Source organism: Aphelocoma coerulescens, chromosome 8, assembly GCF_041296385.1.
Source record: "Aphelocoma coerulescens isolate FSJ_1873_10779 chromosome 8, UR_Acoe_1.0, whole genome shotgun sequence".
Lineage (NCBI taxonomy): Eukaryota > Metazoa > Chordata > Aves > Passeriformes > Corvidae > Aphelocoma > Aphelocoma coerulescens.
The window spans coordinates 23,853,999-24,348,868 of record NC_091022.1 but is presented as its reverse complement, the minus strand read 5'-3'; the positions used below and the strand labels follow the sequence as shown (position 1 = coordinate 24,348,868).

Genomic DNA, 494,870 nt, shown 5'->3' with positions numbered 1-494,870 from the left:
TTCTTGAAGATTCCTGTTAACAGCACAGTGTCACTGAGCAAACACAGCTGCTAGGTCTGGTCCGGTGGCAGTCTGAGACAGTGCCAGCTGGTGCAGACCTGGTGTGAAGATACTCCTCTCAACCCCAGGCAGAATCCAGGCAGGACTGGGGGAGCTTTCACAAGGTTAGTCCATCCTCCTAAAAGAGTCTGAACATATATTTGTTCAACCTCCCCTTTGAAACCTCCTCAGAGTCACAGAGCTTCAGAGTGGTTGAGGCTGACAGGGACTGAAGGTCAGCTGGTCTGCATGGCTCGAACAGGGCCACCTCGAGCTCTTTGCCCAGGACCATGTCCAGTCAGCTTTTGAATATCTCCAAGGATGGAGACTCTACAGCCTCTCTGGGCAACCTGTAGCAGTGCTTGGTCACCTCAGTGGACTGGTGGTGCCTGGGGCAGGACTTTTCACTCTTGCTGAACTTCACGAGGTTCCTGTCAGCCCATTTCTCCAGCATGTCAAGGTCCCTCTGGATGGCAGCACGACCCTTGGGTGTATCAGCCACTCCTCCTAGTTTTCTATCTTGCTCAGGGTACACTCTTGCCCCATCATCTAGACCATTAATAAAGATGTTGAACAGGACTGGGTCCAGTACTGACCCCGGGACACACTGTTACCTGCTGGACTCCAGCTAGACCTCGTGCTGATGATCATTGCCCTCTGGAATGGCCTCCAGACAGTTTTCACTCTCTGTTCAACACAGAAGTCTTGCTTTTGTCTGCAGATCTGTTGTCATGCTTCACTGTTCTCTGTCCTGGGACTTTTTTTGCTTCCTCAATGCCTTTTGAAGCTGACTTTCAAACAGTCCCCCCTTGCACCTGGCTAAGCCTCGGTGCCACATACAGGGGCAGGTGGGAGAGATGCTGCTCTTCACAATGTGCTCTGTCACTGGAGTGGCCCTGGTTTGTAGCACAGGCTCATGCAGCAATGTTTCATGTCTGTGCATCTGAACATCTCGTTTTCAGATTACTCCGGGGCTGGTTTTATTAGTGGTTGACTGAGTGGTCTCAGCATGGTTCTTGTGGAATACCCACATTTTCCGCTCACCATGGAGCAGATGGAAATGTTCTCAGTGAGACACTCATACATGTGCATTATCTAGAGAGGAAATATCCACATCTCGGGTCTTATTGCTGCTACCACCCCCTGTCAGCTTCTGGGGAGATTTGACTGATATTTATTTGGGCACTATCAGAACGGAGTCCTGGCAGAAAATTCCCCAAGTCATGTAAAAATGCCATTGATTCTCCTGGTGGAAAATCTTCAAATGCTGTAAATACCCTATTGAAGTTGCTTTTTTTGGTCACTGTGGGTTGAAATCTTGACAAAAAGCCTGGAAAAAAAAAAGTTCCTTATGAATGTTTTGACCACCTTTTCAAAAAGAGTGTGATTAATAAACACAGTGGGCTTTTTTTTTTCCACTTCAGCAGCTCTTTATACCTGCTGGAGTCTTCTGGGTGAATGAGATGAAGGTATGAAAGACTTCAGGAAGCAAAACCACCAACAGATCTGGAAAAGACAGAGCATTAAAAAGGAGCACCAGACACCTCCATTTAGGGATATTCTGGCTCTGGCACTGTATCACTTTTGTGCTGCCCACGGGTTACATGGCTAAAAAAGGACATACAAAGCAGTCCCATGACTGGAGTGGCAATTTTGGCACCCTCATGTTAGGAGGAACAAGGGAGCAAGGAAACAAGTGGAAGTGTGCTCTCAGCAGCTGTAAATGGATGCTGTGGTTGATGCACCTGCACAGCACAAACACATTTAGGTTTATATGTTTGGCTGAGTGAATTATGATCCTGCAAATTCCTGTTTGTCTGCAGTACAACAGACCATCTTTCCTCTCCCACCTACCGTTCTTAATTATCGTTGGTTTGGGATTTTTAATGTTAAAAAAAGTCATGTTTTCCATCAGTCGTGTCCATTCTCTAACCATCCTCCTGGATCCAGACCGCCCCTCCACTGACCACACATATCCCTCAGTCAAAACTGTGATGTCCTCAACAAGACCCAAAAGGTATAAATGTTTCATATTAGTAGAAGTTGAGTTTTTCTTGATCTCTCACCTGTAGACACAGGTCTCTGTAAATCCTGTTCTGAATCCTGTGAAATGCTGAGTGGCAAAACAGTGAGGCACCAGGCTCAGGCCGTGCTTGCACCGATTTGGCTGAGCCCTGACTGATGTGTGGATGTTTTATGCTTTGTTCACTAATGTACCTTCAGCAGCACTAATAAAATTTCCTTTGAACAAGCGGGAACAGGTGATCACACAATTATGTGTGTCTTGTCTGTCTGGATGATTCAGCCTCATGTTGTTGTCATAGCAGCATGTCTCCATTGTGGGCTCGCACATCGAGGTAGGTCTGGTTTGCAATTTCCAAATAATAAACAAAGCCTGGTGCCCTGATTTGATAGAAGAGAATGTGTTGTGTTGTTGGAATTGTGACTGTGGGAGGAAAAATGGAGCTGATTGTCAGCACCCTTAGGATACCCCTGTAAGGAGTTCCAAGGATGCAAACAGCCCCAGCTGGGACTCGGCACCAGGCTGTGACAGTGCATGTGAAGGGCTTGAGTGTCACACACAGGTCCTGAGAGCCAGCAGGTCCTTGGGGGCACAGGGAGAGCACCTCTGCTAGGCAAGTCTCTTGTTACTGCTTTTGAAGAGGCAGCTCTCCTTGCAGCTGATCCCTGCAAGTTCAAAGTGACAAACACGGAGGCAAGATTCTCAGTCAGGGCAGATCACCATCTGACTAATTCAATTTGTTCCATACAGAGAGGGCCTGAGCCACTGCAAGCTCATTTGAAGTTGATTTCAACCAGTTGTGTTTTGGGGCATGTTAAAACAGCACAAAAAGCCAACACACTTGCACATAAAACGGGTAAGGAAGAGTAGAGATCCTAAAAGAACCCTACCTAGGACCACTCTAAACACCACTAATTTTCCTTCTTTTTTTTTTCACTCTGGTAGACAAAGCACAACACGCTTCAAGTGTCTAAGGAAATTTTCAATCATACTGAGAGAGAGAGGAAACTACAAAATGGGATGGGATTGCACTGCAATGCTGTGACCCGTGTGCACCCAGAGCTCTGCCTCAAATTGGAAGAAAAGTGCCAATTAATCTGACACTGAGGAAGGCACAGGCAACAAAACCATTTCATGTCTGCTCATTTCCCCCCATGACATGTAGTCCTCTCCACCTTGCTAATTGGAGAAAGCTTGCTAACAGCAGTCTGATGTGGGTTTAATTAAATATCTTCTGAATGCCTCTGAGCGGTGGAGAAAGCTGGTGGAGTCATTCCAAGTCTGACACACTTAGGAAGGGCTTCAAATCCAGGGCTCATTGCTTCATCAATGAAAAAATGCAGAGGCTGTGGGAGCACTGGAGGATCTCTAATAAAAACAGTGCTAGAAACTAAAGGCTGACAACATCTGGCTGCAAAAAGCAGGATTTTCCATATCCTGCAGTTCTTATAATACTGCAGAGAAGATGCTTGGTCATCCTGCGGCAAAGGAAGGGCACTGAGGGAGGGAGACACCTCTGCAAGGGGCATGTGCGGGGTGAGGATGCTGCTGTTGTGTCCTGAGGAGAAGGGCTGCAGGCCCATAAAGGGGGTGAAGCAGTGAAGGGTGGAGGAGAAGAGAGGAAGAAGATGTGCTCTGGGAAGGGGTCAGCTGGAGAGAGCAGCACCAGCTGTGATGGGGCACAGCTCTGTCCCAAGTCCACAAGAAACACTTAGGCAGGTCTGTTCAGTGGGTGTTGAGTGCTCCAGGTTAAGAGAAGGATTCCTGCCTGGGAACTGGGGCTGACTCATGCTTAGACCATTTGTACCCTAAATAGGAGAATTCATTTTATGAAGGGTGAGTTCGGGCATGTGTAGATAAAGAACGAGCATGCCATGGGTATCAGACAGGCTGTGGGCAAGTAGATGCCCCCGTAGAAAAGTCAGACCCTAAGCCAAAGCCTCAGCTATGCCACAACTCTTCCCATTTCTTTAAAAAAACCATATTCCACCTCCCCATCCTAGGAGGAGGCCGGGAGCGCTGTGCTCAGGCTGAGTGCTGCAGGAGAGAGCTTGCAAATAATCTGAGAGCAACAGAAAAAAATTCAACAAGACCTTGAAAGAGTCTATTTAGCTTATCAGAAAGGGGGTCAAGAGGTGATTTGATTACAGTGCCTAAGTGCCGCCAGCAGAAGAAAACACCAGTTTCTAAAGAGCTTTTTAATCTATCAGAGAAAGCCGGAACAAGAGGCAGTGGCTGAGAGATGAAGGCAGACAAATGCAAATAAGACACGGGGAGCATATCTTTAGCAGAGGGGAGATAAAGGGCAAGAGCAAACTCAAGGAGAATGGCCTCAGTATCTCTGGGTGCCTTCAAGTGGAAGCTGGATAATGTGCTCAAGCCAGAGAGGAACCAGGTTGGTTCCAAGGTGGCACTTAGAAGCCTGTGGTATGTGGGTACATGTATAAAGTGCTCTGGCACTTCTTTGTCTAATTGCAAGAAAATCCAAATTCCTTGGTCTTGTCAGAAAAATGTTTGAGCACAGGCTTTGGGCAAAGCCTGGGTCCGTCACCAGGAAGAATTCAGCTCAGTATTTGTGGTTTCTAAGTCAGAACTGAATCCTGGGAGCCTGGCCTTCCAAAGCTTTGGTGGGCTGAGCCTGTTCCTCCTGGCATTGGACTGGCCACATGCTGGTGAAAAGTTCCAGTCTAGTGGAAGGAAAAGCTGTCATGGGTAGGAATTAAGGCATTGCCAATGAAAAGCATAAACCAAAAAAGATTACCAGAAGTCCATCTGATCCTGCACCTGTATCTGGCACTGGTAGGGAACTCTAGCAGGGGGTTGTTTAAAATAAAAAACCTCAAGTCTGGAGTGATTTTTCCTTGGAATTTCTTCCTTCTTTCAAGCAGTTTCTGACTGATGGACTCCCAAAGTGGACGTTGACACACAGCTGTTAACAGGGCCTCGTGCTTCTCCCATGGAAACTTCAGGCTGGTTTTGGATCTATTACATTTTTGCCTGGAGCAATAACATTCATCACTTAATAATTCAGTGTGGGGAAAAGCTGTTTTTTTTTTTTTCTTGTTTCAAATCCTCTGATCCTCATTGGTACCCTTTATTTTTTTGGTGTGAGGAGCATGATATATTTACTAATTGCCATTTCTTTGTGCTATTCAAGATTGTTGAGGCTTTTCTCCCACCATTTTGTATGTACAAATAGGATGTGAGAAAATGCTATTATTTTGGATTTTCCTTATCTTGGATTGGCCAGGAAAATTCTTATTTTTTTAATTTTAATTTGACCTATTTCTTACTCAAACATCTTTGTGCGTCTCTGGAGAACAGACACTAAGCTCAAGCAAAAGAACTTCTAAGCACTAATTTCTGTGTTTCTCATCTGAATCCCTCCTGTTTGGTGATAAGAGAAGGTTTCTAAGTCTGGATTCTCCTGGGATGTCTGGGCAGCTACCTCTTTAGTATTGCTGTGTTTTCCCCTTTTTTTCTCTGTACAGCTGTGTTCAGTAAAAGAAAACTATTAACAAAGAAGCCAAGCAAGACCTCTATGGCCCGGGGCTGTTTACTGGTGAAATCAGTGTTTAAATATTTGCCACTTGAATATGAAGGAATTTCCTGGGTTGTGCTGTCTGGCAAATAAGGCAGATTATTCCGCATACATTTAGAGTTCTGGTGAAGTGCAGGAAATAATTTCCTGTCAGTAATGGGTGTTTACCAGCGAGTGAGTGAATTCTACTGTGACTGGACCCATCTTCTTTCACCTTAATTCCATAAACTGTTGTAGTGAGGGTCCACCTACAGGTGGGAAAAACAGGCCAAAGATGGGTCACCCCCGCCAAATGTTTGCCAAACCATGCTGAAGGCAGCTATTTTGTCTGAAACCAGCAAACAAAAAAACCCAACCAAAAAAACCAACCAACCAACCAACAAAATAAAACAAAAAAAAAACCAACCAACCAACCAAAAAAAACCACCAAAAAAACCCCAAAACCAAATTAAAAAAACACTCTGATTCATTCCACATTCTTTCTTAACATGGCTATAGAAATAAAAAAAAATCCGGTTTCAGACATCAGCTTTTTAAAAGTTATTAATCTTTTCAATTTAATTTAATTTATAAAATAAAAGTTCAAATAAAGTTTAACTATCAAAAAAAGAAAAGGAAATATATCCATGTATCTAAAATAAATATATTACTTGACCCATGCTGAGGGTGAAGGAGTTTGGTAGCGGAACAAAAGTCAATGTTCAGCTTTCCAATCCAGCCCATGCTTGGAAAGTTTTTCAACCCTTGAAAGGTATTTTAGTTGTGACAGCTGTTTCCTCTGTTTGTTTGGGTGGGAAACCTGAGTGAATAATCCTGCCTATTCGAGTTATTAGGGACATACAGGAATTCTCTTCACTGTTTGCTACAAAACAGCATGTGCCCAGTTTCTGTCTGAAAATTAGACCAATAATTCCCAGCTGGACAAGCTAGGAGATAATCTTGATGTGAAAGTGTTTGCAGTGTAAATACACAAACCACAGATTGTTAGCCCTGCTTTACCAAGTCCATAATAAAGGCCAGAGCCGTAAAATTTGGAATTTGATTGTTCCAGTAAGGGCTAGAGAGTCTGCACAGAACTTTGCTTTGATTTTCTGAATCTGTTCCTTGTTTTGAGCAGATCACCCTTCCCATGGGGGAAAAAACTTGCCCAAAACATTCCTTAACAGCACGAACTTTTTTTCTCAAGTACCTACTTAGGGATGAGGGAAACACACTGTTAAATGTGGCTTTTCCAGTTGTGTTTAATCACTCTTAATGCTTGGAAGCCACATGAGGATACAAACATGTGAGAGCAGCCATCTGGAGATGATTCTGGTCCAGCCAGACTGTCCCTGTTGTCACTCACAGCTGTGCCACCCATCCCAAGTGTGTGGCAGGGATGGCATGGGATCCTGAGCACATGCTGGAGTCATTCCTGTTGGGATGCACATCAGGCTGTTTGCTCAGCACCACCAGTGCTGCTTTTCCAAAAAGCAGGAGTGACAAATCCTGGCTTCAAATACATTCATGGCATCCCAGCACTCCTTCCGTGGAGATCATCCCTGTGGACAGTGGCAGAATGATTAAATAAACAGTATGTTGTATTAAAGCCCCCATGGGCTTCACAGTGATGGGATGAGCAGGCTTCTCCTGCTCTGGGTAAAGAAATGACCAGTCTTGAGTTCACTCCCCTTCCTCACCCCAGGCAGTAAATTTCCAAGGTTCAAAAAGCACATGCATGGCTTCAAAACATAATAATCCACTTTGCTCTTTTTTTTTTTTTTTCCTCTGAGCCTTTTGGGGCCATCTGCCGACATTTCTCAGTTTGGGATTTCATCCCATCACTGTGAAGCTCTAAAAACCCAAGTAGAAAGGCAAGGTGTGATCCTCAGCTCACCCTGTGGCTCCTCAAGGCTTTACCCCGAGCACTGGTTTTTATGAGGCTTATGCCACAGCTCCCAAGGAACACAATGCCAGCAGCCACAACATGACAGCATCCAAATGCCATTCATCAAGCCAGCATGGTTTGCTTTCAGCTGCTTTTAATCTTTCCCAGTGTCTCAGAGGGAACAGCTTGGATCCTCCTGTGAATTGGAGAGTGCAGTCTCCCTCAGCAGATCCCAGACACGGGCAGTTAGCAGCAACAGGCTTTTCAGCAGCCACAAAATAAAGGGCTGGATTTTTTTTTTTTTTAATGGATGCTATTAGTGTTCTGGGAAGAGCCTGGACTCATGCTCATTAAGTCAGCAGTTTCCAAAGTATTTCTAGAGAGGAAAAGAGCATAACTGGTTGAAATTCTTATTGTTGTAGCAAATGATCAATGCACTCACTCACAGAGCCTCAGTGGCTGTGATTAATTCATAGCCAGAAATAACAGTGGAGGACCTGCTGCGATGCCATTACCTTATCTCTGCCTCACTAGTCGATTCTCAGGTACAAGTGAAAACAACCCTTAATTGCTTGGTTAAAAACCTGTTGGCCACTGGGGAACAAATGAACTGATACAGCCACCTCTACCATCACAATTCAGAGCTCCCAGAGATAATTGAATGGAAGGAAATGCACTTCAAAGTCCTCCAAGAGCCAGCACAGAGAGGAAATACCTAGGTGTGCCCAGTGGAACAGCCAGTGACCAGGGAATGGCCAGCTGCAGGGATGACCTGCACTGGGAGCACACTTCCCACCGCTGGAGGGCTGGCTTATTCCTATGGTGCTTTCAGGAGCACCTTCACCATCCCATTCAGGTGCCTCTCACCAGTTTTACAGTCATCAGCGCTGTTCCCTTTTTTTAGAGAGAAGTTGATGTCTTCAGACGTAACCCAGCCAACAAAGCTCAAAGGTGGCCAGCCAGTACCCCTCTGGTACCAGCCAGGGACAGCTTTGTCCAGTCAAGGCTTGAGTATCTCTAAGGACTGAGACTCACCACCTTCCTGGGCCCCTGTGCCAGTGTCTCACCATCCCGAGGCTGAATTTCTCTCCTAATGTCTAATTGGAATTTCACTGGCCACAAATTGCATCCATTGCTCTCTTCCTTTCACTTGGGATCTCCAAGAAGAGTCTTGCTCCACCTTCTCACCCCAATCAGTGGCCCTCTTCTCAAAATTAATTTTCATCCTCTTTCCCCTGCTGCCTTGCTGGCTATGCCAGCAGCAGAAGAGCCATCTCATATGGAGATGTGCCTGCACAGTGCTTCTTCAGGTGGATTAGGGCATCCTCTTAGAGTCCAGGCTTCCAGGGCTGTGTAAGTATGGAGCAGGCATTCAGCTGCCCTTGACAGGGACGAGCAGCAGGGCTTGTTCCTGCTGCAGTAGGATGGATGTCATTACTTCTGAGCCGCTCTCTTTAAGGACACAGGCAAATAAAAATGCAGGAGAAAATCCGCCACTTTACATGGTGATGCTTTTAATTGCCTTGGCTAAATGGGAAATTAAACGCTGGAAACTTCAAGTCCTGTTTGATGTTTAGCATCCCTGCTCCAAGAGCACGGGTTCTCCAGGCATAGCTTTGGTCCGCCCAGGGAGCGTGAAATCACTCCCAAATTGCTCAACGTGGAAGGTAATTGGCTTCCATTGCCTGGAACACTGCGGCTGCAGGCTTGGGGAGCAGGCACCACCTCCCAAGGGGAGCAAACTCAGAGATCCCTGAGAGCCTGTGTACGTGGCATCAAGAGCTCCCTGTGCAACTGCTGCAGAGAACATCTTCTGCTTCTCTGGAGGAGCTCGGTGCATGGCAAGGTTGGGGAAATCAGTCCCCAGAGACAGAGCAAGAGAGACTCCTATCATCAGCCCTGTGCTATGCATTTTCCATCTTCTCCTTGTTTCAAGGCACATTTGATTTCATATTAGGAGCATCAGGAAAGAGAAAATATCCCAGGTTAAAGCATGTTTCTGCTCCAAGACCAAACAGTCCTGTCCCTTTTGTCCTTTGCACAGACACCTCACACACTGGTGGCCATCCTCACTGCCTCTCCCAGTCCTACCATGCCTTTGGAGGACTGGGAGACTTGAGGACTTTGGGTGTGGGGATGAAACCCAATCTTCAAGATTCACGTTCATGGATTTGTACAGTGGCTCAGAGACATTCCCTGCTCTCTTTTGTCCTTTCCTAATAACTCCTCGCAGCAACAGGAGAGGTCACAAGAGTGCTTTGCAAACCTATGCAACTCTCCAGGACCGTGGAGCAGGGCTGAGATCCAGTTCCAAGCTCATGACCAAGCTTCAGAAGAAATCCCACCCTCACATTTCAGGACCCTCTCCCCACAGCTTCTGTAATCTCCAGAAGCCTGGACACCCCCCAGGGAACGTGCAGGAATTCCCAGCCTTCCACACTTCAAAAAGCTGTTTCATTAGCAATATTCCTGGGCATGATCTGCTGCCAGACCGCAGGAAATCTTGGCAGGCTCATGGGATGTCAGGGCTTGGGAATCAGCACAACAGTTCCTTTCCACACACATCATCCCTGTGGTCTGATGCTGCTGGCCTCTCCTGTTTACTCTCCATATATTTACTTAGATGTTAGGACCAGACGATCAGACGACAACCTGCAAGATTCATGTGCAGCTGTGACTCTTTTGGCAGAGAAAGGGGCTGGTGGTCTTGAGAGGAGTTACTCTCCTCTAACTGAGGGAAAGAAAAAAGGTGGTATTTGAAATCTTGGTTCTTTTCTTATTTTTTAATCTTTTTTTTCCCCACTTCAGACACAAAAGGCGAGATCAATAAATACTTGAAGCTATGTTAAAACCTATTTACAGCTGCTGAAAAATTTAATGTCTTCAGATTATTGTTTTTAATGGTTGATCATTGGTCATTTGGGGAGCATGGGAAGGATCTTTGTATCAGTACACTGAAGAAGGTGAGAGGGGAAAACATCCTGAGAGATCACCTGACCAAAACCAAGTTCCAGAACTTTTAGAGAAGGCATTTCCACCTCTTCCCCTAGGAGATACGAGGCATCGGTATCACAACGCTGGTGAGAAAATACAGGTTAACAGGGAAAAATACAACCCTGCTGCCAAGGGAGGGAGACAGCCACTGGCAGCACGAGGGAGGTACCAGGAGCAGAGATGCTCCTCCGGACATGGCACACTCCGTGTGTAAATTGCTTTTGCTGGCCAACAGGAGAGACAGGAGGGAGGCAGCAGGGCTTGCCCAGTTTTTCTCCTCCACGAGGGATAGACTCAGCCGATTTCAGCACTCATAAAGATCACGTCATTATCTCCGACAAAGACCACACAATTACTGAGTGTCTTTGATGGGCGTGGTGATAAACTCCAGCATGAGCTCACCTCCTCCATTCACTCACTTGTTTGTTTGGGAAGTTTCTTAATATGCCAAGAGGCAGTGAAACCACTGCTATTCCAGCCCACAGAAGGATCTTGGCCAGGAAAGAGGAGCTGTCATCACCACCACATCCTTTCAGCCAGATACTAGAGATCAACAGCTGCGATACTGCACGGAAACTCCCAACAGCGGCTCCGGGCATCAGTGTCTCCTCCCTGCAGTCCTGGTCCTTGCCCGACCCCCTGTAACCAAACCGTCTCAGTCCCTTCCTGTCAGCCGAGTGCCAGGAGCAACCTCAAGGACTGGCAGGTCCTGGAAGGGCTCTGGTGACACCAGTGCTTGGTGCTGTCCTCTCCACCCACTCTGCTCTCCCTTCCCAGCCTGAATCCTTTCAAGAACAGGTGGGTGGATCTTCTCAAAGCCCCCAGGATTTATACAGCTGATCCAGCACACAGCTGGCAGGGAGCACATCCATCACACATTTCCAAAAGCCCACGGAGCTTTACTTCTCCCTGCTTTCTTCCTCCTCTTCCTTTTATTTTTTATATTCTCGGGAGAACACAGAATATTTCAAAGAGATCTCTGCCAGCACTGAAGCTTTGAAGCCAGCTGGTGGAGCAACCTCAGGTGACATGGAGAAGGAGCAGGGCCCAGCTGGGTATCTTCCCAGGAGAACTGAATCAAAGCCAGAAGAAATGACAGCACAAGCTGATCCGACTCAGTCTGCCTGGGCTTTCTCCCTCCCTCTGTTACTGAGCCCAGCCCAATAGCCCTTCCAGGTTTAAAATTAGCAAAACCTTTGGTAAGCTTTAGATTAAGTTCCTGGGTCACCAGCAGAGATGGCCTGTAGCAAAGCCCTGTATTTTATCTTTAATTATCAGCAGAAGTACTATATTCTTGCAGAAACTGAGCTGAGAAAAAGCCAGCATCTGTGATCCCTGCTGCAGAGCTGAGCATCTGCTCGAGGGAGGGCTGGTAATCAGGAGGAGAGGGGTCAATAGAAGATGATCTTCTAAGTATTCCTCTATAGACTGAATCTCTAATATGTTTACTTAGCCACATGCAAATCCTTTTCGCAAACTCATGGCACTGCCGAGCACAAGCACACACAGAAAATTAACAAAGCTGGAGCATCAATTCCTCGCCTATCGCCAGTGTGAGACTCCTGGTGACTACGTGGGAGGAAGGAAAATGTGCTCTTTCCAGCATCCAGGGAAACAAAGCTGTGTTTCCAGCGGTGTTCTCCAATTTTTAACCAGGAAATCCTGTCCAGCAGCTCACAGCTTCCCACTCTCTCCTGGGCTACTCCTTCCCTGGGTCCCCAGGGGTTGGGTCTTGCCTTTGATCCACACCCAGCAGCAGAGTTTGCCCACGGCCAGTGAATTAAGGCTGGAGAGCCTCAAAACACAGGAATGGCATGAAGTGCAAAACCGTTGCAGGGCCAGCAGTTGGACTTTGGTGATTTTTGTGGGTCCCTTTCAACTCAGGATGTTCTATGGTTATATGGTCTCCAAGTATGCTCAGAAGCAGATGAAAGAGGACTACAGCAGCCTGGGATATAGACCCCACACCTGGGCATCCTGTGACTGCGGGAGACAATCCTGCTTCCTCATGCCTGCTGGTTGGAGGTTATTTTCCTTGATGGGAACTAGAGAAGCATCCTAGTGACTGCTCTGCTGGAGTAGAAACCTCTCATGGCCACCTTATTTCTTGCTGGGGCAAGGACAAAGTGTTGCTTGGAAAGTGGGGACACTGACTGCATTTATCTGTTCACATATGTCTGATCTGTGATGGAGCAGGAGGAACTGGAGGCCAAGCTATGGATTATTACATGGCTGTGGAACCACCAGAAATTCCCTGTATAGCATCATGGACTTGAAAGGGTGCTTTCCCTGGAGAAGAGGCATGGGCAGGAAAGGACAGGAAGGCAGCGCAGCGTGGGCTGAGCTACTCACAGCATGGATGGCCCTGGCTTGGGGCAGGTCAGCATATCTGGAGCTCATCTTTTCACGGCTCCTTCTTCTCTCTGCTCTTGACAAAACACACTCAGATGAATGTGCAGTGTGCCTAAGGTTCAAGGTCACCTTGTATCCAACCCAGCACAATGAAATCTTAAAGGAATGGGGTATAACAAAAGAGCTGGGTGGCTTTGAGCCTCTCAAGGAGTGAAAGGACTTGAAATAGATCACAGCTACCTGGAGCTTAGAAAGCCCTCTGCCCACTGCCTTTGCTGGCCGCTTCGTGAGACATCCTGCTCCTGTAGTGCAGAGGTCTGGGGATCCCCTCTGGGCTGACGGTGACAGCTGAGGAGGAATGAGGCTGGCTGAAGCAGAGCCTGTGTAATGCCATTCCAACCCAGCCAGCCAGGTCAATTAAAAAATAAAGACAAAGGCTCTTGGTGTGGGTCTGCCGTCCCTATCAAATTCATTATCTCCCCCCACCAACAGAAAGAGGGCAACTGTTCACGTAAGACACAGCTAATAATATCTGAGTACAGGACATTGCTGCTAAATTATAGGGAGGGCTTGGGAAGGGAAATTAGTGTCATTTGCAAGCCCAATAATAGGGGCTGTGCAGCATGAATGCCGATGCAGGAGCGGGCTGGAGGACAGACAGTGGCTTATGCAACCGTCCCCGTCCTCCCGCGGCGGCACAGCCAGGCTGGCACCGTGTGGGGCTGAGGAGAGGGAGAGCACAGGAGAAGTGGGCTTGAAACCCAAAGGCAGGTAAAAGCAGAGGGCAGAGTAGATGCCTCTGTGCAAGGGTGAAGACATCAGAAGCTTTCCTTAGGGAAGAAGGCTCAGTCCTTCCCTCTCAGCTGAGCTTTGGCACAAAAGACCCAGAGCACAGTGTAGGGGCCTCACAGTTGAGGGTTCCCCCCAGGGCAGCAGCTACAAGGGGTGGGAGGTCTGGTGGTTTCAACTGAAGGGGCACTTTCTGGGCAGCTTCTAGGAGCAGTCAATTCCAGTGGGGAAACTGAGGCACACAGAGACTGCACAGTCTGTGCTGTGGCTTGAACCCTGAGGCAATTCTTGAGCACTTCTTGGTGATGTGAAATGCCATGCTGCTCCCTAGGACAGCTGCATTCCTGCAGCAGGCAAAGCTTTTCCCATTTCTGACTACAGACACATCTTGAGCAAAAAGCATGAAATCATTGAATAGTTGGGATTAGAAGGGACCTTAAAAATCATCCAGTTCAAACTCCCATGCCGTGGGCAGGGACACCTTCCACTAGCCCAGGTTGCTCAGAGCCCCATCCAGCTCAGCCTTGAACACTTCCAGGGATGGGGAATCCACAACTTCTCTGGGCAGCCTGTTCCAGCGCCTCCCCACCCTCACAGTAAAGAACTTCTTAATATCCAATCTAAACCTACTCTGGCAGTTTGAAGCCATTCCCCCTTGTCCTGTCACTACAGACCCTTGTAAATAGTCCCTCTCCATCTTCCTTGTAGGATCCCTTCAGGTACTGAAAGGCCACAATTAGGTCACCCTGAAGCCTTCTCCGGGCTGAAGAACCCCAATTCTCTCAGCCTTTCCTCATAGCAGAGGTTTTCATCCATCAACACCCCCAAACCTTTCTCAGCAGGGTTGCTCTCAATCTGTCCATCCCCCAGCCTGGATTGATACCAGGGGTTGCCCCAACCCACATGCAGCACCTTGCACGTGGTCTTGCTAAACCTCATGAGATTCCCATGGTCCCTGTGCATGGCATCCCATCCTTCAGGTGTGTCACCCGCACCACTCAGCTTGGTGTCATCTGCAAACTTGCTGAGGGTGCACTCAACCCCTTCATCTGTGTCATTAATGAAGGTATTAAATAACACTGACCCCTGGGGGACACCACTTGTCACTGATGTCTGTCATGACTCTGAGCCATTGATCAACGAGCAGAGGTGCTCTCTGATCAAATGCTCTCAGGCTGCTGCCAAACCTAAAGGGTACCTAAACAACAACAACAACAAAAAGAAATGGAGCTGTGTCCAGCACCTGCAAAGACCAGTGTCCCCTTCCTGCCTGCTGAGTTATTTTTCAAATTCCTCGACCTTGGACCCCTCTCAGGGCCCCTCCTGTGGCTGATTAGGAAGTGCTCCATTCCTGATGAAGAGGTGAAGCTGTGATTATACTAATCAGCTGCTCATTAGGGTTGCTTGGCTTCAGCTGATAAAACACCAGCCCCATGGTGTATGGCCAACTCCCTCAACTGGGGATGTCAAAGATCCTCAGCTCTGTTGTCCCCACCTGGTTTTGCTCCCAGATGGGGAAGGGCTCTCCAGGGCACAGCTGGGATCTGGCAAGCAAATCTCATCCCAGCAGATATGAGCCTCTTTCAGGCTGTGGATTGATCGCCACAGAGCTGTGCCTCTGACTCTCAGACAGGGAATTTTGGACACTGAGGGACCTGACCCCTCAGGTGGAGGTAGCAGGGACCCTCAGTGGTAGAGCCAGCAGAGGCTGGTTCAAATTCCTTTCCATGTTCCTATGGATGTGGCAGCTCCATGAGTCAGGCCCTGGGCAGGCAGAAGAGTCACCATTGATCTCATCCCACCCCCTTCACAACTGTGACATGGGACAGAAATCCCCCTGGGCTACCTGCAGTCTCTGGAGACTTCCTGAATAAGCTACTGCTCTTCCTTTTGGGTCTGTCATCCTGACAGCTGTCCCCAAGGAGATCTCAACGCCAAGACCCCAGAACAGCAGAGTGCCAGAGACACACACACCACTGCACTCTGGCAAATCTCAGCCTCCTCCAGCCCTCCTCACCAAAAGCTGGGGACATGGGCCATGCTCTTCTCCTTCTCTTTCTTCCTTTGTTCCATCCTCTCAATCAGGCTCTGGCTCAGAAAGGTTTCATTGCACAACAGCTACACTGGCTTTAGAAAGATGCAATTAAGATGAAACCCACTTATTTAAAGCAGCTCCTCTCCCAGCACTGCTCTAATGTCACCTTTGATCACTGAAACCAACCCAGCTCACAGACTGCCAGGGACATGTCCTTTCAATTCTCCCTTTCCTCTTCGCTCCATTCAGACAAAACTGGTTTCTTTCTTCCTGCTGGTGTTCCGAGCATTTTGCAGAGCAAAGGACGGTCATTTTTGCATTGGCCAGCAGGAAAAAAAAGAGTGAAACGCCCTGGCTGTGGGCCATGAAGGTTGGAAAGGTCACATAGATCATGCTGCATTTTGGGCTAAGACAGCTTGGCCCAGGCACAGCACTGCCCTGGGGCTGTGCTGCAAATAAAAGCGGGCTTGGGATGGGCAGGGACGCCTCCACTAATGAATCTGAAAGGAAGTGTCCTGAATTTATTGGGGAAAGCTAGACCATTTCCCCCACTTAGTCAGTTCAGCTCAAACCATTACTTAGGCATGGCTTAGCTTTAAACCCCCAGCAGATCCTGCTTTCACCTGCACACAGGAGCTGCTGGATCAGGACTCCGCTCAGCAGCCTCCATCCATACACACACATACACATTTGATTGTCAGGCACTGAAACCCCAGATTTCCTTGTCATTAAATGCATCCATCAGGTAGCATTTTCTATTAGACTGGAGGTGTCCTGGTTGTCAGTGCTTCCACCCACACAGGCAGGGCGCTTCTGAACTCCATCTCTCTGCCTCCAAACCTCACTGCATCACATTTTCTTTGGAAATGGAGAGCAAATACATGTGTATCCCTCTGTTCTCCCAGGGAGATGGCAGAGCAATTTGCAGGGTTCCCTGGGTGGACAGGTTCCTTCATCTGAACTGTTACTTCAATCTATTTTGTTCTGATCTGCAGGAGAGATATCTCTTCCTGCGGGTGGAGAGAAGAGCAAGAAGCTGTCCTGTTAAAAAACACCAGTGATTTGCAATTCATCACCAGCCCAGGGCCAGGTGCACTCCCCACTGCCATCTCAGGGGGACATTTTTTTCTGATTCTTAGAAGTGGACGTTGTCATGCCGAAAGTCTCAGCACTGGCATTACAGATTCCTTCTGATCTCTCCAGGTATCTCTGATTTTGCAGCTTCTGAGGATTTCTGAGCACAGAGCAGATTGCCACCCTACCCAGGTGACAGCCCATGGGCCACAGTCTGTGTATCAGTGACTGTTGGAGTGACACTACAGTGAGGGACCCCAGCCCCTGGCTCAGCCAAATCATTTGGTCACCCCTGACAGGGAGAAATTTGTCAACTCTCAGCAAAAGATACAATTTTAGAGGCATCCTATTCCATCGGACTGCTGCGAGGGGCTGCACCCTGCATTCCTGCTTTGATTAGGAGCTGGGGTTAGCAGGGGTTAAATGCACCCTCTCTCCCTCCAGATCTATGATGCCAGCTGAGCTGAAGCTGGCTCCCAAGATCTTGGTGCTTCCAGAGAGAGGTGTCAACGATGGCTCTGGGGAGGACAGCAAAGAAACCAGCCCAGGTGCTCCTTCTGCCTGTGAATCAGTCCAGATGGGCCATGGCTGCCCTGCTGAGAGCCGAGTGCTCTTCCAGGCAGCTTGGACACAGATGGGGTATCAAGCATGGCAGGGCTCCCGCAGCACACCCTGCTCAGAGCAGCCAGGGAGGGTGAAGAACAAAGCAAGTGGTTTCTAGGGAACACTGAGATCTCCACAGCACACCCCGCTCTGCCCACAGTCACAGGGCCTAAACAGCCACTGCTTGAGAGGCTGTGCCTGTGCCTGCATCCTCCAGGTCTCTCCTCCTGCCTTCCCCCTCCATGGAGACTGGCTTTTGTCTCTTAAAGGTGTGATCAGGAAATGGAGGGCTTTGAAAAACACTGCTATTAAGAGCAATAAAAATAATAGAGCAGGAACGTATGTCTCTCCACAGGCCCATCACCTTCTGCTCACTTGGATTGAAGTGTTTTACCACCAGAGCCTGACAGCATGCTGATACCTCACCAGAGCAGCAAAGCTGAAGGCTTATTACTGTTATTAACCTAGTTTTCTGAAGAAAGGCAACAGAACACCACATGTACCCATCAGTGGGTCAGCCCAGCCTCGTAACTCCTTAATTGGTCAGCTTATTTCAACCCACAGGGCTCAAGAGGTGGAGGCTGCCAGAAGCCTCAGTCTGTGCACATGCCACCAAACAGGCAGAGGGACAGGCAGAGCCCCAGTGAACACCCAGCTGGACAGCCCGTGGGGACAGATCAGCATCTTACCAGACCCGAGAGAGCACCCTGGGAAAGCGTGCAATCCCCACCTCATACCTTTTAGACTGCAGGGAAACACAAAGACAGGGTGTGGGCTTTTTTAAGCCCTCGTTGGTTCCCTGGTCCGGGATGGAGCCAGCACCAAGCTACAGGACCCAGGGGAGGCTGGGTCTGAGCTCTTTGTCCCCATTTGTCATGTCACAGGACTGCCAGCAGGCAGTTCCCAAAGCCTTGGTTTGATATAAGCACTGACACATCCCATGTCCCAGAGAGACTCCTGAGGGGTTTCCAGGCCCTCCAGGCTGGGCTGGCTGGACAGGGATAACTGGACACTCCAGCCCAAACTCTGCAGCTGCACAGGGCTCCTCTCAAGGGACCCAGAGCTGGTTTGAGCAATCGACCATCCCTCTTCATGGTCATTCCTCCAACACACACAGCTCAGCCCTGCTGCTAACACCACGCGTCCCAGTCACACCTGTTTGGGCACTGGCTCTCAAAGGCTTTCCATTTCATCCCTCCATATTCTTCAAATAATTGTCCCTAGGACTGTTGGTTTTCCGTAGGCTGCTCAGGGAAGCAAAAGGCACATTAACTTTCCTCCAGGGAGGTCAGAGCTGCCCATGCCCTTCAAGAGCCACAGGGAAGAGCAGGGAATAAGAGTCTCCATGCACAACCACAGGCAATGCCGTGTGTCCAGGAGCACAGCACCAAGGTTCTGTTGCCTGGGTGACATCCAAAGCACAATCCATCACCCAGACACTGACCCAGGCAAGCAGCCAGGCTGGCAAGGACAGGGAGGGTTTCCCATGGAAAGCCGAATTCAGTCCAAGCCATGGGCACAATTCAGCCAAGAGTCCTCGCTCCTCACACCCCCTGAGGAGTAGGGAGAGCTCTCCATCCATTACCTGGAGCTCACACGTTTTGGTCTGTCACTTGTGCCCACTCCCACACTGCTGTGACCAGGCTTCTCACTCTGTTTAGCATGTGCACAGGCTAAACAGCAGGTCTTGAGCAGTTTGTTCTTGCTCACATTTTCTTCTTTCATTACTGAGGCAAATAATCTGTTTTAGTAGGCAGAGGGGCATTGCTCCTTTACATGCTGTTTGTTGAAAGCAAGGTTGCCCTGATGTCAGTCTGTGTGAGGCAGATCAAGGCCTCCACAACTGCCCTTTCTCTAGTAAAGTCTCAGTTGTTGCTGCCATGATTGAGGTTCCCCTGTCCCCTCAGTGGTGGCAGGAAGGAACAATTTCACCCTGCCCAGCAGTTTAATCCCTGACCCACACCAAATTGGTGAGTGTTGTGCACAAACAACACTGATCAAGGGTTGACCATCTTCCTCATGGCGAGAAACCCCAAGGGCCTAAATCAGCTCTGGGGTGAAGCAGGTCTCAGCACCAGGCTGTTTGGACTGGCAATAGGCAACTATAAAGAAGAAGGAGTGGGAACTAAGGATCAATCTATACCAAGGGCTTAAAACTGAGCTGAACTTCTGGCCAGGTTAAATCTCTCCAGGGTCTAAGCTGCACAGCAGCACACCCTCAGAGTAAAGCAGCAAAACAAATGAAGTCACCGAAACAATCACACTCCCTTTAAGGTCAGGATTTTCACACCATTCTCTCTCCTGTGTTTTGGCTTTCAGAGTCTGTTCTTCACAAGTACAGAGAGTCACAAGTCTCTGCAAGGGGGAAAGAAAGCACAACAATACCAACAAACCAGGGAAGTGACTTTTACCGCTGTCATTTTCCCTGTCTCCCAGCAACAACCGTGTCTTCTCCACTTTGCTCCCCTCCCAGCACCTCACAGCTGGCAGAGATCTTACGAACAAACAAGGCTCCCTGCAGCGAGGGCTGCCTGGCAAGGGTTGATGCTTCAGTCTAGCATGAGGACGATCTTTTCACCTGCAGAGGTGACAGCTCTTGCTTTATGTCTAACCATCAGCTCTCAGCCCCCATCTGCGAAGACTCCCAACCCCATTCCAGGGTGGAACAGATGGTGACGATGTCTGGGCTGATGCCCAAGTGTCAACAAGATAGCTTCTTGTTTCCACACAGACGTATCCCAGGGAAGGGAAGTGGAAAAAAAGCATGTGATAAGACACTGCCACCTCACCCTGTCTAAACAGTCACACTAACCCCAGGACAAGTTCTCTGGGTTTGTGTTATTAATGTTCCCTCTCTAAGGCTGAGGGAGGGCTTCCAGGGGGTGGATTTTCCTCCAAAAGACCTTTCTGTGCCTGTCTCAGGAGGGGAATTAGCAATCGGAGCCACCTCCAGAGCTTGTCTTTTTTCCAATTAATACCTGAATAATCAGCATAATTTCATGCCAATTGTTTTGTGTTTTGACACCACAAATATTCTGTGTTCCTCTGCTACCCAACTCCTCTGCTCCTTTTAATGGAATTGATTAAGTGCTAAACCACGACTTCCACATCCTCAGAATCATTCACACAACAGGTGTTGTGACAGAGCTGGGCACAGGCAGAAGCACATCCTCAGAAGGATGTACCACTGGCACCTTAAAGTCAAGCACAGTCAGTGTTCAAGGACAAAGGGCAAAGCTGTTGAGAAGAGATTGTGGCTGGGTGGCTCTGAAAGGATCCCATCAGCTTACTCACATGTGTGGTCAACCATGCCTGACTGGGGACAGCAGAATTTGACACCTCTATAGATGTGTTTTTCTGACATTTTCATCATCAAACACTTATTTCAGCTTCCAGATGGCTTGGAATGCCTGCATGCTGGGGAAAATCTATTGCTCTGTACTGCCTCATGAAACCCATTCTGGAAACATATCGTGGGTGTCCATCCATTGCTTACTGGTCCTAGTGGTGATGGAGGACCAGAAAGCTTTTCTTCAGAGCACTTGTGTGGAATTTTTGCCACCCCTTTATCTATGCCACGCAGGAGATAAGGAGACATGCTCTCTACACCATGAGATTTCCTCTAGAAAATTTCAGGACAAAAATCCACCGGTAAGGGTAGAAAAATGTCCCTGAGCAGTTGAAGTCCATAGGGCCATTGAGGAACTCAAGGATCCCAGTAAGGCCAAAGGCAAGATGAACCTCTGTATCCCTGAGGGCAGACCTGTCTGATCTGCTGTTCATACTGCCACCAACCTCGGTGCCTTTGTGTGCCATCACAGACAAATCACAAACAGTACCTATGAGCAAGGGCATTCAGCACACACTGGTCAGGCAGTGTCTCAGCCAGATTCAGGACCACTGAGGAGCAGGGGAGCACCAGCAAAGTTGTATTCAAAGAAATTGTGATCTGTGCTGAATTTAACCGGGGAAGCAACAAGGATTTATGATCCATCACAAATATAGGACCATATTTGAGTTCATTAACCCTGTTTGCATTCCAATGGCACATTGTGCTTGGATTCACAATCTCTCAGGCAAAGCAGGCTGGGCCCTGCTCGTGCCACATGTGAGCCATCCCTATTAAATTCAAGGGAATCTCTTCTTTGCTGTCCAGGGATGCTGGATCAAGGCTTTCTTACATGCAGGGCTGCCAGGAGGAGACCAAGGGCTGTGAGCCATGAAGGTCCTCCGGTAGTCCAGAGCCACAGCTGCTTACAGGCACCACAGGCCTCCTCCTGACCTTTTTCCTGTGAGTGCAGAACAGCAGCAGAGTTATTAAAACACCAGCTGGGCTGGCAAAAATAAATCTCTCCAATCTGCCTGCAAAACCAGAGTGGCACAAGATGACTCTTGACTTCCTCTTGGGTGCCCCTCTGGGCTCTGGGGCACCTGCCATCTTCTGTCCTGCATGTGTTTGTGGGCATATCCTCAAGCTGTGTTTACAAAGGGATTTCAGGCTCCTTTAGGATAAGATGTTGCTATAGAAACAGCAGAAAGGAGACTGAGCTCTCTGGGAGAAGGCCTAGACTCTGTTGGCTTAAACAACAGGAAAGCCCAGGAGGGGAATACAATTGTCTGGAGACTGAGCAGGGAGCACAGTCTGTTTTAATGAACACATCCTCCTTTTGGGGAATGTAGGAAACTGAGTTTCTACAGCCCTCTACAAGACAAAAAAGTTTCCAGTGCAAGAAGAAGGCGCCCAAGACAGAGAAAACCAAGAGATATTTTCCAGCCTTGAGGTGGTATCCTGAGCTTAACCACCCTGCCAGAAAACTTCTACCCAGATGGAGCTTGAGCTCATACCTCACCACTGCTGTCGTCACTGCATGGTGCCTCTGCATGGCAGATGGGGGTACGACTGGTCACAGAAAATGCAGAGGACCAGAGTCAAGATGCAGCTGGATAATTGGAACCTCTTACAACAGATGAGCTCTGAATAAACCTGCAACAGAATCATTAAGAAGGTGACCAGTTCTGATCCAGGTGAGAGCCATTTCAAAATGCAAACTACAAACCAAGAAAATAGTAAGTCAGCCCCAGGGCCACATCCTCCAAAAGGAGGAATGTGACCATGGAAGCCAAGCTGTTTGGCTGCAGGTTGATGCTTATCCCTTTTCTTGTTTCCTCCTGCAGCCTCAGACAGGAGGGGGAACAGAAGATTACATACCACACACACACAAAAAAAACCAACTCACACCACCTGGAATAAAAACCCTCCAAAGAAAAACCTCTGTGCAAAGCTGAGCCAGGGCTCATCAGCAAAGGGCCATGATTAACTGCTGAAGTAGCAGGGTGGGTGTTTCCTTTTCCAGCGGCAGAGCTACCACACAGCCCTGAGAACACCTCTTCACAATCAGCCTGTGTTGAAACAAACCCAATCAGTGAGACACTGAGAATGAGTGTCCCTCCATGGATCCCTGCCGGGAGCTGATCTGATTACAGAGTGAGCTGGGGAGGGACCAGAAAGCACCCAGTGGGGGGTTGTGGAGAGGAAAATCAGAGCAAAGTCTCAGACCTGAGAGCCTGTGAGCAATAAACGCCACTGGGTGCAAGGAAGAGACACTGGGGGAGAGTCTGCCTTGAAAAAGCTGCAGCTCCACAGCTGCACCAGCCTGTACTGAAGTGGTCAGCTGGGAAAAGGAGAGCACAGAGTCAGATCTCCACAGTGGCCTGAACAGCTGAGAAGCCAAGGGAGGAAAGCTCCAGCCCTGTTAAAGCCTGGTGACCATGAAGAGAGTCTTTCTGCAGCTACAAGCCCCAGCACAACGGCTGCAGAGCCAAGAAGCACTTCCCACACCCACAAGGATGGAGCCTTGGCATGGGCACAGGGTGCAGGTGACACTTCCTCACCCTCATGAGCAGGCAGGGTAGGGCTTACAGATATTCCCTGAGGGCTCTGTCCCCAGTCAGGCTCATCCCACTTTCTGGCAGGTGACAGGGGTCAGATGTACTGTCAGCAGTCCATACCTCATGAGCACCCCTAATGTCAGCTCCAGGGAGATGCTTTCAGAATGAATTTGACCCCATGATGCACAGGAACCAACATGCCACCAGCTGCCCCTAAGATGAACACCCTGGCACTTCTTGTATGCTGTCATTTGTCATTGGCCTCTCCCCAGGACTGTTTCCCAGAATTTGCCTTCCCCAACAGCTGGGTCACCCAAACCCTGCCAAAAGTCCTATTTCCCCTCCCCCCAAAAAAGCAGCAGAACTTGTGCCCCCAAATCAAAAACCTGCTGATAGTGGGGTCTGAACTCAAACACAACTTCCAGGAGACACCTAGGTCTCCTCAAAAGCTTTTGGATACACTGCCTAGAGCTAAGCTTGTGTGTGGGACTGGTGCTTAGGATCAAGTCCTCTCTTTACCTGTGTCATGCACTCCAAACAGCAGAAAGGGCCTGGAGCTGGTGATCCTGAGCCCCCTGATTGTTTTGTGGCACCACACAGTGCACAGTCCCTCCTGTCATGCTGCGAGCTGGGAGCTATGAAGAACCTTATGAGACAGGCACCAGATGTGCAAAATCATCTGCAAACCAGATGCAAATCTAATAATATTGCCAGCTCCCCAAAGGGAATGAGGAAGTGAAGCGACCTGGAACAACTGTCAGAATAATACACTCCCCAGTGTGGATGGGAATGGGTTTCTCACTAGGTGCCAGAGTCACTGGTTTAACCTTTCTGCTCACCCCTGTCTTCTCACTTTAAAGTAAAATGCTTATTTAGCACTAAGAAAAAAAAAAAAAAGAAGAAGAGCAGAAAACAGAGTCAGAGCATCCCCTGGAAGTGGGGATGAAAGGACACTGGAGGACAGAAATAGACCTGAGAGAAAGGCAGGTGCTCTGGGGAGGAATGTGTGCTCTGCTCAGGGTCAGAACACCCTCCCCTTGGCCAGATCCTATTACAGGCAGCAGGGTTTGGATATACACAGAGAAATACAGAGATACAGTGATGGTAGCTGAACAAATCCTTTTGTAATCAGGCAGGAGCTTTTCCTCCCATTACTTCTGGAGTCTTAGACAAGGTCCCAGCCAACAGACCCTCAAGTGGAACAAGAGGGTAACACATTGAAAGACTTTGGTCTGTCTACACCACACTTGTGTTTCTATTGATTTCACTCATCTTTCAACTCCTTTATTCCTACCCACATCTCTCTGATTTACACACCCATGCATTCAGAGCAGCACTGGAGCTGTTTGGCAAAGTAACATCAAAACTCAGGAAAAAATATTTTCTGAGCCAGAAGGACCCATCCAGCCCCCAAACATTCAGGGAACAAGGGATTCCAATTTCTCAAGTCCTGCATTTGGTAACAACAACTTTCCCAGAGGAGAAATCAATGTCAGGACCCTTGAAGAAGGTAAGGTGCCTGTAGCCTTCCCTAGGATCATCCATCTGCAGGCCATGGGAGCGTGATCCTGATGTAATTAAGAGTATTTTTCAATGCTAATGGCACCAGCAGGACACAGATGCAAGAAGCTCTGTTATACTGACACCAGTCCACCAGGAGAATCTCTTGGCTGGGACCAGCTCAGTTTGCTTTTCACGTAGGGGACAGTTGGGGAAGTTTTATTTGAACAAAAAGATAATTCAGGTTTGTATCAGGAGTAAGATAAAAACACACATTTTCTTTCAGCTCCCAAAAGAGAAAAACCAGTTTTGGAGGTCAAGGTCCAGGTCCTGCTCTCAGGTGAGGGGCAGGACAGCACCCATTTAACTGGCGAAAGGGGCTTAACTGGAGCTCTATAAGGTAATAGGATAGAAGTAACCAAAAAAAGAGGAGGTGGAAGGACACTTAATCCCTTCAGTAAATAGTCACGCTAACATCTATATTTGTGCATTTGCTGATCACAGTTGAGTTGGAAACAAAAGCAGACTGGGTGGCAGAGAGCACCAACAGCCTGGATGCTCCTGAGGGAAAGCAAGCTGGGAGCAGAGGTGGAGGGAGCCCCAACACCTGAACAGGAGGAGCAGACAGGTGCTGATGTCAGGTCCATTGACAACCCAGTTAAGGCAAAATGATAAATCAGGCCCAGAGAAACAAGTAAAAATAAATCTAAAGTAGCAAGGGGTGTTTCTAGATTTTTTTTCCTCATATCTTATTGCCTGCCAGAAATAAGAGCGAGGGAAGAATTCACTTCTTATCATACCTTCTCAGAGGTGCTGAGCAGGGTAATGAAATAGAAAATCTCCTTCCAAGGTACATTCAGCCCTGAAATGTGAACATATTTCCCTGGATGGTTGTAAAGGGAAAAAGAAATAAATAATAACTGTGGTGTCCCAAAGTCATGGCAGGAATTGAGGTGTTCCTTAAAAAAATAAGGAGGGGATCTGTTTCTGGAAGAATATCTCAATAGAAATGGTCATTCTGATATTTGCCAGGCAAATTCAGGGTATGCCATGGCAATGAGTAACTAGAGATTCACTGTGTCTCAGCCACTGTTTGAAACAAAACACTGGATTTTGGGATTCAGGGCAACACTTCCTCTCAGCTGCATTAAAAGCCAATGTTCAGATGCTCCCCGTGGGCCATATCTTGGACAGCCTGTATAGACAAAGCACACTGCTTATCTCCTGAGCTGGAGCATGGTACAAGCAGCAAACACAGCACATGTCTGGGAGCATCCAGGGAACTTTGCCTTCACAGTCCTCTTGCCTTACACCTCACAGCTGAGGCTATGGATTAGGGAAGCAGGTGGAGACCCTGGGAACAGCACCTTGCACTGCACTGCAAGGATAGTTCAGAACCAGAGCTTGGGGTGCAGGATCCTCAAAGCCACCCAGACCTGCAGACTGGAACAAAGCTCCCAAAGGAGCACCTGAAGATAAGGAAGGTATAACTGAGTCCACGTGGGAGCGAGTTAATCCCAGTCTTTTTGCTGGCTATGTAAAAAAGACCCCAGTAGCAAGAAACCAAGAACTACATGAGCAGCTCTTCATATTCTGAAAATCCCCTCCTGCTACCCCTGCCCCCAAAGAGAGCAGGGAGACTGTGTACCCCAGCCCACAAGCACTGCCCAAACATCCTACCCTTCTTACACAAACCTAGCTAAAATTTGTAATTATTTGGGCCCCATCCAGCCCAGTTCCTGCCAATCTCTTCATGAGAAGAGATCAGTCAATCTCTTTGAGCCCCCATTGACTGCAGGGACACTGTGCTGCCCTGCCCCCCTTGGACAGGTCTTCACCCTTTGGTGCTTCTCTCCCCTTTCATGCCATATTGCAGGTTAGTCTCCTGATGAAACGTGCTGAAAAGCCCATCTGTCTGCCTGCGGGACAGGCAGCTCCTGACAGATGTGTTGCCAGTGTCCACACTCTTCCATCACTTTCCTGTCTGCCACTGCCTCTTGGATATTAAAAATCACCTGGAGCGATGATTCCTCATTGCTCTGCACTCCCTCCTCCTGTCTGTCACCATGTAAGCCACTTGACAGGTGATTATTCGGTCATTGAAGCCAGGGAAGCCGGGCCGAAGGAAATTAGTGTCTCCTTAAATAAACGCGCCGGCCGATTTGGACAGGGTGTCTCGCTGGACAAGCAGGCTATTTTGGGCTCGAACCACTAAGCTGCACTATGGCTTTGTGGACAGACTGGCTCGGAGCAGCTGCCCTGCTGCCCTTTTGCACCCCTTGTTCCTCCCCTGAGGCACTGCTTAGCCTGAGCCATGGCCCATGTCCATGGTTTTTCCCTGCTTCTTGGTCAGGCTGGGCTCTTCTCCCTGCACAGTCACGGACTCGGTTCCCTCTTCCAGGAAACACCACTGTCCCCTCCGTTATGTAAGATGAATAATAAGCAGCATAATTTCCCTGGACATGCATTGTGTTGTTCTGATTAAGGCAATGCACTTTTTGGCTTTAAGAACTGATCTGGGCAGCGTTAGTCTCTGATGGTCTGCCATCCCAGCTGGAGATGTCTTCTCTTCCAGGAGATCCCTAGATCAAAAGTAGTGTGGAACCATCCCTGTGCCTGGTGGGTGCATCACCAACTTCAAAATGGCCATGAGAAGCTGTGCAAAAGTCATGTCTCCCTGCAGTTCTTTGCTTAATGACTCCTCCAAACTACATTTCAGTGGGAGACAAATACTGGTGATGCTTCATACAAGCTCCTCTACATTCCTGGCTGTGCTTGCTGTGGGATAAGACACCCTCTTCATCACAATCCCTCAGAAAACCAGTGGGATGAAAGTGAAAAGATTACTTTTGAGACTGTCCACAGGCTGATTGGGTCCAAATTATCATCCCCTTTTGCACTCATTTTCCATCCGTATTTTTATTTGGTAGTTGGGGAACTGGCCTACGTTCTTCACTAGCTGAACCTCCCACTTCATTAGGCTCCCATATGCTGGGAATAACTGGCACAACTTGAGGCATTTCCTCTCATTCTATCACTCATGACTTGGAAAGAGAGATCAAGAGCCACCTCACCCTCATTCAGGAAAAAAAATAGAATATTTTATATGCCATGAGTGTTAGAGCCAGGGGTTGATTTTCTTGCTTACTGACACCACCCCATAAATTTTCCTGAGACCAAACCTCCCAGGACCTGCTGGGAGATAATCTCTGTCCTTCAGCATGAGCATAAAGCAAAGCCTGAGCGTGGTCAGAGCCCTGCAAGACCCCTTTTAGCACTGCTGACCGTTTAATCCCTGTCCACTGTGGCTCCTCTGCCAGGTGAGCACCCTCCACATCAAAGCTTAGTCTGTCATGGCCCAGCTCCTGGAATCACACGTGTGTCAGTTTTCCCACTAAACATGTGGAACACCTTCAACTGGGCCCTGAGTAATTTTGTATTTTCCCTCATATTTGCATCTGGAGTATTTGTCTCCCTGCAGGTACAGTCTTGTGAGCAGTTCAAAGGGAATTTTCTCTGGCTACAGGAGCTGCTCTGTGGATGGAGTCAGGATGGATTTCTACTCTGCCCTGAGCTGCCACTTCTCCAAAAATGTTAAAATACATGAAAGTGAACTTCTGATTTGAAAACCCTTTCCACAGAGACACTGTGGTGTGCCACCAGAGTTCAGACCAAATGTGATCTATTTTGAAGTGGAAAGAATTGCTCTTTTGCCCATATTGCTGACCACACCGGGCTCCTCTTGGTTCGGGCGTCACTGAATTCTGCTCACTCCCATGACCCAAATGTTTGCATTATTTGTAAATGAAGGCAGACACTGACTCTGCACCTGAAGCTTCTTGAGGAACCAAGCTGAACATTTCCACAGCAGTCACAGTCAACAACCAGTTGCTTTTCACTCACCATCTGCTTGCTGTCAACCAAGGTGAAATGGAAACAAGCCCACCCCCATTCATCACCTTAAAAAAACCCATCACTTAACATCATCCCTGACACAAAGATCTCCTCATCCCCAGAGCTGATGCACTGGTCTCCACGCAAGCTGCCAGAGCAATGCTATCAGCAGCACCAGTGGGAGGTTCTGCAGTTGGATGTGAGCTGGGCATCCAGGCATGAAGCACAGCAGCAAGTCCCCTGAACTCACTCTGTGTCACATCACTCCCCAGTACTCTCAATCTGCTTGAACCTGACAAGTTGGTTCCACTGTTTTCTGTGCTGTTGGTTGTTTTCTCTTCTCATGAGCGATTCTCTGTTTGATGAAAATGTTTTGCTTCTTTACAAATGGCTGGGGCTTCTGGAAATAATCATCTGTGCCCCAGACAGAAGAGCTAATAGCCAGGATTAAGGAACAGGGAGGGGAAAAAAGCAAGGTCATTCACAGCTTGATACTCTGACCTGCTTCTCCTCAGCTGTCTGCCTGTCATCCTCCTCCTGGCCCCTGAGTTAGATAAACTTTGCCCTGCTGCAAAAAAAGTCTTTATTTCCTCTGTCAAATTTGCCTTCTTGAAAATGGGTAGAAATCAGCCAGGAAAGCAGAGAGTAGTGCAATAATCAGCACTGTTTTTCAGGCCAGGGAAATCAAGGCTCAGAAAAAGGAAAGTGAGTTTCCAGAGGTCACAGGGACTGTCAGTGGCAGAGAGGGAAGGGACTGTGGGACTGTGTCCTTCTAACACCTTGGCTGTATCTCACAGCCTCTAGAGACAGACTTAGAGCATAGCATATTTCTCTGGCCCTCTTACAAAGCATTTGCCTACCAGCAGCTCACTTCTCAGGGAGGGAGTCCGGGAGATGGACCCACAGCAGCACTGGGAAGCTGAGTGGCAGCAGGACTGGTTTGCTGTCCCAAGGTGCAGCCAGACCCTGAGGACAGGCTCCCCTTGGACAGCACACAGCCCTCCCTCTCCCCCTTCACTCCTGCTCTGATCTTCACCGTTCCCATTCATCTTCCCTCTCCTCTTCATCCCCAGATAATCCCATCACTTAAACTGATGTCAAGCTTCTGCTAAGCACTGTCACCTCTACCCTTGGCTGGGCTACAAAGCTGCCCTGAGCACAGACACACTCAAGAGGATGCTCCTACTGGCATGGGCATTGCTGGAGTCAATCATTTGGCTTGGAAGCTTCCCTCTGGGGCCATGAGAGTTTGAAAACACGACCCTGAGTTGTCACCTCACAGAGAGATCCCAAAAATTTGAAAGAAATTGTCTGAAAGCAACCGATGAAATACAAAGTTCTGCTTCAAGGAGAAAACCCTCTGGAGTCAGGGCAGTTTGGTCTCAGGTGAAAAGCAGATTCATGAGGACCACTAGTTTTTAATGGCACAGGGGTCCTGTGCCAGGTTTACAGCTGTGAGCTCCTGGTTCACAAGCTGCAGGCTCACATGCTGTCCACAGCCCCTCCACAGCCTGCTGCACTTCCCCAGGCCAGTGCGTGTTCCCTGAGCAGACCTGGAAGAGAAGACGCACTACATAAAAGGCAGAAAGGGCTACAGGGGAAGAACATTAAAATGAAACATTTAGAGCTGCCTCTTTCTGTTGTGTCTTCCCCCACACTGTCAGCCTGGCATTTCCTTGCTTGGCACTGTGGGGGTGACTGGCTCTGATCAATCGCCCTTTATTTCCATATTAAGTGAAGCAGTTGGGGGATGAGTATCTCCCTCTGCCATGCAGCCCCGTGCATAATTTTTGTTAAAAGGTTGTTAACTTGCCCTTTTTATTATTATTATTATGATTTCCTCCTTCCAAAGTCTTTGTTTCTACATGCCATTTAGAGAACCATCGGAAAGAATTTTAAGAGTTATGAAATGCCAAATTATGCTAAATAGATTCTGGATGACCTTAGCAGAAAGCTGGCATGTTGACAGACCTGCTATACCACCCACTGCGTCCAATATCAAGTCAAAGTCCTGTTTGAATCTCCTCCATGAGTGCCACATGGAATCCCACCAGCTCAAGGAATGGTCCCACCTGATATTGCCCAGTGAATATTCCAGGGCACTGCTAAGATCAGCTGCTCAAAGAACCAGAAACCTCCCTGCTGCAGTTACCCCACTCTCCTGACACTCCAGCACCGGACATCTGTACCAGACACTGGTCTACAGACCTGGCTTTCATCAGTCAGGTGTCTGTCCACATGCTGGGGCTGATGGGCTTTCCCTCCAGAGCCTTAGGCAGCTTCCCTCTCTGGAAAGAGCTGCATCTTGTACCACCCCATGGCAGAGGAGTGCAGGACAGCACAGAGCTCGTGCGACCGCTTCTAGGGAAGATCCCTCCACCACCATCTCCCTGGCTAATTGGGAAGCTCAGGAGGTGCTGTGGAAAACAAATATCTGCCCCTCAGCATGCCTGAGAGCTCTCCCTCATCAGGGAAGGCTCAGCATTCAGATGAGCTGTGTGTTTACATCTGCCACGCTCGCCCCGAGAGCTGCACTGCACACACTTGGATGAGTACGACAAAAGGTCACTTGGTCCCTCTGCATGGGGACTCTGCACTCCCTCGTGCGTGAGCCTGGCAGGGAGCTGGACAGGCACCTTCAGGGGGAAGGGCAAGACAGGCTTTTATCTCTCTTGCCCACAGGGGAAACAGCAACGGCAACCTTAGAAATTCAGGTTAGGAACCTTTCAGGGGAAAGGTTCCGCATACCTGCCTGCTACACTGGGACATGTCACCTGCCAACAGAGCAGCTGAAAGAGATGTGTGCACAGGCTTCATTCAGGTCACCTCTGAGTGTCTTTGCTTGCAGAACAGCCAGCTGAGAGCTGTTCTTACTTAGCCAGAAGAGAGGCAGCTTTAGTGAGCCCAGCAACAGGCAAAGACACAAAGACATGAGGCTTTCTTCCACGTACTAGTGCTAAGAGCAGGCAGGGAAAAGGGTTTACTTCACAAAGCTTCTGGAGATTTCTTTTTTTCTCTCCTGGTCAAGCTGAAGATCAAAATCCCAAGCTCCTGTGAAACTGAACGAAAATAAAGCCACCTGGTTTGTGCCAATTAAAATGTTTTGTTTCAGTAGCTTCTGAACATGCTGTTAATAATCAGCTTAAATTGCAGAACAAGGGTGTTTCAAATTAGAAAACTAAAAATCTTGGTTGTCAAAAGGGGACTTTTCAAGAATTTGAGGGCTCTTTTTTTAAACTGAGATATTTGTCAAAGCTGTTCTGTTTTTACCAAAAAAAAAAAAAGTTTCCACTTCAGTAGATCTGCTACCTTTTTGACACAGAGACAAGGAGAGAGAAAGGTAAGGCCCAAACCTGGTTGGAAACCAAGGTCATAACCGAGGTCACTCACTAAATCACCATCACATCAAAGGTTTGAAACTATATATTGAATTCCTCACTGGCATCTGCTGTTGCCTTTCCTAACACCAGGATTTCACTAATGACTTAAAATCTCCAGCCCATCTTTCATCCTCAGGCATTACATGGAAGCCACATTTCCTCCTTAGGAGATTAATGGGACCATATTGCACAGGAACTGGAGGTTCCCTCATCATCCACACTGCTGATCCAGCATGTTTTATGACCACTCTGCCTGGGCAGCTTGGACATGACTGAAGTGATAAATAACCACCTCTGCTTTGTGTGCAAGAAGAGACACCCCCTCAGCACTGGTTCTATTGCTAAGGCAGAGCAGAAGATGATGTTGCTCTTCACAGCATCCGCTTGGAACCCCAAGAACCACATCAAAAATGATGGTTTGTCACCTGAGTTACTGCCAGGGCTTCAGGCATTGTCAGATTCCTGGGCAAGCAGCAGCAGTGTTCACTTAAGAGCAGGAGGGAGGCTCGAAGGCAGCAGTGGCAGAAAGAAACCTGCATCTCTCAGGATTCCACAAAGGCAGCGATGACAAGAATGCAGCCAAGAAATAGTTCCCAGTGTGTTGTGACAAGCACACTTCCACACAAGTTAACAGAGGAAAAAAAAAAGGAAAGATGGCTCTATGGAGCCACCTCAGCCACTTCCCCATGCCAATATTGGGAAAACAGCCTCAAAAAGATGCATGAAGGAGGAAGGGATCTAGTGAAACAACAAAAAGGGATTTTTAGAATTCCTAGGAAGCATCCAGGCAAAATCCTGCAAAGTGACATAAAACTCCTAGAAAGAAAAGAACTTCCTAGAAAACGCTTTTTTTTTCTACAGAGAATCCTGGAGGAAACTGAGAAAGTATTTACAAAGTTCCTGATAAGCATGCTAGGACATTTCTAGAAAGCAACACAAGAAATGGCTTAAAAACAACATTGACATGGAAAAGCAAAGGGGAGATTTCTAGCAAGTAATGTGGAAATTTCTGGGAAGAAACTTAAGAAGTCCTGGAAAGTAACCTGAGAATTTCTAAAAATCATACGGAGATATTCCTTGGAAGGAACCCAAAAAATTCCTTGGAAGCATCCTGATAAAATTCAAAAGAAATCAAAGGAGAAATTTCAGAAAAAGGAAAATTATTAGAAAACATCCTGGGACATTTCTAGAAAGCAGAAAAGAGATTTCTGGAAAGTGACTCCTGTGGTAAAATGTCTAGAAAACATCAGGGAAGTTTCTAGAAATCAAATCTGAAATTCCTGGAAAGAATCTGAGGACAGTCCTGGAAGGCTAGGGGAAAATTCCTGGAAAACAACCTGAGAAATTTCCAAAAAGCAACATGGAGCTTCCTAGAAAGAACTCTGGAAAATTTGGAGAAAACTTATGATGTGTTCCCAAAAAGCACTGCAGAACATTCTGAAAAAACAAATCAGAAATTCCTAGCAAGAAAAAATTGGTGTCGAAATTGCTTCAAAATTGCTAGAAATCAATGGGGCATTCCTGGCAGATGTGCTGGGACATTCCTAGGAAGCAATGTGGAAATTCCTGAAAAGAAATGAGGAAAATTCCAGAAAAGAACCCAGGATAATGTCAAGAAAGGAGATGGAGATTCCTACCAAGCACTGGGAATGTTGCTAGAAAGCACTGCCAATGCTGGGTTTGAAGGGCAAGAACAGGTGAGGGTGGCAGCAGGAGGTCAGGTGAGGTTGTGAAAGGCATGATATCCCCAAGATGCCAAGAGTGCTGAAGGTGAAAGGTAGAGGAGCAGCACCCAACCTCAGGAAGGTCCAGCTCAGTGCTGGAATGGCAGGAGACCAGGAATGTCACCTCAGAGACCAAGGCTCACACATGAAGGCACACAAAGTCACATTAAGTCTGCCCACAGGGTCCTGATCCATATGCATCTAGTCTGTTCCTAGAAATTTCCAGTGATGAATAAACTCCCTTTTCCATGTCAAGGCATCTCTGTATTTACCTCCCCATATTTCTGGAAGGGCTTTCTTTGGTGTAGAGCTTCAATCTCTGAACCTCCTCTCTCCCTGTCCCCTCGGGCACTGAGAAGGATGTGTTCCTAGGGCCATAGGATAATTCAAGTGGAAAGGGAACTCTTGACCTCCTCATAAAGGGAGGTCTTTATGTCTGACTTCCTGCCCAAAGCAAGGTCAGCTCTTGAGCTGAGACCAGGTTGTTCAGGGCTTTGTCTGCTTGGGGCTTAAAATCCTCCAAAGGCCGAGACTGCACAGCCCTTCTGGGCATCTGTCCCACTGCTGGACTGCCCTCACACGAAAAATTTGTGTTGTATAAGGAGGATGTATATATAACCTAAGAAGCATATATATACATAACCTCTCTTGTTCCACAGGGTGTCCATTGCTGCTCATTATCCTGCTGTGTTCCACTACAAAGAGCCCGATTTTGAGTTCCCCATAAATTCCTTTCTAAAGCCTCCTGAGCACATCCATGGTTGCCCACACTGCGCAGAGAGCCCTCCCTTCCTCCCTGGCAGATGATGGGCCCATCTGCCCAACTCCCTTAAGACCAACTCTGTTTTTTTTCCCATGGCTTCTTCAGAAGCTGTTTTTCTGACCATTTCTGCTCAGGAAGAAGAAGAGATCACAGAGGAATTGGTGACATCACTTCTATGATGTTCCTTTCCCCGGCTGACTCAGCTGTCTGGGAGAGAGCCTAGCAATTATCTCCAGTAGGCCTCTGCACATCTGATTGACTTGCCTTTGCTTTCATGCCTGGCACTTCAAACATCCGGGACAGCAAGGCAGGGGGAGAATTTTCCTAATGGAATGAAACAAGGGCTCCAAAAATTGTAGCTGCCTCATCTGGAAAGCAGAGCATGTCTCAGCCTCCCCACTGCGCTCAGCCTCCAGGTTATCACCCACATGCCCAGGCTCAAGAGCACTGACATTAATCTTTTGTAAACAATTAATTATGGAAGTGGAAGAGATAGCACTCGTATCGCTCGCTGAAAGGCAACATGGAATATGACCTCAGAACGTGAAATCCACTCTTGGGGGCTCCTGTTAGGTGTGGAGAGGGATGTGACACATCCTAGAAAGCCTGAGCTCCTACCTCTGCCACTGACTCCAGGCAAGTCCTTTAACTGGTTCGTGCCTCAGTTTCTCCACTGTTTCACCTGGGAATGGCTCCCACTGTGCAGGAGGAGAGTATCCAGCACAACAGCCCCTTGATCTGTAGCTAGCCAAATAAAACAGGCCCGGTTCTGGTTGCAGGCCAGTGGCCATGGTACAGCCCTCATCTGAGAGTCAAACCAAAAGGTCTCCTCAGAGCCAGGTGACTTCATCCATATTGTCACATGGGAACAGGTCCTGGCCTGCCTGTCCCTGTAGCTGGGCTGAGTCACTGGCCAGAGGATGTTAGCTGGGAGCGTGCTAATGGTGAAAGAGGGCAGACCACTCTGGGACAGGGCCCTCTCTCTCAGGCCTAGTGTAGATACGGCCACCATGGCCCCTCTGGGGCAATCTCTGGGGGTAAAAGGAGATTCCTTTCTGTCCCCGCTGTTCAACTGCAGCTCAGGTTGCAGGTGTCCAACTTGGGCTCAGGAAGAGCTGAGTTGAAAGCATCTCTGAGGGAAATGGCTTCAGCACCGCTGTGTTCAGCCTCTCCCACACCACCTGGGCATCTCTGTGGGGTGGTGGCTGCTCTCCAAGGGAATTCCTGCTCTAGCAGAGTGCAGGTACTGCCTATGAGATGACAGCTGCTGCTGGGGCAGAGCCACACACCCACATGCTGTCTGAATAATGAAAACAAAAATGCCTCGCTCCCACTGGATGCTGTTTTATTGCCTGACTGGTGGTTGCTGCCATGTGAGTCACTTCCAGGGGAGACCACAAGGTACTTCTGTTGCAAAAAGAAGAAATGATGCAGAGCCTGAGCTGCTGTGTGCTTGGGAAAGCAGATCAATACATGATCAGCAGATCAATCACTGGGCAAGGGAATTCTAGCTGGAAAGGCTCTACTGCTTTTTCTGGGTCATTAGTAGAGCCCCTATTCTAAAGCAGGGCCTCCATCTAACAACAGTGCTCTACTTGATTAATGCTGATTAGCCCTGCTTTGCTTGGTACGTTGATTAAAAAGCAAGGTTCATTTCCCAGGTTTCCTTCCCAATCACATTCCCTAATTTCTTTTGGCACTGCCACAACCTCTTAATTCTTCAGTCCTTCAAGAAGCTCATCAGACAAGGACAATGCTGAGGCAGTAGCAGGCAAAGGTCAGGTGTGGATTATATCCAAAGGGAAGCTCTCTCCTGGGCTGTGTTACTCTATGTAGTGGGCTGGCTAGTGGCACTGTCCCCTTAAAATGTTGCTCATGACAACTCTGAAGGGAGACAAAAACCCATCACCACTCAGGATATTCCTACAAACTGGCCTTCTCAGACACATCTGCTTGATTCCCAGCAACCTTAGAAGCAAAGGGCCCCGTATTGCCTTTTCTCCAACTTATCAGCTAAATTGCTGTAGAAATGGCTTTATGGTTTAGACCAAAGGCCCACCCAGCTTGTTCAGTGGCTGCAGCAGATGCAAAGAAATCAAGGGAAACAGGGCACATACAAAGTGGTCTTGGCCCACTCTTCCCATCTTTGGTGGTCTGTGGTTCAAGGGTCCCCATTAGTTCAAAGCCATACTCAGCTTATGGGGTTTAACATCCACCAATGCTTTGTTAAATCCCATGTGGACTCATGTGGCAACAGGATGGGCAATGCAATGGCACTCCATGGGAATGCAAGAGGGACTTGCTTCTGTCGGTATCAAATCTACTGCTTGCCTAATTTCAGAAACACCTGGTTATGAGGAAAGGGCAGCAATCCTTCCCTCACAGCTCCGTGATGTCCATGATATGAGAGGTCTCTGTCGTTGTCCCTTTAGGCACCTCTTGTTCTAGCCAGGGAGTCCGCCCTTCACACAGAGCCAATTTTGCAGTTTATTGGAAGTTGTTTCAATGAAACAACCAGGGCTCAAGAAAACAAACATCCCATTACTGCCTCTTTCACAATAAGAAAGTGGAAATACAGAGTATCTTTATAACACAACCAAGTAAATAGCAATTTGAAGCAGAGAGCAATGAGTTAATCTGACATCTGAATATTCACTGCTATTAAGATGAAGACTTGCCTCCTTCAGCTCTTATGTAAATAGAACTCATCTGCGATGCAGATTTTATTAATTAACTGGCAAATCGAGAAAACCCCAATAGGCTGTAATTGAACTTCGTGTTGATGATAGATGAGGAGACACTTACAGGCCATCCGCTGTGTCTGCACAGTCACTCCTGGATCTGCTGCCATCCCTACCCATCCTCACAGCAGAGGGGCTGCCCCATCCTGAGCAAAATCAAGACTATCTGAGGGGCAAACGCCTGGAGCTGATGGGATGCCTGGAGCTGATGAGATACCTGGCACATATGCTTCCTGAAGCACCCTCTGGCTCATCACATTGCTTTTGTTCATATTTTCTGCAGCTCCCAGGTGCTCTCAGGAGGCAGGCACTAGCTGCTGAAGTTCTAACAGAAGTGAGGATGTTCATAGCTTTGAGGGGACATAATTACCCCTAACATGAAGAAGGGACACTTGTTAATGCTGTGGAGAGCTGGGCTGCTCAGATGTCCCCAGGGGTGCCAGGTAACCTGGGAAATGTAAGATTTCCCTATACCTGGGGATGGTACACCCCAGTGATGATATGCTCTATAGAAACACACCCCAAACCGAGACCTTAGGTGAAGTGCAGACCAGTCAGATTTATGTGTGTCCCAGTGGTGACTCCCTGCTGGGTAACATGGATAGTGGCAGAGCAGCCTGTGTGTGGAAAAGGCAGCCCTAAAGCCCTGCAGGAGCACCATGCTGCCCTTCTCCATCTACGCAGCACACGGCAGAGCCCAGCGGGAAGGAGATTAAGGCATTATTGATGTAGGAGGAGAAGGGATGAATGAAACAACCCCCTGCACGCATGCTTTGCAGTTCTTGGAGGGGAACTAATTTTGCTTTTATTTTGCTAGAGAAACAGCAAGGCAGCAGCAAGGAGCCCACCCTCGGAGCTGCTGAAGCCTGGGTTCTTCTCAGTGTGGGAAGAGGAAGTGGCATTTGAAGCACTGAGATATGAGAAGAGTTTCATTATTGCTCTGGATGGCCCCTTCATTAGAGGAAAACACAGTATTTAATGAAGGGGAAAGAAAACAGGAGCTCCCTGCTGCATCCAGAAAGCCGTCTCTTTTCAGCTTTGCTTCTTTCCCTTTATTTACGGGAATGAGGGAGGCTGGACCTATTCATCCACGTAGCAGCCCATCCCTGAGTCTCATGAGGAATGCTCCGAGGCCACTCCAAATGAAGATCTACCTGCACAGACCCACAAGCACAGTCCCTGCTGGACTCCCCAGCTTTGGGATAATTCCAGGTGGGCAGAGGCTGCTGGCTGTGGGTGCGGATATGGGATACCAAGATCTACCTCCCCTCCAACCACACCCACACCCCCCAGGAGCTCTACACCAGAAATTCAGTGCCATCAAGGAGAAGCTGAGGCACAGGGGATGTTACACACACCTGTGAAGACCATGCTTGATTAAAAAGGCAGAGGGAATGCTCTCCCCATGGCTTCCTTGCAAAGTGCCTTCAGATTAACAGGGAAGGACTTGGTTTCTCATGACTGGCTTAACAAACCCAACATGGGATTTACACGTCAAGCTAATTCTTCCCAGCTGGCACCAATTATTTGCCAAGGTAGTTTTGATCTCTCAATTACACCCCACCAAGTTTTCAGCATGGAAAAGCAGAATATCTTTTCTTTCTCTTCCTCCTCTCCTAATAATTGGGGTTTTTTATAGCAATATGTCAACAGACTTCAGGAGTAGAACTGGCTCACATTCCCTTTGCTGGGACAACTCTAGCTCTGCTAGGAATTGAGATAAAAGGAAGCTTGCTTTCATCCCAGCATAAGCAGGCAAGAAGTGGAGCATGAACAGAGAGAAGACAAGCAGAGAAGCGAGCACTGTGATTTTATTCTGAGCCTCTGCACCTAAAGCTGTCCTTAATCACCACTCATGACTCACAGCCATTTCTTTCACTGGGAGCTCCAGACAGGGTAATTTGGTTTCAGAGGCTCAGAGCCACATTGGCTGCAAGGAACCTCTGGATGTCTCCCATTCAACCACTCAGAATTTGCTCTCAGAATTTGCTTGGGTTCCCTCATGACCTGTCCCGTTCCCAAAGTGATGAGCCTTGAATGTGTCCTGAGGTGAGAAAGCTTCCTGCAGCAGAGAACATGTGGGAGGAAGAAGAGTAGTTTCAACAGTTGCCTGCTCTCTTGGCTGCTCTGGAAAACTCCCCAGCCCCAGTCACCAAGTCAGCTGTGCCAGGAGATGGACTCTGGGGCCTGTGTGGGTCAGGGTTCATGGAAGACAGCAGGAGGAGGGGAGGATCTCAGGAGACTGAGAAAAACATAGGACAGGGGACACAGCTTGCAGGAAGCAGTGAGGTTCAGGATAAGGTCAGGAGCTGGAGAGGGGCTGTGTGTGTGAAGGTTGGATAACCACAGACTCAGACCATCAAACCCAGCCATCATCTGACATCAATCGTTTTTTCCTGCTTGATTCTCAGCTGCAGCTGGAAGCTGGACTGAGGTTTGACTGGAGCCAGGATCAGAATCTGCCTGCTCTGCCTGCTTCAGAGACAAAATCCTTCGTCCTGGGCCTTCCTGCATTGTTTACAGAGGCCACAGCCCATTTTCAGTACCATCACCAGGACATTCCAGTGATTTCCAAGCAAAGGAGCAAGTTTCCTGTAAATTACGTTTCCAGCAAGCATCTCTGCTAATTAAAGATTATGAAATGAATTTACCATTGCGTCAATTAAAATCCATTCACAGTTAATACCTTCCTCTTTTCCAACGTCATTTATTTATTGAGGGTGGGGAAGGAAGGAACCGTGCTCGGAGTCTCCAGAAGTTCTCTGGATTTGGAACAGACTTGGCTCTGCCTCATTACATGGAATAGGTCCCTGGAGAATGCAGACTGATTGCAATCTAATTTATGGCATTCATCAACATATGAATTAATGCTGGGGTCTCAGATATGAGATCTCTCTATTTTCCCCTCCCTCCTTGCACAGGCTCAGCAGCTCAGTTCCACTGCCATACTTCCTTCCTTCCCAGTACTGCCACTTTCCCACATTAAAGAAGCAGCCTTGGCTTTGCTTAGGAAAGCTTGTTTATCATGAACAAACCGGGCATCTCACCTAAATTTCTGGGAACTGAAGTCAACTGAAACCAAGGAGAATCTGATCCCTGTTTTGAATGAGTTTGGGATCTGGTGCTCAGCTGCCGTGCGCCTCAGCTTCCCCATCTGTGACACAGGGACGCTGTTCCCAGCTTCCCTCTGAAAGCCACAGGGAGAATAAAAATACACTTGTGCTTTGGAGCCCTGCAGAGAAGTTTGCAGAGGGCTTTTGTGTGTTTTACTATTGCTTCTCTGTATTGTTCTTGGCTTTGACCTTGGACTGAGCTGAACCAAAGAATAATCAAACAAAGCACTTACATTTCAGGTGCATGTTGGACACTTGTTAAAGGAAGCCTAAAACTGCCAAGTCTTCTTCTGGTAGCAGCCATTAACCCATGTGGTGACTGGAAGCCCTGGAGGTGCTGGCAGGGTTATAAATCATGCAAGTGGTGGATGAAGGGCCGCTTGTTTGCTCTCTGCTGAGAGGCTGCCACAGACAAAACACGACAGCAAAACAAATCTGAGGACAGAAAGTCGGTGTGCAGGATGCCTCGGGGCAGACAAGGCAGGTCAGGGAATAGAAGGAAATGTGCAGAGGAGCAGAGTGCATTCAGCTATGGAAAGGGGAGGCTTCTGCTTCATTGGCATGAGCAAGCAGTAGTTGCATAGGGTAACTGAAAGCAGGCGTAGCCGAGGATGGGAACTATAGGATGTCTGGCTGCTGAGGTCAGGCTTCCTTTCCTTAGGGCACAACTGCACAGACAGACCTGGTTTTGAGACAGAAATCTCAGCATTTGGGCTCTCTCTGCTCAGATCCCAAGGTCACCTTCAGCAGAGTTCAGTTCTGGAGGAAAGGTCTGTGTGCAATGTCATTGAAGCTCAGCATCACCCTGAACAGAGAGGCTGCTGTTCCATCACTCACCTGCTCTTCCTCAATTGTCTGAATGTGCATGGACTTAGTGCATGTGGCTTAGTTTTTTGCTCTTCTCTCTGATGAAAGAAATAATGCAAGTAAAGTAATTTTTAGACTTACCTATAGATGACTCTGTCCATCAAAAGCATCAAAGAGTGCTCCAAGGAAAAAAGGAAATATGAAGCACCCTGTGCTTGATGGCACAGAGAAGATGTGGATTGCAGCTGCAGTGAGGAAGACTCAAGTTGGAGTCACCAGGAAAAGCCATAACTCAAAAGGACAGGAACTGACTGCAGAGCTCCTCACTGATGGGAGACCTTCATCTGGGGAACAGCAGGTTCAGCCAGAAGGACACACAATGCAACCAACATTTTAAAAACCAAGGGCTTTTGTGAGCTGTGGACAATTTGATGTAGCATTAGTAGACATTTAATACCTTCATAGCAGTAAAGTGCAGGAGTCAAAGGATTCTGTCTCCGTATGGTAAACAGCTTATGCCAAAAAAATCCTGCCCTGCTCATTAGGAAGGTCACCTTCACTCTTAATTTCAGACTTCTCCTGGGGCTTCAACTCAAACTTCAAGTGAACATTTCCCTGGCTAAATTACTCCTTGGTAGCAGTAGGCAGGCAGATTGGTAAAAAAAACAACATGCAGCACTTCCATCACAAAATAAAAAGATGGAAGGGATGAAATCCCACCTCTGGCTGCGCATGGGTTAAAAGTGGTTTCCATACTTGTTGAAAATACTTTTTTCTTTTCCTGGTTCCACTCCTGAGTTTATCCTATCCCAAAGTAATCAAGCATTTTGCTGCCATTGCCAATCACAGCTGCCTGCTGCTGACAAGTGAAGCATTGCTGCTAGAGCTGGAGCACCACGGGATGCTCGAGGCAATGCCCCTGCTGGGATGCAGCAGAGCTCAGGCCAGGCTGGAGCTGTTTCATGCTCCTGTCACTCAGTGCAGGGCTCCTACAGTTCACCAGGAGCTGGCTGACCTTGCCAGACCTGAACGGGGAAAAGGGATGCTCTCACTCCTTGTCAGCCTTCAACCCAGGAGGGCTGTGCCCACTCCTTTCCTCTTTCCAGCACCCACAGCAGCTGGATATTCCCATCCAGGATCCACCATCTGCACACATTGCTTTGCTTTGGAGCACAGGAAAGGGAGTGTTACTCACTCCCATTCAGGACACAGGCAAATGTTACTGTCCCCCTCTGCCATCAGTTCCTTTAATGTGAGCGTGCCTTGTATGGCAGGAGTGGCCAGGATGTGGCCCCAGGGGCTGTTTTCCTACCTGTGAGGTTGGGATCAGTCTGCAGGCACAGCCTGGGCAGGCAACAACACCCGGCTCAGGCATGCAATGAATGCACTGTGAGACACTGAATGAGTGCCTGGGAAATAGCAGGTGAGGGTTCTGAAAGGTGGTGGGGAAAGGGCACGGCGGGAGCACAATCTGCAATGCAGAAGAGAGCACTGCATCACCTCTCGTGTGAGGTGGCAGATTAATCAGGAGGCACAGAGTGCATTTGTAACCTGCCTGGCAACCCAGCAGCACTTCTCAACCCTACCCAGCTCTCCCTCCACACCTGAAACACCAGCATAACTTTACAGGTTCCTCGTTAGAAACGGGTCCTGCTCTGGGAGGAGAAAACACTGGAGCAAGGACTTTGTGAGGGACAGGCAGCAGAGCCCCTCCTGGGTATATCTGTAGGGAATGAGGACTGGCATCTGGGGAGGTCTCTGCTCCTCTACCTCTGCCTGCAATGAGGGGGATATTTCAGGGAAGGAGGTAAGTTTTCCTGTTTGCCTTGCTCAATTCCTTCATTTCTTCCATTTCTCTACCATTGTTGACACTTAAAGTTTCCTTCTGAAGCCCAGATATCAGCAGGTGGACAGGCACCTCAGTCCTGCCCTTTCAAGCTCTCTGAAAACCCAACAGGTTTGCATCCACACAGTTTTTCTCCATTTTGCTTGAAAGAAACAGCAGGTGAGGGTTGGTTTGTTTGGTTTTTTTTTTTTTTTTGGATCTACATATCCAGCTTAGATGGCAGAGAAGACAGAAAATGTAGAGACTGCCAGCTTGTCCCTCCAGAACCCTTTGAGAGGCTTTGGGAGGTGTTGGATGCACACAGCCTGGTTCACCTTCTCACTGGATTTCAGGATAGCAAAGTGAGTGAAAAGAGACATGGAAAAACAGTACTTTCCCACCTGTTGGGATGAGGCCTTCCTGTTCTGCTTTGTGTCACACTTACCCACAGATAACCCCTACAAATGCTTTTCAGCTATTTTTACCTATTTCCTGGCCAAGCAGCACTTTCTAGAGGTGCAAACAAAACATGTAATTCATTCTTCCCACCTCACCTCCACTGTAACTACTCCTGTTGCCCTGGCTTTGTTTATTTGGAAAATGTTCCCCTTTCTTTCATGAAGCCAGCTTTTCATGCTGGATAATTTTGTGCTTGCCTTCAGCCTCTCAAGTCCTTTATATAAGCCAGGCTGTCCATAAGATGGTGCCACATGCAGAGTTAAAACCCTACTTTGCTTACCAGAGACAGCAGACTGGGAACAGTCTTCCTAGGCACTGCACTTAATATGGCATGTTTATTATGCCTATTATTATTATAATCTGGACTTCTTCAGCTTTGGGAACATGAATAATACAGCATCAAAAAAAAAAAGTTTTTAAAAAGGTGTTTTTATATATAGATAGATAAAGATAGCTCACTCTGATTCATCGCTAAAAATTGCTGCTGCTCCTTGTTTGTTTGTTTTGTTCAAGCAGAAATCACTGGGCAAGATGAATGCCAGGAATGGGAATACAGTATAAGCCTATATTTCACAACTTCTTGTCATGCAGGAAGGTTGCTGTCAAAACTTTGGTACAGGTCTGGAATTTGCTTAGAGATGAAGTCGCTGCTCCTGGGTGTAGTGCAGCAGCTGAGCACAGCCAGGCAGGGAGGCAGGGAAGAGCATCTGGCCCATGCAGGAGTGAATGAAGGTCAGCATGCCTCATCCAGGGGAAGGCTACAGGGACTGGAACAGGAGCTGTGCAGCCCCCATGAGCCAGCACCTGGATAGGAATGTGGATGTCAGCCTACACAGCTAAAATTTGAGTGGTCTGAAGAACTCCTGGGATGACTGTTTTACCTTGTGCCATATGAGGGTGTAAATTGTTGTGGCTGTTCTTCTGACCAGGTGCAGTGGTTTCTCTGGTGGGGATCAGGGTTTGGAGTCGGCAGCCAGCTCAGAAAAGAGACACAAAAAACCCTTCAGGCTGTAAAAATGACCCTTGGGCAGACAAATATCTCACTCAAAAGTACAGATGGAGGTATTGCATAGCTCTGAGCCAGGGAGAGACACGAAGCCTTCCCAAGCCATGGCACAATGCACAGCAATAAACTCCAACTCTGCTCTCCACCCCTCTCCACAGTTCTGTTTGCACCTGACTGATGCTGCCACATCCACAGCCTGTGGCCTCCTCATCCCTCACATGTCACAAAGGAGGACACACAGCCAGCAATGGAGCTGGGAGCAGCATCAGATCTCCAGATATGGTGTAGAACCTGGGCTTCACCTTCTGTAGAGACCCTGGGATCTGGTCCCAGTCACAGACAGGAATCCAGACTGTCTGCTCTGGGCAGTGCGAGTGATGTGTCAGAGGGGTTTTTCAGCTCTGCATGGACACAACCATTATCAGAGTCGTGTCCTAGTAGTCAGTTGGATCCTGCCTTGCTGGAAATAAAACACCACTGCTTTGACTGTAGCTTCACAGAGGGTAAGCCATAAAATAAAAATACTGAGGAAATAGCTGAAACAAACACTTGACATCCATCATGAGGGACAAGATCTGTCTTGACCCACTAAAACATTATTTGTTCTTTTTCCCAGGGGCCAAAACACTGCTCTTCTGCATGAGATATGTGTGTCATTGGATATGTGTGTATCCCTAAATTTAATTTGTCCAATTGCACTAGGACAAGCAGCTAATTCCGAAATTCATTTTGTTCCCATAATCAACCCCTCTGCCAAATGGCATTTGGGTGGAATTGTGGAGATTGTGATTTTTATTTAAAGTGATTTATTGAAACCATTAGCAATGTTCCCTAAGTGGAATCCATGGCAATCCTTTTAATCTTCCCCCCATCACAGTAAATGCAAACATTTTTTTTAATAACAGAGAGTTTGAAATATAAGGTTATTAAAATCCACACTTGTATATTTCTCCATGCTCTCTCCCTCTGTAATGGGCTGGAAACCATAATTGTGGAAATAAAGGCTCCCTTTCAGACCGGAGATGCAGAGACTGTGTAATGAACAGTTAAGCATCTATTTAGTCACTTTGAATTGATAAGGGTGTTAATGAAACTGAAAGGAGCCAACGTTATTTCCGCTGCAGGGAAATACAAATGGTGGGGGGGGTATTTTTTTGGTGTTGCCCTAAGCCCCTTTACTGGAGTTAATGTCTGCAGCAGAGCTCAGAGCTTCCCCAAGTGCTTTTCCAGCCTCTTCCCAGATGTACTCAATGGAGGCCTAGGAAACTGAGGGGGTTTGCCCTATGTCCCACTGGAGCAAGGTCTGGGCTGTTGTCACCAGCTGTCCCCAGGCACACAGAGAGCTGCCCCTGTTGCCCTCAGCTCTGATTAATCCTCCCAGGTACACCTTTGCAAACCGATTGCCCCAAATCACTCAGCTCCATCCCCTCCTGTGAATGAAGGGGCACAGCATGGTGGGAGCCTGCCTGGGACAGTCACAGCTGGAGCCAGGCACAGGGATGGGTCAGCCTGGACCAGATTCTCTCCTGTTCCCTCTGGTTGATGCACTGGTGCCATGGCAACTACTAACCAAACAGCTGTGGTGAAAGTACAGCTTCAGAGTAGCTTCAGTCCCCAACAACCAGTGGGCATCTCCTGGGGTTGTCCTTTCCTCCTAAGAACCCCAGCAAAAGGATGTGCCTCTGAGCAGGGCAAAGCCAGACTGGACTGTGCCACCCCTGCACAGAGCCCAAAACTCCCTTCACATTGAAAAGTTCTTATAAAAAAATAATCTTGCCATATTTTCCATCTTGGAAGGATGAAATCTGGTGTGGGAGGACTGAGAATGTGACAGAGGAGCCATTTGCCCTTAGTTCCTAACTCCTACTCTGGCCCTCCAAGTACTCTGCAGCTTCATGCTCTGGAGGCAGAGCAGCAGCTCCAGCTCTGGGCATCAAGATGCTGGGGGCAGGGGGACATCAGGACCTATCCCACTGCAGGATATGTATCCATGCAGCTGCCCAGATATCCTTCTGTAACCACTCACAGCTCCGTCACTGGTGAGAAGAAATTTTGAGATGCTGTTAAATGGTCCTGGGCACCAGAAGTGGCTGTGACATGGTCCATGCACATTCTAGGGAGGACAGAAAAGCTTTTCCCTCCACATTTTCTTTGCTTCTGGGCTGCACAATCTGTCCATCACCAACCCAAACCCTGTTGATATTATTGTATGGGAGAGATGTTGCCATTTTGTTCTATACTCTTCCAACCCCCAGGCAGCTGGCAGGATTGCTGCTGGCTGGTAACAACACACGCACACACACACACACATACACAAAGTTAATCTTTTGCTATTATTTCTCAGAAGCTCCATTTGGCTGCTTTCAGCCGTAATGTGGTGATTTCCTTGCCCTCGTGGCAGCTGTTTCTTACGTGAGGGAGCAGCACCAAAAAAAAAAAAAAAAAAAAAAAAAAAAAAAAAAAAAACAACAAGAAGGTGAAAAATGGAGCTGTGATTTATTTTCACTATTTTCACCTCCAAATATAGAAAGACAATTCCCCCTCTCTGAGATTTCCTCTTCCTCCTCTTTAAATATGTCCCACTGCCTTCGAACCAAGCCAGCACCCCAGTGATGCCAGAGATCCCATCACCAAGGCAGATGAGATGTATTTGTAGGGAACATGAACCAGTTTAAGACCATTATCAAGGTGACCAAGGACAGGCTGGTTCTTACCACTTGGCACAGACACCTTACGAGGGAGGGGAGATGCTGAGGGAGCTCAGCCTCAAACCCTCCGTGCTTTCTGCAAACCAGGCACCCCTCCGATGCCAAAACTTTGCTGGGTGGAGGCTGCCGGGGAGGCAGCGGAGCTGTGGGGAGCATCACTCTTCCGGGATGCTGGCGGTGGGATGGATGATGTCCTCCCCGCTCCCGGCAGCGCCCGCGATGTGATTCCTCCCTGCCGGCGGCAGCGCTCCCAGACAAAGGCTGAGCTCAGCACCCGCGGGCGGCTGGACCTGGGGTACCCACGCGCACCCACGCGAGCGCTCCGGCTGCTCCCCACCTTCCCCGGGAACATCCAGCAGACGGATCAAAGCTCATCTTTTGTCATCGAGAGGATTAACTCCGCGGGGAGCAGCGGCGGAGGCTGAGCCGACGCTCCCGCCACGCATCGCCTGCTTCGCAGCACGCTCAGGAGTTGTGGAGCCAACCTCCCGGCAGCTAATCCCCCTCGCTGCTGGAGCCGGGGAGGCTGGGAAGAGCCAGCAGGGCTGCAGGGTGAAGGGACGGGAGGAAGAGGACGGGAAGGAGTGTCCGCACACACACACACGCACACGCGTGCACCACCGGCACCCCGCACACGGCATCGGGCAGCGGCACCGGATCGGCGGCTGCTTGCGGGGAGCTCCGCAGGGAGCCCAGCCCTGAATAAAACAAGCTGGAGCAGCAGGCGAGAGGATCTGTTCGCTTGGAAAAGTCTTTAAGGTAAAACCCGAGACCGGCCGCTTCGGGGCTGGGCTGGGGGCCGGGTGCTGGGCTCTCTGCCGGCGTGCTCGGTGTCTCTGACTTGGTTCTGGTTTTAAAGGAATCGATCGGGAGATGCCGGTAAAAGAAGTTGCTGAAAGCCAAGCAGGAATGGCCAGGAGCTGCGCGCCGCCGGCCCCGTCACACACCGGGAGCAGCTGAACTTTGTGGGGTCTGAACATTTTTCTCCTCCGCGAACGCTCTGGGCAGCGCTGACAGGAGAGTCAGGACGGCACCGCACACCTTGCGCCTGACCGAGCCTGGGGCAGAGCCACGGGGGGATTTCTCTCTCCCCAAGGACCATCGCCTCTGAAAAAAAAAAAAAAAGCTGGAGAAGGGCAATTTATCTTTCTTTTCCAGATGACTGAAAATATCTACAGGATCCTGTCTCTCCAGTTTTCATCAGTGAGTAGCATAAGGGAGAGGCGGCTGAGGAACAAAAATGATATTGGTCAAAATCATTCCAGCACCTACTTTTTCCTAAGGAACTTCATGCCCATAGGGGTTTTCTGCGGGCATTTCCAGGAGTGAGACCGAGGTACCACAGATGCATCCCTACCGGATCATGTAAGAATTTGCAAATGAGAAACCTACCCCATCCAGACCTTCTCTGCCTGCTTTGCAGTACATGGTTTGGTGTAAGCACAGCAATTCTCACCTCTTTCTGTCCTTTTTAAGTCTCTTGAGTTGGAGACCTCTTTCCTCATTGCAATTATGATTATTTGCAACATCAGTGCCATCAAAGATTGGAGCACTTTCCTTTCCCAAATCCTCCCCAGCGTCAACAAGACTCTGAACTTGGTACAGCAAGTGGAAGCCACCACCAGCTCGGTGGTAAGTGTCCTCCAGGACCCCGATCAGGACAATTACCTGTCCAATAGCCAGTCCATGAACTCCAGCAACTTCACAGCTGGCCTGGACCACTTGTTCCAGTACTCATACTCGGACAATGACCAGCTCTACAAGGAGTACAAACCCCCTCCTCGAGACGCCATTCCTCTGCCCAAGGCTGTCCTCTACCTTCTCATGGCAGCCCTGGTGGTGGTGGCAGTGGCATACGCCATCGTCGGGCATCTCATCAAGGACCTCATTTACGACTTTGTAGGTGAGTGTGGGCTTCACGCGTTGTGTGCTTGTGGCCAAAAAGAGCCTGGTGCCAAGCCTGGACGAGCTGGCTTGTATCTCTGATTTGTGTGGGGTTTAGACCAAGCCTTGACCCTTTCACATTTGCAAGAGTGTTAGATTATTTAATGTGCTGGGTTCTCCAAACTGAGTTCTGTGTTGACCACCTTCCCAGAGAAAATCCTTGGGTTTAGCCGCCTTCCTAAAGGAGCAGATCTTGTGCCTGTGTGCGTGTGTATAAATGTGTGTGCGTGAGTCTGTGTTGCCAAATGACTGTAAAATCCCTTGGCCAGTTTCAACTGAGCTTGGATTAGAGGTCTCCAACACTAAAAGTTTCATGGCAACAAATACCTGAGCCCAGGATAACAACCCACCAGTGCACTGCAAAAGAAAAGCTGCCATATGAGCTTAACCCCTTATTAGACACCAGTGAATCCACAAACTCCTAGGAAACACAGCTCAGCAGTCTGGTTCCCTTGTTGCCTTAGAAAAGCCATCACAGCCCCTGCAACAAATCCCTGTAATGACAGCCCAAAGAGGATGCATTTTTTTGAGGTTTGGCTTCCTGGCTCTTTGGTTTCATCCTGTTGCTGATGAGTGCTGTCCCTCGCCATTGGGGCCGAGGGCACAGACACTCGGCTGGCTGCTGTAGTCAGGCAGCGGGGCAGGCAGAGGTGCTTGGCTGCTTATGGCAAGCCCTCAGTGACAGTCTTGCTCTTTGCCCCATAACTTGTAAGGCTGGTCGTGCTGGGGAGTGCGAATGTGCCCAGTTCCCATCTGAATCCCTGGTACTTTTGGCCCCCACACCCTGACAGCCAGTTCACTGTGTCCTTTTGGGGGTTAGGGCCTTGCTTCAGGGTGCTGGCGACAGTTTTCCAGCTTGGATAGGGAGCCAGAAGGGATCCCCAGAGGGATTTAAGCTCCTGGCTCCTGCAGATGTGCATATCCCCCAAAAGCTGTGGGGAGCAATGCCCTGCACAGGGGAGCGGGGCTGAAATCCCTTTGCATGCCCTTGCTCTGAGCCTGACCCTCAGTCAGGGTTGAAGCCCTGCAGGCTCCATCTCTGCAGGGGGAGGGAGATCACACTCATCTGGAACGAAATCCACGTGTTCATTCATGATTCTGCTTTATCTCCCTGCTCCTGGGACACAGGAGACACACACCCACCAAAACTCTGACCGGTGCCTGCGGGTGGGCAGCACCCCTGCCTTGCTGAGGGGAGGGCAAGCCAAGTCCTTTGGGCAGAGGGTCATGACCGGGCAAGGGCCGACAGATGCAGGACACAGGGATTTAGAGAGAAATCACCTGGGACAAGAAAGGTCAAACCTCCTGGCAGGGAGCAGTACTTGGGGTCTCACATGAGGCTGAACCAGGAAAACGGCAGGGAGCTGCTGCTGAGCAGTCTTTCTTTGCCCCAGATGGAAGGGAATGGATATATTGTCTTAAAGTGTTAAATTTAACACGTAATCAGCAGCTCGCTGGGGTTGTAACATCACCTGGCTCTGCCGCTCATCTGATTTAGTGTTGCCTTCCCCACAAAGGGAGGCAGTGGGGATAGCACCTAAAAATATACATGCTGCTGCCCCAAGATGCTCAAAGGACCAGGTCAGGCCAGGTTAGAAACTCCTCCGAGGCAGGGGCCGGTCCAGTCCCAGTGCTCTCACAGAGTAGACACCCCTGCCCCCATTGCTGGGGTCCCTAATGCAGGAGAGCACAGATGTGGGTGCTCAAAACCACCGCCTGCATGGGTACTGCAAAGCAGGGCCAAAATACGGAGAAATGCCATGCCCCTCCAGGCAGGGATGGAGGCTGCAGCCACGGTCAGGGGGCACCTGTGCCCCTGATGTGCTGCTTCCAACTCAGACCAATGCTCCCTGGTGACCTTTAACTTTAGCCTTTGTGTGGGGCAAACTCAGCCGGGTGCCCCTTCTCTTGCAAAGCCCTTTGCAAAGGGACTCCCACGGCCTTTCACAGCACCACGGCCATCCCAGGGGCTGGACAAGCTCAGGGACAAGGGTCTGCCCACTTCCTGCCACTTTGGAAGAAGCCTTTTCCCAGTTCAACAGCCCTTGCTGAGGGCACAGCACCCTCCCTGCCCCGGGTGGAGGTAATAACTCTCTGAGTTAGGGGCAGAAATCCAGATGTGAGCTTCTTCCCCCTCCAGGCAGAGAGGAAAAGGCATTTTCCAGACTCCAGCAGCACCCCTTAGTGCCAAAGGCTGCCTCCAGCTCACCCTAGTTAGCACTCCGGGCCCATCTTCCCACAATTTACACACTTAAAATGAGCCAGTCCTCGAAGGAGAGCGGATGAGACCGTGTTTGTTAACACTGCCAAGGAACAGCCTTTAAAGACAAGGTTTCATTTGAATGAGTTTGCATAAAATCACTTTAGGGACAGGACAGAGAGACCAAGGGACAGTAAATAAGAAGCTGCTCTATTAACTGCCTTAACACAATGCCTGGATTTATATACTCGGCAGCAGCTCCAACCTCTGCTATCAGCGTTTCTGCACTAATCATGTTCAGAAATATACAGGGAAAGATGGAAATAAGATGCCAAAGGGCTGGAGCCTGTTTCAGAGAGATTAAAGTGTGAATAGTTAATCGCTGCCTTAAACAGTCACTTGGAGGCATCAGGGATGATTATGACCCCTCAATAACAGCTTGTTGGACACGGCTTGGGGAGTCAAAGCATCACCCAGCCCCCTGCACTCACAGGAACAATGAGAAGCAGGTGCCAGGCTCAGTTTCGGATGGTGAAGGGGTCCTCAGGATGCTGCCAAGGTTTTTTCCCTGCAAAATCTAAACGGTTGTTTGAGACACTGACACCTATCTTGCAGATGCTTCTTAAAAAAATCAATTAGAGCTTGCCCAGGCATTCCCAGGGGGAGATGAACATCGCTGCGATGCCCAGCGGGCTGGGGAGCAGTGGAAAATGGGAGGCTGCACTGGAGAAGGAGGAAAGATGCACTGTCGGAGAGAGGGAACGCAGAGCACCTGGATATGGAAAAGAGGGCTCTGAAAGAGCCCCTCTTTGGCTCTTCCTGGAGACACCTGGCCAAGGAGAGCCCCAAACAGCTTAATTTCTCTCCAGTCCCACCCGCTTGCTCTGAGCTGACCAAGTCTCACGTTTGGCTTTCCCAAAACTCATCAGATGTCTCTGCTTGGGGTCGGACGCGAGCCCTGCGAGGAGGGTGGGAAGGAGGCTGCTGCGTGAGCACAGCTCAGACCCCACCACCAGTTAAGGCAAATTGGGTCGAAGCATTTGGAAAGCTGCTTAACTCGGAAGCGCTGGAGAGCTGCCAGAGCCGGCGCTGCGGCGAGGAGCTGGCTCGGCAAATGACAAGCCTGTCACCAACGTACGAGGCGCCTAATTACTGCAATCCTTGGGAATCAGCCCGCCCTCCCTCCTCCAACCCCAGCAGCTCGCTGAATATCGCTCTTATTTAAACATTAAAAAAAAAAAAAAAGTAGGAAAAAGGGGAAAAAATGAAAAGTTTGACTGGAAACAAAGCTGTTGCCATGGAGACTGCACGCGTGTGGTCGCTGGGAAAGGGGAAAGCATCTCGCTCCTGCACGGGAACTACACGGGAAGGGTCTGATGGTCTGCGTGGGAGCAATGCCTTGCAGGGAGACCTTGGCTGGTGTCACCTGGTTCAGCAAGGTCTCCTCTGAGCTGCTCATCTCCAGAGGAGACCTTGGAGGAAACTTTTCCCTCGGGAATGGGCCCAAGGCAGATGCCCAGCTGGGGCAAGGCAGGGCAGGTTCACTGACACTGGCGGGACTGTGCGGTCGATGGCTTTGGGACTGCTCAAAACCCTACGCCATCCTTGGAGTGGGGTCTTTCTCTTCTTTGCCCTTTTGACCCACCAGCCATATTTTTATTTTTCAGCCTTATCTCCAACCGCCACATTTCAGGCTTCTTTAGGAAATGGTCTCCTTGAACAAAGAAACTGTGCATGAATGTAGCATTGCTGAAAATAGTTGCTGGGTGATCCTGCAGAGACACAGGATCCACTTTTAATTGCTCCCCCCAGAACTGCAGGGCTCTGAGGATAATTCAGCCCACGGCAGGGATTGCAGAGAGCATCTTAGGCCCATCAGAGAGGACTCATATGTCTTCTTCTTAAGCTCTGTTTTGACGATGATTCGTTTGCCTCCCAAAAGTTGTGGGAAGAAACTACGTCAGGTTCCCTTCTGCTTTCCCATCTCGGTGCTAACCCACCTCTGACACTAATCCCCTGCCTGTTTCCTTTCTGGTGCATGGGGGTGCATCAGGAGCTCCTTAGCTGTGGTGTAGGGAAGCAGTGGCTGCTGTAGGATGACTTTCACCAGGATAATTCCCACTCCCACTCACAGGCTGGAGCTGTCGGCCGGACAGTCAGCCACAGTGGTCTGGCCCTGCAAAAAGGGCCCACTCCAGGACAGCTGCATTTGCAGCCAAACCTTTGGAGCTCAGAGCTGGAGGAGAGGGACGGCTTCCAGCTCACACTGCTGGGCATCGGCCGAGGCGTCAGGGATACAACATCCCACAGCAGCCTTCCCATTCCTGCCGTCGTGTGGTCAAGGGACGGGCTGTGTCAGGTCCTTGGGGCAAGGGCTGTGTTTCTCTACTGCTCTGCAAGTGCTGGTCTTCCTTGAGCTGAGACCAAGCACGGCTCCTCATTCTCTGGTCACCTCCACTCTGCCTCTGGAAGATATGGATAGCAAACATCCACCCCCAGGAGCATGCCTGCCTCCCACCTACCACACCTGAGCCACCACCTCTCAGAGACCCACTCTCTGGAGCAGCAATGCTGCCTGATGGATGGGACTGGGATCAAATGCAGGCTTGGTCCGGGGTTGCTCTGGTGCACGGAAGCTGTTTTTAAGAGAATATCGTAATTAATTGAATGCCTTTTCTGTGTCACCCCTTTCCCCACCAGATGCTTCATACTGGTGGCAGCTCTGCAGGGGAACAGTGTCCTTACCTGTCCATCAGCAAAGCAGAGTGCTCATGCTGTTTGGGGTGCAGGACAATTTTGACTCAGCCAGCACAGCAGAGCTGACAAATTTTTGCAAAACGGGGAAGGAAGAACAAACCTCAAGATCAAATTCATTTAGAAAGAAGTGAATCTGAGGTGGAAAGGGGGATTTCTAACAAATTACTGTTGCCAGGGATAGACACAGATTTTCCATCAGAACAAACCTGGGAGTTACCTGCTGATTTTGCTAATGAATAAGTAGAGTCTGTCTTGCAAATGAGACAGATACGATGTCCAGCTGCGACTGCTGCATCATGTCAAAGATGTGAGGGATACCCTTGAACTCACGTCCATCGGGAATGCTCCAGCCAGAGCTGGCCTGCCTTGCTGCAGAGCACAATGTGAATGCTGGGTCAGTACTTGTTTCAAAGAAAGAGGTGCTTCTGCTCCTGCTGATGGGAAAGGAGCTTTTTTAGCAGCTGCTTTCACACCCAGCTCCATTTAAAGCAAAACTAGAGCACGAGTTTGATTGTTCATCGAACATATTGCCCCTTCCTTTGCTTGTTTCCATCTCTACAGTGACTGTGAATGTCTCACTCAGCAGGCTGCATTTAAATTCCAGCCCTTTCTTCCACCTCCTTCTGCTCTTCTGCTTGGGATATCTCTTTTCCAGTGGCTGAAGTGCCTCGTGGATATCCCACCCTGCCACCAGTGAATGCAGGGGACCTGGCCACCCCACTGGGATGACACTGGGCATAGGGCAACCCCGTGCCCCTCTGCACAGAGAAAACAGGAGGCTGCTCCCTGCTGCTTGCACCATCAGGGATTTCTGAGCAAGGACCAGCCCTCATGCTGCTGGTACGAGAAGGGCACGCTGTGACATCTGGGCAACCCCAGTGTTTTTCTGTCCCCAAAAATACAGCATATCCCAAGGGTCCTGCTTCCAGGGGTGCTGTCAAAGACTCGGACAGAGCCAGGGAGGTGCGGGGGCATTTTGAGCCACATCACTCTGCTACTTGGGGATAATAATAATAGTAACAACAGAATTGCTATTCCACAGCTCCTGATTTTGCCAGTCTGCTCTATCTCCTCTCTCCAGCTGCTTTGGATCAATCGCTCCATATCGATCTCACCCCACCTCAGCACTTCCCACCTCTCCATTGGCCCTGCAGACCCCAGCAGGCACACTGAGCCTCAGCAGCACCTGATGAGCAGGAAGAGGTGTCTCTGGGTTAGATGCTGCTCCCCCAGCCTGGCTGAGAAAGTCACTTTGTCCCTCTCTTTTATCCAAGACATTCACACACACGCCCGCGTGCATGCCCTGGATTTTGCAGCATGTGTTACGAGCTCCTTCCAGTGGCTGGGTATGGGCAGGCAATGCTTTTTCTTATCTCCAAAGTGTGACTGTCCTGAGTGTGGACATGCCACTGCCCCAGGAGCACACTGTGTGATCCCTGCTCACCCCAGCTCTGCCCTCGGCTCTCCCAGGTGCATTGGGTGTCCTGGTTCAGCCTGAGTTCGCTCGCCTTCTGGCTGGAGATTGTGTGAACCCATATGTGGACTTTGATGCAAAAGAGGATTTTGTTTTCCTCTCAGTGGCAATTGTGTCTAATTTTTGTGGCTCATGCATCCCCCCTGCCAGCTGTAAGGGATGGAGAGAGAAATACCTGACAAGGTGCTGAGGGCTGCAGCTCCCTTGGGCCGGTCACCACCACTCCTTGGCTCCCAGCCCTTGGCCACCCCCATTACCCGATTACACCCCCCTGCAGGGTTCATTATCCGAGGTTTGCAGCCTGTGCTTGCGCATGACGTGAGGTTGTGCCTCCCATCCCCTGCAAAGTTCCTTCCGCATCAGAGCAAGGTTTAATCCCATTGACGCCAAAGATGTGCAGGTCTCCTCTCTCTTCTCCCTTATCTCTTCCCAGACATGCCATGGGTGACCCTGGGAGACCTTGGTTTCTCCCCCACAAACTGAGAGGAGCCAGAGGGAGAAACTGGGGAGGATCATGTATGGCTGTGACAGAGCTGGTGGTGGCTGACAGGGGACCCGAGGGTGCTGACATTTTTATGGTTGTTTCTCCAGGGTCCTGCTGGCAGGAGATCCTCTGCCAGCTCCACAGGGCCTTGCTCCCCTCTTCCACACATGGCAACACGCTGAAGTTACAGGCCATAAATGGCCACAAATAACATGTAATTGTGTAATTACTTCACTCCTTACTTACACAGTCAAATCATAAAGGCATCGCAGTAAATACCCACTAATGACAGCCTAATTACATCTTCCTGCAGATTACTGGGTAATTAGATCCAGCAGGCTCCAGAAATAATTCCCAGGGAAGCAGTGGTTGGGATTAGCGCGTACAATCCAGCCTGCTTTTACCCAGGAATCAGACTGCAGCAGCCTCACACGAGCCACCTTCCCTGGGCACCCTGGCCAGCCACATCCCCTTTGGTGGCAATGCACTGTGACACTCTTCCCATGCAAATGGCTTTTGCTGGTGCCCTTGGCGCTCTCCCAAAACACCCATCCCCTGCATTTCTGCCTTTACCACAGTGCCTCATCCAGCTCTTGCTTCTTCTTCTTCTGCCCACAAATGTCACCAGGGGTTCATCATCAGGCCACCAAATGCCACTTACCCCTACTCACAGGCATGCAGCGCTCTGTGCTTCCTGTTGCATGCAGCAATCCTCATCCACTGGCTCCCGGGATATTTGAGGACCCATCACCCCTTTTTCCACAGGTTATTCCCCTTCTTCCCTGCTGTTCCCACTGGAGTTTTATGGCTGACGTCAAGGAAAGCAAGCTGAGAACTTTAATAGTATTTGTAGGAGGCAATCTTGTTACTGCCTTGGGATTCTCCTCACGGCAAGCAGCTGCGCGGGGGCTGGAGGTGCCTGCAAGGTCTTGGGGGCAAGAGGCTCTGTCTGGGATGGACCAGACAGGGCCAGATCAGAAAGAAGGTGGTGGAGTGTTTGGCCTTTAGTCTAAAGCCAGTAAAGCCAAGCAAGATCAAAGCTAAAAAGGAAAAAAAGACCTAAATGAGCCTTCTGGGCTTGGCTGATTTCCTTGGGGAAGGGTTGTGATGGGGAGCCCAGTCTCCGGTGGGGGCTGTGGGTAATGCAAGTGAAAGCTAAGTGTCCTGGTTGGGACTCAGGGCAGACACAGGGCTCCCCAAAACCTTTGGACTACTTCTTTTCTGAGTTTCCCAATCACTCTTGCCACCACTGTGGTGGCTGAGGGAGCTATGGTGGTTCTTCTCCTGCCTTTCCTGTTGGACAACCAGGAAACCCTGCTAGCGCAGTGATGAAGGTGAAGAAAAGAGGAAAATCAAGGAAGAACTCTCCAGACATGTTGCCTGTGCCCAGAGTGGTGGGAGCTCTATTCTCCTCCAGCTAGCCGATGCTGGCAGTGGGGCACAAACCTCTCCACTCCCTGTTCAGTTCCCTTGGCAGGATGGACACCTACCCTGGTTCCACAGCATGAGCATCATCCTGAAAGTCATGTTCTGCTCTCTTGGGGGTGATGTGGCCAAATGGCTTCAGGCTGGAGAGAAAATTCAAATATTGCATTGCAAAGACAACAAAACTTCTGGCTTTTTTTTTTAAAGAAAAAAAAAAAAGGAGACGCTCTGGGGCTATCAAAAAAGCCCAAAATTTGACCTACAGTGCACACACTGAGCACAGGGAGGCCCACAGGTCATTTCTGTCTCTCTGCTCACACCTGAAGAAATGTCTGGACACCACTGGTGAGCTGAGAAATGAGATCTTCCATTCCCTTCACACCTGGCATCCCACCCTGGCATTTGCTGTCATTTGCTGCCATTCAGCCCCAGTTTTGCCACAAAACTTTTTTCTGCAGCCCATGAGAAAGACATCATCTCACTGGGATTGCATTTCAGTGTCCCTGCTCCATCAGGAAGCCTGTGTCCTCCACTGAAGAGCTGTAACTGGACTGCCCTGTGGGGACAGAAAATACCCCATGCCGCAAAGGAGAGAAATGGTATTCCTTGAGATCCAGTGGCAAATAAGCAGAGTTCCTCAGGAACAGCAAAACCAGGCTGCTCCTTTTGTCTGCCTCCTGACAGCCACCTCTGCTTTATTTTGGTAGCAGAGCTAAAGCAGAGGGATGCTGGTGCTCCACTGCCCACTACCACCAGGTCCTGGGGCTACTCTCCCCTCACCTGGGTTTCCCCAGATTTGGTATCCTCGTTGCTGGTGCATTCCCATCTTGGCTGGGCATGGCCTCTCACTGCCCAAACAGCCAAATTTTTTTAAAGGTAGCTGTTTGGGAAGCAGCACCACCTGCTTTCACTGAGCTGCAGCCCCTTGTGCTGCAGGGGATGTTTCAGTCATGCTGTCATCCAGCAGTGACACTGTATTTTGAAGGGGGATCACTCACCCCCAGCGTTGTGGCAGTGGCTGGATCAGCTCAGAGCCAGGTCCTGCTGCTCTGGTGACCAGCAAGAAGCACAGCCCCAAAGTTGCCATGGAGGGTTTGAGGCCCTGGTACGGCTGTAATATACTCTCAAGGCAGAAAACCCATGTCCCCAACCATGTCTCCATCCCCATTTGGATGTCACATAGTTATTTAATCGTTCACTCTGTCTGACAGCAAAAACCCACTGCAGGAAATAGATTGCTAGAGACCCCAGATGCACACTTCACTTTGGAGGCACTTCACTCTCATTTGTGGGATTAACAGGGTGATTTCATCTGCCTAAGCCGGGAGGGCTTCCAGAAACCAGCAGCCTGAAAACCAGCCCAGAGCTGGGAAGAGCAGAGATCCCAGCACCAGGGGAGTGGAGGGAGCTGAAGGGGCAGGAGTGGGCAAGGAACACTCCTGGAGGGGTAAGCACCCAAAGCTAGAGGTAGGTTGTAGCAGGAGGCAGCAAGTTTGGAGCCACCTTGAACTCTGGGAACAGCTGGCAGTAACCAGGTGCTTGTTTTGTGCTTTTCCCTCCTCCAGAATGGATTTTTGGCCCCAACCCTGATGACAACAGCAACAAGAGTGACATCAACTGCATCAGCAACAGCGTCAACGAGATGAGTGAGATGCCCGAGGTGCCACGGCACCGGGACCGCCAGCCCCAGGACGTGGTCATTGCCATCGGCGAGACTTGCCACTTGCCACAGCAGACGTGACCGGCGCCACATCTGGGCCAGGCGGGATGGAGCAGCAGGATGGAGAGGAGGGATGGAGTAGAGGGATGGAGCAGAAGGATGGAGCAGTGAAAGTGCAGCAGCCACCTTGCAGGACCGGGCAGGGAGAGGAAGGGATGGGCAGAGCCGGCACTGTGGAGCAAAGCCCTTCTCTCCCTGGTTTTACCAGCCTTTAAAGACCTTGCTGGGGTGGGTGGCATCACCCCTTCTCCCAGGCTTGTCAGCCCTGTCCTGACATCTGCCCTTGGGTTTGTGACCCCCTCTTTGTTCCCTGTGAATAGCAAAAAAGAAAAAGCAAATGCAAAATACACCCACCAAACAAAGCTTGCAAGAGAAATGAGCTGGAGAGAGGCTGGGCGGTCCTTTGGCATGCAGCTGTCCAGTGGTGTGGGAATGGGGTGGTGAAAAGGGCAAAGGAGACAAGGAGGCTGCAGAGAAATGGGGGTGTCTGCATTTCTGGGGACCGGCCCAGGACACAGCAGAGAGCTGAGAGCTGCAGAAAGGCACAGAAGGGTCAGTAGGGCCCAAATCCCCCAGTACACTGGTGACCTGCCTGGGCCACCACTCCTGCCTTTAGTTTTGCAGCTCCAGCTCACAGCCCATTTCAGCACGTGTGTCCTGTGCCTCTGGGACAGAAGGGTGACAGCCCAAACTCCCCAGGGAGCCTTATTCCTCCACGCCTGTGGCCAGGCCAGGGCCATCACATTCCTTCCACCACAGCTCTGCTTGAGCCCAGCACCCCCTGATGGGAGCAGCTCTGTTGGGACCAGGCACAACCCCTTTCTCTGAGGAATGTTGCTAGAGAGGAGGACAGGGACCCACCTGCATGAAATCCCAACTCTTCAAGGGGGAAAATAGCCCTTATATGTCTGCATCCTTCAGACTCATCCCAGTGTGACCACCTCCTACACCAACCCCGAACTTTCTGCCTCCCTGAGGGGTGCTGGCTCTGAACTGGGGTCAGCCCCGTGTGCACTGATGGAGCAGGGAGACCTCCCTCTTCTCCCTGGATGCCTTCCTCTTCCCTGCCAGAGCACCACCAACCAAAATTGCCCTTCTCTCTGCCCGAAGACATTCTTTCCCATTTCTAGCTCCAGGCAGATCCCTGCTCCTCACTTTTTAAGGGGCTCAGGGGAAAATGTGGGGGCAAGCTCCCAAACCATGTGGGGAAAGGAGCATGCTGATGGCTTCATTGCTATTTTAAGGTCAGGTCTTATCCCACTCAGGATTTTAAACCAGGATCCATAATTTCTCTGTATAGCAGAGTGGAGGCACTGGGACCAAGCATATTCCTTGTGCCTCTCCCTGATGAAGATCACTTTACTCTCCACATCTTTCCTGAACTTAAAAAAAAAAGGTTATACCGATGTCCCACAGACCCAGTCCTGAGAAAAGGCCATGGCCCAGATTCCTTCCTCTGCATTCAGGAGACAAGCCCTGCCTTTTCCCAGCCTGCAGTACCCAGCACATCACTAATAGCAGGGGCCAGAACAGCATTTTCCCCTCCTGAAAGTGGTTAAGGAAACAGGATGTGGTTCCAAACTCCTGCTCCAAGGGCTTTAATGAGAGCCATTACCAGCAGTCCCATGCTGGGGCTTTGTCAGCTTTTCAGCGAGTAAAGGCGAGGACAGTACCTTGGACCTCCCCCCCGTAATTAACCATTTCCCATCAGACACAGTGTCCTGCCACCATCATCTTTCTCCGTTTTTTTGGCCCTGGCTTTGTAGCGTGGCTGCTCTGGCAGCTGCCAGGCTTCTCCTGTGCTGCTGGGGCTGTGGAGGGGAGCTGGACAGCGATGCCCTGGCAGCACGAGGGGGGTGCTGGGGCATGAACCCACCAGTAACTCTCAGCTATTGGGAATAGGGTTGCAGCACCAGAGCTGGAAACTGGGAAGGTCCAGATTCCTGGGGGACAGGAGGCTGCATAGTGAGGGGCTGGTTTCCTTGCTCCCCTGCTCTTTCAACATCAGCAGGCTGGACATCGGGGTCACCCAGGTGCCTCTGGCCACCGCTCAGGAGGGACAGTGGGACACTGTCTCACACTGGCACTGCTCACAGAGGGACTCGTTCCTGCCATGGGGACATGCCACTCACTGGGCACAACTGGTCCCCCCACGGCTGCAGCAACAGCCCAAGGACTCACCTGCACTGTGAACCCATCACCCATCAACTGCTGGAAATAAGGTGGAGGCTTCCCTGGGCATGGAGGCAGCCACCTCCACTCCAGCCGGGCTCTTGCTCCCTTCCTGAGACATCTGGGGTCCCACATGACGTGGTTTGAACCCCAGGAGATGCTCCTGCACCAAGCAGCAACTCGCATGCAGGGCCGGCGTGGCTGTCACCCACCCGAGGCCACTGTCCTCTGAGCAGGAGCAGAAGGAAGGAGCCCAGCTCCCTCCTGTGGCCACCTGCACCGGGGTCCGCCAGACTGCGCAATTTTGGGAAGGGGCTGGCGAGGAAGTGCCCTCAGCCCCTTCCCCTCAGCCTCTTTGAAGCCCCTCATTTGCAGGGGTGCCAGGAGGGATCCTGGTGCTGTGTCCATCTCCAGGACTGACCAAGCACTGGGTGATGTTATGGCAGTGTCCATGGTGAGGTGAAACACCAAACCCCTCCCTCAGCCGCGGGGTCACACCTGGTCAATGCCAGGAGCCAGGGCTGGCACCAGAGCTCTACAGGACCCCGTGGCTGTGGCTGCTTTTGGAACTGACCCCCCTGGAACCTGCCATGGACGGGGGAACACCATGGAGGACAGCAGTTTCCCACATCCCCTTCCTCCACATCCCCCCATCCCTGCATCATTGCCATAATCTGGCACCTGCCTTCCCCCTAATTTGTCCCCAGACATATCACCAGACACTAGTGCTGAGCTCTGAGGATGATTGTGAGCCTATCAGAGAGCCCCAAGACCGCGGAGCCATTCTGCCTCCAGACACCGGAGGCAGAGTGTGGCTTTTGGCTGCCACAACCCCTGTCCCTCCAAGAATTCAGTGCTTTCCTGCCCAGCCATGCACCCATGCAGCTGGCTGCATTTTGGAGGACATCTCCAGTACCCTCAGAGGACCTTTGAAGTGGGGTGGCAGGACAGGACCAGGCAGATGAGTGAGGCTGTGAGGATGGGGAAGAGAAAACTCTATGTTTTTGTTAGGGGTGTGCAAATGGTACAGCACCCTCGTGTGCCCTTCCACCAGGACCCTCTCTCCAGGCTCAGCTGTCCGCCTCAGCCCTCTCCTTGCCCCCCACAACCTCTGAGCAGGGGACAAGTGTCTGGTCATACAATAGCAGCGACCAGGAAGAGTGGGGGGGGGGGGAGGGGAGGCTTCTTTGGGGATTTTTGGGGATGCTGAGGGGGAAGGGGTCTGATGAGTGTGCCAGGCTATTCCGACTGCTCCCATCCCTGCACCTCTTCAGTGCAGGAGGTTGCTCTTTAATTCCCTCTTTCCTCTCCTAAGCGCCTTAGGGAACAGAGACGAGAGATGCTGGTGCTTTTTATAGCAGCCATAATCCCTGCTGCTCACACTGCCTGCACCTCCTGCCCTGAGACAGAGGGCTGAGCCTCCAAAATGGGGGCTGCTGCCAAAAACTGCCTCGAACCCCTTGGGCTCCCAGCATTGCCTCTCTCCCAGCGCACAGATCCCAGCTGGGGCTGGTTCTGGACTCAAGACCCCTTTGCAGAAGGCGTTGGACAGCCACAGGTGCTGCACTCTGACAAGGAGGGAAGGGCAGAGAGATGTACAGAGACACATGGATGAGCATCAGAACAACTGCCAGGTCTCCCTCTCCTCCAAGACTTGTGGAACTGGAACCAACCCCACAGCACAGCCACAAGAAAGTCCTCAGGCACAAGAGGAGACTGGGGGTTTCTTTCCTTTTTATCTCCCCCAGCTTTACAAAAGGGAAACTGAGGCAGGGAGGGAGCAGGGAAGGGTCCTTTGCAGGGCAGCTGATGAGCTTTAAAGGCTGAGGAAGCCTTTACTCGGATGTAACCCCAGGACATGAGCTTCAGCATTTCACCAGGATCATTTTGCTGCTGGGGTGGCTGGTTTCCCTCACCCAGCCTGTGCCTGCAAAGCCACAGATGGCATTTGGGCCATCCAGGTTTCATCCCTGGGGATGAAGGGGACTGAGGAAAAGGGATGTGAAATGGGGCAGTGGGACGTTTGGTGTGGGGCGGGAGCAGGTCCTGGGAGAGGCATATTTCACCTCCTGTCCCCGTCCTGGTGGTCAGTGCTGTCCTTCCACCCAGCCCCAGTCCATGTCACCACCCCAGGACCACAGCCACCAAGGGAGGGCACGAGCACTGCAGCTGCTTTGTTCCCATTGCCATTTCTCTCTCCAGCAGCTCAGCTGTTACTTCTCCAGCCAAAAGTCCCCCTGACTCTGCACCCTGCCAGGAGGAACCAGCACAGCTCCCAACCTTTTACTGTTTCTGTTTTACTGCCCATGGTTGGGCAGATGAAATTTTCTCTGCCCACGCACCCCAGACCAGAGGGAGGAGAGGGCAGCCTGGCAAATCCTGCCTAAAACCATTCCAGCCCTGCCTGCCGACTTTGCCCTGCTGTAGGTCTGGCCCTTGTCTCCCACAGCTTCTTTGCAACACATTTGCTGTAATTTTCCCTCTAAACACTCCACAGGGGAAAAAAACCAACCCAGAGGGGGGTGGTTCTTCTAGGTCGGGCTGAGCTAAAACAGGGAAAGATTAATTTCTCGGAGGAGCAATTCAGATTTTTCTTCTGCTCCTCGCTGGGGACTGAGGCAGAGCTGGTGGCAGGACCACACTCCTGGGCACACACGGGTTTTGGTTGTCACCCCTGGGGTGGCACTGAGCGGGACGTCCTGAGATCCAAGTCCTGCGTGGGAGGCATAGGGGGATTCCTCCCAAGAAATGGGTGATGTAAGTGGGAAGAAGGTGGCAAATCAGGGATGCTGATGGGCCAGGGTGGGTGCCCAGCACCCAGGGAGCTGTGCCACCACTCGTCCCTGGCCCCCTGGCTGGGCGAGAACAGGGCACAGGCAGGGAATGAAGCCCTGAGCCTGTCCTTGTCACCCACCCATGCCCACACACTCACGAGGGCCTGAGCAGCCACACTTGTTTTTCACTCCCAAGGAGCACTGGGAAGCTCTAAAGCCAGCGGATTATTCTCCAAAGCAAAGGCCTGGCCTGCTGCCAGCCCCTGGCAGGGAACAAACAGGCTGGGGAGACACTTCCCAAAGACTCAGCTCGTTCCTGGTTCACGCTCTGACTTTGTGCCCCTGTTCAGAAGCCTCAGAGTCACTCAGCTGCAGACACCAAGAATCTCAGGAGGGGGTTCCCAAAGCTGGGGAGGAGGCAGGAGGTTACCAGGAGACCCCACTTGGTGTCTGAGCTTCCCTGGGCAGAGCATCCCCTGTCCAGAGTGGCTTCTCCAGAGGTTCTGCAGAAGACAGGCACAGGGAGGGGGATGTCTCTCACCTCTCCTCTTTGCACAAAACCTGTAGGAGGTCCCCACCTTTGGAGACCTGTGACCCTGGGGCAGTGGGAAGGAAAAGCTGGAAGCCGTCTGGAAACTCAGGACACAAGAATCCTACACTGGGCTGATTTAACCCAGTACTGGGGGGTCATGGGCACAGTGTGGGGGGCAGGATGGGCGATGGGGCCAGCCTGGGTACCATGTCCCAAAGGAGTGGACTGAATTTAATTGTCCTAAATTGGAGGCAGCTTTGGCATCATGGAGCTCTTCCTGGGGATCTGGGGATCACCACTTTTCTGTAACCAGCACCAACACTTCAGCCTTGCCCAGGAGACCATGAGAACATCCCCACTGCCAAAACAGGGTGGGCTGGAGGAAAGCTGGGGGCTACACTTAGCCTTTCCTGTCCAATTTGTTGACTTCTCCTGCCCCACGCTGTCTGCAGTGGGTCAGGCAGCACAAAACCAGAGCTCTGCTCACAGCGCTGTGCCCCAGAAAGGGTTACAGATAACCGGGGTGCATGGGAGCTGTGCAGGGAACAGCACAAAGGTCAACAGGGAGCATCGCCTTCCAGATAAGAGGAGGGTGGGGGTGCTGTGATCCAACCCCACAGGCTGTGCTTGCACCCACACACCCCCTGCACCCGCTCCCAGGGTCACCCCACAGTGATGCTCCCCACGCCAGCGAGCCCACAGGGTGGTGTGGGGCCACAGGGCTGCCAGACCAAAGGCCATGGAGTTTGGCCACCTCCCTTCCGACCATGGGGACCATGCTCTTTTTCCCCTGGGAAAAGGATATTTTCATGCTTCCTCCCTGCAGGAACTAACAGAAATTGCTTAAATGGCTGCATTGCTCTGGGGACAGGCCCTTTTGGAGCTGAGCCGCACGCAGGGAAGGGAAAGCCCAGGGGACATTTTAATAACAAGCAAGGAGAGCTATTGAAGTGTTTTACCGCCTCGTTAAGGCAGTCTAATCTCTGTGTATATCTGGGGAAAAAAATTGGCTTGCTGGTGTTTTCATTGTAACAGAGGTGGGTGTTTTCTGGCACGGCTGGGATCCCGCCTGCTTTATCTGCTTGTTTTCTTACCTGATACAGGCAGTGAACAGCCCAAGAGCAGCTCAAGGGCAGGAGCAGGCAGGGTCAGGGCCAGGCAGACCAGGAGGGAGGCTGTGGATCCGTGCTGTGGGCTGTTCCCCACCCATGGGTGCTCTGCACCCCATTGCTGCACCCACCTTTCAGCAGGTGCCCACAGGGTGTTTCCCCAGAGGAGGTTTGGGACATTTGGCTCTGCACGCGCCTGGGCAAAACCCAAAGGTGGGTGATCCCTCATCCAGGCAGGCCAGAGACAGATCAGGGAGAAAACCATGAGGTCCCATCCCTCCCTCCAGCTTCAAGGGCTGGGATTTGGGGGATACACAGATTTTGGGGCTATGGGCACCTCGGGCTGATGTAAGCCAGGCTGAAGAGTCCATGCCCCAGGGAGCAACAGCAAAAGTTCTTCTGCAGCAATACAGGGTTATCTGACTGCTGAGGTCTAGATTTGGAAGAGGAATAGGCTGGGCATTTTATTTCTAAGGTTTTTTTCATTATTCTATTTTTTACCTCAGCCCAGCAGAAAGTGGGGAAATCCTGCTGAGTCCTGCTGGCTCTGGCATCCAATTCCCCATTTGCAAAAGCTCACAGTGTCAGAGCCGTGAGCCGGAAGGGATGCTGAGCCTGGGATGGCAGGGCTGGATAAGCCGATTGCATTTGCTTTGGAAAAGCTGATGTTTGCATGAGCACCGGCTCTAGTGGTTTTAAAGGGATCCACCCAGGAGCAAATCCCAACAGCCTGATATCAGAGCTCGGCTGCTCCCACTCCAGCTGGGCTGGGGAAGTCTCTGCTCTACACCCAGATCCATGCTGCACCTCCTGGGTGGAGGAAGCCATGGGAGCCAAAGCTGCTACTGCAGAACACAGGAAGCAAACAAAGACTCCAGCACAGCTAACGGGTCTGGCAAACACCTAAAATGTTCTTCCTTGGAAATCTGGAGGAGGAAGGGTGAGGCTGCTGTTTGACACATAGTTCAGCCGAGATCAATACAGTCACCCTTGCTCCTGGCAAATGTGCACTGCTACCCAGCTGCTTCAGGAAAAGAGACTTTTATGTGCCACCACACTGATGTGAGAAGGGACAGATCCCCAGACACTTGGTCTGTGCCTGTTTCAGGGCTGGGGCTAAACCTGCCCTTCTGCAGGGCTGCCAGAGGCTCCCCTCCTCTTCCCCTAGAAACACCGGTGAGCTTAGCAAAGCACCAACAGCATGGTCTGGGAGAAACAAGAACATTTATTAAGCCAGCTATTTTTTGTTGAGAATGATTTTAACAGCGCCGAAGGACTCATCCTGTCTCCCCCAGGGCCCCTCAGCTGATTCAATGCATGCAGGGTTAGCAGGAAAGCAGCGGACAGCCAGCCTTGGGGACATGGTGGCTCAGTGTCAGTGGCACAGCTACACAGGGAGCCACAAGCTACTCGCAGGCAAAGGCAAGCCAAGCACAGCTGCTCCAGGGCAGGCAGAGGGATGCTTGCATATGGCAACCCAGTCCCAGTTTGCTGGGATTCCCCCAAGTCCTCAGCAGGTGCTGTCTCTGAGAAATTTGGGTGTTGTCCTGCTCTCTGAATCCATCCAGGGAAGTCCTGAGGATCTGCAGGGGAAGGGAGGGTGCTTGGGGCTCTCAGAACAGAGAGTGATTTCCACTGAAGGTGCTGCTTCAGAGACACCAAGCTGAACCTGTTGTGCACCCAACCACCTTCCTAACCACAGCCAGCTCACATCTCACATCTGGAAAGTCACAGCCTGTCACTTCCCTCTCTCTTAGCTTCCCACTGACATCACGAGATGATGTCCTCACTCCGACCATCCCAGCAAGGACAGATCCAAGCTGTGACCCACGCAGGCAACAGAACAATGGCATGATGGTGAGAGCAAAGCTGTCACAGCACTCAGCTGGGGACAGATGTACCTATGGGTTCTGAAGTCAGGACACTCCAGGCTTATCCACAAATGTGGAAGAGCTTGGCTCCTTGAAGCAGCATGCTCAGGTCCTTCCCTGCATCATCTGGTGAAGGCAGCAGGTCTTGCCCAAGCTCTCACACAGCTCCAGCTGCAAGCCATGCTCTACAAGCCAGCAAGGGGCGTGCTGAGAGGCGTGGTGGGGACAGCAAAAGGCACGGGCAGAAGCCAAGGCTAAAAAGAGATGTCTCCAGGGCAGAGTCACTGCAAATCCACCCCGACAGAGCAGCCTCATGTTTCTGGTTGCTGGTAGGAGGCAGAGACCTGGCACCACTCATCACACAGACAGAGAAACCCAGCCTTCACCACCATCACACCGTGTGATGAGAGAGAGCAGGAGCCTCACCGAGTCTGAGCCCTGCAGGCTCTGCCGGGCTGCCTGTGCGCTGCCACATCCTGGGGATTCTGCAGCACTGCTCCCAAGGTGGAAGACAGTCCAGGAACAAACTGGGAGAACTGGATTTCCATTTCCCACCCAGTGCTTTGTTGTTCTCGTGTCATCCCACCAGGAAGTCTGCACCATCATCCTTCTTCCACAGGGCACGGACAGAGGCTCCCCAGCCCCACCTCAGATTGGCTTCACAGAGGCATTGAAACCAGGCAGGGCTTCACCTGCAGGGAAGGGGTTTCTCGCATCCACCATGTGCTGGGGCCAAACCCCAGGTCAGCTGTGCCCTGAGTGGACACTGGCCTTGAAGACAATGATGGAAATGAGCAGATCCAACAGGGATGCCCTCCTGATGGTCCTGCCCCACACTGAGCATGCTGGTGCCACTGAGCTGTGGATGCATGGCAGTGTCTCCTGTCCTCTCTGGGTAGTCATTTTGGGAGAAGGGTCCCCAGTTTTTGCACACAGGAAGGTGAGGATTAGAGGGAGAGATCCCAGGAGCCCCACTGTCCCAGGTTTCCCCACAACCACCACCAAGGACAACAGAGGGACATCCAGCCACCTGTAAGCACCACCCTAGAGCAAAGGATTAAATGTCCCAGGACCCACCTCATCCCTCCTCTCCCAGAAACGTGCTGCAGGGCAGGCAGCCAGTCCCTCATAGCTGCATCACCAAAGGCTGTTGGGGCCATCAGAGGAACAGTGCCACAACCACCAAGCCAGCCTGGCCCCCCGCCTCCAGCCACCCCAACTCTCCCAAGCACAGACAGGTGAAGCAGAGTGGGCAGCTGGGAGAGCTGGGCTGGGAAGGCGAAGCCACGGGCTATAGGAATGTCACATCATCCTGTGACTGGAGCCAGCGCCAGTGGGCGTCGTACTCCAGGTGCAGTTTGCTGTTGAGTTTGCAGTTCTCAAGGTCAGCCTCAGCTTTCCAAGCCTTCCCATCTGGATTTCCCTTCCCCAGCCATTCCCTGGCCCCCGGTGGTGATTTGGTGTCTCTGTCTGGTTCCAGAGAGGGGGACTGCTGGCCCAAATACCCGTTGGCCACCTGGGGCTCCTTAGCAAACCGGTGATCCTGGGGCAACCCTGGTGGGGAGAGGTCCACGTGGGGCCACTCATGCTCCTCTTTGTCCTTCACTTGCTTTGCAAGACCTCTCTCAGGGTCGATCCTGACCCAATCCTGCTCTGCCCTGGCCAGGGCTCTGCCCGATGTGGATGCAGCAGCAGTTTCAGCAGCGTTCTGGGAGTACTCATCCATGTCATCAGCCAAGGTGTCCAGGTAGCTGCCAACAGAGATGCTGTCCAGCCTGTCGTTGGGGTCCTGCAGGCTGTCCCAGCTGCCCCGCCGCGAGGCCTCCTGGCTCTCCACCAGGCTGTACTGGCTGCTGGCCAGGCTGCTGCAGCGGCTGGTCAGCGTGCTCCGCTCCTCCAGCAGCCACTTCACCGCCTCGATGCCCTCGTTCACCACCACCAGCTGCTGCAGGATCTTCACGTCGACCGCTCGCAGGTAGGCCTGGGGGGGACACAGAGAGCACAGGGGGGTTGAGGTGACCCAAGGGCCCCATGTCCCAGCCCAGCCTGGCAGAGGTGTCACCATGGTGGCCACAGGTCTCCTAAGCTGCTTGATGAAAAGCACGGTGTGGGAGAACACCCTGCAGGGAATCATCCCAGGGGGCCCTGTCCAGGACCTGGGGACACGGCCATCGGTGACCAACGACTTGTGGTTCCCACCAGCCACCAACCCCCTCGGGGAAATAAATCCAGGGCACTTATGTTGCTATCTTCTATGGGAACAAGGAGTAAGCGAGGAACTGGAGGTACTGGATGCAGATCTAATCCCGGAGCATCCTCCAAGACCTGGGAGGCTGCTGGCAGTGCAGGAGGATCAGGCATTGCTCAGTGCAAGTGTCTGGCTGGACCCTTCATGCCTTTACTTCTCTCCTTCTAGGGTCTGAACCAAGCCTGCTGACAATGTCACATGGCAATATTTGGAGACCCAAATCACTCCCAAAATGGGAGGACAAGGAGGACAGGCATCGCTGATCACACCACTTGCCTCACCGATTCCTGCCCCTCCAAGCCTGGGGAAGCTCTTTGCAAACCTCAGTTGCTCCAGAAACATCTGTTTTCCTAATGGAAAGCCCCGTGTGCCAAGACATTCCTGTCTGCATGATACTGGCCGCCAAAAGCCACTGGATTTCCCCTGCACAGGACACAAATATTTTGCCAGGAAAAGAAATAAGGCCACGATGGGGGGGAAAGGGAGAAAACCCACTGCAGGGCAGGTACAGGCATCTTGAGGGCTGGAGATGCCCATGGACTCCTTCACAAACACATCCTGTGCCCAGCATCAGCAAGCTGTGACAGAAATCCATGCGATCCCTGGGGATCATTTTTAAGCACAGCGCCCAATCCTCAGCATCCGGTACCCTGGGAGTCACTCGCCCGCCCACGGGTGACCCCAGAGTCCCCTGAGACCCCTGTCTCCGGTCCCACAGCCAGCGCAGCAACAGAAGCATCCGAGGAAGGAGCCTGGGAAAACTCCAGCCAGGATTTCAGCACGTGACACCTCTTCCTCCAGACGACACCAAAAAAAGGGTCAAAGATTTGTAAAGACCCAACACCAGCCCTCCCACTCCCTCCTCACGCTCCTCAAGCTGGATTTAAATAAAAAATAGCAGCGATGTGCCCGGATTGGAGCAGGAGCCAGCTTCCAAGTGCAGAAATTTCCTTTCTAGGCAAGTTATTTAAAAAACTGCCTACAATGGACTTTTCTGCACGCACTGCTAAAGCATCTGGCCTTGGCAGAGAGACCACGAAGGAGGAGGAGGGCTGGAAACCCCTGGTGGGGGGGTTCCCCATTTTTCTCTGCCTCGTGCAGAACTGCAGCTGTCAGAGATGCCAGGGGAGCCACCCCAAAAGCAGAGGGTGGGATAACACTGCCCGCTTTCCACGCTGCTTGCTGGAAGGAGTTGGCCATCAATTTGCTGCTAGTTCAGGCCAGCCTGACCTCCCCATTGCACTCCAAGAACCCCCCTCTCCAGCAAGTCAAGGTTATTGTGGGAGGAGACCCAGCACAGGCTGCTCTCTGTACTCCTCCAGATTCACTGAAGTTCACTGCACAACCTCGCACCAAGGAAGGCCATACAGGGGACTGTCACACTCCTCCTCACGCTCTCCAGGGGCAGATACAGCCCTGCTCCCCTCCCCAGCATGCAAGAAACCTCAGGCGCCTTCTCCTTTCAAGATATCTAGCCCTAAGGATAAATCTTCCTCCTCAGATCAGGAGGCGAGAGTGGGAATTTGCTAAATTCTCCTCCCACCGCCCACTCCCAGGCCAGCTTATCCTCTGAGCACTGGGTTTGCTGGTTTCCTGCAGCTCGGGGTGGGGGGAGGAATTCTCATCCCTGTTCATGGGGATGATGAGATGAGGGGAGCCCTGTGCTGGGTTTTGGCATCTGGGTCCCAATCCCAAGCTGCTGATCCGGGTGTGAGGTGCCCCCACTTCTTCCCTAGCCAGCAAGAACAGCCAGGACAGGGCAAGGAAATGTCCTTCTAAGCCAAGGTGAACAACACCCGGCCCAAGCCAGGCCTTGCTGGCCATAGGCTGAGCCTGCTTGCACCTGGGCAGGGCAAACACCACACTGCCCCAGAGACCTTTCTCCTCCGGTCAGGGTGCAGCCTGGAAGCCGGTGCGGAGGGAGGATGAAAGCAGAGGGAGGATGAAAGCTCTCGCACCGATGGGAATATGGAATCAGCCAAAGCGGAGGGCTCAGGCTGGGTGGTGCTCCAGCCCCCCAGGGGCACGCAGGGATGCGGGCGTATTGAGCCTGCTTCCCTACGGAAACAATGCTCATTCCCACCCGCTCGGCATGTTCATGCGTGGGAGAGTCCCTTCCCCCAGCTGCACTTGAACCCATTGCCCAATCTCGCCACGTTTCCCGAAGGCGCAGGCACCGCCGGTATTTGCTCCCTCCACCAAAGAGGGAGACGAGAAAGCTGCCATCGGCACTCCCACGGTCCCCGGGAAAGGCTGCCACCGCAGCCCAACCCTGTACGAGCCACCCGAGAAGCCCCAGCAGGAACCGAACGCAGGGAAAGCTCCCGGCGATGCTTGTGCCTTGTCACCCTGGGGGTCACACCCGGGGGAGAGAAGATCCACCACCATGCCCTTGGCGAAGGTCCCTGCCCTAAATTCTGATCTCGGACACCGCGATCCCCGACGGAGCCGGCGTCTGGGGGTGCGCGGGGCGACGGGGGCAGGACGGAGGTGGCAGAGGAGGATCCCGGGGGTGGATGGTGCGTGGGCCGAGGGCAGAGAGAGGCCGGGGAAGGGGTCTGAGCTGGGGGTTTAACCCGTACACGGAGGAGCAAGGTTCCCCAAAACGCAGGCAGAGCGCGGGCACTATTCGGGGCTGTCACCGGGGGTGGCAGGCAGCTGCCGGGAGTGGATGCGGTGACGGCGGGACGGGACGGTCAGTTACCGCCGGGCGGCCGGCAGCGCTCCCGGCACCGCGGCACTCACCAGCTCGAGGCGGAGCGTCCGGAGGCGTTCGGCGAGCGGCGGGTGGGCACCGCGGGCCGGTGCGGGTGTCGCGGGCGGCGCGGGCGGCGCGGACGGCGCCGGGGCGGTGTCGGCCCGCAGCCCCCGGAGCAGCACGGCGGGCGGGCGCCGTCCCACCTTGCCCGCCAGGTCCCGCAGGTCCGCGGGCAGCGCCTCCCCGCCGCCCTCCATGCGGGTGGGGCGGCGGCGGCCGCGCTGTCACCGCGGCCCGCGCTCGGCCGCGCCCCCCGCCGCGGGCACGCCCCCGGCCACGCCCCCGCCGCCACCTGCCCGCGCACCAGCGAGGTCCGCCGGGGCGCGCAGAGCGGCGCGGGGGCGGGCCCGGGGCGGGGCTAGCGCTGGCCACGCCCCCGCGGTGTCGCTGCGGCGCCGGAAGCGGCGCGGAGGGTGCGCGGGGCGGCGGCGGCACCGCCGAGCCGGGACCGGCCCTGCCCGGCCCAGCCCGGCTCAGCCCAGCCCGGCCCAGCCCGGCCCTTCCCGGCCCCGCCTCAACCTCCCCGTGAGTAGCGCGGCCGGCACACGCCTTCCGGCGCCCCCCGGACTCGCCGCGGTCCCGAATCGCCTGGGTCCCCCTTTCCCCGCCGCCGCTCACTGCCGCCCTCAGACACCCGGCTCTCCCGCCCCGTCCGGAGCGCCTGGGTGCCCTTCGCCCCCTCCGCCCCCCGAGTGCCTGTGGGCCCCTCAGCGCTCCTCTCCCCGCCCAGCCTGGCCTTGCTGGGGCACGCTGTGCTCCAGCCAGATCCCTGACTCTGCCGGGGCTCCACATCCCGCCCAAGCCCAGCGATTTGCTCCCCGCAGGGAGCCCGGCCTCCTGTTGGCATAGCTCCTCTGCCCAGGGGTGCTGGGAGCTCCAGCAGGACGGTGGCCCGGTGCTGCACCCCGATAGCGGCGATGGGGCTGTTAGTGGGGAGGGTGTCCCGCTGGCACATATGGCCAGTGATGGCCCGTTCCATAACACTTGCTGGTCCAGGATCTGTTGTCTGCTTGTGACTTTGGGGCTGCTGTTCTTTCCCAGAGCGTGGGAGTGGGCCCATGGCACTGCAGCAGCCTCGCTGAGGGGTTGGCCTGGAGCGGAGGCTGTCACTGGCCAATGAGTTTAGGGGCTTCCCCTCACTCACCCTGCAGCAAAGCCTGGCCTCCTGCATTGCTCCCAGCAGGAGTTCTGGCAGGCAAAGAGGCTCCAAAGGGCTTTTGCTCATGGCACATCAGTGCTGTCCATGGCCACCTCTTGTGCCAGGCTCTGTCTTTGCTGGGGAGAGAATTTGAAGGCACCTCCCTCACCCTGCACCCATCCCATCCCGGCAGGGAGCCCTGATGGACATGAGAGCGGAGCAGCACACATCCTGACCCCTGCCCCACACGGCTGCCCCCGTGCCAGCCCCCGGGACTATGGACGAGTGGAAGCCAAACCCCGCTGTGAAGCCCCACAAGAAGCGGAGCTGGTACCTTGCCTGGAAGTACAAGCTGATGAACCAGCGCGCGCTGCGGAAGCTGTGTCAGGTGAGTCACCCGTGGCCCTGCGGTAGATTAGGAAGGATAATGTACAGGATTTGCAAGTTCACGGAGCAGCTGCATAGGTGGAAGTGCATCTGCTGGCAGTCTGGCTGACCTGACATGCTGAGGAAGCATAACTTGTTTTCCAAGAAGCTGCCTCCAAGTGCCTGTGTGTGGAAGCCTCTGCCTTGTGTAGCAGCTCCTTTCAGCTACCAGCAGACTTGTTGAGTGGCTATGGGAGGAGATACAATTATCCAAGTGGCCTTGGGAAGCTTTCAGCTAGAAACCAACTTGATTCCTCCCATCCTGGCTCTGAACCCATGCTGAGTGCTGCAGGGCTCAGCTTTGAGCTGTTTGGTTTGCAAACCAAGCCTGGTATAAGGCATGACAGGTGGACAGAGAAAATAGGGCTTAGTAACAGGATCTCATGCCCCAGAGGCAGCTGGTGTCTGGGAAAGCCTTGGCCTTGGTTGCTGGTGCTGTAAAACAGCTAATCCTTGGTGGAGACGGTGTCCTGGTGGGTGTCTGGGGCTGTAAGGACAGGAAGGTTTGTCCCCATGGCAGCAAAACACAGAACAGGGGCCTTTCCTGAGAGGAGTTTGTGAGATCTGGCAGTTGGTTTCTGTGGGAGGGAGCAGGGGAGGGTTTTGCATGTGCCTGGGAGGACAAAGGCTCATGAGGGCTCCCTGGGCAAGGAGACTGCTCAGTTCTGTGTCTGATGGGGTGTTCGGGGCTTGGGAATGGGTCTGGTCATGGCAGGCATTGCTCACCATGCTAGAGCCTGCACGCTGTCATCTCTGTACTTTGTGGCACCGCTTAGAACACAGATGAAAATTTGCCTTAAAATAGGTAGACCAGAGTTGCAGATATGGAATTGTGAGGTCTACAGCAGCCAAGCATCCATCAGTTAGCTTTGATGGAGCCAGCTTTGCTAGACTTGGCTGCTGGTCTTGCTTAATTCGTATTCCTTCTTGCTTATTCGCTCTGGTCGCTAGGGCTGTTCCCTCATGTCCCCAGTGCTGACCAGGGTGGAAGGTCTGGGCAGGTTAGTGAGGTGGCCTTGGTGCCTCTCCATGAGCTCACAGCTCCGTTCGTGCCTAATTAAAAGCTTTCTGTGCACAGATCCCAAAAGGTGCTCATAGTCTTGAGTCAACAGCAAATTAACAAGCCAAAATGCCACAGTGACATTTATACCATCGTGTTGTCTTATTGCTGGTTTTCCATTTTCCTCAGTTACTCCTTGAACCTGCTTGGCAGAGATAGCAGCAACACAGAGCTTCGTTCGAGGCAGTAGCTGGACAGATAGGACAGGAATCCTTTTAGTGCCTCTCACCAAGGGCAGGACAGTGTGTCAGAGAATCAAGGGTTTGTTCCACAGCCCCTGGACCTTCCCAAGCCCTCTGTGTCAGCATCCACAAGGGTTGCACTGAAGTTTGCTGCAGACAGTAAGGCTGCAGGCTGGTCTCTGCAGCCTGTGGTACAGTGCAGTTTCCTGAAATCAGACGTCAGCTTCTTCCCTTTGTTTGACTCAGCTGCACAGGATCTCCTCTCCTCTGAATACCCTGAGTGCATCCTCTGGTTCCAGAGGGACAGATGAGAGTAGTGATGCTGCAGCAGAGGCAGAAGTTAATGTTACCCTGGGAGCTGTAACTCTGAATTACCAAACTCTTTGCCTGTGGGGACCCTCAACCTTGATGCAATAATTTAGCAGGAATCTGCTCACAGATCTGGAAGCAGGGGTACATTGGAAGTGGGTTAATTCTCACATATCAAGGAGTCGGTGCTCTCCAGCTGACAAGTGTATTTCACCATGAAACTCGGTCACCTGTATTTCTTTCTCTTTGCTTTCCTCAGGAAAAAAAACAGGGGAAATGACAGATGCTTGTGATCCCATGCAAGATCTCCTTGGAGTGCCCTGCAGCCCGTGCCAAGGTGGGCTGGTTTTGGGGTTGTTACTGCAAATTTCTAACACAAAACATCCTGCATTGCAGACAGGTGCTGTCCTCTTCCTGCTTGTGACTGTAATTGTGAACATCAAGCTGATCTTGGACACCAGGAGAGCGGCTTATGAGGAGGAAGAGGAGTCTGCACAGGACTATGGTGAGAGGCAGCATCCTGTTGTGCTTTGAAAGCAAGGAAACCAGAGGGTCCCTTTAAGTCAGAGATAACTTGTGACCAGCTACATCATGAGAGACACGTTTGTGCATGTGGCTTTAACAAAAATTAATAGAAAATGCTGCTCCCTTCCTGGCCTGTCTACCAAAGGCTTCGGCACATTTGGCTGAAGAGATCTATGTGGGGTCAGCTGAGGCCAGAGCTGTTGCCATTTGGTATTTCCCCTTACCTAGCATCCCTGTAAATTCTGACCCATGTCTCCTTGGGCTGGGGTGCCTGGTGGGATGCCCTTCTGGAGGTTTGGCTGGGCTAGCACAGAGCAGGGACAAGCTAGATGTGCCATGACTGGTTGAAAGTGGGAATTTCTCCGCTTTAGATGATGAGATGCTGAATGTGGAGGTCCCCAGGCACCCCGTCAACAACAAGAAGGTCCTGGATGTCGAGGTGTACTCTAGCCGGTCAAAGGTCTACGTGGCTGTGGATGGGACGACGGTGAGTGGAAGGTGCTGGCTGTCCCTGTGAGGAGAGGATGGGCAGAGCTGAATGGGTGAAGCCACAAACAGCAGTGATGAGAGCACTTCAGAGGCTGGCAAGAAGTTCTGCTCCAGGACTTCTGCTCTGGCGCCCATCACCGCCGTGAGCAAAGCCAAAGAGATTTGCCTCTTGTTTGGATGCTCTGTTGTGCAGAAGGGGCAGGGAATAAGAAGAGGTCTTGGCATATGATTCTCATAATTTGTCCACTTTCAGGTCCTGGAAGATGAAGCTCGGGAGCAGGGAAGAGGGATCCATGTCATCGTCTTAAATCAGGCCACGGTAAAACATCGCCATGTCTTTCTTACTGGGCAGTTTGTCCTTGCTCTTGAGCTGTTGGGTGTATGAGGCCAGGGGCAGCCAGGAGGGAAGTCCCTGAATGCTTTTTGTGTGCAATTTGTAGAGCATGACATGGTCACCCAGAGAGTCCCTGCAGGGTTTCCTTGTGCTGCCTGCTGTCCTTGGGGAGTGGGCAGGGGAGGAGTTGTGAGGTTGGGTGATGCTTCCCATGGACCTCCCCATGCAGGAAGGCCTGAGGGGCGAGCTTGCCTGGGGACTAACTCCCTGGCATACCAGAAAAGCCACTCCCTGTGTTGCTCAGGGAATGAGGCTTCCAGGGCAGATTTCCATAATTCTGTGTGTCCATACCATGTAGTATTTAAGATCCATCTGACGTGTGAATACCAACAGGGTCACGTGATGGCCAAGAGGGTCTTCGACACCTATTCCCCCCATGAAGATGAAGCCATGGTACTTTTCCTGAACATGGTTGCCCGGGGCCGGATCCTGATCTTCACCATTAAGGTATGTGACCCTAATATCAAAAAAAAAAAGTCATCTTGAGTCAGGATGTCCTGAAGCTCGTCTAGGCAGTAGCCTCGTGAATGTCATCAGGCATTCTTAGGACTAAACGTCACATCCCCACGGGGCTGTTACTCCCTGTCTGGATCACCTCCCTTGTCCTCTTGCTCTCCCTTCTTGTTGCAGATACTGCTGTGCCCAGCAAAGCAGGAGAGCAAAAAGCAGATGTGTCAGAGCACACAGCAATAGACAAGGGGTTAGATGGAGAATGGGCATGAGGAAATACAAAGATGTGGTGGGATCCTTCTGGCTCACAGTTCCAGGGCTTTACAGGGGCCCTGTGGACTGTGCTGAGTCTGGGCTGCTGTGCAAGCAGCACTGTGCTGCCTCAAGGTTTCAGGCTTAGCTGTGTGAAGTGTTGCTTAACACATGGCCCTGCTTGAGAACAATTTGGTCTCAAGGAAACAGAGTTCATGATTCCTCTGACCTCCCTGTGGGTCATGGTGAAGCCACTGGCAGCTTTAGTGGCACAGAGACCTTGAAGGTTTCTGGCTCAACTGGTTCAAGGGTAGGAGTGGGCCCTGTACCCCTTTGGTACTGATGGGAGACTTTCCCTGTCAGGAGCCAGAGCTCAGCTGCAGGGTTGTGCTTTGTTCCAGGACGAAGGCTCCTTTCACCTCAAGGAGACAGCCAAGAATGTCCTGAAAAGCCTGGGGAGCCAAGTTGCACCATTCCTGAGCTGGAGAGACATGTGGACATTTGTGGGGAAGAAGGGGGGTGAGTCTTGCACAGGCTGGGAGAGGGTTTGTGGCTCCTTTCTTTGAGAGAAGCCAGGTGAAGACAAACCCAGCCCATCCCGAACAGGCTCTGTGAGCAGGGAACAAGTCACAGAGAGTGGCAGCTCCATTCCTGGGGGTCAAGGAGGGTATGGAGGCAGAGCATGTTCCTTCAGCAGTTTGCTAGAGGCCAGTGGGAAAAGGTGCCAGGCTGTCCCCCAGGCTGACTGCCCCAGGTCATGCCTTTACACAGTAGGGCTGGGCCCTTCCAGGCAGTCCTGACCCTATGTTCCTGCTCCAGGGGAAGTATATGGGGAGAAGCATGCCAAGTCACCTGCCCTCTCGACGTGGGGTGACCCTGTTCTGCTGAAGACAGAAGTTCACCTGACATCTGTGGAAGGTAGGAAGTACAGTCTGCTCTGTGGTGTCTGTGGGAGATGTTTGCCTGCTGCCTGGTTTTAAATCAAAGCCATGGGTCTGTTAGAAAATCCCAGGATGGATTTAAAGCTTTTTGAGATGATGATGGTAACTTTTAAAATGGGCTTAGCTCCCTTTCTTCCTACTTCCATGGCAATTCCAGGCATGGTTGTTGAGAAGGGTGAGGATGGAGAAGAGGGAACATGGCCTGGCCAACTGTCACCTCTCCAAAGCAGACCTGGTCTGGTCTTCTCTGACTGTTGGCCTTGAACAACCCATTGCTGCTCAGAGAGGCCAGAGGTGGGGCTGGGCTCTGAATGGCTCCTGGGGTTATATCTGGCATCCAAAATGTTGCTTGTTCACTGCCAAGGACTGGCTTGGTCCATGTGTGTGGTATCCCAGCCTGGAGCACACGAGGCGAGTCTGTGGGGATGACAGGTCTGTTCTCTCTCCTCGGTGCTTCCAGATGCTGAGTGCCATTGGCCCGACACGGAGCTGAACCGGCGTCGCAAGAGGTTCTGCAGCAAAGTGGAAGGTTACGGCAGCGTCTGCAGCTGCAAAGACCCCACACCCATCGAGTTCAACCCTGATCCTGTGAGTGCAGGGGCACGGTGTTCAGGGAAGGCTCTGGGAGGGAGGGCTGGGCTGCACCAGGTGTGTTTTGCAGCTCAGATGCAGAGCACTGTCCTTAAGCACCAGCTGAGTGATGCAAACTGCCCCTGGGCAAGCCCTGAGCCCTAGCAAAGGTGATGTGAATACCTGGGGACAGGTCATGCTGGGGAAGGGGAATTCCTTTGCTCTGAGTTGCCAGGAATAGTTACCCTATTCCAGGGATATCAGTGTAAGCAGCAGAGCCTGGACTTCTACAGACAGAGCAGCTATTGTGACTTTTGGGCTGTCCTTGGGACAGTGCTGAAGGGCTCAGACACAGGTCTCTGAGTGGATGCAAACTGGGATTTTGGAGCTGCGTCAGAGGTGGGGTGACGGAGGGAAGCTGGCAGGGTCTCCAGGAGTGCTGAGGGCATCCTGGTTGGTTGGTATGGCCCTGAGCCAAGAGGTAGGACTATGCAGCTCTGCTGTGGTCTGTACCCCTTGCATCCTGCTCTCAGTGGCATAGAATCATAGCATCATTTTGGTTTGCATGGCCTCTCCCACCCCCACTCACACACGTTGTTCTCTTCCAGCTCAAAGACAATAAAGTCTTTGATGTGCCAGTAGCTGTCATTGCAGGGAACCGCCCCAACTACCTGTACAGGTAAGCACTCCCAGAGGGCACAGCTGCTCTGCTCTGTGCACAAGACCAGGCATGGCCCAGGCCCTTCCCTTTCTCCTGCTGGCAGGATCCAGCCTCCTCCTGGGGTTGCATGAGCACCAAGGGCAGACCTTGGGAGAGGGGAAGGGGAGGCCTAGGTAGGTCCTGTTCCCTAATCATTCACACTTTCCCCCATCCCAAGGGATCCATACCCCTGTGCTGAAGGGCCTGTGCCCACTGGGGCTGTGCTGCACTCAGGCCCCTCCGTCTCTCCTCAGGATGCTGCGTTCCTTGCTGTCGGCTCAGGGCGTCAATCCACAGATGATCACAGTCTTCATCGATGGGTACTACGAGGTGAGAGCATTGCCAGAGATCCCTGTGGCCAGCTCCATGCTCCTCCAGCCCAGTGCTGCCCCAGTCCTTGGAGCCTTGTCACCTTCCTCCTGCTGTGTGTCACACTGCTCCTCACCTGCTCCTACACAAAGTCAGCTTAGCCAAGCCATGGGTGTGGATAAAGCTGCCTTGGCCTTTCCCAAAGCCTGGGGCTGACATCCCCATGTCAGAAGAGGCTTGGTGTGCAGGAATGACACCTGGTGGTCGTGCTGGGCTCTCCCCATCCCCTCTTCTCACTTGATGAGCATTGCCAGCCCCTTGAGCAGGCTCTGCATATAATACCACCTGTCCAGCTGCTTCACATGGAGAGGAATGAACCAGTCCGGCCATGCCTGTCCAGCTCCATTCTCACTAGGGGGTAAAGAGACCCAAAACTGTGTTTTCCCAAGGCTCAAAGCTTGGGGTTCATGAAAGCTGGGGCCAGGTGAAGGAGAACTGGCCCTTTAGAGGCAAAGACCTTCCTCTTACTCAACACTGAATAGTCCTGAAAGACCTGTCTCTCTGGCAGTGGAATGTACTCTGGGACAGGCACATGGGATCTTAGTAGATCTCAGGAGCTTGCTAGGCCTCATCTCTGCAGCATCCAGTGAGGTACTGCCTGGTTGTCCTGGGATGGAGACAGTTGCTCCTTGCAGGCCTCTCCCACCACTGCCACATTGTGGGGCTGGGGGAGCTGACTTGTTTATGCAGGCTCTTGCTGCACCACATCAGAGCAGTTAAAGATAGCAGCATCCATTGCCATGGCAACTGGAGCAGCATCCCTTAGCTACGAGGGGGCAGCCTGGATGCTCGAGCTGCCATGGTGGATACCAGGGAAAGGGGGAAGGGTTGGTACAATGGGAGCTCCTTCTCTCTCCTGTGGCTAGGAGGTGGGATGCACAGTAAGGAGATGGAGAAGGCCTTGGTGGCTCCTTCTTGGGGCAGAGATATGTCAGCCCAAATTTGGATTATTTCTGACCCCTGTGCTTGGTCAGAAAGGTCCTTTTCTTGGCAACTGTGAGAGAACATTGAGTTGATTGTGGTCTTGCCATTAAGCAGCTACTGGATGGTCCTGGCTGTACCTGTTTTCTTTCTGCACTGTCTGTGGGGGACTGGGAATCTGGGACCTCTCAGACATTCTGGGATACAACTTTGGGTCCGCAAAAAATGCTAACAAAGTCATGGTGATACTGAAGGGCTGAAGGGCCACGAGGGTTTGGCAAGCTCTGTGCTGCAGGGTGTATACTGAGCCTCACTAGTCCCCAAGAAGACAGCCACCTGCAGGGGATGTTCCTGTTGTCCTGGGCAGCTGACACAGGCAGGGGAGGGGAGAATGACCCACACATCTGAGGAGCTTTGTACTTTTTCCATTGCAGGAGCCGATGGATGTCGTGGAGCTGTTTGGCCTCTCAGGAATACAGCACACTCCCATCAGCATTAAAAATGCCAGAGTTTCCCAGGTGAGAGAGCTTTCCAAATCCTGGGACAGTTATTTCCAGGGACCTGCAATAACATTTGAGGGAGGCAGGCTTAGCCCCACATCTGTGCCAGGTTGATGTTAACATGGGCAATGATTGTCTTTTCTTGTAGCACTACAAAGCCAGTCTGACTGCAACCTTCAACCTGTTCCCGGTGAGTGGGACTGCTACAGCGCAGGCTTTCCCTGGCATTTGTGATCCCTATCCCACAGGAGCTGGGATCAGTCCTGTGGGGCAAGGAACCACACAGGCAGGGGACCCTGCTTGTGGCTCTGCTCTGTCCTGTTCATCTCCACGCTTCTGATGTTCTCCTTGCCCTACAGGATGCTAAATTTGCTGTGGTTCTGGAGGAAGATCTTGACATTTCCATTGACTTCTTCAGGTAAAGTTGTGGGTTCCTCTGTAGGTGGACCATTTCCTGGAAGCTCTTTATGTGCTCAGGAAAGACCAGATCCTTGCCATGCTGTAACTCACTTATCTGAGGCTGAGCAGACCCCAGGCAACAGCCAGAACTGAGCTCTGCTTTCAGAGTCTTGAGGCCACTGTCCTGGCAATCAGTGCAGGCTGACTTCAGGGTTGGGGATCTCTTCCTGGTTTGCTTTTTGGGGACACTGATCCATTCTGTGCACACATGGTTGGGGCTGCCCCATAGCCAGAAGACAGGGGCAGCATCTAATGCTGCTTGTTTGTTCTTAAGGAGAAGAAACTGGTGGGCAGGAGACAATGAGGAGGAGATGCTGCTTAGCTTGTTTGGGTGCTCATCTCCTGGTGGACAGTTTGCCTTGGTTTGCATGGTAGAAGGATGTTTGACCAGGGTAAACTCTTTCCTTAGCTTTCTGAGCCAGTCAATTCACCTTCTGGAGGAGGATGAGAGCCTGTACTGCATCTCTGCTTGGAATGACCAGGTGGGTCAGGGAAGGATGGTGAAGCAGGGCTACCTCTGCTCTTCTGTGTTGTTCCTATGTCAGACTGGGGTTCAGGTTCCATCTTTAAAGCAGAGTGTGTCCCCCTACTTTCATCCTAAGCGGGTCTGTCTCCCCAGCCCTGAACTCTTCAGAAGTGCCCCTGCAAATCACCATCCTGTCCCTGCCATGTGCTTCCCAGTGGTTGTTCCCTTCTTCCCGTGATGAGAAAGTCAATGGAGCACGATGCCTCCCTTTTTTTGGTGGGGGAGGGGTGCATTCAGGGTGCTGAGCACTCCCCATAACATTGCAGGGCTATGAACACACAGCTGAGGACCCCTCACTCCTGTACCGTGTGGAAACCATGCCAGGCCTGGGATGGGTCCTCCGGAAGAGCCTGTACAAGGATGAGCTGGAGCCAAAGTGGCCAACCCCTGAGAAGGTGAGTACCTTGGAGACCCTGTCTTCTGCAGCCCCATCTCTGCCCTGATCTTCACCCAGTCCCTGGGTATACAGCTCCTGGAGGAGCTATCCCTGTGCTTATACTGGGAAGGATGCCCAAGCAGAATGGATTTGGGACAGGCAGTGACTTGACGAGGTGCATAACCATCCATAGAGCTGGGGCCAAAGCGGGGGGCTGGACCTGGTGTGGGCACCCATTAAGGTCCCTGGATGGCCACACTACCAAACCCTGTCCCCAGACTTGAGTGTGAGTAGCAGTTTTCCCTCCCCAGCTCTGGGACTGGGACATGTGGATGCGGATGCCTGAGCAGCGGAAGGGCCGGGAGTGCATCATCCCGGACATCTCGCGCTCCTACCACTTCGGCATTGTGGGGCTCAACATGAATGGCTACTTCCATGTGAGTGACCTCCCACAGCCCCCCCGCCCTGTCCTGCTGCTGAGCTCTGACTCAGACACCTCCCCAAATAGTGGGGATGCCTGAGGTCATCTCCAGATATTGCTGACCCATGATCAAACTTGGTTTTCCTTCCCTCCTGTCTCTCTTCCTCCCAGGAAGCCTATTTTAAGAAGCACAAGTTCAACACAGTTCCAAATGTCCAGCTTAAAAATGTGGAGAGGTGAGTGTTGGTCACAATGAGATCTTGATGAAACAGTTGCTTGGCCTGACCCTTGTCTCGTGCTGGAGTCATCTCCCATCTGGAGCAGCCGTAACCTCCCGTATCAGCGCACTGGCCTCTGCTGGGGAGTGCTGGCAGTGGTTTTTGCAAGTTTGGGTTCAGCTACCCTGTGCTCCAGGGGCACGTGTTGAAGGGTGCCACATCTCAAGAATGTGTGGCAGTCCCCACGCTACATTTATTGTTTCCAGCTACCTTTAGTGTTACGCTGGGGCAGTCTTAAGTTTGGATCAAACTGTCTGACTCTGCCCTGATCTCTGTGTTCTCTCCAACAGCTTGAGGAAGGATAACTATGAGACCGAAATTCATCGGCTCCTGGGGTGAGTGCCTGCTGGAAGGTGGGGAGACCACGGGGCACACTGGGTGAACCATAACAGAAGGAAAGGTGGAGGTGGCCCTGGTGACCCCAGCCACGTTTTGCATGTCTGAAGTAGTCTGCATGGGAATGGGGAGAAGGGGAGAGGATGTCCCCTCTCACTCCCTGTTCCCTTTCCACAGTGAGGCTGAGGTCTTGGACCACAGCAAGAACCCCTGTGAGGACTCCTTTGTGCCCGACACCGAGGGCAGGGTCTATGTCATGTTCATCAGGATGGAGCAGGAAGCGGATTTCACCACCTGGACTCAACTTGCCAAGGTGAGGCCCCTGATATGGCCTGTCCTCAGCCCTGCACTGGTCTCTGCATCGGTGGGAAACGCCTGGCTGTTGTTCTTGGGTTTGCCCATGGCATTGACACAGGTCACCAAATGGGTTCTTACTGTCCCTGGGCGCTGTTGAAGCTCTTGGTGTGGCTGGAGGGATGCAGCCCTGTGCCACCCCAGTCTTGGGGTGCAGTCCTCTCTGCCGTGTCTCGGTGAGGGCAGGGGTTGTGCCTCTTCCCATGCCAGGGGACACCCTGGCTCTGATGCCTTTTCCTCCCTCCCCACCATCCTAGTGCCTCCACATCTGGGACCTGGATGTCCGCGGGAACCACAAGGGGCTGTGGCGGCTCTTCCGCAAGAAGAACCACTTCCTTGTGGTGGGGGTCCCTGCCTCCCCCTACTCGTGAGTATCAGGGACACAAGGGTCTGAGTAATGCCCCATCCTTACAGCACTGTCCCCTGCCTGGCACACACCATCATCCACTTCAGTCCCAGCCCAATCCTGGGGGGACACCATTGCCACTTCTTAATCAGTGTGATGGGAGGGGGGACAGGATACGTTCCCAGGGCTGGAGATTCACAGTGGGAAGGAGATCATGCCAGGCAGTGCTGTTGGAAATTGGGGTCCTGGGGGGACACCATTGCCACTTCTTAATCAGTGTGATGGGAGGGGGGACAGGATACGTTCCCAGGGCTGGAGATTCACAGTGGGAAGGAGATCATGCCAGGCAGTGCTGTTGGAAATTGGGGTCCTGAGGGGGACCACCAGCCCTGCCTGCTCCCATCCAGCCCCCTCACCTGCAGGTCCAAGAAGCCCTCGTCAGTGACACCAATCTACATGGAGCCCCCTGCCAAGGAGGAGGGGGCGGTGGCAGTGCCAGCAGTTCCAGCAGCAGAGCAGACGTGAGGCTGGCAGCTGGAAGCAGAGGGGACCCGGGGAGCACAGAGGCCCCCACGGTGCAGAGACAGAGTTGGCAGCAGCTCTTGGAGGCTGGTGACTGGATACAGACTCCTGCTTTGGGCTGCAAAAGCAGATGTTGGGCTCCCTCCAGCCCCCTGTTGTGGTTTCCCTTGCCCGTGCACAGGACAGGGTCCTTCCCTGTAGATAGGCCACCCCCATCCCAGGAACTTGGTTTTTTTAACACAGACACTCTACTAACGCTGCTCCTTCTGCCCCCTGGCTGGGCAAGGTTGGAGGAAGGAGATGCTCAACTGGAGCCTAGAGGGGGCCTCAAGAAACACCTCTGCTCTCCTTTTTGGCCCCAAAGTCCTGAGAAGGCAGCATGGTGCAAGTGCTGCAGCCTGCTAGCTGGGTGTTATTTATTAACTCTTGCCTGCTGGCTTTGTGCCCCGTGGTGAACACAGTGCTGAAGAGGGGATATTCCAGCATCTCCTGTCACCTGCACGATGGATGCACCTTGAAGACTGTGTGCTGGGCTGGACATCTTCCTGCACACTGGCTTTGCTCCGTGGGCTGCAGGCAGTGGTGCAGCCCAGCTCACAGAAAAGGGAATGCTGAAGAGGAGCTGGACTTGCTGTGGACACAGAGGGGACACCCCACACCCAGCACGAGGGCAGTCACTTCTGGGAGCTGGAGGTGATGTAGATACAAGTGGACCAGGCTGTGTGCTCTGGTTCAGACTGCTCTCACCCACCTTCTCTGTGGGGAGCAGCCCTGCCCCTGAGTCGTGGGAGAGGGGGTGAAAGTGCCTTGCAGAGCGAGATGGGAGCAGCCAGCAGGCATCCCCTGGCTGCAGGGGCAGGGGGGGCCGGGGTCCTCTGGAACGAGAGATGCTGCACTATGGTCCTTGCCTGTGGTGCTGTACCCTGTCTCACCATTCTCCCTGCCCAGGTATCCCCTACTTTTGCTGAAGGCAGAGGGAGTTTCTTCTCCTGAATCCCCACCCTTACTGCAGTAAGTTGCTGGCAGGCAAGCTGTGAGCTGGTCTGGGATGGGCAGCCTGTGCCTCCCGCTGTGGTACACCCCTTGTGCAGAGGGAGAGGGAGGGGGTTCCGTGCCTTAGGAAGGATCCCAGGGCCCCCTCCCATCCCCAACCATTCGGTACTAATGTCTCTGCACCCCGAGGGGGCAGTCCTGGTCCCCTTGCTCAGTACAGCTGCTCTCACCCATGCAGCAAGAGATCCATTCTCTGCCTATCCCCTGGCCTTGGGCAGGGATGCAGTGCTCTGGCTTGCCTTTGGGAGAAGGAGTTGCTGCCCAGTCCTTTCCCTGAGGTCACAGGGGCTCTTCTCCTTCATTTTCTCACTGTGAACTGAGCATTGGGGTCTACACTACACTAACTTATTTATTTATTGCTTCTGGGAAGGGGCAGATCACAGGAAGCATCATGGAGAGCTGGCAGCCCCCAGCCTGTTCAGGGGCAGTCATGGGAGGTTTGTCTCTTGTCCCCCTGGCTCCACCCTCTCTTCCCTGCTTTCCTCCCTTGCCCAGAATGGGAATGAAAACTTGTGAACCAGGAATCTCTTCTTGGCCAAGATGATCCCAGGGTGGATGCAGCACAGCTCTAGCATGACTGCAGGGACTCTGACCTTCACAGGCCCTTGCATGCCTGCCCCAGCAAGTGGGGTGGGATGGGATGGGATGGATGCAGGAAGGGAACAAGAGCGTGCAGGGTGGCACCCTTGAGGCTGCACTACTGATCTGGGGCTCAGCCCTGCCACCCCCAGTGCTGCCCTTCCGTGGGACTCTCCTCTGGCAGCCAGTGGGCAGGTGCCACTGTGCTGGCCCTCAGGGTAAAGCAGGTTATTTAAGAGGATGGAAAAGGGAGTTGTCTTCTTCTGAGAACAAGTAGCTTGCTCCCCATGCCCTGCTTTGGAAAAACTTCCATGGCTCTCCATTGCCCTTTCCTTGGCACCTCTGTTCCCAAGGCTCAGTTTCTCTTCCCTTTGAAACTAAATGCACCCTCTTTCCCTTCTCGGGTAGGGCTCAGGCTTGGCTTCCTCCCAGCTCCTCTTGGGGCTGGGGAAGGTGGTCCTAGGGATAGGGGATGGCTCTACTCCCCTGCCAGCCAGGGGTCTGTGGCTGCCTGCTCTCAGTGACAGCAGGACTTGACTGGTGGGCTTTAGGCTCCCCCTTCTCCTCCCACCACGCCAGGCCTATGGGGTGCTGTTCTCCGTCCCTCCCTGTTCCCCCAGCAAGGCTCCGGGGTGGCAGCCGTGGCAGGGCTGGGTGTGTGGCATCACCAGGGTTTGATGCTTTCTGAATTGAATTATTTTTTCAAGAGTAAACATTGCAAAGCTGTTGAGCCTCGTGTGTTTCTTAGCTGGCCTTGTGCAGGGTCCAGGGCCAGGGTCCCTGGAAAGGACAGACCTCTGTCCTCTGGTGTCTTGCTCTGCCCAGAGTTGTGCAGGCCTGGCCATGGGATAACAGTGGCCCCAGGCCTGTGCCAGCAGAGGTCCTCTGTGTGGTGCAAGCTGTTTTCAAGCTGTTTCCTCCTCGAGCTTTATCACTTTTATCTTCAGTTCAGCAACTGATGGAAACTTTGACGAGCTGCCTGGTGACTCACCCCCATCTTCTTCCTGGCAACTCCAGCTACTGTATCCTGAGAACTACAGCCTTGTCACCCTCTTGACCATTCCAAATATCTGCCCCCATGGGGCAGGGAGCCCTGGGAGGGCTGGGGATGCACCCATTTCAGGGGCAGAGACCACAGGACTGAAGTAAAGAGGCAGTGGGAGAGTGTCAGTCACTAGCATGGACCAGCTGCCTCCTGCTGCCTCCTGCTCCCCTCCTGCTTCCCTGCCTGACCCCTGCAGCCTGGCAGGGCTGCCAGCCCCTCCCCAGGACCAAGCACAACTTTCTGGCTGGGCAACCCCTTAGCAGAAGTTTCTTGCATAGCCTCAGGTGCTTGGTGAGGGGCTCTCATCTTGGGGGATCTCGCTCACTTCCTGGTGCATCCTGCTGGTGCTGGAGCATTCCCGGCTGGCCCAAGAGCTGGCTGGGCCACTGGCCCCTTGCCTGCCTGCCCTGGAAGTCCGATGCAGTGGCTGCCACAGCTCAGCCCCATGAGGCAGCAGCTGTAGCACGTGCTGCCCGAGCTGCAGTTCTCACCCAGCCCCTGCAGCCCCCCCAGCCCGGCCTCCCTGGCTTTGTGCAGCCGTACAAAGGAGAACCTGTCCGGGCTGCTCCACCTCCCAGGAGCTGGCTGATAATTAAACAAAAGCAAAATAGCATTGGCATGAAACTTGACCTTTCCAGAGCTTGTGCGGGGTGGGGAATTTTGCATAATTTCTGGTGGTGTTTATGCATTATGGTTTTTTGTTGGAGATCTCTGGGCCAGGGAAGCGGGAAGTCCCTGTGCTCTGATGACGGGCTGGTATGTGGCAGACAAGGTCCACGGTGACCCTTCCCATGGCACATCGGTTCCTCTGTGCCCCACAGATGGAGGAAAGTGCCTTCCAGCCAGAGTCCTCTGGGATAACACACCCGGTTCTCTTGAATGGCAAGATCTCAGCACTAGAGGGATGCTGTGTGTGCTGGCCCCATCTCCTTCCCTCTGTGGGAGGGAGTCAATGGTGCTGTGTCCAGCCACTTGCATTCCAGCCCAGGGAACTGATCCTAAATTTTCAGCACCCTCTGCTTCATGAAAAGTCATAAATGCCAGAAGCATTTATGAATGAAAAGTCATAAATGCCAAGGTGCCCAAACTGCTCCCAGGAAGGGGCTCTGCTTGGCTTCTCCCCTTGTTCCCAGCTGTGGGGAGGTCCTTTCCCTGCACCCAGCCCATCCCTGTCCCTGTTCCCTGCTGTGCATGTGGACACAGGGCTGCCACCTCCTGTGCCCACATCTAAGGTAGGTGGCAAATTAATCTTCAACTGGCTATCCAGGATTGCTGTGACAGTTATTGTGCCATTCCTGCCCAGTGCAGCATTAATGATTAACACGCCAGGCTCAATGTCAGCTCCTGCCTGCTGCCTTTTGAATAGCCCTTGCATCGCCTCCTCTGATATCTCGGCAAACAATCAGGGCAGGGAGCTGCCTAAAAAGCACCGTTGGCCTTAGGCTGGCACTTGGGATGGTTTATCTCTGAGGAAGAGGAGAAGGGGAGTCAAGCAGGAAGTCTGTGCCAGGGAAAGTGTGCATTGGCTCGCTTCTTCCCCTGGACCAGCCTGCGCCCTTCAAGGATATCCTCTTGCCCCCACTCTGGGAACATCCTGGCCAGGCTGCTACAGCAGGCAGGGGAAATTCCCCACAGCGGGCACTCCTTGGGCAGTTAGTGCTGGATGAGTCTGCTTTTGCTTCTTAGTTAGCCCCTTTATCAGCACGAACCCAAGGAGTTGCAGTTCCTCCTTCTTTTCATGTACCTGTTCCCATCAATGCTAATTCCCAGGAAGGAGGGGGCGGCTCCTTTCCTGAATTTCTGATCACTGCCCACTCCCTGCCAGCACAGGCGCCTGCAGCACACAGGGTTTGCCTGCTGTGCCCCGGGGCAAGCGATGCCGGTGGAGAGCGCACCCTACAAACCCCCAGGAATTTTGGTCTGTGTGCAGCTCCCATCATGGCACTGGCTGCTTTCCCAACATCCCTGCAGGGAGACTTTGCCCTCCTACCTTCCCTCACACTGTGTCCCAGGTGGAAAAGAAGAACCCCCAGTTTGGCACACACCCAGATGCATCAAGTGCTCGAGCCATCTCCTGCCATTCCCGGGAGCAATAAGGAAGTTTCTGTTTGCCACCACAAACCCTCGGGGACATTTTGGCCTTGTGGTGTCAGTTTCTGATGGCCCCAGCATGCCAGTCTGGGAGAATCGGGCAAGTCTAAGGGGTACAAGGTGCAGAGGTGCCTGGTGGCACCCACATGGGCTGGTGGGGATGGTTGGGCTGGGATGTGCCGCAGGGCTCGTGGGGAACCAGCTGGAATGGGATCTCCTTGGAGAGCCCAAAGGCTGTGGCAGTGGAGGGCAGGGGCACAGAGGGAGCACAGGGAGGCTGTGCCAGTCCAGTTTACCCTCCACTGCTCTGCTTTTGGCTGCCAGGGCAGCCAAGAGCCGCAAAGGGCAACTGGGAGGAGTCACATCCGCAAGGAGAAACTGGTCCTTCAAGTTTTTCCCGGCAGGTGGAGAGCAGGAACCAAGCCAGTGTTTGCAGGGCTATTTACAAAGCTCAGTGCCACAGAAACAGCCTGTTCTGCCCCATGGCTGGGAGGAGTTGCGAAGGTGGAAGGCAGCAGCTGGCCAGGCATCACCCCTGAGCCTGCTCAACCCTGCAGGGGTGTTGGTGAGAGGGTGTGTGCCAGGAGTCAGCTCTGCAAGGCATCCCAGAAACAAGGGGCAGAGGAGGACATGGCTGGGTGTGCCCAGCGCTGTGCCAGCTGGTTCCTGGGCACCACAACACCTCTAGGAAGGGCTGCCTGGCAGCTCCTACAGCCTTGGAGAGGGAAAAAGAGTCATAAAAGCCCTGACGTCACCCATGAGGTGACGCCAGTTTATGGTAGAACTGGAACCTATTCACCTGTCCAGGAAAGACAAGGCTATTTTCTGGCAGCTTCCCCCCACACCTTGCCATGAGGCAGGGCCAAATCCCATGTCCCCAGGGCTGAGTAACCCAAGGTAGGGAGTGGGTGCCCATGCCTGTCTCACTGTCCCCTGCCCACTCCTGCCACTGTGACAGGTACTGGATGGCACCAGGGAGATGCCAGACCATGGCAGTGCCTCAGTGCAGCCCCGTACCCAGGGCAGGAGCTGATAAGGGGGTGCCACAGCAGACATGGAGCAAGGCAGTGCATGGAGCGGCTGTTTGCACACTGGCCTCCTGCCACTCACCCTGCCCTCCACGCCCCTGCCCCACAGCCAGAGAGGCAGGAAGCCTCGTGGCAAAAACAGGGTGAAGGAGCCCCGTGGGAGCGCCCAACCTGGCTGTGCTTTCCAAGTGGAGAAACTGAGGTAGAGCAAGTGTATCCTCAAGGGAACAGAGGGAGTTGTGCTGGGGAAAGAGGGGGTCTGGAAACCCCCCAAGCCCACCCATGACCTCCCCCATCCCCACCCATAGAGGGAGAGCAGATGCATCACACACAGGCAGTGCAGGACAATGCTGGAGTGGAGGTGTTCAGAGGTGGGGCTGGCAGGATCCATCCCTCCTCATCACCCCAGTCCAGGTTCCTGCAGCTGATGGGGATGCAGGAACCCCTCAGCCAGCCCTGCCTTTCAAGCCAAGCTGTTGCTCAGTCCCTGACTGGGTGCTGTGAGCAAGCCGTGCTGTTGCAGAGGGCGTGAGGTGCAAGGCTAATGGCCCCCCTGCACCCTGTCTGTTGTGCAAACACGGGGCTGCTCTGTTTCCAAGCACCTGAACAGGTGAGGAGCCACATGCAAGGAGGGCAGGCAGGCTGTGGGCACAGCTGTGCTGCCTGCAAGGACATGGAAGGGAAGGTGGGAGGGAGGCAAGGCAGCCCCTACCCCTGCACCCCCCCGGCAGAGGGTATTTGTTAAAGGCAGCACCGAGATCAACTCCAGAAAATAATTTGTATCCAAGATGAAAAATTTATTTGCATTTCTTTACAGCATGGAGAGGGGCTCGGGCACAAAATGTCAGGGGGTATAAGGGGCAGCCCCAGCCCCTGCAGAGCCAGGGACCACCAGGGCTGTCTTCATGCCAGGAAAGGGCAGAGACCAGCCAGCGCCCAGCCAGCCCTTCTTTCAGGGGACAACATGGCAACAAGGCCAGGGGTGGCAGAAAATGGGTGAAACAGTAGATACATCCCCCAGGAGGGTGTAGTAACCACCTAAAACTGATGCAGGGGGACACGGTGGGGACAGCGTGGGAAAGGTACAGCACCCGCCTCCAGGAGTTTATCAAGGCATTGCTGTGCCATTGCCAGATCAGCAGCCCTGAACTGCCTTTATCACCGGCTGGTATCAGCCCTGTGCTGCTTTATCACCTGCTGGTATCAGCCCTGTGCTGCTTTATCACTGGCTGGTATCAGCCGAATGGACCAAGCAGCTTCTCCCAACAACCCCCCCAATCAAAAACCACCCCAAATCTCTATGTACAGACTCCATATACCATATCAGTACAAAAATATACACAAACTCTACAGATCCCAGCTCAGTAGATCAAAATACAGCTATAAATCACAGTGCACAGGAGAGCATCAGACCCAGAGAGGGACGGGGTCGCCCCGAGAGCATGGCACGCCACGGGTGCACCCCAGCATGGGGTGTGGCAGGTCATCCTCCTGCCTCGGGGGTCACTTCTCATCCAGCCGACAGTACAGGTACATGGAAACTGCCATGGCCGCGATCTGGGGGCGGCAAGGTGCAAATCAGCCCCCTTAAATGTGCACCTTCCCTCCCCTCCCCTCCCCAACACGGGTTTGGGTCACAGCCCACCATCCCCAGTGCACCAAGGCAGGAGGGCTGGATGTGCCCAGGGAACAAGGCTCATTAGCCTGGAGCTGCAGGTGGTCCATGGAGCTGCACCAGTCCCCTGAACCCCCCCAGGGCTGGTGCCAGCCCCACCTGCAGGCACAAGGAGGAGGCAGCCCAGCAGTGCTCAGGCACTCACCTCCAAGGCAGCGATGCCGGCTGCCACGCCGCCCGCCACGCCTGCGTTGGTCTTGATTTCTTCCAAGATCTGTTTGAAACAGCCCTGCAGGAGGCAACCACGCAGGTGAGGATGAGCAAGAGGTGGTGATACCCCAACTGCCAGGGCACAGCATCCCCCAGAAAGGGAGGTACAGCTTCTCCAACCCAGAGCACACAGCCATGGAGAAGGTCTGGGGGCTTCAGGGGACAACTCAGCCACTTCACAGATCAAATACTGGGTGGGGAGCAAGCAAAGGAAGGGGAGAAGCAGGGAAATCACCTAAAAAGGCAGAGCGGTGCCTGGGTTCATGCCCAGCACCAGGCAGCCACTCCATTTCCTTTGTGACCAGAGCAACGTAACAGCTTTACTTGTCTCTGCCAGGGACAAGCCGAGGCCACCACAGCATCCCCCCAGAACTTAAAGCCCATGGGACCACCATGTGCAGAGCTGGAGCTACAGGAGAGGTCTCCCCCTCTGTGCCCAGGCACACCCCAAGCCAGGCTCTGCCAGAGGGCAAGAGCCACGGGCACATCCGTACCTCGACGTCCTTTTCTGCGGCCAGCGTGACGTTGCAGGGCTCCAGCATGTCACAGCACTGCCTGGGGTAGCTGCCGTAGGTCTCGTAGAAGTAGGAGTTGTTGAAGTCTGTGTAGTTATTCAGGCCACAGCAGTGAACCTAAGAGGGACAGAGAGGAAGGGATGGGAAGAGCATCCTTCAGGTCTCCCTCCAGGCTCCGACACCATCCGGACCCCACTGGCTCATGGAGGGTATCACCCAGCTCAATGCTGCTTCTGTGGGGTGCTCAGTAGGCACCTTGGGACCAGGATTTTGCCCCATGCATCATCACATACAGCTCTCACACCACTAGGTCCCAAGCAGGTAATTCCCAGGCACCTGGGGAGCCGAGGAGGTGGTGACAGCTCAGCACATCCAGGATTGTGGTGTGTCCCCACTCCCATCTCACTGTCCCACCCAGATGTGCACCACCTAGCCCGTGTTGGGACGATCCCGACCCACAGGTGAGGGCCCCAGGGCTCAGCACACCTCTTTCATGGTGGCATTCCAGATGTGCGTGAATGTGTCGTTCATCCCATACTTCTCCTTCAGGAGAGGGGTCACCAGACCTGTCAGCAACGTCTCTGCCTGGAAGAAAGGGCAGAAAAACACCATCAGAGAAGGTTCTGGGGAGCACCACAGAGCTGAGCACCCCCATACTGGTCTCAGCCTATGGAGAGGAGACCAGAAAGACCCAGCACAGCCAGAAGTCACACCATGTCCATTTGACCCACAGAGAGTTTGTCTCCTTCCCCACTAACCAGTGTTTTATGGCACCAAGGTCACTTATGCCCAGTGAGTCATCTGATAAGCAGCGTTAAGTGAGGGAGCCAGGAATGATGTTGGCCCTGTGGCTGACTTCTCCAGTGCCTAATGAGGCAGTCCCCTTTCTCCCCAGGTGGTTTCTCAGGTGCCTAATAAGGGGGTGAGTTTGCTCGGCATGAGGCAATAGGGACTTCCTCCCCCAGTGGCTCCCACCCTCAGAGGTGGGGAGGTGTCAAGCCTAAGGTGGTTAGGGACTGAGGGGCTCAACAGAAAGAAGTGGGCAAAACTTGGCCTAAAAAATGAGGGTTATGATAAAACAGAAACCCCCGTTCCCACCACCCTCAGGCTACTCCAGCCTACCCACGTAGCTGGCACCAGTGGCAGCCAACATCCCTTCCTCCTGCAGCACTGACCACTGCACAGCTTCCACACCCAAGGGCAGCACTGCCAGCCCATGTCTCCTCTTTTCCCAAGGGGTAGGACAGGTCCCAGATCAGCCCAACCCAAGACTCAGGCGTTGCACTCACAAGACCTGTGAAGACCAGAGCCACCACGGCAGCAGCAACTTCAGCAATGAAGATGATCAGCACCAATGAGAAGAACTAGGACACAGCAAGAGGCAGGAGGTCAAACAGACAGCCAGAACCCTCAGGGGCCCCTGGAACTCATCAGCTTCCCCAGAGCTCAAGCCTTCCTGCCTCATTGCCTTCAGCTCTGCTCCTGGGCAGGAGCAGCACAGCCTTGTCCTCCAGCCCTCCACCTGCATGGTGCTGAGCTCTCTGGACACGCTCCAAGAGAGACCTCAGCTCAGCACCCCCTCCTGCCTCCTCTCACCCTTTCCTAGGGCAGACTTTGAGTCCAGCATTACCCTTCCAAGGGCCACCCAGACTGCCACTACATGGAAACATCCACAGAGAACATCTCTGCAGAGAAATCTGCCCATCAGGTCTCCCCCACCACAGCCCCAGCTCAAACGAGGCTTGGTAAGGAGGTCAGTCAGGTCCATACCATTATCAGGAGACATTTGCTCTCCTTCTGGGCACCGTAGCACCCAAGGAAGCCGATCACCAGCAGGATGGCACCAATGACGATGAGAAGGTAGCTCACATTCACAACCTGCAGGACGCTAGAGGAGAGCGCCCCAAATATTTTCAGGAATGATTCTCCATCCACTTTGACCCAGATGCCAACTCCCAGGAGGGTCCCGCCACTGAGCTGGGAGGAGAAAGGCAATGTCAGCTTCCAGATAGGCACGAGATTTGCTATTTGGGGAAGGTCCTGGCACAGGTGTTTCTCCCCTCAGCAGGTTTTCACTACACCAAAGCAAGACTTCGTGGCACTGCGGGCAGCTCAGGGCATTGGCAGACGGGTCAGTACCCTGAAACACACCCCACCACCCTGGGCACATCCCCTGGGCTGTGTCACAGCTGCCCCCCTCCCCAGCCCGAGGGGTTTCAGTGCCAGCAGTGCCACCAGCCTCCCCATGACCCCACACCGCCAGTTCGGACCCTGGCCACCATCACGCCACCACAAGTTCCTCCACACAGGGCGGCTGCCCTCCCACCCAGAGGAGAAGCTGAGCAGCCCCTGGCCACAGACACTCATGCACTCCTGGGCAAGGTGAACTCTGGGCTGCCTGCAGTCTGTGCCAGCCCTCCCCTCTGCCCACTCAACCTTCCCCACCACATTCAGATCTTGGCAGGAGCTTTACAGGGGGGGTTGTTTCACCAGAGCGAGCCTGGAGGCTCTGCATCCCCTCCTTCCCAAGGCTGTTTCCTACCACACCCCCTTCCAGGTGGCCCCTGCAGAGCCAGGGCAGCTCTTGGGAGCTCCACTACCCTTCTCCCTGGGTGTGAGTAGAGCCCGCATGTGCTCCGAATTCCTGACATCCAGGAACCCCAACACCACAGTCACACGTGGGCTGCTCCCCTACAGAGGTAGGGCCCCCAGGCAGGGACCCAGCAAACCCCCTTTTCTGGGGCACTCAGCACCCCTTCCCAAGCTTCAGCACAGCGAGGGACAGGGGCAGCTGATGCAACAGCCACGGTCCCCAGAGCACGGCGCAGCCCTCTGGGCTTTGCAAGTCCCACCTACACCCACCTGCCCACACTCTCCACCCCATCGCCCACAGAAAGGAGCACGGAGGGGCAGGAGAGCCCAGCCAGACCCACCCCACACCCGGCTCCGGGAGCTCCCCGAGACCCCCTCCCGCAGACCCCAGCTCCCGGGGCGCACTTACGAAGATGGCCAGGTTGAAGAGGATCATCATGACCTTGATAAAGGTGAAGCACCCCATCTTTGCACCTGGGGAGAGTAGAGAGGTTACCGGGAGAACCCCCACCCGGCACAGCCGCTGCCGTCCCGAGAACCCAGCGTCCCTCTAGGGGAGCCCGGGGTCCCCACGGGCGGCGAAGGACGGAACCCAACTTACCTGAACGGAGAGCAGATCCCAACACTCCGTCCCGTCCTGACCTAGCCCGCTCTGCCTCCACCGCCCCGCCGGTGCCGCCCTTTAACGGGGCGCGGCCCCGGGGCCGCCCCCGCCGCCGGAGCCCCCCGCCCCGTCCGGCCCCGCCGGGGCCACCCCTCGGTGTCGCGGGGAGCCCGGAGCCCTGCTGCCCTCTGCTGCTGGCAGCCTCCGTGGGATGCTCGCCAGGGTCCCTCCCTGTGTCCCGTGGGGTCCCTCCTGCCGTGGGGGAACTGCGGGGCAGCGACATCAGCCCGGGGCTGTTCCAGCTGTGCCGGATGCTGCAGCTGTGGGGGTGCCACCCCGCCGCCCCTCTCCGCGAGCTGGGCACTGGGCTCGGGATTTTCCAGCTGTGGGCACTCACGGCCCCCCGGGTCACGGCCTCCCTCTGCCAGCCAAGGCTGAGGCATCCCGTCTTCGCAGGCTGGTTCTGTGGGTGAGCTGCTGGTCCCCCTTCTCGGCACCACTCAGGCAGGGATCTCCCCGAAACCCGAACCTCCAACATCCTGGGCCAAAAGAGAAGCAGGCAAAGGAGGGCGCTGGGGAACGGCCACACGAGCCGGTTCGCAAAGGAAAAGCCAAAGCTGTCCGGGCTGTCCCCAGCTGCTGCACAGGGAGGTGGATTTTTGCTGGCGGGGACACAACAGGGTGACGGCGGCGGGAGAGGACAGTGACAGCCATGACAGATGCCAGCGCTGGAGCAGTCAGTGAGGACTTGCCATTGCCTAAGGGCTGCCAAAAGTGATTTTCTTTCGAAAGACACTTTGAAACAGGGCTGGTTTCCCAAAGAGCAGGACAGCAAGAGAGCCACACCTCACAGAGGATGCTGCCTCCCCAGGCCTGACCCTGGCAGTGGTCCTTGCCCATCCAGTGCACCTTTGGGGCAGGAGCTTATGCTGGTCCCCTCCCCAGTGCCCACAGTGTGTCCCTCCAGCTTGTCATCAAACCACAGAGCGATGCAGGAGGCACAGGAGACCCCATCCTGCAGGAAACCAGGCTCTGTGTGCTCAGCACGCTCCACCCCACCCCTGGCTCCCCCGAAACCCCACAGCCCATTCCCTGCCTGGCTGTAATGATACGTTTCAGCAGGATGAAGTCAGCCCCACTGGGCTCCAGCCAAATCCCGGTGGTATTTGGGGGAAGCCTCTGACCCTCCCAGGCACCCTGGGTATGAACACAACCTGTGCTGCAGCTGGGGGCTGTAGCCCTCGCCCCCTCACTGCCTGTAGCCTCAGTCCTTTTCTGCAGCAGCTGCTAGGAAGCTGCTCAGAGTTAGGGCCAAGCCTTCATTCCTCTCCCAAAGGGGGACAGCTGCTCCTAAACCCTCTCTCATATTTGCCCCTCTCCCAAAAGTTGCCCCATCCCAGCCTGACCCTGTTTGCTGCACACAATCCCTCCACCCCAATGACAATTTTGACAAATAAGTAAATACTTGCTCTCCTCCCCAGTCATTGCCAGCCACAGGGAAAAAGAGAGGACAAGCTATGGACTGGTCCCCTCACCTCCTCCAGCACCTGGTGCTGCAGCCTGGGGTTCAATCAGTCCCCAGCATCACCCACCCGAGCCCCATTAGGGAGCCAGGGCTGGATTTTCTGGTTCTCTGGGAAGGCCTGACCTGACCACAGAAGGACGAGTCCAGTGGCATTCCCACATCCCTCCTGCCCATCAAGGCCACGCCATCTCCCCGCTGTCCCCGTCCTCTCACACAGGCCAGCTGGATCCTGAGCATCCCCTTCCCTGGAGCATGGGGATGCCTCTCACAGGGCATGGGCAGCAAGACTCCTTCAAGCAACCTGGCCCTGGGAGACTGAGAGCAGGGAAGTGGCCTCAGTTTCCCTCCTGGTAAAGCACAGGGTAAGAAGCCCCAGGCACCACCAGCCATGGAGACCAGCCAGGTCTGTGATTGACAGGATTTTGGGATATCCCCAGCCAGGTGAGTCCCTTGCAAAGGGCTTTCACATGTCTGAGGCTGGCAGCATGTGCCCAGCTGTCTCTCCAGCATTCGGACACCTGGGGAGTCGGGATGGACGGACACACTGCAATGTGCCAGCGATGAATCCGACTTTGGATTTGCAGATGGAAGTTACTGAATGTTGCAAATTTGTGCTGAATTCATCACTTCCCACCTCCTGATGCGGAGAAATAAATATCTACATCAGCCAAAAGTTTTTGATGTCTTGAAATATTCCAGTTCTCAGCTTCGAAAGGACTCAAAGCATTTTGGCTGGAGAGCCAGGGAAATCCCAATTCCCCTACCTTGGGAGGGAGCAGGCAGTGGGGCCACACCGATTTCCCTGGGGCTGCAGCTCCAGCTTCCGGGAGAATCCTCCCCATTTCTGTGGCTGTGTGCAAAACCACAGCATGAATCCCAAAAACAGGAGCTGCCCCATCTGGTGCTACGATCTCTGCCATGTGGGGCCCGGGGTGTAAATCCAGGGGCGATAAGGGGGGCTGCCAGTGTGTCCCAGCAGTGCATGGCCCTGGTGCGTGTCCCTCAGGAGGAGGACCTGTCCCTGTGCCTCACGTAGCCGATGTTAATCACGGTGTTAATAAGGCAACTAACGAGGGGCTCGATGACAACGCCCCTCCTTTGTAGCGGGCTGAGCTTCTCCCCGTGCATGTTCCCCCCACAGCGAGTCCCCCGAGCCTGCCCTGCCGCTGACTGCCTGCCCACCCCTCCAGATCACATCTCCTTGTTTCTCACTCGTGTCCAGGCCGGCAAATCCCTCCGGAATTAATTACCAAGGGCCACGCCGAGGCGGCAGCTGCCGTAAAGCCGAGCCGGGCAGGTTGGGGGATGCAAAGGGCTGCGCTGCAGGGTCACATCAGGACAGCTCCATGCCTGCGTGCCGGCGCTCCGGGGGCTGCTGCAGGCAGAGCCAGCCTGGGGAGCCTCCGCCGCCGTCTCGCCAGCGAGGTTGGCCAGGGCTGGGTGAGTGCTGGAGCTTCCTCCCCGGGTCGGGCTCTGCTCCTGGGGTGTGCTGTGCCCGCTGCCCAGGGAGGGGGCATTGGGGGGCCCTGGGTCCCCAGCTCTAGCCCTGCAGAGAGGCACAGGAAAGGGCCCCAGCAGCACCTCCAGTCTTCCCTCGTGTCCCTCGGGTTTTCTCCAGCCTATCCCTCCCCAGGCCCAGGGTAGCCCAGCCCGAGCAGGCAGGTTGGTGGCGGTGGCAGAGCGCAGCTGTGGGAGCCAGCAGTGAGAGGATGTCCGTGGATGCCACCCTGGGAGGTTGTTTGAAGAAGCACTTGGCTCTCCCTAAACCAAAAGCCGCAGAAGCCAGAGCTCAATCCTGGGCACCCTGGAAGAAAACCAAGAGACAGGGAGTTTTCCTGCGTCTAAAGAGAAAGCAAAGCATGGCCCTTTCCGAACTGGGGAAACAGAGGTGATACCAAAAAAGCCAACTCTGAAAAGTCAAAGGAAATCAAAAACCTTTTCTCTCCATTTTTTCTGGCTGGGCAGGGCTCAGCCCAGTGCTGCAGCCTCACTTTCTCCAGCCGGGCATGTTAACAGCTCTATTTATGCTCTATTTATTCACAGCCATGCGGCCAACTTCCCTGGACATGAGTGTGACAGCCCCCAAAAGGAAAGATGAGAGCAGTGGGACCCCTGTCACTTTGGAAAGGCCAGGACAGGCAGCCAAGGTGGATGCTGAGCATCTGCTGGAGATGCTCCCACCAAGGGTTGTCCCTCCAGCCAGGAGAGGAGAGAAGGGAATGGGGACCCCAGTGAGGAGATGTCACTCTCCTCCCCACAGACCCATCCTGGGCTGCCCAGACAGGAAGCAAAGGGCAGCCTGGAGGGGACTGTGGGGTACAGGGAGCAAGGACAGCTCCTCCTGCTCTCTCCACAGAACAGTCAAGGCCAGGAAAGCCAAGGTGAAGCTCTCATTGCCATGAGTGCTGCTCATTAATCCAGCGAGGATGGATTAGTCAGGGCCTGACAGGCAGCTCCTCTGGCTCAATCAATAGCAGTGAAGGCCTGAAGCAGCTCTTGTGTCTTCACAGGGTGCTCTCTGAGGGCCCTCTGCCCACCTTGGGGGATGTGCCAAACTCTGGGCTGGAGTGCTGTGGGGGTTTAAATTAACCAGGTAGGGGTGACACAGGGTGAGGGGCAGCCCAGGGCGCAGAGTTTTGGGAATGATCCTGGTGCAGTGCAGCTGGAATGGGGTGTCAGGGGTGTTCTGAGGGTTCTGGGGAGAGGAGCCAGCCAGGGAGAGCTGGGGTGATGCTCAGCCTCATCCAGCTGCAGGACTGTGTTGATTCCCAGCCTGTATATCGGATTGACCCTAGGACAGGATGGGTGGTGATGAACCCACCAGCCTCCCCAGCTCTGATCCTGTCCCAGGAGGGAAACACCTCCTTGCCTTTCTCCAGGCAGGCCCCAGAGCACTGACACTGTGCTCAGCCTGGTTGAATTCACAGCCTCTTGGGACATGCTGGGGAGACCAGGCAGGGCTTTAGAGACTCAGCAAAACCTCTTCACCCCTGGTGGGGCACAGGGAATATGACTGGAGAAGCATGTCTGGGGGGAGGGCAGCATCTGGCTATTCACAGCCAGCTCTGACTCTGTCCCAGCAGCATCAGCATGGTGCCAGCAGAAATGGGATGAGGGAGCGAAAAATGCCTTTTAATCCCCAACGACCAGCAGCTGGGCTGGATCCAGCTGGGGAGTGGGGCAATGGGGGCTGCATGCTGCCCAAGGAAGTGCAGCTGGGAGGAATCCCCCAGGATGCTGCTGCCCTGCACCATCAGGCCATGCGCTGCAGGGAAAGGAGGGGGGCTTTGTTGGAATTATGGATAAGAAGGGCCATACATCTCCTGCATTGCTCTGATGGCCTCTGTGTCTGTTTCCTCAGTTTTCCCAGCACTTGGGATTCCTCCTTGGACTTCATGCCACCCCTGCACTGCTGCTTGCAGTGGCTTGGATTCAGCCAGCGTGCATTTCCCAGAGCCCGTGTTTTAGGTACCATCTATTTTTAGGATGTCCAACCTGCAGCAAAGACAAGGAGCCACGACCATTTCAGAGAAGTCAGCGTGAAAAGCAAGGATTGAAAAAAAAATACAACCAAAACAAGCCTTTGAGCCTCTGGAAACATCACATCCACCTCTCTGTGCCTCACAGACAGACAAATACTGGGATAGCTTGTCCAGGCTCAGGAGGAGAGCGAGGAACCAGAGCATCCCTGAGCTGGGATTCTCCATGACGTCTCCTGCCTGTCCTGTGCATGTTTTGTAGCCTGGGTAAGGGATGGGATTCTATGTGGGTGCACAGGGAGAGCTGGCTGGCACAAGGGTGGTGTCCATGGGGTGCTGGCCCTCTCCTGTCCTTTAGCACCCCTAAGGATGGATGGAGACCCACGGATGGGAGATCTCCATCCTACAGAGGATGCAATTTGGGAGCAGAGATGCTGCATCTGGGGATGAAGTCATCCACCTACTCCTACAATTCTCCCTCCTCCTGCTCGGTAGCCGGGTGCCCCCCCCCCTCGACGCGCTGCGGCGGGGGGGCCGCCCGGCTACCGAGCAGGAGGAGGAGGAGGAGGAGGAGGAGGGACGCTGACATCACCGCCGGAGCGCGGCTCGGCGGGGCCGGGAGCCGGCTCCGCTCCGCTCCCGTTCTCCGCTCCCGCCGCTGGAGCCACCGCGCCCGGTAAGGCTGCAGGGGCGGCGGGAGGGCTCTGGGAGGCGGGTGGATGGATGGACAGACAGACGGCTGCTGCTCATCATCCCTCCATCCCTCTTCCGCGGGGTCCTGCTGGAAGCTGGGGGGCAGTGGGTCGGCAGCAGCACAGTCTTTCCCCCCAGGGATGATGTCACTCTTGGAGGAATATATAAAAATGCACCAAAAAAATTAAAAAAAAAAAAAAAAAGGAAAAAAAAAGAAAAAAGAAAGGGAAAAAAAAAAAACCAAACCCACATGAAAAACCTACATCTTCATCTGCCAGCTCCGTGCAGCAATGCCAGGCTGGAGCTGCCGGAGGGGAGCTGCGTGCGGCAGGAGGTTTCTCAGCACATATGTCTATTTTAAAAACCCGTGGCGTGATCTCTTGCCCTACTTTCCAGACTCTTGCCGGTACTTTCCTTGCGTGCAGTGGCCGAGCCCTGCTGGTGGGAGCTCCCTGGGAAGCAGGAGTCGAGCGAGCCGCTGGGCTCTCCCTGGTGCTGGGCGGCTGGGATGGGGGGACGGGCACGAGGCTGAGGTCAAGGCAGAGGTTTGGTCACTAACGCGCTGCCTTTCTCTCCGGCAGAGGAGGGATGTCCCCAGCACCGTGCGGATGAGGCCAGGCTAACGAGGATCCACGTTTGTCCCCTCTACCCCCATTAGCCTCATTTGCTCCCCTCCGTTTTTCTCTGGTGAAGAAACAGCTCCTTACCCACACCTGAGCCAACGCTGACGAGTCCCAGGCGTTGGCGTGGCTCCGCAGCAATTTTGGGGTTGGAGGGTCAGGAGCCGCTCTCCATCTCGCAGATTTTCCAACACTGAGGTTTTCCTCCTGCGTGTGCAGGGAAAGGAACGCTCCCCACGCCGCACTGCCCAAGCCCAGCCCCGTGCGGCCACCCCGGGCCCCCAATGCCCGGCTGGCCGCGGGCGGTGTGACCCACGCCACGCTGCCGCCATGGCCTCCTCGGATGGGCTGCAGTACCGGGCTCTCTACGAGTACCAGAAGGACCGGGAGGAGGACCTGGCGCTGTGCCCCGGGGACGTGCTGACGGTCAGCAGGGCCGGGCTCCTCAGCAGCCCCAACTACAAGGACGGGGACGAGCGCAACCCCCAGGGTTGGCTGCACGGCGTCAACGAGCGCACCAAGGAGCGCGGAGACTTCCCCGGCACCTACGTGGAGTACCTGGGTCCCACCCGCATCGCCACCACCGCCACCAAGGCCAGGCCACGGCCCCTGCCCCTGCCGCCCGCTGGGACCCCCACGCCCTGGGGTGAGTGTGAGGGGAGCAGGAAGGTGGGAGCCCACGGGCAGGTGTCCCCTGCCAGATGGCGAGGGTGGTGTGGAGCCGGGGTGGATGCTTGCAGCTGAGCTGGCTTGGTGGGAATCCATGCTCAGGATGGGGATCCAGCCCCAGAAAAAGGAGTTGTCCTGGGAATTATCTGCCCTGGTGTATCAAGGCAGCCTCAGGAGGGGCAGGGGATGCCCTGAGTGTCGCTACCCCCCGAGCAAACATGCTGCAGGGATTGCTCCTCACCAGCATCCCAGGCTGGCTGCTGTGCTGGCATGGAGTGTCCAAGGGGATCCACATCCATGAGAGCACAGGAGAAGATGCAAGGCCCCTTTGGCCCCTCAGAAAGGAGCAGAAAGACCCATGGTGGTCCTCGGGGACCTTTTTTCCAAGTGCTTCTCTCCCCACCACTGCGGCACCTGATTCAGGCTGCTCTCAGTGCCCGGGCAAGTGCTGGCCCTCAGCCAGCTCCCAGCCTCACTGTCACTTTGTGCAAGCTGGGACAGGGGACAATCTTGGCAAGCGGTGTGGTCAGTCCCTGGGGGGCTCCTCTGTCCCTGGGGGCTGCAGGAGAACACTGGGGGGGATACTTGGCAGGACCCTTCCTGGCACAGGGGCCTCCAGCCATTTCTCTGCCTGGATCTGCTGAGTTTGTGCAGCCAGCTCTGCCCTCGCCACTCACCATGGCCGAGTGCGTTGGGGCTGGGAGGGATTTCACAGCACTTGCACAATGTACACAAGCTGAAAAAAAATAAAAGCAAAGTAAGAATCCCCCCCTCCCAGCCAGGCATGCCCTGGTGACCCCAGCCAAAGCTGTGGTGCTCTCCTGCTCTGGGATGTATGCAGCAGAAATGGCTGTCCGTGTGGGCCTGGGGCTGGGAGAGCAGCATCGCCTTCAGCTGTGGCAGGAAAACCTGCCCAGCTGCTGGTGTGGCACCTCAGGAACCCTCCTCACCCAGTTTGGGACCAGCATGGTAACCAAAGGGGCAGCCCCTGTGCTGGCTGGGCATTGGATGTGCCTTGGTCTGGGTTTAGAGGGGCACCGACTGCTGAGGAGTCCATCTGTCCATCTCCTTTCAAAATACGGTTCAGGACCCCCTTGCCACTGTGATTTGAGCTGGGGACCCCCTGGTTCCTGGGCTGAGCACAGCACCATCCATGCCCATGTGTGGGGTTGCCATGCGGTTCCTGACGTGCAGCCCCACAACCACACGGGAAGGACACTGGGCCCCCCCACACCTCCCCTCACCAAAATGCAGGTGCTCCTCCCCGACCAGTGCGCCAAGGCAGCCGCAGTCCCAGCAGCACTGGGGAGGCTCCCTGAGCAGCTACGTGCTGGATTTGCAGGAGGGTGGAGGCCACTTTTTGGGGCTGTTTATCCTGCCAGACGAGGGGTTTGAGCCCCCTGCCCAGTCCAGCTCAGTGGTGAGCCCTCTGACTGCTCAGCAGGCAGAGCCATGGAAAACTCGGTGCCGTGGGGAGGTTTCGGGTCAGACAGGAGCAGAGCCCAGGGCTCTCCAGCCCCACTCACCAGGGAAGGTGAAGCCACCTTCTTATTTCTGCCTTTGCTGCCCCTCACCATTGTACCTGCCACACACAGGGGTGGCACAGGCTCCTCTGCGAGGGAGATGTGCCCAGGGACCCCTGCCCGCAGCTGCTGGGGATGTGGCGATTCCCTACAAATCAAGGAATGCCCGCAGCAGGAAGCACGGCCTGGCTGGAGAGCCAGACCCATGTGGAAGGTCTCAGTGCAGTCACCCCAGCCCTGCATGCACTCAGGTGAAAGGATAACCAAATTTTAGAAAACATAAAATCCATAGTTTTTAGTCAGAAGAAAAGCCCTAAAGCCAGGTTTTGGGGTAGGTTGGGGAGGGCGCTGCCATCTGCAGAATGTGCTCTGACCATGGCCAGGTGTCCATTCCTGCTGTCCAGGGGGACACTGGGTGCTGCCTTCCCAGTGCTGTGCCATGGGGTGCCCCTCCATGGGGTGCTTTCCCCGAGGTGATGCCAGGGTGTGCAGGCACCTCAGGAGGGGACATTCTGTCCCACAGCCACGTCTTTCTGTGGCATGGGAGCAGTGTGTGCCATTTTGTGTCGGTTTAAACCCAAACCTGCCAGCTCACAGGATTCCCCTTAGAGTAAAAATTTCCAACGTCCTCTTGGAAGAGAAGGTACTTTTATTTTGTTTTGGGGGTTTTTTTTGTTTGGTTTTTTTTTTGAAAATTCTTCCCATACTGATTCCATTTCCAGATGGAGGTTTGAGGGATGTTTTTTTGGCAAGCCCTAATTTATATTTCTGCGACAGCAGCGTAGCCCCCCTGCGTGCCCTCAGTTCCCACCAAGCCCTGCTGCCACACAGGGACCCTGAGCTGGCTCAGGCCATGGAGGGAGCCCTGAATGACAAACACTGCATGTTCCAGCCATGCCTTCGAGCCAGGGCTGGCTCTGCAGGGAGGAATGGTCCTTTTTTTAATTAAATAACATCCCGAAAATGGCTCTGCAGCAGATCTGAGTCCCAGGGGGCTTCCAAGATCTTGCTGGCTGTTTTGGCCCTGACTCGTTGTCCTGGGCGGCACCACTGCCACAAGGCATCACCTCCATTTCCCCTGGGGCTGGAGTCGAGTGGGGCAGCAGGGGTCCAGCCTGGCACAGCTGGGGGCCATTCTGGCCATTCCCAGCAAGGAGAAAGTTGGTTTTTTTGCAGTCACCACCTTTTCCCCAAGCCACTGATTTGGAGGAAAAGCCCAGTTTCCCTAATTACAAATCCACTCATGCAGTGGGGACATTTTTGCATGAGTTTCCAACAACGCACTTTGCTTTTAACCCTGCCATCTTCCCTGTTCCCACCCAAGGCACCAACACACCCTCACTGGGTGGCAGAGGGGACTCCCTTGCTGTGCTTGGGGGTTGTGGCCGTGCCCGGGGACTGGATCAGCCACCCACACGTGGGAGGTTTGCATCACTCCCTGTTCTCCAGGGAGCACCAGGGCATCACTGTGGTGAGGATCAGAGCCTGGACCTACCTGTTGCAGCCAGGTTGTGTTTTCTGCAAAAGGATGAAGGCATCAATACCCTGCCCAAAGTCCCTCTTTTATTTTTTTCTAGCCTTTCCACATGCTGTCCATGCTGCAGCAGTCACACATGGCCCTGGTGTGCTGCAGTCAGTGGCAGCCCCTGCCCCTGCCAGCCCCCTGCCTGCTGCCTTTCTGGGGCTCTAAAGGCCACTAAAGAGAGAGCAGGGAGAAATCCCAGCAGTGCACTGCCAAGGTCTCCATCGGGTTTTACCCACACAGGAAGGGCTTATCAGCTGGGGTGATAAAGAGGACGGATGGATACAACACGCCCTGGGGTAAGGACAGCCGCTCTCCTGCCTGCCAAGGGGTTTGCTCCTCTCTGCCATGGTCTGGAGTGAGGTGTCCTTGGTCTAAAACCCAGCAGCACATGGGGATTTGTGCTGGGGGAAGCCTGTTTGGCTGAAGGGCTCTTCAGGGGCTGAGGGAGGTCTGCACCAGCCGAGGAGAGACTGAGTCCTCGCTGGGCCTGTGCTCAACCCTGTTGTGCACATCAGAGAACCCAAGCAGGTGAGAGCTGCAGAGAGACACGTCTGTGGTGGATATGGATCTGGGTCCCCAGCTCCTGCCTGGTGTCACTACGGGCTGTGAGTGATGAGAGGGGGCAGTCTCAGTGCCATGGGAAGGGAGGTGGGGAAGGGGTTTTGGCCTGGAGGATCTCCATGCCCAGGATGGGATGCTCCCCACGGGCAGGGCACACGCCTGAGCAGGTCTTTGCATCACAACAAGCAGCTGAGCCCCCAACGGTGACTCTTATTGCAAAAAGAGGATAAAATAAAGGGAGAAGTGCTCCAAAATTAGACACGCATGAGCCAAAGCGTTGGTTGTGGCTGTGCCAAAGCAGCAGCTTGATCCTGTCCTGGGGCAGCTGAGGAAAGAGTCTGGAATCCCTGCAGGCAGGAATTTCCAAACCCCTTCTCCCCTTCTTTCCACCACAGGACTCCCCGGGCAGGCAGAGCTCACGGAGCACCCCGCTCTCCCCGAGCAGGCGCTGCCCACCGTGGCCAGGCTCATCGAGGCGCTGGAAAAACAAGGTACGGAGAACCACGGCCCTCATCCTCAGGGCACAGCCGGGGGCACTCACAGCCACCTGCTCTGCCCCGTTCAGAGTGCCCCGAGAGCATCGCTAGAGCCAAACCTCTCGCCGTGCCCCCCGGCACCCGTGGGCTGGGCGAGGGAGCGCGGTGTTCTGAGCCCCTGCCTGCTTCCCCCGTGCCGGAAAGGAGCCGGTGGGCTCAGCACTGACCCCTCTTCTCCCGTCTGTCCCCCAGGGCTCGACAGCGAGGTGCTCTACAGGTCCGGCCCCGGCGTGCTGGGGGATGCTGAGCTGAAACAGGCCCTCCTGGCTGGTGAGTCCCGGAGCCGCATCCCTCCCGTATTCCCAGGAGGGAAGGGGGCTGTGGAGGTGGTGCTGCCCTGGCAGGGAGGGGTTACGGCTCCAACATCATTACAGACCTAATCCCAGCTCTGTGAGGTCCTGCCTGCATGCAGACCTCCCTCTTCTCCCCGTGTGATGCAGCCAAAAGTGATGCAGGTTCAGGGCTGGGGTGCTTCACTAGAACCTCTTTTTTTGGGGAGGGGGGATGGAGTGGGGGGAGAAAAATTCTTGGGTTTTTAAATCACTAGGGTTTGTGTCTGAGAAGCAGGGCAGGGAGAAAACCTCTTGTGGATTGGGAAAGAGGAAAGGGAAAGCTTATGATTTACAAGAATGGGAAGCTGTTCGCAGGACTTGGGGACATGAGCAGGGTGGGGAGCAGGGGAAAACCATCTTCCCTGAGCTGCTTCTAAACCCACGGCTGGGATAGGATGGCACGCGGCGAGGGGCGGGGGGGACGCGATGCATCCGGTGTGCCGCTCAGATCTGGGTATTTGGGGGGTGGGGGGGTGCATCGAGCATCCCCATCCTCCGGCCGCGGTGCCCAGAGGGCGGCACTGTGACACCAGGCACGGGCGGCCCCGCACAGCCCCGGGCTGGCCCCGCATCCCACCGCATCCCGGGAGCTGCCGGCTGGGGGGCGGCGGGAGCCGGGCGGTGTTGCTGGGGAGAAGGGCTGTGATGAAATCGCTATATTAAGCACCATGACCTCATCGCTTCCCGCGCACCGGGAGCCGAGTCCCGCCGGGCGGGGAAGGAGGGATGCAGGAGAGGAGAGCTGGAGCTCCCAGGGATGCTCCTTCCCCACTGCCCGAAGAGGACTGCGCTCCCCGCGGAGGTGATGGGGGATCGGGGCACCCCACCACCCCACCCGTCTCCCCCGGCTGTGGGCTGAGGAAGCCCGGAGCAGTGAGTGCTCTTCTTCACAGCTTGTACCCCGGGCCAGATTTACTAGCTGAGCTCTGAAGGAGGTGAAGGCATCTGAGAGCAACCCCCTGGACTGCCCGGGCACTGGTGCCTAGGCTGGACAGGGGCAGCAACAACAGCATGAGAAGGATGCTTTGTTTTCCAAGCACGCAGGAGTTGTGGGTCCTCCGCTGTTCCCATGCAGCTGGTGCAGCATCCCAGGCAGGTCCAGGGCTCCCCACAGGGCAGCACCACAGCAGTTACTGCCACAATCCTGCTCAGCCTTCGGAGATTCTCCCAGCCCTGGGGCAAACCCCACTGGCTTGGCCAGAGCTCTGGGTACTCAGTGGGTCTGTCCAGGTCTGTCCATCTCCCACGGCAGGGCCCAGCACTGGTCAGAGAAATGTCATTGTGGTTTTCAAACCATTTAAAAGCCCTTAAAAATCACCAACAGCCCCGGGAGACTTGATACTCCCAAGCCCACATCTCCTCTGGGACCGAAATCTTTAACTGGGCACCTCAGGGGGCTGCCCCATGTGCTTGGCAACACTGAGCTGGGCAAAGTCAGAGCTCCCCAGAGCTGCAGGGGGTAGGACAAGTCTCACACTTACTAGCTCTCTGCTGAAGGGGCTGATGCTCAGCCCTGCCAGAGGGATGCTCTGCAACAAGATGGGAATGACGTTCCTGCCAGGGTCAAGCATCCCAGCAGAGGCCAAGCTTGGCAGCCCGCTCCTACTGCAACCTCCTGCAGACCACAGATCCTGTGGTGCTTCCCCAGGACCCTGCTGGAGCCCGTATTGGGCTGGGGAGGGCAGGAGAGCAGCTCTGCTTTGGCTCCCAGACAAGCCCTTTCATCGCATTTGGTGGAGTAAAACTTCCCTGCCAGAATATTGGAGTTCACTTGCCCCATGTGTGAGAAGACAGAGGCAAGAGTCACATTTCCCTTCCTCCCATGCTCCTGGTGGTTCGACCCTCCAGCATCCCATCTCTGCCAGCAGTCTGCCTGCAAAAGCCAAGCTTCATCCTGGGCAATGGGGAGAAATCGGAGCTGGGGTTGGTGGTGGCTGGAACCAAACCACAGCTCGCTGGGGAGAAAACCGGGTTCTCACCGGGGGTTTCAGCTTCCCTGTGAATTCCCAAATCACGGTGGTGTTTGGCAGTGGTGGCAGGAAAACTGATAGAGAGTGCAAGGGAAAAGGAACAAGGGCTGGAAAAGTTGAGATGTTGGTTTTCTAACCCCCAAATCTCAACGTGTCAGAGAACTAGGCATGTCTCCTGCACTGAAAGAGCATCCGAACTTCCAGTGGGGAGGAAGAGGAGGATCTTGGGAGACAAGGAACCATGCAAGTCAGAGCAACCCTGGCAGTTCCCAGGAGCCCATGGCCACTGTGTCCCCAGAGCTGGCAGCACAGGCACTCATCTGAGTTGTGCTGATTGCACCCTTTCCCCATCCCTGGCCCTCTTAGAGCCCTTACCCATGAGGGATCTCACCTGTGGGCAGCCCCTGAGCTGGACATCAGCCATGTTAGGGATGAAGGTTTCCCATCCTCATGGCAGCATTGGACAGAGTGGTCCCAAATGGCTCTACAGCCTGAGCTGAGCCTGTCCCCACCCTGGCACTGGTGACATTCTGCAGGTCAGTGGCATCTGGCTGCTGTCTAGATCCTGTGCACCAAAATTGATATTTCCATGATGGATGGTGCAAGAACAACTAAGAGAGGCAAGAGAGGCGTGCACCATCACTGAACATGAGAATCAGAGTCACATGGTGGCACCAAAAAGGGACTTAAAGAAAAGGTGCAGCTCCACGGGGCTCTGAGGGGAGCTCACCAAAGGGTGGGAAGTGATCAGCCAGCCAGGAGCCCTGCTGCAGCGTCAGGGAAAGAGTACGGGCCAAAAGAGAGAAATAAAGCAGTTTTACCCTGCTGCCCCCAACACCCCCTGCAGTGCCTGGCTGGGGGCTGCTTCATGCTCTGGGGTATTTCTGTGGCATGGGGCCACACACTGACCCCAAGAGTTTCCAGCTCCCAGCACTCCTGCTGTCCCCTGTGTGCAGCTCAGGGGCTGTTTGGAGCTCAAGGGGTGGGGCAAATTACCTGCTAAGTCCACAGTGCCTGGGGACATGAGGTGTATAAGCCCCTTCAGTGCCCAGACCTGATGTCTTCTCCCCCCCAAGCTTGCTCAGGGTCCTGTCCCTGCCCCTCTCCCCCCGGGACGTGGCAGGCAGCCTTCTCATGGCTGCTGCTGGAAACTTGGGACATCCTCTCTCTGGGCGATAGCAGCAGAGCTGTGGGTGGGCTGGTGGGCGCGGGAGCCCTTCGGAGCTGAGGGACCCGAGCTGGGGGAGGTTTGGCTTGGGAATGGCTGCAAAGTGTTGTGTGTAATGGCCGGGCAGCGCTTTGCCACCGCTGAGTAGGGAAGGTCTGCATCCTCATCCCTCCTCCCTGCTGGGGGACAGCGCACAGAGACCTTGCAGGGCCCTCACCCCAAAGCTCCGTGCGTGCTCCCTACGGCTCAGATGGGCCTGAGCCCACCCGGGATGGCGGCGAAGCACTGAAACCTCCCCCGCACTTTGGATAACCCCCGCTCTGATCGGAGCTCTGGAGTCCAGCTGCAGGCGTAAACACCGAGACCCTTCCCCAGATACAAGCGCAGCAATGGGAAAAGGCTGCGCTGTTGTCAGGGCCGGGCAGGAGCCGGCTGCAGCTCGGGTGCCAGGGAGAGCGCGTCGGCAGCGAGAGGCGGATTGGAGCCGGTGTCTCCGGGCGTGCCGGGCTGCGCTGCCATCCTGCGCGCTTTGATCCGGGCCCGGGCGCGGAGCAGTCTGCCTGGAGACACGCTCACGTGCCCGGGAATTAGGTCAGGTCTCGGTGGGGATTAGCGAGCGATGGTGGGTCCCGGGGCTTCAATGGGGCTGCCAGGAGCTGCTGCTAGGCAGAAAGGGTCGGGGAGCGAGGAGCAGCTCGGGGAGCCTCACGCCGCTCCCCCCATCACGACGGTGTGGATGCACAGGGAAGGAGCGCATCCCCGTCCTCATGCCTGGGATGCCACAGGGGGTCGGAGGCCCCCAGGGGCTCCGGTTTCCCCTGGCAGAGCTCACCCCACCAGGATGACTTTCCTCCCGAGGCGCCCCGGTGCCTGCGGCACTGCTTTTTATTTATACCTGCAGTGGAAATAAACCCCGTGTCGTCAGAGCCTGGCGAGAGGCATGAGCTCATCTCTTATATTTGGTGGTGATGAAAGAAGGGTAAATAAACGGCAGCGGCAGAGACATCCCTGGCAGACCCATCAGGGAGAACTGGGGGTGAGTTTTTGCCATCCCCTCCCATTGCTGCTGGGAAAACTGAGGAAGGGGATTGCCTTAGGGAAGGTGAAATGGGGGAAGACAGCCTCAGTGAGCACCCTCAAAGGGGATCCCAGTGCCCCTACCCTGGCTGAGTAAAAGCCAAGGGTATGGTGAGGTGAAACCCAGCTGGGAGAGTGTTTGGGGCTGCCAGGAGCCCCTGTGCATGGGCTGGGGGTGTCCTGGCAGCTGTCAAGTCCCCAGCACAAGGTATCAGCAGGCTCGCTGGGAGATTTTACAATGATGCTGAGACAAAGCTGGGAAATATTCCCTGATTTGGTGCACAGTTTCCCTGTTAAACCCTCCCTGTGAGATGCCCAGGAGCCTGAATGCCTGGTCAGGTCCTCAGACAGGCGGCATCCGTGCGGACGGGAACGTACAGCCCACGACTGGACAGCAAGAACATCTCTCTAGCACGCATTACAATTAAAACTGAAAGGTCTGGAAGGAGTAGGGAAACTCCCAAGTTAGTATTTCAGTCAGCCCCAGGGTGGTTTGGGTGCCCCTCTGTCACAGGGACCACGCACCTGAGAGAATCTCGCTGCAGCAGCGCTCGGTGGCCAAGGTCCAGCTCAGCCTCTTGGACTCCCTGCTGGGAGAGGGGCCCTGGGGGCCGGGCATCCTCATCCTGTCACCCACGAGCTGCTCAGGGGTGTGGGAGCAGCCGTCACCTGTGGCCACACGCAGGGGACAGCTGGTTACCAGGACCCGCTCGAGCCTGTCCTTCAAAACAACCCCCACCTCCCCCACAAGCCCTCCTGGCCAAACATCCTCCGCGTTTACCGAAACCCTGGGCTTACTCACGCCTCCCCGGCTGGCTGCAGCTGCGGGAGAGGTCCTGGAGTTTCCTGCCCAGCCTGACTCAGCCCAAAGCTCCAGCACCTTTCTGCCTCCGCTGGGATGTGGGCTCTGGAATCCCAGTGGGAGGAGGCTGGGAGTCTTTCCCTCTGGGCCAGTGGTCAGCCCACGCACCCTGTCCCCAGTCCCAAATTTATTCCTGCTTTTCACCCTTCCACGGGCAAGGCATGGTCTCCGCTGGTCCCCAGATGCTTGCTCTGCCAGCAGGTCAGCAAGCAGGTTGTGTGCTGGAGGGGGTTGGTATGGGGTCGAGGTTGGGGTTTTGGGGTGTTTTCCTTCTGTATATGGCAGGCAGATGGAATCCCTCCGTCATTCCTCCATCATTCCCCTGGGGATAGGATGGGAACATCTGGAGAGCAGCAGGAGAGCATTGACTCATCCTGCAGCTTCATTAACTTCTTATAGCTGGTTATCATCTCCCTCAGATAAGAAGAGAGCAGCATCCGTGGGGTCAGGCCGGCGGTAATTGTCTGGGAAGGCTCCGGGGTTAACCCTTCCCCAGCTGCTGGCTGAGCCTCCCTGAGCTGAACAGCTCGGAGCATCCCCCGGTTGTGCTCTCAGCCTGATGGAGACCCCAGCTCACCGAGGCAGCTCTTGGGGCAGGAGGATGCCGCTGCATTTCCAGGAGGATGGGGACAACAGGCTAATGGCTATTTCTAGTCGACGTGCCACGGAGAATGGTGCCATCAGCAATCAGTCCCCGTCAGCGAGGTGTGAATCCCCCTGGTCTCCCCATCACGCCTCTCTCTGGGTGTAAAGATGTTTTTGAGTCTTCTTTGAAACCGGCTGAGCCTTCCCTTTGAACACCCCCCCAGGCTCTTGCCTAACGAGGCAGACAAGCTAATTAGGCCACGGTGGAGCCCGGGGCTGATCGCCTGGGGCCAGAGCCCGGCAGCGGCCCCTTCCCTGCGCAGGAACAGCTTGTGGCTGCTCTCCTCAATCCGTGCCAGCATCCTTAAGGCGAGTGACAGGTCCCTGCAGAAACCTTCGTGGCGGGTGGGAAGGGCTTTGGGGTTTACTCGGTGCATTCCACTGATGGGAAAAGCTCTCTGCAATGCAATGAGACCTCGGGACCCCCCAGCAGCATCCCTGGGTTTGAGCCATGCACTGTGAGTATTCAGCCCAAGACAGGTGTTGGAGCATCATGTGGGATCCCTGACCCCACTGTCCTACACCTGCCCAGCTCGAGACAACCTGCCAGATCACATCTCCAGGGCAGGTGCTAGGAAAAATGGGGAACTGCTGTCATCCCCGCCAAAGCCTGGCAGAAATAACCCTTTTGGCCAGCCAGGAAGGTCCCAAAGTGTGGCTGGAAGATGAGAGCATGAGCACAGACCAGAATGGGGCCGGGGTGCAGCTGGCACAGCCCTGCCCACCTCGAGGACGCCAATGGGGCAATGCTGGGACTTTGTGGGGTGCCAGAAAGGCAGCACCCCATTTGCCCTGGGTCACGTTTGGCCACGCTGGATGGCTGCCTACCCCAGTGTGGTGGCATCTGTCCTGGCTGTCCCCACTCTGCCCCGGGACACAGTTCCCAGCCGGCCGGGTGCTTGCTCCTGACAATGAGGTAGCGTCTCCCACGGCTGGGTTAAAGGCTTTGCTTCGGGCATTGGCCAATCTATTTTCTCTCCATCTGGGAGCCAAATGGAAGGCACTGGCCATAAGGGACCCACTGCAGCTTCGTGTTCCCACGCAGGCAGGCAGGCAGGCAGGCTCACAGGCTCGCAGGCTCCCAGGCTGCCTGGCCCACAGCAGGGACACTCCAACGAGAGGAGATCAAGGTCGAGATGCTCCAAACCAGCTTTTCCCAGCTGTTCCCCATCCCAGCCCTGCTGAATGCGTGTCTCCAAAGCCTTGTCCCAGGAAATAGCGTTTCTCCCCTCTTTTCGGTTTATTGCCCCAGAAGGAAGCACAGCTGGAATGGTTGGAGACTCGCAACATTTTCTTCTGGAAAATGCTGGGCTGGGAGATGGAGCATCTTCCAAAATGGCACCAATTTCAGTAAAACTGCATCTGGGGGTAAGGACCCAGCAAGGGGAGTGGCAGTGGGCTCAGAGCAAGGCAAGCCCACTGTCTTCTCTGTCACTCCAGGCCATTTGGGGCCTGACACAGCACCTTTAAGAAAATGACAAATTTGATTTTCTTTTTTTAAATTAACCATTTCAAACCATTCCAAATATCTTCATCTTTGTTATTATTCCCAACCCCCCGTACCCCTCACCCTCCAAATTCTCCTACAAGGAGAATTTCAAAACATTGCATTTGGGTCCAGTTTGAATCAAAGCCAGATTTTGAAACCTTCAGATCTTTGCAAAAGGCACCATCACCGTCCAGACAGCCACCACCCAGCCCAGCCAGGATGGGAGACCTCCAAGACAAACACATGAGGCAATACCAAAGGATGCTGAAAGGGTTCTTCCCCCTGGACCATGGTGAAGCAATGTTCCTGTGCTGGCCTGGCCGTGGGGCTCAGACAGACACATCCCACCCTCTGTCTCCTGACAGACTGTGAGACTTTTCTGCTCCTAGCACTGCCTCTGTCCTGAGCCCAGGACCCCTGAGCCCCGGCTGTGTGGCCTCAGACCCCCTGTGTGCTTTCCCCCATTCCTGGAGCATCCTTCAGCACCTCCCCAGGGCAGCCGCCTCTCAGGGCTGGGAGAAGTGATGCCAATTGGGGCACATTCACAGAATTTCAGGATCACTGGGGGTCACATGGGCCTTCAGCAACTTGAATTGCCCGGGAACCATAACCCCATTCCATGGATGCATTTTCCAAGCAGTTCCTGCCGGGCTGGGATTGGCACAGGGCACCCAGCCCTGATAACTGGAAGGTTCCTGGAGCAGTTGCTCAGTCCTTCCCATGTGTCCTACTCTGCAGTGGGAGCCCAGTGGGATGGTGAGACTCCCTGTCCCATGCACTGGATGTAGAGTTCACACAAAGCAGAGATGCTGCCTCGTGCTCTCCTTGGGCACGTGGAACTCAGGGTCAGTGGAAATTGGGACAGGAATATTTGCTGGGGGAGTGGTGGCAGTGAAATCATGCACTGTCACACTGCAGAGATGGGGGCATGGGCGAAGAAATCCTCCATGTCCGGAGAAAGGCCCACAGGGATGGAAGAGCTCCGAGCTCTGTGCCAGAGGGGAAGAACCACAGGCTCAGGGTTCCCTCTGTCTCTCTCCCTGCAGATGCCTCAGCTGTGGACATGAACCTGTACGAGGCCCAGACGCTGGCAGATGCCCTGAAGTGGTACCTCCAGGAGCTCCCCATGCCCCTCATCCCTCCAGCTCTCTACAGCGACTTGGTGCACATGGCTCAAGGTAAGCACACATGGGCTCCCCCTACACTTGGGACCCTCTGTGGGGCTGGAGAAGTTTTGGGAAGCCCCTAGAAAGGTTTCCCAGCATCTCCAGGGTGTCTCTGACCCCATCCCCTGCCCAGTGCTGCACCAAGGGCAGATCCTGAGAAGGGTCATTGGGAACATCACCTGTGCCAGAGCAGCACAGCAGTGTTTGGGAGATGCTTTCCCTTCTCTGGGAAAGAAGGGGACATCCAGGGGGCTGCTTTGCCCCACCACAGTGGGGCCTTCTCCCTCTGCAGTGCCAGGATGGGCAGTTGCCAAGACTGGGTGATGCTGGCCCCAGAAGAAAGCGTTATTATAATATTTTGGCTCTGCTGCCTGGGAATTTTTTCCTGTAATCTCATTAACTCCTGGCTTTATATGGGCACAGAAAATTCTTAGCTTTTTCAGCTTAGTGCCATTAGGAAGTGTCTTTAGATCCCTGCAAGCTTTTGTGCTTCTGTGCAAATGTATGAGACCATCAGGGTTTTAGTTCTATTTGATTTCTTTTCAAACAAACAGAGTAGGGCTCACACCCAGGTCAGCAGAGCCCACGGTCCATCCCAACAGTGAGCCTGGACCAGAACCCACTTCAAGTGAGTCCTCACAGAGTCTCTCTGCCTCTCCCAGCCTGAGGCCCCATGGGCATCACCAGGTGCACAGGAAACCCTTGCCCACTGTGTTAGGCAGGACCTGAACCTCTTGCTGCCTGTGAAACCAGGATTTCTTCTCCTTCCACAGCAGCTCTCATCTCGCTGCCAGTTGCTGCAGTATCCTCCATGCCTGAGCGTCACCTCCCCATCCTAAGCCAGATTAGTGCTTGGGCAGATCACGTTCTTGGCTGCCTTAAGAGGCACTAAAAGATCACCCGTGGCCAGACCAGCATGGCCTTTTCCTACCATGTCTTGATGGGAAAAGGCCACGGGCTCTTTGTGGCCTCCAGCGAGGCAGAAGGGACGCACAGAGAAGGTGAGGGATAACTCACACCCCATCCTCCCTACCCTGCGCTGAGACACAGAGCCAGAAGAAATACCCCTGGGGCTGATGGCACAGAGAAGCTGCCTTCCCCTCACCCGTCAGAGGAGAAATCAAAGGCTGCCTCCCTTCCAAGGATAAAAATGCAATTAGGAAGCAATTAGCTGGGTTGCCTCGTTAAGCAACTTCAAAGGGAAGCGCCTTTCCCTGCAGCCTGTGCTGCAGCGGGCTCTGCTCCTGGCACAACAGGGGCAGGAGGAGGAGGGGGCAGAACGGGGGAGAAACCAATAGGAAGAGGATTTCTCTGGGGCTTAAAAGAAAAAATTAAAATATAAGTCTTTGAGGAGACGGTGCTGGGTTTTGGCAGCCTGCCCTGCAAGGCTCCTCTGCCCTGCTTGAGGCTGAGAGCTGAGAAAGCAGCACGATGACCACCTTCAAAAGGAGGGGGAAAACATCCCCAAATTCCCACTTTGGCTGTGAGCCTTCTCCTGCAGGATCCTCTAGGTGCAAAAAAAGCAGGAATTGTGGCAGGGGAGGCCTGGCACAAAGCTAAACATCCCTCAGGAGCAGCTTGTTGGATACGAGGGCTCACCAGCACCCCATTGCCAACGCGGCTGGGTTGCAGACCTGCTTTGGAGGGGATCCCAGGCCCCTGCCCCTCCGGCTCTCGTGCACCCTGGCTCCAAGGATGGATGTTGGGAGCTGGCTGGGCACTGGCCAAGCATCAGTCCTGGTGCAAAGAGCCGCGGGGAGCTGAGTCAGCCCCCAGCCGAGCCGGGCTTTGAAGCCGGCTGAGAGCAACCCAGCCCTGGGGACCTCCCTGTCCCCAGCAGATGAAAGGGCTGGGACAAGGCAGGAATGGAGGATGGCTGGAGAGTGGCTGTTTCCTGTGCCAGGATCGCAGTCCCAGGGCGCTGAGCTCACAGCTCACAAGACTGGGCAGCCCCTGCCAAGGCTGCCAGAGGGCACCGGGGACATGGTGGGAACTCATGGGCTGCTCGGGGCACCCGTGACAGTGGCTTTGGCAGCACCTCTGTGATGTGCAGTGCTATTTAGTGCCTCATTTTATTCATATGGGCAATCTGAGTATCACTGGAAGCAGCTGTACCCCAGTCAGCCCTCCCTGTGCTGTGTTTCATGGGGTGTGAGACCACGGTGTGGGGGTGCAGTGAGGGTCCTGCAGCCCAGGTGCAAATTATGTTTTCGTCCTAAAAAGCCTTTTCCCTCCCAGCTTGCTGTTTCTGCAGGGTAGGGCTGAGCCTTTAAATTCAGCTGATCTTCCAGCTGGTGCCCATTTCCCCACCTCTGCTTTGCTCTGCCTTTACAACGGCTTTGCTCTGCATCAGGGCAGGGCTCTCGCTCTTCTCCATCTCAGCAGCAGTGAGGAATTTTGAGGTGCAGCCCCTAGCAGGTGAGCAGCTCAGCCCTCTGAGCTCCCTCCCTGGGTGTGCTGAGAGGGGGAATGTGCTAAAGGTACTTGACAACTTGATCTGGGGTGGTGGTGTGAATGGGTAAATGGGGCAGGCAAACCCCAGAAAGAGATGGTCAAGACCCTGAAGAAATCACCTCTGCCCACCCTGGGATATCCATGAGTCCCACAGCCTGTCTGGGAAGGGATGGGCTGCAAAGAAATCGTGGTGGCAGAGGTTGAGGTCAGGTTTTTTTGGGGTCTCTGGGGGGAGTAGACAACTGCCACAGCTCATGCCCTGTGTGTTGGTAGGTGCTGGGCTCCTGTGAGAGGCAAGAGGATGCCCCAACTTCCCAAACTGATAATTTTTCTCCTGTGTCCCCTCTGCTACAGAGACCCCAGGCCTGGAGGAGTGTGGCCAGAGAGCCAGAGCCCTGCTGGCCCCCCCAGCCCTGCCACAGCCGCAGGCGCTGCTCCTGCGCCAGCTCGCCCGCCACTTCTGCCGCCTCTGCCAGGGCAGCCACCGCAGCCGCCTGTCACCCCGGCTCCTCGGGGAGCTCTTCGGGGAGCTGCTGCTCCGCCCTGCGGCGGCCAGGTGAGGTCCCCTGCCGTGCACAGGACAGGGCGGGTGACAGGAGGGTGCCCATGGACACGCTGGTCCCAACCAAGCTGGTTTTGCTGTATGACAGCCCACCAGTGCCCCAGCCACAGGGTTCTCCAAAGGGGGAGGCCAGATCTGGAAGCTTCCATTCCCGCTGTGATGCTCAGACATCACACCCGTTCCCAAAGTGACCAGGCATGATGCACACATGAGACTGAGGTTCACAGCATTGCCTCAGTCCCACAGCAGATCCATTGGGGTAGCTGGCTGCTGTCCTGGGGAGTTGGGGATCTCCAGGGAGGTTGAACTGCTGGCATCCTCACACACCTCTCCTTTTCCTCACAGCACCGAGGCAGGCCCTGAGCTCCGTGCAAGGATCCTCGAGTCCTTCATCATGGCCAGTGAGGTGGCAGAGCTGCCGACAGCTCCTGGTAAGAGATGTCTGGCTGGTGGCAGAGGGGGGACAGTGAGTGTGACATTCAGAGCAGTGATAGCAGCAGGTCATGGGGCAGTTTTGGTGGCTGGTACAGTGACAAGAAGGCGCTTGTGTCCCTGTGGCAGTGCCCAGGCTCTGCTGGCTTCCTGTCCCATTTCCCTCTCTCCTTTCTCCTCAGAGACACTGATTTGGGGGCATTTCTTTGCAGCCCCTCAGGTCTGCAGCTGTTTTCTGGCTTCATGTCTCTGCCATTTTGCTCTGGTCCCTGGGTTTGTGATGCAAACAGGTTCTGCTCCCCTATCTTGGGGGCTTGGTATGATTTGGAGGCTCTTGAGAGGGGGCTCGTGTGCAGCTTGTTTCAGTGAGCAGGGATCTGAATATAATCTGGGAGGAAAAAAATAGCAGCGTGACCATAAAATGGCAGGATGGTACTTGCTACGGGATCCAGACAGGGGTTATTATTTTTGACTTGCATTTAGTCCCCACATGTGCAGAATCACGCTGTACCCACTGCTGCCTCCCCCACAGGGCATCCCCAGGGTGGGGACGAGGACAGGTACTTGCCCCCCACCTCTCCGTGCATGGACAGCAGCCACGAGAGTGGCTTTTTCTGCAGATGTTAATGAGCCTCACCCCCAGGGCTGCAGTCCTGCCCCTTTCATTACTGGGTGGCAGCTTGTGATCCCATCGGTGTCCAAAACTGAAGCATGTGCTCCTTGTGCCCTCTGCAGCACTCCAAGGATGGGGGGAAGTGGTCCATCCTAGCAGGGATGTACATGGGGGGGAGAGAGGGTGCTCAGAGGAGCACAAACCTCAGACCTTGAGGACCACAGAGACCCATCCTTGTGGGATTCCATCTCCAGGTTGTCACTGAGACCCGTGTGTTTCCCCACACCAAGCTGCCCAGATGCCTGAGAGGCACAATTGCTTCCAGCCCTTCTGCTTGGAGATATGTTGGCACTGTCCCCAGTGAATCCTGTTGGTTTGTGATGTCTCTGGGTCCTTGTCACCACCCTGCCTCCCTGGGGGATGGCCAGGCCAGGCAGGATTACGACTCCTAATATTCCTCATAAATCAGCCCTTTCAGACCTGTCATCTCATTTATTGCTCTCCTCCAAGCTCTCACCCATGAGTTTGTCAGGATACATCTGTCTCTTCCACCTGCTGATCCAGCTGATGGGCAGCTGCAGCCCAGCAGACCCCGGCGTCACTGCTGCCATCCCCAGACTTTGTACTGTCATTGGTTGTCACCACCCCAAACTGAGGAGAGGGTTTGGGCAGGATCCTGAGGGCCTCATCCCCTTTCTGAGTCAAAATCTCCCCCATGGGCATCCCGCAAGTGTGGGGCAGGAAACAGGACACCGGGACTCGCTGTGGGACTTCAGGCAAGTCCTGCCACCACCCCTCTCTTTGTACCTAAAAGTGAGGATATTATTACTCGGCTGTCATCACATTAGGATGTTGGGAAGCTTAATTAAATGCCTGCAAAGCGATTTTGAGAGCTGCAGATGAAAGGGGCTATATATAAAGTGCAAAGAATTATTATTAGCGGTGCGGCCCATGCCCTGGTCCTGCTCCCACCACCCTGGCCCCACTCCCTGCATCCCGGCACCGGGATTATTTTGGTGCATGTGTGGAGTTGTGGTTTTATAATTATACATGTAAAATAGCTATAAATACCCTGCAATAACACGGCGGCTGTGTGCGCATAGCACAGGAATAGGAGTCGGGAGCTGACATAAGGAAACCGTGGTGTGACCTCATTCTGACTCAGATGTAAATATACCTCATGTGAGGGGGCAGCTGGGGGGCTTGGGGCTGCTTGGGGCTGCAGGGACAGTGGCCTCCTCAGCAGGGAGAGGTTTGGGGAGAGATCTGAAGCTGTCTGCTAACTCCAGGGAGGCTCCTGCAGGGCCAGGATCCTTCCTCTCCCATGCATCCTGGGACTGATGTGGGACTCTTTGAGTCTTGGATGTTAAAATCTTAAAGAATAAAAACGTCAGTTATGGAATTTGGTTCCTGGAGGGGCTTCTCTGGGTGAACTTGCTGTTGTTGAGTTTGCAGCATCCCTTCCTCTGGGCACTGCTCCTGGGGGTCTCTTTAGCTGTGCTGCGAAGGAGAAAATGGGTCTGTGCTGGCTCCTGAAAGTTATTCCTGGGATGCAGCACTGGGGTCATGCTGGAGGCACTGGTTTGCACAGGGCCATGCACTGGTTTGCACAGGGCCATGCCACAGATCCATGCCGAAGCTGGGATGGAGCCTGGGGCCAAGTGCATTCAGGCCACCTTGCTGTGCTCTCCAGCACCCCGGGGGGGCCCAGGGGGGCATACAGAGCCCACAGCAGGATCCCAGTGTCTGGGAAAGACTGTTTCCCGAGCAGGGTGAGGGGGCAGGGGAAGGCAAAGGGAAGAAGTGATGCAAATACCAGCTCAGCTGAAGGAAGATGACTTCATCTCCTTTTCCTCTCCTGGTGCTATTTATAGTCACTTTAATTTACTCCCCTTTGCTTTATTATCTCTCCAACAAGCCGTTAGCCCTCAGACAGCAGGATGCCTTTACTTACCATGCAGCCCAAAGTTCTGAAAAAAACCCTCAACTCACCACCAAAAACACCCGAAAGTGGGGGCAGGAGGCAGAGTAAGGCGGCAGAGCGCTTGGGCAGGAGCATCGCTGTCCTGTGACGTAGCTTTCTGGAAAAAATGAGAGGATTTTTGGCTCCTTTTGGAGAAAGGAGTGAGAACTGGGCAAGGAAGATGTCCCCTTCCTCCTTCAGAGCAGTGGCGGGAGGGGACAGGACGAGCGGTGCCAGGGTCCCCTTCTGTTTTGTTGGACCCTGCTGAGGCAGACAGGCCCTGGTTCCCCCCAGGACCCCCAGCCCTGCCCTGCTTCACTTGGGGCAGTGGTATCATGCCAGGAGATGGGGATCAGCACTATCCCAGGTGCCTTGAAAACACCTTCCCAACAAGCGGGTTTGGCAGCCCTGGGCCATGGGGAAACTGAAGCACAGCATCCCATGGAATCACCCTTCCAGTGGCTTGAAAATGCAGTCCCTGGGAAGGTAGGTCCCCACATGCCCTGCCCCGAGCCCAGCTCTGTGGCAGCCCATACCCCAGTGCTCAGCAGGGCTCCAGTGGTGGGTGACAATCCCATGAACATCCTGTGATGTGACACTCTGGGCACTTCCCAGCCCGAGCTCCACGCAGGCACCTCGGGGACAGCATCGATGCTGAGCAGGGCTGCCGTGTTAAGCCAAATTAGAAAGATCTGGCTTTGAAGTTTTTAATTAACTTTTTCCCTGTTTGCTTTCTTCTGGATCCAAGGGAAAAGCCCAGCCTCCCGCTCTCCCCAGCTTGTGTGGCACGGTGGCAGTCGCAGACTCGGATGTACTGGGGGTCAGGAGGGAGCAGGGGGCTCGGTATGTCGTCCAGCACAGAGTGTGCAGCTGGGAGCTATGTCCAGGTGCTGCCCTGCCTCCATGGGAGCATCCCTGCACAGCCATGAGCATCCACCACCTGGCCTGGCACACTGGCCACAGGGAACTTCAAATTTGTGTTACCTCTCGGTGTTTCATCCCCTTGTAGCTGTCGGTGTAGGTTAAAAATAGCCAGGAAAAAAACCCAACCAAAAACCCTGTGTGGAGAGCAGCATGAAGAAGCCATGGCTGAGTGGTCCCCTGTGCCAAAACACCTCGTTCTGCCTCCCCGAATCTGCAAATAATACAGAGAAAACAAATTAACGCCGGGGAAGGGGAGGGAAAAGAGCCAGAGCCGAGCTAGCAACATGAGGTAGGGAGAGCAGCTAAAAATAACAGATCCCTGAAGGCATGGGGAGGAACATGACGGGGATCCACACTCCCGCCATCCCAAAAGGCAGCCTTGTGCCTTCCCAGCTGCTCCTCACAACGCAGCCCTGCCTGGTGAATCCAGAGAGGGAAAAGCCTCCAAGAAGGGCAGGAGCAGGGAGGCAAGAGGTGCGAAGCTGGGCTATGGAGCCAGGAGCAATGCTCCCACCTTCAGCAGAGCATGGGGGTCCCCCAAGCACCCAGGGAGCCCAGCTGGGAGGGAGCTGCTGCCTGACCCACTTGCAGGCAGCTGGCGGGCAGTGGGATGCTGCTGGGAGACCCCAGGGGTGCTGCCTCCGCAGCTAATTTTAGCCTGTGTTCAATTAATCATGGAACGGGAGGGGACCACAGCAAGCCCAGCCTTTGCCAGCGCCTCCGCCAGCTCCACTTTCCACCCCTGGTGTGCTGCTGCAGGGTTTGGAGGAGCAGGGGCCAGGCATTCCCTGATCCTGTGATTTTGATCTAGGAGACATCCTGTGCCCCAGTCCTCTTCCTCCAGTCAGCGTTAAAAGGCTGGGGCAGCCCTGAGAAGGATGTTATCTCCTCATGCCTCAGTTCCCCCCCACCATGGTTGGCAGCGGTGACGTTTGCTGTGGAATTTCTCAGGTTGCCTATACAACTCTGAGCAGGCGTTTTCCTGGCATGCCAGAGCTCTGGGATGCCCCCCTGGGGTGGGGAGCAGTGACCCCCAGCAAGACATGTCCCAGCCTGCCCAGACCTCTGCTGCATGTCCTAATGGCAGCCCCTTTCCTGGGACTCACCAGCTCTGCTGTGTAAAGTTGGGGCAGGAACAGCTGCATTGCTCGGAGTCAGTCAGCTTTCCTGGCACAAGGAGACACCCTGGCAATGCTTTTGGGGTACAGCATGAGAGCCCTATGATCCTGCTCTCCCCACAGCCCAGCTTCACTGGACTCAGTGTCAAAAGCACAGCATGATCCAGCCCTCCCCCGTGACAGAGGGAACAGCTCCTGACGGAAACAGGGCTCGGCTGGGATTGAAACCCTTTTCCTGCCCGCACTGCGTGGCCAGAGCTGATAAGGCCTGGATAACCCCAAGTATTGTGTGTGCCGCCAGCCCATGACCTGCCAGCATGAGAGGAAATGCTGCTGCTCAGCCAGCCAGGATCCAGAGGGAGACTCTGTGTGCCGGCAGTGGGGTGCTGGAGTGCCCTGCTGTCTGGCCAGCCTCCTCTCCCTTTGGCCAGCACATGAAGCGTTGGGATGGCTCTGTCAGACGGTCATTGGTGCCAGCCCAGGTTGCTGTGTCAGCACTCACTGGCCAGCTCTAGGCTGTATGGTCATGAAAGCTGCCAGCGTGAAAAACCTGGGGGTTCAGGGTGATTGTCTGGCACGGGCAGGGTTTGGTCCTCAGGATCAGCAGGGCTTTTAGCATGGAGCTTTGAACCTGGGGCACCTCTGCCTGTTCCAGAGGGCAGCTCCTGGAGGCCAGACTGGCTGAGCAAAACCTCCCCAACCTGCAGGGAACCACCAGCTTTGCTGTCCCACCCCAGTCAGGGCTGGCTCACTCCCTGTGCCAGCTGCTCGCCAAGCCAGGCTGTGGGAATGTGTGTGCCAGTGTGTGTGTCCTCCCGGCTCCTGCCCTCAGACACTGTCTGGGCTGGCGTCACCCTTTCTGCTGCAGTGGCTCTGGCTAAACACCACGGGCAGCTTCACAAAAGAAAATGGGGAGGGTGACAAAGTGCCAGCCACCGCCGGTCCAGCTTGGCACCAAAGCCAGGAGCATCCTCTACTGTGCAGTGGCATTTCCATCCCCTGCCTCCTGCCTGGCACCAGGTGGGCAGCAGCACGTCCCCGTGCTGCCCTTTTGGCCAGGAGATGCCAGAAAAGGGCAATACTTCCCATGGGGAATTTCATGCTGGAGTAGGGAAGCTGATCCCTCTGTGATCCCACCAGCACCCCTGGACTCTGCCTCCCTTGAGAGCACGCCGGCTCTGCTCCAAAGGGGTGGGAGGAGGCAGGCTACCCGATGCAGACACACAAGCAGCTCTGGGGAAAGGCAGGATTTGTGCTTCCAGGAGGGAAAATGAGTCACAGGGGGATGACAGGGCTGTGCCAGCAGCAGAGCGCGGGACTGGGGTAAGCGGTGGTTGTCGGCTGCTATCCGGGAGGTCAGGCAGAAATGCTCTTACAGGCCTTGCCTGGCTTTAAAATCTATTAACGTCATTTTGCTGTTCGAGCCAAGAGCCGCACAGGCAGCAGAAACGTTCAGGCATGGCTCAGATCAGAGCAGGATTTCAATTACAGTAATCAAAGGTGACACAGATAAGAAACCCCTGGTCTATGGAGCTACGACAGCTGTCCTCTGGCTCCAACCGGCACCCATCCAGAGCAGCTCCATCAAAATCACTGAAGTGGTACTAGGGTAAAATTGGATTGGAATCCATTTTCATCTGCCGTGGTGGAAAACGCTTTCCCTGCACTCCTTGGGGAGGAAAACCACCTTCTCAGGGACAGCAAGGGAGGAAGGTGCCAGGCGTGGAGGAGGGGACAATGTTCGCAGCAACAGCACTGATGGCTGCTTTTAGATGATGGAGGCAGCAGAAGGAATAGCTGGGATGCTGGAGCATCAAGGCTCTGCCTCCTGCTTTCCCCTCTCCATTTCAGCCTGGCTCCACAGTGACTATCATGGCTGAGGCAGGGATGTGCTCAGCTTGCTGTCAGGCTCCCTGGAGGGATGGGCAGCCCTCTGAGCCCCATCCATGGCCAGAGCATCCCAGGATGTGCTGCAGGATGGACTCCCAGCCAAGGAAAGTCTGCAGAGAGGGTTGGGAGGTTGGAGGAGAAGATCCCAAGGGGCGGGAGCTGGCACTCTTCTCTCATCCCTGTAAATGGCAAGGTGGTGCCCAAGGGAAAGCTGCCTCTGCCACTGCTTGCATGTGCCCCTGGTCAATTGTCCCCACGCTGCTTTTGTGATTTTTTGCAAATCTTTTGGATGGCAGCAGGGCATCCCTACCTCTGACTCCCTCACCCCTCTGGGATCCAACTCCACAGAGCCACTGGTGCCCACTGCCACGGCCTCATGGGACCCTGGCTGCAGCCAAGCCATGGGGGCATCCCTGGGTCCTGTGCACACAAGGGGTCCTTTCTGCCCATGCCCCAGCACAGCAGGATCCGGCCAAAACACAGCATCTCTTTCTGCGCCCGCTGGCCCCGCTCCAGCCTGGCCAGGTGTCAACTGCCTGACCGCAACGTGTCCCCCCCCAGTGCTCCGCCGGGAGCAGGAGCCCTCTCCCAAACACTGGAGGTTTGTGCGGGGCAGCAGGGCTGAATGGTGGGTCTGTGTGGCTGGGAATGCTGGGGGGAGGGAAGCTGACCGCTTGTTTCATCTGTTTACCTGGAAGTGGAGATCAGGGCCAGGCGCGGCTGCCACAGCGGCGGCACTTTCATGCCAGCGCTAACGGGATGGGGAGTGCCGTGCTGCACCCATCCCGAGAAGCCTGCAGCATGCCAACGATGGGGACACAGCAGGGACTTGGCAGTGCTTCCCTCCCTCCTTCTGCCTGCACAGTCCTGAACCCTCCTGCTTGCTACAGCTGGAGAGACAGAGCCTGGGGAGGGATGAGGGGATGACCCCAAGCCATCACAGGGGTGGGTGATACTGCAGGTCATCCTTTGTCCTGCAGCATCACTATACCCCAGGGCTCTACAGGGCTCCTCCACATATGTCCCCATGCCAGCTGGGTCCCCATCCTGGCTGTGTTCCTCATACTGGTGGTCTCCATCCTGGTTGCACATCCCTGCCCCATCCATAGCTCTCTGTACTGGCTGTAGGCTCCCACACTGGCTGTGGATGGCTGTACCAGCTCTATAACTGTGAAGGTTGTGCATCCCTGCACCAGCTGTGTCCCTGTACCAGCAGTGTGCCCATGGGAGCCACTTAGCAGCTCTGGGAGAGAGGGGCCACCCAAGCAAGTGCCGGGTTTTGTCCTTGCGTGGCCAGGACTGACAGCCACACATAAGCTGCTGGGGAGGGAAAGGGGATGATAGCATCTTCGTCAGTGCCTGGATGCACGGGGATTAATGAAGCTGGCTCGCCATCCCCAGGATTCAGGTTGCCTTATCTGTGTCTATCTGCTCTTACCCAGGCACTGCTAGAGCTGCTCCCGATGCGCACAGCTAATCCCAGAGGCTGGCAGATAGGGCAGGGACTGCTGCCTCCACTCACACCCTGCCCACGCCTGCAGGGCCAGGGGCACGGAGCTGGGCCATGACCTGTCCTGCCCCAGGCCAGCTGGTGCTGGAGATAACCAGAGGCACAGGGCAGAGGTGCCATGAGTTTGGGGGTCTCAGTCTGGCAGTAGTACATGCAGGGTTGTGAGGCAGGCACTGGCATTGCCTCTGATCCTGATTTTGAGGCTGTGTGACCTTCCAGTTCTCCCAACAAAGCCCAGTTCATCTCTATTCATCTTTCAACTCAAAAAAGTCACTGCCCCATGGCTGGAGCTACACCAAGTCTCTGGGAACTTGTGGCCATTCCTTGGTTGAGTAGATTTCTCCATCTTTTGGATACTTCTGGCAGTTGGGGAGGGTTGCAGGTGGTGAAGGGGCTGGGGTATCCGCAGAGGCTGGCATCTCACTGAGCAGCCTGGCACCGTGTCATCCTCAGGAGACAGGGAGCAAGGGCTAGATCATTTCACCTCACACCACACAGATGTGGCTGCATCCTTGGTTCTTCCCAAGTACCTGACTGCCTATCCCTGGTGCCATCAGGAGGATATCTTCCCTCTGGCTCCTGGCACCTCTTCTTTCCCCATTCTCTGTTGGCTCTTCATACCCTGGGGCAGGAGAAGCATCCGGGGCTGTGCTTCGGCACCATCCCAAATTTCCGATCTGGCGCGCACAGTGCCATGGCAACGCCTTTATTTTTTCAGCTGCTTCCCTGTTTTCTTTGCAATTGGGCTCTTCCACGGGGTGATGGTGATCACAGGGGCTATTTGGGCAGGGTTCAGCATGCTGCTGAGCAAGCAGCTTGTAGCGTGATGCCTCGTGGTGGCCTGCCCTGCTACATGCCCCACACCTCGCATGGCTCTGACCCTCCCTGGCCAGGCATAGAGGGAAACACATCACCTGGGCTTGGGAGTGACTGCTCAGCTCTGCACACCCCAAAGTTGCCCTGGGACCTCAGAGCCACCCATTTTCCATGGGCTGTACAGCTCCATGTACCACAGACATGGACTCCACAGACTGATGTCCCCAAGGTCACCAACGCCACCAGAGCTCTGTAGCAAAATGGTGCTGAGCATGGTGAAGTGGGTGCCCAGCATAGCTGGCACTGTTCTCACTTCCACAACAGTCCTTCCTGCTAGGAAGCATCTTTTCTGTTGCCTCCTGACCCTGCTACAGTGGGGTTTAAAGCTATAAGGAAGGTGGCCTGAAGAAGGCTTCGTAAAATGCCAGTGGGGAGCCATGGCAAAGGGACCCCATGCCAAGGGGAAGAGTGGAGTCAAGAGAGCACGAGTGCCCAGGACCCCTGTAAGAACAGGGTTTGGAGGACAGTGACAGGAGTCTGGAAATGCAAAATGCACAAGGCAGAGCTGGCCCTGCCCAAAGAGCCTCACTGGGCAGTTTCAGGAACAGTCACAACCACTGAGTGGCTGCAAGTGTCTGAAGGAAGCTCTGCTCCGCACCTTCTGACAGCTGCTTCTGCAAGAGCCTTAAATTGAAACATTGGGGGTTTTAGAAAGAGAAACCTGAGTGTTTTGGGGACCAGAACAATTCAAAAGGTCCTAGACAAATTCACAAGCCATCAGTCTTGGCAGGAATCTGGTCTTTTCAGCAAGAAAGACAAAAGCCCTTGTCCAAGTCGTTTCCACCCAGCTTTTAGTGGGATTAGAGCTGCAGTGTCCTGTGCTGGCAGGCATCCCCCAGGCCAAGAACAGCCAGTCCCTGAAATCACTTTGTGCAGGCCCCAGAGTCCATGCCGGCACTTGCTGCTGCCATCACTTCCAATTTAGACCTGCTCATGGCAGTGACCAATATAGAAGCACTTTGCAGGATGGTACTTCCCCTCCCTGGGGAGCCGGTGCTGGCACTTCACTCTTGCTGCTCCCCAGCTCCAAGAAAGACTGAGGAGCTTAAAGTACTTTTTTCCAAGAAAGGTGGATTTGGTTCACAGAAAGATCAGGACTGGGGAACAGTTGTTCTGCTCTGCCAAGCCTTCTGCCATCTGGAACAGCTTTTGGTTTCCTTCTGGATACCTCTTCCATGAGATGGCAGGACAAGAAGAGGGGCAAGGGCATCACTGGGACCCTCAAGGAGTAGAAGGATGAGGAGATGGAGTCAGGGGACACATGGGTCTGTCCCTGTGCCCTCTTCACACGGGTGGGTGAAAGTCAGCCCGGGCAAGTGGAGAGCTGGCTTAAGGAAGGGCTTGGAACAAACTTCACTGTGGAAGGCTGCGGAAGCCCCCAGTCAGCCTGTCCATGGCATGTGCCCACTCTGCCTGTCCCCTTGCCAGGGTGGTGGCCATGAGCTCCTGCAGCCACTGCTTCTCGTTCCACATGCTCCAGTCCAGGGGTGGGGAAAGCCTCATCGTCTCCATCTTCCCTCTTTTCTTCCTGGGGAAAAACATAAAAGCAAAGTCATCACATCAGGGCTGGATTACTCACGGACTAAAGAGGGGAGAGCTCTTCCAAGGCAGTGGGCACTGCTAACCCCAGCTCCCCCTCAGTGAGGTTTCTGGTGTCTAGTAAGGGGTTGGTGCTCCTGCAGCTTTATCCTCATTAAAGTCATAAAAAATGTCTCCCATTCCTCCAGCTGATTGTTCCCACAGAAACTGGGAGAGAACTGGGTCTCTTGGGCATGGTCCTCCTCACAGCTGGAAAACACCCCACAGAGCTCTTCCAGGGGCTGGACACCAGCTCCCATTGGCCCTGCATGGCTCTGAGCCACTCATGTCTGTGCCACATATTGATGTCCCCTGGTCCCTACCAACTGCTCTGCGCCAAACATTTCCTGCATGGTGGATTTGATTTGGCGTCCCCGAGGCTGACAGCTCAGGACCATGCTGCCACAGCCCAGGCTGCCTGTGCTGTCCTCAGCATCCAGTGCTTGAAACCACAACCTCTTGGTGAGCATTCTCCCTGGAGAGGCTGCTCTCTGCAATTAATCCAGGCATGGTTTATGCTAACGACTCTCCCCACTTTAAATTATAAATGGCCCTTGGCATGTGTGCACACAAACACACGTGTGTGCACAGAGATCCTTTAAGGCCATCATTAGCTGTAATTAGCAGGATCTGTCATTCATCTTTGGCAGTTAACGATGAGCCCTGAGTCAGAGGAATCCAGCGGCAGATAAAATAAACACGATTTCAAACAGTTTGGAAATAACAAGCCCTCATTAATCAGACAAGCCCCAAAGGGAAGCACTTGGAAAGTGGCGGCTTCTTTGCTGTTGCCGAGAGTGAGGCTGGGTGGGCTCCAGGCCGGCCCCTGTGCTCCCCAAACCCTCGCTCCAGTGGGAGTGGGAGGCAGGATATTCTCGCTTGGCTGACTTCATGGCAGGACTGAGGTGTCAGAGCCAGTCAGCTCGAGCAAAGAACCTGAAAACTGGCAAAATCCACCCAAAAGGGCTCTGCACGGCCCCTCTCTGGGTGACAGCAGCTGAGGCGCGACCTGGCCCTGAGGTGCAGGTGGGGGCAATGCTGGTGCAGGGCTCAGCTCTGGGTAGAGATGAAGCAGTGCCGGGGCAGCACATCCCACAGCCATCACTCACCTCAAGAGCTTAAAGGCTGTGTGGAGGGGAGCACCCCCAGGATCCAGCAGCACAGGGGAGAGAGGATTTGGGGAAGAGGCTGGTACAAGGGATGTTTCCTAGGGAGCAGGGGGAGCTGGGGAGACTTCTAACTGTCACAGCTGCAGCTAAATCACAGCAAATAGGAGGGGAATGGGACACATGAGGCTGGTTTATATTACAAAGGAGCGGTCCATCATGGGGTATTTAAAATAATCCGCTTAGATGCACAGTAGCAGATTTGGAGTGCTAAGGGAATTGAAGGCGCTGTGGCTTTGCAAGGCTGGATCAGATCTAGTTAAGATGCCACTTAGGACAGTACATCCCATTCTGCCTTGATGCCCCAGGGGACAGGCACACAGCACCTGCAGCCCCTGCAAGGCCGCTCCCATCCCACCAGGGAGGCACCCAAGGTGACACTGGCCACATCAGGATGGGTGACAGCGTCCTGTGGTATCTCCCTGGGACTGGTGGCAGGTTTGGGGAGCATCGAGATATGGTCTGGATTAGGCACAGGACAGGGGATTCCCATGAGGGGCCAAGCCTTTGGAGTGGTGGAGGAGGTGTAACTGGTGCTTGGGGTCCAAGGGCACCTTCATGCTGAAGCCAGGTGCCTGGCAAAACAGTTGGGACCAGGGGGTGCTCAGGAAAGAGCTGTACCCACACTGCCAGGGGTGGGAACCTCCTCTAAGGGTATCCATGTGCCATTGCCTGCTCAGCTGGGGCTGGGGACCTGGTGTGGGGTCCTGGTAGGCTGAGACCAGGTGCTTCAGGGGAAGAGCTGGGGCTGCCTCTGCATGGCCTTGCAAGCACCCCCAGCATGTGGCTCCTAATGCCACAAGCTAGGGCGTCCTCTGCTGGGGTCTGGGCTCAGTCTGGGGTCTGTGTGGGTAGGAACATGGGCTGTCTGAGCATCCCTGAGCATTCTCACACTGCTCCTTTAAGCCAGGCTGAAAGCTCAGCCCCAGGGAAACCAATTCATCCTGAGAGAGGGATTTCATCCCAGAGACTTCATTACAGGCAGGCATTCCCCCAGAAGAGCATCCTTCCAAGGGCAGATGGTTTCCACCTTGGGCTGGCTCAGGGGGTTCAGCCTGCAGTGGCCCTGCAGAGCCAGAGCAGCAGCAGCAGCAGACTCTTGGAGCCAGGCAGCGTAGCCAGACGTGACCCCATCACCGAGCTGGGCCTCACACTGCCCATCCCTCTGCTCCCAGGGAGGGCAGGGCCCAGGAACATGCCCACAAAATCTGAGGTTGCATGTCAGATTAGGCCACAGAACTGGCTGCCCCTCTTCTTGTCCTCAACCTGTGCCCTCTGTCCCCCTCTGACCCCACTACAGGGCTGTGCTCAGCACGAGGGCTCACTCTGGCAGGTTTAAACACTGTCCCCAGCTCCCCTAAGCATTAATCCAAGGGAGGATTAAGGTTACCAAGCTCTTGGAGCCACCCAGTTCTCACATCTCCCACAATGGACCCCTCTGTCCTGGCCCCAGAGAGGGCACAGGGCTCTCTTGTCTCCCTGGGACTTGCTGCTGTCCCCCCTCAAGAGCCCCCCAAGCTCTCCTCTATCAGCAGGCCCCTCACTGGGGTTGGGCAGCACCTGTTCAGCTCTCCTCGAATTGGGCACCACAGATCATCTCTGGGGCTTTGGGGGGTTCCAAGCCCCTGTGATCACCTTCCCCCTGCTCTTTGCAAGCGCTGGGGTGAGGTTTGGGGTGGGCATGAGCTTCTCCCCTCTCTTCTCCCCTGTTCCCTAGGTGCTGTGCTCTGGGTCAGCTCTGGGTTTGTGACAACCAGTTTAAATGCATAGAAAATACCTTAATCCTGGTAAGACCCTGATCCCTGCCTGCTCATGCTTCCCATGAAAGCCCCCCACTTCAGCCATAGTCCCCTGGGAGAGGTTATCTGTGCACCCTCCACTTGTGGGAGCAAGGGACTCTCTCCATGGCACCCACAAACTCCTGGGGTTGGCACATAGGGTCCTGGCTAGTACTGCCCAGGGATTTCTGTCACCTGCAGAGGACAGTAGGGACAGAGGTGCTCCTGCCACAGGATGAGATGGCCAGTGGCTCCTGCCACCCTCCTGTGCCCCTTAGTGCCACCAGCTCCAGAAGTTTTCAGAGAGAACCAAGTAACTGTAAACTATTTTTACATAGTTATGATCATTTTTCATTTCTGTTTTGAGTTACTATATACTCCACAATGAGCTGAACTCCTAGCTTCCCAGTTCCTACCCCTTTGCAACTCCTGCCCCATCCCATCCAGAGGGCTCCCCAGGGCATGGGATAGGGGAACCCCTGGCTTGTGTGGTGAAAGAGGGCTCTGGCTCTGCCCCCCAGTCCCATTTCCCCAATGTCAGGAGCTTCTGCTGCCTTTACCTGCCCTGACCTGCGGCCCCACGAGCTGTAATCCCCCTCCTGCTGCACCCACAGGATCAGAGGCTGCCAGTGTCCAACCCATCCCAGAGAAAGGAGGGCACTGGGGGGGTGGTAATAAATCCTAATGATAACCTGGGGAGAGGGGTAGGGCAACAGGTTCTCACCACTCCCTTGCATGGCAATAGGAAAAGTCTGTGTTTGCAGAATTGTCTCTTTTATTTATAAGAAGCAAGGACAATGCTGGGATAGAGACTGAGCTGAGCTTTTAACCAGTCAGATTACACTTAGCAGGAGCATTTACCTCTGCCTCTAATCCGCCTGCCACAAAGACTTGCTAACTCCTTCCCGGATTTAACTGGAAGGCTTCAAATCTTCCTGCAGAGGAGAGAGTTAAGCCTGGGCTGGTGCTGGAGGGTTGCACGGGTCAGGGTCAGTGCTCCTCCCCTCAGGCACATCAGGTTTGGGCTGGACATTTGAGTCCCAGATTCAGGTTTTTTCTGGCAACAGGTCCTGCAGTCAGGACAGGCAGGGGATGGGAAGGTGCCAGGAGCCCTTCAGTCCTTGGGAGCTCAAAATCAGAGCCTACGCAGAGCAAAGATTTGGACATTCCTGAGCAAAACTCACTGCTGCTTAAACACAGAGCAGAGGGGAAAGTTCTGGAAGAGCCACCTGGTTGGAACAGTCCCTTGTTTTTAGCTGGATTTCTTGTAAGAACACAAAACATCCATAGCCAGTGCTGGGTGGCTTGGGAAGGCTGGGATGGCTGCTGTAGCATATGGTCATGCTCCTGACACCCAGTGTCCCCTGACACACGGCTGATGTCCCCTGACTCCCCTAGCCCACCCTGGAAAAGCCACGTTTTCCACTGCCTGCACAGGGTCAGGCCCATCGATCCACTGCTGGGCACCAGCTCTGTGGCTCATGCCAGCAGAATCCCTCCCTTTATGAGCATTCCCTCGCAGGATGCTTTGCATCCATGCCACGAAGGGGAGAGACAAAACTCCTGGCCCTTGACCCTGCAGCACACCCCTACAGCACCCCCAGCACAGTGACCCCGACACTGCTGGGGGCCATGGGGCCTCAATAGGAGCAATGTGAGGGTTCGGGGCAGGGGGACAGGGATGTGGCACGTGCTGATGTCACTGAGCTGGCTGGCATTGGGCAGCTCGTGGCGCTGTGGGAGACCCACCAGCAAAGATGGTCTGACTGGGAGAGCAGCCAGGAGAAGGGCTGGAGCTCTGTGGCTGGCTCCACAAAGCCTGGCCTGACAGGCTGCCCACCCTTGGTCTCACCCCGCACTGCTGGCTCTAAGCCTCACATGCCAGGGTCACAGGCTGATCCGAGAGAGACGCGTGAGCTGAGACAGCAGAGCCAGGGATGAAACCTCCCCTGACTTCTGGGAAGCCGGCAGTATCGGAAATTTCCCTCCCAGCACAGCTGCGTGGGAGGGGACGGCAAGTCCCCTCAGCCAGACCTTGCACGGTCTCCTGCCATCCGGCAGCACCTCTCGGGCTGCAGGGACACGCGAGGCAGCCCGGGCCAGGATGACATGATGGCAGCCATCCCACTGCCACCGCCCCGCCACTGGCTCCACGCACAAAGGCCGGAAGCTGGGCGCAGCCGGGGGGTTTCCCGGCTCGGCCGTGGCCCCAAGTGCCCCAGGGATGAGCTGGCTGCCAGCCAGCAGCACCCAGCCTGGCCTCTGAGTCCCTTTGCTGTGCCGTTCAAGGGGCTTCTGCCACAGTCAGGAATTCCCTGCCTTTCCTCCAGCTGCCCCAGTGCTGCCACGGTGGAATCAATATGGGGGGCTCTATCTACAGCATCACCCTCTCCTTTACACTGGGTGCAGAAAGCACCTGGCAACAGAAAATCCACCTCATGTGTTTCTGAGCCAGGCTCTGGGGCCTGCAGTGGGCAGAGGGTGCAGGACTGAGGGTGCTGTGCTGGGGTAGGGCTGCAGAGTCCCCCCCTGCTCTCCTCCTCCAGCCTGCCGGGCAAGGGGCCAGCTTGGCTTCCGCAGCCCTTTCTGCAGGCAGGGCTGGTATGTTCACCACAAGCTATGGACGGCCTGGCTGCCGCTTACAGTAAATGTGAGCGAGTTGTTTTGGGCAGGGCGTTCGCAGTCCCGCAGGCAGCAAACCGGCTGTGTCCTACTGGCACCGCCGCCTGCCGCAGGCGTCTCCCGTTTCCAGCGCGCCCCTTGGCTTTCCCAGCACTGACCCACCGCGTGCCAGACCCCGGCATCAGCACGACGCTGCTGTTCCAGGGTTCCCCCACCTTCGTGGACTTCCCCAGTGTCTAGGGGAGGGAAGAAGCACCTGCCATCACCCCCCTGCTTTGCCTCAAGGTGCGCAAGGAAGCTGGTGAGGAAGGACACTGGGGCACACAGTGATGCCAGCACAGTCCCACAAACTGCTGCCCAACCACCCTCTTGCTGCTGCTTTCTCCCATCACTGCCCTCCAGCCATCAGCTCCAGCAAAAGGACAGGGGGATTTTTCTGCTTTCTTGGGACAGTGTGAAGCCTTTGTTCCTGTGGTGGCCAGCAGATGAACCTGAAGCAACGCTGAAGCATTTTCTTTAGGGCTTAAGTGGGATTTATGGGGTGAAGATGCCTGCTCCAGCCCTCTTCATGGATGGGTAATTTCCAGCATTGGGAAAAGGCAAGATTTGGCTTAACCAACAGAGTTTCCCTGAGGCCACAGGATCCTATTTTCCATTTCCTTATCCACAAGTATTTTCTCCCTACCCATCTTTTAAGTGAAAATCACTAAGGGGTGCATGTCACCAGAGACTGTGAGGTTTGGGGCTGCAAGGACTGTCCCACACTTCACCTCACACCTGCACCCCAAGTCCAGAGGAGGGTGAGGTACATGCTAGCAAAATTTCATTCTGTTGAATGACCAAGAAGCAGAAAACAAGCAAGGCACTAAGTGACCCAAGGACAGACCACCTCCCCGCAGCTAAGCCCTGCCACCCTGACCCACCAGCCTGGCGACATTGCCCCAGAGCAGCTTTGCCAGCTCCATGGTGCCTTCTGCATTTGGCCCAACCTTTCCCTGCATGGGAAAGGATGCATAGCAGACACAGGCAAGGGATTTTCCAGGGTGGAAGCTTGCTCCCAGTCTGGTTTTTCAGAAGCAGACTGCAAGCTCGTGAATCGGAGGTATTTGTCAAGTTGGTTCCTGCAGTGGAAATGATCAAATAATTGTTCATACACCCGTCTGGCCCAATGGCTCATGCTCACAGAGCAGAAACTGGCTGTCAGGCTGCAGGATTGTGGTTCCCCATGATGCTGTGGCATGTTTGTAAGAGGAAGATGCTGAGGCTGCAGGTGCCTTTCCAAGGCAGAGCTCTGCCATGCTCCAGGCACGCTGCCAGACTGTCGCTCAGCCGGATTCGTGCTGCCTTTCTCTCGGAGAGTCTCAGAGAGGGCTGTACTTCACAGCAGGGTTTTCCCGTTCCACTTGCCCAACAGAGTGCTTCCAGCATCTTCTCCACCCCTTGTCCTCTCCTTCCTCTTCTCACCAGTTTGCAGTTCTGACAGCCCGTCTGTGGCTCTCCCCACTTCCCCATGCTCAAGCAGGCATCCAGAACAACCCTGCTGGTCTGAGTGAGGATGGAGGACATGCATTCCTACGGGAAAGTCAGGTTCTCCCAGCTGCAGCCTCTTTCAGCCCCTAAAGTGACAGTGACCTGAACATTTCTATTCAGGCCAACTATTTTTTCAGGCATTTTTTACCTCCTCTAATGTATTTTTCTTTTTCCTTTGGGGTTGAAATTATTCTGGCTTTGTGCAAAAACCAACTCTGAAGTGCTTGGGGAGTGGAAACCTCCCATTATACTTTTGAAAAATAATATTAATCTTCCCTCTCCTTTTATGAAAAGCTCTCTCCCCAATGGCTCAGGACTGGAGGTAGGCATTTGATGTGGAAATAGCCCTTGCTGGAAGAGCCCTTTGATGTTTGATTTTCACAGGGCCAACTCCTAACCAACCATGGGGGGCACAGGGTGCTGGCAGGGTTTGGCTCCAAAGGGTGCCCAGGAAGGACACGGAACAAAGGGGAGGTGCTGCCAGACCCTTATCCTGCCGGCCTTGTTTCCCTGAGCAACAGGCAGGTGTTTCCAGGCTTCAAAGACAATAAAACCACGGGGATTTCCATTCATGAAAACTGCCCTTGGCCTGATTCAGCTCCAGGACCTAAGGCAGGTGCCCAGGCTGCACTGAGCCAGAGTGATCCTTCACCCAGGGCAAGAAAGACCTGGAATCTCCCATCAACCAAAGAGCCCAGAGGGGACTGCAAGAAGCAGGGCTTGGCCTCAGCCGCAGAAATGCAATGGCAAAGGGAAGGAGGACACACTGTCTGATACCGTCACCTGCTGGGTTCCCCAAAATGCCTATGCTGAAACACCCCCACTGCAGAGAGATGGGGCCATACCTTGAGGATGAGATGCCTGAGTTTGGTGTGTGGTGCGCTGGGGGCTGGAGCACCACAGACCTGGGCAGCATCTGCAAGCAACAGCATCCCCACCCTTGCTGCAGGGGACAGGGGACAGTAAAGCGGATTCCCGCTTTGGGACCGAGCCATTGTCTTGAAGTGCCTCTAACGGCAGGGAGCCGGGTCACACGCTTGCTTCTTTCAGTCTGACATAGACCCCAGCTCCATATTTAGTGGGTTTAGTATCCCACCGACTTTGCCTCCTGTAGTGCAGCAGCAAGTTTTTCTCCCCTTCCCCTCCCCCTCCCCCTCCCTCTCCTACTGTTTTCACTCATTTAATTCCTCAAAGCACTTCTAAGAGGCCGTTCATCTGGGAGGTATCGCCCAAAACAAAGCTGTATTGTGTACGCTTGGTCAAAGCAAGATAAGAGCTTCCCAGCGATAGGGGAGTAAAGGTGCTTCTTCAGGTGCTGGCAGCTCTCAGAGAGCGCAGTGTTTGGGATGTGTCAACTCACCAGCCAGGATTTGCCTAGGTACAATATCGCTCTTCACTTTCTGGCACCCTGGAAACTGTTGTATCAAACCTTAGTAGAGTGTTTCGGCCTGGTAATCAGCATCACATGATTTACTTTGTTTCTCCCCTTTTTCTTTTCGGAGACAATATGCATTTTATGCTCTGTCAGCAGAAGGCAGGGCAGAGCTCACCCTTTGGAGCATCCCACTCCTGCGATCTCTGGCAGCTGATGGCTGTCTCTATTCTCCACAAAGAGCTCATGTCCAGCACATTCATGGCACCAGGAAACAAAGGTTTTCCACTGAGTTCTCTACTAACCTATGTGTTGTGAGAGAGACTTTTTACCCAAAAGCTTTGTCCTTAGTAAAATCTGAAGATGTTGCAAGTTTTGTCTGGTCCTTGAGGAACAGATAAACTGCTGGACGTCCGGAAATCCTGGACACAAGCACCATGCCGGCACAACTCAGCCCTCAGGCACAAGCTGAGCAAGACCAGTGATCCCAGCCATACATGTGCTGCGCAGACCCTCTGTGCATGGGCTGTAAAGCTCCTGCTTTCCAAAAACTCTGGATTTGTTGAATGTTTTGAGGACATCTGTGCAGCGTAGGCACTGGTGGGCTCAGGATTCCAGCAAACGGCCCAAAGATTTACCTGGTGCGCTGGGAAGCTGAGCTTCATGCTGCAGTGGCTGATCTGCCAGCCTGTGCCCACCACGTGCTATGACAGTGTAGTCAGGACTTGGCAAATGTGAGAAATTTTGGGGTTTGATGGATAAAGTCTTGTCTAGTGGCACAACATAGTGTGCTGATTTGGAGGTATAAGGGAGGTGCTTTCCTGCATGTTTTTAGAGGGTACCTAAGACTCCACAAGGCAGGCAAGGCAGCAGAGACAGAGTGAGTTCTCAGTGCCTTGAAGTCCCACCTGTCCTCCAGGGAAATAATACTCTTCTCTTGGGAACACAGAATTATTCAACCAAATTGTTTGGAAATCTTCAGCAGGGAAAGAATCTTAATGCAAAGGACAGATAAAAAAAGGTCTTAATGAACCTGACCTGCAAGTTGCCTTTGCTCAAACCCTCCCTGCCCATCACCTTGGCTGGACAAGGAAGGCATTGCATTCACATGCTGGATTTTAAATGCTCACCCTATACCGCACTGTTTGTTTTATTTCCCCACTCAGCATTCGGAGGCTCTTCTTCTTATGCTTATTTACTGTAAAGCAGAGAAAGCCAGGGAAAATGATCTCCAAAGCAAATAGAGCCATGTTTCCATTTGGGAAAACTTAGAGGGAAAGTGCGTGTAGCTAAGCAACAATGCATGATGGTAAATGGGTCATTTTCCAAGGCATGAATTGCATGTGGATAACTGCAAGGAAAACAACCCCAGCCAACACACTGCCGACACTTGAATTCTTGGCCTAAGTGATTAATAAGAAATGAGAGGACTTTTCAATACCCCTGAGAGCTCCCTGGGTTGTTATGGGGCTTTTTCTCCAGCTTTCAATCTCCACCCAAAATCTGGGGTGGGAGTCTCCGTTCCTGCAGCTGGGCAGAGATCCGAGTATGGATGTGCTGCAGTGAGGTTCCCTGGACACAGAACAATCGGTCAGTTCCACCAAATCCCAGGGAAAGCAATGGGGGCAAAGGAGATGTATGGCAGGACGGGGGACTCAGCCATGAGAAACTTCCTTCTATTTTCGGCCAGAGGGAAGCCAGCATTCCCTGGTGCATTAGGACTGAAGTTTGATCCCAGCCTCCTCCAGCATTGCCCAGAGGTGGCTTTGCTCCCTTTCCCTCCCTGTGAAACCAGATGATCTCTGCTGCAAGGAAAGGGGGAGGTTCTTAGTGGGGGGTAACATGTTACGGACTTAGGAGGGTACTACTACCAGGATAACACTAGCAGAGGGATGGTAAAATCGTTTGGGAGGCCAGGAATGGGAGAGTTTGCTGCAAGATAAATAGGTGAGGCCACACTGGGTTGGGGGCATAATGTCCACATCACATAGCTGCTGCATTATGGGGGACCATGCCTGGCCCAGCCACAGGTGAAGGGTTAGGATACCCTTCAGCTTTGCATCCTAGGGTAGGGAAACTATTGTGGTGGGGTTTTTTTCATAATAATAACGAATCTACAGAGTTCAAGCTTTGCTTTTGAGGAAGTGAAAAGTCCTCTGGGCTTTTCAGAATTCCTCTTACTGGGAATGGTGCCACCTTCAAACCCATGCTGGCAATCCAGCTTGAAGGTCACCAAGTGGGATGTCAGCAGAGCAGGGCTGAGACCTCACTTTTCCTAAACGTGCTGTTGATTTCCTCTTCCTGCTGCTTGCATCACTGGCTGGGATCAAAACATAGACTGCCATGTTTATTAAAAAGAGTTACTTCAGGAAGGTATTGGGATTATTTCTTTCCTCCATGAATAAAGTTCTACAGTACCTCTTAAAATCAGACCTGAGGAATTTACAGAGTGGTTATTGTACATTCCTTGGGGGGGCAAAAAAAAAAAAAAAATCTAAGCAAGTAGTTCCAGTGCATTGAAGCAATGAATAGAGGAAGTGAAAAATATTTTAAATTCCTATACAGTGTTACATTTTAAAAGTGTCCTGGTTTAGGACATTAGAATCAGGGAAAGAGCTTTTTTTCTCTCTTTTTTTTCCCCCCTCTAATTTCTCTGAACTTGTTACAAGTCTCCTTCCATTTTGCTCACCATTTCCAAGCAACTAAATAGAGAGAGGCCTGGAACGATGACAGAGATGCGAAGTGCACAAAGGGACCAGAGTGTGGTCCGATAATTCTGTAATTGGAGCTGCTCGAGGCAAAATTTTTTTCAATCCAGTGTAAATGGGAATCGCTGAAACCCTTAACAATCGGTCTGTCAGGCTGCTTCTTTAATGGATTGCTCTGTTTAACTCTCTCTGTTTGTCACTGGCAAGATGACAAGAGAAATTAGTGTACTGGAAAATATAAGGTAACTGGCAGTTCCCCAGCCCGGTTCCACAGCCCCGCAGACCCCGGGGTGCTGCAGCGCCAGAACCCGGCTCACCGGCTGCTCTCCTCCCTCTGTGGAGGAGGAGAAGGAGGAGGAGGGGAGCTTACAACCTCCTGCCCTTCCTAGGGGTAGGAAGACCTGCAAAAATACCCCGTGGCTCTGGGACTGAGCCAGTGAAGAGCATGTGGAGAGAAGGGGTGCCCCATGGCTGGTAGCAGGCCAGGACTGGGGTGGGGAGAGCACCGAAGCATCCTCCCAAGTAGCAAACCTTTCATCAGCGGCGAACGGGCTTTGCCGCCTGCTTTTACACCACGGATACCCTTTGTTAAAGCGCTGCGGGTTAGTGTCAGTTTTCTGGGAGTAGTGGGTGTGGGTGGGAGCAGTCACCGTTAGAGAAGATGCTTCCAGCGTGTGCGTGAGTGTGCGTGAGCACATGTGAGTGCGTGCAAGGGTGCACTGCTTTGGAGATGCTCCGACATCTCCATTGTTTGCAGCCAGACCCTGAAACTTGGCAGCAACGATGCCCCGAGGCTAGAGATGTACCTTTCACTTTTCCCATGAAATTCCATTCTGGTTTGGCTGACTTATAAAAAAAAAAGTTTGAAAATCACCATTTCCCTTCTGCTGCCTGCATTCCTCAGGAAAACTTTGGCAGTCTGTCAAAACAATAACTGAACGTGAACTTTCTAAAGAGCTGGCCCGGTGCTGTCTGCCAAAGCAGCAATTCAGCACAGCTCAGTGCGGCGTGTCCTTTCCCTCACCCCCCCATGCCCACCCCCTCGCACACCCGTCCGTGGGCACCCTCCAGTTGCAGATGTGTCCACCCCAGACACAAGTGTGCAGAGCACAGGGTTGGCATTCACTCTCCAGCTGCAAAAGCAACACACACCTCCTCTCCCCTCACAGGAGAGCAGCTTTCTGCTTCCATCCCAGACCGTTACTCCTGCAATTTTTTGGGCAGAAGCCTCCGGAGCAGTGAGGAAAGGCCAGTCCAAGCCTTGCTGAGGAATACCTTAGGTCCAGCTGCAACAACCTACATTGTAGACATTTATTTAAAAGATCTTTTTCTTTATTTTTTTTAATGTTATTTCCTATGTTAAAAGAATGTTGTTTACAATGCAAAGCCAAGTGCTTTTAAGTTAGGAAATGCCTAATGTATGATTCCTTGCAAGCTCAGCTCTGTGTGCATGCCTTGTGTTCCGACCTTTATGGACATGAGCCCCTATTTCAAACTCTTCCTTATTCTGTGGACAGGGAAGGGAAAAGGGCACAAGCTGCTCCTGGAGCTGTAAATAAGACACTTCCTAACACTGAAGCATTTCATTTGAATGTTTTTTGCAGACCGCATATTATTCTTTAATACAGGTTTTTAATGCAATGTATAATTTTCAAACCAAAGCACCCAACTTCGGCACACTTGCCAGAGTTCTTCCTCACCACAGAAATGTGGCCGCATCTGGGGTGGAGTGAGGCAACTGTTTTGCAGCCTGTTAGGACATAAAATGGCTCTAAAGCAGAGAGAGGAAGCACAGTCCTTGTTAAAAATGCCCATTACATTTCACATGAAGGTTCTGGACGATTCAGGAAAGCAAACTGCTGCTACTTCACCCCTGCAGGGAGTAATACTCTTAATCTTGTGGCAAATGCTTTGTGGTCTTTGTGGTACTTTTGGGGCTCAGACCATACAACTGAAGGGGAAAATGGTACTTGCACTGTCTCCATGGTTCAGGAAAGTGGGATGAACCTCTGCCATTCCCAACACCTCTTCTCCTGGCAGCAAGCCCCAAGGTTGGTTTGCAGAGCACTGAGCCACACTGAGACCCCAGCAGCAGGATCTGAGCCAAAGCAGACCAACCCTCCCTCCTTCCCTCATCTCCTCACCTCCAGGAGCTGAGAAACAGGCAGGAAGAATCCGTTAACTAAACCAAACTGCTGTAACTGGTTGTTCTTGTGCTGTTCCTTGCAAGGTGTGGCTGCACCCGTGGGAAGCTGGCCAGCAGTCTCAGCACATTCTCCAAAAATCCCAGTGTCTGTGCAGCAAAAGGCCAGTAATTTCATGTAGCATCTACTGACAGCCAGGGAGTTGTCCTTTCTGGTGTTAATGCAGTTCTACCTTTTCCAAGCTCCCCTCCATCAGGCCCTAAGCTTGTGCTAACAGTGAAGCTAATATCTGAATCTCGGGAGTGGCCAGGAGTCTCCAGCCTGCCCCAAAAGTCTCTCATCATTTTCGTGCATTTGGCTGGCAGCACTGTGGATTCAGCCCCCCTCTCTCTTCCACCCCTCCAACTATAAAAGCCTGTTGTGGCCCACATTCAGCTGTCGGATATCACATTATCATGGCTCGGCAAAGAGGAAACCAAGCAGTTTGGCACAAATGGCTTTTCTGTGTTCAGTCTGTTCCAGCACAGGTCTGTTCAGCTCCTCCTGAAGCACATGGAAGCGCTCAAAACTTCAATATTTAATCTTGCCTTGAAATGTGAATTGTCAGATCCGAGGAAAGGAAAGGGAGCAAATGCACAGCCGTCGACACAGGATGTCAGGAAGGCAGCAGGCACTGGGCTCACTTCTTGTCTTTCAGCCTTAGTGTGGGGTACCAGGTCCCCTCCTCCAGCACTTTGACCCCTGCTCAGGCACTGCCAAATCACTATTATTTTGTTTCAGTGTTTGAATGTAGCTTTTCCTATCTTGGGGTGATGTATTGAGTCTGCGTGGCTATTTTTGGCAGGGAGAGTGCTACCAGACCTTGAGCATCCCTGAGCCCTCGGCATGCTCCCGGTTTTGTGTCTGCTCTGTGATGCTCAGACTTTGTGCCTGTGGAGGAGAGGCACAGGCAGAGGGGGTTTAGCAGTGTGTAAGGCAGCACATGTGCCTCCCTCTCCCTCCTGGGCACACACATGCACACCATGCTCATCCCTGGTGCAAGGCAGGCAGTGTGGTAGGAAAAGGAGCACCCCATACGTGCGTGTTGGGAGCCAAGCAATCTTGGGTAAATTATAAGCACAGTTTTGAGAAATAAAAACACATTAATATTCTGTTCTCTCAAGGCATTATCCTACTGTTTACCATTACACACAATCCTCTGCCTTAAATTGCATCTTTGATTAAAGCAGCAATGAGAGAAACCAGTGCTAATAACAAAATGTATTCTGCTTTAAATCACTAAAGTGAAAACATCAATAAGCTGTAACCATCAGTGCCGCCATGAAAATGAAGGCAACCACCATGGGAAACAGCAAGGATGAAATCCACTTTGCCAGCATAAAAGCCAAGTAATTAGGTCTTATGTGGGTGGAACTTATAATGAGGTGCAGGAAGGGGGAAAATGAATTTCAACCTGAGTCTGCCTCCTCCCCCCACTCTGCCAGAGCTGCTAATCAAAGTTTGGGTGCTGCCATAGGGACCCCAGCCCCATTTTTTAGCTCTGCAGGGCCTGCAAAGCAGCATTCACCTCTGCATCTCCACCCATGTCTGACCCTTGTGGGATCCCCCACACCCTGCCAGTGGGCAGCCGATTGCTTGCACCCAAAGCACCAAGTTAAATTTCACTGGGGGAGCCAGCTGTGCTTCCAAGGAGGGCATTTCCCTTTGAAGAAGCTGGAGCTGATACATGGTATCAGCTCAATAATTTAAAAATTAGAAAAAGGAATCGTATCTGGTTATCGTGGATTAATCAGAGTTTGCAGATGGGTTTATAAAATTAATTTATATACAGTGAGTGACTTGAATCAAAGCCCTGTGCTCTTTTGCAGCTGTCCGTCCCTCAAGCAGCTCTGTTCCTGGAGCAGGCTGCTCTCAGTTGCTTGCTGTGGAAGTTGTGATACATCAGCAAACTTCACATCTTCCCTTATACTCTTCCGTTGGGTACGGCCTTTCACTTATTCAGTGTCGCAGTCACCCTAAGGTTCAGCCAAGCCAGGAGGGTGTTTTCAGGAGCTGCTACCTAATGCCACAGCAGGACAAATTATTCGTCACTTGCTGTTCCACGCTTTGAAGTGCAAATAAAGCAGGCAACTTCAGTGCTGGGTTTTCCAACATTCCCTGACATCTCCACAGCAGATCAAGGTGTTGTCCATCTTTGTGCCTGTGACACTGGTTGGGAGTCTCTGGAAAGGACTTTTCCTTAATTTCTCAGCAGCAGCCTTTCTCTAAGGATGCTTTGCCGCGCTAAAACCGAGGCTGAGTGCCGAGCTGGCTGCACTTCTGCCTCCTGCCAGTGCCTGCGGGCTGTGGCTGCCCATCGGGATGTGGCTGCCAGGCAGGCTGAGGTTCCATTTCGGGTGTGTTTGCAGCTCAGACTTAGCCCAAACCCTGTGAGAGGCAGACATCCAGTTTGGTGCCTTTTCCTGTGGGTTTTGTTTGTTTTTCCTTTTTTTTTTTCCCCCGCTGGTTATGTCACTAGAAAGCGCGGCGGATTTTTCTCGGGGGTCACACTCGTTAGCTATGGTGCCCTCTGAAATGGTCAAGGTATTAGGTGGATTATGTGGCTAACACAGCGGGCAGCTGCCACGGCCCTGGCAGAGGAGAGAGGAGAGCCTATGTTTGTGGCCAGTGCAGCGGCTGAGGGGTCAGCCAACACAGGCTCCCGCCGGGGATGTGGCCAGCGGCTTCACCTGTACAGGGTCCCCTGAGCCCGGGTCTCCCGCAGGCCCATCCCCACAGGGCGGCCGGCCCGAGCTAGAGGGTGGCAGGGAGACCCGGCGCTGCGGCGCACCAGCTCGGGGCGGGGGCAGCACCGCCGGCGGTGCGGGCGGGAGGTGTTTCCCCAGGGGCAGCGCTGGGGCCGGCGGTGCCGAGGAGCGACTCAGCCGGGATGCAGGGCCGGGAAGCCGGGCCGAGTCACCCCGCGCCCGCCGAGCCCCGCTCTCGCCTCAGCGCTCGCCTTCCTTTGTCCCGCTTAGTAACCGGCGCTCGCGGCCAATCGCCATCGAGCCGGCCGGCCCCGCCGCGCGCTGATTGGCTGGGCAGCCCGCAGCCCTCTGCCAATCCCGGCGCTCGCTGCTCCCTCAGACAAAGGCAGCAGCTCTGGCAACTGCGCTCCGCTCCCCCCGCCCCCCGCGCGTGCTCCGCGGCAGCGGCCCCTTGGCGGCCGGCCAGCCAGGGGACCTACCACCTCCGCTGCTCGCCTCAGAACGGGGGGGGCACTACGAAAAGGCGTCGAGAAAAGTGGCGAAAGCGAGCCGGGTAGAAGTTAGAAAAGAGAGGAAGCAGATTTTTATTGTATGCTAAGCTTTCTGTGTGGGTGTGCCTCGCCGGCGCTAAGAGGGATGTTTCCCCTTTATGTCTTTATTATTTTTGCCCACCCCTCCTTCCGCCTCGTGGAAGCGGTCCCTCACACACACACCCGTTCACCTCCAAGGGGTTAAAAAGCCGGCGCGAAGCCCCGCCCCCTGGCGCCGGGGGGGCGTGGCCCGGTCCCCGGCAAGAGGCGGGTGGCGGTGGCCGGGCCCCTCAGAGCCGCTTAAAATGTCACCGAGCGCGGCCGCCCCGAGCCTGGCCCCGCCGCCCGCCGCCGCCGCCGCCGCCGCCGCCCGCCGCCCCGCGCCGCCAGCAGGGCACGGCGGGCCCCGCCGCGGACCGCCCGCCCGCCGCTGAGCCCCGCGCACCCAGCCCCGCCGGCGCGCACCGCACCGCGGGCATAGCGCCGCCCGCCCCGCTCGGGCTCCGCGCCTGCCCGTATTGTTGCCCGCCGCCGCTGCCTCCTTTCTCGTCCTCCGCCGGCGGAAAGAATTCATCCAGAGACTGAAATCGCCCCTTTTTATCCGCTGCTTGCCACCATCCCCCCGCTTTCCTGCGGGGGGCTTGTTTGGCTTGTGTTTTAAAAATACCCTCAAAACGGCGATTTTTAGAGAGAATTCAGGAAAGTGGCTTTTCTGTGGAAAGGTGTCTTTTTAAACAAAAAGAAGCACTCTCTCTGTATATATTATATATATAACTACCTATCTTTAGTTCCTGCAGGGCAGCTGCTGCGGTGACTTGCGTGGAGGCTTTTTTTTAAGTTTAATTTTGCGATTTAAATTTTTTTTTTCTTTTTGCTAAAAGTGTTATTTTAGAGCGAGGTGGATTCTTCTCGGCTTTGTTTTCTTTTCTTTTTTTTTTTTTTTTTTTTTTTCCCCCACCTCTCGATTAAAAGCCGAGCTATCCAACCTCTTATTTCTAACCCTGCTGGGACTTGGCTGTCGCGATGTACAACACGGTGTGGGATATGGACCGCGATGACACCGACTGGAGGGAAGTGATGATGCCCTATTCCACTGAGCTGATATTTTACATTGAAATGGACCCTCCAGGTAGGGAGCCGAAGCCTGCGAGCTGTCCCCGCACCCCTGGCAGCGGGTCGGGGGCTGCCGTCCATCCCTGCCCTCCCTCCTCCTGCAGACTTTTCCCCTTTAAAATAAAAGGAGAGGGGGAGGGGGGGTGGGAAATTAATATCTGTAGTTAAACTTTGTGTAAACTTTCCAGGGACTTGAGCTCGCTGTCTCGTGGGCAAAGTATTTTAATGCTGGGGTTTTTTTCTGTGGGGGAGGTGGGAGGATAAGAGCAATTTATGGTGCCTTTCGGGAGATGGAAGGAGGCAGGAGGAGGAGAGCTGGTCGCAGCCCCTCTCTCGTGTCTCCTTTTTTTAAAGCCTTTATCGAAAAGCGTATATTTCGGCTGTATTCGCTCCTAGAGGAGCTCTTTTATTATCCTCTTCACCTGTGTGCCTTTATGTGCCTGTAACACTTTGATGGTGGTGATTTACCCACCTCCATTCAGTTCCAGTTTAATCGCTTTTACAGTCTCCAAGACCCTTTTCTCCCCAGCTCTCTTCCAGCAGTGACAGATGAGGTGGTCGCTGGGTTTTGATGGAGGGGGGATAATACTTGGGAACAGGCTGGAATCCATCCCTGGAGGCACAGTTACTTTGATAACACGTAAAAACCTTGTTCAGAAGGATTTGATGCACTTTTTCTTCCCTCCCCCCTCCATGGATTGCTAGTGCTGAAAATGGGGAAATGTATTATCCCTCGCTTGCCTGAAGTTTTTGATGGGACAAAAAGTTTCTTTTGTGTCTGAAGAGGGAGGGAAGGCTTGTGAGGAGGAGAGGTTGAGCCTTTCTTTGGTGATGAATTAAAGTAAGCATAAATGGGTACTGGTGAAACTGTATCTATACCTGTAAGAGTCAAACAGGCTGAAGCAGTAAGGTAATTGAAGGGCCTTTATCTTCTCAGGTCTCTGATCTGTACAGCCAGAAGGTACAGTAAAATATGCACCAAAAGTGTTAGCCTGCAGAGAAATGGATAGCAAATAAGTACTTCTAAGTGGTGTCTTTTATGGGGCATGTACTTTCAGAATGTGCTTTTCAACCTGTGCCTGAATCGTGGCATGTGTCTGCAAGTGTGGTTTATTCTCTTTGTTTCAGCACAGTGAGCTGTGTTTTTCTCTCTGGAGGTATGTGGTACTTTAATTAAAACAGGAGGAGGTGATCATCCTGAGATTTTTGGATCGAAAGGACCTGTACTTGCTTCCTTTGGTAACTCTGACACTTTAAAAATTGGACAGATCCCTCAGACACCCAATACTGTCCACTACTCGTTAAATTCTTGCATACCTGACACTACCTATTTTTAGATGTTGCTCCTGAAAGCCTAAAGTTCAGTCAAGTCACTTTGCTTCTGTGAATTTTAAAGGATATCTTTCTTGTAAATGCTTTCGATTTTTTTACTATTCATGAGGTAAGTATTTGTGTGTGCTTGTATTAAATGAACAAAAACCCAAGTCCCATTGTAGGTGACTTCAAGCAATTAGTGTGGGGTTTTTATTAAAAAAAAAAATAAAGCCCCTTGAATGGCTTAGTACAAGGAGGCTGCTAAAAGGGGCTGGACAAACTGAACTGGTCAGAAAACAACTTTCCAGTGTTTCTGCAGGAATTTGGCCATGCAAAATTTTTCGGAAGCCTTTCAAAGTTTACATTAAGAAGCAGCTCTTCTATCATTAATAATGCTAATGCTTCCATCATTTGAGCCTTCTTGTCAGGGATCAAGGCTCTGCACAGTCCAAACACCAGTTAGCAAAAGGACTTAGTGTTACAGGCTGATCCCTGAAGTGTTCAGTAACTTTATCTTTCATATTTTTAAACTAGACGAGCCAGAGCTGGAAATGATGCACGGGATAATCCCCATGTGTATGTCCTGATTTTGTGGAACTGCAGCTTTTAAATTGCAGGGGGAGGGGGAGTGTGGCAGAGGGGGTCTGCTTTCTCCCTGTCCAGAGGCAGGGTGGGAAAGCGTTTTCTGGCCAGGGATGATAGGTCATCCCTAAGGGGAGTGTGGAGGAATTCATTTGGAAGGCTTAAACACTCGGCATGCCTTGGGATAAAGTCGCTGCGTTTGCACCCGGTAACAACCACAGCTCCATTTGGCCCACTTCCAACAAAAATTTGTGAAGGTTTTCGGTGCAGCATTCCCGGCGCGGTGGCCGGAGCTCCTGGGAGGCGGAGCGGTGGCAGCGTTCCCTCGGCAGCGCCCAGAGCAGCGATGTGCGGCCCCGCTGCCGAGGCAGCCCGAGCGCTCTTTTGTTCCCGCAACTTGAGCGGAGAGATCCCCGCTCGGGTTTTGTGCCGCAGCACCGGGCACTGGCGGATCCCGGGAGCCAAGTGTCTGGGCTCACGCATGACTGCCCCAATTACATTTTACTGCGTCCAAACTTGAGGCAGAAGACAAAAGCAAGGTGAACATAATGTGCGGTGTCACCCGTAACCTCCGAGCCGAGGGTGGGGATACTGTTTCTCGTTAAAGGCTAGTAGACCTTTAATTTATCTTGGCAGGCCGTCTTAATACCCACCTTAGCGTTGCCCAATAATAATGCAGAAATAAAATCTGGTGATGGCAGGCAGCCTGCAGCGCAGCCGGAGCTTCTGTCAGGCCTCAGTGCACCTGCACCAGCTTATCAGTGTGCTCGTGTTTGCTGTTCAGGGCTGTAGGTGTAAATGGATGTTCAGAGCAGGTCCTGGAGCCTCTCCGCTGCAAGGTTTTCTCTGAAGTTCAGAAATAAAAATAATAACACGTCTCTCTCACTCGAGTTTTTCACAACTCGAGCAGAGGCAGTCAGGTAGCAAGGGACTGACTGCAAGCTTTCTGCTAGGCTTTAATCTATCCTAAACGTAGGAGTGGGAAAGTTTTCCCAAACTGAGTGGTGGAACTAGGGATTCAGCTCTGCTAGCCTCACAAAGCATAATTTAGAGCAGTACAGCTAGCACAGGAGCCACTGTGGTGACAGCCAGCAGGGTGACTCCTGTTACCTCATGCTTTTTCCTACTGCTTACATTTTGTTTTGCATTTTATACATGCACCACTGGCATAAGGGAGGATCTTTTTGTGGCAAATAATACTACATGCAACAAATAACTTTCAGTATCTAAAGACACAACTGGGACCATCAGTTGCATATAGCTAACATAGCAGCTTCTCAACTTTCTGATGATGGATTAAGTTAAAGTGTTGTGCCTGTAGCAGCATTGTGTGCTGGCTCTGGCATTAGGGAGCTGTCAGGGGCTCACTCATATGTTTGTTGTTGCTGTGGGTCTTCCTGTCTGAAAAGACAAGAAAACAGGTTCTGGGTTGAATTCAGTTTATTTGACAATACCAGTTCAGGTCTGCAAAAAAGTTGTTACTGCCAGAAGTTTTTGAACAGAGGATTTCAAATTGACTGCAAAAGTTACCAGAGTATCTAAAGCACCACTACCTATGTATTGCCTCACTTTTATTTAGTAGGGCTAAGCAATGTCTTTCCCTCAGTAGATCTGGGATATGTTATCAGTTGTGTTGATGATAAAATGTGTAATCACTGAATACATTTTGTCACAGTTGGATGAAAATCAGTAAGAGCGTTCCGCTGGGATTTCTGATACAGATGTCAGCAAAGATATTTGGCTCAACTACAAATTAGAGGTTAGTTTCCTTTGTGTGGGTTATGAAGAAAACCACAAGTTTAAGGTAGGCTTCTAGTGCAGAATGGGCTCTATGAACAAATAGTACAATAACTTTGACCTGAAGCTATATGGAAGCTGCCTGTTTGAACCCTGAAATATGACCAACTACATTTATAACTTGATCCAGCTGTCTTTTTCAAGAACAGTACTTTGTCTTGCCTGATATGCTGTAACAATGCAGTTGCTACAAAATCTTTTGATAATTAGGTGGGGGGAGCACTAATCTATGGGCTGCTTAGTTTAGTCTTTGTAGAAGCAGCACTGCCAGTATATGAGTGAGACAAGTATTCAAGGGAAAAACTGTATTTATTCATTATAGTTTCTATTTCCTTCTCATATATAATTTGACAACCCTTATTTTAGGGGAGCGATACTATAATTGTAATTTGGAAAACACAGGGTTCCGAGCTCAAGGGCAGTGTTTACTGGGATACCAGGCGTGCTGTATCATTATCAGTGTTACAGTGGAAACTGGATGTGGCTTCTTGAATTGGGTTTGTGGTACACAGTAGCCAGATGTAGGTGAACACTGCCTGTCTATGCCTGACTAGTTTTCCAGTGGGAGAACAGATGCAAATTTGAATAGCATTGTCAGTGTTGTCCTTCAGCTTATCTGAACTGACTTCAGAAGCTTATCAAAGAAAAGTTCTGTTCTTACACATCTTTAAAAAAAAAAGTTCTACTAGGGCATGTATTCAAAACAACAGCACTGTAGCTTCAACTGTATTTTTTGCAAATTTAAGTCTTGATGGAAATTGTATTTCAAAAAAAGTAGATGTTTGGGTTTGAGAGTTGCCTTATTACAGAAGGGAAGTTCGTGCAGGTTGATTTGGGGTAGAGCAGGGAGTAAATAAGGCTCAGTCACTGTATTCTGCATATCTGGGGAAATGGTTTGGATTTGAGTCTCAGCTCCTGTGAAGACAGTGGTGTGAATTGCTTATACTCTGTTCTTGTTACACCTAGATTTCTCTACTAGCCTTTTCATTTAATGACTGCTGTAACAATTTCTTACTTCGGATTGCATTTTTAGGCTTGCTTTTGCATTCCTTGCATTTCATTTTCATTTTGATGGCTCTAACTGTTAAAGAATATCACTCATCGGCTTTCAATTAAATACATGACCACAAAAAATAGCATCATTAATAGAAAGTGAAATGCTGTTTTGCTTGAGATGAGAGAGCCTGCTTTAAAAGGCTAACATTTGTGTTTATCACTAGGTTTTTAGATTATGTAGAAGTAGTTGGGGGAGGGAAGGCTTGCTAATAGGAGTTGTTCAGCTTTGTTCTGTAAAGCTATAGGTTCGTGCAAACTAAAACATGAGGGGACATCCTGAGAAGAAACCAAGCTCTTCAACATGTGTTCTTGCAGCAAATGTTACTTCTGCAATTGTTGTTCCAAACAATTTTGTGTATTGCATGATTCCTGAAAGGAGTTAATCATGGTGTTGCTTCTGTTTCACCTGTTTAAAAGGAGAAAACTCTTCCCAGAGTTTCCTGTGGGGGCTATTGCTTTCTCAAGCAGCAGAGTTGACTTCTGTCTTTGCCATTGCCTGCATGATTATCTTATTCCAGACTGAAGCTATTTGGGCTTATCTTTGCTCTACAGCTTGGGAAAACAGAGGCATAGCTGGTCATATGCATCTGCGCCCAGGACTGAACACAGTTGGGTGCCTTACATCACCTCATGTTGGTTGTTTAGTGAGTCACTTTTTGGGCAGAGAGCTGGAGAAGCATAAAGAATACATTTATCAGCATGCCCTGTGTGTTTTAAAGCTTAGGCTTTATTATTGTCAGAAAGACTGTTAACTGTGTTGAAACAGGTTGCTATAAAACTTTAGTCCCATTAAAGCAATAGGTGTGCTCTAGCTGGATTTTTTGGAAAACTCATTTTTGTAAAGTAGGTTGCTGAGTAATGCTTAAGGAACAATCTCTGCTCATGTTCTAAGTGCCCCTATGGAAATGAGTCAGATTGTCTTTTTTTCTTCTGCTTTTTATCTCATTTCTTCTGACAGGTTAAAGTCTGCACAATAGCTAAATAAGCAAGAATTCACTTCTCCACATAATATAAACTATAGCAATGAGCTGGTGCTGGGTCCCCAATCAGTGTGAGTGGATGTAACTTCTTTAGAAAATATTTTCATTGTCCTTCCTGTTTGCTGTGTCCTCCATTCAATAGGCAAAGATTCTGCCATGTTCCAGTGCATACATTCCAGTATCTTAAGCTTTTCTAGTTCTCAAGGAAAGTGTCTATATACAGGGAGCTTTACAAGGATTCATGCAGTACAAAAGAAGGCAAAGTGCAGGTGGTGCCTCTTGTAGCCCTTTCCAAAAAGGACTCCAGCTGCCCTGCTGAACACCAACCAGCTGCCTGGTGAATCCTGATGCCGAAGCACAATGAGCTCTTAAGCTTTCCTGCGGCTGAACAGGATCCAGGATCTTCACTGGCTTTGAGTCCAGCAGCACACTCAAGATGGATGCCTTCCATCCAGAGCGCTTTGAAAAAGGAGATGAAATACTTCAACTGCTTCAGGCTGTGGCTGCTTCCAGCATTCACCCAGACTCTACCAGTTTTTGTGATTTTAATGGTAGTTCATAGGAATGTTACTTCTAAAAGCAGATATCCCTGAAGATGACACATAGTTATCTAGAAATGGCTTCAAAAACATCACATTTCTCTGCACAAAAGTTGGTGAGTTTGGAAGAATTATAAAAATACCCATCTGTTCCTTATCCCCTAATATTGTTTGTTCTTTTGCTACAAAATAACTTGACTTTTGGTTCAGTGTCACTTTGTGACTCTTGTATTTCAGGTCAGTTTTCTCCTTCCAAACATAAACCTGTTTCCTTTTATTAGCTACAGCTTACTCTCTGTTTCTTCCTCTAACCCTTGAAAGAAGAAAATCTACTGGAGCCATTTTTTCAGGTTTTTACCTTCTGTAGCCTCCCCCTAACTTTGTCTCTGGAGTCCCTAAAATCTGATGCTGCAAACAATCATATTTTCTTTCGGAGGAATTCTTTCCTTCCTTGCATGCCTCCCCTTAAAAAACCCAAACAAAACCCCTGAAGGCACAGCTGCTGCAATGGAGTTCAAGAAAATTTGCTGTAATGCGGGAACTTGGCTCACTGTTGACGTGTGAGGCTTTCTGAGTGTGGGCAGTAGGCCTTGCACTCCACACCTGTCCCAGAAAAATGTCTTAGAGGTAAAATGGATGAGAAGGTCTTTGACAGTGTTATGCCTGTAAGTTCTGTTGTCTGTTACAACCTGAATTTGTACATTGCAACTGAATTTCCCAGGCTGTCAGTACTCCTGTTGCTCTGCCCTGTGTAGCCATCTTGGGGACATTGTCAGAATCTACATCATTGGCCCTCAAGGAACTGCTCCCAAGTGTCAAATTAGAAATCTTTGGTGGTTTTGGCTTTGTTACCCCGATTCATCTCCTGTCTCCAAGAGTGCCTCTTGAAGGATACAAGGCAGCTTGAATAAATGAGATGAGTGTTTAAGATCCTTTCAGTTTTGAAGGGTACGGTACAGTCTCACTGATAATTTTTGGGGCAGTGAGAGAAGTCAAGCTGCTGCTCTGAAATGGATTTCATTAAAATGCTTTGAAGATCACTGTGTACTGAGTAAGGAGATTGAATCTGAGCATGAGCAATGGCCAGGCTTGACTATTCTAGGTCTGCTCTGAATCTCCCCTTCTGCTGTAGGCACTGCGGGGGATCCCAGGGATTGGGACTTCTGCCTCAGTGGAGCTTCCTTCAAGATTAAGGTTCTTAAAAAAGATGACTCATGACAAAGTGTACATCAGATTTCCTCTGAATACTTTTCTACCTTCAAATTTCTTCTGGATTCTTGATTTAGAAATGCACCTTTTGATCTTGATTTAGATGGCTCACTCTTAGCAATTTAGACGGTGTTGAAATATTTGTACTTGGTAACTAGAAAATGGTTTGACACAGCGCAAGGACAGGTACTGTATGAGGAACAGTTTTACATACTGCTTTGAAAGATTGGAGCTAGTGGTAAGCTGAAATAAAATGCTGCTTAGAGCAGCAAGAATCATATGCATTTGCAGCTGTATTATTATTATTTTTAAAAAGCCTCTTGTGCAGTAAACTTCTCAGTAGCACCAATTATTTCTCTGAATTGGATCCCCTGTGAGGTTTTAACTTGACATCTGGACAGATATTTAGTCTTTGAAATACCTGGGGAAAACAGCCCTGAGCTGTTTTTATTTAAATTATTGTTTAAAATTAGTTATTATTTAAAAGATCTTCTTCTTTTGGCTTTGGTATATCCCCTAGCCATAGCTGTCGTTGCTTGGGCCTGACTTCATTCTCTCTCTTCCACAGTGAAAAGCCAGTTCTTTGTTCTTGATTGCTATAGTTCTTTGCTTATCCTGAATTTTGTGTTTTCCTTGCTCTTATCAAAATATCTGTTCCCACATATTGACCAAAGAGTACTTTTAATGGTGGTTTGAAGACTCTGCCTGTGGAGGAGTAAAGAATATGCTGTGGTGTTTCTTCTGTGAAGACAGATGAGGAGCTGCTTTAGTTAGAAAGCAAAAAGGAGAAACTCCTTGCACTTTACATTTACTTTTGCTGTATAGTCTTCTAGACCTGACATCATAAAGTACAATGTTCTTGTTGAATATCTGAAATTTTCATGGCAATAAAATGTCTGTCATGGACTTTCATCCAGAGTTGGCAAAAGCCTGGGCCTGCTGTCTGCATGATAAAATTATTCCTTCCTTGTGTGAGCCAGGCATGTGATGCTGGTAGTGATAATCTCCGAGTGATAAAACATGGCGAAAGTTCTAAAACCTCTCCAGTTTATTAGGAGTGTGCTAATTATGCCTGATAGGTGGAAGAGGACTTACCCTCTTTGTCCTTCTCATGTTAATTTTGGGGCAGTCACCTCAGCCCTGTCGATTATGGAACCTCTGACACTACTGTAGTTTTGCAGCAGTTACACTGGGCTCTGGGTTGGAAGGAAGACTGTTTTTCTTTGGGCAGTGAAAATAATTGGGAAGCTGAGGCTTTTTTGGCTTTGCACTTTCATGCAAAGGCTGGAATGAAGGGGAGGAGCTGTGTTTTAGTACAGAAGTCAAAGATGCCCATGTCATTTGTCTGACTGTGAGCATCTTCCATTTCTTATATCTCAGCCCATGAAGTAATAGGGCTTGCAAAGTAGTGAGAGATGCTTTTGAAATGCCCAAAGGAATGCTGAACTTGACCCAGCCTCTTCACACACTGTTGCTGTCCCCTGTTCTGCAGATGTCCCAGAGCAGATAATATTTTAACCTGTGCAGTAGCTGAGGATGCTCATGAGGAGCAGAGTGCAGCAGAAGCCTGGCAGGCTGTAGGAGGTGTGGGAGAGGGCTGGATAGCTGGGGAGTTTTCAAACAAAACAGATCTTTATCAAAAAAGCCAATTAATCAAAACTGAAATATTTCTTAAAGGTGTTGTTTTTTATGAAAGTTCATAGAAACACAAGCAAAGCTATAATGGGAGTGTTTTTGTTGGAAGCCTGCCTGGCTTTCTGCCAACTTGTCTGCTGTTTTCTGTAATGAGATATTGAAAGACTTCAATTCTTTGAATATGTCTTACTCCTTGGCATCTCGCCTATTTTGGGGGAGGAGAGTGAAAATGTGAGCATGCCTGAGGTTCTGTGGCCAGCAATAATTCCATCAAGGAGCTTCCTTTCCCATTCCCAGAGCAGTTCTCCGTGCACATTAGCTGCCCTTTGAGGAAGGGCAGCTTGGAAGGGCATCGGTGCTCAACGCTCTGCAAGAGGGGTCTTGGCAAGAGAACTGAGATGTGGAGCTGCCAAGATAATTTACCTGCCAGTGGTGGGGAATGGGCTGCTGTCAGCAGGTGTGCACGACCCTCCTCCTTGTCAGCTGGAAAACCTCTGCAAAAGCCTGTGCTTTTTTTCACAGATGTCTTTGAGGGGTTCTCATGCAGCAGGGACAAGTACAGGACTCCCGAGGGAGGGAAAGATTTTGAGGCTTTGCCTGAAATGTGTTAGAGAAATTGAGAAGAGTGTTTGAGAAATTGAGTAAGACAGCAGAGAGCAGTTAAAGGTTGGGGAGAATTTTTCTCTTCAACAAAGCTAGCCTACATTTTCATTCCAAGTCTTCATCTGTATCTCCAAAGGGAAAACCCTTCTCTCCTCAAGGACTGTGTCATTAAAATGTTAGCCGGCCTAACCACAGATTACTTGCATGTTTCCATAGCAATGACACTTTGTAGAGCTTTATATTACACTTTGCAGGGTATCTACTGTACATCAGCCTTTTTGAAGCTGAGTAACTGTCTTGGAAATCCTCTGATCTGTTTTCTGCTTGTCACGATGTGGAGGGAGGGTAGATTGAGAGCATCAGAAAGAAGGCTAGTAAACAAGCCCGTGAAAGTGCTGAGGGACTTTAAATTGACTTTATTAGAGTACTTGGTAGTTGTGATTATTTGTAACAGTAAGGTAGACCTAATGCTGCATTTAAACCTGCTATGCTTTTAAGTATCTGGCTTGAAGCTCTTGGAAGGTACTGGAAGAAGTTAAGTTGTGGAGCCATTCTTAGACTAAGTAGCATCTGCCTTAAAACTGAAAACTAGAGTTTAATTAACTGGCAGGTTGATTTTGTACACAAGTACTGCAGCCAGAGAAGAAACAGGCTGCTGGACTGGATACTGCATGGGATATAGCACTTGGAAAACTGATGCATTCTTCCTGTTTTACTCCTGAATCAGTGCCATTGAAAACCCTCACACATAGGGTTCAGTGGCTCTTAGATCATGTAAACTTGTAAAATTTTTTATTCAAAACCTGACTGGGGAATGTGTGTATCTCGTTGAAGTCACAGCCTACTTTGCTGCAGTTAAATTCAGGATTAATACAGCCCACGATTTTTTACGAGAGACTTTAAAGGAAATACAGCGGCGTTGGACTTCAGACACTTGCCAGCTTTCCTGCTTGCCTTGGTGTTGGAGGAGCTCTGAATTTCAGAGAGTCGAGTCAGTTAAAGTCACGAGTCGCCTTTTCAAAAAACAATTCTGTGCAGTCAAGAAGGCATTCCAAAACTACCTTTGGCAGATCCCAGTCCATAGGCTTTTCTCTCTGAGGGCCTGCACAGCAGCTCTGGGAGCAGTTCAGCTGAAGATACCTGCTGGAAATGGCATGGCAGTCTTCGGGCCCTGATGTTAGCAACATCCGATCCCGCGCCTGGCACACATTGGCTGCCATGCCTCTGCTCCATCACCAGCTCCTTTTTATTTCCCCCTTCTAAGTGACACTGAGCTGGGATTGGGATTTAGGTCAAGCTAGTCTGCCTGGGAAAGCTAGAAAGAGGGAACTAGAGTTGCTAAAGAAATTAAAACCAGATATGCCCATGAATGCGTGAGGGAGAGCCAGTCTGCTCTCATTGCCAGGCAGTCACTGAGGGCTGAACCTGACCTTTGGAATGTTCTCACGTGGGAGTGGAAGGGTACAACTGAGCTGTCACCTCTTGGGATTTGGAAAGATCTGTGCTCTAAAACTGTCCTAGAGACATGGTAGAGGAAGGATGCTTGTGTATCTGGTGCTAAGAGACAGTTCTTTATTAGAACGGATAGATCTGTTGTGCTGTTAATCACTTGTGATCAGTGTTCTTTCTCTCCCAGGAAAAAGGAGGCAAGAAACCATCAGGATCATTCACTTTAATCAGAGTTGGTTTAGAGATAAAGTAAAATTGTGCCTGTGGCTAGATCAGAATTGGACTCAGTGACATGGAAAGAAACACGGCTGCTCTTGAAAGTGTTCCTGTTGACTTCAAGCCAGTCTTATATTACTTTGCTCTAGGATTTTAGCTCTCTAATATTCATTGAGTAAGGTATATAAAACTGGATTATTTTGAATTTAAAATCAAAATCTGTGGACTCTTTGAGGCTCTTTGTAGCTTCTCATAGAAACAGCACAGGATTTCTCCTAGCAGGGTTGTTAGTATCATCTAGGTACTAAGTAAAAACTGTTTAAGGATGCCTCTTCTAGCTATCTATTGGGCCAGCGTTACGAGAGCAGCAGTGTGGTGGGTGCTGCTCTGTTGCACTATACTTGACATGCTGTTACAAAATATTCCCTTTGTGTCATCACGGGGACTGGGCTGTGAGGTTTTTAAACTACCTTTGTGAGTGTTCTCCGTTTGTACAGACTAAAGTCTATGGGCTGAGAGCGTAGCCAGGAAATGCCTGAAATGAATGGGCATGTTGGTCTATGGGGTAAAGCAATAGCAAGAGCCTGGTTCCGTATCCAGTACAGGGGAAAATCTGTTATGACTCAAAGAGCTCAAAGCATTGAAAAGTAAAGAATTAGATACATAGCTCTCTGGAAACAGGATCCACCCTTGCAAATAGTTTTGTATTTTTGAAATGTGTATGCTATTAAAAAGCATTTTTCAAAAGTCTATTGTGTAAAGGACTGGCTTCCATGAGTCAGGTTTTACAGGAACTGGTCCAAGCCTTATTCTTCTCCCTGAAATAATTTCCTTCCAGTTTTCTCATGCAGAATGAAGTTCCGTAGGCAACCTCCTGATAGTGAGAACTGATATTTGCCTATTAAGGGAAAGGAGAAACTCCCACTTGTAGTAGGGACACTTGGTGTAATGTATAGTGCTCTGTGTCCAAACTCCCATTCCTTACCTTCTCATCAGTTTGCTTTTCTGTACCCAGTGCTTTGGAGTGAGCCTAACAAAGCTGCTAAATAATCCCACAGTGTATAAACGAGCAAGACTTAATCTTACAAGGAGGGCTAGAGAAGTATTCAAGTACTCTAGAGAACACTTGAAAGCCTCTTCTGGAAATCCCCTATTAACAGTGTAAAACAGGCTTTTTACACTGTAAAATATATTGGAGTTTTTGATATGTCCAGACCTTAATTTGAAAGACCCAGTGAAATAATTGCAGGTGCTGGTACAGTTTTCTAAGAACTCTCTGCACTCTTGTATGTTTATTATGTAAAACTTAATATGCTTTTTGATGACTCAGAGCCTGCAAGAGATTCTGGAGTGGGTCAGAACATCTACAGGTTTTCTGAACTCAAATTTACTGTCACTGATGAGACTCAGAACTGCTGTAGCTGTCTTGTCCCAGGTGAGATGTTGGCAGCAGGCAGGACCTGAAGAAATTTTTTAATTCAGGAATTTTGAATGGAGGAGATGGAACAGCACAGTGAATACAATTGATTCTACAGGCTTAGCCTGGATATATGTTCCTATGACCCTGGATGGGGCTGGGAGCTTCAAGCAAAGTAGGGTTGGAGCCGTGTCTTACTCTCAATGGTGCTTTGTGCGAATACTTGTGTGCTACACAAACAACCGTAGTAGTTGAGCTAGGAATAACTGAAGCTTCCTAACCAGGAAGCTACTTCACTGAATCCGAAGGTTTTCACCTTCCTTTTACAACAAGACCTGTTATTGCCTCACTAGATGTGTGCGCACCTGAAAGTTCCCAGCTCACCCCATAAAAAGAACCTGTATGCTACGGTTTAATGCTCGGTCCCACAGAATGAATGCTGCTATCTGAATCAGGTGTTTGGTCAGCAACCCCAGGGTGCAAACGTCTGGGTCAAGGTTCAGATTTAGTTTAGATTGGCTCAATTAAAGCATCTACTGGTTTGTCAGAGAACAGTGAAGTTACTGTGTTGGATATTCAGCCTGAAATGGTATTTGGAACTGCAGTTAGAAGCCTGTTTTCTCTTCTTTAATGTGGGAGGTGTGGCTCAGAGGTGAGCAGATGGATGGTGCCAAGTAGCACACCTCTCAGTGCTAAGCCATTCCATGCTGGAGATCAAAATCTTCTTTCTGCTGCCTTTATTTGTGTTTCTGTGTGTACACGGGGATTGTGCATCTGAAAGATGGCTGTTGTCACTGTGTCAGGCCTGCTCGCTGGTGCTTGTGTAATCTGATGGCGAGGGCACAGGGCTGGGAGCACAGATGTTCAGGGTCTGACTTAGAAATGTGCTAGCAGCAAATCAATGTGTGTAGCTACTTTCTTACTCTGGATGTGAATATGACCTGTCCCTCTATAAAACAGTCTCACAAAATGCCTAAAAATGCTCAGTTTCAGTGGTAATGTTCTTGATGAAGCATCCAGTCTTTGCGAAATAGGGGAGAGCACTCAGGACACTTTCCCAAAGAAAATGTATCATACATTTCTGTTCACAGATCAGTCTCTCCCAGTACATGAATGTGCCTGTGGCTGCTGAGTTACTGATTCAGGGCTTACAATCAGGTTCGTGATAAAGTTGTTTGAGCAAAAACTGGCCAAACAGAAAACAGCTTTGGTGTCTTGTATGCCCTTACATTGTGTAACCTATTTTGAGAATGGAAGTAAAAGCATGTTTGCCATGAATTTAGGATAGGGGAATTCTGGGCAGGTTTGCACCAGGCCTGCAGGTGTGCAGTTCTGCCTGTGTGTTGGGCATCTGTAGCATCCCCTTTCCTGTGGTAAACACTTGAGCTATGCAAAGTGGTGCAGGCACTCTAATAGTTATCTAACATCCCCTGTCCCCTTCCCTTATCACCTCATGTCCTGTAGTAGTCAAAGAGTCACAGCCTTTGTTCCAAACAGGAGAATGACAAACCCAGTGCACAACATGAACCTTGGGTCTGTGACAGATACAGCTCTGCCCAGCCACCACTGCTCTCTAGCAGTGTTTTTCCCTCTGAAGAGTTCACCTGTTTGCCCTTGTGGGTTGGCTTCAGGACTGGTGATGCCTGAGCAACTGGAGTTTTTCCACAGTGGTGCCCAGTGCTCTCCAGGCTGTGGCTTTCAAACACAATACACCTTTGTCATTTGTTTGGAGCTTTAGGCGGCACCTGCCCTTGTAGTTGTGCCTGCACCAGTCTTCTTTTAACAAAAACGCACATTTCCTCATACTCCTTCCTTTTCCCCTCCCTCACACAAGTGCTTGATACTAGAAAATCTGGGATCACGGTGGAACAGTTGACTTCAGACTTCCTTTATGATTACAAGTTCCATTTGGTTTGAGAGAGCTTGAAAGCTGAGTTCAAGATGCACATTTTCTCTTGTTTTTTTTACTGTCATATTTTATTAACAGTTTAGTGATTATTTTCTGCTGTTTGCCTTTCTTTAATCTGTTTTTCATTTTCAGCTCTTCCTCCAAAGCCCCCCAAACCAATGACTCCAGTCAATACAAATGGAATAAAGGACAATTCCAGTTTCTCTCTGCAGGAAGCAGAATGGTACTGGGGGGACATCTCAAGGTAAGCAATATTGCTAGAATATATTAATTAAAATATGTTAATATATGTTGTTAAAATTAGGATAAGCCTGCCAGAATTCAAGACAAAAAGAACATGCTTATTTCAAGCAGCATTTTACAGGAGGAGAATGCTTTAGGACTATTCTTGGCAAAGCACCTAAGTGAAAGTATTCAGCTGGATTCAAGATATTTATGTTGTTGCTCCTCTGGTGTAGATATTGCAAGTCTTGGTGACAATAATTTTTGCGTTTCTAAATTTGTCCAGATACACAATCTTTAAAAAGAAGAAAAATGCTTCTGAATTCAATATTTAATAAAGTGTTGTAAGCATGCAATCCTGGAATGCATGCAGTTCAGCAAAATTTCAGTATAAAAATAATATTTCAGGATAAAAGGAGTCGCATTCTTATTTTTGGTTTCTTTAATGTTTGTTTAAAAGTACATCTATATTTATTTCTATTACATGGCGATGTGAAAAAGAGCTCTTGCAAATGCTAACCATCACCCATCTACGCTGAGCAGATGATAGAGACACATACCAAACAAATTAAATTTTGCCTCTTAAGAAAACCCTTTTCTATGTACTTGAGAAAGTAGATGGCTTGGGTTTGGTTCAGAAAATGAAAGGCCTGTTTTTATATACTTAATTGCATAAAAGAACTGAAGTGTTCAGTCATCTCTTACCCTCTTAAGGCACTTCTGAAGAGTCTAGAATTTGGAGCTGTAAGAGGACAGGCAAGCGTGCTGGGAGTGCGATCAGGAATTGCTCAAACTTGTGCACATAATACTTTGAAGCACTTTGGCAGATAGAGGCAAGAAGAGCGTGTTTGCCACATGAGCTCATTGACATTCTGAGAAGGGAAATAAGGTTTTCATATCTTTATTGTACCACCCTTATCTTTTTATAAAGTAAACCCTCATAGATCTTGCTTTTGAAGGGCCTTGGCAGAGATATTTTTCTGTTAATTTTAAGTTGAAGCGGAGTGGCAAAACCTGATTACAAAACCCACTAGGCACAGTTTGTTTAAAACTGCTCAATATTGGTATCAGTTTATTGACTGTGGATTTGTCCCTCAATTAGCAGTGCCCATGATGGCAGGAGCTAATGCACTGCAAATCACATTGGAATGGCTTTATTAGATTAAAACTTGATACACGCTCATGTAAAGATGGAATTGTTTATGAGCCTGGTTTGGCAGCCAGCAGGTACAGGCTGCATCAGGCTATCAGGACAGGAGCAATGTTCTGCAGTCAAGAACTTGTGCTGAAAATTCTGTCATGAGCTCCAGGGTGCAACTTGCAGGCCCAAACTTGTAGGTCATATCTGTCCATTCAAAAAGGAGTTAACTGGATCCAGTCTGTAAAAATGGTCTGTGAGGAGTAAATGGATATGCATGTGATACTCAATAGGAGTCAGTTTTACTAACAGAATAGTTTTCAGGTAGCTAAATCAAAGCTAAGGCTATTCTTTTGTTATTCTTTTGAGTACTTTTGTTCCTTAGTATTTGAACAAAGAAACCTGCTGTTTATTTTTCTTTGTAAGGTTCAACTAGGCTTCCTACAGCACTTAAAGAATGTTGAGGCTACCTGAGAAACTTTAGTTTCCAAATGATTTTATTAAAAAGTGCTTAGGGCTTTCAAGATCTTTGAGGGAGCTGTTATAAAGTGAGATACATAATCTGGGTGAAATGCTCATAAGCAAGATGCATATCTCTTCAGCTGAAATAATTTTCTTAGTGCTTACAGGTACTCACTTTCACTAAAAGATTTCTTGATTTAGCTTAAAGCTCTGGACTGAGTGTCCTTCTGCCTCAGTTGTAAATAAGGAAAAGTTGCACTGAAGCTAGCAAGGTTGTAGTGATTTAAAAGGGCTGTAAATAAGATCAGAGTTAAGCCAACAATGAGCCTCTTGAGACTAAAACTACGCTAAACTCTAGGCACCTTTGAGCTGTGATTCTAGAGACGCGTCTTAAGAGGTCAGGTCTGGCTTCTCAAAGGGAACCTGTTCCAGGGTGGACTTCAAAACCTGAGCAGATTAAAGGGAAGGGTTGTGAACTGAGTCACAGCTGCCACTGTTGTTTAAACAGAGACTCCTTCCTAAGTGGCAGTTGACTGTAGCTACTTTTCCTTAGTACAGCTACACAAGTTGAGACTTGCTTTAGGTGGCCTAAAAAACTTGAGAGCCTGACCGTGACAGAAGATTGAACTCTGCAGACATTTATGTTGCTGGGTCCGATGTTTCACCTGTGGCAAAGATGATCATGTCCTTAGCACTTCTAATTTTGCCTCCCTTTCCGTTCTCCAGGGAAGAAGTCAATGACAAATTACGAGACATGCCAGATGGAACATTCCTGGTGCGCGACGCATCGACCAAGATGCAGGGAGACTACACTCTGACACTGCGGTGAGCACTGAGCACTTGTGGTCCCCTCAGCAAAACCCTGAGGAGCTGTTGCCATAACAGTGGCAGCCCTGGCTGTGTAAAGCTCATGTGGCTCAAGCTGAGAGATGTTCCCAGTTCTGCACATCACAAAACAAGCAAATAAAGAGCCAGGTCTGACAGTTCTGCTCTTTGCATTGAGTCCTGCTCCTCACTAAACATTACCCTAAGGATCTCTGCAGGTTAGATGGGACTCAGGGAGGAGAGCTGCTTCATAGTTTCAGAACTGGCAAGGTAAAAGGTGTTTGTAAACTAGACCTTTGATTAATGGGAGAGTGTTGAATATCTTATCAGCACACAGCTCTGGAGAACTGAACACAATATCTTGGTAAAAAGAGTATCTTGTGCTTTCTGATCTAAAGTTTAGGAAATACTGACTTGGAGTCATGTTCTTTTCTTCATTAAAATCGTCTGCAAGTAGCAGGTTTCCCCGAGCTGCCTCAGCCCTGTCTGCTGCAGTTAGGCAGACAGCTCCTCATGTGACTGGCCCTGGTGCCTTGCCCAGCCTTTTGCCTCTGACAGGCTCCCAAGGCTGGCTGTTAGAGGCAAGTGGGCAAGGCACAGAAGCCACAGCCTTTGTAGCACACCCTTGGGAGTTACTGTGATATGGCAGGTATTTGATCCTGCCGTGAAATTCCATTGCCTTAATGGTAGGCTTGTTCCCAAGGGTGTAGTTAAAATTCTGCTTTAACTTCTGCCTCAAAGTTCACAGCCTGTGTGCTAAGGTTTGGCATGATTTGGTTATTTTACTGAATGCAGCTGTCTTTAGGAGGCAAAACTGTAAGTGTGGGAGAAGGACAGGACAATGTCTAAACAGTCTGTTGCTAGAAAAAAAAAAAAAAGGAAGAAATAAGCACTATATTTGGAGAAACCACTAGAATGTATAAATCTGGATAACATAACGTCCTAAATTTACAACCATCTTGTAATCCTCAAAGGATTTTGTTTAGGTTCATGTATCCTGTATTAGCACCTATAACTCAAAAAGACTTGTTAATAATTATATAAATCTGTACTCCGTTGTATATTATTAGTGACCCTGAATTGCAGGAAATTATGGGTTTGGGTTTTCCTATGGCTCCTTTATTCATCCTTCAGCATCCTCCTTTTCCCTTGCAAAACTTCTGGCAAAGCTGGGATTTAAATACCATAAGCTGGCTCCAGAATGAACACATAGAAAGAGATTTACTTTGGGCTTTGCTCCTGTTCAAGTAATCAGATGATAATTCTGTGTGTATTGACTCTTAAACTACTTAATACTGCTACTGTGTAAAGAATCACAGTGAAGGTGTGCAGTGTGGAAGTCACTTGCCCAGGAATTTCACTGGTGTCTTTGTTAGCAGCCTTAGTTCTGATGAGGGATGGGAGGGACACAGTAAAATCTCTGAATGACTCTACTTTACAGGAAGGGTGGCAACAACAAACTGATAAAGATCTACCATCGGGATGGAAAATATGGCTTTTCTGATCCACTGACATTTAATTCAGTTGTGGAGCTCATCAACCACTACCGCAATGAGTCTCTTGCTCAGTACAACCCAAAGCTCGATGTGAAGTTGATGTATCCTGTGTCCCGGTACCAGCAGGTAAGATCTTCATCAGACCCCAGTAACTATTAGTGCAGACAAGAAAAAAATTGCAGATGTGTATATAATTCTGGGTTTTCTCTATGAATAGCCTGGTTTGTTTATTTTTTTAACAGGAAAAAAAAAAGGTGAATTTTTGTATTTGGCCTCACTTGGGTCTTCCAAATTGTCTAACCATCTAAGCTACTACATTTTATCAGGTTTCCAGTCTCCATCTGAGCCCAACAGAGAATTGAAACCCTGACATGCAGCAGAGTTGGGCCTCTGAGAAGCCTTTTAATTTCCCCTTGGACCCTTATGAACCCACTGAGCACTGTTCTAGCCAGTGCTACGCATATGAGTCGTGCAGCTGCTCACTCTGTGCATAGCCATCTAAATTTTTCAAGAACATTTTTTAAACTTTTATTCAGTAGCCCAAGACTCATTCTTGCATTAAGGAAAAAGAACTGCAGAGCTTCTTGGAGAAATAAGAAACAACTCTGATCTTTAGCTCAAGATTCTAAGCAATTTGCTTCCTTTTTTCTTGAATAGGGGATAGCAATCCTGAAAGTAAGGTGTGGTGTGTTTTTGGAAGTTTAGTATTTTGGCACAGCTCTTGGTGTCCCATAGTTCCAGTTCCTACTGTCTGTAAACTGTGGAACATGTTGCACAAAGAAAGGTGGGTTTTAAACACAGTATTCTCTAGAAACTGGATTATAAACATGATGCTAGTATCTGTAAAATGCAAATGTGCATAAGAGGACAAATGAATACTCTTAAGGAAAAGCTGCTTTGCTTGAAGACTTAATAGCTCTTTATATGTGCAGGATCAGTTGGTGAAAGAAGATAATATAGATGCAGTAGGTAAAAAGCTTCAAGAATATCATGCTCAGTATCAGGAAAAGAGCAAAGAGTACGACAAATTGTATGAAGAATATACCAGAACATCACAGGTTGGTTCTGCTTTGGCTCTTTGTAGAATCTGTTTCTTGTTTAAAAAGCAAAGAAAATTATTTTAACCTGTTAAGGCTAATAAAGGCAATATAAGGAAAAATCTTAGTAAATTGTGGAATAGAGACAGGAGGTTTCAGGTTTGATGGAAACAGTGAATATTGCTCGTTGCTGTAAGTCCTAGAGGTGTAGTATCGGGCAAGGAAGAAAGAGGAGCTGAACTTTCTGGTGTAAGGTAAAGCTGCAGAGAAGGCCAACACTACAAGCTTTACACTACAGGCTTCTTCCTTGGCTGCTGAATATTTCCAGCTGCCACATGCTGCAGTGAGAATTGTAGAGGGGTTTGTCCAGGTTTTTTGTGAAGTCATGTGCGAGTCAGTTACCAGATATTATGCGTTAAGGAAGCGTGAATATGGTATTTGGACTGCTTCTTGTAAAATAAGATAGTTCATCTATGGGGAGGAGGTTTGCTGGCAGTCTTCCTGCAAACTAAGATGGAAAATACGACTAAAATATTTGAGGGGTTTGCAGCCTAATAGAGAGCATCGTGTAGGGGAGGAGGATAGACTTACAGGGAGTAAGTCTGCCTGGTTCTTTCCTGACCCTACTCAGACATTTGACTGAATTTAAAGCTGATTAATCCCATTTTGGCTTAGTGGGGGGAGAAAAGATCGTCATCTCAGTCAGTTTAGGGAACATGATTGAGTCTTGTATTGTCATCTGTATTACGAACAAATGATGAAGGACTCTTTCCTTACGTAGGAAATTCAGATGAAGAGGACTGCAATCGAAGCATTTAATGAAACAATTAAGATATTTGAGGAACAGTGCCACTCACAAGAGCGATACAGCAAAGAATACATCGAGCGATTCCGCAGGGAGGGGAACGACAAAGAAATTGAACGGTGAGCTCTCGGGTTGTGTTTGCTTTCCTGGAAGAACCGGTGCCCACACTGACACTGCCATTACAGCATCATATAAACCACTTTGGAAGCTCAATGTTTTCTAAGACCTTCCCTCAAGGTATCTCACCTTTCAGTAAAGCTCTCTCCTCTCAAGGAATTGCAGAGCTGGGAAATCTCTGGATTATCCTCTCTTAACTTCAGTAAATCAAGATACTTCTTATCCTCTCTTAACTTCAGTAAATCAGAGGACCAGGAAAGAACAGGAAATAATTATTTAATTTGCTTATCCCATTTCTATTTGGATTTGCTCAGAATATAATTCAGAGAAATATTTACTTTCAAACTGTGAAATGTACATATATCTGGTCAATCTCATTGTCCATGGTTGGTTTTAGTCGCTTTCAAAGAAGATCAATAGTAGCTGTCATCTAACAAATTCAGTAAGGACCTTGTTTGAAACTGCCCTTCTGAGAGGGTATTAGCAGAAAAGGCTGGATCTAGGCCTTTGAAGAAAGGCCAGGTATAATGCCTACGTTGATGTAGTGCTTTATGAACCAGCTGAGGGAGGTTTCTGGACCAGAAACAGTTACCTGTAACAATCTCACTATGCAACTGTGGTGCTTCATTCTTAGTAAAGACAATTAACAAGCAAAAGATGTAATTTTCCTGAATCTCTCAAAACCTGCAAACTAACTTTGAATGAAGAGACAGGCAGCATTACTTCCTGGTAGCTCTTGATAGTAATTGAAGTCTGCATTTGAAATCTTGCTACTGCTGATACCTGTGGTGGGCTCACATAACTGATAGAACAAAAACTGAATCTGACAGTGAAGGAGGAATCTGTTCTAGCTTACCTTCCTACAGATAATTTCTTCCTGCATCTCTGCCAGAAGGAAATATATTAAGGTAAACTGAAGGCCTTCTGGCAAGAAGTCTTTCCTGTCACTCTTACAGTAATTTTCATGTAAGGATGAGGTGTTCAAAGAGAGGAGCTGCTGTTACAGTAGTCCTTGTGATACTCTTCTGTAAGTGCTACCACTAGGTTCAGTCCTTCTGGGCTGGTTTGACCTCTTCTCTCATACTCATTTGCAGGATAATGATGAACTACGAAAAATTAAAATCACGCTTGGGTGAGATCCATGACAGTAAAATGCGCCTGGAACAAGACTTGAAGAAACAAGCTCTGGACAACAGGGAGACTGATAAGAAAATGAACAGTATCAAGCCTGACCTAATTCAGCTCCGCAAAATCAGAGATCAGTATCTTGTGTAAGTAAGCCTGACCCATACCTCAGAATAGTGTCTCTGATGAATCTGATTAATGGCTGTTTCCATCAGGATAATGAGAAGTTAATTTTCTTTTCATAACCAAAGTTCTGTTAGTGCTAAGGTGCTACGGTCTGGTGGGGGATATCTGAGTGCTGCTTGGCCTCTTCATGACTTCATTATTTAAAGAGCTAGCCACAACTAGGTGCACATTCTGCAACTCCTGTAAAGAAAAAATTTAAGAAAAATTAGTTATAAACAAAACCTGTGCCTGCTAATACAACAGGTGTTAGTACTTTTTTTGTTAGGTGTCTCAGATGTTGCTTATACCCACGCTTGATTTCACCACCACTGTTACCCAGCTCTTAATGTCCCTGGGCTGGACACAGACTGTCTTGTGTCTGAGCTTCAGCTTGCTCACTAAGAAAACCCATACACATGCTCTGAAGTAATGTATTAATGTTCTCTTCTTCTGGCAGATGGCTCAATCACAAGGGGGTGAGACAGAAGCGAATAAATGACTGGCTGGGGATCAAAAATGAAAATATTGATGAGTAAGTGTCACTATACATATGATTTTATTGAGAAGTTTTCCATTAATAAGTGTTTTTTCTTGTGGGGTTGGTAACAAAAGCCACCAGTTTCTCAATAAAGGACTGGAGCCATGGTGATGTCATGTGAGGCAGTAGCTCTGCTGAAACATATAGGATTAAAATCAAGATCTAAGTGGAAGCCTTTAATATATCTTCCCTAGGAGCCTGACCTCCCAATTTGGGCAATTCTGGTATTTCTTTGTATGATTTCTGCAAAAGTAACTGCTTATTAACTCCTTTACTGATCACTAGTTAATAAATTTATCCTCTCAGCACATACTTTGTGAATGAAGAAGATGAAAACCTGCCACATCATGATGAGAAAACTTGGTTTGTTGGGGATCTCAACCGTATCCAAGCAGAAGACTTGCTCTGTGGGAAACCTGATGGAGCATTTTTAATTCGAGAGAGTAGCAAGAAAGGATGTTATGCTTGTTCTGTGGTGTAAGTCTGTTTTCCTTTTTGTTCTAACTACTCAATTCATAAATCTCTACCAAAGCTCTTTATTTTGGAGAACAAAAGCCAGGCCTAGCTTAGGCCTACCCATTGGAATGTGTTGCATGTTTGCAGGAAGACCGGCATGGTAAAAGCTTTGTAACAAAAATGTGCTTTGAATGTGCAATAACTGTAGTCCTGCAACCTCTGCAGTTCCCACAGTAGTTAGTACAAAATTCTGAAGTATCCCAGCTTGAAGCTCTGTAGTCTATAAGCAAATTAGGGCCTAATTCTCCCATATTCTTCCCTGCTAAGAGACACATGGGAAGAAATAAAGTGGGGCTGTAAAGATGTGGCATCCTCCATTCTCATTTTCATGTCCAACTCTAGATCTTTCTCTTGTATTTGTAAGGTAATGGTGATGCTTCACAGGATTACTTGTGAGCAGTAGTTTTGATGACATTCACACAGCCTTGCATTGATTTCTTGTATTTCACTTCATTTTATGCTGGTGTAAGGAAGGTCAGAAATACTCTGACTCCATTATCTAAAAATCCTTCAAGCCTGTCCTGGAGTCCAAAATGGCTTTCAGTGATTTATTTCACACGAGGTTAATTGCTTCTGAGCACAAGTCTGAGAAATGAATATATGAAGGTTTAGCACCTCAAGATAACCAAAGATTGTAGTATCTGCTGTGTTCAGTGTTCTGTTCATTGCAGTCACTCAAGTGTTGGGTACATCAGATGCTTCTGTTTGGTTGGGATCGTGCTACAGGCTCGCAAAGGGGTGGTGTAAAGTAACCTGCTCCTACATGTGACTGGGATTATAACAGGCTCCAGGACAGGGATTACATAATACCTGATCTTTCTGGCAGATAAGTTTTTCTAGCAGCTTTGGAATCGCTGTGTTCCAGTAGCTGCTTTGCCAAGTTAGAGACTCGGTCGCTATGGCTTCAGATAATGAATCAGCTTGAACCCTTCCCATGCTTAACATTAAAAATACATTTGGAAGTTTAGCGCTGTTTCATGGAATACTTTGTAGGTCCTGATAATTTGTGGGTTTTGGTTTCTTTGCTTAGTGGAAAGGTTTCTAGGTAAGTTGAGCACAAAGTCATTGCTGACTTTGGGTGCTTATCTTCTTGGTTCAGCTCTTGACTTTTTTTCCAAGGAACATTTGGAGAACAATGCAGTAGGGAATTGTACTGCTGGGATGGAAGAGCCCTCTTATGTAGATTATTATGCAAGAGTGTTTAATCGCATGCCCTGAAGCACTGTTTCTTTACAGACTATAATAATCTCCTCCACTTGCATCTACTGGGTCCTCCATTATGTAATCCAGTGACTGGCGCAGTTGCTGCATTAGTTAATTGTTAATAGACTGTCACTTTGAGTTTGTCCTTTTACATTAAACTCTCCTCTTTTCCTTTCCTTGCAGAGCTGATGGAGAGGTGAAACACTGTGTGATCTACAGCACTCCAAGAGGTTATGGGTTTGCAGAACCGTACAACCTGTACAGCACACTTAAGGATTTGGTTCTTCATTACCAGCAGACATCCCTTGTCCAACACAATGATTCCCTAAATGTCAGGCTTGCCTATCCTGTCTACGCACAGATGCCCCCCTCTCTCTGCAGGTAAATTTTGGGGAGGAGGAAAGCGTTGGCTATCTTGGATTCTTTTCTACGATTTTTATTAGAACTCGGAGGGCATTCTTTCTCCTTAGACTGCTTGTTTTGCACAAGAAGTGATTCTGTGAATGTGAATCAAAAAGAGGCCTAGCAGCAACAAGACGACAACTTGGGTGTAGGTGTCCTGGTGCTACCTTAAAAGCTCAGCTGTGCTTTTACACCGATACTTTTGTTTCCTTATGAGGGGAATAAACTCAACGCAACGCATATGAAAATACTGGAAGCAAAGCATCATTTTATGGAGATGATTTTTTGCCAGGCACCTTCAATGGAACTTCTAATTGGATTTTGTTTTCTCTTGTTCTAGTAGACACAATTTGAAGCCTCTACCCGAGGCACTGGTAATGTCTTTCAGTCTTAAACTCCCAACAAACTAGGGGGAAACTCTGCCACAGCAATTCTTCTCTGCTAATTTTAGCAGCTTCACTGCGATTCAGCCGGACTTCCAAAAGAGGGCTTGTCTTGAGGTAGCATGGAATTTGGTGAGAGAAGACCAAAGGAATTATGGGAAAGTTTCAGGTTTTTATTTAAATGGAAAAATGCTTGTAAAAGGAAAGTTGCTTTATTTTTTTGCCAACAGTAACAAAGTTTTGGTTTCAATGGCACTGCAGGTCTTTGCTTAAAGGAAACATAACCAAATTGAACACGCCAAAACTTTGTTCGTTGCTAGATCGAGCACTTACGGGGGAGGTTGCATTAGCATCCGCACATACTTTCTGCACCAAAACTTGAAACAAATAAAAGGAAAAGCTAAACATTGTGTGTCTTCAAAACACTAAATTTGTCTGATCTGGTGTAATTGCTCACTCTCCTCTTTCTTCACCCCCTCTGCCTCCCATTCCTCAGCTTGGGATTCTGTTTTCAGATTTTTAATGATACTGTGCTTCAGAATGTAAACCAGAATGAAGCTTGCACTTGCCTGCTGCAGGTCTCTTGCTGAAAAGTGACAGACTCTTGTAACACTTGATTTTGGTACAGAAGAGGTCGGTGTAATCAAATGCTTCTGGATGGCTTATTGTACCAAATTGTTTGGTGGGGTATAGTCACTTCCAGTTGTAAGAAGTGAGCATGCTAATCCTAGATCTCCTCTGATTTGTTCTTTGCAAACTGGGTTATGAACTCTCACACCACTGCAGCCAAGCAAGATTTTACCCTGGTATAATCTAAATTCCCTTGTAGTTATTTTAGACATGATGCAAAACACATGAAGGGAAGAGAGCCGTAGTCCTCAGTTACTGGATGTCTGGTACCATCCTTTGGCAAGGGCTGCTGTCAAATACTGGAGTGGGTAGTCCTGGGCTTCATCAACTACAGCAATCATCAAATAAATCCCTCCCTGGAAAGTGTACAAAGCAGCTTATTTCCATTCCTTAAGCTTCTAAAATGAAAAAGAGCTAAGTTTGGCAAACCGAACCACTTGGCATCAAAGCACAACTGGCAAAGCAATTGTTCAGTGTGCAACCTTGAAAGTTACTTTTGTTCCCATTACTGGAAGCGTTTCCCTTGCAATGCACCCATTGTGCAGGACAGGAAGCAGACAGTCATGCAGGTCTGAGAATGCTGGAGACCCGTTTCTGACCCTGGGGCTGATTTCCTGTTCAAATGGCTTTTTTCTGTAATGCCTGGGCAGTAGTGCCAGGCTTGTTGATGTATAATGTTTACACTAGAAGTATTATTTCCCTGAATGTCTTGAATTCACAAGTAGGGAAGTGACAAGGCTGGAGCACTGACAGCCATTGCAGGAAGGGTAGTCTGGTTCCCTGGCATGCCATGACATTTTTTATTTTGCACTAATGACCCTGACGCATCCCAGACACTTCCTAATTGGCCAGAGTGCAATCTTCAGGCAAGGAATTGTGTAGATGCCACTTTTCTCATTTAAATGAAGACCCTAAAAAGCTTAACCAAAACTGTGAGAGAGAAGAATAAAATTCACATAAGCTGCTATGTCAAAATGAACCACATCTGCTTGTGTGTCTCTTCTACTTCCCCAGGAAAAAAGGAAAAATGAGACATAGCCTTTGCTGTTAGTGGAAATCTTGAATGGTTTCCACAGTGGTCTGTGGACATGGCATTTTTTCTTTGTAAAGAAACTTGCCTCTACATCTTGGCTAATTTGCAGTTCTAATCTGGTAGCTGTACAGCTGCCATTCTCACACTTCTTGGGCATCTAGCATTCCCTTGATGCTGGGCTGCAACCAAATGCCCAATGAGGGAAATCAGTTCAAAGGCACAAATCATAGCCAGGTGCCTCGTGCCTGTGGAAAAGCCTGTGTGAGAGGAGTGTCTGATTGTTTGCCCTGCCCTTGTGATCTCTCTGCACTCTCTTACTGACAGTGTTAACATTTGAGGCTGATGAGGCCCATATATCTGATCCCTGTTCGTGACAGAGATAACCTGGCCCAAGTGTTTCACATCTGCCCCAGTTTCAGGTAGGGCTCAGTTTTGTTTTCAACAGGCACAGATCTGCTTCCAGGCTCGTAAATCCTGGCACACCCTCACAGTCCTGACAGCAGCAGGATAGCAGAGCAGGGCTGTCTGAAGTCTCTCTGTAGTGGAATCTGATTGATCCTGTGAGGTCTTGGTCCAGGCTCCAGCCCTGGTTCTGCCAAGGTAAATACAGTGTGATTCCATTAGCATCTGTGAAGGTAGCTTGGCTTTATCGTGGTGTGAGTGAGTTGGGACTCTTGGCCCCTTGCTCCCCAAGATCTTTTTGCTGATCGCAGGTGATGTATTTGCTGTGAATGATGGACCCAGAGCCAATAAGCCATCCTGAAGTGTTCTTGAAGTTCTGTTTTGCCCAGACCTTCAGACCAGGGCTATGGGTGGACTAAGCCTGCATTCCTTGTACTGGCTCCATTACTCTGAGCAGTCGCCCTGGGGCTGTTTTGCCACTGTAGCTCTCTGTGTTTGGTTTAGGCACCTGAAGTCCCAGCTGCTGCCATTGTTCCCCATTGATTTGCATGTGTTACTGCACAGATTCTTTTTACAACTATTTTGCACTCATAGAGCAAATGAAAATTGGTATAAAATCAACTGACACGTGTATCTGGTGTGATCTATGGGGCAAGGGCTTGGTCCTGCACCTCTCATTGTGCTTGGCCTAATTCTGTTTGCTCAGTAGCATTAGACCTGTGAGAAAACCCACAGCTTCCAGGAGCTGTTCTACACTTGCATGACTGAGAAATCAGAAGTGGGCCTGTGAGGTGCAGGTTTACACCTCAGGATGAAAAGCAGCTGTTAAGCCTGAAACAAATACAGGAAGTGTGAACATGGAGGCAAAACAAAGAAACTCAAGTTCTTTTAAAACAGTAAGATGTGAGAAGGTTTTAATTTTAAGAGTCAGAACATCAGGAGGAAAGGGGGAAGTAACCTCACTGTTGTAGCAGCCATCTGGTACCAGGCTGCAGTTAGAGGAGCATTGATCTCATTGACCCACATTGTATTAAATATATATGTAGAGTTAAGTAAATAACTTTTGCACAGTGTTAAATGGGGGAGGGTGGGAGGGGATGCTGAAACTCGAATATGCACAGTTTCTTCTAATCTGTTTTGAAGTATATTTGCAGGGAATTAGGGGTGATTCAGTATTTTGTATTGGTATGGATGGAAATCAGGTCTGCTTCCACAGTTGCCATTGGCCCCATTGTGTCAGCCACGAGTGCCATGTTTTTGAAGTTAGTTATAAATCTTTTCCCACTACTTTCTTTATTGACTACAAGTAACCTGAGCATGGGAAGAACCTAGAAACAGAGGGATGTCCCAACAGATGCTTCACTAGTGTGTGGAGCAATAATGTATGATTGTCCACCTTCTGATACTGGAGTGCTCTAGTTTTGGGGGTTGTATTTGGGTTTTTATTTCATTCTCATCAGCAGTGAAGTGAGTTGCTGCTTTGCACCATTGGTAGTTGCAATCTAGAGTTATATCCAGTACAGCCCTCTGTCTTATGCCAAAAATAAAATGCTCTTTCCCCGCTCATCTCTCTTGACGTGGCAGATGTTCAAAAAATTTTCCATTTAATGTGATGGGCCTGATTCTTTTCTCGCTGACACTAGTGTTAGCAAGCCTTCCACAACCAAAATCAACCATTCCCAGGAAAAAAACTTGCATTTAATCATAGCTGAATTCTAGTCACAGCAGGGCAAAAATCAAAGTTTTTCCCTCGCAAAGCCAGGCAACTGTAATGGGACTGTGGAAATGAATGTTGACACTTAGTGCTGTTTTGGAGAGGACAGGAGGAGGAGGGGGGTCTTGGTTGCCCCAAATCCTGGGCTCTCTGCAGGCTTTGGTGGCACCATGTCTGTAGCTGAATGCTGTGGCTGTTTAAAACAGCAGAATTGCTATAGGAGTGTCACACTTTAAGTTTGGAAAAGCCCCTTATTTGGTACTTGAACAATCTTGCTTCTGTTTTTGAATGTCTGTTTATTTTTTATTTTTTGTTACACTAACAGGGAGTAAAAATCTGAAATGTTAGTGAGTCTTGTATGCTTGCTGCATTGTGCAGACATGAAACAGGTACTGCTTGTGGATCAGGAGGGGTAAGAGACAGGTTCAAAATGCAGTTTTACAAAGCACTATGATGGGTTGGGGGTTGTTTTGTTTAGACCATGTTTAAAATCAAGTTTTCTTACGTGTAGTTTCCTTATAGTTGATTTGCAACCTCTGCTTTTGCAATAGCAAAATCAAAATAACATTCCCGAAGAGCAAAAATGCTGTGAGGGGAGGGGGGGTCAGGCTTGCTCAAATTCAGCATTCAAAGCAAATAGCTTTAGTGGAGAGGAAGGATCAGCACCCTAAAGCATCCCTCTGGTTGTAGATTGATGAAGCAGGAGACAGACCATGAAGCAGAAACCTCTGCTTGGAACCACGAAAATAAGAGGAGATGCCAGAGCAGACCCTTCCCTTTGGAATTACCAGTTGTACTCTCTTTAAATGCACATGCAGGAGAGGGTTTAAGGAATTGATGTAAGTCCTTGAGGAGCTGCTGCCCTTTCTGTATGGGAAGGGAACTTGCACTGCTGATCCCCTTGTTTCCCTTGGCACACGAGCAGCCGGGAGAAGGGAAGGACCAGCCCAAAGAAGCGCCGGCCTGTTTGTCAGGCAGCTCGGCCAGTTCAGCCCTGCGTGAGCAGCAGCTTTGGACGGGGTTACATGAAGTTTGGCCAACATTTTTGTGAATCTTGCATTCTGTGGGCAGAAATACTTTCCACCGAATGGGAAGGGGGAGAAAGAAAAATCTCTTGAAATCTTTTCAGTTCCTTCCTGTTTGTTCAAAGGGGCAGATTGGGAGCTTTAGCTTGTTAACTGTTTAGATGATGACAGTGCTTGAAGTGCTGGTCTTTGGGGCTGGCTCCATATAATTGATGCAGAATTTGCATTTTTTAAATTGCTATTGGCATAGACTCACCGTATTTTATGACTAGACTGGCCATTTGTTCTGAAGTTTGCCTTTAAAAAATGTAATATGAGCTTCAGAGGCAAGGGAAAAAAAAGTGAGACAGGTCCTTTTTAATAGAAAAAAACGCTTCGTTGATCAACCTGTATTAGAGAAAGCAGCTTTAGTTTGATGCCCCCCTCCACCTCCTTCCCTTGGGATTGCTTCTGTGAGATCGGCATTGGCCAAATGAGGGGAGGGATATTTCCCCCTGTATCCAGCAACGCCGTTCCCATGCACTTTCCAAGTGCTTGTAGCAAGAGGCTCGGGATCGTTTGGAGAAAGTTACTGCATCCAAAGACAAAAGAAAAGGTCTCTAAGGGTGGCAGTCACCCCCAGCAGGGGGGTGTAGGATGCTGGGGCCGGCCCCGAGCTGCCCCCGGGTCTCCGTTGGCTGCAGGGCAGGGCTCACGTTCAGTCGGCTGGGTCGGGGTTTTGATCTGTTTTGTTTTCGTGAGTGACTTCTACATCCAACAAAGATCTGTTTGATGAAAACCTGTTAATTTTGTATATCTGGCTGTTTATTGCACCATGGGATTGTAATGGTCTGCATCATCCGTGTGTGTGTGCGCGTGCGTGTGTGTGTATATGTACTGTATGTATATAGATATATGTAAAATATATTCACGTACACCTTTATATGCATTAGCTGTAAGTGGCACTGCCCCTTAAAAATAAAACAAAACTCACCGTTGGCACATTCTGCCACGTGGTCAGGCAGAATTGGGTTGGTTTTTCTGTCAAATGAAAAGGAGTTTATTGTGTTCATCTTGCATATGTGCTTCTGAAATGCTGAACTCTGGATTTCCTCGGGGGGGTTGCTACTATATTTGTAGGCAGAGTTGATTTGGGGTGTTATTTACTTCGGGACAAAGCGTTCAACCGTGTCCCAAGCAAAGGCTTAGCAAAAGAAACCCCTCTTGCTCTCCTGTGAGACGCAGTGATTGTTTGCACGTTTCAGTGGCCCCTCAGTGCCCCCTGTCCAGAGCTGATGTGCAATGGGTGGTGTTGGTGCGTGTCCCTTTGTGAGTGGACTCTTTGTACAAGGTGTGGTTCAATGTAAAGCATGAGTGGGTGTTTGATCTTGTGTCGAGGGCTGAAATAACAGCACACTCCTTTGTACAACCTTTGCATCAATGTTTCTGCTTTTCTTTGACTTCTATTTTCTTTAAGGGAAACTGCATCTGTTAAGAACCTGCTTCTCCAGAAGCTATTGAATTATTTTGTTTTCCAGATGAATTCCAGCATGTAACTTTGGTACTCTTGTTTGTTATTTGTGTAAAATCTGTTCTTCTGTCGTTTATGGTGTAGTCGGGGAGGGGGGTGGGGGGAAGAAAAGAAAAAAAAAAAGGAATTCATGTAGTTTAACTTTTAAAGAAAAGAAACAAACTGCTTCATAAGGAAACCAAGTGTATGTTAGTGTTTTCTGACAAGTCATCCTGTAGTTTCTAGCTCAGTAATGCAACACTGTACTTGTCACCGGGTGTGTTACAATTTTGCTGTACTTTCTTTTACTAGATGGTTGGGCTTTTAAATCCCAGACACTAAGCATCCTGGGCCTACTTGCTCTAGATCAAAAAAAATGCAATAAAAAAAAAGATTGCAATAAAGCACATTGACATGTAATGTTTTAGAAGGATGTACTGACAGCTGTTTCTAATAAATTCCGAACTGCAGCGTGGTCGGGCTGCCGTGGTGTAGCTGTGTCTGTCTCCCAGCCAAGGCCATGGGCATCATCTTTAACAGAAGCAGAGGTCTTGCAGAGGTCTGATTTCCTCTAGGCTGGAGAGAAAGCCCCTCCTGGGGCTGGGAGGAGGGAGGACTACACGTAGCACACGCACGTTCCTTAATGGAGCCTTCCCTGCGTTCCTTTCACAGCGTCTTCCAAGGGAGCAGGAGCCATCAGCAGTGTTCTTGCATGGCTCACTGCTTCCTCTGCCATCAGGGAAAGCCACATTTGGTGTTGCCACTGTTGGTGCTGGGAGGAGAGGAGGGGATGCACCACTTGAGCAGACTTAGGAAAGACATGGCTCAGCTGCATCCATTCACCTAGACATTGCAGGAGTTTGGGAAATCCCTGTTTGCTTTCCCAATTCCTTCATGAGTACCAGGCACAGGAACCACTCAAAAATCAGTGAGTTTGGCGGTGGTGTTGCTGATCCTCTTTTATTTCACACACATGTTATGGCAGGAGGGCAAACCTGGGGGGATGTTTTGCCCCTTGAACTTGGGAGTCAGATGGGATGCCACCCCAGCATCCTCAGAAATTTCAGGCAGCGGCAGTGGCTGTGCATGGCTCGGTGTTTTTGTGGCCCCATGAGTCAACATTTTTGCAGACTGATGAGCAACATTTTTCCAACCTCCTGAGTCGACCATTTTTTTTTTAAAATGCTGCATCAGCATTTTTCACAGGACCGAGTAAGCCTTTTCAGCTGCTGAGTCAGCATTCCCTCCATCACCCACACCACAGGCCCCTCCACCAGCAGGCAGGAAACACCCAACTTGGCAGAAAAGTCCCTGATCATGGTGCAGGGAAGCTAGAAGCACCCAAATGGACCCTGAGGGCTCACTTGGGCATCTGTCATTACACCCAGCAAGGAGCTCACCCCATGTTTCAGCACTTCAGGGTGCTCCCTGCTGTCCTGCTCAAGGGAAGTGGCACTGCACAGGAGGGATGCAGCCACTCAGAAACATCACCTGGAACAGCAGGAGCCACATGGTACCCATTGGATGAGCCATGGGCTTTGTGGGCCAGTGTTCACTGCATCGGCACCACCAGGCGAGAGGAGAGTGGTGGGGAAGCATCAACAAGAACCTGGGAAGACTCTGCAAGGTGCTGCAGGGGCCTGGATCTTTTTCATTATTATTTAATTTATTTATTTTTAATAAGGGCTAATGAGGTAGAATTGCAGGAAAGATGTAAGTCACTAATTGGCGAATGGTTTTTCAGGGCTTTGCCAGACTGTTCGCTGTGTTATGAAAACATCACAGCCAGAGCCGGCGTAGGAAATTTCCAAGCAGCCGTGCTGACTGGATGGAAAGAAAAACACCTCCCAGCTCAGATGTCTTCTCAGAGAAAGGGCAGATCCCAGGGATTTTTCCATCCTCAGCAATTCCACAGAGCTTCCTGCAAGTCCCCTGGGTTCCCCCCACTCACACACAGGAGCCTTCCCAGGGGCAGGCAATGGCCCGGCACCCCCAGGCATGGCACCACAGGGCAGGGGTGCAAGATGGATGGACAGAAGTCCCCAGGCTGCTTTCACGGGATTTCTGTTCCCCCCCATGCAGGGGCCCACTGTAGTGGGAGATTCATGCGAGGAGCTTGCCCATGGGAAAAAAAATCTGGTGGGAAAAACCCAAACACCTCCAAAAGCCCATCGTCCCCCAGCCAAAATGCCTTGATGCAAGGGATCAGGGTTTGGTTTGAAACCCGGGGCTTGTTGCAGCAACCAGGCTGCTCCACTTCTCCTCCTTGGTTTCAGCTCTCAAAATAGACTTATTTTAGTCTAATAGTTTAGTTTAATAGACACCGTGTTGCTGGGCAGCAGGAGCAACACAACCACAGCCATAGCTCCGAGTGCCACAGTCATAAATAAAGGGCAGGGTGGTGAGTGTGCTGCACAGGACCTTCAGCAGCCCTAAATCCATGAGGGATGTGGTTGCCTGTCCCCTCCATCCCACTCCAACATGCACAGCCAGAATGTGGGATCCATCAGGTGCCTCTGCCATGAATGAAGCATCTGAGCCTGGAAATCCAGCCTGGGCAGCTGCTTCTCACACCAGTCCCACTGGGTTTGGGGTTGGGGGGGGTGCAAAGGTACCCAAGATGGAGAGTGCTGCCTGAATCCCCTGGGAACAAAACCCCTCCCAAAGAAGCACAACCTGGCTGAGCCCCAGGGACACACAAGGATGGGGGGGTGTTCACCCTGGCCATGGGCCACAATTCGTCCCAGTGGGACATGAGACACAGCATTTCCCTCCTTGGAGCATCAAGTCCAAGCTTGGGGCAGCAGTCAGCAGCTTTCAAGTGAGCTGGTGGATTAGGGTTGGCCACAGACCCAGAATCCCCATTTCATGGGCAATCTCATAATCTTGCGTGTCAGGCTTCATCCAGATTGGAACAAAATGGTAATGTACAAAATTTGACTGGACAATACTTTCAAGGGGGAAAACCATCCCTCATCTATTTTTGTTGAGCTGGCACAGTCCCACACCAGCATTAGCCTTTCTGTACCAATGTTATCCATGAGCCCAGAAGGGTTGGGAGGACAGAGGCTTCACCCTGACCAACATTATCCACTTCCCTGGCTACTATTTTCTCCAGATTTTCTCTTGACTGCTGTTTTCCTCAAATCTGTTCTTTCTGATGGCAAATCTTTCTCCCTGAGGGGATCTAATTGGCTTTGCAGAGAAGTGATGGGTAGGGGACAAAATGCCAGGGCACCATCTGCATGAAGTCTCTGTGCTCCCAGGGCAGAAGGTGTGGTGGAGCTCCTGGGAAGCATCTTGGCCACTTCTGCTCAGTCACTCTGGCACATTTCAGGGCAAAACCTGCTGCAAGTTCCCCTGGGCTCCAGCTCTCCTGGGCACAGCCATCTGCCTGGAGCCCTCCTTTCCCTGGCCCCACCAGAGCCATGCCATCTCCCCCGGACAAGGGACAGAACCCCGACCTCCCCCTTGGAGCAAGAGGAGGCAGCTCCTCACATCCAGCTGGCTCAGCCTCCCAGCCCTGATGCAAGCTAGAACAACTCAGGGTCTGGCTCCCAGAAGAGGGATAAGGAGCAGGAAGAGGAGCATGAGCTGTCACAAGGCCTCAGGGGCAAGCAAAGGCATGTCCCATGGTGGAGCATCTTCAGGCAGACTAGGGTGCCAGGAGGGCAAGGGCCAGGATGTGCCCCTCCATCCCAAAAACCTCTCCCTGTGCTCCTGCTTGGGCTTCTGGGCAGGATCCCGGCTTTTCCGGCTACTGCCACAGGTCTGTGCCCAGGAGAGGCACTCGATAGTCACAAGCCTGCTTCAAGCAGAACTGTGGCTGGAGCATTTCCCAGACTTTTTCCCATTGCTCACACTTTTAAGGGAAGGAGCAGGATGGGTGCACTGAGAGCAGAGCCAGCCTCCCTGGGCAGGTGCTGTGCACGCTCCCGCGGCCGCTCTGCCAAAGGAAACACAAACATCCTACCCAAAGAAAGCACTTTTCATCGGCAACACAGGTTCCCATTTTTGCACAGGGCTGGGCTGTTCCGGGCAGCTTTCCCCACCGCACTGCTGGGCCGAGCAAGGGCCCGGCCAAGCTTTCCGGGCTGGGCTCAGGCCAGAGCCGCCCTTCCTGCCCCACATTAGACCCACAGAAACCAGGCAATATGACCACGTCCGGCACCTGGAGAGGATTAAAGCTGACCTGATGTGAGACACCTCAGAGTTAAAGGGGCTTAGTCAGCCTCAGAGTCCCTTCTGCACTTGAGATGTGCAATTTGGGGATGTAGGACCCTGGAGATTGGAGACCTAGGGGCTGTGGGACCTTGCTTCTCCTTACTTCTGGCAAGGGGAATTTAGCCAAACCTGACTGTCCCAGCACGGCAGACAGAGTTGGTGAGGCCCCATAACCTAGAAGGAGCTTTGGAAGGGAAATTCCAGTGTCATGGAATGGTGCAGCTCAACACCAAACCAGGACACCAAACACAGGTTATTAAAAAAAAAAGAAAAAGAAAAAGAGAAACTAAAAAAATAAAAGGCAAGTATTACTTTGGCCTAAAATTTGTGAAGACCTGAGGAAAAGGCAGGATTTGGGGCAGAAGAGGGAGTGAGGAGGAGGGTAAGGGCACTTGGACGCACATCACTCATGGAATAAATAGCTCTGGGTATTTTATACCTGCCCTCAGTGTCGGGTGGGGGAGTGGGGCAGCTGGGGCCCCTCATCCTGCTCCTCTGTGCCCATCAAAACGCTGCCACTGTGGCAGAGCCAGCAGGTCCCTGGCCCCAACACCTGCCCCAGGTCATCTGTCCCCTCTCACCTGTGCCCTCTCACCTGTCCCAGCTCACCTGCCCCAGCTCACCTGCCCCAAATCACCTGTCCCAAATCACCTGCCCCACCTCACCTTTCTCATCTCACCTTTCCCATCTCACCTGCCCCAAATCACCTGCCCCATCTCACCTGCCCCAGCCGCCAGCGGGAGCAAAGTCCGCAGCAGGAAAAGCGAGGCTGAGGCCTTGGGAACAAAGCAGCCTTTCACAGCAGCGGCTTGGCCAAAGGAACCGGGGAATATTCCTGTCCAAGGGCTCCCAAACGGCTCCTAGCTTTGATCCTGGGCACAGGGCGGGTTGTTGGCGTTTTTCCTTTCCTTCTTTGTGTTGCTCTTTATTTTTTTTCCTTCCTACTTCATGGTGTAATTTTTGTGAGTGTCTACGATTTCTAGGAGAATTTCCTTGCCACTCTGGGAAGAAAAACCTTCTGCTGGGAGCAAGATGCAGACTCTGCACAGCCCTTTCACCTGTCTCCTGAGGGAGAAAAACACCTCCTCCAGGATTCATTGGAGGCGCAGGTGTTCATCACCATCATTTTCAGTTCAGAGGTTGTTTTCTGAACATGTCTGATAAATCCCGGCCTCACTCAGGATTGGAAACTGAAACAGTTGCACACCTGTGTACTTTCCTCCCAAACCACGTCCCTTCCAGGGGACTCGATGGCTTGCATGCTCAGGTGGCCTTTCAGACTCCCCAGGTGATGAGGACAAGCATTTTCCTCCTGAGCTGCCCCCAAACCTGCTGGCTTCCAACCAGTTCTTCTGTCACCCCCCTAAAACCTGCTCCCCCACCCCAAATGCAGAGGGAAGGGATGCACCAACCCACCTTCCCAGCCCTGTGCCCAGCCCCGGGCTCTCCCCTCCTGCAGCACAGGGAATGGTTCCCCACAAGCCTGTTCACTCACACAGTGTGGGGCACACCTGACACCCCTGGCAGGGCAGGCCAAGCCTCCCCTGCCCACATCCCAAATATTTTTAGGCAGTTGGAAACACACTTTTGCTGCTACCAGCCTTCCATGCAGGGATGGGAGGAGACAGATGGGATGAAGAAATGGAGTCAGCCCTGAGAGGTCAATATGGTGTCCAAGGGAATAAAACCATCCCCCTCCTCTTCCTCCTTCTCCTCCTCCTCACCCTTCTCCTCCTGGTCCCACCACCCGCCTTCTGACGGATGTTGCCTTTGGACCAGACCTTCTTGCAGCCCAGCTGCCGAAAAAGTGCTGTGGTGAGCCCTGTGTGCCCGTGGGCCATCTGGAATCCATCACTGTCTGTGCACAGCAACTCCAGCCAAACCCTGCTCCTGCCTGCTGCTGGCAGCTCTTGGCTTTCCAGGGGAGCACCTGCGGGTGCAAAGGGGTCCCCCCACTTCCCAGCACTGGAATCCAGCCGGAGAACCCACTGTACTGCCAGCAGGGGCTGGGAAGGGGAGCAGCCACCCCACAGCCCCATAGGAGCCCCAAACCACAGCAGCTGAGGGGGGTCAGCCCCCCATGCTGGGGGAATGGTGCTTTTTTTCCCCTGCCAAGGTATGGGTTGATATCCCCAAAGTGTGGAGGTGCCATGGAGGGTGTCCCTTGCCAGCCCGATGTGCTGGGCCATGCTACAGGGCTCCAGGTGCTATAGGGCATTTTCTGGCTCTGCCATTGCATTCCCAGATCCTCAGGCACATCCTTGTAGCCCTCCCCATGAGGCTCAACACTCTTCAGGGCTCATCTGCCTCTCCCTGAGCAGAAAATGTCCCATCCTGCAAACAGACCCCAAAGGAGCCTAATCCCTCTGTTCACATGAGTGCAGCACCTGCCCAAAGTGTCCCTGGTGTTCCTTCCTTGAGTTAGCTGCACTCCTATCAGGATAAACCACTCCTGGAGCTTCACCAACACCTGGCCACAGCACCCTCAGAGGTCTGCAGCAGTTCTGGTGGAGCTCCAGCCTTGCTCCCCTGAGAGCAGGATTTGGGGAAGTATGGGGTGGATTGCCCTGAATTTGGGATGTGCCTGCACACACATCTGCATGTCCTTCCCCCACGCAGGAAGGCCCCAGCAGGCAGGAAGAAAAAGGAATTCCAGCCCAGCTCCAAATGCAATCTCACACTGGCTCAAGCTGCCAAACACCAGAGACCCCCAAAAATTCAAATTTGGTCTCCAAATCAACTGATCTGATTCCTGTTCTCGTGCCAGCACCCGCTCCTCCAGCACAAGGACAGAGAAGCAGGGCTGGAAGGTGTGTGTCCCACGAGCAGGAGGGGTTCTCCTGGGTGCTGGGTCGGGAGTCTAATAAAAACCAGAAGGTCTCATGGCACTGGCTGCATGGGCAGCACTGGCCTGAGTCCCACAGCTGGAGATTTCCTGGGGAGAAGGGGGGCCTTCATCCCCAGCTGCAAAACAGATGGGGAGGCTGCCCATGCACCACAGTGCAGGCAGGGCAGGGGCTCAGCTGCTCCATGGCACTGCTCCACCACCATTCCCTTGAATTTGGAGGCTCATATCCCCAAACAGGGAACAGCAGCCACAGCCCAACAGGTTTCTGCTGGGTATTGCTGCACCCAGCTGAAGGTTTGAGAAAGAGGCAAGGGGGGGAATATTCCTCCTTGTCCAAAGTCCTTCATGACTAAAGCAACCAGGAAAGTAAGCACATGGCAATGCAGGGAATGGGGGGACAGGGAGGGGCACAAGGGGCCCTGCTTCCCTCCTCATGCTCTAAACATCCTCGTGTTCTAACAGTGAGAGGGAACGAGCGCAGTGCTGGGGAGCAGCACAGTCCCTCTGTCCCACAGGAGCATCCCTCACTGCTCTGGGAATGTGCACCCCTGAGCAGCCCCATGGGCAAACCCAACGGCACCTGCAGGGTTAAGGAGCATCCTCATCAGTGACAGCTCCAAAATGAACAAGCTGGCTCCACCACCTGCATCACCTTCCAGAAAGTCAGGTGAGAGTGGGAGGGAGGCAACAGGAGCCCATTTACTTTTAAGATCACTGGTGAGCAGTCGAGCAGGAAAGTGGCCTGGGGTGTCACACTAGCGACCTGGGGCTGGAAATCTCTGAAATCTTATTTTAGTCTTCTCCTTTCCATCTCCAGCAAAGCAGCCATGGCCATCGGGAAGAGAGGATGAGCATGGGAATTGTCTTTGGGTAATGCCATCTTCTGCTGCTGGTGACCTGGGAGGGAAGCACCTTTCCCAGAGACCTTCAGGATTAACAGGGGTGTCCAGAGCAAAGCCCAGACTTACTCCCAGAGCAGTGAGACCCCATGTTCTTGCTGCCAGCAGCAGGGATGGCTTGGTCATACGCTCTGAAGGAACCCAAAGGAAAACCCTTCAGGATGCTGCCCCACTGTGCTGCTCACAGAGCCTCCCAGAAGGCAGTCTTGGGAGAAGTCCAGCCTTTTAGTGAAGAAGAAGAGCTAGCTACTGACCAGAGAAGAGCTTGCAGCCACGAGGTCCGTAGGTTTAGTCCATCCTCCCCTGGATCCCTCCCTGATGGCACCCAGCGCCCTTGCAAAGCAGCAAACCCAGAGAGTTATTTATATGTGTGAGTTAGAAATAGAAGATGCCAAAACCAGCAGCGGTGGTGTAACTCCCAACTTCCAAGCCCCAGAAGGACCGCGGAGCTCAAAGAAGCTGCGATAGGTTAAATATTGCCCGACCTACTGCCTCGGGTGAGCACCGGGGAGAGGCAGGGGTGCTGCCGGTGAGATCCAGGGGAGGAGGGAACTCTCCCAGCCTAACCCCACCGAGTTCAGGGACAGCCCTGCGCAGAGCAGCTCCCCAGGCAGCGCCATGGGAAGCATCCCCCTGCCAGAGGGATTCCCAGCCCATGGCATCACCATTCCTGGCACATCCCATCCCCCATCTCGCACACCTCAGGACCGGCAGGACGATGCCCCCGCCTCACCCCTGACCCTCCTCACTCTGGTTTAACCCCTGTGCCGTGTCACCCTCCCACGCCGGGCCATCCCCAGCAGCCTCCCCTCACGCCGAGGCCACGGGGAGGGTCAGAGGGGATCAGCCGGCGAGGATGCTCCGTGCCCGAGCTCACGGGAGGCTCTTCAGGGGAGCCCCGTGACGCAGCACAGCGGGATTAGCGGGCAGACGGACGTGACTGCGAGGCAGTCGCCTGGTGCTAATTAAAGAAGGGATATATTTAGGCACCCGGTTATCCCCTGCATTTCACTTATTTTTAGCTCCCAGTCTGCCAGGCTGGGGTGGCACACGGGGAAGGGCACGGACGTGAGGCAGGATGGATCCATTCCCAGCAGAGAGGAGGTCCCGGCCCCTTGTCCTGGCCAACGCTGAGCCCCTGGGGGAACGAAACCTCTGTCCAAACTGGCTGCAAAGGAAGAGAAAGCTTTCTTTTTTCCCCAGAAAGGCAGTTTCAAGGTTTCAGGGAGCAATAGGAGCATCCCTGCTCAGTCCTTACCCCAGATCCATCCAGCCTTTGCCATCACCACCCAGGGGTTGAAAATGGCCCTTTTTGGAATCACCCCGCTAAAAGCACAGCTGTGCCCAGGGCAGAGGCAGCTCCCCCATTCTCAGAGACACATCCCTCTGCAGTGACACTGGCCTGGCAGTGATACCACTGGTCCCCATACCTTCTTTCTTTCCAATACTGCCCCTCAGCATAGCTGGAGTGTGTCCTTGGCACATGGCTGAGCACCCTGTCCACAAGGGCCATCAGCAGGTGTGGAGCTTCCTCGGGTCTTCAGTGCCCTGAAAAGAGTGGAGAAACAGCAGGAAGGACAGAGCCCAGCATCCCTGCAGCCCTCCTGGGCCAGGACAGCCCATTAGTCCCATTCAGTTCCCCCCTTTGCTTCATTCCCACAAGCGCTCTGGGGTTTTATATTTGGGTTCTTGGGGATTTTTCCCCTTTCCAGTGTGAAAAATTGATCAAGTCTCTGCTAAGTTTACCTCCCACCCTTCCACCCCTCCTGACTGCCCTGCTTCCCTCACGGAGCAGAGGGTGGGGTGTGGAAGTAAATCAGAATAATGGGATAATTAATGACCCAGGGAGTTGAAGCCCAGCTGAAAGCCAGGCTGCTCTGCCTGGCCTGGGAAGAGGGTTCCCAGCAAGGAAGGTTTGGTCTGAGAGTATTTTTGCAGCTGAACAGCATCCACAGGTGGCCAAATTCCTCCTTAGGTGGCCCATCAGGTAAAGCCTCTCCCAAAACAGTGAGGCTGGGAAGTTTGGACCATAACTCAACAAATTTGAGATGGAAAAAGAAACCCACCCCAATTTCTTTACTCAGTGAAATCCTTTGACTCCAGGAGCAGGTGTTCTGCACCCCCTGGTCTGTGGAGAGTGGCCAGGGCCGTGTGAGGCCGTGGGCTCCCATCACCTGGGCTGCAGCTCACCCTGGTTCCCTGCTGCCCATCAGAATTAGGCAGCCCATTTGAGCAGGTTTACGATAATCATCAAATAACTCGTTCATTGACAGTGTGTCAGGCTGAGAAGACTGACTGAGCCCTCGTTTGCTGATTGCTAATTAGCTTAACATTCCTAATCCCTCATTAGTGACTATGAAGTAAGCTCTGAAATATGAGGTCAGCCCTAATCAGCGTTTAAAATATAAAGCCCACTGGCACATGATGGAGGCTGGAGAGGGGGTGGCTGCAGGCCAGTCCTGGGTGCTTCCATGGTCACAGGGAATGGGGCTGCACAGAGCAGAGCTGGATAGGAAGAGTTAAACCCTGTGGAGCCATGCACAGCTGCACATCCCCCCAGAGCTCAGCCCCTGCCCTCAGTGCCCGACCTAGATCCACACTGGGCACGGGGAGCGACCTGGGGTGCGCAACACATGAGGGGCCCCACGTTCATCTGGAGACCTTTGTGCATCCAACAGCAATTCCAGCTGTAGCTTCCATTCAGGGCCGGCTGCCTACAGAATCACAGATTATTCTGAGTTGGAAGGGGCCCACAAGGATCATGAGTCCAGCTGTTAAGTGAATGGCCCGTATGGGGATCGAACCCACGACCTTGGTGTTATCAGCACTCTGCTCTGACCAACACTGGGGGGCCAAGCACCCGAGCAGGATGCTCTGGCTTTCCCCCCAGTTCCCATCTTCGAGATTCCAGGTTAACTGCAGGCAGCCAGGCTGTTGGCAGTGGGATTGTGACCAGACACTCACCCACACCCTCTGACCCTGGGAGAAGGAGTCAAATCTTGGCGCTGGCAAGCAGGCACCGAAGCGCGCTGGGCTGCCACTTCCATGCCATCATTTGGGAGGAAGAAATAGCCCTTGGTTTTTGTTGCTTAATCCTCTGGAAGAATAAACTGTTGTGGACTAAGAGTTACTTATTCCTGACCGGGGAAATTTCTACAGGAGGGCTGTGGGCATTAAACTTAACCCCAATTAAACTCCAGCTAGTGAGCCTTAAAGAGGGAGAAAAACATCTCTGTCTCCGTGAAAATGTAATTTGAAAAGCCCTTGCACCCCAACTCTGCTCATCCAGGGCGATGCTCCCACCTCAGGCCCTGCTGGAGATGATGCTCTGGATATGGGCTGCGGGGCAGGCCCAGCTCCTGCTCCCTGCCCGGTCCCTGCACGGAGCCAGGAGCAGGGAGCCTTTGCCGTGACAGACAGGCCGGTTATTCCAGCGCTGCAGGAGAGGCACCGGCGTCCTCTCGCTGCGCTCCCGTCCCTCCGGCCCCGCGGTCCCGCTCGGCGTGGGCAGGAACATCGCTGTTCTGTGGGCGCGCGTCAGCGATGACGCCCGGCGACACCGGAGCGGCTGCCGGCAGAGGCACTGCAAATCTCCTGCGGACGGAGCCCAGCTTCGCCCCCGATTCCTGCGCCGTAGCTTCTCCCGAGCACGGAGACACGGGATATTTTGAGCATCCTTGGCAGCAGCGAATGAGGATCAGTCCAATCCCCCCAGACATGAACGTCTCCCCAGCTCTATTTCCAAGGACAGGAATAGCCTTTGAAGGCTTTTCCACGTGGAGGGCACACACCTGCAAATGTTAAAAGCAACGATCTGTTTCTGGAAGGGTTTTGGGTGATGCAGTGGTGCAGCATCAAGGCTGCCTAAATAAGTGGGTGAGAAAGGGGCCACATAGCACCTGCTGGCTCTTGCCCCTTGGCTAATCCAAGCCAATGCCAAGCCCCTGCCCTTCGGATTTTATTGTACATCCAACTCCTGAACCCATCAGCCACGGTGTGCACTTGTGGCCAGTCACATCCTCATCTTGCTGAGCCAAGATTCATGTCTGACAGGTTTTTACCCCTTTTGCCCCTTACATGTTTTTACCATCAGGACCCTGCATTAGCAGGGACACAAGACACTATAAACTTATGGACTCGGTGGAGGATGGTAAATTCTGGGCTTGAGTTTCAGAGTGGAAAGCTTTGGCTTAGCCACACACCTGGCCTGTGGAGCAGAAAATCCCAAACAGCCTGGCAGAGTTACTCCAATACCCAGACACTCCACAGGCCATTTTCTGCCCCATCAAGCAGCTGGTTGAGCAGGCAGGTTGGGAGCACAGCCACCCCCAGTGCTGTGGGATAAGTGAGAGGAGACCAACCAAGAGACAAACACGAGTCTGGATTTATGTAAAAAAAAAAAAAATTATTTATTTTGGAGGAGGATTTGAACATCGACATGCAGGTACAACATGAATAAAAATTATTGCACCGCTATTATGTGGCAATTGTTCAAGTTTCTAAAAACACAGAAATTCCACACTTTCTCTTATCTAGCTAAGTGCTGAGTGACACGGCTTGGCAGAGCCCAGCGCAGGAGGTGCTCTCACAGCCACCTGGATATGGTAATCGAACACAACGTAAACACACACTTCTGTCAAATCTTCTACTAGAAGTACAGAATTATCCTTCACATCCAGTAAGAGAAAACCAGAGAAAGACTTTATCCTCCCCTCTTCGAAAGAAAAAAAATAAAAATTAAAAAAAAAAACCAAACTCCAAATCACACCTTAATGCAAGTGTGGCAAACAAACCCACTGGTCACTCCTACCCCTTCCCCACAAGCGCTCTTTAGTACAGCAGCAGCCAAAGGCCTCCCACATTCAGACCCAGGAGTGGCCGGTACAACGCTAAAGTCTAGTATTTACAATAAATATCATCCATTTCTCTTAGTTTGCAACAGTAAGAGACAAAGGGAAAAGTAACACTGAGGCACGGGGCAGGGATGCACCAGCTGGCTGCAGGAGCAGAGAGGAGCTGCGGAGGCTGAACCAGCTGAGAGCCGCCATCCCAACACAGATGAGGAGCAGGAGACACATCCAAGCTGACGGAAGGGAAGAGGGAAACAAAGCAGGAAAGCAGCATTTTTGGATGGTGACATGCACGGCTCATTCACCAAACACACACCTCACGCTCATGACTTCCACCTTCCGCCTGCCTGACTTGGGATTACCCACAGAGACCGAGGGCTGGGCTGGCCAGGGCTTCCCTTGGGCACCGTGTGTCCGAGTCAGCACAGGGAACGTGCTCTTGCCCCTCAGACACAGCTTTTCCAACATCCTGTTCCTCCCCAATGCATTCTGCAAGCTTTTATTTGAGAAGGTACTTAAGGAATTTGTAGCAGAGCAAGGAGTAAGTCTTGGTGTATCTACCTGTCTTACTATCAAAGTTTAATAGAAAAAGTCTTTTTGCCGGAACTTTTTGCTAAAGTGCGCCGTGTAAATTTGACAGAAGGTGGAACAGGGATGATGGGGCACCTGGCACACCAAGGGAAACTGCAGGACTGACCAAGAGCAGGGGATACAAGGCTTCACTAGAATGCTTTCCTGGAAACGCTGTTTGGCTTTGGCTTCCAAAAACCAGGGATTTTTAATTGCACTGACTACTCGCTGTACCGTAGCTACAAAAGAGACAACAAAACACACACCTCACCTTTTCTTTGGCCAACACAGGCAAAAGCAGCAAAAGCTGTGACATAGCAAGGGGTTTCACTCCTCCTTTTATGCCTAGGAAAGGATAATCCTGCAATTCAGCATGGGAAGCACCGGCTGCAAAGACAGGGAGTCAGCAGCTTACAGGTACCGTCACAGGGTCCCACCCCTGCCGGTGGGGGATGAACCAGGTTACCCAGCCCGGCTCACCCCGTGCTCACCTCCTAGGAGCAGTGGCCAGTTTTCTCCTCAGGTTTTTTAAACACAGAAGGAAAAGGGGGACCTGCCACCCAGGGAACAGCCAGGTTGGACCACGTCCTCACACAACTCCAGGCTCACTCCTTAATTTACACAGACACTTCCATCTCGCCACGGTCAGATGCTCTCAGGAGATCAGCCTGAGGCTTGTCTTTGTAATTACCACAGACTCAGGATGCCAAATCCATTTTTCATTATTCCTGTCCATGCCATAATATCCTGCGCTGTTTCTCAGCAATGCTTTAGTAGATCAACCCATCAGGGAGAAAACCAGCCAGATAAGTACCAGATCCTGCCAAGTCTGTTCCTTACTTGCTATTACTCCAAATCAGCACTGAATGACACTCACCACCAAGAGCACTTGGAGAGGCTGGAGACACCCAGGACCCTGACAAGGCAGTGGAAATACTGTGGTTTATAATTGCAAACCAAGTGTATACGAGCAGCCCATGAATTCCTGGAAAAAGAGCGGAGAGACAGCACAGCAGGCTCTGCTCTCAATACCCCCACAGCAAGGTTTATTAAGGTGTTACCTGGGAGCGCTGAGGCTTTGGTTAGTGTAGTAGCAACACCATACATGTTCACACAGACACACAGAGTAAACACTCACTTAAACATGTTAAAAAAAAAAAAAAAAAAAAAAAGCTCAAACCAAACCAAAACTTGGTCCAGAAATGAAATCCAAGCAGTCAAAATCAAGTATATAATGGGGGGAAGTAACTGCTACACAGAAAGAAGCAGGGTGAGATTCCAGAGATTTTTGTGAGTTGTGGGTTGAACTGAAATCAGATTGAAAGAGATGGAGAAAATATATTCCTATATAATAAACATATTTGCATTTAGGGGAAGCGAATCAAAACTTCAAGTTCAGAGAAAGCCAAGACAGTGAAGGAAGCAGCAGTGTAAGGAAATCAGACCAACAGAGATGGGTCTTAGCCTGGAATACTGTTGCACAGTCATTCTGCTTCTAACAGAGTAAGCCAGTGAGCAGGGCACTATCCCTCACGGGTGATCCGCAGGGAGATCCACTCAGACAAGACTAGGATACAAGCTGAGCACAATCTGGGACAAATGACGGGAGTGTTCATTGAGAGGAACCTTTAATTGGATGAAGAAATGGCTTACAGTGCTACAGGTATCACCACTCAACACATTTATTGGTGCATTATTATTGATCTAATCCTCAGCAAGCAGCACTGTCACCCAGAGTCGGTCACACTTAAAGCAAAGCGATGTCTAAACCTAGGAGCAAAGAGTAAGTTTTAAATGGAAAGTGACCTCAGCAGTGGAAATGATCTAGCTATCAAAGCTGAAATCTGAAAATATCACATGTGTTTTGAAGTCTGCTTGCAGCTTGACCACAGAACTCGAGGAGTCTGAAATCTTCATAGGTTTGTTTGGTTTTAGAACGGGCAGAAAACTCAGCAAGTTTCCCAAGCCCCAATTCAGAAATGTTAAGGGACACCTTAAAATCCCTACCTATTTAGACTCACCAAGAGAAGGAAAAGTCTCCAAAGGTCGTTTTTCATTGAGATAACTTTGCCAGACACACTGGAGAATACGCGACTACAAAGTTTTCTATTTTAAAACCAACCTACAGGCACCCCTTTCCTGGGGTCACTTACTCTGAGGCAGGGCAAGTTATGAACTGAAGCCAGAGAAAGGAAGATAAAACATCTCTATAATTTTAAAAACAGAGGGAAAAGTTGCCATATGTCCCATACAGGGTAAGTAAAAACAATCCCAAAAAAAGCCATCTTATGGATTGGAGATTCTGACAATTCCATTGAAAAATACTTGTTTTAAAGAGAAGACAGGGTATCTCTCTCTCCAGCCTCTCCAGCCAAGTCTTTCGTCTCCACATCCTCTAAGGACACAGGACTGTGAAGACACATGGTGACAAAGGGGTCACATTTGCACCGAAGAAGGTCTGTAGTTTCACAATAACTTGCAGACTAGAGAGCAGGTTCTTATTCTTGTCAAGGGACATCAGATTGTAAAATCCAAGCAAAAACTTGACATTTGTGAATTTCAATGGAATTTCAAAGAGAATGCTGAAAAGCAGAAATTTAAAAACAACCTGACTTGCACACAGAATTTTTGGGATCTCAAATAAATGCAGAATTAGAGGGAAGAGCACATCAGGCCCTAAACTCAGGCAAAATAAAAGGTATGGAAGGAAAACAAAAAAACTCAAACTGTTTCTTAAGCCCTGCTTTAAAGATACCCTGTTCTAAAGAGACCTCAAACAGCAAGCATTACTGTGTACAAAAATAGAATAGCAAGGATGAAAAAACACAAAAAACAGTATGAAAAAAACCCTCCCAAAAATAGATGTACACAAGTTCTATTTTATATTAGTGTATATTACAAAATTCAAACATGCAGTCTCTATTTTGAATGTAGAATGCTCCAGTCCACGAGTACCAGCGATGCTGCTATGTTTTCTTTACAGCATCATCATGTGACAGGGGAAAGTCTTGTATTTTTAACTGATTTCCAACCTCTTTGCTTTTTGCTTGTGCCAGAGTCCCTTCTTTACAGGGCCTCGTGCTGCCATCTGGCAGAGGAGAGGCTCTCAGAGCTGCTTGTCCAAGAGCATGAGACAGCTCTTTCGATGGAGTGATTTTGCAGCTGCCTGCCAATGCCTCAGATGCTTTAGCACTGCAAAAAGGTGCCTCCTTTTTGACCACCACAGGACACATTGCCTCCTTTTTGGCCCCCACGGGACATGCTGCCTCCCAGGGCTTTTCTGGGTGTAAGGACTCTGCACAGGACCCGCTCCTCGTGGTCAGACCATCCGTGCTAGAGAGTTTGGCTTTCTCTTGACATTCTCCTACTTGTGGAATTTCCTGCCTTTTTTGTTTCAAATCTCTGTCCTCTTTACAGGAGGCACCCAAATCCTTTCTCTTTTCTACCTCTCCAGACCCAGACATACTGAGCTTCAAAGGCCCCAACACACTCTGGGCCAGGGGCACTAACTGGGACACGGAGAGCGCACGCTCGATGGCACTGGGGAGGAGGAGTGGGGAGGGCACGGGTCCTGCTGGGCTCGTTTTGCTGGAGGTTAAAGCACCCTCTGCCTGGGATGAGCTGGGCTGCTGCTTTTCGGGGCTAGGACTTCTTTGGGGTGTTTCACTGGCGCTCCCAGGAGACAGAAATGAGGAGCTGTGCTGTTCCACAGGCTGAGGTGTCTCCTTGTGACCCTTCTCAGTGCGGTCTGGGGGGCTCACCACAACAGGAGTGCTCGTGGTTGCTGTGCACCACGAGGAAAGTGCCAGCAGAGGTTTGGAATCCTGTTTTTTCTGACTGCTTTCTGTTAGCACAGGCTCTTTCAAGTCAAATTTACCACAGGAGGCCCCAGAAGAATCACCTTCTTCAAGTTCCAGGAGTTTGATAGATGGGCACTGCATATGTTCTGTGCGATCTACTGGCTTTTGAGTACCTGGAGTTCTCCCTAGATCTTTGATTGCTTCAGAAGACCTCTCTTTTGGACCAAAACACTCAAAAGTTTTGTTTTCTGGCAATTTATGCTCCTTTGCAGTTGTTTCTGATTTTAGGAATGGCTTTTCTGAATTAGCTAGTTTTTCTGGAGAAGTTCTTGAGGGGAGCTCTGGTGGGGAAGGGTGCACACTGATTTGCAGCGGCTCTGAAACAGGCTTGGCTTGTTGAGTATTTCCCTTCTGCACATCTTCTGTACCTTTTGGATCTTCAGGTAGAAAGGCATCATCTTCAATACTATCCTTGCTTTCCAATTTAGATGAAAACTTACTATCCTCATTAAAAGAATCTGAGCCTTGGTCTCCACTGCCACGGGGCTTGTCCAGCCTTCTCCCATCCTGACTATCTTCTGAACCATCATCTGTTTCATCTTCAGAAGAATCTACTTCCCTGATGGCCTCCTGCTTTTGCAGAGACTCCCTCCTCTCCACCCTGTCCTGTCGAATGGCACCCAACTTCCGTGAGCCCGGCTTCTGCAGCATCCCTTTTTCTGCCAGCCCAAGTTTGCCACCTGTGGTTTCATTGGCAGATTCCTGTAAGCTCTGGAGGCTGGGATCCCGCTGTAACATCTCCTTCTTAAACTCAGAGTGAGAGATATCCAAGCTGTGCTTCCGTGAGGAGCCCAGCTTCTTCTCAGAGGAGGACAGGGAGGCAGCCAGTTTCTCGGCCGACTGCACTCTCTTCAGCAAAGGAGACCGAGGTGGCTCAGCACTCTTGGGGCGAGAAATTTGTCTCACCAGTGGTGGAGAGGAGTGTAGTTTTACTGGGAAAGACTGGATGATACTGGAGCTGCCAACTGAGTGTCCTGGCAAAGGAGATGGGGAGCGCTGCGGTGACGTGGACTGTGGGGTTGGTGATGGAGTGTGAGCCAGGGGGGACAGAGGGATGTTTCCTGCAGATTTACGCCTTGGAGATCTGTACTGCCTCTGGAGCTTAGGTGCTAGGCCGTGCAGAGAGCTGGGTCGGATGTGTCCAGAGCTGGCTGGAGAATTGGGAACACTGGAACTGGGAGAGCTGCTCTGGGAAGAATTGCCACCAACTTAAAAGAAAAAAAAAAAGAAAAAAATACCAAGAAGATTAATACATTACATTAAATACATTTAATAAACTAAAACAAGTTATTGAAAGTAAGTCAAGACACAATGCTATGTTATTCCAAAGCACAGCAGTAATACTGAAGGTAACACTGCCAGGCTTCTGATGGAAATTCACATCATTAGCACCCAACACCAGAGCACAGTAAAAAACACTCAGCTATGAGAACACTTTTCTCAAAAAAAACCCCTTTGATCAGACAAACCACGTGTTTCATTGCTATTCTCCAGATGCAAATCTCTTTATTCCAGCAGCTGATTCAATTTTCAAATATGACTTTGCCACACTGTTTTGATTTCTTTTCTCTGAACATAGAAAATGTGTCACACTGCTATGAAAAGACTGCAACTTACAACACACATTTTCATCAAAGTGAAAGGATGCTGTAGTACAGCAAATGCATTCTTAAAAGGATGTATGGATTTTCATTTTTAAAAGAATCAATGAACAAGAACACATCCATCCTTAAGGTAATCGACATCACCGCTGACATTTGCTTCACAAAGAGACCTACTACCTGCTGCTGTGTATTTTATTTCCAAAATTAATCATTCAGCAAAATTCTCCTCCAAGATTTTCTTTTCCTGTTTGACTGGATTTTTTTGCTTAGTTTGGTTTTGTTTCTTTTTTTTTTTTTTTACCTGAGTGTGCAGACTCTGGAGTGGATCTGTAGCTCTGGGTTGGTGACCGAGGAGACAGGTTGTGAGTTGGAGAGCCAGGCACACTTTCTCCAGATGACAGGGACCGGTTCAGGGATGATAAACTCCGGCTGGTGTGAAGCAGTGATGCTTGTTTAGTGATCTTCCTCAGCAGAGAACTCTTCTTCTTACTGGGGAAGAGCATTCAAAAGTTGTTTACGAGCCCAAATGATTTATTTAGCTTTACTAATGCATTCAGTCAATTTTGTGTCAGAGAAAAAGAAAAAAAAAAAAAGAACAACTAAAGGATGTACCTGCTGATATACATTATCTGCAAATGGATTGTACAAGGTCTCTCTTAAGATCCCTCTTACATTATCTTGGTTACCCTTTATTTTTAACACAGAAACATCAAAACAGACCTTTCCTGACCATCCTTTGTTTTGCTCTTCTTGTTCCTACGAGCCATCTTGGATTTGTAGCTGGCTTTTCGAGCTGGACCAACTTTGATGGAGGTGTTCTCAAATGGTGTGGTGGAGATGGACACTTTATTTCCACTCTGTCAGACACAAGACAAAGATACATTGCTTAAAACATGGTTATTTGAAAAGCAGATCTGCAGCCAAAGCAGGTAGGGTGCTAGTTTATTGCTGCCTGCCATTTTGTAATCCTTTGTCAAACTCCATTTTTCCCCTCAGCATTTCCACCTATCATTTATTAAGGAATTGTCGAGAGAGAGCCCTCGTTAGTCAGGCTTTCACAAATGATTAGCTCAGACCCCAGCTGGTAGGTAAAGCTTCCCAGAGCAGACAGAACACAGAATCTGACCTCTCCCATTGAGATCCCAAATGATTCAATTTAATACTTGTAATACTTGGAAACTTGAACAAAGTGATATTCTGTCACCAATCCTATTCCCAGTGCTCTGACTGATGGCAGATGTGAGCATATCAGGCATCTATCATGATGAATCTGCAACACAGAGCATGGCTTGTCTCACTCATCTTAAAAAAATAATAATCCTGACTGCTCCTCTATTTGCAATCCTAGAGACTTCTGTCTCTTGGAAGAGTCCAGAACTTTGGGGTTTTTTTTTCTGTAAATGGATTCTGCTCTGAAAGGTATCAAGCAGAAGTCGTTTAACAGGATAATTTTAACACCAACCAGTACAAAGCTGCTCTTAAATACCACCAGGTGCTGTGTGCACACTTGTATTTCAGACAATGCCAATTACACACATTTTAAACAAGCTGCTCATGTTTTCCAGAATGTAACAGTGCTGAGCCCCTACCTTCAGAATCAGCTCCACCACCTCGGTGTGCACCAGCCCGTGGACCGGCTCCCCGTTGACGTGGGTGATCAGATCCCCTTCCCGCAGACCTGCTTCGTTTGCCGGACCCCCTTCCTCCACGTGCTGCCAATGACAAGGGGGGACCAGTTTGAGAAGGGGAATGTGCAAGACCACTGGCCCAGATGAGACTCAAAGCCCATCCATCTCACCTCCTGCCACAGCCAGCATCAGCTGCTTCAGAGAAGGGTGAAAGAAACCATCCCTGGCACTGCCAAGCACAAAACCCTGCTCTCTTCTGCTCCTCCCCAGCATCCCGCCAGTCTTATCCTGATCCAAGGCAGCCAGGATGGTTAAGCTGATCAAGAAACCAGCTCTTCCCAAAGCAAAAGGCTTAACACATTTCCAAAAATTTTCAGCACTCAGGAATGTTACGTAGATGCTCTTGATTTCCAAACATTCAGTCTTTTTCAATTTCTTCGCCATGCCAAATCCAGCATGCTTCCATGTACATGCTGGAACCCAAAGGGGCCAACAGACCTTTAAGGAAGACTCTGCCGTGTGTTTAAGGTGCCTATATTGCACCTCATCCCAAATAGAGTTTCTTTTTCCACTTTCCATCCTTTATTAACCTATCCAACACCAGACTCTTCCCCTGTGAACACACTGCCTTTCCCCTGTCCCTGGTCAGGAATGTGAGTCTCCTTCACCATGAGGAGAGAGATGCGCAGGGGAATGCACATTGCTCCCTCTAGCCAGGACAAATGAGTATCTTGGTAAACTCAGTATTTTTCAAGGAAAGCAAGAGAGGGGCAAGGCAAAAAATCAGTTTCAGATTATTTCCCTAAATAAGGATGAGTGTTATATAAGGACCAAAGTGTGTCAAGTCCACATTATCTAATGAGCACAGAAGTACAAGGAAAAGAACAAACCACCTTTACCCTGACTGCATTCTCCCTAACTACACAATCCTAACAAAACTGCTTCAGGGAATGGCTCATTCCTAGAAGTCATCCACACTAACACAAAAGGAACACGGAGATCAAGTACCAGCAGTAGTGGGACGGAAGTGATACAGACATGGAAACCAGACCTTTTAGCACAGCTCACAACTAAGCCAAGAGCTAAATCCCATGGCAATCAGCATAGCAGCAGTGATGCTTTAAGGCTTGTAATCAATTCCAAGCGACTGCTTGGAAAACCCCAGCAGACCAAACTGATCAGAAGCAGGTTATAATCACTAACACAAGTCTGAATAAATTAACTATAATGGGCCCTCATGCAACAACCCCAATAAAGAGAAAGAGGGTATGTACACAGAAACATGCTTTAAAGGATGTGCTGTAGGTGAAAGAAGGTGAATTCATGTAACCAGGGAAAAAAGAAGGAAAGAAAGGTTGCTGTTGTTCTGTGATGGTTTTGAAAACTACTGGAAAACCCCAAGTGCTGCTAGTTATTTACTTATTTATAAAGGGTTTCCCCCACCCCAAAAAGATAACTTTGGGTATGAACAAGGAGAGAGAAAACAGGGTGGCAAAACACAATTTCTAAAGCTAAACCCCACAGCCCCGGCTAGATGCATTTGTGGCCCCAAGGGTCCTGTTTTTAGAAAAGCAGAGACATACCCAGACCATGTGATGCACAGTGTAGATATCACTGTCACCCATATAGACGCGAATGGCGCGCAGAGTGAAACCGTATTTCTTGCCAGCCCGATGGATGATGATTGGTGGTTTCAGGTTTGCGATAGCAGGAGAAAAGTCGCGGCTGGGTGAGGAGTCCCTCGAAGATGGGTTGGAGGAGAGAGAATGAGGTGACATTGGACTGGCCAATGGAGAACACGTGTGGTGATCTACAGTGATGACACAAAGGTGGGCAAAAATTAGGAAACCAGGCCTCCAAAAGAGAGAAAAGTCTTGTTAGAGAACAGCTACGAAACTGTATCTGCCAATGCTCTTAAATCTGGTGGCCTTCACCAGAGCTGGGTTTGTCTGCAGCTTCAACTAATTCATGCTTCATACTACAAATAGCAGAGTTTCCAAAAAGGCTCATTTGGAGGTGTGCATTTAATACAGCAGTACTGCTCATATGGAATTACGGTTGGGTCACAGTGTTTTCTACTTCTCTTCCCAGGACTTACAATCCATCACGAGCATTTGCTCTAGGCACAATCCTGCAACACCCCATTTCCAGGTTATGATCTATTACCCTCCTCCAAAAGATCAGATGTCTCTAGATCTTGGTGCCAGTTACACATTGGTGCTGAGATAAATCCAAATCAGTTAGTATTAACACGAAAAGAATGAGTAGTGATCAGACAACAACTCCATCTAGGCAGTTTTGGTAGTGTTTTAAATTCACAGGGGCAAAAATATTTAGCCCTAAAATATTAGCTACTGAAGGGACTTTGCTACTGAAAAACAACATCACAAGTGTACTTTTGAGTGAGTTTCCCAAATGAACAGCCGTGGGCTGGACTGTCAGATAAATTACCTGACTCTGCTTGCTGGTGGAACAACATCCACTTTTCAAAGTACAAAGCAAATACAAAACTCTCATTTCAAAGTGAAGCTGGTCAAGATCAGTAAAATAAACCCAAAGAGCAGGAATATTAAATGCAGCTGTAGAAGGTAATCTCTAATCCATTAAGAAACACCTGCTGAATTGCCCAGCAGATATTAACCTGGCAGATGAGAGCAGCTCTGAAGGAACCTTTGCTGGGTAATTAAATACACATTTTAGAGATTTTCATGAGGGAGTTTGTAGTTCGAAAAGCAACCGATGCCCAAAGCACAGGAAATGTGATGTGCATCACCATGAGGGTGCCAAGAGCAGGTGCATCCCTGCCTCCAGTTCACTGCTGGGAGGAGCAGGTGGGCACTGCTCATGGCCCAGCTGCATTCCCTGCTCCCATCTAGGCAGGTACAGGCACAGCCCTGGAAATACAGCATGGTCTTATCCTCTGGAAAGAGGGACAAAATCCCTGTGGGGAGAAACTCCTCCTGTCTGTCACAGCTCAGCATGGCTGAGCTGCTCTCTAGGAGTTATCACCTGGCATTGGGAATTGTAAAGGTCTGGCTCTACTTGTAAACCAAGCTGGGCCAACAAGTTGAGCAGTTCAGCATTGACTTAGTGAGTTACTTACACTGTTCAGTTCTTGAGCAGTCAATCTCAACCAAGTTATCTGGAGTTTCTGAAGATTCCTGGTACATAAATGCACCAGGCACATTCATTCCCAAAGAGCGCTGTAGTTAGCACATGATCCCCAAAAATAGCACCTAGAGGGTTAAAATCATTCTGTGTCTCTATACCTCCCTTGTTGCACCATTGTCTAGAGACCAGCTAGGAGTCAATTTAAACAAAACCAGGGGAAGAACAGGGCCCAGCTGCCATTTGCAGAAGCTGCAGTCAGACCACACACCCAACACTCCTGTCTGTGGCACAGAAGTGCTGATCAACCTGCCAGCAGGAAATACTAAACCAATTGTAAAAGTTAGATCTCTCCCCTCCTGCCAGCCAAGGCATTATTCCAGGAGAGAGAAGGGGGAGGATCCGTCTGCAGACCTTTTGTTTAGTGCTTGCAGATTCTGACAATGCCTCACTCAAGGCATTTCTTACCTGAGGGAATCAGGAGAGACAAGGCAGTAGCGGATGCTGATTTAATCACTTTATTGACAGGTCTCGAGGTACGTTTCTCCCCTGATTCCCCAGAGAGCAACCTGTGTCGTGCCCGCCGCACTGCCAAATCGCTGATGGCTTTTGGGGTGGTAAAGTCTGGGCCTTCATTGCTATTACTGCGAGCTCGTGGATCAGAGAAATCTGCAGTGCTCCCAGCTACAGTTTAAATTAAAACAGATTAGAACCACAGGGAATTCCTAACAGTCTATTCCCCTACAGGCAAAATACATTAAATCAAAGTCATGTTTACATGAAGTCCAAGAGTAAATTTTCCTAAGAAGAAACCCTGGGGCTTGAATTTTTATTTACAGAAATGGTGTTATTCTGAACACAGAAAATTAGCAGCTTCTATTCTGTGGAAAAGCTCGCTAATGAAATCACATTGCTCAGTGGCAGTTCCATGAATCCTAAAGCCATGGTGCACTTCTGCACACCATTTCAATGGGATCGTTCACAGATGAAAACAGGTTTATAGAAAGTGCTCTATTTTTACAACCAGCAAGAACTGTCAATCTTTAAGTTAAAACTGCCTGTAGTAGCAAAGCCAGGTTCTACTGAGTTGCACATAAAAAATCCACTTTAAGAGAACACTAAGGTACTCAAGTCAGGGAAAGTAAAAATGTGGATTGCTAAGACAACCTTAATTTGCCCCCTTCAGTGCAACATTGCAATTTAGTCTTGAATTGCTTAACCTGATATAATTATATATAAAATGTAAAGTAATCTTGAAGATTACTGGGCATGTAACGACAGCAGATGCTGGGGGTTGGGGGTCCTGTACTCAAGGCCAGTGCCTCAGTCCCCCATGTGATACCTTAAAGGGGCACTGTGAAAATACAGTAATTAGAATTTACAAGGTGCTTAGAAATGAAAGTGGTGAGCATCACAGCAAGTCCACAAGGGAAATTAATCATTCTGTCTTCAAAAGCAAATTTTAAGCAGCATGCAATAAATAAAGCCTAAGGGCCACGATTTGAACAATGAGGACAGAACAAAACATTGATCATCGTTATTTAAGTGGGCACCACTGCTCCGCATACTAAGTGAAGCAGAAAGTACCATGAAAATAAAAATTCAAAGCACCATTCCCATAGACCTCAGGACCAGATGCTTGTTCAACACTTAAGAGCCACAGAGTTTCAAATCAGGCTCCCAGACAATGAGGAACCCGGATTTGGAGGCTACATGGCAAAAGGTGCCATATGAATTAGAGGAGCACTCTGAGACAGTGATAAGAATTAAACTCCTTTCAAACCTCTGACTTGGGGACACCGAAGCACTGGTATCCCTGGATCCCATGCACTAGATCAAAGACTGCTCTAATGTATTGAGCTCAGGGGAGCAGGCTGCCCAGGGGAACTTCATTTTTGCCAATCTCACATTGCAGATACGTGAATTAGCAATGGAGGCGTTCTTGCCATTTCCAATGGCATGTTTCTAGGCTCTTAGCATGAAATTGAGAACCCAAGGTTTCACTTATGGCACACATGCCAAGCAAGTATGAGGCAGCTTCCTCCTATCACTCTTGCACCTCTTCTTTACACGATGGCAACACCAGGCCTCTTCAAGGAGCATGGGCAATAAAGGGGAATGGGACAATTTTGATGGAATTTCACAGACTGAATTGCAGAAGAGGAATAATAAGATGTGGGAATCTTTGGCTTTACTCTGGAGGCAAATTTCTTCTAAGGCATTTTTACCTTCTGCTATCAGTCCCCCATCATATCTGCCTAGTGCCCTCCACCTTGTCCATTCTTGCAGCCATTCTGACTACTTCCTCAGTATCCCTTTACCTCTCCATTCTCAATATACCACAATTGCTTTGCCTGCTTGCTCCCAGTTTCTCCCAGCAATTTGTTCCTTATTTTCTTACCCAGTTAGTCCTTGTTATTCAACCCTACAATCTAGTCCTTCCCCTAACTATGCCTTCTTTCTCAAATTTTCTTTTGCCAACCTTCATTTCAACTTCCCCTCTTTCTCCCATTGTTCCAAACTTCCTTTTCCCCCCCCTCCTTACTACTTTTCTCAGCAGTTCCCAGCTCTGGCCTCTTCTGTTCTCAGGAACAGCCAGCTTCACCCCCTACCTTCCCAATGTGCTGAAAGGGGCAGGAGCTGGGAACCCTCCAGCACCCAGAGCCCAGTCCTGCACTGCAGCAGCCCAGGGCACCACCAGAGGAAGGTTCAGATCAGCCCAGAGCTGGAGAAAAGCCCCAGGCCACTCAAAGTTGCTGAGAAATCAAACACTGACCTCTAAGAGCCACCCTACTAAATTTAGGCTGCACTTTTCTAAGACTGCAACTGGATGAATTTTGGCATATTTGGCTGTTAACATAAGTAGCATGTCCCTCACACAAACTCCACTTCCCCAGCATATTTCAAGTCTCTCCAAACTCCTGGGATGAGCAAAACCATAGGAAGCGGGGATCTGTTGGTATGGCTGACACCCACGTTGTTCTCCAGCTCCAACTCAGCAGTGATCTCTTCTGACTAATGCTTCAATTAATGCTGTCTCAGGTAGGCACCCAGTGGTTGTAAGTAGGCATAGACAATATGAATCTCAAGCATGAGAAGACCTAAATCAATTTGAAGTGACAGGAGTGAAATCTAAGACGCAATTTTGAGGAGATAAAACCATTGGTATTATTTCAAAGGCAAGCACATCCACAAAACTACACTAAAACACCTCCTTAGCACGAGGCAGTCACATCCCCCAACACCCAGACCCAGTTTTACAGAGTTAATCTCCACAAGGTAACACGTCCTCCACGGGCACCAGGACACCCCCACACCAAGCACGTACCTGCCAGCGTTGAGGCGCTGCCGGCGGCCGTGGAGGGGGTGGTGGCTCCAGCATCCCCTTCCAGCTGCAGCTCGTGCTCCACAGGCTGCTCCGGAATGGGCAGGGGCAGCCCCTCCCGCGCCTGCATGGTGGACAGGAGCGTCCCCTCGGACTGAGGCTTTTTGAGGGCGGCCCCCTCGTCCTCGGCGGAGATGGCGAAGCGCGGCATGTCCAGGAGCCCCGAGCAGCGCCGCCGCACCGTCAGCGGCGGGCTGGAGTCGCTCTCCGTGTGCGAGGACTCGGACATGGACAGGCGCTTGCGCAGGCTGAGGGGAGAACCGAGACAGGGCCCCCCCGTGAGTCAGGGCATGATGAGCTTTGAAGGGTGAAAATAGGGCACAGACCCAACTCGCGCATCTGAAGCCAATTTAAGGTGAAGTTTGGTGACCAAGCTACAACACTGGGAGTTAAAACAACAAAGACTTGGGGCGTCACCTGAGTTGAGACTTCCAAAATATTCCACTGTTAAACTACTAGGAAACCAAGTGATAAACCCCCCAAAAAATATAATAATACGAACATGATATTAAATATGATTTTAAAATTCACAATTGCAAAATGCAAATCATCCTCCATGTTCCTTTTGGAATTAGATGAATTTTTCTTTCAAAGTTGCTCAGATTAGAAGCCAGGAAGGCCTGTTGCAGAATGAAGTGCACCTCAGTTATGAGTGTAATCTACAAAACATTTTTGTATTTAAGGGAGTCATACCAGCTAGGTCAGAGCCATATTTTATGCTCTTTCCAATGCAAAATGTTAGTGTAAAAGCTTTACAGGGGTTACACAAAATGAGAGACATGCCTTTTATATGGTTAGTTTTCAGTAATGCCAGGAACATGGCAGGTATCCAAATTCTGGGTATTCATATATTTTACTGACACTTTTTATTAGAGCACAAGATTTTTTGGGCATCTTCTGAACTTTTGAAACTTTGAACTTTCCTAACGATTTCTCTACTTTGTAACAAAAGGTCAAAGTCTGGCAACACCAGACTTTGCATTAATTTAACAAAAAAATTGATGTGGGTCCATCTCTGTAAGAAATCTGCCCTAAAGGTTAGAGTATCTTTAAATTCATTAAAAGTATTTGCTACAAATTTAGAAGATGTTAGGACTTAACTAGATACATTTAAGGACCGCATCACTTCTACACTTTCACTTTTACCTATTCAATCCAGGCTTCTCCTGTGGAAATACAACATATGAAGCTCTCCTGACCTAACACTGGTCATAGGAAGTTTTGGCTGGTGTTTCTTAGCTGCTGTGGGAAGGCAGAAGACTCAGTTGCACAGAACTCACATTTCAGGAGAGCCAATGACCCAGCTGCGGTCCCGGCTCTTCAAGCCCCCCAGGCTGTCCAGCCGATCGTCTTTTTCCTCGCTCAGGCTCCGCTTGGTTGGTGGTGGAGTCTTCCTCTCCTCGTGGATGGAAAGTCGTTCCATGCTGCTGTACACCTGCGTGCAGCAAAAGATCCTTCTGTGCAGGGAAAACCAACCCACGGAGCCTTTTCTGAGCACGGGCCAAAATCTTCCCTGGAAATTTCCCCCTGAAAGCATGAACTTGGTAATGTTCTTTGACCAAATAACGCAGTGCAGGTGTGACATGCTCAAGGTGTGCCAGGGAGGAAAGGAAAAAAGGCCCAGCTTCAGAAGCACTAAAATACTTTTCTACAACAGCACCCAACACTTCTCCTTTGAAAACACAACAGAAATACTGGGAGACTTTGTGAAATGACTTCATTTTTGGTTTTAACGATTCTCAAATCTAAGAGGACCTATTGCTAAAGACAGCTCCACAAGTCTTGAATGCTGGCATCTGGATCTTGAAATCTTACTACACAAATTCACTTCAGTGATAGGCATCATGCTCATGACCCCATTTCATTATCATCAGTCTATCAGCATTGCCCCAAGCTTATTTCAGAACAAAAAAGTCCTGCCCTCCTCAAGGAATCTACTATAATGCTGACAGCTTAATGAAAGTGCCTTTCTTGGTTTTACAGCCGTCTTTAAATAATTAAATGATTAAGCAAAAAAATCCATCCTTTTAAAACTACACTTGACTGTGAACCTAATTTACATAAGAAGAGATTAATGAAAATAATGTTATTAAAAATTCAGAGCATCAACAAGATAACTATTAATAAATCATATGGCTGAATTGTCAGACAAGAATTTCAAAATATAATGAGCCTTTTATGCCTCCCACATTACAAATGCTGTGTAATTTTCCAGGTCTTAAAATAAATTCATTAAAAGTGAACTTTCTCTCTTTGTGGCAAAAACACTGAACCCTAAAGAAAAGCTTCAGTCTAACAAATGAGTAATACTCATGGTGAGAAAAGGCAGAGAAAAGAAACCCTTACATACTCATGAGCACTTTTTCAAAACACCAACTAATCCTCCGGTCCAATTTTAAACATACTTTTAGTGATGCAAATCAGGAGCAACTCCATAAAATTAAGAGTAACTGTTATTTAAACCACTGTAGCCTGGCTGAGGACAAAGAAGAAACTCGTCCTTAAAAACTGACTTCAGCAGTGGGAAAGTGGAGGAACTGTTGTGAAAAACTGAAATACTTTTCAGAGCTCCTTAATAAAATTCCTACTCCCATCTCACTAAGATGGAAATACAATTCATAAAGTGGCTCAAAACAGCATTTCTTCTCCCTTCTGCTCCTTCCAAACATATTATATTTTATCAGGAAGACCAATGTACTGCTTTCCTTCTAGTTTTGTATTTGAAAACACCTGAGGTTTTATGTTTTGTAGAACTCAGGTCATTCTTGCTGCTTTCCTCTGGACTCCCTTTTACTGGTCCATCGTCATTTTCAGGAACATTGTCCAGTGCAGATCAGAATACCCCAGTGATGCCCTTCCTACTGGTAAGCCCAGTATGGAAAATTACTGCTTCAATAATTTGGCACATCTAACTCATGAGGGACTATGTGCCCAGACCCTTCTCTTTGAAATTGTCACCTTGCCTTTTGCTCCTTGGGCTGTATTTGAGACCATGAGCAACCCCAGAGATGTAAACTTCACTGATGTTCTTACCCCCTTTGATTTTAGATCCTTATTCCAAATGTCAGAATCCACTGTCATCCCAATACCATCTTGTCACCTATGGAAGGTCCTTTCAGAATGAGACTGCTCAAAGCAAGTAAGTTTTGGATACTCCCTATGCCAGCATCCAAGTCATTGGTAAAAACACCAAACTGTATCAGATGCAGAAGGGACCTATACAATGCCCTGCATACTGAAAGTTTAAGAAATATAAAATCTTATTCTCTGATTGTTCTGGTTCTCACCTTCTAAAAGGCCACAAACTACCACAGAATAAACAACTCATACAGTGTTCGTCTTCCTCAGTGAATACCAGACACCATGAGATGCCATAGAGCACCCACATGATTAAAATCTGCCCCTTACGAAGCAAAGAAACCATGTTCCTCTCTAGATTTTTTCTTTCAACAAGTTATTATGTCCCTACCTTGCTGAACCTGGGGGAGCACGAGGAAAACTGCCGAATTTCCACATGATCATCATCATTGGTGTCCTCCTCTTCTTCTGAATCCAGGTGTTGGTACCGTTCTGAACGGGCTGGGAACAAGACATGGCACTTGTATCAGTGTGGGGAGTGTTGGTATTTCACACCTCAAGCATTGCTACTGGTCTGCTTAAAGAACTTTGAGTGTTTATACACCATGCAGGGTTACTTCCCTTAATACTGAAACATACCCAGCCAGCTTCTGCTCATCCCGTGCAATTGCCAGTGAAGAATATCTCCTTGGCACTGAATTTATCTTATCCTGTCAGCTGTATTCCATTCTGGAAGCAGCTGATACTCAAAAGGTGTCTAATCCTGCATACCCTTTGTGGTAGGGATATTTCTTCCCTACAGCACACAATGGTATGGAAGGAAACACAGAAACAATTCACTGTTCCACCTTCCAATAAACAGCTTTTTGATTGTACAAAGTCTGTCCTGCATACATATATACATACATACATACAAGCTACTTTAAAAAATAAAAACATTTACCCCCCAAAAATCTCCTCTTTTCCCTCCTGCAACTAGGAAAAGGATTAGATTTTGTGAAAGAAAATGGGCAAGCAGCCAATATGCAAAGCTATTTTTAATGCAAAAACTTCTTCCAAAGAGATTTTGTGCTTTGAGATTTGCGGCACTGGATTTCTAAGCCAGCCACACTGGATTTTGTGGGGTGGGCACTAATAAGTTTGGCTATAGAAAGCTGATAGCTACACTGAGCCAAATTTGCTGCACCACATCAGCCAGAAAGCTGATTTATAAAAGACTTTTATAAATTCTAACGTTTTCTGCATTAGGGTTTGTAACAGCAACGCCAACTCCTATCCGTGTCTATGTGAGATATTGCCTGATGTGAGAATTCCAGCCTTTATAAAGGATTCACATCAAAGTCACCCTGATGCTGAGTGTGCCTGGGCACGTGGGGAGTTTCCCAACATTCTGACTTGACAGACACAGACATTTTACTTTTACCCACCAGGATCTGCTCGTGGCTGCTGCACTGGGCCTCTGCCAGTCACTGACCCAACTCAGTGACCAAATTTTCCACATCCAGTAAGTACAGTTAGTGGTGGGAACACCCCACCACATCTGTTTCTCCATGTGTGTTGTACCAGTAAACCTCAAGACCTGCAGAAACCCCACCTCTGCCCCCTCTGCACAGCTTGACTCCAACTGCTCTCTGCAGCAATCACACAGAGATTTCTCAATCCATCTCGCTCTCCCATCCTACCTCTCCAAACAAGCCCCAGCCTAAAAGCCCTTTCCCCAAACTGGAAGAGCACTATCTAAATGGAATCACTGCTTGTGCAGTGTGAGAGCCAAGGGGATGGAGGCAGCTGCTTTCTCCCTCCTTTCACTCTCAGCAAAGCACAGGAGCTTAGCAAAAATGTGCTTCATGCAGATTTGACCAGTCCCATGGCCCTAGGATGGGAGAGATTCCACTGATGCAGAGCACAAATTTCCCTATCTCAGGGAACTGAAACAGCCAGTATGCCATTCTGCAGCTGGAGAGGGGGAAAGACCAAGCCCTGACCAAGCCCCTTCCACCTGCTCAGTTCCCCAAGTCAAATGAGAAAAGTTAGGGAGCAGAGGCTCTGGGAACAGAGATCTCTCCATCCCTCCTGTGACGCTCCTCCCTTCTCTCCCAAGAGCACTGACCCTGTCTGGTGCTTATCTTGAAATACCAGGAATCTTACACAGCACTGATACCATGGCAGCTCCCATTTATAAACAGCAAACAAACACTTCATATCTCATCAGAGTTAATAATACTAAAGTGATATACTTGCAGTGAAATTAATTTAAATTACTTTAAATCTCTTCAGAATTTTCCCCACATACTTGTCTTCAAGGTCTAGGGTTTGTTTTGGGTTTTTTAAAAAACATTTATTGGCTGAAAACAGTCACTAGGGAAAGATCATATTGCTCAAAAACTCAAGGAATTTGGGTTTACCAAATGCTTCGGAAGAAGTTTAATAAACCCAGCATGACAATGGCAGCACCTCTCACTGCAGGGCCATGGCTGGCAGGACCACAGGCACCAGTGAAAGGCCAACTAACTCCAGCAGCAACACTTCTTCATTTACAATTAATTTGCCTTCAAAGAAACCTTACTTGGCTTTCAACAGAAACTTTTAAAAGCAATTTCCATCAAGTGTTTTATTCAATTTCTAAAATGACTTATCTCTAACAATTTCAAAAACGAAATATGCACAAGAAATATGATGCCGTTTAGGCCAAATCTTAAGTCTTACTGTCAAAATAGCTTGTGTCATCCTCAGATTCCAACTGTGGGATGAATTCAGCTTTCTGTCGGAGTAATCCATTCCAGTCCAAATCTTTAAAGAACCGATGCTGCTTCACTTCAAAGGCACTACCTGAAATAAGCACCTTTTATTGCAGAGTATTTCTTTCAGCATTTGCGTAACATCAAAAACAAACCCTAAAAATATCGAGAGCCTAAGAGAATGTACTTGAGTACTTTTAAGTCACACATTTTCCAGGAATTTTGAGAAACAACTTACCCTTTTACCAAAGTGATCATGCAGGATAAAACCTGAACAGGATTTCCTCCTTCCCACCTCCTCTTCCTGTTTAGCAACAACACAGATGCTGGAAGACAGCATCTGCTATTGCGTTCATTCCACAGCGAGTTGCAAGATTAAGAAGTAACACCTTAATTTAACATTTTCAAACTCTAAACACCATCTTATTCATAACTGAATAAAGAGAGCAAACTCAAAGGCACTTAGAATGTGGGTGACAACTCACAACTCCACTGTTGGGAATAAGCCCATTCATGTGCCTAGAACAAGACAGGTCTCACCTATCTTCCTGAATTAGTATCTTTTGTTATTAAGCTCAGAAGCTTGGGTACCCAGAAGGAAAAAGTAAAGACTATCTGTCTACCAGTACACACATTTTTTCAAATGAAATTAATATTCATAGCAGATGCCACTGTCTTTTTAGAAAAGAAAAGAGCAGAGGAAAAGAGATAAAAGGTTTGCTGAGTGCCAGTGGCACTACGACATGCCAAGTGAAAAAGCAGTCTCAGCACCACAGGTATATAAGAAATAAAAAAAAATCAGTCCATTAACTCATTTTATAAGGTTAGAAACTCTACATCTTTTCCATGACAGCAACATCTTTCAAGTACATGGATTTTAAGTACAGAAGAACATGTGAAAACCATCTGATATCATTATTAATTCATGATCTATTCATCACCCTTGTGTGCTAAGTCTGCTGACTACATGCACCTTTTGGAACTGTTATATATTTATCTCTAAGCTTTTTTTCTAACCTTAAAGTGTAGTTTTGAATTGAAAATCCCAAATTAAATTAAACTAATCAAATCAACGAAAGATGAGCTGTGCTGTGAAGCCACAGTGTTGCACAAATTATTTTAAAACAAAAGTATAGCTAGAGATTATTTATGATTATTTACTATGAGGAAATGAGAAGTGTTGGCTTGTAAAACTTTATATTTGACATTATAATACAGAAAGACTGACATACATATCTGACTTTGCCAAAAAGATTATCAGACTTTGCTGTATGTTTGGAGAATTCTACACTACAGGCCTCTAGGAATGGAAAAGTTTTATTTTATTATACCCAGGAATTCACATCCATGGCAGGGATTAAGCCCCTACTCAAAGAGAACTTCAAAGAAATCTGATTAGACACTGTTCAAATGGAGACACAACCCTCAAGCCTATAATGGAACAGCACAAATTAGAGAAGTTATGCTGCCAAGCTGACAGTGCCCCTTTCCTGCTTCCCAAACAAGACAGGAATATCTGTCTGGCTCATGGACATCTGACACTAATTCCCAGAGCTCCACCACACTGAATCCAGTATAAACTGCTCCCCAGCTCTAGATGAGCATTGTTCAATACGAGTGGCTGTGCATCACTGGCAAGGTAGCTTCATCCCCTGCTTCTGGACAGTGCTTTCCTGTGCCCAAGGTTCTTACCTGTTCCCATTCTTTCCAGAGGATTTTGGCGGAGAAGCTTAGAAATGAGGTCCTGGGCATCTGGTGGCAGTGCATCATCTCCTTCTGGCCAGGCAATTTCATCTGGGGACAAAAAGAGACTTGATATTTTCTACCAGCTTCCCAACAAATTTGAATAACCATTCACACTCCTATACCTCAAAGTGCAATGTTGAGAACTGCCCCAGAAGCATAAATACCTTGAATTCAGCAGCTTAATATAATTCAAGCATTGACATTTTCCAAAACGCATAAAATTCAGCATCAGCTAAAGCTGCTGTCAATCTAAGCAGTGCTTGTGGAGACAAAAAAAAGCTTTAAGAACTCTATTAATAAAGTATGAAATGGGACTTCATGACAATCCATAAACAAAGACAGTGACAATACCGTGGCTGTATCTCCTGCCTGCACATTCCACAGTCATTATACTTGGAACAGAGAGAACAATTCACAGGTAACGATTTCATGCATCATACTTAGTGCTTTGCTGAAATTTGCTTTTTACAAAGGACATTTGCCAAGTGTGTTAAAAATTTACTGCTTCAGAAAGCATTCCCAATAGGAAATTATTTCATTGGCATATTCACTGAGTGAACACAAAGCAATTGTCCAACTCCAAGCATGAGACAGCTTTAAAAAGCCACAAGACGTGAAGGTACTGAGTACAACAGCTTCAATGTATTGTACTCAGAATTTCCTTTGATTTCATTTATACAAAATTACTAACTGACTGGCATTTGGACCCATGAAAACAATAACCAAAATCGGCCTGAATTAGATGAATTGGCAGCTGCTTCTTTCATATTCTCCACCATTTAAGTTAAAAGACAGAACAGAAAAATCCCCAAATATTTTTCCTCAATCCCACAAGGATTTGTATGACTCCCACACCACGACAGAACTATTTAGGAAGATGTTAAGCAACACAACAACCTTCCCTAACTTAAATCAGATGGAAGCTGCTTTGACACAGAAAGTTAGAAGTACTAAAATTAAACCCCATTATTTTATACCTAGTCCTTCCTGATTAAACTGTGTATCCTCAATATTTTCAAAGCACATTTTGAAACCCCTTCAGAGCCAAAGCAGAAACTTACCACTGATCACTTGTCCAAACAGCTCTTCAGGTGTGTCCCCAAAGAAAGGAACGCAGCCGACCAGGAACTCGTACAGGATAACTCCCATGGCCCACCAATCCACAGGCTTCCCATAGCCCTGGCGCAGGATCACTTCTGGTGCAATGTACTCTGGAGTCCCACAGACCTCAAGAGAAACATGCAAGAAAGCAATAAATCTTTTTGCCAAATTCATGTCAAAGCTTATTTTGTCTTTTTTTTTTTTTTTTTTTTTTCTTTCCCCCCTCAGAGCTTTACAAGGAAGTTATTAATGTTTTGCCACTGACCACTTCATGCTGTGAACTACTTCCATGGAGCAAGAGTTTATATTTGAAGAACACATCACCTGCACAGAAATAACATCACATGAAATTAAATGTTCCTAGTGTGAACATGCCAGCTAAGTAGTTCTTTGGTGCATACACAGGAAAGCATATGGGAAAAATGCATATTCTGTGTGTTTAGGTCTGACAGCTTGATGGATGTCTGCTGGCACAGCTACAGCTACCAGGAACTGAGTTTTGACAAACCTCTCACATCTCTGTGCTAACAGAATTTAGTTTCACAGATGCAGAATTAGCAGCACAGCATGATTACACACTTCAGCCTTAATCTTGGGAGGTACAGCTGGCATGGACAATGGCTAAGGAAATTACCTTGGAAGATCTAAGTTGCCTGGGGCTTAGAAGCAGTGACAACAATAACAAAATAGTTGTGAAAGATAAAACAGTGTAAAGTGCAAGAATATGATCTAATGACTTAGGAGAGTTCTGCTAGAAAAAGCATCCTTACTCAGAAACAAAGGAAGACAACACCACAGGACGATTATGAATCAACACTTGGCACAACTAAAAATTCAGCTGAAAAATTCAGCTGTGATCCTAGGTATCTTCAGAAGAGAGAAGCAGTTTTTAATCCCATTATACTGGTGAGGCTGCATCCAGAACAGTTCCTTCAACTATGCCCAGAGAATATCAACTCAAACAGAGGGAGTTACATGGAAGAGCTATTCATTCATCAAAGGAAAATCTATCTTGTTAGCTAGAAGAACTTAGCTGGTTAAGCCTAGCAAAATGAAGGCTAAGGAGAAAAATGACCCTTAGTAAATATCATGGGAATAAAAATCAATTTTTAAGCCATTAGACAAAATTACAAGAAACATACAGAAACTTGCCATGAACTTTCTAAGCACCAGAAGGGGGAGATCGTGGAACAACCTTCCAGCAAAATCCATGTTACATCCCTACACCAACTTCTGTTTACACCTGCACTGCTGCCTGGGCCACCCTTTCAGCATCCTAAACTAAGGGCTGAAATGCATGACTCCAAAACGAGAAGCTGAAATAACAATGTCAACTTATGTACAAATGTGAGAACGGACTTGTATCTTTTTCTCTCATTTTACAGTGCACAGCACAGCATTAAGGCAGAGAAGGAGGGCTGCAAACTCTGATTCTATCCCAAGACAGAATCCTGAATCTGATCCCACATCAACAGATAAAATTTTCAGCTTACCTGCTTGTCCAGGAATTCCCTGGTATCCTTCTCAATGTGGCCCTCATAAAGATTAGTTGTAAGACTCATTAGCCCAATTTTGGACAGTCCAAAGTCTGTTAGTTTAATATGACCCATTGAAGTTATCAGGAGACTAAAAGAAAGAGAAGTAAAATAATGCAACATTCATTTAATTGTTTCCCAAAAGCAATTTAAAACAAAAAGAACACAAGATAATGCTAAGGAAGATCTCAGTGTTACACCCCATTAAACACCTGGACAAACCTCCTGTGCAACCAAATGTCACAGAGCAGACAAGGCAACGAGGAGTGAGACTATTTTCTGCCATAATTTCATCAGTGTAGCAACAGCTTTGAGATAATACCTGAAAACATTCTTCCCACCCTTTCTCAGTGCCTATCTATCTTCTACATCAGTAGCAAGAGACTCCATAAAACCTCCTACATGTCAGACACTGTTGAAGACCAATGCTGTCTCCACTCCTCATGTCCTGTTGCCTACAGAGAAAGCCCCTGAAGGACTGGCTCTGTCCCTCCAGTTCCTGAGGGCCCAAAGACTTACTTATCAGGTTTTAGGTCACGGTGAACGATCCCATAATTGTGTAGGTACTCCAGTGCCAGAACAGTCTCAGCAAAATACATCCTCGCCATATCAACAGGTAGGGCACCAATGTTCTTGAGAAGTGTAGCACAATCACCTCCTAGAAAGAAAACATTTGCACATACAGCACGTTGAAACAGCAAACAGCAGTAAGAAAGAACAGCTGTGGGTCTGCAACACAACATTAGACTAAGTTTTCTAAAGGCTGTCTCTCACAACCCTGTTGGGAGCAATTCTAAAGATCTCTCTGTAGTCTGTCTTGAACTTAAAACAAATATTAAAATCCTAGGAAAATTGAGATCCATATATGTGGGGCAGGCTTGGACAGGAATTGTACAGATGCCATTTACAAACTGAAGGAAGCCTTGAAGAAAGTAAGGCTGTGGACTCCTGATTCAAGCTTCCTGCCACATGACATTTGAGAACACTGGCCACACATGTCATTTGACCTTCATTTCTACTTGCAAAGAGGAATTAATATTAAAATTTCCTATTGTCAATACATCTGATTTCATTCCACTAATTTATCTGAAAGAGCACTGATACAATAACTCTAATCTTATTTCTCAAACATTCAGTCAAGCAAGCCAGGCATAAGAAATTAATCCTATCCACCAGTGGATATTGCTTATAATAAGATATACTGATAAAGTAAAATCAAATTATATTTCAAAGAATAAGCAAAGCAAACAACCAAAAAAACCAACCCCAGCATAAAATAGCACTTTATTTTTAAAAAGATTGCTAAAGAACTAAGACTATGGTTCCTAGGTCTTTTCCTAACTGCAATGTCAAACAAATGTGCTATGGATCCAGCCATGCCATCCCACAGGAGAGAGGGAGGGCTTCCTTTCCAATGAAGACTGGAAAGTTCCTGCTGACTTCTGACCTCAGCAGTGAGGCTCAGCTTGACTGCAAACACGTTGCATCAGTCACAGGGATGTGTGACTGTGTGTACCCCACATCCATCCCAACTAAGGCCCCTTCGGAGGTGTGGATAATGACAACCATACCTTCCACATACTCCATAACCATGCACAGGTGCCGCTTGGTCTCAAAGGAGCAGAACATGCTGACCACGAAGGGGTTCTCTGCAAATGTCAGGATATCTCTCTCCACAAAGGCCTGCTGGATCTGGTTTCTCAGGATCAGGTTCTGCTTGTTGATCTTCTTCATGGCAAAACGCTGGCGGGTGGTCTTGTGCCGCACCAAATACACCGCTCTGCAAAAGCACACACCAAGAGGAAAAGGTCCCTTTTCAGTTCAAACTGCTTTGCTGTGGGGTTAAGTTTGGAGCTCTTTGTGGTTTCGTTGTTTTGTTGGGGGTTTTTTAAACAGTGATGGTAACTGTTTTGAATGGATCCCGACAGATTTATCCATGACTCCATAAAATCCCATTTCAGTGGCAAGCTTCCCTAGAAAAGAAGGAACCCCATGATGCTTCCTTCCTAAAGCTACTCTGCTTTCTTGAATAAAGCAGCATTTTTGCTGATGTGACAAACAAGGAGATATTTCAAACACAAATGTCACAAACTTCCATAAGCACCATTGCAGAGCAGCATGTATTTTTCAACAGTCACCACTTCACTTAAAAAATTGTCCAAAATCTATGGAATCAGCACGAGTTCTTTCCAAGCTCCATAAAATTAATTTGACGCAGCACTGTCACCAGGGATTTCCTTCAGTAAAGTATCTCTTACACTTCTATCATTTGCAGATCATTAGATTCCTGCACATTAATAATACAGTTTGCAAATAAAATTTTCATCCAGTCTGCCTGCCTTATTGAATCAGTACTTGTTTCCCTTTCTCTGGAGTACATTACATTTACCATGGCATTGTGTCTCACCAGCCCCTGACTATAAAATAAAACCAGGATAAAGACATGTGACTAACAGCAAAACTACCACTTCTCTCTCCCCTTTTTACAAAGTTACACGGGGCTTGTGCAGAAATATGACTGAAGAGATTTTAAATTTTTTTCCCTAATAATATGACTCTTCAACATGCTCCATTGTGTCTTCACTCACTAAAAACCATGCTTGCACTTTTTCCACATTTAGTCTTTTAAAAGTGAGTTGTTGTTAACTAAGCACCCACTTCCACAAAACACTCAAGCACATGCTCAGGTTTTGCTGTTATGACCTACTGAGTATCACTGCTTTTCAGTAACAGCCTAATGACCTCACTGGTAAGGATTTATGAACTGCAAAGAGTCAGGAACTGCCTTTTAAAATTCTGGATAGGTTTGTATGTGCAGTTAAAATTGTAACCGACTGAATTCATACTTGATTCTTCAATGGATAATAAAATCTAATAGCCTTTCTCAAGTATTACTCCTCACAGAGGATTTACCCCAGTTAATTCTAGCACTTCTTTTAGCATTTCAAGTGCTCACAAACAGCCACATATGTTACATATATAAACTGAATACATGAAAGAAATGGCATCTCCCAGAAGAATACAGAAGACACAACAAGTGTGGAACCTCTGTAGGACCTGAGCAAAATTACTTTATGCTTTGGACCTAACAAAACCCAGACATTTGCCAAACTTGGCTATAGCCCTTTCCTGGTTAGGACAACAATAGCATTTTCTTGTAATTCAAAGTTTAAAAGTCTTACCCATAAGCACCATTACTGATCAGTTTAATAGTTTCAAACTCTTCTTCAGATGGAGTTTTCTTTGACTGGACAGAGGCCCCACGGCTCTGGGGAAAGACAACACAAAAATGAAAATCAGGAGCAGGAATGACTTAATTCTGTATGGGTTTTTTTTGTCCTTTTCAAGTGCCCATTAACTCAAACTCAATCCATTTCTAAATTTCTGGAGCCCTCAGCTTTAGGGCAAGTGTCTGTACCCTTAGGGTGGTTTGCAGATTCCCTCCATAACTATTAGCACAAAAAGTCAGTGGACAGTAAGATTCAGGCCTTTCTTTAATATTAAATGTTTTTAAAAAACCAATAAAATAAGGATCTTTGAAACCTAGCCAGTTACATAATTAAATTTTTCCAGTGGTTTTACTAAAGTCAACTCTTTTCAATACAGATCACATTTTACAAATGTAGATATAAAGAATTCCTCCACATGATTTTCATCTGTAACTCCAAAAATTAAAAAAAAAAAAAAAAAATCAACAAAACTTGGTAATAAAGCCTATTTACATCTTTTAAACATTTTACCACCACTGTATAAAGATTTTCACATTTTTATGAGCATGTACTCTAGTTTTAATATGAGCTTTTAAATGTCAGCACCTTTTTTTTTTTTTTTAAATTACAATTACTCTGCATTATAATTAATTCTTTACTGTAGACTACTTCTTTTGAGAGAAAAAAAAGTGCTAGACAGAGTGAGTGTATTACTGCTTTACCTCGACTGAATCATCTGTCTCGGGAGTGTCTGGGCTGTCATAGCTATTCAACTGGGCCATTTCTGAAAAGAAAGAGGAAAGATTACTTCTAATGATCTCAATCAAACACTATTCTCTTTGTTTATACAAGAAAAACAGGATTTTAAGAGGTGCTTGTAGATGATGAAGGACATTTTCTCCCTCTGTAAAAAGTCACCCCAATTATACAGTGATAACCTTTAACATTTACTGCTGCAGGCAGTATTTTATATAAAGGCAAATATAATTAATTGTTCTAATTTCAGCCTGACTTACTCTAGATGGTTTCTATAATAAGTAAAAGCAATAAATGCATGTTTGGGGAAAGTGCTGTCTAGTTAATATTAAAACCTATTCCACACATACATGTCTGCATGCAGCCTGGTGGCACCTCTGTGCTCCAAAAAGAAAAAGCATCACATCTCAAACAGCTGCCCTCCATGTGACATGGCTGATTCTGCAAAACGCTGAGCAGCAGCAAAGTGGGGGAAAGTCACTTAGTTGAGGCTACTCAGCTGTCGCAGGAGATGCTGTAAATTTTGCAAGCCCAAATCCTACCTTAGCTACGAGCCTCTGAACAGACACCACTGACATTTCTGGGTGCCCTCCTTACAGAAAGGAAATAAGGCACCTTGACATCTCCACACATTTCTAAAGAAAATTTGACTTTAGTAAGGGGAATTAGCGATGGAAAGGTTCTCTCCCATGACAGGGATCAAAGGAAATTTCCCTTTAATGTCAGATTTCAACAAATGCTATTAAATTGCATTTAGCAATCTTTGGTAGAAGTTTTCCCGAAGAGCTCTTCACTTGAAGTCAACCTGTCACTGTCATTCCAGTAAACACCACAGAAGTTAAACTAGTCCTAGCCAGACTACTAATTTATATTAAAATTATGCTCTCCTGAGATAACAGAAAGTATGGTTCTACTGCTGAAATATTCTGCAGTAACCTCCAGTCTCTGTCACACTTTCTATTGTTGCTGAACAAGCTGTGCATGCCTGGAGAACTTGTCATTTCAGCCAGCAAAGTGCCAGGCAGAAATATTAACTCACTAATTCTAAAGTTACAGTCTTCTGAGCCAATGTATGTCTATATTAAGTTTACCATATGTAATTCTGGCACCTTGCAGAGAAGCTGTTTCTGTCCTTACACTGCTCTCTTTGGTTTGGCTGCTACACAAGATATAAAACTTCAATCTCACCTCCAGCTAAAAATTCATACTCATCTTGGTTTCTCATGGAAAACACAAAACCCACACTTTTCCCAAAGAGAACAATCAAGTGAGATGACAGGATACTTTCCAACCAGGCCACTAGCAGGCCAGGCAGATCAGAGAAATAACAGGTAAACTTTTACTGTCCAATGGCCCAGAGAAAACAGTTAAATCATAAAGACATTTTTAACATTGTTGCAGCTGTAATACAGGGAGACATTATTAACATCATAAGTAAAGAACTGTCACTATTGATGTGCCATCCTTACCCCAGTAACATTCCTGTGAGACATGGGGCTGGAAAGGACAGTCTAGAATTTGACAGCAAACAGGAAAATAAGGAAAAATGGCCTAGAAATTAAAGCAATAAAATAAAAACATCCTTCAGCTATGTAGTGACTAGGAGAGCTGACTATCCTTTCAACAGTTTGGAAAGTACATAATAAGAGTTCTCACCCTCCAGGGGATCCCTGGTGAGTCCCAGCTGGCTGATAATATAACGAGGAATGTCGCATTTAATTCCTTGCCCTTCCTTGGCATGGCCTTCTGCAGCTTCCAACAAATGGTAGAACTCTTCAGGATCAAACTCCTACAGCAAAGCAGTGAGAGACAGAGAGGTAAATGATGCAGCTTTACAATTATGAAAGGTTTCTCCCCCACAGAGGGGAATCCTCAGAAACATCCAAAGCTAATTCTGGGCTCAGCAGTGACGCAAGACATTTCCAGTTACAACAAGTAAGTCAATGCTTCCCACTCTGCTCTGCAAAACCAACAGACAGTTACACCCCACAGGGTGTCCACAGGCTTAGATCTGCAAGTCAAAACAGGACAAGGACTTTCTAAAAACCAAACCCAAACTTTCAAAAGGTCTTGTTAACATAAGTGTCAAGTGTGGACACATCTCCCAGTTCTGTCACATTGAGATGTGCCAGGGAAAGGTCTGAGAACTGAGGCACCACCTTCTGCACCTCCATCTGACAGGTGAGCTAACCTAATACAAGCCCTTCCTGCTGTCAGATGTCACTTCTGATCAAACCACACACCCACCCGGTCCTGTCACTGTCCTAACCTGAGCAATTGCTAATAAAATTATTAATAAAACAACTTTATTCATAAGAAGTACTGCTGTCCTATTTCTTGTACTATACAGCACAGGATCACTTTAGCAACTCAGTCTTGGTGCATGTGATCTCTCAGGCCAGAAGGTGTGATCTCTTGCACTGGAGTAACAGATACAGTAGGAAATAAAAGACAAGCTTTGGGCAGCAGGAGCACTGCTTAGAAACAAGTTCACCAGTTAACTTTAGCTCTCCCCCCTACAAACCTCATCATTCACCAGCAATGAGCAGCTTCGCCAACACTCTTCAAAAATTTTCCAGTGAAATGGGAGGGTGAAAGGGGAAGAGTTTCAGCATACAGCTGAGCATGCACAGAGAACAGTGAGGGCAGCAGTAAAGAACTGGTGTGTGGTCAGCAACGTAAGAGAAAAAAAGCACAGAACTGCAAACAAGAAAAGGAAATTAGAGCTTGTAATGATGTGAAGATACTTGAACAGAGAACAGATGCACTTTTCCATGATTGCTCCAAGCAATGCTGCTTGGATAGATGCTGTCACCAAAGACAGCCACAATGCAAGAAACAAAGTTCCTTCCTAACTCCTCTGGAAAAGGATTAATCAACAGTCTCAGAACTGGCACAGAGCAGGAGCCAGACCAGAGAGGACCACAGAGAGAGATGGTCACCAGAATGCAGTGACAGGGACAGTGGAGTCAAGGAAGGACTTCTCAAGGTACGACTGCAGGTCATTTATTGGTGAGTAAAGGACAGAAGAAAAAAAACAACTTGGTGACAAAAAAACCCAAACACACAAAACATTAAGGAACTATATAAATTCCAGTTCTGACTTCTTTATAGAAGACTTAATCGTTTGAATACAGAGGAATGAATCCTGCTAAGGGGAGGTAGGTGCCATGGAAAAATAAACTGAAAAAAAAAATTAGATACTTTTTCCTAAAGATGGTGTCAGAGATGTACAAACCATATTATTATTTTCTTGGAGCCCCCAAAGATTCATTCTGCCAATAAACATTTCACAGTTCTACAGATAATACAAAGACTGAAGCCAAATAGTTGAAGTTTAGAATACTTAAGTGCCTTCATCTGCATTAAAACAATCACAACCATCGCAAGAACTGTCTATATGGTCACTTATTTCATTTACAAGGAAGAAAGAACAATGAGCTGTGTTACTAAAATTAACCTTAATATTAAATAGTAGAAAAACTGTTTATAAACTCAGATATAATTGAAGCTAAAGGTTGAATTACAAAAAAGTATGTTAAAAAGAAAAATTAAATTTAGTTCTCAAAAGTATTTAAATAGTTGACTATCCATTACTACACTCCTTGTTTTATGGGACAAAAGGAACACTAATATTTAATTCTTCATGTCACCAGATTAAAATATGTATTTGGGAAAAAAATTGCCAGAAAGGCAATGGAGGTTGAAAAATACAGGGAAGACCAACACACAGATCCTGATATTATTCCTATACTTTGGAGTCTGGCCACCTCATTGTCAAGGTTGTCACTACATGCTTTGGAATTCATTACTCAAATCTCAATGACTTCGCTGCTTCCACCTGCTCCCACTCACTTTGCACAACATCAAGTGGAGAAGACAGAAGAACCTGGAGACCTCCTATTTGGAGCTAAGAGCTGCCTTGAGTTTGGAACTCTGTGCAGGTATAAACATGGATGCACAGGACTTTCTAATATTCCATGTTTTCCTAGATAATGAGTGTACACAAGCAAAAATGACAATGGTGAATACAGCAAATACAAACACAGTAAGTTTAAATTTATCTCCTTTTTTCACTGTCTTCACTCCCAAAATAAATTTTAAAGAAGTACTGGAAGGTAAGTGGGAGTCACAAAAACTCATCTAAATCACAAATATGGTTTGAAAGCCAAAGAATTCCCAGTTTGAATAGAGCTGTGCCCAGGATTTTCAGTGCAGTCTGGCAGAGATTTCTTGAATCAGTAAGTGAAGGTATCTGTCTTGCTGGTTGTGCAGCCAATTTCATCACTGACAGTGGCCCTCCTCACAATGTAGGGTTCCCAGCAAAGCAATCCATCTGACAGCCATGGAGGAGGGATAAGGAACCCTCCAAAGTCTACTGGCTCTCAGTACTTCTGCAGGTGTTTCCAAAAACTGGTATCAATGGTAAGATTGGACCACTCTTGTCTACTTTGTCAAAGAAAGCTCCACAAAACTCATTCATCTTCTAGTGACTCCAGGGAAAAAAGTCACCCACGGACACGCTGCCCACAACATAATCCACGTGTTAACTGTGCTTTTATAGCCAGCCACAGATTCCTAATCCAGCCAACTTCTCTGGCACCTCCAGCACCTGTAGCATCCCTGTCACTTTTATGTCCAGAAAGAACCACCATGAGTGTGCTCCAACACACCAGGGAACTTCATCCTCTCATCACAGAAGCTTCTACTGTAGGTTTGTGACACCTCACAATTTTTCGTGACCTCTCTACATTCTCACTAATTTTTCAACATCCTTTTGAAATACAGTCACTGAATTTAATCCTGTAACCAGTATCCACCACATAATTGTGTACACCTCTTTCTAGATATATTGATGGTTTATGTTAACCCTTTTGCCATGGCATGAGTGAGAATACAGGTTTTCAAGCTGCTTCTCCACCATACCAAGAAAATATTTTTGTAGTTGCAGAACTTCTGGACACAGTGGCCTATTTCATTGGGATTGCCTAAACAATTTTCACCATTTTCCAGCATTAAATTTTAAAAAAGCATTATTATTAGCCGAATTAAGTTATAAAAGAGCAATGGGACTTGCTTTTGCATGTATTCCAACAGCACCAAATATGGTTTCAAACCCAGGCTCCCAAAGCTATTTGGATCTCACACTGGTCTATCCCACTGTGTGTTCACAGCTGGAAAACTTGACACCAGGTTTCACCAGTTGCTGGGTCTACAGGAAGGATTTGAGTCCCAGAGCCCAAACAACATTTATGTCATGGTAGGGAACTTCTTCCTTAGGGACAGCTCTTCCGTAGCACGGCGCTCTGGACACCAGGCACACACCATACAGACATTTACAGGCTCCTTACAGTAACTATTAACAATATGAGGAAAATCCAGTAGCACCAAGTAGCATGGAATTATGTCAACAGCTACATCTGGGCCCTCATAAACTTTATACTAAAATATAATTTAGCTGCTACTGCAGCTGACAGTCCACTGGAGAACGACTTCTGTATTAACGCAAAAGCCACTTAGTACTTCTGTTTGGGTTTTTTTTCAATATCAATTTATTTTTCATCAATGTTTTAATGAGAATTTAAAGGTTTCTTTTGAAGGCTTTGTGTCCCTTATCTCCTCAAGTGAACAGCACTCTTTAGATCCTGCCCAGCCTGTCCCAGGCCCACACTCACCAGGCACTCGAGCAGCCGAGCTGGCCGGGCGATGATAATCATCAGCTTCTTCACAAGCTGGGTAACAAAGGCAACCTCGGAGCTCTCGGATCGCTCGTGGGCCTGTGGAGAGCAGAACAGCACATTATGCTCCTAGCACTGAGCTCTGAATTTCTCTATATCAGATGCTGAACACAATCACCAGCTCAGTAACTGAGCAGCAAAAGCACGGCTGAGTCAGGGCAGGCTGAGCTCAGCTTGCTCAAGGATGCCAAGATACAAATGGCTTTTCCATCACAGCTGACCCCCATTATCATGCAAGAGATATTTCAAAGGCTCTATTTGCATTATATCACCTATCAATTATAATAGATACAATGTGGTTTTAGTTTATTTTTTAAAATGAAAAGAGGAATACTGATTTTTTCAATTTTGCCTTCCACACAACACAGACAACTAGGTAATGACTAACAGACACACATATTTCTGAGCTTTACTTTCAGCTAGAATTTGAACTAGAATTTCTCCTCATTGTCAAGAAAAACTCAACCTCAGTTTCTCTTTTTTTAGTTTTATCAATCCTGTTGAACAACTCCAGCATTGCATTGTATGTTATGTAGGACCAAGCAGATAAGCAAAGAAAAGAGCATATAAAAACTTAATTCAGAGGATTTAGTCCTGTCTGTTACTTTAGCAGATTTCAGTATAAATTCAAGTCGTAGTTTCAAGATATTTGTGTGATGGGATGTCTTATTACAACAGTAAACACACCAAAACAGTTAAGAATTTTAAAAAAAAAAGGGCAACCCAAAAAAACCCTCCCAAATTACTCTTCTCTTCATGAAGCACACAATGGCTACATGATGAGTCCTGGAGCAGAAATACAATAGATTTCATTGCAGAGTGATAAAAAAGTGGTTCTAATGGCATGCAAAAACTCTTAAACAAAGTACAGCTATTTTTCCCCAAGGTCTAAAAATTGTGCTTTAACACAGCCACAAATATAGGGTCCAGAACTTAATAAATGAGCTTTTGCTGGCAATGAGCCAGTTACTCATAGGAATGAAATTTTATCAACAACAGTGAAAGCAGCAATAAATGAAAAGGTTCATTTAGTGTTGTCCATGAGAACCACCTAAGAAAAAGACTTTTATATGTCTGAGAAGTCAAATCACACTGGTGACCTCCTAAAAGATCAATACAAACACAGGAAGCAGAAATTCAGAACTAGAAATATACAAGCAGCATTTTAAATAACATATCTCTCATACTTTACTACCAAACAAAAAAATTTTTGAAGGTTCATTATTTCTCATTTTGACACTGGTCAGAATAGAAATGTTGATTGTCTCCTTCCACACTGATTAGCTGGGGCTAGAATTTTAAGCTTGAAGAGAATGATGTACCTACTAACTCATTATCTGAAAAAATCAGAGATCCTTCCTGCCTATAGAGCCTTAAAAATAAGATTATTTTGGAAATACTGAAATAAGTTGTAATTTTTTTCCTAATTAAAATTCTTTTAAATTGTAAAATAGAAAATAATCGCAATGAAAATGATAAATATTCACTTTGTGCCCTTTAATGCATTAGGCAAACTTAAAAGTTACAAAATGAATTGTAGAAAGAAATTAATGCTTTTATATCTTAAAAGCCATTGCAGATCACCAGGGGTTAGCTGCATTGGAATGAATAAATAAAACATCAACAACTTTGTATTATTTGAAATATGAGCCATGCGACTGGAAAGTCCATTTCTCCCCCCACATAGGTTATATAATGCAAAAAATACAATATAATAGATATAATTCATCATTTTGCATCCATTTACACTGTTAAAGAGAACTTAGTCTTTTAAATCAAGTCCTTTTGTTTTCTCCTTTTTTCATCTATGACAATTCAGGCAACATAATTTAAAAATGCAATTAATTTAATCAGGTGTCTGTTTTGAAAATGAAAAGCTAGACCACGACTGCCAAATGATATAGAAAAGTAAAAGGAAAAAGAAAAAAAAGGATTTACAAAAACCAAACACAACTTGTAACAGCCACTCAGCCATCATCTCCGCACAGCGCTGCTCTTCCAAGCTCCTCAGTGAAACTGCCTCCTCTTCCTTCCTCCTCACACAGGACAGCCTGGACATCCCTACAGAATTCTGATTTCCAGGGTGTCCCACGGACAGAACCCGGGAAGGGGAGGGCTGTCCAGCCAAGCACCACCTGCCGCTCCCATGAGCTGGGCACAGCTGTGCCACCTCAGCAGCGCTTCCCCAGCACCACGCGCTCGCCTCGAGGCTGCTGGGGGCATCTCAGGGTTCCCCCCCCTCCCAAGGGGAGGAGGGAGAAGCTGGTGGGGTTTGGGCAGAGGCTGATGCCATTCCTGCACACACTGCTGGTGACACGTGTACAGGAGGTAGCGATGGATAATTTACAAACCGATTCCCTCATCTGAAAGACCCATCCGTCACTAACTGTGGCTGCTGGGGCATGAAATTAAAATCACTGTCCTCCCCTGGGGTTCAGCAGGACCAATAACTGCGATATGCAAGTCACAACGCTGTAATTGAGCTAATATACTGATGGAAACCAATACAATAGATGTGCAAAGCCAAGGACTGATAAATTTACACTCAGGCTCCCAAGAAGAAAGCAACCCCAATCAGAATATCCATCTGCCAGTGTGCAGCATCAGTCACTGCTGTACAATACTCATACCCTCCCCTGCTCCTTTTGTTCCATGCACAGAAACACCTGTAATCCTTCACCTTCCTGCCCAACTGGCTACACCTAGGCAACAGTCATCAGACTTCTTTTGGCTACTTCTACCTTATTGATTCAGCCAAGTAATAACTGACTATAACCTTTTGTTCCTCAGCAACCTGAGGTTCTAACCCATAACAACAGGTAAAGAACCAAATGTCACAGATTTTTTTGTATCGGAGCTTTATCTTATTTCTTAGTATTTTTACTTTGATGTGAAGTGTAACACTCAAGTTCACGTTTTCCAAAATGAAGAAAATATCTAAAATTCACTTTTACTTCATGATTATTTCGATGATGCAGTAAGTTCTTCTGGCTAAAAGACAGTATTTCATGCTCCAAACAAGGGAAAAGATCTCATTTGCCATAGCTAATGAGATTTGTTGGCATGTTATTACAAAAGCTGGAATCTAAAAATCTTCCAAAAGCTTTCTGGTTTGGTGCATTTAAACAGCTCATCATTTGCATACCCAAACAGTCTGTTTTACATTTTTACTCAAACTACAATACACTAAATCAAATTTCCTTTTTACGGTTTGAAGTGCTGTGCAAGTTTAGTTTGTTACCAGGTATCAGAATCGACACCTTAAAAAAGAATTTCAGGAGAATCCGTTCTTTCACAGTAAAGTGGTAAGAAAATCTGTGGATATTTCTGCCACTTGCTGGTCTCATTATTCACCAATAAAGCATCTTTCCAATCTTTCAATATGTTATAAAAATATACCATAAAATTCCATCACCTACCACACAGACCATACAACTGCCCAAGCTGTTCAAATTACCTTCTAATTGGTATTACTTAGGTACTTATTATTTATGATACTTTACAACCTTAAGCAAAGGTTAAGATCCTGCCATCAAATTCAGAATAGTCTAAACTTGACTCCAAAATGTCCTATGTTTCAGGTGAGCCCTCCAAAAGAAGTATGATCATCAATTTCTATATATTTTGACTTAAATGGCCCAATTATTCCCTTGCAGAATGCGATCTGAAGGGCAAAGCACAGACTAGGCAAGCAGAGGAAACAAGTAGCTTTTAAATATTAAAATCTAAAAGATAAGCTAAGGAACAGAAAAAGCCATAGGACAGGAAAAAAAAACAAAACAAATGAGAAAAATGTGGAATGAAGCCTTTGGCTTTCCTCTGAAGTTTTTAATGTCTTTGTTCTGTTCCTTTGTGGCCTGTTTTGCCTCCCTTGCCTCTCTCAACTTTCCTTTTAATCACCTCTAGCCCACCTTACTTCGTAGAGTAAATAAATCAAACTGAAGAGCTGACCCTTCTCTCGCCCTGGCTCTGCAGAAGATGTTAAGGAGGAAGAAGGCAAAGAAAGCCCCGAATGTCAACTCCTGAACAAGCTCAGAGATGACCAATGTATCTCCTCTAATAACAGTTCAATGTCACCTTTCCCAGTATTTCAGAGCAGCAGGATAATGCCTGTAGGATCAAGGGGAAAGGGACATTTAAGAAGAGTATTTTGAGGATTTGTTCTGAGGGAAAGGGGAGAAAAGGAAAAAGCTGATTTATCTGACCCACACCTCCTCTGAGACCCTGATTAACCTCTTCAGGCCAGAAGACAGGACTGAAAATGCAGACTGGAAGTGGCCAGCCCTAATTTATGGCTCTCTTAGTTCCTTATGGTGTAAGAAATCACTGTCACACAGAGGAGGAAAGTCAGGGAGAGGGAGAATTTCAGGCTCCAAGGATCTGCTACCAGAAGCAGTAAAACACAGCATAGTCCCCCTGTGCCCCTGAAACGTAAGAGATTTTGCTGAGCATACAAAACCACTTTAAATGAAACCTTTCCAACTTCAAAACCACCACCCAAAGAGGCCTGATCCCTTATTTCACAGCTGAAGTGTGCAAACACTCTGCTTCCAGACTCTGGAGATACAAGGGGGATCCACAAGTGGTTACTGATATCCTATACGCAGACAATCATGTAGCCCCTCAAAAGTTATTCCCTACCTCTCTTGGTCTGTCAAAATTATATTCCCCATCCAAATCCAAACATGAGTCATTCTTCTCTCAAGCATAACAAATACCAGAAAAATTACAGCCAAACTTATATAAATGGGGTAGCCAAAAAATTTAGCTGACACAAGGGAAGTTCCTGCAGCTTTCACAAAGCTTTTTAATACAACAATTGTATATTAATATAGTATTTTTATTCATCTGCCTTCTTCTACTGTCTGGAAAGAGTGGCAAAGGGGCACAAGCTAGTGCCATTCATAGCCAGTGGGTTGGCAAACTGATCAATAAAAATAAATTAAAACTGTAATAGAAAACAAAGTATTTCAGATGTTCTGTTTCCAGGTGTCTCTGTGGCATCTGCTATCTGAGGCTGCAATCTTTATAAAACCTGTTTTTTCAGCTTGCTGTATCATTAAATCAAAGCAGAGGACTAGGAAGATATTCCTAAACAGAGGTCTGGACAGGCAATAGCACTGACTCTTCACAATAGTTACAGCATAAATTCTAAGAGATGTCTGAAATTTAGTACTATCTTCATTTTAAAGGGAAAGAGCGATTTTTGATGAATAGCTGCAGCATACTGAGCATGCATTAAAATTGTGCCCCCTTGTGTATTTTCATATGCTTTGAATGCCACAAAACACATCAAAGTACTAAGAACATGCAACTGGATTAAGTTCAGCTCAAGAAAATCGTCTGTGAAAAATTTACAGCAACACTAGTAACTATGGTGTTTTCACTCCTTGAAGGCACTACTGTAACTAATAAGTCATTCAGAGTCCTGAAGTTCATGAAAAAAAGATTTCAGTAATTTCATTCATCTCAACAAACCAAATTTTCATAGATGGTAAAGACTGCCTTTGACTTACTCATATTCACATTCAATTTCTGTACAAACAAAGTTCACAGGTGAAGTGATTTACTCAAATCCACCCACAGTAGATCAACAGGAGACTGGAACATCTCAGATCTCCTGACACACCCCCACCTGCCCCTCCCCTGGAATCCACACTGTTTCTCCTAAAATCAAAGCTCTGGCTTATTGGTTAAAGTTTCAATCAAAATAATATATTCTACTTTCCAGAGGACACTTACATCCTGGAGAAGTTTCTCTAAGTTTTCCTGCAGCTCATAAAAGTACCGAGAAGTAATGAGACCTTCACGTGATTTATCTAGGCAATCTCTGGCCAGTTCAATAACTTGATGATGAATGAAACTTAGGACCCCATCCGCTAATTGCAGCACATTCTCTGGAGCATTCGAGGCAATAAACTCAGCCAGCCGTTCTTCCATCTGTGCCGTGGCCTAAAAGTGCAGAATAAAGAGAAATTACTCCTAAATTTTACTAAAGCAGACCTTAAAGCATAAACAAGTAGGGTGCTAAAGTAACATTTGCAATTCCAAATTGCATGAGGCTTAAAAAATATTCCAAAATACAGTAGCGTTTTCTGAGAATAAAGATAGCATATCAGAGGCAAAAGTTAAGTTTACATGAGCAAACAACAAAAATTAATCAAAACACGCTTTCTGAAAATGTAAATGACCATAAAAATATCTTGGTCCTGAGGCTGTATTCCTCCCTGGGTCTCCAGAGTAAGGATGTAAGATGTGAGGCAGTTTTCAGAACTTTTAGACAAGGCTGTGGAAGCTGAAAATCATTGCCCCAAGCCATAAACACACGGCATTTCTATCACTATAAGCCCTGATTTCCTGTCTCCAGAGAAACATCTATTTTTGCTGGTGGTGGAACAGGAAGGAATGGCCATATTGACAGCTGTGGGATACACAATCTTCTACACTCATTTCAATGAGATGTTAACTTTTAACTTGCTTCCACAGGTTTCAATATTCAGGTTTTTAAAAAGCCAAGGCATGGCCCTTCTTCTCACGCTCGTGAGAATTACTCATGCCAGTAGAAGACATCAGAAATTTAGCAAATATGAAATACATACCAAAAAAAAAAATCAGCCTTTTCCATCCTAATCTCTATGTATACTAAATCTATTTCTTCTACTGCAGAATTAACATATGAAGATAAGGAGGCAGCTTCAAACTCTCAGCAAACAGTACTGCTTGGAAATGAGATGTAAGAGCTGGACTCCTTCTCCAACAAGCACTACAAACTAATTCTGAGCTTGGACACAAGTTCATTGAATGTATTATTCAAAAAGTGATTCTTTACCTTTGGAAACCTTTCTTTGTACACATGATTCATCATTATTATTTCACTGTCAAAGGAAACCGGAGAGCGACCAGGGCTAGAGGAGAAAAGAAATTATGTTATCATTTACAGATATCACACCAAAAGTTTTCAAAACCCAGTGCTGATCATAATGCTGCCACATCAACTGTAGCCCTTCCAAAGCTTTGAGTTCACTTTAGTAATGTGCAGATGCTGAACTTCAGAGAAGATCCTGGCAAGCAATGACAGTCTGCAGTCACCTGGAGACTGCTGACATCCCTGTCCCCACACAGGCTCTGGCAGAAACCCCCCCTATTTCCAGTGCATGCAAACCCTAACACAGAAGCTTGTAAAATGCCAGTGCATTTCCTGCAGATACACTTGTTATTCCTCTCATTCTGTGACTCTCCTCCATGGCAGTGGGAGCAGCCCTACTTCAAAAGAAATCACAGTGAGCTCTGGAGTCTCCAGTGCCAGAAAGGAGCAGAGCAATAGGAAGTAAGGAAGTAGAGATGATTTGTTTTCCTTTGTCTGAAGGATACTGCACTAGAGGAGGGATGCATGAGCACTGTTATTCAGCTAAATCTTATATACAAATACCACAGGCAACAGGGACAGAGTACTTTTATGAAAGCTGCACTCCCTTGATGCACGTTACACCGTGGATCCATATGCATCTATGCCCAGGTTAGCAAGAAACTTCAAGGCACGCCAAAAAAAGAGGACACTAAATCTTGATAAGCTGCATTTCTATCACTGTTTGGGTGGGTTTTTTTAAAGAAGGATTGCATCTCGTTTCATCACATCTGATGGTATGCAGGGCTCTGACTCACTCTGCCACCGAGAACAGCCAGATGAGGTAATGCAGATAATCCCCAGCTACAGATCGCCTGCAGCAGCTCATTTCTCCAGCTACCTTCTTTCAACGTTCAAGACAAGCAAGGGCTCCAATTATTTGGCATCTTACATGACCATTGTCTTTACAATTTTAAGAGTATTAAATACTGCTAAAAATACTCTACGTCAAAAGATACAATTTTATCTTGAATGAGTTCAAACATTTCAAACTTCCTAGTAAAGGATGAAATTAATCTCTCTAAATGGAATAAATGCATTTGAAACTTGGAATGCATTACAGTTACTACCTTGCTGCTAACCTACTTAGAGGAAAAACATTATTTTGGCAACACATATTAACAGTTCAAAGAAAATTTAACTCATTGGCTCACAGACTGTAGCAGTACCAAACTCCTTTCATGCCTTGTACTGAAATTCCATTAATTACATCATGTCTTGTTTTTATTACTGCTTATCCCATAGCTTGAGAAAATGCACTTCAGGTTAAATCTGTCACTGAATCCTTATGTTGAAGGAGAAGAAAACTGATTTGGATGTTATGAATAGGAAGTAAAAAGACATTTTCATCAACTTCCCTTAGCTTGGTAGATAGCTATTTTTAATCAAGGAGAATTTTCTTTAAAAATAAACTTACATTTATATTCATATGTAATGTATGACATAATTAAACAGAAGGGTAAGAACATTTAAGCTGCAGGGTTTTAAGCAAATTCCCCTGCACATCTAGCCTGCCATCCTTATCCTTTTTTCTCTAAGACCAAACGCGCTGACACAAACACGACACTTGTTCACTGGTGCTTCATTTGGAGCTGAAGGACTTGGTGAACACAGAAGTTATTGAAGAATTTTTTTTTCTCTAATGTAATTTTTCTCTGTGCAATCTAAGTGAGGTGTAAATTACAAGCATATAGAAACCCTTTGATACTTACACAGAAATACGGAGGCACATACATACTTCATTTTAACACTAAAATTTGTGCATGCTTAAGTATTTGCTGTCTTAGGGCTAAAGTGAAACATGAGGGATTTTGCCTTTTGCTTTCAAGGCACTTTATTCATATGGATACAGGAAATTAAGAGCTATGCAGAAATCAGGCTCCTTGAGCTGTCCTGCCAGCTGATGTAGCATTTCCTTAGGGAGAACCATGATGATAGGAGAATTTATGGGGTTTGCTTTTGTTTTTTACAAAATAATTTCTGTGCACACCAATTGGCAAGAAAGTGAATATTTTAAAACCCTCAGCTTTCTTGGGCATTTGCAGTTTTGTCTCTCACCTCTGGAAGCTCATCAATGCCACTTTTTACCAACTAGAACAACAGAGTACCCAAAACACTCTGGATAAAACCTCGGATCAAGGGTCACATTGTCATCCAAAATAAAATTTGCTCCATATACCAGGTCAAATTAAATGTCTAGCTGACTATAGCAAGACTGCAACATAATATACTGCACCATAATTTTTAATGTTGATCCTTAGCTTGGGAACTAATTAGCTGGATACCTGAGTAACTAACCAAAGGCTGCCTGCCAAGCACTGCTGGTACTTCACAGCACCTCTGGGACACAACCAGGTGAAAAAGAAACATGGACTGGGCAGATAAGTGAATGCCACCAAGAGAGAACATAGGGAAATTTGAAAAAAAGATAAAAGCAGTTTAATACATTTTACTGGCATGGCATCTTTTCAAATGCAAAAGCTTCACACATCTATCCAGCACCAAAAATTTCACAGACAGAACTAAACCAGTCTAACATTTCAAGCCTCACAAAGGAACAGATTATTTTCTGCAAAACAGAGGATACATGCTGTGCATGTGCATAACATTTTAAGACAAAAGGCAGGCTCCTTCCCTTTTCTTGGTGCAGATAGGTAGGTCAAAGAAATGATTATTGTCAGTGAGTTTTTCATTTCAGCAGAGCAGACATTAGAAGAATAATATCTGTCCCCCTAAGCTTAACAGCAGAATGAAAAACTACTCTCTCTTTTCCCTTTCTTCACGCTTCCTCCACTTTATGAGATGATGTGGTGGTGGATTTTCAGGGATATTTATCTCCCACAAAGATTTCTGTTGCCTTCAACTTGTCAAAACTCATGTGTCCTTATCTGATGCTCAAAAGTGAAAATAACTTATAGACAGCTATTTCAAGGAGCAACATTTATAGCAATAACTTAAATCTTACAAAATCTAGTTTAAGTGTGACTAAATACAACCAAGATGTTTATAAATATGTAATTTTTCCTTCACTGTAACAGCTGTATTTATTAGGAAAAAGCAGAGAAGCTAAAAGCACTGTGCTTTCCTCTGCTTTCACCCTGTACATAAAGGCTTAATTAGGTTGCATTTACATGACATGACCAAAATCAGCTCTCATAGGAAACTTAAAACTATAGGCTTTAATTTTCTGTCATTTCCAGACACACAAGGAATTTGAAAACTAGAGAGCTAAAAATTAGATAAAGTAGGCCCTAAGAGAAGCCTTCTGCTGAAGGTGAGCCTTCCTCTTCTCCCAATAAATAAATATTTAAATCTTTGAGGTAATGAAAATTACATTAATCTGAAATTCAGAAAAATCCCCCAGCAGCAGGGGCTGCAACTTGCTCTTTCCAATATTTCAGGGGTTTTATGCATGCCAGCAAAGACTGAGGCTGCTTTAGAATGAGAGCAGAAAGTTGGAGTAATGAACAGTACAAAGCACAAATAAGAATATAGTTTTCTTCGTAATAGAAAACCACAAAAATTGTGAGTGAACCCAAAAGTTAATAAATTTAAAACCAATCACTCTGAAGAACCTTTTCAAGTCAAGTTCACAGGACTCACTGTCTTGAGAGAGAAAACAGAGACCAACATTATCTGTAATGCAGTCAGAACGTGTTTTCAGAAGGAACAGATGCCTTATGCTGTGAAATACAAAACGATTATCCTTCCCCCAGTCCATGGGGATGTGAATCCCTGCTCTGCAACCTGTGGTGGACAGTGCTGTCTGAGAGCAGCAGCGTGCAGTGATGAAGCCACCACGATTATTCAAGTGGTTAAAGGTGCCCCTAAAGTGCACTGAGATGAGAGAGCCCCACAACCTGCAGGATGAAAGATAAAAATGGACTATGTAGGCCACTGGTTTTCACAACAGCTATTCCTTCTTGGGCATTTTATCATCAGAAGTCTTTTTTTGGTATTTTCCAGGAGTTCTGTCTGTATATTCTTAATGGCAGGATCCAGCGTGCTGAAAGTCAGGTTGGGGGATTGCATTTAAAAAGCACCACCCAGCAAAGAGATGATGAAGAAGCATATTTGATTAAGGATGATCTCATCTACTTCAACTATACAAAAATTCACTGCAACAATCTTCAGCCCTTTTTCCCTAGACAACATTATCCTGAAATACAAAAAGAGATCAAGAAAAATGGGCAGATTGGTGGGCTGAGTGACTGCACAAAGGTAGCTCCTGAAAAAGCCATTATTAGTTAACTCTACTTTTATCTCTGACATTCTCCACACATTCCCACATATGAGCAACTGCTAAAGATGACAAGTAAAGAGAACTGGGTGAAGATGGAAGGCAGCAACTCTAACTTAAAAAGAGTAATGATGCCAAGTTTAGTGCAAGAATTCACAAATTTTCATGCATTTTACTCCAGGGAGAAAAGATCTTGTTCAGGTAAAGCCCAGGATTGTTCTAAACAAAGCGAATGTAGCCTGGGGATCTCTGTTGGTCAATAACTTGAAGAATTTGAAGGTTGCATTACAAAAAAAAAAGAAAAAGAGAGAGAACAGTTGAGAGATGATATTTAGGAACTACTTCTGCAAGTAATAAAGAAATATTTTCTTCTACTGAAGACACACTGCAAGCACCAAAACAGGGGGGTCACATGGAAATATGTTCTTTGACTGAGCACATCAGTACTGGATCTTGTTGAGACAGATGAGAGAAGAGACTCCTGGATTTTGCAAGCAGCTTTGTAAGGACGTCACACTTTCACATTCCAGTGTTGGTCTTGTGTTCCTCCTTCCCCCTGCATAGGAAAGCAGCTGGGAAAGAACCAGTGCCATTTCTTCAGGGCAGAAATTCCAAGCATTTAAGGCATGTTTAGATAAAAGATGAGTATCTTCAAGGCACACTGGCAGAACACCTCAAGCAGCAGAGGTGCTACCAACCTGTCAGTGCACCCTCCACGACTGCACACTTTGTTAGTTTTATCATCCAGTTTGATCATTAAGAGTGCTCTGTATGAACAGAACATTTGCAGCTAGCTACAAGAAAATGGTACATTTCTAGCCAAAGAAGTAAGTATATTTTCCCAAAAGTTACACCTAGGCAATATTCTATATCTAGGAGTATAAAAGGATCATCTGACACTTCCAAAAAAAAAATCTTGGGTTACAGAGACAAAAAAACAGTCCCGGCATTTGACAGTGACATCCCAAGATGCCAGTTCCTCTCTCAAAAAGAGATATAAGGCTGCAGTTATACAGGATGAAAAATGAATACACATTAACAATCAGATCATCTTTTAAATTACAAAGCCATGGCTGCCAATTAAGGCAAATATCTGATGTATTTTGTTCATCTGCTTTTCATTAAAGCTGATCAAACAAGACCATTGAATGCTTATGAAAAAATACATTTTTAGGAAATTACTGCTTAATTTAATGTTGAAAAAAAAAGCTGTTCTCAGCTTTAATTTTTTAAGTAAGTGAAAATATCTTCTCACCAAGTAAGCTAACTCTAAGGTGTGGGCAAATAAATAAGCAAGTTTTGTGCAGTGAACAAGGTCTGGTCTTCATGTATTTCAGTACTTGTTTGTTTACAAGCACAGGCTGCCCTCTGTCAAAGAGGGTTTTTGCTCCTGCAAACATTGCTCCAATTGGCTGGATTAAGATATCCATTTTCCTTGGAGGTGCAAGGGCCAGCATGAATGCTTGGTAGTGGCAAGGGGGCTTTAGAGCCACGCAGCATCACAGTATTGGCAATAAGCAAAATGAAAACCAAATGAGGCACAGTAAGTTGAAAAAATTAAATTACTTCATTCTAAGCTTTGGAATACCAGTGAGGCTGGCCATTACCACAGAGAAAACAAAATAAAAATAAAAATAAATAAAATAAAAACCAGAGAGAGCTAGAAAAAGTATTCAAAAGAGGATGAAGATTAATCAGTTATACAACACACTGAATTAATCTCATCCTACCACAAATTAAACCCACTCCACGAGAAGTCTGCTTCAAATTGGCTCACAGAAGCAAAATTCTCTGCAACCTGATAACCCATGCTAACAAGGAAGAAAATAAAATTGGGCTCTTCACATGGTTGCGTATACCATTCTTGCATTAGCAAAAGTGCCTTCTACAACAGGATTACACCTGTGATAAAGGACAATAATTGCTTTAGCATGTGCTGTCTACCTACAGCAGCTGCCTCACCTCTAGAGAATTAGTACCACTACAGTTACACTACTCAGCAGGAGCCAGCGTTAAGAGTGGCAGCACGAGGACTGAAGTAGGACTATTGCTCAAGGGGGCTTAGTACCAACTGTGTAATTAGTGTTTTACTACATGGCACTGAGGAGGTTGCTGGCTAAGTGTGCCACTACCCACAGTACTCACCTGCTCCTGTAGATTACTGTGTAACTACACTTAGCAGATCCATATGCAATTACCATGCAGCCTGCACTGAAGTTCAGAACATACAAATAATTACAAATAATCATGAAAGGTCAGCTCTGCCATGACATGATATTCACCATGGGTTTTGTTATTATGCTGGCCTGTTTCACCTTCTCCTTTTACAGACTCCCACCCAGGTCCTGAGCTGGGCACATGGATTCAGCATTTTCAGCTGGCAGAGACTGTGAATATTGTCCATTAATTTAAAGGTGATATCCACCTCTGACACCCTCAGATGAATGAAGATTTCACCTCCTTCAACCCTGCTTGTAAAAACCCTTTTCTTTCACAAGGTGTGTCTGGACTTTCCTTAGACTTTCATTCACTTGGTCCAGCACTAAAGGCAAAACTTAAAGGCTTTTGCCATGATACAAAATGTTTGTGGATTTATTCCATATAATTGTTAGAGATCTGCAAGAATGACTGCCCAGAGAGTTTGAGGAATCTTTGTCCTTGGAGATATTCAAAAGCCATATGGACATGATCCTGGGCAGTCTGCTTGAATAGGGCTTTGGACACGATGACCTCAAGATACCCCTTCCAACCTCAGCCCTTCTGTAATTCCGTGAAAGATGAAATTCTAGTTGTTTCTGGTTTTATGTATGGAAAAACCAACTATAGAAGGAAATAATCCTGGATAGTTATCTTTGAACAACCAGTTCTCTGAAGCAACAGTAAAATTATTCAACTACTAATGCAGGAGAAATGTTTTCAGCGCTGTTACAAAATTGCTCTGGGGTGCAATTCCATTTAAGCTTTTGACTTTATCTATTCTGGTTTTCATACCCCTTCAGAAACACTGCCAGAAAAGTTATTAAAAGTGGTTATAACCACATCCTTATGTTACTGTAGCAAAATTCTGAGAAGAAACGTCACTAAAGGAAATCTACATCCTATGCATTTAGTTTGAGACACTTGTGGATCGTGTTTTCATAGAGTTACTGTGAAAATACAAAAGCAGAGTATACCAACCACTTTGCAATCCAAAACCTCAGCATCAAATGTGGGGAAAAAAATTCTTTCAGATCAGGTGAGGTGAGTTAAATGTTGATTCAAATAATTTCAAAAACCATGTAACAAAGCAACTACAAATGACAATTCTTAGATCTGAAAGCACATAAAGAAATGCAATACATGTGTCCAACACCTTAAAGAGTCAGGAAACAATCCAAAGCTCACCTCAGACTGCGAGACCGAGGCCTCAAGGCTGGAGAATGGCGCCCTTCCTCATCAGTGATGCTCTCAGTACTGAAATGCTTTGTCAGGAAATGAAGTTCATCTGCCGTGGGCTGAAAGGGCAGCTGGTGCAGCTTCTCCTGAGATGAGCATGATGACTGAGTACAGAAAAAAATACAGAAAAGAAATGCACTAAACGCATGCATAGGGGTCAGCTAATGAATGGAAGAGGAACGGATTCTGCCAGACACTGCGCACTCCAGCGGAAAAGAAAGCTATTTATCAGACCAGGTGCCTCTTTTATTGTAATCATTAGGCTGAGCCAACCCTTACATTCAATGACAGATCCAGTGAGATCAGGAAAACTTTGGGAGAGGGCTAGAGAACCACTGCATCTGATTCTGGAACCAGTACATCTGATCATGCAGATAATTTACTATCAGGAGACAGAAAGGAAGGCACGTGAGTACCAGCACTACTCAGGGAAGGACAAGGAGGTTCCTGGAGTGGTGAGCAACTTTCTTTCCTTTTCCCTCATGCTCTCTTAGCTCAGGAGTTTCACTGGCATGCAGAATGCTATGGAGCTGTGTAGACCTAAGAGTTTTCTGCTGGTTATTGGCTCTCATTGGAAATCACTATTGTAAATGGTCAGGATTTTAGTTCTCCTTTTCATTACCCATCAGGCTTCTTCTCTAACCAGGGAGGCAATAATAAAGTAAAGTATCTGACTTTGTTTTAAGATTAACAGTTTCTTGTTATATAAACAGTTTATTCTTCTGTAAATAAGTTGATGCATTTATATGATACATGTCCTGTGATAATAATAGACATGAAACCTTTTTAATTCGTGGATCTCATAAAACCTGAGATTAAAACAAATATTTGTGGAAAATGCTAATAACATCAAAGTTGGACGTTCCAGGGGAAAAAGCTGAAGGTCAGCTAACAAATGTATTTTTTGTGTGCGTGATTCTTCAATGCCCCTTTCCATTTCACAGAAGTAAGAAAATAAATTACATAAGGAGAAATTAAAAATTCTCTTTCAAAACAAAAGGGAAAAAGGAAAAGAAAAGGCGCTGAATAATCAGAGTAGCACTGAATAACACCAGTGGGCCTTATTAAAAGAATCACCCTGACCTAAGTTCCACAGCTCCTTATTATCTGATGGAACGAATTATGTACACTGTTCCAGCAGAAAAACTTTTCCTTCTGCTACAGTAACACTCACTCAGACTGGAAGCACCACATCCCAATACCAGAAGTATTGGTAGGAGGGAATTATATATGATATAACACATGACCAAGTTTTAACTCACCTAGCATGGGAAAGAAGGCATATCTGTCTCTTGCCATATAGCTAGATGATTTGGATTGACATTTTCTGAGGGAAAAAACCCAATCAACCAACAAATCTGAGACAAACAAGTCACGTAGAATGCATCTGGTCAAATGGTGCAATTATTCTAAGTATTGTAAGCAACATAAAATCAGGTGATATAAAAGCCAGCAAACCTAAAGATCCTATTCTTAGATAAAAATTTAATTGGCTCCAGATCCCAGATCTGCTTCCACTGCACTGCACAGAGACGTTTACAGAAAAGAACCCCCTTGAAAGCCTTGGATGTGCACGAACTTCCCAAGCGTGCCTGGAACTGGAATCCACCACTTCCAACGTTTTCTTTCAGGCAGGTCTAGGTGGAGGGATCATGCTGGGAAGTCACTTCCAGCCCAGTGTGCACACACTGATGATTACACAGGTGGTGTATCAGCTTGCACTGGTCTATCCCACACTGAAGCTAAGACAGAGTGTGGGTATTTGCCCCTTTGCCCACAGCTGTTCTGCTCAAACTGTTTATGCCAAATACAGTGACTATTGTCTCCGTTAAGTACAGAATTATGCAAGTCCTGTTTTGATTTTCAGAGATTTCTTTGATGTCTTTCTTTGTGTCTCAAACAATACAAGGAGCAGGAAGAAGAACTTGCCTATGAAAAATCCTCAAAGGAAAAGTTACCTGGCAGCTGAAATCTCATCCATGGTGAATAATACAGATCCTGCAGTAGAGCAGGAAGTACTAAACACTTCATCTTACAAACCTGCATTAGCAGATACCCAAGTTCTGGCATTGCAAATACATGTCTGATTCAAAACAAATTAAGGAAGGTTAGCACATAGTTACTTGAACTAGAAAAAAGAAAAATCAAAACTTGTAATCTAGAAAAATCATTAAAAACTTTATGTTTCCCAACAGAAAAATCACTGGGGAAGCCGTGCTAGTCAACCCATGGACAGCCCAACAAAATCCTCCCTTCACTTCCTCTCCCTGAAAGAAATCAGATCACAAAATTTAGAATTCCAGAGAATAACTAATGAAAGCCCTGAAGATAAAGACCATGGACTTTCCCCTGCCAAGGGCTTCTCTAGCAGTATTAAGGCATACAACCTTTCAATGAAAAAGCATGAAAGAAAATTGAAACACTTCTGAAGTATTGATTTTCAGGTAATCACATCACAGTACTCAATATTTGCAGCAGACTAATACAAATATCCCCCGGTGTCTTAATTACAGATGCAGAATTAGCCAACTCTTCTCCAGTAAAAAAAACCAAGCTATACTACAGTTGCTTATAAACTAACTCTCCATCTAAAAAATGAATAGCAGATTAACTACTTAAAAATAATTGTATATTGGCCCATCTAACCGACTATTTTATCTTCACCTAACTTGAAAGGTCTTCTCCAGCTTTTTCAGTGTTGGTTTGATGATACACCTGGTCTTCATTATTTGTATGGAAAGGGCAAATGTGGTTTGTCTTTTATTTGTCATACCTCGTTTGGAAGCAAAAAATAAAGCCGAATTTACAGGTTCTCACTGACCTTAGGCTGGGTAAATGCCTTGGTTTGTTCAGCAGGTTGGTAGAGCAGGTGATTATGACCACAGAGATGAGGGTCAGCTCTTGCTCTCATACAAAACTCAACCAGCAGGACACAGACCAGACATTGCCCTTCTTGCTGTTTCATTTCCCACTGACACACACACCAGAAGGGATGTCTACTGGCTTCCTTCTATCTTGCTTGAGAAAGAAACGTAATCTTGAGGACTGATCATAGGAAATGGAAGCTCAAACTTCTGTTAAATTCATATCTGCAGCTATGAATTTAATTCTACACTAATTCATTGTGTCCTTTTGACAAGCCCCTTCACTACCTCTTACTTCAGTTTCAAAGTCTACGCAGGAATAACACTGCTTATCAACTTTAAGGTGTTACTCAGATCAATTCAAATTAATTCTAATCTGTGAAATGCTGTGATAATAGGATTGGCTTAGAAATGTAATCCCAGATTTAATACCTCCAACAATTGCATCACTACTTACTAAACAGCCCATTTCTATGTCTTTCTAGACTGTACCACTGAAGCAGCAAAAGGACCAGAGATGAGAAACTCAGTCATTTATGAAAAAAGAATAAAGCTCTTGGAATTACATGTTTCAACCTATTTCCTGCAGGAAAGCAAATTCAGGTCTACCTACGACTATCACTTTATGCTTCTCATTACACTTCCCTGTTACTCACACTTCCAAAAATTACCATTTGAACTGATGCTTTCTATGTGACATGTCTATCTCAGATTTGTTGGATTGTTTGTTTGTTTTCTTATGTTAAAACATCAATCAAAATGATCTGTCTATTTCTGGGAACATGACAAGAGACAAATATGCTTTATTTCCCATGCCAGAAAGCTGAGAACTTTCTAAAAGTAGCCTTGATTTCAAAGCAAGAACTGATAATTCCAAGAGATTTTTGGTGTTGTTACTTTTGCTCTCTCCATGGACATCCACCTGAAGTCTGGTCAAACTACAAACTCTTGAAAAACTGCAAGTTGGCTTCCAAAGGTGTCTCAGAAGCAAATGGGAAGCTGTCACAGTGACTACCAATGATCAAACTATTTGGATGCCATCCACATGGAAAGTAGCTGTACTTGCTCCATGCTCCATAGCTTGCTCCCAGAAGAGGACTTGGACATGGCTTATGCCCATGAACATCTCGCCTAAGACTACATAGGTGAAAGCAGAGCCCCTTTTTAACAGCTGCTCTTAGATACTTCAATATATAATAATGTGTGGCAGTGAAACCAGGGACATCTTTTTCATGTTGATAATGAATCCTACTACATTTTTCTGTGCTCCTACCCACATATCTGTATGCATACTGAAATCAAGTCACCTGCCTTCTAAGGAGACAAAAAAAACCCAAACTCAACAAGAAAAAACTTTCTGAAGTTCAAAAGATAACTGATGATAGAAATTGTGTGAACTAGAGTTTGCAAGAATGTGTCTGAACAAATGAAGTTATAGAGATAAGATTAACATTGCAAAATCAAATTTTAATCATATCAATTCACACTAATAGGAAACTTTTGACCCCAATTTCTTCTCTTTCTATATAGACTGCATTTAACACTCACCTCCAAAGAAACTGACAAATGTATTTGAGAGGCACTAGAAAGCTCATGGATGAACTTAGAACAGTTCACAAGGTAAACAATGATACAGAGTAAGATCTGCATAACGTGGAGTACTGAGTCCTAATTAATGAAGGTGTTTATTATTAGGAACATAGTCTAAATAATTCAGACAAAACCAACTGATCAGTATTATGGAAAGAGGCAGTGATTTGTTACCACACAGTTGAAGACACCATAACACACATACTAAAGCATGTTACATTAAGTCTGTACTGGCAGCCTTTATAGTTCTAATGTTTCTATGCTTGTCTTTGCAAGGTTCTCGTGGATAACCACAACACCCAGCTGACTTAAACTAAAGAGTGAGATTCATTTTAGGAAGCATGTCAGAGTTACAAGGGTTAACGTGGTGCTGCCAGCTTAGTGGTATTACTGACAGAACTCAAGCACACTGCAACCAGCCTTTCTAATGATGGCTGTAAGAATTGAAAAGCTTCATTAGGAGGTTCAAATTATTGGAGTTGAATAACAGATGTGGCTTATCAGTTTTTCTTTCTGCTAGCGTGATAGCAGAGGTTTTCAGACTAAGTACTTGAAAGCAGACAGGAGTTTCATTTCCCAGTTACAAAAAGCTGAGAGCTGGAAGGTATTTATGCACTATCTCTGAGTCCTGCCACAAAGGAGACTTTGTGCCTTTCAAATGATTGCTCAAGCCAAGTGCTGCACTGGGATTTCACCAATGCTAAAGGCAAAGTGCAAGATGATAGGAGCTGGGAAATGGAGGAAAAAAGCAGCAGAACCAATAACTAAAATAATTTTTAAAATAATTAGTGTATTAAATAATGTTAGCAAAACAATGAAGAAAGATCCAGTATTTTAGTAGAGACTCAAAAGCTGATTTGTTAGGGTGTATTTGTACAAACTGAATTGCTTGGAAAAGTCTGTGTCACTTACTGAAACTGTTGAACTGGGAGTGTTTGTTCCATATCCAGATGAAGGAAGGGAGGCCAAGGACCAGCGGCGTCCATCCGTTCTGGGGAAAAGACGTGAGGGAAATTACAGTCAGGAACATGTTGTGGCTAATTCTTGAGAGAAATAAGCAATTTTCTCTTCCATAACTCCTAACTTCATGCTTTTATTAATGTCTTGAGTTATTCAGATAAATCAGGTATCCTATTTACAATCACACTTGTGGAAAAGCAGTTAGAGTAAGTTTGAAAAGCGAAACTAGGTGACCTTGGAAAAGATAAAGCAAAGGGGCACCAGAACCCTGCATTAAGTAGATGTTTTTTAGTTGTACAGAACTTGGAGTTTCTGTAACAGAGAAATAAAAACAGCTCCTTGCAAACTTCTTTGAAAAAGACACTCACGCCTAACATACTTACGCAGCTCCTTGTCTTGCAAATGAAGATTCAGATTGAGGACAAAAAAATCACATTAGATCAAGAATCAACTGAAAGCAGATTAATTTGTTTACCTTCTCAGAGGGCATTCTGCCCAGCACATTGCTTGGCACGCCTGAGAAATTAAACCCACAACAGCAGATAGGAACAGAGCCAAGGGGCCCACTCGAAATACAGATGTAAATCACCGAAAGCTCACCTAGGGTCCTTTCTCCTCCAGTCAGTATAACATTAGTAGTTATTTCCCTACTGTAGCCAAATAAACATGTCCCTCAGGGAAAACATCCAAAACACTGTGGAGATATTGCAGAAACATCTTGTTTTGCCAATGTCAAAACTGAGGAATTGAGGAACTACACAAAACCTTTGAGAAGAATCAGTGTTGCCCTCCTTGAAACCCTCTTCTTCCCCCAAACCCAATCTCAGTGAAGATGGAAACTGAACATTCAGGTCAGTCTCACAGCACTTTTTCTGTCCCTGATCTATTTTCCCACATTTTGTGTCCTTAAAATGGACAACCATGTCCTGTTGCACAATGGGATGGGTGTTATAAAGTCTCCTCCTCACATCAGTTTCCATTTGCTTGGGCTTTTTCTTGCAGCAGATTATCAGTAACTGGTCATAACATGAAGCTGAATTAGAACAGTTCTAACCTGCTTTGGAATGATGGGGGTATGGGGGGACTGGTTCACACAGATACAGTGAATTTATGCAAGTGCCTTATAAAATAGGATGTTTGGTACAGGTTTGAAATAGTGATTATAAAAACCTCAACTGTTATCTTCACTGTAATATTTCTCATCCCAGCACCCATACCCACAAAGCCTCATCTCCAGAAAAACTTTCAGTGCCCACCAAGACAAAAACCCCTGTTTACAGTTTTTCCAGCTCTAGTTCCTTTTATTTTCAGGCACTGATAGACACTACTCTTTGCCATCCATCTTAGAATGAGAGGGAAATAAACTCACTGTTCCACATCACTGAAAGAATATGATGTCAACAGAGTTTTTAAAAGACTCGTGCTTCATGCATTAAAAAAATAATAAGTCTGTAATGCAGATTTTTATTGCATGCATATGTTACAGCTAAACTCTATTTAGCCACAGGTGATGCTTTCTCTGGCAAGACAATTAAATGTAAAAGAACAATCTCAAAATAATTTCAAGTGAAATGGAATTCCTTTCTCAACCCTGAAAAACAACTATCAGCATTACAAAGTTGTTGCATGCTGTGGTAAGGGATGGAACACCAAACTTTAATGATCTTCACTGAGCTTCTTGTAACATACAGAGGCACTGGGGAAATACTTAGCTCAATGATTCAACCTCACTTTGGATCCTCAGTTCAAAGCAAAACATTCTGTTTCTTGCTGCACAAGTCACTCATTTCTTGCAAAAGAAAAGCTTAATTTTTTTTTTACTGAATTACCTAAACGGTGTATTGAAATAACTTCAGAATTTTCATTTTGACCAAGTTAAAAGAAAATATCTTTCTCAATTAGAAAATTCCAGCACACCCCTTCATGCTTGGGCTATTTTCTGCTGATGCAATCAAGGCAAGCAATGTGCTAAGCAGTCAGGACACACGTATCAGCTCTTCTCTAGCAGAAAGAAGTGGGACAAGAGTGAAAATCTTTCAAATCAAAGGAAGGGAAAAAGACTTTTAAAGCAAATTCCTCCTGCATTTATGCAAAACATTTCAAAGCTACTTCAGTGTTTTGTTAATAAACATATTTTTAGAGACAACATGCAGTATTACTTCAGCATAAGACACTTGGAATGAAATCTTTAGGTTTTTTATTTATTATAGACAAAGACTTTGCTAGCACAACAAAGACATGCAAACAACAAAATTTGCCTCTAAAATGACATTTTAATTAGTTAATTAAGGAGGTGTTTTTATGGCAGCTAAATGCTATTTCATGAAGAAGCAGATCAATTTCAAACAAAAAGGAGTTAGAAAAACAACACATCTTCTCCAGAGCGCTACCTGTTTATCATTTTAAGCCAAAGTGTAAAGATTTTCTGTTTCTATTACAAAGACTAGAAGCTGAATGCTTAAATGGGGTTGTTACAGCATGAACTTGTTAGGGACACGTGCTCAGCTGCACAGAAGCACAGCTCATACACACACACAAACAGCAGCAATGGGATACACGTTACCTGTCTGCTCTGTGTCCATGGCTGTGTGGAAAAAATTGTACAATAGTTATGAGAGAGAGAGAAGTAAAAGATGCATGTGATTTCTGAAAACAACGTTCATCTTCTGTTAGTGGTACTCCTCCAAGATCAGTTTGAGTGAATATGAGCAGAATTAACCATTGCAGTGGTTTCAACCATACATCTCCTTATTCCATCAGGAGGATTCCTGCCAGTGTTGTGGCTATGACACAGCCATTGAAAGGGTATCTAACAGGGATTTATGGTTAATCACAAGTCAGACTAAGGACAATCTTGAAGTAAATTGCAGTGGCTTTACAATAACACAAGTTTTCCAAACAAGTTTCCTCCTCCATCTCAAGAAAAAACTCATCACAGGGCTATAATGAAAGAATGGAAATCACAAATGATGTCCAAACAGGATAATAAATGAAGGAATTACCCCACTAATAAAAGGCAGAAAATCAGCAACAAGTAATTCCTGTGATGGCAATGGCAGGAAATGAGGTAAGGGCCATCTCTTAAGCCCCACACAATGTCAACAAAAAGGGTACTGTGCAATATCCATTTCTCTGGCACCACACTTGCAATTCCTTAATTCCATCATATAGAAGTTATTCTGAGACAGTATGGGGTAATCTATCATGGATCTGTTGTTACTGCTGGCATGGTTATTCAGGGTGTAATGCAAGTAGAAAATAGAAACAGGTTTCTAAAACAAGCTGTGCTTAAGTGTTCTTTTCCCTGGCAGAAAAAGTATAGAGAGGAACATGCATACAGTAAAATGAACCACTGTACTCAATAGGACAGGCTTAACCTTTATTCACGTATTCCTTTAAAAATTAGATTTAAAAAACATAAAAGTACGAAAGGGTACTTTTCAGAGTTTTATTATTAAAACATGCATTTGCTGTCTGAACTTTTAGAAAGCCGTGGTACTGAAGCAGCAAGTTGAAACATGATGTTGAAAAGTTATGCTAAGTTTTGACAATGGTTTCTGCTGCAAATTTTCTGCCATGTTCCAAGACCCAGAACTCCTGTGAGATATTCCAGATACTGTGAAAACTGGTACAAGTTTGGTTGATTTCAACAGAGATTATTGAATACACCCAGGTCAGGCTTTAAAAACAAAGGTGGAGGAGTCTACTTGAATTGTTTTACCAGCAGGTAAAGCACTAATTTTCCTTCTGAGGCCACAGGAAAATATATATCCAGTGTCTTATATTTCACGTGCTATTAAAAAGCTTTTTCTTATGTAAGACCAGAAGACCAAAGTCTACTTCAAACAGAATTCAAGGACACCAGGTCTTCTAGCAAATCACCTCAATGGAGAAATGCTCCACGATTTTCCTGCCATTCAGATAAAGGGTGTACCTTATTCCATCAAATTCTAACCCTTTATTCTTCTTTGAAGTTTTTAGACTTTTTTTTTCTAACTAGTTCTCAAGTTAAATCTGTCATTCTCAGAAAACTTACTTCCTCTCAGGATGATCACACATTTCCTATTCTCAGATCATTTGAACACAGATTGGGATTTTTTCAGCCAAGGCAGAGTTTAACAAATCCAAAATACCCTCCTCACACTTGAATCTAATAACCCACCTCCTATGCACAAACCCTACTTGGGAGCTCTCTAATTTCCCTGTTCTTTCTTTCTCACAAAACTTACTTCTGTATCACTATCCATTTCTGCCTGCCTGCTGGGATTCAGTACTCAAATCACCATTTTTCTGCTTTTCCCAGCTGTCTCTATTCTTTCTATCCTATTGCTAACACTAAATCCACCACTGCAGTGTCAGATTTCTTTCCAGCAGTTTGATACACCGCATGACCAGCACCTGTCCAGCACTTGCTGCAGGACAGATGACAGCTTCGCATTTGGGTCTCTCAGTGCTGCTCTTCTAGAGGTTCTTGTAGACTTGCAATTTCAATTATCAGCTACTTTCCTCATTAGAGCAGTAATGTTCTCTTGACAGCAATGCCCAAGAAAGCAGAGAAAACTCTAGAGTCACTACAAGTGAGAAGGGAGGGAATGAAGGCACAGAGCTGTGCACACCTAATTTAAGGTATGTTTATATCTTTGTGCAGACATAGCAAAGAAGATCAGCACATAGCACCTCAGTGAGAGCAACATCTAGGACTACAACTAAGTCACAATTACCTAATCATGGCTGGCTTTAATGTCACTGTGACTAAATTATTTGTCATATCACATGCCCTACACGTCATCCTTCTGGGAGAACGCTGTCTCTTCCCTAGGCAGCATTAACTACTTAATTTACTTTATCTTTTTTCTAGGTCTAAAAAGTACCTAATACATTCTGGTGCTGCCAAGATGTAATCCACAAAGATTAAAATAAAATAAAATTGTAAACATCAAAGAAAGTAAAACACACTCAAAAATGGTCTAACCCATAGGCCATTTGTAAATAAAGTGTATAGACTATTTGCTTGCCAGCCCAGAGAGAACAGATCTTCCCTTACCTTCGGGCAGGAACAAAGGAAAAATGAGCAGGTGCATTTGGAGAGAAGTTCCTGGGACTGTCCAAGGGGCTGCTACCTGTTTAAGAAAACAAAAATTAACAGTTCAAAACCATTTCATTTGCATTTGCAACAAATGGAGTCAGTTTTCAGTGTTCTGAAAGACTTTCAACTGCAAGTCACAAATTATTGGAAATATGGGGCTTTGAGTCTTTGAGCTTTGAGCATTACTTTGCTAAAGAAATGTTCTGACACAGATGTGCCAGTATTTTTCCTCCTTTTAAAATAATTTAAAGGGTATGTTTCACTTCCTACTTTCAGGTAAGTAATGTACCACCCATAGACAATAGAGTCTTTTAATATTTTGCAATAATTTCTATCTACAAGCTTTTCCTAACACTTGTCAATGAAAAACCTGAGTTGGAAATGACACTGATGACAGTTTCAGGAATAATAAACCGTAAGAAAACTTTTCTTCCTAATGTATGCCAAGGTTGAATGTAAAATCCACTGAGAAAAAAAAAAATACATACCATGAGAACTGCACATGATAATAAAAGGACTATGTATATGTAAGATGACTGGGCTAAAATCTATTAGTAGTAACTACCACTTTTCTGAAATAGTACTTTTACCATGAAAATGAAAGTACCAGGGAAACTATACAGAAAGGAAGAAAAAACACTTAATTTTCTCCTGGCACGAGTGTTTCTCCTCTGGGCTTTGTCACACGGTGTTTAAGCATGGTGAGTGGTTTATTGCAATGTATTTTATTCCAAAGTAAAAAGCAATCATCACACAGAAAGCCCTTGTGAAAGCCAGGATCATTTACAAACTAACTACAGAAATGTTTGAAAGTTATGGATGAATTTGCAAGCTTCACATCAGTGAGTGTGTGTTCTATTGGGCATGACATGGTTTGCTTTTTCTGATCATTAATATGGGCACAGAAGAGAAACTATACACAGCAAACATGTGTCAACAGCAATTTTTTGTGCAAAGAAAACAATATAGCACTAAAATAACACCAGGAAAATGAAATAGATTCTAGAAAAGCAATACACTGCAAGGTACATCAGAAATGGTTTTAAATTTAGATCCCATATAAAATGGTTTTATTTTAAAAGCCATGTTGAAAACTCAAGTATGAGTCATATGCAAAGGACTTGTCTCTGTTTCAGAGGCTTGAGTTGCTCAGCATGCCCCACAGGGGAGCAGTGATTTTGCAGTTACAGTCCCATCCAGCAACCTCCTGAAGTTTATAATTAAGCTCCATTAATTTCAATCCAAGTTACACACCTTTGCTGTTCCACTGAGCAGGAGCAGAATACAAGCATGATGCTCAGTTGAAGGCAACACTCCCTCACACTTCAGCCTTAGAAATAGGTCACAAAAGTCTGCAGCAGCATCTCTGCACAACTTCTGTGAGCAAGGTGTGCACACCTGGCACATGTGTTGGGGCAGGGAGGGAGGAGGAGGAGAGGGGGAACAGGCTGATACCTCCTGGGGTATGAGGATGGCCACAGTGCAGCACAGGCCAGCAAACTCCATCTGGTCTGCAAGTCCACAAGGGGAAAAACAGCAGCTGGTTGAGATTAAACCAGCCCCAGGCTGATGTAACATGTGTCATGGGGTGATGAGAGAACTGGAGAGGTAAGTGAATTCCAGACCACTCCACAATCTGCTTCATCAAGAGCAAACTAAATTAAAAACAAAGAGTTTGAGCAACAGGTTTGTTTTCCTTTGGCTTGGTTTTCTTTTGCATTGTTAGTTAAGACTAACAATGAGTTCACAGTTTAATATAACACAATTCAAGTCTTCATCCATAACTGGATACTGTTTAACCCATTCCCAGTATATCCCAAGTACAGAGGGGAGAGAGTGATCAGAAACCAATAGCTAAATAATTTTCAGTGCTTTCATTTATTAAACTTGTACTCATTTTAATTCTCATGGTCACAACGAAAAATCTGAACCATTTTGCTACTTTTGAACCACAAGAAGATGGAGAGGTCTGACAGTCCCAGTCTAGGAGGCACTGCAAGCTTACAAGGATGATTGAAGAAGTCACCAAAGTGAAGAACCGAGCCATGCATGAACACACACATCCTGGTAGCAGCACATGCCTTAGGGTAAGGGTCACCAACCACTTGCTAGCAGAAAGCTGAAGGAGCATTTCAGGATGCAGCAGGAGTGAGGCCTTTCCATGGTCATGTAGATGATCTAACAACACAAGGAAGGCTGCCAGCTTTGGTGAGAACCTTGGTCTTGGCCTTCTCATTTTTCAAGCTTTTCTGACAATGAACACTACTGTGTTGAGATGACAGTTTTGAACAAAAATCTCATTGCCCACTGTTGTTATAAGCAAGCAATGAACTGTCATTGCCTTTTTATATCTTCATCAATCTTTGAGCTTTCTGGGGTATGATCAAAATAGAATTTCAGAATAACTGAGTAAATTGGGTAATGACAGTTTTTAAATTTTGAAATTAAGTATGTGGGTGTTCAAACTTCTGAGCCTGCACTGTGTGGTACAGAGATACTAATTTTTGAGCAACTACTTTTTCAGATGTATACGGCATATTTCCTTTCAGACACTGGAATTTTAATTAGATCCCCTGTGATTTGCTTCTAGTTTTAGAATGAAAAGCAATTAGTTTTTCTACTCAATTCAAGTCTGGGTGAAGCTTTTAAAACAACAACAGAGAGACAGGGAATTACTACTTTCCCTAAAATTTCCCAGCACTGCTACATCTGCTCAAGATGAAGGTATTTTAATAAGAGAAACCTGAGTGCAATGGTCTCATTCACCAAGGCTGATCGAAACCCTATTTATTCTGTAGCAAAGGTAGATTCCCCTGTTGCTCCAGGGTTATAGTTGGCTACTACTGAACCTGAAATGCCTCTGTCTCAAGGGAGGCTGTTACACAGAGTGATTGTCCATTAGGTAAATCAACACAGCTACACCAATGCCAATAATTCAGGCAGGAACCTTTACATCTTCCGGACACAGGAAGATAGATGCAGCCAAAGCATTTGTAAATCCACTACCTTCAAAATATGAAACCAGACCTTACAGGCAATGGAAGTCTCAGTTATCCCCTACAAACATGAATGACACTCATCAGATAGGTTATGAGTCCAAAAACTCACAACAGAACCATGCTGTAAAACTGAAAACCATACTTCTGAGAGCCATTAAAAATAACAAATAAATACAAAAGGCAAAGTTTTTGTGGTTTTCTATGCAGGATATTCAAATTATTTGCTGAATATTAAAGCAAGCAGCTAAAGGTCATATGCACACTACAGAATTAGATGCCTTCCAGCACACACAAATTTCAAAATGAGCAAAATATTTAAAGCACCCTGTGTACAATGAGTCTCATAAACAATGAATGCCATGGTGCTCTCACACCACCCAAGGATCACAGGCATGACGTGCTGATGAACCTCAGCTTTGATAACCAGGGCAGGATCTAGGGTGGGATGTTACATACTCTGCACACTCTAAAAATAATAAATAAATAGACACCTCAGCAACAGCCGTTTTTCTGCCAGAAGGTGGAACTGAACTTGCAGTGTAAGAGCAGAATCATTTAATTCAGTAGCACAGTGCTGCCTGGGAGCAGCTCCCTCTGTGTGCCATTACAGGGGCAGGGCAAAGGTCCCAGCAGTGAGCAGTGCCTCCACTGGAAGCCAGAGAGCAACCTGGATACCTTACAGCTGTGGAAAGTCAATTTTAAAATAGCCTGAGCTTCAATTTTCCAGCTGTAAATACCTATTTCCTTACTACTAAATTATAATGTTACTTCTTTGATTTTAAGTTTTTTGATTTAAAATATAATCTGATGGCAACTTAGTTATCAACCTTATGGTGTAACCTCTTTGTAATTTTCAGATTTTAAAAAATGGATTCAAAGAAATAAAAAAACATGTAAGGAATACACATGTGTACCTCTTCACTTGCCCCTCTCATTTCTAAACAAAAAGAACTTAGAATAAAAGCAAAATTTTCGAACTTGCATTCCTAAAACTGGCCTAAAACTACAAGTTTGGGAGACTAAACCAGCAGAGTGACTTCCCCACAAGCTGTAGCTCTCTATGCCAAGGTACCAGCTCATTCTGGAAAATGCTATTCCATGCAGTTGAAAACTGAACTAGCACACTTAAATGTCCTTCATTCAGAAGTGATTTCATGGCAGGGTTCAAACTGTTTGGATGTACTTCTTTCCCAAATGTTGAGAGCTCTTTAAGTAATACTTTTCTTCTGCATTTTCTAGGGTATGAAACTGCCTGGCATCTTGTTGGGATGCTCTTTTGAGATAGTAAGTCCCTCTGCCTGGATCAGTGTTCATGAGCAGGTAGGTTTGCCTGACAGAAAGACAACTGTCCTAGATCTCACCCACTGACTTTTGCATCATGTACAGAAGAATAACTCCTGACTTTACTGCCATACAGGACTTTATTTTAGTGTGGTGTCTGAACAGAAACATTTTAGAAAGCCTCCCTGGTTTCTCTGCATGCTTGCTGTTCCTTTGATTTGCAGGAGAGGTTCAGAATGAGTATTAAGAAGACAAGATGAAAGTTCAAGACAAAAGAGGCTGGGGAAAGGCACCAGCATTACTTAGTAACTTATCACTGCGTGTGCCTGAACAAACAGATTGATAGATACTCCTCAAATACTAAACAAATATCACAGCCTGTTCTCAAATTCACTCCTCATATATGATATTTCTTAAGAAAATATTTGTGACTCTACTCTAAATTTCATCTACTTTTGTCTTTTGAATATTTTTTTTTCCCCCCAAGGAAGACTCCTAAATATAGTACTGGTAGAGAACTCAAATTACAATTAGTTTATCCTCCTATGTGCTACTGGCTACTCTTGCTGGTAACAAAGGATGTCCTTTTAATTAATAATTTTAAATCCCATATGCAACATCGGGGAAAAAAAGGAAATATTTGACAATTACTGCTAAAAGTAAGGTGGCACACCACTCTTCCTTTTAGAAGACACTCACAAACTTCTAATAAATTATAAGCTTATAAAGCCTGAAACAGCATCAAAACCACCAGAAGAAACTTATTTTTTTTAAATAGACAGAAAAGCAAATCAAAAGAAAATAAAAGATACATGCTTCTATTAGGAACATTTCTGCATTTGTTTTCTGAGCAATGATCACGTCAGTATCTTGTTGCAATCCCCCAAGCAAGGACATTTCTTTTTCTCAGTTACAGAAAAAGAAATTTAGAATTTAGTGAAACCAACACATAAATTAATTCAAAGCAAAAAGCACAATGTAACTAAGTGGAGAATCTCTACCAAGAAAAATGCATTGTTGAAACTAAATTTTACAAGGTTATCACTACCATAACCACACACAACAGCAACAAGGGAGTTTGAAGTGAAAGGGGATGGTCCTATACACATTTTTGGCCCTCCATTTTATTTCAGATTCTGAAGTAGAAAATTGTTTTAATATACCACCTATAAGATTTTGTTAACATTTTAATATGAAAATCATGGGTCATTTTAGAATAACAATGTACTTAAAGCATCTTCCTAGCTTTCCATCACTGGGCTTTTTATAGCATCCCAAGAAAGTGGCAGATTTTTACAAAAACTTAAGAGTGAATGAGGCTTTTATGGGCATCCCTGTACAATAACTTCGGGCCTTCTTTTTCCTTTCAACAGGCTGGATGTCACCTCTTGAGATGCAAAGCTCTGCAAATAGAAGCAGATGGCTCCTTCTAGCTGAGCTACTATCAGTTTGCTGTTCTTTCTCAGCATTGCCTTAGTTTCAGTCTCCAGAAAGCATTTACAGAACATACTGCCATGTAGGAGGAAGACAGTCTGATTATAATGAAAACAACATTCCTTGTCTTACACACAGCAGTGATGTGTTTCCAGAGAGGCTCCACTGTGGATGATGTGCCACAAGTGTTCCAGCTGTTTCATGCTACTGACTGGTGCGTACCAGGGACGTACCTGGAGCCCAAACATCTTCTCTAGCATTTTGAAAAAGCAAAAACAAAGTCGTCACACATCACCTACCTCCCTCAGCAACAAAAACAAGGGAACATGCTGTTCAGGCAAGCTGTTGAATTTGCATGTGTGACCCTTTCTGAACAATTATTCCTTCTTTTTCTATTGGAAGAACATCTCCACACACTTCACTTCAATGACTAACAAGCCCCTGCCTGTGAGCTCTGAAACGAGCATTTCCCAGTTGCTGCCATGGTAAAATTGGCAGCAATGTAAAAAAGAAATCAAACTCCCAAACACCTCATGTTGCTGTGAGTAGCAGACAGAGACCATAAGATGGCACACTGCACAGCTGCCGGGCTGCCGGAGGCACGCGGAAACAGGCAGGATGTTCCTCCTCATGAGAACTGCAGTTAAATCACTGGCACAAATTAACCATGCTCAGAGACTCAAAACAAGAGATTTACTTAGATGTATTTATCTAATTTTATTTGGCTTCGTTTTCTGTCTCAGGCTCTTTTGCAGGACGTAAGAGGATTGAATCCCCCAGGAAGAGATGGATACGGAAGCAAACTAGAAAGTGCTTTCTTGAAGCTATAAAGACCCTCTTAGAAGCTAGAGAAGGTGAAAAACTACAGTCAGAATAATTTCCAAAGGGCATATTTTGATGCTGAGTATTGCTATGTTTAAACTCCCTACAATGACTACTGACATTTATGTTAAGGATTCCCAGGTAGAGCAGTCCTAGGGAGTTACCTGCGTGTCCATGAAGAGGGGAATGCGGCCGCGGGAGAGTTGGAGATGTGCTGGATGTTACAATCAAACTCTTCCTGTTGCTTGTCCGACAGCTGAAAGCAAGAAAGATAAACCATTAGGCATGGTCAACAGCACCTCGAGGCAGGTCCTGCAGAATCTCTTTCAGGTAAGGAAAAGGAATCTCTCAGTATTTAGGGTGGTATTTTCTCACACTCTCGATCTCAGTAGTGACCCTGCAAAGAAGGAAATGTACAGGGACAAAAGGTACTTGGTCAGCAGCAAGTGTTTCAACACTCTGGAAGCATTTGCTGCACAGGCTGCTGGAAATAGCTGGTAACTCATTCCTGATTCACAGAATATGTGCAACTCATGCTTTACAACTCACACAAAAAGCAAAAACCAATGTAAAATACCCCAGAGTGCTTTGGATACTCTTACCAATACCCAACCTAGCAAATAAATCCACTACAATTATTGGCTTGGTTGTAAGAAAACCAGAGCATATTCCTTAGGGCAGAGTTAAAATTACAGAGCAAAGTGTTAGCACAACCCAGCAGATGAGTGGGATTACTAATCAAACTTAAAACCTGAAATCCAAAAATCTTTGTGAACACATGTGGCAATACCAATGGAAAACTCTGCAAAGCAAGTTTCAGACATACCTCCACCATATCAACTCTCCCCATTGCCATGACTTTGTTCCAGCAAGGAAAGTGACACTTCTTATGGGACAGTTCAGGTTTATTTTTGCCCTGTTGGGAGTTTCAGAACCAAGCCAAATGAAGAGAAGGATGTGTTCCTCCATTTGCTTCCCAGCTTGAGACTGCTGGTAGCAAACATTTAGCTCTAAAGATGATAAAAGGAATCGCAATGGGTGAGGGAAACATTTTTAAATCATGGGAGCTGTGAAGAAGAGCAACTAGATAATTAAATCCCTTTGTGATTGCCACTTCTCCTGTTGTTTAAACAGAAGAAATGAAGTTCCCAGCAAAATCTTACAACTGACCAAGTATTACAGCTACATACATCCATTCATTGTACCTCCAGCTTGCTTCCTACATGGCATAAACATTCCTGCTCACTTCAGCAGTTCTCAAAACAGGTAACTAGAATCCCACTGGTGTTGATAGGGGTGGGAGAATAGCCAGGAGCAGGGAAAGTTGAGCAAAGGCTGAACAAGGAGCTCGCTGGCCCCACTCCAGGGGTGCCCTGTGAAGCTCCACACTGGGTTCCCCAGGCACAAGCAAAGCATCTTTGCTTGCAGACCCCAACTGCTGACGTCTGCCTGGTCCTCCATGCACTGACTGATCTGCTGGAGCTGCCCAACAATAAACACGCTCGGGCTGCCAAGAACTACAGTTTAATGCAAAAGTATTTCGCTGCCACAGGATACAGTGCATCTGACTATTATTATTTGTAAGCTTATTTTATTGCTGTTCTATAGGAAACTGGAGAACTTGATGCAGAAAAAAATACAACTGAACTGCCAACTATAATAAACAGTAATAAAGTTGAAGCACCATTAACTGCTATTCAGGCTCTTTAGTGTACTTAAAGCATTCCTCAAAATTATCCAACTGATTCCATACAATCTCCATTTACATTCATGTATTATTCAACAACAGTCCATCCAAAAACTGATTGCCATTGTGCACATCTCATGGAAAAACTAACAGCCTGATTTTAAGAAGCTTAAAAATCTCAGTTCATGGATATTTTTAACATGTTTTCACTTACGCTATTCCAGTAAATGCTGAAAAAACCCAGAATACTCAATTCCAACATTAATACCAGATAATCATTGTTTATATTAGCACAAAATCTTTCTTGCAACATGAAATTCCTGAGTATTCTAGTGTAATATATGTTACTATGTAAGAAATAAAAAACAATCCTGGGTTTTACTATCAAATACAATGTAAGAATTTAAGATCTTGCTCAATAAAAACCACTAGTACAGTGAGAAAACAGAGCTCCATTCTCTACAGTTGTATCTCTTTGCTAAAGAGAGTTCCTAAAGCACACTTTACCACAGCAATGTCTGGAGCTGGCTATGGAAACTTGGTATATTTAAACCACAGCATAACAGGGGAAGGGAACTGTCCCAAACTCAGAGCTTTTTAACTGCTTGCCTGCGTTTTCCCAATTGAACAGAGTTTTACAAACCCATTTTCTCTGCTGTCTTTGCCAAGATAAGGAGCCAAAAGAGAAAGTGTTAAGGGGCTGGAGAGCAAGAACAGCTGAGACCCCTTAAAATAGGTCAGGTTTACACAAATGTACCCAGAGGAGGGAATGGTTTGGAGTGAAAGCCTAGCCCCAAACTGGGAATAAAACATTATTCTCTTTGCACCCTCAACATTGGATAACTTTTAATTTTCCTGGATCTCTCATCTGCTAAAGAGAACAGACCACTTGGGTCTGTTTAGCCATTTCTATGACTTACGTATGTTGGCAATAAGGCAAAGCTCAAACACAAAGACTGATAAAGCAACACCCAACTTCTCAAATTCATATGTTGAGAAAAATATACAAGTACAATCATACTCTCTACTGGCTGAAGAGAGCTCTCTGCATACAGAGAAAAAACTTTTAACCAATCTAGGAGTCTTAGAGGAAATGCAGAACAAGAGTGATGAAGTTCTGGTAGTCACTGAAACACAAAAAAAGGGTGAAGGGAGGAGGTAACATGCAGACTTCAGTGGGATGACCTCTTCCCCAACAAGTCACTACGACAGCATTTGAGCACCTCCTAAAGAACGGCTAAATATGAAAGAAGCAAAGCTGGCTTTAAGCAGGGCTTTGTGCCAAAGAAATTCAAACCAGTCAATTTAAGTGTTGGCAGAAACAGTTCCACTGAAGAAAAAATTATTTCCTGGAAGATGCATTTTAGCCAGACAGACAGTGCTGGGCTCAAAACTGAGCTACCAGGCCAATGATAATGAGGAGATCACGTTGTTAATCCTTTAAATTGTATTAATTATTATTATTTATTACTGTTCGCAAATTCTCAAAACAATACTGTATGTCTTTTTGCTCAAAAATTAATTCAATCTGCATAAGAAAAAAAGGAGTAATAGGAGAAAGTAAGGGGGAAAAGGTTGGCTATACATCTCTTACTTCTTAACTAGAAAAAAAGCCAGTTTTTAACCAGTCCAGAGAGATTTCAAGTATTATTATTTGTTTATAAGCTGAAGTTTTGCTGTTTTCATTAAACACAAGGCGAGCCCTGCCCTGAGCCTCCTTTCCTCTAACAATTTGCTTTGGGTCTTGTTAACGTTTTTTTTTTTCCCCTCAGATCCCACTTCAAAATTTCAGAGAGCAAATCCCCTCCAGGTCTTCCAGTTTAGGCAAAACACAATTTTAATAGTGCAGAGTTTCTGTAGGGCCCAGAGCTGTAGGGCTGAGCTCCAGCCCTTGGAGAGCTCTGTAGGTGCTGCCCTCCCTGCCCTGGTCGAACACCCACGCGGCCAAACCTGAGTCTAGAAACCTGTGAGAACACAGGAGCACCTCGATTTTATTCTGAAAACACATAGTAAAATGGATATTTTATATTGAAACAGTTGAAACAATGCCTTTGCATCACTATGGAAATAGAGCTTTTACCATTTCTAACGTTAACTTCTCTGCCTGCAGTAAAAATATCGTTTGTTACGTGTACTGAAGTGTCCCCAGCGCGTTCCTGAAACTGAACACCACAGGACATCAGATGTGGGTCTGGTAACTGGACACTGCTTTTGGACCCACTGAAATGTGCCCCCAAGCCAGCACCCTTGCCCAGAGTTATTTCTGAGCACATTTGGCATAGTACCTGTGACCTGCACGCAGCCCCCGGCTCTTCAGCTGCACCCCATCCAACCTCCTCCTCACCCACAGACAATCCCACAGCAAGCCTCTAAAGTGAGCACCACAGGTGCACCTTGTTTCATATGCATATTCAGTCTGAAAAAGAAATCAATGTCTCAGTTTCAGCATAAATCGATATTTGATTCTTTATTTTAGCAGTTTACTCAGGGGACGTATTCAGCTCACTGAGCAAAACTGATTAATGCCCATGAGGTATCTGTGTAATGAAAGCGAGGGCCACAGAAAAAAACAATGTAAATATAAATAACCAACCCACACTACCAAGCAATTTCATACCAGTGCTGGTTATTATAAATGAATAATGATCAGGAAGTTTCTCAAAATCTATCTGAATTTATAGGCCTTGAGGAATTTCTCATAGCTGAAGCGGCTGGAGTATGTAAGTAAACAAGATAACAATGATTGCACAAGCCTTCTCATTGACTTTGACAGAAATCAACTTGAAGAAATAAAATATATGGAAAACGTATAGCTTAGATCACATTTTGGCTAGTATTCATGAATGCATTTTATTCATATTAGTGATTTGTCATAGAATCACTAAAGTTGGAAAAGACCTCCAAGATCATCAAGTCCAACTTTCGACTGAAAATTTTAATTTTAGAATTTTGTAAACCTCAAAAAGAATTTTGTACCTCAGGTCGTCAGAGTGCCAAATTATCCCTTGCACTAACTTCTTTCAAAATAACATTTCAGAAGTCAAACATCAGACTTGTTCCAGATTTGACATTCAATTCAGTGACTTCAAACAAATCTCTACGAACTGGGATCCAAAATTCAGAGCAATCAAATCTACTAAAGTTATTTGCGGTTACATATTTTCCTAAAATGTAATACCACCTAACCAAACTTCACCAAATTCTCCTCTGATGTTACAGAAGTTTGGTTTCAGTTGATTTGCTTTACAAAGAGTTCTTTATGAGAAACAGACATTTTGGAAATGAAAATAAGTATTTAAAATTTTTATTCACAATGACAGAAAATTTACAAAATCCAAAATCTGCATGTCAATGAATGCAGCAGCTGCACAGCAATGTTAACTAGATGTGGAAGTTATCGTCTTAATTATAGTAATTCAAAGATGGAAGCAATTTTGTAAGCTTTAGCACTACCAACAACAGGGATAATTAGTTCTCTAAAATAGATAAGTAAGCATCTGGTTCAACTGATTTCTTTTTTTTCCACATTCAAGAATAGTTTAAGAGTTATTCATCCTAGAATAACTGGGGAAAAAAGTGTTATTATTCAGGGTGTAGGTTTGGGGGGTTGCACATTCCTACAATAAACACTTCTTTTGTTGTAAAGAAATACAATTACACATAGTTGTGAAGGATGGAAGCACAAGCCCAGTAAGCAACTTCTTAAAGATTGTAGGCAGAGTCTCCATCACAACAGACACAGAACTATCTTCTTCCCAACATCACCTAGGAAAACTGCATTTTATTTCCAGTCATTAAAGTCCCAGGAGCAAGGAACCACTCTTAATTTGGATTCCTTCCTGGTTATTTTGTCCAGACTAAAAAACTAAGGAGCCTTTCTCCAGTGCATCTCTGGACAATCGTTCCCTGCCATTCACTCCTGTATAAGATCAATACCTAACTCCCATGATCTTGAGACTGGATTACAGTATTCTTGTTCCCACCATCTTTTTGAAGAACTTCAAATAGGACTGAATTTTGGAACCTAAATAAAAACAATGAAAACCGACTGCCTGAGTGCAGGGTCCTCTTCCACAAAAAGTTTTCTACAATTTAATTACTACAACAACAGAAACAGATGCAAGTTGTTCAGCAAACCAGGCTCTACTCAAATTTGCATTGCCCATTGTTTTGAAGCCCATGAGACAAAATAAACTGGACAAAAAAAGAAATGCACAGAGGAAAAAGATGCAGTCAACTTGTGAAGCGTGGGTTGCACTTCTGTACAGATTTCCAGAGAGTGCAGGGGTAAAACACACAAAGGACATTGTTTTCCATAATGCCACCACACCTTTCAGCGTGCTACCAAACACATAAACCGAGGTGAACGCAGAGTCAAGCAATGCAAGACTTACAAAGCAAGGAGTAAAATGGGTGCAGATGGTTCTTTTGTTTTAAGGAAAATTAACATCTTTGTACTTAGGAATTAACTGATTGCATGAAAGGCCATTTTCCTTTCATCTAAACCAAGCTATATGTTAGACAAGTCCTCCTACTTCATTTAGAGCACAAATTGAAGAAGCAGCATCACCGCAAGCTAAGAAATTACAAAAGAAAAGGCTGAAATTGCCAGTGAACACCAAATTTATGTCTAATTTCCCTAACGCTTGAGGCTGGTGCACACCTGCTTACACCATGCTGTATAATCCAGACCTTTTGCATTATTAACAACATAGGAAAAACTCTGCAAAGCCAAACAAAATGAGATGTCACAACAAATTACAATGACTGGTACAGCCATTCTCAACGACATGAATCCACTTTATTCTGAACACACTCCAAGCTTATCTTTGTTTTAGCATAAAAGAACAAAAGTAAGAAAAAATCGCTGAGTATGGAAGAGAGACCCCAGAATATATATGTAGATACTATTTAATGAGCAAAAACATAAAACAAACCTTCTCAAGCATTCCTATCTCCTTCTTCAGTTGTGTTATGCATTATACTGCCATGAAGTTACATCACAAAGTGTGAAAGCCTGATTGAATGAAAGCTAAGCGTAACTGCATACTTTCATTTCCCATTTCCTCCAAATCTATTATTAAATGCTTCACGTAGCATAGCTGCTTTTTAAATAAGTCTCTACTTGGCAATTCTCATGGAAGATAGTTTATCACATTTCTTTTCCTCCAAAAAATCCAAGCAAACAAATTCCAGAATGAAATGACAAAGTGATTTTATATTGTTTCAAACCCTCTAACCGTGGAGCATACAATTACATACAGGTGGGCAATATAACAAACCTCTTCTAGACACTCTCCTGAAGATGCATCCAGGAAATAATGCAATTGAGCTGAACATGGAAAGAAAGTTTTTCATGTTTAATGTAAATGTTACATAAAATAGTAGGAAAACTCATTTGGTTGCTTTGTGGCACACAACATGAACAGTTCTCTTCACCTTGTTTCAGAGCATTTTCTTAGTTTTAAGAATCAAGAAATGTTACAAATTAGCTAATTATCAGCTACCTGCAGTTCCAAACTTCAGCATGACGATTAATTACTGATCTAATTTTAAATCTATTCTAGCAACACACTATTTTAGAAATAATCTCCAAATCAGACTGTCAGGGGAGTTGCCTCTACTGCAATAGAGCACAGATTTTCACATGACCGACCAGCAGTGTAATAACCAGGGTGGCAACATTCTGAACAAGACGAGGATGTTTGCAATCACATTATTTGCACATTTTAAAAACACATGTTCTTAAGGTGCTCTCCTGAGCTACACTGGAAAGGTTTTGCCCTGTTGCTAAGACTCATCTTTCCAGCTATGGAGACCAACAATAACAACCCCACTGAAGACTGTCAGGGTTTGTGCTTGCTTGGCAGAATGTTACACTCACAACGTGCTTTCCTACAGTCGAACTACAGCTCTGCTTTGGCTTTCAGACAAGTGCTGGGCCATGCTTCCACCCCTGGTGCCTCTGCTGTTTTGCACATGAGCCTTACTTACCGCCATCCTCAGCTCTGCAACATCAACTTTCTTAAGAATCACCCAGCATATTTAGCTTGCAAGCAGCTTCCAGCATATTAAAGCACAGAAAATCCTGAACAGAACACGGCAGCACATCTGGACAAACGTGCCAGAAGAGCAGACAACAAAGAGAGCACATTCTTAGACAATAAACCAACTCCCCGGGTCATCATCTGCAACCAATTCCACACCATTTTAGGAGGCTTTTTGTAAAATCACTATCCCTCAGTTTTTCAGTTCTACATACCTTTTGACAGAAAGGCTTTGTAAATATTTTGGATTTAACTCAGAAGCTAAAGGGACCAAAACATCTGACCTTTTAAAAAATACCCAAAAAACCAAGGTAAGCTGCAACATATACATTATCATGCTTTGCACCACTGATACATCAACGCTCTCATCCTTCCTACCTTTCTGACCCAGGCAGTGCCCTAACCATTGCCTGCTATGAGAATTGTGCTCTTTTATCTTATTGGGGTTTCTGGTCTCCCTTTCTTAATTTTGCACAGTTTCAACATATAAAAAATATTCATTGAATAGGTAAGCAATTCTCAAATTCATCCCCAGTAGCAAAGGGTAGCAGATAATGACACAGATCCAGAAAAATCAAAGTCTCAATCTGCCTACCTTACAATGATCGTTTAAATTTATATTTTTGCTTCTAAACTTAGAAGGTGAAAATGTGCTTTCTGTTTTCATTACCAAGACTCTCCCCTTTCTAAAGCAATAATGTTTCCCAACTCTTAGCAGCTTCTTACAAAATAAAACCAGAAGAAAAAAATCAGCATCAACTTAATAAAATTAAAAAAAAAAGAACAGGATACTGCTAAAAGATGGTCCAATGAAGAAAAGTTCATCTCCTCAAGAGGGGAAAACCACTTTTCTGTGAAAATATTAAAGTACATGTATACATGCACACACAAACATTCTGCCTCTAAAGGCCTTCAAACAGAATAATTGGAAACAATTTGTTGCTCATTATGTTTGCACACACACAAAGAGGAGAGAAAAATCCTCAAAAACACCTCTAAAAAATAACAGCAAAGCATGAGTGTACTAAGGTAGACTGATAATAGTCCAGTGGACATATTAGGAAAATATCCAGGCTTAACAAAACTGTAATCTCAGTAGGCAGCTACAAAACTTTTGACATTTTTCCAGGACTAAGCTGTCTTAGACAGGAAATTGCCGTGCTCTGCCTGCCTGGACTCAACCTGGGCTGAGCAGAGCAGTCCCCTACCAGACCAAGACAAAGGTGAGATGTGTGTGCCAACGTGGTGCTTTAATTCAAAACAGATACCGAGAGAGAATTTCGGATTGCTCAGGTTGCTCCCTTCAGCTTTGAAGAAAAAATGCTGCTTGGGACCTTTCTAATCAAGGCATTCCTTGAATGGCAAAGAGGGAAAAAAGGCTACTGAGATAAGAGTTGGCTCTAAACATCAGAGAAGGCAATAGACAGGAGGTGAAGTTCTGTGGACTCAAAATGCTTGGTGTAGCCAGGAAAACTGGTATAAATTCATGTAGAGAGATACACTGCAGTGTTGAAATAAAGTGTTCGGTTTATGTGGTCCTTACTCAGTTACAGAGACAGGTCTGTCAATAAACCACTGTCCCAGATAAAAACAACACACTTTAAAAGACATGAAAAAATTATTTATAAAAATACATTAAGTAGCTATACTGCAGCGTATAAACAGACACATCAAATAAGCTGGCTACTAAAATAATAACAAAATACACCTGTAGAAGGCATTCATGCTAATGGAGCAACAAAACCACAAAAGGCAGGAGAAGAGGAGGAGGCCCTGGGTGCAGATCCTGCCCTGGCACACAGAGCAGGCATCAGATCTATAGCACGGGGAAGTTTATAGAACAATCAAGCCTGATTACATGTTAAACCTCATTCTTTTGTGTAAAGCCCACTTGCTGAGCCAAATGTTCATTATCCAACAGCCATCAATTTTTCATACAAGGATGGCTGTTCCCATTTAATAACTATACAAATGTGTAATACAAATAGATACACACACACACAGGGGTTTGAAATTTTAGCAGACTGAAGCTGGAGCAATCATTCACAAAATTGAGCAGAAGAAAAACACAAACAGTAGAAGTCACAAGCTGACAGCTAAAGCTTGTACATCCAAAGGTTGAAGCAGTTTACCGCTGCCAAGAAAGGGTATTTGTTTTAAGAGCTATTCTACTTAAGAAGGCTGAAAAGTAAAATCAAAATCAATTCCAGTTACAGTAAGATGGTAGAGAGAAGTACATACAAATATACAAATGTATTGAAAATAAATGGATGGTAGCAGTGATAACAAAAAGAAATCATAAGAGAAAGTAAGAAAAAACCAAAACCTAGTAAAATCAGAGCCATAATTTACACAGATGCTAAAAAAGCAGATATTAAATAAATGTACCTCATGTAAAATTGGATCAGAATGCAAGCAAAGAAACTGCTAAAAGCTTTTTGAATGCTTTATGCACTTATTCATAACTAAAGGAACTAAGAGCAGCTAAGCATTATTTTTACAAATGGTGTCTAACAAACTTTAGCAGAAACTCACAAGCACAGGAGAACACAGCCCAAGTCTCTCTGAGACAAACTGGTGAAAGACAGGGCTGGTAAATAACATTAGCCTATTTCTGTATAAGTAAAAGATTGTTGTAAAATTCATTTCTGGGAGCCATGTATTGTGATATCCCAGTGTTCGTGCTGCACCAGTTCTGTCCTGCCACATAGTTTGAAACCAGCATGGCCAGCAGGAAAACAAATGAGACCCATGAAAATTGCAGAACGTACACAAACGAAGACACAGAGGAAGACAAATGCAAACACTTACAGAAAGTCAGGTATTCAAATTCCATAGCAATTATGCTAATTTAAATTAGGTCTGCTAATTGTAACACACTAATTTACCATGCAATCAAGACTGGAACAAAATTGAAGGACAGGAAAACACCCAATATACTGGAAATAAGTAATTTCAAAAGCCACCACAGGATTCAAGCTCGCTTCCTCAGAGAACAAAGATTCAGGGAAGGACTGTTCTCGTGTGCCTGCAGAAGATTTTTATCTCACGTCACTCTGAGTCTCTGCTCTGGCACATGCTCACTGCCAGTGTCGCATGATACCAGAAGTAACTCCTTCAACATCAAATAGAACACGTCAAGTGACGTTTACATCTTCTATTCATTCTGAAGGAGTTTAAATTATATGCTTAGTACTACGTAAACACAGCAGGCAGTAATGAATATGGGGAGACTCATGCAAGCATCACACTGATATATAAGCGTAACATTTGCTTGGATTTTCAGCACACGACTAAGCTTTGTCCTCATATAAAATACGACGGTTGAATACCAAACTTGAGGCATTTTTGTGGAAAAGATGGTGACTGGTTAAGCTAACAATCTCAAAACATGTCCAACTTACTACATAGCATTGCCTAAAATGACAGACAGGAGGGACTGGTACCAGGTGGCTTGGATTTCATATCTGGCATAAGGCCTCCCCTGCACAGGATTCACAAGCATCCCCCTTCTGAATCCCAGCTCTCTGGACCCATCCACCTTCAGTTGACATAGAACTAAAAACAAATACACCAAAATAGTCTTTTAAAACTAAAATTTTTAAGAGGCCTGGAATAACCTATGATATTTCACTACAGAAATATGTTTTATTTTATCTGCAAATCTATTCTAAAGAACACTTAGGTATTAATCTGTAGTCCTCAAAATAATAGAAAAAAAATAAGATAATTGGGCTATGAGTGGAGAAAAACTATTCAGGTATTATCTGATAATTAGCTACAAATATAGAATCAAATCACATAAAAGGTGTTTTCCTTAATGGTTTGAAAAGAGGTTTACTTGCTCAATATGGTAACCGAGATGGTGGCCAATACCAAGTGTTCAGCATCTGACTGAAAATTAAGTCATTTCCCTCCAGAGAGGTGTCTGGTGATAGAAGATGACATGCTGTATCTCTCAGTTCGTTAAATAAGGTCTCCTTTTTATAAAAAACATTTTGCTCTAGGGTGTACAGTTCCTTGTTAACATTAGCATTCAGCTTCCAGTAAAATAACAGGAATCCCAAGCGCACCAGAGAATGTCTCTTAGTTTGCTCCTGACCACAACTTCCCACGTCTCCAAAGAACAGGGACCTGCAAAGAGTAACATCATGCCATGGGCAGAGGTTCCTCAGATCCAGAAACATCACCAAGTCCATCCCAGAGCTTTAAGATGGTGGGCGCTCGGATTTAAAACACACTTGTCAGAGACAAAAAGCAGTCAAAATAAGCAGATGCACAGACTTTGTAAGGATTCCAACACCCAAATGTGTCGACTTCAATTAAACACAAGAACTGCACATTTCCAGGCCAATCACGTGCCAGTATGTACTCTGTCTTACTTTCCACAGTAGCACTGACCTGATCTGAGCATCCGCAGCAAAGTTCAAGATCTCCCTTTTCCTCATACCTCTCCTCAAACCAGTCTCTTACCCCAGTATTTCATTTCGCTCACTTAAAACACCAGTGCAAAATTATTATATACTCAGCAGTCTCCTTCATGTGAAGGATCCAAATAATTCATGAAATTGTCTGCAATTTGTGTGTTGCTTCGTTTCCTCTCCACAAAGGTTTTGACTTGAAAAACTGGTTTGTCCTGGGCAATAGCCAAATGTTCATACAAGAGAGTTTCAATCTGAACAAAAAGCTTTCAAGGCTGAAAACTTCAGTGTTAACCCTCTACGACCCTTTCCCTGGGTTTAGTCGAGCAGGGAAACTGCCAACAGTACTCAAAGTGAATATAAAGTATGATTTACACAGAATCCCACATAAACTAGAAATTACAAGCAATCCAGGTAGATTGCCTGAATTGTTACAAATGTTTTGAGGTTGTAGGAAGACCTTCCTTCCATTCATTGGACCAGCCTCTTTCATTGTATTTAAGTAGTGCAAATATCCTGTAATGGAGAGTGTATTGGAAGGTCCCCAAAACTCATCCATTAGTGAGCAAAATACCCATTACATTTCCATGCAATCCAACAGACTATTGTCATAGAGATATTTTCAGAAGATAAGGTGGGAATTTTTTCTCCCCCAAGCAGTGCTTTTGTCCTAAGGCCATATTGAAATACCTAGCAGAAGTAATTTAAATGAAATTTCCTCTCCAATTATGAGTGTCAGGAGGTCATTTAATATGCTGAGCTAGGCAAAAAAAAAATCGAGCTAAGTATTATCAAAAGCATCAGATTTCCAGGTCTTTCCCATCTTTCCCAACATAAGGGAAACATTTCTTATGTTATTCATTTGAGCAAGGAAATGTGTGGCGTGACAGCTGTCACTTTAAAGTTAATTATAGTATAGACTCCCATTTTTAATGTTAGCTTTATCTTACCACAAAAAGTAAGTATTCTGCTAGCGTCAAACTAATTGTTTTTCTTCAATGTGACAATGTATATATGGAGGAGGTGGCATCCTTCTGACACACACAGCTTTTAATGTCAATCTAGATGAATCAGCATAAAAAGACACTGAATACATTTGGGGGGATATGTATGGACTCACTGCCTAATGTGGTCCTGTTATGGCAGCTGAAAAGCTACCAGAAAAACACCAATGCATCAGAAAGCACCATTTATGGGTTCCTGGCCACCTGCTTATTTCCATTCACTCATTTACACCTCAGTGAAAGGTGGTTGCTCTTACTGTTCGTGAATATTTCAAAAATGAATGGCATTCTTCTTAATTACCAAGGAACTGTTTGTAATGAAATACGATTTCCACAGACTCACTGATTTTAGAGATTGCTTTACACTTTTATAAGTAGTTAATTCTTGTGATTTTAACAAATTATTGTATCACTAAAGCCCTTCACTGAAAGAAGAGGAAAGAGAATTAGAGCATCAGTGGCAATTGGGGATAAAAATCCAAGATGTCCTTCCTCACAGAAATCCACCTTTTTCATCCTCCAGAATCGCTTCAACACACAATCTCCCATCTTAACTTTGCAAAGAGAAAGTCACTAAACAAAAGTGAAATCATTAAAACCCACAGTCACAGCCTGTTCCACCCAGAGAGGATTAAAATGAAAAAATGAGGAAACATTAGAAATCAGCATTCTAAGTCAGTTTTACAAGACCAACAAACACTCACTTGCACAATTCTACAGCACTGTTAATATCAAATTGCAAGAGTATATTCAAGATACGCCCAAAGTGCAAAGAAACAAAAGGACTTAAATCCAGAGACATTTAATTTAAATAAGTCAGAATTATGCTTTATCTTGCCATAATCCAATTTCAATAGGCAATGCCTCAGTAGAGCTGATATCAGAATACCAGCCCCATATGCCCTTTGAACCAAAGAGTTCTCATATTTCTCCTATAGTTTAAACTCATAAATATTTATACAGAACCAGTTTGACAGGTAAATGTGATTTATGTTTATGTCACCCCTCCCATGAGAAACTTATGTATTTACAGTTTGCTCTTGACTTTCTCTATCCTTCTGGGAATACGTTCAAGAAGAAACAATCCAGCCACTTTGACCGGAGGAGCAGATGGTTCCCTTTTCCAGAGCCATTAGCTGTGGCGAGAATCCCACCAGCTGCACAAGAGAGCTCATTTCAACAAAATGCACCGAGGAGAAAGAGGAGTCCTTCCCATTTGCCTCCTAATGTAGGAGAAGCCATATGGGAGTCAAGCCCTCTAGGATTTTTAGTACATATCAGAAGCCATTATAGAGAAATGTGCCATAGCCCAGTAGTCAGAATACCACTAGTAACCCTTTCTTGCAATGTGAAACCAAATTAAAACTGAGAGAAATTGATGGTGGAGAAGACCAGAATTAAGAGCATACAAGCTATCACTAATGCAACAGGACCATACAGAAATTTTACCAACAGAGCAGAGGAAAACTGTATCAAATATTTGTCACAGCAAAAAATCCTCTGCTGCTAAACATGCCCAAGATTCCAAAGTTACAGGGGAAATTTAAATTGAAATCATAATTTTTAAAGGAAGCGCACTAAGAAGTGAACATAATGCTTCGAAAGGGGGCCAATTAAAACACAAAAGTATTTATTTATTTGGTGATAGAGTGCTCCATTCCTAGTGCCCAGATGCCACAATCCTGAGAACATTAGCCCACAGAAACACCCGGGTCACGGCACTGCAATCCACTCTATGTGCAGTGACCACTCTCAGGAGCAAAGTCATTGCGTACATGGACACGGGATTTCAGGACGGATACCCTGGCAAGAATCACATTATTACAGTGATTTATCACAATACTCCTCAGACCAGCCCAACCTGCCCACCCATCACCCACAAGGCGGCAGGCAAAGAGCTGGCAGGCTGCCAGCCCGGCTCGGCAGAAGGTGATATTCCCAGCAAACTGTCACACATGCTCAAATATTTCATTTGAAGGCTGCGGTTTCCATCCTGTGCAAAATAGGATTTCCACCACATGACTTCATGCAGCAGCTCTCTGCTCTGAACCCTCATAGTGCTGTTTGATCATTTTGAAATACCTAATACTCGTTTATGTGATTAAATCAATAAAAAGTCATCTCTTTTCCATTAAGATGCTCAGCGGATTTACAGATCAATTTCTTTCTTTTCGTACTTCAACTACTAACAAATAAATGGAATTGTAAATTTTGAATAGGCATTTTCTGACAAAATATCACACCTGAAACCTTGTTAGTATCTCTCAAATTGTTTCTGTCCTTGATGAGTAATTTTAAATTCAAAATGGCACACTAACAAGATAGGATGGTTTACTTTTGTTATGAGAGACTCTGTGGGTGTCCACTCTGTTTGGAAGACCATTATTGTTGACTTTTCACAAAATACTGCCTTTAGGCATGCTGGGCACTGTCTGGAACAGAGTGAGCTTTAGGAAACCAAAGTTGTGCAAGCAGGAGTCATAAAAGGATCCAGAATCTGCAGGTCTAACACAGATTATCTTCTTATGCAAAGGTGTCCTCCCTCACCTGCCCTAAACTAGCTCCTTTCCTCCTGGCTCTGCCCAGCTCACAGCGAGCCAGGTCTCATTACCTGCTCCCATGCTCACAGGTTGGTGGCCAAGAGCACCTGAAAGCCAAATCCAACCTACCTCAGCCTTTGCAAATGGAGGCACAGGACAATAATTTGCCACCCTTTCCTCTTCCCAGCCAAATTCAAGAAATCTGTAAGAAAATATGGAGCTTTATCTCTGTCACTTCTGTCACTCCATCAAACCACTGCTACAACTGCTCAATGGGTATGAAACTTACTGCTTGGAGCAGAGACATCAACACAATCTGAATCTCGAGGAGCTCTCTAAGTAACAGGCTAAAGACAATTTTGAAAAGAACAACATCGCTAATGCAATTCCTGGCAACTAAGATCTCTATTTATTTACAAAATCTTTCTTCATTGGCACTAAGATTTCTAAAAGTCACTGGCAGCACAGAACACAACGTTAATAAATCACAAATGTGGAATAATAAAAAAAATGAAGAGTCCCCTGAAATATTAGTTGGTAGAAGCTACAATCCTCTAAAAAAATTAATATAATTTCTGATAGCTGATGAACAAAATTCACCCTAAAACTCAAGCCAAAGCTTATATCCTGAGTCTTACATAGATTATTAACTGTATCAACAAACCAGCTGCTGAGAAATTCTGATACCAGCTGCAACTGTTTACTCATAAATCTGAATATACTGCTTTAGTCAGGATTAGCTACCTACCAGTCTCACCAGTAAGTTTTCAGGCTGCAAACGTTAAGCTCCACAGAGCACCTGATGAGCGATAATTATGTTGATATTTCCCAGTCTTGAAGGGACACCCCTGTACTGCATCAGATCCGATACCATTCATTAGTTCACACACTTCAATGGGATTTTATCAAAATCCAGACAACAGTGTAAATACAAACACTCATCCTATTAACTGCTACAGTAAAATATTCACATCTCTAATAAAAAAAGATGCTAAATGTATTAAGCATTATTTAAAATTTAAGGTTATGCATATCTCTGTGAAGACTGTAAGTGCTGTAAGTCAAAATATTTGCAAGTCTTTCACGGTGCTGCCTCTTTCAACATAATACTGTTTTGCTACTTCAAATAATAAAGCAGCTTGCTCCCAGTAAGCATCTATCCATCATTTTGTAGAAACAAACCCCTTATCACATTCACATAGTATGAGAAGGAACAATGCATTTAAATAAATATCTTTTAAAAGGACAATCGGTGGATCTGCACAGTATGATTTTTATAATGAATACAATTACAAATCATTCAGAAATTAAGAAATCATACCTAACGTACTAGGAATATGATTCAATCTGTTAAAACAGGGAAAAAAAAGCAAGACTAAACAGTATTAAAACAAGTAGCTTAGAAAAACATCAAAGAATTACTCGCAAAATCCTTAGATTACCTTTTGGATCGTCTCAACATGCTGGTAGCAGGCAGAGAGAAATTGGACAGCACTGTCCAAAAGGAGTCAGACATGATCTTTAAAAGCTTTCATTGCTGGGAAAATACAGCACAATCAAGCCACTAGCAATAAATAAGGAACTAAATAATACCAGTGACAGAGCCAATGCAAATTCCCTGTAGACCTTGCAAGCTGTTCCATTAATGTGAGACAGGCAGGCAAGCGTACATATTGCTGCTGTTTCCACTGCCTCTGTTTTCTCCCTGCTCCATCCCTGCCTCCCGCCCTCCACCTTAGGAGGCAGTGCAAAATGAGATATTTATTCTCCTCCTAATACATGCCCTTTAAACCTGGAGTTTGCTGAATATACAACATACATGCTTTCTATACATCTCTCTGTGTTCATCTAATTACAAACAAAATATTTTGAATATTTTCAAAACCATAACTGGGCACTGTTATTGCAATCCTGAATAACACAGGGTTTAAGCTGTGTCTGCACAGAAAGCACCACTGACTGCCTAGTTTGTGTTTTTATTCTGACATGGTGGATCTTCTTTTCCTAACTACATGAGGCACATCAGGGGCATTTTGCTTATTTTCTTAATTAATCTTCCACCTTTAAACAAATCCCATCTTTCATCTTTAGTAACCCAAGTGGATTTTTCATTTAAAAAACAAACAAAGCTTCTAATGCCTCCTAACATCAGTTTAAAACCAGAAATCCATTCTCCCTCTGAAGTCAGCCACACCACATCCACGTCAGTCACAGTAAACACAAACTCCTACGTAGCACCTGGTGCCCAAAAACAACTCAGCCAGCTGAATTCTGACAACAAAACGCAAGCAGGACTCGTGTGATGCACATCAGAGGTTTCCTACACACCCCCTTGCACATCAGCCACAAGTTCACTGCTCCCCTTTGTGCCTGTAGAAGCCTCTTGCCATGTTTTTGCTTTTTCCAGGGTCTAAACAAAACCTCGCTGGAGCTGCCTTTTTTTTTTTTCTTAATTTCAGTATGCAATCTATTTTCTTTCTATTGTGGCTTTTTTAAGCACTTCTGCCAGTAGGAAAGCTAATGACGTTCTCATATTTCAGCCTTCTTGAGTGGCTTTTTATCACAGACATGAGAAAGATGACAATCAACAGCTGGCACAGCCTTCCAAGCACAATACAGCTCTAAAAAAAATACACAAAAATGTCTGGGAGAAAGAAATCCCACTAGACTCACTTTAGCTTTCCACACAATCTCATGGAAGAATTAGATGGTCTTCATAATTTTCCATTAAATAATGACATATTTTTAATACATACATTTATCAAGAATCGCAGTGTCTGATTGAGCAAAGTATTCCCTTCCATCTGGGCTTCAAAACGGGCAAATGGGATTTTTAGAATCTCTGCACAACACAACCATCTTTTCTAGTGCTTTTAAACATTTTTACAAAATTAATCTGAATCACATAGTGGTTTTATTTCACAAAGTTAAAAGTACAACCAAACCAAACTCTGCCACTCTCTACTACTGATGAGAAAGAGTAAACACATTCATTTTTGTGTCCACATAATATCATACACCAATCAAGTTGAAACTGAACACTAGCCTTTTAGAATTATATTCAGGATATTATGTGACCTTCCAATTCCAATAAACTCTGGTTTTGAAAAGGTATGAAAATCTTACTCTGTCAGCTAAAACATGAATTGAAATTCATGAGCAATTCGGCTAACTAACAAAATAAACCTATCACAACAGAAATAAATTCCTGACTGCTTATAGTTAGCAAATAAGATCACAATCAGCTAACACCCCTAAATCTGTATTAGTCATGCTTTTTTCAAAAATGATTGAAAATTCAGTAGTTGAACACGTATCACTCATTATCACTGTACTCAGCAGCAGCACTTTCACATCTCTTGCAGGAAGGACACAAAAAGGAGAAGCCATTTTAGGAGAACATTTCTCCATGGGCATCACTGACTGACAGCCCTACAGCAATGTTAATCCAGCTAAACCTCGTCCATACTCTGCTGATCCTGGGGAACACAGGGCACCCCAACCAGGGATGGGGATGGGATGTTTGCTATCATCAGAAACCCGTACATCCACCCATCTTGCCATTTAACATGATTCTGCAGAGCTTTTACCCAAGAACTGCAAAAAGCACTTTGAGAATTACATAACACTAGTTCAAAACCAGCAGAAGTTTAACACTTTATATTCCTGCTTTTCAAAATGCCTGTTCCACATGGAAGTAACAAACTCTAATCCTGCAAATCAGCACCTGCAAAGCACTCATTTTGGGACCCAGAGACTCCTGAGAAGTTTAGAGTACCCAAAACAAGTGAAGACACCACATTTGGAGATGCAGTGTTTTTGCTAGAAAAACAGAAGAACACAAACTGTCAAAAAGCTTTTAAAATAAGTCATGTCTTAAAATATGATAGTGTCAACATTTGCAGAATTGTCTTTAGTAGCAACAAATATAGGAAGCATAAGGATTTTCTCATATCTACAATGACAACTGAAATCCTTCGAAGGAACTGCCTCTGCACAATCAGCAAAACGTTTTGGAAAATTTGGGCCAGAAATTTCTCACTAATTCAAAATATACCATATCTGTATATGAGAAAACATGTCAACAACACACTCACACAAATAGGTTACAAGATGAGTTTTCTATTTTATTTAACTCATAATAACATTAAAATGTCTTTGTGAATTCCAGACCCTGAGTTATTCCAAGCCTAGAGAAACTTCTTCCTTTATAACATTCTCCCACTCGCCTTTCAGGATATTTAGTCTCCATCAATCTTCCTAATGCACCTTCTCCACTTTATGCCCAACTTGTCCTCAGAAAAGACCACCTGCAGAACATTTCAGCAGCTCCTGTGATGATGGAGTATTTCTCTGTCAACCAAATGTACAGTTTCTAGGGCCCTCCTAATGACACTGCATCCACTGGACAGTTATAAATAGTCAATGTCAATGACTTCCCCAATTTCTCATCTTTACCATTACCAAAGTAGGACATTAATTAAGCCTGACATTAAATGAGAATGCAATTAGGCAAACAGTCCACATGAAACCCATTGCTTTCTGGACTTTTTTATAGCAGCTACATTTATCATTAAATAAATTTCCTTGGTATAAGATCATCTTCTTTTAAATAAAATCTGTCATTTTAGAAGTAAGCCGAACTCCCTGAAAAGTGTGAAGCAGTACCAAGCAGATCAATGAGGTAATTTTGAAAAATAATATCCCAAAGATCAAAACTCCTGTGACTGACTACATTTTAAGTCGACTATATGTATCAAGAGAAGTTTCCACAAAGTACTGATTATATTTTTAAACACTTCAACCAGGATGTAATAGAGCAGTAGTTTTCAAATGAAGATGAATTTCATGAGTTACACTGTGGTAAAGGAAAACTTACAATGGAAACCAGCTGAAATACAAATTGGGAAAAACCTACTCTTGCTAATTAGTCCATCACTTGAATGGTTACATTGTATTACACTTCACATAAGAACATGATACTTTCAGACATAACTTTTTTAAACAGTCATTAGACTCAAACCCACAAATTATTCACTAGAAATACCCAGATATTAAAACCATTCTGCTAGCAAATCCAAATTCCTTGGTAGAAGTCACAACAAAAGAAGATACATCCTATCTCTATAAAGAGCATATTGACTTTATTTTAAACTTTAAATTGTATGTCCAACAAGCACAGAAAATTATTCTACTGATGCCTTTTCCTGGTCTTAAAATCAAGACTCAAACATGGTTAGAAGAGGAAAAGGAATTTTACCTTGGTATTTATTTTAAGGATCCTTAGGTGCACACGTCCAGGTCAAATGCACCGAAATGCCCACTGCAATGCACACCCCCAAAAGATCAGGTATAACATTATAGGTTTTACTAATTACATATCTATCAAAAATTCCCCAATGAGAGGCTCGAGTGAGCCCCCCCCTCCCCAAGGAGCCTTCTCCTGGCTGGTTCTGTCTTAGTTTACAGAATGTGTTCTGGAGAGGACCTTGGGCTCTGGGGCACACTGATCCCTAGCCACAAAGCTTCTGAAATGTTTAGTCTCACAGTTTGACAAACAAGTCCAAGAATGTAGGCAAAAAGCACTAAGAATGCAGAAGTTGTAAAAAAGGTGTAACAGGGGTATAAAAGAAAAGGCAAAAAATCTTCATGGCATCACTACTATAATTAAGCATAAGCTAACACAGGTGAAGAGTTATCTGCTCTGTATCACCATACAGTGAAAAGTGTGTAAGGTGCAAAAACTCCAGCAGAAAACTTTGGTCTTTCAATAGAGAGAAAGGAGAAAGTTCTTCCTTTATGCTTAAAAAAAAAAAAAAAAAAAAAAAAGGAAGGTTCCTTTAAAAAAAAAAAAATTACATGGGAGACATGTTTTGAGCTATTTGGGGCATCATTATTATTTGAACAGAGACCTACGCAAGTGAAGAACAGACTGTCTTTGAGCCGCCTGCAATCGCAAGACTCGTAAGTAACAGTCTGACAGAAAACATTAGGTTGAATGTATCTTCAAGATTCACTTTTCTATCATTTTCTCGGTTATAAAACCAGAGATTTCTTCCTTTTGGGGCAGAAATCACCAAGTCACCACCCCAAAACTAAAGAGTAATTCTCTTTTACTACAGTGGCTCCCATGGATTTCAACTGCTATCTCTGTATAAAAGGACTCCCAAAGACATATCTACATGAGATTAAAAAAAGAGCTGATGGCCAAGGGCTTTGGGGATGAAGAACAACTAAATCTCCCTCTGGTGTGCCTTCCCTATGCAGGGAACATCCTAGTGACTGCACTGGTTAATGATTCAAAGGATCAGAAACGTTTACTGGAGTAGCTATCAGGCACTGCACCTGCGTGGAAGCTGCCAACTCCTCATGTAACTTTAATCGAGCACAGTTACTGAACTAACAGGGGTTGCCATCCTAGTGGACAGCCCGAAATGCTATCTAATGCACTACAATATCACTGCACAGTTCAGCACAAGCAACTGCTCTGATTTCAGTCTAAAACAACTCTCACAAAATTGTACTCACTCAGATAGAGAAGATGCCAACTACAGCTCCATCATCACAATTCGTATCTTCTAAGTGAAAACACTACTAGTGATAAGAAGTGAGTAGTGCTACAACTGTGCCCCAAATTAACTGCCCCAAGTTAACTGTGCCCCAAATCCTATGAATATATAATAAGAAATATTCTTTGTATTTTTTTTACAAAAGTATCACTTATTAGTATGTTAATATTCCACATAACGCTGTCCTTTCCCAAGCAACAGTAGTAAGATATTCGGCAACTCCAATATAACATAAGCTTAACATCATTTCAAACTCACAGACTTGACAATTGGGCTCAGATGCCATGGAAAGGTCAATTATCCTCTTTAAATAAGTTACTAGTTCTAGCGTTCTTTCTCTAGCCCTGCCTTCTTCATGTGCGATTCAAATGTCAGTTGTCCAATTTAATCAAATGTAACCTCCATATGTGATTCAAATGCCATAAAAATTGAGAAATGTTATTTGAAAAACAACAATATTGAAAATCAGATCTGAAAATGTCACTTCCTATTTACACAGAAATCTTCTAATGTTTTATCCAAAATGTAGTTAAGGATATTCAATAGCACTTGCAAGAAACACAGCACCACAGAGTGCTGCTGTAACCCCAACATCCTCATCCAAAGGTTCTCCCTCCTCTTCATCAGCCAAAATTTATCCAAAGGAAAACATAGATTGAGCCTCCTCTTGCCACCATAGCATCTCCTCATCTTTGTCATGTATTATTTATCCCACAGCACTTAAAGCTTCCTTTTTAACCTGTAATACAGTCTTAATGAATTCACTGTGCGACTGGATTTGCAAACAGGAAGATAACTTAATCTCTTCTCCTGCCACTCCAGCCTGTAGCAGCCTCTCCATGAAGAAGTACAGCACTTCAGCTCTTTGCAGAATTTTTCTACCTCTGACTCCCTGTACTTGAGTAACACCACCAGGCTATAGCTAATTCTCCTGTAACATAGGTTTGTATATACCCCAAAGAGCTGTAGCACACAGTCCTTGACACACATGGTCCCTAACCATTCCAACAAAACTATGTCAGCAAAGCAGATTTGAAAAAGCAGGTGTTATTCCCCCCATTTTACAGAGAAGCAGAGCTTAAAGGACAAATTAGGGTAAGAGCAGCAGCAAAGGTGGCTGGCAGAGTTTGTGTCTTTGCAGGGAGCGAGGACTGAAGAAGAAATACCAGTGCATGGCTAAAACTAAACCAAGACAACAGGCAAGTAATTAAGGTAAAATGAACAAAGCAAACAACAAAGAGAGGGAACTGAGCTGTATTTCAGTGGGTGAATTAGAGGGCTTTGAGTTACTCAGCTCTCAATTACTGGCTCACAAAAGCAAAAAGGGCTCCCCTCATCTATGCAAGCCCACAAACCCCCAGCGTGCATCCCAGGGCAGCAGCCCGTGCAGATGCTGTGCCAGGGATCACCATGGTGCCCCTGGGCTCAGGGCACACGTGGTGAGCAGCGAGCAGGGAGTGCTGTCACCTGTTCCACAGCATATTACTCAGAAGACCAAATCAAGCCTGAACTCTGAAACAAGCTCTGGCATCTGATTTGTTTCTCAGTATAATTCAGGTTGTTTGCTCCAACCCAAATCTCCGGTGCAGGACGTTCCACTCCACAGCTTGTTTCCTCTTTCCCTGGTTAACACACTTAGGCTCAGCTGAAATGTTAAGGATATTGTAAAGCCCTTGCATTTACCACGGCTTTTCTGAGACAAAAAGCTTATTTTGTAGGATGTTGGCTGAGTTATTCTGGGAGCAAGGGGAATGCTAATGTAATGAACAGACGAAGAGGATGAATTTTACATTTTCAAGCATAAATTCTTAATGAAGTTAGAGCATGGGATAAGAATAGACTTTACAAAATAAGCATGGTACAGAAGAGACATGAGAAATCAAAACCATGCTTGGGAAACATCAGGGGTGCTAGTAGACACACACACAAAAAAAGGATAAAAAGTTTATCTAGTTTTAAAGGCAGATTACATCCTTATTTGGACATGAATTTTTAACAGAAATTGGACCCTATTTTAGCCATTCCTCTGGAATACTATGAATCTTCACAGCAAAAGCTTAGCTTTTAATCTTAAAGTCTGGGAAAACTGTGATAAGATATCATCAACTGTCAGGCAAACAAACTGCTCCAGGTTGTGAGCCTCAGAAAAATATTTAACATAAAACCAGATCCAACATGAGCCTGGACCACATATTTTTAAATAACTACAGATTGATACAACTCTATCACTGTTCTACAGTAATTCTGAGAAACCCACAGAGGTGATGCATTACAAAACCAAGGTTTTTCCTAAAATACACATATTATTTAGGTCTTGAATGAAGACATTTATTTTATATATGACTTCTAACATGTGTGTCTACCTATATATAAGTGGAGACATAAATGTTAGAAAACAGATGCAGATTTAATAAATTAAGATAAATTGACTCAAACTGAATTCTCAGCTTTGAAATAAAGTACAGAATGGACAGATATGGAACTCGTAATGAGTTCTGCAGTCTCCAGAGAAACACTCATGTTGAAATACTAAAACCAAAATTTATCCATTTGCAATACTAAATCTTATTATACTCTACTGTAACATTAAAAATGGCACAAATAAAACTAAATAATCTAGCTAGAAACAAAAATATATAACAAAATTGCTTGGTTTTAAAATAAATTACTTTCATAACCAACCTCACCAATGACCTTTTAAGCCATCTCATATGTAAAGAAAAACAGAAAGTGTTAATAAATGGGAATATTCATCTTGTATTTATTTTCTTTTCTTCCAAATTTTTATTAGAAGATGTTGCATTATATAGATTTTACAGATGAGGGAAAGAAAAGAAAAAAAAATAAATATTTAAGAAAAAATATAAGCAATTTTAAAAAATATTTTGTGACAAACATTTTCTGCACTACCTATTAAAATGCAGCCAGTAAGAAAAGCCAATCTTATTTCCAGCTGGCCAAAGTATTTAGTACAACACACAGGCTTCTAAGCAAACACAGCAGCAGAGAGAGCACAGATCACGCGTGCAAACCAACACCAGCTGCGTGTCCGGAGAACACCCTTCCTGCAGAGACAGCACAACTCCGAAACCAAGAAATACTTCTCCCATTAGCGACCACTTACAAGAGCACGATGTAAAACACCGACTGCGGCGTCCTGCGGCCCAGTCTGCAGCTGCCCTTGGTTTTGACAAGAAGGGGGAAGTTGCAGAAGCGACAGGTCCCAGGTTTGTGATCCATCTTGCCGCGAGCGGAGGCTGCGCGCGCTCAGCCATGGGGCGCAGGCCGGGACACGTCGCCAAGGGCTGCTCCTCCAGGCCAAAGACAAACGCGGCTCTAATCAACTGCATTTTGCTCAAACTAACTGCAAGTTCTCTGCAAGGGCAATGCAGACACTCGTGGCTTTAAAGGAACACTTCTGGTCAATATTTGTGGGTTGATTCCCTCGGAAAATTGGGCGTTTAATGATTCTGGAATCTTCCAGTCTCTCGGAAGCAGAATGGGCAAGCAGCTGCATTAAAATGAAGCGTGGAGAAAAGCTAATAGGGACTTTGACAAGATTTCTTTATGTGGAAAATTTTGCCCTAAAAATTTTCTGAGAATTATAAGTTGACCTTTTCTCATCTGCTCACAAATAAAAGTCAGAATCTCAGGAACAGAAACAGAAATGTAATAAAAGAGTACAAAAAATAATATTCACCCCTTCTCAGGCAAGCTATAACCCAAACACACATTATCACTTCTACTTGTGCAGCATGTCTTTGATGAGAATCAAAAGAACTACTTCCAAAAATGGCTTCTTTAGTGCTTATATAAATAAATGCCCATCTCAGCCCAGAGATGTGACAATGCAATTCTCAGTGCACAGCAAGTCTTTCCCAGACGGCCGGATCAATAACATCCCTGAGCTAAAGACCTAAAGGTCTGAAGAAAGGAAAGGACAGGGAGAACAGGAAGGAAACAAAAGCTCACAGAGCTCTTTCACCACAGCAAAGATTACGGTTTGAAGATTTTATTTTAGAACATTAATAATTCATAATGACAGTGTAATGTAAACTAGGTTAGAAGATTATGCTCTCAAGTACCACACAAGGGATTGAATGACAGAATAATAACAACTAGCCAAAGTAGCAAAATTTCAGGAGATAAATGAGGGGAAGAGAGAACTTGTAAAAGAAGCATATTTGAGATGAATGAACAAAAACAGGAATAGAGAGATGCTGAAGAAAAGGGGAGCACAGATGCAGCCTGTAGAAACAGAGCACGAGTGGGTCCATTTACAGCAGATGAAGCTCTGCAGGCCCTCTGGCATGGTAGTTATGAATATTCAAACAAGAGCATAAATTTGAGACAAAAGTTCACCATAGCTCAGGATAGTGAGACACAGCTGAAATGGGACACCATTCCAAAAATTGGTGAAAAGTTACCCGGAGATCCTCTTTCCTTCTTTACATTCTGAACTTTCCTTAAGTTTTCAGGTTAATACTGATCCACTAAATGGTTTATCTAACTAAATTAAAACTGTAACACTTGTCTTCAAAAAGCAATTTTTTAAGGAAACGCATTGGAAAGGAACCTGCTACTCATGGGCAGGAACAGTCTTGGGCTGACACACACAGCTGTGCAAAATAACCTCTGTTTTCCCCCAGCTCCACACCGTGAAGGTGACACCAGGTACTTGCTGTTAGTACATCTTTACTGTTAGTACTTCAGCACAGGATATTAAGAGGGCCCTTTGCACACTCACTGATTTTCCAAATTAAAACTAAAAATAGCCCCTGGTTGCCTCATAGTGCAATTATAAACAAATCTTGGATAATGCATGGCACTGTCTATCAACAATAATAAACGTATGACTGTCTGGTTAAGAATTTGTATTTCTTTCTCAGAACTATTCCCTTGCCAGGAAACTTTCAGTGCTCTGGTTGTTTCTGTATCTGTATTCAAGATCAAAAGGTCTTTGAAGGAGAGACTACTTGGAAAGAAAAATTTTATAGAGAACTGAGCATACCACTGTCGTTTGAGGAACTCACTGTTATTTGAGGATAAGGACAGAAAAAGAAAGGCTTCAATATAGAAAAACCAGTTAAGAACCTTCTGAGCTCCGTTGCTGACTTGTCCCAACCATCCCGAACTCTGAACAGGGCAGGGGTAGTAAATGAGTCAGCTCATACACAGGTGCACCAGCAGATCACATCCTTCAAACACGATTCCATAGAAAAACCAGTTATGAACGATAACCTTATATGGTTTATAGGTGAAATGGCCAACAAACAGTAAAGCCCTCCAACTTCTAAAGTCACAAGTACAAGCTCCCCTCTGGGAGCCTCCAATTTCCCAGGTCAAACCACCAGGTTATGATTTACAAGTGGTCCCAGGGAAGGCAGCCAAATGGTGAGCCTGGAAGGAGAAAAGAATTCACACCTCGGGCTCCAAACCCCAGGGTTTAACTCTTCTGCTACTGCAGCTCCAGGAAGGATGCAGGGATTTTTGCATTTATATAATGCCTTCACATGAAAAAATTACACCATTCATGTCACCATGCCTCAATATTCCCAACCATACTAAAGTAAACAAACAGCTTCCCATCAGTCCAAGACACACAAGAAGTTACCTGAGCCTGTCACATTTCAGGTATCACCAGTGTGTCCCTCCCATGTAGTTTCTTAGATGGGAAAAACGACTCCCAAGAATAATAACCAGTACAAAAGAAAAGGAATAAGGAGAAAAATTTCCATTAAGAAAGAAATTAATTCTGGGAAACTCATTCATTCAATGTGAGATGTAGATTAGAATTCAGTTGCCAAAAGCTTACCTACTCAAAATTCATCATTTCACATTATGCATAATGATATATCCACAAAGTTGTTCTGTTTCTCATTATTCTTGAATTGCTGATCTACACTGTTTCCAAAAGTGACATTATGCTGTCTTGCAGTCAACTCTGACCAATTATTTAGCACATTTAAGAAAGCAGAACCTGTACCAAATTAAGCACTAAACCAGGAGGATAACACTTACTGCAAAACCAGAACAATTTCCAAATGTCATTCAAACTGAATATAGGCCTCTTCATTAATCCTCCAACATTTGTCAGAGGAATTTCTAATGAAAAAAAACCCAAAACTCTTAAAACCTGTATACATAACAAGTGACTTTACATTAAGCAAAATTTAAGCAAACATAGGAAACTTTTGATAAGCCTTGAGGTATTTCAAAATAAAAATAAAGAAACTTATCAAGGCTGAATTCTGAAATGTTTTTGATCTTCCCTAAAAATAAGGAACTTCTTTATACAGCTGCTGCCCTGATGTTGTAAAATATATGCAGTCTTCAAAACCCAAACCACAGGTGATCTGGAGATGTGTGTGGCAAGAATACATCCTTATTCTATGGAAGGGATTTCTGCATCTGCCTGGAAGCAGCAGGACTGGAGTTACAACACTCTCATCGAGGCACACCAGCCATCCTCATTCACAAGAAAAAGAGCCACGGTCTAACAGGAGACCCATTCCAAGAAGGTGGATGCCTCCATCCCCACCCTTTGAGGGTTTGCTGACCAGCACCCTGCAAATCTGGAAAGCCCACTGGATTCACTGCAATCAAGCAGACTTGCCCAGGACACTGCCCACCCAACCTCACTCATACACCCAAACAAGCCAGAGCTCTAAATGTAGGTCTCCCCTCATCCATTGCAACAGCTTGTGCAAAAAAGGCTTTAAATAAAGGCAGGCAACCCTCCAGGACATTTGCTGAATGCCTATGTATAATATATTCTTGTTACTTACCACAGTTATTGATTAAAGGCTTGTTTCCTAGAATAGGCTTTTTATGTAAATAAATTAATATATTCTTAAATTTTATCACAGATGTCCATAAAATCCTAATTATATAAAACTCATAATGTTGTAATTACACACTGATCAAGTAATTATGTAGCGTGCTTAAAGACAATTTTGGAGCAACGTTAGGTTTCTCATTTTGTTTTGCTTAAATAAGACAGCAAGGGTCTGGTCACCATCACATCCACAAATGGTGACCAGATTTTGTACAGCCTAAGAAAAAATTCTATTAAACTATTCTGCAAAGCTATAAAAAAAATTAATAGCTATTTCCAATGGACTTCATTAAAGCTAAAATTTCCAAGGGAAAACATTCCTATAAAAATAACCTCCACCATACATCCCTATAAGAACATGTTCCACAACTGGCATGAATTCATGAAATTGAAATAGCACGAGAAAATGCCCCTTGAATGATCCAGCTGAAGCCAACTTTTCCCTTGGTTTGGTAGGAAATTGAAGCAAATTTCCACTGAGACTTCACCTCAGCTGCAGCGCTCAGAGATGCCAGAAAAACAGCACCTGAACACTTTTATTCTTCTTACCACAAACAAATGAAACTGTTTCTAGAATTACTGAAAACGTCTCATATCTTGCTGAGGGTGTTACACAGAATGTAACATTTTCTGGAACGGGGGTAATTGCACTCTCCTTTAATCTCACGGTTCATCACTTCCAAGTTAGAACAATCAATTCATGACATCTCTTAAGCAACTCGAGATCAAAAAATGTTGTAAATTCATATTTTGATTAAATTAAAGGACAAATATGAGTGCACAAAGATCTGCCAGCTCATAAAGAGGACCAGCTGTGAAACATGGCCTCATTTTCTTCTTCAGTAATTTGACTTTCCTGTTACCCCCAGAAGAGTGCAAGCCAGATCCCAAAGACAAGACTCAGCACTTGTTCAACTGTGGACATAATTCTCTTTTCTTCCTAAAGATGTATGACCTTAATTCCAACCCACATTTCCATCAACTATAGCAGTCTTATTCCACCTGTTATCAATTTGTTTTTATTGTAATCAGACCATATTTCCTTTTACTCTTTTGAAAGGTTTACATTATTTTCATTTGTTCATGGTTATGTATAAAATATTTTCAATCTTAATTAGATTAATTCTTTCAGAAGCCATGAACTTCCATGCCATCTGTCTTGACATCAGATGCACCAACAGTCGTTCATCTGTCGACATAAAATTATCAATGGCACCACGAAACATAGGGAAGGAGGGAAAATCTGTGCAAATTCTTGCAAATGCAATACACCAAAGGTAAAAAGTAAGGAAGATTTAACGTGAAGGCACAAGTTTTTCTTGTTACATTTTCCAGCAGTTCCCTGCATAGCCATGGAAATGAATCACTGCCTGGCTAACCTGAGGTGTTAAGCTGAGTAGATCAATGACAGCGGTGACTTGCCAAGATGAACCTTTGCTCTAAGCAAGCAGGAATGGCTATCACTGGCACCGTAACCAAGTAAACAAAACTACAACAAAGAAAGACAGGATAAAACAGGATCAAGAGCTGCACAGGTGAAAGCAACAACGACGAAAATAAAAACTTATTACAGTCGACCAAAGCTCTTTCACAGAACCATGTATCTGTGAATCATCAACCATTCAGTATTTGAAGAGCAGATGGCTGGAAGGTCCCCATATGGGAAAAATATTATTATCAAGGAGTCCATAGTAACAGTGGAACAAAGCTTGCTATTAAGACTTTTATATGAACTGTTTTAAAAAGAAAATTATTCACTGACCCATGACAGAACCCTGAAAATTGAAAGCTTCTCAGAGGAAGAAAAAGTATTAAGTACCAAAAAGGCTTTTGAAAATAATCAATAATCATCAGAGCTCATCTCCAAAAAGTCTCAATTGACTTTAACAATAATCTAATCTTGATATTAATTGCCACTTACCAGTCTGTTAATTAGCCCCAAGGCTAAACTGCATTTAATCGAGTTTAATCACCCTTGTTTAAAGGAACATTACCCAATACCAGCCTTTAAATAATAAAAATTCATTTAAAATTAGATTGATGGCAATGACATTGAAACATTAGGAGACTGCTTGTAGCTGCCGTCCTTCACTTTCCCCAGCTGCTGCCAAAGTGAGCACCTTATTAAGAATTGTTACCAATTGCTGCCCAACGTGCAGGGAAAGCGGCAGATGCTGGGCAAGCCTCTCTCCATGGCCATGCACAACAAGAACAGACACATGCAACGTCCCTCTCCCCTGCTGACAACCTGATTTCCACTCAACAGATGTCATATACATTACTCTGCATTAGAGGGGCAGAAGCCTAAAATAGTTCAACTTCACGTTTTCTGGTTAGTCCTACCAGAGCTGGCCAGCAAGAGCAACCTCCCTCTGAAATAACATCTAGATTCAGGGGCTATTGCATTACCACCTGATGAGTAACTGAAATTTGACCAGCCACATCCACCCTGCAGCATGTGAACTTCAAAACCAGCCCTCTGGTGCTATGTTGGCTCAAGTTTTAAGTAGGTACCACTGAGCTCCGGTTTCATAATCGCACACACAAAGATCTCCAGCGTGTGTGAGCCTTTGCCTGGGACTGCTCCCCTTAGAGTTGGTGAAATTTCCTCTTAGTGAAGAAGCTGAAGGTTTGCACTGGGGTTGCTGATGACTGTGCTTGTCCCATAAGAGCACAATGAGGAGCAAGAGCTAATCCTGAAGGGAGAATATATCAGTTGAGCTGTTAAGTGCTTTAATATAAACTGAGTTGGTTTGGGTTATTTTTGGTTTAGAAATTCTTGTATCCTTCACCCAAGCCAGCTAACAACAGGCTTGATTCTACTCCTTATCCTTTGCATACCCTGTGCTTGGAGACTTCAGCCTGCCAGCCTCTGTAAGAAAGCAGAATGGATTTCCAGTGAATAGAACAGGGTGGAGTATTTAGCACAGACCCATGGTTTAGACAGGGGTTTTTAAGGACCCCACTCCAGGCTGTTTTAAGTTGGTTTTCGTGACACCAGACATGCCTATGAGGGCTCCTCTGCTGCACAGTACAAGTTGCACATGTGCTAACACAATGTACCACCAGGAACTGGCAGGCACACACCATCAGACAGGTTTCCATTCCTTAATCCATTTTATCTACATAGGGCGTACACACGAACTACAAAAAATTTGTCTCAATAAGCAACATCAACTTGAACACTAAATGGCTGGAAGTAAGTTGTGACTAGGAAGCTGTTTCTTTCTGTTAGATGTTATTCTCTTGAACTATAAAGTTGTTAATTTCATAGATGGTTATGCCAACACCAAACTGTTAGAAACTCCTAGTTGATACCTCTCCTTACCTCCACTGGAAAGGATGGCTGTAGCACGGACTAGATGGATTGCTCTGGGCTTGTGAGTTCAGGTAAAATACTAGAGGAGAAGTGACAAGTGCACAGTCAGCACTAAATGGGAATTTAAGATGCTGCAGACCTGGAGCAGATGTAGGAGAGAACATGTGCTGATGAACATCATTTCCTCGGCAGTGGGAGTACAAAGGAGAGGAGATTCTGACAAGGTACCACAGTAGAAAAAAAAAAATCAGGGTCAATATCACAACTTCTGTTTCAATAAAGAAAAAAAAGATAATTCCAAAATACAAGTTATATCTTCTAAACAAATGCAATAAACTAAGTGGTCAAAAGTCATTCCTTTCCATTATCATCCAAACCAAAATGTATTTTTCAGTCAATTTAATATCTATTCAATGCTATTTTTCCACTACAAAAATCCTCCAATCTGGAATTATCCAAATCCCTTCGTGCAGTGATTTCTAGGCTTTCTGGAACACACACCATTGTCAATCTCTAATCTAAAACATTTAATTGAGAAAAAAAGAACAAATTGATAGCGGCACCAGCAGCAAAACACAGACCATTTGTATCACTGCCTTCACAATTTGGGAGCCATGGTTCCATGCCACGGCTGTGGCAATAACCGAAACACGCAACTGTGAAAATATGAATTACACAAACCATTAACTAGAAAACAACATTTAGCAGTTGTTTTAGAGCAACAACTAATTAAGCCTGAAAGCAGCACTGCAAATGGCTTTATTCTACTTTTAGCAGTGGGGAAACTGAGGCATGAAGAGGTTTAGTGGCATGTCCACAACACATCCACGGTAGCATCGGGATTGCAGCTGAGGGTGCTGCTGCCCAGCTCTGTGCTCAGCTCTGTGAACTATCCTGCTTTGCAGGGTCAGCAGCCAATGCACACTTGTATCACACAGGGCACAGAAAAGGTCTCAAAGTAGCTGCTTTTCAAAAAGCTGCAAACAGACTTGAACATAAACACAGAGCAGAGGTTCTAACACCTACTTTAGTGAACTATACACGATGAGATGTCCTTCACTAGAAATAAAGCAAAAGTTAACTTAAAATTATTGGTATTACAAAGTGCGCTTATGTCTTAAAATACAAGTTAGTGCCGCTGTATTCTTACACCTGTAACTTGGATTTTTTGACTGAGGGCTGAAAAAAAGTTTCTATTTACCATATTTAAACATAAAAACGAGCAAAATGGAAATTTGAGGCATGCTTCAGTTTTGTTTAGAATTCAGATATTTTACGCTTAAAAGTCCTGAAGTCAAGCATGTTTGTCCATGCTCCTAGCTTTAAATTTTTTGATGAATCTAAACACTTATCAGTTAAGCAACCTTTACATAGTGGAAATCCTCTCCACTGCTTAAACACCTGATGAGCTTTACAGTTTGCAGACAAAAAAGGTTAAGCCTGCCTCTTACCCTGCTCCTCTTTCCACTGACTACACGAAAGATTCTTTTCACCTCCTCTACTTATGAACACAGTACTAAATATACTATTTCCTTAATTTTACCTAACAGAAATAATAAATATAATTACGAACATCATAAATAGAAGTTTCCATTAGTAGATTTCAAAGCATTTATAAAGGACACAAGCATTAAAAAGGAAATGCTTGCTAAAATTCCATTTGTAGAAATACATGTGGCAATGTAAGTAGAGACTTCTTGTTTCAAATCCAAAAGTTTTCAATAGCGTTCTTAATTCTAGAAGATAGCAAAGGTTTCTGGAGATTTTAACACTGTGACAGCTTTCTGACAGATTATTAAAAGTGCTTTTTAAATCTGAAGAATAATCAAACTAGAAAGACAGAGTTACAAACATTCAGTTTTACTACACTAATGCTTGGGACAAAACCTAACCACAGTGTATCCCAGTTAAAAACATTTAAACATTGCTTTTTTTGGCTATACTTCATGGTTATTACTCCACAAAACTAAAATGTTAAAGCTTCCAAAATGAAATTTCGTGTAGAGACAAGTAAGCATGACAGGTAAAGAAAGGTCTAACAAATCAAAGCACTGTTGGCCACAGAGAGTTCTGGCCAGTTTTTCTTCATAGCTTCAATTTGAAATGATCAAGTGCAATTTATTTTTCACAACAGTCCTTACTGGATCCGCAGAGATGGGGCTCCAAGCCTCTGCTTCCTCCGCTTCATCATTGTGCTGATACACTGATAGGCCTCTTCCCAGCATAAGAGGCTTAGAGCTGGGAAGGAGAGGCCACTGTTATCACTCCAACGCAGAGCACAGAACAATCAGTGCAATTCCAAGCTCTTCATATACCCCCAGTGTCAGAGAGACCTCGGGAGCCCAGTAATGGTCCAGGTTAATCACACAGCTCCTGTCAAAAACCTAATTATTTATAAAAAAAGAACAATTCAGATTATAAAATCTTCTGCGAGCCTATTCACAGCATCCGGCGAAAGGAAACGGAGCCCAGCAGAAGGAAAGGAAGGTGCCGACAAGCCCAGGACACAGAGGGGCCATCTCTGAGCTGCCACGGTGCCGCCACGCTCCGGCCGAGCACGCCGCCAATCCTGCGCTTCCAGGAGCAGGAGCAGCCCTCCTCACCAAACCAAAGGGAGCGCGGAAAGCCAAAGGGACCGATGGCACACTTGGAAGGATTCTGGCAGGAATCTGACGGAGCAGCTTGGAAACTCTCGCTCGGCGATAGGAACAGAGGCAGCGCTCCCACCCAAAGCCTGGCAGAGCCCTCAGCGGCGTGAGAGGAGCAGCTGCTCCCGGCCGGCGCGGACACGTGAACCAGCCCTTGTTGAGAAATCAATCCCCTTGCATCTTAAAACATCTTGCCGTAACTCCCAAACTGTGTTCCAGCCACAAACTTTATGGATTCCAGCACTGAAAAAAGAGCAGCAGCCTGGGGAGCCGGATGCTGGAGGGGAGGAAGGGGGAACACACCTTCACTAGGAGGCAAAGTTCCCCTTACGCTGCAAGCCTGGCAAGTTCTGCTTGCAAACAGCAACTTCAGTCAGCTCAAAATCAATTTTGTGCTATTAATATAACTGCCCCAAATTATGTCCAACATTTTTTAAATGTCTATTCGTAAGAATGTCACTTTCCCCCCCAAAATTTCCATATATATGTTTGATAGGCTTTAAAGTGCTAAAGGCTGTATTTAGGCTGCCATTCACAAGTACTCATCAACCAAGTCAAATTCCACGTGACAACGCCTATCTTGAGACCCTTCCATGATTCCAGTCACAGCCCCACATTACAAAATCCCAACCTCTCTACAGCCAGGAGAACAGAGTGCCAGGCTCAGGAGGAAGGGCCAGGGGGGCTGTTCCTTACACAGCCAGAGCCCCTGCCCCCCACACTGTGCCTCTGGCATAAGACAGCACAGCAAGCAACAAAAATTACAAATTTGGTATGCTACATATAATTCTATTGTACTTACTAAATGAGAGTTTGGAGTAAGTAGTGGAAACTTGACAATAAAAACTGTGCAAAGTACTTTTTCCACTTTTAAATCCTTGATGAAAACCTCCATAAATTCTTCGTCTCTGAGATTACAGTCTATACAGAACACTAAAATACTCCTGATTCACCAGATCATTTCTTTTAGAGAAAGAATGCTTTCAAATTATTTTTAAAGCCTAATACACAAATAGCAGCACTGCTGTAGAGCCCTATAAGAATAATTGGGCACGTTCCACCTCCAGAACCAGCCCCATGGATCAGCTTAAGAGCAGCGGGTTATTTTTGACCTACTGCTTGTGAGCTGCTGCTTCTATACACTCAGAGAAGGATGGGGTGGTCAGAAAAGAGCACCTCATTCTCTCCCCATCTCTGTAAAGCACCACAAGTAGAATGAATTCACTGGAGGCATTATTTCTTACTTTATTTTCAGATCCAAATCAGAACAGAGAGCAAAAGCAGCAAAATTCCCTACTCCTTTTCAGAACCATTTTTCATCCACTTCCTGCACTTTGGCTTTCCCACTCTTGGGACAATGGCACTTGCTCCTGGCAGGGAAACAGCATCGATCCATCAACAGCACAAACACTCACCCGCCAAGACGAGCAGAAACTGAATTATATACTCCATTTCTCTGCAGATACAGGGGAAATTCCCACAGCACCTGAGCATGGCAGAACGAAAACATAAACCAGCACTAAAGGCCAGAAATTTTCTTTCCTGCCATCAAACTTCTTATTGTTTCCAAGGTCTAAACATTGAAAAGAACACAGGTAGTTCCCCACATCCCCCCCAAAGAAATTCCTTGGTGTGTTTGTGTGTTATTTTACTGTCAGGAAGCTGGGGGTAAGTTTAACAAATTATGATGAAGACTTGTTTAATGAAACCCCCTCAGAAATGTCTAGGGCAGCAGAAACTAAGAATCTTCGGAGGTTTATAAGCAGAATGGTACTGCAGAGAAGGAGGAAGAGAATGAGCAAAAACAAGTCCCACAGGGGACATAAGCTGCCTTAAAAAGTAATTAGAAGGATAAAGACCACCATAAAAGGCTTGTACATGTCTTTAACAAACATTTTTATGTTACCATGTTTCAGAGACAGACATAAAAACTTCAGGTAAATATTACTCTTTACCAGCACCAATCACCACCAAAACAGCAGTCTGTAAGATTTGGTTCATATAAATGTGTATTTTTACTGGATATACCCTGGATTAAAATTATTTTTTCATGTTTCTTATGCCTCCATTTTCTTTTTCCATTTGTATACAGACTTTAAAAGTATATTTGATACAGATGGTTGATAGCAGGAAATAATTACCAAGAAAAAACTTACAGCTGAAGTTAGAAACTGGTTTAGCAAATTTAGTTTGCTGAGAAAATTACTCTTTTCAAATTTGGATATAATATGGGAAAGCCATATTTTCTTTTTAGAAAATTTTGCATTTAGACAGGACAAAAATTACAGCAACCCACACCATAAACCCTGGCTTAGAAACCATGAGGATTTCAAATATAAGCCCACATTTTTCATTAAAAAGCCTGAACAGGTCAATAAGGTTCATGCTATAAAGAAATGAATTCATTATTAATTTTTTATTATTGGGGTACTGAACAAGAAACCTGATGGCTCAAGGGCAACCCCAACTGGATTTAGTGACTACTGATCAGCCAAGGAGGCAAGCAGAAGCAATAGTGAGCTCCAGGCTGGTGCTGTGCATCCTGCAGCCACAGTGAAATGCAGTTTTCAGCCTGATCTTCTGGGTGCTGAACTGCTCTTAAACCCATGAACACACAGAGGTGCTTCACCACGGGATGCTCCTGCTGCAAAGTCCCCACCTTTGTCCTTTCAGGTCTGGAACATCTCTAGTGTGATTCACGTGCAGGTGCACATCAAAACCATGTGAAAGCTGCAGCCAACAATACAAAAACTGATCTCTGTACAGAGAACAGAACAGGATAATGGCTGAAAATAATTAAACTACTTCAACTAATAGGCTGGAGATCAAAGTTTGAGTCTATCACTCCACATTCGCTATTTGAAACTAAAGAAAATATTCATGAATGGTAATTATTTCTTTTGTGAACAAAGCATGGGGGAAAACATAACCAATACATTTATGTGCATAATTCATTAAAGGAAAACTTTGAACTCTGATTATTGAACCACACCAGAGACAAAATATAACTACTTATTCCTGTTCTCTAACTATTCAATCTCTTAGCAGCCTACAACTCAGCTGAATATAATTTCCTTTAGTGCATTAAACATAACCCCCTATAGAAACACAAACACTTTAAGCACATTAACAACAAAATGGTATCTAAATTATCAGGCATTTCTCTTAATGTCACCCTGCATACAATTCCCCCATCTGTTTTACATGTCTGCTCACTCTGTGCTGATTATTTCAAAATTAAGATTGCAAGATATCCAAGTGCAAAGCCATCCTTTACAGTGTGCCTGTGTTTCCTTCTGCTAATACGGAAACAGTCATCAACACTCATCAACAGACTTCACAGGCTCCATCCCACCATTTATTCTCTTCAGCTTCCCCCCAAGACCTTCTTTAGGTGACAAAATTTCTCATGTTCTCCTGACAAGTACAGTGAAACATGTAACTCCACTCCTTTTCCTTAGCACAAACAAGCACAGCAACTGTTGTTGTCTCTGCCTACAATCAGTTCCTGCAATAAAATAAAGATTACTCATACTGACCCAGGAAATATGAAGCATTGAGAGTCAAACAAAGAAAAAGTTTAGAAGCACTGTCAGGAATAGCTCATCCTTTTCCATTCAGCAATGACAAATACCTGAGCTAATCCAATGGCTAAAATCTTTCTACTCAACAATCCAGCAAAGCAATCACCAAACCAGCAGCCATAGTCAAGTCCTCATTCTGTTTCTGGCAGGCTGGAAAATAATTCCTTCCTCCCCAAATATGATTTTTTACAGTGGTAAGTGCACCCCAACCTCCAGACTAGCACTCAAAAAAATGCTGAGTGGCTGATGTTTGTATATAATACAACTGCTACTGAACTGCTACAAAGGCTGGAGTTTGTGCAGAAAATGGAAGCACCTCTTGAGGGTTCCTGGCTCCAAGCCAGGCACTTCATCCTCCTGTCCATTCCTGCTTCTGCTTCTGTCAGTGAACAAAAGTCAGTGACTGACAGTCAATAAGTCAGGACATGGCTACACCCATAACTACCCCTACTCATCAGCCACAGCACTTTTCAGAATAAATTTTATTTTCAGAATTTATTTTTGCTTATGAGCTTCACTGTTAAATTGATTCAGGCAGAGGAAAATCCTCCAGAAGAACTGAAACTGCCTATAGTGGTAATGCCATTCTTTTTGACAGAATGGTTGAACAAATTTATACATAGTATAAGTGTATTTTTACCTTTTATTACATGCATATATTATAATTATTCCCTTGATACAAATTTCTTTAACTTCTAATTCAAAAACTAAGAGGATATTTTTAACCAAGTAAGCACTCTGATATTGGGATATGCAAAATCATGTAGATCAGCTCCACAAGACCCTTTTCAGTGAGCCTGTACAGCATCATACAGCTCTACATCAGCCAAAATGCACTACTGACTTCATCAACAGTTAAACTTCTCAAACAACAAGATACCATTTGGTTCTTGACTACACCTGGTACGTGACTTTAGAATCTGTAATTCCAGAAACTACCATCAAATAATCAGCTAGATAACACAGGCAACTAAGACATTTCAATTCTTCATAGATTTTTAGTCTCACTAAGAGCTGCAACCTTGTGCTTAAAATTTATGGCCTGGATCTTCTTGACACAGGTTGCTAAATTTCTTCACATAATGACAACTTAAAAGGCACTCACTTGTGGAAGAAAACTAAAGTGAAGTAATGAAAATTGCAAGAGTTAAGTAATACAGAAATAAAATATTCAGTCACTTGGTTTAGTTACCAGTAACTAAAACACTACACATTTGAAGCACTTCATTTGTATTTCAGACACCTCAAATGAAAATACATGAGTAGTCTTGTGTCATACCCACCTCCAGGCTGGAAAGAGCTGGAATATCTCTGGCATTTTCAATTTCAATTCCAAAAGTTTTGTGCAAAAATATCCAAGTTACATTAAACAAAAAACTTACTGGTAACTCACTGCTCCACTATTTGATCAAAGAACCTTCATAATCTTCAAATGATGAACACCACCTGTCTTAGAAATCTCTCAAATCTCGTTAAGCCAGCCTTTGAGGCATACTGGTTTAAAAAAACCAAAACCAGTCAGTGCTTCATGTTCTTTAAATAACTCCCTGACTGGTTTATCATTGTCATATGAACTAAACAAAAAGGTCTGGTCATGCTCCACTTTTAAAAAAAGACCTTTTGATCCTCTGTATTGTTCAGCCCTGAATCACTGGCTCTACACAGCATTTTCTAAACACTGTTTCTCATACAAAGGGGATAGCTTACATTGAAAGAACTAAAAATTATTTCTCATTAGAACCAGAAACCTGAGGAAGAAAAGTTATAAGCTTTTGTGAGCTTCATGTCTATAGTCCACAAGCTTTGGGAAACAATTTTAAATCATAATGCAATAGCAGGCAGTACAAAAGCTTTCTCTTTTATATAATGCGATCAATAATGCAATTTCTTCCACCATAAATCTGTAAGCATAGCAGAAGCTAAGCTCTAATAACACCACTGAAACACAAGTTAGTTCGCTAAAATTCTTTAAGCATCATAATGCATTTTTAGAAACTGCTGTTTGTTTAAATCACAGTTTTAAAAGCCTACTTTTCCTGACATGTGCTACTTTATTGAGATACCTCTATCAGGCTGCCTGCTCCACAAACACCTGACCTGTGTGGCCCGGGAGCTGTGTGCTTAGACTTCTGTCAACAGATTGTTTGAAGAGCAGTGATCAAAGTTGTCCATATCACATAAATAATCAGTGACTTCTCTGGAGTCACTTCAGGGATGTCACAGTGGCAACACTCAACACCGCAGCTACTTCCATATCAGGATCAGCTCAAGCTGGTAATTAGAAGTAAGCTTACACTACCACTGCTTTTCCTACTACACTTAAGGAAATGAATAGAGGCTTCAGTCTCAGAGAAATCCAAGCTAGCTGTTTCAAAGCCCATGACAGATTCTTGAAAATGCTAACAGAGAAAACAGAGCATCTGCCCATCTAAATTACTTCCACAACTGAACAGCTATATATGTTCAAAACAAACCAAGGGATGAATAAAGAATAATTATACTTACAAGCTTCCTCTTCTGGGGAGACTGAGCTCTTTCTGGAAAAAAAATAAGAATGAAAACCTTGAGTTAATTTTACTTTTTACTATATATTACTAATTTATTGATCAATAAATGACTGAGGTTGAATAAATAAAGAGCTGGCCATTTCCCAGCGCATGCTCAGTGTAGAACTGCACAGCTCTGCTGCTGCACGTTCACAATGCACAGTCTGGGGTACAAAAGTTAATCATTTTGCTTAAATAATCATTGTCTTTGTAGTCAAAAAATCATAAGCACTCAACAGAGCAAACATAACTTTGACATTCAAGCCTGAGCACAGATAAGGCAGTAATTAATTCTGTCCTACATACCTCATCAGCATCAGACCGAACCACTTCCAGAAGTGTGGAACGTGGTGTGCCTGCAGCTGCTGCGGTATGGTCTCACACTCTCACCAAAAGAAAGAATTAATGCATTAATGCAATGGAGTGGATTTTGAGGCGGGGGGGGTGATTTGGGTTTTTTTTTTTGAACATACACGTTAGTTGTGTTATGTATTATCACAAAAAAATCCGAGGCCAAACACTACTCCCACTTCTCAGCAGCATTTTGCGTTTCAGCAGCGCAAGCGAAGGCAGAGGGGGGATTTTGCGGTTTTTATGGCAGTCGACAACCCGGGGGCATCCCCAGGCGCGGGCAGTGCTGGACGCGGCGCATCCCCCGGCACTGCCCAGCGCCGGCCCCGCAATTCCCGGCCCCGCAATTCCCGGCCCCGCAATTCCCGGCCCCACCCGGCTCCGGGGGCTGCGCTCCCGCCGGACACCGCCAGGTGGCAGCGGCGGCCGCAGCCCCGGTTCTGGGGTTTTCTCCTTAAAACATCGGCGCGGGCGGGACCTCGGACGGGCTGCGCTCACCCCCGGCTCAGCGAGCACCAGCAGCGCCAATAGCAAGTGGCTGTCAGGATACTTGAGCTACGGGAAGTGCTTCTCATCCCCTCTACGAAAAAAAAAAATCCGTGTTCTCACTGAATATTGGAAAAAAAAAATCAATAGGAAAAAATATTAAATCCATGAAATCTGGTAAGGTAATCTCTTTTCCATCTTTAGCTACAGTGTTTCTGCTGACTGACATGACTAACAGTGTTACCGACAGGCTGTGACTGGTCTGATCAGTAATACGTGGGATTTGGCTTAAAGTTGTTCAAAGATACCACAAAGTTACAGCCAGTAAAAACTAATAAATAAATAACTAACTTTTACATGCTGGTATTCTTTTCAAGTATGAGTTCTCCATAATTTGAAATTTCATTACAGTTTAACAGTGCTGAGAAAATTCCATGTGTGAATTATTGCAAGGCTGACAGCTTACAGCATCGAGAAATAAATTCCTGTCGTCAGACAAACTTGTCAAGATCTAATCAAAACACTTCAAGTGCATAAGATAATAAATCATTAGCATCTATAACAGGTTGTGAGGTTTATATTCTAAAAAAGGTACTCCTTCCACTCTCATTTGTTAGAAATAATTAGTTTCCAACTGTGAAGCCTATGTAACAAGGACAGCTTTTTGCCACTGCAAATGAATAAAAAGCCAGGTAAGATACAGGTATTGTATATTATTCTGCTTGTGTAGGTAGTATGTTACTTAGACATGCACATACATCTCTTTCATCATGAGCAGCTATATTTAATTTATGCTTTTTAAAGAATATGGCACCTCTTGGCAGAAGGCAGTTTTTCTATTCAAATGACGTATTTCTGTTTATTCCAACACAGTCAGGCCCAGAAATTTTTAGAATGAATGTATAAAGCTCTGGAATTTCATGGTACTGGATGAAAAAGCACAACAGTGACCTTTAAATCTATCTACCATCTTGGTTTTCAACTTTTAGGGTTCATTTTTACAAGCTTTGCTCTAGTCATCAGAGCTGAAAAGTCATTTAAAGGAAAAACACTCCCTTGCAGCAGCACAGCTCTGGTAATTGTGACTTATAATTACCAGACATACATCACAAAAAACATGGTCCAGGAACAGGAATGGACAAATCCTTTCCTTTACAGAATGCTTGTTTTACTCAATATGACCTTTAATACTTCCTATAATGTAGGTAATTCAGGATTAAATGCATGCAAGGTTAGAAGGAGGATTGCCTGGGCTTTGTTCCTGAAAGCATCCCTTGGAAACCAAGTTTCCAAATAAGGAAGGAAGAAAGTCCTAGCAGATGACATCTCAATGCAATTGAAATATTATCCTATACATGTAGGAACCGTCTTCATTCTGCACCTCCACCTTGACAAACACAGTGCAGCTGTGGAATCAATAGGCAGTAGTTCACATTTAATACCACTGTGGTCTTGACAACAAAGAGCACAATCAAAACAATCAATTTTTATACCTGGTGTTCCACCATGCCTCATTTCATGTTAGTCTTAAAATCCCCTTCACAAACCGTAACAGCTACACAGCCCACCACATCCTGGCCTCTGCAGCACTTTCCCTGTCCTCTGGGAAATGACAACGCACCCTTCCCAGCTCTTTGCCCTTTTCTGCCTCTCCAAAGCTGGTAACAGCCCCTGTCATCCCCCAAAACAGACCATGAATGGTGGGGCCAAGGCAAATGCACCAGAGCTGGATGTTACACAACCACAAGCAGTGTAATTATGAGATGTGCTTTTCCCAAATCACCAGGGAGTTTGCGTGTGAAGTTACATCCCAGATAGAAAACGCCTGGAGATGGAAGGAAGGAGGGAGCAGACCACAGACATCTGCTATTTCCTATTTGAGGATGTCCACTGCCAGGAGAATACTGCAGGTCTCCAGGGGATTGAGTGGACAATGAAAATGCCTCCCAGAGATGGGGATACACTCACAGGGTCAAGACTCATCTGGGTCTTAAGACAGCTCAACACTTCAGTGTGTGCAATAGGACCAACTGAGAGTTTGTATCTTAAAATGACAGGGTGGTTTCAAACATCTGAAACAGCACTGCAAAAACAGTGATTCAGTAATTTTGAAAAATGTAAGAGAAAAGTCTAACAGCATTTCACAAGCACCCTATAAAGGTTAAAGTCTACTCAGAATCATATATAGTATTATTATAGTAGAGATTAAATGTTTTAGTGTGTAAATTATGAGGTAGGTGGTGTGATTTAACTGGTTTCCACTCACACCACAAAGGAGGTTGGCATTACATGTCCATGTATCCTGAAAAAATAAATCACTTTTAAGAGGTGAGATAACTAATAAAAGAGTGCTGAGCTGTGACAGCGTGGTCTGAAACACTATTTACAGGGTGCAGCTGTAATGCTTTCAATATGCTAGTTTATCCTGAAGGATGTTTTTCATTTAAGACCACCCTTCTGATGAGAACAACGCACGGACCTGCAAGATTCCAAACTGCCCCTTCCAACAGCACATCTGCCTCCCTGAGCACTTGTGCTGCCAGTAGCTATATTCATATTACCATTATTACTCCAGCCAGACTCCATGCCACCTGCTCTCTAGGTCAATAATATAACCCTCAAAACAGAGGCTTACATTTACATTTGATTTATATGAAGTGCTAAATAGCATAAGAACATTTTAAAATATTGGTGCACATTATTCACGAAGAACTTTCAGAAGTGGAAATAAAGAACTACTTTCACAGATCCTAAAAAATAAGGAGTGTATTAAATCTTGCAGTACTCAAATGACAAGAACAGACTGTTCTGAAAGTTAATTTTTTGTATCAGTTCCACATTTCAAGGCATAATTATTAAACATGCAACTTGATCTCTACATGACAAAAGAAGCAGCAGATTTTCAGACAAGTAGTTAAAAAGGAACCTTGGGAAAGAAATTCAGCATCAAGGAATTTATAAAAAGCTGATTCAAATATCTGCCTTCAAAAGAGTTCCTTGTATTTCATTTTATCTTAAGTTCATCACCTCAATCATGAGGCTATAAAATTAGTAGGACACCATATCATGCTACAGAAGAGGTTTCACAATAAGACTAGATCCTCATTTTACAGGCACCAAGAAGGCTGAAAGAGAAAAAATACCAGCCATTTTAAAGATCATTTTTCTGTTTGCAAAATATATTGTTTAGTACATAGACACCAAAAAATTTATTCCGTTGTGATCTTTTATATACAGAAACTGCATCTGAAACCAGGAATGTTTCAGGCAGCAGGAACAGTGCTAGCTTTTTGCATAGGTGTGTGCACACAATATGGAGAGGAAATAAAGTCTGGAAGTCTATTTGTTCATTGACCTACAATACAACCCACATCGTTTCAGCAGATACGTTATGTTATAAAAGTGTGAAAAAACAGGAACCCATCACTCAAATTTGTCACTTTCTCTCAGTCTTGTAATTTGTCCTTGAATATGTATCTGCACATATGGCACAGACCCACAGGCAAAGTTGGATGCTGGAGCCCGCACTGATGGCAGCTTAAATGGAGTCCTTGCAAATTAAAATGAGAACCATTGCCACACAGGATGTTCCATATTTTTGCCAGAGCAGACAGCATGATTCCTGAGATTGCCTTTGACCTTGGCTCCCTTGCCAAGGTAGCTCACTATCATACCAGTTGGGACAATAGACAAATATTTTTACAGCTATAAGAGTAAATACATTTCAGTTAATAAGTTAATATTTCACAGATGATGAAATTCCACTGACAGTCAGTGACCTGGTACCATGCACTCATGTTTTAATTTTTTTTCCTTTGCTGACTATGTTTGCTTTAGGGTATACTACCAACCAGCAGGGGATTAATTAAATCTCCTTCTATACATAACCATTTGCATTACAGAAATGATATAATGAGGGTTGGAATCTCCAGTTCTGATGGAAAGTACAACCTGGCCATGCAAGGACAAACTGTAATCCATCCATCAGATTAACAGGAAGGAATTTTTCATGGTGATTAAAAAAAAAAAAAAAAACACCCCATGCTAAGCCTTTCTTTCTCCTATCAGAATCTGTCAGGAAAAATAATTTCCTTCTTTTCACCGTATCACTGTAAATGGTTATTAAAAACAGCACTTCTCAATTTCTCTTTCTAGAAATGATTACATCTGAACTTGCTTCCCAAACTCATCAGTGAAGAATTTTAAACAGCAACACTAAACCCGTATCTGTACTGAAGGTCAGATGAACCTATGGAATATGCTGCAGATACTTTCTATAATTTACTGACTTTTTAGAAACTAAATTCAGGATCATACTGTTAGATCATCTGCTTAGCTACAGAGATACTTAAAATACAGAAAATTAATACCCAGCCTCTTGCCAATACCATTCAAAATATTCAGGACATAGAGTTTAATTCCCAGACCAGATTCTCCACACTCTACTGCACTTATGTCTGCCATCACACAAATTCTGAAATGCCACGGATAGCCTAGTCCCAGGGCATCTCCCCACATTCCCAGTACCAGCCAAACTGCCTGGAACCACCCTTTCCTAAGAAATCTCACCTTCACAGTGACAAAGTGCCACAGCCTCCATAAAAACATGACACCAGAATAGTCAACAATGCATCTGTTCACCCAGGGCTACCCTAAACATACTACAAGTTCAAAGCAAAATAAATGTATTGTTTTGATTCATTTTTTACCTCAACAGAACTTGCATGTCAATAAAAATGCCATTTGCAAGTATTCTAACGTCTAAAACCAAATGGGGAAAAAACCCTCAGCTGTTTAGCTAACAGGCAGCCCTATTTCTCTAAATATTCAGTATATATCAGTCTTTCAACCCACAGGTCACAAATCAGCCAATGATGCATTTCATGCTTTTAGATCTTCCAGCCTTTCTTTTCTCTTCAGCTTAGAAATCCCTTACTAGTCAGCAAAATAAAAAGCCTTTGGATTTATTTCAAATTAAGAGTTACTGCAGAAGGAAATAAAGCTAAAAAGCCCTTTAAACTTTAAGCAAAATTCTCAAACACAGCAAATTATTTTCCCTTCCCCACCAGCCCTTCTGGCTGGGCAACAGAAACTTATTCCTTGGTAAGCAAAGCTAAGGATCCAGGTCACATCTGTGTATTAACCTGTCAAGAATATATGTGACCAGAAGCTTCCCACTAACCTTTCATATCACTTAACCTCAGGGCTTTCCATAAGATTATGGATTTTGGTTACTTGACCTAAAATAATTCCAGAATACATCTCAAAACAGGCAGGAATTCACACTTTCCTCAGAATATTTTCAGTGCCCACTCCCGTGTATATATATAATATATATATGTATTTCAGTAAGCTGGAGTGTCTACTCCATATTTTGTACATTACATCATATTTTCCAGCCCAAAATACAACATGACACAGTGCTCATGGTAACAAACGGGACTGAGACCACACGTCATGGCTTGGACTGGCAGATGACAATAAAAACAAGGGATGCAAACCACATTCCCAAGGGATGAATGGGGAGTTGCCCAGCCCCAGGAAAAGCCAGCTGCCACAGCTGGGTGGGCACCCACAGCCCAAGGCAGGGTGGCACCCACACATCCCTCAGCAGCCAGAGCAATGAGTGACTTGCAGTCCCCAAATTCTCATTTCCTCCACAGGATTCATTCCTATCTCTGTTTCTCGGGACCAGGAGCACAGGGTCACTCTGATTTCACGCCTTCATTCAAGCAGAAGTCTCTTTCTTCCCATAGCAAAGGCAATTGCCAGCTTCATATTCAATCCCAGGCTTTTCAGCTGAGGTTAAACAGACAGTGGTTTCTGAAAATTAAGACAACCTCTAAAATCCTGGTCACAATAATAGGGTACAGTAACTCAGCTGTTCAATCCTTAGACACCAGCAAACTAATTTACTATTAACTTGATTGTTCTCCTCAAGGCTAAAAAAATAAAACCAACCATAGCAGCAGCCCTCTTCAAGTACACTTGCCAAGCTTACTTGTAAATGCTACAGAGCACATAAAAGACAATCTTTTTAAGGTGTAATTTCACTTGCAGGAAAAAGTAAATTTAAATATTACAGCTTGAATTTTGCAGCCCAGAGTCCTGGATGTGGTACAGAAGCATAGAAAAAAAAAACAGCACAGCAGAAGAAAAATTATGAATTTACTCTCCTAACAGACAATCCATAAATTGCAACAGCAGTAGCTCCAGAAGACCATTATGAGAACTTATTCCCTGAATTAAACAATAGCAGCAACCCAAAATGTGTGTGTGGATCAACAAAATAAAAAGCGAGATGCATGGCAGTCCTCTGTAAATAAAAGGGTATATTTTAAAACCCGAAAAATAACACCAATAATAAATGCTCCAAAGCTTTCTTATATATTATATTTTTGCACAAATTAGCCTAAGGGTGAAGGAATACTGAGAGTAATAAAGCACACAGCTTAGACAGCTCATTAATCTTTCTCATTACTTAATTCTAGTTTTAAAAGGCCATGAAGCAGATTCCTGATCTGTGCAAGAGCCTGCCTAGCACTGAACATCCAAAATAATGGGAGCAACTGTTCAAAATTCTCTTTCATTTTGCCAGACGGTGCCAGTTTCAGAAATTTAAGTCAAAAGGTCACGTTCTGCAAAATTCTGGAAAATGCAGGAAAGAGTCTCATGTCGGGATCGCAGCTGTAATGCTATTGTTAGAAACCACTCTTAAAATTACTCTGTCTTGACTTGCACCAAAAATTCCTTCGAGACTGGGCATGCAATGGTCACAAGGAAATAGTCACAGCTGCTAAAAATGCCAAGAGCATTACAAATAAACAAATCCAGTTTTATTCTCTCCCTTGTAGGCTCATACTAATATTAATCTCTGATTAAGTCAGTTGACATTTCTACTATACACACATCTACTCCTTAAAAGGTTGTTTCTAGACTAATTAACTGTCATCAAGGCTATCTGACAACCAACTTGATTAATAAAACTCTTTAAATATCCCTGAAAACTGAATAATCAAGCCCAACAAAACTTTGGTGAGTTTGGAACCTTTCAGGTTTATCTTACATAAAAATTACATAAAACAATGAGCCATCTCATGAAAACTCCAGGCCTGGCTCATCACCTCATATCCATTCGGTGCACTGTTAATACAGACCATGAAGAAAAATCAAAGGTTACCCCCAAAATTAACTTGAAATACATTGGTATTATATTAAAATAAATTGGACATTCTTCAAAACCACAGTTGAAGCAACAAAAGGTACATGGTCAGTTCAGTGTTAACATCAGCAGCAGGTCTCTCCCACCAGTCCAAAGGGTTCTGTTTATTCTGTCAGGTTGGCTTCTCACTGACTCCCCAGTTGTAAAGTGTTTGAAAGCAAATAGGCAGAAATTAAATTTGGTGGCTGTTTTTGAGAGGCACTCCCCATGTCTCCAGTTGCTTCATCAATGTTAGGCCAAGACCTGTGACACATCAACAGAATTTTATCTTTACAATTGTCTATTTCTCAATTAATTTAGACAAAAAGAAAAACGTGTCAGGCCAGTGTTGCCAGACAGCTGGACAGCTTGGACAGCCATAAAATTAGGCCAAGTTTCCTAATAGTAAAGCTCCGGGAGAAAGTTCCAGGGGAGAGAAACCTTTCAGTTCCTCAAAAAGCCTCAACAATAAAGGTGTCTCCCATCCTTCCTTAAAGCTGAATCAAGTCCATTCCACATAGATATGGGAAAACACTCTCAGAAATTGAAAGCATAAGCAATCAATTTTAAAGATATTTAGTAATTAGTCCTAAAAGGAATTCCAAGCAAATAAAGCTCCCTTGCCTTCATCTAGTTTATGACTGATAGCATCTGTAACCTCACGAGGCATCCATTAAGTTCAGTAGTTAATTACATCTGCTCTGGCTGGACATTATTTACAGAACAAGCAGATGTAATTTTCCATTGCTTAGCTAAGCTACATGAGGCACTTCAGCCTACCCCTCTCAAATCACTGCTTCTCACAAAAACATGGAAGGAGGGACAGACAGGGTGCTCTGATCATTTTTTTGCAAAGGAATAGTTACAGGCCATCATTCACTTAATGAAGAAATCCACATGCTGAGCACCACGTGAAAATTTGGAATAATCAGATGTCAGACAGTATTTACAGCTTTGTAGCAGACAACAGAATTTTAACTTCTCTTTCTGCCCTCAGAAGTGAATAGTCTCTGATATTCCTTATGCCTGCTGGGCTACACACTGGAACATAAGCCCTTGAAAAAAGTGATGAAAGAAAAGGCTCTGTTGCTTCATTCCCCAAAAATAAATACTTTTTTACAAGAAAAGCAAAAGCCACAGATATTTGACATTTACACATAGTATGTGTATAGGAAAAGATATTCACCCCCTAGACATATAAGGTGGTTACACACCCAGTGTGACTCATTTCAGTTATAACACAAAGCCTTTTTATCACAACTTTTTTATTATTAGTTTTAAAAAACAATAATTTCAGTGAAAAAATCAAACATTAAATTGGAACATGCTTTCCCATCATCTTTCACACTTACTTTCAAACAAGTTGGGTTTTTTTCTGCTTAGGCATATTTAAATTAACCATAAAGACAAAAAAAAATATTAGAAAAAAGCAATTAAATGGTCCTCTCAATTTCGGTAAGATGGAACTGTAATAATCACCAATTGAACTCTAATTTTCAAATTACAATCTTATATTAACTTCAAGTGCAACAGCGCCTGTCACGTCCACATGTGACAATGCTCTAAGGTGGAATATAAAATGGGAAACTGCAAAGTGGTGCTAGGCCAAACCCATGAATAATTTACAGATCAAACCCAATGCATGGAAAGTTTTCTACTGGTGTAGGTAAGATAATATTCGGGCTTAGAAGAGGCAGAACATATCTCACAAAAGCAGCATTTATTGCTTTCAAAATGAAAGACAGGTGAGCTGGGAACCATAGGAACTGACCAATCTCATTCCTGGACATATTTTTAAATAACCACATCCAGCCCTGTCCTTCAGGTATATCACAAATTCTGCAAGTGTCAAGAGAACTGAAGTTTTTGGATCACTCCAATTTCTCCTATGAAAAAACATGGGATACATCTAAGCATCTTTCACAGATTTATTTATCAACAACCCTACATTTAATAGAATTGGATAATTCAAGTTTACTCAGCGCCAAGAGATCTGTTTCAGAGTAAAGGAAAATTCATCCCCAATTAAAGTGCTGGTAAAATACAGGCACTCAGTCCCAAAGCAGAGATTTGAGAAACTGCAGACTGTGCCTAATGACTTTTAGTTCTGATGGGCGATTAGTGCGCTTTGTAATGGACTGACAGAAACAGCTGATTCTATTACAAGGACATGTTCTGGCTAGGATTCTCTTTCTGTTGCATTTAAATTATAAATATGGACTCTCTTGAAAATATATCAAGACAAAAGATATTAATCAATATCTAAAACTTCTGTCTTCTGTCCTTTACCACACTTCAAATTAGAACAAACACTGACCTCATCACCAGGAAAGCCTTGCAGGTACTCAGGACCGTCTGCACTGTAATTTCTGTTCTGTACATTCCTCTTCATCCTCTACTCCTTTCAGAAAAAATTGCAAGGGTTTTTTTTAATTCAGCTGTTGGCTTCAAAGTCAAGTTTTAAGGCATATTCCTGTTTGCATTTATGGGTACAGAAGAAATTTCCAAAGACTTTGCAAGACCTGAAAATTCATCACCAGTTATCACTGAACAGTCTCCTTCTTCAAAGAGGATTTGGGAAGGGGCTTTTCCTGAACTTGACAGGTCTCAAAACAACAAGTCTAATCAATGGCCTTGTTCACACTTTCAGGTTGAATTCAATGCATGATTAAAGCATTCAGCTCAGAATAGCTTCTGGGGAGCCAAAACGTCTTTGCTACAATGTTTTTAACTCAATGTCTGTAATGCACTGTAGGAGAACTCGAATACCAGAACCAAAGTCCCTGCTCCTCTCATACATATTTCATAAAACCTACAAAAAATGTTATTCATAGTGAAAAGAGAAAGCAGCATGGAAACTGCAAACCATCTAGCAAGCAAGGAGCTTCAGTACATAGAAACATTTAAGTACAAAAGTAGGGCAAGCACCTAAAAATCAGGTCTATACCTCTGCACAAACTTTCCTACTGTTGTTTTTGAAGTTTTGTTGTCATTTTCTTTTGTCTATCCGCCCCACTAACAATCAGCCCCAACTCAACAGCTGTTCTCAAAGTAGAAGTTACAATTTTGATGTGCTGCCATGTGCATTAGAGAACTTTCTATACAAAGAATGTTTGTTGTGGATGATAAAACAATTCTTACAACCATAACCAATGAAAAAAAAACCACCTTATGAGACTTTTCACTGAACTTGTTACATTTTTGTTTGAGAGGGACCAAACTGAAAAGAAACAACTGAAAAGATGGAAGTTTAGTGAGCATCTGTGAAGAAATAACCTAGATAGCTTTCAAAGAATGACCCAGGGTTTCACTTCCTGATAGCAATCATCTACCCATGCTCCTTGGTATGGTAAATTGTCTTCTTCGTCAAGAAAATTCTTGGTTCATTTCCCTTAGATGTTTGACTCCTTAATCCCTATTTCCACGATGTTTTCTCTCAGGCAGTGCTACCACAAGCTGTACTGGTGCTCCCAAATTCTCACAACAGAAGTGCAACTTCAGCAGCCAGAACAAAGGATTAGTAAAAGCATTAAAGTGATCCTGCTAAATCATTCAGTGCTTACACAAAAACTGAATTAATTTCATCCGTTCTCCTCCATTTAAATTCTGTGATAACTGATAATTTTCATTTCAATAAAACAGTTTAGAAACTGATAAAATAGTTCCAATGTGGTCTGACTGCAACAGGCTCAAAGGTCTTCTAGCATATTTCACTTTTCTGTTTCTCACAAAGTCAAAAGCACAGCAAAGGAAAGGCAAGATGGTGATTCCCATTTAAATCCTATTCTTGGAGCTGAAACATTGCTCCAAATTCACCACTGTATTTTAAGCATTTCAGTTTACTTAGGAGGAAAGAAACTTTGGAGATTTAAGGATTTATTTTTAATGTGGGCTTTGTACTTGCTGAATTCAGAATTTTAATATCAGAAAGCAAACTCACCATCTAGTCAAGGAATTACAGATAGCTGGCTATAGGGGGATTTCTCTAACACACATACACCCAAAACAAACCCAGTGAAACTTGTGGGGTTAGTCCAGATTTACATATATGCTGAGACAATTTAGACTTAACATCTCAAATGATCTTTTCTCATTTACATGATTTAAAAAAAGGTGTGTCACAGGTACCACTTTATTTTCACTGTTTTTAATTCCACAGTAGCTTCTTAAATAATGAATATTTCTTTTCTGCCCATCACTTATTTTTATAGAAGTATCTATCTTTGAAACAAATTTAAAAGTGAGCTTGATATTTATTTAAGAAAAATCCTAGGATGGCTCACCCGGACACAAGAAATATCAGAGACTGGGCAACAAAAATATTTATCTTCAGAGAAAAAAAGCAGGTTTTCAGATGTAGTGAGCCTGCTGTCTTATTAGGTGAGCCCCTGGGAAAGTCTATTGCTTTGTTAACATGGTGTTGGGTTATTTTTCAGATGAAGGTAAAGCAACTCTAGTCATATTCCCTCCCCCAGCTGAAGCCATAAGAAGCTGCCCAGCATTCATGTCCAGAGTGCTTAAATCACAATGTACAGCCTGCTGAAAAAAATAAAATCGATAGACATTATGCATACTTATTTAAAAATCAATAGACATTATGGATTAATAAAATATTCTTTTCATTTTCCCTGTTATTCTAATTGAATACTTATAAGCCTCTCTAGCCATGTTTAACATTAAATGCAAATGGACACAGAGCATTTAAATGCGTACTGGTTCTAGGAAGCAGAATCTGTACTGTAAAACAAACTTGAAAGAAGCCTTTGTAAATTACCATACTGAGGCACACAAAACCTTATTTTCAATCCTAATACTTCAAGTTTTCCTAATTTCAGTGTACTTAAATAGCATTCCACTGCCTCTTCAGACCTAGAAACTATTAAAGCAAATGACTGACCAAAAAAATAGTATTTTCAAAATAATATTGGAACTTCACTACACAAATGTCCGTTAATTTCAGTGGAACAGGTGGAAAATTAGGTTCACTGTACTGTCTGAAAACCTCTATCTATGGCTTCCTTCATGCCTAGAAGGTTTTTGCTTCACAGATTCAGGTACTCCTATCAAAGCAAATAAGTCTCTGGATCCTGGGAAAGGCAGGGAGCAGAAAAAGGACTCAAAAAGCCAAAAGGCAAATAAGCAATATAATAGCAAGATACAAGAAGGGAAATGAATCTGCCTACAATGCCAGGGAACTGCCATGTGCAATACCAAGCCTAAAGCAAAGCAGAACTTAAAAGTGCTTCCACATTAATTCTAGAAGCCTGAAAAATAAAACAAAAGTATATTTGGCATCAAACAGCCACCCTCTGTAACAGGCATCCCACACACCTGCCCCCAGGGGGATAATCTATGGGATAGTGTTGTCAGTATCTACTTATCAGGATTGATGGATTAAGCTGTGGGAGCAGGGAAGATGCTCTGCAGATGAAGTTTACCAGGATAAAAATATTACAGAAGAAACACTTCACAGAATCTCTTTGGGCAGGAAACCCAGCCTGTAATAGCCAAAAATACAGTTCCAGGGCTGTGCTACCAATTCTCAGTTCAAGGCAATGACAACAATCAGGAAACATTAAGTAAGATTGGGGGAAGCTGAGAAGTTAGGACAAGTCACAAGAGTGGAAGTTTTCAGTCTGGGCCAGTGCTTCACCAGGATAACAGAAGATCAGTCTGAACTCCAACAAGAGATGCTATTTTGGGTTTGTCCCCAGCCTTCTACATTCCTTTTAATTTTTAGTGCCCACAGAATTATTCTGTCTTGACCGGGGTGCAGCATTCCTCCTGGGCAGAAGCCTTTGGTCCCAAAGAGTTGATCAGCTCCCATCACATCTAATTCCTTCTTTTTACTCCATTATGTTGTCCACACATGTGGGCTGCTAATCTCTTGTCTACAGATTCCCACACATCGAGCTGGCAGGTATTACAGAGAATGTGTTTCAATGGCCCACTTGGCATCCTCAAGTTACCCTCAAAGCATCCTACCCACACAGAAACTCATTTAACTGCATTTATTCACAGAGTCACCCACTATCACAATCAGCTTCCCCTTATCCTTGGGGATATCATCTCTGCTGGAGGAGCCTCCTCAGTACAGAAGGATACAATGACACTGTCTGGAAGATGGATCTTGTCCAAAAGATCAAGTCCATCCTCACCAGCAGTGCAGAGGGAGTGGTGTCCCTGCAGGTCTCACCTCTGAACCTCTCTACTAAGTTCATCCAGTTCAGTTACTTTCAGCTTAGAAGAGCAAATCTGTTCTCTTAATGCTGAGAGCTCCCTGAACTACACATACTGAAGACCTGCTCCATCACATGTTCTGCATTCTCTGCAAAAAATGGAGAACCCTTCACTTAGACACCAGATTTTTACATGTATCTGATGTTTAACAGTGTGTTAGGTACTGGAACCTGATGCTAATTAAGCTTATTCTCTTCCCCCTCTATTCTACTTTTATTAAGTAAATTAGAAATAGGTGAGATCTATCCAAAAGCAGGTTTGGTTTGTTGAGCTTATGGGTTTCTTCTTAAATGCTGACTTGAGGCATTCTCTCTCTACACTGATGACAGCCGATCTTTTTGTTGTCCCCTGTTCTACACACAAATTAGAAATTTCTTTTACTTTCATTCCTCCATCTCTGAAAAGGTCAGGCATTCTCAGTATCCCAGATGATCAGGCAGAAAGCTGGCTAATATTGTAAGTGCGTCAAAAATCTTACATACAGAACTAAAGAAAACCCCAAACAACCAATGCAAAAGATCAAAAGTGTGTTGTTATTTTATTACAGTAAAATGTTAGATAGAAGTCTGAGATTTGAGTTTTCCATTTAGATTGAGTTTTCCTAACTTAATTCCAGCATACACTGCAATAGCAGATACTGCACAGAACCAAACGTGGATTTCCTGTAAATCCTGGCAGTGTGAGGAATTTATCAGGCGAGTGGGCAACACAATGCCAGAAGCAGGATACACACAACCAAGGACTCACACACCCATATACAGCCAAACTAGCTCTAATTTGAAAAAGGACAGAGGAGAAACTGTGAAGACAATGGACAGCTGTAATTGGGGAGTAAAATGCAAACAGGCTGTTAGGCAGCATCAAGAACGGGATGGAACATAATATGGAAATGACTATAATGGCATTAGCTCAATCAGAAGCACATCAGCAGCTATGATGCCATGTCTGGTTCTGGGCATGTCATTCACAAAGACAAATCCCAGACTCCTGGCCAAGACAGCTTGCTACTATTCTTGAAATTCATTTTCCTATGGAATATATACTTCAGCCTAAAACTACAAAAAAACCCTCCAGCCACCACGGAACAAGTTTTCGTAAGAGAGGAAATAACTTGTTTTTCTAGCCAAAGGAGGAGAGGTAGCTTCAAATGCCTGCAGTGTGACAGCACTTGCCTTCCACAGCTCAGCAAGGAGTGCCTCCAGTTCATCTTAAATGAATATTCAAATGCTGGCAGCCATCATTCCAGCAAAAGAAGTCTTTGGCTGCAGTGAGGATAGCCTGATGGATTCATTGAAGGAAGAATTCCCACAGAAGGAAAGCTACTCAGAACAAAGGACAATGCTGGCACAAGAAATGATGCATACAAATAGGTGTAAGTGCTCAAAATGGAAACTAAAAGTTTCTGATTTTCAGAAGACCATGCTTCTAAAACAGCAGCAATGAAGTGCTTAAATTCTCTGTGGTTCTAAAGAAATACAACTGGACAGTGTATGTACATTATTTCATGCATATTTATAGATCTAGATATAGAGATGATATCGATATATAGATATATAGATATACACACATCATTTCTATGAATACACAGGCACAAAGAAATTCTGTTTTCCTGGGATAAAGGGAAAGCTCACACATTTTCATTTGTATATATACAAACTTCAAAGACACCACAAGAGCAAATTTTGTTCCAAGGCACTGATGCACCACAGATTACAGTATTATTTCCAACACCTTCTTTCACAACTGACTTTCTTTCTTTGGAAAACAAAAGGCTTGGAAGCCACAGGTTTCTGGAATGCATTTTCTAGATGTGCAATTTATGGAGGCATTCAAAAACAGCCTGCAATAAATATAGCAAGGCAAACTGAGAAAGCTTAGGGCAAGAGGAATTTTCCTAATCTGCTTAGGCACAGGATTTTTTTAGTGGCAACATGGCTGCTGCTATATGCCTGTGTCTCCCTGTCCTAAGCCTGTTTGCTTTTTGTTTTCTGTTTAGTTTGATTCTCTGGGGGGGCTTAATTGTTTTTTGCTTTTTTGTCTTCATGGTAGGATTCCTTTATTATCTGATTTTACGGCTGCCATTGCCATTTTCTGTGGGAGCACTTTTTTGTTTGTTTTATGGCCCACCTTCAGTGAATCCTCTCTAGCTGCAATCAAACTTTTTGGCTTTTTACTCCACTCCATTATTCTACTGCACTACAGTTTACTTTTGAGGGATTTGCTGCAAGACTCTCAGCCCCAATTCCAGCAAATGAGGACTACAAAGGATCCATCTGCTGCTGATACACAGAAGTCTCCGCTGAAATACTTCTTATGCCACAAATGCGTCATTTGGGATGGATGGATGGAGCTAAATCACCACATCTTTTCACAAGAGGATGCACTCCAGGAGTAGGAATCAAACTCCTGAAGACACTGTGGATCAGGATTTTTTCCAGGAGAAGGAAGAGCTGCCAAGAAACCAAAGGCTTTGTCATTTGACTGCCATTCCACCAGCACTATTATGAGCTGTTACTTCAGGTTTTTGCACCCCTGATCACTGAGGTTTTCACCATTGAAAAAGGAATTAGCACCTGTATGTCAATCAGTGAAAATATTTACTTGAATTTTGACTTGGTTATTAAATTTCATATTGCACATACTTATGATATGGACTTTAGAAATACACTGGTTGATTCATCTCCACCATTAATGCTGCAATAGGAGGAGAGTGACAGGTCTCTCCTGAACAGCTTCTGGAGATGAAGATGCAATCTTTCTGAACTGAGAAAGGATTATTTCAGATCTTCTAACTCTGATTGCTGGCAGTATTGTTGATCCATCAGCATCTTGTATTACCTGTAAAAATTAAAATTAAAATTCTATGTACCTTGAGAAAGTTCTATTTTGTCCAGCATCAGGAGACAAAGGGAGCTATCCTGCCATTCTTTTAGCATTAGCTTGTTATTATGTCTTGTGCACCAGAAGGCAACCTCCCATGTCCAAAAATCAATTTCTTGTAAAATTATGTTTTTCTCTGTTGAAAGTTCAAATTGTTTTTGGCAAGTGTTCTTATTTAATATTTTGCTGTCACTGAAGTTTTAACCTCCTCCCTGCAACCTGGAGTTACTATCACAACCTCGGTGGCATATTGGCTGCCCTTAAATATTGCAATTTTCTCATGGTTTCAAGACTGTCCTTGAGGAAGAGCATAAATGGTCTTATTTCTCAGTTAGTTCTCAAACTGTCTGCAAACCGGGCCGTGGTCAAATGGTTGGAGGTGACCAGGTAAGGACAGGATACAAAGCTGCCCCATCTCAGTCAGATGCAGCAGGTGGTCCCATGCACAGCTGCAAGTCCATTAAAAGCCTTACTTACATTATCTTAATTAACTTTTTTAACACTTGCCTGCCCTGCTGAATTCATCTGATGTTGAAAGCTGACTCGTGTTTCGATTTGGACCCCAAAACTGGAATTATGTTATATTTCAATCTGAAACTCCATCAAACTGACAGCTTTGTCTTTTAATGGTCCAGATCAAAATAGTACAGATGAATTTTTACCTGTATCAAAAAACAGGAGAGTTTATTCACACTAATAACATTAGCACTTTTCTTGTAATGTTAGCACTAATGTTTGTATTTTTCTCACTGAGCTAATACTGCACATTGTCCTCTTATCACAGTTCTACTTTGTATGTTGTCAGTCCTGTGTCATTAGGTATTTTGTAGGATAAGTGTTCTATTTCTTATTTGATACTCATATTTTTACTTTAATATTTTCATGAGCTGATCTCAATGTTATGATTTTTTATTTCTGCAAGACGACTCATATAGCTATTACATGAGTTCTTTAAGGAATTATAATTCACATTCTGATATCTCTTACACTATTTAACATGTGTCAAAATAAATAGTAGAAAAATCCTTTTTAATGCAAAAGAATATCTGCATGGATATTGCACAAATCTTTATCAACCGAAATACTATTTGAAGATTTCCATTCCAAAGCAATTACCACTCCTGCAGAAGAAAGCAGCTGATGAAACAGGGGGCAGAAAAGATCAGTACTTAATCCATTATCACATCCCAGTAATGCTAATCTAGGTGTAAGATTAATTTGGACTTCAAACATATTAAAGCAGCAAAATAAGATTTGCTTCCAGAAATGTTCAAAAGACAGTATATCCATATGATCAGATTCAACATTTACTGCAACCTTTCGTCCATAACATGAATTTGAAACCAACTCAAATGTTTAGTAAAAGGTAATACAAATAGATGGTGTATGGAATCACCCAAACATGGATTTTAATATGGGAAACAGAACTTAATGAGATCATCTTCTCTGACAGGGCAATTAAAACACAAGGAGCATATTTCTAAAGCAATCCCTTCAGTATTTAGCTCATGTAAACTTACTCAATTATTTGGACGTAGCATTTTGTTGGTCTCCACCTATGAGGTTTCTATTCTTTTTAATTCTATGTTTTCCCCTAAGAACTTGACAGTTACTTGATAAATCAATTCTAAAAACATTTGGTTTAGCCTGCCTGACCTTTGAAGTTGGTGTATTATTTCTAAAGTAATTTTTTCCAAACACAACAATTCAATAACCTACCAGCTTACTCCACAGCAGCAATGGTGAATAACCTCTAAGTATCTTACTACTGTTAAATCTAACAGTAGTAAGAGTTAAGCTTCTACTTTTTCTTTTTTGTTTCCCTGACTTTGATTTCTGTTCAATTTATAAAGGTAAATACTTCTTAGCAGATTGGTAGGTATCTCTTTTTACCTGGGATTTCAAACTGCTCAGTTTACTGGCCACTGACTGAAGAACTCATTTCACTGTAACAAGAATTAACATTGTGCATAAAGATTCACATGGGAAGGCATTGATTGAAAGACTCCGGACCTTCCAGGTTCTTACAGTTCTTACAGCCTGGCATTTGGATTTCATCTTTCTGCCTCCTTAATTTTAGGTTAACTTCAGGGAGTTCTCATCCAGACACCACCAAAATGCAGGTTCAAAGAAAAGGTGTACTTGTCTTTTACCAGCAGCGCCATGTCCCTCCTGTGCTGGGGACTGCAGAGCTGGACACAGAGCTCCAGGTGGGTGTCACCAGAGTGGAGCAGAGGGGAAGAATTCCCTCCCTCCCCTGATGCCCACAGTGCTTTGGATGCAGCCCACGACACGTTTGGCTTTCGTGGCTGGGGCATGTCCAGCCTCTCACCCACCAGCACCCCCACGTCCTTCTCAGCAGGGCTGATCTCATCTGTTCAACCTCCCAGCCCGGATCTGTGGTTGGGGTTGCCCCAACACATGCACAGGACCTTGCACGTGGCCTTGCTGAACTTCAAGAGGTTCACACAGGCCCATTTCTGACACGTCCAGGTCCCTCTAGATGGCATTGCTTCCCTCCAGCGTGTCACCCACGCTGCTCAGCATGGTGTCACCAGCAAACTTGCTGAGGGTGCCCTCAATCCAACATCACCAACAAAGCGGTTAAAGAATGTCAGTCCCAACACCACTCCCTGAGGAAACCCCTCGTCACTGGTCTCCACTTGGACATCAACCCATTGACCACAACTCTGCGTGCAACATCTATTTCAACATTCATTTTTCTCCCATAACCTCATTTTTAATTAAAAAAGATTTCCTCTGAATTTTATTTAAAACTGTAACCCTTAAAAACAAATATCGTGCTCAAATGCTATGAATGTTTATCTTACTGCTCTCTCAGCTGCATTTTATGATCTTTAGAGCTACTTTGACTCCTTTAGCTACATTTTCTAAGTACAAATCTTTAAGATGCCCTCCAGTTGGAAAAATCTTTACTCCATTCAAGGAATTAAACACAGTTTTTTATTACAACTTCAAATATATTTACAAACTTCTTTTGTCTTCATCAGTTTTCATTTTGTGTTTCATTATGGTTTTCTGGCTGCTATGAAGCAGTTTAGAACTAAGATAACAAATGTTAGATTCAGTGGGGGAAAAAAAGAGGGCTGATTATTGAACAGTGAAGTGAATGTTATTTCAAACAGATGAAAAATAGATACCTTGTCCAAATATATCTCATTGCATGGCTGAAAGACTGTGAGAGCAGAAATAAGATTTTAAGAGAGGCATGTTAAGTAAAAGCCTGTAATACTGCTCAAGCTGTTAAAAAATACAGTGCTTAAAACCAATTTCTAGCCATAACAACTATCAATCATGATCTGTTACACTAATAATAGGATTTTATTCTGTTTTTGCTTTTTTAATATTGGCACACATCCAAGATGAAAAGTGGCATAGAGGTCTTTCTCCCCTGCCTTTGTGTAGCATAATATATTCCCTAAACCTGCTTGTTACATAAATATTAAAGAGGAATTCCATTTTTTTTGAGTCTCTATCAGAACTAACTCAGCATCCCAAACTGTTTGGGTACTTGCAGCTTTCACACATATTTGTTTCGGCCATCCTTCCCCATCCAAACCACAACTTGTTCCACACAAGACCAATGTAATTTATGCCTGTCACTGGTTCCTAAAAACAAACAGTGTTTGTTAACTTCTTTTTTTATAAAATTAGCAAAAGCCAAATCAACCATTCCCATAAGGACTTTCAGCAAAGACCCAAAAACCCAGCCCAGGTACAAAGGTAGCCTATTTTTACTTTTACAGCTAACTATCGTGCTGGTTTGACTTTTTGGGTTTTGTTTTGGGCTTTTTCCAAGAGAACAGTGGGGGCTCTTGAAATACCAACAGGAGACATTTTAATGCTTTCTGAAATCTGCCTTCTAGGAGTTTAGAAGCACTAATTCTTCACCAAGAATACTCGGGGAGAAATTGAGGTTGCTAGCTGGGGAAAAAAAAAAAAAAGGCAAGCATTCCATTTAAAACATCCCTTCTGCTCTAAAGTGGTCAGGTTTCATTTGCACAATGCACCCTGCTGACGTTAATTTAGCAGCCCTCTAATCAAGCTCACTTCCTGAAAGAAAAGCAGAGAATATTGAAATGAGGGTTGTTAAACTCCAAAGTTTTCAGAAAACAGAAGGAACTTAAGCATGAAAGCTCCTTTTGAGTCCCATTACAGAATATGCACAGTTCTGTCTGACTTCACCTGAGGAACAACTGGGATCTGGCAGAAGGATCTGCACTGTGGCATAAGGATAAATGAGGAATAACTAGGAGAGGGAGGCAAAGCCCTCTTGTGACAATACTTTAATTTGCCTACAATAGAGAATTTTTTAAAGTTCAAAACCGAAATAAAAATAAGTAGTTGTTTCTTGAAATACTCACTTTCATCTGATACTAGTCACGAGCACATAAAGAGACCCAAGACACCAATACTGGACTGCTTTGTTTCAAATATCAGGGTTTATGTCAAGGGTATTTAAAGCCATCTTACTTCAGGATAAACTAGGTCACTTGAGGATTAAGGGGTAAATGAATAAAAGCCATACACCAATCTCTCAAACAACAAGATAATACAGCTGCTTCTGGTTGAAAGGTGAAGTTAGTAAAACTCTTTGGTAGCATTATATTGTCTGCCAAAAAACACAAACAACGAATAGTAATCACTTCATCCAGCAATTCTCTTATTAAAGACCAAGAGAACTACTGCCTCCCAGAAAGAACTTACATGCCACAGTGACTAGACTGACCTTCTCTGAAGTCACTGCAACTTTACCTCAAATGCTATTTTGCTTGGTATTTTTTTAAACAGAGAAAAAATACCTTTATCCTGTGGTACACAAATGCTACACAAAAAGATGAAGTTATTTGTGCTAGTAAGGCAAGGCAAGGCAAGATCTACCCCAAAACCCTCTCATTCCACTGCCTTCAATTCTATGCACGTTATGCAAGGGATTGCTTTCAAGAAATTGTTCTTTTTAAAAAGTGTGAGCTAAGTACATAGAAAATTGGCAATTCCCAGCAACAGCACATAAGGACCTCTCACCCCTCCGTTTAGACATGTAACTGGATTTTTCACCTGGCTATAACCGCCCCCCCACCGCCATCAAAAAGAAGGGATTCTGTTACAGCACCATTTTTAGGTAACTGGTTTCCCCAAGATTGCTGCAATTCATACAACCAGCAAGGTACAAGCTATTTCTCTTGATTCATGATAAATCAATATTATGTTCCCAGCACCACACAACTAAATTACACCTATTGCATCTGCTGCTGAAAGCTGTATGTAAGGGCATGGTTTTTCTTTAGTATTTCATTTTTATCAGTCCCAATGGTACTACATTGGATTCTATGTTGTATTATGCCTTAACAAAAATGATTTTACTACATCACTCCATCATCTGTCTAAACTTAATCAAGCACAACATTGCTTTCTGAAGGTCTACAGTAGTCTCATGTCCCTGAGGGGCTTTCTTCATGGTAGCCACTTTGGAAGAAAAATATCAGCTTGGCACTGTCAAACTCTCAAAATTTACTAGCAGGCAGTCACCAGCACACAGCAAAACTATCCCAGATTATAAAATTATTAAAAAAAAACCAACTTTCATGTTTGCCCATTTCAGCACAAGAAGTTTTGGGTGCTATTTCATAAATAAATGTTTTGATACGAAGTGCAACAGAACTGCCAGGTTTAAATTTGGTCCACAGAGTCTGAAGGTAGGCCCTACCAAAACAGTCAACAAGCTCAGAACAGGAAGCTGTCTGACATTCCCATTTGAAAGAGGAAAAGATAAAAGCTAGAAAAACAAATAGCAAATGACTGGGGACCATTAGAGAGAATAAACTGTCAGCCCACAGCCTTTGCAATCTGAAATTAATCTCAAATGTAAAATCACTCATGTCCCTGTTTAAGTCACCTCCAATCTTTTTCTTGCCCTTAGCTCACCACAATCCATTCCTCCAGCCTTTAAATTCAACCCCATTGTTTAGGTTTTTTAAGATCCTAATTGCCTCCCAACGGGCACCTCACAATCAGCCCCCCCAGGGGATCTCTCTACCAGTCAGCACACATTCTTCCACCTTGGCCAAATTGTTCTCTATAATTATGAAAAATAAAGCCAAACAGCACTCATTTTTACAAAGAGATCACCACATATACCTAAGGAAAAAAGATAGCATCATACTGGAAGCACTTTGAAACACTCTCAGGGCTACAGATTTGCTGGGAAGTGATGGCCATGGGCTTGGCTTGCTCCATTTCAGACCACGGCAGCCTGGAGTCATCACCAGCATGAACAAACCACAGCTCATGGACCAGTGGAGCAGAAAGGGCCTTTTTCACAGGATACACCAACCTACCCCAGTGATATGTGATATCATTTCTTTTTTTTGGCTGGCAGTACAAGCGACATTTATTAGCCTATGCTGATGTAAAACAAGTGATAAATGTCAAAGCCAATTAATATTTTCATCTTTTGAGGAAAGTAATTTAAAAGTAATTATATCAGGTTACAGTTGTTTAAGCTGTGCCGTACAATAGCTATTATTTATATTCATCCTCATTCCAAACATGATTTTATCACACTAATATCCAAGAGCATTTTGAAAAGAGCAACCTTTGGCTACAAAAGTATCCATTGGGCTTTAACAATCTGATTTAAAGGGAGCATTGCTATTAGCAAAATGAGTCATTTATGGATTTGATTTATAGATTTGACCAGGTAAAAACAAAGCTGAACCATTTTCCATCCAGAGAATAGATACATAGATTACATGCTGATAACTTCAAAACCCAGATATTTAAGATATATATATATATATATATATATATATATATATATATATATATCTCATCTCTAAAGAGAAACTATACAAAACCATAAATGCAATTATTTATTTAAGAAATAAGAAATTCATTCAAAGGACAGCAATGACTATGTCAGGAAGCGTTCTGCATAGAAAGTGGAAGAGTTAAACCCTTAATTCATTATATTATGACATGCCTGCAGTACAGCACTTCACCCAAAGGCCCATAGCAGACAACGTGTCAGGATGCATGGAAAAATGGGCCTTATTACCTTCACAAATATCAATAAAATTGATATTGGAGAACACTTAGGGACAGTAAGGCTGAATGTTAGAATAAAGACCATCAAAATCTGAAACAACTTAAGACTTTTTACTGCATCTCGCTATTGATCCTTGAAACAAAAAAAGAGAAAATTCAAGGTTTAATCATACAGAAGCATCTATGTAAAATGTCATGTGTTATATATTTCTACTATAGTATATAAAAATGGAATTCAAGCTGAAATTAGCTTTCTAACATGGAATAGACTTTTAGACTGAATCACAAAACTACAAAGTGTGATTCATAGCAAATCTTTAAATAGAGATGATGATTTCAAAGCTCATAAGCCAAGTTTAAGGAACTCTTCTGCATTATTTGCAGTATAAACAAAATGTTTTCATGAGATATGAGTAAAGTGAAAATTCATATTTCTAAACCATACCTGCTTACATTAAACCCAGTCTAACAAATCATTTCCATACCACTTGAATTTACTGTAGTTTTAGGTGGCTTTTATTTTGTTTAGCAACTGTTTTGAATGTCACTGATAGCCAGGCCAGAAGTCACACAACTAAGAAAAACCTTTAACAACCAGAAACATGAACATTCAGAGAGCAAAACTTTATTAAGTCCATCAAAGCCAACCCCATTTCTTTGATTTCTGAAAGATTATGTAAACTTTAAACAGTTTGTTCCTGGGGAAAAAAAAAAAAAAAAAAAAAAGGCTGCTAAACTATAGTCACAGATTTGAAAATTCAGAGTATATCCACACGATTGAAAATGAACTACAGGGAATACCTGAACTACCTTGGATGCTAAAAGAAAAACAGTTGCATTTGCACACTGCTCTGATGGGCAAAAGGACTCTGCTATTCATGCAGCTTCTGAATAAAGTAATCCAGTTTCTTGCCTATCACTCTTGTGCTAAGAATGAACATCAAAAGGTATAGGGTATGCAATTCTTAAAAAAAAAAAAATTTGAAAATTTAATATCATCTCCTTCAGAGAATAACACTGAAAGAATCTGGAGTCTACAAATTACTTCATGTTTCCAATAGTAGCTTTTAGAAATTCAAGAATCACCAACCCTGAAAAGCCTATCCTGTCTTGATCCTAGGCCTGATAAAATCCCATACCTTCTACAGGTCAGACAAATACTAATGGCTTGGGTAAAGCAATTTAATACACAATAAAAGAGGACCAACTGATAAATCATACTGGAAACACTGCTACATTTTTACAATTTACTTTAAATGTCTCTTGATGATTTAGAGAGCCTTCTCTATGTGTTATTAAAATACTGCTACTCCTAACATTTTTTGTCATTCATGTAACTACTATCCACAATATACAAATATTCAGAATGCAAAGATAATTGATATTGATCCCTTGAAAATGCAAGAGTACTACCTGCTCCCAATCAATAGTGATAGTTTTTCAAAATAAGATTTTTTCACTTGGCTTGTTTTAATTAGGTTTCCTTTTACTAAAAAACTCCACCATCTTTCAATGTATTTGAGAAACTGAAGAGGTAACCCTAGCCAGCAGAACTGACAGGAAACTGAAAAAGTGCTCTAACCAGTTTCAACTTGCAGGCTGATGACATAAGCCTAGAAGCAAAATACACACTGCCTCACTGCAGGACATTTCTTCTCATTAAAGAGGTAAGTGGGTCTGTGTAAGCAGTGAAGACTATTAAAGATAAGCAGATTAAACACCAGTCTTGCAGCATGGCAGCATTATGTTATGTTGCTAGGCTGGAGAAGTAGTTTCCCTTTAAGATTTGGGATTTCCAGCATTAAGCAAGTACAAAATGCAGCAAGTACAAACACCAGTGGAACACACCAAGTGGCTGATGGTGAGGAGGAGAAACACTCCCAATTCTCTAAGCAGCAACCCCGGTCACCAGCAGCAGCAAACACCATTCATGGCAACAAGCGAGTCCATCTGACATGTTCAAGCCAATGAAATGTATGAAACAGATATTACTGTTTATCTTTGGGAAGAATCCCTCTATCCAACATTTCCTTAGGCTCAGATTCACATACATAGATCCATTCTTTCATGCAGTCACCTGCTAACAAAACCTTTCTTCCTGAAGTAGTAGAATTAATTACAGGTATTTTTATCTTTTCTCACAGCCTGAAAATAAAATGTTTAGTTCAGCTACACAAGCATTCACAAAGTCCTTACTGACAAACTGAAAGCACTTATTTAAGCATAACTACAGCAAATTATCAGACCAATTTAACAATACCCTGAAGACAGCAGCTAAATGCCATCTTTTCTGCCTGAGTAAACCATTTAACCTTTTATCCTTGTCCATATTTCAAGGACTTTTTATTCTGACAAGGTTTCACATTTTTCCCTTGGTGTATTTTCTAGTGTCCTCAAAGTGAATGCCAGAAGCATATGCTTCCCAAATTTGGTTCCCTTTCCTATTCCATTGCCAAGTGGACCACAAGCACCAATCCTGAAAAAAATCAAACCAGTGGGAAAGCTCACATGCCCAGAAGACATCCACCAAAAACCCACAAGGCTTCATACCTGTCTGAGCATGAATCCTCAGTCCTACAATGAGATGTAACATACTCACAGATTTCACAACAATCCATCTTCCCATGCTGTAACACACAGCATTCCAGCACAAGATTACAATAGACTCATACAATAAAACTTCACCGTTTGTTTCCACTGACTTTTGTCAAAACAAGTTGCTTATGACTGCTCTATTACTGAATTCTAGCAAGCATTCATCTGTAATCAGTGTTCCACAGTTCTCAGCAGAAGACAGAGCACATTGCCCAGTCTGGACACCCCCAGCCATCAATCTCTGTACAAGAGTGAGGTCATTTCCCTTCTCCACACCAGTAGCACCAATGCAGATCCCACTCTTCCTCTCAGCTGCTAATTTTCACAGAAGCTAAAGAACTTAGACTATCTTTTTAATTCATTTCAAGTGTTGAAAATTTACTGAGAGAACAGCAACCAAGCCTGAACATAAATCTGGCTTATTTTGGCAGTTAACTTGAAAATATTATTTTTCTTTAACTAACATTTTTAAAAAGAAAAGTGGTATGCACTTTCTGGTATTCTAAGATGAGTTTAAAATTTTCAGTATCTGAATAAATCATTTTTATTTATCTTCTCATGTTATCACCTCTTCCTCAGATGTCAGTGTAAGTGGTGACTGCCTACATCATCACTGTTGGAAGCTCTTCAGCAGATATCTGACCTGTGGGTTCACTTATGTTCCTGGTAAATCTGTGAGCAGTATAAAATAAGTCTTGTTAATATATTTCCCATAGCAGGCTCCCCTGTAGCACACAGTTCCAAAAACTCAAATCCAAGAGACTCATAACATCTGAAGATCTTTACATGTGTATTTATGCATGTATTTTCATGCTAAACTTACAGAGTTAACCTTCAGTTTAAAATGTAGGTACCAATTAATTAGTTTTATATATTTCAAAAGTTTTTTAAAGCAGAACAGAAAAAACAAATTTTGAGTCCCATTCAGAGTCTTTACCTTCTCTGTAAACAACTTATATTCCTTTATAGAGCAATTTCTACTTTAAACTTTTTATAAAAATACTGTAAAAGCAACGTTCCTACTAACAGTATTCTTATCAGATTTTATAATGAGCTTTGTAGCCAGCAAAAAACATCTTTGATAATTCTAAAAGATACTCTTTAGGAGACAAAATTGATGAGCACGTCAAGTTTCAGGGTCTCTAAATTATGGCCAAAGATGCGCCAGAGAAGGCTTAAACTGTCAGCTGTACAGTCAGCCTTCTCTTGTTAAATAAATTGAAACTTAGAGTTTCCATTGAATTTCTGATTCCCTTTCCCTATAGAACAAAAAAAAGTGCTCAGTCCTCAGAGTAAAATAAATCAGTTCAAGAACAAGTCCACCAAATACTCTGACATTATACTCTCCATGCCCTATTTCCCCCCTGCCCCCAGGAGGAAAATGTTAGATTTATCCTTAAAATTAATGAATCATTCTTCTGGTGGGGTGGGGGACATGGTTTTTATATATATTATATTTTAGCTAAACATGCTGTGCAGTAGAAACACTAGCCAAGATAAGCACATTCAAGTCCTGTGATGCAGTTTGTCTTTCAGATCTCCACTGAAACCAACATAAAAGTGGCCCCACAAAGTAAATTACCTAGTTGAACTTAGCCCAAATTTCAGCAGAAAATGAAAGGGAGCTATCACACTGTAAGAAAAGATGGATGCAGGGAACTGTGGTGATCGTGTCCAACCACATCAGAATACTGCTCACATACCACAAATGGAGAATATAAGCTCTGTGCAAGTATCTGAAATTTTTAATATCACACTCTCCATTACTTTTCTTACCTACATTTACTCATACGGATTTTGGGGACAGAAACTCCAATTTCTTGCATGTGTGAGAAGAGTAAAAGCACACATGCACCAGCTCCAGCAATGCAAAAGAAACCAAAAAACCCCACCGTTTTCTAGTACAAAGTGATGTTCAAAATACCAGTTCATCTTCACAGGGACTCACTGAGTACGACTGGTTTTGATCTGCACTAAAATACCAGCAACAACAAATGATACACATGTACAGGGAACAATAACAAACCTAGGCAGCCTCCTAACATTTGTGGCTACATCACAATGTATTTTATGTAACACCAAATAACATAGAAATCCAAATACAGATCTCTGCACAGTGCAGCAGGAACAGCTCCACCACTTACAGTTCCACCACTTAGCACCTGTCCCTAGGCAGTAATTTATGTCTGAAGTCCAAGTTCATTAACTAAAATTAAAGCCTAGAAATTAAAAGAATATTCCATTATTAGAAGCACTTTCTCAGCCTTTTCTCAACACTATTGCACAGCTACATCACACTGCAAGCATGCTGTGTGTGTATATTTATAAATACACACAGTTACATGTACACAGAAAAATCTGATTTGCCTCTCCTGCACCTTAAATTTCCACACATTTCATGACCACAAATTCATAGACCAAATTTGTGGCAACAAACAGGATGCCACAAAAGCAGACTGAACAAACGAAGAAGGGGATACAGAAGGGCCACGTGCCAATATATTGACTTTGCATGTAGGAACATTCCTGCTCCTTTAGGTTATCTGGTCCCACTGGTCCAGGGCTATTTACTGCAGGGATCAGGGCTCAGAGAGTTCCCCAAGAAGACAAAGTACCACAGTGTTGGTATCACAAGTATTTCAGGTGATGGAGGTAAAAGGAAGCACGAGAAAAACATAAGCCTGCATTTGGAAAGTGCCTGGTATTGAAACATAAAGGAAACAAGATTTTCACCGTGCACACGATTAAGTACCAGAACAGGTGCCAAAAAAGGCTGCAAAATCTTCATCCCTAGAAGTACTCAAAACCAGCCTGGACAAGTCCTTCAGCAACCTGATCCAACTTTGGAATTAGCATTGCTTTGAGTGGAGAGGTTGGATTAGAGGACCTAATTTGGGCTGTGATGTTCATTTTAAAATCCAGTTTGCTTTAAGAAACTAATTTTTTTCATCAGTGGCCTTCCAAACTTGTATCACCCAGCTCTCCAAGGGAAGTAATTAAACATACTGCCTTGGCAAATCACCAACAGCTTTTTAATTTTTCCTGATTTTTAAAGATGAAATTGACTATAAAATGGTCACTTTTCCAAGCCACAATTTCTTCCAAAAATTCTACTCCAGTATACAGAGGGGAAAAAAATATCTACCATTAACTTCCTTTTAGACATCTGCCTTATTTCCTGATGTCCTTTTAGCATACTTTCTTAGTTCCTGAAGTATTTTTGATGTAGATATTGATTAGACCTATACATATATGCATTTCCATATACCTATCCGACTGTGGACAGACACCACATACAGACAGTAAATACTCAAGACCACCAAAATGATGGAATTTCACCATACTACACAGTTAGACCAGGGAAATGCATTCTCACTCCCAGCAGTGTCTTCTGCTGATACCGGTGGACATTTGGGCTCCTCCAACCTCCCTTCCTTTTCCAATACTCTCCTGAAGAATCACCATGAAAACCACTCCCAGACACATCAGATACAACATACCTGAGAAATTCCACGTTCAGAAAAGCAATAAATGCCTTGAAAAAAATTTTGTGTATTTGTGGTCAGAAACAATCTTCTTGGCTATGAAACTCTGACTAAATAAATACATTAAAAATAATTATCAGTTTGTCCAAAAATTCACCCCCAAACCATCTTACTGTTTGCTATATACTCAGTTATACAGAAAGTAAATACAGCTGATTTTATAATAAGGAAATGCACTATCCTAATACACTGTCACCATGGTATATGCAGCACACTCTGTCAAGCTATTTCAGTAACATTACTAAGCTGGCCAGAAAAAAAAATCAAAATATCAAAAGGTGAGATGTAGAACATATTCGCATAAGACACCAATTACTTTGTAATTGCCTTAAAGCATCAGCAAGCTATGAATAGCAATATGTTAAAATAGTAAATTTATTTTCCTCAAAGGAAGTTAAACAATAGGACAGGCATGGTTAATTTAATAGGCAACGTTCATGCTCTATAAACAATTACTTATGCTAGCAAGTATGTAATAAGCTATATCCCATCCTATTACAATGAAAAAAAAAAAGAATATGGTGCTTTCAAGCACAAATCTACTCCCTGTCCATCTCACACAAGATTTTGGAGCTCACTCAGTTCCAGCAGTTTTATTCCACAAGCATCAGTTCAGTTAATCACACACCACTGACACTGGCACAGATTACTGTTTGTCATACCAGTGCAACTGAGTACAACTTCCACAGCACCAGTACAAAATAAAACTACACTAGCATGTTTGAGTTCAAAACAGACTGGAGTATTTATTTCAACAATGATAGCTGATGAAAGTAAAATATAAGTATTATTTGCATTGTTGAATTGCATTCTGATTTTGGATTACTGTGCATGTGAAGCAATAAAGAAGCATATGTCTAAAACAAATGAGAATATTCAATCTGCTTTGACATTTAATTTTTAATTAATGCTCAAGTAAAATGGCTACTCTAAGGCAAGTCTGACAAGTCATGTAACAGATTTTTGTATGTATCTGTAAAAGTGAAGTTCCAAAAATAAGGTAAGCCTCATAGTTTATACTTCACTTCTCACCACAGGAATAGTCACAAAACTATTGGATACAATCCAAGACATTAAAAAATTATTTTATTACTGTATACAAAATCCTTCTTTTAATTTATAAAACATATACTATGTGAAAACAGAAAACCTCAAATTCTAGTATCATTGTTACGTACTCAGTCAACCTGATTTACACCAAACAATTGTCAGCGTTTTGATGAGACTGTCAACATTACAAGCAGAAGAATAAATAAAAGAAGGCTGAAGTTACACTTACCTGCAGCCCCCTTCTTCGAAGAATACTTGAGTCATCCATATTTTGACTGCTGATCACTAAAGCTCACTTGCTTCTTGCTAGTTTTGCTCTCTGTTACAGAAGTCCATTATTTTCAAACTTTTCTCCCCCTCCCACTCACCCTCCGTCCACTTGCTAAAAATAGGACATGGTCTTTCACTTGCCTGTCATGAAGAACTGCAGCCACAGTCTCTGACTATCTGTACGTAATTTTGCCTGCCTCTTTGTGGCAGATTTAGCAGCTCACATTGGAAAAAATCTGTTCGACTTTCCTAAATCTTTCCAAGGTTGGATGTCTCATTCCCCTCATACACACAACTGTCTACAAATATATAATAATAATCCACAACTCCACATAAGGCCAAAGAGTGGAATTTAATTCAGATCCCATACACACGTATTTTTGCTTTATTTCAATTTACTTGAGCTCTTATAAGGGATCAGTAAACTAAAACAGCTGCCTTCATTTACTGTGTATAATAAGCTCACAAAATCCAGGTCACATTTCCTTTAAAAAATACACAGTCACGCTAACTAAAAAAGCAATACTGCGGGCACACAGGATACACTGGCACCTAAAACACAGAAAAATTATTTTTCCAAATTCTGAAAAATTCCTTTACTCCTTTGCAAGACAAAGCAACTGTCAGATTCTTCAGATACTGTCACACATTCTTTTGTTTCTGCTATCTCTGAGGTATGCTGGGCTCCTCACATGCAGCAGGCACGGCACATTCTTCAGCTCATTGCTGAGATCTTGCGACTCTCATGTGCTGAAGGGTCTGGAACACATGTTGCAAGTTCTGAACATTTAAGAATTCATTCATCTATTCATCACTGACAGAGCTGTCTGAAGTCGCCCTTCCCTCATCGTCATCCATGGCAAAAAGGCGGGGGGGGCGGGAAGAAAAAGGAAAAAGCACAGTTCATTTTTCAGTCTGTCCTGCAGTTTCTGTTTTCCAGTTACCTTCACACAGACAACTCCAGCAAGGTCAAAAAAGGCTTTGCCCCTTTAGGTCCATTATGCCAATCCCATTTTAAAACATGAGCATACAGCATGTGTTGAAAAATAAAACAACAGTAAAGCTTCTAGCTATCCCGAACACCATTTCAGTAAAAATAAAAATCTAGGTATGTTCATGCCAGTATCATTTAAATTACTGAGCATGTCAAGAAGCCTTTGTCCTACACATGCCCTTTCTAGACTAAAAAGGAAAAAAAGAAAATACTACAAATATAATGAACACTCTACTGCCGCACCAACCTTCAATTTTTTAGCAGAAAGCTAAAGCAACAGATTTCCTCTCCTGATAAAAGCTTAGGAAGAGTCTATTTATAACTTCTGAATATAAACAGTGTATTTAAAAACAACCTAACTTCAGACTCTGAAGGATTTCATGAGGATATACAAATCAAACTTCATCAAGAGCTGTGTTTATGAGGGGATTTCAGCCAGACATCCTCAAGTGTGCAAATGCAACAGCAAGCAGAGCCCAGACCGTGGGCTGCCTACCACAGCTCGATGGAGTGTTCCTGTTCCCACAGTTATGACAGCTGCAAACCAAAAAGAGTCTCCATACAAGCACACAGGTTGGCGGTGCTTAAAGGAGCAGAGATTTACACGGAAATCTTTAGCTGATCTTCATGCTAAGTGACCGAGTCACATGAGCTAAAACACATCATTGTAAAGTCAGCTGAAAGCAGATACAACTCAATCCCATTCACCAGGCTTTTTCTGATCCTCTGCGGAGCGAGTGTGGTCTTTTATTGAGAGTAGCTAATAAATCCTCACGCTGCCGTCCCTCCTTCCATCTGCCGTTTTAAACCCGTGAATGCCGAATGAGGGCTGCAGCGCCTTTGTGCGCTCCGGAGAGGGCAGGCGGCTCATTTGCATGGAGTCTACTGTACCATATAAAAACCTGCGCTAGTGAAAACAACTCCATGAGCCACTTCATTTTAAAGGAACAGCATCTTCTTTTGCGAATGTGGCTGGGAAACATCAAGCCAGCCGCAAAACTCTGCGTGAGAATTTAAGTATGTGTCACCGGGGGGAACAGCAACAGAAAATACAGATTAAGATCTGTTTAAAAGCAGACAGGAACATCAAATGATCATAGGACTCCACTGTGATAATATTTATGATGGATTTCAATATCATGTCCCACATTTTGACATCAAATAAGCTTCCTCAGAAAAAAAATACAAAATACTGACTTCAGTTATCAGACATTCATACCAAACAAATTCTATTTTTACTTAAGAAAATCTCATAGAAACAAAACATTTTGGCATGCATGTTCGCATACATTACATGCACTTTGCAATTTATTTTAGCCTAGAATAGATTTCAGAAATATTTATATTAGACCGTGCACTAACCAGATCATTGATCTTACCTCTTCTAAGACTACCAGCATTAAACAACACATTCTGTGAGAGGAATCAAGGCATCTTAACAAATATCCAACACCATTCCCATTGTATTCTCCTCCTAAATCAGCCACTAAATGAAAATGTTTAAGCCAGATAACAGTAGTATATAACCATAACTTATTTCCATAACATAACTGGAAGCTTTCCTATTGGCACATATACATCTAATCCTTCCTGGATTATTTACCGTAATATTCAGACATTGCCAATTCTCAATATGTCTTCACAAGTGACTTGTAATTGATTGAGGCTGGCACGAGTCTCAAAATTCCATGAGAATCATCTGTTCTCTTCCAAATTTCAAGCTTTCTTGAGGAGGATGCTTTCAAACTGGCTGCCTGCCACACTTACCCAGTTTCTGGGGTAGAGAAGCCAATTGGGGCTGCTGGAAAAAAAGCAGACACGGCTTCTCCTCCAGCTTCCCCTTCCCCTTCCCTTCCTTCAGTGCAAACAATGTTTATTTAAATGTCAGATCAAAAACCACCACCAAAAACATCACAAATGGAGTGACCACCTTTTTTTCCCCTCCTGTTTAACTGTTAAGACTCATCAACTCTCCTTTTTTCTTTCTTCAGCAAAATCTACCACAGAAAATCAATGATGGAAGAGGATGGGGAAAAAATACTTATTATCAAACTGAAACAAGCAAAGGACAAATTGAATTTAAAAGCAACTCTGACATGGAAAATTTTTCTTACAAAATACTACCTTTAGAAATTTAAATTTATCTTTCATTTCACCAAGAGATTATGCCACCCTTAGACATTCATTTTAACATCCTAAAAGGCCTGCAGGTAAGTCTCCAATTAGAGATGAGAAAGTATTTGTGTAAGACATTACACTAACGGATATATTACTGAAAGATATTAAAGAAACGGAAGGACACAAAATATAATTTTATCAATTATATAAAAAGTTAATTCTAGAAGAAATTTTCCAGTTTTCAGATGCAGACAACACTTAGAAAGGCTCTAACAAAATACCTGTTTATCAGAAAAAAAAAAAATCAATACAAGGAGGTCATGTAATACTTGAGTCCTTTAAGAATTAGAGTATCTACCTTAACACTCCACTAAAAAAAATCAGGAAGGGGGATTAAAAGAGGGAATTCAAAGTTGGTTCACCAACAACTTAGTAAGCTCCTAACTCAATTCTTCCTCCCTCCATCAAATTGACATATCTGGAGAAAATTTTGCTTTGCTGTGCAGCAACAAGGAACGTGAAAGGGTAGTGTAGTATTGGGATCTCAGACATAATCCAACCAATTCCTGTTTAGCTGCAGTGCTCTGAAAAAGTTCTTTATTCAGTCTTGATTTGAAGACATCAAGAATGGAAAGAGCCATGAACTACCAGTATGTTACTGCAAGGGTCAGCCTGGTAAGTAGGGAAGGACATTTTATCAGCTTGCCAATACTGGGATGAATTAAACGAGGCTAAGAGCAATTTCCAAAGAAACAAAAGGAGGTACTGCTTTACATAACAGTCACACTGGGCTATTTCTTGCTGTAAAAGGTTGGAGGGGGAAAAAAAATCACAAGCATGGGTAGAAGTGTTTGGACAATGCATTAAAGAATCTGCCAAGAATTCTTAAAAGAGGAAATCACACTGAAGGTGACCCAGAGTCACAGTCACAAATGTTCTGGGCAGAGACCCTGCCTTAAACACCTGCTATCAGAGATGAACTACTGGGCTCAGCCAGTGTGATCATTTTGTGTTTTTATTTAGGTAGAAAGTCCAAAGGTAGCGCTTGCTGAAGACAACCGTGTCTTGCATCCTAAAAAGCATCAACTCCAAAAAGGAACAAGGTGTAACAGTGAACTTGTAAACTGAAAAGTAATTCTAAAAATAGTGTGTAGCTATGACAGTTCCAGGAAGTTTTGAAAAGACCAAAAGAACTTGCATGTCATAAATGAGTGGTATTGGCTCTAGATATGATATTGATGACATCACCATGGAAAATCATGTCTGTTATCTATATTTTGAGATGAATATTGATAAAACGAAAGATCCTAAATAAATGTTTTCAGGGTAGAAAAACATCAGGGTTAAAAGACTTTAGGAACTCAATCTTCTTTAATTATCCCAGGAAAGACCACATGTATGACAAGACACTGAAGAATATTAAGAGGACCGAAAAGTTTACTTATTACACGGTAGGCAGCAACCAACCCTACCTCTCAAGAGATTTCTAGGAGTGATCTGTGCTTGGATTCTGGTCAGCATTTTATGCCCTTTTATAAGAAGAAATCTCTTCTCATTCATGCTGATTCAGACCCCATTCCACTGCCTGCTACCAAAATCTATCACTTCTGTGTCTTGTAGAAGAAAAATATCTTGAGAGGTTAGAACATCTCCAAGGTGGAAATGACTGGAGTTTTCCATCTATTAACTTCAGTATAATCAAAACAACAATTCTTTCAGCTGTTCTGTAGCCCAGAGGTTTCCAAACAGCATCAGTGGAAGATGACCAAGGGCAGACTTATTTCAGCCAGGAAAGCAATGACCACAGGGAAGTCACTATGAAGTCGTGTGATTGTTCCTGTGTACAATACATTTTACTAAAACATAATTGAGAAATCCTGAATAAGCTATTATCCTATTACTCACATTTTCTACTCACCAAAGCAACTGCAAAGGGGGATAAATAAGAAAGGAGTCTGTATCTACTGTATTAGAGAGTGCATTTACATATGCACAAAGACATATCTGTGTAGAATCACGTGGCTCATCTCTGAGCTGTGTTCAGTTTGCATATTGTACTTTCTATGCTGAATATAAAATGCTTTCTACATATCTTAAATTGCAATTGAAATTTGAAGTGTATTTCAGGTATCACTCAACATCCATGAAAAAACTAAGAATTAAATAAAATAGAGAAAATAATTTTGCCATGACTTCCTAGTCATTTCAGGTTCTTGGCACTGCATCCTGACATCTTTTGTGATTTATACACAATCCTGTTGCATCAGGATTGAAACCTACCATTACCATAAATGCAAAACCAGTAAAGGTCATCTTGGCAATCAAATTTTCACAATGTGGATCAAAAATGTGTGTGCTCTCTAGCATAGCTTAAGTGAATCCAATAGCTGCACACCTTAAACTCATAACTCTAGAGGTCCAAGTCTACTTACATTGACCACTTAGAAACTTCTGATATTTCATATTAACTACAACACCACCAGAAAGCCTCTGATACAACTAGGGCCCCATCACTGGAGACGTGAAGGACGTCAGCACTACGCAAAAGGATGATCTTGTCTTGAAGACCAATTCACATTTTACCATACGAAGAGAGCTCCCATCCAAAAATCAGGCTAAAAGGACCAACAGCTTTTCAATTTTCTGCAAGATGCAATGTTTTTAATTACATATTTTATTATCAAGGAACTTTTTGAACCAATTCCCTGATCTAAAATACTGAGATTCAAAATTTACATTTTTCATAATTCCCAATTCATTATAGTTTTCACTCTATTTAATCAAAACTAAAAGCAACAAGACATCAAGCTGTGGGAAACTTTAAAGCTATAACATTTCCTTACATAACATATTGTCTGGTGGGAAAAAAAGATCACTTTCCAAAATTTTATAAGCTAACAATTTCTGTGAAATTTTTTTAAAGTCTTCGGTAACATTTATCTGTGCAAAAAAAATGAGCCAAATGTTTCACTGTCAATCTGAAACTTAAGTGCTTGGGGCTTTTTTATTTATTTTGATCAAGCTGTGTTTATCTGGAGATTTTAAAACGTGTCTCTTTGAGATACACTGACAGACTACTAAAACCAGGAAAGCTGCTGAGGTAACTTGTTTAAAAAAAAAGAAAGAAACACAACTTGGCAGCCAACCTAAGGAAACTCGCCTGACAGCTTGTCTGAATTTCTTCTGGATGTCTTGCCTATTTACAAGATTCAGTTTGATAAAGTAAGACCTTTGGAGCAAAGCTGTGCATTAGCAATGAACCACAGCAGGAACTCATCCTGAACCACCGCTTATGAGGCTTGTCCCAGAAAAAGAAACGCTGAAAAAAATGTCTAAAATCCTCAAGGTTTACACAATGCTCAGGCTTTCACAGCGCATTTTCTGTTCCCAGTTTGTTAGGTTTAGATTCCTGGGTCAGACTGCCCCATCCCCCACATCCAGTGCCTTATGAAAGGCGGCACTCCCACTCATCTTCCATACAAATGTAAATTTGCTGCCGACGAGGCTGGAGGAAAGAGTTCATTCATCTACAGACCAACTGTTTCCATGCTCTACCAGAGAAGGTACATGCAGAAGAGACACCAGCTTCCAGGCAGAACCTTGGCTCAAGCCCCTCTGCAAGCTAACATCTTTGGAAAGGAATCTCCAATTAGATTTAATATGTATAAAAAATGTTGGATTCACTATGCAGATTCATGTTCTGGAATTGAACTGCCATTAGAACAGACTGGAAACCAGCTTCTCTCATGCTACATTTCAAATACAATGCCATTTTTAAAAGAAACGTGGTTTTGATAGGCAGAAAAGCCTATTTCATTATAGGCTGCAAATATAAACCTGAAGAAAATATAACTTCTGTTTAGTGAACGATTTGATGACATTACCAAAATCAAGTTTCTCTTACTTTATTGTAAGACAACCCTCATGCTTTAGAGACATTAGGACCTAAACCTCAGCAACGAATAACTCGATCAGAATGGCAACAAACACAAAGCTCAAGGACTCAATTCCAACTTGGGTGTTTCCCAAATGAAGCTACTGACATTTACTGAAAGTTTATAGAAACAAAGCCTGTAGTTTCAAGAATCCCACAGGAAAGACATTACGAATCCAGTTAGCCCAGAAGCTATGTTGCCCTAGAAATTGGCTTTATAAAGCTACAAATTACAGATGCACCTCATATCTCATGCAAACACACGCTGACAAATACTCCCAAAATGTTACTATACACAAAGATTTCCTCCACTACCGACACTCGTGACTAGCAGCTCTCTTCCTGCAGCCTCACCACAGCAGCAGTGGTTTGCATACACAGACCTCCCTTTTCTGTAAACTCCTCCCAAACTCTTCTGCTTCCAAAACTTACTTCATCAATAAAGCCACATTTGACTTTGAAGTACAAGCTAGACAAATTTTATAGAAAGATGGCACTTACTTTCAACTAAAGAGTTTTAAGGACAATAAATTGCAGAGGTATGAGACTAAACCAAGCTGTGTTTTACTGTATCTTCCTCCCAATTGTATCTGTAGGATATTTGTCATTTTGGACACTCATTTCTTCAAAACAAACACCTGATGTTTCACGAGACAAGGAACCTCTTCTATTACACTGGTAAAACAGTTACAAATAATGATTCACACTGTCATACACACTCATTAGGTAAAAACCCATGAGGAAAAATGTCATGAAATTCAACTGCTTTTTCTTTAATTATTCTGCTCAGAACAGAGTCTACAGCACTGAATATATTTTTCTAGCTTAATCCACATGCAATTCATTTCAATATACCATGAATTTTACCATGGTTTCCAGCTGACATTAAAGTGCTTAAACAAGACTCTGAAGGTTGCACCATTTTGCTGGCTTAAGACCAACATGATATACATTCAAACACTGCCTTTGAAATAAATTCTTAAAGATAAGCCAAAACATTTGAAATTAGAGGGCTTTATTCTCTCCTACTCTCCTTGTTTATACCTGACTAAGCTTACATCGATATCTAGGGAGACATCTCACAGCAGTTTTTTACTGATGGGTTCTGACAGATTTTTATTCTTCCATTTCTGGTCTCAGACAAAATTTTGCTATTGATTTCTCACCATTGTGTCATCCCCTTAAAGTGCTAGACAAGTTAAAAGCTTTTTTATAGACATCCCTTTTTTCCAACATTTATCCACTAAACTCGAACAAAAACTGAAAGAAAGATAAAAAGAATAAATTCATTCAGGATTTCAAAGATTTACAGTACAATGATAATTTTTTTTTCAATTCTCCCTCTTCTCCAGGATCTGCGTCAGACCTCCCATTTTTATGAGTTCTCCTGGTTGTCTTTTTTTTTCTTTGAAAGCTATTTTTCATTTTAAAAAAAAGTAGGAACATAATAATAATTTGGCAATCTCTCAAACTTTTTTTTGGTTTTTTTTTTTGGAATAGAACAATTTACATTTGATCAGGGGAGAAGAAACAAAAGACAGTCTAATTGTTGACTTAAAGACTCAAAGAATATTTCTCAGAGGAAAAGTGTGGCAATAATTATTTTAAAAGGCATGTGAAGACATGTCGCCATCCATAAAAGTAGCAAGTAAAAAAATGCTTGTACTTCAATTTAGTATGCAAATATACATATTTTACATTTCTTGATACAGTTACACTTTACTCCCAATTAAACTCAAACATAAAAATCTTACGTGTGACACTACAATACTGTCATGTCCAGAAACAAATGTTTCATAAAAACAAATGTGCTTCATTGCAGCAGCATTATCTTTACAATATATGTTCTTTAATGTTTTCAGACATACTACTGAGTTACTAATATAACATTGACCAAAGCATTTGAAATCTTTTGTTCTTTGTTTTAAAAACATCTGAGCTCACCAGAAAAAATTGAAATATTATTTTCATGCATCATTTGAATTGTCACCTGGGCTTTTTGTCTCTAGAGCTGACAGAGAATATCAATGTGTTAATTGAAACAAGCAGTATGTAATCCACAGGACATCTTTAGCATATGTTTCTTTCCAAGGCTGACAAGAGCTTTCTTGGATTTTTCAGCACTAGAGTCTGACGTTTCCATTCTCAAGCTAAAAATATGAACAAAAATCTTACACTTTTACATAAATATGTATTTTCCCAGCAGTATCTTTCCACAGGAATCAGGCACGCTGTATCAGTTTTGAGACCTCGAAAAATAAAATGTGAGTGTGGTAACATTGGCATGAAAGTGTTGAAAACCCCATCCTTAAAGCTGCATTTCTCTTCATAATTCAAAAGGCCCAGAAAAATAAATCCAATCAGAAACCTAGCTCCATGATAGAACATTCTTACTGATGAAGGAGAATGAGATAGTGGATGTAACAAGGCAAAGCTCAATACTCAAAGCTATCATAATTTAAAATTAGACATAATTATCCTTAACAAAACCAGGCACTGTGGAAAGGGGCTTTGGAACAGCTGCTCCTCTTCAATTTAAATGCTCATTTGTTTTACATTGACCTAGAAATCAGTATCCTCCTAACCAAAAGCCAATTAGATAATAGTCTGTCTTTCAAGCTTGTAGAATACTAATTTTTTTAATGTCGTTAGTAGTGAAAAGCAAAGAAATAAACTGCAGATGATGCCACAAGTATGCTCAGCTCCAATATGCACAACCAAAATGTGAAGGTTCCCTTCCCTCCTTTCTGGAAGGTCAGAATTACAGTCCAGGAAAGACATCCATCACTTCCTTGTGCTGACCCTGCAGTGCAGTCCCAGCTTGGGACAACCACAGGACACTGCAAAGGCAACCACGTGGAAAGATTGTCACTTCACTCGAGTGGCATCCCACCACTCCTTCCACAGCAAAAGCAAGGTGCCAAACTGACAACAAGGAAGCATTTCAAGAAGTGGTTCAAAAGTTGCCCTTCCAACCTTGCCCAGAGTTAGGTCACGAACATCAACTTTTTCGGAAACAGAAGGATGCTGGATTCTTTCATTACTGCAATATAAACAAGCTGCTTCTTGAGCAACAAGAATTAAAGACACCCAATTTCTTACAGACTTGAGTTTGGCTTTTTGTCTCTTGCTCCCTCCCATAGTCCTGACAGAGGTAACTCTGGCTCTCCTATTTTACTTCCACCTGACTGGAGACAGCACCTCCCCCAGTCAATCCAGCACTGTCATATTTGAATGTCAACCAGTGCTGCAAAACCACAATAAACAAGAACTGACTGTCACTGAGAGAATGTGAGGGGGTGTCTCCTACTCGCTTCCAATTCTTATAGTATTGCAATTACAGTTATTTTTGACACGTTTTATTCTTTTCAAGCCTGGATGAAATTGGCCAGTGGCTTGGAAGTTACCAGGAAAGAAGGAACAATTGCAGAAACTTTGACTCCCTACGACTGTTCAGTGTTTCTGGCAGTCAAGATCATTTATACCATTACTTTCAATTTTGGTTAAAGATAATGCCAAAAATACATATTCATCTACAGAGCTGTTCCTGCTCTAAAGAGACAAAATTATGATGAATGCCAGTTTGATTACACTTAAATACAAAGCCATAACATTTCTTGGTCTTCTGAGACTTGGCAGCATCCCTAGAGAAAATTCTTTCCATGAAAGAAGGAGAGCCTTTTCTAAATGCATCCACAAAATGAGCTTCTCAGAAGGCTGGTATCACAGTGAGGCGGACAGGATCCAGTAAGAAACCAATTAACACAGGATACTACATTAGCAAACAGAGAATTCAATTCTACCAACACATTAAGTCTTCCTAAAAGAAAGAAACACTGACAATGATCAGTAGCGATTCACACTTTCACGCTGAAAAAGAATCTACTAGTGCAAAAGGTGGATGCTTGAATATTGAAAGAAGCCTTCCAAAACTGCTGAAGTTGTGAAGTAAACAAGCTTATATTGACAGAATGATCTCATAGCAGAACACAAATCTGTACAGTTAAGGTTGAATTCAAGCAAGGAGAACCTCTTTCCAGAATAGTTAATGAAGCTGAAGAAACCCCTGTCTCCTTAGGTTTCATTCTGAAGTCACTGAAGTAGAAAGCAACTAAATGCAAGTGTGAGCTGCAATGGACAAAAGACAAACATGAAAACAGCAGCAGCATTCTAAATATACCTCCAAGTTATCAGACATCAGCATTATCAGTTGATTGTAGCAGTTTGCTCTGTCCTGTGCACCTGAATTTCCCACACTAGCAGCTCCCTTTCCTTCTCAGTACCACCTTCAAAGCTGCTTTTGCAACAGGAAGCAGAGGAAAAGCCAAAGTCCATTCCTACCCAGCCAAACAAGTAAGCAGATTATCGAGGAGGTTTCAGAGCAGCTAGAACAATGTCAATCCCAGGCAAAATAATTATTTCAGTCCTGTATCAACTTTTCCAAAGAACAAGGAAAAGTAGCATCATAGCATTAGTTATTGAGATTTTCATGGGGGGGGGGAGGGAAGATTACAAATAAATCACTACAGCTTCTCAGAAGAATTCTTAGGTGCTTTTGGATGGGAGAGGTAGGGGTTGGGGTGTTTAAATTACTGTCCCTGCTGATCAAGTAAACATGTAAACATCAGGCTCTGAATTGTTCAGAGCTTACAGCTTGACTTGCATTTCTAAAGAAAATGTATCTCTGTGAAACAGCAAAACTTTCTGGGTTAAGAACCTGCCAATCAATTGAATTTTTAAAAGTAGCTGTCAGAAGAATTGCTAGGGAATATGACCTTTCTATGTCAAAAGAACAGCCATGCATATAACATTAGATATGAGGAAAAAATTATTCACTATGAGGGTGGGGAGGCGCTGGCACAGGTTGCCCAGAGAAGTTGTGGATGTCCCATCTCTGGAAGCGTTCAAGGCCAGGCTGGATGGGGCTTTGAGCAACCTGGTGTAGTGGAAGGGTGTCCCTGCCCATGGTCTTTAAGGTCCCTTCCAACCCAATCCATTCTATGATTGTATGATTTGAATGGGTGACCTAGAAATAAATATAAAGCCACTAATGACAAGTGTATTCTAACAGCAGAGTATAAACAGTGAGGTCAACACTGTCAGGGTGATCTGAATGACTGCTCTGTGCACTTACTGTGTTAATGCAACCAAATGGTAAATTACACTCATAGGAATTAGGATTTAGGCAACTACAGCATGAAGGGAACATCTGCAATTCTAACTCCATGAATCTCTCATAGATCCCTTTTTTTAAATACTGGTACTCAACTTGCCGTTTTCCAGTCCTCAAACTATTTTAAGCAATTGGCTATACAGCACAAATAGCAGTTCACACATTTCATCTTTGAATGATTTTAAAGCTGTGTTATTATCTCCTTTTACTCACTGAATTAACAACCTGCTTTAGTCTGTTCCTAACCATTCTGCTTTCAACCATTCTTAATTCTTATTCAGAGGTAGGATGGGGGAACACAGTGCATTTCTCTGCCTTGAAAGAGTGGTCCTTAATTCAGTTCTGTAAAGATTATAAAGATGCACGTCTCTTCACTGATGTTCCTTGTTCTTCAAGCTTCTCTTTCTAAATCAGTTTATCTTTTTGAAACTCAAAGCTGGTTTAGCAGGTTTTTCTACCGTTTTTAGCTTTGCATACCTCTATTTCTGTTTCAGCTTTTAGGGTGGTTTTTTTTTACTTACCTTTTGAACCAGCACTGAGCACTGCTAGGGACATAAACAATGTTACTCCTCCTCCCATGGGATCTTTGCTGGAGCTTGATCTGTCTTATAAAACTGTCACTGAACACAAAGTCTGCTCTCATCATGTCCCAGCATGGCATGTGCCCAGTCTATACAGAAGGAAGTGAATTCTCCCACTAACATTTTGTTCCAGGGTGTCCAGTCCTCCTCAGCACACTGCAGTCAGCATCCCATGCCATGCCATGGGTAATACAGGCCCCACAATTAATACATCTCAATTAGACCCAAGCTTCAAGGCTTAGGGTCTGTGCTTTGCCTGTTTCAAAAGGGAGCAGAGAGCAGGGTCTTTAAACATGCAGCACCACCCAGCCACAATCCCAGCCTCCATAACCTTTCCCATGCAGTTTGAGGACATGATATTGGACACAGAACTGCATGTAAATGAGACAGGCAGTCCTCAGCATAGTCAGGGCAGAATTTGAGCATTTTATGGGATTAAAGTAATTATCTGTAAAACATACAGTAGTGCAATAATTATACTTAAGGGCAGTGAACATTATTATATGCTTCCCACTACTCTGAACTGGGGGATTCAAAACAGAACAGACATTTATAACACAAAGCATAAGCTCAATAATGTAGCTTAGGTGAAAAGGAATTAAATCAACTTTATCCTTTTTACATAACACAAAATGGAGTTCAAACAACCTTTCACTGCTTGCTCCAGAAAGTGAAATTGTGGTTACCTACTTCTGAACAACCAAACTATTGGAGAAGTTTCCTGATGTGCAAGGAAAAATGGAGCTGACCATTACAAACAGTTGTCCGTGACTATTGCAAGATGGAGATTCCACACAGCACAGGCAAAGCTTGATGATAAAATCCTTGTTGATAATGGGACAAAAAGAAATCTGATAGCAGATGGAAGGGCATGCATCATTAATGTACTCCACTGGAGAAGCTAGGCACCATCATACCTTTCCCTTGAAATTACTGTAATTTATAGCAAGCCAGGGCGAAGAGCAGTTCACCTTTTGTTTATGGAAAAATAGAGAAATTCAGCAATTAGAACAGTAAGAGAGTATCTGTCACTTCACTGAAGACCCCAAGCACCCTTAAACATTTTTTAATCCATTCTTGACATTTTCCCAGGGAAGTTACCATGGATTTGTCTGACTACAAACCACACAGAACAGGGTCTCCCAAGGGTTTCAACACTTCTCATTTATACAAACACTTGCAGCCATTTTCTTTTTAAATCTCATATATTTATATGTATGTGTGTGTGTATATATATATATATATATATATATATATAACTGATTTCTAAATCACCTTTATCATAAAAAAATAAGAAGATAAGCAAGCCATTCAATTTATTAGAGTGCTCTCTTGGAAATAAGTTGGTAAATAAATCAACTGGTTTGTTTGTAGGTATTACCTGATATTCATACATGTTGACATCAGCCATAAGAAGGTCTGATTTTCTTTTTACTCTGCCTTGTATAATTCAAGTATTTCTCAGTCAGCAACATTTTAAACACAATATGTAAATTATATTGAGAAAGTAAACATGTCAGCAGGCCAGTAATCATATAGAAAATAAAAGATGTCACTGTCAAATACACCACTTTAAACAGCTGCCTGTTTAATCAGGATTGATGCTGATGCCTGATCAATATAATCCAGCAATGCTGACATAGCTCATTTTCTCTCAATTCAGATAGTTCTGCATGTTTGCTATATTACACATTGTTCTTCTTTCCTTTCAAACATCTAATCATTTTATCTTGCCAAACTTCTCTCTCATTAGCCTATTTCATTCTAATAAGATTCAAGAATTAACTTTGATGAGAAATTGATGCATTTTAAATTTGTAACACTCCACATTTTACTTTATTTCAAAAGAAAATATTTGATAGGTGAATTTTAAGGCAAAACATCAAAACCTTACCTACAACCAAACAGTTATTGACAGATTTAATAATACCCATAAACTTGACTTTTTACATTGCATACTGTCATTTGAGCAGAGTCAAAGAGCTTGTGGATCAAAAGCCCATGACTCAGAACACTGTTCATTTAGCAAGGAGATACTGAAGCAATAAAGGTAGTATCAGAACTAGTAACTGTACAGTAAAAAAGGGGAGTGCATATTTTGAGCAGCTGTAAAGCTGCAATACAAGATACAACTCTACAGCGTTCACACTAAGATTCCCAGACCAGGAGCCCATAGCCCAAAGAATTGACAATGGAGAGGGATCAAGTAGGTCACAGTAGAAGTATACTTGTGCATAAAGCAGCCCAAATTCACAATTATCCAGAATTTTCTGGCTATCATCAAGTAATAAGAACTGAATTTTACTGTGGGAGGTTTTTTCTGGGGGCAGGGAAAGCCATGAAGAAAAATAAACACTTCTGGAAGAACACAAAGGAAAGGAGAACTTAGGAACATCAAACAGGCAGGAGAGGTTTTAAAAGAGATCTAGCTCAGACTAGAGACAGCCCAGTGTGCAGAGCTGCTCTAACCAAGGTTAGCAGCACTGATGAAATGCAAGCAGGAATGAACATTCCGACCTTTGTCTTCAACCCTTGGATTCCTGACACTGTGATAAGCACCACGTGTATTTTCCTTGACAATAGCTCATCCATTAAATTACTTCAATTACCAATATTTAGAAAATTTGAGATGCAGATTTACCAAAAGTACCTCTGCAGGCTTAACTACCTGAAACAAAAACATCACACAGTACCTACTGAGGGAGCTTTGTGTGAGAGATTCAGTGCATGCACTGTAACTTTGTGTAAACAATTCACAGCAGAATTCTCTGCGTTAAAGGTATGCAAATGCTTGTTGCTAATTTGAGCAAAGACAAATACAGAAACCATGCTAGACCAACCAGAAATCAACTTAGACCTGAAGTTTCATGTTTTATTTAAACTCCAAGGCAGAGAATTTTAATTCAAAGTTTCACATAATAATTTGTTTTCATGGACAAATTATAAACCTTGCCATGGGAGTTCATCATATAACTACTTTTAGTGTCACTATACTCTATGACCACATTAAAATAATGAGGTTTGGACATTCCTATCTTCAATTAGAGTTTTGTGGCTTTGAGCACTTAAAGAATAAATGCTGCCATTAACCTAGACCTTACCCCTCAAATATGCACCAAATATATTAACAATGTTACTGAATCATGAGGTCATTGTGAAAATATAAATCTCAGTGTATTCCACCACAAAGCAAAATCTTGAGGATTTTAATAGGATATTATTTAAAGTATAAAATTAAAATCTCTCATTAAGTTATCTCAACAGCTCATTTAATTTATCAGGCTCAAAAAATATTTTAAAGGTTATTTTAGGTTAATTACATTTCACATCCTTTTATGACAGATCTGAAACCCTGCACATTTTTCAATCCTCTTTTATAAACATTCCCCTTTGCCAATAGCTGAGAGTTCACACTGACATATTTTTGCATACTCACACTATAGTCTCAACATGACAGTGTTTTATATTCATGATGAACACAGAATCTTTGGTTTTTCTATGGAAACTTGGTCATTGCAATAAATAACAAAAGCAAAAGCCCCTCAGTCAGTTGCTCCACACTATTTACTGAAAAAACTGCTCAGGTAAACTTGTTTGTTTTGAGCACATAAGGCACCCTCTCAGGAAATTTTGCACTATTTGTGCTTAGTTGGCCACAGCTGCTTTAAGTGAAAATAATTCTGATCAATCAAAAACACCACAATACAGGATTTCTTCTCATCTATTCCTATAATAAACAATAATTTGGAAAAAAAAAAAAAAAAGGCACCTGGCCATTATTTGTCCTAGTTTCTGTTCACAAAGGGAAGAACTACAGATATTGACTCTAAATCAAGCTTGGTAATATATTGGTGATTCTGACTTCATACCTCATGTTCTCACAGCACAAGGACTCTGCAGTTCCCACCAGGGAAAAGTCTGAAACTCGCAATTAATGCAGAAATGCTTGGGTTAGCAATAATAACCCAGCAAGGGCAGGTAAGAGATCATGGTATGCCTCAGCTCTTCAACAACTGACTTGAAAATCTAAATATGAATATAATCAGAAGTCAGAAAATGATGCTGGCATACTACATACAGTGACTGCAGCAATAAATTATTCCACAGCCCCATCCATCTGAGCTCCAAACATCTGCTAAACATTAATAAACAGAGGTTTACAGAAAGTCTGCGAGACTTGCTTTACTTTCAGCTCTTCAGGTGACCAAGGGACTGAACCTCTCTGTACCTGAGCTTATCAATTCAGATATCAGGATTGTTGCGTAAGTCCCAGGCCTGTGTTTCACTTACAAGGCTACCCTTATCTCTGCCAAGAGATTTCACCTCTCCCCCTCCAGTAATCTCAAGGCAATAAGGATTTTAGATTAACTCTTAGGAAAGATTCTGAGCTGCAGCTCTTCAGAGGTGACGCACATAAACCTCTGTATTCCCACTGTCCTGCAAGTGGTAAAATAAACAATCACTGTGTCTCTGGGGCTGAAAAAGGATTGCTGGAAAGACACATTGCATGGCTTGGATAAACCAAAGTGACACAGTGCAGGAAAACAGACCAAACAAAACGTGGCAGCCAAACATGGAGGATTATGCTACTAATTACAGAGCATGTCCAAAGCTTTTGCTTAGTCAAAATGCTACAGGGGATTGTTATAAACGTCCTAAGGCTCAAAACAGTTTGCATTTCTGGAAGAAAGCAGCTTGAAACTTAAGCAAACAAACTATTTCATGTTTTAAGACCAATCTTCCTATTGTCACATCCTAGGAAACTATTTCAAGAAGTATTACCAGACACAGAGGGCAGCCATATTAAAATACTAAATGCAGACATCTCACATTGCCTTTCTGTGGAAATATCTGCCAAAAATAAAACATCAAATTTTCACCTACTTTAAATTAAAACCCAGAATTTTTATTGTCTACATCAGTATGTTTTTATAGAGAGGTCATTAAGAACCACAGAACAACACTCGTGGAACAAAGCCTCACTCTTCAACAACGTGTGTTCAAGACGGTCTGAATAACTGTATTTTAAGTTCCCCATATCTCCCCAAGCTAAAAAGCTAATTTTCCATGCACACTACAGCAGTTTCTCACTTTACACCTACAATAGTGCTGGTGTCAGGAAGAGAAGTGACTGCATGTGCCAAAAATCAATTCAACATATTCACAGACAAAAAAAATAACATGCAGCATCTGAAGATAATGAGAACTGCAATCATTCAAGCTGACAGTCTAGTGCCTAACAATTATCACAAGGCAAGTTTTATGAATTCATATTTCCTACAATGACAAGCCTCAGGTTACACAGAAGGGTGTTCACATTTTCTTTTAAATATGAAAATCTCCTTTAAGTCAATGAGTCCACTCCAAAATGGAATTCACTTAACTGAAGTGAGTAAAAAGATGCTGACTGTGTTTTAAGTAATATGCTGAAGTTTCTTCAGAGTAAGATGCTGACTGTGCTTAAGTAATGTGCACTATATAGTAAATATAACTTTAGTACAGAATTTATCACAATAATTTTCTGTTCTTTACATGAATTATTCAGAATGAAGTTTCCTAGTGAAAAACCAATCAGGACTATCAGTTTTGGATGCCAGAGTGAAGCAAGTGTCCTGAATCTATTATGAAAACACAGAGTCATAGCACATCCATTTTTGTTTTCCTACCAGAGACACCTTAAAATTTGTGACAAAGGTAAGTCCCTGCAAGCACTCTAAACACTGCCAAATGTCTAGAACTTGCTCCATACTTCTTCCTCAGGCCCTGTCCAAATTCCAAAATTGATAATGTACCCAACGATTCACCAGACTCTGCAGCATATGTACATGCAAATATCTAATTAGTATGCATAAACTTAGACTTCACACATAGTCTTAATTTGGAAATCCACTTACTTCCCATCTCAGGTTATTTCAATTACAACTGCCAATTTAAAATGCAATTTCCCTGCCTTCATATAGTAATAAAATCCCTTCATTCATGCAGCCATAGTTCCTGCTGTCTTTTCCTTTTCTGTCAATATAAAAATATGAAATCCTACTTGTTCAGGCAAGTATTGAAAGTTCTCTATTCCCTGAAATAATTTATGGCCTTCATCACATATGACTTTCATGATTATTCTTAGAACTATTTTCATCTGTATTGAGCAACATTTCAATAGTCAACATGTTACCACCTAAAATGCAAACTAAAAGTAACATTATCTATGACAAAACATTTTGGGAAAAGAGCAGCTGCATGTTTTAGAAGACACAAATGTAAATGAAATTTTCCCATCAGATTCAAATGTCTGCTTTTGTAATAAATATCCAGGCAATCAGCAGGAGGTAGCACTATGCACAACTGGCATTAATGATTTGTCCCTGAACTAGTGCTGTATTTTTCAATAAAAAGAGATTATACCTAATTCTTCTGTGAGGAGGTGGAATTCTAAGCTCCATGCACTCACCTCACTGCCAGCACACATAACGAGCAGAGAGGTGGAGAGTGTGGTGGGAGAGCAGATGTTGTACCTTGCAAACTAATGTTTAATTTGTTAGTCAGATACCTGGCGTCTGCCAGCCACTGCAAATCCTATTCCTTCCAAGACCACATCCCTGTGAGTTTAACAACCACTACCCAGGTGCCTGCATAAAGCAGAAATCCTAAATAATAAACAGTAAATCCATTAAAGCGCTGGGGACTAAGCAGGAGATGTGGAGATAGAATTTTCCTTTATAACTAGGAGGGGTTTTGAACTTCTACTTCCACTGCACTTCACCAGGCCTTTTGAATTATTAATTCCCGTACTGAACTGACAAACAACACAGAATTAAGGTCTCCTTTAGCTACGGGAAAGCATCCCTGGCCCCAGCCCGGGTGGTCCCAGAGCCAGGGGGACATTCCTTGTGGAAAATGCAGCTCGTGAGACGCCCGGGGCTGCAGCGCCACCACCAGGCCAGAAACGCAACCCACACAGCTGCGACCCAAAAACTCCCGGTTTATGGAATCGGCTACAAATAATACTTTTCTTTTCTAAAAAATCCTATTTTTCTTCATAACGATACCAACCATCATCTGTCTGTTACCAGAAGAAAAGTATGCTGCAAGCCACAGCACGGCATTACAAAGTGAATTCATACTCCAGCTAAAAGCAAACGGCTAGTTACTAGCAAGTGATTCCGGGAGGACACGATCCCAGAAAGAACATCCCCCTGCTGTAAAATCACTAATGATTACAGGGATCTCTAACACTGTTTGACAAAAGCTCACTTGGATCGTGGAGGTCACAATTCCTGTCCCCAGCCCCTGGCACACCAGCAGATGGCAACCCAGCTCCACAGACCCCTCCACAGGCTTGAATAAAACACAGCCGTTGGATTCCACTTCCACATGAATTCGAAGGGAATTACCTACCTCGTAATAATCTCATTCAATAATTCAAACCTGTACCCAATTAGCCACTCTTCCTTGTAGCCAGGAACAATACAAATTTTAATTTTCTTTTTAATAAACAGCATCCTGCACAGGGATGATACGCTATTAGGGGAAGTTTATATATTAGGCACAATTGATTCTATTCCTAATACATCTAATAAGAAATTTTAAAAAGCAAAGGAGCAGAAATTTAGAAAATAAATAGTCCGTATTATCTCCTACGTCGAAAAAGCACACCCCAAGCTGGACATCAAAAGTACCATGCCACAGTTTGAGGTCTGTCTGTTACCAGGCTCCCAGTGCTTGCCAAGCCAAGGCTCCAACAGCACAAGGATGACCCATTCTCCCCATTCCACCCAGTATTGCCTAATCCACACAGCTTCGGGGAACTGAACGTTCGCAATAAATCAGGCGGAGTGTTATTCAACAGAGGAAGTTCTTCAGCTTGAGAGTTATTTCAAATCTTTGCATTTGAGCCTTTCTACCCTCCAGATCATTATTCAAAATCTAAGAGGCTTGGGTTTTTAACTGCTTCTTCTAGAACAAGATGAGGGAAAAGGTGAACTCTCTGACACTGTGTACAACCACAGTGAATATGCAATTATTTCACTTTGTTTCAACTTTCACTTTGTTTGAAAGCAAATGTAAAACCCTAAGTCATTTGAAATGATCCTGTGAAGAGATGAGACTGACCCTACAAGGAAATCTTGCAAGAGTGGCATCAGAGGATTAACAGAGTACCAACTGCTTAGTCAGCAGCCTTCATCTCTGAAGATGAAGAAATGGCTCTGACCACATTCATGTGGTACAGAATATAAGGAAGTTTACACTAAAAAAAAAAAACTTATAAAGTTTACACTAAATAGAACTGCAACCACCCAGCTGAAATCCTCAACCTCATTTTCAAAAATTATGTTGTTTTCCAGTTCAAAGATTACCACAAGTTTCGGCTCAGTACTGGGTGCACTTCAGAAAACTGAAGTTTGTAAGTCTTAAAAAAAAAGAATTTCAAAATCTCTTTCACAAACATATCTAAGTTTCCACTGACAGGCTTCTTCAAACATTTTCCTATCGCCACAATTGGCAGAAGCAACATGCATGGTTTCTTATTCCTGGAACATCTCAAACTTTTCCAGGCATTATATGGTGAGCAATGCATGTGAGATGTCGTCCTAATTAATGGGTTGCACATTATCAGATGTTTCTTTCACAAAACCCTGGAGGGAGCGCTTGAGATGCTGTCTGTGAGGGGTCAGGACGTGGGACGCACACACAAAATCCCTCTCCACAAATAAAGAAGCATTAGTGTAGTGCTCTAGTTAAGCCTCCTGTCCATAATGAACGTGAGGGGAAAGTCACCCCTTGCCCACCAATAAATGCTCAGCCATGGAATATTAGCACCTTAGGGCATTGCTTCTGGCAATCAATTTCATTCACACTGAGTTTTGCCAAAATTAACAGTTGCAAGAAAGGCACTCCCAGTCTACTCCTACAACAACCATCTCTTCACAAGGTCCTTTTTCTTTCTAAAGTTTAGAAACCCTGATGGTCTTTATGACTTTCTTCATAAGAGAAGAAATCCATATTACTGATCTTTTGCATGATCACTGACAGGACTCAAGGAAACAGGATGAAGCTGAGTTAAGAGAGGTTAAGTTGGATATCAGGAAGAAGTTTTTCACCCAGAGGGTGGACAAGCACTGGAACAGACTCCCCAGGGAAATGGCCACAGCACCAAGGCTGTCTGAATTTGAGAAGTGTTTGGACAACACTCAGGCACATGGGGTGACTTGCACAGGGTCAGGAGCTGGACTCAATGATCCTTGTGTGTCCCTTCCAATTCAGCATATTCTAGGATTCTAGGATTCTATGAGCTCCCTTAAAATAACACAGTCCAAGGTCTAATTCTTTTTATGACAGGGTAAGATCACAGATAAAACCCCAAAATAAGTCATAAGAGATTTTCCATAAAATTACCCTTCTATTCCTTAAACATGCATTCTATAAGTATTCCCTGCACCCAGTTTTTTACTGTATTTTTACTGTATTTTTGGGTGTTGACAGCTGGAAATACCACTGAGATGCCCACAATGATGCTTTATGTGTTTTCCTCTGATTACTTCCTTGGCTTTCTTAGGGATTTAAAAGTCTTAAATAGGATACTCCCCACCAGAACTCAATCTCATAGGATCAGAGCATTCATCTTAAGGTAGATGATGAGCTGAAGGTCACCCTCTGAAATCCTCACATATATTTAGAAGGCACACAGATCAGATCAACACCTATCATTCCACAATGACAGCACTCAGCATTCACTCTGCCCTGGCTTCTTTCTCAAGTCAAGGACCTAGTGGCAACTGCTGTGCAGGCACACATGTACAAGCTGAAAGATTCTGCCCAACAATAAATTGTGTTTATATATTTTAGCAAGTTAGAATTTTATGTATTTCCAGTTCTGGAGTCATTGCTGATAAGTAGCCTAGCTATCAGTCTTGTTTAAAAAGCTGAAGACTAATTTCTGTAGATTTGCTATTGTTAACTTATCTTTTTGCCCTGCAAGTATTTTCAAAGAGGAAAAGAATACAATTTAAGTGCAGTAAACAATCTGTAGGATTAGTAGTGGTTAAAAAGCAAAAAACCACATTACTGAATGCCACAAAGCAATTTAGCAAAGGAAAATCTACTGATACCTGCAGTGCCAGAAAGAGGGAGCAGAAACAATGCACACAGCTTTCCTGGCTTTCCTAAATCACACTCCACTTCTCTCTAGACATCTAACTACTGTATTATAACAAATAATAGAAGAATTAAATGCTCTAGCAGTCAAGGCTGGCATATTAAAATGACACTCTGCATTACTGAACTTGCTCATCTCTTAATAGAGCTATTCTTCAAAGGAGATTAATTATACTGGCAAGAGACCTTTTGCTATTCTAATTTGTGAATTATTTCAATACCACAAGCATATTAAAACAGCTGCAAACATGTAACTAGCTTCAAGATCCCAGGACTCACTGCATTTAATTAGATGTTCATCTTGTGATGTTCTTTAGTCACTGCTTTTGAAACCCACTTCATATAAAAATGTTTAATGTCTAGACTTAATTAACTGCAACTGTAACGAACAAACAGCCCATCATAGAATATACAGAGATAGGAAAGTGACCGTATAGTTCAACACCTAAACACCATCACAGAGGGACAAAGACTGGATTTAGAGATTCATTTCTCTGCTTTACTTAAGAAACAGAAAATTTTAAATTATTTTAAAATAACTCGTTGGCATTGTGTTGCATGTCAGAACATTTGATAGACAGCACAAACACTGCCATAACAAACTGAAAACACAGCATATGAGTAATATGCAGAATTGTAACATGGAAACATCTGCAGCTCGCTGAGCTGCACACAGCTGTTAAGCAAAAACCTAGTACTCCCAATTAAATATCTGAGAATTAATGCTTTGTTTTAAAGCACAGTTATTTTCATTAGCCTAAGCTATGAAGCTTCAAGGCATTTATCTGCCTCTAGAGAACAGGCCTGTGTTTTAACATATTACTTTTTCTAATCCCCATCAGGTAAATAATTACATGCCAAGTTCATATGAGCATTCTCCCTTTCTGTTATCATTGAATTTAGAACCACTGGTGAGAGCATAAATTTAAGGCAAACACTGAACAGGCACCAAATTAAGAAGCAATACAATTAAATCAAATCAGAAGAATTTCAATACAGTAACATGTCTGAAAATGTCAAGACTACACTTACTTCGTTGTGAAATCAAAATGAGTTGTAACACAAATGTGTGGCTTTTTGAACCTTAAAGATTTAGGATTCCTTTCATAGCCTGGTGGTGCCAAACTGTCTAGGAACCCCAAAAAAATTCTCAGGGCTATATCCAAGGTACACCCTTTTACTTAGGGGTCATTGCTTCTAAACAGTCTTACCAATGTAACATAAATTTACCCAGTTACTTGCAGCTCTTAAGTAGCATGCACCAGAACTCCTCACTTGAGTAAAATTTGTTACACAAGTAACTCTATAGATGCTCAGGAAAAAACCATTTCAACTTTGCTTTCAATCTACCAACAATTTCTGTTACATATATGCCTGCAAAAAATAACTCTTTTCCTACCCTTGTATTTTTCTGCTCCTCACACATCAGTGATTTTAGATTTTTAGAGATAATAAGGAACATCTACAAACAAAACATATGTTCCTTTTTGTGTGCAATTCAAATTTGACTGTAGCCACCTGAGTGTACGTCCCCATACAGAATATTCTCTTCTTAGAAAATAATAATTTAACAGATGCAACATTCCTCAGAAATACTTTTACTTTATCAAAACCTTTTGACAGAAACCATTAAGAAGAGCATATGTCATTTCCAGTTCTTCAATTCCTTGGACAGTTATCCCTTTCAGATTCACCCCCCTAGCTATTCCCTAGGGAAACAGGCAGAGGTAGCTACTCAGAAAGCTGCTTTCCAATTAAACTTGTTTGAAATGGTTGGGTTCCTATGCTCACATGTCCTAGACTTTCAGTGATATTTCTTTCAGGTATCAGGCAACTTAAGTAGCATTGAGAAGAAATGTCCCCAAAACTAAATTATTCTTCAACAGACACTTTTTTCTTGCTTTCTGTCAAAAGCAGGATGAACATATTCTCTTCCTAGTTCGCCTTGCACCCTAAAAAGTCCCACAGGAACAAAATGCTGCTTTCACTGAGCAGGAGCAGGGGAAACAAGGTACAAACTAAAGCACAGGATCACATCGCTTTTTATAGCACAAAAGCAGCACAAGTATTCCCAGACTCACTCACCAAACCAGCAGTAAGTGAAGGAGCAGATTGTCCTAGAGACTGATTTCTCATGCGGACCAGGTTGGAGGTATCTCCAGGAGGCTGCCATATCGTCTGGCCCACTCCACTGTGGACACTATTTGATAAGGGAAGTAGCTGTTTTCCTTTAAAAATAAAATCAAAATACCATCAGCTTGTTTTTAAACAAGTCTGCAAGTTCAAAGTACAAAGCTGAGAACAAATACTGCATGTGAAGTAAAAGCATTTAATAAAAAAAGCCATTTCAAGATTTTGGTAGGTTAGAACTTGTAAGAGCACCCTACCAGTAAATTCATTACGTTTGATAACTAAGAATTTTCAAAAAATCTACTTTAAATTATGAGATAACGGGAAAATCCAAAAACCTTGCAAAACCAGACTATCACTTTATAACTGTCCATATTCCACACATCTTAAAAAAGAAACAATATTGGCTGCCTTAAAAGGAGGCAAAATCTCTTTAGTATAATTTTAAAAATTCTTAGGAAAATGCATTCCTAATTGTAAAATACAGTCTCCTCTAAATAGCTTAGTCATCTACACATCCCCACCTTCTCCTGCCACCAGGACATTCAGCACTACATTTCATGCAGCTCTAACATAATTTAGTGTATGTTTAAATATTGTCTTGCTTTGAACCATGGATGGATGTTTTTTGCTCAATATGTATTTTCTAGACAATGCAAAAGTCCTTTTTGAAAAATGTCAAGCAGTAAATATCCGCAATGAGAAAGAAGCAAAGTCAAAGTAGGTCATATTTTGACTCCATGGAGCTTGACAGCTTCCTTTTATGTACAATGTCATTCACAAAGAAAAAAGAGAAGAAAGCTATTTCTGTGGTTAAAAACTCGTAAGTGAAGAAGTCTGTGAATCTGGGTTCAGTTATTAGCTTCCAGATGACCTACTCTGTAAGTTTGGTCAGTCAAGCCCTGTACTTCAATTTCACCATTGCAAAATCAGAGTGGATAATACCTCTTTTCCTTAAAATTAGGACTGTGGGACTAAATAACACACCCCTTCCAAGCATAGTAAAGATTCTTGCATTCAATGGATTATTACATGCTCAGGAATCACAGGGGACTGAGACATTTATTGCAGTACGTAGCAGGAAGTCTACACCATTAATCACATCTATGCCGTAGAAAAAGACTTGTTCTCTCAGAGGCAGAAAGCTATTTACAAATTCAACTTCACCTGAGAACTAGATGTGAATTATTACATTCATTCCATAAAAGCAGCTGCAGTCTTTGGAAGACTGTCACATAATGTGACCAGCCATGATGCTGGGGGGAGGGCAGGGAGTGGAAGTGGTGTCTTTTCTTTTCTTTTTTTTTTAACTTGGTTACATTAATTTTCTGTGACAGTTACAAGTAATGGGCCAGGTACACACCAACAGAATGAGTCAAAGTGTATGAGAGATGAGCAGGCTCAACTTACTCTGAGATATATTAATACCCTCTTCCCATTCCCACTAAAGCTGCTTATAGCTGGGGACACGATTTTCATGGCTTGATCATTTTCAAGATAATGTATAAATACAATAACTCATTTTAGGTCTGCAGAGACCTAAAACTACAGAAATGTACATGGCCATATTTATGTATGTATTTACCCATGCTCAAGAGCAAGAATAACTTCATTTAAGTCTCTATAAGATATAGTTATCAATATCTCCTTTTAGTTCCACAAAACCTGAATCCAGAAGGGCAGAATTCCATCAGGAGTCAAATCTCAGCCAACCAGTTTGCATGCACAGTCACCTACACTCTTCAAACTTACTCAATTCTGTTGCAAAAAATTAGGTGGAATCATTTTAAGGACGGAACTTTAAGCTAAAGCCTTTCCCTGTCATGCCTCAAGTTCTACACACATTCCAAACACCCACGTTGAAAATATACATCTAAACATGTACATTTTCTTTATCCAGTTGGGTCAGACTGATCTTGTTGGGGCTCTTTACCCCTTCCTGAATCAGGTATTGTAGATTGAAAAGTCATTAAGATGAATCAACAGGTTCTGGAGAATACAGAATTCTCTGTTCTGAAATTACAATCTCCAAACAGAAAAATTATTCTTAAAAGAGAACAGACCTTCCCGTTTCTCTGCTTCTTCCTATTTACTTTGCTTTCTTCTACTCAAGGGAAAAAAAAGCTACAGTACGAACTTAGGCCATCCCAGTCAGTCAACAGCTGTGTAGTTCATAAACTTCTGTTCTCCTCTAGTGATTAACCTGCCTTGGGGAACAAACTTACATGCATACAAAACACTATGAATGTTTCCATTTTTCAGAAACTATCCACTTACTACAAATAAAACACTAAGCCAAGGCCAAGCCAAAATAAAACATACATACTTTACTGCTTATTTAATTCTATTACACCTAACACTTCAAACATGAAAATATTTCTCTTTCTCTGATAAAACATGAGGGACTGGGACTGGATGTATTTTTGCAATCATGTAAATCAAGCCCATGCTGACGCCAAAAAGGTGGTTTCACCTTCTTCCTCTTTCCCTCCCACCTGAGAATTTTCAACTCTTCTAGTTCTTGCACTAACATGCAAATAGGCAAACAGCCTAATTTGGGAGGAAATGGGCTGCAACTTAACTCTACAGAATAACAGTGGCATTCAGGCATATCAGCTCTTTCATTCTAGACTGATCATGCAGCTCTCTGTGCTCTATTCCAGCACCACAGACTTTGATTATCAGCTTTGAACAGTTGTGAAACCATCCCCTAGCCCACTAGCAAAGTCTTTGAAAAAAACTACTGAACTTGGTTCAATTTTGCCTAATTACTTGCCTATGCTCGCTCCATGGTTCCACAGCTGACAAACTGAATTCTATTACAGGGTTGAATATTGTTTTCACAAGAAAAAACAAATTTTACACAAACTGAAAAAACCATCAAGTTAGTAAGCAAGATTTTTACTTTGAATCACAATTGCCTACAGCTCTTTTGAAGACAAAAAGAAACTAAATAGTAATTCAAACATGATATAAAAAGTCAGCTTCCCAGTAAGAAACAATAGGGCAAAGTGGGCAAGCTTACATTCAATGATGATGTTGGAAGGGGCAAAGAATGCATCAACATGCCACCTAAAGTTCCACCATTCCATTTTTTTTAACTTTACATATTAAATCTTAGCTTCTAACTTTCCATTCTGGACAATATACAAAATTCCCCTCTTAATCCAGGCTTTTTCACTCTTTTCTACTAATATCTCTTTTTGCACCTTTCCCTTACGTAACATTTTGCATGCCCTGCCAACAAGAAGTCACCTTACCAGTGACTTAGCAGTGTTTTTTATAACAACTGTTATGCCAACAATGCTGCATCTTTAATACTCCTGAAGTGTCATATTATCTTTACAAAATGGCATACCTGACAAAGAACTTGCCAAGCTACCTCTTCGTAGCTTGCAGTCATCTTGACTTAGCTGACGGTGGAGCTTGGTCTTCCCAGCAGATGAAAAGATGTCAGGATTGCTGAGTTTCCTGCAACGCAGTGGAGTGGACTCCGTTATCATCTCCTGGAGAAAGAAAAACAAGTGGAAGTTTGTTAATGACAAGTATCCTCGTCTGAAACACGCCATCTCCAAAGCGTAAAGGAGACCGCTCAAAAAACCGCAGAGGAACAGCCCCCACCACCCACCCCACTTCCCCCACAAAAAAAGAACCAAAACAACACCACTTAACATTGTAAATCCCCCTCTTTGGTGCCCCACAGCTGCACAGAAAGCACATCACAAGGTCCCAGTCAACTATGGTCCTTGAACACCACTGCTGTACGAATACTGTTAATCATAGTCAGAAAAACGCAAATATGCTACAGCAGTTTTTTTCTCTTACAGTATGTAGGAGAAAAGGGTACTGAAAAAACAGGCTCAGCTTTGATTAAAGCTATTTCCTGCTAAAGCACAAGTACTTTCTCCAGTCTTCTTCAATCTTTATTCCATCCAGTCTGTGAGTAATATACCTATAAAGAAACTGTTGCAATGTCTATTGCAACCCAAAACTCCTATTATAAGTTACAGCTCTACAAAGACCATATGCACAACTAAATAATAATTAGGATAACAATCAGCCTTTGTGTCATGACTTTGTTATTACTACAAACAAAATTAGACATGTATTTGTCAGAAACACTCCCACACATGTGAATTCCTTTCACAGCATACAGCAAAATTTCAGTCAAAATAGCATAGGCAGAGCAGTGTCAAGCACAGCCACAGTGCTTTCCTCGTGCATTTCATTGTTCTGGAGGTGTCAAACTCTCATTCCACACCCAAAGAAGAACAATGAGCTTTGCTATCAGACACAGATTTGAAGATGTGACACTTTCCATTATAGCCCATAGAGATGAACTGCTCAAGTTCTCCCTTCTCTGCAGTGAGAAACATTCCACTTGTTTTAATGGACTCCTCCATTTGATTTCAAATGCCTCTCATTAGCTATACAGCACTTCAAGCCATGCTTATCCTCATAAAAATCTCATCTGAGGCAGAAAATAAACTTTCCCTGCATGATACATTACCACACGATTTAACATAGTTTTGAATTATGTTTCAATCAAAAACTAGTTTACTAGTTATGGTTTTTAATTAAAATTTGCAGATTCTAGTCAAAATCTATTTCTGAAGTCATTAATTCAAATCTATTCAGTCTACAGTGTTATGCCTCAAACTGTCAAATCCAGACCAGGACTACACACTTTAAAAACCTCAAGGGGAAGGGAGGGGAGGGGAAGGAGATGAATAAAGTGGTTTTACACAAAAAAAACCCGATTTGGGATTTGAAATAGAATTCTCATTTAGCTCTGAGTCACTCATTCTCAACCTTTCTTAGACCCCATCTCCTTCTAATCATGAAATCTTTTGGCACCTCATAATACTGAATAACTTTGTTATTGTTTGAGGGACAGCAATGCTTTGCTCCACATCAGCTTCAGCAGTGCACCTTTCCCAGGCTGCTCTGGATACATTTTCTTCTCTGGTTCTGGTCAGACTTTCAGTCGCCAATGTCTAAACCAGATCACGAGAGACACCTGGGTACCAAAGCAGGTCAGCTCACTTGCCCAATTCACCACACAGCTGCAAACAGTTGTGTTGGTACAAGAGTGGGGAGAGGATCAAAAACAAGTGACCTGGGGTAGAGAAAACTGCTCGAGCTGAAAAACTCTTTTAGCCTTATGGTTCCTCATACACATCTTTGAGCAAAGAGCATCACATTTTCATTTGTCTCTGACCTTCCCCACAAAGGTACTTTATTTCCAGCAGCCTACACTTCTGTTTTCTGTCATTTGGAGAGCTGAAAAGGCATCTACCTGTCTTTCTCTTTGTACTTGGGAGTAAGCTAAATAATATTAAATTGCAGCATTAGCAGTCCCCCAGCACAGGGGACTCTGAAAGCTGCAGAGGCCAAGGGCAGAGAGTCTTTGCTGCTTCTGTTCAGGATGGCAGAACTGGTTACATCCATGTATATGACTGTAAGTAGAGACACAGAAACATGCACACACTTTTATTAAGGCCTGTCCTAAATACCTGTAATGTCTGAAATCTGGCACATTTACCACCCATGACAGTCTGAAATTACCACACCTCAAAAAAAGAAAAAAACTCACGAACATGGGCACTCCAGGTTACAAACAAATGACTTAAGAACCTCATCCAGCCTACCCTCTCACACTCCTTTATGTTTCAATTCCAAATGTTCCCAGCATCCTTCAGTATCCAGCTACTTCCCTGAAACTAGTCATGTGTTGAAAGGCCCCATGCACATCATCAGCAGTTAAAATTAAAATGTCAAAGACTAACTTGAAGGGAAGTGTTCTGACTGGGACTTCTTTGTTCAGAGTTTTGGGAGTGTTTGGTGGTGTTTTGGAGGTTTCATTTGTTTTGCTGTTTTGGTTTTTCCCCTGCAGGTGTATATTCACTTTCCCTTCAACACACACACAAACACACACATATACACCTCTCACCAGTCCTTCTCAGTGAACTGCAACTAAATAAGAACATTCATTCACTTAGGACACCAGGTAAAGAAAGGCAAGTCAGAAACAAAAGTACTCTAAGTCATGTTACAAGCAATTTCTGTATTTCACATCTCTCTTTCTCCACACAGTATATAAATATTCACATACCCCTACCAGGCAAAGAATCTGCCCACTTCCCTATCCCTCCCCTTTTCCCTCTATGCACAGTCTCCTTTTATTGGCAAAAATAATTACAAATTCTTAATGTGTCTTCTTGAGTTACAGTACACAAGTCTTGTAGATCTGATAATATCTAAATCAAAAGTTCTCCAGATGAAGGGCAAACCTACTCCTACCACAGTATCTGATCTGCTACAACACCTGCCTACACACACCTTTGAGGTCAGCCCAATGGCATAAGCTACTTCTCAAAAAGCCATTCCATATGACAGCTGTCCCCAGGTTCAGCTTTCCACCAGGACTTCTACCACAGAGATAAGAAAGGAATAGTAGAAAGGTAAAAACAGCTTCCCACACTCACCAAAGAATCCAAGCTGTCTTTTAGACAAGATAGATTTGGTACATATTACATATAGAAAAATCTTCATGAGCCCTTTTTTTGTTAAGCACATTAAACACGGGCAATATTCAGAAGACTACATAGGTGTTAAATGTCTGGAAGAAAGGGTCTCCAATCACATTCTGCAGGTTTATATACTGTTTAACTTTTAAAACAGGTATTAAAAGAGTAAAAGAAAAAAAAAGTGCACTGTTCTGAGACAGCCTACTGTGTTTTAAAAAATGCTAAGTGCAACACAGCCAGTTTAAAATTTCATTTTCTAAAAGCTGTGCCCATATTGTGTCAGCAAACAATGAAGAGGGAAAGTTTTAGCTTGACAACAATAGAGCTGTCCTTCATAAGACTGCAATTTACTTCACTCCTCCATCAAAACCCTGCTTTGATACTGCAGATCACAGATGAACTGAATGGAAATAGCAGTAGATTACATTACCACTCTTAAACAAGGAAGGAAAAAAGCCTAGAGGAAGAGATCTTTCCCTGTCCTTGCCCCAAAGCAATGCATACAAAGAACACAAAAATCTTACACAACATTCCAAATTAATGAATAAAGAAACTCTTTACAGCAATAGAGCAAAATTTTGCTTACATGCTTTCAAACTACTAAATTCATCTATCAGAGCAAGTGGTTGAAGAATATATTACATAGAACAAACTGCCATAATTTCAAGGACTCTGCTTTCACTTTTCAAAAGAAAAAGTTTTTACAACTCTAGAGATGAAAGCATTAGTAAGCACGTAACACTTTGCTCACACCATGTGAAAAGGACTGTGAGCCTCTCTCCATTCATTTCTTTTCAAATGTGATAAAGAACTTAATTTACTTTGGGCTTGTGGCTTTTGCCACAAGCTAAAAATCAGGTTCAAACAGTCAGCTGATTCCTGCAAAGCTTAGGGCTCAAGATGAAAGCGTCACATAATCTTGATTTGCTAGGCAAAGATTATTGATGTCAGTCCCTACAAAAGTACACAAAAGTTTGCTCACATAAGTTGAAACAGCAGGATATGAAGAAGAATGGCCAAAGCTTTTCTTGACTATCAAGAGGCTCTGCATTTCGCAGCTCAGTCACTTACCACACTTGCACAAAAAAAGCATTAAAACAGTTCTGACACTGGAATAACACACAAGTCTGTTCCTCTTGCCTGAAATCTCACATCAGGGTTATCACACTCAGCTAGATGGAGGACCAGATTGTGACGGGAGCTGCAGATAAAAGACAAGAAGCTAAATGTGCTTCTCAATTTGCCTGATCACACTAATATCCCCTGTTAAAATCCTGATCTGGTGATTTCAGAATACAGCTACAAAGAACCTTCTCGGTCATCCTCTCCATTCCATTGCACAGGAAAAGTTCCAAGCAATTAAAGCAGGAAATAAAAGAACAAGCACGTAAACCACTGCAAGGATTTTCAGCTCTTTTGTTTCCCCATTGTTCATTTAATAGCTGCAAGAGAGCAGCACAGCACAGGTCTTTAATCTACAAAAGGCAGGTGAATACTGCAAATGTAGATTCATGTTTTCCTTGGACAGCCAGGTGAAGCATCACACAGTCAATGAGACTGACACATCAGCATCAGACCAAAGCTGGGATAAAACTTCTTAAACCCTGTTTTTATGGCCTACATTTAGGATGTAACAGATCATGCAAAGGACACTTCCATACATGTAACTGTGTTATAAAATCAAACACAAACTGCCTCACAATCTCTACAACAAGCAAAAGCACTCAGTTGTGACTGACAAACATTCAAGTCTGCAGGTCAAAACATGTTAAACTGTTAGCTGGGGGTGGGGAATCTACACAAAAGTTTTCTACGAACAGGAAATCCATTAATAAGAAAAATGAGAAACCTTTTTTATGAAGCCTAATGAGCATAACAACCTTAGGTCATCTGGAAGTGAATCCTAGCAAACTGTTGGAAGGAAGAATGAAAATTTAACTACAATAAACTGGCCAAGAATTCACTGTTATTAGCCCATCCTATATCTTATTGGAAGATAACCAATGAGCAATGTAGCTTGAGGGTAACTTGATACTTTCTGAATTTTTTGAAAGCACCAAAAATAGTCAACATTGAAAGCTGCACTTTCTATTTTTTAGCACAGTACTGTTTGTCCTTTAAAAGATAAAAGCCTGTTGTGTCAGGGCTGTGTGCATATCTATGAAGCATTCTTTTTCTTCTCAGCCTTTCCTCATCACTTTATATAATCTGTGTGCATACCCTTAATGAAAGATAAATGTGATCCTGTCATTAGGCCTGCTCTAATATACTCTAAAATACACTGAAAATTAAAGCCTAGAGAACAGATCACAAACCAAATATCTATGTATATAAGTAGCAATTAGTGCAATGGAATCATAGTATTTATGCTTTAGTATTTAGCACTGAAATTTGCCTTAACTTTCTAGTCTGGACATTACACATTGAGAGGAGAGGGCCAGCAGTTTACCAGGGAGCTGGGGTGAGCCCACATGTGACCAAAATTGTAGGCTAAATAAGAATTTGCAACTAAATCTCTTTTTAACTGTTGTCTGCTTAACTCATGTACTTGCCAGCAGCACCCTGAAAAATGTCAGAGACAGCAGAATCAAGGAAAATTATAGTAAATCAACACAGCCTCTTAGGAGCTATAATATATTGGTCTACGACATCAACAACAGAGAAAAGCTTTACAGAATGTATTACATCATATAAAAGTGTCAGTATTTTAAAGATGGGAGAGAGTCCTGCACTGTTTTTCTCTGTAGTAGATTTATTTAAAGAACTTTGCAATAAATTCCAACATTTCTACAACAATAAATATATAAACTTAACTTAGTGTCAATATTAAGTTTTCAAAATGACTGCAAAGCCAAGTGTTATTTGCCACAGTGATGTTTTCAACACATCATGCACACATTTACCATTCTGAATACCTACAGTTTCCTCTGTACACTCATCTGCAGTTAAAACACAGATGACAGAAAAGTTACAAACTCAAAACTTTCTATATTAAAAAAAAAAAATCCACAGTTAAAGCCAAACAAACAAGAAAAAAAAGGAACGTTCCCTGAAAGACCCAGTATCAGAAGCCATACTACCAGATACACTCTCCTTATCTTTTTCTTCCAATGAGATTTCTTTTCTTGTTAACTCGTCAGGAAACAACTACAGGGCATGTTTGATTAGAACTAACAAATTAGAAGATTTCATGTTTCATCAGGAAAGTTAGTGCTGTTAACTTTGTTGTGAAGTGTCCCAGCTGCAGGATCACATGAAAAAGCTGGTTAAAAAGAAAAGGTAAATATTTACAACGGTGTACATTATTAGCCCCATTCTGAGGACCACTGAGATGCAGAATCATTTTATTCCTAATGAAACCACAGTCTAGAAGAGAAGGTAATTGATGATTAAATTGTATCAGCTTGAATGTTTGGTACTTACATGAAAACACAAATGGCTTAAACAAAGTATTCAATCCTACTTCAAGATCTCCCCAACAGCGAAAAGGGAAGAGTAATTCTTGAACCCAGCTTGTAAATGCCTAAAGCCAAATGAATTTCATCAAGGGAAGAAGAAGAAACAGAGCCTCCAAAGTGTGTATCAGACTTCACAGAGGCTCAAAGAAACCACTATCAATCTATCAAGACTCCAAACCCCACACCAGGCTCAGTAGCTGCACTGACAACAAAACCAGTCTGAACAAAGACACTGAGCATTAAGGCCACATCATTCCTTTATCATTGCTCTTCTAGCCTGAGTATTGCAAACCTTAGAAGGTTGTATTGAGCAGGGAAATTAACTCCTGGCCAGATAAAACAAAACAACTCTATAATTCATCAGCCTTACTCATACGCTGTCAGGATTAAAAGAAAAAGGACCCCCAAAAAGGGATTTGTAATAAAATTTGATTTTATAAGACATCAAAACACCTTCTCTCTGAAGATTTTCTTTCAACAGACTCAAATGATGTGCCAAGCATGTGACGTGTCCCAACATCACTGACTAGGATTACTGCAAGTTCTCTTGACCATCCTGTGTGTTATCAAATACTCATTCATCTTCTTTATTCTTGTCTATTAGGTTTTACATGGTTAAACAGAGGTGCACATTTAGATTTGCTAAAGACCATAATACACAGCATTAGCAAACAAAACTTTCCTTGCTTGTCAGCTCCTTACAGATTTATTCAGGTATTTATTACAAAGAAAACACTGAACTGAACACCTCAATACAACTAAGCTGTGAGACAGACTAGAAGGGGAACTGCTCCTGGAACCAGGCAAGCAGCAGAAACAGCTGTATTTTAATCTGTGCAGGCAAAGAAACCTATGATTTCATATTGGCTACAAAAAGGAGACTTACCAGAGCATTCCACAGGGCACCTTGATTCCCTGCAACACTGATGCTCATTTAGGAACTTTCAGATCTCCAACTATATTGGGTTTTGTGCACGTTACATTGTCTCACTGTCTCATTCACGGGAAAGAATGAACCAACATAAAATACCTAATACCTGAGTAAATTCTGTTTAATGCCCATTAAAATGTTACAATCTAATTAATTTTCATTTGGAATGTAAATTCCCTGGTTTTTAGGGACAGAGATGAACAAAACCTAGTGATAAGTTTTAACTTCATTCAGCTTACACAAACAAACAATTGCTTCATAGCAATAGAACCAGGAAGAAAGTTTCATCTGATTTTACACATTTCAGACAGGAACCTCCAGGCTGCATTGGAAAAACTGAGATGTTATCTGTATTAATATTTGATTCTTGACCCAAAACAATATAGACTTTTCTATGTCTAAGGTACAAATAAAATAAATTTTAAATCAAAATACTAGCTGAAAATACAAAGTTTGACAAGCAAACAATAACAGTGTATTAAAATGTGTGTACTGTATAAAAATTACTTATCTACTAATAATGCAGAGTTCTAATCTTGTTTTGCAAAAAGCAATTTCCAAAGAAAAATGTTTGAAGTACAATCTCAAATAAAATATCTGTTGGTCCAGTATGAGACATTGCCCTTAAAAAACTGGCCCAAGACTAAAGAGGCCAGAGGAATAGCCCAACTGCTATTCCAAGGTTTGTTTCAAATGAAGCTGCCTACAAAGAAAATTAAAAGTAACTCATAAACTGAACTTTGTTGGAGTATCACTCAGGTGAGCTCAAGGGACTTTTCTAATCAGACATTCAGTGGCTACTTACAGATGTGTAATACAATTTTAAGACTTGAGAATAACTGTTAAAGCTCACTTGAATAGCAAATATTGCAGAAAGAAAAGTATGAAACCAGAAAACACAACAGGAATCTGCTTTAGCAACACTAATATTTTTGGCCAGGATTCTTTTATGCATCACAGATATGACCTGAACAGTAGTAGTAGTGAAACCATCTGTAGTTAGACAGAGGTTTCTGGCAAAATAAAATGTAACAAAAACCAGTGGACTGCTGAGAGTTAGAACAGTATCTGTTCATATACATGACAAAGAGAGACCAAGATGTAATTTAATCTGGTATTATTATCACTGAGGAGGATCTCTATTTGCAGTATGAAAAAAAAAATTTTTTTTGTGAAAGTTCCAACCCTCTGGCATCAATATTTTTGTTTCCATGAACCATCTGCAACCTTCTCACTTCCTACCGCAAATGAGATAAGCAGATCGATTCAGAGCCAAAAATAAGAAGCACTTGTGTGAAATTTTCCTGAGAACAAATTTTCCCTGAGATTCAACACCAGATATGCATGTATAGAAGAGGGAAAAAAATTACTATTTTATTATAAAACTGTAAATACATTTACCAGTGGCTTTAGACTTGAATGAAATTAAGTCAACCCTTGGACACGCAATAAATGCTTAGTCCTTAGCTTCTCTTAATAGAAGTCCCATTAAATAGCAGTCAAAGATAAACTAATTCACAATTCTTATCAATGTCTGCACAAACAAATGGAGACACTATAATCTGCACAAAAGCTTCTCCTCACCAAGCAGTGTAATACAGTTCCATCACAAAGGAACAAAAGCCAAAATTTTTTCAAGGACAAGACGTATTTCTTCCCTTCTGCCTGAGAACAGGAACAATGTCCAAGTGTTAGGTTTATGAACACCACCGTGCCTTGAGCTCTAACAAAGACTGGAGTCAGCAGACACTTTTGCTAAAGTGCCTGCTAAACTGGCAAAACAACCCTGTAAACAGAATCTCCTCTGTCCTAAAAACAGGGATTAATGTAAATGTCAAAGAATATACAAATAACTAAATGAATGAATAATTTAACTTTCAGGGTCATATTTTTGTCACCTTCATACTGCACAGGTCCAAATTAAGTCAATTAATAAAAACATAGTTGCTACTAATATGTCACTGCATCCATCTATGCCTGGATGCTTAAACATCTAAATGCCTTCCGTCACTGCAGTAACCATACAACTCATTTATAAGATTTCTCTAAAACAGTGATTATAATTTATTCATTCTGTCTTTAATCTTCTGGGGCTGTTCAGAACACTTGACATCAGTTCTGACTACCTCATTTCCTTCTCAGTGTCTTTTCTCAAGTTCCATATTAAAATGTTATTTTTATGATAAAATGCTTGTAAATACACTAAGTATCAAATTGTGTGATTTTAGGAACTAATAAACCTGTTTTAATTACTAGGCATTCCATTTTTGAGATGACATTTCCTTGCTCTGGGGCATTATAAAAGCTCCTTTACAATAAAACTGGAGTAAGATACAGTCATAAGAAGAGCTGCTGCTAGTCCTCGGTGAACAGAGGACATGCAACTACCAGATTAACAGAACAAACATCAAAGAAACGTTGCTAGACATGAAATTATTTCACTGTCTATGGGTGCATTTTTTCCAAGTAGCACCCCACGTTGACATTACACACTCTTTCTTGTCCAGTTTTGTCTTTCCTAGAGTTTAACACTTTGCTTGCATTAGTGAAGTTGGATTCTCTGAAAGCTGCGTAGAAGACAAAGGTAGTTTTGCCATTTGTGTACTTGCTTTGTAAGAACAAACTGTTTTTTAAGAAAGAGTGCATGGAAAAGCAATTTGATTATTCTGAGCTGTATGCCCTTGAATGCAAAGAGAAGCAAATCTCTAGTTTAGCAGCTGGGATATCTGGAGATCATAGAATCATATATTGGTTTGGATTAGAAGAGACTTTTAAAGATCATCCAGTTCCAACCCCCTTCCCATGGGCAAGGACACCTTTCACTAGATCAAGCTGTTTGAAATCCCCTCCAACATGACCTTGAACCCTTCCAGGGAGGGGGCATCTACCACCTCTTAGCAACCTATTCCAGTGTGTCACCACACTCTTTGTAATAATTTCTTTCTTAGGTCTAACCTAAATCAACCCTCCTTCAGTTTTAAACCGTTACCCCTTGTCCTATCCCAACAGGCCCCACTAAAAGAACTCCACATGCACAGGGAGACAGCCTTCCTAGAAACATGGAACCATGCTAAAACCATTTGCAGAGTCTAACTCAGGTGTTTGTGCAGTCCTTCTGCATATGTATGACCCTGAGTGGGATGAAAACAACCTGCAGAGGTAGCAGCACCAAGTGCCCATTATACATAGTACCAAAAAGGCATATTAGAAAACTAATAGAAAACTAGGTTTTTTAAATCATTATTATTGAGCTCAAAGCATGACAGCTGTATTTTTAAAGGATAAAAGGAAAACAGGCTTGGGCATCAATTAATCACTCTGACAAATACAGCATTTCATAGAAGTCTTCAAGCTTCCTGAAATGCAGCTGTAATGTTTTCTCAAGTTTTCATCTCATGGAATGAATTCCCCTCACTCCTTGGTGGATGTATCTTTTCCACTTAGTTTTTGTTTAACAAAAACACTTTTTGATTAACTGTTTAACAAAAACAGTTTTTGATTAACAAAACACTACAAAGTGTCTCAAGTTTAGGTCTAACTGCACACATAATTTAGTCTTTAGCAAAACTGCCTTCAGTATGCTGCAGGCCAGCATTTGTTTACCGCTGTAACCTTTCTGTACTGTCTCTTCCACCCTGGAAGACAATCTGCTCTGAGAACTCTTCCATCAAATCCCATAGGGGAAATTCAACAGGGCTGGCAGGACCTACACAATCTATTACTGGTTTTTAATCCTGTTGTGCTGGCAGCTAACACATCCAAGTGATAAACACACACAGTGTATATTGGGCTAATTTCCTCAAGACAGCTCAGAGTCACTGCAGGAAGTTAGGATTAGATGAATGAGCCCCATAGAAGCAAAAACTTCGCTGGAAATCTGTCTGAATGGATTGCTGGGTGTTTGGACAATGAGCAGATACTGGAAGGTGCATTCCAGAAGTGTACTGAAAATCAGTTTTTTATTATAACTCTTGTTAAGTATTTTTACCATTAGCTGAATTAGCTGATATGTCAAATACCTACAAGAGTTTCAGAACACAGCATGACTCAGTAAATGTCAAGACAAAAATTATCCAAGTATCAATCAATTAACTAATTAACTTATTTTGGCTACAAATAGCTGAGAATGTTTATGGCAGATTACTTGTCACACCATATAACAAAAAACATTAGAGAAAATCTTCCTATATAGACAGCTCACGAGGACATTTGTGGACTGAAACTGAATCAGAAATTACATTTCAAAACTTCTTACACTCCCCACAGTCCAACCTCAACAGTTGAAGCCATCTGCATCTGGAAATTTAAACACGTACATGGAATGTTTTGAATTGCTGTCTTGCTTTTACATTCATAAAAATCCAGACCAACTAAAAGGTTTTAGAATGTGTTTTATTGGTAGAAGTGTTTACTATATGTATAACAAAAAGTGAAAATATTTACGATGCAACTCCAAGAGCAAAGACAGTATTTTTTTCCTGGAAAGAAACACAGCATCATCCTATTTTCCATGTACATAATGGACTCCATTAACACTAGAGCAATTGCAAATAGCAAAAAAATTATAAGCTAGACAGCTAGACTTCCAAATTATTGCTAGGCTGTCAATCTTGAACCCTCTTCCCTCACTGCACTGTAATGTGCATTTATAACAGAACATTTGAAAATAACTTCTGACAGATTACTAGATTTAGGGTTCGTGGGACCTAAGCTGTAAGTTAAATAAAAACCTCACAGAAAACACATCTTAGAGGAAGAGCAAATTAAAAAGTTCTAAATCTGGTTTCAAAGGTAGTTTTTTTGAGTGTCCGTGGACTTGGTTTCTTACTTCAAAGAGCAGCATTTTCACCAGGCTTCAAACAGTACTACATCACTACAAAAATACACTAACCACAGCACATCATTATTTGATGTGGAAATGAAATCACTGAGACTCTTTATGACCTCTCCATTTATCTATTGTGGTTCTTGAGGAACCAAGTCTTGCTGGGTGATAAAGCATTTTGGTTTAGTCTCAAATAGTTCACCAGCCTGGTGGTCTTCACTGCTTCATTAGCTTCAGCTACTCAGCTTCCATGAATAGGAATTAAACAAGACTTTAAAAAAAACTTTTATTTCACATCTACAATAATCCACTGCATTTCTTATAAGCACTAAAGCTATGTTGGCTTATGGCAGGCAGCATGGGCAATAAAAAATATCTATCAGAGAAAAATAAAGAATTGCCCTTTCTAGAGACTCTCAACAACTACCTTGACAGGCAGGACAACATTCACACTCTGTGCTGCAAGAAGGCAGATGAGCCTGCTCAAGAAGTCAACTACTAGGTGTAAAGTGACTAACACATACCCATTCCTCCAACACAAGACATTTGGATATATTGCTTGGTTTCCCAAAGCCTCCAGTCAGGAATATATCCAAAATCTTTGAGTGTTTTGCAGCTGCCTAATCCCAGCCTTGGACAGCACCCCACTGATATCCTCAAGTGCTCTGTAACAAACAGTAAGTAGCAGCAGCTTTCCCCTTAAGGCTAATAATTATTCTAAAGACAAGCAGTGCCACACCAAACCCAGGCACTTCTGATAGAAGAACTCTCTTGGCTCCTTCACTTCTATTCCACTTTTGGACAAGAAATGCAGTGTACTGTATCTCTCCACTGCCTGCTTAGCTATTCTAATATGCAAGATATGAAATTAATGTGGCTAATACAATATTTGTTCTTACTCTTCACTTGTGACAGGAAATCGAAATCCCACATGGGCAAGCTGAATCATCTAAGCTGCTGATGCAATGCCTACCTAGTTATTGATTTACACAAAAGAGATTTGTCCATTAATACTCAACTCTGAGAGAAGTGACAATTCTCTTTTCTCAGGCTAGAGAAGTGCCATCAACCCTCTGGTGCCATTCTGCTCTTACCTAACAAGCCCATTGCAGAATCTGTCACTTGACTCCACATCCCTTTTGTCTGCATCTGGACTTATCTTTTGGCTCAATTCTATTATTATCTAATAAGCACATTACAGAATTGATTCCCTAATTCTATTCCACTTTGCCTGCTTTTAGATGACTCTTTCCCTCAGTCACTTTTTCAGCGCCCCATACTTTTTAACATTAGCATGAACACACAAGTGAACTCAGAGGAACAGGTCACCAGGAGCTGCCATCTCTGCTCGATGAGGACACAGAAAGGCAAAACCATGGCTGATGAACAAGTCAGGCAGAAGTAGCTTCTGGCTACTGCTGATCAAGAATCAGTTTATGGTAGGCAGTGAGACACACCTATGGGGCACTGACAGGTTTGTTCTTTCTGGTTTCTTTTCCTGCCTCCTCAGAAAAAAGACAGAGAAGAAAACAAAGAGAACCATGCATGCTATAAGAGAACAGCTGATTCCTCCACAGCTACACCGTGGTTTCTTCATTACCTTTATTTCTCCATAGAGAAGGGAATAAACTTCAGAAAATAAAGTCTGAGGATGAGTAAGAATGCCTGCCAGCCAACCATGCACTCTGGTTACCCATATTAGAAGCTCCATAGACTAGAATTGTGCATATTTTTATTAGAAAAGAGCACTTATTTTTTGCTTTCTTCCTGTCATAAAAAAGACAGCTAAACAGCAACAAAGGAAGATGAGAAAAGGAAGTCTGAGGTCTGCAAATAGTAACTGAGTTTTTAATGGCAAGTTACAACCACAGGTTGTAAGTTAGGAGTCTTTACCAATGTCCTCCTTAGGAACTTACTTTAGCTCCCTTGAAAAAAGAAGCACAAGTCAGAACTACCCTAAAATCAACCCTAAACAACAATGTCGCAGAACAGGTGGCAATAAGCATTTAAGTAAACAGATGATTCCTGATCTTCTAGAAGTCAGCAGCACTCCATCCCTCCTTTGATAAGAAGGGGCAATGATGTTTACAGAACATACTTGTTTATGATTAACCTATATTTGCTTTTATGGAATATGTAATGTGAATAGTAAAAACTACACTTGATTGCAAATGCAATCTGCATTGCTAGCAATAAGTCCATTTGATTCGGTTCAAATAAACTTCCATCTTCTTAAGTTGCATCCCAGCTTGTAGGTTTTGACATGAAGTTATAAAAAACAGCTTTGAGTGTTGTGAGCTGTTACTCACAGGGCCCATGGCTGGGGGAGCTGCAACAGATCTGTAGAGAAAACCGAGAAGCAAAGTGCCAATCGAACTCCAAAAGCTTTATTCTTCACTTGTCAATCAAAAGGGAAGACTCATGGTAGAAATAACCAAAGGACATCAAACTGTTCTGCAGTCTACATAGAGGGCTCATCACAACAAGGATACTGCCTTTACTAGCACTGATGTCACCTAGAGGGAAAAGAAAAGAAAAAACTTATTATATTTGAAGCACAGAAGTTCTAATTAGGAAAAAAGAAAGATCTCTTCAGTTTCCAGGCTTGCCACGCAGCAAGCATGGTAACAGCTTCTCTGCAGCTGTGGAGACAAAATAAATCTGAGTAGCACTCTGGGGTTTGGCCAGTTTTTCCCTGCTGGTCACTGAGTGCTTTCCAAAAAAGAACAGGGTTGAGAAGTCAGTGGAAAAGATCCTTTGCTATTCCTTCCAAGAAAAAAAAAAGAAGCAAAATATAATGACAACATGAAAGGAGTAATAAGCTTTCTAGCCTACCGTTTATAAGTAGTCTTGGACCAATTTGCATGATTTTACTCATAGATGGAGGAGAAATATCCACATATGCATAATGTTACAAAACCCTCTCTCATATGACACACCCAACTGTGGCAATGCAATCCCCAAAATTGTAAAAATGCAAGTATCAAACATAGTGAAGGAGGAAGCTTGTCTGCGATCACACTATTCCAGGCTGCTGCCAGAATATTACCTGGGTTTGGCACACACTCCAAGAACAATCAAGAGGGAAAAGCACAGAGTTCTAGAAGCAAAAGAACTCAGTGTCTTCTGTTCCAAGCAAAGCTCAATTTTACATTTCAAATACTTCTACATGGAAAAGAGATCAGATAGTAGAGAATTTTTACTGCCTGTGCTAGCACAGGCATATTCCACAGCTGAAAGTTGGCCATTAGACAAAACAAGCGTTGAAATAAGATGTCATTTGGTTTTCTAATGGCAGGAATAATTAAACATTGGCTGAGTTTTAAGAAGAGGTGACAAACACACCATGATCTAATGCTAAGATAAGATCAATTTCTCAGAGAGATGTTTTAATTTATCTTTCAGGAAAGCTCCAAAGACTGTCCATGTGGGGCAATCACACTGGATAACCTCAGTATTCCATTTTGGCTTGGGACATAAAAGACCTACAAGGTTTCAAAGACAGGTGGAGAAAAAGGAATATTTTTATTACTCTCAGAAAGCTTGTAGCACTACAGTTCAAGAGACAGTCATTGTTAAGTGAATTGATTGTAAGTCAGCTTGTTCAAAGATCATGAAATAGATTTTTTCAAGCAGAAATTACTAAATGTACTGGCTGAGGAACACACAGGATCTTCAGGTAGGTAAAAATTTACAGCTGGAGGTAGCCCACTGCACTGATTGCCCTATAGAAGGGGCTCTCCAACACAAAACTAAGTTGGACTAAGGAGGTTATTGGCCTATCTCTGTATTATGTTTGCAGTTTCCCTGCTAGCATCAGTTGAACATTTCCTATACAACAAACAGACACAGCAGGGGAGCCTTCAGGTTTACAAACTTTTCAGTCCAGCTCTTCATGAGCAGCAGTTGAATTTAACTTTATACACAACAAATGGTCCATCTACCCCAAAATCCTGCCTCTACAACTTGCAGTCCCTCAACCAGCCCCTTAGACTGCTGAGATTCTGCTACTGTTTCCCCCTCCATCTCTCATTAATTAACAAAGCCACAAAGTCGTGGAATCTACTGATAAATCCTTCCCTGGCCACCCACAGCAAGAGAGGGAAGCTTGTCAAAATTGATGGGGTCTGCTTCTGTTCCCTCACCTTGTCACATCTCCAAGCAAGCACCCCTGGGTAGCACTCACTAGTTCCCTGCATGCCTTTAGAGCAGAAAATGTCATTCAGTGATGCTCAGTATTCTCTATTTCTACTCTCTGACTCTCAACCTCCATCCCACTAGACCTGCCACAATACTTCAGTTTTTCTCATGTCTGTTTATTGTCCTTCTGCTTTCAGAGGAAGATAGCATTTAGATATGTTAGGGACACATTAGCACCCACTCCTCATGGAAAAAAAATAACAAAGACATTCCACCCAGACAAGTGAAAGGAAGCATAATGCATTTGCCCCACTCCAATGTTCTCCCAGATTATAGCTGATTTCAGTTGTTTTCCTCAGGTGGATCCAGTCTACCTATTAAATAATCTTCACTCCTAATTTCCTCCTTTGCATCTATTACATCCCTTGAGGAAAAAAAAATAGAAAATACACGTATTACCTTTAGCATGAAGATTCACCTCTTGTAAAGCCTGAGTCATCACTTGATACCAGAGGATACAGTGAGTTGCTGTTTGCTACCTACCCTCTGCAGACCAACCACGGTCTTGTACAATTCCATCATAAACCTTTACAGCCATCTCTTCTAGAAAATGAAGAATCCTTTCTATGAGGACTTTGTCTTCTACCTGAAGTAGGAAATGCTAATAAAAGCAGCTCTGACAAATACTGGTTATCATCCATGTGAAATCTTTCACTACAAATATCACAGCATTTAAAACTAATTATGTCAGCATGATATGGAAACAGATAGTGCTTGAAGTATGCCTCTGGATGAGGGTGACTGTCATTCATAAGCAACAATCACTTTCACCTCAACTTCCCATTTTTCTCCTTCAATGCAGTCAGCAAACATACAATGATTAAGCTGATCCGTTATGGAAATCCAAGTGGTCTGTGTTTGACAAAGACGCCCTCACTCAATGAAACTAAACGGTCACAGGGTAAGAAAGACAATTTAGTCATGAATTAATGATGGGTGAACAGGAAATAAGTTGGAGGAATTGGCCTTTTTCCCAAAAAAAGAAGGATCACCAGTGGAGTCTTGCAAGGGTCTCTTCTGGGATTAACACCTTCCATACTTTAAAGCAAAATCTAGCAAAGAAGTTTGACACTTACGTGACAGAGTTTGCTGACAATGCTTAAAGTTATTCAAGGTTGCAAAAGCAATGGCCAGACATCTGAAGAAGACTTTAATGATACTGTTTAAGTGGGCTGTAAAACAGCAGGTAAATGTAAAGTGATGCACAGTATTAAAAAAAAACACAATACGTACACAGTGACAAATTCTGAACTAGTTATTACTGCTTAAAAGAGTGACTAGAGTTATCAAAGTTCCACAAGTGCCAACTCAATGCTTAAAGATTGTCAAGAAAAAGCAGGCAGAAGATTAAAGAATGAAACCGAATATGCCATGTAAGTTTACTGGGTGGCATATGCTGAAATACTGTAGCTGCTCCTGGTTATTGTAACCCCACACCATTCCTTGGATTCCTGCACCACTGTCTCCAATCAGGAACACACCTGCAAGAGGTGCAAAGAAGACAGCAAGGACAATGAAAGGGTCACTTCTTTCTGAAATGGCTCTGGAAAAGTCACAATCAAGGGATGGTAAATAAAAGTCATCAACCCGTAAGTCACACAGAATAACATGGGTTCTCTTTTTCACTGCCTCTTCCAATACAAGAAGTAACAAGCAAGGCATGAAGCCAAGCAGGCAGAAAGTTTAAAAGCAAACAAAAATAAGTGTTTTTTCCACACAAAATGTGTTTAAGCCCTACAACTCAGCCACAGGATGTTGTGGATGCTACAAGCATACATGACTTCAAATAGTGATTGGACAAATTCATAGAAGAAAAAACCCACTGGGGGCTCTAAAAACAAATATCACCTCTAGTTCCGGAAACCTATGAGCCACAAATTACTGGAGGCTGGGAGAGGCATTTCCTCAATATACACTATACTCTTCTCCAAGCATCTGTTCCTGGCAGCTCGGAGAGGCAGGATACTGGGCGAGAGGGATCTTTAATGTGACCAAGTACAGTCATTCTCACATTCTTGCGTAACTCACGAGAAAGTGCAAACATTAATCGTATGCACGTCGGAACTATAAGCACTGCAAAGGACCAGATTTTCAAAGGCCTTCAGGTCAGTACAGTGATTAACTGCTGCAGTCACAGTTTGATAAGGACTTCTTTCAACACTAGAGCAGCTTAGCCTCTCCCAGCCACAGACTCGTGCAAATGTATGGCAAACAAAGAGATCTGAATTCAATCCAGAACGGTTCGCTGCAGCTGTGCACACTGTTGCACTGGCACTGCTGAGGGCATGTTACAGGCTTGGAAACAACAGGGCTACTTAAATCAGAAGTGGCCCCAAAGGAAATACTTCTCAAGCTACAAGATGGATCAGTGAAAATGGAGTATCTCTGTCTTCTGGATCTCAGAAGGCCTTTTTTACCACACACACACACTACCAACTACCGACATTTAAATAAACACTGGATTATTGATATTAAAGACAGAAATGCTGTTTGTTACATTTGTCCAACAAATTCATTTCTCTGCAGTTGTTTACCACACTTACAAAACCTTAAATGAAAGAAACAAGGGGAGAGGGGGTGAGAGGTTCTCCTTAAAAGTTTGGGGAGTATCTCACACATGGTTGAGTAGAAGCTTTCTTAACTTTAGCTGAAAAACTCCTCCTCCATCCACCAAATACCTGCCAGCACACAAAGATCTGCTCTTACAAGTCACATCAGGTCCCAGTCAGAGCACCCAAGTCAAACACAAATTGGCACTATCTCCCATTAAAAAGCCTTGCACATCTCAAAAACTGATAGTTCTGAATTTGCAGCCTTCCCTGGTTTGCAGCATTGGGGTTGTTTTGATGAAGCTTCCCAAGTGTTCAGTACATTATTCAATACATGGCAAGTTCTGTGTCCACGATTTGTAAGTTTCATTCACACTACCAAGAACGGAAAAATTTTCTTCAATTTCCATGTCAATGTCATAAACAATACATCAAAACAGTACAACAAACACCTTGCTATTGCATTTGGTTGCTCTACAAATTTGTCCATTTAATGGACAGCTGGGAAGATACTGGGTGACTTCTTCTGATTTTACTTTTTTTTTTTCCTGAATAAAGATTGTAGCATATCTTAATGGTTTCAGGAAAGGATAAACATCAAAAGCAGCAGCGCTTCTTAAACATCTGGCTTAATAAAGCACTAGAGAATAAAATAGTAGACCTCTCCTCTTCAAGGGCCCAGTCTGATAAACCTGTATTCAAGAGGTATCCACTAGTCCAAGCCAAAATCTAAGGCTCCTATAATTGAAGGCAATATAATAGCTGTATAAATATACAGCTTTTCTAGGAAAAAACATGCAAGAAATTATTTTCAAAATAGCATAAACCTGTGCATCTGCAACAATGACGTAAACTTAAAATACCTTTTCAAAAAAAACCCTAGTTTTTTCTCTTTGCTCCAAAAAATGGCAAAACAGAGCAATGAATTACTGCATCCTGGGAGTCTTCATACTTTTGGTATTTTCTCCTTTTCTTCCAACAAACAAAAAAATACCATTAGTTGTCACCTACATTTTTCAACTGCAAAGTGTCATCTCCCATTTTTATCTCTTGTAAAATTAGGACTACCAAACCAAAGTGTTGATGATCCTGAACTTTGGTTTAGGATCTCTTTGGTCTCTCATCCTTGTAATCTTAAGCACCAATCAGTAGATCCTATTTTTGTGGGTATGAAAGACATGAAAGTGGACATACTGAACTTACACACTCTCACATGTAACAAGCCTGTGCATTTTCAAGTCTCTGCAAAGGTACGGTATGTTTCCTAAATAAACCACTTCTGGAATTAAGACCCAAAAATGCTGGAAAATGCATCGTAATTATCATCACGACTAGGAGCGACCTAAGGAGGGTTACTAGAAAGATGCATTCTGTGATTAGTAACACCAGCCAGCACACAGCACACACCCGATTTCACTGCATCCTCCCTCGCCTTTCCCGGCACGCGGGCAGACTCCCGGCACGGCGGCTCCCGCACCACTCACTCACGCCACGCCGTCAGCACCGACACGGACACGCCACCGCTCCCACCCTTCCTTCTTCTGGGGGCACCTACCTGCGGGAGCGCACGGAGCGTGCGAGGATGCTCGGAGGCTGCCGCCGCACCGAGCGCCGCCGCTCCCGCCCCGCGCCCCCCTCCCCGCGGCCCCCGGCCGCTCTCCCTCGCCGGAGCGCCGCGGTCCCGGCCCGGGGCGGGCGCGGACCGGCTCCGCCACGCGGGGCGCGTCTCCATAACAACGGCGACCCCCGCCCCGCGCCCCGGCTTTACCCGCTCCGGCGCCCCCGCGACCCGGGCGTCCTCCGGCTCCTTCCTGCCGCCGCCCCCCAGCAGGGCGGCTCTGCGCTCCGCCGCGCTGCCGGACACCGCCCGCCCGGGCTCCCTCCGCGCCGGCGGCGGCGGCGCCGCTTTGTCCCCCCGAGAGCGGCCCTTCCTCATCGCGGCGGCTTCTCCTCCTCCTCCTCAGCGGCGGCACGGCCGCGGCCCCATGGCGAGCGGGGCGGGCGGCGGTCACGGAGCGCCGGGGCGGTGGGGCGGCCGCGGGCACCTGCGCGCGGGGCGCGCGGGCGCGGACATGCCGCGCGCTCCCGCTCCCGCCGCCTGTCAGCGAGCGCGGCCGCCGCGGCGCCGCCCCCGCCTCCCGCCCCGCGTGCCGCCGCTATCGCGAGAGCAGCAGGCTCGCGGCGGGGAGGAGGAGCGAGGCTCGAGGCTTGAGGGCGGGCGGGTGGCCGAGGCTGGGGGAGATTGTGCGGCCGCGCTGCAGGTAGGGCTGTCCCGGCCAGCGGTGCCCTTCCGGGGAGAACAGCCTCTGCGTCCGTGCCAGGGCTCCCTCTTAGGAGGAGGCTGGGAGGTGGGAGCTCAGGATGCGCTATGCGGGAGTGTCACGCGGGCGTGAGGGCAGCGTTTGTGTCCCACAGAATCAGACTCCCTCCCTGGCGGTATTTCAGAGCCGTCTGGATGCAGTGCTGTGCCTCGTGGTCTGGGGCGACCCTGCTTGAGCAGGGAGGTTGGAGCAGATGACCCACCGTGGTCCCTGCCAGTCTGAACCGTGCCGTGACTCTGCGATTCTGTGATTCTACAGTTCTGCGATTCTGTGAACCACAGAATGAGTCAGACGGGCAGGGACCACGGTGGGTCATCTGCTCCAACCTCCCTGCTCAAGCAGGGTCGCCCCAGACCACGAGGCACAGCACTGCATCCAGACGGCTCTGAAATACCGCCAGGGAGGGAGACTCCGCAATCTTTCTGGGCAATCTATACAAGCGTGTGGTCACCCACAGAGTAAATTTCTTCCTCATATTCAGGTAGAACTTTCTGTGCGTCATTGTGTTCCTATCATCCTGATGTGTCATCAGCTCAGATGTCCAGCAGAATCCAGCTTCCCTGTCAATAAACTCTTAATTGGTCCCGAAAATCTCGGGTGAGTGCAGGACCTTCCCAGTGGTGTTACACGTAGACGGTCACACTGGGAAAATGCCGCAGCGTTCCTCCAGCAGGACACAGTGGGACCCAAGCCCCAGGCCTGCAGTGCCTGAGTGAGTGGAGCATCTCTGGGCATCCCTCATCCCTCCACAGGAACTCTAAGCTGCAGGAGAATCCTCACCAGCTGTGCCCCTCCACTTCTTATGTTGTGGATTAAGATGTAGTTCACCATCTTCTCAGTCGAAAAAACAAACCTTCAGAGATTCATTACCTCAAGGAGTAATACGAAAATATCATCATCTTGTGTTTCATCTCAATAATTCACACCCTCTAGGTGTTTTTCTCTTCACAAATTATTTCTTGAGAGCTTAAGTTACCAGTTTCTGCATTTATTTTTCACAAAAGCAACTTCAAAGTTTTGGGGGATTTTCTTCACTATTACATAGTCAGGAATCTTGCTGCTACTGCAGAAAAAATAACTCATTTTCCCTTTACACCAAGCTGAAAAGGCTCATACATCTCCAATCAGGAAATCTAATTGTATAAATTTTTTATTCATTTTGTACAAAGACAACAAAAATACACTTCCCAACGATTTATTGAGTTAGAAGAGTGGGAGCATTTTTAAGTAATTATTAATGTTTAAGTGCTTGCTGAAAACAATTTCAGGATGCTGGATTAGTCACAGAGGCCTTTTTCCATCATAATTGTATATGATCAGAATGGACAACCATGTGGAACTTCCCAGCTGGGAATCCTGCTCTAACTAAATGTAAATAATGTAAATTTATGGAATCTTGGCATCCTTGTTAATGTGAGTCTATTAGGATGGCACAGTGCCTCGTCATAATTTGGCTGGATCTTTGCCCTGTTGCAGCATAGATGCCAATTAGTTATTTGTTGGTTATGGCCACTGGGACACCTTGCTCTGGCTCACACCTGTTCGCTTCCTGTGCCAGAAGGGAATTCATGCATACAGGAAGAAAAGTCACAATGAGCATGTGGATAACGTTACCTCTCTAATATTAAACAAATAAACATGTTAGAAACAAATCTTCAGTTGTTTGTTTTAGATAGAATTGCAAATAATTGCCTTCTGGTTCTGTATTTTAATACAAAAAATTAAAAATATCTTTCTCCAAATCAAAAAGCCATTTGGCAGTTAATAGGACATTTTATTTGTGAATATATTGTGTTTGGTTTGCTTCTGGCTATTTCCTTCTGCTTAATCCCTGGTTATTATTTTGGACTCAAAATGTCTTTCCAATATTTTTGAAACAAAAGAACAGCAAGGTTTCATGTTAACAGAATAGGAAAAATACTCCTCATTTTACTGGTTCTCCTCTATTTTTTCCATTTAAACATGTCACTGAATATGACCTGAATCTGCAGACCAGTCTGGGTGACCTGATTTTTCTTTTCCATATGAGCTAGTTTTCTGAATTTTTTTTCCCAGCTTTAAATAAAAGTGAACGAATCATGAGAGGCTTGGCAGGGAAAAAGGGTACAGATGAATGAGGCAGAGCGTGGTGTGGTGCCACATCTATGCTCATGATGTTTGTCTCCAGAAATCTTCTGTCACATCAAAAAAAGAAGATTCATCAATAAAGGCTTATAAAGGGGATGATTCTTACATTATCTAGACTGACTAACACAGAGCAGGGCACTACAGACAATCTGTGTAGCTCATGTGTTGATACTCAGCTAATGCAGTTTCTCTTTGCAGTTCCAGATATTTCCTTTCCCTGGATCCCACCTTGCATTTTTTCCATATAAAAAAGGTCTCAGCATGTGCTTCTGATTCAGAAGGTAGCTGGAATGATACTATCAGGAAAAGTTCTCTTCCATTCTTCTCTAGCTGGTTTAAAGGGACTTTGGTAAGGCAGAACACAGTCTACTCGAACTCAGTCCATAATGTTTTCTGGGATGACAAATTCCTCTGCAACATTTTTATGACTGCTTAGCACACAGCTACAGCAATAATTCCTGGAGCTGGAAGAGAGATATGCAGACTGAAGCTGTGAGGTTAAAACCTCTTTATTGCAAACAGAGTAGAAAATGCTAAACAGTAGAAGTCATTCTGCTGAGCAAGATAATTTCCTCTTCAAAATGAAATACTTAATCATTTTAATTCCTATTAAATTTGACCATTTGGCAAAATCAGTGCCACACATAACCCAGCTGATCACCTGCTTCCACCGTTTCCAAGGCAGAACTGCATCACTAATGCCAACAAGTTTATCACTGCGTCCTGTCATTTGTCATTCCACTCACACTGTACACACAGCCTTCCCTCTCAGTATTTGTGCTCTGTACGAGACAGAGGAAATGGCTTTGGTTGTTCTGCATGTGAATCTGTCACGCACCTTCTGTTAGTGACCCAATTCTAATGGTATTCACAGACAGGTTTTGGGCTTTACACTGGAATACTAATGTTTGGCAAATGGCAGTGTGCAGTCAGGCAGGAGGAAGGCACGGGGCTGTGGCACGTGGTGCTGTACCTGCACAGAATGTCAGTAATGACAAGTAATTAACAGGCTGCACGTCATCTCCGTGACTCCTGCCTGTTTCTCCAACTCCACGCCTGTGACAGCATTCTTTCTTCAAGATTCACAAAAAAAAATAAAACCAGCATGATACAACTAGAGAATACCAGTTATAAGCAAAATAAAAAATACAGGTAACAAAGTCCCATGGAGCCAGTGAGACATGATGGGCAAAGCTTTGACTGAGACTAATCCATTATTCTTTATAGAATGAGGCATCCTTTTGTTCAGTGAAGTTCAAGATCCCTGTGTCAGCCCTGCCAGGGTGGCAATGCATGCTGCCTGCACAGCACAGGACTGCAGCCACACAGTACAGCTCCCCATCACCACTCCCAAGCTCCAGGGAAATGGTAAGAAATAAAGGATTTTCTAAAAGAACACAGGAGCATTGGTAAGTCTGGGACCTTGACACAGTCTAGGCAAAATTTACTCATTATCTGGATCTAGTGAGGTTTGCTATTTCAGAATCACAGGACCTTCTGAGTTGGAAAGGACCCACAAGGATCATCAAGTCCAACTCTTAAGTGAATGGCCCACACAGGGATTTAACCCACAACCTTAGTGTTACTGGCACCATGGTGTGACCAGCTGAGCTCATCTCAGAGTCAAGAAGGTCCACTTTAGACATTTGTGTAATTAATAAAAATACTCATAGTTACATAAGGACTTTTTACAGGAAGGTTGTAAATAGTCATGCTTCAAGGCACAAACTAAACATTGAATTAAGGAGGATTAGGAAGAAATTTCTTGCTAGCAGGTTGTTCCATAAAAGTATATTATACTATATATTATTCCAACGCATCTTCACTGGAGACTACCACTATTAGTCTGTTTTAGGGACAGACTAATGAAGAAAACCAATTGACACTTGGGTGGCAATTACTACATCTAGATACAACAAAATTCCAGTCATAACCGGATATGATTTGCTTTCCAGTAGTTATTTTCCTTCTTTGTATACCATGAAGGAAGTGTTTGCAGTGATGCAGTATGTCAAAGTGACAGCTTTGCACTGCTCTAACCTTGTTCTAGGTATCATATTTGCATCTGATATATAAATATGCAAATATGCAATCGAAGTTTAAAATTTTGGCTGTGAACAATCAGGAGAGCTTAGTGCAATAGTTAACAGCACTTCCTAGCAACAAAAGCTCATCAAACACTTTAGAGCTTTAATAGAGGAAGAGACCAGTGAATGTGCTGCTTTCTCTGTCAGCTTGGACTTGATTGTACAGCAATTGCCACAATAGGGCTGCTACCCCTGGGTGTGAACAGAGGACAAATTACATATGCACATAAATATGTATATTTGTGTGTATTTCTGAAAGGTCCAGAAAGAGAAGCACATTAGGAGGGGAGAGATATTGGCCAGCAGAAGTAGATTCATATCCTAACTGTTCTCACCCTCTCTTTGGTACCCAAACAAAGATGAGATTTAAGCAGGGCCAAGGGGAGGATTACACATGGTTCTACTGTTACTTATGGAAACGCCTCCCAAATAGAAGATGACAAATACAAAACAGCAGCCATGGAAATCCAACAGGTGTGCTCTGAAGGCTGGCACTAGGATACTTCAAGAGACTTAAGGCGTCTGTATTGAAACAGAACAGTCAAAGAGGGCATAGATAACTAAGAAAGGATTAGGAAGCAAAAACAAATCTTGGTTGATACAACAGGGCAGAGCCATTTGAGGGATGCAGAGAGAGAGAGAGATGACAATGTAAACAAAGGCACTGGGCAAAAAAGCACCTGTTTCCTGAGTGTTGTGGTCAATTTTTCAACCACAGAATCATCACAGGACAATGAGTCAAGCTATCTAAGACTAATATGGCATGTATGGGAGTCATTCATCAGAGACACAGCGTGGGCTTCAACTGTGTCCTCCTTAACATTCATTCCTGCAATGATACCAACAGGAAAAGCTCAGCAATGACTCATCTGGTGGTTTCCAGTCACTGCCTTTTAATATGTTGACCAGTATGATCTCACTGTTACCTTGTGCTTGCATTATTTGTTTTCTCTATAAACCTGTCAGCTCTTCATTTTGATTATAAGGTGTTCAACATAACAATTAAGAAAACACAACACAGAATACCAACACAGTGGAGCTCAGAGGCTGGCAGTTCTGACTGAAAGTACTGCCAGTCCTACCCTCACATGTGTCTCTCTCAGTGTGATACCACCCTTCTCAGCAACAAAACTCTTTTTCAGCTGTGCTATAAACTGAAACTGATTCACCCAGAAACACTGAAGGCTGGGGCAGCACTAGATTTCTTTTTGCTGGATCAGTTTTCTCATCCGGTTGGGTGCACAACCCCTTGTGAGTTGTGCCAGGACAATGGAGGGAAAGGGGCAGTACAGGATCAAGGCACAGAAGGGGGCTGTGGGACATGGCCATCTAGAATCCAGTAATGGCACCAAGTACTTAAAACACTACATCACAACTTCAGGCTGGGACATCTAGGCATTATCTCTATTCAAATAATGAATACCCATAATATAAGTGTAAATTTAAAAAAAAATAATATTGATATTCCCCTAAGAGTAAATTCATCATTCCTAAGTGATTGTAGAAAATTCAATCAAATATTAATGGTCTAAATCCAAAACAAGATTGCAGCTGGTTATTTCTGGAGTATAGGTCAAACTGGACACAGATTTTCTTTGTCACTTGAGAGAGCCCCCTTCACACCAGTCAGGAGCTACCCAAACCAAAGCCCCCTCTTTGTAGAAAAACCAACAGTAGTTGTTAGCGGTTCAAGGAATCCCACCGTAACAGACTAGCAGAGTGAAAGGCAAATGAAAGACTAGGGCAAAGGAAGAGCATTCTGTTATGTTTTCAAGAGGTGCTTTCCACTCAGTAATAAGCTGAAATAAGTAGGTTTTTGTCCCCTTTAATTTTGAAAAGCCTAACATGGGGCTTAAAATGACATTTTTACAATTCTAATTTTGTTGGTTTGGGTTGAGATTTCTTTTTAAACATACCATTCATTAAAATATCTGCTTTTTTACCCACCACTGACTCACTCTCTTCATTATATAAAATTACTGGTGCTTTTGTCATTCCTGTGCCCTGTTGGAGAACTAGCCTTACTTCGTTCTGTGATGTATTCCTTACACAAAGAAAAAAAAATAGGAAAAATCCCAGCCCCACTGAAGTGAACTGAAACAAATCACACCTCAGATTCAGTAGCATTAAGATTTGACCTCAGCTGTTTTTTTCCAGAATCAGAAGTGCCAGACTGAGTCCATCTGGAGTGTCTCCCCTGGCATTCAGCTTGACTTGTGACATGATACATTCAACCAGGACCTGTGAAGACAAACCCTTAGTTCTAAAGTCTGACATAATGAAAGTCCAGTTTATCTACTTCACTGATCATCAAATAACATGTTCTTGTTGCAACTTTAAATACAGCTCTGCATTTAAAGGAGCTTTACTAAATTAGATAAGAACCTGTGCTCCTAATTACATTTTTTGTTACAGTTAACAAGAAAAACACTTCCAACCTCTGAGCATGCAGACTCATGCTGAGACATGAGGAACAAACAGATTAATTTCATTAGCACACATTGCCATCTCCAATAAAGCTGTAGCAGGCCAAATGCTCTAATTTACACTCCTGAAACTCAGTCTCCCTCCAGTCACGCTGTTATTACGCTTTCAGGGTGCCAAGAAGGGAAATGGATCTGGCAATTGTCACTGGTTGGAAGCACAAACAATTTTTCCCTTAACCACATTGGCTTTGCAGAGTTACCAAGAGTATAAAGGCATGAAAGCTTGCTGCAGTCATTAAAGAAATCTGACTCACAAAGCAGGAATCACTCTGTTGAATTAGGAGATGTCAGTTCACACAGTTACTAAACTGATTGCCAGAAGCTGGGAAGTTAGAAACTATATTTTTTAAACATTTCTTCCCTAATTTTCTGGCAATGGCTTGTGCCAGAAGATAATTGCTCAGGTAGATGACTCTTGAGACCTAGTGTAGTAGTGTTTGTGGTTTTGGAATAGATGCATGGATTTGCTAACACTATTGACCACTATCAATTAAATCATCAGATGATAACAATTTATTGTTGTGGTGCCTGAGTTGTTGTCTATGGCAATACCTCAACATCATGCATGCTTTCACTCTAGTTTCTGGAGAGAGGAATAGAAGTTACAGGGTATTGATACTAAAGTTAAAATGAAATGGCAGTAGGAGTCTTAAAAGTAGAATATCAGTGAGTGCTTGAAAATAAGTTAAATTTTAACAAATAAAGATAAATGACCCATTCCAGTATGGGAAAAGGTAAGAAAATTCCTTTAACAAATTTCCCAGTATAAGACATCAGACAAAACAATTGGCAGAGAATACTTTTAGAAAAGAAGAATCAAGATTCACTTCTCAGGAGATGAAAATGTATAGCCAAGATCACTAAAGGCTCCTTAGCCTGAGCCTGCTTACATGTACTGCTAACCAAAGCCAAGTCTGGGAAATCACAAACATATGACAATTTTCCTTCCTGCTGCTAGAAACTCTGCCTAATCTCCCAGCAAGTGGTCCCATTTGGCTCCTACTCAAAGCCTGAAAGCGATCCCAGTTTCCTATAGCTTAATATAATTTGTATGCCAATTCAGTGAGCAGAGGCATTACAAGAACCTCCTGGCATGCTGACACCTCACCAGTGTCCATGTATTTCACACAAACCGAGCAGTCAGGAGCAGAGCATGGACTATTTCTGTGCTTTCCACCAGGCTGGCCAGCCCTTCCACTCCTCACAGTGTTGAAAGTGAATGTTCATGTTATACACTGGTCTTTATTTTGTACAACACACAGATCCTAGTGTCGAGCAGCACACACCAATCCTTTACTTTGCAAAGCAGCAAGGAGCTCCATGAATTTCAGCCAACACTAGATCAAGCCACATGAAGTGAAAGCACAGGTAATAAGCCATTAGATTTACTTCATTTTCTCCTATAGTTACTTTATGCCTTTTTAAACTTGCCTTAATTAAATTCATTCTCTAAACTTGTCTTAATTAAATTCATTCTGGAACATAAAAATTGCTCCGTTTCCACTGATCTGGAAAAGGCTCTTTTTAGGCCAGCAAGACTTTCACCTTGAGGCATTTACTTGAGCTAGAATAGGAATCAGTGCTTATAGCTTATAGAGATTGTTTTATTATCATGCTCATGCCTTTGCTCACTGAGAATTGTACCACACTTCTACTGTGCCAATGTTTGTATTTTCAAGAAAAAAGGTCAGTAGATAATGGCCTCAGAGTATTATCTGACAAATCAGTGTTCTATTTAAAACACAAAAACAACAGATGCTGCCTTCCTTATGTATCTAAATAATTGCAAGGTACTGAGGGGTGCTGCTCTTTACAGTACAGCAAGACAATCTGTGAAAATGATCTGTCATCTTGGACACTATTTGTCATCACCATGTCTACCTTAACCAATGGTTTATGTTTAGATGAAAATACTCTTTGCAGAAAGCAGCTCTCCCAATGAAATCCCATCAGGAGCCACTATCAGTGGTACAATCACCCATTTCTTGTAGTGCTTGTGAGACTGGTTGTAAGGTACATATGAGACAGGTAGGGCAACCAGGGTGAACAGCAGCAGGTTTGGAAGGGATAGTGTGAAGAGAGAACAAAGAACTGGGAATCAGGAGACATGGACTATCTTCCAGGGAATGCAGTAAAATTACTGTGTAACAAGGCAAGCCATTAGTCAGAATTAAGGCAGTCAGGCTGAAATAAAAAGCATTTAATGCCTTGAATTCACTGAAGCCCAACTTGGTGCTAAGAGTTCCATGACACTGTTGTAGAAATTAATTTAATAATTAATAATACAAGGAATCATTGAAAAATCAGGCAGGAGGGGTTAATGGCATTTGAAATATAGGAGAGCTTTTGTTTTTCTAATTCTAACCCATGTTTGTACTTTCCTCTTTATCATGTCGACGTTTGCAAGCAATAAAAGGGCATTATGTGCTGGTCATTGCATCTGCTTTTGAGATAAATCTGTGTTAGCATTCCAAAGGGTCAAGGAACTCTTCCAGGGCAAACAAATTCTGGAGCACTGGTGCCAGATGGTGTGTATATAAAGTGGAAAATGGGAAAAGCAATTTACTGTGTTCCTGTTCCAGGGAGAAGTATCACCCAGAAGGAAAGCAAAAGAGGTGAGAAATTACAGAGAAACTGAGGAGGGAGTTTTCTTCTTCTGTATAAGTTGTTCTTTATATTTGAAAAGTCTGGGTGCATAGAAGAACTGCAGTGCTTATTCAGGCAAAATTATCCCAAAAAGTTAACAGGAATACTTAACTAAAGAATGAAGGGTTAAACTAATAACGTGCATAAAGAATAATGCATTGATTTATGTAACAAGTTCTAGATGTATCTTAATAGCTGACTAATATGTAGCTTGTGTTTAGAGAAATTTTAGTCATAAAGACAAAACATTTTTATCTTGCATTTTTGACCAAACTCTACAAAAGAAGTAGGAAATAACAGATCATATTCTTAAATATAAATTAGCATAGCTTCATAAGGCAAGTATTCAATGTAATTTATCCAGCTCAGGTGGTGAACACTACCATTTCACAGCTGTATTTAATGTGCAATTTCCAAGTGTGCAAAAAAATTCTTCAGGTTTTAGAACAAATCAATATTTTCTTCAAATCTAGGGAAACATACAAATGTCTCTTGGAAGGATTAAAAAATAATTCAGCTTAGTGTAATAAATTTAAAATAATTTTCTTAAATACTGAAAATGATAACACATTTTCACACATAGCCTGAATTACTGATGACTTTTATCACTTGTCACCAAACTTCAGAAATATGAAACAGAAGGGTAAGTGTTCAGTTATAAGCAAAGAGGAAGGGACAATGTGTCTTAGTATTTCTGTGTGCATCTTTGCTGAGCATATTTTATTTGATTATATATGTAGTATTTTAAATGCAGTCCTTCCTTTTAATGTCATGGGCTCTCCTAGAAACAAAGGATGTAAACAAAGACTTCTCTTAATACAGGAAAAAGAGCTGAAGAACAATGCTGAGGTTTGCTATCACCCTCCTTGCTGTCATAACATCATCCACCTGCAAACAATATGGATGTCTGGAAGGGGACACCCAAAAACCGAAGCCAAGTCCTGAGCCAAATATGCAAGAGTGCACTCTGTACTCTAAATGTAAGAATGGTTTAATTTTTTCCAAATATGGTCAAGAAGTACAGCATTGTACACAGCAACTCTTTTGGCACTTCCCCTAATTTTCTCAAAAATATATAAGATGCAGTATACATTGTATTTGAACAGCCTCCTTCACTGGCATTTTGCTGCATGCAAACCAAGAGTAAGATACTGGGTCTTAACAAAGTCATTTGTGAAAGTCTCATTGACTTAATTTATTTTCTTTTCAAAATTCTGATGCAGTTTTTCTTTCTTGTAGCTCCATCTGCTTAAAAATATTCACAGCAAAGATTACTTTGGTTTATTGTAATTAAGTATAAAAATTAATTGTAGCAGACACCAAATGGGAAAAGTTGAAATCAAAATTCTATTGTAAGCAAAGTACAGTACTTATTAAAATTCTTCAACTCTTTTTTTTTTTTATGTTTGGTAGTTTTCAAAGTTAGTATCCCTCAGGATGTGGCATCTGGCAGAACATTGGTAAAATTCTTAGGACTCTCTGGGCACAACTTGACAAAGCACTGTTTTTGCCAGTCCACCTCTCCCAGCATTTACACTGCTACTTCCACACCCAAAATTGTTAGAGCTTGAGTACATCTTCGAGTTTGTACTAAGACACTTTATCATATTATGGTCCAAACCAGATTCATCTTACATTTCTGTCTTCCAAATACAGTGTTAAAAAGGAACACTTATTGCAAGATCTTTGTTTCATTCCTAACAGCTTCCTGTTGCTATGCAGACTTCACAGAGCAATTGGCTCATTCCCCGGTAATTAAAGTAAGCAACAGCTACTGGAACAGATGTGGGCAGCTCAGTAAATCGTAAGTCAGCTTTGATGTTTTCTGTGTCCTGGTTCCAAAGATCTGGGCTGGAGCAGCCACCAGCTGCTGATGGACATTAGGTTACCCTAGAGATAATGTCACCCAGCCTAGTTCCCATCACCTTTTCTCTATATCTGACCAGCCTCTGACTCTTCTTCTCCTCTCACACAAACCCACAAATCCCTAAGTCTTTACTATTTATGACATTTTGTCAAGACACAGCTATGTTTTTTCAAGTTTTCTTTCTGTATAGAACCAGATCTAGCAATGCAAACCAGTTGAAAACCCAGCAGGTGACAACCACCCTGCACCTCTGTAGTTCTCCAACCATCACCCACCAGTGAGTGTGATCTGTAGTGAATAGAGACCAGCTTCTTCCTTTGTTTAGAAAGCACATCAACTAGATTATTAAATCTCACCAAAAAAAAAAAAAAAACAGGAGTCCAGAAATTAAACAACTGAAAATTTAGAATAAAAATTCTTATAATCCTGTGGGTTTTTTAACCATGAAGAATGTCTCCTTAATTAAGATTTTTAGTACCCCTTTAGATGTTAAAGCTGTGAAACATGGCAAGTTATAGAAATAACGGGATGAAAGTACAAAACAATTAAGCAAAAGCAGATGTGAAAAAGTAACAGCTCTTGCCTGCCACTCCCAGGAGAGCAGCACAGTATGCAATTTTAAGTAACTTCAGCTGGGCTGTGGGAAAAATCTAAAGATTAGTGAAACCATGAGGCTACAGCACGGACAAAGTTTTATACTATCGTTTTAAACTACATTTTATTATTGCCTGGAATCGTTGTTGCCAGGAAAACTCAAGGCCTCAAAAGTTTACTGAAAGCTTACACAAATAGGGCTGAAATATGCATGGAAACATTTGTGCTGTAGCTGGCTGTGGTAATTGCACGGTCAGAGTCCGTACACAATGCCAGAGGAATGAGTTTCAAACTTAGGCATTAACAGGGCCAAAGGATGCTTTTCTGTGTTTTTCTCCTAATCTGTAGTATTGCATCCACATCAAAGCAGGCCTAGAAAACTGAGGCTGTAGCCTTGATGCTCAGAAACAGGCTTATTTGTGGCTTTTCTCATCCACCACAGCTGTGAAGATTTCACAAAGAAAATCGAGTGCTTTTACCGGTGTTCTCCACATGCTGCTCGCTGGATCCATCCCAACAACACTGCTGCTCTTCAGGGGGTTCCATTGTGTCAAAGCTTTTGTGATGACTGGTAGGTTCAGCTTTTTAATAAAAGTATTTTTATTTAATTTTAATATGCCCATTATTCAATGGTGTTTCACCCCCTTTTCTCTTGTTCTGCTTCTGAATTTCTTGTTTGCCATTTGTACTTTTCCTTCTGCTAAGCTACTGCCCCCAAAATAATGACGACACAGGCTGTGAATGCAGGATGGAGACACTAACATGAGTTTAGTGACTTGGGGACAGCACTGCCCTGCTCTGGGTGAGGATGCAGTGCAGTGGCGTTGTGACAGAGGAGCTCCTGCCACACTGATAGGCACTGGCAGCAGCAAGGGCCTGCCCACCCTTTGAAAAGATCATGTCTGTGAGGTAGCATTTCTGCAACTAGCATTTTCAATCTGAATAATTGATAATGATATGATACATTTGTTTTGTATGCATAAAATGCACGACAAAATCAGGAAAGATGTCACTTCATGTGGGATTTCAACTAATTAATGTAACAAATTAGCTTCATTCCTTAATTTTTCACCCTTGACCTTCTCCCTTCTATCATTACACTCTCTAAAATCTCTTCTAAAAGCCTGAATATCAGCTTTAGCCAAGTAATGTTAAAATTATTAATAGCAATGAGCAGCATAATAGCATTCAACTTTGTTTCCCAAAACACAGCATCAGAGAATTACATTATTTTTTGAGTGCGAGGCATGTGGTGGGACAACCCAGCACCCATCTCTCCTTAGTCTTGGGGCAGGAGCATTGTATCCATGGAGGGTACTCAGATTTTTCCACCGCAACTTATCCAGCATATACCTCTCCCTCCCTCTCTCTCTCCTTCCCTCCCTTTTTTGAGATGTTGGATCTTAAATAATATCACCATGGGACACATAAACTCAGTCACCATCTTGTGAATGTTGTGCCCAGTCACTGGAGTAACTTGTCTGGATGTGTATGTGAAGCATAGCACAAACACCACAGGCTCTGTTCGCACTATAGGATTAAATGTGCTAACTTTCCATGAAAGTAATGGACTGTGAATGTCTGGATCCCTTAGGCTGCTCTGAAAATCATGGAAAACCATTATGATACTAACAAAAATGTTATAAAAGAGCTTTTTCTTGAAAGTACAGAAAATACAGAACACAGGGCATGGTAGGGTTCCCTTGGGCTGCTCTCTGCCATGCTTCCCTAGTGCTCGTACAACTTGAATATTATTGACATGTGGATCCATTTCCATTCCCTCCAAGGGCAAAGTCATGTATGCAGTGCAGAATTTTGGTAGGATTTGTCTTTAAATATGTCTCCATTGCTTTGTGCCAGTGAAGGAAACAAGAAGCATAGCTTGGATTTGTAATGGAAGAGAGTGAGAAGGGCTGGTGTATTTCTTAGCTTTCCTAGAGCTTTCTCTAGCAACGAATTTTATTTCTGTGTCAGGAAACTTCATGTGCCTCAGGAACAGATTTGTCATGTGCAGTCTTCCTTGCTAAGTTTTTTGTAATCTTCTAAACTGAATCCAGATTACTGACCTCCTTGAAGATAAAGACGGAGACCTTGAATTTCCCTCAGTGCTCTGAATCTTAAAGCTCAGAACCAAATTTTGCATTTGGATATTAAAGTACTGGAGTTGCCAGCGAGCTTTAGAATAGATCTAATGGGGAAAATGATAAAATACCAGTATCTAAAACAAATGCATCCCAAAACAGATAGCATGAAAATCTTTACCAAACTGTTACATCGAGTGAAAGTGTAAAAATGAAAGAAAATGTGTGCTGTAAGTTTAATTTGCATCTATGGACTGGTTTAAGCCAGCTTTAGTGTATATGAGTTTTATACCAAAGTGTAGATCATGGGTCAATATTACATTGCAAAATCCTCAGTGTTCCCTGGGCATTGCCAGAACCTCCAGGTAAACAGCACTTTCAGCTTTAGTTGTTGGAAAGTATCATGGGGTGATTGAGAGCTGCTGCACAGGAAAAACTGACCCTTTTCCAGTATAGAGTGTCCTGGCAGAGAGAGGATCTGCTCTAAACAAGTCCTGAGCAATGATCTATTGCCCCTTTTGGCGTCACAGATGCCTGGCCTGAATCAAAAATGTACTGAAGGCCCATTACCCTGCACATTGGTCTGTGTGCCTGCCTAATGCCAGTGTCAAACCCTTTCCCTTACCCTGCTTAAGGCCTGAAGCTAGAAAAGAGCCCGGACAGAATTCCCACTCCTTCTGGTGATTTAAAGTAACATTTTGTCATGCTCTATTCACTGGAGTCCCTTTAGCATGCTGTAGCACTGCTGGTGATGTGACCTACTTTCTCTACACACTGGGAGTGTGCCTGCTGCATACTGTATGTCTTTGTGGCCAGAAATGTGCAGAGTATTCTGAATGAGCAGTGACTTAATTTAAAAGAAATTCATCTGACTAGCTTGGGGCCTTGGTTTTCTTCCTATTGTTTTAGGATTCCTTGCTCTCAGTAGTCGTTAAACTATTGCTTTTGAAAGAGCCCAATGTACAAGTCATTTTCTCATTCACCTGGGAAAGGGCCCTATAAAAGAGAAAGAGCTAATTATAAGAAATACAGGGGAAAAGGCTTTAAAATAAAAATAATCCTGTTCATTGTACATAGGGAACTAATATGTTCAGGGAGGATCTTTTAAGTATTTATGTTTCTCACAGGTTTTAGTTAATGTTTGAAGAAACAACTTACATGTTTCTGGACAGCAGAAATTAGACTTTTCATAAATCATGACTTTTCATAAACTTGACTTCTTAATTACTTCCATTGGGATATAGAAAAACTCCTAACAATAGAGTTATACCTTGCCACCTGCTTATAGAACAAACCACAGTCAGGTAATAATTGTGATTAGGAAACATTTCATCTGACAAGTTAATAAATAATGGTGAATAAAAATATAAACACTTTAATAAATATATTTTATTCAGATTTCTGAGGAAACCAAATGCATAGCATGAATATTAATATATCAGATTTTAGCCTCTATTTCCAGCAGAGCCCCTACATCTGACAGTAGATTCAGGGATGAACCCATTGAGAGTAAATGTCTCCTGACCCTGAGCTCTTTAGTTCAGGCTCTGGTTACTTTCCATTTGTTATTGCTCTTTCTCCCTCCAAAAAGCCCAGAAAAGCAATGTGAAGGTTCTGCAGATATGCCTCTTCTGACCTTTCTGCATTTGCAAATCTACTTCAACGTCCAGTTCTCATAGTCCTGTGACCACATGACGATGCACATATTTCATTTAAAAATGTAAGGCTGCAGCCCTCTGATATCAAAATAGCTTTGAAACATGACCCTGAAGATTCAAAATGACAAACAGAAAACCTATCCAAAGCCACTAATTACAAATATCATGCTAAACGTTAACTTTCTGGAAGCTGTGCCTCATTGTTTTGGCACTTTCAGATACTGGTATGAATAATCCTCCAGAAGACAATGAGACCAAATTTAAGTAGATGTTAACTGATTTGCAGGAAGTGGACCTTAAGAAAGGTAAGAGCCAAAAAGTACAACATAAAAGAAAAGTGCAAGGGAGGAAATTATGTAGAATAATGGTAAGTCATGAGATCTCTCATCACATAGACCAGCCAGAACTCTACTCATTCCAGGCCATTTATAGGTTTTTTTCTACATTTCCACTTACAAGTTAAAAATAACTTAAAATTTAAGATTTTAGATTTATACCCTACAGGACTCTTATCTTTCCTTTTCCTTTTAACTTCTTTGAAAATGTCATTCTGAGGCTGACAGCCTATTAGTTTATATGATTTTGTTGTTTGTGGAATTTCCTTATTTCGGTGTACATTCCTCATAGCACCTCCCCTGCCTGGGAAACATCATTCTTCTTCTCCCGTATTAATTAATAAATACAAACTTGCCCCACATCTCCTTCAAGTGACAGTTCACCCTTAGCATACCTATGCTCTGTTATGATACTGAACAGCAGCATTCATGAAACTCCCTCCCTCCCTCCCTCCCTCCCAGGATTTCCTCCACTCAGTAACATCAAATAACCAAGCAGAAAACACCCACAACACGAGCCCTTTGCTAAGTCCCTGAGTATAAAAAGTAGAGAGTGAACTGTTTAGTTTTCATGGGAATTTAAGTCTTCCTGGCCAGCTCGGAGTTTATGAACATGTCAAGCTAAGATAATGTGCACATTTCTTGAAGATTTGTTGCTAAGCTGCACTGTAATCACACCATGTTACTAACAGAGCCCCTGGACACCTCTTTGAGTTGAATCTGAGTCCACTGACAAATGTGAGAGAAGTAACTGTATCTTCCACACTAATCTCCATGAAGGTATGAAGCCTGCAAAGATGATTCCATATGTGTTCGTAACTGGCTGACAGACTGGGAACGGGATGAAAGTGGAGAAAACCACTGTAAGGATAAATGTACTCCATACAGTGAGGTAAGAAAACCTGATCAACTGAAGCAGAAAATATGGCATTAGGAGTTCTTTTTTTTTTTCCTGAATATATGGGAGTAAAATGCCATCAGTGAATTATTTTTACTTCAGCAGTTTCAAGCCATTCCTACATCAGACTTTTTAAGTATACAAATTTTCAAACATTCATTTTTATGTACAGCACCTACTCTAGGCAGACATACATTTAGTTAATCACTATTCATTCCACTTGTGAAACAAAAGTTCAAGAAGCAGTGTTATTTTAACCACAGTGGGATTTAGAAAGTAAAAGATAAATGAACTTTGTTCATACAGAGACACTAAGATGCATTTCATAAGGTTCCTTACACAATATGGGGATCTACACACCTCTATTTTTTTAAATTGGAATGTAAATTCCCAAACCACTGAGGAATTTTTAAGGTTTTCTTGCCTATTAGGTATCTTTGTCCTTTTCTCTCTTTTACCTTGTCCTTCTCCATCCCATCTTTCCGAGAATGTTTAATGGTTGGGATAACTAATTTTATACACAAAAGTGTATAAAATGAGAACTGACAAGACTTGCAGGAGCAAGGTTGCCTGGAACCTGATCTGCAGACCTTTCCAGAGTCAGGTAGGATTTTCCTAGTGACTCAAGTAAGTTTAGCATCAGAGTGATATAATACAGTTCAAAAGTGTACTTGAATATTTTTAACAGTTGAACTTCACTTAGTCCATGAAAAACTGCCCAAATTGCAGAGGTAAACAAAATTTAAGTGAAGTGCTTAGGGACTGGTAGTAAGGCTTGCAGATTCATTATTTTGAATTCAATTCAAGTGCATGTACTTCCAGAAGTCAGTACAGCAACTGATAGAAGTGGCAGACACAGTCCAGTTAGTGCAGGATTGCTGTCTGCCTTGCAAAAGTGACACTAATCAGCAGACTCAGGAAGGTGGCCAAAAACAAATGGGCTGTGGAAACTTACAGCTTAGTTTCCCAGATGTGCTAAATCATCAGTAGTTCCAGATGAAGTGAAAAACAAAATTAAAATCTCCGTAAATAATCTCCAGTCTCTGTTCAAACTGTCCTTGTTTCAGAGACAGGAATTTTTAACCTTGAGTTCCCTTGCACTTATTTCTTAAAGAAAATATACCATCTGCAGGGAAAAACATGCAGCAAGGTCCGAGGTCTTATCACTTGAAGCCAGGCACAGCTATTCCTAAACCACACCCTAAGCTGCCCATGTTTTTCACCAAGAATAGGTTTGCATGGTAAGTAAGCATAAAGATGAAATTTCTGCAGAGAAATTAAAAAGCAGACATTTCCCATATGAAAATTACATGATATAGAAACACTAGACTGCCCTGGTTTGGACTCATGAAAGAGTTCTCACACGTCAGAGCACTGTAGACAGATCCTTACTTTTTTCACACAGAGGAGCAATCAGCAGCTCTGCATGTAATATATGCAAGTGGTTCTAAGGCCCATTTGGGACAACTGCTGAATAAAGAACAAACACTGAATATTAAGGATGCACAACTGACCATGGCCAGTTTTAGCCTTGTCATTATTCTCCCAGCTGGGTGCTCCTCAAGCAATGTCAATGCACAGACTAGGAAATTTTCCAAGAAGCTAAAGAGTTAGAATCCTTTGCAGAAATTTAGGGACACATTGGGTAAATAGGCTATGTGCTCCATGTATTTGCTGCAGCATTCTGATTATACTCTGATCTTTAAGCAGAATTAGGAGGAAGGTCAAAATAAAACTACCAATTTAGCAAGTAGAAGAGCACAAGCACATTACAGAACCTGTGGGACACAGGTATAGGGTGTAGCCATGTCTCTTGCATGAAGACCTAAACGAACCCATGTGACAGGCTTTAATACTTTCTGGAATGATTAGCTAAAAGTGGGTAGAAATTCAGGAACTGCACAGGAGCTGGAAGAAAATATCTAATGCTACTTAAAATCACAGGAATAGTGGGAAAGAAAGAGCTAATAACTGCCTGCCCTGAGAACACAAGGAAAGAACTAGATAGAGGGAGATTTCATTTTCTGACCCTGCTCCCAGTGCACTATCCAACCTCCATACTCCTTCTCCAGCACCTGCAGCATCCATATTTTAGCTAATATTCTTTAGACAAACTCAAGCTGGGCAGGCAAAAGGTTGTCACAATGTGAGCTCAGCAAACAAGCAGTATCTTTGTTGTGTGGTTGACAGGTCCTATGACACAGGATTTACAAAATGCTATAGTACGAAGAACAGAACAGATTCACTCGACAAGAGTACAAGAAGTTGCCATTTGCAGTTTCTTGAGCGAGAAAGGACATTACCCCACTGGAAAAAGCACTCTGGAAGCCTGACAAAAACTTACTCTCTTCAGGCAGTTGCTGAATTATGTCTCTTCTCTTTGCCTGTGAGGTCCTGCCCGTCCATAAAGTACATTGCAGCAGGCACAATGAGATCCCTCGGAGCTGTGACTCCACTGGGCTGTCTCTGGCCTGTAAATAAAAAGATTCCCATATTCAAAGCACTGTCTGGCACTTTCAGCACTACTCAGATTTCGAGGCATGTCAGAATGTCCTGACATGCTACAAGTTGTAAAGGCTCTCACACACAGCTTTGACTGTCAGCCCCAGAGAGCTGCTGGGCTGTCAGCCCCAGGGTGGAAACAAAGGGCAGCTGTTGATCCCTGCACTTTGTGTAACCACTTGCTCTCAAAACAGGCAAATCACTTTTGCCAGTTGTGGGACTGGGTAACATTTTCAGACATCTCAGAAGAGATGAAGCATAGCACACAGCAAGACAGTAAAGGACTGCAGACAACGTTTTTATAACCTGGTACCGGTTTTTATAAAGTGATGAATGTTTATCAATTTTATACAAACTGATTTTAATTCAATTATTTTTAAATGTAATTGAGGCATTTCTTATTTGACACACAGATATATGCAAATGGAACTGACATGTGCCAGAGTATGTGGGGGGAGTCATTTAAGGTGAGCAAATCCTCCTGCCTCTGCTTGCAAATGAACAAGAAGGACTCGATTGCAATCAAGTATCTCCTCTCCAAGAGCTCAGAGGAAAGCTCCAGCAGCAGCAGCAGCAGCAGCGAGGAGCATGCCTGCCAAAATAAACTCCTGAAGTCTGAGAAACTGAAGCGAGAGGAAGGTGAACAAACAAGATAAATGCTAGTGGATGTATGTCAGGACAAGAGAAGTCGTCGTGGAGGCTGGGCTCGGGGCTTCATGCCAGCCTGCTTTATCCCTTGCTTTCTAGAACATAATAAATCAATGGCTGGTTGTATTAATCTTTCTCTGATGTTTTTGCATCTGCATCACAAAGCTCCAGACAGGTTAGCACAGGTGTGATCTTGTGACTTGAACTGAACAGCTGAAGGAAACATCTAGGGGTTGACTTTCAAAGAGAAGAGGCACAGGCAGCCCCTGCTGCCTTAAGGTGGACCAGTGAGAACTGGAGACCCCTGGAAGGTCATGCCTGCCAGTAATGCACCAAATCTTCAACCCAAGCCCTTCACTAGCACAGGCACATAGCACTCCTGTCATGAGTTCCTCTGTGCCTGGCTCTGCTGAGATAAAGAAGAAATCTTCAGGCAGAAATAGGTCAGTGAGCCTGGCTACTGACCACTGAAAATGTATGTATTTTGTGTCTTAAAAACAGGGCTTTTTTAGGTGTACCACATAAATCCCTGGATCCAAATATTGTGCAACAGGGCTTTTACCTTAAGCAAGAGCAGTAGAAAAGTCTCCTACAATATCAGTTTAGAGCATAATTTTGAGTGCAATTATTCCCACTGTATTATTCCAAACATAATGATCTCTGACAAACCAAAGTGTCAGGGACAGCCCCGGTCAGGCTTCTCCCATCAGTAATTCTGCTTCACAGCGTCACTGCTACAGTCAAACTAAAAACAAAATCTGCACCACTCCTAGAGGGATCTGTCAGGTAAAGGATGAATTAAATCCTGCTTGCAGTTATACATCCATACTTCCTCTGATATCATTGTAGGGTAGATAGGTCTGTGCTGTTCTGTGCAGCCTTTCACAGTGCCATCACTACAGAAACCATGAGAAGAGTTGAATTTGGGGGTCACATTATCAAATTGTGAAAATCAGCATCATCTTGGTGCTTCCAAAGGATCTGGTCGCCTTACAGCATTTAAGGATCTGTTCCACAGTTAAAACAATGACTTGGCACATCCTGTTATACTGGGAGAATCTTAAAAATCTAACACACTTTCTTCACTGAGCTGTTTATTTATTGGAATGCTTTCACACAGCTGCAATAGTAATGCTAAACCCATTAGGTCATGCTCTGCTTCCAACCAGTTTCTCAGTATACTTAACAATGGACTAATTCCTACCAGCATTGAATTGTTTTTAGGGTGATACTTTGCCACATCTGTAGTTTGTGCTAACTCAATTTGTCAGTTCTACTGTTAGAAAAGAAAGAACAAGTATTTGGTCTTCCATAAAGCTCTGACAGTCCTTTTCTCCCCCTATTTCTCTAACTCTGTTCTTTCCTGTCCTTCTTTATTGCACCTGAATCAGATCAGAATATTTCCTGCTTTTTATTTTGCTAGGCTCAAAAGTCAAGAATTTTTTATCCCCTTTCTGTATCATCATGGACAAATATTTTCTTCATACTTTTTGTTAAGTAGAGAACAATTGTTTCTGCCTCTGTCTCTGCTCTTTTTCTTCCCATTCCACTTTATTCTCTTTGCTCTGACTAAATTACTCTTGAAACCACTCTCAACAAACAACTCCTCCATGCTTAGTTTCAGGATGACCCATAAGACTGGTTATTGCAAGTTTTTGAAGAGCATTGAGTCCTATAGCAAGATAAAGGACGACCATTTCACTCCTATTCATAATTTTCCCACTGACTCATGATGTACCCTAAGCAAACCATTTAACTCTTCTGTGACCCAAATAATTTTGCAGAGCTACCATACTTCCTCTAGGTCATCTCTTTTCTAGGACAAAAATTCAAGAAATTCTCAGTTGTCCCTATGGGACAGTTTTCCACTCTACAGCTCCCTGGTCCCAGAGGTGTGAACAGTGATCTTAGCTCTCATGCTCATTGCTTTGCACTCACTTGTGTTACAAAAACTTCACATGAATATGCCAATCTTCTTAAGCCACTGTTTGCTCTGTCTAGTTGCTTTATATACACAGTAATGTACACCCTAAACAACCTTAGTGACACTCAGAAATGCTATCAGTGGGTATTTTAAATGTACAGAAAGACTAGGATAACTCAGGTAAAGCAAAGTGAAAAATAACACAAATGGCTGAAAAACAGATCACAGCAATACACTGTGAAGGTAACCAGGGAAAAGAAAGATCCAAGTTACTGGTGGCTGCAAGACATCCCCAGCTAATGCTGCTCTGATTGGGTAGGTGCCTCTATGCATCACAGCCCAAAAGCACATGTCCCACCTCTGCAGCCACACTGGCCCAGGCCACTGAAATGCCTCAGTATTTAGTGACACTAGACTTGACTAGGATCTTTATTAAAATGTCACAATGGTAGTCAAATGCTTTGTGAAATGGGTTGGGAAACATGTTCCTATACCAATCTGAGGAAACAGATTTAAAACCCTTATCAGTAAATTAAACTGGACTTATCAACAAAACAATGTTGATAAAAATAAGAATTATTGCCAATTATTGACTTATTTATGACCTGGCTAAGAATCAGCTTTTGTACTGTGCTGCTTGTGTCTGGTGTCATGTTAACCAGCTAAGATGGGTCATCCTGATTGCTCTGTTTATTTAATTTTCTTTCCTTAAACATTGGCAGAATACTGTGAGTCTCCTGAAATTTCACTGACATGCCAGGATTTCTTACAAATGAGATCTCTCATGAGCGTTCTGTTAGAGTTCTTTAGTATACATTACCTTAGTCTACTGCTTTAAAATTATAAATATTACTTATGATGATGATGAACCTCATCCTTAATTACTTGCAGACTGAAAAGGATTCCATCATACTTCGGTAATACAAATGCTTCATCTGGCATATATTTCAACACTAAGCATTATTAACAAAACTTGTCCCCTGTTCCTTGTGCCATTGCAAGGCTTTCTTCCTCAGGCCACAATTTCCTGTAGTACCTTCAGAGTTCTCACTCTATTTTTATAGTTCATAATTCTCCATGGATATTGATTGCCATATAGTCTTCCTTTTTAAAAAATAATAAACATCAGTAATTATGACATTTTCAACTTCTGTTGCATTTTTCATGTGCAGGTTTCACTCAAAACATTTTATAAATATTCATTAATCTTCAAAATACACCTGAGAGGAAAATAAGTAGTGAGAAGCAAACTGTGTCAGTCAAAAAGAGACTTATCTGATCACTGCAAGTATCACAGAACTAGGACTAGCACAGACAAGTTCATTGCAGAGTCTTTTTTCACATTGCACATGGAACTGCACTTTGTAAGATGATCCTTGGGAAAAAATGATGTTAAATTATTATACAAAAGTTATTATGCAAAAATTATAGAATCACAGATTTGTCCAGGTTTGGAAAGACCTTTAAGATCATTGAGTCTGATGCTCCAGTCTTTTATGGAATAAAATAGTGCAAAAAACCTGAGCATCCAAAAACCAAAACAAATTATTAAACAATGCATTTCCATGGACCTTGAAGGATAATAAAATTACACAAATAATAATTGTTGCACTATATAAGACAAATAATGTCAAACAGACTAATTTGCCTTGCTGAGAGACAAACAGCCTGAAGAGAAAGGGAAATCTGTAGATCAGTCTCTTTAAGATTTTGATAACATTTGATACAATATTCTGATAATCAATTGGAGAGAGCCAAAGTGCAAATGAAATCACTGTAATACTTGTTTAAAAATATATTAAAAGATTACTATGAATATGTTCTTGTTAGACAGATCTTCTGTTAGTAATCCCAAAGGGTCTGCTCTGATCCAGCCAACACTTATATTTCCCTAATCAATATAGATTTTGCAAGCACTTTGAAGGACAAGATTAGAATAAAAACGATCTTTCTATCTGAAGAACTAGACCAAGCCTCCAAAGGTGAAATTCTAAAAAGGGAGACGAAAAATGCTTGCACTGAGGAAAGGTAAATCATTGGAAACAATCATCCAGGGAAATACATGACAAAGCAACAGCAGAGCAGCCAAGGAGTTGGGATGCATAGTAGCAACCTATGCCATTTACAGCTGAAATGTTACACTGTGGAAGAAGTTTTAATCTTTTAAGGTTTCAGTGAATGCAGAGCCCTGGAAGTCCTGACTCACCAAGCCAGCAGATGCAGGAGCTACAGACATCCTACTAACAGTTACTCAGAGTTGGTGACGTATCTCACATTCCACTGAGGCGCTGCTTCTGGAATGACCCCACTGCATCACACAGCCTGTGGAATGTGGTGGGTATCAGGCAGAGTTTAACTCTATCCATTTTCCCAATGAAATCAGCTCAAAAGCTCTGTCAACACAAGTGCAGCCTGTTCTAGGAGAACAAACATGCTCCTGGTATATATCTAGTGACTATATAATTTTAAAGGAATGAAATTAGCTGAATTTATGCACATTTTCTGGTTATTTTCTTTCCTTTTTTTCTGTTCCAAAGGTTTGAATAACTTGGAGTCACTTAAAAAAATGCCGCATGCTCCAGACAGCTCATGTCTGTTGTGTGTTTGCTCTACTTTATTATCCAAAGAAACACTGAGATTTAGACAAGAAGAGTTAAATACAGAGTCCAAAAAGCATTAGGGTTTGGATTACAGTTTGAAACACTGCCAAACTTTACTAATGGCAAGACTGAATTCCCCCATGCCTGAAGACTGATGATTCTCAAGTACAACCCATTTTTCCTTTTGGCACAAAAAGACCTGCACCTTTGATACAGTCACCTTAGAGAGCAGATCTAATTCAGTGTGAAGCTGCAGGTCAGCTCTGTACTACAGTGAAAAAACACCCAAGCTATGAAATCAATCATCTGCTTCAAATAAGTGTGAGGACACAGTTAGGATCAGACCTCAACAATCTGGCAGCTTTCAACATCTCCAAGACAAAGTTGCAGCAATTCCCTACTACTGAGATTTATCTTCAGAGAGAAATGAGGCAGGAAAGTCTCTCTACTAAAAGCATATCTCTCCTGCCTCTGTTTTGATCACCAACTGCTATCCAAGTATCCAAGTATGCTATCCAAGTATATCCCAGTATTCTTTTGGCTTCCTTCCTTGGAAATGCAGTGAAGTCTCTGTGGAGCTCGCCTTGGTTCCCCTCTCAGACAGCTGTGACTAATTCAATGTTCAAGCTCTTGAGTTAATTCTCTCATTAGATCACTTTCCTTCTTCATGGAATGATTATTCCCACGGGAGAAATGAGAAAGACTAAAACAATATTGTGCTAGTATCTGACACACTGCATCCAGGATGTTTATTTTAAATCAAATAGCCTGGAATTGCTCCAGATCTATGGCTTAAACACAGGAATCTTCTAAGTGGTGGGGAACTGTAGCCATGCTTGTTGCACAACATTCCCTGTTTCACTGGAATTCCTCCAAACTTCCTGCTAGGTAAGTGTACCCAGAACACAAATCTCTCCACACAAGTAGGTCAGGTGACACAATCCTTTCATTGCTAGGGCATACTTTAAGACTGAAAAAGGTTTTTTTCCTTGTTTTATTATTTTTTATCACACACCAATCCCCTTTCCCCCCAATGCTATTGTGAAGGTGAAGCCTGGAGCACACAGTAGTGAAATATTGCCAGTGCTCCTGAAATCACAAGCCAGTATCTGGGCATTTCTCACTGGAAATGTCACATTCCCTCTGAAGGCTCCTGTGGCTCAGATGTGTTCCCCACTTTTGCTGCCTGACAAATGGCTCCCCAGGGCATGGCTGGTCACTGGAGGGCAACACCCCCCTCAGCTGGATGCCAGCACAGCCTGTGCCACAGCACCTTTGGTGGGATGTGAATACTCGGGATGGAGTTTCTCAATCCCCACTTGATGAGTGCTAAACCTGCCTGGACTGACAACCCTGATACCAGGCTGTTACCTTAATGCCACCTTTACCTCAAGCCATATTACAGTGAAAATAGTAAAAATACTTAATTACAAGTTTTGAAACAGACAAAAAAGTTCATGAAGGCTTCTAAAGATGAGAGAAGAGGAAGAGAAAGAGAAGAGGAAGAGGAAGAGGACATTCAGGATGGCACAGCCCTGAGCTTTACAATTTTCCAAGCCATTAACAGTTCAGCTGAGAAATGGACCATCACCACATCGCTGGTAGTGAGAAAACGTAAATGTTTTCACACAAGCCCTGTATTGTGGGGCTGCCTGTGCAGAAAGACTGTCTTTGGGGACCCCTCTTTCTCTCTGTGTTTGGGTCAGTTCCAGTTCAGATCTCTACCCTACATACACATACACACATATTCATCAAGATTCATTAACCCTCACAGGAATGAAGGTAATAGCTCTTGGGCCTGGCCCAAACCTGTTCTCTGGAAAATGTGTTATCTCCCTGTGAAGCACAACCCACTGAGACAGGAAACATTCAGACCCTGAAGGGAAGCTTCTTTATCCACTGAAGCTTATGTCCCACGTGAAAGCATAAGCTGACAACAGGTTTATGCAGGTATCTAATTAGAATACAGTGTCTGTAGCTCATTAGAGGCTTTTGACTGAGTAGACAAACACGATAAGCAGTTGTGATTATCATTGGGGTGATAAAGGGGTAAACCTATGCTGTCTTTGAGAAATACCTTACAAGTACCCAGGGAGCTCTTCTCTCCTCCAGGCTGAGAGTGTGAACTCCAGCAGCCTGCCTTGTCTTACCCCTTCGAGGGGCTGCACAACACCAACTGTGCATCCACAGACAGCTGATCTGCATCATTGCTTTTGGGCATGCAGTGGCATCCAGAGTAAATGGGACATCTGGGAAAAACCTAGACCTTAACGGAAACAAGGTGTCTTGGAAGTGTAAGAGATGTGGCTCAGCGCACTACAGATGCTTCTACTAAAGAACTCTTGGTAGCTCTGCACTTTTGCAATTTTGGCTTCCCTGGGAGAAGTTTGAGTTCAAATCCTTGTGGAACTTAGGGAAGTGGAGCAAAAATGGTAGTATCCTATGAAGATTTTGTGACCTGCACACCAAAACACGAAGTAAGCTCCTTTCCATTTTGGAGAGGCTGTATAACACCTCTCCTCTAATAGATCCAGTGCATTACAATACAAGTAGCAACTATAGTGGGTAATTAGTAACAAAAATGACAACTGTCTGTACCATTGAAAGGTTATAGCAGATGTCTTAGCACAGAGGGCAAAGTGCAGAGATGCAGTTTGAGACACAAAGTGAAGATTTCATACACACTAAACTGGGGGAGGAGTTAGACCTGGCACATTCTGGTTACCATGGAAAGTGGCTCCCTATCACAAAATATCCCATGGGATTTGATGTACCTGCAAATAGTCAAGGCCTGTGTTTCATGTCTCCTCTGCAATAGAGAATTTTAGCAGCCAAGTGTGGTAAGGGGTTTTAAGTCAAAATGACCACCAAAACTGCAGGTGTGATGGACAGATGCTGACAAGAAGCAGTCAGGCAAAACTGCACATTCAAATCAATTATTTCTCTTTTTAGGTTTCGGGGTGGGTGGTTTTTGTTTTGTTTTGTTTTGTTTTTGTTTTTTAAGACTAAGAGTTCTCCATCTGTATCAATTTCAGGGGGAAAAAAATACAAACTTAAATCACACTCTAAGAGAGGAGAGGTTCAGCTCTCGCACATGCAACACCTTTCAGCCTCCCGGTTTTGTTCCAATACGTCACCCCTGCAGTCCCGGTTTTTTTAACGTTCCAACACATCTCCCTGCGGTAACAGCGGCACCTGCAGGATTCGGGAAAAGCAGCACAGACGGCTCCCTCGGCTCCGCAGAACATCATCCAGGCATCCGGAAAGGTTTTCCTGAGAACCCTTCAGCCAGGGAAATCTGAGCAGCCAAGGGAACTCTATAGGACAGGGGTTTTTCAAGAGAAATCATGAAGAGTTTTTTTGTGAGAATCTTCTCACTGTTTTGGCAGGGTGGCAGCAGCACTTCTGTGCAGGTATGGGCAGCAGGACATGTTGAGGAGCACAGGTGTAGTGGTTTGGTCTAAAATACTCATTACTGTTCATCTTCTGTGAGATAAGAATTAGGAGAAATGCAAAGCAGGCACCAACTTGAATGAATATAAAGAAGTTTATTAACAGACCTAAAAGAAGAAAAGAAAAAAAATTATACCACCTTTAGAACTCTCCTCCTCCCCCCACCTTCCTCCCTTCTCCCACTGACAATGTAAAGACAACCCTTAAGATGTTCAGTCTGTTTACCACTTCCATAATAACCTTGTTCAGTCCATTTAGAAAGAGAAGTCTCTTTTTGCTCATGCTATGAAAACAGTATCACAACGAGACAGCCACCCACTTCCAAATATTGTTCAGTCCATTTAGGAAGAGGAGTCTCTCTGCTCGCAATGTGAGTCCCTTCCCCCGACTTGCAGCTTTTCCCGTAACTGCTTTCGAGGGTCCACTCTTGAAAGTTTTTCGGGGTACAATTTTAAGGTTGAGCTGTTCAGAAACAAAAAAAACAGAGGCCCTTCTCCTTCCCTGGGAGCAAAGGGTCATCTTCATCTTTAAGACTACTTCTGGAAGCATCTCTAGGAATTGAGGTTTTTCTCCTTTCCTCTTTGGAGCAAAAGTCCTCATCTGGTTCATCTGGTTCATCTCTCTCTGTCCAAACTTCTCATGAAATTACAGCTGCGGCAGCATCTGCCTATTGCTTACGAGTTGAACACTCCACCCCCCATATCTTCATGAAATTACAACGGGATACTCTGATATATCATAGCTTCACAACAGACTTTCAGCTTTAAGCATCTCCTCTCTCTCTTCCCTCAGGTTTTCAGCTCTTCACAGCACTAAAAGGGTTAATCTCACCTCGGCCTTGCAGCTGGAATGTGGCTTATCGCAGTTGGTCACCTGGCCTCTGCCGGACAGAGGTGCCGCTTTGCTGAATCTCGGCCGCAGTGGGGGGGGGGGGTTCCGAGCCGCTCCGGCTGCCCACGGCAAGGCAGTGGGGGGGGGGTTCCATGGCTGGAACAGGCCCATGGCTCCAGGCTGGCCGTGGCCCGGCCCGGCCTGGCCCAAGCAGGGCCTGGCCGGGCCCGCTGGCCCCCGCACGGGGCCTGCAGCCACCTGTCCCAGCGCCGGAAACGAGAGAGAGCTTGGGGGGGGAGTTTGTCTATTCTTAAGTGTGTATCACAGAGGCGGTCACAACTTTAAGTGGCTTAAAGAATTGTCCATATTCAAACTGGCCAGCTGATAGGTTCTATCAGGTCCCAGAGGAAGCTGTAAGCACCCCTTAGCAAGGATATCCCTTCCGGGACTATGCTTGCTAACCTATGACAACAGGGCATGGCTTTTTTTGTCACCTGTCCTATGTGACAGTCAGCATTTAGCTGGCTTATTGGCAAATATATTTTTACAAGTCTATTATGTGAAAATTGAAGACATTTTTAATTCCTTCACTGGAGTGACTGTCATTCTTGGTGTTGGTTAATCAAGAGGCCTCCTCATTACACAGTGCAATTTCATACCATCAAAGGTACTTGCAGCATGTTTTGGGAGATTCACAACAGTATATGGGAGCATTGGCTCCATCCTGTACAGCTCCTGCGTGGCCACAGAAGACACCCACCAAAGTGGTGCCCTTTGCTGGGGGCAGAACCATGAACACAGCACAGTACCAGCCTTTGGGGCAAAATTAGCTCTCTCAGCAACACTGTTTTGTGTCCGTAAATTTGGTCCTATGGTGTGAAGTCCCAGTGCTGGCCAAGAATCTAACAGCTGACATCAGCCAGCCAGCGAGCCACTGGCATTTAGGAGAATTCTAAGCCTTTTACTCACAGGCCACTTCCGATGAATAAAATGTCAGCACGAGAGGGGTCTGGTTTCTTTTACTGATGCATCAAAGAAAGAAAAACCTCAACGCACTTCTTAGCCAAGCTTGAAATTTATAGAGTTATATCAGCATGTGTGTGTGCTTGCAGAAACCTTCTCTCTAGATCTGTGCTTTCTATGGGTATTTTTTTAAGACCATCTTGAAATGTAATTAGAATGTAATGCTGATGAACAGAGAAACCAACAGCCCCCAAAGGGTATCATGGTTCAGATTCTTTCCAGAAGTACATTTAAAAGTTATTACAGTGAAATGCAGAATCATGAGAAAAGCCTGAGGGACCATGACCATTGTAACTGTGAGCAGACATGTTTTTCTTTTCCAGTCTCACAGTAAATAGATATGGAAGCATTCCAAGTGGCTCTCTGATCGCTTTTTGCTCTGGCTGGATGTTGTGCTCCTGGAACAGTTGTGGAAAACTCTGGAGGGATGTTTTTCTCTCAGAATTAGTGCCAGCTCTGCTGTACCCGGTGACTGCGTGCATTTAACTCAGTATGTGTAGCTCATCCCCCATCAATGCTCAGGCATGCAGTGACTCAGGGAATTACACAGACTAAGATGGAAGCACACTCTGCCTCAGGATCAGTGCTGACCCACATGGTGCTGCTAGGGGACACTGATGAAACATCTGTGCTGGAATGAAGAGGAAGGCCCAAACATGGCATGACACTATGGACAAAGGGGATGCTGGACTGGGTCTGCCTGTCCCGGTCCTGGAACAATTGTGAAAAACTCAGGAGGGATGCTTTTCTTTCAGAATCAGTGTCAGCTCTGCCAGACCCAGTGATCATGTGTGTTTACCTCAGTGTGAGACACTTATTCCCTGTCAGCACCACAGTCCTGAGCTAAGGACAGGCAGTGTCCCTGCCTCCCATCTCTGGGGTTCCATGGGCTGGTGGCTGCTGCAATTTCTCCCCAACATAGCCACGTTTTGCACAAGCACAGATGGAGGTCGACAGGGACCCAGTTTGCAAGAGCATGGCTAGGACTAAGGGACAGAGATTGTGAAGGCAGTTAAGTGAATAACCTATTGGGGGTCCAGTTTTAACCACAGACAAGCTCTTTGCAGAGCAGGGAGCAAGCCCAGAGTAGCCAGAGGTGTCTGTAGGGGTGCACAGGGACTCCTCACTTTAAAATGGACATTGAGGTGCTGGAGCATGCCCAGCAAAGGCAACAAGGCTAGAAGACATGTTATGAGGAGCAGCTGAGGCAGCAGGGTTTGTTCAGTCTGAAGGATGCTCAGGCAGGACCTCATCAGTCTCTACAACTCCCTGGAAGGAGGTTACAGTGAGGTGGGGGTCAGTCTCTTTTACTGTGCCTGCAGTGAGAGGACCAGAGGAAATGGCCTTAAGCTAAGACAGGTGAGATTCAGATTAGATGTTAGGAAAAAATTTTCACTGTTCAGGTGGTCAGGTATTGGTATAGGTTGTCTGAGGAAGTGGTGGAAACACCACCCGTGGAGGTGTTTAAGAGGCATTTGGATCTGGCACTGGATGATGTGGTTTAGCAGTTTAGGGGTTACAGGGGCAGTGCTGGGTAGACCGCTGCAATGATTAATCTTAAAGGTCTCTTCCAACCTTGATGATTCCATTATTTCTGAGGGGGCCCGCGGGGCCAGGTGCCCAGGCAGGCTCACAGACAAAGCAGCGGACAGAGGCACCAGAACCAGTGCCGGCTTGAGGGCAGCCCTCAGCACACGCGGAGCCCCGCGGACACACAGAGCCCTCAGCACTGCCCCTCACGGTGCCCGCCCCGTCCATCCCGAGCCGCCCCAGCGGGGAGCGCGCCCCCCCGCGCACGCGCCCGGGCGGGAGGAGAGGCGCGCGTGCGCGGCGCGAGGCCGGCGCCGGGGGTGCCGGTGCCGCAGCAGCGATGGCGGCGAGTGCCGGGACGGGCAAGGGCGGCTCTGGCTCCATCTCCAGCTCCGAGCGGCACGCCCGCCTGCTCCTAGCCCAGATCAACCGGCTGCGCGCCGGGCACAGCTTCTGCGACGTGCGGCTGGAGGTGGGCCCGGAGGCGTTCTCCGTGCACCGCCTGGTGCTGGCGGCCAGCAGCCCCTACTTCGCGGCGCTGTTCGCGGGCGGCATGAAGGAGTCCGGGCGGGACGTGGTGCGGATCGCGGGCGTGGAGGCGGACACCTTCCACACGCTGCTCGACTTCATCTACACAGGTGAGGGCTGGCGGGGGGGCGAGGGGCGGGTGCCCGGCGGCCGCAGGCTGGAGCGGGGCCCCGCTGTGGTTTGGTGCCCGCAGGGGTGGTGAGCATCGCGGAGCACAACGTCCAGGAGCTCATCGTCGCCGCGGACATGCTGCAGCTCACCGAGGTGGTGGAGCTCTGCTGCGAGTTCCTCAAGGGCCAGATCGACCCGCTGAACTGCATCGGCCTCTTCCAGTTCTCCGAGCAGATCGCCTGTCACGACCTGATGGAGTTCACCGAGAGCTACATCCACGCGCACTTCCTGGAGGTACAGAGCGGGGAGGAGTTCCTGGCGCTCACCAAGGAGCAGCTCGTGAAGATCCTGCGGAGCGAGGACCTGAGCATCGAGGACGAGTACCAGGTTTTCACAGCAGCGATGCAATGGATTCTGAAGGATGTGGGGAAAAGAAAGAAATATGTCGTAGAAGTACTGGAGCCTGTTCGATTCCCTCTACTACCAGCACAAAGGCTGTTAAAATACATAGAAAGTAAGTGAAAGAAGGAATATCAGGTTCATGTATGTGAGCAAACCATGTGTTGTTCAGAGTTACTGGCACAGCTTAAACACATGCTTTTGAAAAAGCCTTATAAAAGTAGGCAACCTTGATTTGTCTGCTGTTTTAGGAGAAGCTAGTAATTTTTCTACAACTGAATTGTTTAGTTTGTTGCTTTTCACTGTGCTTTTTTTTTTTAATTCTGCTTATTTTATTCTTATTCTGTTTATGTTACTTTTCAAGGTATTCCAGATTTCAGTCTTCGGGTGGCCCTGCAAACTCTGTTGAAAGAATATTGTGAAGTCTCTAAATCTCCCAAAGAGAACAAGGTCAGCAGTTTTCTGCAGGCTTCTAAAGGTCGTCCCCGGAGGAAAGCCAGGAAGTACCTTTATGCAGTAGGTTAGAACGTGGCTGTTTGAACCTTATAAAACAAATGAAGTAGTATCTCAGAATGCAATACTGAAGGAGATACTTGAGGATTTTTTTTAAATTAAAATATATAAAGATAGTAAAATGTTTCATCATGGCTACGTTACCATGTTAGCTGCTTTGATTAGAATTGCACAGGAGTCCAGCATTCACATTTCTTGTCATTGTGACATGGCATTCAAAGCCCAGATTTGCTGTTTAAAAATTATTTGCCTTGGGTGGAAAGCTGTAAATCAGCAGAGGATTTACCCAGGATTCACCACTGGTATGGTGTATGCAAATTCACTGCACGTTTTGCTCTGATGGCTGAAGTTTTCTCTGTGCAGGATACTTTGGTTCATATGATGGGATACTCACAATTGTAAGTTTTCAGCAAAGCTGCAGCTTTATGTTGGAAGGGAGCACGTTTGTTTCACCCTGTGGGAAGTAGCACCAGCATAGAGAGCAAAGGCTGTTGGCTAATCTCTGTATTTTACTGAAAACATGAATTCTAATGTTTGTAGTGTTGTGCCATCAGCTCAGCACAATTTCCATGACCCTCAAGGCAACCATTCTTCCTTGTATGCTGGAGAAACGAAGTTACTTGGAAAAATCCAATTCCCACTAAAAGTGGCTAATGGCTGTTACTATAAATTTTTTAATGGTTTAGATATAGGAGCATGAGGATGAACAGGAAGCTCTTACTTGGCCTTTCCACTTACTTTCCAGGTGGGTACACCCGACTGCAAGGAGGACGCTGGAGTGACAGCAGAGCCCTCAGCTGTGTGGAGCGTTTTGACACCTTCAGCCACTACTGGACCACAGTGTCCTCTCTCCACCAGGCCCGGAGCGGGCTGGGGGTGGCTGTGGTGGGAGGAATGGTCTATGCCATAGGAGGTAACAGCTGAAATATGCTTGCTTTCTTACATGAATACTAGAGAACTCATGCATGGAGACTTTCAAAATTATTCTTCTTGTAAGTGGTTCTGAGGATAATACAACTTGTAGGTGTAAAAACAAAGGAATTGGGGTTCCTTGGTTCTCTACTGTCACTGCTCTGTGAATGCCTGTTAGGGCTCCTGTGCTGGACAGTTTTTACTAAGCTGCTCTTCCCTCATGGTGTAGCTACTCACAGGTTACCATATGGATGTGTGCAGATATACTCAGAGATGTTGGCTATTCTTTGGGCTTCGTGTACCACCACTAATGGAATTCCTTTTCTCACTTGTAGTCTAGCAGAAGCCCAGAGCGTAAAAGGCAGTAGCACAGGACAGACCACTTGTGGTCTGTCTACCTGGAAAGGCTCATTATGTATGTTTGCACAAGGATATGATGAGCAGCTCTACCAGCCCATCATGAAAGAATGCATATGTAGACTGTTTTTGTCACCACAGAGCTCATTCTTTGGTCTTGAAAACCCAGTCAGTTGTGCTGCAGAGTAAAATGTGAAGCACTGTGGTTGTTTACCTCTCCGATGTTTTCAGTAACTTTTCAGGGAACTACTGATGAAAGAGGCTCCTAGTGATGATTCAGTTCTGGGTGTAAATGAAGCTTTTGCTACATTGGCCATTTGGCTAAAAGATAAATCTTGTATTGAAATGTTACCTGTCCTGGAAGAAGTTGAAGAATGTTGCCATATCTGCAGTGCAAAACATTGCATTTCCCCTGATTCTTCTTGCTCTTATTATGTAGGTGAGGACAACTCAATGATTTTTGACTGTACTGAATGTTATGATCCTGTTACTAAGCAATGGACAACTGTGGCTTCCATGAACCATCCCCGTTGTGCACTGGGAGTGTGCACATGCTATGGTGCTATCTATGCTTTGGGTAAGTTGTGGGGTTTTTCTAGGTGAAGATGTTAATTCATAGAACTTGAAAATGGATTTGATCTTATATTACATCTTGGTGATCCAAATTTGCAAACTTAAGTTTTGAAAAAAAGTCCGTAAGTATTAACATATATACTTATTAACATATAATACATATATACATATATAGGTATTGACATATATACATAAATCTCTGTGGATTAGTTATTGTTTAGTTATAACAATAACTAATCATTATAACTATAGAAATAAACTATATTGTTTAGGTATTTTCATTGTAGACTGACTGCATGCTGATTTCAGAATTTGTCCTGGAACAGTGCTCTGTATGTCTAAAAATGCAGCTAACATGCAACTTTGTGCCATTAAATTCCTTCCTGTGTTTGCTGTTACTTGCAGGAGGCTGGATTGGAGCAGAGATTGGCAACACAATTGAAAGATTTGATCCTGAAGAAAATAGTTGGGATGTGGTGGGAAGCATGGCTAAGCCCCGTTACTGCTTTGGGTGTTGTGAAATGCAAGGTGAATGTTGTCAAGTTTATATCCATAAATAGTTGCAACAGCCATTGGATTTTGAAGCTTTAGGTCTCAGTCATGAATTCTTACCTTTGTCTTGTACTGAGCTGTCAGTCACACATGCTTGTGCCTTGCTTGTTTGTTGTTCTAGTACTCTATTTCTAATTCTGCAGAATTCAAAGACTATAAAGTTCTCTCTTGTCTTCTGCCTTTTATGTCATGAAAAGTTTTTACATGGCTGCCAGTATGGTTATACAGCTAGTCTTTTAACAGTTGGTTGTTCTTCCTGATACTGCTTTTATTTATCTTCCATATTTGGGTTTGCATGTTTTTCTTTGTGACAATCAGAAGGCTTGCCACAGGTTATTTTAAGACAGACATGTCTAAAGACTTAATCAATACATGTGCTCACTAAGTATTTGATCCTGATCAGGTCAGCATTTGCAACCTTCTGAATTCCTTCCCCTGCACTTAATTAATTTTTGCTTTCCTCAGAGCTTCTAGTGCTCGAGCCTCAAGCTGCTCATGCAAAAGCTTTATGTATTCTACTACTGAGCAAAAGGAGGATTTTCTGTCATTCTTTAACCTTCTTAATGTCAGGCTGAAACTTATGTTGTGACAGTAGTTTTCTGTCTTTGTATTACGAAGCCTAAAAGAGGAGAAACTCTGTTTTGGCAGGTTTGATTTATGTCGTTGGTGGTATCAGCAGTGAAGGAGTAGAGCTGCGTTCTGTTGAAGTCTACGACCCCATCTCTAAACGCTGGTCTGAGCTCGCTCCAATGGGCACCCGAAGAGCCTATCTTGGTGTAGCTGCTCTCAATGATTGTATCTATGCTGTGGGAGGCTGGAATGAATCTCAGGATGCACTTGCTAGTGTAGAAAGATACTCATTCGAAGAGGTATGGTAACATTCATAAATGTCATTTCCTTTTCACTACTGGCTGGTGATCTTGAGTGAAACAAAGCTTTGGTGATCTCAGGGTCTGTCCTAAGTAGTTGTCATGGTTTAACCATGCACAGATATACTGTAGTTTGGTAAATACCTCTTAGGGTTAAGAGGAGAGGATAGATTCCCCTACTGCAACAGAAAGCTCAATAATCTGAATAGAGAGAAAAAATTCACTGTAAAGTCAAGAGTTACCTTTTATTGCAAAATTTGAGGATCTTCTTCTGCATCAAAATGTCATGGTGTTTCAGCATGACTAGAATAAGATAAAAAATTATTCCAGACTGTTATTGCTCATGTTTCTATGGTGCTCTTTGGAAGAGTATCTACTCTTAAAAGCAGAACATAATCCCATGTGCCATCTGTTTTGCTTTTCAATTTGAATCTAGTTTTCCTGTTTCCCCCGCCTCAAACTGTACTATGCTTTATTTTGGAGACTGCATCTTGCAGTGACTGAAGAAAGGGAGGGGTGTTGTGTGCAGACAGTATGGGATCTGCTCTTTAGTGACTAACACAGTTTGTACCCCTTGTGAAAGTGTTGTCATTCCTGGCTTGATAATCCTCTTGATACTGTACACATACCACGTTGAAGCCTGTGAAGTGCACACATAGTGTTCTTTGTATATGTCTCAGTCTTTAAGCTTTAAAAGTTACTTTATCAGAATCAGGGCTTGCCCTAAAACTATTTCTTGATCTTTCACCTTCTTATTAGGAAAAGTGGGTTGAAGTTGCATCGATGAAAATCCCAAGAGCTGGTGTCTGTGTTGTGGCTGTGAATGGACTTCTCTATGCCTCGGGAGGCCGGGCTCCCAGTCCTGATTTTGCTGCTCCAGTAACCTCTGACTCTGTTGAAGTTTATAACCCTCACATGGACAGCTGGACTGAAATTGCCAACATGATAACCAGCCGCTGCGAAGGAGGCGTAGCTGTGCTGTAAAACACAGAGAAGAAAACTCATTCAAGGAATGAGTGAATATATCTCCTCAGATTTCCTGTTTCATTGGCCAGAAACCTCTTTTAACACAGGAGCTTCAGTGGAGAATTAGATCAGAGGGATTTTCCTGAGCAAAAGGAAAAGCCCTTCAAAGTAAATTGGCTTATCCAGTGTCTGTCTCAGGAAGTATTCTGTTAAGAGTAGGAATGCCTCTTATAACTGGATTAAGCTCACTGAAATAAATGGTGAATTTGCCCTGTAAAAATCTGAAGAAATAATTCCAACACATTAGAGACATTAATCAGGTTGTTACTCAGCTGGCACTTTAGCCAGACTTGCAATGTGGAAGTGGGTTACTGTCGACAGCAAGGAGTTACCTGTAGGTAAGATCAGGAGGGCATTAGTTCTTTTTCTGCCAAAAACAAGGAAGAGAAGATAACAGACAGGAAAGACTTGGTGACTCTACTTATGACCTTGATGCATTTGAGCCTCTTTTCTGTTGCTGGACATGGTGGGCATTGAATATCAATTGGATCTTTACTTTCTGGCCACTCCACAAATTTGAATGGTGAGTGGATGAGAATTTCCTATTCTGGAAGGTTGTCCTCACATTTCTAATAATGCTATTCCCCTTCAGCACTGGCTTTTCTTCTCAGTGGTGTCAATGATGCCAGTAGAGCTCCTTTTTGTGTAAGCTCTGGTGAATTTTAAATGCAAATGCTATTCATTAGATTGGCTGTTCTGTTTAGGACTGCTCTTAGTATAAAAGCACAGGAAAAGGCTTTTGCCCCCATATTTTTTTTCCCATAGTCAAATGGTTTTTTACCCTGTGTGACAAGTGCTGAGACCTGGCATTGAATATTTGCTGTTCTACAAGGCACACTCCTTTACCTTCACTACATCTCGTATCCTGCCTCATCCAAATTTGAGCCAATTGAACTTTTTGTGATAGAATTAGCTGCATTTAGCATTAAAGTGATTATATCAGTGTGCTCTTAAGGAGTTTGCATTTAGCTGGGATACACTTAGTGGAACAATACTATCAGGAGTTTGGAGTTATTTCTAGATTAATTTAATTAATATATTTGAAGTTGCTTTTTGCATTTTCAGCACAGCTGTGGATGATTTGGATGGAGTCTGAAGTGAGGCTGCTTGAATTTTGATAAACAGTTTTTCTGGAACACAAAACCACAACTGGAATGTCACAAAACAGGAAGCCTGGTACTGTGTAGACAAAGGAGCATTCATGCTGTTTAGGTCAATATCCCCTGTGTAAAATTAACAAATTAATACATGAATAAATCCTCCAAGGTGAGTGTTGCAGGTACTTTAATCTAGGTTCTAAAATCTGACATAGGGTTGGGCTAAAACATGCTAGATGATGGAGAGTTTCTCTGATTATTATAATCTTGTATGTGCTTTTACTTCAAAGAATTTGTGTCTGAATTAATAGCTTGGTTTTTTTCAAGTATAAGTTTGTTTAAACTGTTTTTCGTAATAAAATGCATTTTCAGAACTGACTGGAATGCTCTTGAATAGGTTGCTTTCCTAACTAAGTAAGCTATAGTATTGCCACTTTCATATAATAGGTAATTTTTTCTTTTTATTGGAAATCGTACTTCCCCATAGAACACTAGGGAAAGATTGGTTATGAATTGTGACTGTTTGAGTGGTGGAAGTAACACGCTTCTGCAGTAAAATACTCAGGTATTTCTCTTCTTAGTGGAAAATCACTCAGACTTCTTGGGAGTCTGGCTGCCTTGCCAGCTCTATTCAGCCCTCTGTGGGAGGAAATTACAGGTAATATTTCTTAGTCTTTCTACTTTACATTTCAGGATCCCTCATGGAACCATTTGAGAAACACTACCTTAGCTGTATTTTAGTAGTTTGGGAACTACAAGTTTACTTCTGATCCCTACCTGTAAAGTTCCTGGTTTAATGGAGCTTGAGGGAGTCTGCAGTTGTCTGAAGTTACCTTTTCCGGTTTTTGTAACTGGTTCTGCTGTGTTTGACTGAAATTTCAAAGCTGGTTGATTATGGTCTCTGATCCTCAGCACCTCTTTAAACTAATCAAGACAAAGACAGGACTCTGGACATGTCTTAAAAGATGCCATGTCTAAGTAAGAAGGAATAAAAAAACCATTTTCATTTACAAACTCAATTTTATTTCCTTTATATTCAGAAAGCTCTGAAATATATTGTTCAATAGGGTATTTTCATAGTTCAGCATAGAGCAATTGATACCCATAATTGTTTAAAGGTTAATAGGTTCCAAAAGGGAGAGGCTGGTGTCCAGAGCTGCTGTTTCAGCAATATCATACCAGATGGTTCCATCTCCAGGACAGGCAGGTTTCTTAAACATCTGTTCTTTGCAGAATGAACAAGTAATAAATTTTAAGGGACAATATGTGCTTTATTTGGTGTAGAACAACAATGAAGAGTAGTGCTTTAACAGAACTATGACAATTATCTGGTCCTAAGACCATGTGTGGATGTCATTTTCAGCTTTTTTTCTCACATCTCATATTGTACTTAAATATTTCTGATAAAAAGCTTACAAGAAATATGCCCACATCCCATTTCATAGGTGTCTTGAGGTAGGTGACACTAGAAAAGAAAATCCATGTGACTTAGGTTGTATCTTCCACTGTTCCACTAAATGATGTGCTAGGAAGAATTAAGTACAAAGAGCATATGCTTCTGCAGTGGTGTCACTAATAGGCCCATCATGGAGGGTTTGCAGGCTACAGGTCCATTTGTACCTGTCCAAATACATGGACTCTTGGGAGGGAGAAGACAGAAGCTACTTTCAGTCCCATTATCTGATCCCTTAGCGCCAGCACTTCAGTCTTTGTGTCATAGCACAGGTTAACAGTCCTTTAATTTAGGAGTATGGCAGATCTTTATGGCTATGTTGCATGCAGCTTCCTTTGCTGGGCAGCCCTAAATCCAAACAAAACCTATGTACAGGTGGTGCAAATGATCTTTTTAATTTTAGTAAGCCTGAGCACGAAGTTGACCTGTCTTCTGTGGCACCTTGTCAAAGATACAAAGCTCCCCCTTGAGCTTTTCCCCACTCCAGAGCAGCAGCTGAATGACACATTTCAGGTGAGTGCTGACCTTGGCTTGCCACTGCAAACAGACCTCAGCAGTCCTTTCTTACCTGACACTGCACTGAGCCCTGCCTCCCACAGCATCCCTGGAAGCGTTCAGGCTGGATGGGGCTTTGAGCAACCTGATCTAATGGAAGGTGTCCCTGTATATGGCAGGGGGTTGGAATGAGACAATCTTTAAGGTCCCCTCCACCCCAAACCATTCCATGATTTTCAGCACCTCCTCTGAAAATAGGAGTGAAATAGAAGTCTTGTTCCACAACACAGCAACTGAGTATGGATGTGCTTTTGCATAATTCTCTGCTATTTCTTTAAACTCAAAACTAGAACTGTTTCACCTTGTTACTGTTGTTTTCCCCACCACATGATCACATTTTACAGTTAAACCAGATACTTTCATAGTTCAGCATTGAGGAATTCATACCCATGTCATTTTGAATCTCCATTCTAAATTCCTAGAGCAGCAGCATCTTGTTCAGGAGCAATTCTTTGTTCTACAGATAGGACAGACTCATGCTTGCCTTGGAAGTAATTGCTATTTACAATCCTTCCCTCCTGAACTAGCTTCAAAATCAGTTGGAACATCATTTTGCTTCAAGAATAAGCATCTTGATCCCTTCAATCATACAACTTCTAAGCACAAATCAGTCTTTATTTCTCCTGGAACTCCATACAAGTACCTTATTGGCAGATAATAGCTTTTCCTTATTAGTTCATTAATTTGTGTTCTGCCATATCTTTCTGTCATCACTTTGCTCCACCTCTAGGACAGCTTTCAGTGCTACAGTGGCCAACAGGGATAATACCATCACCACCGTTCCCACTACCCTCAGTACTTTAAACCACCTGGGGTAAGTAGGAAGAAGGGAAATGTCATAATGCAGCGTTATCCCTAAGGCCAGCGCAAGCATTACTGCTCCCTGAGTGATATCTTTGAAAAGCAAGGCTTGGCAGGCAAGCAGAGGAGGAACTGTGCCATTAGCCAGGTTCAGCCAGTCTGGCTTGGCTGGGCTGTTTTCCGGGAGAGCAAACCCCCACCTCATTCCCCCTAGGAAAGATGCTGTTGCAGCACCGTAGGCAACCTGAGCAAAGGCCAGCTCTGGGCAGTAGGTCCCCTGGATGGCCATGGCCAGGGGCACGGCCACAAATGGAATTAGCCCCCCAAGGCTTAAGTAAAGGGCTGGCTTGGGAGAATCCTTTAGTGATTCCAGGCTTTTTTGTGATTCTGCCTCAGGTTCTGCAGGGGTTTTCTTCTTGAAAACGGGGAGAGAGGTGTGAAAAGCCTGGAGCTTGGTTGTGTAAACCGATGCTGGTTTGAGGCTCAGAGATGTTGAGAGAGGACACGCATCTCTCCGCAGCTGGAGGGCGAAGGAAGACCAAGTTGTCTTATTCTTCCCATAGAGGAGCAGTCTGGGACCAGTCAATTTCTGCAGCTGCAAGAACAAAACTTGTTCTGAACCCTGTACAGTGCAGGCTTACAGATCTGCAGGTACCTAAACTATGTACTGAGTATTGTACCAAGTGGTTTTCCAGGTCAGGTCACACCACAGCTGTCCTTGCTCTTGACTTTCAAGTGGTTTTAACTGAACTAATGAAGGTACCCTATGCAGCTGATGAAGAGCAACTGGGCTCTCCAGAGTGCATAAGCAAAGCTTACTCAGTGCCCACCTATCCCTCCCCACACACATGCATTCTTTAGGCACTTCTAAGATCTATCAGTCCTTTTCAGAGTAAAATATGAAATAGTTTCATATAGAAGCAGGATAAGGTCACCCCAAAAACTAGCTACTGTCCCCTCACTACTCCATCAAGAAAAAAGATCTTGAGACAATAAAATCTAATTTTATTAAAGAAACAGCTTTGCCTAAAAGTGCTGTAGAAAAAATGAACTATTCTAGAAAAGCTGAGTGATAAACATGTGCTAAAACTCCAACTTGGAAGCCACCCATTTTTCAAAGCTGCAGTCCTATCTTTTGCTATTTTACTTTTAAATAAAATCAGCAAAAAACCTTCAGTTACTTACCTTGAAAGGTGTGTTGAAGCAGTACCGTTGTATGAGAGGAAACATATTTGTTTTGTCAATGCCCTAAAACAGAAAAATTCAGGAGAAGGTCTGAACGGATGAATTGCTGAGTTGGTCTGATGCTCAAAGTTTAGTCAGTCTACACTTATCAAATGCAAGAGTCTTACAGGTATATTATCAAGTGCAAGAGTCTTACAGGTATATATTTAAAGATATATATGTATATATATTATATATGTATTCAATCGGTACTTGCCCACTACAGAATATTTAGTTTCAGGCAGCTTTATGAACCGAAGTTCTAAAGCTGTATTAACTGTTGCAAAAACAATTTCTAGTTAAAGAACTGAGTATCAGGGAACAAGTGATGGCTTCCCGTTCACGGATCATCTCCTCTTCAACGGATAAACGGCCGCAAAAAGCTTATAAACGAGCAATTTCTCACACGCGGAAAAAGCGATCATTAATTTAAAAAGGAGTGGAAAAGCCATCCCATCCAAGCTGCATGTAAGCTCCCTGCCGAGGTACGACACTCACCGGCTAAGGCGGGTGGCTCGCCCTGGATTTGACTCGGCAGTTCCCGGTCCTGCTGCACCGGAAGAAAAAGGCGACCCCACACAACCAAACTCCCCTCACGGAGAGCGAGGGGAGACTAGAATATATGTATATTCCAGAGGAGGCGGGGCCACTCTGCCCACCAGAGAGCGGGCAGGACTGGCCGGGTTCTGACACCGGCCCGGACACGTTCGCTGTGGCGGCTTCCGGTGCCCCCTTAAGCGCTCCGACGGCGCCCGGCGCTTAGCGCTACCGGTCTGAGCGGGAACCGGCGCGACCCATCCTGTTCCGCCGGGCCGGGGAAGGACCCACCCGCGCCGATACCGGGGGCAGCAGCGTCGGTCACTCTCAGCCCGAGGGCCGCGGTCAGTCTGGCAGAGAAGCGACACGCTCCTCTCCTGCCCGCGGGATATAGACCCTCTCCTGGGGGGCAGTGCGGCAGTTCCTGCTTTCCATCTTCCGGCATCACCGCATCGGACGAGTGTCTCACATGCGGACTACAAATCCCAGCCTGCCTTGCGGCCCGCCGCCCGCCTATCTGCACGGCGGGAATGGCGAGTAGCCTTCTGGGACGCGTAGTCTGCAGCTGCTTCCGACAGGCGGTGACGAGGGTGGTGGAAGCCTCCGCCTCTGATTGGTGGGGTGGGAGGCGCGGGGGCAGGGAAGGGGAACCGGGGGCGTGTCCCTTCCGCGTGCTCGGCCCCGCCCCGCGCGCGCGCGGGCCCCGCCCCCTCCGGCCCCCGGCCGGGCAGGGCTGGGCGGCCATTTTGGGCAGAGCTTTGTTATGGTTGTGGGGCCGTCGGAGCCGCGCCAGGGCCCGCCCGGTGAGTGCGGCCCCCGCGCCGCCCCCGCCGCGCCCCCCGCGCCCCCTGCGTCTTCACCTGGCCCTTGCCGCCCCCAGGCCCGCCCCGCCGCCCCCCGCGGCACCGCGGGCTCGGTGTGCGGCCCGGGAGCGGCCTCCCGCCAGGCCGGGCCCCCACCCCCCTCCCTCCCCCCCCCCCCCGCGCTCGGTCCCGCGGCCGCGGCGGATCCGTGGGGGGGGCGGGGGGGGGGCAGCGCGAGGTCCCCGCGGGCAGGGCCGGGCCGGGCCGGGGTGGGCGGTGGGGGCCGGGGCTCTGCGGTTTATTGTTTCCTGCTCAGCCGGGAAGTTCGTAGCGCTGACAGTGCCGGAGCTGAGCTCCTGTCATGGGGCCGTCCGTGAGCGGGGCGGGGGGGGGGGGCGGGGGGGAACGGGCTGGGGCGGCGGGTGAATCCCGGGGGGGCCGGGCAGGGGCAACCCCGCCGTAGGCTGGAAACGAAACTGGGTGAGTGGCACCAGCCCGGCCGCTTCCCTTCGGCTCCTCCCGGGCCGCGCTTCCCGGCTGCCCCCGGCGGGAAGGGGCGGTCGGCGCCGGGCAGTGACACGTGTGCTGCGGGCAGCCGGGGCCCGGCTCGCTCTGCCAGCGAGGCTGGGAAACTTGTCAGGTGCCGCTCGCTGTGTGCTCGTAGGGAAACAGCGCCTGGCCCGAGCGTGAGGCGGCTCTTTCCGGCGTGAAAGTTATTTCCGTGTGTCCGGTGTGTTTTATGCCCCCTTGGCCTAAGGTCTTGTGTGGTTTAACTTAAACGGCTGCGGCTGGACTTGATCAGAACGCGCCTAGCGTTTCAAATATCCATTTAAGACTTTGAATTCAGTTCAGTTTAGTAACGAGCTGTTTTGGAACGATTTTAGAGCAGTCAGTGGGTGTCTGCACAAGTTACGAGTTTTTAAACAGCTTTGGAGGAACAGTAGCTATTTAAATTCTTACAAGTAATGGTGGAATGGCTTAAGAGTGTTGCTTAAAAATCTTTTTATATTAACATGACCAGGTAGGACAGCCTGCCTTTCCCCGCCCCCGAGCTGTGAGTGACACAAGTGTTAGTAATGTTGATAATACTCTGAAACGTTGCAACTGCCTGAGCAAAGTGTGGAAATAGCAAAGAGGGGGAATGGAGATAACAGCTGAGATAATTGGAGCGCCATCAAAGCTGAGTTTACTGTAGAGTTGACATTGCTTCCTATAAAAATGTTAGGTGGTTATGAAAAAAGCTTATGCAAATGTTACTTCGTGAATGAATATGGCTGGTATTTCAGTGAAAGGTTCCCCATGCTTATCCGTTTGGAGACCGGTATTTCAAACTTCCAGTTTCTGACTCAGGAAGGAAACAGGTGTAGAGCAGTATTAGGAACAAATAAAATTCCCAGATTTAAGAGGAGCAGCTTTTCCTCTCACACTCTTTCACATAATTTCTGGAGGAAAGTCCCTTTAAAAAGAACTTCTTGAAGTTTTGTATTTAGAATAGAAAGGCTTCAGGTGGTACTTCCTTATGGCTTTTTTTTTTTTTCCCCAGCTATTTGTAGGGAAGTGCAGCCCTCTGCATTTTATATTCATCTGGTTTATAGCCTTAATCCTATATGACACAGAAGTTTCCATTGCAGATATCATACGAGGACCTAAAGTGGAAATATGCAGGGAACAGATGGCATTTTAAAAAAACACAAATCCTGGTTTTTTTCTGCGGTGTCTCAGAAATATGAGGAGCAGAATGCAGATGTGAAATACAGCAAATCAAAGGGAAGTGCATGCTTTCTGAATGTTAGGAAAAAATTTTACTTTGAGAATATCTACAGGGTATGGTCAACTTGTCTCACATGTGTGACTGCTGTGTGGTGTTACTGAATCTTGAAATTCCTGTTTTAAATTAGGAAATGAAATCACTACAGGAAAAATAATATTCACTAGCATTTTCATTAAATGGAAACGGTATTTCAGGAGTTGTGGGATCCTTATTTTAACACAGAAAAATCCTGTGGTTGGATCTGTGAATTTCTTCAGGAGTGTGGGGTGTCATAACGTAGTTTTTGCCATTACAAAGTGAAGAAAAACTATTGGCTCAGGAGCTAAAGTTACCTTATTTTTTTTCAGCGTTACAAATTGTTTGAAGTTAGTTGTGTAACTGCTGGATTGACTTAGCTATGAAGTGTACTCCAGGGTGTGCTTTGTTTGTTTGTCTGAAGAGATTGGAAAAGGGCTGACTCTGTTCAGTAGAGCTGAAGCATTAAAGCACCTCTCTCCAGCAGAGTGCTGGCTGTGCTTGCATGGACACAGCTTTTCCTTACAGCTTCGTAGAAATAACCAGGAGGTGACTGTTGCTCTAGCTTATCCAGGGAGAGATCATAGTTACTGGATTTTGCAGTTGATGAGGTAGTGTGTGTAGCAGGAGGTTTGTCTGGGATTTTTAAGTTTTATGTTAATTTATTTGTAGAGGCAGGAGTGGTTTGGTTTTGGTTCTGCAAACTCAGCAATGTAGGTAGACATTTTACTGTCACTTATGTAGTGACCAGGATGCCAACTAAATCATGTGTGGCATTTGTTTTAGCAAGAGAAATTGAAGTCCGTGTTCTCTTTGCTCGTCAGATTTGATGAAAAGCAGTGAAGTTGGCAGAAACGTGGTCCTGCTCAGAATACTTCATGAAAGCCAGGATGTTGTTTAACTTGTGTGCTGTAACTTTATATGTTCCTGTGAAAATGTGCCAAACTTTAACGAGTTACTGTATGGTCAAAAGATAAATTTATGTTTTTGGGAGTGGATTTAGGTAGAGACTGATAGTGGCTAAGTGTCCACTGCCCCATACATGTATGTGTAAACACTGTGCAGACGTAGAAGTTCTAGGTTAGACAGGGCTGTGAGTGTGACAGTAAGCAGGGAGGGGAAGCATTATGGCTTAATTGATCATACATATTAGTGATCAGGCTGTATCACTCCAAACTGGAAATTCTTGATTAAAGTATGCAGCTCCTTCTCTAGCTGATCTTCAAAAGTCAGGAGAAGAATTTTCACCCTTTATGCTACTTAGACCTTTCTATAATTAAACAGCAAAACAGTTTTGCAAAGTGTTGGTGTATGCAGTTCTATAATATGACTAATCTGAAATAGTTGCACTTCCAAGGTCTGGCTTAACAAAAATGCTTTGAACCCGTGCAGCCAAACACAACTGAGGTTTTCTGCAATAAATGATGCTCAGAAAGAAATACTTTGCAACATGTGACCTTGTGCCTCAGGGACTGTTGTACATTAGGGAGTTCACCAGGAGCAGCTGAAGTTCTAGGACTTAGAGATATTCTAGCAAAAATGCCAGTGTTGGTTTGTTTTCTCCTTGAATCTTGTGATCATTTCCAGTTCAATGTTTTGCATAGTTTTATCCTCCACACTGGAAGGAGTATCACAACTCTGTGGTGTGATGTTAGTGGCTCTTGATAAGAAAATATGTCTGTAATGTTGTCTGAATGTCCCTGGTTTTAGGAATCCCCTTTTTTCAATAGAAGAAGAAATTAGGAATTTTAATTTAATTTCCCTTAGAGCAGTTTTATTTTTGGTGTCTCTTCTAGGTTCTGGCTATCTATGTGACCCCCTCCCCATAGTGTAGTCACAACATAAGGAGTATGTGGCAATGAGTGACACTCTCTTGGAATTTTGTCATCTTCAGTTTGTGACAATTAACTTGTAAATAAAGGACTGAGTCTGCCAGGGAGGTATATGGTATTATTCTGGGCACAGAAATTATTGGTATTCACAAAGTTGCTGGTGAAGGTGTATGGTAAAGATTACAACAGGTCTCCCTCCAGCCTTTCAGCAGAGAGGAGTGTTTTGCCATTGTGTTACAATGCGTCATCCATCATCAAGGGATTAATCAAGACTCACGTGAGATGATCTGAAAAGACCTTTGATGTTAATCTTAAAAAAACTCAGCAAGGAACTCTCATCCTGAAAATGTTGAATGTGTTATGATCTTGACTGTTAGTTTGGGAAAACTTCTTTCCTCTACTTTGAACTACAGTTAAAAGTAGAGAAATGGGTTAATGACAGCTTTAATGTCTTCAGGTTGACTGGGCCTTCTGGAATGTATCCTCTAGTATTTAGGGAGCTGAGAGCCTGTGGGGGTGGGAAAAGTTCCAGAATGCTGAGGAGCTGAGGAGCATTTTCCCTCACAACATCTAGAAAAAAGGCAATACTTGGGTATGTCCAGGGGAAGAGTGTTCACATCAGGGAGTCTGCGTCATGTACTTTTTGGTGGTTTCACTTCCCTATATTGCAAGATGTTCTTACTGAACACACAGATAATGTGATCCTGACAAATTCAATAAATGGTCTGAAAACAATAGTTTTGGATTCAGCCATTTTGGTGTAGATGGGTTCAAATTACTGTGTTTTGGTATATTGCCTACACAGACAAGTAGCAGCTGGCAGGGCAGCAGTTCTGTGGGGGAGTATCTGGGGGTTGTAATGGTTCCTAAATTATCATGAGTCAGCAGCATCACTGTCATGAAAATTCACTTGTCATACTGGAACATATAGAAGCATTTAAAATAAGGTAATGAAGCAGTTCAACGTTCTGCCGAGGAGTGGTAGGTGTTCAGCAGGAGCTATCTTGTTCAGTTTGGGATAATGTCATACTTGGGAAAGTTATGGCTGTGTAACAAGATCCGTAAAGAAAATAACAAAGTCTGTGAAAGAGAGAAACTGTAACTAAGGATTGGAAAAAAAATTGATTGGTTAGCTCTACGGTGGTTTTATACAACATGTTTCATCAGACATTAGCAGGTGATGTATACAGCAGCTTAAAAAAGTCACCTGCAGGTATAACTGGGAGGCAGCTCTGACATCGTGTCGCTGCCTGCAAGCTGTCACACTTGGTAGGTGGGTCATGTCAGTTTTTTCATCATTGGTGCTTTGAACTTGAAAGCTTGATCTTTGCCAGTAAAATTTGACTGGTTGAGGGTGGGTTGTTTGTTGGTTTTAGTTTTTTTTTAAAGCATGGCTATATTTGATCCCAGAATATGATAGTAGATCCTTTTTCTGCTGCCAAACAGTGCTAGGATACAGGGTGGTCTGTGGGGCTTCCCCAGAAAAAAAAAAACACCACCTTCTAAAGTTGCCTTTCAGTCAGGGAATACTGAAGTTTTGGTCTGGAGAAAAGATTTCTTAAAAGGTATCTGCAAGGAGAATTTAGTCAGGTTTCTACATCCATCACGAATAAAACAAGTAGTTATGAGTTGAAATTGCAGCAGAATATGTTCAGGTGAGGCATTAGATGCAGGGACAGGCTTTCAAGCCATACAAATGACCAAAACAGATTGTAGGGATACACTGGAGAATGCTGGTGTGCTAATCTGGTTTGATTTACAGCTTCCAAAAAAATATTCCAGTGGAGGTATGTATAGCTGCATAATGAATTCCAGTCTGCTGATGACAAACTCGTTTTTCTGATACTTTGAGACATTTTAGGATTAGTTTTTGGACCTCTGCAGGCTGAAGATCACTGTACAAATTGGTGAAGGGGGGGCGGTGCTTAGTTGACTTTCAGAGACATCTGATGGAAGATGGTAGAGCTAAATTCTTTTAAATCTCAGGAAAAGGTGCTTAACTATGCAATGTATGAGTATTTTTTTTCCCACACAGATGTTTTGCTTGTATTCCTAATTTATTGTGGGACACTAGGATAGAAGAATCAGTGTTTTAGTCTTGGCCCGTACAGATTACCTGCAGAAAAACAATAATTCTCTGCAAGATCTAAAGACAAAGCTGAAACCAGCTGGACAACATTTTGTCCATAACTCCTTGCTTTATTTTAATTCAGTTTCACAGACTAGATTGTAGATAGAACTCCAGGAAAACACTGTGAACATCTAAAGAGGATATATGTCCCAGCTGCAGCAAATCATTAGATCACAGGATTAGAGATCACTTTTTCTCTTTTTTTTTTTTTAAGCCAAGACCAAACTAGTGGAATATGTATTATTTTTGCAATTTACTTTATATGTATAAGAGTTGTTTTAAACTGAATTGTGTTCAGTGACTTTTCTGCATTGATGTTTGTTAATACTTTCTCAATCAGAAAGTGCTGAAAATGTTAAACCAGTGAAATGAAAACCACTGCAGACAATGTAAACTTTACAAACTAATGCAGGTGTTGTACGCATGCTGAAAAGTGCTGAGTGAACATGCCTTTGTCATGTCCTAGTTACGGACGGATAAATGCAGAGTTTGATCATATTGTCCTGGTCTTGATGTAAAAGGGTTTGGAAATAATCCAGATTGCAGGGAGGGGCAGAAAAGGTATGAGTTGTCCCTCAGTCTTGGCAGGCTGTCTTTAGGGGAAGTACCTATAACTGGAATGCACCTCCCTTCCCAGTTTGTAGTACTGGTCTTGTAGGACCCAGGCAGTGGTATTGAGGGGAAGAATTACTACAGTACTGGTTAGGAGAATGGTCTCTTATTTCTGAATGTCCTCTGTTTTGTTGACTTTCAATTCTCCTTCCTCTTTGCAAATGACATGCCTTTTACTTGCTTATCCTTCATCTGAAATGCAGATCTGTACTTCCGTCTACTTGATTTGTAGTCTCTCTTGCCTTGACACAAATATTTGATAAATAGTCTGGTTGCATTTGAGGCTCTTTTCCAAAGGAAATATGTTTTTCTCCACTCCACATGGAATATATTTAAATGTAAATGTGCTATAGTAGCAGTAATAACCCTGGTAAAATACTGGCTTATAAAATACCCTTAGTGGGAAATACCCATCCCATGATTTTTTTTAAGGTACTGGAGAAGTACTTACTTAACTTCTGCTTAGGCTCCATCCACATCTCTGGAAGACAGGTAGGCAGGAGGTATGTAGCATACAGCAGGGATAAGCCAGTAATTACATATTTGCAATTCTTTCCTGATGATGGAGAACATTATCCTGGTGTGGGCTACTGAGCAGTAGAAGTGACTTCGTTCCTTAAGGCTTTGGGCAGACTGTACAGATGCCTCTTCATTGCCCTTTCACTAATTCTGTCACAAGGGTTTGGGGACAAGAGTGGTACCTTAAAGGCAGCCATGACGAGGTGCTGTGCTGTGTAAGGTTCTGGGCAGAACAGAGCCTTATCTTGACTTACTTGCAAAAAAATCTGTAGATCAAAGTGCAGTACAAAATAGATGTTTGATTTTGTTCCTTAAAGAGCTAAAAAGACCTTTAGATTTGATTAAAATAGTAGAATACCTTCTCCAGATTTAAAATAATATTTTTATTTAATAATAATTATTTTATTTAATAAAATGCTAAAGCTGTTTCAAAGTTCAGAACATTGATCACGTTTAAAGCCTAATACTATTTAAAATGTGTTTCTTTGGTTTGTATCAGGAGTGTCAATAGATGCACTTGTTTAAGAAGTGTACCATCCCTGAAACCTTACTTCCTGCAGCAGGGCAGAGCAGTAAACAGGTTTTAATATTTCAGGTAAATACCACAGTTCTCTAACATAAACAGTACTAAAGGCAGTGAAAGGGACCTTGGAGGGGAGGGAAGTGGAATCTTAACAGGCACAGGAGAGAGGCATAAGGGATGGCAGCATTGCCAGTGGCTGCACAGTATGAAACATCCAGGAATAACTGGTGGTAGGCATAATATCTAGAAAGCCTGTGTTCTCCTATTTTGTGCTTATGAGAAGTTGACCCTTTTAGATTTTACATGTTTAAAATGGCCTTATCTTGGTATTCTTGGTGCTTTGAGGAGTAAACTCATGAAAACCCCTTAGAAGGGTTCATTTTTGATGTATCACACTTGCTGGCTATGGTCCAGAGACTTATCATCTTACACAGGCTTCTGTACAGGCTCCCCATGATGCTGCCTTTTCCAAAATATGCTTTGGGCTTTTGAGTTAAGTACAACTTGCTTCCAAAGACAAGTTTGCTGGCTTTTGTGTGGTAACCTTGCTAGCAAAAACTTGGTTCAACAGAAGCTTGGAGGGCCGGTGTATCATCAGTCAGTAACATTTCTAAAGGTCGTGTTTTTGTGAGTGGTGTTTTCTTGTTCGATGAAGAATCTTTCCTACAGTCCTAGAAGTCACTTTTTTCTGTTACTGGGTTGTTACTTTTGTATGTCCTTGTATCTTTAATTGGTGTCACAAAGGAAAAAAAATAATCTCCTTACCCCCTACACTCTAGATTTCAATATGTATTCACGAGACCAGACTGTTAAGGCTTTTGCTCTGTGTGTGGTTTTGTGGGGGTATGTGTTTGTCTAGAAGTTTTGAAGGAGGGAAGACTGGGTCAGCATGGCCTTGGAGAAGTGGAAAGTAAGTTTGTGAAGGGACAGGTTGTTTGTGAAGCAGAGCTGTGTGAGATGTCAATGGAAGGACTGTCAGTAGAGAAAAGGGGATTAGGATGTAGATGTGTCTGTATGGACCTTTCTTAACCTATTTTCAGTTCATTTAAGTTAGTCATCTGGTTTGTGTAAGTGGTCAGGTATGTAACAAGTTGGTATGGTTTTCCCCCACCCCTAGCCTGTTACTCTGGAAGAACTTTTGTATGGCCAAGCTTCTGGCATGTTTTCATTTTGGAATATAGATTTGCAGTGTTCTGTCTAGAATACAAAACAGTTTTGATGACTCTGCAAGATAGATTCATTTGCTTTAAACTTGAAAACCAAGTTGTTAATCTTTCTGTAATAGATCTTTTTCACTAAAACATTTAGGATCTGTATATGGGAAGGTTTTAGTTTAGTACATGATTAACATTTTAATCCATCCTTTAGTATTCTAAAATGGGCTCATATTTCTATAAATCTAGAAAACTGTTATGAGTGATGCTCTGTATTTTTAGATACTACATTTTTTTCAGCAGCCAGATACAATTTAAGCAATGTTTTTTGCAGTATTTTTAATTAATAGGGCTGTCCTTTATTTTGGAAGGCTGGCTGTGGGATATAATGGGAAGAAACGAGTAGTGATGGCATATCTGGGATAGTTCTGGTTCCTGATACCTCAGGTGTGTGAGCTCTACCAGTTGTACGTGCCATTCCGGAACATCTGCATTTGTCCTCTCCAAAGGGAACTGTTTTTGAGTTATGCAGACAGGGTGAAGGTGTGTCTAGACAATTGTATTAATGGAAGTGAAAGGAAAAGGAAAGTAAGTTTGTTTTGTAGATACTTTATGTAGGTGAACTGGAAATGAATGATCTCAACTTGTGAAGACACGGCTCACCAGTTGTTATGACAACTGTTGAACGAGTTATGCTGCACTCATGTCTTTTATAGTAAGGCCTAATAATGCATGCAAGGTTGAAGCAAGGTTTATAATTATATTATAAATGTAATTCACTGTCACAGATTGCCCAGAGAAGTTGTGGATGCCTCATCACTGGAAATGAGCGTTCTGGTAAAGTGGAAGGTGTCTCTGCCTGTGGCAGGGGGGCTGTAACTAGATGTTTTTTAAGGCTGTGTGCCCAAATATGATTATCTTTATAATATGTTTTTGATAGTAAGACCAAACCTTGTTATGTTTGGGGTTTTTTCTGGAAAACAGGGTAGTGAAATTTCACATGAGGCTTTTTGATAGCCTTAAGGAAGTCAGTAGCATGCTTTTGAGTCTTCCTGAGTTGGACTCCAGGCTGTGGCTCCCTATTTTTGTGAATCTATTGGGTGAATTGGAGGTTATTAGAAAGAGATATTTCAGTGAATGCATATTGTGTTAATTCCTTATCATAAACTAACATACACCTATTCAGTGACACTACTCTGAAAAGTAGCTAAGTGGGAAGTGGTCTGTTCTGAATGTTCGGGCATATCTGCTTGATTAAATAACTTTAAAAGAGCTTCACAGAAAGAAAACTGATGAGGGAAGTAAATTCTGTTCTGCTTTCTGCATCCATGAAATTGGTCACTAATTTTTCTGAATGCTTTTGCAACCCAGCTGACATCTGATCTTTAGGTGATCTTTAGGAGTATTACTGAAATCCCAATTGACTTGGCTGGTTAGAAAAACAAATCTTTACTTTTTAAAATTAAACATGCTTTATTTAGAGCAATAGATAGAAATGCAGCGAACTGAAATTGTGGCAGGGATAGACAGGTGTTGTCCTTGTGACCTTTTACAGCTGCTATTAACTGGATTGATAAATGTGTAATGAAGGGTAAAAGTTTACTTTTATGCTGGTTTTCCACTAGAGGCTCCACGTCTTTGTGATTTGCTGTTGCAGGGAGGAGAAACTGAATTAGAGGCTGCAATTAATAGGATTTGTGGTAGACAGCAGTGCTGAAGCGACCTGGGAACGTTTGCAGGGTACAGTGAAGCAGAAAAAACACCCAGTAAAATGTGTCCATTTCAGAAATGTGCACTGCAGTACGTAATGTGGACAAAGGTTGGAAGGCCTAGTTCCAGGTATTCCCAGAGAGGTGGTGTGCTGGAACAGCGTGTCATGGCACAGCAGGCAGCCTGTAACTCAGGGGAGACTGCTTCCCCTTGTGTTTTTGCAGCCTTGTAGGCCAAGGCAGGAGATGGAAGAGGAAGTAAGAGGAAAAATGCACTGCTGCTAAGGCTCATCTGTTCTGTTTGTTAGGACTTCTGAAATATCTTGATCCATTTCCAGTGAATAATTTCATGGCTCAGTGGCTCTGATTATCTTTAGCTCATCTCTCTAGGCTCTTGTTCTGGTCAATGTAAGTCTTTACATATTGAACACCTCCTTGGTTCCCACTGTCAGGTATATCTGAAAAGCTCAGCTTGAGAGTCAAAGCTTTAGAAACTCTGGTTTAGAGATTAACTCTGATAAAGTGTGTGTTAGGAGTAGAAATGAAAATAAACAGAAGGCGGAAAACCGGGCAACTCCCTCCAACAGTGGTAGAGCAAGACCTTTATGAAAGGGGTATTGGAGAATGGGGGTTTCTCTCTGACTGCAGATGTTTCTTTCTGTAGTCTGTGTCTCTTTAACTTGAATGTGCTTGTATGTTCCTTCTGTTTTCATGCCAGTTTTTAATATTTGTTTAGGCAAATACACTATAAAATCTGGTATATAAAAGAGCACCTGACAAGTTTGTTTGACTCAGTTTGACCACTTCTACTTGCATGTAAAATAACACAGTGAAGGGTATTTAGTTGTGAAACTTAAGCACTTACCAAGGGGAAAAAAGTACTTTTGGAACAACAAAAACTTACGAAAATAGGTTACTATGAAGTAACAGTTAAGACATTTTTAATGGTAAATGTAAAAAATGATAATATAAATTGTTAACAGTTCTAATTAACCTTTAAAAATAAGTGGAACCCAGGTGCTAATACAGGGTTTAATTTTTTTTCGTACTTAGATTACTTGCCAAAGACTATTTTATTTTGATGGGTGAAATAATATTTTGGGATAGTTGACAGACAACCATTTTTTTCTGCACCAAAGCTCATTAATGCAGATTTCATTGTTCTGAAAGGAGGTATGCCTTTAGAGAACATTTCATTTAGTGATATTATTATTATTATTTTCTCTTTTTCTGATTTGTATTACCAGAAATAATTCACATTTTAATTCATTTAAAAGGAAACCGAGAATTAATTAAGTTTGCATTGACAAGCACTTTCCTTTGCTTTTTTTCTGGAATTGGGAGTGGCTACTGATGATCTTTGTCCTTGTGTTTTCCACAGTGAAGCAGAGATCAGTACAGATTGAACTGTAAATGCAATATTAGAAGAACTGAGTAGTTATCAAAGGTCACTTCAGTTCTGTGTAGTAATAGGGAAAAAAAATCTGTTAGGTATTAGGAAGAAAATTTTTCAAGTGCACACTTTTTCTACTGTATAAATGGGCCATGCTCCCAAATCTTGAACATTTGATGCAGTTTTCGTGACGTGAAGAACCTAAAGAATAGGGTAAAGGCTAATAAGGGTGATTAGAGGTATTTCAGAAGGCTTCCAGGAATAGTCTTAGTTTGGAAGAGGCATGACGTGAGTCAATATATCTTGTGTAAAATTGTGAGTATCATGAAAAACCGAATAGAATGTGGTTGGGCACTTTGGTAGCACAAGAAAATACCCAGCTGAATTGAGGCTGGCATTTTTTAATAGCTACAAGTTGACTTCTACACAAAGCACAAGTAAACTGTGCCCACTCTCATTTGGGAGGCAAAAATGTATAAATGTGTCTGAAAACAAAGCAACTTGAACAGATTTGCATAGAAGCTCTGACTGGTAATAAATTGTAATACAGACTCTGGCTTAAAAGTCTGAATAAGTATCCTGGGAGTCCTGCTGCTATTTGTTCTTGGTCTTGCACTTTTTTTTTCCAATAATTTGTTACAGGTTGCTGTCAGAGATGGTAATGGAGAGACTGTGGGTCTTGCCCCTTAGGATTTTGTGATGTTACTGTTGTCAGTAGAGTGGTAGGTTATGGAAGTGGTCTCAGGTAGGTTGCAGATCTGCTGTTGGATGGGATCCAGAGCGTGTGTGAGAGGGGGCTGTAAAACCCAGCATGGGGGCTCATCCTGGAGACCGAAGAGTTTCAGTGCTACTGTAATTTACAGCACTTCATCTAACAAGGTTTTTGCTCTAGCAAAAAGTCTTCCATTTAAATGTGACATCCCTTGTTCTTTTTGTGCTGGGATGTGCCCAGGAAGGCGATGACTGAAGAGTTTTGTATGTCCCTACCGAATTTTTGGGGTCAAGTCTAGGAGTTGTACTAGAGGGCTACAGGTGCACCAGGCACTGCTTAATGAACTGCCCTGGTCATTCATACTTACAGTGATCAAAATAGCAGCTTAAGAGACCCAAATCTCTGCAAGATCATCTATAAATTGGTGGTTGGAGTTTTACAAAATGTTTCACCTTCGCTTTAATTGTGCTGAAATATGGAAGGAAGCCTCGCAGCAACATGAACTGTTGATGTGCTTTCCTTTTACCTTGCCTTTTCCAAAGGTCCTGGGAACCTTTTTGGTAAATGGAACCTGGGTGTTGTACTTCTGTGGTGTTTTTATTTTTGTTTTGTACTCAGACCTGGTTCTTACTTCAAAACTGCAGTTCTGTGATGTTCATTTATTTAGATACCTTAAATCCAGAGAACAGTTCTCTGTGGGCTTTCTTTAGGTCCATTTTTCACATTGCTGTGAACCATTCTCAAGGTTCACTAAATCAACTTCTTAAATTTTTTAACTTCTATCAATAGCTTGACTTACCTTAATTGCTATACTGTTCATTCTGAAAAGCATATTTATTCAGAAGGTAATGAATCTTGTTTAAATATAGTCAACTGCATTGACTTTGTCCCTGTTTTGTCTTTCACTTACTCATCAAATGTTTGGTAGTAGACTTAGAAGGACCCATCTTAAAGAGTTCTGTACCTGTGCAAGTTCAGCATGATGGGAAGTCTGTTCTGTCTGCAGCAGATGTTCTATTATGTCCATTATGCACACTGAAAAATTACCCTTTAATATAAAAATATGTCTTTATAGATTGGTTGTTTGCAATGTGTAATGCTCAATAGATTGTAGCACAGGATAGGGTGCTCAGAAAGTTCCCAGGTCAATACTGTGTGTGGCCATGACCACTCTGTTTTTTCTTTGTCTTGGCTGGTAGTTTATACGTGTTGTGAGGCTGCTTGTTCTTGCTTTGTCTGCAGAAATGTGGTTGTGGCTCAGAGCCTAGGTGAAGTGTTTCCATCTTTCCAAACTCCTCTATACAACAGTAACATACAGTTCCAGAAAGAAAAAAAAAAAAAACATAAAAGTGAAGGGATTTATTAAAGGGGTGACCCAGAAGATAAAAGGTGGTTGTTCTTTTACTGTTCCCAGTGTGTGTTTATTTTGAGCCTTGATGAAAATCACCTTAAAAACTTTTTTTAAAAACCCACATGGTTAGAGTAAAGAGTGACATAACATAGGCAATGAAAACCAAAACTGAGCAAAGAATGGAACCATATCCAAACAAAGAAAAAAACTCTGATAAGTCAAATATAAAAGCATAATAAGGCACACCTAAAGGCATCCTGAGAAACAGCTGATGGCATCAAAACAGTAATAAGCAGTCTTGGTTGTTTCAAGATCACTAAACTGTGTATTTGCTTCTGGTTAGGTAGGATGGTTCAAGGAAAAAGAGGTCATAACAGAATAACTCAGGCTGTGGTGGTGGTGATATTTTCCATGGAGCAGTTAATGAAATACCGTTTGTATTACTGTCATCATCCTCTTGAGAGGGGAGTCTGGCTGTACTGGTGAGCAGGTGAGGAATGATGTAGGCATGTAGAGATGAGGCATTTGGAATGGCCAGGCATACCTGCAGCCTAGAGTCTCATTATTTTAGCAGCAGGTTTTTAAATTGCTATGAAGTGTGGAATCGCTTTCATCAGCTGCATGCAGTTTCTCCACTCTTCCCTTTATTCTGATTGCTTTTGTTGCTCTTTTGTGGACTAAATCTGGGAAGTGATCATTTAAAAGTAAAAGTGCCCTTTTCAGGGACTCTTCTTTTAATTAGATTATTTCAGGTTTTGTTTTGATTGGAGATCAAATAGCTTTTGGCACTTGTACTATAGTTGCTTGATTTCCCTTTCTGTTCTTCTCTTTAGTCATACTTTGTCATGTTTATGCCACTTGTATTGACGGAGTTTTGTTTGGTTTTTTACAGTGACGACAGTTCCTGTCTCGCCTCTTTGATGGAAGAGGACTATGACCCAGAAGTGAACTCTTCACTGTAGAACAAGAAGCTCTTGTGGATAATTGTGTCCCTTTAAAAGCAGCACCCAGTCTACAAAAAATAGAGTAGAAGAGATTATTTTTGGACCTGGCTTTTTTTGTTCATGTGACCTATGTTTCAGCATGTAAATGGTGAAAAACAGGGAGAAATTTGTGCCTGCTTCTGAGCTTTATATCAAGTAGTGCTTAGCTCTGTGGAGCATTAGCCAAGTTACGTGAAGACTAGAGTATATCCTAACATTCATTTTTTAAAATATTTTACCTTTTTTTAGCAGATGTATGTGATAAAAATGAAATTTATATTTTAAGAGCACTTGGGCAGATGCTTCTTGTTTAGATCTCAGCATTTAGGGCAAACATTTTTACGTAACATCTTTTTTCCAGAGCATTTAGGTTGATCTGCTGCAGATCATGAACTGTCCAGCAGCTTTGAGTGTATCTGTTCAGTATTAACCATGATGTTGCTCTGAATGTTGTCATGCAGACTTGACAAACCTTTTTGTAATGCAAAGGCTGACTTCTGTACTACCATAACCAGAGGAAATTTAATGAGGTGAACGTGGGCGTGGCTTTTTTAAATATAAATTACCTTCTTAGGTATCTTTTTTTTGTAGTGAGAGTGCAAAGAGAGGGTAAAATGAGCAGCTGAGGGGGTGAAGGGCACAGTTGGCACGAAGTGCGGCCTCTTGTGCTCTGCTTCGAGACGCACTATTGCCTCAAGGCTGGCCTTCCAGAATTCTGGAGAAGGAAGGAACTCAGAGGTCACTGAAGCACACAAACTGAGGACATTGGACTGCAGAGGCCAAACTCAGGGTAAGCGATCATATGTACTTGCTACTTTGCTATACTGTATTGATTTGCTTCTAGATAAACTAAAGTTGAAAAGTAAAGCAAAATGGTAAATTGGAGAACCTTCCACAAAAAAAGATGGAATTCATGTATACAGAGCAATAGTGAGATGTTCATCATTTTGAGCAGTAAAAATTGCTGTGATATGTTGGAAAGAACATAGGAGTTCAGGAGCTGGCTTATGGTTGTCTTTCAGGTCTCTGATCTGCTCTAAATGTCTCTTAACATCACAAGTTGGTCATATTTGATTTACAGCCTCTGGAATAAAACATGCAGTGGTCACCCCTTTGCAGACTGTGACACAATGATCAGTGAAGAATTGTACCCCAAATTCTGTTGTATCTTGATTTTTACATCTGCCTTGTATGGCTTTTCTATGCCATTCGTTCTGCTTCCTTCCCACTCCATGCCCATTCTGTCATGGACTTCATGGGTGTGTTAAGTGTAAATAGGAAGTAACGGGGAATGTTGAAGTTCTTACTTGCTTCAGTCAGAGGAGTAAAGTCAGCAGGAGAAGAAAAATGCTCAAGTATAATATGAAAAACTTCAGCACTTTCCCCCTCCTATTTGTTTAGGCCAAACTTTAAGAGGTAAATTGTATTATTATTTCAGTTTGGTAAGATGACAGGGAGTGTTCTTTTCATTTACAGATCCTGGCCATGAGGTTTGATGCCTCATTTTATTGAAGGGAGACACTGGACCTAAATGGCGCAGCATGACTTTGTTCCTGCCTGGCTTAACTTCTCAACACCACAGTCAACCAAGGTAACAGTAATACAGATCACCTCCTTTCACAGCTCTTGACCATGGGTAAGATGAGTGCGTTAGGTTCTCTGTGATTCTATGTGAGACAGGTGGATTTGTGACAGGCTCATTGACATTGCTGGCTAATCAATGTAGATATGGATGCTGTATTGAAAACTCGTACAGGAATGTGTGGGTTGGTGGTTTTTTCAATTAGCCAAATGTCACTGCTGGACTGACAGGCTCCTGGAGAGTCCAAATGAGTGCTTCATAACATGACTTTTCACTTTCCACAGTCCCCTGCAGCCACCTTTGAGAAACATGGAGAGCATCTTCCACGGGGAGAGGGCCGCTTTGGCGTGAGCCGCAGGAGACACAACTCTTCCGATGGATTTTTCAATAATGGGCCCCTCCGAACTGCGGGAGGTGAGTAAGAAGGATCAGAATGCAGCCTGAGAGCAAACATTTTGAAATGTTCTACAGAATGAAGAATTCAGCAGAATAGAAACATTGTCCCAAACTGTACCTTTTCAAAACATCCTATGAGGAAGTTGTACTACTCTCTTCTCCCATGCAATGTGCTCAGGCCTTAAGGGGTTTTCATGGTAGCTGTATGTGCATTGTGTAGCTTGTTTTGTTTTCTGATATAATCACACAGTACTTAGTAAGTTCAGCTCAGCAGTTGCTTAGTGAACATGGGCTGAACAACAAGAAAAACAACCTGATATTTCCAGTATTCTGTATACTGTGTTGATTTTTTTTTATTTGCATCCTTATCTCCTTTTGTTTAGACTGCTGGCATCAGCCGTCCCTTCTCCGCCATGATTCTGTAGATTCTGGTGTTTCTAAAGGAGCTCATGTTGGGCTTTCTGGCAGTCAGCCTGGCTGGCATGGTCCCTCACGGGGCCATGATGGTGTGAGCCAGCGTGGAGGAGGAGGAACTGGAGTTCATCGCCACTGGAATGGCAACTTCCATTCTCGGAAAAGTTCCGCCTTTCAAGAAAAGCTGCCTGTTGAATCCAGGGAAGAGAAGAAGGAAGATAAAGAGCATTTGCAGTTTGAGGAGGAAGACTTTGTAAGTGTGTAGCTTCTCACTAGAAGTGGCAGGTGTAAGAAGGGGCTTTTCGATCTCATTTGTATTAGCATTGATAGGGGATGAGGATCTAGAGTTACATTCCGTTCCACGTTTGAGACACAACAAATTTAATAAAATTATTCTGACACTGATAGGATGCTGATTGGTACCCAGAGCCCTCAGGACTTGGCGACCTGTTGGATTATGGGGTTTGGCTCATATGTTTTGCAAAATGGTTATTGTGAATTGAAGGCATTGTAACATTCAAGCCAGGTCTTCAGCGAAACCCTTAAGGTGGCAGAGGAAGAGTAGTTACATTGACTTTGTGTCTTTGCTTACAAAGCCTTTTTTTTGCTCCTAGAAATACATCTGTTCGGCTTATCTTCAGTCTGCCTGCTTCAGTCTTCCTGTCTCCTTCCCTCTGATACATGTTGGTGTTTGTGATAACCTTCCCAAGCTTGTTCATGACATGCTCAGACCTTTGCAACCGTCTGCCTTGAATCTTCTGGAATAGTATTATCAGAGATGTTTTCCTCTCTCTCTCTCTCTCTCTCTCTCTGTTTATCTGTGGATCAGGGTTTCTTGAGCCACTTCTTCCATCACTATCTCCACCAACTTCCTTCTTACTCAGCATTTTGATTCATGTGGTTTTATCAGTATGATAGTCTCTTACATCCTGACTCTATTTTTACTGGAGTATCATTCGTTTTTCAAACTTTATCAAATAGTACTTGGACTTACAGCTTTCATCCTTACTATGTACCTTCCTTAATGCTAATGCTTTGAGAGATGTGCACCTTTTCTGCTTTCTCTTTTCAATTTAATTCTATTTCTTCTGACCCCTGAAGAGTATTTTATTGTTAGACCATGTGTTTTTCTTTTTGCATCTATTTCTTGCTGTCTCTAGGCTCTTCTTGACCAGTGTAATGAGGGGAGTATCATGTGTAAGGTTCTGGTAACTCTGTCCTTTCCCCTAATGCAATTCCTCTGTCTTTATCTTCAGTGCTAAAGCCTTTGCTGCCTCCTGTAATGAGAGGTTCTGGTGATACTGTACACACTTGCATGTATCATCATCATGAGGTTTTTGCTGTCTTCTTCAGCATTTGTCTCTGGAAGGCTGTTCACAACTGAAATTGTTGTGGCAGTTTGATGGCTTTTGCTCAGGAATTTACGAGTCAGTGAAATACACTAATGCCTCCAGCTGCTTCAAGCCAAAATCCAGAGCCTACACTTAAACTGCCACAGGAGGCAGTTTGATTTAAGCTGCTGGGGTTTTTTTTCAGTGAAGTGCCTGGGAAGTGATTGCATGCTCTTGTTCAGCTGCTGCTGCTTGGAGCAGGAGCCTGCATCACAGGGTGGTTAGCAGCTGGAAAATGGGGATAAAGCTTTCCTGTCGATTTCTGTTACCTGATTTGTCAAGAATACTGTAATTCAGAATTTCTATAAGCCTGTTTTTTTGACTGTCAAAAGTCTGTTGAAATCTAGAAATATTGCAATGACTGTGACTGTGCAATCTGTTGTTGTCTATCTTGGTCTAAATCTTTATTCCACGTACTTCATTCTCTTTGCCTTGATGAGTGCCTTCCCCAACTACATGGCTGTTTCTTCTCTAATTACTTGCCTCATTTTAAGATGATAATACCACGTGCTGGCTAGCAGCAAGCTTTATTTAGTAACTCCTGTATTGTTTTTGCCATAGTGGTGAAACTGATGTATGCTGTGGTTAAGTGTGTAGCTGTTAGGCCTGTGTGGCTGACAACACTTTTCCTGAAAGGTTTGCAAAGCATGTTGTTAGTCTAAGTGTGAGCATGTCTACTGTAAAACTGACCTGTAGCTAAAAATTGAAGCTCTTAAACAGATGAATTTCTAGGGACTGAGGCAGGAATTTATGCTATGGTATGACATTTTTTCCTAACTCTTATAGAACAGGAATACCTCCTATGTCAGATGCTCGCTATTAGAGAGTTATGCTGTCACCATAGTAACTGACATATGAGAAATTCATTAGAAAGAGGAAAAAGATGGCTGTATTTTGAACTGAGGTTATTTGGGACACGGGAAGAGGAATAGCTAATCAGGAACACTTGTCACTGGATGCTTAGATTTTCTGCACTCTGCTTTGAGATTGGATATATATCTGTAGTTGTTCCACCAAGTTGAATTCTGAAACTGAATCCTGGGTAAGTCTGCAGAGAGCACAGAGTCTGCGTGCACTCTTGCCCTAAAAAGTGGACTCTGAAGTTTGATATCAATTTAAATGTAGCTTTTTTTTGTCAGTAAATATATTCCTTTACATTATGAATCTAGTATTGCTTTGGGGTGGTTTTCTTTTAATTGGCTGATGCACAATTATTGTATTAAAATATTTATGAAATTAGCATAGATTCTTCATGTTGTGATGATGTGGATTCTATTTTATTTTTTGAGCTGCTGACCAAATACCTCATTTTTTTTTTTATACATGTACTGATTAGTAGAATCTACTTAACCATAGTAGAAGACTAGAGGGCTTATCCTGAACCCTCTGATAGTTCCATTGGAAATACAGCAGAAACCAGGGAGAATGCAAACTTGATTTTTAGATGTCTTTGTGGCAAAGCACTCTCTTCCACTTTAAGTGCTGTTCAGAGAAATCTACCCATACTCTGGGTTCCTGGAAACAAAATGTTATGTTAATACTGATTATTTTTTTGTTTTCTATGATAGAACAATATAGTCATTTGCATTGTCTTTTTACAGCCATCTTTGAATCCAGAAGCTGGAAGACAAAACAACCAGAACAAACCTTTAGGGACACCTTCTGGAGTATGGGGTAGGTAAAGGTCACTGTACACAATGCTGATGATGGAGCAGAAAATTGTAACCAGTGTTTAAATGCTGGGTTTTTCACTCAGAAATACTTTAAAGACTTTAAGTGAAGGAGACAGTTTGCTGCTTTCTGTCCTTTGCTGTTTTCCTCCCACAGTCTTCCCCAATCTCTTGGCCTTTGTGTCTATTTGAAATTGTGCTTGTCTTGTCATAAAAAAACAGCCAGTGGCAGTAATGTCACTGTTCTGTGTTCACTTCCTGTCATGCTGCAGTTACCATTTCACACAGACATCACTTGAAGGGCAGAGCAGATTGGAGTGAACTCGACATTAGTTCCTGACTTGGGATCTTCATAGTGGAAATACAGCAAAACTGTCATAATTCTGTGGTTTGAGTTTAGCTGATTTTTTTTTAAACTCAGAACAGCCTTGCTTTTGATCCTGATGTACTCTGTGAATCTATGCCTTTAAAAAAAAGTGAAACAAGATACTAGTTATAGCAGTTAAACACAGATTTGTTAATATCTAGTTGGATTAGTTGGGTTAGATACTGTAAGTAGTACAAATGCAAAAGAAACTCAAAAATCCTTCTTGCAGTACTGTTGGATTGTGTTCTTTTTGCTTGTTTGTCGAGTAGCTGTTGTTCTGCTCAAAACCTAATGACAATTAACATTTATGGGCTTTTACCTGTTCATATTACTAGTGTTTTTAAAGTTGTTGTGCTCCTGGAAATGTGCTTATCTGGCCTAAGAAATATTAACTGTGCTTGTTTGTAAAAGCACTGTGTCTTTTGAGGTATAAGTTCCGTAAATATTTTTGCTATGTTAGTGAACTAGCAAAGCTGATCCATGATTGATCAAAAAAATGCTCATAACTGTTCTGATTGCTGTAGAATGGTGCAAGGCTGTTAAGTGATGTCACTGTAGGTTTTTTCTTTCAGTATCAAGGAAGCTGTTGTGTTTAAATTAGAAAAGATTGTGTTTAGATATCCACATGCAGTATCTTTGCTCAGAGCTGAAATGAAAGAGCAGCTGGTTAACAGTCTCAGAATCAGATGTGTAGTGTCTAAGATGGAGAGGGAGGAACTGGAACAGTGTACTGAAGCTGTTCTGAAACTGAATATCTGTATTTCAGAATCTCTTGTTTTGTTTTTACAGAAAACCCCCCTAGTGCCAAGCAACCTACCAAGATGCTGGTCATCAAAAAGGTTTCAAAAGAGGATCCTTCTGCCGCCTTCTCAGCTGCATTTACATCACCTGTTTCTCACCTGGCAAATGGCAACAAAGCCACCACCATTGTCCCAAGTGTCTACAAAAATCTGGTTCCTAAACCTGCAGCTCCTCCTTCCAAGGTACAGGGGGTTGCATCCAAATTAGTGAACTGCAGATCAAGGGAATCAACCCCCCAACAAGTAGCAAGAGCTGGAATCCAGTTGTTTCTGGGGCAGTGGCTTTTACAGTAGAGGTCTATTTACTACTAAAGTTGTTCTCTGTTAAAATGCCTTTTGGTTTTGTCCCTACACTGAGGTCTATTTGAATGGGTGTGTCCTCATGCATTAGACAAATCCTTATCTTAATAAGACAAAACAAGCAGTGCTGGAGAGGTGGAATGTGTGCTGCTGTGTGCTTGAGCTGTTCACGTGACTACCTTGAAAAATCTTTATTGGGTTACAATACTTTGATGTGTCCAGAACAATTGAGGCTAAGATCAGATTAGATTGTAACATCCTGCAATTCAGGTGTAATTTAGTTGAGCCTTAAAAACAACCTGGAAGAGCAATAGGGTTTGTGCTATAGTTCTTTTACTGGAGGAAATACAGTAGTGCTAAAAAAAACCAAGTAATTTTTTTTTTTAATTTCTTAGTTCTAGGCCTAATTTTGTCCATTTTTCTGGAGAACCAACATGTATAGATTCCTTAGAAACTTCAAAGAATTGATAGTGAAAGTATATAAAAAGCTAAAAAAAAGTTAGCTAGGGTATTCTTAAAAGAAATGCATACTTTGATTTCTAAAATATATTAATTACTAATGCTGGCTGCGACATTCCAACAAAATCTTCCCTATGATTACAATAGATTATTCTTACACACTTCAAAGAAAAGAGAAAAATAAGAGACACTCAGCTTTTTTTTTTAAGGAAGTAAGTTTAGAGCTTCTTTCCCTTTTGTAAATGTCTGTTAATTCAGGTTAAATTCTGCCAGCTACAGGAAAAAATCATAGTGGTTAGAATGATTATCAAATATTTTTGTCTAAACACTTAATTTGACAGTTGATCTACTTCTTGGGATAAATTGACCCTCTAAGAAAGGTTATTTATAAGGAGCTTTTCATTCCACAGAGTTTTCAGTCCATATATGTTCTTGTTTAGATTAGATAAACAAAATGCAGCTTCTAATGGGTAGGGAGCCTGCTGTGGCTTTTATTTTTGCTTTTACAGCTTGATTGATACATGTGTATACATAGTCTGACCTGGATTTAGTCTGGATGTTTTGAGTGTTCTTTGAAACAAAAGGCCAGAGGTACAGTTTCTGACCAGACTGTTAGATTATCTCTGGCTTCAGTCAAGGAGAGCTGCTCTTGAAGCTTTTCCTAACCATGTTCTGAAATTAGACTATGTAGGTTTTGATTCCTCAGATAAAAAGAGCACATTATTCAGTGCTCACAGTTGGAATAAAACTATGATCTGAAGGTTCAGCATCCATCAAAAATAGTGGTAGGGCTTTTTTTGTTAGCTTGCTTTACATGTTACATAGGTCATTTGCATTCCAGATTGTTTATCTATATTTAAATCAGAGATTATGGCAGTATGTAGTGGTACCTGCCTAAGTTCCTTTTAATTAAGTTTTTACTTCACTGAATCCAGTAGGCCTGGATTATACCTGGATTTATACCTGAAATATTACAGTATTGATAACACAGGAAATGTTCTTTGGCTAGTGGAAAAGGTATTAATTTTTGATCTGTAGCCCAAGAGATCAATCACATTAAGCAGACTATAAATATGTACTTGGTTATTTAGCTGCTAATTTCTAAGTGTTTATGCACTGACATGGTGCTGTGGTTACTGGGGCAGTGTGATATTCCTCAGTGTTGGGGATTGCAGTGCTAAGAATTATCTGCTGATGTCATCAACAGTGCTTTTGTTAATGAATGGTGACCATTAGCAAAACCAAAAGGTGGGGTATCAGCATATCCTTAGCCGCAAAAACTGTGTGCCTTGATGCCTTTTTAAAGTCACAGCCTTAAAGCAGCTGTGGTAGGATGGAAGGCTTCTAGAAAGTTGTCCAGGAATTGCAGTGCATAAAGTAGTAGAGGAGTCAAAACATTCCTTTCACGAAGTCAGCAGTATTGGAAAGCTGTCACAGGAAAACTGAATGAAAAATGGTTTTGTTAAGTTGTACCAAGTAGTTCAGAAAGGAAGAGAACTGGTGGCAGTGAAGTATGTTCTTCCTGGCTAACTGAGATGGCTCATAGCTCGCAGTCGATCAATCCATGAAGGTTACACTGAGCTTCCCCAGGAAAGCAGTAGGGGTCTGTCTTTGGATCTGCCTGAGCTGCCCCTTTGTGGAAGCCTGGAGAACAGCACCGGGCAGCTGAGAGCTGGGAATCGAACAGTGCAACCCTGGAGCTGCAGAGAGAAACTTTTTGTCAGAGTCACACTGCACCCTAATTTTAATACAGGCAATAAGTATTGCGCAGATTAGGGTATTTCTGGGGTTTGAAGGGGATGTTTTTAATGTGTGCTGTGAATGCCATAGAATCCATTTGATAATGTGGGATGCTCATTTTTAAGTTGGAGTGGAAGAGTAAAGCTGATGGCCTCCCCATGCAATCTATTTAAAAATTTATAGAAGAACCCAGTAGACAGTGACAACATACTGAAATAGTGCCTCTGTTCTCATTGCTGGCAGATTGCAAGATCTGTTGCATCTCAGATGTAACTCAATCCTATTTGTGCATGAATTATTTTACTAGTGACTTGAAGGTGGCTTCAGAAGTCAAAGGAACCTGTATTTTTAATGTTCTGATAGTGTCTTGCTAGTGCCACTTGATACAAGTTTCTTCTTAGGATTGTTTTTGTAAAGACTCTCACTTCACAGTGTTTGTCCCTGACTGATAAGAGAGCTTCAAGAACAACATTCCAAGTAACAAAAACTTACCTTGAAGTCTTTGCTCTTCAGCCAAATGGCCAGTGTATTCAAAGGGATACTGCAGAGAGTATCCAGGGCAAAACAGCAAGTGATCCTGCACTGTAATAAACTGGCTGCTTGCTTCTTTTTCTTGTTGTTGTTGCTGAATTGGTGCAATGAAGGACGTTTTCATAGCTCTAGGAAATAAATAATTTGCATTCTCAATTTGCATTCTCACCCTAAACAAACTCTTCCTTGATGCGCTTTTTCCTCGCACAGGCAAACTTCCTGTCAAGTGATTGGAAGCCTTTCTTTGTGGCATGCAGTGTTTCCCTAAGAAGTGTAATTTTAATTGGGATTTTTTTTTAATTCCTGTCTGTGGGTAGCTGTAAGATGAATTGCATTACACATGGTGGTTCCAGTTCATGAAGGGCAATGCTGGATTTTCTCTTTGAGCTCTTAATGGTGTTTTAGTGAAGGGTGGTGCCCATGAACCAGAATTGTGTGTGATTTGGGGGAAACAGCAATGCCAGGGGAAAAATGATGGTTGTTGAAATGGACCTGTTGAGACTGTTCTTGCAGAGGGAAGGAAGAAAATCCATACAACAGCCAGCATAATGTTGTTTATTTATTTCAATAATTTGCAAGCAACCCCTTCTTGGGCCTTACCATTTACTGCCCTGTATTTTGTGTTCTTTTCAATACAGCCAAGCCCATGGAAAGCCAACAGAAGTGAACATAAACCAGGCTCGCTGTCCTCCACCCGTGACTCTGCCTTTACCAGTCCAGTGTCTGTAACCAAACCAGCGGTACTGGCAAGTGGCTCAGTCCTCACCTCTCCCAAAGAGGTAAGGGTTGGGCTTAGGTATAGGGTGGGAACTTTGGTCACTATCACCTACTCCAGCCTATTCGTGATAAGGCCCTCTCTGCATGTGGTACCTACCTTTGCACCCTCGATGGATGACTCACTTGTACATGCTTAGCACATTCTGCCACATCGATGATACACTAAAAGAAAATAAACCTTCATAAAAATGGGGTTTATCTGGCTGTAAAGCCATTGGTGTTTTGTTCAACTGTATTAGAATTTCCTTCCAGTAAAAAAAAACTCTAATGCTTTAAATGGTGTTGTGTAACAAGACATGCGTCAGCTCAGTGTTATGGGAGTGCAGATACTAAGAACTGATGTGAATAGGTAGGTAAATTGATTCCCATTATGCTCTTCAGTATAGGAAAGGAAGGGGAAGGAAGGTGATCTGCCTTATTTCCTTTCTCTAGAACAACAGCACAAACACTAGGTTCTGAGGGGGTTGAAGGAGTTTAACATGTGTACATGTAACTTTTCAGCTACAGTATCTGTTCTTAATTTTGACCTTGGAAGGAGGTAATCTGCTGAGATGGAAACTGACTTGCCCCTAGTTTTGGTCTGAAGTATAGAGAGAACATTGAAATATAAATCTCTTAATATTTCAGCAATACCTATGACATTGCACAAGAAAAAAAAACAAAAATAGAACAGATTGTGATAAATTCCTGGCCAAAGCAGCTGCTCTTTACAGATTTGGCTTAATGATCTTGGAAGTCTTTTCTTAATGATTTTGTGATTCTGTAAATGATTATTCACAACATCTGAAATTAGCTTGTTCATGTTTTAAGTGTAGAATTGAGGGATTTTTCTCGTAGTGCATTTTTCTTGTTCCTTTGTAGATATTACTTCCAAAATAAGGCCTTGTCATCTTTATGATTCTCTGCTTTGCGGGCTTTACTTTGCAGCAGCCTGCACTTTTCTGCCTTAGCCACAGCTGAGTGTACAAGCAGTCATTAAAGGCAATAGTTAATAAACAGGCACCTGTCACTTTGACAAATAGATCTTGCACTCTGTTCTTTTCCCTTACCTTGCTTCTGTCTCTCTTTAGACCAAGTTCTTTGTGCTGCTGACAGCCTTCCTTTTGTGTAATGCACAGCACAGTATGGACAGTGTAAATATGTAAACTTAAACAGTCTTTCACCTCAGCAGACATGACAGGGGCATTTACTTCGTATCATATTGGAGTAATGCAAGTGTTTCCTTCACCTGCCCCCACGAAGGTCTTGTTTGAAACTTTAGTCAGTGAAGATGTTGGATACTAACCTAAGAGTTAAACATAAAGGGCTTAAAAATTCCTTCCAACTAAACTGGACACTTGTAATACATTTTTCTTTGAATCTGTTGGAGACTTAAGAGTATGAAAACACAGGTCTGTAGACAGCAGATAGTACTGCAGTCCTGGTTTTGTTTCTGAAACGGGGATAATGCACTTCCTGCAGAAGTGGTAAAAATAGCACCTTTACTCGTAAGAGACCACAGTGTGTTGAAAACTAAAAGGGTGCCAACTAGCGCTGGCTCTGTCCCCACAAACCAGTCTAAGACAACCAAACTACAATACAGCCTAAGTTCTTGAAATGAATTCAGGGTTACTTTTCTGTAAGAGTAGCCATCTGTGTTACATAGACATCAGAACAAATCTGAGGTGATGCATAGTGCTCTCATTAAAAAAAAACCAACACCAAAGATTGAGATGCTTTGATGTTTCAAAGGGCTAAGCTTACTTTGGAAGAGATGCCAGTCTATTATTTCAGTGCTAAAGAAGAAAGCTTTGTAAAACATAACCCTTCTACAGAAAGTTATGCATAAAACCAGAATTGAGGTGAAATTAATTCCCTTTCAGAAATCTTGTTGTTTCTAACCTTTAGCTGTAACTGTCTTCCCCTAACGTGTAGAAATTAAGTTTTAGTACCTCAGTAGCTTATTAGGGATTAAAACAGCTGCTAGCAAAGAGTTCAAGTTGAGAATTTCATATTACCAGAAGACATCTAATTTTAGTCTCATTTGTTCATTGTTACCTTCTGTCACTGCAGTCAAACTAGTAGTTATGTTGAGAGCTTAATTTCACTCTTGTGTTGGCTTTTCATCCTGATAGTTGCAGTCACTTGTTAGGTCTGTTACAACTGCTGATTTGTTTCTTACTGTGTTGAATTAGGCAAAATGTGAAAAGTCTGCCTGAGAAATTACTTCCAGGCTGCACTTACTTCCCTGCAGGCATTATTTCACACCAGTGTTTTACATGCAACAGGTATTAGAAATATAAGCAGTAGTTGCTGCCTTGTTGTTATTCTAGTTCCCTTGATCCTTGCTCAGAGCACTGAGTGTAATAAAAATTTTTGGCACAGGAGATTCATTTTGAAGAGCCTGAATTTGCAACCTTCCCCCCAGCTTAAAAAAGTGTGTGGGGAGAAAAACACTACAAGCTTCAGGAAATTTTACTGGTTTAATATTGATTTTTTAAAAAATCAAAGCATGTACATGAAGAAAAAGAGTAGTTTTGCAAGATTCTGGTGTCAGTTATCCATAATAATGATTAAACGCCTCATTGTTTTAGAGTAGCCAGACATAAATTCCAGCAGGAGGTTAAGATACTGGGAACTTTCACTTAATGTTTGATTCCTTTTGTGTGTCCAGTCAAAACATGGAACAGATTAAATTGAAAGCTCACCTTGGTTAGCAATGCTCCTATTGCAGGATCATGGCTGGGTACTGCCAGTGGGCCTGATTCACAGATTCCAGATTATTAAGAAAGCTTAAACGTTCTGGAAGAGCACAGGAGGTTTCCTTGTGTCCATGCACTGAGCTGAGCAGATTTCCCACAGGCTCCAGGGTTGTCTGTGTCTGGCTCCACACTGAACCATCTGGGCTGAGTGTACAGATCCAGCACTTGGCAGCGTTTTCTCCAGGGGAGGATTCCAAGGCTGTGGCTGCCTGTTCCGCACCCGGTTGTGGTTAGTTAAGGATGTGGCCACTCCCTGAAAGGAGATTACCTCCCCATAGCTTAATTTCAGGGTAGAGTCTGTCAGGATGACTTAAAACACAAATTTGAACTAAGTCTAATCTGCTAAATTTGCAAATTTTTTGGGGGCAGAATCCTGCATGAAGTTTTTTGCCCTAATACTCTGTTGTAGGCACCAGTTTGCTTGAGAGAGTTACATTACAAAGGAACAAAATAAACATATTCATGGCCGTGTGAATTGACTCCTGGGAGAAGAACAGAAATTGAGTTGGTAATAATAGATGGGAGAAGTGAATGTGCAACACCCATCAGTATTTTGATGGGCATTTGACATTAGGTTGGGGTTTTTTGAAGGGTTAAGAGCCACCTAAAGAACTGGTGAGTGTTTGAAAGGTGTAAGCAGAGCCACTGAAGCGCCCCCAGGTTCGCAGCAGTGCAGTTTGAATTCTGTGTTCTCCCTCCCCTGTGCAGAGTCCTTCCAGCACCACCCCTCCCATCGAGATCTGCTCCTCGCGCCTGACGAAGCTGATGCGCCGGACCACTGATAAGAAGAGTGAATTCCTGAAGGCACTGAAGGATGATAGAAATGGGGAGATAACAGAAAACAGGGAATGTGACAAGCTGGATGATGTAAGATCACTGTCCTTGCTGTGTATATGATCATTATTATTGAAGGAGTTGGGGACTGAAAAAGCCCTGAGCAGTGTATGTAATTCAGGCTCTGGAAGAGGAAGGAAATGACTCCCACTGGTCTGGCACATGTGCCAGTAGAAGTAGTGCACAGCAGTGATGGAGAGAGATCTGTAACACAATGAAATGCAAACGGATAAGTAATAAATGAGGTGGAAGGGAAGGTCACAGATGTTGAAGGTAATCTAGATTTTTGCAAGGATTCTCTAAGGAGAGGAACAGTATCATATTTTAACATGTTAAGTTGCTTTCCAACTTGCCTGTCAAACTGCATTCACAGAAAAGTAGAATTTTGTGCTTGTGAAAGGTGCAGGAATGTGGCTCAAGCCTCAGAGGTTCAGACCCCCAAATGCATAAACCTGTGCCCTAATGTGTATGTAAAGTGTGTCCTTAGGAGCATTTAATTGTCATAGTTTTCTTGCTTTCACTCTGAGCTGCTGATTATGGCTTTGCAAGGCCAGCACTCGCTCCTTTGGCACAGCAGCACAGGCCACCAAATGTCCTTCATCCTGTGTTGTCCTGTCACAGCCAGGTACACGTTGCTGCAGCTTCTGTAAAAAACACTGGCTCAAGGTGAAAGGCTTGGCTGGACTTTCAAAGGCAGAAGCTTGAACTTGGAGCTGTGCTGTTGCACAGTCTGTGCAAGCACACTTTGATGGTTTTATTTTTCTTTAGATGGAGAGCAACAGCACACCAGAACCAAAGGAAAACTGGGAAGAGAACTGCCATCAGAATGGCCTTTCTCTCCCTTTGCCGGAGGAGGGGGAAAACCTCTCCCATTCATTGGAAGCAGAACACAGGTGAGTAAATGGCAGAATAAAGTAAAGGAGGTAAAGGAGGGCGAGTCGTTGGGCTGTGTGAGGAGAAGGAAACAATTTCAAAGAAAACTATTTTTGGGAAGCAGCAGTAGCTGTGTGTTTATGGAGAAGGTGTGTGGGCTTTGTGACCAGTGCTGGACTGGGTGGGGTCTTATTGAAGGTAAAACAAGACACGAATGACAGGTGAGCCAAGGCTGTAATTAAATTCCAGTGCTTCTTTAGTGCCACATCCACATGTTAATGCTGCCTAGAGATATTTATCTGCCCACACTGGGAGTTAGCATGAACTTAGGGTGATTCTGGTTAATTTACAAGCAGGTGTCCTAAATGTAATGAAGACACACACCACACTTTGCTTGCACTTAGAATACTCCTGTGCTGCTTTACATGCTATAAAAGTGGAGGAGAGTTAAGAAAATATTTACCTGGTATCTCAGGCTGTATCTCATGTCAGTGAGTAAGCAGTGTGAGCATCTGGTGCAAGCAGATAGTAAGGTTTAGGACATTCTGAGTTGTGATACTGGTTTGGTTGCCTCATGTCCTCCTTCAGTGTCCTTGAGTTAGAATTTCAAATCCCTGCCTTCCACCAGGCTGGTTATGTACTCATTGTACAGGACTGCTGATGGTTAAATATTTGTAAAAGACATTGAAAAATGTTGGGTAAACACAAATGATTGTTGAAGTGGTCTTTGATAGAGAAGATTCCCTGGTGAATTTGGAGTGATTTAGTACAAAACCTCGTTCTTCATGGACAAAGTGTTCTTTCCTTTGCCATTATTCCCTTGCTTTAGTTCCCATGCCCCTTTTATTTTCTCCACAACCAGGTTATTGAAAGAAATGGGATGGCAGGAATATCCTGAAAATGATGAAAACTACCTTCCCCTCACGGAGGATGAGCTCAAAGAGTTCCAGATTAAATCAGAACAGGTATGTTTACAGCTCTTCTCCCTCTCCTTTCTCAAGGGTTTCTTCTTAAAGATGTTCAAAAGGACAAAGAATTTAAGTGAGACTGTAGTAGAATGGATGATTCTGCATTATCCCTGTGTGTATACACAGTAAAATGTGTAATTCGTGTCCACAGATTGTTGGTGACAGTTACTCTCCATATTTTTGCTTGTTTTAAAACTTGCTTTCATTCCTACAGCGAAGAAGAAATGGATTTGGGAAGAATGGATTTCTTCAGGGCCGCAGCTCCAGCCTGTTGTTCCACTGGGGAAGCACTTTTAAGACAAAGATTGAGGACTCAGACACAGAAACAAGTAGCAGTGAAACGTCAGATGACGATGCCTGAAACTGGGCACAATAAAATTAAATAAATAAAACCAACCCAATAAACTCAGTTCATAGTTCAACACGTGTTTGGGGTTGTATAAACTAAACAGAGTTTATTCTGTCTCCAGTCTGTTCAGTTTTTTCTTTTGTTGTTGATACTTCATGCACAAGGGAAATAATTGTATCCCAAAGAAGAGAGAAATTGGCTTCTTTAGCTTTTTCTTTTGGTTTTGCCCTAATGCTTACTAGAAGTTTGTGCAGCTAGCAAATTTTGACAAAAATCCCTTGTGGGGCAGTGCACAAGTTCAGTCGTGTGAGCAGGACACAAGTGGCTGACTGATCTCTGCAACAACAAGCTTCTAACAGTGCCGCCGCATTGCCCAGTGCGCGGTAACGGTGTGCTAAAACAATCATTGTCGATGACAAAATGGCTTTTGAAGTTCTAATTATGTTAAATTAATGCTAATAACATGAATATTTTATTTTATTTTATTTTTTTTTGGCGGCTCGGGGAGCTTCATCACTTAACCAGGCGTTTGTGGTTTTCTTTTTTTTTGGGTACAGCTGTAAAATATTTGGATATAGGAATTGTTTGTGTTCTTCTTCTTGCAGCCTTGATATTCAGGGTGGATTGTAAAATATAAATTTTTTGTGAGATTTCAAAGATTAAGATTATTTTGATAACATTATTTACAGATTTTAAAAAGTGACTATCACATTGAGTCTGTATGAGGGGGAAAAACTACTGCATCAAAAATAACTAACTTGGAATAAATATTTTGCATCAGTTTGCCAATTCTAATTGTCTTTCTTATGTAAGAAGAGCTTTCCTCTAAGGGACCTGCAACTTTGGGGGTTCAGTAGCACTGGGGATAAACAGTTTCTTCTCCCGCTCTATTTTTCCACTTGGCAAACATTGCTGTAGTGCTCAGACTGCAGGAGCTGAACTCTTCCTTTAAGATGGGAGAGAGAGAACAATGCTGAGATGACAGTCCATGTTTGGGGATTTTTTTTTAAAGAAAATAATTCAAAATTATCTTCTACTAAAGCAGTTTGCTTTTTTTTCCGCTTCATACAAAATGGTGAAGCTCGACCGGTCGGTGTCACTTGTTCCTAGTGCAATGCTGCTGTTTATGTTCACAACGTGGCAAGGGAATGTCTGAATCCAAAGCTGTTTTCATTGAAGTCTTTTTTAAAAATTCATGAAAACATTTCTATTAGATTAAAAAGAATTTTACAAACAACTCAGTTGTGGCCTAAGCTATTTTAGTGTCTGGTGTAAGTTCAGCTGTGCACAAAGGTTTTGGATTGGAAAGTGCTTGGGGGTTGTGCATTGTTTGCAAGTGGGTTGGATGTAGTCACACAAAACCTTGTCTTGCAGACCTCAGGGGGTTTGTCCCAAGGTTGTGCCTGTGTGTTCTTAATCCACTCCTGGCCAGGCAGAGAGGACAGAGGTGTAAGAAAATGATAATGTTTAGCCCTGAATCTTTGCATCTGGATTCAAGGGTGCGCGCTCAGCATTATCAGGTGTAACTCTGCTACCTGTGCCTCCAGCTCCCTCTGGCTCTGCGGTGAACCTGAGATGAGCGGGGCAGTGGGGCATTTCTTCATCCTGCACTCTGGAATCCAGGCTCCAGGGGCTGAGGCTGCCTGGGAATGCTTGGGAAGTGCTGGGGCTCCTGTAAGACATTGCACAAACCATCTCATTGCTTTTGAATATCCTTGTGTTTTGGTCCCATCTAACACTGCTTTTGTCTGGAAAAATCTATCCATTTTTTAAAAGTTTAACTTCCCACATCCACTTAAGTTATTCAGATCTGTGTGCACTGATCTCAGGAAATGGGGTAAGTTTAAAAGCCCCTTCACCTCAAATCCCTGCTGACAGCTGTTTCACCTCGATGTGGAGGTTCCCCCTTAGCTTTAAGTCAGCTGCTCCTTAGCAAAGTGGGAGCTGCTGCAAGGCAGGAAAGGGGCGTCCCTGGGACAGCCCCAGGCCCTGCATATCTGTCGGTGAGCACTTGGTAACCACGGGTGAGAGCACTGTGAGACACAGGGCAGCGGGGCCTCCCTCACCTTGTTTTCTGTGGTTTGCTCAGGTGGCTCAGCGACATTTTTCCCCCATTCCAGTGCCCGTGGTAAATAGTGGGAATGTCCAGGGTTGGAGGCGTGACCCTCCCTGCCCAGCATAGCAACAGTGTCTTCAAACACTGCAGCCACCGCCGCCGGCAGGTCTGTGCACGCGTTCAGCCCGTCCCAGGGTGCCAGCCCCGCGGGGGGACCCCCCCGAGTGACCCCCACCCGCTCTGCTTTCCAGGGTGTTGGACATGGGGGGCTTCCTCTGCCCCCGCTGCCGCTTGGCGTTCGGATCCCGACAGCTGCTGCAGGTGCACCTGGAGAAGCTGTGCCTCGGGCCCGCGGCACCCAGCAGCTCCTGCCTCCATCGGGGGGATCCCCTGCCTGTGGAGGGAGCACAGGGCACGGCAAGGAAACCACGGGACGCCTCGGTAGTGTGGAGCTGGGTCTGGCACAGAATAGGGGCGGGTAGGAGGGACAGGGACAGGTGCTGGGCTGGAAAACAGGGCATCACATCCTAGATCCAGCTTGGTCTGAGCTGGGGTAGGCCTCCCATCTTCCCATTCCTGCACCACACAGGCAGCCCTTGGTGCTTATTTTGCCAAAGACAGAAAAGTATATTGTTAAGGGGGGGGGGGGGGAGTGGGAATGTGTCACCCTTTTCTTCCCTTGGTGTCTGCAAGGTTGGGGGGTCCCAAAATACGGACGACGCTGAGCCACGCCATCACTTTGTGCTTCCTGGGGTTCCACCAGCTGTGCAGGGACAGCGGGGACCAGGGCGGGCGCGAGGGGCTCCCCTGGGGGATGTGCTCACCCCCCGGGAGAGGGCCCTGCTCCGCACAGCCGACCCCACTTCCAGGAGGCTGACAGTGCAGGTACAGTGAATCCTGAATCCCAGGGTGGGCATCAGCAGCCCTACGGCTACCCAGAGCTGGTGGTCCAGCCGTTCCTACCCGGTGAACCCCGTGTGCAGCAGGGAGAGCCCCCCCGGCAGTCGCTCCCACTGCAGGGGCACCGGCAGCCGCCGCAGGAGCTGCGGGAAGCCCACGAACGCTACGTGGCCGAGATCCGGGCCAGGACTCAGCAGCTGGAGCAGCAGAGGGAGGGTAGGCACTGGCAGCAGTTTTGGGGAGATGGGTAGGCACGTGTGGGATGCAGTAACCCCCCGAGAGTGGGGCTGTGGGGGCCGTGCTGAGCCCCCCGGCCCCTCACCGTCCCGCAGGGCTCTGCCGGCGGCTGGCCGCACTGGGGGCCGGGGCAGCTCTGGGCCCCCAGCCCGAGCACGGGGAGCCGGAGCAGAGCCAGGCCCCGCGGGACCAGGCCGGACAGGTCCGAACAGCACAGCACAGGTGAGCCCGGCCCTGTGGGGTGCTCTCCATTAAAGGGCCCGTTGGCCCCCTCACCCCCCATTTGCCCGTCTCCTCCCCAGGGCCACCCTCCGCCTCGACACCCTCCTGCCGCCCGCAGGGCCGCTCGCGGCCGAGGCCAGGTGAGGCTCTGTGGCGATGGCGGCTCTGAGCAGAGCGCCCGGCCGAGCCCTGGCGATGGCTGATCCAGGGCTCCGGTAGGGCGCTGCGACTGTCCTACCTGCGCTCCGGGGGACACGACCCGGCCGTCCTGGACCAGCTCCTCCACCTCCAGCTGGAGGCCACGGTGCTGGAGAAAGGAACCGCAGGGCTGGGTAGGGGCAGGCGGTTGGGTAAGTGCCAAAACCAGGCCCAGGCCTGTCCCCCCACAGGGACCGTGGCCCCACAGCCGGCTCCTGAGGTGCCCCCGGCTGTGCCGGCAGAGCCCCCCGGCACTGGCACACACGCTCTGGATGCGGCACTGCTAGCCGTGGAGCTGGAGAACCGGCGTCTGGAAGATGAACTGTTGGCACTGAAAGTCAGGAGGGAGAGGAGAGCAGACGCTGGTTGGTGATGGGTCCCAGGGAAGGGGGTCCCCTATCTGCACCCCACAGCCCTGGGGTTGCAGCATCAGAGCCCTGGGCTGGACATGGCTCCTGGAAATATGGGCAAGGGGAGGGGAGCTGCAGCTCGGGGTGGGGTGGGCTCTCTGCAGTGAGCAGGGAGAGTCCCGGCCCCCAGTGGCCCTGAACGCGGGCCTGGTGAGGTGCTGGGGAAATGGCTGCTGTAAAGCCCACGGTGACCAAATCCTGCTGCCCAGGCTCGCGGGCAGCCCAGCGGCACACGCAGGAACTGGCCAAGCTCCAGGCAGAGGTGGGAATGCTGCGATGCCACGCAGAGCAGATGAGGCCATGGCTGCACCCCCCCGTCCTCCCACCCCCCAGAGCCCCCCCACTGCCGCCAGCCCTGGCTGTGCCAGAACATTTTATGGTAAGAGCCTCAGCCCTGGGCAATTTCCAGCTCTCCAAGGACGGGAGAGGGGAGGTGGGATTGGGCTGCCAGCTGGGATGGAATGATGGGTGCGGAGGTACAAGCTTGGGGACATTTGGAACTACTCCCTTTGCTGTGGTTGGGGATAGGGCCACTGGGGCCGGAGGTGAGTCACTCCCAGTGCTGGCCCAAGGGTGGGATTTGCTTTGCACACCCAGTGGCACCTATGAGGAGATGGCTGGGCAGCTCCTGCCCATGCCTGGACAGGACAGTGCCAGGACCCTTCTCCCCTTGACATCACTTTTTTCCTTTCCCAGGAGCCCCCTGGGCCAGCGCTGGGGCCTGGCAGCCCCACAGCTCATGTGTCCCCTGGATTCCCCCTCACCCCCTTTATGGCCCTGGAGGACCCTCCTCCTGCTCAGGAGCCCCCAGAAGAAGACAGGGCTCCCCAAAGGTGAGCCAGGAATGGGTCATGGCCCCGCTGGACTGCCCTGGCACCCCCTCACCACCCTGGAGTGGCAAATTGGGGCTTTAGTAACTGTTAGGGTGATGAAGGGATGGCAAAACCTGTGTTCAAGCTGCAGAGATGGGTTTTGGGACCAGGATCCTACAGTGGTGGAGTGGGGGGAAAGTGTATGGGAACACTGCTGGGACCAAAGAGGCTCTGGGCATTTCAGCAGGAAAAGGACAGGCAGCATCAGGCACACACCCAAGCCAGCAGCCACATGAGTGACACAGCTCAGCCTCCACCTCAGGGCTGAGCCCACAGCCAGATGAGTGTTTCACTCTGCTCACAATGGTGGTTTAGGGACAGGAAGAGGACAGAGAGGGGCACAAATTCCTTTCCCTCAGGTACAGCCCCAGATGCAGCCCGCTGTAGGGAAAGCATAATAATCCAGGGCATGCACAGCTCAGCCCTGGGAACCAGCAAAAGCCACAGCCAGCCTTCCAAAGCATCACAGGCCATGGGTTCTGTTTAATAAATGGCTTCAGCTCATTGCTCTTCACTTCTTGGCCTTTTTTTATACACACACACAGAGCTCAGGGCAGGCTCCCAGCCCCACCTGGGACTCAAGCTGTCTGAGGGGACAGCCCTGCCCCTGCCTCAAACCATCAGCACCTGCTCCTGGCACCCCCTCCTGGGTGCAAAATGAAGGTTGAACAGAGCTAAAAATACACAGCAACAAAGCCCAGGATGTTACAAAGCTCTTTCTTTATCAGCCTTTCCCACTATCTTTAGGCTGCTCAAAGCCAAGGGAGGCAGCACTAGAACCCACTTCAGGCTCAGCCTTGAACGAACAAAACAGCCCCAGCTGTGATAAGGCTCCAGAAGGAGAAAAGGTCAGATCCCTGGACAAGACTACAGTGAATTCCATGAAATGCTCTTCTTCCCTGCAGCAGCCAGCCCTGCCTGGCCCATCCAACCCTCTGCTCCTGCCTCAGAAGGCAGATGTGGGTGGAAATGCTGAAGCTAAAGGGAGCACAAGCCCAGCAGTGGGCCAGAGCTGAGACCTGCAGCCCAGGGGGAGAGCCAGGAGCAGAGGCTGGAACCTGTCACAAGAGGAAGGTCAAGAGGGACCATTTGCTTACAATCTTTATTGAAGTCATACAAAAGTTGCCAAAAAGTGAAAAAATACACTATATACAAAACCATTTTCCTTTTAAGGAGAGGAGTGTCCAAGGTTAAAGAATTATCATACTGTGCTTTCAACTGCAGCCCCTGATTCTGCTTGTGGCCTTTTCTCTGTCTAAAAGAGAAGATAAGGGTTTGTTTTTAAAAGACAAGACACAGTCTTACAGCACCAACTCATGCAGCAGCCCACAGGTTCTGTAATTTAAAGATTTAACTGACTATGTGAGCTTTGATGGTCTCCAGAGCCCAACACTACCCTAAAGCATTGACAGTAACAAGTACAGGGGTCAGTAATAAAACCCAGGAACATTAAAAATTGGGGGAAGACCCTGTGCTGGAGTGGAGTCCAGCAAAAAATCACCCAGAACCTGTTTGTGTCCCACCCCACAGGTGACAAGGCCCCACAGCTGGGTCTGTCCAGCCCACACAGGGTCAGCACCACAGTACAGCATGCATCCTGCCCACTAGGAATATTCTTCATCTCATCTGGGAAACCTTGTGAAGGCCAGCAGGCAATAAAACCAGGACATCTACCAGGCACACAACCATCCCTGAACAGAGAGGGGGGGAAATAAAATAAAAAGCACTGCCCAGACTCCTGGCTCAGCTGCCCACCTCCTCTTCCATTTTTTCTGCGACCTCATTTCCACTGGGGACAGTATCCCCACCACCACCATTGACAGCTGGTTCTGGTTTAGATTTCTTGGCTTCATTGTCTCCCTGATGAGTCTCCTCCTCTGGTTTCCTCTGAAAACAAAATTGTTTACAATCTCCACTAAGTACAAATCAAAGTTTAAGCATTTTTGAGAAATTTAGCATTAGATGTCATTGCATATCATCTACCCAACCTCTGCTTGCCAGGCTCAGGACAGACTTCCCAGGGCTGGGGTTTAACCAGAGCTCTGAGGCTCTGGCATCAAAGTCTCAACCACAGTGACACTGTCTGGGTGCCAGGATCTCCAACCTAAATTATCCTCAGTTATAGTCTGGCAAGGAAAGGAGCAACCACTGAGCCTGTAACAGTCCAAGGGTAGACTTAGGGCATCTACAACATTTGAAATCACCTAAAGCAGCTCCAAATCACTCCAGGCACACCTGAACTCACAGGCCAATGGAACAGAGGCAAGTGTTCAATACCTGATCTCTTTAAGAGGCAGTTTATAATTACCACCAGTGTGGCCCAAGTCCCCATTTCCTTTTGGAAAGAAGGGAGCACAGCCCAGCCTGGTTGCCTGCCTTTTCCTTGGAATCTGTAGGTGACCCTGCTGCTCTTGAGGGCCCTCAGCAGAGGAAGCTCTTGTTCAGGGAACACCTGCAGAAGCTGCACAACTGGGTCAGATTTAAATCAGCATGCACTGGGCAGGGTGCTGAACCACCAAGAATGGTCTCCTGGAGGCCGGATGGTTCCCAAACTGATTGGCTCCCAGTGGAAAAGAGTTTCATACACTACTGGTTTTACTTTTGGAATGTTTTCCCATTATACAACTAAGTTAAGAAAAAAACTTTTAAGACAGAAAAAAATCTAATTACACAGAGCAAGCCAGTAGTACTTCAACAAACTGCTTGTTTAACAAGTCATTTCTGGACTCACCTTTTTCCTGACTAGATGAGAGATGTCTGTTACACACTGAGATGCACCATCAGCTGCTTTCCTTACTGGAATCTGATACAAGACAGACACTGACACATGAGCAAATGCAACCAGTAATCCTTAAGAGTAGACGAGAATTAACAACATCCATTTTTGATTAACTTACTGTGGAAACAGAACCACTGCCTTCACTTTGTGCAAAGCCAGATGTGGTTCCAACCTAAAGAAAAGCAGAAAAAACAGACTGTGGCAGACCATACATGTGAGCTTACTCAGATACAGAAAGCCCAAGTCCTTCGTGTCCCAGCACTGGATTCTGCACTTCCGCACAGGACAGAGGCAACACGCGCTCCACATCTGTCAGACCCATCATTTCCAGGCCTGATACATTAAATACCATAGAAGCCTGTCAAATTCCTTCTCAGTTTGGAACAAATACTTTCAGGGTACTTAGTAAATATCCTCTTTAGATGTCAGCTGCCTCGGTTTCCTTCTCACAACCACAGCTTGGTAACACCTGTGAGGAACCACCAGCCCCTGATCAAGTCTGAGCTCCTCCCATTACTGATTTACTTCAAGTTCCACTGGAAGGAGGGTTGGCTCAAAAGGAAACCACAGGCCACACTCACCAGAGTTGCTTTCAGTCCCAGCTCAGCTACTCTTGCACTCTTCTGTGACTCCTTTGAGTCTTCTATCTTCTCTTTAATTTCAGGAAGCAATCCCTTCAGTTCTTCAATCTCCTTCTCATCCTCAGGGGAGCCAGTGTCTGCTTTCTTTATTCGCTCGGTCAGTATTGCTGGGGTGAAACAGTTATCAGGGCAAAACACCTTGAGACAAAGTAACTGTCCAGTTACCAACATCCAGAAGCAACTATCTGCTAACAAACAGTTTTAACAATTCTGCCCTTGCTGTAGTCTGTCACTGCTTTTAGATAAAACATGACACAGCAGACAATGAGCACACCTCACTACTTTGCCTTGAGAAAACTCACTAGGCAGCTTCAGAATTCCACGTACCCAGTCTCTTGTCTATGACCTCCATGGACTTCCCGAACTGCAGGACGGCCTCGTCGAAGTCGCTGTTGTAGTGGTAGGCCAGGGCCAGCTGGTAGTGGCTCTCAGCCAGCAGTCGGTCGTGAGCCTCCAGGTACTTCTGCTGCAGGGCCAGGCAGGCCTGGAACTCCTCGATTGCCTGTGTGTAGTTTTCTACAGGAGAAAGTCCCAAGGTCTTTACAAACCTCAGTAATTATCCACAATCTAAACTCTGGTTTGGTTACTCCATGTTTTGTTACACATCATACAGTCTGCAAACACCATCACTGAACACAGCAGTGCTGGGCCGCTTTCAGACCATCAGGTGACAACTCTGCCTCCCCTCAGAGACTGTCTAGGCCAGTTCCTCTGGTTCTCTCACGAGTGCTTTGTCTAATCTCAGCACAGAAAACTGAGCAGACAAGTCAAAGCAGGCACCAAATCCTCCTGCTTTACCTGCTACCAGGAACTGAATGTAACTGGTCACAACTGCAACATGGATCTGGAGCTAAGCACAGTCCCTGCCACCTTCCTGTCAAGCTCTCCACTGAATGTGTTCTAGTGACACAATACAACCCTTGCTCTGTAGCCCTGGCCCAGAAACCTGTTGGATTATTTCCAATGCCTGCCCCAAAGAAAGAGTACATTTGGATTTAACAAGATTAAAATGTGTTTTTAAATGAAAGGCAAGCAAGACATTACACGGCACTAACCTGGGGCTTGCTTCCCACTCCTTTTTTCTGCTGTGTAACACAAGAGTCTTTCCTGACTATAGCCTAGGATTTGGGAAGGGCTAAGACAGTCAACTATTTTTCATTTGCAGTCTTTTTGTTCTGCCAGTGGCATGGTACTGACACCTCTTATTAATTAAGCTCAGTGACAATTTCAATAAGCCTCTCAAGTTCATAAGCAAGGTTTGGTCACTACAGAAAGCAGAACACAAGGCTGGTTTTGATCTGGCAACACATTACTTCTTACGCAAACTTTTTTCCACTGCTCTGCAAAGGCACAGACTATCCTATTTAAGGCACCAACCATTAATTCCAAAGCTTCTCACATGGCTGCAACTATCATGATCAGTCTAATTTGTTCTCATCCTGACAGCCTTAACTCACATCTGCTAATTTTAAAGTACAAAATCCAGTGACAGAAAGTGGAATCAAACACTTTACACATGAGAATTAACATTACTTACCAGATTCAATGCTAACTTCTCCTAACTTCAGATGAGCTTGAGCTGCATGGAGCTGAGCTTCTTTTGTTTCTTGTCTAAAGCAAGAAGAAAAAAAAAATTTACGAATTCTGATCAGAGTATGCCACATTCAGTAACTGGCTGTGCCACCCTCCAATTTACACTGAGCTTCTGTGGCATATACCCAAATTAGTACTTCAGTCTTTACCTCTTGTAAATGACTTTTGCTAACTCCAGCATGTCCCAGGCTAGCTCAAGATTGCCAATTTCATCCTCCTCACTTTCCTGTAAAGACCAGAAGTGCATGAGAGATTAAATGACTTGGTCACAGATCACATCAAACACCACCACTAAATTCCTAATCGGTGTTGTCAAGGAATCAATTTCTGCAAGAGGCAAACCATTTACCACTAGAAGAAAAAAAAAAAAAAGAAAAGAAAAAGAATCTGCAGAAGAGGTTACTGTATCAAGCAAGATTTTGCCTGGAGTAAAGATGTTTCAACAGAACACAAACTCAACATTGTTTTGTGATAAGCCTTAACTTTTTTTCCAGAAATAACAGGGCACCAAGCACCCACATTATCTCAAGAGCAAGATCTTAGTTAAGGTGCTCTTTAGATGACCCAAATAAAGTTGATGGTCCAGCTTTTTTTAATGAGCCTTTGAGCTTTGTTAGAATAGTCTGAGAAAGGGACAGACAGTTATCTACAATGCTTAGTGCCACTCTACAAGGCTACAGACTTTTCCAGGCATTTTCACTGCTATGTCAATGTACATCTCATGTTTGAGGAGCACCACACTTAAACAATTCCCATCTTAATCACAAGCTTACTGGACTAGACCAGGAGCATTCAACATGTACAGTGAAACAACAAGACAAGCAGAGAATTAACTGTTCCAAGTAACTCCAGTGACAGGCTGGAGCAGCTCTCCCTGCCTGCCCCTGCCCCACCAGGCCATGTTAGCTCAGCACACCACAAGCATTTGTGTCAGAGCAGCTGAACAAACCCAAGTTTACAGACACAGCTGAGCAAGATGCTACAATGCAGACAAGGCCTAACACTGGTCATTCCTAGGCAATAGTGGCTTTCAGAAGTATTTTCCTACACAGAACTAAATGAAACACAAATGAGCTTTTAGAAGGAAATCAACATGATATTTAGGCCTATACTGCACCCTTCCATGAGCACCGGTGTCAGAGCTCAGCAACCTCACCTTGTCTTCCACTGTCAATTCATTCTCCTTCTCATCTTCAGCTTTATCATTTTCTTTATCTTCCTCTTCAGATTCTTCTGTTTCTAGAAAGCAAGTAGATGGATGAGCACACTTCTTGTTCCTGTGCTTGCTCGACAGGGAGTCAGGCAGAATATGTTATATCCAACCCTCATCCTTCCAGTAACAGGTTAGAGGTGTGATGTAAGAAGAGTAGATACATTAGATTCTCAGCATCAGCAGCCATCTTGCTGAAACTCTTCAGCACTGTAGACTAAAGTAGTCCATAAGTTCAACTTCTTACCATCTACAACAGAAACTTACATAGAATTTAGTTCTCACAAATTTGTTGTGAGCTCCCACTGAAGCAACAAGATCCTGAGCAGCCCTAGAAGCACCGGCCAGCTGCTGACCTTCATGCTATGGAAAACAAGTGCTTTCAGCAAGATAGCTGCCAAGCTGCACACAAATTGGTCTGTTTCTGAGTTCATGTTCCTCATGTCAAGCATTTAAGTGCCAATGTTAATGAACCTCCTCTTGTGTAGTACTAATTTGACTTCTGACACTGTGCAGGAGCATCACATCTTCCATTCTACCAGCAGAAGACATTCTGGGAAAATGCACAGTGAAGGAATATGGCTAATAACTTCAGAGCACTGGCTGGTCTGCAGCCTTAAGTCACACACTTAATTCCTACATCAGAACCTCTGATTGGGTGGGGACTAGAGGGCCTGTGAACTCACTAGTCTAACTCCCAAAAAAGCACACACCTACCACTGAGAGGGCCAAAGCTGTAAACATGAAGACACCTTGTATAAAGGTAAAACAGAAGAGATGACAGGACACTAAAATTTAAGTAGTGTGAGGAGTTTGGAATGACACAGCACCAGACCAGGATGTTCAAGAGGGTCCTCACACTACCAGAGTTGGGGCAAAAAGCAGTAGTATGTGTGCATAAGCAGCCTTTCACTGCTGAGGATGAGGAGCAGGTAACTACTCTTAGCTTATTTTCAGTCATCCTCTCTCCACACAGTCACCCTGTTAGGTCACTGCTCCACCACTGAGTGTTCACTGTGCTTAGCAGAACAAATCCTTCCAGGGTCCAGAACTGTTTAGCCTGAACATTTGCTACTCCTGAAGTAAGGCACTGCCTGTGAAGATGAGTTACTGACAAGCAACTTGCAATTACAGCTCATCAATTAACTTGTGCAATAGAAGGCACAGGCCCACTAAGGCCACAAAGTACTACTGTAGCAAAGGGTGCAAGTCTTACTTCAACAGAGTCCTGGAAGCACCTATAATAAAGCAAGGAAGCAGAAGGGCAGAAGCTATACAGTCAGAAGACTGTACTAGAGCAGCATTAAGCCTTCAGCAAATCAAGTTTAGATTTTCCAGCTAAATTCTCACTAGCAATGACCATCAGAAAGCCTCAAATGAAGAGTTCTTTTCCTCCACCAAAAGTAAATTTACTTTGTTATGTGTTCAGCTGTTCTTGTTTTTTCCCCACCATTTAAAAATAAAACACAGCTATAACCAGAGGCAATTTGTGCTTCAAGTTATGTGAAGGTTAGTGCAATACACCCAGATGCATGCAAGTGAACATCCATTCAGTATTCTCCACCAGCCTAGCCATTACTTACACATTTCACAGGGCTGTCAGTTTGCTTTCAGGTAAGATTTGCTTTGCAGTTAGTTAAGCGTTAGTCTAGAGAAACTGAGACTATTCACTATTCCTTAAAACTTTACTTGGATGTAAAGTCCTTCAAGAGCCCCTTTACTGTGCCTTTTCCTTATTCTAAGGCAAACAGAAAATTCTGAATGGAACACTTTTTACCCATTGTTAGCCAAATCCATCAAGTCATCCACCCACAACTACTTTTCTCCTCTCAGTGTTACCTTCTCCCTCTTCCATCAGGTCATCTTTCTCTTCTTTTTCTACCTTAGCACCTTCACCCTCTTCCATCAGGTCATCTTTCTTTTCCTCTTTCTCTACCTTAGCAGCAACTTCAGCCTTTTCTTCTGTGTCAGTAGGTGGCTCTTTGCCCTCTGTGGGCACAGGTTCATTTGAGGACTCTGTCTCTTTAGATTCACCTGGTTTCTCTTCTGTAACTGTCTCTACTGGCTCTTGTTTCTCTTCTGCCTTCTTCTGTTCAGCTGTCTCTGTTTCCTCCTCTGCAGCTTCTTTCTGTTCCACAGCAGCTGCTGCCTGTGCTTCTGCCTTCTGTTCTGCTTCTGCCTTCTCTTCCACAGCTGTCTCTGCCTGCCCTTCTACAGCCTCTCCCTTCTCCACAGCTGGCTCTTTTTCTGTTGCTTCTGCTGCCTTTTCTCCTGCCTCTCCCTTCTCTTCCACAGCCACTTCTCCCGCTTCAGCCTCTTCCCCAGCTGCCTTTGCCTCCTTGTCTGACACTTCTGTCGTTCTCTCCTTCTCCTCAGTTGCCTTCTCTACCTTGTCCTCAGGCACCATCTCCTGCTCTTTTTCTACCTCCTTCTCTTCCACAGCTGCCTCCTCTTTCACAGCCTCCTTTTCCACAGGTACCTGCTTCTTCTGCTCTTCTGAAGATTCTTCTTTTCCCACAGAAATCTCAGTCTTCTCTTCAGGCTTTGCATCCTTGTCAGCAGCTGCTTCTTTGGGTTTTTCTTCTGTAATCTCTTTCATTTCAACATCCTCTTCTTTGATTTCCTTCTCAGATAGTACTGGAAACTCCTCCGTGGACTTTTTGGCCTCTTCCTTTTCCCCCATGGCGTTATAAACCTGTTCTCTCAACTCCTCCCTTGCTTCTTCTACATGATTGAGGAAGCATAAACATTTCTTCGAGTTTAGTGATAAAGACATTAATGGGCCCTGACAACACCACCCTCAGACCCTCCAGTGTGTTTTCTTACCAAGTTGGATAGCATTCCTAAAAGCTTCATTTTCCAAGTAGAAGGAATTAGGACACAACCAACATAGCCACTTGATTTAAGCAAGTCCCTTCCCCTTCCCCAGACTGCAGCATTGCAAGCGGCCACTCAAGCAGTGTGCGGTTGTGCAGCAATTTTAGTCACAGCTAAGCAAGAGGTGCCAGTGCTTTAACAGTCTGGATGGACAGGAATTCCTGTATCCTCTCCAGCTGCAGGCAGTATAAAACAGCCACTTTTTACAGAGACTCTGACCTGTGGGACTACACACACTGTACTGCTACAAGGTTACAAAGCAGTTGGAGTCAGCGGTAAAGCTTAGGAAAGCAAGTTTGAATGCAGTGTTTCAGGACATGGACATCTGGTGACCCTTTACACATGCTTTCAGTGACCAGCTCCTTGCAGATGTTTTACAGGTTTTGCTCATCTTCAGCAAGACTAACAAAAACCAAACAAAGTTGAGTCCATTCAGACTGCCAAGAGTTTCAACAGAATGATTCAGGCTACCCAAGATACCAGTGGACTAAACTTGGATCATTCCAACAAGAAAACACAGCCTGGTGCCTCCACGGCAGGGCAGGCAGCTTTACATACCATCAGCAGCTGGCAATACAGAGTCATCTTCTGCTTTTTCTCCTTCCTCTTCCACCTGCACCCCTTCTAAGGCATTTCCCAGCACACCATTTTCCATTCTAAAGGAAACAGAGGTTTGTTATCCCTTGGATCTTTTAATACCATCATTTGAACTGCACAAGCTGCAATGCCACAGTCCATCCCACTCAGGGCAACCCTGTCCACAACGGAGTGAAATCCTGTTACATCAGACAGACTTCACCAAATAACAAACAGTCACCATACCTTGCCAACTCCAGGAGAGATTTTCCATAATAAAAAAAAGCTTCTGCACACTCATCCGCTGTTTCACCATACTTTTTACCCCTACAAAAATAATAAATAATTATTTGCCTGTGCGTACTTTAGATTTAGATATGTGAACTTGAATGTTAAATATTCCTAGACAGAAGGATTGCTTTCTTAGCTCATCTCCCAATGCTTCAAACAAATGATGAATGCTTCTCTCAGTGAGATATGGTTCTCAAACACCCAGCTAAGAAAATTAATCTATAACCCAAAAAGTACTATTCTCAGAGACTGATCAAGACTAGTGAACAAGTTACTAGAAAAGACACCTGCATAATGAATTATCAGATCCCTCTCCATCCTTAGGGAACTGTGCTGGTAATGCTTATCACAAAAGCCATCTAAACTGCACATCAACTACAGCATTGTCCAGCTCTTGGGTGACTTTAAATAGTTTGTCCTCTCCTCAATTGCTTTATAAATTATAAATGTGTTAGGTAAAAATCTGAATCTTTCTTGCATAATCCCCATCAGAACAGCGAAGCTGAAGCCCAAGCCCAGCAAAAACACACAGAACATTCTACTACTCACAGCAAGCTCGCAGCTTCCTGGAATGCATTCACAGCAGCTGGAATATTTCCCATTACCAAGTGCTTCTGTCCCAAACCCAATAGTTTCTTTGATTCTCCATCCACATCCATACTGGAGGAAGGGGAAATAAATCAAATGCAGGATTCTGTTAGCTTTCACAGTAATTTCAGCTTTCAAAACTTAGTCTGCTTTATGGAATAGTGAGCTGCATATATTACAGTGGTTGGAACTACCAGGGTAGGCAGGATTTGTTTGGTTTTGTTTGTGTAAATCTGGAACAACTGACAGTTCCAATAACAAAGGGAAGACAGGCAAATTTTATCCAATCACTGCAAGAAGTATCAGAATCAGCTATGACAAAGGCTATAAGAGAACATACTTTAGGAGTTGCACACCAACACACCACAGAGCATCAGTGTTTCAGACTCCAGTGCTAAATCAAGAAAAAGAAGAATAAACCCAAGTTAAAACTTTTCACAGCACAGCATGGTGCATCTGAGAACAATGATAGATGCAAGTGTCAGTTTCAACTCAGTGCATCTCACACAGCTTCATTTCCAGAAGGTCCAGCCCAGCATCTCAGACTGGGACAAGAGGAGCTACCCACAGAGGAATACCATCTATCACATGCCAGCTGCATACTTGTTCCTCTCCAACACTAATTAGAAACCCAAGAACTTGAAGGACAGCTGGTATTGGTGTGTGTATCAGTCCTTGAAAGGGCTTTGCTGCACCAGATTTGTGCAAACCACTGGTGAGCAGAAGTTTTCAGCACCTACAGCACACATGTGAGTTAAACTCCAAGCCTAATAACCGATTTGAAGGATAACCTTTGTGTTTCACTCAGTAGCTCTGGAATTTCGTGTTATTTGCTAATTGACAGTTCCGACTCCCATCTCACCTGTCTGTTTTGTCTGTGGATGTGGAAGGAGCTGCCAATTCCTCTTCCATCCTGCAAACAGAAAACCGAATGTTTTTTTAATTCACGTTTAGAACTGGTCACCCATTTCACAGCACGAGCTGCGAAACCAGAACCGGGAGTCCTGGATCAGAGGTGCCCATCCACCCCGAGCGGGCTGAGGCTGCTCAGTTTGGTGTTTATTGTTGGAAGGGAGGCCGTGAGGGGCTCTGTCAGCCCCTGCCCAGCCGGTCCCGCGCAGACAATGGGGCCTTTCCCGCCTTCCGCCGGCCCCGCCCCCCGCCCTTGGCGCCAAACCCCGGCGGCGGCTCCTCACGGGCCGCCGGTCACGTGACGCCCGCCCCCTCCCCCAACCCGCCCCGCGGCGTCGGCTGCCCCCAACAAAGATGGCGGCGGCCGCGCAGCGATCACGTGGTGGCTCCGCGCGAGCCGCGCGGGCCCAGCTGGCGCCGGAGGAGCGGGGCGACGGCACGTACCACCGCCGGCGCGGGGGGGGGGGGGGGGGACGGCGGAGGCAAGTACCAAAACCGGCGAGGGGGGGGGGTCGGCGGAGGCAGGTACCACCGCCGGCGAGGGGGAAAGGGCTGGATGAGGGGGGTGCAGTCGCGCCAGCCCGACCAGCACCCCCAGCCCTTCCCCTGAGGAAATCCGGCCCACCGCCCCCCTTACCGCCCCATCCCCTCCGGTACCCCGCGGCGCGAAGGCGCCCCCCCCCCCCCCACCCCGCCCTAATGCCCCCCGTCCCCGACACGCACACACCGTGACCGGGGCCAGCCCGCGCGACCCTACCTAGTCTGGGAGGCCGGCGCGGGCTCAACGCAGGGGGGAGCGGCGACGGCCGAGGATTGCATAGAAGCTGCTGGAGAGAGGGGCGGCGGCGGCAGAGTGCAGCCCCCTGCCCCTCCGGCTGGCTATATACCCCCGAGGACACGCCCCAGCCCGCCTGGCGGCGCGCGCGCGCCGCGGGGGGACTACCGCTCCCGGCACGCTGCGCGCCCGCCCCGCCGCGGGACGCCGGGGGCGCCGCCGCGCGGGGCGCGCAGGGAAGTGTAGTGCCAGCAAGGGAGGCGTGGTCCCGCGGGGCATGCCGGGAGGTGCAGTCCCGCTCCACCACAGCCCGGCCGTCGGAGCCCCTCAGCCGCAGCCTGGGCGCCCGGGAGGCTCTGGCGCCCCGGCCCGGGCTCTGCATCCGCCCTCGGCCTCTTCCAGGCGAGCAGGCCCTGGGCTTCGGCCCAGTGCACGCAGCTGCTCGGCTCTCCCCTGGCACATGTAACACGAGCAGGCAGCGCTGACATGGCCGCTGCCCTGTCACAGCACAGCTCAGCACAGCTCAGCACCGAGACCTCCAGGCTCTGCTATTTCAAGGTAAAAGTTCTTCAGCTTCAACTCCGCTACGTCCCTCCCTGCAGGAACAGAGCTGGGAAGTAGGGGGTTGACAGATCTACAGAATCAATCTGCTTTTCTCGGGAATTCTCCCATCCCCCCTTAGGTACTCTTACTTGGAGAAATAACTAGAGAAAGTTAATTGGGGCCTTGAGATAAGAGGGGGTGGAATAAGTCTCAAAGCCATACAGTGAGTACAGAATTTATTTAAAACAAGCAAACATACAAGTGAAACAAGCAAGAAAAGCCCCTGTACGCGGCAGGATGACTGCAGTCAACAGAATGCCTTCAAAGTACAATTGCTTCCCTAATGATTGCAACAAGAACCGTATTCAAAGTCATTGTGTTTGATTAGAACAATTTAAAAAAAAAAAACCAAGAATTTCATTTTCCTTAGGAGAAAATGTCCAGTCTAGTAAAGAATCCTAAATGAGGTGCAATGGCTTCCTCCACTGAGGCATATTCATCAGGAATTAGGAAACATTTTACCAAGAACAGAAGTTCCTGAAGTTTTGTCTGCGGTTTACAAGGAGTGATAAATAGGTGTCACTGGTTTTTTTTGCAGTTCAGCTGCACACTGTGAGGTCCAGGACAGGAATTATCTGAGAAGGCACTACACTCAAGATGAATACATAGATATGCTATAGACCTATTGCAAATGAGGTTATCCAAATTAGTGTCTAATTCTTTAACTTTTGAACTATTTGATATACAAGACTATTTTTCTATTTGTTTGCTACTACTATGAGAAAAAACTAATCCTATTTAACAGGTAGAAGGACCAAAATAAAGTGTTGATGTTGCTAAGGCCACATAAAGTATCACCACTAGAGCACAGATAGGTACAAACACCTCATGCCCTTTGTGCCCAGATGACCACATAATTCATTAAGAGACTGAAACAAAATAAAACTATGCTTAGAGCTGGAGTTCCAGTCCAAGGGTGCATCAGCACTCAGCAAATCAGTCCCTGCCAGGGGAAACACAGACATGGCAAGTAGTTGTAATTAAAGTTTTCAAAACCATTTCACAGTAGTGACCAAAGTAATTACCCAAAGTAATGCCCTAGTCTGATAACGATGTGTTTGGAACTTGACTTAGACTCTATCACTCTTTATCTAATCTCCAAAAGATATGATGCTTCCAGGAGCAAGCTTGCAGTCATTGTAATAAATCCACAAATTTTGGCAGGGAAGTTACAGGATCTCCAGGAATGAGGTCGATTAGAAGTACAGTACAGTACATTGTAGAAAAACCTACTTGGGAAGGAAGGTTTTAATTTGGACAGTGCTTTTGACAAATTGTGGCAAAAATTACTTTGTGGAAGGGCAAGCACACGAGCATGTTACTTTTAACACCTTATTTTCTAGTAGTTAATAGGGGTCATTGAAGGGGTAGTGGGGGTGTCCAGCATCTCTGGCTACTAGCTTTCCATCAATCTGTGAAGTAAACAAGACAGACTCAAGTTAGAAAGTTAAAAATCCATTCTTAGTCTCAGTTTCAAGTTCTCCATTATTTAGATTTCTAAAGCTTTGTATCCCAAACATCTGGGAGTATATTTTTCAGCCTAAACAAGAGCTCTTCCCTCTACCCCCAAGTCCTCTTAGCCTTTCCTGAAAGAAAAGACAGACTTCTATAGCCTAGAGCAAGAGTCTCTCAAGCTGCAGAGACTTGAAGAATTAGATTAAGAATAGTTAAAAGCCTTTTGCCTTGTAGCTGTTATTGAATAAGTGTTGTAACATGCATACTTCCAAACACTTTATTGGAGTTGGAGCTTTTGTCCATGTTTCCATGATGGAGAATTGCTGGGCTGCCAATTTTAGGGATGGGTAAGATGAAACACATTGAGAGGCTTGTTCAGGGTCATATACTGAGGCATTAGTAGTGTCACTGAACTCCTTTTAGGAACATTTCCACAGAAGACCAGCTTGTCCAGCTGTGAAACGGGAGCACTGAAACCAATATTCACAGATAACCAGAGGTTCAGGCTGGCACAAAACCAGACAGAGTCTCAGTTCCTACATCCCACCTCGAAGCATTCAGATGCACAAGTTGCATTTCCAGTTGCACCAAGTCCATTGCAACACCCCCGACTTCCGTGTAGCTGAGGTAAAACCTCATCTGTAGCGTCTGGGGAAGTCTGGGTGCAGCACTGGCCCAGAGCACACACCTCCCCATGTGTCAGGAGAGCACCATTCAGCTAAAACTTATGTTAAACAACTAATGTCTGAAAAAAAGTTATGTTAGAGCAATCATTTATTTTTAAACATATGAACGTGATGGTAGTGATCACTCAAAATGTTCTGGGCACAGAGGAAATCACCGAGACTTTCAAACCAAGTATCCACTATCAAGTACCCCAATTAGCTTTGAATACAAAACTTGCATTTCAAAGCGACTGGAATTCCTGCAATGAGCTGTTTAAATGAAATGAGTCACCTGGGGGCACTGCAGAGCACGGAAAGGCAGATGTTACGGTGTAACATTTGACTAATGCTCCTATTAAAATAACCCTGAAATGAAGCTGTCAGCTGAAGGTAATCCTTAAAACTGTGGACAGAAGTGTCACAGTCGCTTCAGATTTCCTCAAGTTCTCTTGATGCCAACAGCTTCCTCATGTTCCTAGAATTCATATTCCTCACTTTCCCCCCAGTTCCATCCCCCTGCATATTTCTCCACACAGAACAGGCAAGCATTCTTGTTCACAGCAGGCCAAGACAGCAGCTGCCAGAAGCAATGTTTCACATCACTGATTCCAGTCTACTCCAGGAATTTGAGAGAAGGGGGGGGGGGAATAAAATCACCAATGAACACACCTGCAAATCAACAGTAGCTAACTCTCAAAAATAGATCATGATGTGCACACCACACTTCTCCTCTCCTGGCTTGACACTCATTTAAGTTTCACTTAAGTATATTCCTTGGACAATTATGCGTTTCCAAAAGTTTGGATTTCAGACTGGTGGCAAGGTAATTTCCAAACTATCCAGATAATGAACAGTTAAAAGTATAAAGCAACTTTAATTGCCTACAGGAAATGTAATAGCCTCCCCTCAGGCTTTAATCAAGAGGAAGAGAGTGGCACAATTATAAAAACTTGTGCTATAGGTCAATGAAGTAAAGCAAGGAAGAACTGTCTCATTGGTTATGATAGGAGCTCTCATGTCACTGCCATATCACACTTTGAAATCCAGACTCTAAGTCAGATTTATAGGGGAGATAGGCATGAAAGGTTAGACAGGAATTTTATTCACAGTCAATGAAAATTCTTTCCAGTAAGCCCAGAAGGGATGGGCAGGAGACAAAAGGTTCCACTAGAGATCTTAGAGCTACAGAGCCATGATTTAACTCTCCTCATCTTGCTTCTTCCTGTCTTGTTATCTGACAATATGGCAATATCTTTGAAGCCCAGCTGCATCACATTCACCCTTTCTCAAGCTGGATGGGCTGCCACTTTGAACTGTATTTCATCTCTCCTTTGTGAATCCCTGTGATCTGATCAGGTGTCCCAGGTAACAAAAGCACATGAATTATCCCTGGCTTATTCAAGCCAGGCTACATTTTAATGTATTTTGCAGTTTCATTAACAAAACAACTTTGTTTGCAGCATGGGTAGCAAAACACTCGAAAGCAACATATTGTCAGCAGCAGGTGTGCTTGTCACTACCCCATTCACACAGATCAGCAACTAAGCTTGTTGTTTGGTATACAGACTCCTGATCCATAAACACAGAGAGAATGTTGGCTGCAGGAATGTGGGGGTTTATATTTATGCACACAAACAGTTAAAAGGGTGCCCTTGCGGCTCATGTAAGCATGACAAACAGTGAAAGCTGTAACACTTATCTACCCCTGATATGAGACAGTCATTTCCCACACATTCACAGCTTCTCTTTTCTAACTCAGGCTGGTCACTGATACACTCAAGCATTCAAAAATCCCACAATGATAAATCCTGGAGAAAAGCCTTCCCCAGGGAATTCCTAGAGCCAGCAGCCACTACTGAAAGATGATTTACAGGCAAAGTGCTGAAGAGGCCAGATTATGCTTGACACCTCCCAAATTTGCTGAGATTTCCTGTATCTGTGCAGTGTACTGAATGGCAGAGAAGGGATAAATCACTTCAGAGTCATTATAGCACAACTACAGCAACTCGTTACAGTTGCCATATCCTGGCCAGTGATGCACCAGAGAATGGCAACAGCTCTCTGTTGTACAGTCAGAAGCAGGACAAGAATAAATGAGAAACACTATAAAGACAGGAGACAACAAGGTATGAACTAGGTTTTTTTGCAATGAGGGAAAAGGAACAAGTTTATGTCCTTTAATATACTAAAAGAAAGACCAAGAGGACTTCAACACTTACAGTTCTCTGGCTTCTCTAAAAACAAACTGGCATCTGCTAGCACACAAGGTAAGGGTTCGTGTGACACAGTAAATTACTGATGCTAAAAGATGCTGCAGCTAAGGGATTTGGGAAGAAAAATACAACAGCCTAATCCAAACTCCTTACACTGGAGGAAGGTCATTACAACAGATTCTGAAAAGGGGGACATGCAGCGGAGGGGAAGGGACAAATTCCCCAATGCGACTTCCACAATGGATGTGCAGAAGCAGCAACACCCTGAGTCTTCACTGATCTTAGAGGTTTAAGGTACAAAGTAGACAGTGACAGCTGGCACAAGGAGTACTTCTGGAGGAATGCCACGGAGCTTAGCCTGCTTGGACTTGAGAAGAACAAATCAGCAGGAGTGTGGTGGGATTTGAAGTAGGATGGGACTCTGACTTAAAGACCCATGGATGAATCAGTAATGAGAATTCCAGAGAGGGCCACCAGTGTCCAAAATAGAGGACTAAAGTTTTCAATAAACTGCCTTTTGTGTACCAAGCTTTTGAAAAATTCTTTCATCTTACATACCCTAAGAAAATGCATTGTTCTTACAAGTAAGTAGTTCTGATGGGAACGCTAAAGAAACAAAACTGTAAAAACCCCAAGTGGGTTGCACAATTAATGGAAACTTAGAAACACAAGAAATTTACCGTAATCATTGGCACGATGTAACGCCAGTTTTTATTCAGCCTTCCAATGTGGCTCATCTCCTCTTCTGTGAGGCTGAAATCAAACACCTGAAAACAAAAGCCAGAGGCTTTACTCAGTAACCATAGGTTGCCATCAGTTTGTCTTCTGCTTATAAATATGAAATTGCAATTAAACTCATAACAAACACCAAAGCAAAGGCTTAAAGTCTGAGCTGTTCATACACCTGCCAGCTCTAAGCCTACACTGGTACTGCATAGTGCTCTGCCATGAAGATAGAAAGCAGTGGGACTGTTCCTCACAGTAAGTGCTGCCTATTCAATAAATATTCTGTTTCCATGTAGATCTAAACCTCGAGTGACTGCAGAATTTATGGGAATTTCTTGAGATTTCTAGCAGCACACTACGCAGCAGAATTTGGATTAATGGGAGTAACAGTTACAGAAACAACTCCTAACTTAAAAACAAGTATGTAACCAGCCAATCTTTATAAAAAAAATCCAACGAGATGATTCAGAAACATCCCTCAAGATTACTTAAAGTCAGGGTTTTCAAATAATTTCTAAAGTCTCTACTTCAGAGCAGAAGTGAACCACACTTACTCCTTCTGCATCACTAGAATGGCAGTTTGCTGGAAAAGTAGTCACCAGCCCTCACTTGCAGGATGGAGCATTATTATTCATAAATAAGAATCACTGAGCATAATTAGAAGACTGCCTATTTCAATAAATATGTCTCAAAAACATTTAAGTACAGATTTTTCATTTAGACCTCTACAAAGTACATTCTTTACCTTCTGATAACAAGACTGAGCATATGCACATCACACAGACACTGAGTTGCTTAAAACACATCCTTTGTTTTCAGAAAGAATCTTTACCCTCCCTCCCCAGCGTGTGCATACATTGATGAACAAGTACAAACCAAATGCTTCAGCTTGCTGCTCTGCAAGTTGTAGGACAGTACAGCAATTACTCACATGAAAAGGGCATTGCTGAAACTCCTCCATTTCAGCTTACCTGGAGATTCTGCTGAATGCGAGCAGGAGTGACGCTCTTGGGAATGACAACCACTTTACGCTGCACTTGCCATCTGAAAGAGGAGGTGAGAGACTTTGTCTGTGCATGCAGTGCAAGAACAGTAAGTATTTATTTTGGTTGACTAATGATCTGTGCCAGCAGAGATGCCACTTCTGTGAAATAAAAATCCCCACAGGAGGAGTGCCCTGTATTGTATTGGGACCTGATGTGTCCAAGCTCAAGCAAGACAGTAACAACTGAATTGATCAGAGAGGGGAAAATGTTCATGCCTTGGAACAAGCACCACGTGTTTTAAGCTAAACCCAAGAAACAGTCAGAAAAACATACTTCAGCATTTCAAGCAAGTTCTAACCTGACAGCCACTCAGAAACTAGATGAAAACCCAGATCCCTGAAGTGCCTGTCTAGTGGCTTGAGCACAAAATCTCAAACATATTCAGCTTTCTGGGTAACCTGCTACTGCCCAAGACTGTGGTGGTGACACTGATGGATACAAAGCCAGTCAAGAAAAATGAGGAAAGAAATCCAATTTTAGTTTACAAGGTGCTGATCACATTCTGAGTATCAATCAGTCACCTTATTTCCCAATATCCAGTACCTGGCTATATAAAAACAAAACAGCAAACAGTTCTTCATTGCAAAGGAGGCAGGCCTTTTCCTCAGCCCCTTTTCCTGGGAGCCCACCTGAGTGCAGCAGCAAGCACTAGAGGCTTCAGGGCACTGACCACATGCAAATTCAGTGGGCAGCACTCACATGGGGTACACTGCTGCCTTAATTGTCCTACTGCTATTTCCCAGCAGGAAAGGTACTGTCCCAGACAGGGCAACAGCCCATGGGAACTGTCTCAGACATGGATCCAGGCCCTGAATGGACCCCTCTGATCTAGTCTACCTGCCCTAAGGCAGGGCCAACTCTACCAGCTTTGTAAAACAAGCCCCAAGTGAGGTGTGCTCTTGGCACTCCCTGTGATTTTAACTCCTCCCTGACACTTAAGTGGATTCCTTCTGGCTTGTATGTTTTGCTTTATTGAAGGCTGGCTCCCAAACACCACCTCTCTCACAACTGTTCTGTACCTGAGGATGATCTGTGCAGGTGACTTGCTGTATTTTTCTGCAATTTTTTTGATTCCAGGTTCCTCTAGAAGCACAGGCTCATCTGGTTGTTTCCACACGCGATCCGGGGAGCCAAGGGGACTGTAAGCAGTGACCACCAGGCCTCGTTTCTGGCAGTGAGCGATCAGCTCGTTCTGAACTAGGTAAGGATGGCATTCCACCTATTAAAATAACCCACAGTGAGTGGCTACAGAACAGGTATCAACATACAATGAAATAAACAGGAAGTCAAGCAAAAGACAACTAAACATATCACAGGAGCTCATTCCAGATTCCAGAAAACCTTATGAGAATAAGGTTTAAGTTAACCTCAGTAACTCAAGTCACTACCAGGAGAAAGAAGAAGTGTCTGGTAGGCTAAGCTTACAGGAAACAGAGAACAGATCACCTAACCTTGGTGCTGAACTTTCCCTTGGTACCAAACAGATCATCCAACAAGCAAGGAACTTCTCTGCAGTAGGGGTTCAAGTTATTCCCTCACAATCTTTCCTTCTTACAGACTAAATTGTTCCTCACAGGGAAGATGAACTCTTCCACCGACCTGTTCAACTATCAGGTATAAATGACCACAGAACATGGATGTAGGCCTTCTTCCCAAAAATTAATCTGCCTGGAAAAACAGCCTCTGTGTGCCTGCTCCTGCAGAGCTGGCTATATTCTTCCCTGGAAATAAGAAGCTGCATCACTTGTGCTAAACACATAACATTAGTTTGCAAATTCTTCACTCTTATGCACAAATAGGAAAGGTATTTGTCTCTATCCACCTTACCTGGAGCACAGCTGGCTTCACAGTAGCCACACTTAGTACATCATCGATCTGACGACTGTTGAAGTTTGACAGCCCAATGGCTTTCACAAGACCTTTTTCCACCAGTTTCTCCATAGCCTTCCAGGTATCCTTATAATCAGTGTAGTCATAACGAATCGTGTTATCAGGATTCTTTGGGAAGAGATTGTCCCCTCGTCTACAGCATCAAAGGTGAAGTGTAAGTACATATACCACATGATTTATATTATGTTAATTCTTCACTTAAAGAAACTTTCCTCAAAGTATCCTTAGAAGTTATACATAGTCTGAAGGGTAGAGTACAAAGTGAATGAATCTTATCTGTTCAATTCCATTACATGACTTAACCTATAAGCAGTTATTACACAAGACGGTCTTTCCTACATAAAGTTGTTATACAGCACTTTGAAGTACTTACCTATACAGCAGTGACTACACAGAACTGATAAACCACTGTGCACACAGCAGCAGGTCTTTGCACACTTTGATCCCAATAAAACCGATGATTTAGTGAGCAGCAACTCAGAGGGCGGCTTGGAGTTGCTACCAAAGGGATCTGGTTTAAGAGCTGTCTAGGAGAAAATGTATTCAAAGGACACTGGCATTCCCACTCCCTCTGGATTCTGTAGCCGTGTCAATACTCAATACAAGCACAGATTCTCCCAGAAGTCTTAATATGTACATGTTGTTTATAGGTTGGGTGTGTTTCCTTCCAATTAGTCATACCAACACATTAAAGAAAAAAACCAAACCAAAAAAACCCACCCAAACAGACACAAAGTACCCAGTTGTGCCAGGTGACACCCCCACAGCCAAAGGGCTATGACTGGTCTCTGAGCAGTCCGTGCTTAGAAGGGTACAAGCAATCAATCCCCTTAGAAGAATACAGCTCCCTAATCACCACAGGACTCTGCTGGCTCAGCACACAGAGACTCTTACACTGCTCTAGCTAAGCAGTGAATGGTGTGAGAAATGGCAGTACCTGGGGACAAGGGGAGATGGTTCTTCATGTCACTGCTAAATCTAGAACCAAAAATAACTCTGAAAGCCTTATGAGCTCCCAAGTCAGAAGAGCAGCCTCATATGTCAAGAGGACTGTATGAAGTGAGAGTAATTCTCAAGACCTAGAGGCACTATGATTTTCATCTGGAAGTCTGTTTTAATTTCTGTGTAAGTAACATTCCTTAGCTCAGCTTCCCAATACCACAGGCATTATAGATAAGCATGCATTAAAACAGTTAAGTAGAAATAATGGAAAACTGCAGAGTACACAGTTTCCAATGAGAAAAGAAATGAAATTGCTTTATTAGACTGTCAGTTTTGTCAACAGTGTCACAATATAACCTAAATTTAAATAAATTCTAATGTATCTAAACATACATCATTATTTGTGTTATGTGTCATTATCAAAGCAATGTTTGATGGGGTGGTTTTTTCAAGCAAATGAAAAGCAAACCTGTTGCACAACAAGGGGAATTTGTAACAGACCAGTTCTAGTTAAAAACACTTCCTCATTCTGTTATGCTGAGGAACATACTTATACTTTGAGCATCTTTCATCTTATCATTAGTGTATGACACTTGTTAAATTCAGTTCATATGAATAGAAGGAGAAAAAACATTCTCAGATTTGCAGAACAGACACCCCTTATACTGACAGGGCTTGAGTGAAAATTCCATGCAAACATCTGGTCGGGAGATTTATTCCTCCTGCCTCTTTGTTGATTGTAGTTGGGTGGGTACTGCTTCCACATCTACAAGGAAATGGAGTCTGGAACTGTGCTTCTCATGGGATTGTAGGATAAGTGCATTTAGCACTTAACTGGGAAACTTTCTTGTCTCTTATTTCCTCAAATCATAGAATTATTGCAATTAGTGTCATATGAAGTAATTTCACTTCCTCCTCATACAGACACCACCATGATACTGCATGTGCTTGTCCACTCCATTATAGTTAACTACAAGTGAAAAGTGTTGTCTTTTTGAAGCACTTAATTCCCATTTTACAGAGCAGTACAACTAAGGGACAAAGCAGTTCTGGTATTTCCTCAGGGTTACCATGTAGACCGGTGGCAGAACCAAAAATAGCTGCCACACTTCCCCAATGCCTAGATCTAGACTAGTTTAAACTTTAAACACCAAAAAACACCTTACAGGCAGCATAAACAGGAATTCACAGCTCAGAAACGAAGGTCCTCAGGATATAACATAAGCCACTTATGTAGAACTGGTGTTTCTGCATTCTGTGCCCTTGCCATCTAGAACTTACTCAAAGGCATGAGGCCAGTGCATGAGGTAGAGGTCCAGGTAATCCAGTTTCATATCTCCAAGCGTTTTCCTCAGCGCTGGCTCTACATCTTCTGGGTGGTGCTTGGTATTCCAGAGCTTTGATGTTACAAACAGATCCTCCCTTTTAATAATCTTTAAGAAAGGAAAGAGCGTAATTTACTGGAGCAAGTTCAAAAAGAGAATTGCAACAATTCCCCAGCTAGTTTTAAAACAAAGAGAACAACTGAAGTTTTGTGGTTTGTTTTGGTTTGTTTTTTTTTTTTAAATAAGGTAACACATGGAACCTACAAGTTAAACCTTTCAAAAATATAGTGGATGGAGAAGAGCCAGAGAAATACACACAGTGGCAAGTCCTAAAGTATATCAAGTAGCAATTTATTAGAAGTTTTGAAAAACAAAACAATCTCTTTCACATCCACACCCTTCCAAACCTTCCAATTCAAGGGTTAAAGCCATTACTAAGTGTGATGTGGCCAAAAGAAAGATTACTCCGCTTATTCATATGTAAATTTTGAAATTGCTACTTAACAATTCACATATTCCAGGCCCAACCAACTAACTTACTTTACTCATCACATACTATAAACAGATTGCTTGTTGTGGAAAGAGCATGGGAAAATAAACAGAAGATTCCCCCCCAAAGGTCTGCATTTGAGTTTCTAGGCTGTGGAAGGAATACACTAAGAATTGAGAGCCCTGTACCCTGTGTTGGAAGGGTAAGAACCAGAAATAAAACAGTGGAGAACTGGTTAACTAGAAAGTGTAAAATACAAAAGGGAGATCACATTGGGCAAACTGAAGCACAGAATTCTATCAGAAAGGATGTTTCTCACTGTTGTATGTCTGACAAAACTTCACTCAAGTCTGTATTTTGAAGAATTTAGAATTATTAGCTCCTTAGTTTCTCTCTTCCAACCATTCAGTTATTTCTGTGTTTCACACAAGGGTGTTGTGTTTAAAAGGAAGATATTTAAAAATTCTTGTAAAAAGAATTTTCATTCTAATTCTAGTTATAAGTTAGTTAGCTAATATGAACTGAACAAAAGGCCTATGCTTCCCTTTGTTAGTTACCACATCTAGGAGGGAGGAATCCCTGGGGCAAGCTGAAAACAGCCTCTCAAGCACATCACATAACAAAGAGACTGCCTTAAAGCCAAGGCAAGAGCAGCCGGAAAGCAAGAACATGAAAACGTTCTTTCCATGGGCTCTGAGGCTGTACAGGTTATCCTTTTGGCCCATTTAGGGAATAAATTTAAGATTCCACCTCAGCTCATCCATAGGAATGCCTGTTCCAATACATTATACTTAGGCCTAAAACTTTCAGGTGCAGATTTTGGAGCCACAGTTATGAACCTTTCACATGCAATCACTGCTTTAAAAAAAATTTTTAATTCACCACATTTAATCACTCATATTTTATCTATAACCAAAAAACCTGCAGTTGAGATTTTATCAGTAACCAAAAAACTAAATTTGGTGTGGCTATCCACCACTGCATGCTAGACTGGAAAGTCAGAGTAAATTTTCATATAAATCATGACAAATATTTTACATTGTAACTACTGATTCTGGGAACCCCAAAGTATCCAAATTGGAATACTTTATGAGGGGAAAAGGGGCAGGAAGAAGAAAAAAACCACCACCAAAGGCATTTTCTGTACCTTCCATCCAAATATCCATGACAATCTTTCCTCCCCATGACAGCCAGGAGGGTTCTAAGAGGAGGGAAAGCCCTCTTTCATGCCTTCTCTTGATAAATAGCAAACAGCTGGGGTAGACCAGCAGGAAAAGCTACAAATGTTAACTTTCACAGGTGACAGCTTAAGTTTTGGCACAACAGCCAGTCAGCAGGACAGTTCCTGTGTTTTTACCTTGTTGGGCCCAACACATTCCTGGAAGGCCTCCCCAACCTCGGCTTCGTTGCTGTAGACGGCCGCGCAGTCGATGTGGCGATAGCCCACGCTGAGGGCGTGTTTCACTGCCTCCTTCACCTGCAACCAGAAACACAGTGCCCATCGGTCACTGAAAAGGGATGTGGCACCAGGGGAAAAAAATGCTAACAGACTTAGTGAGGAATACGCCCCAAAAAAACCACAGACCTGCATAAGGTCATGAGATTCAAACACGAGGATCCAGGGTCTCTGCGGCACAGTCCTTAGGGGGGACGAGCTAACTGCTGACGGACACTCCAGGAGGAACAAGAAAATGGATCGTGCACACAGGGCCAGCATGCAAGAATGCAGGAGACAGAACAAATCCCTACTCTTTGCTACAGCTGTCACACTCTTCTTAAATATAAAATGAGCTCTAAGAACCAGTTTTCAAATAAGTCATGGCTTAGGAAGACAACTTTTCTGACCTAAGTGACAAACTGACATCAGTCAAACCTGAAATATATTTCCTCTTGTCCAGTAAAGAAAGAGCCTGGCTTCTAACTCCAGAATCACCACAGTTTGGGTTTGGTTCAGCCACTCACACTTAATTACCAAGACAATGCTCTTTTATGGAACATTTTTCTTTCTTGTCTCATGATTGCACAACAGTAAAAGTCATACTGCTGGGATAATCCTGATGATGCTCACAACTTTACATTTTGCTTCCAACATTGCTGACAGTGAAGGTGTTGCCAACAGCAACATATCCCTTGCTCCATATTGTCACACAAAAGCCAGAATGGTTGGGAACCACTTTACTTCAAATCTGTATCTGTTTTTGAAAGTTCTAATGAAGCACAAGTACCAAACATCTTCACATCTGGGCCTCAGATATGGAGCAAGGCTAGAAACCAGAAGCAAACACAGAATGGCATCTTTGTGAGGACTCATAAGGAGCTTTTGAATAAAGATTTTTTTATAAATGATTGTGCAAGAATGAAGAATTACTACAGTTGCCAGTGTAGTCATCATCTCCTGTTAGGCTGATGACCATTTAGTAAAATCTGTTTCATTTAATTTCCAGTGGACAGTTAGCACTCATTCTCTCTTACATCTGTCCATCTGAAGTACTACAGAAAGAATAATACACCCCATCTGCACAGGGATTTCTACACATTTCCCCTCACTGATTTGTCTCCAAGACTATAGGAAATTGTGAATTACTCTGTGTATAAGATAAGGCTTGATGCAAGAGGGCAATAAGTGTTTATTGAGATCACACCTCTCTTGTAATGAGATTAAAAAATATGTCCACAAAGGCTAGAGGGAAATTGATTTCTTTCAACTTAATCAAAGTACCAGCATTTTCAAATTTAAAGCAGACAAAATTAGTAATACCAAACAAAGGCATGTACAGTCCTGCCTTCAGATGCTACAGAAAGACCACAGGGAATCAAATGTGAGAAGATCTCTCTCCTACTGGTGGATTTCGTTTGTTTTTCTTGTCAAGAAGTGCAGTAAAAGCAGACACAGGATATTCTGACTGCATTCTTTGGCATTTTGAGAGGAAAACTGGAATGTAGATTAGTTTTCCTTAGCCAGGATGACAAAGCACTTCTATTCCAGCAGTGAACTCTTCCTTTCTCTAGCAGGATAGTACTTACAGTCCTTGTTTCACCCAACAAAGACATTTCTCAGGTCACTACAAAGTCAAGGGCAGGGTAATTCTGAAATCACTTGAGACATAGTAAAGGCTTTTAAGACTAAGTATTTATCCTCCAAAAAGGTGAGAGTTGCAGAGAGGGACAGGAAAGGGAAAACAGCAGTGTTCTATATCTGGAACCCCCTATTTCCTGTATCATATTAATACTATTTTTAATCAAACAGGCACAAAGTTTACCATAAATGAAAGTAGGCACCATTCACAGAAAACCAGAGATAAAGCACTCCAAACACGTCTCTGCAAAGCAATCAACAAGAGGCTGTATTTCTTTATCAGCACGTTTTGAGAAATTTCTAGCACCAAAGAACTGGGACTGGTCATTTAAATGAGGTTTAGATCTGAGAAAAAAAATCTGTATTTGTGTAAGGTACTCCCAGCCTGCTAAGACATTCCAATGTGAACTGAAAGCTCCTGTTCCACACAAAAAGAAAACAATCAAGAGGAAATGTGCAAAAAAAAAAAAAAGGCATTTTTGAAGGGGAAAATAACATATAGAAGTAAGTTTAAGAAAAGTACTTTTTTTAAACAGGAGGTTTTGTATTTATGAGATTAACTTCAGACAGGTATATGCATTTCATGGTAGGGGACAGAGAAAAAAGCCACAACAGAAGCAGATGCAGATTCATATGTCTCTGGATATTTGGTGTTCTGAAGTAACAACAGCCAAAGGATCCTTCAAACTTTCCATATTCTTTAGTTTAGCCTGTCAATACTGCTATGAAAGGACCAATTAGTGAGTTCACTTTGCATTAAGCAAGTTGAGTCACACCTCTAGTGTGACTCACCAATTCATCCCCACAGAACTAAAAAGTTAGGTCTAACTAAAAGTAGGTCTGAAAGGATCTTGAGACATCTTCCAGTCTATCCTCATGGCCCACAGCTGGGCTGAATAAATCCAGACCAGTTACACACATTTGTCATAGCCCTTCTTGTGACAGGCAGTCTATTCCAATGCTTTGCAATCTTTATGCTCACAGTCTTTTAGATGATTCACAAAGATGGCCCTGATGCCATATCCCATTTCTCCCAGACATGAAATCCACAGCTTGCCCTTTGTCAGGGCTTTTTGCACATTTGAAAAGTGCTGGGACAGCTCCTCTCAAACCTCTCTTGACCACATCACTGTAGGTGCTTCCTCCTTTCATCACAACTTACCTTTTCCAAACCTTGCATCACTGTTGCTGCCAGCTCAGCAGCTGTTTCATGCCTTTCTTCAAATGGCTTGCCCCAGAATAGACACAGGTATTGCAGTTTGGAGCCTTACTCTCCTTCTCTTTACAGCAAAGTCCAAGGAACTACACTCCTATTTAAACATCCTAGTAAGGGACTTGGCCTTGCCACCCTCCCTCTTTTGGTTTTGAAGATGGATGAACACAGTATCAGCGGCAGATTCAGAAACAGAATCTGTAAGTTGCAATTAATTATAATATCCATTACTAGACCTCCAGTTCTTCAATTTGCCTCTCACAAGGTTAAAAAACTAACAAGCCATCTTTATACTTCCAGGCAACACAGAGTTCAAGTGACCCAGGAGCCTCTCCTCCTGCACAGCCTCAAGCCATTATGAAGAGATTTGCACTCTAACAGTTCAATATTACTAGGAAAGAAAAGGCTCTGACAAGCCTCCCCTGCTTCCTGCAAAGTTGACACATTTTAGCAGTCCAAGTACTTTTTGCTGACAGGAAATAGGAAAAAACCCATATAATCAGTCCACGTGATATTCAGATGCACTATGACCAGAACCCAAGTGTTGCTATATCACAATTTCTAAATATTGCAGTAAAATTTGCTGAAAAGGAACTTACACCACCAGATAAGTAATGGCAGCTTAACAGTTGGTGTTCCCTAAAATAAAGGGGTTTGCCTCTTATCCTTCAAATGTTGAATTAAAGTCTCTTCCTTAACAGTAGTGATTTTTTTTCTGCTCATAACTGGGATTCTCTATATTGTGTAACAAATTTTAAGAACTAACCATTCTCCCCCGAAGCTGCAATCCTGTCACAAGACACCCTGTCTGACTGGTTTTCTGAGGTGCACATTTCCTCTTCAGCTTTTCCAAGGTTTCACACAGAAACACAACTTCCCCAAGCCCTGTCTCTCCCTCTCCCACAGAACCAGCCTCTGCCACTGCAGGTTAGGCTGCTCTTCAGGTAGGGATCAATCCTCCAGGCTGAAAGCATGACTCACTTGAGAGAAGAGAACAAAGCATTAAAGGATTACAGATAATCCAGCTGCAATATCAAAAAGCCATGCTACTGATATTCTTGATGCTCCTGTCTGAATGGATTTCTCTTTGAACTCATTCATGCTGCCAGTTCATAAACTTCTGTACTGTGATCCCTTCCATTCAACAGCCTTCCATCATATTCCTTTGGAAACATGCAAAACAAATTTCTCTTCTAGCATTTGATCATGCAAAACATAAAGCATCCTATTGTTTTATATGGCATCAATCCTATAAAATCCTATAGTCTTTCAACATGGATTTAGATTCAATTATTTTACCCCTATTAATATGGAGGAAACTAGGGCTGCAATGACACCTTTGTACTGGACTGCTAAGATCTGTCTACAAGGTCAAGGCTTGTTTACAATCAGAACAGTAACAGCAGTAATAAAGAAATTACTCAAGCTTGGCAAGGGAAACAATTATAACCTGCAAAATATTTACCCGAAATAATTTAAAACTCATCCATTTCCACACTTGCTTCTAATGCAGCCCTTGAACAAAAGGGCTTTTGATAAATAGCTTCTACTTGGGAAACAGCTAAACCAAATTTAATCCATGCTAATTCTTTTGCATCTCTGGGTTTTTGGCCCCTAGTCTTTAATTCATAATAGCAATTATTATTCCTGAACTACATCATGTCCTTTTAAGGGTAAATCATCTGGACACTGCCAAATTGCTGCTATGCCCCTGAATTTTCAAAAGTGGTAAGCAGAAATTCATTTATTCCATAGGAATAGCAGCAACTTTTGTAACTTTTCTGGCCCTTTTCACTGCCCTTCCTAGATTTTGCCTTCAATACATTCTACAAAGAAGTCTTTGAAGACAGCAGATATTCCAAAGAAGTGACTCCCAGTGACTTCCAAGGAAACCCAGAGAAGATGGCTGGATCCTGTGTGGTGTTCAGCTGCCAGCAGCGCTGCTGATTATGGCAAAATCCAACTGAATTATGTTTAAATTATGCACAAACAGGATCCGTCCCGGTTCCTTTCTAAGGCCACAAGTTTCTCAGAACAATTAGTTCACAGAATAAACAACACATTCATATTTTGTTTGTTTAGTTTCAGACATTTGCTTTAGACAAAGCACATTTAACTGCTTTGAGTGCACAGAAATTAATCCATTAAGTCTGTGCATGTTAATAAACTTAATTCAGCTGTCATTTGATGTTTTAAGTGGCAAAGCTGCACATTCACTCTTTTCCTCATTTAAGAGGTTGACTGAGCTCACACCAACTCAGCCTCCACATTAGTACAACTTCTACTCCAAACAGATCCACTGTCCTGACAGTTGTTTGGACAGGAAAACCCACAGTAAAATGGCTCTGAATAGATTTAATTTTCATAGCTTGTTTCTCACCTTTTCCTCTAGCTGGCACAAGAGAATAGCATGTCTTGAGAAGGGTTTTAACTTTCCCCCTCAGTCATGAGCATAGTGTCATCCAACGTACCCCAAAAATCATCATGAAGCTTACAAAAGAGTAGCAGTGAGACATCCATTTACTGCACAGACATGCAGTGGTGTGCATAATCCAGAGTATCCCCATCCCTGGAAATGTTCACAGCCAGGGTGGATTGACCTCTGAGCAACCTAGTCTAGTGGAAGGGTGTCCCTGCCCACAGCAGGGAGTTGGAACTAGATGGTCTTTAAGGTCTCTTCCAACCCAAACCATTCTGTGATTCCACAATTATTTGAATACCAGCTAGGAATTCCACCAAGCAGTGGACATTGCCTTGCACAGGAAGTACATACAATTTCTTCCCCCAAAAATGTATCTTTTAACTAAATGAAAGAGAAAGGAACAAACAGACAAAGGGGAGAAGCATTACAATAGCAGGCACACCACAGAGTGCAAACATTCCCAGAGACTGTTTGTAGTAACACAAAGAATTGTTTCCAAGTGTGGTGTTTGCCAATTCACTTGCATTCAGAAGCAGTGAATGTCTAATGATACATGAGTATCTTACTCTAAAAGCAGGCTGACCCAAGCAAGTTCTTTGTTTTCCTGCTAACCATTGGCTGGCTGCTGGAACAGGACTTACTACAAGAACGACTTTGAGTTTCTGCTTCCCAAAATAATGTTTTCTGCTGAGTCATCAGCCTACGCCTGAGGGGTGTCTGGTCAGACTGGCAGCCTGAGGACTTACCAATGGCACCGTGTTATAGAAACAACATTCACTGGTCTCTTTCTGGATTTATGTCCCAGAGCACCACTGCCTGAGGCCAGGGTGAACAAATGTGAAGGGATCTTCCTTTCTGGAAGGATCTGCTGTCTTTGTGCCTTAAGGCTTTAATCATGCAAATACACACATACATACATTTGCCTTCAGTGGACTCAAGACTAGAACAACTCAAGGAAATGATCCAGGCCTCACATCTGGGATCTTCAAAACAAAACGTGCACAAACACACATACTAGTTGAGAGCACAATATCCTATTGTTCCCTGCTTACTTGGCCACGGTCACTTTTCCAAGTTCCCAGTCCCACGAGAGGCATCTTCTGCCCAGTGTGGAGTGTAACGAAGTCGCATGTTGCAGGCATTTTTGCCTAGAGAATAAAAAGAACAGTTTTGCAGCAATTCTTTAAGTTGCAATAATTAACCTTTTCTGCTCACAGCAGCAAAGTGTTTTTATCAAAAAGGAAGGGCTTACAGCATGTCCCAACATCCTCACAATCTATGTTTCTGCTCAAACAGTTGGAAAGAAACTGCATTCAGGATGAGCTGGTTAGCAGATTTCAGTTACTTCCCAAGCTCTGCTGCATCCAAAATCATTACTGTTATTTGTTTAAAAAAACCAACAAAAATAACCAAGAGTAGAAGCATGCAATGTTGGTTGAATATCTGACTATGTAGGAGGAATGGATGTTTTCAAAGCAGAGCATTCACACAGCATACTATCCCAAAATAGGTTTGCCTTCTCAGTGTTGTAATTTTCCTCACATAATTAGGTCCCAGCTGATGGATGTGTTCACACAGAGTTTATGCTTTCAATTTCTTGCTTAACTTTTCAAGCCAAACTGTTGTAGATTTAACAGCAGACACCAAACAGCACACTTGTTTTTCAGAGAGACGTACAAGAGCAGTTGGAATGATCCTGACCTGAAGACACCAAGGAGCTGGGAATCCCTGTAAACAGTTAACCTGAGTAGGTCCAAGCTTGTCTTGTGCTGCACTTCATGCACAGCTTTGTGCCGTGGGATGCACAGGCTGTAGGATAAGCTCAGCAGTGGCCTGTAACAGGGGAGTCTGCAGACAGCTCACACTTCATACCTACAATTATGCCACCTATGTGTCTTTGCCTTTATCTAAAAACACAGGAAGTTCTCCTGCAAGCATCCATTCTGTTTGACAGTAGAAGTGATGAATAGAGGTGTTTTCTTGTAAGAGAATCCCTAGCAATTAAAGTGACCAAAACAGGGTAACCCCTGCTACAGACAAGGTCTGCATGCTGTGCTGTGTGAGATCTGCTCAATGCTGCACAACTTGGGGCTCCCAGCACCTGAAGGGATGCACAATTATCAACACAGTCCTCTTTCTTTAAAGGGTTAGCTCTAAAAAACAGCATTTGAGATGATATTTTAGGGTCTGGGTGCCTTGCTTATCAGGATTGTAATGGGCCAGCACCTCCTGGTGCAAGACAATAATTACACCAAACCAATAGCCTTGGATTTGCACTGAGCTAAGTCCAGCTATCACTGGTGAACCAAACTGCAGGTGTATATCTGTTTTATTGGGGTAGGAGGTCAGAGAAGGCAGGATGACAGTGCCAACAGTATTCTCTTCTACTCTGAGCTTGCATAGCCATTTTGTAGCCAGCTACATGCAAGCAGGTGCTGTTTACCTGAATTTAGGTGCCTAAATAAAGATGTCTTCTTACATCATGCAACACAACTAAAAACTTCAGGCTTTTTGATTCACTTTGACCTATAATACAAATAAGATACCAACCATATGCTTCACACAACCATGTTATGCAATCATCTTAAAGGTAAGAGTTCAGCCCAGAAGACAAAGTACATGTTTAATCAATAACTAACATCAGCACATTTTTTAAGAATCATCTTGTTTCATGTAACATTGCATATTAACATTGTAGAGAAATTTGAACTATAGCCTCTGGAAAAATGGAACACATCAGAATGGCAGATGCTGGAAAAAAATATGTTCATTAATACTTTCCACTCAGCTTCTTCCCTGAAACAGGGGATTTAGGAGAAGCACATTTATGAAGCTAGCCATAATTATTCAGTTCATTTAAAAGCTAGAAGCCTCTTCTTAGAAGTGCAGAACCAAAAAAAAACATAAAAGCAAACTAATTCTGGACAAGTAAGATGTGGTTATAGCTTAACATTACCAACCTACTGCCACATTCACATAAAAGAATTAAAGCTCAGAGTAATTCAAGAACAGAGTAAGGCTGGGAGGAAGCATCAATAACTAGAGTAATGCAAACTACCCCTGTTCATCAACCCACAGCTACAGGTCATCTTTAACCTAAAACAAGGAGTCTTCCAGCAGTAAAACACCCATAGCTATGCGTGCATCAATATGTATAGATATGCAAATAGGTACATATTGGCAATATTTAATTTAATTAATTGCTACTGAACTGCTTTTGCCGCACAAATCAGGGCTAACCCCTCTATTTTGGCTCCCCCAGAGGCACCAAGCGCGCCCACTTGCCCCTTATCAGGGCGGCGCAGGGCGGGCCCGCCCGGCGCGGGGGGCGATACGGCGGCGCCACGGCCCCCACAGCCCCGGCCGCGCTCCCGCACTCACCGCTGATACCGACCGCTGCTCCGACCGCTGCTCCGACCGCTGCTACAGACCGCTGCTCCGACCGCTGCCCGGCCCGGCCCGGCCCGGCCCGACCCTTCCGCTTCCGCCGGCAACGCGCCGCGGCTTGGGGCAGCGCCGGTGGCCCCACGGGTTCAAGTGTGAAAGTCCATCGGTGGGGTTCAGTGGGGCTGAGCTGCCCTCACGGCTCTGCCCCCGGCGGCCCGCCCCAGCCCCGGCGGCGCTCCCCGCAACTCATCGGGCCCCCTGTCGGGTTTGCCCCGCTGATCTTTACCGTGCCCTCCCGGCCCGGTTCCCGTCGGGAAGCTCCGGCAGCCCAGCCTCGCCGCTCCCGCTGAGCGGTGAAGTGGTAAACACGATGGGCTGCACCACACGGCAGGAAGCGACTAAAAACGACCCCGGCCCATAAATTCGACAAGAAGTGTTCGCATCTTTCCGACTGCTGTTTGTCGTGGCCTCCTGCAGCCGTTCGTACTTGTAAGAAGACCGAGTTTACCCAGTTTTATTTGCAGCCCTAAATAAGAGGAATCCAGGGAAAGTGCAAGGTCGATTGCACACCTTTTACTTCAGCTTTTGTGGTCAACGGTGCATAGAGGGAAAGAAGTGGCACTTCCCGAGGAGGGTGAGGCTCCTCTCCTTGCAGGAAGGCATTTTCTTGTTTGCTCGGGACCGCAGTGAGATTAAAGCAGGCTCATTCAGCTGAGTGCTTTAACTGGTGGGCAGGGACAGCCCTGCTACTGATAAATCCAAGCCTTCCCCTG

At 45.0% G+C, this 494,870-nt stretch overlaps 11 protein-coding genes and 4 long non-coding RNA genes across 28 annotated transcripts; 6 read left to right on the top strand and 9 right to left on the bottom strand.

The window, feature by feature from the left end:
- Nucleotides 1-66,922: 66,922 nt before the first annotated feature.
- Nucleotides 66,923-72,842, bottom strand: LURAP1 (leucine rich adaptor protein 1). The gene is made up of 2 exons (XM_069023317.1): nucleotides 72,582-72,842; nucleotides 66,923-69,569 (listed from the first exon to the last, which is right to left on the bottom strand). The coding sequence occupies exons 1-2, from the start codon at nucleotides 72,789-72,791 to the stop codon at nucleotides 68,880-68,882; spliced, it is 900 nt and encodes a 299-aa protein (XP_068879418.1). The 5' UTR covers nucleotides 72,792-72,842; the 3' UTR covers nucleotides 66,923-68,879.
- POMGNT1 (protein O-linked mannose N-acetylglucosaminyltransferase 1 (beta 1,2-)) lies at nucleotides 72,052-87,797 on the top strand. 2 transcript variants are annotated; one of them, XM_069023316.1, is made up of 22 exons: nucleotides 72,052-72,297; nucleotides 73,926-74,120; nucleotides 76,106-76,214; nucleotides 76,606-76,721; nucleotides 76,977-77,042; nucleotides 77,451-77,564; nucleotides 78,221-78,338; nucleotides 78,639-78,737; nucleotides 79,221-79,348; nucleotides 79,939-80,009; nucleotides 80,285-80,360; nucleotides 81,755-81,838; nucleotides 81,969-82,010; nucleotides 82,180-82,238; nucleotides 82,689-82,761; nucleotides 83,072-83,200; nucleotides 83,493-83,618; nucleotides 83,774-83,838; nucleotides 84,171-84,215; nucleotides 84,394-84,529; nucleotides 84,828-84,937; nucleotides 85,339-87,797. In XM_069023316.1, the coding sequence occupies exons 2-22, from the start codon at nucleotides 74,010-74,012 to the stop codon at nucleotides 85,439-85,441; spliced, it is 1,980 nt and encodes a 659-aa protein (XP_068879417.1). In that variant the 5' UTR covers nucleotides 72,052-72,297; nucleotides 73,926-74,009; the 3' UTR covers nucleotides 85,442-87,797. The 2 variants fall into 2 exon arrangements, with proteins under 2 accessions (XP_068879417.1, XP_068879416.1); XM_069023315.1 differs by lacking the exon at nucleotides 72,052-72,297 and adding an exon at nucleotides 72,994-73,119.
- Nucleotides 87,798-92,007: 4,210 nt separating this feature from the next.
- TSPAN1 (tetraspanin 1) lies at nucleotides 92,008-96,920 on the bottom strand. Its single transcript, XM_069023313.1, has 8 exons — nucleotides 96,828-96,920; nucleotides 96,636-96,700; nucleotides 95,405-95,611; nucleotides 94,924-94,998; nucleotides 94,121-94,219; nucleotides 93,614-93,751; nucleotides 93,055-93,138; nucleotides 92,008-92,791 (listed from the first exon to the last, which is right to left on the bottom strand). Exons 2-8 carry the CDS (start codon nucleotides 96,690-96,692, stop codon nucleotides 92,738-92,740), a joined length of 714 nt encoding a protein of 237 aa, XP_068879414.1. The 5' UTR covers nucleotides 96,693-96,700; nucleotides 96,828-96,920; the 3' UTR covers nucleotides 92,008-92,737.
- A 6,557-nt stretch (nucleotides 96,921-103,477) lies between these two features.
- On the top strand, nucleotides 103,478-176,581 carry PIK3R3 (phosphoinositide-3-kinase regulatory subunit 3). 4 transcript variants are annotated; one of them, XM_069023309.1, is made up of 16 exons: nucleotides 103,478-103,797; nucleotides 105,663-105,670; nucleotides 107,821-107,916; nucleotides 108,154-108,231; nucleotides 116,551-116,682; nucleotides 119,479-119,680; nucleotides 120,032-120,117; nucleotides 163,139-163,250; nucleotides 165,555-165,653; nucleotides 167,095-167,275; nucleotides 168,082-168,207; nucleotides 168,968-169,110; nucleotides 170,203-170,379; nucleotides 170,856-170,930; nucleotides 171,243-171,413; nucleotides 172,839-176,581. In XM_069023309.1, exons 1-16 carry the CDS (start codon nucleotides 103,478-103,480, stop codon nucleotides 173,038-173,040), a joined length of 2,208 nt encoding a protein of 735 aa, XP_068879410.1. In that variant the 3' UTR covers nucleotides 173,041-176,581. The 4 variants fall into 4 exon arrangements, with proteins under 4 accessions (XP_068879410.1, XP_068879409.1, XP_068879411.1 ...); XM_069023308.1 differs by lacking the exon at nucleotides 105,663-105,670 and having other exon boundaries at nucleotides 103,478-103,793; XM_069023310.1 differs by lacking the exons at nucleotides 103,478-103,797; nucleotides 105,663-105,670; nucleotides 107,821-107,916; ... (2 more) ...; nucleotides 119,479-119,680; nucleotides 120,032-120,117 and adding an exon at nucleotides 147,609-148,316.
- Nucleotides 176,582-188,418: 11,837 nt separating this feature from the next.
- Nucleotides 188,419-189,530, bottom strand: LOC138114151 (uncharacterized). The gene is made up of 3 exons (XR_011152504.1): nucleotides 189,451-189,530; nucleotides 189,135-189,252; nucleotides 188,419-188,872 (listed from the first exon to the last, which is right to left on the bottom strand). It is a non-coding gene; the product is annotated as an uncharacterized lncRNA (long non-coding RNA).
- A 5,252-nt stretch (nucleotides 189,531-194,782) lies between these two features.
- On the bottom strand, nucleotides 194,783-380,701 carry MAST2 (microtubule associated serine/threonine kinase 2). Of its 9 annotated transcripts, XM_069023306.1 has the most exons (31): nucleotides 380,458-380,701; nucleotides 359,555-359,702; nucleotides 356,152-356,294; nucleotides 299,388-299,419; nucleotides 290,660-290,866; nucleotides 258,390-258,481; nucleotides 251,648-251,723; nucleotides 249,167-249,187; nucleotides 246,556-246,634; nucleotides 241,139-241,293; nucleotides 233,440-233,515; nucleotides 232,353-232,562; nucleotides 226,548-226,649; nucleotides 222,529-222,661; nucleotides 220,839-220,900; nucleotides 220,090-220,175; nucleotides 218,479-218,687; nucleotides 217,427-217,565; nucleotides 216,866-216,998; nucleotides 215,333-215,498; nucleotides 214,218-214,319; nucleotides 212,494-212,616; nucleotides 210,179-210,288; nucleotides 207,990-208,144; nucleotides 206,653-206,957; nucleotides 203,793-204,008; nucleotides 201,800-202,026; nucleotides 200,178-200,300; nucleotides 199,309-199,445; nucleotides 198,890-199,077; nucleotides 194,783-198,192 (listed from the first exon to the last, which is right to left on the bottom strand). In XM_069023306.1, exons 1-31 carry the CDS (start codon nucleotides 380,623-380,625, stop codon nucleotides 196,091-196,093), a joined length of 6,225 nt encoding a protein of 2,074 aa, XP_068879407.1. In that variant the 5' UTR covers nucleotides 380,626-380,701; the 3' UTR covers nucleotides 194,783-196,090. The 9 variants fall into 9 exon arrangements, with proteins under 9 accessions (XP_068879407.1, XP_068879398.1, XP_068879401.1 ...); XM_069023297.1 differs by lacking the exon at nucleotides 290,660-290,866; XM_069023300.1 differs by lacking the exons at nucleotides 290,660-290,866; nucleotides 380,458-380,701 and adding an exon at nucleotides 361,129-361,162.
- Nucleotides 380,702-380,884: 183 nt separating this feature from the next.
- On the top strand, nucleotides 380,885-381,981 carry LOC138114152 (uncharacterized). Its single transcript, XR_011152505.1, has 2 exons — nucleotides 380,885-380,950; nucleotides 381,492-381,981. It is a non-coding gene; the product is annotated as an uncharacterized lncRNA (long non-coding RNA).
- A 91-nt stretch (nucleotides 381,982-382,072) lies between these two features.
- Nucleotides 382,073-400,560, bottom strand: LOC138114153 (uncharacterized). The gene is made up of 3 exons (XR_011152506.1): nucleotides 400,134-400,560; nucleotides 387,335-387,465; nucleotides 382,073-383,601 (listed from the first exon to the last, which is right to left on the bottom strand). It is a non-coding gene; the product is annotated as an uncharacterized lncRNA (long non-coding RNA).
- Nucleotides 390,252-401,303, top strand: LOC138114150 (riboflavin-binding protein). The gene is made up of 6 exons (XM_069023307.1): nucleotides 390,252-390,325; nucleotides 391,179-391,336; nucleotides 392,061-392,160; nucleotides 393,260-393,388; nucleotides 397,672-397,783; nucleotides 400,705-401,303. The coding sequence occupies exons 2-6, from the start codon at nucleotides 391,198-391,200 to the stop codon at nucleotides 400,945-400,947; spliced, it is 723 nt and encodes a 240-aa protein (XP_068879408.1). The 5' UTR covers nucleotides 390,252-390,325; nucleotides 391,179-391,197; the 3' UTR covers nucleotides 400,948-401,303.
- A 4,147-nt stretch (nucleotides 401,304-405,450) lies between these two features.
- On the bottom strand, nucleotides 405,451-410,118 carry LOC138114154 (uncharacterized). Its single transcript, XR_011152507.1, has 2 exons — nucleotides 409,748-410,118; nucleotides 405,451-409,023 (listed from the first exon to the last, which is right to left on the bottom strand). It is a non-coding gene; the product is annotated as an uncharacterized lncRNA (long non-coding RNA).
- A 2,496-nt stretch (nucleotides 410,119-412,614) lies between these two features.
- On the top strand, nucleotides 412,615-419,758 carry IPP (intracisternal A particle-promoted polypeptide). Of its 2 annotated transcripts, XR_011152498.1 has the most exons (9): nucleotides 412,615-412,938; nucleotides 413,022-413,453; nucleotides 413,703-413,858; nucleotides 414,597-414,764; nucleotides 415,560-415,697; nucleotides 416,099-416,221; nucleotides 416,894-417,114; nucleotides 417,874-418,663; nucleotides 419,206-419,758. XR_011152498.1 is itself a non-coding variant. In XM_069023292.1 (8 exons), the coding sequence occupies exons 1-8, from the start codon at nucleotides 412,641-412,643 to the stop codon at nucleotides 418,096-418,098; spliced, it is 1,761 nt and encodes a 586-aa protein (XP_068879393.1). In that variant the 5' UTR covers nucleotides 412,615-412,640; the 3' UTR covers nucleotides 418,099-419,755. The 2 variants fall into 2 exon arrangements, 1 of the variants encoding a protein (XP_068879393.1); XM_069023292.1 differs by having other exon boundaries at nucleotides 417,874-419,755.
- A 479-nt stretch (nucleotides 419,759-420,237) lies between these two features.
- TMEM69 (transmembrane protein 69) lies at nucleotides 420,238-424,150 on the bottom strand. The gene is made up of 3 exons (XM_069023291.1): nucleotides 423,769-424,150; nucleotides 423,232-423,294; nucleotides 420,238-422,641 (listed from the first exon to the last, which is right to left on the bottom strand). Exons 2-3 carry the CDS (start codon nucleotides 423,274-423,276, stop codon nucleotides 421,925-421,927), a joined length of 762 nt encoding a protein of 253 aa, XP_068879392.1. The 5' UTR covers nucleotides 423,277-423,294; nucleotides 423,769-424,150; the 3' UTR covers nucleotides 420,238-421,924.
- Nucleotides 424,151-424,514: 364 nt separating this feature from the next.
- Nucleotides 424,515-456,296, top strand: GPBP1L1 (GC-rich promoter binding protein 1 like 1). Its single transcript, XM_069023289.1, has 12 exons — nucleotides 424,515-424,610; nucleotides 439,225-440,105; nucleotides 440,792-440,906; nucleotides 441,182-441,311; nucleotides 441,677-441,960; nucleotides 444,700-444,772; nucleotides 445,925-446,118; nucleotides 449,604-449,744; nucleotides 453,192-453,350; nucleotides 454,086-454,210; nucleotides 455,053-455,155; nucleotides 455,373-456,296. The coding sequence occupies exons 3-12, from the start codon at nucleotides 440,847-440,849 to the stop codon at nucleotides 455,517-455,519; spliced, it is 1,416 nt and encodes a 471-aa protein (XP_068879390.1). The 5' UTR covers nucleotides 424,515-424,610; nucleotides 439,225-440,105; nucleotides 440,792-440,846; the 3' UTR covers nucleotides 455,520-456,296.
- Nucleotides 456,297-461,487: 5,191 nt separating this feature from the next.
- NASP (nuclear autoantigenic sperm protein) lies at nucleotides 461,488-472,763 on the bottom strand. The gene is made up of 15 exons (XM_069023288.1): nucleotides 472,627-472,763; nucleotides 471,820-471,870; nucleotides 470,919-471,029; nucleotides 470,325-470,405; nucleotides 470,061-470,158; nucleotides 468,465-469,349; nucleotides 466,572-466,654; nucleotides 465,565-465,641; nucleotides 465,360-465,433; nucleotides 464,150-464,338; nucleotides 463,763-463,929; nucleotides 463,300-463,353; nucleotides 463,134-463,205; nucleotides 462,158-462,289; nucleotides 461,488-461,657 (listed from the first exon to the last, which is right to left on the bottom strand). Exons 1-15 carry the CDS (start codon nucleotides 472,686-472,688, stop codon nucleotides 461,604-461,606), a joined length of 2,190 nt encoding a protein of 729 aa, XP_068879389.1. The 5' UTR covers nucleotides 472,689-472,763; the 3' UTR covers nucleotides 461,488-461,603.
- A 643-nt stretch (nucleotides 472,764-473,406) lies between these two features.
- On the bottom strand, nucleotides 473,407-494,298 carry AKR1A1 (aldo-keto reductase family 1 member A1). The gene is made up of 9 exons (XM_069023278.1): nucleotides 494,092-494,298; nucleotides 491,763-491,858; nucleotides 485,357-485,476; nucleotides 483,466-483,617; nucleotides 481,180-481,375; nucleotides 480,372-480,571; nucleotides 479,278-479,350; nucleotides 478,261-478,347; nucleotides 473,407-474,659 (listed from the first exon to the last, which is right to left on the bottom strand). The coding sequence occupies exons 2-9, from the start codon at nucleotides 491,850-491,852 to the stop codon at nucleotides 474,594-474,596; spliced, it is 984 nt and encodes a 327-aa protein (XP_068879379.1). The 5' UTR covers nucleotides 491,853-491,858; nucleotides 494,092-494,298; the 3' UTR covers nucleotides 473,407-474,593.
- Nucleotides 494,299-494,870: the final 572 nt, after the last annotated feature.

Bases quoted from the DNA above. Each gene is read 5' to 3' on its own strand.
- LURAP1 (XM_069023317.1), bottom strand. From the start codon at position 72,791: ATGGAGGGCGGCGGGGAGGCGCTGCCCGCGGACCTGCGGGACCTGGCG. The intron at 69,570-72,581 runs GTGAGTGCCGCG...TGTCCCCCCCAG, and splicing joins GGACGCTCCGCCTCGAGCTG to GCCTACCTGCGAGCGGTCGA.
- POMGNT1 (XM_069023316.1), top strand. From the start codon at position 74,010: ATGGACGAGTGGAAGCCAAACCCCGCTGTGAAGCCCCACAAGAAGCGG. The intron at 77,043-77,450 runs GTAAAACATCGC...GAATACCAACAG, and splicing joins TCGTCTTAAATCAGGCCACG to GGTCACGTGATGGCCAAGAG. The intron at 82,239-82,688 runs GTAAAGTTGTGG...CTCTTTCCTTAG, and splicing joins ATTTCCATTGACTTCTTCAG to CTTTCTGAGCCAGTCAATTC.
- TSPAN1 (XM_069023313.1), bottom strand. From the start codon at position 96,692: ATGGGGTGCTTCACCTTTATCAAGGTCATGATGATCCTCTTCAACCTG. The intron at 93,752-94,120 runs GTGTGCTGAGCC...TGTCCCTCTTAG, and splicing joins GGAATGCCACCATGAAAGAG to GTTCACTGCTGTGGCCTGAA. The intron at 92,792-93,054 runs GTGAGTGCCTGA...TGCCGCCCCCAG, and splicing joins CCGGCATCGCTGCCTTGGAG to ATCGCGGCCATGGCAGTTTC.
- PIK3R3 (XM_069023309.1), top strand. From the start codon at position 103,478: ATGGCCTCCTCGGATGGGCTGCAGTACCGGGCTCTCTACGAGTACCAG. The intron at 116,683-119,478 runs GTAAGCACACAT...CCTCTGCTACAG, and splicing joins CTTGGTGCACATGGCTCAAG to AGACCCCAGGCCTGGAGGAG. The intron at 169,111-170,202 runs GTGAGCTCTCGG...ACTCATTTGCAG, and splicing joins AACGACAAAGAAATTGAACG to GATAATGATGAACTACGAAA.
- MAST2 (XM_069023306.1), bottom strand. From the start codon at position 380,625: ATGAGGAAGGGCCGCTCTCGGGGGGACAAAGCGGCGCCGCCGCCGCCG. The intron at 218,688-220,089 runs GTAAGACTTTTA...GTGCTTTTGCAG, and splicing joins ATCAGTAATGGTGCTTATGG to AGCGGTGTATTTGGTGCGGC. The intron at 202,027-203,792 runs GTAAGAAATGCC...TCATCACTGTAG, and splicing joins GTCTCTCCTGATTCCCTCAG to ATCACCACACGTGTTCTCCA.
- LOC138114150 (XM_069023307.1), top strand. From the start codon at position 391,198: ATGCTGAGGTTTGCTATCACCCTCCTTGCTGTCATAACATCATCCACC. The intron at 391,337-392,060 runs GTAAGAATGGTT...CATTCCTAACAG, and splicing joins GTGCACTCTGTACTCTAAAT to CTTCCTGTTGCTATGCAGAC. The intron at 393,389-397,671 runs GTAGGTTCAGCT...ATCTCCATGAAG, and splicing joins CAAAGCTTTTGTGATGACTG to GTATGAAGCCTGCAAAGATG.
- IPP (XM_069023292.1), top strand. From the start codon at position 412,641: ATGGCGGCGAGTGCCGGGACGGGCAAGGGCGGCTCTGGCTCCATCTCC. The intron at 415,698-416,098 runs GTAAGTTGTGGG...TGTTACTTGCAG, and splicing joins TGGTGCTATCTATGCTTTGG to GAGGCTGGATTGGAGCAGAG. The intron at 416,222-416,893 runs GTGAATGTTGTC...CTGTTTTGGCAG, and splicing joins TGGGTGTTGTGAAATGCAAG to GTTTGATTTATGTCGTTGGT.
- TMEM69 (XM_069023291.1), bottom strand. From the start codon at position 423,276: ATGTTTCCTCTCATACAACGGTACTGCTTCAACACACCTTTCAAG. The intron at 422,642-423,231 runs GTAAGTAACTGA...TTGTTCTTGCAG, and splicing joins GCTTCAACACACCTTTCAAG to CTGCAGAAATTGACTGGTCC.
- GPBP1L1 (XM_069023289.1), top strand. From the start codon at position 440,847: ATGGCGCAGCATGACTTTGTTCCTGCCTGGCTTAACTTCTCAACACCA. The intron at 440,907-441,181 runs GTAACAGTAATA...CACTTTCCACAG, and splicing joins CAACACCACAGTCAACCAAG to TCCCCTGCAGCCACCTTTGA. The intron at 446,119-449,603 runs GTACAGGGGGTT...TTTTCAATACAG, and splicing joins CTGCAGCTCCTCCTTCCAAG to CCAAGCCCATGGAAAGCCAA.
- NASP (XM_069023288.1), bottom strand. From the start codon at position 472,688: ATGCAATCCTCGGCCGTCGCCGCTCCCCCCTGCGTTGAGCCCGCGCCG. The intron at 471,871-472,626 runs GTAGGGTCGCGC...TTCTGTTTGCAG, and splicing joins GCGCCGGCCTCCCAGACTAG to GATGGAAGAGGAATTGGCAG. The intron at 470,159-470,324 runs GTATGGTGACTG...TGTTTCCTTTAG, and splicing joins TCTCTCCTGGAGTTGGCAAG to AATGGAAAATGGTGTGCTGG.
- AKR1A1 (XM_069023278.1), bottom strand. From the start codon at position 491,852: ATGCCTGCAACATGCGACTTCGTTACACTCCACACTGGGCAGAAGATG. The intron at 481,376-483,465 runs GTAAGTTCTAGA...TTGATGCTGTAG, and splicing joins CACTGGCCTCATGCCTTTGA to ACGAGGGGACAATCTCTTCC. The intron at 478,348-479,277 runs GTAAGCTGAAAT...TTTTGTTTTCAG, and splicing joins GCATTCAGCAGAATCTCCAG to GTGTTTGATTTCAGCCTCAC.